General features: G+C 60.5%; 19 protein-coding genes across 65 annotated transcripts; 9 read left to right on the forward strand and 10 right to left on the reverse strand.

Annotated features, from left to right (window-relative positions):
* Window positions 1-3,105: 3,105 nt before the first annotated feature.
* Window positions 3,106-20,312, reverse strand: CYTH1 (cytohesin 1). 5 transcript variants are annotated; one of them, XM_042802426.1, is made up of 14 exons: window positions 16,330-16,508; window positions 11,665-11,747; window positions 10,461-10,525; window positions 9,658-9,724; window positions 9,330-9,448; window positions 8,935-9,015; window positions 8,689-8,801; window positions 8,468-8,616; window positions 8,268-8,377; window positions 6,187-6,198; window positions 5,425-5,494; window positions 5,081-5,152; window positions 4,572-4,726; window positions 3,106-4,342 (listed from the first exon to the last, which is right to left on the reverse strand). In XM_042802426.1, exons 1-14 carry the CDS (start codon window positions 16,400-16,402, stop codon window positions 4,264-4,266), a joined length of 1,248 nt encoding a protein of 415 aa, XP_042658360.1. In that variant the 5' UTR covers window positions 16,403-16,508; the 3' UTR covers window positions 3,106-4,263. The 5 variants fall into 5 exon arrangements, with proteins under 5 accessions (XP_042658360.1, XP_042658362.1, XP_042658361.1 ...); XM_042802428.1 differs by lacking the exons at window positions 6,187-6,198; window positions 16,330-16,508 and adding an exon at window positions 20,211-20,312 and having other exon boundaries at window positions 5,425-5,501; window positions 8,266-8,377; XM_042802427.1 differs by lacking the exon at window positions 6,187-6,198 and having other exon boundaries at window positions 5,425-5,501; window positions 8,266-8,377.
* A 63-nt stretch (window positions 20,313-20,375) lies between these two features.
* On the reverse strand, window positions 20,376-31,057 carry USP36 (ubiquitin specific peptidase 36). Of its 4 annotated transcripts, none has more exons than XM_042802421.1 (20): window positions 31,001-31,057; window positions 30,448-30,721; window positions 30,154-30,306; window positions 29,223-29,333; window positions 28,827-28,929; window positions 28,128-28,195; window positions 27,661-27,731; window positions 27,168-27,250; window positions 26,721-26,832; window positions 26,283-26,423; window positions 25,872-25,972; window positions 25,428-25,566; window positions 24,552-25,247; window positions 23,766-23,890; window positions 22,689-23,207; window positions 22,264-22,430; window positions 21,731-21,862; window positions 21,343-21,458; window positions 21,119-21,251; window positions 20,376-21,040 (listed from the first exon to the last, which is right to left on the reverse strand). In XM_042802421.1, the coding sequence occupies exons 1-19, from the start codon at window positions 31,001-31,003 to the stop codon at window positions 21,120-21,122; spliced, it is 3,246 nt and encodes a 1,081-aa protein (XP_042658355.1). In that variant the 5' UTR covers window positions 31,004-31,057; the 3' UTR covers window positions 20,376-21,040; window position 21,119. The 4 variants fall into 4 exon arrangements, with proteins under 4 accessions (XP_042658355.1, XP_042658356.1, XP_042658354.1 ...); XM_042802422.1 differs by having other exon boundaries at window positions 22,689-23,066; window positions 30,154-30,375; XM_042802420.1 differs by having other exon boundaries at window positions 30,154-30,375.
* Window positions 31,058-31,561: 504 nt separating this feature from the next.
* On the reverse strand, window positions 31,562-41,793 carry TIMP2 (TIMP metallopeptidase inhibitor 2). Its single transcript, XM_032998717.2, has 5 exons — window positions 41,392-41,793; window positions 34,011-34,111; window positions 33,820-33,928; window positions 33,339-33,463; window positions 31,562-32,938 (listed from the first exon to the last, which is right to left on the reverse strand). The coding sequence occupies exons 1-5, from the start codon at window positions 41,516-41,518 to the stop codon at window positions 32,738-32,740; spliced, it is 663 nt and encodes a 220-aa protein (XP_032854608.2). The 5' UTR covers window positions 41,519-41,793; the 3' UTR covers window positions 31,562-32,737.
* A 3,671-nt stretch (window positions 41,794-45,464) lies between these two features.
* CANT1 (calcium activated nucleotidase 1) lies at window positions 45,465-58,097 on the reverse strand. Of its 3 annotated transcripts, none has more exons than XM_042802444.1 (4): window positions 58,049-58,097; window positions 46,918-47,557; window positions 46,456-46,659; window positions 45,465-46,007 (listed from the first exon to the last, which is right to left on the reverse strand). In XM_042802444.1, the coding sequence occupies exons 2-4, from the start codon at window positions 47,534-47,536 to the stop codon at window positions 45,637-45,639; spliced, it is 1,194 nt and encodes a 397-aa protein (XP_042658378.1). In that variant the 5' UTR covers window positions 47,537-47,557; window positions 58,049-58,097; the 3' UTR covers window positions 45,465-45,636. The 3 variants fall into 3 exon arrangements, with proteins under 3 accessions (XP_042658378.1, XP_042658380.1, XP_042658379.1); XM_042802446.1 differs by lacking the exon at window positions 58,049-58,097 and adding an exon at window positions 49,800-49,875; XM_042802445.1 differs by lacking the exon at window positions 58,049-58,097 and adding an exon at window positions 49,203-49,249.
* C1QTNF1 (C1q and TNF related 1) lies at window positions 49,807-55,389 on the forward strand. Of its 4 annotated transcripts, none has more exons than XM_032998715.2 (5): window positions 49,807-50,086; window positions 52,796-52,902; window positions 53,286-53,436; window positions 53,557-53,702; window positions 53,986-55,389. In XM_032998715.2, the coding sequence occupies exons 1-5, from the start codon at window positions 49,821-49,823 to the stop codon at window positions 54,534-54,536; spliced, it is 1,221 nt and encodes a 406-aa protein (XP_032854606.2). In that variant the 5' UTR covers window positions 49,807-49,820; the 3' UTR covers window positions 54,537-55,389. The 4 variants fall into 4 exon arrangements, with proteins under 4 accessions (XP_032854606.2, XP_032854603.1, XP_042658365.1 ...); XM_042802431.1 differs by having other exon boundaries at window positions 49,984-50,086; window positions 52,767-52,902; window positions 53,260-53,436; XM_032998711.2 differs by having other exon boundaries at window positions 49,990-50,086; window positions 52,767-52,902.
* Window positions 57,111-61,796, forward strand: ENGASE (endo-beta-N-acetylglucosaminidase). Its single transcript, XM_042802298.1, has 14 exons — window positions 57,111-57,250; window positions 57,624-57,700; window positions 57,839-58,040; window positions 58,334-58,482; window positions 58,589-58,746; window positions 58,903-59,051; window positions 59,242-59,407; window positions 59,752-59,855; window positions 60,066-60,174; window positions 60,280-60,452; window positions 60,683-60,837; window positions 60,948-61,050; window positions 61,144-61,258; window positions 61,376-61,796. Exons 1-14 carry the CDS (start codon window positions 57,111-57,113, stop codon window positions 61,778-61,780), a joined length of 2,205 nt encoding a protein of 734 aa, XP_042658232.1. The 3' UTR covers window positions 61,781-61,796.
* A 1,991-nt stretch (window positions 61,797-63,787) lies between these two features.
* On the reverse strand, window positions 63,788-242,642 carry RBFOX3 (RNA binding fox-1 homolog 3). 11 transcript variants are annotated; one of them, XM_042802438.1, is made up of 15 exons: window positions 242,546-242,642; window positions 157,996-158,139; window positions 97,498-97,542; window positions 85,843-86,160; window positions 71,096-71,347; window positions 70,220-70,357; window positions 69,679-69,732; window positions 69,064-69,156; window positions 67,964-68,024; window positions 67,641-67,694; window positions 67,245-67,377; window positions 66,618-66,657; window positions 66,002-66,057; window positions 65,608-65,686; window positions 63,788-64,607 (listed from the first exon to the last, which is right to left on the reverse strand). In XM_042802438.1, exons 4-15 carry the CDS (start codon window positions 85,942-85,944, stop codon window positions 64,563-64,565), a joined length of 1,107 nt encoding a protein of 368 aa, XP_042658372.1. In that variant the 5' UTR covers window positions 85,945-86,160; window positions 97,498-97,542; window positions 157,996-158,139; window positions 242,546-242,642; the 3' UTR covers window positions 63,788-64,562. The 11 variants fall into 11 exon arrangements, with proteins under 11 accessions (XP_042658372.1, XP_042658369.1, XP_042658377.1 ...); XM_042802435.1 differs by lacking the exon at window positions 242,546-242,642 and adding an exon at window positions 241,328-241,672; XM_042802443.1 differs by lacking the exon at window positions 242,546-242,642 and adding an exon at window positions 200,675-200,994 and having other exon boundaries at window positions 85,843-85,862.
* On the forward strand, window positions 228,646-234,711 carry ENPP7 (ectonucleotide pyrophosphatase/phosphodiesterase 7). Its single transcript, XM_042802299.1, has 5 exons — window positions 228,646-228,886; window positions 230,741-230,886; window positions 232,676-233,296; window positions 233,929-234,142; window positions 234,617-234,711. The coding sequence occupies exons 1-5, from the start codon at window positions 228,646-228,648 to the stop codon at window positions 234,709-234,711; spliced, it is 1,317 nt and encodes a 438-aa protein (XP_042658233.1).
* Window positions 242,280-251,376, forward strand: CBX2 (chromobox 2). 4 transcript variants are annotated; one of them, XR_006166272.1, is made up of 7 exons: window positions 242,280-242,434; window positions 242,531-242,574; window positions 243,172-243,237; window positions 245,118-245,187; window positions 245,633-250,400; window positions 250,526-250,577; window positions 251,039-251,376. XR_006166272.1 is itself a non-coding variant. In XM_042802424.1 (5 exons), exons 1-5 carry the CDS (start codon window positions 242,363-242,365, stop codon window positions 246,962-246,964), a joined length of 1,584 nt encoding a protein of 527 aa, XP_042658358.1. In that variant the 5' UTR covers window positions 242,280-242,362; the 3' UTR covers window positions 246,965-251,376. The 4 variants fall into 4 exon arrangements, 1 of the variants encoding a protein (XP_042658358.1); XR_006166271.1 differs by having other exon boundaries at window positions 245,633-250,577; XR_006166273.1 differs by having other exon boundaries at window positions 245,633-249,652; window positions 250,300-251,376.
* A 1,235-nt stretch (window positions 251,377-252,611) lies between these two features.
* CBX8 (chromobox 8) lies at window positions 252,612-257,161 on the reverse strand. Of its 2 annotated transcripts, none has more exons than XM_032985798.2 (5): window positions 257,043-257,161; window positions 256,540-256,583; window positions 256,260-256,325; window positions 256,095-256,161; window positions 252,612-255,906 (listed from the first exon to the last, which is right to left on the reverse strand). In XM_032985798.2, exons 1-5 carry the CDS (start codon window positions 257,109-257,111, stop codon window positions 255,067-255,069), a joined length of 1,086 nt encoding a protein of 361 aa, XP_032841689.2. In that variant the 5' UTR covers window positions 257,112-257,161; the 3' UTR covers window positions 252,612-255,066. The 2 variants fall into 2 exon arrangements, with proteins under 2 accessions (XP_032841689.2, XP_042658694.1); XM_042802760.1 differs by having other exon boundaries at window positions 256,095-256,185.
* Window positions 257,162-276,288: 19,127 nt separating this feature from the next.
* CBX4 (chromobox 4) lies at window positions 276,289-284,253 on the reverse strand. The gene is made up of 7 exons (XM_042802335.1): window positions 284,248-284,253; window positions 281,465-281,476; window positions 280,837-280,968; window positions 280,697-280,740; window positions 279,833-279,898; window positions 279,060-279,126; window positions 276,289-278,532 (listed from the first exon to the last, which is right to left on the reverse strand). Exons 3-7 carry the CDS (start codon window positions 280,903-280,905, stop codon window positions 277,201-277,203), a joined length of 1,578 nt encoding a protein of 525 aa, XP_042658269.1. The 5' UTR covers window positions 280,906-280,968; window positions 281,465-281,476; window positions 284,248-284,253; the 3' UTR covers window positions 276,289-277,200.
* An 18,599-nt stretch (window positions 284,254-302,852) lies between these two features.
* Window positions 302,853-335,646, reverse strand: TBC1D16 (TBC1 domain family member 16). Of its 9 annotated transcripts, none has more exons than XM_042802329.1 (12): window positions 335,589-335,646; window positions 328,609-328,844; window positions 326,979-327,564; window positions 312,663-312,860; window positions 311,694-311,841; window positions 310,459-310,626; window positions 309,631-309,779; window positions 308,702-308,836; window positions 307,450-307,636; window positions 306,141-306,320; window positions 305,528-305,674; window positions 302,853-305,073 (listed from the first exon to the last, which is right to left on the reverse strand). In XM_042802329.1, exons 2-12 carry the CDS (start codon window positions 328,784-328,786, stop codon window positions 304,828-304,830), a joined length of 2,322 nt encoding a protein of 773 aa, XP_042658263.1. In that variant the 5' UTR covers window positions 328,787-328,844; window positions 335,589-335,646; the 3' UTR covers window positions 302,853-304,827. The 9 variants fall into 9 exon arrangements, with proteins under 9 accessions (XP_042658263.1, XP_042658262.1, XP_032845845.2 ...); XM_042802328.1 differs by lacking the exon at window positions 335,589-335,646 and adding an exon at window positions 335,400-335,578; XM_032989954.2 differs by lacking the exon at window positions 335,589-335,646 and adding an exon at window positions 335,386-335,578 and having other exon boundaries at window positions 310,459-310,623.
* Window positions 335,647-335,817: 171 nt separating this feature from the next.
* CCDC40 (coiled-coil domain containing 40) lies at window positions 335,818-350,018 on the forward strand. Of its 3 annotated transcripts, XM_042802324.1 has the most exons (20): window positions 335,818-335,840; window positions 336,382-336,510; window positions 337,222-337,353; window positions 337,760-337,928; window positions 338,460-338,638; window positions 339,156-339,239; window positions 339,326-339,545; window positions 340,367-340,524; window positions 341,380-341,502; window positions 341,889-342,010; window positions 342,776-343,019; window positions 343,128-343,310; window positions 344,620-344,865; window positions 345,632-345,845; window positions 346,384-346,553; window positions 346,677-346,768; window positions 347,366-347,486; window positions 348,148-348,336; window positions 348,578-348,736; window positions 349,645-350,018. In XM_042802324.1, exons 2-20 carry the CDS (start codon window positions 336,412-336,414, stop codon window positions 349,888-349,890), a joined length of 3,150 nt encoding a protein of 1,049 aa, XP_042658258.1. In that variant the 5' UTR covers window positions 335,818-335,840; window positions 336,382-336,411; the 3' UTR covers window positions 349,891-350,018. The 3 variants fall into 3 exon arrangements, with proteins under 3 accessions (XP_042658258.1, XP_032845849.2, XP_042658259.1); XM_032989958.2 differs by lacking the exon at window positions 335,818-335,840 and having other exon boundaries at window positions 336,294-336,510; window positions 338,493-338,638; XM_042802325.1 differs by lacking the exons at window positions 335,818-335,840; window positions 346,677-346,768 and having other exon boundaries at window positions 336,294-336,510; window positions 346,384-346,600.
* A 961-nt stretch (window positions 350,019-350,979) lies between these two features.
* GAA (alpha glucosidase) lies at window positions 350,980-357,688 on the forward strand. The gene is made up of 19 exons (XM_042802300.1): window positions 350,980-351,393; window positions 351,469-351,614; window positions 351,959-352,124; window positions 352,494-352,590; window positions 352,674-352,793; window positions 352,936-353,054; window positions 353,199-353,330; window positions 353,491-353,601; window positions 353,759-353,872; window positions 353,980-354,064; window positions 354,188-354,305; window positions 354,657-354,790; window positions 354,927-355,078; window positions 355,259-355,407; window positions 355,493-355,634; window positions 355,843-355,941; window positions 356,047-356,211; window positions 356,602-356,754; window positions 357,201-357,688. The coding sequence occupies exons 1-19, from the start codon at window positions 350,980-350,982 to the stop codon at window positions 357,258-357,260; spliced, it is 2,676 nt and encodes an 891-aa protein (XP_042658234.1). The 3' UTR covers window positions 357,261-357,688.
* Window positions 357,689-358,162: 474 nt separating this feature from the next.
* Window positions 358,163-362,244, reverse strand: SGSH (N-sulfoglucosamine sulfohydrolase). Of its 3 annotated transcripts, none has more exons than XM_042802337.1 (9): window positions 362,059-362,226; window positions 361,635-361,795; window positions 361,320-361,425; window positions 360,944-361,094; window positions 360,521-360,677; window positions 359,505-359,586; window positions 359,217-359,420; window positions 358,780-358,885; window positions 358,163-358,686 (listed from the first exon to the last, which is right to left on the reverse strand). In XM_042802337.1, exons 1-9 carry the CDS (start codon window positions 362,138-362,140, stop codon window positions 358,413-358,415), a joined length of 1,323 nt encoding a protein of 440 aa, XP_042658271.1. In that variant the 5' UTR covers window positions 362,141-362,226; the 3' UTR covers window positions 358,163-358,412. The 3 variants fall into 3 exon arrangements, with proteins under 3 accessions (XP_042658271.1, XP_042658270.1, XP_042658272.1); XM_042802336.1 differs by having other exon boundaries at window positions 358,780-358,937; XM_042802338.1 differs by having other exon boundaries at window positions 358,163-358,937; window positions 362,059-362,244.
* A 181-nt stretch (window positions 362,245-362,425) lies between these two features.
* SLC26A11 (solute carrier family 26 member 11) lies at window positions 362,426-371,350 on the forward strand. 4 transcript variants are annotated; one of them, XM_042802333.1, is made up of 16 exons: window positions 362,426-362,719; window positions 363,726-363,918; window positions 364,101-364,186; window positions 364,973-365,052; window positions 365,789-365,931; window positions 366,205-366,380; window positions 366,537-366,609; window positions 366,987-367,037; window positions 367,376-367,436; window positions 367,804-367,859; window positions 367,971-368,111; window positions 368,233-368,360; window positions 368,695-368,794; window positions 369,067-369,203; window positions 369,448-369,520; window positions 370,302-370,498. In XM_042802333.1, exons 1-16 carry the CDS (start codon window positions 362,531-362,533, stop codon window positions 370,394-370,396), a joined length of 1,782 nt encoding a protein of 593 aa, XP_042658267.1. In that variant the 5' UTR covers window positions 362,426-362,530; the 3' UTR covers window positions 370,397-370,498. The 4 variants fall into 4 exon arrangements, with proteins under 4 accessions (XP_042658267.1, XP_042658268.1, XP_042658265.1 ...); XM_042802334.1 differs by having other exon boundaries at window positions 369,070-369,203; XM_042802331.1 differs by having other exon boundaries at window positions 367,971-368,360; window positions 370,302-371,350.
* Window positions 371,351-382,658: 11,308 nt separating this feature from the next.
* On the forward strand, window positions 382,659-432,355 carry RNF213 (ring finger protein 213). 3 transcript variants are annotated; one of them, XM_042802321.1, is made up of 65 exons: window positions 382,659-382,869; window positions 383,407-384,093; window positions 384,708-384,889; window positions 385,588-385,746; window positions 386,024-386,211; window positions 386,444-386,721; window positions 387,874-388,142; window positions 389,177-389,365; window positions 389,886-390,084; window positions 390,763-390,818; window positions 391,112-391,265; window positions 391,789-391,944; window positions 392,615-392,713; window positions 393,541-393,663; window positions 394,061-394,241; window positions 394,829-395,002; window positions 395,272-395,430; window positions 395,717-396,321; window positions 396,619-396,784; window positions 397,383-397,600; window positions 398,165-398,305; window positions 398,503-398,664; window positions 399,119-400,259; window positions 401,951-402,144; window positions 402,526-402,678; window positions 403,376-406,969; window positions 407,844-407,980; window positions 408,303-408,398; window positions 408,837-408,955; window positions 409,542-409,664; window positions 410,383-410,468; window positions 411,236-411,383; window positions 411,745-411,880; window positions 412,312-412,500; window positions 412,970-413,109; window positions 413,551-413,705; window positions 414,067-414,279; window positions 414,663-414,844; window positions 415,513-415,633; window positions 415,744-415,844; window positions 416,116-416,295; window positions 416,830-416,993; window positions 417,087-417,189; window positions 417,909-418,023; window positions 418,934-419,144; window positions 420,142-420,332; window positions 420,643-420,771; window positions 421,599-421,709; window positions 421,952-422,194; window positions 422,824-422,905; window positions 423,518-423,552; window positions 423,883-423,977; window positions 424,743-424,902; window positions 425,227-425,407; window positions 426,232-426,326; window positions 426,898-427,149; window positions 427,470-427,602; window positions 428,305-428,388; window positions 428,752-428,932; window positions 429,055-429,256; window positions 429,393-429,470; window positions 429,780-429,977; window positions 430,768-430,857; window positions 430,966-431,144; window positions 431,645-432,355. In XM_042802321.1, exons 1-65 carry the CDS (start codon window positions 382,834-382,836, stop codon window positions 431,796-431,798), a joined length of 15,255 nt encoding a protein of 5,084 aa, XP_042658255.1. In that variant the 5' UTR covers window positions 382,659-382,833; the 3' UTR covers window positions 431,799-432,355. The 3 variants fall into 3 exon arrangements, with proteins under 3 accessions (XP_042658255.1, XP_042658256.1, XP_042658257.1); XM_042802322.1 differs by having other exon boundaries at window positions 391,792-391,944; XM_042802323.1 differs by lacking the exon at window positions 412,312-412,500.
* Window positions 432,168-445,157, forward strand: ENDOV (endonuclease V). Of its 2 annotated transcripts, XR_006166264.1 has the most exons (10): window positions 432,168-432,463; window positions 432,911-433,082; window positions 434,251-434,385; window positions 434,819-434,858; window positions 434,937-435,049; window positions 435,162-435,230; window positions 435,875-436,000; window positions 442,203-442,279; window positions 443,337-443,909; window positions 444,735-445,157. XR_006166264.1 is itself a non-coding variant. In XM_042802339.1 (9 exons), the coding sequence occupies exons 1-9, from the start codon at window positions 432,168-432,170 to the stop codon at window positions 443,362-443,364; spliced, it is 1,056 nt and encodes a 351-aa protein (XP_042658273.1). In that variant the 3' UTR covers window positions 443,365-445,157. The 2 variants fall into 2 exon arrangements, 1 of the variants encoding a protein (XP_042658273.1); XM_042802339.1 differs by having other exon boundaries at window positions 443,337-445,157.
* A 14,568-nt stretch (window positions 445,158-459,725) lies between these two features.
* NPTX1 (neuronal pentraxin 1) lies at window positions 459,726-463,673 on the reverse strand. Of its 3 annotated transcripts, XR_006166327.1 has the most exons (6): window positions 463,156-463,672; window positions 462,859-463,066; window positions 461,972-462,216; window positions 461,691-461,870; window positions 460,645-461,569; window positions 460,168-460,276 (listed from the first exon to the last, which is right to left on the reverse strand). XR_006166327.1 is itself a non-coding variant. In XM_042802744.1 (5 exons), exons 1-5 carry the CDS (start codon window positions 463,615-463,617, stop codon window positions 459,935-459,937), a joined length of 1,437 nt encoding a protein of 478 aa, XP_042658678.1. In that variant the 5' UTR covers window positions 463,618-463,673; the 3' UTR covers window positions 459,726-459,934. The 3 variants fall into 3 exon arrangements, 2 of the variants coding, with proteins under 2 accessions (XP_042658678.1, XP_042658679.1); XM_042802744.1 differs by lacking the exon at window positions 460,645-461,569 and having other exon boundaries at window positions 459,726-460,276; window positions 463,156-463,673; XM_042802745.1 differs by lacking the exon at window positions 460,168-460,276 and having other exon boundaries at window positions 460,310-461,569.
* Window positions 463,674-479,297: the final 15,624 nt, after the last annotated feature.

The raw sequence follows: 479,297 nt of genomic DNA on the forward strand, positions 1-479,297 counted from the left end.
CTGGGCGAGCCCTGGGTGCCGGCTCGTGGCCACCTCTGCCAGCACGGTGGCCTGGCACGAGCTTCTCAAAGATGCTGCTGAGGGCTGGCTGTGCCCAGGGATGCTCAGGGAGCAAGCCAGTGTCCCAGCTCCTGTCCCTCCCAGGGGGGCTCGTGCTGCCCCGGGACCCTGCCAGGCTTTGCTGGCAGCACCCACCAGTCCAGGACGGTGCTGGAGCCATCCTGGCCGTCCCGGTGCTCTGGCAGCGGGAGCAGCGGCTTCCCCTGGATCTTCCCACCCATCACGAACATCTCATTCTTCAGCCGGTGGGCTTGTTGCACGATGTCCTCCACCACCACCCTGGGCCAGCCCGCCACGTTCTCCTCGCTCAGGAGCAGGGGGCACATCACCTGGAGGAGAGGCCTTTGTCGGGAGCTCGGCTGGGCGCTTGGCTGGGCGCTCGCCGGGTGCTCAGCCGGGCGCTCCCGCTGAAGGGCAGCGTGCAGCCGCTCTGGTTTGCAGTGTCCCCTCTTGCAGCCCAGCTGCAGCTCCCGCAGCCCCTGATGGGTTTTGCTGCTGTTTTTCTCGTCAGCACGAGCAGGCATCCCCTCAGCCTCTGGTGGGTTTCCAGCTCTCGTGGGTTGGGAAGTGCCGGGAGCGGCACCGTCAGTGTGCCCAGCGGGGTTGGGGGCTGGCGCACGAGCAAAAGCCCCTGGCACTGAGGAGGAGGAATCTCAGGGGCTCAGGCGGCCCGACTCAGATTTTGGGTGCTCTGGGCTGGCAGTCGTCTGAGAGGGAATATTTATGGGACATCTGAGAGGAATCCATTCGGATGTTTCCCAGCTGTGGGGCAGAGGGGAGGGGGAATTATGCTGAGTTTTTAAAATTGCAGGGAGGAAGTGATGCAGCTGGGACCCGGGAGAAAACTGGGCTTGTGGCCTTCACCCAGCTCTGTGCCCCGGTGGGGCTCAGCCAGCCCACCAGCACAGCAGGGTAGGTGTCTGGGAGCCACTGCGAGGCCGGGGCCAGTGCCTGGGGCAATTTTTCTTCTATTAATTTAATTTCGTTTCTTTTTGAGCCCACCTAAAGTTTTGGCTACAGCAGCCTGCAGCGGGCGCCCAGGCGGCAGCGGCGTGTGCGGGGAGCTCAGCTCGTCCCCGCTTGCCTCACGCCTGCGCCCGGTGCCCACCCGTGTGGGCAACCCACCTCATCCACCACGGTGATGAGCTGCTCCACGGGCGAGGGGCCGATGTCTCCCACCAGCAGCCCATTCCAGCAGTTCTCCCCAGTGATGTTCTCCCTCTTCTTCTTCACGAAATAGACGCCCTTGCCCCTGAGGGCTGGCGGGAAGCAGGCGGTGGGCAGGAGCTGCCCGGCGGGGTTCAGCCCCAGCACCAGCTCCAGCACGTCCCGCTGCTTGAAGAACTCGTCCAGCACGGCCGCGGCCTCGTCGCTGCCCATGAACTTGCTCCACTTGCCCGGCGGGACGCGCAGCAGCAGCGTGGCGAAGCTCCCCAGGAAGCCGTGCAGCTCGGCCGTCCCGGCCGTCATCCCGCCGGGACGGGGCTCGGCCACGGCTCCCGGCGCCTGGAGCGGGACCAGGCAAAGCCCGGCTCAGCCGGGGGCTGCGCAGACCCCGCACCCCAACCCCTCCACACTCCCCGCCCTGCGCCCCCCCCGCCCTCAGCCTTCCCCCTGTGCACTGCCGGCGCCGTCCCTGCCCGGCCCCACGGCCCCATTGCCCCCCAGCCCACCCCAGTCCTGCCTGGCCCTACCGCTCCCCCACCCTGTCGCACCCCTCAGCCCCCCCAGCAGTCTCCAGCCACTGGCTGCAGTCCAACTGACACCAGCACCAGCCCAACCGGCACCAGCACCAGCCCAAACGGCACCAGCACCAGCCCAACCGGCACCAGCACCAGCCCAACTGACACCAGCACCAGCCCAACTGACACCAGCACCAGCCCAGCCGGCACCAGCACCAGCCCAACTGACACCAGCACCAGCCCAACTGACACCAGCCCCAACCTGAACTGACACCAGCACCAGCCCAGCCGGCACCAGCACCAGCCCAACTGGCACCAGCACCAGCCCAACTGGCACCAGCACCAGCCCAACTGACACCAGCCCCAACCTGAACTGACACCAGCACCAGCCCAGCCGGCACCAGCACCAGCCCAACTGGCACCAGCACCAGCCCAACCGGCACCAGCCCCAACCTGAACTGACACCAGCACCAGCCCAACTGGCACCAGCACCAGCCCAACCGGCACCAGCACCAGCCCAACTGACACCAGCACCAGCCCAACTGGCACCAGCACCAGCCCAACTGGCACCAGCACCAGCCCAACCGGCACCAGCACCAGCCCAACTGACACCAGCACCAGCCCAACTGACACCAGCCCCAACCTGAACTGACACCAGCACCAGCCCAGCCGGCACCAGCACCAGCCCAACTGGCACCAGCACCAGCCCAACCGGCACCAGCCCCAACCTGAACTGACACCAGCACCAGCCCAACTGGCACCAGCACCAGCCCAACCGGCACCAGCACCAGCCCCAGCCTGAACTGGCACCAGCCCCAGCCCCAGCCTGAACTGGCACCAGCCCAACCGCCTCGGCACTGCAGAGCTGCCCCCCGCCCCCCTGCCCATCGTCCCTCGGCGGGGGCTCTTTGCCCACACACCCACCGCCCCGGCTGGACACCGGCCGTGGCACCGAGGGCTGCCCCATCGAGGCATGGGGCAGGCAGCGATGGTGGCAGGGGCCGCCCCGGCTCTGCCAGGCTCCCCACCACAGCCCCAGTCGCTGCATGAGCGTGCGGGCGGCCGGACCAGTGTCCCCCACCCCGGTGGCAGCGGCACGGCCAGCACAGGCTCCGCAGTTCCCCGCCCCACGGCACGCCAATGGCACACCGAGGAACGGGAGGCCTTGGACAGGAGCAGGCGGAGGCTCAGACCAGGACCAGTTTGATCCAACACGGTGTCGCTACAGTGCTGGGCACCAAAATCTTGGGGCTGGGAGAAGCATGAGGCCGGTTGCAAAGCTGGGGCAGAAGGCAGGGGGGCCGGGAGGGGCTAGGGGCTCCTGCCCGTCCTCAGCCGCACACAGACCACAGGAGGCTGAGGCTGAGCGCAGTTCAGTGTTTATTTGTTGCAGATCCTCAGCACTAGTTTACAAGGCCGTGGCAAAAAAAAAAAAAAAAAAAAAAAAAAAAAGTTAGAATAAAAAATCCTGCCACCCCCCACCCTCTGGAGAGGCCTCTGCACAGAACAACCCGACATACAAAATAATCTAAAAGGAGAAAACTATACAGGAGTATTTACACCTCTGATAAATAGACTAATACTGATCCAGGCGCCTCTCTCCAGACCGCGCGCGGTGGCTGGGGGAACAGGACAAGACACGGGCGTTTGCAAGGCAGAGGCAGGGGGGGCTGCACCCCCGGCCCGGCCGGACCCCCCGGCACACCCCACCTCCTGCTCGGCAGCGAGGGCTCGTGCTCGAGGTGGCAGTGGCCACCCCCGGCGTGACGTCCCCTGCCCCTGGCCGAGGGGCTCGTGCTGCAAGGATGTGCCGGGGGCGATGCCACCTCGTGCTGCCGGATCGGGGCACCGAGGACGTGTCTGTGCCGCCCACGGTGACGGTGACACCTCCCCGCGCCCGCGGGGACCGTCCCTGGTGCCGGGGAGGGCCCAAGGCAGCAGCGTGGGGAATCCCAGCACAGACCCAGACCCGCTACAACGAGGGCCAGCAGTTGTGTCTCTGCGGGGCCCCCCAGACACCCTGGGGCCGCCGCCCTTCACCCCGGCACCTGCAGCACCCCAAAACTGCCAGCTGCTAACCGCCAGCCGCTCACCTTCCTGATGGGACACCCCAAATGCTTCAGGACATGGGGGCTGGGGGCGGGGGGGAGGAACCAGCAGCACGTGCAGCCGCACGCTTGCTGGGGGATGGGGAGCCGGGGGGGTGCCCGCGGTGCCCCGGCTGGCCGGGGCGGGAGGAACGATGGTGCACACGCGTGGCCCAGCCCGGGGCAGGACGGGGGGTGTCGGTGTCCCAGCTCCAGCCTGTGGAGATGGCATCCTGGAGATGAGGCGGGGGCCAGAGCCACCGAGATGCTTGCGCCACCTCCCTCACCCCACGGTAAAGAAACTGCGAAGCTGAAGCTGGGTCCCGGGCCCCGAGGGCCAGGCTGCAGCGCAGCCCCAGCCCTGCAGCCCTCCTGGGAGGGGAGACGCTCGGGCTGCCGGGGGCACGCCGGCCTCGCGGGGCCAGCGCGGGCGGCTAGTGCCTCTTGGTGGAGGAGACCTTCTTCTTCCGGGCAGCCAGCATCTCGTAGAAAGGGTCCCGGCTGATCGCTGCCCTGGCAGGGGGAGCGAGGGCTCGCGTTAGCTGTACAGCCAGGCAAAATCGGCTGTAGGGTCGGGGCTGACCTGCTCGGGTAGGTCCCTTCGTGCCCCTGGGAGAGCTCGTTCCCTTCCCCCCCCCAATTTGCGGGGTGCCCCAGGAAGCACTGCCCCCCCCCCACCCCACGCAGCAGACAGGGCCGGGCGGTGCCCCTGCCCCACGCGCTGCCTCTTCCCAGCACTCACTTGATGCACTTGATCCACTCCTCCTTCTCCTCGGGCGTGGGGGCGGAGATGCGGTACACCGTGTGGTTCCCTTCCACAACGCGCCCGTCCGCCTCCGTCTTGCAGGCCTTGATCACCTGGTCCTTGTTGTCGGGGATGTAGAGCTCAAAGCAGTTCTGGGAGGGAGGACACCGCTCAGAGGCAGCCCCCGCTTCCAAAGGGGGGACCCCAGGCTGGGGGGGGGGGGGAGGATGACGAGGCAGAGCACTGGTACTGCAGGCGCTGCCCTGGCACAGCCGCCCCCCGTGCAGCAGAGCGGGATGGACACGCTGTGACCATCACCCCACGGCCCCCGGGCCCCGCCACCAGCCCTGCACACTGTGGTGACCGGCCCCGGCTCTGCACCCGAGCGCTGCGGGGGCCCTCCCGCCTCCCCCAGGGGCATCCCTGGGGGGGCTGCAGCACCCCCCTGGCTTGTCCCATCCCACTCCTGCCCCTCCAGCCCCGGGGGACCCTGGCACGGCACTCACGGGCTTCTTCGAGTCCTCCACCTCACGGATGCTCAGGTTCTCCAGGGGGATGATGCCACGGGGCTCTTTATCCTGGTGGGGCCAAGCAAAGGCTTCAGCTGCAGGCTGGACCCCGCCACCCCCCGCCCGCCTGTCCCAGGCAGGGCTGCCGGCTGCCAACACCCCTCTCCCCAGCACCCCCCCGGCACAGGCATCCTGGGGCCGCATCCTGCACCCCTACAGCCACCCGCACCCCAGCACGGCAGGAGGCAAGCGGGGTGCTGCGCCCGGTCTGTGCCACGCAGGCAGAGCCCGGCGCCTTCCCCTGCCCCGGCTCGGCACCCCCCCGAGCAAACGTCACTGACCGTCGTGTACTCGAAGTAGTAAAGGCAGTTGTCGGTCAGGATGAACCAGCGCCGCTTCCACGTCTTCACCCTGCCTCCTGGGAGCGGAGAGGGGCGGGTTGGGCGCAGCCCCCGGCACAGCGCGGCCGGGGCACGCGGCGCACGGGGGCTGCGGCGGAGCCGGAGCCCCCACGGACACGGACAGACAAGCACCGGGCGCCGGGGCGCAAGCAGAGGCAGGCAGCACACACCACGCCAGGCAGGGCACGAGCAGGAGCGGAAAGCGGATGGATGAGGATGGAGGCAGTGGGGGTGCCGGGGCTGGGAGCGCTGCGCCCCTTCCCACCCGAAACACGGATGCAGCGCGGGCAGAGGACGCTGCGGCCAGGCAGCCCCCGCGGGGGGGGACGGACACGTGGGGATTTTCTGTCCACACTGACCACGGTCCCGCTGCGTCCCGGCCAGCGCAGCCCGGTGCCGGGGCAAAGCACGAGCCCAGGGCCACGGCTCGCCGACTTTTGGTCAGAGGGAGTTTCCCAACTGCCACCAGAGAGGGAGAAGCTGCTCCCCCCCCCCCCCCACGCTGGCGTGCTCTGGCCGTGGCAGCAGTGCCGGATGCGCTGCTGCTGTGGGACCGGCACCGTGGGTCCGGCACGGAGGCACTGTGTGTGCGCTGGGGGCCATGCTCACCCCCCTGCAACCCCGCCGGGAAGGCTGCTGCCCCCCCAGCTCCCCACAGCCTGCCCCAGAGCCAGGCAGGGGCCAGCACTTCCTAGCAAAAGCCCCCCGCCTCCCTCCAGCCAAGCCCACCCCAAAACCCGGGGCTTGACCCTCTCCAGCCCCCGGCCCAAACCAGGGCCCCGCGGCACGGGGAGCGCGGGAGGAGCCGGGGGTTGGGGGCCCCCAGGGCTCCGCGGGGGGGGGTCGGGCAGCGCCTGCAGAGCCATAGGGGGCCGAGAGCCAGCACGGGCCCGGGGGGAGCACCAACACCCCCCGGCACCCCGCGGCTGCAGGCAGTGGAGCCGGGGCAGCACCGGCACCCAGCACGGGGACTGCGGGCGCTGCGCAGACGGCTCCTGCCCGCTCCCACCCAGCTCCAGGCGCTCAGCACCCCCCCGACCACAGGCTGGGGCCCTTCCTGGGGACACCCCAAACCCGTCCCCATCCCCTGTGGCACCGGAGGCAAAGACCCGTCGCGGCCGGGCCGCGCTGCCTGCGAACACGGCGAAGCACGGACCGGCGGGCAGCCCCTGCCAGCGGCCGGGCAAGGGGCGGCCGTGGCCCCGTCCGTCCCCACGCCGGGGGGTGCGCCGGGGCAGCGGAGGGGGTCAGCGGGCCTCGGGGAGCGTTCGGCGTCGCGGGGCCGGTACCCCACGTCCCTGCCCCAGCGGCGGCGGGAGCAGGGCTGTCCCCTCGGCGGGCGAGGTCCCCAGGGCGGTGCGGGTGGTTAGCAGCGGCAGCAATGAGACTAATCACCAGCAATTAAAAACGAAAAGGAAACGAAGCCCCAGCGGCGAGAGCAGAGCAGGGAGAGGGGTACGTACCTCCTGGAGTTGGGGGGCAAGGAAAGGAAGAGCCAAAATCATGGAAACATACAAATGAGGGAGAAAAGAAAATTAAAAAAAAAAGGAAAAAAAAAAATAAAATAAAAAGAGGAACCCCAAAGAACCCCCCTCACCCCGCGCGGGTCAGTGGGGCAGGGCTGCAGCAGGGAAGCCGTGAGGGGCCGGGGGGGCGGCACCGCTGCGGGGGCCAACCTGCCCTGGCTCGCTGTGGCTCTGTGGGACGGATCTCCTCGGCTCGGGGGGCGCGGGGCCTGGCTCCCCCCGCCCCATGACCTCCCTGCGGGCTCCCTCCCTGCCCCACGAGTGGGCTGGGACCCACAGCTGCTCTGCCGCCTCTCCACCCCCCCCAGCCTCCGCCGACCTGCCGTGCGCGGGGCCCTTGGGCCAGCGGAGCGCTGGGCTTGCTCAGGGGCGGGAGAGGCAGGTCTGGGGCTCTCCCCCGCGTCCCCCCACCCCAGAGCTGGGGGGAAGATGGCCCTTGCTCAGCGCCAGGGCTGGGCACTGCACCGGTCAGGGCACAGTGCGTGTGTAAGGTCCCTCTCCCATCCCAAGGGGGTGGCAATATGGCAGAAACACGCCCCCCCGGTGACAGAACAGAGTCCTGACCCCAGCGAGAGCCCCGGGGAAAGGCCCCCACCAGACCCTGCTCCTGCCAGCGCCCCGTCATCCCCCCTCGCTTAACCCGGGCAGAGGATTCCCCAGAGCTGCCGAGAGGAGAAGCCACAGGAGCCAGGGCGTGGGGCAGGCTCGCCGGCCTCGAGAGCCGGGCTGTGCAGCGGGGCCGCGGGGATGCCATGCACGCTGCCTGCACGTGGAGCCGGGATGCGGAGGTGATAATGCCGTGGGAAGGTGAGGCAGGGACTGGTCTGTGGCATGGAGGGGGGGGGACGCACGCAGCCTGGGGCAGCTCGCCGCTCGCTCCCGGGGGCCTGCTCCGACAGGACCCTGCTGTGACTCAGTGACGAGAAGGCCCTCGTGGTCTCTGTGCTCCGACACCAGACCCCGGTGCCAGCTCTGCACCCTGGGGCTTGCCCAACCTGGAGGCAGAATCCCCTGGGACGCTCACCCAGCCGCGCCGCAGGGCCTCACCGGCTGTGAGTCCGCTCCTGCTGACCAGCCCGGGGACGATGGAGTGCTGCTGGACCTACGGACGCCTTCCCCAGGGGGGCTGTGCCCCCATCTCCAGCCTCTCGCCCCTCCGCAGGGCCACGCTCCGAGGAGCCAGGCCAGCAGGAGGACTGGCAGCCCGGGGGCATCGCACCCAGCTCCTCCCCGGGCCGCGGCTGCCAGCACTCACCTAGCTTCAGGAGCCAGCCCTCACGGTCGGGGTTGAAGAAGGTGTGGGTGAGGTCATTGCCGTCGTCCTCAGGGATTTTGAAGGGTTCGTTCTTGATGCTCTCGTAGAGGTTCTGGTACAAGGACACGCAGCGTCAGTCAGCTCAGGAGCCCCGCGACGGGCCAGCTCCGCAGCCCCGGCCCCTCTGCGGCCCCTCCCTCACCCGCAGCAGCTCCTCGGGCAGGTCCCCCCCGTCGTTGATGCCACGGTTCATGGCGATGAAGCGCTCCGCCGTGGGCTTGTCCTTGACGTTGGGGTTGTGCAGGCTGGTGTTCAGCATGATGATAGCGAAGGAGAGCACGTAGCAGGTGTCTACAGGGGCGGAGGGGGAGAGTCAGCCGCGAGGCAGCGGGGCCGGGCAGCGGGGCCGGGGCCAGGGCTCACCTGTGGACTGGAAGACGCCGGGGTTGCACTGGCAGTACCGCTGGGCGAAGGCTTCCATCATCCGGTCGATCTTCTGCGCCTCCCCGGGCAGGCGGAAGCTCCACAGGAACTGCCTGCGAAGAGCGAGGCGTCGCGCTGCTTCGGGGGCTCCCCGCGCCCCCCCGGCCACGCTCACATCGCTACGGCCCCCCGCCAGCCCCCTCCCCGCCATGGGGCACGGCTCAGCCCCTCGCCCCCTTGGCTCACCGCAGCGCCTGCACGAGGTTGAGGTCGGTGAACTCGTGCAGCTCCACGAAGGCATGCAGGACTTGGATGTTGAACTCATCCCTGCGGGAACAAAGCCAGAGCACGAGGGATGCATGATCAGCAAGTCCTGTGACTGACGAGCGGCCCCACGTCTCCCTGCCCCGCTCCAGACTCTGCTCATCTGTGGGGGGAAGCCTGCAGCTGCCCCCCCTACTCGAGTCCCGGGCTGGTTTGGACACACCAGCCTCCTGCAAGTGCCAGCCGTGGATCACACAGCCCCCCGTGCACCCCCACTCCGCTGCCCCATAAGCTCCCAGAGCTGCCGTGGCCCATCTCGCGGGTGGTGAGAGCCCAGGGCACCCTGAGGAGACCCGAGCCGCCCCAGGCCAGCGTACCTCTCGCCCAGGTAGTCGCCGATGGCTGTCTTGTTGAGGCCCTCTCCCTTGTAAAGGAACTGAGCGATGTCCTCGCACGTGTTCTTCAGCAGATCGTTTTCGATCAGGAACTGGATGCCCTGGAGCGGTGCAAGAGGTGCTGCTCTGGGGCTTGCTGCTGACCCCGCCAGCCGGCCCACTGCCTCCCCAGCCCCTGCCCTGGGTGCTGGCCCTGCCCTGGCCCCCCCCCGGGCAGCCAGGCACCCCAGCTGTGAGGCAGCAGAGCCCAGCACAGCCCCAGACAGGCTGGTGAACTGCCCCGCTCCCGCCCCGGCCCACCCCGCAGTACCTTCTTGGGATCCATGTTGAACTTCTTCCTGCCCATGGCCACCTGCTTGTTCCTCTGCATGTTTTTCCTGCGAGGCACAAAGCAGCTCTGAGCACCCAGGAGGGACCTGGCTGCCTCCTGCCCACCCCCTCGCCCCTCGGGACCAAACGGGAGCCGAGCAGCTTGGCCCGGCCCGGGCCCCCTGCGCCAAACCTGCACAGGGCGAAGCTGGCACGCTGCTCCCCGTCCCTGCCCCGCTCACGGCGGAACGGCACGGGGCTGCTCTCGGCCTGCCGGGCCCCAGAGCAAAGAGGAGCCGCCGAGCCCCCTCCACGGGGTCACCCCATGCAGGAGGGGTGCCGGGCACAGCGTCCCGGCAGGTCCCCTCTGCACGCGGGGGGGGACAGGGCAAGCTGGATGCGGTGCAGGGTCTGGGGGGAGCAGCCTCGAGGCTGCGGTGGGGCCGGCGTGAGGGGGACAGCTTTCATGCCCCAGTGAGTAACTGGAAACGACGCTGGGAGTCAGATCCCATCGGCTGCCGGGACCCCCTAATCCCAGGCTGGCACCGCGGGCGCCAGCTCAGAATAACAAAGCCCAGCAGTCGCCGTGGCCAGACAAGAGAGGCTGAGGCTTGGAAAAACAGACCTTGAAGCAGCAGTTCAGACCAGGATTCTGCTACCGCTCCAAGGAACTGAGAGTGCCTGGGAAAGCCACCCACACCAGCGCCCACGGGACGGGGCTGCACCGCTCAGCTGCCCACGGCTCCCACGGGCTGCAGGTCAGCCAGTGTCCAGGCTGGGGGGGGGGCTCAGCGGAGGACTCACCTCTCCTCCGTGGACCCCAGGTTCTCAATCTCATTCGTCACTTCTGCTATCTCATCTTTCAGCCGCTGAGGGGAGAGAATGCACTGAGACAGGAGGTGCCTCCCTCCCTCCCTCCCAAACCCTCCAGCCCTGGGGCCCGGGGCTGCCCTCCCCTCCCGGGAGCAGGCAGGGCACCCCCACGGACCGGGGACGAGGAGGCTGGAGCTGGCCTCCCTCCCTCCCTCCCTCCCTCCCTCCCTTCTTCCCTCCCTTCTTCCCTCCCTCCCTCCCTCCCTCCCTCCCTTCCTTCCTTCCTTCCCTTCTCCTTCCCTCCTTCCTTCCCACTCCAAGCACTGCCCAGAGGCTGAGCCAGCTTGGGGGGCACTTGCAGTGGGGGCTGGCTGCACCCCACTGGTAATCCCCTGCAGCATCGCCGTGCTGTGAGCATGAAGGAAGGGATTCAGAGGTCAACAAAATTACCCCTTAATCCCTTTAGATCATGCCCAGCATATGGCAGTAATTAGCCTCTGCCGCTTTAATCAGGGACACGACTGACGAGTGTCCCAGATGAGCCCTGACCTCGCAGTCGCTTGCCAGGGCAGTGGCCTGGCCCAGAGACATGGTCCCTGCCCGTGCCAGGGAGGGACTGGCACGGAGACGCCAGTGCCCTGGGCTGCGGGGAATGGCACAAATGCACAGCCTGGAGCTCTGCGGCGGGCAAGGAAAAGCCGTGTCTGCCAGCCCGAGCCCACGTCCCCCGCTGGGACCCTCTCCCCTCTGCAGAGGCAGTGCCATCGGGCAGCGGGGAGGCAGATCGTGGGCTCCCTGCAGCAGCTCACCCTGCCCCATGGTTCCAGCAGCCCCGATGTTCTGCCCCAGCAGGTCCACGAGAGCCCCGACGGGCTGCGAGGAGCCGGGGGCTGGCGAGGGAAGGGGACGGGAGCACAAACCCGACCCACGGCCCAGCCTGGCCCTGCTCCTGCACGGGCTCTGCAGGTCTGGGGCACTGCACCCCCATCCCACAGCCATTATGGACAGCCTCTCCTGGGCCACCCTCCCCTTTCCCAGCAGCGGGGCCAGGGACCCTGGGTGGGGCTGCAGGGACCCTGCCCAGTGACACGGGCAGGGAGATTGTCCCCTGCCTCCCAGGGGACAGCCCCGAGCGGGGGGCCGCCGTGTCCGGGCCAGGGGGATTGTGCGCGGGCGCTGGCCCTCAGCATCACACCTGTATGTCAGCCAGCAGCTCCTGCTTGCGGCGGCGGATGTTCTCCAGCTCCTGGCACTCCTCCGGGGTCAGGTCACTGGGCACTGAGCAGAGACACGGCCAGGTCAGCACGCGTGGCCGTGGGAATCATCCCCGCCAGGCTCCGGGCGCAGCCTCTGCTCCCGGCCGGCAGCCCGGGGCCCGTCAGGAGCTGGGATGTGGAGCTACCGGGAGCCCGGAGGAGCCGGGCTGGCGAGCAGCATCCCCAGCCCCACGCAGCGGCCAAGTGCCACCGACGGCACGCGAGGAATGCGAGGGCCAGGGCACGGCCCCGCCGGGCAGCGGCGGTGGCTGCAGCGGGGGAGCCGGGCACCGCCGGTTCCTGCTGATTCAGCCCGCGGTGGCTGGGCAGCGAGGACCAGCACGGCCCCTGGACCTGCTCCAGCACTCCTCCCCGCTGCCCCGGCCCTGCTGCCCCACCAAGTCCCGTTCAACTCCGCTCAAGCCCAGCTGGGCTGGTGTCGGTGCCTGTCCCGGTCCCTGCTGTGCCCCGCGCAGACCTGGAGCCCCACAAGTCGCTCTGACGCACCGGGCCACCCCTGGAGAAAACCAGCTCCCGGCCGCCCTTGCAGCCCCCTCCGCGCTGGATCCATCCTTCCGAGCCAGGGCCCGTAGCCAGCACACCCTCCAGACAAACCTCGCCTGCGCACGGTGACATCCACACCTCCCCGTCACCCCGCGGGGGCCGGGCACCCCCTCCCCAACACCATCCCCCAGGCTCACACCCGGGGCTGCCGCACCCCCCCCCTTGCTCCCGAGCCCCACAGCTCCCAGGACATTCCCGGTGCTCCCCGGCGCGTGACCTCCCGCTCCGCAGCGACACGGCATCCCAGTCCTGTTCCCTCCCGGCCCCAAGGTCACCCGCTCCTCCAGCAGCGCTCCCGGCCCCTCGTCTGCCTCCCACCTCCGCCGGCGGGTTCCAGCAGCTCCCTCGCACAACACACCAAGGTCACCCCCGAGAACGCCAAAACACGGTCCCTCCAGAGCGCTGTCCCCGAGGGAGGTGGCAGCAGCACCCGCCGGCTCGGCCCTCCCGCCGCCTCCCGCCCCGGGGTGCCGGGGACAGGCACCCGGCAGGGCCAACACCGTCCTCTCCCTCCCTAAACGCTCCGGCTCTGCTCTGCCAGCGCCCCGGGACACCACGCGCCTTCGGACCGGCACCGTCCTCAAGCCCTGCAACGTTTCTCCCCTCCTCCGTGGGAGCCGCAGGGGCCCCTGGGGCGATCGCGACCACGCAAACCGAATCTCTGAACTCAGCACTTCCCTGGCTCCGCTCAGGCTTTCTGACGAGCTTCCTCCTTCGCAAAAATCCCCCACTGCCAAGGTTGGAGGCAGCCTCGGCTTGCGACACCATCCCTCCAGACGCGGCGGCAAGACTTCCCAATATTTTCAGTCTCTGACACCAGGAAGCATGAACCAGACAGCCCGGCTCATGGCACCAGGTTAAAAGTTATTTAAGCTTAAAATACCAGAGGCCTTGCCTTATCGATACACCCAAGCACCCTCCGTGCACCCCTGTGCCGAGCCCGCGGGTGCTTGGCCGCTCCTGCCCGGCGCCCAGGGCACCCGGCGAGCCCAGGCTTGCTGCGGGAGGGCCGAGCTGCACCGCACGCCCGTTGCCAGACACAAAAACCCCCAAATCCCTGGGCCGCAGCGTGGGCTGCGGGACCCCAGGGGGGATGGAATTCGGTGCCAGGGGAGCGGGCAGGGGTCTCGGCGGGCCCTGGCGCAGGCGCAGCACAAGATGCCGGGGGGGTCTGTGCCGGGGCCTGGGAAGGTCCCTGCCCGCCTGCGCTGCTGCGGCTGAGGGCGAGCACTCGTGACACCGGCCCGGCCGTGTCAGCAGCAGCCGGAGGAAGAGAAACCCCAGACGCAAGAGCTTTTCTGGGGAAGGAAGAAGGCGTTAACCCTTCCCCAGCACACGGCACCCGCCCTGCAGCACCCGAACGGCTCCCGAGCCCGGCGAGCCTCGCCGCGGGCAGAGCAGTGCCGCAGGGAAGGGGAGCCTGAAGCAGGCGCTGCCTGCCCTGGCTTCAGCCCGGCACGGGAGTTGGGGTGCAGCCCCTGCTCCCCGCCAGCACGCAGCCCCAGAGCAGGCGGCCTGGGGGGCTCCTGACAGCCGAGCCCCAGCACCCCACACACCGGTGGCTGCAGGAGGGCAGCGAGGGGCGCTGGCAGGATTTGTCCGTCTGTCCTGGGCTCCAGGGTGGCTGGGAGCAACAGCATGCCCCACCCCCTCCCACCACGCCCAAAGCAAAGCCCCCCCGGGACACGCAGAGGCCATGCTCCCCCCCCGTGCTCCCTCCCACCCCGCTGCCCCCAGACAAGCAGGCACGGCTGGTGGCACAGGAGTGGGGCAGACATGGGGGTGCCACCCCCCGCCCTCGCCCCAGCCCCCCCGCACCCCCAGGCCGAGCTCACCGCTGCCCTCCGCCCTCAGCACCATCCTGGCAGGCCGTCTCCAGCAGCTCTGTCGGCCGTGCCTGCGCTGCCTGTGTCTCCGGAGTGGTGCTGCTGTTTTTTGGGGCGCGGACACCTGCCCGACCCGGTGCTTCCTGGGGTGAGTCAGGGCTGTGCCAGGCCAATGAGCTCCGGGGCCGCCCGGGCGTCATCCCGGCCTCGCTGGGAGCCAGCACCACCAACACCCTGTTCCTGCCGCAGCGAGCCCGGGGCTGCCAGTGCCTTAACTCCTCTGCTCCCGGCCGGGTGGGGGAACGGGGCAGGCAGGGCCCTGCTCACCCTCCTCGGCCCCGGGGGTGGGAGATGTGATGTGTTGGGGTCCCAGCCGGGCAGGCACTGGGGGCCGGCCCAGCCCGCCCTTCCCTAGGACACTCAACCTGGCACATCTTGAGCTTGCTGTGGCAACGCGGGGCCCCCACCCACCCCCGCAGCAGACCCCCAGCTCTGCCCCGCAGGTCCCCCTCCAGCCCCCCCACTGCAGTTCCTGTAAGGACCGAGCCCTGGGCAGGCCTGGGCGGGCTGTGGGGACCACCAGTGCCTGCTGCTCTCTGCAGGCTCACACGGCTGGACGGGACCAGGACGGGGACCAGGAGCAGGGCCAGGAGTGGGGCTGGTCCCCGTGGGAAGTTGCTCCCCACTGTCTTGCCCCCTTGTTCCGGGGTGCCTGTACGGACCCCACCTCTCCATACGGGATCACTGTGCGGCACAGTCCGGGACGCACGGGGCCGTGCCTGCAGTGAGAGCAAACCCCGGGCACGGCCCCATCCCGCTGTCAGCTGCCTGGAGACGCTGCGTGAGCCTCGGCCACCTTGACTCAGCTAAATCCTGCTCGGCAGCGTGAGATGGAGAAACAGCACCCAGAGCGCCGGCTACGGCGCGTGGGGAGGAAGGGCTTCGGAAGCCTCGCGTCGGTCCTTCGGCCCGCAGCTGGGCTGCAGCACTAGCCAGCCCTCCCACCGGCCCACGCCGGAGGGGCAAAGGCACCGGGTCTGGGGAGACCACGGGGCCGAGCCCAGGGTGCTGCCGGCAGCTGTCGCTGGGCTCTGCTGTGGGGTGCTGCTGCCTGCTCCCGCCGTGCCCCACGGCCGGGGGGCCCATGGGGCCCCCAGAAACTTCCTGCCCGTCTCCGCACACCACATCCTGTTTTCACCACCCCGCGCGCATCCTGGGTTGCGTCAGCCCCATCCTTCCCCAGCGACAGCCGAGGTGCGTCAGGACAAGGGTTTGGGGACAGGCAACACTAGGAAAGACCCCCCCCCGAGCAGGCTGGGACCCTCGTCCTGCTTTCTGAGCGCCCTCCCCGTTACCCCTGCTCCCTGTGCCCAGAGCCCTGCACGGAACCCACGTCCACAGCCACTGCCTCGCTCCGTGGCAGCCCCAGGCTCCTGTGCTCCCCATGCAAGGACCCCCGGCCCACGGTACAGCCGGGCGAGCACCGGCTCGGCCACGTCCATACGCAGCGAGCGCTGTGCCAGTGCCGGGGGCGCAGCCTGGCAGGCACCTCGCGTGCTCCCCGCACCGAGCTGGGCCTGGGGAGGAGCAGAGCCGCAGCTGCTCGGGCTCAGCTGCCAGCAGAGCGCAGGGGTGGCCGGAGGAGGCCTTGCAGCCCCGTGCCCCACCACACAGCCACCCTGGGGCCATGCACAGGCAGGAACCCGCAGCCAGCAGCACCTCACCCGGGCGGCCAGCCCCCCAGCAGCACCCCCAGTGCGGCAGGCACTGGGCTTTCCCACACAGATTTCGGTTTGGAGAGTGCCGCCCCGAGCTGCCCGTGCGGCGGGGAGGGTGGCCGAGTGCTCACCCCATCGCCCGGGGCAGGGCAGGAGGGCGAGGGGCTGGGTCAGGGACTTGCCATGGCCACACCGGGCTGCGAGCATCCTCCTGGCCACTGCCACTGGCTCCCAGCACCCGGGGTGGCACCGGGCACTGGTGCGGGGCAACGCCACACGAGGCAGCCCGGTGCCCAGCTGTCCTGCCGGGGCTCAGCTTGCGGAGGCCTGAGACCGGGGAGGCTGGCGGTGCGTGGGGGAAGGAGGCGGCGAGACAGCGAGGACTCTCTGCCACTGTCAGCACGAGCCGTACAGAGCCGTGGCCGCGGGCACTGCCACATCTGCCAGGGGGACAGGGACCCCGCGGCGAGCAGAGGGGAGGGCACAAAGCGCCTACCTGCCTTGGCAGCCACCGAGGGGCAGAGGAAGGCCTGGAAACTGGAGGCACAGAGCTCGCTGACCGTCCCCATGCTGCGGAGGTCTGGTGCAGGACGCTGCCAGCTCCGACGGGACAGGCAGAGGCCTGGCAGGCGCCGTGCGGCTGAGCAGCAGGCTCGCCGGGGCCGGGGCCCGCGGGCAGAGTGCAGGCAGGGCAGCTGGAGGACTCCCCACTCCGGCAGGAGCCGGGGAAGGCGGCTCTGGCAGGGGAGCTCCAGCTGCCGGAGCCCACGCGTCAGCCCCAGCCAATCCCCGCCGCTCCCCGCCTGCACCCCAGTCCGCGCCGCTCCCAACGCTCCAGCCGCCGGCTCAAAGCCACTTAGAGGACGAGGAGTTTGGGAAGTCCCCGGCAGCCCCTCCTCGCCCTGGGTCACCTGCCCCCTGGCAGCCCCCTTGCCCCCGCGGGGGGCTGGCAGCGGGGTATTTTTAGAGCGGATTTATCCCTCCGTATTAGAGCATTAAGCATCAGGAGCCGGCGGTCGCGTAGCAACCAGCACTGCATAAAGGAAGGTGCACCAAGAGACAACGCGGCTCCGGCGAGGCGTGGGGAGCGGGGGGTGCCGCCGCCACGGCCCCCGCTCGTGGGGCGCCGATCCCGGCACAGCCCCGACAGGCTCAGCCCACCCCACGGGCTGTGCACGGGCAGGCCCGCTGCGCCTTCTGCCAGTCCCACGGTGACACCGGTCAGTCGGCTGAGCTCCGGGCAGTGGAGGTGCCTCCTGAGGCCCTGGGGGGCTCCAGCAGCAGGACCCGGGGGGGGGGGGTCCTGCCTGGGATCCCGCCCTCAGAGCCGGCTGCGAGCTGGGGGGAAGGCGCAGCTCTCCCACCCCCCCAGCCCCACAGGTGCCAAGCGAACCCAAACCGGACTGACGGCTCTTTGCCTCAAAGCGGGAGCGATCCCCAAGCGCAGGGCTCGGCTGTGAGTAACAAACCCCAGAGCCTGTCGGGGCACGAGGCCGCGTCCTGTGGCCAGCCCGCCTGCCGGCTCTCGGCTGCCAGGAGCCAGCAAGCTCCGCTCGCCTGCGCCGGCAAAGGGACGCGCTGAGCTAGGAAAAACCCGAGCAGGGCAGGCAGCGGGGAAGGGCACCCTGGGAGGAAGCCACCCTCACAGGCAGGAGGGGACCCCGGCGCCCAGGAGGGGAGGGAGGAAAGGTGGAGGAGACGGGCAGCTCCCGGGGCTGCGAGGGCAGCCAGGCAATCGCCGCTGATGTGACTGACCTTCTGGTTTCGGCACCGCTTCCCCTTTCCCAGGGACCGAAGCGGTGGTTGCCTCATCGACAGGAGGCAAAAGGGCAGGCGAGAGGAGCCAGGGGTTGGGGGGGCCGACCCGGGCACGTGGTGGGGCAAGCACCTGCCCAGAGCCTGGACCAGCATCTGCAGAAACCCCCGTGTTGCAAAGGCACCCATGGGCGCTCTGGCCGGCTCGACCCTCGCACCCTGCCCGGGCAAGGGGTGGTGTTTACAAACACCCTGGGGTTATGTTAACCACAGCTCCAGGTCCTGACCCTCTGCCTCCCGGAAAGCAGCGCCCCAGAGAACAACCTCCCCCCCCAGCCTCGGCCCCCCCCTCAGGCCCAGAGCAGAAACGTCCCACCCCAACCCCCTGCGACAGCCGAGCCGAAACAGCCGCTCGCTCGGGGGGACACGCAGGCCCGGCTGTGTCCCTGACGTGCAATTGCTGAGTGTCAGCAATGTGGCTTATCACTCTCCGCTCCTGCACATCTCAGGAGAGGAACCAGCTCACTGCCTCTGCCCAGCGCCGCGCTGCCTGAGCCCCACCGGCCCCAGGCCCTGGCTCTGCGCTCCGAGCCCGGTGCCACCCCTGCACCGTCCCCGGGTCTTCAAGAGCCCTGTGGAAGAGCCGCTCCCCCAGCCAGGCCCAGCAACCTGCCCCGGCTCACCCCTGCGCCAGCCCAGGGCCTGGCTGGTGCGTCACCGGCAGCTCCGCCGGCAGCGTCCCCCGCCCTCATCCCCTGTCTCCTCGGTGCACACCACGGTCCTGGGCTGCCTCCAAAACAGCCGGGCCCATGCCTGAGCCTGCCGGCAAACTGGGGCTGTGTGGGCTGGCAACCAAGAGAGGGCGGGGATCCCCCTGGGTGGGGAGTCCCCCACGCTGCCAGGGAACCCGACAGCCCACTCTCCTTCGGGGATCTCCCGCACCCCGCACAGCCCACCCCGCCTCCTGGCACCAGCCACGCTGCCCCAGACAGCGAGTCCCCCCCTGCACAAGCCGCTTTGCAGGAGGCTTCATCAGCCCTGCTTAGAGAAATCCATTAATCCCCCAGGCCAGAGTGAGCAGTAATCCCTCGGGTGCAGCAGGATTACCAGTGCTGCCCAATCCCCCTCGCCCTGGGGCTGGGCCTGAGCCAAGACAGGGCCCAGCTCAGGACACAGCCCCAGGACAGGATTGTGCTCACCGGTGCTGCAGCTCAGCGGGGCAGGAGCAGCTGGGCTGGTTCCCCGCCACGACACTGCTCTGGTGTCCAGGCGTTTGCCCCCCACACCACCACACTGGGGATGGCTTCGGTCTCACCACTGTCCCCACAGGGACATGCTGGGAAGGGGGTGGGAGCGCAGCCCCGTGCCCTGGCAGGAGCGGGGGGAGCCCACATCTGTGCCGCCAGCTGCTCGCCCCAGGATTTGCTCTCTGCTGAGGCAGATGGCAGGAGAGGGGCCGCGGAGTGTGGGGCAGACACTGGCGTCAGCACAATCCCCCCAGCAAGAGCCTCCCACCACGCTGAGGCCTCGGCAGACCATCCTCTGCGAAACCAACAGAGCTCAGGCGCTTGGGGACAGCTGCAGGTCGCGACGCCCCCGCAGCGGGGATTCGGAGGTGGCTGTGCCGCCCCAACTGCACTCTGCCCGGCGAGCAGGCAATTTCTGACGCAGACAGACAACCCGGGACATCTTCCAGGCGATTGCGGGAAGCAGCGAAAGGCTGCTCGCACAATCGCTCCCCGCAGCGCTCTCCTGCTAATGGGCTGCATCTGGCAACGCCCGTGCCAGGCCACGCACCAGCAGGGCCGGGCGCTCGCACCTTATCTCGCACCGCGAAGGCCCCGCTGCCGAGCGCGGTCACGCCTGGGGTGGGACAGCAGCTTCCTCATCGGCTGCCTTGCACAAACGCGGCGGGCAGGAAGCCGGCCCGTGAACCGGCGGCGTCCTCACCAGTGTCCGGGTGACCGCCGGGCAGCACGGTCACCGGGGACCTCGGTTCCAGATCTCACGCAGACAAGGCTCCAACAAAGCCCTACGCTCGTGGAAAACCCACCTGCCAACCCACAGGACCCTGCCTCCGAGGGTCAGGGCACCCGCAGCACCTCCCTGCCCGGTTCCGCTCCTCGGCACCGGGAGGGAACGCTCTGCGGACGCGGGGGGACGGAGGAAAGCGAGGAAGCAAGGCGCCCGCGGGAACCTGCAGCTCCTGAGCCCTGGGCGCAGGCCCGGGGAGACGCCGAACGGGCGGCACCGACAGGTCGAGCGTGGGCGGCGGAGGGAGGCGCGCGGGCCGCGGGCCCGGCGGGGGCTCAGCCCCGGGGAAGGATGAGGCCGTGCCGCCGGGGAAGCGGCAGCTCCCCGCGCAGGCCGCGGGCACCGGGGCCCGGCTCCCCCCCCCCCTCCCCGGCCCTTCCTCCGCCGGCCCCGCCCGGCTGGTGCCGCCGCGGAGGCCGCGGCCACGCGTGGGCGAGCAGCCGCTCTGACACCTGCGGGCCGCGGGGCCCCGCCGCCCCCGATCTCGCACCCGGGAGCGCCCCCCCCCCCCGCCGCCGATCACCCCAGCCCCTCGCCCGGTCCCCGGCGGGGGTCCCACAGCCCCCCCCCCCCCGGGCCCGCACTGACCGTAGCCGCCCTCCTCCTCCATCCCGCCGCCGCTCCGGCCCCGCCCGCGTGACGGGGGCGCCGAGGCCGCCACGGGCGGCGGCACGTGACGCGGGAAAGGGGCGGCGCCCAGCCGGCTCCTCCCTCCGCCCCGGCCCTCGCCCCGCCGAACCGAGCCCAGCCCGGTCACAGGCACCACGAGTTTATTTTATCGCCCGCGGTCGGGCGGCAGCGCCCCGGCCCCGCGGGGACCCGCCGCCTCCCGCGACCAGCGCGAGGGGCCCAACGGTTTCATTGCGACTTGCACAGGGGGGAGCGGGAGAGGGGCTGGGAAGGGGGGGGGGGGTGTGTGTGTCAGCCAGGCACGGTGCAGGGGGGGGTCCTGAGGGGCAGGCGGGGTTGGAGCATCCCCAAGCCCGGCGATGAACACCAGCCCGGGTACTGCACAGGGACCAGTGCCCCCAGCGCTCCCACTGGGGCCGGTGCACCCCCCCCCCCCCCAGTGAACCCCGAGCAGCAGGGACAACCTACAGGCACTTTCCAGGGGTCCCCCCAAGCCTTAAACTCGAGGCTGCGGGTGGGAGAAGGGGCTGCTCCAGCCCCAGGCAGAGGCACAGAGGAGCCGGCAGAGCCTGGGCAGGGCTGGTCAGAGGCTGCTCCTCAGCTGGAGAGCAGAGGGCAGCAGGGCCAGCCCCCAGGGACAGCAGCTGGGAGCAGGGGAGCCCGGGGACCTGACCCCAGCACCGTGTGGGATCAGCATCCCCTCCGCAGCAGGGTCCAGGCCAGTGCTCCCCGGCCCGTCCTTGACCCGGGCCTGCTCCACGTGCCGGCCGGGGGACAGGGATCTCCACCTGGGAGGAAAGGAGCGGCGTTAGCACCCCGCCAGGCAGCCACCCCCCTCCCCTCCCTGTCCCCCCGGGCTCGCTCACCTCAGAGCCGGCGGCTCAGGCTGGCCACCTTGGCAGGATGCGTCACCGACCAGAAGTTGCGCTTGCTCTGCAGCTGCTGGAAGGGATTGAAGTGGTGTCTCCGCTCCTGCTTCAGTTTTTTAATCTTCTTTACCTGTGCAGGGGCAGGAAAGCTCTTGTGGTCAGAGCACAGAGTCCTCTGCCTCCTCCCACCCACCCCAGCCCAGGACACGGCCAGCACCCACCTTCCCTCTGTCAAACGCCTCGTCCCACTCGTCGACAACAGTCTCGCTGCGGGCCCGCGCCGCATCCTGAATGGCGTCCTGGCTGACAGCCGAGACCTCGCCGCCCCAGGTCAAGACTGCGGAGCGGCGCGGTCAGCGGGGAGCCCATGCTGTGCCCCGCTGCACCCACCTGTGCAGGGCCCCCACTCTGGGCCTGGAGCCCCTCACTCTAGCACCCCGCTCTGTGACACCCCTAACAGCCCCTCAGCCGGGTGCATCTGCTCAGCTCCAGGAGCCTGCACTGGTGCTGGGGGGGCTCAGGCCCCAGCACGGGGGGGTCTGCCCAGGTCCAGGGCTCAAGGCAGGGGAGCCATGGGGCTGTTTGCCCACCCAGGCAAGCAGAGGTTACCTTGTTTGCCATAAGCCTTGTCCATGGAGTTCCTGAGCAGCTCATCCACCACGCTAGACTCCTCCTGGGTCCTGGGTGCTGTGCCAGCCCCGTGGCCATCTCCAGCCTGGCTGGCCCAGGCACATGATGCCACTGCGGAAACATGCAGGGTGAGGACAAGCCCGAGAGAGCCCCTGTGTCACTCCATCTCCAAGGCAGATCTCGCCCCAGGAGACACTGTCGGGACTAGCAAGGTCCTGATGGCACTGGGGCCTGTTCTGGGGGGTAAATCTTCACCCCTCGAAGGGCCCATCGCCATGAGTCTGGAGAAGAGCACGCCCTCAGGCAGGGTAGAACCGGGCAGCTCCTGCAGGAGCAGCAGGCAGGCCTGAGGCAGCTCAGCCAGGGCTGGGGAGATGGGTCAGGAAGGTGGGCACCCCCAGGCAGTTGTGGGGACCAGCAAGCACTGGGGTGTGCACAGCAGTGCTCTGAGGGGCAGGTGAGCAGGCAGCTCTCCCCTGCCAGGCAGGCAGGGTGGAGGCACACCGTCGTACCTGGGGTGCTGTCTGTGGCACGGGCGCTGTTGGCAGCTGGCCGCTCCAAGCTCGGGCTGCTGAGGCTTTCCCTCCACTTGCGCTTGCGGTGCTCGCTCTCCCCAGCCCCAGACTCCACCCTCCGCCGCTGCTTTGTCCTCCGGGGCCTCGACTCAGCCGTCCTAGAGCTGGGGAAGGCAGCGGGGGTCAGACCTGAAGGGGAAGTCTGAGCATCTTGCAGGGCAATGGGACACAGGGACACCAGCACCCTAGGGCTGCACTCGGGGAGGGGTGAAACCACCCCTGGCAAGCCGGTGCTTCAGCCAGCTCCATGCAAATCTCATCCCACCCACAGAAAGACAAGAGGCACCCGACCGCAGCCCTGGGAGCCTGACTTTGGGCAGAGGGGAGGTACGCAGGGCTCTCGCGTGACCTTAGCCCCTCACCTGCCCGAGGACAGCATCCCGGAGCAGCGTTCTTCTGTCTCCTCCATTCTCCTCTTTTTCTTCTTCTTCTTGAGAGGGAAGGTGGGCTCCACATCCAGGTAAGTACCGGGGTCTGACACTTGCTGCTTGGGTCTGCTCTCCAGATCCCAGCAGCCTGGCCCATCCCCACCACTGCTGGGACCTTTGCCTGCCGCCTCCTTCCCCGCAAGCGACACCGAGCCCTCCTGAGTGAGATTCTTCTTCTTCCTAGGGGGGCTGGGGACTTCATCCTTGCCCTTCACAGCCACAGCACAAGGGCTGCTGTCTGTTCCATGATGCTGCTTTCTCCGTTTCTTTTTGGAGGAACCAGCGGTGACCTGGCTGGGCCCCTTCTCCTTGCTGCAGGGAGGAAGGTGGTGTGAAGGGTGGGCAGTGGAACCGTTGGTTGGGGGGGAGGCTGGGAGCTGAGGGGCTGAGTTGAGGATGAAGCTGAAGGCAGGCTTTTCAGGATTTGGCAGTTTGAGAGCAGACGAGGACAGTCTGAAGGACAGGAAAAGAGGCTGACATGATCTGAAAACCAGGTCAGGAGCGAGAGCCCCTCTCTTCCTCCCCACCCCGAGGTGCATGAGCACAGCACCCAACTGCTACCGTCTCAGCCAGGAAACCTGAATCGGGCTCTGCTCTCGGAGCAGCAGCTGCGAGCATAGTGACCCTGCACCTGCCCAGTGCCAGCCACACACAGGGCACATGCTGTCCCATGGGGGATTAGGAAAGAGTGAGTGCTGCTGCAGCACATGCCGATGGTGAAGGTTACAAGGGAGACCCGGAGCAAGATCTAGACCAGACTGGTGCCTCTGATCCCACGGGACACTAGTACATGGTCAGAGCCTGAAAAGCTTCCCCCGACCCTGTGCCGACATTCAGAGAACCCACTTTGTTTCTAGAATCCAGAGCAAGCCCTGCCAGCCCAGGAGAACAGGCTGACAAAATCATCCCCTGAGCTGGCTGCGGTACCAGACAGTTGCCTCGTGGAGTACCCCAAGGCTGCCACTGGACTGGCTGCTGTGCAGGAGCCCGGGAACGACAGGCAGTGCTTACCTCGGCTTGCCGAAAGGCCAGGGAGTGGAGTCGGGGTGGGTGGTGGTGGTGGTGGTGCGGTCAGCAAATTGTGGGTGAGGTTGTGCGTGGCGGTCACTTCCGCTCGCCTTCCGCGGGGTGCTGCCCTGCAGTTATTGACATAAATAAAAACTTGGTGGTCTAAAGAAAAGAGGTTTCCGTGAGCCGAGAGGAGAAAATAAAAAGGGGAGCCCAGAGAAAGGGGAGGGGAACAGACACAGATGGGGGGGAGGGAAGTGGGGGGTGGTAGAAGAAGAATCAGAAGTGTTTTCAGTTAGAAGCACAAAGGAAAAAAGGAAGGAAGGAAATTTAAAGAACAGAAAGCCCAGCGCACCGTCCTGAGCCCTGGCTGCCCGGTAGTGCCCAGAGGGCCGGGCCCACACCGCTGCCCAGGGGGAGGCGGCTCCGCAGCCCTCCAGCTGCGACATCACCTGCTCCCACTCACCCCAGGGGACACGCTACCCGGGGAGGGGGGGCTGGCGAGGCTGCCCCGCTGCAGGGACTGGCACTGCCACCCCTCCCTCCTGAGCAAGAAGGCAGGAGTGATTTCTCCTGTATCACTCAGGGATGTGAACACCAGTGGCAGCCTGGCCCTGCATCCCGACCCAGAGGGAGGGCAGAGCAGCCCCGGGGGCTGAGGAGCTCTCCCCACCCACCTCCAGCTTAGCAAGCCACCCAGCATTAACTCTACAGTTGCCCCCAGCACAAGCCCCAGTGCAGAAGGCACAAGGCACCTACTGAAGCCTCTGGGCAGCAGCTCAGTCTCACCTTTTTGGCAGAGAGCGCCAGCTTCTTGGCCGGTGGCGGTGACGTGGTGCTGCTTGGCTCCAGAGTGGCACTGGCCAACAGGGAGGATTTCAGTTTTGCTGGCTTGGAGTCTTTGGGGGCAGTCGGCTTGGCACTGGGGCCAGCAGGGAGGTCTGCGCCACAGTCCGTTTCCTGAGAGGTGTGGAAGCTGCTGGTTCCACTCTTGGCCTTCTGGGACAGTTTGGCCAGCTTCCCTGCTGCACTGTGTGCTGGGCTAGCAGCACTGCTGCCAGAGGAGTCCCTCTCCGGGGTCCCGGCGTTCTCCCCACTGCCCCTGGGCTCCTGGCTGGGGCTCGGCTCCAGCAGCGGTTTGGATGAGGTAGGTGGCTGCTTGCCCTCCCAGGATTTCTGCCGCGGCAGTTCCGAGTTGGCCCCATTTGCATTGCTGGTGTCACAAAAGCCCTGAACTGCTTTGGGCATGGGAGGCAGCTGCGGGAAGGAGAAGGGCTTCTTGGGTCTCTGGGCGGCGTCATCAGGCAGTGCTGTGGCCGTGTGGGTGGCTTTGAGGGGCAGTTTGGGTGACAGGAACCCAGTGGGCAGCTTTGGCGGAGCAGTTCCATTCGGCAGCTTCGGCCCCTTCCCGAATGTGCTGCGGGCCACAGGGACTCCGACCTCCTCTGGCCCTGGCAGCTTCTTCCCCGGCAGCACATCTGGTCTCTAGACAAAGAGAAAGGAAAGTTCAGCAAGGAGAGAACTCAAGAAGCCAAGAACACAGGGCGATACTGCCCCCCCCGTCCCTCCCCAGGCCCGCACAGGATCCCTCCCGCCTGCCCTCGCAGAGTGCAGAGGGGCAGCAGCTCCCGGGAGCAGCACCCGAGAGCAGCCTTGAGGACTCACCCGGCCCAGCAGCGGTGAAAACAGGGGCCCGTTGGTCACGGTTTTGTTGACCTGACTGGAGATGCTGCCAGTACGGCCAGGCAGGCTGGAGGCAGCTTTGGCAATGGGCCCCTCTGAGCTCTTCCTGGGGCTGGGGATTCTGAGGAAGGCACAGAAATACATGTGTTAACTGTGAGGGTTTGAACAGCTGGAACACCCTCATCAGAGATGGACAGGAGAAACGGGAGCCAGAAGCTCTGAGGAGGTGAGGTGCTCTTGGTCTACAGCAAAACCATGACAAAGGGCTGGACCTCTCTGGGTTACCCTCCTCCAAGCCAGTGCATGCACATGGGCACTGGGGCTGCTTGGGCCAAGCTCCGTCCCACACCCAGGCATGTGCTACCAGCCCTGCCCCACACGCTGAGACGGGGGGCAGAGGGGCCGTGGGTCGCAGGGCACGCTCACCTCAGGTAGAACAGCACGTAGGCCTGCTGGTTGAGGACCACTTTGATGTTGCTGGAGCGGACCAAGTCATCGTTCATTTGATACCACTGCCCATTGCTGGCCTGCAGAAGGGGAAGAGAAAACAGGGTTGGGCTGTGCCCGGGGACCCTCCTGGCACGAAAAGCAGCACCAACAGCACCCATCAGCAGAGCTAGGCTCCCCAAAACCCACAGGCATCCCAGGGCAGGCAAGGGAACTCTGTGAGAGCAGATCTCCACACTTCCTGCAGCACAGCACAGCCTGTATGCCCTGTTCAGTGCTCCACATCATGCACATCTGCTGAGCACCCTCCTTTCTGCGCGCTAAAGGGACCCACAAGCACCCACACCAGCGCCCAGACCGGGGAAGGTGCCCAGAGTGCCCTGGGCTCACCTTCACGTAGCAGTAGTAGTGCCCTGCGTGGCAGCTGTACCCAGAGTGCACCAGCACTGCATAGAGGCTGTACACGACAGGATCCCCCTTCTTCTGAGACATGTAAGGGCGGATGTTCAAGAACTCAGGGTACCCCACGTCCTGCAGAAAGAAGATGTCTCAGGTGCCTGCACAGCAGATGGTTTTCTTGCTACAGCACGAGCAGCTCAGCTGCCCTATGAGTCCCATCTCTCAAGAGAGGGCTCCTGCTCTCCCCATGCAGAGGTCACGGAGAGGGAGATGCCAGGATGAGCTGAAGTCCCACCACACCACACAGCTAGGGAAGGGCTGCAGGACTGCAGCAGAGCTCCCACTGCACGCAGGGCCACCCCCCACCCCGCTCTGGGCAGCAGGGCCTCAGGCCAGGACAGCCCCAGCTCTGGATTGCTGAGCACTCACCTTTGTGATTTTGCCTCCACCGAAGTCAGCAAAGCGCTTCAGCGAGAGCGTGAGAACATTGGAGGCTCGGTGGATGGTGAAGCGTTTGCTGGCCGACACTTTCTTCTTGCATCTGCACAGGAAAAGCTTGAGCTGTTCAAGCTGTTCCACCACCCAGATGATTGCCAGCCCTGGCCAAGCGGCAAACCTCACGGAAATGACCCTGCTGACACCAGGCACCGCTCCAGGGCACCTGCTCACGGCCACGTCTGCTGGCCCAGGTCCTCCTCACGAGAGGAGGGAGATGAGGAGTGGCCGGCTTCATCACAGGCTTCCACGGCCACGTACCTGACGGTTTAGCCATGAAGCAGGTAGAAAAGCCCTCCCAGATTGCAGCAAGCTTTCCTCCCACTTCCCACCAGCGCGCCCAGGGACGCCCTCCCGCCCGCAGCAGCCCCACGCACTCACTTGGCACACATGTAGGCGTTCTCCCCACCCAGCACGTCTGGCCTCACAAACAGCTCCAGCGCCCGCACTATGTTTGCGGTTTGCTGCAAGGACAGAGGAGAGGTCAAGGCACGAGTGGTTTGCCCACGCGACAGCCCGGCTCCCTGCCGAAACGCTGGCCCCGAGAGATAACACAGAGCACAGAAACAGGGCCAGAAGCTACACCAACCCCCCAAGCCTGCCAGCAGCCAGGCACTGGCCAGCATGCTGCAAGGGACGGCAGCACTGCCCCCCAACACCACGGAGCCTCAACGGAGGAGTCGTGGCTCCGCTCAGGCAGCAGGCATTGTTCTGCCAGGCTAAGGCAGCACAACAATGGGAGCTGCTTCTCTTTTGCCTGCACTGTGCCTTGACACTGGCAGGCTAATGAGCCTTGAGAACAGTAATGGTGCAGCTGCAGGAACAGCCCCCACAAGAACAGAGCTCCTCGCCATCCCTGACCCTGCCACAGTACCCTGATCTCCAGCGCCAGGTCCAGGTAAGGGTCATAGGTGTCTGAGACAGTCTTGCACACCGAGCACTTCACTGCAAAAGAGAGAGCGGTGAGCACAGCCTGGCACAACACCCACACCCACCACCACCCCAAGCACAGCACTGGCAGCTGCAGCATTCCCCCTCTCCGGGCTCTGGGGTGTGAGCACCAGGATTCACAGCCTGGCAATTCCACTCCGTGCTGGGACAGCAAGTGCTGCTAGACAGCTGGCAACACGGGTTTCCTTTGCTGGTGGCAGTGAGCTGGGGAACCACAGCTAACAGCTTTTTCCATTGCCACAGCAGGGGTCACAACCCACAGGTACCACAAGACTGACCAACTGCAGCTCTGGATAATTTACACACGCGTAGCAATTTTCCCCAGATTTACTCTAGGGGAAACAGCAGCCGCAAGAGTCACAGGCCCAGGACCTGGCAGCCAGCACTCACCACGGGATCGCAGGTAACCGCCGAAGATCTGGTGAACCAGCGTCGTGGCCTGGGTCTGGCGATCCAACCTAGAGAGAGAGAGCAGCACTGGATCTCACACCGCCCCTCCGGCCACCCCCCTGCCCTCAGGACAGCTCCCCTGCGTGCTCCGGCCAGCACATGGGCTGCAGAGCTCCAGGAGCAGAGGGAAATCGCAGCCTCCGCCAGCCTGCTCTCCCAGTGCCAGAGCTCAAAGGGTGGCACTGGGCTCCGATGCGCACCTTCCTCTAGAAGGAGCAGAAACTCCTGGCTGGAGCTCAGAGCTGGGCACTGCAGACAGAGGCAACGCAGGCTTCCCAGGATGGAGGGCCCAGGGGAAAGCTGCCCACCCACAGCCCCAGAGCTGGGGCTGAGCTAGCAAGCACGTCTGGATTCCTCAGCAACTGGGGCAGGATCCAAACCCATAGCAGCCACGGGATTTGGGGACAGGACCACAGCTATGCTGGGGCGGAGGAGTCAGAAGGCAGACAACAGACCAGAGCTGTGTCACAGAGGGGCAGAGAGCTAGGCCATCCACCCGAGGCCCCTGGAGTCAGCACCTCCCTCCAGGAGTCTGAGCTGGGGGACATGTCCACCCCAGAGTCCCCTCCCATGGGCACACGGGACCAGTGAGGGGACAGAGGAGAAGAGCAGCAACGGGCGATCAGAGGCCCCACATACTTGGTACAGCCACTCAGGCAGGCCTTCTGCATGGCATCAATGGTGTAACGCAGGAACTCGTGCGCATCCTCCTGTCTCCCGAAGTGGATGTGCTGGGCAATCTCTGCCAGAGAGGGAGGAATCAGCCCCAGCACGTGCTGCAGCAGATGCAGGCCCTCCCTCCCTCGGGGCAGGGACTCCGGGGTTTGAGCCCCCTCAACCCAAACCAGATGTCAGACTCATGCTGGCCACGAGGGAAGCCCCATGCAGCCCATGAAGTCACCAGCCCCTGGCAGGCTCAGTGAGTCATCTCAGAAGAGCCGTCTGCCAAGACCTGCCCCGATCTCAAAGGTTCTGCTCCTGCATTAGTCACCGCTCTCCAGCACAGCTACGGGAGGGGAGGGCAGCCATCCTTACTCTTGAGGTTTCGGATGAAGGACACTGGTTTTATTGTGTTGCCGCTGTTGGCAAAAGCCTGGATCGTGTGGTTCTGCATAATGCACATCATGCAAAAGCCTCCTTGGTGACCTGGAGCAGGAGAGGAGAGGACGTTGGGGACAAACCCAGGAGAGATGGAAGCAGTACAGGGGATGGGGGATCTCTGGTCCAACACAGCTCAGCCACGCTCTGTTTTCCCTGTGAGCTCTGTGCTACAGTACAGCTCTGGGGCATCCCGGGCACACGGGGTCCAGCGCACGCTCCCCCCGCTGGCACGGCCCCAGTCACAGTACCAGCCACTGCAACCGCTCCGGGTGAGACGTGGATGGAAACCAGGTCACAGGGACTTGCTGGAGGAGCCCACGGGTTGGCCCTGAGGGGCAGATCCCCCCGGAGCCCTAAGGATGGGGCTGTGAGCCCAGCGACTCCCCTTAGTTACAGCTCGGAGCGGTGCCCACTGGACTTCCCTTTCAAAGCCACCCATAAACAGCACCTGCTGCCCTGCCCTCATGCCATCCCCACAGGCAGGGGCTGTTTGGGACCCCCAGCTCAGCCCCCAGGAAGCCAGCAGACCCCATCGGACCCATCTTAGCCCTGGCTACACCCAGCAGAGACAAAGCCACCCCAGACAGAAGAACGCAGAGCTCGGGAACACTGCTAAGGCCAGGAAAAGTGAGCCATACGCATCCTCTAAATGGAAAAGCGGGCAGCAGGGAGCAGAGAAGGCGCATCCTGACACCCGCACACCCTTTGCCAGAGCCATGCGCAGCAGTGCTGAGCGCAGCACTGTGAGCGGGACAGGCAGGCAGGCAGGCAGGCACTCCTCCTCCTCCTCCTCCTCCTCCTCCTCCTCCCCGCTGGCGCGGCCGCCCCGGCCCTGCTGCCCGCCGAGCCCGGCCTCCCCACTCACAGCTGCGGCTGTGCTCCTTGGAGAGCAGGTAGTTGGTGAGGGGCGGCGTGTAGGTCAGGCACTGCACCGTGGAGTTGAGGAAGCAAGTGTTCCCCAGGTTGTGCAGCCCGGCGCCGACCCGGTAGATCCGCTCCCACTTCATGGAGAGGCGCTCTGCGGGAAAAAGCACCTTCTGGGGCGCGGGGATCCCGTCCCCCGGCCCCCGCGGCGCACGGTCGCTGCCTGCGGGGAGACGGGCGGTGAGCCGTGGGGTGCGGGGAGCGGGAAGGGGCCCCCCTCGCCCTCGCTACCTACCCTGCCTGCCGGGCAGCCCCTCCGCGGGGCCGCGCTGGCGGCCGGCGGGCTCGGCCCGGGGGTTGAGCAGCACGTACTTCCCCCGCAGCAGCTCCAGCTGGCCGGAGAAGTCGCGGCTGGCGGGCTCGAACTCGATCTTCTGCAGCAGCACCTTCTTGGAGGCGGCGGCCAGCCGCCGGCCCAGCTCCGCGCCCTCGCCCGCGTCCCGCCGGCCCGGCTTCAGCGCCTCCCTCAGCTTCTCCACGATCGGCATGGCGGGGCCCGGCGGGCCCGGCTGCGGGGAGGGGGCGGCCGGTTCAGCGTGGGCGCTGGCCCGGCCGCGGGGCCGCGCGTTGCCAGGGCAACAGGCCGCGGCCTACGCCCCGCCGCAGGCCCGCCGCCGCGGGCCCCGGGGCGGGGGGGCCCGGCCCGCCCGCCCGCCCGCCCGCCCGCGCCCTCAAGCGCCGCCGCCGCGCAGCCCCCGCCCGGCCCCGGCCGCGGGGGGAGCCGGGGGGAGCGGAACGGAGCGGAGCGGGGGGGAGCGGAGCGCAGGCCCCGGCGCGGCCCCACTCACCATCCGGGTCCCCGCCGCGCGCACGTGGAGCCGCCTCACAGAGACGCCGCCCCCCGCGCGCCCGCCACCGCACGCGCTTCCGCGACGGTCCCTCGAAGGGGGGCGGGGCCGGCGGGCGCTCCGCCCACCCCCCCCCCACCCCGGCGCGCCGGGCCCCGCCTCCCGGCGTGAGGGGAGGAGCCGGGAAGCGCGGTGAGGGGGCGGGGCGCTGTGACGTTGGGGGCGCGCAGGCGCGCGGCGCGGCGGCCCCGCCCCCGGTCCCGGTCCCGGTCCCGGTCCCGGTCCCGGTCCCGGTCCCGGTCCCGGTCCCGGTCCTGTTCCCGTTCCGGACGTGGGTCAGCCCTGCCGGGAGCCGCCGCCCCGGGGCCCGCGTTAGCTCCCAGCGGGGATCCCGCCTCTCCTCGGCGGGGACGGCACCGGCACCGGCACCGGCCCCGGCCCCGGGGGGCTGAGCCGCCCCGCCGCCGCCCGGGAGCTGCCGGCGCAGACACCCCGCGCGAAACCGGCGCGATTCCAGCGCCTGACGAGGAGAGACAGAAATTACAGCACAGGGACCATAGAGCCGGTGGCAAAACAAGTGGAAATATTAAAACTCAAAGATAGACTACCAGCAGAGACAGGAGTAAATGGCACATATGATATAACCATACAGTAAGCGAACGGGAGTCGTATATGGGATTGAGTAGAGGTTGGGGATTTTTTTTTCTTTTTCTTTCTTTTTAATTTTTCTCTTTAATACGTTGAAATTGCCCAGACTGGTCCAGTACGACATCTCAAACCTGACAGGGCCGCGGGGATTCGTCCCGCCGCGCTCCCCACGCTGCGGCGAGGGCAGACGTGCCGGTGGGCGTCACGGGCGGGCAGGCCCCGCGGCACACGGCCAGCGCCGTGCGACGCGACGGGGGAATGGCTCAGAGACGGCGGGGCCCACGGCACGCGGCGGGGAGGTGGAGGGGGTTCACCGGACGGGACGGGCGGTGCTGCCTGCGCCCGGTGGGAACGGGCACCCCACGCCCCGCCCCCCCCCGGGGGCGATCCCGGGGAGGGTGGTGAACCCCCACGCTCACCTCCGTGGGGAGAGGGGCGGCAGCACCTGGGTGCATGCGGGGTGGGGGGGGCGTCACTCCAGCCACGCTAACGTGCCCCTCCAGCTTTTTGGGGACGACAGGCCCCCCAGCCCCGCAGACGCAGCTGGGGCGGGGGGGCTCTGCCACACGGTAAAGCCCCCCCGCAGCCCCTGCCTGGAGGGCTGCACCCTTCCTGCACCCCAATGGGAACGGCGGGCAGCAAGCAGGGAGGGGGACAGCGGGGTCCCCGGTGCTGGGGGGTGGCTGGGGACGCTGCGGTGGGGAGGGGCTGCCTGGCAAGAGCTGCTGGGGCGACCCCCCCCCCGCGGCGGGGGCACTGGTAGACCTGCTACGCAGACGGGGCAGCTCCCGCCACTCGCGAGGGTCCGATTCCTTCACAGCTACCAGGGCTGAGGGGGGCCAGGCGGGGAGGCAGCCCCGGCAGCGGGGTCCCCCCCCCGCACCCCGCTCAGCCCTGCCAGGTGCCCGTGACAGAGGGGGTCCCCGTCCCTGCCCCCCCGCACGCGTGGGGCAGCCACCGCAGCCCGGGGACCCCCGCGGCCGAGCGGATTTTCATGCTGTCTCCAGGAATTGATATCAGCGTGGACCAGTCTAACATCTCGCAGGTTTTTTTTTTTTTCTACTGGCTACTGGAATGCGCTCGTTTGGCTTAGGGGTCCTCGATGTCGAGAAACTCTTGCTTGGGGGGGGCCATGCCGCGGTACCAGGCGCACGAGCCGTCGCTCCTCTTGATGCAAGCGTAGTGCTTCGCCTGCCGCCCGTCCACGTTGTTCTTCTCCATCGCCCAGTCTGTCCAGAGACACTCGTCCGAGGAGGATACGAAGCAGGGGATGGAGAGGCAGCGCGAGATCTGCACACAACAGAGACCGTCACCGACCGCCCCGGGGGGGGGGGGGGACACGCCGGGGCGGGAAGAAGCAGCACAGCCCTGCTTCACCCGCCCCCCCAGCGCCGCACCAGGGCTGCCCCTTCCCTGCGGGGCACGGTGGGGATGCGACCCCGGTGCGAGGGAGCTGGGTGCACCCCTGGGTGCGGGTCCCGGGGCTGGACTGTTTCCAGCCGGAGAGAGCCGGCAGCTCGGCCGCCCCTCCCGTACCCCCGGCCGCGTGCTGTGCCCCCTGCACAGCCTCAGCCTCGAAGGACGGGGGAGAGCCTCTCTCCGCAGAGCCCACGCCCGCCTCGGGGCTGCAGACCCCACGGGCACGGGGAGCGGGGCGCAGCCCGTGCTCGGGGGCCGCCCGGCCGCTCACCTTGCACTCGCAGCCCATCTGGTACCGCTGGTTTAGGCTCTTCTTCTGGGTCGGGCTCAGCGAGTCCCAGGTGGAGACCAAGTCGCAGAGCGTGATGTGCATCTTGCCGTTGCCCTCTGACTTGCCTGGGGAGAGGCCAGACAGCCCGCTCAGAGGGTCCCCCCCGGCGCTCCGGGGCCTGACTCTGACTCGGGGTGCCCGGGGCTCAGCCCAGCTTGGGGGGGGCTGGTGGTCGCTGCAATCCGGCCCCTCCCACCATGCCCTGTCCCCAGTGACCCCCGGGGAGCAGAGCCTCGGCCCCCCGCTGCCCCTGCCACAGCCCGGGGCTGCCGAGCACGGCCAGGGCATGGTCCCTCGAGGGCTGGGGTGGGAGCAGGAGCAGGAGCCGGGGGGGGCCCGTGCCCGGGGAGCAGGCACACACGTCCCAGGCGCCTCGGGAGGCAGCAGGGCCAGCAGAGAGCCATCCCTCGCGGCCACCCACCTGCGATGAGATACTCCTTCTTCCCGCCGGTGTCCAGCAGCCGGCCGCACACGGCGGTGGACGGAGCCGTGTAGATGAACTCGATGTCCTTGTCGGGGCCCTTAAACATCTGCGGGGAAGGAGCGGGAGTGAGTGCCCGGCATGGCGGCTGCCCCGGCCCCCCCGCCTCCTGCCCCGATGCGCCCCGTTACCTTGATCTGCTTGATTTCATACTGGATTCGTTTGATCGGATTCCCGTATATATCATTCCCCGAATCCACCTCTTTCGCAGAGACGGCCTTTGCTCGGATCACTGCAAGGGAGAGGTGTCAAGGTCAGGAGGGCTGGCCGGGGACCGGAGGTGTCACCAGTGCCACGGGAGCTGCCCCGGCGGGAGGGTCCCGCTCAGCCCCCCCACCCCACGGGGGCTCGCACGGGGCCGGCCGCCCGCAGCGAACCCAGCAGCCCGTGGAGCTGGCTGTCACACGCTGTCCCCGAGGGGACAGGGCTCTGGCACGCACAGGACGGCGACAGGCAGCGTTGCAGCAGCACCCTCACTGATAAGGTGATAAGGAAAGGTCAGCCCTGGCTCGCCCGGCCCCACCATCGCCAGCCATGCCGGACCAGTCGCCCTTGGCCAGCGCTGGCCCGGTCTCTGCCCAGACCCTGCGGACCCGTGGGTGCAGGCTGACCCTGCCTGGGCTCGTGCCCGTCACCCGGATGGCACCGGGACAACTAAAATCTGCCAGCAGCATCCTGGGAGCACCGCGGTATTTGCCCCACTGTCATTAATTAATCCGGTCTCTGATGAGGGCCCCAGCCAAACGCCCGCGTGGCCTGGCTGGGCTGGAGGAGAAGAGGGCAGAGGGAGCTCTTTGGGGGGTCACCTTTGGGTGCAGAGGGAGGTGGGAGTCGCGTCCCCACGGCACCGTCCCAGCTGCCTGCCCCGCTGCCTGCACAGGCAGCTCACACCGGGGTCCCCAGCCCCACCGGCCCTTGCCAGCCCCTCTGCACTCCCACACCGGGGAAGCTGGGGGGGCCCAGGACCTTCGCACTCCCCAGCCAGAGCGTGGGGTCCCCGTCCCCCCACGGAGGGGTCCCGGCTGCTGCGGGGCGATGCTCTGGCTGCCGGCTCCCTGCCAGACCTCAGCTACTGCTGCGCGGGGCCTCCTCATGCCGTGCAGGCGCAGAAACCGCATCCTCCGGGGGCTGGGGGGTGCCACTACCAGCCCTCGCCACGTGCAGAAATAACCCGGGGACGCCGAGGGCTGGGGCAGTGGAAAAACACGACCCGGTGAGGGGAGGCAGCGACCTCCCCAGCCGGCAGCCCCCAGCGGTCCCAGCACCGAGGGACAAGGTCGGGTGCCCCAGGGCCGGCGAGGACGCAGCACCCCGGAGCCAGCGACACGGGGCCAGCTCTGCCGTGGAAGGGTCCCTGCGGTCACGCTGCCAGCACAGCCCGGGGAAACACAAACCGGCATGTGAGCGCTCGGCACGTGGCAGCGACCCGCGGGGCGGGCAGCGGGCAGCCAGCTCACCCTTACTCACCGGCTCGGGGCAGAGCGGCTGGCTGGGCGCTGTGCAGGTCGCAGCCATGCCCGGCTCCCTGCGCCGAGCCCCGCAGCTCCCTGCCCTGCCCGGCCCCCTCCGCCGGCACCGGGACGGGCACTCCCGGCCGGCCCCAGGCAGCACCGGGGCCGCTGACGGCGCAGGGGGCACTGGCAGCCCCAAAGCCGCAGCTCCAGCTCAGCACCCTCCCAGCTGGGCGCAGGGCAGGGGCTCACAGGGCTCCCCGCTCTGCTGGGGGTACCCCATCCCAGGGGGAGGCCAGCCCCCCGTCCCTCGGGGGCACCCTGGTGCCCTGCCAGCCCCAGCTCCGCGTGCCTGCCGGTGGCGGGAGGGCAAGTGCCAGCCAAGCTGGGGACCCGGCCCCCAGTGAAGGGTGCTGAGGTGGGAGCAGCCAGGGACGCGCAGGGGCCGCCTGCCAGCCCGGCACAGCAAGGAGAGGGAATCTGACCGTGCTCTATAAATACCGCGGGGCGCGGGGGCACGCGGATGGGCTATTTAAGCTGAAGGTCAGGGGGGCATGGCCCCACGTGGGTGCCGGCAAGTGCCAACTGAGTTTACTCTGGAAGGGACAGGATGGCCACCAGCCCGAACAGGGGCCGCGGGAGAGACCTCCCAAAACAGCCGCCCCCGGTCAGTGCGGGCGCTCGCTCGGTGCAGGGCAGGTGGATGCAATGCCCAACCGTACCGTGGCCCTTCCCAGCCGAGAAGCCCTCCCAGGGGTACCCCCCGCCCCGGCCCCTCCCCAGGCTGGAGGAGCTCCACTTGGCACGCTGTCCCTGCGCCTGCTCCTCTGCCAGCAGCGCACCGGGGTCACCGCGGGCACCGGCCGCCCCTCGCCCCAAAACCCAGCCGCTGCCGCGTCCTCTGGCGTGCCGGGCCCTTCGCTGCTCCGCGCGCGCCTGCGGCGTAATTCGGGTGTAATTCGGGTGCAACCGAGCAGGAGCCGCGCGCCGGCTCCGGCCCCGCGGAGGAACGGTTACTGGTTCAGTGGGCTCCAGCCTTTTCCATTCACGTGCTGATGAATCACTTGACAAAAATGCAGCCCAATTCTAGGCGGATTTGTTCTGAACAGTGCGGCTTTGTGGAAGGGGACGGCTGCGCTGCGCTTTCCCCGCCAAGACCCCAGCAGCGCAGCCAAGCTGCTCCGCGCCAGCCAGGAACCGGAGCGGCGAGGAGGGCGAGCCGCAGGGACCGCGGAGGGAGCCCGGCTGAGATCCCGGGTGATGGGGAGGCAGGGCCGAGGGGCGGCGGGAAGGAAAGCCCCGGGTGCTCAGTCAGACCTCCCCAAACGCCAACGCTCCCGTCGGGCGCGTCGCCCACCAGCCGCGGGAGCCCAGACCCGGCGCGAGGCCGAGCCCAGGCTCTGGGCTCCCGGGGCGCGTGGCCGGCACAGCACTGTCCGACCGGGCAGGACAGGCTGCCGCGAGAAGATGCGCCGTGGGGTGACACCCCCCCCCCCAGCCCCATCCCAGCAGCGTGGGAGTCCCACCGGTGACAAGCCCTGTGCTGGCCCCCAGGGCTGCAAGCCATGGCCACCTCACAGTGAGGATGCCGGAGCGATCCGGGGCCAGACCCCGGCGAGGCAGCGGGTCCCCTCGCCGCCCTCTGCTACCAGAATTGATCCCACCGCCCCGGCCGAACTGACCCCCGCGCCGAGGCTGCCCGCCTCCTGCCTCAGCACCGGGAGAAGCGCCAGCCTCCGCCTTCACCTCCGCACAGAAGCTGCTGCGGGAGCAGGGCTGCGCTCGCAGCCGGGGCCCTTGGAGCCCCCCTGCACACGCCTGCTGCCTCGGGGGGCTCAGGACCGGGGCTGGGTTCAAGGGCTTTCAGTAACACCCCCCCCCCTCACTGCAGCTGCCTCGGCACGGCCCGTGGCCGCCGGCTGCCCCCCAGCACCGCTCCTCGCTGCCCTGTCCTCCTGCCAGCGGCGGGATGCGGGAACAGGCATGAGGGCAGGCGAGGGGCATCCGTCCCGGCTGCAGAGGGGTGGGGGTATATGGGGAGCTGGTGAATTCCCAGCCCGGGAATCCCACCACAGAGCAGTCCCCACGTCACGGTGGGCAGCGGTGCCATGGTCCCCACGTCACGGTGGGCAGCGGTGCCACAGGAAGGTCGCCGCCTCACCCTGCACCGCTCCCCCCAGCTGGGCGACGGGTACACGACCAACTGGGACAGACTGGGGCTGCGGTGCAGCTCCAGGAGCAAAGCTGGGGGCAAAGGGAGTCACCCAGTGCCACGACCCCACCGGGACGTCCCTCTGGGTTTGCCAGCCGGTGGGATGCTGCCCCCCCTGGCCCTCGCCACACGGCTCCCCCAGCTTGGGGGCTGCGCCCCACGTTTCTGTCTGCTGACCGGGGGGTTCCTGCTGTGGACAGTTGCCATCGCAGCAGGAACCGCCGGGGGGAGATGCTGCAGCCCCAGGTTCTCCCCAGGGAAGGAGGAAAGGGGTCCTGGAGGAGAGCTGCCGAAGGGGAGAAGCTGTGTGGGTGCTGCCCTGCACCCGGGGTGGATCCTGCCACGGCCCGCCCCAGCTCGGGGGAGCTGCTGAGAAGCGCATGCCTGCGTGTGCCCCACGGGCAGAGGGGCAGCACGAGGAGCCTCGGCCCCGGGACGTGCCCAACAGCCGCCCCTTCCACCGCCATCCCACCCCGGACCCCACCAGCACCCACCTACAGCTGCCCGGGAAGCGCCGGTGCCCGCAGACCGCGGGGGCTGCTGCCGGGCTGAACGGCCAGGGAACAAAGCTCCCTTCTCCGGGGATGCTGGCAGCCGGCTGAGCGGGGGGGCCGGCTGCCCGTGCCAGCGCTGCCCACCCCGCACTGCCCGCCCGGGTGCCTGTCCCCTCAGCGGGGGCAGCCCCGGGGTCACTCCAGCCCCGCTGGAGGCCAGCGGAGATGGAGACCCAGCAAACCCACCCCGGGGAGGGGGGACTCAGCCCCAGCCCTGCCTGGCACCCCGGCAGCACCCGAGCAGGGCACCCCCACCCCGGCCCAGCGGCAGGGCAGTTTTGGGGACGGGGAGGCCGGAGGGATGCGGAGCTGAGCCGCGGTGGAGTCGCGGCAGAGGCCGTGGGGGGCTCGGCCGGCGTGTGGCAGCGCCCCGGGGGGGGTGCGGGAGGCAGTGCCGGGGTGCCAGGCCCCGCTCGCCCACCGGCCTGCGCGGGAGCCGCGGGTTCGGCGCTGCCGTGGCCGCGTGCGTCATCCCGGCCCTCTGACGGGAGCGGGAGGGGGCCCAATCAGCGTCGGCCCCAGCAGTCAGCCCACAGCCCCTCCGCGCCACCGCACGGGAACGGCTCCGACTGCCGGGGCGGCACCGGGGACCGGCGGCCCCCCCAGCCCCGGCAGAGCCCGCCGGGCAGCTGCGCTCCCCCCCCTGCCCCGGCACGGACTGCTCCCGCCGCCCTCCCCAGACCCCCTCCTCTGCCTGGCCCCTGCCCGCAGCCCCCACCTTTCCTCCCCTCCCTCCCCGCTGCCTGCACCCCGGCCCGAGGAACCAAGCCCTGGGCCAACTGGGATCGGTGCAATGGTGGCAGCGGCCGCGTCCAAGGTGCCCCCTGTCCCAGGCGGCACCCCGAGCCCCCGCTCTCCACTGCCCCATCGATCCCTCCTGGAGCCGGCACTGCCGCACAAGGCCAAAGCCACGGCCGTGCCCAGAAGGGCCGAGCATCACCTCCCTCACCCCACACATCCCCATGGCGCTCCAGAGGAGACCAAGCAGAAGCCGGGTCTCCTGCTGTGGCCCCGGCCCGGCCACGTCCCCGCCTGGCAGCCGAGTGGCCCCAGCAGAGAAACCCCCCCAGGCAGGCCCCAGTGAGGAACAGCAACTGGGGGAGAAGGGGGTAGCCCTGAGCCCTCTGGCCCTGCAGAACCCCGCTGCCTGTCTCATGGGGCGGGAGGCGCAAGTGCAGACAGGCCAGGTCACCTGTTCCAAGTCACCAGGTCCGGTGACACGAGTCCCAGCCCCACGGGCACCCCGTGCCCAAAGCAGAGCTGCATCCGCCTCCCCCTGCGCTGCCTGGAAATGCAGCCCTGGGCTCCGGCTGCTCCGGCCCTGCTGTGGGGGAGATCCGACCGCAGGGGTACGAGCGAGGGCCGTGGGGAGGCACAGACGGACGTGGCAGGCATTTCCCGTGCTACGGAGCAGGGATCCCAGCCCCGCAGGGCCAGGGCCCTGCACTGCGCTCCCCCAGCTCCCCACTACCGAGGGCTGAGCACGAGCCTTGGGGCTCATCAGCCACCTCGGGTGCACCCAGCAGCACAGGGCATCAGCCACCACCACAGCACCACTTCCCCACCGAGGGCCCAGCCTGGACACGGGCTGCTCCGTCCACGGCGGCTGGGGAAGGGCCCAGCAGCACCCAGCACCACACGGTCTCCCTGGGCTCCACGCACCCACAGGGAGGGAGCTGGCTGAGGAGCCTCCCAGCTCCAGAGCATCCAGGGGGAAGCGAAGAAGCAGCGAGAAGGCCAGGGATCCCAGGCTGCAGGAGATGGATCTGTGTTGTGCGGGACGAGAAGGCTGGGGAGCTCATCCCGGGCTGAGCCCTGCTCCCCCGAGCCCAGCGCTGTCCCCGGCCGGGCTCATGCGAGGCGAGACTGATCGAGATGAGCCGCACCGAGGACTCGGGCTGGGAGCCAGAAGGTGCCAGTGCTGCAGGCAGCGGAGCCCGGGAGGAGGCTGCCGCGGCAGGACGGGCTCCGGGCGCCCGCGGGACAGGCACCTGCCGAGGGCAGCGGGGCAGCCCGACCCGCAGCAGCCCGCTGCCTGGCCACGCCGTGCCCTCCCAGGGGACAGCCGAGACAGCCGGGGCCGCCGAGACAGACGGTGACTCAGCAGCTGAGTCACGGCTGAGCCGGCACCCCGGGACGGGCAGTGAGTCACGAGTGCCCCGAAAGCTGATCCGGACGAGAGCGTGACGGGAAGCTGCAGCCCCGCTCCCAGAGCGGGCGCGGGGGATCCCGCAGCCCAGGGACGCCGGCTCGAGCAGCAGCTCCGAAAACTCAGCGCTCCATTTTGTCTAGAAACCTCCCTGTGCCCAACATGCTCCACGGCGCACTGTGCTGAGCGGCAAGGCCGAGCAGAGCCGGGGCACACGGGGCAGCAGCCAGGCGCTGTGGGAGTTGCCCACGCAGAGGGGAAGGGCCGGGAGAGGGGTCTGGAAGGGGCGAGGGGAGCCTGGGAATCCATCAGGAGCATCCTGACTCAGGGGCAGGGGAGAGGGCAGGGCCGCCCAGAGGCTGGGGCTGCCTAAGTGTTTGGGAATGTTACCTCTCCAGCTGAGCCCAGGAACAGCCCCGCAAAGGAGAGCGTCAGGAACTGGGGCTGGTCTGTTTGTTTAATATGTTAAAATTTAATAAGGGCATTATTCATAGAAAGAGGAATCCAGATCCCGGCGCTGCCAAGCCCTCCCTTTCAGCAGCATCCAAGCCGAACAAAGTGGGACGGGGGAGAGGAAATGCCTGGAAATAAGGAGCAGACGGGAGGTGACCGAGCCTTGGGCGGCTGGCTCCCCGGGGCTGGGTGCGAGAGGCGGCGGCACTCGGAGGGCCCCGGCCTCCCCCCGGGGCCGAGCGCTCCCCGCGCTGCCACGTCCCATCGCGGTTCGACCCAAGTTGGAAGAGGCCCGGGCTCACCCGTGTCACCGGGGCTGCGCGGCGGGGACCGACCCACCCGCGCTCCGGCAGCTCCTCGCATCGCCCGGGCGCGGCCGCGGGGGTCCCCCCCCGAGAGACGGCGAGACGCGCGGGGAGGGACGGACACACCCCGGGCGGACGGACGGACGGACGGACGGACAGACCGCGCCCGGGCGCGCATCTGCTCCCGCCGACACACCCCCGGGCCGGCCGGGGCGCGGAGCCCGTCCCGGCGCGGGGCTGCGGGCAGGTGCCGGGGGCCGGGGGCGGCTCTGCCCGCTCCCCTCCCGCCCCGCCGCAACTTTCCGCCCCTTCCCCCGCCGGGAAGTTCGCGCGGGCCGGGCCGGGGCTGCGGGGCCCCGCGGGGACAAAGCACGGGGGGGGCGCTCACCTACGTCCGCGTTGCAGAAGGCCTGTTGCGGGTGGATGGGCGAGCAGCTGCAGGCGTCGGCCGGGCGGGCCCTGCCGAGCAGCAGCACCGCCAGCCAGGCCAGCAGGCTGGGCAGCGCGGCGAGCATCTTGCGGCGGGGCTGCAGGCTCAGCGACCCGGCCGAGAAACCCGCATCCACCGCCGGGCCCGGCCGAGCCGCCGCCGGGAAGTCCGGGTCCGGCAGCCGCGGCCCCTGCGCGGCGTTGCGGGCGCTGCTGCGGCCGCTCCTCCGCTGCTGCCTTCTAGGGAGGTGTTTTCTTCCTTCCCCGGCTGCCGCTCAGCCTCCGCTTTTTAATGTGCTCCGGGGATTTGCTGCTCCTCCTCTGCGTGGCGCGGGGCCAGCCCGGCTGCTCCCGCCCCTCCGCAGGATGCGGTTCCGCGCCGCGATCGCCTCCCCCGGCCCGGCCCGGCCCGGCCCGGCCCCCGCCGCGGGCACCGGCCGCCCCCCCCCCGCCCCCCGCGCATCCCGCCCGCCCCGGGACCCCTCGGCCCGGGGCCGCGGGCGGGGAAGGCGCCGGGGGCCGGCCCGGGAGCGCGGCCCCGCTCCGCAGCCCTGGCGCCCGGCCTGCGCCGAGCGGAGCGAGAAATTGCAGGGGAAGGCTGCGATTATGGCCGTGGCCAAGCACTGCCTCGCCTCCCGGCTCCTCCAGCTCGGCTCGTCCCACCCCACCCCCGTGCCCCCTCGCCTGCTCCCTCCGGGGCGCCCACGGCAGCGCTCCCCCGGGGGTCCCGTGACGCGCCCGCGGACTCCGGGCTTCTCCCCCCCTTGGGCAGCGCCCCTCTGCCCTGGTGCACACCTCAAAATCCCCACCTCGCCCCCGTCCCGGCTGCATCGCCGCGGCGGGGTCACGGTGCTGCTGGTCCCGCCGTAGCCCTGGTCCCGTGTCCCGCCGGCTGCGGGAACGTGCTCCATCTCTCCAGCGGCGCCTTCGTCCCGGCGAAGCGGGCAGGGAGCCCAGCTCTGCCTCTGGGCGCGGACGGGGCTTCTGAGTGCGGCTGAGCCGGGCGCTGCGGGCACACGTTGGCAGGGACGGCCGACACCGCGACCACAAAACCTGCTCCTGAGCCAGCCTCCTGCCGCAGAGCTGCCCTGCCGCGGCCACTCACATCTGAGGGAGCTGCCAGAACCGCCTGCCCTTCAGGATGAGAGCAAGCGGAAACGTGGGCAGCCAAACCCAGCCCAAGCCCTGCTCGAGACTGCAGGGAGCCTGCGGGAGGTGGCGGCATCCACAGCGCTGGGGTGTTGGATGAAACCTGGAAACGGGGCTCCAGGTCCCCGGCCCCACTGCAGCGTGCATGGTTCGCAGACGCTTCGGCCGCAGTCGCCAGGAGCCCTCCCAGCCTGGCTGCTCGAGGTGCCGGGTGCTGCCGGGTGCTTGCACGGGGCCGGGGGCCCAGGGACGCTGCAGCCTGCTCCCGTTTGTGGCAAGACAGGGCTGACGGTCCTGCTGCCCCGGCACCCGCCCAGGCCCCCGATACCCTGCCTGCACGAGGGGCGGTGGGACGGGGCCCAGCTGGGAAAGGGTCGGGCAGGTAGGGCGGCCAGTGGGACGGTCTGGGGGTGCAGGGGGACATGGTACAGGGAGACCCCGCTTCTCAGTAGGGTGTGGAGCTCCCTGCCTGGCTGAGCCCAGGGGACAAGCAGGGACAGACAGCGGGACAGCCACCGGGACAGCCCAGGGCCAAGACAGGTGCTGTGGAGCCACCGGCCCCAGGCCAGGAGAGGCTGTGCCAAGTGAAGCGCAGGCAAAGGCCGAGTGGCTGACGTGGCCCGTGGCCAGCTGGCACCCAGCGTGGGCTGGGGACACACCCCGGGCGCCCGGGGCCGGGTGCTGCACGGTCCCCGAGGCCACGTGCACGGGACAGGGCCAGCTCTGCCCGCAGCGCTGGGGACAGGTCCGTGCCCGGGACAGAGCTGCCCCGCAGAGGAGATGAGCGCGTCTGCTCGCAGTCCAGCGCCGGCGTGAGTCATTGTCTGGGCTAAACGAAAACACGTGTCCCGCCTCGTATGGGCTCCTCGCTCGGCTCGCGGAGGTGCCGGACACTGTAAACAGGGCCTGGGGGGGGGGGGGGGGCAGCCTGGCTGGGCTCTCCAGAGGGCCCCCAGCCCCACCAGCAAGCTGCTCCGTGGGTCAGCCCACTCCCTGACAGCCCGGCTGCCGCAGCAGCAGGCCCCCTCCCCACCCCGAGCACGGCCGGTGCCCACAGCAGGGCAGGCAGGGGAGGCACGGGGGGGCCCAAGGCCCCCCTGAACCACAGTAGCCAGTTGCTGAAGCCCTGCCTGCTGGCAGAGCTGCCTGAGGGGCAGGGTGTTAACAGGGCCCCCTGGCCGCAGGGGGACACCCGGACACCCCTGACGTGTGTTGGTGTCAGCTGGGGGCTTGTGCCTGCAGCTACAAGGCAGCCGCTTACCCGGCTGCACCTCTGCCCCCCCAACCACGGCTCCGCTGGCAGCGTCCCCAAAATGACCCGGGGCTGCCGCAAGGGTCAACCCAGCATCGCCCTGGCCCCGTCCCCGGGGGGCCCTGGACCGCAGCCCGGCTCTGGGGAGGGGAGGGAAGTCCCGCTCCTGCAGTCAGGGCTGTGGGGAGTCCCGGCACCGTGGTCACCCCGTCCCCCACCAGCTGCCCTGCGCCTGCAGCTCTCCCCTCCCACACCGGAGCCAGGCACGGGTGCCGGCGCCTCGCTGGGGGCTGGTGTGAAGCCGTGCTGCCCCACCAACTGGGGCAGGGGCTCGGCTGCGCGGGGGGAGTGTGGGCCAGGCCAGGAGCTGCAGTCCCCGCGGTTAGCGGGGTGGGAAGGAGGCCCTGGGGGGCCTGCAGAGGCCCGCGTTTCGCACTTTTGGCTCCCGAGGCCTGTGCAAGTTCCTCCAGGGGGGCGATTTCACAACACCACTGGCGAGCTGGGGAAAGGCTGCCTGGCCAGCAAAACCCCGGGCTGCTGCGAACGCTTCCCAGCTGCTGCTGGCCCTGGGAAGCCAAGCTGGTGCTTCTGGCTGTCCCCCCTGCACTGAGCACAGCAGCCCATGCAGCAGGCACGGCCACGCCGCCTGCCAGCTCCCGGCACCTTCCGTCCAGGTCCTGGCTCTCCCCGGAGGTGACAGCTCTGGGTCTAGAGGCACCTCCGGGGCCCGAGTTGTGCACAGCCAGGGCTGGGAGAAGACCCACAGCCAGCAAACCTCATCCCTCCTTGGGGTGCAGGCTGGGAATGCTGCAGGAAAGACTGCCAGCGCTTGAGGCCACTAAAAGCCTTGTCCACCAGCAATGTGGGAACTGCTGCGTCCCCCTTGGTGACAGGGACAGAGGGACAATGCTGCAGTCCCCTCCCATATGAGATTTTCCCCAGAAAACGGTGCTGAGGGCCGTGTGTCACCCCGGTCGTCACCTTACCCAGTTTACAGGAAAAGGGAAGGAAGATCAGCTTCTGGGAAAAAAGCCTGATGAAATCCCCCGTGGCTGTGACATCTTAAGGTGGCCCTCACCCGCCCTGGCTGTGACACACTGCTGTGGCACCGTCCCCCTAGTCACCTTGATGCCATGAGGGTCAGGAATGGGGCAGGAGTCAGCCAATCGCGCCCTCAAGGATGCTCCTCCCCACAGGGATGCTTGTCCCCATGTCTCCGGTACATTCCCAGTCAGGTGCTGGGGACACAGTTCGGAGGTTCCCCTGCAGGGTGGCCCCGGGACAGGCTGTCAGCGCAGCTGGGCTCCAGGGCCTGGGTCAGTCCCGCTCCCCCAGGTACTGGGACACCCCCTCCTCCACCCGGGGAGCACAAGGAGAGCAGCAGAGCTGGGGCTCAGGCTCCTCCTCGGCTGCAAACGCAGAGCCCGGATGTCACCAGAGCCACCAACTCACCACAGAGCGTTTCTGTCGCAATGAGGGGCCGGGCACTAAGGGCTGCAGCGCGGGGCCAGCCCGGGGAGCCGGCGCACCGGGACTTCACCGTCTGCCTCCCGGGCTGGGGCTCACAGCACCCTGTGGTGGCAGTCCCTTGCCACCAGGTGCCACTGCCGAAACACTCGCACCACGCCTGCTGCAGCAGAGCCAACGCTTTACAGGAGATGCCAAGGCCAACTACAGAGCTGGGAGCGCTGCCCAGCATCCCTCGGCCGAGCCCGGGGCGTGCGCCCGGCCAGGAGCTGCTGGCAGGGCCTGCCCCAGCGCCCCTCGGCCTGCCTCGCCCCTCCGGTCCAGTGCAAAAGTTGGTTAAATAAACTCGATGCCCTCGTATTTCACGCTCCCGATCCTGGTCTCGGGCAGGAGGAAGCGCCCGTCCAGCGTGAAGGCCATGATGTAGCTGGCGATCTTGCCGTTGTCCTCTTCCGACTTCAGCGCCACGATGATCTGGTCGTCTGTGTTCGGGATGAACTTGAAGGAGGAGAAGCCGTGGGTGGGGACCACCTCGCCCACCCGTCCCACCGTCACGTCCCCGAAGTCCTGGGTGGAGCTCAGCAGCAGGTTGGTGCCGCGCCGCTCGTCCGCCTTCTCGCTGTAGCGCTCGTGGCTGGCGCGGCGCGGCAGGAAGAACCAGCGCTGCAGGGTGTCGCTCCAGGAGGCCGACTCGTGGATCAGGTAACCTGCGGCAGGGAGCAGCGTCTGACGGCACGGGGCGAGCGGGGCACCCGCCGGGCTGCGACCCCGCTCCCCAAGGCACCGCGGCCGGACAGGCCACAGCCCCACGCAGGCAACCGCTGAGAATGCTTCCATCTCCTCCTGCCCCTCTGCCCAGGCAGCTGCCCCCACAATCCCCCCCAGAGCCAGGCAGGGGCACCCCGGCACTGCCCGAGGGCCTGGCTACCAGGCACAGTGCTGGCCGAGCCACCTTCCAGCAGCTCGTGGCACAGACAGGGGAGAAAACTGGCCAGGGTAGGCTCCGGCCTCTCTGCCAGGACAGGGGGAGATCTCTGGCCTCCAGCGCCCTTTAAATCCCGTACCAGTCCCAGTACCTACGGGGAAGGAGACCTCAGCCCCGGAGCCGCAGAGGGTGTGGGACAGAGGGTGGCAGGGGGGAACCTCGCTCAGTACCTGGGGGTCGGATCCCCGCCGCAGCCCTCAGCGCGTTGTAGTTCGCCACCCAGTTCTCATGGCCCACGTCGCCCTTGTAGCCGATGACCTTCACCCACTCGGGGTTCTCATTCACCACCTCCCCCGTCGTGGTGGTCCACTCCTTGCCCAGTCCCCCCACGTAGAGGTGCTCGTCCTTCACCGCCAGCCACTCTGCCTTGAAGCCTGTGGTGGAGAAAACATCATGAGCTGGGACTTGGCCAGCACGCAGACATCAGGCCAGCCCCCACTCCCCCCAAACACCACACCAGACAGCCCAGCGCTGGGCACAGCCTTCCCCCACACAGCCAGCCGGCCCCCAGGCAAGAATTGCCCCGGCCCAGCTGGGCTTATGGGGTCACAGAAAAGGGGCTCCCCACCCTGGTGAGCTGCAAAAAAGGGCTTCACTGCTCTGTGTCTGCAGGGCAGGACGGGGGAGATCACCTTTCCCCACTGTGCCGTCGCCGTCCGGGAGGATCACCCAGGGCACCACCTTGTTGCCCTCAATCTGGTAGACCACTCCTGTCCGGTCGTCCACGGCGTACAGCTTCCCGTTGAAGACGACCAGCTCGGAGAGCTCCATGCCCCTGCCCTTCTCGGCCAGGTGGGACTGCAGCACGCTCTCGTCTTTGTCCCACTCCACCATCACGCTGTCCCCGCTGTCCGACAGCACCAGGTAGCCCTTCTTCAGGTAACTGAACCAGGTGTGCTCCTCAGAGCCCTGGGACTGCGTGTCCAGGTCCGCGATGACCCCGATGCGGTAGCGCACGCCCTCGGGGTTTCTCTGGGGTGGGGACAGGGGGTAGGTGTCATTGTAGCGGTCCCCTGCCTGCAGGCTGAGCTGCCAGTTGCGAGGATTGGGTGGGACGGGCCGTGCCGGGGAGGAGCGGTGCAGGCAGAAGAGCAGCAGCACAAACCCCACGCAGGCCGATGACAGCACGATGGCCTTCCAGCGCAGTCGGAAGCGGGGGTCAGCACCCTTGGTCATGGACGCGAGGACAGGCAGACCACCCACGCTGATCCGGAGGGGGCTCATAGACTCATGGCAGGGCGGGACGGGCATCAGACTGGGGGCGAGGAGACCCTGGTGGAAAGAGGGGAGGGAGCAGGTCAGAGAGCTGGAGCCTGGCGCTGCACTGAGCTCGGGGGACGGGAGGGCACAGCCGCGAGGGAGGGGCGAGGGGCCCCATCCCCTCTCCCGCAGCAGGAGAAGGTGCTGCCGCCTCGCGCAGGGAAGAGCCAGCACGCCGAGGGGGCTGCTCTGCTGTTGGAGCCCCTCTCAGCCCCTTCTCACCCCCTCTCTGCACTCACAGACCAGCCCCAGCATGCCGGCAGGACCTGCACGACCTGCTCAGCACCTCTACCTGCCCCAGGACCCCCAGCAGCCCAGGTAAGGAGCTGAGGCACCCCGGCCTGGGGCGAGCCCCCGGGACCTGTGTTGGGGTGTCCTGGTGAGCAGTGTCCCCGCACAGTCCCAGGAGGAAGGAGATTCCCCTCCGGCAGCGAGGACGACCCTTGCTGCCCCTGGAGCGGCCGGCCGACCCAGCCCGACTCCCACGGTCCCTGGGAACCAGCCCGGCCAGTGAGCATGTCCCCGAGCCCCACGGGGACACTGGGAGACACGTGGCAGCTCCGCCCGAGCAGGATGCCAACGCCTGAGCAGGAAGCGCAGCACCTGGGTCCAAGGGACAAACATCCCAATCCGCCCAGCCTCCAACCCGCAGCATCCCCCCGCCCCAAACCCCTGCCAGGCCTGCCCACGGCCACAGCATCTCCTCCGGGAAGGACTCGCATACGGGCACCCTCAGGCTGTGCCCCCCTCCCCGGACTGGAAGCTGCCCCAGCACCACCCACTCTCACCCCGTGCTGTGCCCCACGGGGCAGGGACCCCCAGCCCGGGGTAGGGGGGTCCCCAGCTGCCAGCCCAGGGCTGTCACCGGCCGCGGCGGGGGCCCCAGGCCTGGCGCTGGGCACGGGCCACGCTCCCCGCGGGCAGCCACACCGCCCGGCTCTCAATGTGCCTTTCAGCAGCCCGAGGTGCGAACAGAGGCTGCATTGAGCGTGGGGGGCCGAGCCCCGGGCAGGCGGGCGGGCTCCCGCCGCTGGCGGCTGGGACACGGGAGAGCCCAAGAAGGACGGTTGCTGAGCCCCGGGGCCCCACTGCACCCCTCCGTCCTGCCAGGACCCCAGAGCATCGTCCTCGCAGGGTGCTGGGGACCCCGCTCCGCGCACCGGCCCCCACTGCAGCTGTAGGGACCCCAGCACCTGCCCTGAGCACGGCCACGCGGACCCCCTGGCCACAGACACGGGAACCCCGGCCTCTTCAGGCATGAACACGGGGACCCCCAGCCCCCCCGGGCCCGGGGACAGGGAACCCCAGCCTCTCTGGGCACGGACACGGGGACCCCCACCCGCCTTGCACATAGACACGGGGACCCCTCAGCTTCGCCGGGCGCGTCCTCGGGGACCTCCGAGCCCCCTCCCCGAGCGAGCCGCCGGGACGGCGGCGCAACGACCGGCCTGAGCGGGGCCTTGCGGGCCTCCGCGCTCCCGGGACCCTCCGCCCCGGGGCACAGCCCGGGGACCCCGATGCTCCGGCCCGAGCAGGGTGCTGGGGGCCTGCGGTGCTCCCGCCGCAGCCCGGCAGGACCCCCCCGCGCTGCAGGCCCGGCCCCCGGCCCCCCCCGAGCCCCGCGCCCGCCGCCCCGGGCCCCCCCGGCCCCGCTCACCGCCCGAGCGCCGCCGCCGCCGCCGCCGCCTACAGCTCCCGGCAGGCCCCGCGCGCCACCACGGCGGCCGGCCGCGGCCAAACCCACGGCGCTGGGCACGGGAACTACAACTCCCAGTAGCCCTTGCGCGCCACCCACCTCCCGCCGCCCCGCGGGGGCCGCTGGGAGTTGTAGTCCGCTCCGCAGCCGAACCGAACCGGGCCGGGAGAGCAGCGGCGGGGGCGGGGGCCGAGCCGGCTCTGCCCCGGGTGGTCTCAGCCCGGTTGCCCCGGAGGACACGACCCCAACCCCCCAGCGCAGCCCCTCGGTGCAGCCCGGCCCCAGCCCGCGGCTCCTTCTGGAGCTGCCCCGCGTCCCCCTCCCGCGGGGACAAATCCTGCCCAGCGCGGCGGGACGCGTGTGCGTGTCCGGCTGCCGCCCGCCAAAGCCCCATCCCCGGTTGGCTCCGGTGCCCCCCCTCCCCACCCCCAGGGCCGGGGAACGGCCGGCGGCGCTCCCGGAGTGGGGCAGGGTCCTGCCCCGGGGCGCAGCTGCACCCACCGGCGCCGCAGACCCCACTCTCCCCGTGCCGATGCCGGTGAAGCCCCCGGCGTGTACCGGCCCCGGGCGGGAGCACAGATGGTTAACGGCGTCCGCCCGCGCTGCCGGGCTCGCAGCCGGCGGTGGGAGGGCTGCGCGCCCCGGCCCGCTCCTCCGCTGCCTCCTTCGCCTTCCAAAAAGTGCATTTCCGCCCGGGCCGGCGGAGGGGAGGCTGTCGGAGCGGGAGGCAGCCGCTCCGCCGCGGGCAGGCTCTGCCCCGGGACCGGGGGCCGGCGCGGCGGCACCGGGGGGGATGCTCTAGGGGAGGAAAGGCAGCGGCGGGAGGGAGCAGCCCTACCCCGGAGGTAGGTTTTGGGGTGCGGGGGGGGGGGTTCCTGCAGGCTTGGGGACCGGCCCCCCGCAGCTGCACCCATCTGTGGGTGCAGACTCGCACAGGAGGTGGCTCTGACTCGCCAGACGCAGGGGTGCCCCAGGGCACGTCCAGCGAGGGGGACCCCAGTCTGGTCGGCCAAGTGACAGGGACCCTCACGGGCCTCCGAGGGCACGGCGCGACCCACAGCAGCTCCGGGAGGAAGGGTGCTGGGAGGGGGGGTCACTGCTGGAGCCCACGGCACAGATCCACCACCGCTCCCCCAGCCCTGCGCCCAAAAAGCCAGTCCCCACGAGCATGTTGAACCCAGGGCTGGGCCGCGCCTGGGCACATCTGGGAAGGGGACACAGTGGCTGCTGGGGTCCCCAGCATGTCTCACTGGTGCCGCTGGGTGCTGCGGGAACTGGGGGGGGGGGGGGGGGCTGCGACCACCCCGCTGGTCCTTCACCACAGCTGCTCCATGCAGCTCCCAACCCAGCTGCCCACTGGGTCTGTGCTGCCCTGCGTGTGCAAACAGCTCTGCAAGCGTTCCAGCTGCTGCGGCAAAAGGCAGGGGGAGCCGCCCCACCAGCACAACCCCAGAGGCATCCCAGCTCCAGCTGGTGTGGCTCAGGGCAGGCTGTACCCACCACCCGGACCGGGGAGGGCGAGGTGGGTGCGCGCGTCCTGCCGCCTCCACGCCGCCCCGCTGCTCTGAGCCCCCTCGTATTTCCCCCCTGGGGTTTGCTCTTGTTTCATCCCGTTTTTTACTGCTGCCTGGAATGTATTTCAGGATGTTTTGACTTGCAGTCCCAAGGCTTTAGCAGCCACTGATTTTAAATCTCCAAACGGCTCCTGGAAATCATCCAACCCCAACAGGAAAAAACAGCATCCCCTCAGCAGGACTGTATATGCCCGAGCATATACGGGCACCTCCCACCCCGCCTGCCTGGGGGGTGCAGGGGGAGATGCACACTCGGGGGCCCAGTGAGCCCCACACGCTGCTGGTGAGTGCACCATGCCACTGCCACGCGTGCCCGCCTCCATTTCCAGCCCTACAACCGCCTGGGAAGCATGCTGCCTTTCTCGGTGGGAATTTCCTGGTGAAGGATTTCTCCTCCTTGTGGAACAGTTCCCCGCCAAGCTGCGTTTTCCCCAGAGTTGAGCCTACTGGGGGTCCCAGGGGAATGTCTGGTTTGATGGTCCCAGAACTGAGGGAGAGCCACGGGCTTCCCAAAACCCCAGTGGGCTGCGTGCCATGCTTGCTGGCATGTGGCTGGCACAGCTGGAGGCCAAGCAGGGTGAAGAAAGCCAGGGCTAAGGCTCCCCTGGATGATATCTGCTCACAAGCCCCTGACCAACCTCCTCCACGCTTCTGTCTGTGGATCTGTTTTCCCCCTGCCCACAGAGCCGAGCGTGGGCAGGCACCAGGCCAGGGCACGGAGGATGCGGCGCCAGGCTGCCTGCGCACGGTGCCCACAGCCCTGCCTCTCCCCACAGCCGGCAGTGCCAGCAGGACGCAGGGGAGATAACGGGGTGAGAGGGGTGGGGGGAGAACAGAGGCACCCCGGAACCGTGTGAAGGGACAGAGGGTGCAAACAGCGGGAAAGCCCTTTGGAGCCTTTCCCCACCCCTCCGCCCCTCCCCGGCCCCAGTGAAGGTGACTCATGAGCCAGGCATCCATCCTGGCCTCGAACGCCCTCCGTGGAGCACACCCGGCCGGTCCCCCGGCCCCACCAGCCCCCACTTTCAGGGGACAACAGTACCAGCCTGCCCAGAGACTGTCCCAGTCTGGTGATCACTGACTGGGGACCCCCATGCTCAGAGAGCAGGCGTTCACCAAAAGAAGAGGATTCTGCCTCAAAATCCTTCCCCATGGCCTGGCCCACCCCCAGGACATGGGGCTGTGCTGTGTGGGGCCCTTTGCCCCTTGGGGATCCGGGCAGACAGCGTAGGAGGAGGCTGTTTGGGGAGAAAGGGAAAGGCTGCGCCCCTGGGGTACCCTGACCGAGACAGGCGCCTGGCGAGTGGCCTTCCCCACCCCAGCGCTGCAAGGCCCCAGCACGGCAGGGGGGTGCGCGACCAGGCAGCCCCCGCCTGCAGCCCCATGCCTGTCCGGTCGTGCCCCAGCACCACTGCAGGACACCGAGCGGCTGGGCGGTGCCGCACGCGTGTTTGGCCATGGCCATGGTCACCCTGGTGCCTTTGGGGCCTCAGCCCCACGCCTCGAGCAGCTACGGCTGTGATAAGGCAGGGAGGGGCAGTGGGGTCCTGCCCAGGTTGGCCATGGTGCCACCGGCTGCTGCAAATATTAGCTTTGGCCCCACGCAGGATGTGGGGCCTCAGGAAGGTTTCTCCCCATGCTGGCCAGCTCCCAGCTGGGGCTACCAGCCCACATCCACGTCTCTGGGAGGAGTGGGTCTTGTCTTCTTGCAACCCCCCCAGGACTGAGGGCCCAGGCACAGGGGTGGGGGCTGAGTGCTGGCAGCTCCCAGGGCACAGGAGCCCCTTACCCGGGGTCTGCGCAGCCTGTTCTGTGGACATCCCTGCACGCTCTGGGGCAGGAGGAGAGATGCAGACACCCTCCCCAGGCAGGGCTGGGGTCCCCCACAACAGGCAGGGCTGCACCCTGACATTTGCCCCATGGTATCTGGAGCTGCCTGTAATGTTTTCAGGCACTGACACCTCAAGTTGCTGCTCTTAGGCATCCATGGGAGGCAGCTGAAGCCCGGCTGAGTAGGAGCAGCAGCGCTTGGCCCAGGGCTTGGACAGTCAGAGGCTGCTGCTCCACTCCACCCTTGGCTCATCCAGGTAATTCTCCCTCCCATGCCCGCCAGGGCTCTGGGGGCTGCGTGGGCCCCCCTCCCAGCTAGTTGGTGAGCCCAGAGCCCCCGCACTGCACCACACATGGGTCTCTCCAGGCGTTCGCTGGAGTGTCACCAAGGCACACAGCTCAGCTAAAAGCAGCTATTTAGGTACAGCTGGTCCCCGCAGCTGCATGAGTTGCATGTGCCCACGCTGCGGGGAAAGGGCTGCTGTAAGAGCAATGTTTTGGGGCTGGAAATGCAGCTGTGCCCTGCCTGGGGCTGCGTGGTGCACCAGGTTCTGTCCTGGGGACAGTGTCTGGCACAGCCAGGCTGGCACAGCACAGCAGGGCATCTCTGCCAGGCCTTGTTGTCCCTGGCATTTCCCAGGGCATTTCCACACCATGGAGGGGCTTTGGGTGCTCGGTGTCCTGCTGCTTTCCTGCCTGATGCTGCCCTTCCCCACGAGGAGTCAGACCAGCCCCGACCAGCGTTTGCAGACGGACCCCGAGGAGGCACCGTCCCAGCACCACGCTGCCAGGTGAGGGGACTCCGGGGCCGGGGCATTTTGCAGCGGGGGGCCGGGGCAGCCCTGGCACCACAAAGGGCCCCGTCCCCCACCCGTAGCTCCCTGTTGCGCTTTGCTTTCTGCCCTCCCCAGGGCCACGCAGGAGCAGAAGGCTGGCGGTGCCCAGGAGGGGCTGCCCCCGCGGCCCCGCTGCGTTCGCTGCTGTGAGCCGCCCGACCAGCGCTTCTCCTACCCCCGGTACCAGCCCCTGCCTCAGATCAACATGACCATCCTCAAAGGTGAGAGCTGGCGGAACCCCACATTGCGGCACTGCCCGCGGCCAAACCCGCAGCCCAGGCACCCCGTGCTGCTGGGCACCATCAGCCTGCCTGGTCTGCCAGCATCACCCCAGGGCCAGCCTTGCACAGGCTGGAGGCAGCATCAGAGCCCAGGGAGGGGGCAGGGGGGCGCGGGTCCCTGCTGTCTCCATCCCTTTCTGTCAGAAAAAAGGGCTTCCTGGGCACTGGGTTTAGAGATGGTTCCCGGATCTGACGGCACAATTGTCCCTCCTGCTTTGCCCAGGCGAGAAGGGGGACCGCGGCGAGCGAGGCATGCAGGGCAAGTTCGGCAAGACGGGGGTGGCCGGCAGCAGGGGCCACGCGGGGCCCAAGGGACAGAAGGGCAGCGTGGGCGCCCCAGGGGAGCGCTGCAAGAGCCACTACGCCGCCTTCTCGGTGGGCCGCAAGAAACCCCTGCACAGCAACGACTACTACCAGACCCTCATCTTCGACACGGAGTTTGTCAACCTCTACGACCACTTCAACATGTTCACAGGAAAGTTCTACTGCTACGTCCCCGGGATCTACTACTTCAGCCTCAATGTGCACACCTGGAACCAGAAGGAGACATACCTGCACATCATGCACAACGGGGCGGAGGTAGTGATCCTCTACGCCCAGGTGAGCGACCGCAGCATCATGCAGAGCCAGAGCGTCATGCTGGAGCTGCGGGAGCAGGACGAGGTCTGGGTGCGTCTCTACAAGGGCGAGCGCGAGAACGCCGTCTTCAGCGACGAGTACGACACTTACATCACCTTCAGCGGCCACCTCATCAAGTACAGCGGTGACCCCTGAGCCCCTGGTGCACCCTGCTCCTCCTCCCCTGGGGCGGGGGTCCGAGGAGCCCCCGCCACCCTCTCACCCCGGGCACCTTGCCCACCACTGAGCTGTTAGCCCTTCTCCATGCCACTACCCCCAGCAGCTGTGTGAGCATGTGAATACCCCAACCCCAGCTCCTCGAGGCCGATCGGATGCACCTGGAGGGATTGGAGCCATTTCCATCCTCTGCTGCAATAGCGACCCAGGAATCAGCTTTTCCAGAGCCGGGTTTGCAGGGGCACAGGTGCTGGTGGCACTGGCTGTAAGCTGGCACGAGCTGGACGGGTTTGACAGCCCATGCTCTGGTGCGAGGCAGTGCAGACACAGGCACTGCGTTCCGCCCTTGCCTGGCCTGCATTGTGCCACACTCTGCAAGCTCTTTCTCCCAGAAAAGGGCAAAGGGTGCTCAGCATCCGGCAGGAAAAGCAGTAAAACCACTACAGGCCTCCCGTTCCTCCTGCAGAGCTCCCAGCAGCACAGGTGGTGCAGCATGGTGCTGGGTACCCTCTGGGCTGACACTTCCCCAAGGGCTCCCACGAGGGAGCGGATTGAATCAGTTCCCATCTGCACGTCCCCGTCAGAGTTTCCCCTGCCGCAGCCTCTGCTCGGTGCCGATGCTGCCGAGGAGGAGCTGGCTCCCCGCCGGCAGCCCTGGGTGCGGGGCCTTTGGCCTCAGCTGCTTCCTCTTCAGTTAGATTAGCTGCTGGCCAGGCTTTGTATTTTTGTAGATGCAATAGCAGAGCGGGGCCCAGGGCGGCATGCTGACCCCCCCCCCCCCCCCCCCCGCCCTCTGCACAGCTTGTGACCACATTAAACACCCCACGATTTCGAGCCCTACTCACGCTTTCAGTGCGTCCTCTTGCTTTGCCTGGGCGGAAGCGCCGAGCAGCTCAGGGCGGGTTCCCGCACCCAGAGCGCGGGGGCACCCCGTGAGCCCTGGGCTGGCACGGTGCTGCCGAGCTGGTGGGGGGAAGGGAAGGGCATGGGAGGGCAGAGGGTCCCTGCAGAGCCAGGGAGACCCGAGCCAGGCTCTGCGAGGGCCAGGGAGCTGAGCGCAGTGACAGACCCGGCAGCCTGCGAGCAGGGCAGGCTGGGGGTGGTGGCCAGGTTTGTCCAGTCCAGATCATCCAACAAGCCCACGGCGATGGGGCAGGTCTGAGGCCAACGCAGGAAGCCGGTGGTCAGGGTCTGGGCTGGGGGGGGGTCCGTGGCTGGGCAGAGCAGGGCAGGGCTGCAGCTGGAGATCAGCACCCCCAAGCACTGCAGGGAGGGGAGAGGGGGCTCAGGGCTGAGCTTAAATAGAGCTCTGGCCCCGGGGGTGGGAGCCCAGGTGAGGCTGGTCAGGCTGTCAAGGGCTGGTAGTGCCTGCAGGGTCCTGGCACTGCTGTCCCCGTGGGGCTGGCCCCAGGGCCCCCACAGCAGGGCTGGGGCACCGCCCCTGCCCCAGTCTGCACAGCAAGGCCAGTTCTGGGACACGCACCCCGGCACACATGTCCCATCCTGCGACACAAAGTCCGTTCTGGAGCACATGGGCCCTTCCCGGGACTCACAGCCCGTCCCTGTACACACGTCCCATCCCAGCACATGTGTCCCATCCCAGCACACACATGTCCTGTCCCAGCACACACACGTGTCCCGTCCCAGCACACACACGTGTACCATCCCAGCACACACACGTGTCCCGTCCCAGCACACACATGTCCCATCCCAGCACACCCGTCCCGTCCCAGCACACACATGTGTCCCATCCCAGCACACACACACGTCTCGTCCCAGCACACACATGTCCCATCCCAGCACACACATGTCCCATCCCAGCACACACACATGTCCCATCCCAGCACACACATGTCCCGTCCCAGCACACACACATGTCCCATCCCAGCACACACACATGTCCCATCCCAGCACACCCGTCCCGTCCCAGCACACACACATGTCCCATCCCAGCACACACATGTCCCATCCCAGCACACACACATGTCCCATCCCAGCACACCCGTCCCGTCCCAGCACACACACATGTCCCGTCCCAGCACACACACATGTCCCATCCCAGCACACCCGTCCCGTCCCAGCACACACACATGTCCCATCCCAGCACACACATGTCCCATCCCAGCACACACACATGTCCCATCCCAGCACACACATGTCCCATCCCAGCACACACACTTGTCCCATCCCAGCACACACATGTCCCATCCCAGCACACACACATGTCCCATCCCAGCACACACATGTCCCATCCCAGCACACACACTTGTCCCATCCCAGCACACACATGTCCCATCCCAGCACACACATGTCCCATCCCAGCACACCCGTCCGGTCCCAGCAGACCCGTCCCCTCCCGGGGCGGGCCGGGGCCGGGGCCGGGGGCGGTGCGGGGCCGGGGGCGGTGCGGGGGCGGTGCGGGGGCGGTGCGGGGCCGGGGCCGGGGCCGGGGCCGGGGCCGGGGCGGGCGGAGCTCCGCGGGCCGCGCCTCCGGGAGAGCCGGGCCGGGCCGCGGCCGGGGCCGCCGGCAGTGCGGGCAGCGGCGGCAGCGCCATGGCGGAGCCGGAGGCGGCGGCGGCGGCGGCGGAGGCGGAGGCGGAGGCGGAGGCCGGGCCCGGGCGGCGCGGGAAGAGGCCCGGGGAGGAGGAACCGGCCGAGGCGGCGGCGGAACGGGGCGGCCGGCGGCGGCGGAGGTGGGCGGCGGGCCGGGCCGGGAGCGGGGCCGGGCCGGGAGCGGGGCCGGGGTCGGCATCGGGGCCGGGATCGGGATCGGGACCGGGATCGGGATCGGGACCGGGATCGGGGTCGGGATCGGGACCGGGATCGGGACCGGGATCGGGATCGGGACCGGGATCGGGATCGGGATCGGGGCCGGGACCAGGATCGGGATCGGCATCGGGATCGGGGCCGGGATCGGGACCGGAACCGGGATCGAGATCGGAGTCGGCATCGGGATGGGGATCGCTCCGGGATCGGGGCCGGGGCTCGGCGGCGCTCGGCGGGCGCTGGCCGCGGTGCTGTCCCGGCCCGGCCCGGCAAGCACCGAGTCACCCCGTCCCCGGGCAGCTTCCCGCCGGCGGCGGAGCCCCGCGGAACCACCGTCCTGCACGACACCGTCAGCACCCGCCCGCAGCCCCTCTCGGGTGAGACATTGCGGGGAGGGCGCCCGCTGCGCCCGGGGCCCCACCGGCCCGGTGCCGGTGCCGGTGCCGGTGCCGGTGCCGAGCCGCACAGGCAGCGCTCCTCGCTGACCCCGTCCCCCCTCTCCCCACCCGCCCCAGCGAGGCACTTCGACATCAAGACGACGGAGCCCATCAGCTTCTTCTTGTCCGGCCTGGAGGAGCTGCTGGCCTGGCAGCCCGACAGCAACGACGACTTCAACGTCTCCGCCGTGCCGCTGGCGAAGCGCCAGCCGCCGCTCGGCAGCGGGAGGCCCCGGACGCTGGTGTGCCACGACATGCGCGGCGGGTACCTGGAGGACAGGTACGTGCCGGGTGGAGGGCAGACGCGGCAGCGGGGCTCGACAACTCAAACCCCAAACCCCTTCCGTTCCTGCTGGCTCGGCCGCGGGTGGGTGGGGACGGGAGGGCTCGGCTCTTGGTGCTGGAGTGTGGTGACTTTGCTCGGGCGAGCCCCAGCCGGGGTCCGCAGGGGTGGCTCAGTGCCACAGCTCTGCCCGGCCCCCGGGCCGTGAGTCAGGCTCCTGCCCAGCCCCGCAGCCGTCTGCCAGCGCCCTGCCCGCATTGCCCAACGCTCTTCCCTCTCTGCCGCCGCAGGTTCATCCAGGGCTCAGCCGCACGCAACCCCTACGTCTTCTACCACTGGCGCTACATCGACATCTTCGTCTACTTCAGCCACCACACCGTCACCATCCCGCCCGTGTGCTGGACCAACGCGGCGCACAGGAACGGCGTCCCCGTGCTGGGTGAGGGCCGGGCCGGTGGCTGCGGGACCGGGACCGGGGCAGCTGCAGGCGCACGGTGGGTTTGCCGGGGCCTGCGGCTGACGCTGCTCTCTTGCTGCGTCCCCAGGCACGTTCATCACGGAGTGGACAGACGGGGAGAAGCTGTGCGAGGCGTTCCTGGCCGGCGGGGAGGAGGCGTACGGCGCCGTGAGCGAGCAGCTGGCCCGTGTCGCCCAGCACTACGGCTTCGACGGCTGGCTGGTCAACATCGAGAACATGCTGAGTGTGAGCTGCCATCGCGCCCTGCCCGCCCCCCTGCCCACCCCCCTTCCTTCCCCCTGCCTGCCCCCCTGCCCGCCCCCCTGCCCGCCCCCCTGCCCGCCCCCCGGCCCTCACACTGCTCCCACCCCGGGCTGACCCGTCCCTGCTCTCTCCGGCCAGGCGGCAGCGGTGGGGAACCTGGTCCCCTTCCTGCGGCACTTGACGACGCGGGTGCACGGCGCCGTGCCGGGGGGGCTGGTGATCTGGTACGACAGCGTCCTGCGGGACGGCGCACTGAAATGGCAGAATGAGCTGAACGAGGAGAATAGGTGAGGCCGGGCCCTGCCCCTCCGCCTTGCTCTGGCAAAACGGGCCTCGGGGCCGGGGGGGGCATCAGCCCACCCCAAACCCAGTGCTGGCAGGGCGGGGGTCAGGGAGTGGCCTGCACAGCCCTCGGTGGGGTGGTCTGCAGGGGACCGCCACAGTGTCTGCCCTGCCACCGTGAACCCCCGTCCCCAGGGTGTTCTTCGACGCCTGTGACGGGCTGTTCACCAACTACAACTGGAAGGAGGAGCACCTGGAGCGCACCCGCGCGCTGGCGGGGCCGCGGGACACCGACGTCTACGTCGGCATCGACGTCTTTGGCCGCGGGGACGTGATCGGTGGTGGCTTCGACACCAACAAGGTGAGTGCCGGGGCAGGGCCAGAGCAGGACCCTTGGCCTCCCCCTGGCACAGGGCTCTGCGCTCCCAGCGACGGCCGTGCCGGGGCCGTGCCGCACCGCACCATGCCGTGCCGCTCCCCCGGGGATGCAGCGGTGAGGGGCGGGGGAACCCAGGGCCGCTGGGCTGCCAGCCGTGCCGGGGAGGGAGCCGGGCGATCCCGGTGCCGCGGGAGATGCCGCAGCACATCCCCACGGTGTTCTCCGGCCCCACCATGGGGCCAGGGGGACCTGGGGGAGCGGGGACTGGGCAGGTGACAAGGGGACTGCCTGGCCCCGCCCGTGCTGCTCACCACTCGTCTCTGCAGTCCCTGCGCCTGATCCGCCAGCACGGCCTCTCCGCAGCCATCTTCGCTCCCGGCTGGGTCTACGAGCACCTGGGGGAGGAAAACTTCCTGCAAAATGAGAACAAGTGAGGGCGGCTCAGCAGGGCGGGGGGCCTGGGCGGAGCACCCCGGGCCTGGAGGGCTGCCGGGTGGTGGGACAGGGCTGCTGGGGGACCGTGGCTGGCAGCCAGGACCAGGCTGGCCCTGCTGCGCCCCAGCTGAGGTGATGCCCGAGGCAGTGCCAGGGCAGTGGCCGTAGCCGGGGGCTCTGCTCTGACTCCTGCCTGTTCCCCCAGGTTCTGGGGCTCGCTGGCCGAGTACCTGCCCACGCACAGCATCTGCACGCTGCCCCTCGCCACCTCCTTCAGCCTGGGCATGGGCACCAGCAGGTTCCTGGCTGGCAAGGTGGGTGCGGGGTGATGGCTCGGCTCCGGCTGGGCAGGGGTGGGCTAGTCAGGGGGGGGCCCTGCTCCCTGCTCCCCTCCCAGCCCAGCTCGCCCTGTCCCGCAGGAGGAAGAGGCCGGGCCCTGGTACGACCTGAGCGCGCAGGAGATCCAGCCCCTGTACCCGGAGCGTGAGGGCAGGCTGAGCACCAGCTGCTGCCTGCAGGACGCCTGGTGCGGGGGCAGCTCCCTGAGGCTGCAGGGGACCATCCCCCCCGGCGAGGAGCGCGTGGCTATCCGGTGAGTCGGGGGCAAAGCCCCCTTGCCACCCCCTCAGCGCCGGGCTGTCACCGTGCCGGCACAGCGTGGCCCCCATGGCCCGGGCAGAGCTGTGCGGCCCCGCGGCCTCGTGGTGAGCGTGCCACGGGGCGCTGTGCCCGCACTGCCCTGCGGACCTAACCCGATGCATCTTCTCTTTCTCTCCTCTCTCTCTCTCTCTGTCTCTCTCTGGGTGGATCTGGGGTCATCAGCCTTTTCTCTTTGCAGATGCCGGCGCCCCCCAAGCTCTTCCTGACCCTGCTCTACAAGCTGGAGGGGCCGCACCCCGACGAGTTTGCAATTGCGCTGGAGCTCACCACCTGGGACTCGGGTAGCTGCCACGAGGGCAACGTCACCTCCCTGCCTGGTGAGGGCCCTGCCACCCCCACCGCTGCGCTCTCTCTGCCGTGAGCACCCGCTGTGGGGCACGGGACCAGCTCAGCACCTCACCCTGCACAACCCTGCTCCCCCCGGCAGAGCCCAACGGCCGGCACCACCCCCGGTTCCTCCCGGCGCCGCCACCCAGCCTCGCCAAGCTGCTCGCCGCCTGCGACCGCGGCTCCCACGGCTGGACCAGCCGGTGAGTGCCCTGCCAGCACCCTGCACCCGCGGGCAGGCGTGGGCACCCCGGGGCCCCCCCGGCACCGTGCCCACCCTGCCCCGCCCCTCTCAGGTGCTACGAGCTGGACCTGCAGGACTGCAGCCTGCGAGACCTCTCCCTGCTCGTGTCCCGCCACCAGCCCAGCCCGCAGGAGACCCCCTTCACCTGCCTCCTCGGGGAGGTCCGGGTGAGTGCCCGCCGCTGCCAGGGCCGGGAGCCACCCGCCCCGGTGCCACCCGGTGCCAGGAGGGTGGGTGAGCGCCCGCCGCTCCCGGCCCCCGCAGCTTTGTGGTTCCCTCCGCAGGTGCTGGATGCGGCCGGCGCGGCAGCCTCCCCGCCGCAGGTGCAGGGCCTGGCGGCCTCGCAGCTCTGGTGGCAGGAGGGCCCCGACGCGGAGCAGCTCTCGCTCAGCCTCACCCTCCGCTGGGTTTTCCCGCCCGGCCGGGCCGGCTGCTTCCGCGTCCTCAGCCAGGGTGCTGGGTGCCACCGGGGCCGGCGGCCGCCGCAGCTCCTGGGGCTGGCGCACGCCTGCCTGTACCGCGCCGTGGGGCTGGTAGTGCCGCGGCCAGCGGCCGGCCAGTCCTGCCAGCTGGAGCTGCTGGTGGAACCGGTGCTGCGCGACCAGCTGCCCGTGGCCCTGGACCACTGGGGACGGCTGGTGCTGGTCTACTCCGAGCCAGCCAGCGGCACCGGCCGCGACGGGCATTAAAGGCAAGCGTGGTGCAGCGCCGCGTCCGTGTCTCCTCCGTGCTGGCGGGCGGGCGGGGGGCTCACAGGCTGGAGGCTGCATCTCATCACCCTGGTTCGGTGGGTCCCTCTCCTCCCATCCCTGTGGCTGGGATGTGAGCAGCCCTCACCGTGGGGGCCTGCTGGGTGCTGCCCAGGGACCCTCCCCCCCCCAGCTCCTGCACCCGGGCTGTGCCCATGCTGCCTCCCCTGGATAGCTTATGCGGAGAAGGGGAGAAAATTTATAGCAGCAATTATTTTCTCACAGTCTGGTGAGCAAGCAATTAGCAGGCAGGGAGGCAGGCAAGCGCACGGCGCAGCGGGGTCGCCCAGCCCCAGCTCCCTCCGAGCGCCGGCCCCGGGCCCACAAACAATGCTGGCTCCCGGTCAGGAAAATTAATATGTCAGCAGTTAAGCTGCTGCTCCTCTGGTGAGGGACTCGCTCTGAAATGAATTAACTGACGGTTTGAAAAATGAAGGGCTTGGCACAGCCAGGGGAGGGCTCCTGCCGTGCCGGCACCCCGCTCCCTTGCTATGGCGAGGCCGGGGGTCCTGGCAGGTTCCCCCTGCGCCTGCCGCAGCCTGCAGCCCCCTGCCCAGAGGTGTGCCAGGACAGCCGGACCCGCCGTGCCAGCCACGGCCCCGCGCCAGCACCCCAGTCAAAACCTGAGTCGCCCTGGTTGAAGAAAGAAATCTTTATTAATAATTTCAATAATAATAATAATAATCCTTGTAATAATAATAATAATAATAATAATAATAATAATAATAATAATAATAATACTGTTTATTAGAATGGTCACACCTTTGAAGCATACAGGATGGGCCGGCGCCAGCCTGCGCGCCGGCGGCCGGCGCAGGGGTTTGCTGTAAGGAAGAAGCCAGTACAGCGATGGACGGAGCTTTGTACAGGGGCGGGGGCGCGGGGCTGGGGCGGCCGGGGCTATGTACACCGGGAATAGAAAAGGGGGAGCTCGTCACTGGAGCATCGGGGGCGTCTGCAGACTAGAAAGTGAGGTTTGAGGAGTGGCGGAGCCACGCGGGGCAGGGGGGCTGGGGGGGGGGGGGGGGCCGAGGCTGCGGGACGGGGGCTGCACCCCGGGGTGGGCGCTGCGCAGAGCCCCGCGCCACCGGGCACCGGACCCGGTGTGCCGGCTGCCGCAGACCGACCCCGGGGCTCGGGCCGGTCCCCGCCGGCGATGCAATGGTGAGACCCCACGCCGAGGGCTGGCGGGGTCCCGCTGTCTTGGGCAGGGACGGGTGGCCGGGACCGTGTCCCGCACCACGGAGCAGGAGCAGGATTGGGGCAGTCCCCGTCCCGGCTCAGCGCGGGGGGGGGGGCCGCGAGCGGCGTCGGCCTTGGCTGCTCCCTGCAGGGTGGGAGCCCCGGGTGCGTCAGGGGATGGACGGGGAGGGAGGGGAAAGGGATCGCAAGCGAGTTGCAAGCTCCTCTTAACAAAAATTCCCTTTAAAAGGCAGAGGCTCGTCCCCCTGCAACGCCCAGCGCCTCAGCAAAGCGGCTGCGCCGCCGCCCCAGCTCCACGCGGGAGCCGAGGCCTCGCACACTCGACACGCTGATGACCGGCAAGCGCCGGAGCTCGGAAAACACGAAGCCGGGTTTCCACGCCGGCGCCCGGTCCCCCGAGCCGGGGAAGGGGTGGCGTGCCGCAGCTCCGCGCCGGGGCTGAAAGGAAGACGTGGTGCCCAGGCCCTGCGCCCGGGCGGCGGGGGCCCCTCCGGACACCCCCGCGCTCGGTGGGGTGCCGGCTCCCCTCGCTGCCGTGGGCTGCGGGGCCGGGGCGGAGGGGGGCCCCTCGGGCGTGTCCGGCCGGTCCGCGCTCCTCCGGGACTCGCTCGCTCGGTGCGTGTGTGGACAGTACGGGACGTTCACTCGGCTGTTACCGCTTTGCTTTTTGTTGTTGTTGTTGTTGTTGCTTTGCTTTTAATTTTTTTATTTTTGATTTTTTTTTTTGGGGTGTGTGTGTGTGTGTGGATTTTTTTTTCTTTTTTTTTTTCTTTTTTTTTTTTTGCCCTTCCTGGTCCCAGAAGGAAACGGCCGCGGTTTCACTACAACAGAAACAGAGAGGCAGGTCTTTCGCTGGAGCGGCGTGCGGGGCAGCCCGGCCGAGCTGCGGGCCGGGGGGGGACACGGCCACCAGCCCGGTCCCCCCGAGCCCCACACCGCGCCCCACGCCTGCTGCACCAGAGCTCCGCTACTGCCCGGGGGGCCGCCCCGGGGTTTGGGGGGGCTGTCCCCGGGGTCCTGCACCCGCCCCAGCCCAGCTCCATCCCCGGAGCTTGCAGCAGCCCCCGCCAGCTCCTGTCTCTCCTATGGGGGGGCGAGGGGCTGCTCCGGGGCTGCCGTCAGCGCCGTGCCCCCATCCCCTCCTGCCTCGTGGGGGGACGAGCCCCCTGCACCCCCCGGCAAGGGCAGCGCCCGCCGGGGGCTCGGGCCAGCGTGGAGCTGCACGGGGACCCCCGCGCCCCGGCTCCGGGAAACGGGGTGCCGCCGGGGCCGAGGGCTGGCCCCGCTCGCGGGGGACCCCGGAGCGCCGGGGCAGCACCGGGGCGCGGGGCAGGCGGACGGCGCAGGAGACGCGGGCGGGCGGCGGGACGGAGCGGCGGGAGGTGACCCTACGGGGGTGGGCAGCCGCCGAGCCCGGCCCGCGGTTCCTCCGGAGGCCCGGCCCCGGCTCTGGCTGCCCGGTTTGGTTTGGTGCTAGTGAGCGGCAGTGTTAGTGGTGGGAGGGGCTGGGTCTGTCTTGCTAGTAGGGAGTGAAGCGGCTGTACCCTCCTCGGTATAGACTAGCCTGCAACATCAAAGATGAAAAAAAAGCCAATCAGTATTCGAGAGAGAGGCAAAGCCCAGTTCTTCCCTTTTTTTTTTTTAAATATTTTTTTTTTTCCTTTTTTTTTTTTTTGTTAATTTTTTTTTTTTTTTTTCCTCCTTTCTTTCTCTCTTTTAAATGACACCAAATCGCTGCTGTCCTCGGGCCAGGCAGGGCCGAGGGTGCCCGGTGCTGCCCAGGCTCTGGGACGGCCCCGGGTGCTGCCCTGGGGCCGTGCATGGGCCAGAGGCTGCGGGGCGCCCCGAGCCCCAGTGTCCCCAGTACGGCACCACTGTGGCCAGCCCGTCCCCGTCCCCGCTGCGGCGCTGGGCTGGTACCAGCCCTGCCCATCCCTGCGGGACCGAGGGGCCGGGGGGTGCTTGGCAGCCCGGCCCCAGCCGGGGAGTGGATTGGGGAGGGGATTAAAAAAAGGAAGAAAAAGATGGGTTGGCTTTGAGATCCTGCCCACGAGTGGGATTTTTCATCTTTGATGCTGGTTGTGAAGCTAGCTAGGAGCCGTGGCGCGTGGGTGGGCTGCAGGCACCGGTGCGCACACGCGTGTTCCCTGTGCGTGGCTGTGCGCCAGGGAGGAGAAAGGGGGGGTCCCTGTCCCCAGGCAGGACCCTGGGGTGCTGCCCAGGCAGCTGGTGCTGGGGGGGTGTGGGGGGGCAGCTGGGCCCCCGGGAAGCGGCGTGCACAGGCGGGACTGCGTGGGGCTGCCAACGGCCGGGTGTAACGGGGTGTGCGGGGTGGATGCACAGGGTGGGGGGTTTTGGGGGGGGGGTCTCCTCTCTTGCCTGCCTGCGGACAGAGCCAGGCAGGGGCTGCGCTGCTCCTGCCGCCGCCGCCAGCTCCTGGCCCCCCCCCCGCTCCCCCCTTGCCTGCCCCCGCGCCCCTCAAGCTCCCCGGGCTGCCCCCCCGCCCCCGGCCTGGCCGCAGCTCGCACCGGGAAGCAACGAAAGGCCGTGGGGGCTGCGCTTACCATGGTGCCGATGCTGTACGTGGCGGCGGGGCCGATGGTGTGGTGGTACGGGTCTGCCGCTGCGTACACTCTGCCGTAACTAGGAGCAAACACAGCGGTGGGCGTTAGCGACCGGGGTTGGGGTCCCATCTCCCCTCAACAGCCCTCCCTGCCCAGCCGCTGCATCCCCCTGATGCACCTGGGACCCACCCCAGGATCTCCCCGCTTCAGTCCCTCTCTGGACGAGCCCACGGGGAGCACAGGGGCACCGGTTTGCAGGACCCTCTCACTGCGCCGGGCTCTGACCTCATCCCATGGGGCACAAAAGCTGGGGTGTGTCGGACTGGGTGATGCACAGGGTGAAACGGGGCTCCCCCCCCTCCGGGAGCGATGCCTGCGGTGCCGCGGTGCTTACCTGTCGCTGTACGCTGCCGCTGCGGGCTGGGCGTATCTGTAGGCAGCGTAGCCCCCCTGCAGCGGAGGAGAGACGGCGGTCAGGGGGGGCAGCACCCGCCGGGGGAGGCTCGGGGGGCCGGGGCAGCCGGGCACCCCCCCAGTGCTGCCACGGAGCAGCGCTGGGACCCCGCGGGGAGCCGGTGCCCATGCCACCAGGCGCACACCAGCTTCATTACCATTCCCCAGGGGCTTTCACAAACATTAACCTTAAAAAATTAAATTTCCAGAGGAGAGAATGTCACCTCCCTGATCGCTTTAATGAGGTGTCACGTTAGATAAATCCTTCAGCCGCCCGCCTGAAATATCGCCAATGGCTTCTTAAATATGGAGGTTAAATGCCGGTGTGAGACGGCGCGCCAGCGCTTGCCGAGGCCGTAAATCCAGCTTAGCGCTGGCCCTGCGAGGGGCCTGGCTGGGGACACGGGACCCTGCACGGTGCCACCCCGCTCCCGGCCGCCCTCCGGCTGCCGTCCCCAGGGGACGGGGCTGGCAGGGGGCAAAGCCCAACGCGGAGCTGCCCGGTGCCGCTCGCCCCTGGCACAGGGTCCCTGGCATGAGCCGGGCACGGCACTTACGTAGATCTCGGCTCCGTAGAACCCGTCCTGGTAGACGACCCTGCAAACGAGGTGGAGGCGTCAGAGCCGGGCCCGTGTCACCGGCCAGGATCGGGGTGAAGCCGGTGACCTGGGGGAGCTGCTTCCAGCAGCGCAGCCGACGGGCGAGGAGTGGCCATCCAGGCAGCCCCAGGGCACATCCCGGGCTGGGACTCCTGGCAGGGAGGGCAGGGACATGGGGACAGGCGGAGGGCACGGCCGAGGGCAGGGGCTGCCACGGGCATGGAGGCGTCCGGGGGGCACGATTGCTGCTGGGAGCAATCCGGCGGCCAGAGCTTCCCGCGGCCGTTCCCGACACCAGAGCGGCCGCCTGAGCCGGGAGAGAATTTCTATTAAACCAACCGACACGGCTGGAATAACGGTCCATGCTTCGGGGGGGGCAGTGAGCACGTGGGTCACCCCGAGGGGCTGGAGCCGGGGGGGTTTCACAGAGCCTGAGGCCAGGTGGGTGCTGGGGAGCTGCAGCCCGTCCCCGAAGCACGCGAGCCCACTAACGCCGATGCCGACGGCAGCAGAATGGGAGCAAGGCGGCAGCAAAGGGCCCCCCCGCCCCGCGGCAGCCGGTGCCCCCCGTGCCCGGGTACTCACGCGCCGTAGGTGGGGATGGGCGGTGGCGGCGGCGCGGCCCGGAAGGTGTTGTAGACGGCGCGTCCTCGTCCCCGTAGGTGTGCCCCTCGGTAGGCCACGGCCGTCCCCGTGGCGGGGTACGGGAACCCCGTTACTGCAGGAGGGGGGGGGACAAACGTGGGCTTTCGGCGGCAGGTCCCCACGGCTCACGGATGGGACCCCTGCCTCCCGTGCCAGAGTCTGCCCCTGGCCCATGGGGACACGCGGGGATGGGGCGGGGGGAGCTGTGCCCGCAGGGGTGCAGGACAGGGAGAGGGGCCGGGGGGCTGCTCAGAGCAGCGGCGGGGGCAGACACGCTGCGGAGCCAACGCTGGGGGGGGGGGACCTGCAGCAGGGCTGGCCCCGACCCGACATTACCTGCGTAGAACTCGGGGCCGTACACCGCTCCCACCACCGGGTTCAGCTTCCAGCCTGCGGGCAGGGAGAGCTGGTGAGGCCAGGGACGCCCCCCCCCAGCGCTCCCCGCACCCCCAGCTGGGCTCCAAGGGGCCACAGCTCCCGTCCCTGGGGCTGCTGCAGGGTGTGGGGTGCCTGGGGGGGCTGCACCCCCACATCGGGCAGGGAACGGCCGCTCTCCCGCCTGCCCAAGGGTGCGGCGAGCGTTTGCTGCAGCAGCTCGGCGCGGGTGCCCGGGGATGCCCCTGCCCGGTGCAGCTCCGGCTCCTCGCGCGGGCCCTTACCGTTGGTGTAGGGGTTGGCAGCCTTCTTGTTCGTCATGACCCGGGCCGTGGCGTTGTTCACCTGCGGAGAGAGGGGACGGGAGCTCAGCGCCTGCGGGCAGCGGGGCTGGCGAGGCCGCAGCCCAGGGCCCGCTCGGCGCGCGTCGCTGCTGCTTCCGATGCCGGAGCGAAGGATGCCGGAGAGGTGGGACGAGCCTCTGCCCACAGCCACCCCACCGTGACGTGGTCCTACCCTGCCCCCAGCATCGAGCGAGGGGCGGGCTGGTGGCCGATGCCCTGACTGCTGTGGTGCCATGCTCAAGCTGAGCCCCGACGTGCTGCCGCCAGGCTCGGCCACCTCCTGTCCCCACCCCAGCCTGCGGGAAGGACGCGCTTGCGGCAGGAGCCCGGGTCCCTCCTGCAAGCACCCGCGAGCTCCTGCCCGGCTTTGTCAGGCCGCGTTCTCTGACAGGCATCTCCTGGGGGCACCGCTGTGCCCGGCCAGGCCGCCCTTGACGTTTGCGTCCCGCTCCCTCCGCTGCGCGCTGCCCCGCCGGCGATCAGCAAGGTGCTGCCGGCAAACGGGCAGAGCCCGATCCCTCTGCCTGGAGTGAAGAAATAAAAGCCTCCGGGGCTGGGCAGCTGCCTGCACAGCAGGCGCAGGAGCCCTGGGCAGCATCCTGCCCTCCCGGGCGCAGGGGAGCTGGGGGCAGCGCGCGGAGCAGAGCCTTTCTCCTCCCCACAGAGCTCGGGGCAGCTGCGTGGTGGGCACGGGGGCTGCGGGCAGCTGGGGTCCGCCGGACCCCTCCAGGACTGGCAGAAGGCAGCCAGAGCCCGGGCAGGTGCCCCAGCTCTCCCCCAGCGCCGGAGGTTCGGTTGAGCCGGGTGCTCCTTGCGCCGAGCTCCCCAGCTGCCGGCACACATGCTCCCGTGCCGCGCTCACGGCCGCATGCACGTGCCGGGCACGGCTCCCCTGGGGCATGCGGGACCCGGAGCCGCCCCAAAGTGTCCCCTGTCCCCGCTCTGCCCTGCCCGCAGCCCCCGGCAGGAGAGGGCCCCCAGGCAGGGCGGGGGGGACGCACGCACACGCAGGCATGGCACTAGCACACTTATCTGAGCACCTCAATCTTCCGGCCCTCTACGATGGTGCCATTCAGCTTCTCCCGTGCCCGGTCGGCATCTGTGCTAGTTTCAAAAGTTACAAACCCAAAACCCTGTGAGCAGAGGAGAAAAGGAGAAAGAAAGAGACAGAGAGACAGAGAGAGGGTGCGGGGGACAGAGAGAGAGAGGGGGTGAATCAGGAGAGTTGGCGCAGGAGATGAGGCTGCCGCAGTGCAGAGATGGAGAGCCCGGGCTGGGGCCCCCGCTGAGGCCGGGGGTCCCCGCTGAGGCCCCAGCATCGCCCACAAGCTGGGAGAAGAGTCTGGGAGAGGGGCACAGAAAGCGGGGAAGATACAACAGAGACATCCACACACAGAGGGACACGAGCTGCCTGTGTCGGGGGTGCAGAGAGAGCCCTCCCCTCCCTCCAGTGCTCGGGGCGCAGGGACCCCCACGGCCCCCCCGGCCGGCGCAGGGCAGCGGGATGGGGCTGCCCCGAGATGGGGTACCCCGTGCTGGGGTCCCGGGGGGCAGGAGAGGAGGGGAGAGCAGGCAGAGGAGCTGCTGGGCATCCTGGCTCCACCGGGCCCCCCCTGGGGCTCGCCGTAAGGGCGCCGGCCGCGGGCAGCACCCACCTTGGAGCCCCGCTCGTTGAAAATGATCTCCACGTCCAGGATCTTCCCGAATTGCTGCAGGCAGAGAGAGCAGAGGGGTGAGCGCCCGCAGAGCCCCCGGCCCCCCGCGCCCGCACCCAGGGCTGCTGGCACAGGGCTCTGCGCTCGCCGGGCCAGGGACGGGCAGGGGGCTGCCCCGGGGGCCGGAGCACGGGACCCTCAGTGCCATGCAGGGGACAGCCCCCATCCCTCCCATGGCACCCACTCTTCCAGGACTTGAGGAGTATCACCCAAAATCTCCTTAGCCTGCACTGCTCTGAACCCTAATGAGGGCTGGGAAGGGGACAAGGGGAGGGGGACAACGGCTCGGTGTCACTGCCCCCTCCACGCAGGGGCCTTGGTCCGACAGCCTGGCATTAACCAGGGTGCAAACCCTGCGAATCGCCGCTCCTGGCCAGCGCGGGCCCTCGGGACGGGCCAGTGCCGGGGTCCCAGGGGTGCCACGGGGCAGCAGCCGAGTGGAGAGCAGGGGACGCGGGTGGCTGGATGGGGCCGGACTCACCCCGAACATTTGCCGCAGGTCAGGGTCCCGGAATCGGAAGGGGATGTTGGAGACGTGTAACCTCTTGGGCTGCTGCTTGTCTGTGGTGTCTGAGGAGTGTAGCTGCTGGCTGTCTGTCTGTGCCGCCTCGTCTGTCTGCTACAGGAAGCACCACCAGCTGTCAGCCCCTGGCCTTGCCAGCCCCGCATGCCCCGGTGGGGGTCCGGGCTCAGGGACTGTCCCCCTTGCCCCGTGCAGTCCCTGCGGTCCCCAAACCCCGGGCAGCACCCCATGGGTCTCCCCACAGCCTGGCGAGTTGGGGGGATGCCAGAGCGGGATCTCTGTACCATTGGGGAACCCCCAGCCTGGGGAACCAGCCACCGGCCCTGCCTGCACCTCCCCGCCTCAGCCGGTGCTGCCGGCGGGGTCAGGGCATCACCCGCCCCATGAGCGGGTGACATGGGGGGCTGAGCGCTGGGAGCACACCCGGGGGGGTGGGGGGTGACCCACTGCAGACAGACAGCCAGCATTGAGTGGCCTCACACCAGCCTTACCCCTCCCCCAACAGCCCGGTGCCCGGGGGGCCCACGAGTGCTTTTGGGGTGGGGGTGGCAGACCTCGGCTCAGCACTTTCCCGGGCGCTGCGTTACAACCCTGTAATTGAAGGTATCTGGTGGGACGGCAGCCAAGCCGGGAGATTGCAAGTGATTAGAAATGACGGGGCCGGGGGGGGGGCTGCGCGGGAGAGAGCCGGTGGCCACGGCGGGGGCACCCAGCCCAGCACCCCGTGGGACTGCAGCCACGCAAGCACTGCGGCCCCGGCAGCTCCGGCGCTGCCCCCGGACCCCCGCCTGCCCGCCCCCCCCCCCGCCCCCCCCAGCACCGCTCCCCCCTTACCGGTACCGTCTGCGTCCCTGCTATGGACTGTGTGCTGGCGTCGGTGCCCGGCTGCTCGGCGTGGCTCTGTGCTGGTGTGTAGAGGGTCATGGCGTGCTCCGGTACTGTGCTTTGCCCCGAGTAGTCCTGCGTGGGGTGGGGGTGCGGCGGCGCGTACTCTGCGGGGATCCCGTTCTGGGGGGGCGGGGGGTACTGGGCCGGGGGGTAGGGCTGAGCCATCGCGTCCGGCGGAGCCGTGGCGTCCTGGTTACCCTGCCAAGACAGCGGCACCGTCCCCCTTACCCACTGATGTCCCCAGGGAGGGGTCCTGGTCCCTGCAGCCAGACCCAGGCCCCCCCGCCCCACCTCGCCCCAGCCTTTGGTGTGTCCCCCCCAAACCCCGGGTTGTCTCTGTGCCGCAGCAGCTCTTGGGTCGCGTTGCCTGCGGCTGAGCCCCCGTCCTCTCCCGCTGCGGTGCCGTGCCCGCCCGGTGCACCGGGGCTCGGCAGCGGGACGGAGCCCCCCCCGCGGGGCTTCACTGGGGGAGCCTGCCCACGGGCTTCCCCTGCGGGGAGGAAACCAGGGCAGCCCCCGCTTTGGAGCTGAATGTGGGGCAAAGCGAAGCCAGGAGGCCCCAGCATTGCTCCGGGGGGGCTGCGCAGCATCAGCGCCCGGCGTCCCGGTGACGGTGGTGGCAGCGAAAGAGGAGCGGGGCCACGGCGGCAGGGAGGGGCAAACACCAGACAGGAATCAATTAACTGCTAAATATTTGATTAGGCCTTTTGCTCTAACGCAGCCGGCCCGGCCGCCCCGGTCAAATGGGGTGAGCTGCCCCCGCGCCACGAGCCGAGGGCTGTCTGCTGGGGGGGGGTGGGGCTGGCGGGGGGCAGCGTGGGGCTGCCAGCCAGCACCTCTCCTGCACACCCACCCATCCTCACAGCCCCGCGTGCACCCGCGGGCTCCCCCCCTCCCCTTGCACACGCGTGTGCTGCACCCGCCGCCGCACACCAGCACCCACCGCAGCGCCTGGCAGCAGCCCCCCCCGTTCCCCACCCCCCCACCCCGCCGGCAGCCAAGAGCCTGCGAACGCCTGAGCCAGCGCAGGGGGCAGCGCCGGCAGCCCCCCCGGATGCTTTACAACCCGCCGTGGCAGCCTCTCGCCCGTGAAATACAGCTGTGGCTCAGCCCGCGAAGACAAGCTCCTTAATTGCGTGCGCGGCCGATTTACGGCGCGGAGGGATGGCGCGGGGGGGACGAGGGGGGGATGCCGCGCTGCCAGCCACCGTCCCCCAGCTGTCGTGCCCACGAGGGAGGCAGCGGAGCCCACGCCGAGGGCACGGCGGGGACCACGTGCGAACGCGGCGGGGACAATCCCGCTGCAGATCTGCAAGTCACCGGCGGGCTCGCCCGCGCCTTGGCGCGCTGACTCAGCTCCTCGGGGACCCGCCGGCCCGGTGCCCCCCGCCGGCCCGGTGCCCCCCGCCAGCCCGGTGCCCCCCGCCGGCCCGGTGCCCCCCGCCAGCGTGGCCCAGGGCTGCCGGTGTCACAGGACGGCGGAGCTGCCCCCCCCCAGTGCTGCCCCGAGCCAGGCAGCTGGGCCCCCCCCCCCCCCAACAAAACGGGGGTCCCCACCCCGCGCCCAATCTGGCCTCAGCACCCGCATCTGCTCCGGGGAGTGGGCAGACACCCGACAGTTGCAGCGGTTGTGCTCCCAGTGCCCAGCCCTCCCTGCCTGCACCCCAGGGTGCCCAGCCCTCTCTGCCTGCACCCCTGGGTGCCCACCACTCCCTGCCTGCACCCCAGGGTGCCTGACCCTCCCTGCCTGCACCCCTGGGTGCTCAGCCCTCTCTGCCTGCACCCCAGGGTGCCTGACCCTCCCTGCCTGCACCCCTGGGTGCTCAGCCCTCTCTGCCTGCACCCCCGGGTGCCTGACCCTCCCTGCCTGCACCCCTGGGTGCCCAGCCCTCCCTGCCTGCACCCCCGGGTCCCTGACCCTCCCTGCCTGCACCCCTGGGTGCTCAGCCCTCCCTGCCTGCACCCCCGGGTGCCCACCACTCCCTGCCTGCACCCCCGGGTCCCCGACCCTCCCTGCCTGCACCCCAGGGTGCCCAGCCCTCTCTGCCTGTACCCCTGGGTGCCCACCTCTCCCTGCCTGCACCCCCGGGTGCCCGACCCTCCCTGCCTGTGTGCACGGAGCCAGCAGCAGGAGCAGCCTGCAGCACTCCCTCCTGTTCCGCGCCGGACACTCGTCCTTGCTGCCACCACAGCCGGGATCAGCCGCCGCCGCAGCGGGGACGGGCTCCGCTGCCCAGGCAGGAGGAGGCGGCAGGGAAGGGGACGCAGAGGGGTGCCGGGGCAGGGACTGTCCCCAACCTGCCCAGGGCTCGGGCCCCACTGCCTCCTCGCCAGCCTGTCCTGACAGCCACGCTCACGCCTGTTATTAATAAAGGCTGTTGCAGTGCTTGTCAGCCCAAGTATTATTTCATTCAGGGACCGTTAGGTTCCCATGTTTTGCCGCTCGCCGGGGCTGCTGGTGCTGCAGAGGCGCAGATCTACAGCTCCCAGTTCCACCCTCCTGCCAGCGCTGCCCGTCCACCCCCGGCGGGGATCGGGCTGCTCGGCTGGGTGCTGGAGGGGCTGCCGGGGGCCAGGGCCCCGCGGGGAGGGGGATGCCGGTGGGTTTGGCTGCATGATGCTCGCTGACGTCACGGGGAAACGGCTGCTGCTCAGCCCCGCACCCTGCGCCGCCTGCGTCCTCCCCGGTCCGCTTGCAGCGCGGGAAAAGCCCCAGCCCCCCCTCTGCTCCTCCTGGGCGGGTTACGGGGCCCCAGCCCCACAGCAGCTCCTTCCCTGGGTCCCTCCCTGCGCCCAGTGCCCGGGGGGGTCCTGGAGACCCACCTCAGCACCCCAGGGGAGGCAGCCAGATGGCACCAGCCTGCAGCCGGGTGCTCCCAGCTTGGGGTGCCCGGATGCACGGGGACTCCGTGGGTGCTGGTGGCTCTGACAGGCGTCCCTTGCCCGTGCACCGCCCGTCCCTCCCGGGGGCAAGGGGGGTGCTCCTGCACGGCGCTTTGTGGGGCAGCTTTCCACACTTGCATTAAAGGAAATTCTGATTATTAATGGCCCACGGCCCTCACTTAGCAAACGAGACAGGGTATTAGTGCGGTATCTGAGACCGAGTGCAGAGCAAAGCCGGCGGTATTTAACCTGGCATGGGGGGGCAAAAGCAGCACCCCACCACCCGTGCTGCTCGTCTGCCCGGGCAGGACGCTGGCAGGGCTGTGGCACAGCCCTGTGCCCAACCACCCTGGCCCTGGGGACAGCATGGGGAGCCGAGGCCTTCGCCGTCAAGGGGAGAAGCGGCTCTGGGAACGCGGCACGTGCTGCTGCATCCCGCTGCTTGCCAGCTCCTTGGCAGAGCACCGCGCCGAGGAGCCCGGGGAGCCCCCGGGGCCAGGGGAGCCCCCCGAGAGCCCCCAGGTGAGGTCCCCTGCGCGGTGTCCCCTGCGCAGTGTCCCTTGCCCTGCCTGCGGCTCAGCCCTGTGCCACCAGCCCTGCGCAGCGGCTGCCGCAGCAGGCAGGAGGTAGATATCATCTTTAGCTGATTAAATGTCCCTCATTAACGAGTTTCTTTAATTAATGAAGTTTTTTTGTTTGCTCCACTTGCTTTCTCCCCACCGCACTCTGCCTCCTCAGCACAATCCAGGCCATTTCCTTTCAAGTCAGTTAGCGCGTGGGGCCGGTTCCTGCCGACGCCGCACTTTGGTGATTGTGCCTGTCAGCTCGGGGCTGACGACGCCATTTTTAACATTTGCTCCTTTTAAAGAAAATAACGCACCGGGAGCCCCCGGACGCAGAGGACGTGCCTGAGCAATTAGCCAAGCGCAGAGCGGGCGAGCTCCCCCGAATTACCGTCCCCCGCTGCCACCCGGCCACGGACGGGCTGTGCCGTGGCCCCATGGTGGCCCCAAGGCCGGCCAGCGAGCCGTGCCCGCACTCAGCCAGAGCCTCTGCTCGCACAAACGGTCACGATTTACAACCAGGCGCAGCCTGTCCCGGGGCTGCTCCCCTTGCCCGCGGCCACCACAAACGTGCCCAGTTTCCTCCAGAAGCCTCGCAGCCATCCCGCCACCTCGGCCCGTCCCTGACCTCATCTCCAGCCCAGGGCAACCCCCTGCCCTCGGCCAGCTCTGCCTGTGGATGTCCCCTTCCCACGCGCTGCGCCCAGACTGGTGCTGCTGGTGCGGGGTGCCGGGGTGGCATGGCACCACCAGGTCCCAGCATGGTCACCTGGCCCCAGCATGGCATTGCCAGATCCCAGCATGGCACTGCCGGGTCCCAGCATGGCACTGCCAGGTCCCAGCATGGCACTGCCGGGTCCCAGCACACACACAGCCTGGCTGGAAGCCACCATGCTGAGCCCCGGTGCAGCTGGGGAGGGGGCACGGTCCCGTCACCACACACCTCCCCACCGCCAGCGAGAAGGGAGCCCCAAGGGCAGGACGCACCGAGGAGCCTGCAGCCACGGGTGTCGGGGAAGCAAAGGCAGCACGGATCCGCAGGCAGCCAGCCCAGCTCCAGCCCCAGTGCCTGCGGCTGTCCCGCTCCTTCCACTGGGAGCCAGCAGGGAGGGACTGCGGTGGGTCCCAGCCCCACTGCAGCACCCAAGGAGGCTGCCAAACTGTTCCCGTGAGCGGCACAGCCTCAGCGGGCAGCACATCCCGCAGGCAGCGAGCGCATTACTCTGGCCCGGGCTGGATCCTGCCTGCTCGCTGCCCGTCAGGGCGTCCCCTCAGCCTGGGCTCGGGGCCCAGCGCTGGGAAGGGTGCTGAGTAATTCCCCGAGGGCACCCCAGCTCTGCCCGCACCAGGAGCCCCCGCCGTGCCCCCCAGCAGGACGGGAAAGCCATGGGAGCATCTGCCCTCAAGCCCAGCAAATGCCCCCCGTGGTGGCAGGAGGGTCCTCGCATCCCCCCTGACCCCTCCAGGCACCCAGGGGTGACACGGCCGTGCCGTCACCGCTGGCTGCCGCGAGGTTGTGCCCAGCACGGCTCATCTGTGTGACAGCCACAACGTCCCCCCTTCGATCCAGCCGCTCGCTCATGCTAATGACTGTCAACATGAAACAGAGGCCGTGAAGGGGAAGAAAATTACTCCCTGAAAAGGAATTGACTGATCCCCGTCATTTCTCAAGGAATCACTGACCTGTGAATATTTCATTACCCAAAATGCTGCGCCATCCATACAAAGCAGCGCGCCCGGCCCCGGGCAGACACCAGCCCCAAGCCCCGAGCTGCAGCGGGGTCGGGGTGCTTGCTGCGGGGACGCCCCCGGCCCCGGGAGGGACAAGCCCTGCAAGAGACGGCAGCGGGTCGCTTCTCCTCTCCTCCGCAGAATGGGGGCCATTGCGGCCCCACAGAGAGCTGGGGGGGCTTGGGGGGGGAATCACCCCCCCCCGGGAAGGAGCTGTGAAAGGAGGTGAGGAGCTGCGGAGGCTGGAGGTAGCAGCCGCCGTGCTTAATGTCTTCATTAACGAGGAGGCAGGGGAGGGGTGAGAGCCTGCTAATGGCATCTGCCAGGGATGCTCAAGTGGGAAGCTCTGCAAAGAGCAGCGGGGCTGGAGAGAACAGGCAGGACCCGAGGGGCTGGAGGGATGAGGGGAGGAGGAGGAGGAAGAGGAGGAAGAGTGGGGGGGAAGGCAGGGCGGCCTTCCAGCATGGGAAAAAGACCATTTTTCCAGGCTCCCACACACCGACCCAGCACCTTCTGCCCCCATTCCCCTGCGCCAGGACCCTGAAAGAGGAGCTGCCCGGGGCAGGGGGGGCTGGCTCCTGACCTAAGCCCGCTGACCCCCCCGGCAGACCCCCCGCGGCACAGCCAGGGCCGGACGCTGCTCCCCCTGCCCGGGAGCGCGGGGAAGGAGGACGCAGCGGCCAGGCTGTGCCCGGGAAGAGGGGGATGAGGCGCCAGCCCGGTGCAGACCCACCCGTGTGTCCCCGTCACCTCCTGCGTGGGACACGGGGGGAGCAGGGTCCGGGCCCGGCTCCCGGCTCCGCCAGCCGGAAACTTCGGAGCTGAGGCTGCATGAAATATTCATGAAGTAAATGGTGCAATTTCATCTGCATTCAGCCAACTTCATGTATATTTCAGAGTATTATGAAATGATAATGTTGTGTAACCAAGGCGAGGCAGGGGGGCTGGGGGGCTCCCGGCCACCCCCCTCCTGCACACGGCTGACATCTCCCTGGCTGGCGTGTACCTGTGCCGCTGTGCCGGGGCGGGACCGGGCTGCATCACCGCCGGAGACACGCCAGGATCAGGCCCGCAACGAGCGGGAGGACTGCAGCTCCGGGACACACGGCACTCTCCTCCCTCCCGAGCAGCTCCCGGCATCGCCGGCGTGCCGGGGCTCACCCGCAGCAGCTCCCAACCCCGAGCAGATGCTGCTGGAGGGCAGCGTCCAGGCCACCCCCCCAGGCCCAGCTCTTCTTACAGGCACACCGGAGCGGCGCAGATCCGGCATACGCCGTGCCGGCCAGGATTCCCAGCAGTGCGTGGTCCCCACCAAAGGGTTTGGGACAGACAGACGTGCCAGGCACAAGCTTGGCTGCGGAGCCTGGGGACGGGCTGGAAGGGACTCGAGTCCTCGGCAGCATCCGCCTGAGCCCTGCAGACACCGGAGTGCCGGACGCGGCACCACACGGTCACCGGGGCGGCCAAGCCACGCCAGAGCCTGGTCTGTCTGCTGGTGCCGGCAGTCCTGGGGGGCAGCCACTGTCTCCCCATGGCTGGCAGGGACTGGGGGCTCTGCTGCTCTGGGAAGGACTGAGGGTGCCTCATCCCCAGTGCACCCAGACGAAGAGGCACCGAGGGGCTCTGGAGGGGACAGGGCGCCTTTGGGTGCCAGCTAAGGCGCATGGGTGGCCGTCACAGCCCAGGCAGAGGCGGGCAGGGTCCGCAGAGGAGCATCTTCCTCTGGCGGGGCCACGTCCTGGCTGGGCTGCCAGCCCTGCCCGGCCCTCGAGTGGGTCCCACCGCGGGTGCGGGGAGGCGAGCGGGGACCAGGGTGCCCGGCCCATTGCGAGTGCCCCCGAGCGGCTCTGCCGGCTCCCAGCCCTGCCCCGGCTTTCGGGAGACAAGCGCAGGCGCAGCGCTGGGCTCGCTTCCCCGGCCGCTCATCCTGCCCCGGGCCCTTGCGCGGGGCTGCCAGAGCTACCGGCAGCCGGGTCCATCCCGGCTGGATCCAGACAGCTCAAGGCGCAGCGAGCGGTGGGATGAACGGCCGCATCCACCGGCCTCCTGCCTCCCCCGCGAGCACCGCAACGGCTCCGGCCCCATCCCCGCACCGGGCCCCGCAGCTCGCCGGTCCCCACTGCCCGCACCCCGGCCCCGCTCCTGCAAAGCCCTTGGCACCCAGGAGCCCACCCCCGGCTCCCGGTCACTGTCACGCCGTCACCGCGCCGGGGCTCCGGCACAGCTGCACGTGGCGCATCGCAACCGCGCGCATGCTCGCACCGGCCGGCGTGGGTGCTCGGGAGCCGCGGACCCGTGTGCGCGCCCGGACAAGCTCTCACGCAGCCCTCTCTAATAGGCAGTCGGGAGCATAATTTTTCCTCTAATTACATATTCAGCACTTCTGAGAAAATGAGATTTTGGTAATTCAATTGGACTGAGAAGCAGGGCTATAATAAAATGAAATTTGTAACAATCGCGCAGTTAAATTAGTTAAATGGAGAGGAAGGAGCTGTGGAAAATTGACCCCTCGATCTCCTAAAGACTAATCAGACATTTGAACCGAGTTGTGCTAACAAAGCCCCCAGGGTGTTGTGGCGGCAGAGCGAGGGGGAAACAAGAGACGCTGCGAGGGAAGAGCTGGAAAACAGCCGGGAGCGCACGGTGCCCCAGGCTGGGATGGGTTTGGTGGGGAGGCTGCTGGGGACGATGCCGGTGCCATGCCCTCCGCGGCGCCGGCCATCGCCAGGACCCGGTGGCCAAGGCCGAGTGCCGGGATGGTGTTGGGCCTTGGCCACTGGGTCCTGGCGATGGCCAGTGCCATGGAGGCCACTGTCCCCACCGGCTCCCGGATACCTCGCCGGGGTCCTTGCCGGGCACCGGCGCACAAGGGTGCATGGAGGATGGGGGGAGGTCCCTCCCTGCCAGCGGGGACGTGGGCAGCCGTGCCCTGCGGTGGGACCTGCCACGAGTGGGGACAGCCAGTGCAAGGGCACCAGGACAGGGACGGGCACGGCACGGCACGGCACGGCACGGCACGGCACGTCAGGCAGGCATGCTGGTCGGGAGAGGGGCATCCCGTGAGCTGGAGGGGCTCTGCAGCAGGTACAAAGTAATTAGCCTCAATATTTATCTCGTTGTTCGTCTTTTTTATTTTTTCTTGTAAAAGAAAAGGAGAAAAAGACGAGTTTCTCATTTGCAAGTTAATTAGTCTAATTAGCTCTAATTAAGAGCTCCCCACACAATGCAGATCACAAATAAGCTGCCACTGTCGCATGCTCCCGCTCTCCTCTCCCCATTTTTGATTTTATACAAGAGCCGTTTGAAGGCTGCGGCTGGCGCGGTGGCGGGGAGGTGCCGAGTGGGCGCAGCCGGGGTTGGGGGGGGGGACGCGGGATCCCCCCAGGCTGGGGGCTGCTCTCCCCTGCAGCCGGTGCCAGGGCTCCTTCGGCACGCTCAAGGACGGCCCCGCTGCTGCTCCCCGGGGGGACCCATCCCAGAGCCAGAGCTCAGCTCGCCGCGGGCCCCCCGCCCCCCCAAGACCGAAGCAGGACCCATATGGGCGTCCCCTGCTCCCCTGCCCGCACACCCGGTCCCTGCACATCCTGCCAGGCAGCCGGAGCGGGGACGCAGCCAGCACAGCCTGGCTCGAGCACAGACCCCGAGGCTCGAGCTCCAGCCCCAGCAGCACAGTGTGTCCCCGGCCAGGCCGGGTGGAAGGACAGGGACAGGAATCTGCTGGTAAACACCGGCCTCACCCGGGCCCGAAAGCCACTGGAGGGATGCTGGTATGGTGGGCACACGGTGCTGGGGGGTCCCCATCCCTGCAGAGAGCTGCCGGAGGACACAGGGGAGCGTCGTGATCCCCGGCACGGTGCCGGGCACGGTGCACGGGCAGCTCATCGCGACGCTTGGCCGCGTGGCTTTGCCGCCTCGGCAGCGCCGGTCCCCTCCCTGGCTCTGCCACAGCTCGGCTGGAGGGGGACGCGGTGGCAGCGGGGTGAGGAGCAGGGGGCCAGGCAGTGTGCCCCCCGCCCCGCCAGCCCCCCCGCGCTGCCGCGGGGCTCCGGGAGCCGCGGCAATCATGGCAGCTTATGTGTCATTTTCTGCCCGGGTAACGCCAGCGGTGAGAGATCGTGGCTCGGAGACGGGGGAAAATCATGACAAAGTGCTGTAAGCCCGGCGCTCCGGCAAGGGGGGAGCGGGAGCAGCCAGACCTGCCACGTGCCACCGCCGGGGCCACCACCCCCATACCCCCAGCGAGCCCCACCGCCAGCACACAGCAGCCCCCGCGCCTGGGTGCTGGCCACAGGGACCCGGTGGGCACCCAGCCACCCTGGCTCTGCAGACACGCTCCAGCCCCAGCACCCGTTTCATGCTGGTGGGAGCCCCCCCGGGACTGGGGCGCAGCACCCCCCTGGCTCTGTGATGGAGGGGGAATGGCTGAGATCCCCGAGAGTGGGAGCGGGACCCGGCAGCTCCCCAAAGCACCCTGCCTTCCCCGGCAGCGCCGGCCGGTGCCGCACACCGAAACCCTGGCAGCACCAGCACGGAGGGGGGGGCTGCCCGAGCGCCGCTCCCGCACCGTCCCCACAAACTGCCTCCCCCCGCCGCGTCTCCTTCCAGCGCTCGCCTCACTCTGCTTAATAGGCTGCTGCTGCCAGGGATCCCATCTCAGCGGTGCTGCTCGCCCAGGGGCTGGAGCGAATCCTGCTGATGCTCTGCAAACCCTGGTTGCAGCCGGGACGCGATGGCTGCTGGGGAGGGGGCCCTGCCCCAGGGGGGCACCGGGGCTGGCCACTGCCGGAGCCGGCTGGATGCTCGGGAAGGTACCAGGGGAGCAAAGCGAGAACCCGGCGGGGGGTCACCGGGGCTTGGAGGGGATTTGGGAACCGCCCCTGCAATGCCCGCAGCCCCGGGGGGGTGCCCGTCCTGCGGCAGCCACCACAGACCCTGTCACCCGCTGGGACGTGGCCTTTCGTCCCTCCCCGGCCGGACCCTGTGCCCAGCCCTGCGCCTCCCCCAACCTGCAGCCCACCGAGCTCGGGGCGGGGGGCTGCTCCCGCCTGGCTGGCCGAAGGCTGGTGGTACCCCGAGCCTGCTCGCCGGCAGCAGAGTCTCACCGAGGCGGTAGTCACGGCACGGCCAGGAGCGCAGAGCCCCCCGGCACACGCTGCCGGGCTCGTGCCGGCGCAGCGGGGCTCACCGGGCGATAGCCACAGCCTCGGCACGAGCCGGGATGCGCAGGCACTGCCTCAAACCCGGCCTGGCACACGGGTGCCTGTGTGTGCCCTGTGCCGGGGGGGCTCGTGCCCACCTCCGCCCTCGCCGGGGGCTGTGGTTTACCAGCAGCGCTCCCCGCTCAGGCCACCTCCTGCCCCTCCTCAGCGGGGTTCCCACAGCCTGGGAGCCTCCCACACCCCGCTGCCCTGGCCTGGGGGGTCCCAGCACTGGGAAGACCCCTGCTCCTTCCTCGGACCTTTGGTTCCCTCCTGCACCAAGGCACCCTTCTCAGCATTCCACACTGCCGGCACTCGCCCCGGCCCCACGCCTGCTTGCCAACACCAGCTGCCCCTCAGGGACTAACGCCCTGCCCGGAGGGGCTGCGCTGTCCCCGCTGCTCGCCAGCAAGCCCTGGGAACGGGGCAGCATTGCTCCCCCCGCCCGCGGAGCTGCCGCCGGCACAGCCCCGCTGCCAACGTCCCTCCGGCGCGACGGACGCCACGCACCCACGCGTGGGAGCCCCGTCCGTGGCCGGGAGAGCCGCTGGGGAGCCCGGACCCCGCCGTGACTCTGCAGATCCCTGGAGGAGCCCGGGGTGCTCAGCCCCAGCGCCCAGCACCCCTCCTGGCCCTGGCTGCAAACCCGGGAGCCGGCCCAGCCCTGGGGCAGCGCAGGAAAATCGGGTGTGAAATGGCCTTTCTGACTTGGACACTGGGCCCTGAGCAAGGGCGGACGGGGGCAGCCAGGGGTGGGGGGCGGCGGGAGCCAGCGTGGGCAGCCTGCGCCTGCTCTCCTAATTAGCCTTTCTTCTTTGTTAAACCATACCCCTCCACCGACTGCCTGTAATGCTTTAAAAGAATGATAGATACTAAATTTAATTTAATCTACTCATTCACCCATCACTATAGTACTAAAATAGGAATATACCTATAAAAAGAGCATCAGCAGGCAGTGTAGGCCTAAATTACAGCTATTGTGGGAAAACCAGCTTTGCAAAGTCAAAATTAATATCAGTGTTTTCAATATAATGGAAAAAAAAAAAAAAAAAAAAAAAGGAAAACATGTTTTTTGCAGCTTTAAAGCCTGGCCTCCCCTGTGCGAGCGAGGCGGCCGCTGCAGTGCGGGCGCTCGGCCGGAGCCGGGAGCCGCTGCGCTGGGTCCCGCGTCCGCGCAGGCAGGGGGAGAAACCGGGTTTGAAACGAGCCCGCTGCTGCACCACGCTACGATATCGCTCGGAATAGACTTGCTCCCTAAAAATATAATATGCTAAACTTGGCAGCAGCCCTTTTGGAAAGGAATTTTCCAAGCAGCCTTTTGCAGAGGCAGTTTCCCGGCGGGCCAGGCGCTGCTCAGCCGAGCCTCCTGCGCCGGGGGCCGGGCAGCGCGGTGCGAGCGCGGGCACCGGGGATGCCCCCGGCGAGCGGCACCTCGGGGGCAGCTCCACACGTCTGCCCCGCGCCCCACGCTCGCGCCCAGCCCCGCACGCACACCACGGCCAGCACTGGGGTCTGTCTGGGGTCAGTCCTGGAGCAATTTGCTGCTCGCTTGTAATTACAGCGGAGATGCTTCCTGAGCACCCAGCTCCCTGCACCCAGCTCCCTGCTGAGCAAGAGCTCACCGTTACCAGCAAGCCCCACCGCAGGACGCGGCGTTCTGGCTTGCCCCGCACCGCCAGTGCGGGTTGCTCCACCGCGGACACCCCCCGTTCCTGCCACGGCCCCGGTGCTGGAGCGTAGCAGGGCCGGGGACATTCCGGCACGCAGCACCACGCAGAGCGCCGCGAACCACAGCTCCCACAGCCGGGGCTGGGGCGGCCACGCAGAGGGAGCTGGGCTGGGCGAGCTGCCGGGTGCCTGTGGCCACTTGGATGAGCCACTTGTGCTGCCGGAGCCCGGCAGTGGCTGGGTTTTCCCTGGTGCTGGGCTAATGGAAGTTTTGCAGACAACTTCATCGCCTGGTCGTTCCTTCAGATACCGGCACTGCCAAAACCGCCGGGGCTGGGGAGCTACGAAACATGAGCAGCCTGCTCGGGAGCAAACACAGCAAACGCCAGCAAGCTCCCTGCGGGGAGAGCACGTGCCCCAAGGGGATAAGGCCCCTTCCTGCGCCCAGACCCTGTGACCCCCCAGCTCTTGGAGCCGTGGGGCTCAGGCACCATCCGCGGGTATGCGCCCACCCCGGGTCTGCTGCAGGGAGATCTGCCTCCCTACGTACACACACACTCTGGACAGGGAATCACAAACCAGGGGGTCTAACCCGGGCCCCCCTCAGACCCCATGTCACAACACCTTTGGGGAGAGCGGCTTAAACCCCTCCAGGCATCTCTGGCCCCGCAGAGGTGAGTCGAGCCAGCGGGGCAGAAGCGAGCTCCCCGAAGGTGTGCGCATCCTAAATCCAGAGTGAATTCCAGGATAAAACAGCGGGCACCGGGCAGGCCCATTGCTCAGCCGGGCAGGCCGAGGCAGCGCGTGCCCTGTGCCCCCTCCCCGCACGACGGCCACCAGCGACGTCCCTCGGCCTCGCGCCTCGTTGCGACACGCACCAGGAGCGCCCCGTCCCAAGCGCTGGGTGCAGAACCTCAGCAAGGGACAAGCCCTGGGGAGAGGACGGAGATTCTGGCCTCCATCATGCTCATTAGCTGGGTGAAAATCCAACTCCAAATCTCCTCATAAAACCCTCCTCCCTGGCTCGCGAGTCCAGCCCCGCTGCCAAGGAGCAGGAGGCTTCTGGGAGAGTGGGGAGGAAGAAACGCTAAACGCGGTGGTGAAATTAAAACAAACAGGGCGATGGGGGAACCCGGAGCTGCTGGGCGCCGAGGGCCGCGCACCGGGGAAAAGCTTCTCCTTCCCGGCGACCCCAAACTCCCCCGGTGCGCAGCCCCTGCCCACCCGCAACGCTGCCAGCCCCCGCTGCCTGCAGCCCCAGCCCCAGGCGAGCCCCGCACACGAGGGGATCCCGGCCGGAGATCTCCCCACACGGGCTCCGGGCCCCACATCGGTTCAAAGCATCCATGGGCTCCCTCCAGAGGCACAGAAACCTCCCCCGGGGACGGGTGCTGCTCGGTGTGGGATGTGCCTGAGCAGCGGCTGCGGGGACCTCGGTGCAGCCTGGGGAAGCCGAAACCGAAATCCAGCCCGGCCGCAGCTCTCCCCAGCCTCTGTCTGCAGGAGGGCGCAATAAATCACGCCCCTGTCTCAGCCGGCCTCTGCAGCAGCCCCCGCGTAAGCCCCGGCCCCGGGCACACCCCGCCGCCGCACTTGTGTAACCAGCAGCAGCCCCAGCGTTGCCAGCCCCGTCTCCGGTCGGGGTGACCCTGGGCCTCGCCGTCCCCACCGCCAGCGCAGCCGCGCTCCGGCCGCAGGCTGCGGGCACCCCGCCGGACCAAAACGCTCCCCAGCCCTTCCCCGCCGGGGCGGGAGAGTTTGCGCCCGCGCCGCCTGTCCTCGGCTGCCGGGCGAGCCGCGCAGGCCACGCCGAGTGCGGTGAGGATGCTATGAATTTTTAAACTCCTGAAAGCACAAATGGAGCAGTTCGCCCGGCTGGAAGACGGGATTTCCGACGCAGCAAAGAGGCTTTTGAAGAAAACGCTGCCTCTCCCCGAGCTGCGCTCCCCCCGGGATGATGAGCCCGGAAACGCGGCGTGCCGGGTCCAGCGCGGGGCCCACGGGCAGCCCCGCGGGACAGCACACCCCGGCCAGAAGTTAAGGACCAAACCGACGGGCCGGGCACCCTCTGGCCGGGCTGCCCAGTCCCGGGGCTCACCCAGACCCGCTCCCCCCCTCCCCGGTCCCTCTGCAGCACCTCCCTGCCGACAGCGAGACAAACCCACGCACGCTCGACCCCGCAGCCCGGCTGCAGACACGCACGACGTGACGGCACACACACACACACACACACAGAGCCATACATGCACACGCGTGTGCTCGCACGAGCTCATCACCTTCCCTCCTCCCCAGAGGCTGCTCAGGCCATGCAGGAGCCTCATTCCTTTCTCCGAGCATCCATCATCGCCGCTCGCCTCTGCCGAGGCGGGGAAGGCTCTGCCTGCCGCACTGCCCGCGCCTCAGCCGCTCTCCAGCCCCGGTCGCGCTCCCAACCGCCTCGGCAGAGAAACCGGAGAAAGCCCCAAGGAACCGCGGCCGAGGACCACTGGCCACCACTGCAACACAACTGGCCGGAGCCGCGGGGCTGGTGCCGGCGAGGCCCCGCGGCTGGGGAGGAAGCAGTTAAGCTCTGACCCTCTGCCGAGAGGGAACCAGCCAGAAACACGTGTGAACCGGAAAGCAAAAAAATCCCCCGGAGAGGGTGACTTACCTGTTGGAGGTAGAGGAAGGCTGGAGGACAGGGGAGAGAGTGAGGAAGCATGCCTGAGTTGGAGACAAGGAGGCAGCCCGAGTTAGCCATGGAGCACAGCATGTGTCGACAGGTAGCCGTGAAGCTGCTCGCGGGTCCGTCCTCTTCCGCACAACCGCTATCCTCGTCTTCCCGGCTCGCCCCTCGGGCTCTCCCCTCCTCGCCGTCCCTCCCGACCCCTCGGCGCGAGTTAGGAGGGATTCATCTGCGCCGCGTGCCCCCGAGCAGCGCTCGCCTGGTCACTTCGGTGCCATCAGACACTGGCACTGAGCGCACGGTCTGCAAAGGGTGTGTGTGAGCCAGAGCGGGAGCGGAGAGAGAAAGGAAGGGGAGGAGGAAGGGAGAGAGGGCGAGGGAGTGAAATAAAAGGGGTGGGAGTTGGAGGAGGAGGGGGAGTCCCCTGTGCATTCAGACATCAAACAGAGCTCTGTATAAAATGAAGAGAATCCGTAATGACATGAGAACAGCTGATCCCGCACTTAACCCCTCCGCCGCCGCTCGCAGATGGCTTCCCCGCCGCCCGGGCAGCCCCCGGCCACACGCCGCCGCGCCGGGGGAGCGGGCGGGCAGGATGGGGCCGAGCGGGCAGAACCGTCTCCCTTCCCGGCGCTGGCTCCCCAGGGACGAGGGGTCTTACCGGGAGTTTCGGTGATGCGAGGCGGGCGGCCCGGGAAGCCGCGCCGAGCAGCCCCCCGCGATGGCAGCGCCGGGGCGGGCAGCCGCGGGACTCCCCCACGCACACACAGCCGGACACGTGCACACGCACCACGCTCTCCTCGGGAGACACACACGCAGACAGGGACGGGCAGGGAGCCATGCAGCAGACCCAGCTCCGCCTCCCCGGAGAGGCACATACCTGCTCACGCCTGCGGCCCCGCAGCGCGCACGGCCCCGGCAGCCACGCGCTGCACCGCCGCGGGCTCGTGCCACTGCAGACACGGCCAGTAGCCCGCCGGCCCCGCCACGTGTGAAGGAGTGCGAGCCCAGGGCAGGGCCTGCCAGCCCCCATTGGCACCCCCCAGGGTGGCACGGAGGGGCTCTGCCCGCAGGCTCCAGCCTCCCCGGAGCGATGGGGACCCCCTGCCCCGAGCACCTCTCGCCTGCGGCAGGCGGGGGGCCGGCCCTGGCAGAGCTCAAGAGGCTTTTTGGCATTTCAGCCTGGCCTGCCAGAGCTGCCAGGGGCCCTGATGCATCAACACCACGCGCACCTCTGTCACAGCTGCCATGGCAATAGCCTGCGTGCCGGTGCCCGTGAGGGACAGCCGGCGTGGGCACACACGTGTGCTCGTTCAGGTCCCCACTCCCACTTCGCGCCTCCTCCCATCGCAGCCACGCAGGAGCCCCGGCACCCTCGGGTGCCGCAGAACCCCGCGCTGGCACGGGGGGTCCCCGCCCCAGCACCCCGCTCCGTGTCGCACCCGACTCCAGGAGCAGCCGGGCCGGCGTTGTGCTTGGGCATGTAGGAAACAAAACCTGGGCTCAGTTCAGTTCCCATCTCGGCCAAATATGATGCACAAAGGCAGGTCTGTGCCAGCAGCTGCTGATGCTCCGACTCCACCGGAGCCTCCCGCACACGACCAGCCCTATTCGGAGGCTGGGATTTTCCACAGTATCCCCAGACATAGCGACATGCTGCAGTGTCCTGGTACACTCACAGCGGTTCCCGTTTCTGCTGCAGATACTCAACAGCAGCGGCGTGCGGCACGGCCGGCCCGGAGCCACCGGGCAAACCTGGTGGGAACAAACAGCTCTGGGAAAAGCCATCCCGGGGAAGCAGCGGCCGGGGATGAGGGGGTGCCAGCCCCCCTACGGGGTCCTGTGGCTCCAAAGGGACTGCAAGGTGCCAAATGGGGGAGGGGATGCTGGGCCGGGAGGGGGAGGGTTTCTCATCGCCCCCGTGGCACCGAGAGCTGAAAGGAGGCTGGCAGCGAGCTCCCGTGTCCCACCACGACCACTCGCCCTCCAGCTCCTGAGGGGTCATGCCAGACCCCGGTGCAGCGGCCCGTCCCACGCACCTCGGTGCTCAGACCCCGCGCTCCTGGCTCGCCCCCACTGCCCCCCTCCCCAGGGGCTCCGGGGGCTCCGGTGCCGCACTCTCCCGCACGCTCCAGTGCCCGGGGCAGGACGCAGGGCAGCTCTGCCAGGGCTGGGGGACATGCACGTCCTCCCACAGCCCCTCGGGCAGCGGAGGGGAGAGGGGCCCCACCGGGCACCCCTGTGCACCCTGGCACAGGGCGACGGGCAGCTCCAAAGGCCCTGGGCTGGCCTGGCTCCGCTGTGGTCCCTGCGCTGCTCTCGGGCAGAGGGGGAAAGGGATGGGCATGGCCCGATGCTCTGGGCTTGTGGTGCCCAACCAAGAGAACCATGTGAGCCGGGAGCCGGCTCCAGGATGAGGTAATCTGCCCGTCCTCCCCCGCGCCGGAGCCTGGCTCCGGGCAGGGTGACTCAAAGGTGCTCCTGGCCGGTGGCAGCACCACGAGCCCTGGCGCTGCCGGCAGCCCACGCCGCGGGGAGGTCCGGGCTGGCAGCCGCAGGGCCAGGGGAGACGCTGCAGGAACGCACGGTGTGATGGGCTGGACAGAGACCCCGGCCCTAACGGTGCAGACCCCCTGCACCACTGCCAGCAGCAAGAACTAGCCGTGTTTCCCCAGGATAAACACCTGGGCAGCGGGGAAACCGGGCACGGGCGCTCCTCCAGCCGTCACCAACATCTGCCTGGGCGCAGAGATGCCCCCCAGCAGCGGGGACCCCCCGGGGGGGCACCAGCACGGCAGGGCTGTACCAACCCACCGGCCAGCTCTGGCGTGGGGAACACGTCCCCGGCCACCACCAGCCGATTTCCCTCGCCCCGCTGCTCCCAGCCGCCGTGCCACGGCAGCCCCACGGCGCCCGGGCCCGAGGAGCCGCGGCCAGGGCTGCCCAGCCCCACAGAGCCGCAGCCCTGGAGGAACCCCTCCGAAACCGAAGTCTCCTGGAATGAAAGTTTATTTATCTGTTTAATTAAGATGTGTTCACCAGGCGCACAGACCCCGTTCCATCTGTCTCACTTACAGCCGCGTCCCAGTAAAATTAAACCTAATAAATATCAGACGAGGGAAAGCAAAGGGCACATGTAAGATATATGATCAAAGGCAGAAGTTGCACAGGGCTGCAGTTCTAAGCGCATCTTTCTCTCTGCCCTTCGGGGATGGGTTGGCGATGCGCTCCCATGCACAGGATGGGGCTGGCTTTCCTTCAAATCAGCACTATTTTCATTTTTTATTTATTTTAAATGAACCCTTGAGGGCTCCTTGGTTTTGTTTTCTGGAAGAGGGAGAACAACGTGGCACCAGGACAGGACCAGCTTCGGTCACTGGTCCGGAGCCCAGCGAGGTGCCGGAGCTGAGGGGCAGAGCCTGCGCCGGGGGGACTGACGGGCGCTCGCCCCCCGAATCACTGAGGGAACCCACCGGGGAAAGCGCGATGCTCGGGGCTGCTCCCAGGCTGCCGGGCCGCACCGGCTGCATGTGCTCGGGAGCACGGCCGGCTCCCCGCTCCCGGTGCTCAGCTCCGCTCCGCGGCACGCTCGCCTCCGCCCTTCGGAAACTTCATCTGGCAGAAACGAGGGCCCCGAGCTGTGCTGGAGCCCTGGCCAGGGCTCTGCCCCGGGGCACCCGTGGTGCTGCGCAGGCCGGCGCCGCGGCACGGCTGCGGCACCTCCCACCCACCCCTGTGCCGATGGGCCCCCGCGCACGCTGCACCAAGCCCTTGAGCACACGTCAGACCTGCTGCCCGCCAAAGGGCGGCCCCCAACGCCACGTCCGGACCCCCCCTCCGGGATGCAATGGGAAATCACAGCCGCCGGCGCTGCAGACCTCACCGGGACGCCATCCCACACCCTCTCCCGGCGGAGGGGGATGAGGCGGCGGCTCACGGACCTGCGGAGGGGACGCAATGCACAACCACGGGTGGGCTGGATGCCCCAGGGGCTGCAAGTGTCCGGTGCTTAGCGGGACCCCCGGGGCACCCCCCTGCGTGCTCCCGCTGAAAGGGGCCGCGGTGCCGCCGCGGTGGGGACCGGGCAGGTCGGGTGCTCCCGGCCTCCGCGGGGTCACCCTGCGAGCGCAGCGCCAGTGGCCCCGCAGCACCCGGGGACCGCGGCACCCGTCTAGCCCTCCCCTCCCACCCGCTCCAGGATGCCCCCAAGCCACGGCATTCATTAATTAAAACCTCATTAGTAGTTAATCATAGACATAAAGCAATTAGATGAAGGCGCTGATGGATCTGAGGTGCCGTGAAGCGAGGGGAAGGTCCTGCAGCCCGGTTGGCTCGGCCACAGGGATTGTCCCAACGCTGGGACGGGGAGAAGGGACTGACAGAGGTGACGGGCGAGAGCTCCGTTTGCCGGTGGCCTCTGCCCCTGCCACGCCATCGCTGTGCCGCTGCTCCCTCCGCTTGAGCTCTCCCCATGCTCTCCCAGCCCCTCTGTGCATGGGCAGCATCAGGATTTACCGGGACTGGACTGGGACAGAGACGTCTCTCTGACAGGCGCCGAGGAGCCGGGGGCCACGGGGGCCCTGACCGTTCCCAGTCAGGGGTCCCCCAGCTGCGGGACTCGCACCGGCACCAGCACGAACCAAAGTGCTTCCTCCTGATCCAGCGCCGCCAGCCCCAGCCGTGCCACAACTCCCGGCCAGCTCAGCTCCCACCGTCCCAGTGCCACGTGCTGCCCGAACCCCCGCGCGCTCCCCCAGCCCCGCAGACAGCCGCACAGCCACCTATAGATTTCTGGTTTCTCGCTCCATCACTAAAAGACAGATGTGGTTTAAACTAACCGCAGGCATTCAACTTCCTCTCCATCTTCCCCTGCTCCTTCATCCTCCTCCTCCCGCAGCTCTCAGGGGGTCACTGGAGCCCCCACTCGCTCTGAACTCCCAAAGAAGCTGCAGTTTGTACGGGGAATCTCCGCTCTGCACCTTCCCAGCTGCTTCTCGCTGCTGCTGACCCAGATCCTACCCCGGTCGCCAGCTGCCGCAGCGGCCATGGGGTCACAGGTAGGGGTGGTGATGTCAGCACCCAGGTATGACATCACCAGGCAGGGAGGGGACCGCGAGCAACACACAGCAAGTACCTGAGACAGCAGCTGTGGCAGCCGGGAGGGGAGCAGAAATGCAGAGAAACACAAAGTTTAACGGGATCTAGGGAAAAACCCCCTCCCTGAAACTTTCCTCGCCCACTGCGGGAGGGGACGGGACCTGGGGACCCTTCAGGCGCCGGGCAGAGCAGGAGGGTGGCTGGGCCAGCACCCCGGAACATCCCACCGCCTCTTGGGCCACCCCCCCGCCCCTCAGCCCACACGGGGAGCGCCTCGGGACCCTCAGTGCTCTCTGCAAAACGGAGCCCCGGTTGCAGCCGTCCTGCGAGACACGCGGGCAGGGAAGCCGGTGTCCCCCCGTCAGCCGGCACGAGAAACGGTGCAGGGGCAGCCGGGCACGTCCGAGCTCTGGGCTCACTGCGGGACACGCGGCAGCTCCCGCGGGGACACGGTTGACGCCTGCGGCTGGGCAGGACAAGCAGGAGCTTGTCACCGCAGCGGCAAGAGAGCCTGGCTTCTCGCCTTCAGTCAGCGTGGCCCTTCCTAAAGCCCTCTCACTTGACAAAATATTTACATGAAATGGCAATTAGGCTCCCTAGATTTAATGAGAATTAACACGCAGGCAGCAGAACCGTGGCAGAACAGCTGCTGCCGAACACCTCGAGCCCACGGGCCGCGGCAGGTCCGAGGGCTGTGCCACGCTCGGCAGGGTGCACCGCGGCGGCACTGCCGGGGCCAGAGCCACGGCCACGACAGGGGCAACGCGGGACGGGGGGTGGCGCGAGGAACGAGCACCGGCAGACCCGGGGACCCGAAATGCTGCATTCCCACGGCCCCCCCCTTCCCCGGGATCAGACCCGCTGCCCATCGAGGGGTTCCCAAGAAAATGCCCCCCCCCCCCCCCGAGCTGGTGCAATGCTGCACACTGGCCTTGCAGGCTGCAGTGCGGGGGGGCTTCAGCATCAGCCTGTGGGGTGCCAGTGCAAGGGGCAGGGTGGGATGGCTGGGGCCGGCCGGGGGGGCCAGCGCATCCCCGAGCAGGGGCGAGAATGGGGGCACGCGTGGCTCTGCTGGTGCTGGGCACGGGGCGGCCCGGGCTGGGAGACCATCGGGAGCGGCAGACCGGGGCCCTGGGCAGAGGGGGAGCACCAGGCAGGAGGTGCTCTGGAAGCAGACACTCAATCCTCATTATAAGGCTTTTTAAATGCACAGACAGGGTATTAGCGTTTAAACAGGCTCTAGGACTCCAGGGCAAACTTTAAAAATCATAATATTTATAGAACCCTCCCTCCACTCGCCCCACATGCTCTTTATTTCGCCTGCAATTACTGCTAATTTGAAGACATTTTGCTTTGGCATCTCAGCCGGCTGCGGTGTCGGTTGCCGAGCCCCCCCCGCTGCCGCCTGCCACCGCAGCGCTCCCCGCAGTGCTCCCGACGGTGGCCACGCTCCCGCCACGCAGGGAAACCAAACCCCTCCGCTGCCTCCCACGCTCGCGACGGAGAGACGCCCGCGATGCCAAGAAATGACGCTCAGCCGGGAGCAAAGCCCTGGCACGGCCTCTCTCCCAGCAGGGCTGGGGATGCCGCCGCGCCCCGCGCGATGCCGAGACCTGGCCGTCGCGGGGCCCGTGCGTGGCGCGGGCTGGGGAAGGGAGACCCCCGAGTGCCGCTGCCCTGCCCTGTGCCGCAAACGTGCTGCGGGGAGCCGCGCTGGAGCTCCGGCGGGGGCCGGCACCCCGGGGCTGCTGCCCCGCGCCCTGCCCCGGCTGCGGCTCCGCGAAGCCACGCGGCGCCTACGGAGCCGCAAGCGGATGCTCCGGAGCAGTTTGCTGCTCCCACGGCCGTGGCGGCTCATTAAGTCCCTGGGCAGAATTAACGTCACAGCAGGAGAAGGCGCTGCGAGTTCCGACGGGCTCCCGGCTGGCGGGGATCGGTGGCTGCACCCAGGACTCTCATGACAAAGCACCTTACGCCTGAAAGCTGCTTCCCTGAGAAACAATGAATTCGCATTATCCTCCTCCTGCCCGTCAGCTCCTTTCCCTACATCCCCCTTCGCCCGGCTCTGTCTGCTCTGCTCCTTGCTCCGGAACCCAGGGGAGCGTGTCACCCCCCAAGGGCTGCTGCAGCCCCCCAGGCCCCGGCCAGCTCCGGAGGAGCAGGACCAGGACGGAGGGGGCAGAAGGAGCCGGTGCCACTGGCTTAAGCCCCAGCTCGTGGCCGGGGTGCCACAGGGATGGCGCAGAGCCGGACGCTTAGCCCAGCTTCTGCACCTTTGGGGAGGATGTGCAGCCCTGGAGGGGGGGCACTGCTGGCCCCTGTCCCCTTCCCCTCTGCTCGCTGTCCCAGCCGCGTCAGGAGAGCAGCGCCCACCCGCATTCAGCATCCCGACCCCGAGCAAAGGGCCTGAAGAGGCCCCATTACATCCCGCCCCCCCCGCCCCTGCTCAAAGCCCTTCGGATGACCGGGGGGGTCTCAGCCGATCCCCCCTTGCTCTGGTTGGCTCGACAGCTCTGACAGCTCAGGGAGAGCCTGAGCCCCCGCAGAGCATCCCCCCCCCCCCCCAGCCGTGCCCCCCCAGAGCCAGGCTCAGCGGGGCACGACTGGGCAGAACCGTGCAGGGCTCCAACCCGCCAGAACAGGGACTGCGGTGCTGCGGGGGGGCCTCAGCGTCCCCCTGGCCACCAGCCTCAGTGCTGGGTTACAAGTGTGGGGGCCGCCCCACACGCAGCCCCCAGAGCCTGGGCGGGCACCCCCGGGGGACAGACGGCGAGGGAGGCTCCGCACAGACCCATCACCCGGACATCCCGCTGCCACCGCGGCCCCCTCCTCGCACAGCCCCCCCCCGGGCAGGCTCCGGCACCCACCACTCACCACCCCGGCACAGCCGGGAAGGGCCGGGGTTGTGTGTGGGGGTTCTGGGCTGCTGCCCCACTCCTCCCTGATGCCAGGCCTGCCTCCAGCACCGCGGCACGTCCCCTGCCCGCGGCCGGCCAGCGGCTCAGCTGGGATGCAAGGAAAGACGCCGACCCCGAGCAAAACCCCGGCAGAGAGGGAGGGGAAATGCCCGCCCTGGGTGGTGGTACCTACCCAAAAATACATCATCATGGTGGCAGCGGGGTGCTGAGGAGCTCCGCAGGATCGGTGGGAGGGTGGTGGGCTGCTCCCCCGCGCCGGCCGTGCTGGGTGCCGCTCCTCCTCGGCGGGGTCTCTCCCCCCGGGCGCTCGCCGTCCGGCTCCAGCGCCGAGGGCTGGTGCAGCCGGGTGCCCGGCACGCTTGCCTCCCCTCCCCGGCGCGGCGTGGTCACTCGCCCCAGGCCACCGCACGCTTCAGAGCCGGCTGCCGGCGTCTGACATGCTGCTGCTGGGCGGGCTGGAGAGTGGGGCTGGAGGGTGGACACGGGGGCAGCCCCGGGTGGGTGATGGGGCAGGGGATTATTCACCCCAGGGGGACAAAAAAAAAAAAAAAAAAAAAAAAAAAGGAAAAACGAGAGGGAAGGGATAAAAATGAAATCCTCTCTGGCGTCTTTAAGAGCAAAGGGAAGGGCGAGCGTGCGAGGGGGAGCCGGGGAGCGCCCGGGCGGGGGTCCGGGGCTGGGCTGGGTGCTGAGGGCGGCCGGCAGCGGCAGTGTGGGCGCTCGCCGGCGCAGCGTGGGCTCCGGCGCTGACACTCCGAGGAGCCGATGTCCTGCCTCAGCATTTTTCAAGCTACCCTGTCAATAAGGGAATCGGCCGCTCTCGTGGTTAACCTGCGAGGTGCCAGCCGGCTGCCGGCTCCCCCCCGGCGGGCAGAGGTTTTTAGGGGTGCCTGCTCCCCACCTTGGCAGGCAGGGATGCTTGGCCGGGCTCTGGTAGGCCCTGCAGGGATGGGCTGTCTCGGGGGGCCCAGCATCACCCGCTTTGCAGGATGCGGCCGCCGTGGCCCGAGGGGGGGGGCAGAGCCAGCAGCTCCCAGTCCCCGTAGGCGGGAGCAATGGGGACGGTCCCCGCACAAGCCGGCTGTCCTGCAGCCCGGGACGTGGCCACCATGACCTGCGCAACAAGGGCACCCCGAAGTCCCCACCAACACCGGGGCAGTGGCCGTCCCCAGAGCCCCAGCTTTGCGCCCCGGCAGACCCCCGGGACGGAGACCCGGCCCCCCGGGGACACCCCACACGGGGACAAGCCCTGCTCAGGGCTCCCGGGGCGACACGGACCTTCCCCGCGGGGAGTGGGCCCCCGGCAGTCGTGGCGGGCACGGCAGCACTGCTCGCCGGGCACTAAATCTCCCGTCCTCCCGGGGCACCGCGCGGCAGAGGGGAGCGAGGGGACCGTGTGCGCTGAACCAGGCACGGCAGCAAGGGAATAAATAAGAATAAGGGAAGGCACGGGAGCGAGAGGGGTGGCAGATCGGTCTCTGGGGCCCAGCTGGCTCTGACATCTCCAGCCCCATAATCATATTCAAAGCAGTGCTGGGCTGAGGCATTTCTCCTCCAGCACAGCAATAAAAGAAAGCAACACTCTCAATAATTCAGCACTAGGAGAGGGTGATAAAGCAGAGGAGCCACCACTGCAGGCAGCTGGGGCGGGGGGCTTCCTACTCCCTCTTATATCTTGGTGATCAAAACCCTCTCCTCTTTCTCCATGCTGTGCAAACACAGCCCACCAGACCCCCACGCTGCTGCCTGGGACGTGCTCTCAGTGTGTGCCAGCTGCAGGGAGGCCCGGGGCAGCGGGGCCCAGTGCAGCAGAATAAAACCCCTCCATCACCACGCAAGCTGCAACCTGGGGGGGGGGGTGTCACTGGGCAGGGGGGGCAGCACCATCCTGGCGCCAGGGCAGGGTCGGCAGTGGGAGCACTCCCCCAGCTCAGCTCCATTCCCAGCACTGTTTCACCTTCTGCCGCTCCAGCAGCCCCAGCCCCACACCCCCACACCCCCCCTCGCCCCGAGGTGCCTTTGCAAACGGCGCCTGTCACCCCGCAGCCACGTCCCAGCTCTCCTGCCCAAAGGACACCGGCCCCGCTGCTGCCCCAGCTCCGTTGTGGGGCACGGCTCCTCTCCAGACACAACCGTGCGGGCAGGGCCTGGCACCCTCCGGGCACCCACAGCCCCAGGGACCGACCCGAGAGCCGCCCGTCCCCCCCACGCAGCCGGACACCGGGAGGGAGCGAAGCCCTCGCTCCGGCACGGGGAGCAAGTACAGCCGCGAATGCCAGAGGTGGGGAGCAAGTCCCGAAGGCACCAGGACAGACACGAATGCCAGAAGCGGGGGTGAGCCCTGGGCCCTCCGGGAGCTCCCTGCCCGTCCTGCTGCCCAGCCCCGGGGTCACCAGCGCCCTGCCCGCGCTGCCGGGCTTCGCCAAACAGCCCAGCACGGAGCCAGCCGAAGCTCGGGCTCTCGCTTCCACCGTGCCGCAGCACCCCCAGCTCCCTGCACCCCACGCCGCTGCTGCCGACCGGCCCGCTGCCCCCCCAGGCTCCCACCCACAGCCCAGCCTTCGGCCCATGAATCCTGGCTCGTGCTGCCGGCGAGCCCAGCTCCCACCCCAGCCCTCCCACTCCTTCTAGCAGCTCCTTTTCCACGTTTCTCATGGCACCTCAGGACCACGACCCCCTCCTCATAGGTCGCCTTCATCCTTGTCCTGCTGATGGCAAGAGATGAGAGCACTCCCTCCCCAAACGCCTCTTCTGTCCATCACTTTTTCATGGTGACAGCTCCTAGTGCCTCGGCCACCCCCCCCGGCCCCCACTGCTGCACAGGCAAAGGGAAGGACGCTCATCCCCAGCCCCTTGTCTTATTTTCGCTCCTCTGCTTTACCAGCTTAGACCAGGGGGGAGCAGGATGGACCTTCGGGGGGATCTGGTGTCCCCCCGCGGTGATGGGACCGGAGGCTACTGCTGTGAAGCTCCGCAACACAAAGTTATGATGGGAACGAGCCACCCCCATCTGCTCGGTGGGCACCGGGCTGGCAGGGGGGCACCCGGCCCGGCCCCCCCTTTCATGTGCCCGAGCTGGTTCTCAGCCCGGAGGACACTGAGCTGGTGTGACACCTCGCAGCACAGGCTGCAGGACCCTGGGGCAAACATCCCCCGTGGTGGGCAGTTCCCTGGTGCCAGCCCGGGGAGGGCAGGGTCCCCTCGGCAGGACTGCTCCCGAGAGCCGCACAGAGCACAGACAGACAGACAGCAACGTCAGCACACACGGACAGCTCACAGACACCGCAGCCCGCGGCCCTCCTCACCCGGGACTCACTCCACTCACGTCATGCCTGCGCGGGGGCTCAGCGCCCGGTGGGTGCTGGGGGCCGCTGATGGAGAGGAGCAGGCGGCCTTCCTCCCGGCCCCCAGAGCCGCGGGCAGAGGGTGCTGCCCCGTCCCACCCAGCCCCGCACAGCTCAGGCACCGGCACCCATCGCCTGCTCCTAGACATGCAGGTTTTAACATGCAGCTTTTAGCATGGACCCCGGGGGGACCCCGCAGCCGAGGGGGCCCAGGAGCCGCTGCCCGAGCCCCAGCACAGCCCCCCGCCTCTCCGGCCCCTCAGAAGCAAACGCCTCCGTACCTTTTATTCAGCCCAGCTCCTCCTGTGGTGCTCGCGCTGGGCTCTCTAAGAAAAGACAAGAAAGAGAAGAAAGAATTAAAATCAATGATCATCATCGCTAACCTGCTTACAGTCAATGCCATTTGCTCATTGACTGGCAAAACGTTTGAATACGAGTGTGACCGTGAGCGTTGTCCCCCCGGGCGCGTAGAGGAGGAGCCGGCAGCCAGGCTGGGGGGCTCAGCCCGGGGCAGCTGAGCCCCGGTGCGGGAGCGGGACCCCTGCCCCCAGCGCTGCCAGTGCACCTTGAACCTGACCCAGCTGCTGCTGGGCACGGGCCCCTTCCTCGGCTTCCCCGGGACGCCGCAAGCGCAGCCCACAGCTCAGCGGGGTTGGGTAGGACAGAGCCGTCACCGAAGCGCCGGACGCACAGCCCGTTCGGCGTGCCCCAAGCCCTCTGCCTGCACCCAAGGGTGCTCCTGGCATTTCTGCCCCCGCCCCCCAGTGCCCATCCCTGCCCCTCGCTCCCCGGTACGGTGCCACGCTCCCACGAGGAGCGAGCCCTGCAGCGCACGGCTCTGCCGCTGCCGTCCCGGCTCCAGGCACTTCTTGGAGAGTATCGCCAAATTTCAAAGAAAACTTCCTGAAAGCGGCACTTCAGCTAATTGGCTTTTGCAATGTTGCCAATGCAAATGTTCATAAATCATGTCAGACCCTCAAAAATAATGAGAACAGCTTATACATCACGAGAGTTTTTAAAAAAGAGTAAGCGAGGGCTGTTTCTGTTTGTTCCCCACTTCTCTGGGGACCTGGCGGTGTCGAGCCCCGCAGCCCGTCCCCGCCGGGCAGCAGCAGCTTTACACTTAAACTCCTCTGATCCCCCCCAGGTGGCAGCACCCTAGGACAAGGCAGCCCTGGGTGCACAAGCGTGGGTGTACGGACCCCGGGGCCGGGCGAGGCTCCAGACCCCCGGCCGGACCCGGACCGGGGGAGCGGCCGCGCACGGTGGTGGCTCAGGAATGGAGCCGGCTCCCAGGCACTTCTGTTAGCAAACACGGCTCTTAGCCGCACAGCAGGATAATCAATTATGGTAATTCCTGCCTCAATGAATCAGATTCATGGAGGAGCACAGCTCATTAGGCTGGTGCTGACTTCCATTAGTGCTCTTATGATAAAAACCCTCCAGAAAGCTCTCGCCCAGCCAGATGTGTTTTCCAGGCTCGGGGGTCCCCCCTCCCTGGCCCCCCACACCAGGGCAGACTCAGCTGTGGGAACAGCCCGGCACGGCTGTGGGCCCGGCAGAGCCCCCTGCCTCGCAGCAACAGCCCTGGAGCTCTTCCCCAGCTCTGCCGGGACGGTGCACGCCGGGATCCCCGGCTCTGCCGGGACGGTGCGCGCCGGGATCCCTGGCTCTGCCGGGACGGTGCGCGCCGGGATCCCCGGCTCTGCCGGGACGGTGCACGCCGGGATCCCCGGCTCTGCCGGGACGGTGCGCGCCGGGATCCCCGGCTCTGCCGGGACGGTGCGCGCCGGGATCCCCGGCTCTGCCGGGACGGTGCGCGCCGGGATCCCCGGCTCTGCCGGGACGGTGCGCGCCGGGATCCCCGGCTCTGCTGGGACGGTGCGCGCCAGGATCCCTGGCTCTGCCGGGACGGTGCGCGCCAGGATCCCCAGCTGGGGAGGCAGGAGACAGCAAAGCGGGAGCTGAGAACTCCAGCGTGTGCTACAGCCAGTTTGGGTGTGCTGGGAGCCCAGACAGCCTGTTTGGCAATGAATAATTGAAGGCCGCTTGCTCTCCTCGGGGAGGTACAGTGATGGGTAAAATCTCATTTCCCAAACACATTTCCCAAGGAAGGCGCCTTCTGAGAAACTCCCCACGGCAGCTCGAGGCCCCGGCAGCCTGGATGCGCCGCGCTCGCCTGTGCAGCCGGGAGCTCGCCGAGCCCGGCACCAGCCCAGGCAGAAATCCCAGGTGGTCCCAGGCACCGCAGGGCCCGGGATGCTCTGGCGAAACCTCCTGGGGCCGCCCCCCAGGGACCCGCGCCCAGAACCGGCGAGCGCGGCGCAGGGCAGCTCACGAGCACAGCCCGACCCAGCCAAAACCACCCAGATTGGGGAGGGGGGTGTCTGCGCGGGGCCCCCTGGAAACGCGGCCCGGGTCCCCCAGCCCGGCAGCCGCGCGGGGCCCCACGGATGCTGCACCCCCACAACCCCCACCCCCACTTGGCAGCCGTGGGGCAAACCCTGCGGCAAGCCTGGGCGAGCCGCCCCGCTCTGCTTTGCTGGGAAACTTCTCAGTAGTTTTTCAAAGTACGTTTTGACCCCTCCTTCCCTCCACCAAAAATCCTAAATTAATTTTGCTTTTAATTAAATTCATTAGCAAAGATTATCTGGCTGAGGAAAAATAATATCCTGCCCCTCCCCCAGCAGCCCTCTCTATTTATATCCCCTATATACATAAGCAGCAGTGAATATTTCTTTATGGGCCATTAAAGGTTTAATGTTTAATTTATAACCACGTTCTCTGGCGGGCGGGATGGCCAGGCACAATGTCAACACTTTTAATTAAATGAGAAGGATTTTTTTTTTTTTTTTTTTTTTAACTAAGAAAGATAAAACGCCCCGTTCCCAGCAGCCCCGAGGTGCACGGCAGGAGCGGGCAGGGGGCCGGGGCGCGGGGCTGGCTCTGGCACCGCAGCTCCGGGGATGTGTCGGCTCCGCCGCGCTGCCAGCCGGGGGCTGTGGGCAGGAGCTGCTCGGGCCGCGGGTGCGGGGCTGTCAGCAGCACAGCTCCGGGGCTGAGCGACCGCTCAGGGGAGTCCTCACACCAGCCGCTGCGGTCCAGAAAGCGGGGTCACTTCTTGGGGACAGTGACAACCCTCTCTTTGGTAACCCCCCCCCCCCACCTCCCCAATACTGCAACCGGCCGGCTCCGGGCTGGGCAGGGGGGTGGCACACATGCTGCTCGTCCCTTCCCGGGGCTGGGCAGGGGCCCCGGCTCCAGCCGTGAGCAACTCGGGGGCAGAGGCGAGCGCTGGCGCGGGCGACGCTGAGCAACCTGCAGCTCCCCCCACCCAGGGAGAACGGTCTCCTTTGGCGAGGGGCAACCGGAGCCCAGCAGGGAGGGGACGGCCCGGCCCCCGCCAGCATCGCCAGCCCTCACTCTGGTTACCGAAACACCAGCTTGCCGTAAACCTTTCAACCAAAATTCCTGCTGGAACTCTTGCTCGTTCCCTGGCACCTCCTCCCGCATCACCGCCTCCTCCCTCCACGCCCGGGGAGGACCAGGAGCTTCTGACACACGCGTGGCCCGTGAAACCCCCCGGCAGAGCCACGCAGCACCCGCCGGCATGGCCAGCACCACTGGAGGAGTCCGGCGTTCCCGGCTCACCCCGCTGCCATCCCCCCACGGCCCCCTGTCCCACCCCCCATCAGACACAGGGGCCACAGGAGCGAAGGAGGAGCGTGTCCAGCCGCAGAGCCGGCCCGTGTGGGGCTGGGCACCCCCCGAGCCCCTGCACTGCTCCCAGTGCCCTCCCAGCAGCGGCAGCCTCAGCTCTGGGCGGCGGGAGAGCAGAGCCCTTCCTGCCTGGAGCCCGGAGAGGGGCAGCTCTGAGTAGGCAGGTTCCCATTAATGGAGTATTTTATCTTACAGGAGAGATTAAATCTCTGCACAGAGAAGCGCAAAAGAGCTGATTCAGCAGCTGGCCGGGGGGCGGCAGGTTCAGCCATAAGCATTTGGCTCTGGCACAGCACTTCAGCGCTTCCCCCTCCGCCGGGCAGCGTCCAGCCCCTGCACCCCAGTCCCTGCCCCAGCCCCTGCACCCCGATCCCTGGGCGGACAGGACCAGCCCCGTGCCAGTCCTCTGCCGTGCACCCGGCGAGCCGAGCGCCCCGTGAGCTGCCTTCCTCCCTGCCTGTCATCCTCGGCACAGCGAGGGCGGGTTGGCAGGATGCGTCCCAGCCTGGCCGCCGTGCCCACAGGAGCGTGCCAGGGCACCGGGGTCCCTCCCTCGTCCCTCGTCAGGCAGCCGGGTCCCCAGCGCGTCCCTCCCCGGAGGGCTCCGCTGCCCTTTGCCTGCCCGCACCGTGACGGGTGCCCCTTGCGACGCCGTGCCCGGATCTGCGCTCCCACGGACACGAATCTCACGTCCTGCGTGGGTCTGCGTCGGCTACGAAGCCAAGTAAGAGGCAGAGGGGCCACTCGCTCCTCACGCACATGCGAGCGCACACGCGTGCACGCGAGGAGCAGGCGTGCGAGGGCTGGCCACCACCGCTGTGAGCCAGGGAGCGGAGTGGTGATGGCACTGTGCCGCTCACTAAAAGCATGAGTGTCACTAAATCAATAATTCATTTACTTTAATGAGATAAGTACTTTGAAAACTAATTGCAAACCTGCTCCATTTACTCCAATCCGTTATAGCCTTTAATGTAAATGGCAGAAGCACCGCTGGAGGAAGGGGAAGGGCTTTTGGTGGGAGATAGTGTGTCGTCCTTCCCCCTTCTTCTAAGAAAGAGAAATATCAGTCATAAATGAGCATGGTGGAAAATGAAGTAACCGGCTGAATCACCGCGTGGAAGCCCCAATGACGGAGCAAGGGATGAACCCAGCCCAGCTTCTTGGGGCCACCGCTGTCCCGCTGCCCATGCTGACACCACAGAGGGGTCCACCAAGAAATCACTCCCAAAGGACTGTCACCAGCATCGGGGAGACGACGGAGGGGCAGAAAATATTCCCGGGATGCGGGAGGTGCCGAGCTCCAGCGAGCTGCCGGCGGCACGGCCGGTGGCTGGGATGGCTCGGGCGGGCTGCGGTCAGCCCCCACGCAATGGGCAACCCCACGGGGAGAGGAACCAGCTCCGGAGCCCCAAATCGGGCCCGGCGGGGAGCGCTTCCCCAGCCTGCTGCCATCAGCGCAGGCTCTCGGCTCTGCCTCAGGCAGGACCCGCCAGTGCCCTCCCGGTGCTGCCCATCCCGGCACCGGGGCGGCAGAGGGGGACGGCGATGGGGCCTCGCTCCTGGGCTGTGCAGCAGACCCCCCCCCCCGGCCGGACCGCGGGCTGGCTGCCGCACACACTGCAGGTGGTCGCTATTACGATTCGCGGCTCGTTATAAAAACCACCGCCGGATCGCTGGCACAGCATCCTCCAACGCCAGCCGGCAGCTGCCAGCTCCTCCAGCCTCAGCAGGAGCGGCCCCTTCCCACGGCTCCAGCACCCGGCAGGCAGCGGGGAGCCCCTCCGGCGCGGCTGGGGAGCAGGGGTGGGCAGGGGGGGTCCTGCCAGGCCCCAGCACCATTCCTGAAAAGGAGCGAGCGGCTCCCGGCAGCGATGCCGACGTGTTCCTGAACGGCAGCCGGAGCGGGAGCTGGACGCCAAGGGCTCTCTTCTCGCTTGCTGGAGCAAATGGCAGGTCATAAAAAGGAACCGTGACAGAAGAGAAAATGTTCCAGAGTCCACAAGGACCAGCCCAGGGTAAATCCATCTGCTCAGCAATTTAGCTAGAAAATCCTTTCCAATCATCCGTGCTGTAGGCCCTTCACCCCCACCGCGCAGCCCTGGGCAGAGTGTTCCCCACTCCGGCTCCGCCGGCAGCTCACGCGTGGCCCCGGCGCTTGGTGACCCCAGAGCACGTCTCGGGGGGGGGACGCTCGGGGAGGGGGCCACGCTGCCCCTCACAGCACACCCAGGCCAAGCCCAACGTGCCAGGGACCCTCTTGCTGGCGCTGCCGCAGCCGGTGGCAAAGGGCGACCCAAACCGTGCGCCCAGGCAGGCGGCGGGCAGGGACCCTGGGCAGAGGGCAGGTCTGGATGGACAGACAGACGGTGGCACCGGCTGCGGGCTCTTCCCCGAGCTGCCGGCTCGCTCAGGAGGAAGGGCACCCCGTCCCCCCCCCCCGCATCCCGGATCCCCCTGCACCACTTGCGGGATGCAGGAGGGCTCCCAGGAAGCCCAAATCCTGCAGGCAGGGGCAGGGGGGCAGCCCCCAGCAGGCAGCCCCCGGAGCCGCGGCTGAGGAGAGGCGGGATAATCCCCTCCTGGCAGAGGACCCGGCGTGGCTCAGCCTCTCGCTGCTGCCGCGGTGCGAACAGACCCGGAGACGTCCCTGCAGGCGTCCCTGCGAATCCCACCTCAGCCGCTCCTGTCTCACGGAAAATCAATGGCAAGCATCTCAATTAATCACACCGGGGGCAAATTGATTAGGAGCCTAAATAAGGTCAACATGGTTGTCTGCTTATAGGGTAGGACCCCTTAATCATCATTTTATCTGCAATAGGCTGCGGAACCTGCAATCACACCGTCTTTGGGAGCACGGAGGGATTTTTCACTTATCTCCTGCAATTGCTAGGGCCAGCAGAACAGGAGCCACGGCTCTGCCGTAACGGAGCTGAATTCCAGCATGCAGCAACCACCCAGCCACACGCAGCTGCGAGACCCGAGCGTGAGACCCCGCGGCCCACCGAGCCCAGCCGCCGCCTCTGACTCAGGGAGACAAAAGCAATTAAGCACTGCTGCTGTAGGTGCAGTACATCCCCTCCTGACCCCAAAACCAACAGCTTATACTGGAGATTTGATTAGCCCTGTCATTATCTTAGATTGCATACCTGAAAATATTGTTAGTGGTCACAGCGGCACTGAACCTTTGCGGAAGCCCAGCCACAGGTCTCCTCTCAGCTGCCCTTGGCACCTGGAAATCCCCGGGGCTGCTGCTCCGCTCCTCGGAGCCTCTCGCTCTTGTCTCTGCAAAACCTGCCGTGCTCGGTGCAGGGAGCAGCCCGCTCCTCGGGAGCCGAGGGGCTCTACAGCCTGACCCTGTCCCCCCCCCGCCCTGCAGGGTATTTTCTATGGACCCGTGTCCTGCCCAGCGTCCCCAGCACCCGCCGCCCAGGGGGACCCGCTGCCCCCCCGTCGCCTGCCACGGCTCACACCCTGCCCAGACCCTGCTCGGCCCGAGGGCTGGCGGGGCAGACCAGCCCTGGCGGGGGGGCAGGGGGGTCTCCGGTCCCCGCTACCAGGACTGCTGGCACGGTTTGAGGGGGGCAGCGTGGGACAGAGAGCAACTCGGGGCTGGCGGAGCTCGTCTTCCCCACAGCTCACTGGGCAGCCGGATGCTGCACCCCCAAACGCAGCGGCAGATTCCTTCCCGCTCTGGTTTCGGGAACAAAAAGCCCCCCCAGGCAGCGCGGGCACGGCGGGGCAGGGTCCTCGGGCGAGCGCACGCTCAGCTGATAACAGCGTTTGCTTTGCCAACAGACTCCAACTGCAAGTGAAAATCAATCCGACCGGGTGGTTTACTGGTCGGGACTCTCCCTGCCCGCCTCCCTCGGCCGAGAGCCGCAGGTAACCGCGCTGGCCGGGACCCCTCAGCCCCCTCAGCCCCCCTGCCCCGCGCGGAAGCTCCGGACAAACCCTTTCCAACCCGGGGGGGAGAGAGCCAAGACCCCTTCTCTGGTCCCCACGAGCCACCGTGCACTGCCCGCAGCCCCTCGGGCGCCCGCACACCCCTCACCTCGCCCGCACGCCGCAGCCCTGGCAACACGTCGCTCCCTTTTGTTGTAAATACAGTTATAAATATTATAATTTGGTTTAATATTTAATATAGCCAGGTTAAATAAGCATTCCCAGCCCCATAAATAATCATTAACGGAGGGTTCTAATTGTGCTGTTGGGATCCTGCTTCATGACTTATTTAGAGGGCAGACACTATTCCCATCCCTGGCTCCCCTGTACACCATAAATTAACCTGCGGCTCAACCCCTTCAGTGAGAACCTGATGGGACATGACAAAAGGGGACGGCTCCGCTCCGGGGTGACCACCGCCGAGATCACTTGATGCGGAGCAAGGGAGGGATGCGGTGGCCAGTGGGACGGCTGGGACCGAGCCAGGGGGGACAGTGGGTCCGGAGGGGCCCGTGGGAATGCCGAGCAGCCCACAGCAGGGTTAGGCCATGGAAGATGAGCTGTGAATATTGGGGTGTCCTCGGCTGCGGACGCCCGGGCGCAGGCATGGGGCGAGCCCCGGAGCGGAGGTGGGAGACCCACGGGCGAGGGGTCTCTGCTCGGCCCCCGCTGCTCCCGGGCTGCGTCAGCAGAGGCAAGCGCAGGCTTTTATCCTAAATACAAACCTACTGTAAAATTGATTGGAAACAACAGCAAAAAAAAAAAAAAAGAAGAAAGAAAAAAGCCAAAGCACCAAAAACCCAGAGCGCATGGGGAATTGGCCAGCGGCGAGCGTTTTGAAAGCGCAGGAGAACTGAGACACGGAGGACAACGAAAGTGCAGGAAAACCTCTGTGTACGAGTGTTTTCCCCTTAAGGGATGCGTTGATGCATTGCTTTAAAAAAAGGTTTGGTTTTTGCTCTCTGTTAGCTTAATTCCATCTTGAAATGAAAAACTACAAAAGTAAATGGAAAGAGCCCTCTCCGTGAGCCCGGACGGCCGCCTCGCCACCGCCGGGCTGATTCTGCTGGAAGCGGGGGGGCCCTTTGCTCTGCGCCTGGGCAGGGACGCGCCCCCCGAGCCAGGTGCTGGGGGGCAGCTCTGTGTGCCCCGCTCTGGACGGACACGCTGCCACAACCGGGGGGAGCGGGGACACCGACCCGAGGGACACCCAGATGTTTCAGACTGCTGCTGCTCCCCCCCGCCCGGGCCAGGACTCCCCAGGGACAAGGTGAGGGCACGTCCAGGGCTCTGTCCCCAGAGGCCGTGCGGGTGGTGGTCCGGGGCAGCCCCACGCTGAGGCACAGCCCCCCAGGGTGGGCACACTGGCAGCACTCCTCCTGTCCCCCCCAAAGCATCCCGCGGGCCCCCGGCCCGGCGCAGCGCCGGCGGTGAGCGGGTTCAGCATCGATCCCTCCAGCCGGGATTGAGTTTCCATGGAGCGAGCGGGCTGGGGCAGGGGCCGAGCTGGGAGGAAGCCTGGGGTTTCCATTTCATCTCCGCACCAGTTTCTCCTGCTCAAGTCAGTGCATTAATCAAAGAGATTGGCCAAGTATTAATGCTAATGAAGCAGCCGCAGCACGGCTCTCGCAGGGTGGGGGAGCCCCCCTGCAGCACCGGGCGCCAGTGCCAAGGGCAGAGGCGAGGGGGAGCCCAGCCCCCCCGAGGGGCTTCTGCCTGTCCGGGGAGGGGGCACAGGGGCTGGGACAGGGTCTTAGCACAGTGTCACTGCTGGCCACACACGAGAGCCCGAGTCCTCCCCGCAGGCAGCCAGCCGGAGACCTCCAGCCCGCAGCGAGCATCGCCCGGCGCAGCCCGAGGGGGGGCTGGGGACCCCGCAGCAGCGTCCCCAGGGGTGACACAGACCGTGCACAGCACGCAGAGCCCGCCTGGCAGACAGCTGGGACGCTCGCCGGTTCTTGTGCCAGCCCTGACGTTTGCTCGTTATCGTCAGCAGCCCAGACCCTCGTGAAGCTGGCGGGGAGGAGGGGGGAGCGTCCTGGGCCCTGCAGCACGGCGGGATCCCCAGGAGGTTTCCCAGCCCCGGGGAGGGACAGAGCAGAGGGGACAGCAGGGCCCTCAGGTGACAGCCCCTCCGGAGCACCTTTGGGCATCCCTGGCACGTTGGCTCCAGGCCCAGCACATTCCTCCTGGCAGAGCTGGGGGACCCTCCCCAGCACACGTGGGCGCAGGGTGGCCCCACCAGTGCCGGCCCCGACTCTGGACTGCAACTCTATGGAAAATGGCGTATTTTATCTTTATGTGTCAGGATTTATATAAAAAGGGGATAGTTCAGCTCTAAATGTAATGAGATGGAAGAACAGCCCTCCAGTGGCTTCCTCCAGCTAGCACGGCATCAATAACATCGATTGCTAAAAATAACTAATAACCCTGGCCCCGCGTGGCCGGGGAGCGCCGGGTCCCGAAAGCACCCCCGTGCACCCCGACACCGCAAGCCCAGGTCTGGCCGGTGGGAGCTCTGGCAGGATGAGGGTGAGGATGGGCACAGCCCCACCAGCACGGGAGGGTGACAGGAGGGACAGGGTGAGCAGAGGGGACACCGGGGCACAAGCCCTGGGCTCAGGGCTGACAGAAGGGAAGAGCCGGGAAAGGAGTTGGAGGAGACGCTGCCGGGAGGGGGCTGAGGCAGATGGATGGGGAGGAAGGCAGAAACTTCCCTTCCAGACTCGGAGAACCCCTCCTGCACCTGCAGCCACTGGCTCAGGGCCTCACCGGGGCTGGTCCGGCCGCAGCACTGCTGGGTCCCCCCCACCCTGCCCAAACCACCCCGGAGGAAGCCAGAGACACTCGCTCCGCCGGGGATGGTGACCGATGGGAGCAGAGAACCAGCACATTTGCGTCTATCGTCCCTCTCTGCACACACAGACCTGTCAGGCCAGGGACTGTCCCCACGCAGAGCCATCACCTGGGACTTCAAATCCTGGGAAGCCCCCACAAGACACAATCCCTCCAGACTCTGGAAATGGATGAGAGGGGATTGGTAAAGTCCTCGTGTCCAATTTCTCCCATCCTTGTCTTCTCTATCATTGCACATTTCCAAAAAAAAGCCCAGGGGCACACCCCTGCCTCCTCCAGAGGAGAGAAGGCGAGAGCTGCCCGTCCGCCGAGATACCCCGGGATCACCCGCGCACGTAACGCCAGCACGGCACGGCTCTCTCCTCCTTCCATCTTGCTGAGCTTCCCAGAAAGGGAACAAAAACCAAAGAGGGAAGAAAACAATAAAATACCAGCCCACAGTTAGGGAGAGAGAGTTATTTAGTCTGTTGGAAATGAGTCTAACTTAATAGAGAAGAAATAAGGTGTTTTAAAATTAACGACATAAATGTCAGCCCTGATCGCGGGGATATTAAACTATATGGCTATTTGACTGCCTTCTGCAAAGTTACCTCTCTCGCGCACGCCCGGAGCGTGGACACCGCTGTGCGTGGGGGTGGCACCGCAAAAACGCGGCTCTTACCCCAGGGCAGCACCGGCACAGCTCAGGCTCCCGCCCTGGGCCAGCGCCAGCCTGCCCGGCACAAACCTCCCCACCGCCCCGCGAGCTGGCCACCCGCTTCACGGGCCAGTGGCCACCCCGCCGCCCACCGCTGCCAGCCGCTGCTCCCCGGGGAAGCCACCCGAACCCCCTCCTCGCAACCTGCCAGGCGCAGGCACAGGCTGCAGGGTCCTGGCCCCCCCAGGCACGCGTCCCCCCTCGGCCGGGCGAGCAAAGGGCACCGGGCGCGAGCCTGGCCGGTTCCCGTGGCTGAGCAGCAGCACCCATCCCCTCCCGCACCAAACAAGCCCTTAAACCCATCCAGGAGCAGAGAAATACATGCTGTTCCTGTAAAATTTTAAACCCCCAAAGACTGTCGTCCTGCTGCTGGCAGGGGCTCTGCCAGAAACCGCTGTTGAAAACAAATCAGTCGGTGGAGCACGGTCCTGGGCCAGCGAGGTCCCTGCGGCGAGCGAGCGGCCGGTGCTGCCACGGCGAGCATCCCCCCGGCGTCCCAGCGCGGCCACCCCGGGAAGCCCCGCGGGAGCTGGAGCGACGTGCGGGTGCCTGGGGGGGCTGACGGGCTCGGGGAACGGGTGTGCACGTGTGTGCGACAGGAGGGGGCACACACGTGTGGACAGGGCAGCGTGTGCCGCACGGCCAGAGCACGGTTATTTGTAAATAATCCTTAATTAATGAGATTTCAGTAATAGGTGGCTCGGTGTTATTCCAGGCAGGGACGATGGCAATCTCCATTCTTCCACTTTTCAATTACGTCTTCAGGGAGGGAGGCAGAAACTGGCCAGGGTGAATTAGAGAGACTTTTGTCACGTTTAATATCAATTCATTTTGCAGACTGCTGACGCAGCGGGATTTCACAGCTTGGAATTTATGGTTCTTTTGAGAGACATGCGCAAAAAAAAGGGGGAAAAAATATCCTGCCATCAGCACAAAAACATGAACTCCACTGGGAAGGAGCGAGGGCCTGGGGGGACCCCTCAGGAACCCCCTGGGGGAGCAGAGCTCGGCACGGCTGGCCACGCAGCACCCCGCTCCTCGCCTTCAGCAGGGGCACCCAGGGCACCCAGAGCTGCCCCTTGGCCAGGGTGCCCGTGTCCCTCAGCTCCAGTGTCCCACGGCTCCCGGGCCCCTGCCCGCGCCGCCGGCGGCTCTCGAGCAGAGGCACTGGCAATAACGGAGCCGTTATTACGCAGTGTTATTCGGCCCCAAGGGGGTTTTATGCAAAATGACACACAATATAAATGACTGTTGTAAACAGAGAGTTTAATAAAGGGCTGTGTGCGAATTTACAGCCTCCCCAAGGATAATTAAAATTATTTATCTACTTACCTAGCTAGCCGCCGGAGCAGTCTATTAATTATTATCTATTATACACGGCCTGCTTTGCATGCTGCCAGTGCATCGCCTGCCACCGCCATCCCACACGGACGCACTGCAGCACGGGCAGCGCTGCTGGCCGGGGGGCTCCGCTCCCGGGGCCCCTCGCAGACCCCCGGGGAGCACGGGGCCTTTGTGCCCCGGGACGGGGTGCTCCTGCACCAGGCTGCAGCCAGGGACACCCGGCCGGGTTTTACAAAGCAAAGGCTGCGTCCGCCACAGCCCCAGGCTCGGTGCGCGCCCGGCTCCGGCACCCTGCAGCCACATGCCCCGGGGGACGGGCGGAGGGAGATGCCCCCAGCAGCCCCCAATCCCTGCAGCCCCTCGGGCGGTCCCTGCTGCTCCCCTCCCCGCCTGCCGGGGTCACAGAGGGGGGCGCCGAGGTGCTTGGCGGGGTGACAAGCACCGGCGCAGTGGGCACGTCGGGAGAGGCAACCGCACATGCCGCAGCGCCCGGTGCCGGCCGGAGGAGCGGCGGCCGCCCCGCAGCCTGGCGCAGCGATACCTGCTCCTCTCTATTTATTAGCGTGACAGAGCAATCATCCGTGCGGAGGCTCTGGGATCCCCCGGCTCCTCTCTGCACATAAAGAGACCTCAGGGGGCTCCAGTGCGCGGATACTTAACATTGTTTTATTAGCTTAATAAACCCAGCCGATGCTGCCAGAATCTCCGAACCGGCAGCGAGCCCCCCTCGCCGCAGGGGCCGCGGGCTGTCGGCACGGCTCCCGTAGCCCGGCTGGCACCGAGAACCCGCACGGGGCACGGCCCCACGGGCTCGGGGGGCTCGGACCAGCTTGTCGGGTGCGGAGGATCCAGCTGCCCGTGGCCACCGCGGGCCCTGCGAGCTGTCAGCTCCCGCCAGCGCGCCATTAATCACCGCTGCAATTGCTCTCCCTGCCCCGTCCTGCCCGTCTCCCGGCGCTGCCCGCGGTGGCACGGGGCCGCGGTGGCACCCGGCGCTGCTGGGGTCCCCCCCAGCCCCCGGGGACCCGCTGGGACAAGCCGTGTCCTCAGGCACGGTGCAGCTGGTGGGACCTGTCCCCTCCGGCCAAGCGAGCTCCGGTGGGTCCGACCCCCGGCGCAGGGGTACGGGCTGGTGGCACGGGGCAGCCTGGCAGAGGAGCACTGCCTGCACGTGCCCGCTGCGTCGGCTCCGTCATTACGAGCTCGAACCCTTCAGAGGCTGCTGCGTTGTGTTAATCTACTGGGGTGGCTGGCAGCGAGGGCTCCTCTCCCTCAGCCCAGTGGCTCCTGGCTCACGGCGGTGCCTGCTTCGCTTTGATCCCGTGCAGTTCCATTTCCAATCTCACAATCCAATATAAGCCGCGTGATCAAATTCCAGGTCATTACTCAAGGAAAGAGACCCCTCCACAGCCGGCAGCGAGAGCTTCAAACCAATTAAAGCGAGTCTGGTGCTGCTGCCTGCTGCCTGCCACGCGCGGGTCTCGGCGGGCCTGGGCTTGCAATAAGCAAGATGCAAAAATGTTAATGGAAGCGCTTAAAGGCCATGCCAGGGGGATTCTTGTAAATAAGGGCACTCGGTGAGGCGGGGGCAGCTTCTTGGGCTGGGCTTCGAGGCAGAACTGATAAAAAGCAGCTCTGAATCAGACTAGGACAGGCTTCTGGGAGAAAAGCTCCAGTGTTCCCCCCTACAGCCCTTGGTGAGCCTCCCTGCCTGCGCGCAGCCCGAGGTGGAGGAGGAGGGGGCCGAGGGGCCAGGCTGCCGGGGTCCTCGGCCCCGGGTCCGCTCTCCTGCACACTCCTGGGTCTGCTGGTGTGGGGACAAACCTCCGCGTGGGAGAGGGCAACGTCACCTCGCCAGGGGCACGGTCCTCGGCACAGGGAATCCCAGCCTAGCTCCAAGTGAGCGCAGCGCAGCCCGCCTGCCGCCCGCGTCCCCCGGCACTCGCGGGCGCAGACACGCACATTGCAGACGTTAAATACCAAAGAAAAGCACAGTAACCAAGCCGGAATCGACTCTGGTGGGAGGGTCGATACAGACATTTAGCACCACGGCTGGGTATTGCTGGCTCCCCGCGCCGCGGCCGTCAGCGTCGATACGTCGACGCGGGTCTCTGGTGGGGAGAGGGCAGAGCCTGGGCAGTGCGGCGGGGACGGCATCGACGGGCAGGGGCTGGAGCAAGGAAGGAGCCCCAGGGACCTGGGGACAGAGCTCAGGGGCCGGGCAAGGCAGCCCATGCTCGTGGGCAGCAAGGGGGAAAGGGAGGACAAGCCCCCGGGGGGGTGCTGGGGGCATGCTCCGGCGTGGGACCCCAAGGGCTGCTGAGGGTCCCGCTGGCACCCCCAGGCAGAGCCCACGGCCACGGGACGGAGCCTGAGCTGCGGGGCTGCGTGTCACTCAGCCACGAGCACAGGGGTCCCACGGGTGCGGGGTGGGGAGGGGGCTCAGGTGAGGCGGCACCGACAGCCCACCCAACCACGGGGAAAGAACGTCGCCCCCTGCAACGCGCCCTGGCCCTGCCATGCGTGGAGGCAGCCGAGGCTCTGCTTGCCCTGCCCAGGAGCCCAGGGGCCTGTTTGGAACCAGCAGCAGCTTTTTGCTGGGCCCAGGGGGTGAAGGAACCCCAACACCCCCCCCGGGGGCTGGCACTGCTGCGGGGAAGAGCACGGCACAGCGCTCGCACGGACCCGCAAACAGCGGGAGCGGGGACGATGTGTGGAAAGGCAGCTCCCTGCCGCGGCGCCCCAGGGCTGTGCCGGCACGCCGGTCCCCTCCTGCCACGCCACGGCCTCGGAACCGCCTGGACGGCCGACGGCCGCTGCCACGAAGCACCCACGGCCACAGGCACCACGCAGCCGGGAATTCAGCCAACGCTCCTGCCCCACGCACCGCTGCAGAGCGGGGCACCAGCCGTTGGAAAGCCCTCCCTGATCCCCCACCTCGACTGCCAGCGCCAGAGCAAACAGGGCTCTGCCTACATACACCCCTGGCCCTGCTGCCGTCCCCTCCTGCAGCTGCTCGCAGCCCCAACCTCCGGGATATTTATTGTTCCTTCCCTCCTAAATCACGGCTGACGGCGGGGCTGCTCGCACTCCATTACGGAGAGAGCTCGCGCCGCGTCGCAGTTCCGTTTAGCTTGCAGAAAAAGCAGCCTCAGAGGAGAAACCCACCCCGGCGCTGCCCAGCGCTCGGCTTGGGATGATGGACGATTATGGACCATCTGCACTTTCAGGAGGGGATAGATTTATGAGCAGCACAGACAGCTAGAAGAGTGTCCATTACTATAACTCACTGGCCTCTTCAGAGATATTGTAATCAGGCCTGCTGCTGCTGCAGTGGGAAAGTCCAGGTTAAGCACTGGCAGGAAGGAAAATCAATTATGTTTTTTTAATACAGTGCTGGCGGCGGGCAGGGGAGGGCAGCCCGGGGACCCCCGTGCAGCGCGGGGCGGGGGGCTCTGCCGCTGGAGCGCAGCACCAAGGGCCAGGGGCCCCAAAAGCCCTTGGCCCCGCTAACACGCGCTCGAGCGGCCGTGGGTGAACCGCCGGGGCTCCCCACGGCCCCTCTCATCCACCCGGGATGGGGACTGCGGCGTCAGCTCCGCTGTGCCGGGAAGGGCCGCGCAGAGCCCTCGGGGCTGCACGCGCTGGCGAGGCCGGTGCATCCCGCGGACGTGTCGGCGAGTGGGAGCCGGCAGCACCCGGCGGCAGCGGCTGGGCCAGCCGAACGCCGCCGCTCCCCTCAGCCGCGAGCGTGGCCGGCACAGCACCCCGCTCCCCACGGCAGCTCCCACCCCCCGTCCTGCGTGCACCAGCCCGCCGGAGCTGGGACCTGCCCCAGCTTTGGGAGCTGAGCGGAGACACGGGTACGATGTGACACCCCCGGCAGCCCCCTCGTCTCCAGGGGTCTCGGCGGCGACTCGCAGAGGGCCTGGGGCCACCCGCCCCCCCAGCAGCAGTGCCCATGGTCACCTTCTGCTTCAAATGAGCACATGCAAGGGGGCTGGGGGACTGGTCCCTGTACTCAAGTGCAAAGGAGTCCCAGAGGAAAACAACCCCGTAGTTTCAGATAACCCCGGTCACACAGTCCGCAGGGCCCTCGCTCTCTCGGGGTGCTCCCCCCACGATGGGTCTGTTGGGGGGCTCATGTCACAGCTGGGGGGCCCAGGAGCTGCACTTCCCCCACGTCCCCACGGCAGCCAAGAGCTCCCCGATCAACGCATCCTGCCACAGCAGCCAGCACCATTACTTTTTACACAACAGACATAAAGTAAAAAAAAGCCAAACCATTACTTAGGAGAACGTGAGCAAGAACTGCTCAGAGAAGCGGCCACGGCCACCGCTGCTCCCCGGCTGGGAGGGCAGCGGGGTCCCACGGGGGGAGGGATGCTCCACTCCTGCTCCCAGAGCCCCGGGAACACGAGCTCTGGAGCGTGTGGTCAGGCCCCGCAGCCCTGTGGAGGATCCAGCCCCAGCGAGGAGGAGGATGCCGACGGGATAGCTGAGCACGGCAGCACGTGCCTCCTCTGCACCCCAAGCCCGCCCGGGCACACAGCCCGGCACGCAGAGCCACAGCTCAGAGAAAAAAGCTTTGCAAAAGCCGTATCCAACACGAAAAGCGATTTCCCAAACGCATCTACAGAGCAGCTCTCCACCAGGAGCCATGGGCAGCCGAGGAGAGCGGCGGTGGGGGGGATGGCTCAGCACCCTTCGGGTTGTTTCCAGCTCGGGTTCCAGGATGCAGCGAGAAGGGCCAAGCCCCTCGTTCCACGGGAGCTGCTGAGCACCGAGGCAGCACCGTCCCCAGCACCGCCGACAAGAAGCCACCCACGGCCCCGCTCAGCCGAAAGCGGGGACCTGCAGCACCCGCGGCACGGGGGGCTGGTGCGCTCCTCCTGCACACGGGACACCAGCTGGGACAGCGATGGGTCCCGACTTGGGCAGCCCCGGGGGAGGAGAACCCCCCGAACCCCGCAGCCGGCTCCAGCTGGGACCCCCGTTTCCGCACCCAGGCTCCATCAGATGCGCTCCCGGGAACGGGGAGGGGACTTGCCGGCGAACTCCCACGGGTGGTTTTGTAGCAGCCCCACAGATCCAGCCCTCGCTCCCGCAGCACGGGACGGCACTGCAGTCCCCTCCAGCTCCCCCCACCAGCACCCAGCGAGGTCTCCACCAGCAAGGCCAAGCGTGCAGCGGCCACACGCTCGCTGCTGGCCAGCCCAACATCCCGGGAGCGAGCTGCGAGGACGGGGGGAGCAGATGGGATCTCTGAGCAGTGGAGGCGAGGAGGAGAGAGATACACGTTGAATAACAATGGTGAATTCCCCTGAGCTTTGGTGTTTTTAATGGTGGATTAGACTGTCAGGCAGCAACTAAATGGTGTAATAAAAAGCTAAGTGCTCGTATTTCAAGGTTTCTGCCTCCCGCTCTGCAGGGCAGGGGCTGGCTCCCACTCCCCACGGGGTCCAGCCTGGGGTTTCCAAGGAAGAGCAGAGGAACTTTTCAAAGGAGGTTTGCACACAGTTTACACAGAATCTGCCAAATGTGGGATTACGGCGCATAAATCTCTGCAAACTTCCTTCTGCAGCCTTTGAGCGTGTGGCTTTTGAATGAAACGCTTCTTGTGCTGCCTCTGGCCGCTGTTCTGAGACACACGGGGACCCCCACACAGCCGCGGCCCCGCAGCCGCCTCCCGAAGAGCCTGGCTTTTCTTCTTCTTAAACTGGGTGGAGAGCAGGGAAGGCAAACGTTCCCAAAAGTTAAAGGCAGGCGAAGGTGGTGGGGGCCCTGCGCTGCACGGTGAGCACGGCACCAGCCTCGCCACCGCCCTCCGGCAAAGCACCGGGGCGGCCGGCGGCTCCAGCTGCCCCCCAGTTCCACGTGCCCACCGGTACAGAGGGGGCCCGATCCTGCCCACTGCCCGGAGGGCGGTGGCAACCGCAGAGCACACGTGTCCCAGCACATACCCCCAGCCCCAGGGCAGCCAGCACTAACCCTGACCTGCCGATGCTCACGGCTCCAAGGATCCCTCTCCTTTCCTCCTCACGCTCCGCTGGCTGCTGCTGCACCCAGAGCCCTCCTCCTCCTCCTCCTCCTCCTCCTCCCAGCTTGCACCCACAGTGGAAGCAGCGTTTTCCCCAGGGTGACAGGTCTGTCACCACCAGCTCCTCGCAGGAGCAGCCGCCCGCCGCCGAGCCCCCCACTGACGGGAGCCGGGCCGGGCGAGGGGCCGCAGGCTGCCCGGCCGCACCGAGCCCCCGGCATCCCCCGGGATGGGGGAGCGCTGCCCCGCTGCCCTCGCTGGATTCCGGGAGATTGTGGGGAGACAGAATAACGACTCCGCAATGGCATCTCCAAACAGCATTGCCACCCATCACCCCGCCTTCTCTGACACCCCCTCCCGATGCAGGCGAGCTTGGTTTATTAAAGGTTTGCTGTTCACACCGTGTTTCTGCAGCCTCACGCGGCCCACGCTGGTTTAAGGGTGGGCACACGGGGTGAGCACCCAGACCCCGGCCCCCACCGCTGTGTGTCCCCGTGCTGGGGCTGGCAGCAGTGACCGGTACCTCCAGGGGACACACCAGCACTCTCGGAGCCCCACACCTGCATCAGGACCAGGCTCTGGCTCGCTGGGGGTGACCCGGAGACAGGGACCATCCTCCTGTGCTGGCGGGGCCGTGGCAGCCTGCCTGGCATCACCGGGGGCATTGCACCACGGCCTGACCCCCGGACAAACGCGGTGATAACCCCCAGTGCAACCAGCACCCACACGTGCCTGCGGAAGGGACGACACCCCTAAGCATCGCTCCAAAACACGGAAGCTTCAACTTTGAAGACTCTCTTTACGGTCGCAGCCTTCAGAATTTGCTTCTTGTTCTCAAAACCAATATATTTGAGAGGCATTTCGTGCTGAGAAACACAATAGCGGGAGATGTCCCTCTGGCACCAGCAGCACCCCACGCTCCTCCCTTCATGCCTGCACCCCCCGAGCTGCCTACAGCAAGGGCAGGGCCGGGGGGGCCGAGCCCACCCCCGCTGCCCACCCCCCGGCAGGTCGGTGCTGCGGGGCCAGCGGTGAAGCCCTGGCAAAGCCACGGCCAGAGAGACGGTGGTGAGGAGACACGGTGCCCACGAGCGACTTGCCCACGGCTGCGCCCACCTCGGCGTCCCGACACGGCCCCGCGGGACCTGCAGAACCCGGGGCTTGTAGGGCCCGAGGGGCTGCAGGGGAGATCCCAAACAACCAGGGTCGTTCCACGGCCAGGAGACCCGCTCCAGGCGCAGGCCACGGCCTCGGCGGGGACGCTCGCCCGGCCGCCGCAGCCTGTTGCTGGCATTTCGCGCGACCGCTGCAGCGCCGGAGGGTCCTGCCTCCTTCCGCTGAGCTGCCCGCGGCGGCTCGCGCTGCCGGCGCGAGATGTCGGCCTCTGGGGCCGTGATTCCTCCCGTTCCCCGCAGAACGGGCACCGAACGCTGCCGGCCCAGGGCGCGTGCGTGCGCTGGTGCTCGCCGTCCCCGGCGCCTGGCCAGGGAAGGACCCAACCTTGCGGCCTGCCTGGGGGCGAGCGGAGCCGGCTGTGAACTCGGGGCGCTGCCCCAGCGCAGGGAAATCGCAGCAGCCGGCCCGGGGGGGGGGGGGGGGGGGCTGGGGCCGCCCCTCCGCTCCGAGCACGAGCCCTGGGGCAGCTGCGATGGGGAAATCCTCTTTTTGCACGCCGGCTGTGTGGTTCAGAGACCGGCCGAAGCAACCCGTGCTTCTTGCTCCCGGGGTGGAGATGCTGTCACGGGAGCGGAGCTCGTGGCTCCTCTTGATTCTTGCTTTGAGCCTGGGGAGCGCCCGGCGCTGGGTGCGGGGCTCCCGGGGGCTCCCCAAGGTGGGGGGTGGGTTTGCACGCGGAGGTGCTGTGGGGAGGGCTCTGGGCTCCCCAGCAGCGCAGGGGAAAGCCGACCAGCACGACCATGGCTCCAAGCGTGAGCTTTCCCAGTGGCTGAGAGCCAGGCTCGCTGCCCCAGCCCTGCGCAGCCTGTCCTGCGCGTCTCCCACCCCTGGGACGGCTCCAGGAGGGGTTGGGGGGGGGGGGTTGCCTGGGCTGGGGTCCCGCTCCCACACTGTCCCTCGGGGCCAAGGGTCCGTATCCGCCTGTTCCGCTCCCACCCCTTGCCGTAGAGCTGAAGCTTCATTTATTCTGAAGGGAAAAGAATTCACATCTCGCCAACCAACGCGAACCCAAATACAAATAAATTTCTCTCAAAGTGCAGTCGTTGGAGAAAACTAAAGGCCGTTAGTCAGGCTGACATCAGAGGAGCCGCATTCGCTCTGACAAGCAGCAAAGGCTTATGTTTTATTCACCAGGCCTGAAAAATACCTTCCCGAAGAGGGGGCCCATAAATAAAGCAGTGTGATGAATATTACACGGGATAAAAACTGATAAAGCAAGAGCCCTAAACATGAGATGCACAATGAGGTTAGAAAAGCACATGGTTCTCATTACATCTAATGCTGCGTGACGGGCTGGGGAGGTGAGCGGCTGGGTGGGGAGGGGAATCCACCCCTGGGGATGCTTCTGGCCCCCGGGGAGAGGGGACGGGCTGAGCTGGCCCCACTCCTGGCCGCACGTCCCCGTGGGAGAGGCAGCACGAGCTGGGCTGGGAGCAGAGGGAAGGGGCCAAGGGGCTGCAGGGGAGCTCCCAGCCCAGCCTGGTTTGACTGAAGCAGGAGCCCAGCCGCCGTGGCCTGCGCCTGGAGCGGGTCTCCTGGCCGTGGAACGACCCTGGTTGTTTGGGATCTCCCCTGCAGCCCCTCGGGCCCTACAAGCCCCGGGTTCCGCAGGTCCCGCGGGGCCGTGTCGGGACGCCAAGGTGGGCGCAGCCGTGGGCAAGTCGCTCGTGGGCACCGTGTCTCCTCACCACCGTCTCTCTGGCCGTGGCTTCGCGTTTGAGCTGAGTCTTGTCCCGCTCCCGGCGGGTAAGCGCGCTCAAAGGGTCCCGTTGCATGGGGGAGCGGTCGCCGGGGCCCCCCCAAAGCCTTTACCCGCCCTGCGCCCCGTCCCCACAGACACCCCGGGACGCAGCGGCGGGCCCACGCGCTGCCGGCACGGACACGTCTCTGCTCCCACGCGCGGCCGACCACGGGGCAAACCCTTCCCTTTGCTGGCTAAGGAATTCCTGGCTGTGACCCAAAACTCCTATTAACAAATCAAACTATAAAAACCAACAGAAGCAGCCAGGAGATTTCCCTCCATCATCTGCTAATTTATAGGGTTACTGGTGTCAGCAGTTTAAAAGAAGCAAAATTCTATCAAAGAGCCACTAAAACCCAGCGCTGCGCGCTTTAAAACAATCACAAACGTTCATCTGAAAAGACTGCTTGGGATATAATTCCTTGATGTTTAATTATTAATATTCCAGGCAAACTAGTTAAACTCTACCGAAGAGAAGGAGAAGCAATCAGAGTTAAAAATTTGCTGAAGGAACATCATAAATCATTCTGGGGAGTATTTTGCACAAGTCCCGCTGGAGCCGCTTGTGCCAAAAAGGAGGAGAGGGTCCGCCGTGCTGCGGGGGCTCAGGAGCGGGGAGAGGGACCCGGGAAGGCTGCAGAGCACCAGGGATCGCGGCACCGCGGCTCCGACCTCCCGGGGGGCGCCGGCGTCACCCCGGCACAGCCCACGGCCTCGCCCACTCCACACACCGACGCGTTTGTCGGTACATCCCCCCGACGCCGACGGACGCGCCTCATCGCCCTCGGTACCGCACCAGCTCCTCTTAACCCAGGCGTTCCCGCAGCCCGGGGTATCTGGGGACACCTCGCTGGCCTTCCAGACCCCCCCGCCCCCAGACCCCCCGTGTGGGATCGGGGGGCTCGTCATGACACAAAGCCACAGCCGGCGCTCGGTGTCCCGGTGCAGATCTCGGGGTGATGCCCGAACCTCTCCCCCGCGCTCTGAACAAAGTGCACCCCAGCCCTGACGCCACCCCCCTGCCCTGGCCGTCCCCTGCTCGCACCGCCGGCGGTACTGGGGGGGACCCCGCAGCCCCCCGTGCCTGCCATCTCCTCCCCGGCCAGCGCAGGGCCCCCCTGCTCCCCTCCCCAGCACGGGCTGAGCCCCCAGCCCTGCAGGCAGCACAGCACTCGCTGTCTGTACAGATTTTCAGGCCAAATCCACGCTTTTCTACTTTTTTTTTTTTTCAGCTTCCAATTTCTTTTCCAATATGCTTTCAGAATCCCTCCAAATCCCCTCGGCACAGTTCAGAGGGGAGGGTCACAGGCAGCTCTGCTGAGTCAATCTCCTGCATCGTACTGGGTTCACAGCACCTTACGGGGTTCAACTCCCCGTTCCCGGTTCCCACACTTCAGTTTTCTTCCCCCTTTTCTCTCTCTTCTTTGCTGCTTTGTTTTACTTATCCAGCAGAAAATAAGAGAAGTCAAGGCTTCTTGCTGCTTCATCTTGATTCAGTCAGTTTTATACCTCACAAATGCATATGCAGATTTCTCTGCTGCTTTATTTGTTCATTAAGACTTCAATAAAAATGTTATAAAAATGCCCTTTTTTGTTGTTAATTGCAATTTCTGTTTTAATATGCAAGTTGTGCCGGCACTCCTCAGAGACTCCCCAAGCCTCTCTGTAAATAATACAGCCGCCCCAGCCTAACTCGCGCTGCCTGCTGCGCGTTTACACGGCTGCCGGAGCCCAGCCGGGGCAGCAGCCTCTCTGGCAGAGCCCCCGCCACCGCAGAGGCTCCGCCGCCCCCGCAACGCATCCCCCGGGGGGGACCCCGAACCCCAAGCAGCACGGCGGGACCGGCGGCTCAGAGACACCCCCCCCATCACCCCCCACCCCCAGCATCCCCGTCCGGCCCCGCGGGGTCCCCAGCACCGCAGGCAGGATGGGGCTGCGGGTGCCCCATCGGGCCGGGACCAAACTCTGCTGCACGTGGGGTGAGCCGGCGAGGGGTGGGGGGGATTTGCAGCCGGAGTGACGGGACCCGGGAGGCAGCCCCACATTTCCGAGGGCCGACCCCCCCGCGGGGACTCCGCTGAAGCCTGGGAAGACGCCTGGGCTGCCGGCAGCCCGCTTCTCTCCGGGTGGCTGTGAGGCTTTCTGGATTGCGAAGCCACCGCTCAGCGATTCCCCAACACTTTAACAGACCCTATTATCACTTGCCCGCATCTCTGCGCAACGCGAGTCATTTTGCTCTGATGTTTCCCATATTGAATGTCCGCCTCAGGCTGAAATTTTGAGGGAAGTTTTAGCGAGAACGGTTCAAACATTTCTGAGAACAAGGCTGTGGAAAATGCTGTTCTGACACATTAAAAGGAAAAAAAGTGTTCTACAAGCCTAACGCTCAGAAAGCTCCCTACCTTCCTGCAGCCAGCGAGCAGCCCCGAGCAGGGCAGAAGGCGGGGGTGCCCACGGTCCCCACCGAGCCCCCACCCCCCCGAAGCTCCGGCTGCCCCATCGCCCAAAGTCACGGCGCCCGCGGCAAGGGAACGTGCTCAAGTAACACAAGCGCCCATCAACAGGAACCCGCGAGAATCAGAGGAGATAAGAAGGGGCATGGCCATCAAACATGTGAAAATGAAGCTGTTAGGGACTCAAACTCATTAAATAGCTGTGACAGCACTTTATTTTAATGGTACATTTAATTCATAGTTAATTTCAGGGGAGCTCCAACAGCCGCCCCTATAGCATCCACGTGGAGAGCAGGTAAATGGGTCGTACCTAGTGCCGAGACAACGAGCACCCGACAACTCCGGCACGGTCACACGTGAGAAACGTGTTAACAGCACATACACCCCGTGTCGTGTATCCCTGGCACGTTTGATAACACACCTGCGAGAGCCAGCGGCAGAGGGACGGACAGCTCGCCGGGGCCCTGACGGGGGGATGAGCAGGCATGCCCAGGGCCTACGCTGCGATCGCTGCCGGCTCACGGCTGCAAAATCCACCAGCGCAAGGAGGGCCAGGGCGGCAGAGGCACAGGGAGACCACGGGCTGGAACGCGGCAGGAGAGCGGGCGCTCACTTGCAAGAGAAGGATTTGGAAACTGGCAGCCAGAAACTCCAACTTCGGGAGTGAAAACAGCTCCCGCCAGCGCTGCTGCAGCAGCGAAACGCAGCAAAATGAACCCAGGAATTAGCTTGGCATAACTACCTCTAACAGCCTACCAGTCAGCAGGAAAAATCAACTTTCTGGTTGCTAATTCTGGACGATTAAAGTGCTCAAAGCTTAAGATTTCTTTATGCCATCATTTTTCACTCTAAAAAAATTCAAGGAAACGCTGGGCTCTCATGGCAAATGCCTGTTTTGGAAGCAAGCTGCTCTGGTGTATCATATTGTTCTGGTACCGCATCACAATCTATCAAAGTCGGAGTCCCCAGAGCAAGAGAAATCAAAACATCATGAATAAAGTGCAACTTTAAAACTCCTGTAGTCTGACAGTGTTAGGCTAAGCCTCCTAACATGCAGCGTCGTATTGATGCTTTCCCCTAATAAAGTCAATGCTGGCCTAGCTCCCCTGCCTACAGCGCATTTGCTCAATTAGAGGAGAACAAATAAGGCAACGAGCCAAGATGGAAGTGGTAAACACCGCACGGAGCCCGCGGGGGCTGCGGCACCCAAACCGCAGGCGGCTGCGGGTGCCCCCCCGGGGCTGGGGCGAGGCACCCACACCTCCCCCCCTGCTGCCGGGTCTGCGGGGCCAGGCGCCCACCCGAGCGGGCGCAGCGCCCGCCGTGGGACCCCGCAGCTCGGGGCGAAGAGGGTGCCGCGCGACGTTATCCAGACGCGGGTGGCATCGGCTCTGCCGCCGCTGCAGGACACCCCCCCCCCCCCCCAAAGCTGGACCTGTGACCTGCACCAACCCAGCCCTGCACAAAGGCAGCCCGGGGTTCACTGCCATCCCCTCCAGCCTTGCCCAAACACCCAAGTCCTGCTCACTCACAAGCTGCCAGCACCGCTCTTCAGCGTGGCATGTAGAGAGCTCAGCACCCCCGGAGCCACCAGCACTGCCCGCACCCCGTGCAGCAGCACCAGCACCACCAGCAGCACCAGCACCGGCAGCAGCACCAGCACCGGCAGCAGCACCAGCACCGGCAGCAGCACCAGCACCGGCAGCACCAGCACCAGCAGCACCAGCACCAGCAGCAGCACCAGCAGCAGCAGCAGCAGCACCAGCAGCAGCACCACCAGCAGCACCACCAGCAGCACCACCACCAGCAGCACCACCACCAGCAGCACCACCACCAGCAGCACCACCAGCAGCGCGCTCTGGGTCTCCTCGGGGCTGTCACAGCACCCCCCCAAAGCCAGGGGATCGCTCTGATCCCCCCCCGCCGTCCCCAGCGGGCAGAGGCTCCCTGCCTGCTGCGGGCAGCCGTGTTTCCTCGCCCTCGCGCGGGGCCTCTGGCTCCTGGTTTCGCATTTTAAAGGCGATTAAAGCTGCCTGAGCCGGGAGGTTTGTCAGCTCTGGCTCAAGCGGCCAGGCAGCGTGGGACAGTCACGCTGTCACACCTCTGCCACTGCTCAGGTCACCCACCTCGGTGCCGGGGCCGGAGGAGAGCCCCAGGGAACCGAGCGGGAGTGAAGAGGCAGATTGTCCTGGGTTTGGCTGGGGTAGAGCTAATTTTTTCTTCTGAGTAGCCAGAGTAGTGCTGTGTTTTGGCTTGAGTATGGGATTTGGTATGAGAAGAATGCTGATAATTCACTGATGTTTTTAGTTGTTGCTGAGAAATCAAGGACTTTTCAACCTCCCAAGTCCTGGTAGCACGCAGGTACACAAGAAGCGGGGAGGGAGCACAGCCAGAACACCGGACCCAAACTGTCCAAGGCAATATTCCCCTTCCTCTCATGTCATACTCGGGACATAGCTGAGGGCTGGCTGGGAAACTGGCTTTCTCACTTCTGGGATTGCAGTTTCAGGATTTTCCCTCCTCTGGGATTGCCGGCTGGGAACAGGCTGGGCAGCGGTTAGCAGATGGTGAGCAATTGCACTGTGCATCACCCATTTGTATTTTCTATGATTACTATTATTTAAATTGTATTTCAATTATTAAATTGTTTTTATCTCAACCTGCGAGTCTCCTTACCTTTACCCCTTCAATTCTCTCAGGGCAGGGGAGGGTGAGTGAGTGGCTGCGTGGTGTTTGGCCACCGGCCGGGTTTAAACCACAGCCCAGATCAATACCCGAGTCACCCGCGCAGCCCTGGGGAGACAGGCAGGGCGCCCATTTCACAGGTGGGAATGTACGCTGCAGCATCGCGAGCAGCCCAGGAGGCCCGGGCTGCAGCAACGCAAGCCGTCTGGGCATCCTCTGGGATGGCACCGGGGGCCCGCTGGGACCCCCCCACCTCCCGCTCTGCCCGCTGCGCCCCGGAGCTGCCGGAGTGGGGCTCGGCCCTGCCACCTCCCACCGCCCACCCCCGGCGGGTCCCCGTCCTCCTGCTGCCATCTGCGCCGGCACTGAGCGCTGCCGCGTGCGGCGCAGGAGGGAGGCACCCAAAGGAGAATTCCCCCTGCCAGGAGAAGTGGGCGGGAGAGCCGGGAGAGCCGCCGGGCGGGAGGAGAGCTGTGACTGCTCGCTGCACGGTTCGCCCGATGGAGCCGGGCTGGTCAGCGCGGAAACCAGCAGGAAATACGGGCACGTGTAGCAGAAGCTGCAGCAGGTCTGGGGGGAGCCAGGCAGATGGCAACGCAGGAGGGGGGAACGGAGACAGAGACCGAGGCAAAAGGGACAGCAAAGGACAGAGAGGAGAGAGGCCATGAGCTACGCTGGCCACCTCACGCTCTGGCCCAGGCAACGCGATTTACAGCAGCCCTGCTGCTCACTCCCCAGCCCGTCTCCACGAGGGTCGGGAAGGCTCTGCCAGCCCTCCCGGGGAAGGAGAATTCTGCTGCCCAGGAGCGACCGAAGAGCTGCTGCCACCCCGGGGCACCAGCGCAGCATCGGGCCAGGCGCCACGGATGGCCCATCAGCACAGGAATTAAAAAGCTTCCTGCACAGCCAAGTCCCTCGCCTCTCAGAGCTGCTCCGGGCTGGCAAGTGGAAGAGCGAGGCTGTAATAGAAAATCTCCCCGTGGCTCCATCCAGTCTAAGAAGAATTGGATCAGAGCAGCCAAAATCCCCTGGCGCCAAGAGCTCCCAGCCTCGCCGCCGGTGCTGAGCCCAGGGCGGGATGCGGGCAGGGCGAGCCGGCAGCTCACAGCACCATCAGCAGCTCACGGCACCGCCGGCTTCGCCAACGCCAAGACCTCAGAGACCCCCTCACCGAGGGCAGCGCGAGCTGACGTGACCCCAGCGAGGTGGATGTGAGCCCAGGGAGGGGAAGGACGGGGCTCAGCTCAGCGGGTGCCCCGCACCAAACCACGGCTCCGAGCCAGGCCACAGCCCCGCCGGCAGCACCACCGAGACAGGAGGGTCCCGGCCGGAGCCCGGCCCCGGCAAGATGCGGCATCACCCAAGTGCCGAACTCCTCGCCCACGCCGCCGAACGGCGCGCAGCGCAGCGCCGCAGCACACCGCCCGCCCGCGCTTCCTCCTAAAGCTCCTTCTCGCTGCGAGGGCCTTTCTCTGCTCCTGCCCAAGGAGGCACACAGGATTTTTTTTTTTTTTTTTTTTTTTTTTTGCACGTTTTAAAGCTCTGTCACATCCCACTGAGCTCCTTCTCTCACCACCAGCTCTAAATCCACAGCCCCGACTGTGGGTTTTCCACTCGGCCGCCGCCCCCGCCAGCGCAGCGGGGAGGGATTACAGCACCTCAGCTCAGCGGCAGCGATAATCCTCTGCCTTATCAGCGCGGGGAGCAGCCGGCGAGGATGGCTGGAGCTCGCGGGGACCCCGACGCCAACGCTGCCCGCCCCGGCTCCCGGCAGCGGGAGGGACCCCCTGCCCGGCCGGGGGGTCCCGCTCCTGCCGCGGCACCGAGCCCAGCCGCCAGCAAAGGCCCTTTACACACCATCACAGCCCCAAGGTCGGGGCTTTGCCCCCAGGAGCCCGGGCTGGGGGGCCGAGGGGACAGCCCCAGGCAAGGGGTCCGAGCAGCTGCCGAGCTGCCTCCTGCACGGATGCAATTAGTTAAAGCAGCTAAACCATAAACTCGAGGCCCGCGCTAAATGAGTCGTGTTTGCGACGACAGACCCTCCGCGCCTCTGCACTCCCGTCATGCACCCGCGGAGCCCCTGGGCCTCTCCCCCTCCATCCCCCCCAGCACACCTCATCTCTCCACTGTCCTGTAAACCCCCCCGCCCGGCCTGCCCTGTTGCTGGGAACGTGCAGGGCACCAGTACAGCAGAAGGATTTAATTGCATGTCAAAATTAAATCTCTTTTGATGAAGAACAATTCAACTACGGCTCTGCCTAATCAAATTAACAAAGTCTTTTTTGATTTTCAATTATCTTCTTCACTGGAACACTTTATCCGGTGCTCCTGCGATACAGCTGACAAGCCCTGACTAACAATTGAGGTGTTCTGCTGCGCTTCAGCAAGGCAGGGGGACCACGGGAGCCCCCCTCCGCCTGCCCCCCCCCTGAGCCAGGCAGCGACTGGAGCAGATGCACAAGGTGAAGGAACGGGCAGCCCCTCCCCGCAGCGCAGCCAGACCCCCACCAGCTCCTCTCCTCGCCGGGATGCTGCCCCAGCAGGCCTGGTGGAAGGGCCACGCCAGGACCACCCCACCCACAGCACCCAACGCTGTGACACCCTGAAACACCCTCACCGCCACCCCCAAGCAGAAGCCTGGAGGCCTGGGGACAGCCAGCAGCGAGGCCAGCCCTGCCACACTGCGCCTGCCCGCGGCAGCGGGGAGAGGGGACCCGAGGGAGCCCACCCTCGAGCTGGGGCAGGCGCAGCACCCTCCTCGTGAGGAAACCGTGCAGACACAAGCACCCTTTGCCTCTCCAGCAGCACCCATCGCTGCCCACCTCCCCACGGCACCCGGACCGGAGCTGCAGCGGCAGGGCTGGAGCCCACCAAAGGGGAGCCCAGCGGGACGGAGACTCGTCCTGCCAGGGCCCTGCACTCACCACTGGCAAATTATCACTGAGGCAGCACATGTAAAGGTCACTTAAGGAAAAGAATTGACGTGTGAAAGTGTTAGAGAGGCTGGTGCATCTCTCACAGGGCGCAGAGTGCCTGCCTGGCCCAGGAGCCTCGAGGGACGACGGCTCCATCCCCTTCCCCTCCTGCCAGGGACGTCAAGTACCTGGTGAGGATGGGGCTCCCTGTGCTCCCCCTCCTGACAGACCCCAGGGACCGCAGGAGATCGCAGATGGGCCCCAGCACCCCAGAAAGGGGCACATCCTGCACCCTGACCGGTGCCAGCTCACCTGCACACCCCCACGCCAACGGGGCCATGCACACACACCACGGGCCCGGGAGGAGCTCCGAGCTCCCCGCAGCTGGAGAGTCACATTAAGCTGTGGTAGTAGGACAAAATGTATTAAAAGATGCTAATTTAATTAAAAGAACACGACAACGGCTAAATCAGCAAGCGAAGGAGAACACCTTTCAGTAACAAGGGCACAAATACAAGAGCAGAGGGATGCAGCGAGGCCGCGCGGCAAAGGCACGGGCTGAGCTCCCCCCGCACCAGGACGGGGGTCGAGGGACCATCTCACCTCCCCGGCCGGCCGCAGATGCTCAGGGCGCGCAGGCAAGCGCACAAGACTCATCCCCCGGATTATCCTCCAACTCGCAGCCTTTCCCTGCCGCCGCAGGCATGCTGGGAACCCTCCAGCAGTTCCTCCTCCTCCTCCTCCTCCTCCTCCCTAGCACGGTTTCTGCTCCCAAACACAGGCTATGGCATCTAAGCCTGCTGCAAGGTCTCTGGGGCAGGGAATGGGTTTTTCCTGGTACTTTCCACTGCGTTTAAAGCAGCAGCTGAGCAGAGCTCTCCCTTCTCCCCGCAACACCGGGGGAGAGCAGCCCGCGCCACCGTGAGTGGGGGGGACACAGGGACCCCCTCCCACAGGTCCCATGGCCAGCGAGCTCCCCCGGCAGCCGCCCAGGGACGGCTCCATCCCGCTGCGAGCGCAGTTTTATCGCCCTTTTCGCTTTATTAAGCTGTTTTTCACGGGAAACCATCTTAATTTGGATCGATCTCCGGCTGAGCGGTGCCCCAGCCCGCGAGCTGGCAGCCGCCCCAGCGCATCCCCCTCCTCCCTCCGGCCACCGCTGCCCCACGGTCCTGCCGCGGGGGTCCCGGCCATGCTCGGACCCATGGAGGGGGGGGGGACACGACGACTTGGCCACGCGTGTGTCCCCCCCCACCCCCCCCCCCAGCGCTCCAGCGGCAGCAGGACCCCGCGGCCCCGGCCCGGAGGATGCAAAGCTCGGGCCGGGTACCAGCCCCCCTCCCCGCACCGGGGAGCTCCCCGGGGGGCTGCCGGCCCGGTCCCCCACCCCGTTCCCCGCAGCGACCCGGGCCCGGCGCGGGTGGCAGCTGCCACCTGCCGGCAGCACGGCCCCGAGGAGGGCACCGCCGCCCCCCCCCCCGAGCCCCCCCATCCGGTCCCCCCCTATCCCCCCCATCCGGAGCAGCAGGGGCTGCCGCTAACACCTATCCCTGGGAATCCGCCGGTCCCCCCCAGTCTGTCCCCTCCTGTCACACAAACAAGCAGCCCCCCCTTCCCAATGCCACACGCTGCTCATCACCAACAGGTCCCCCCCTCAAAGCCCCCTGACAGCACGTTCCCCCCTCCCCGGCCCCGCAGTCCCGGGGGTGCTGCGTTTGGAGATGGGACACCCCGATGCACACCCGACTCCCCGGGTACCCTTTATAAGGGGATCGCAACACGGAGGGATATGTGTGTCAGCACCACACACATGTGCCAGGCAGCTTCCATGACACAGAGGGGAGCGAGGGCAGGGGAGGGCTGGGGGGTGCACCCAGGGCTGGTTTAGTGCAAACACTGGCAGGGCTCCCCAAAAGCCCAACCAGCCCAGGCAGCGCTGCCCGGCTGTCCCAGCACAGGAGGAAGGGGGCTGAGCAGGGGGCTGGCACCCTGGGAGCCCCCCCCCAGTTCTGCAGCACCAGCCTGGTGGCACCAGGGCACAGCACAGACTCAGATGGGACAACACGCCCCAATTTTAGGGCTCTGCTTACCCTTGGGGTCACCTGGGCTGGCGGGCCAGGACCAGCAGCCCCATCTCTCCCCTCCAGCCATCGCCTGGTACGGCAGTGAGGGCGCAGAGGGGCTGGAGGGACACGTGGACACAGAGGCTGCTTCTAAAGAGAATATTTGATTCCCTCTTCATGGATGAAGGGATGGGCTCCCATTCCCAGGTCTCTCCACTTCCACTCCCTTTTGTGCCTTTTCCAAAGAGGGGTTGATCACATCCTGGCAGATGCCGGGAGCAGACGCCTAATGGAGGCCATCTGCCACATTTCACAGGGAAAATTATTCAAACTCACTAGGACTTTAATTTAATCAGCTGGCACTGAAGTGGGCACTGGGCTTTCATGTGAGCAGGTGTGAGCACAAATCGGCAAAGGCAAAGGCAAGCGTTTCATCTCCATTCACCGAGCCCGCAGAAGAGGAGCTAATGGCACCGTGCGGCCACCGGCACTTGTCACCGGCGCAACGGCCCAACCCGCACGTCTCGGGCACTCGGCTACCCGGGGGCATTTCCATCGGGAGAGCTCCCGGAGGAACCCCAGCATGCAGGGAAGATTCGTGGCAGAACGGATCGAGAGCAGCTGGGGCACCGGTTACAAGTGGAATGAGCTCGCTGGCCTCGCTCGCAGGCGCGTCCGTCCCCACCAGCGTCTCCGCAGAGCCGGAGCGCTGCGACCCCGGGGCCGAGCTGTCCGGGGGGGACAGAGCAGGGGGGAGCCGTGTCCCAGGACCCGGCAGCTTCGTTCAGAGCAGCCACGGGTGCTGCACCGAGCTCGCCCGCCTTCCCGGCCCGGATGGAACCTCGCTCCCCCCGACACTTCCCATACGTGAAGTGACAGATCGATTCGCCGCAAAGAGGGGGAAGCGCCAGCCCGGCACTTGGAAAGAGGGACAGGAGGAGAGGTGCCATCTGCACTGCACCCTCCAAAATCCCTGCCTCACCCAACCGTGAGGCAACTCCCCTGAGCCCAGCGGCGCTCCGCTCAGACGCTCCTGGTGCACATGGTTACCCTCAAGAAGAGATAAAATCGTGTCTGTCAAAGGAAGGAGGCTAACGTGGCACGGCCTCTGCTCGGAGGGCTGGGATCTCTCCAAGCGCATCGTGTCTTCTCGCTGCCTCTGTCACAGGCCACAGAGGATGGGCAGGAGCATCCCACCGTGGGCCCACCAGTGTGCAGGGAGCTCCTGCCACCGAGTAAAAGGTGAAAAAACGCCAGTGGAACACAGCACAGGAGGGGAGATGGGGACAGAGATCCTGGAAACGGTTCATTACAGTCCCCATCTGATCACCATAAGCAGAACCCACCTGCACAGAGGACAAAGCCTCCAGCAACTCCCCGCCAAGCTGATCTGGAGGGAAATTCTTCCTCACCCCAGATCTGAGGGCACATTTACACCCAAGCCAGTAATTAGGACATATGCAAATACAAGGCATTTACCCTGTTCCCTCCCATCAACCTTACGGCTTCCTCACCACCATTACGGCACGCCCAGACACAATTAAAGCACGTATTACCAGGTGTAAGCTCACCAGGGATGGCCCCGCGCAGACGTCACAGACCCACGGGCCCTGCCATGCTGTTAACACAGAGCTAAGCCCCCCACGGGCACCATCTCTCGCCACACACCACTCCCCGTCCCCTCTAGAGCTTCCACAGCCGCTGACGCACGACACGAGTGGCATTCGCTGCCTTTTGTCACCCAGAAGCCTGGCACGATGTACCGTGTCACCGCACCCCCCTCGCCAGCCCACGGGCTGACACCACGGGGCTCGCTGGCCGGCACGGCGCGAGCCCCACGCCTGGGCTGAGCACCCCTCCCTGGCAGGATGCGGCACAAGCAGCCGGGGCCCGTCCCTCCAGCACCGTGCCCAGGCAGCGGGAAGAGGCAAACCCAGCCTCTTATCCCGGGGGCTACTGGGAAACTTCCCTCACTTGCCCACTTAAGGCCTTCCCAAAAGGCCACGGTCCAGCTTAGCTGGAAAACCCACGGAGCTAGAACATGGGCAGAGAGGGAACCGGGATAACTTGGCAGCTGCTCACATTTAGTTTGCACCTTCTTTGCCAGTGTGGAAGGAAACAAACGACCTGTGAAGGGAATGGAGCGCAGTGATTCATTACCCCTGATGTGTGATGATGGCTTAATTATTTTTCTAACTGGGGAGAGACACTTTCTGACAGCAGGTGCAAATTAATTCTCCACTGTTTTAAGGAGTGATCGGCCCAGGACAAGCAGAAAACTGGAAAACCTAATTAAATCGGGAGCTGGGTGGAATAAATGGAGCAGGGAGTTTGTTTGCACGGTGCTGATGGATATTAACGATTGCTGGGGAAGGCACCCAGGCTCCCAGACGGGAAGCGGAGCTCTGGGGGGCTTCACGCGCCCGGCCGGGCAGTTTGGGGCAGGAGGTGCCGGCCTGGTTCTGCGCAGGCGGGGAAACGGGGGCTCTCCCTCGGGAGAGGCATCCACCGCTCCGCCTCTCGAACGGAGCCGGCTGCGTTAGCCAGCTGCCGGCCAGATGTGCGGCACCGGGGACCCCTGAGACCCCCCCGGCCTCGCACCCCTAGGGGCTACAGGGCCCAGCACCCGCTTACTGAGCCACCAGCCCAGGCAGTGGGCAAGTCGGGCCCATCTCTGGGCAACCAGAGCCAGGGCAGGTCGAACCCCCTCGGAGGAGCCAGTGCCTGGCCCCCAAACCCCCCGCCCAGGCGCCCAGAAGCGGGAGAGGAGCCGACGCAGCTTTGCCCACGCCGGCTCGGGCAGCACCGCGTCCCACCGTGCCAGCACTGCCCACTCCTGCCAAGGAGCACGAAAAATAACCAACACCTGAAGGGTTTTGCCACGGGGGGGAGCAGCCCGGGACTGATCGCAGTATCTTCAGCTCCGTAATCAGAGAGGAAAGAGTTTATGTTGAACAGTTGCCATGGAAACACTATTTATACTTTCCTGCAGCGCCAGATCCCGGCTCTCCCAGCCCAGCAGCTCAGCCCCTCGCTGGGGCCGGGGTCTCCATCACCCCCTCCCTCCCCTTGCGCTTCGGCCCTCGGGGGCTCGAGCCCCCCCCCCCCCCCCCCCCCCCCAATAGCTAGCGAGCTCCCCGCAGCCTCGGAGCGCTGAGCCAGCACCTGCACGGCAGGATCGTTCCCCAGCCGCATCCCAGAGCATCTCCCGGGATTTCGGAGGGAAGCGGTGCCAGGAGCCTGCCTTGCTCCGTGCCCGCGCCGCAGCCCAAACCCACCCAGCGCTGCCCACCCCTCCCACGGGCCCCGGGGCTGCCCCGAGCCCAGCAGCCGGGAGAGCCCCCGGCAGCGGGGATGGCAGCATCCCAGCCCCAGCTGGGATCTCACAAAGCTGGAAACAGGGGAGATCAGCAGCATCAGGAGGTTAAAGAGGCCTCCTGGTCTTCCTGCTCACCCTCCCGCCCAGGGATGATGCTGCCAGAAGAGTTTTCACCTGCCCACAGCGCTCAGCCCCCCTCATCCCTCCCCACCACCCTGACTCCCCAGCCTGCCTGCTGGGCTGCTCCCCCCCCTCGCTCCAACACACCAGTGATGCTGGGAAAAAGAGCCCTAATTGCTTTTTGTTTTTCTGCTTCTCCCATCATTAAATCCCTTCTTCATCCCTAATAGTTTGGGATTATATGAAGGTTAATATGTTTCAGGTTCCACACAAGTACAGCTAATTAACAAACAGTCCCCTCAATTCCCTTTAATGCCTACACATGTAATGCGATCGCTGCAATTACCTGCTTCCCAAAGCCATTAGAAACCACAGAAAATTAGCTGGAACAGGTGATAAAAACCTTCTTTTATTGGTTCATAAAAGGAGCTGATCTCTGGGCAGCAGCTCCTCACCACACAGCTGGAAGGGGCCAGCACCCTTCCCCAGGCAGCCCGGCTGGGACGCCCCTGTGCTCTCTGCTCCCAAAAAGCCCCCAAACGTCACCTCCTCCAGCCCCCAGCTTCACCCTCCCATGGGTGAAGCCCAGACCTGCTGCTTCAGACCACAGCACTGAGTAGGAGCCAAGCTTGATTTCTACTGATGAAAGCAAGTGTAATTAAAGCAAAACCCCCACAGATGCCGGGGGTACCTCAGTCACAGTTTTTAGGAGCTCTGCTCCCGAGGAACACCCTCACATACTTGGTCACCCAGGGGGGAGCAGAGCCCAGGCCAGGGGCCTCGGGGCTGGCACATTTGTCACCAGCACTGAGCCATCCCCCGGGACACGCGGCTCATGCACCCGGGGATGGGCACAGCGCAAGGGAGAGCACTGTTCACCATCCAGGCCTGCAGGGAGAGGGGAAGGACCCTAAAAAAAAAAAAAAAAAAAAATCAGGAGAGCTCTTACCCCCCTCCCCATCCACCTCCCAGAGTTAGAGCAGCCTCGCAGGCTTCAGGAGGGACCCCGGGCAAAGCCCCTCGGCCCTGTCCGGCGGTCCCTGCCCGGGGAGCTGCGCTGTGCCCGTGGCCAGCAAAACCCTCGCAGTGAAACCACCCCACGCCTGCTTTCTGGAGCCACCGAGGGAGAGACCCGGTGCCAGGGAACAATGAGCTCCCAGCAAATTGCTCCATCAGTCTATTAGCCCTCGTTAAAAACCTGTACCTATCAGGCAAGTTTCAATTTCCAGCTACTGGATCTTGTTGTGCCTGCGCCTGCCAGATGAAAGGGCTCTCCAGTAATCAGCATCTCCTCTGCTCCGTTATTTACACCGCAGCGGCGACCCAGGAGCCCCGAGGAAGCTCCAGCTGCGCACCCCGGCCGGGCACTGGGCTTCTCGCCAGCAACCGTCCTCCCCCCCGGCCCCGGGGACACCCCACACCCCATGTGAGGGGGGAAACCAAACACCCCCCCCCCCAAGGGCTGTTAAAAACCAATGGGTGGGTTCAGACGACGCAAGGGATCCCCTCGCCCGGCACAGCCCAGGTGTCCCCCCAGCTCTCCGCAGGGGCTCAGCTCCCAGCCCCACCGGCACGGCCACAGCCTTCCCCAGGGAACCGGCCGTGGGTCGTGCCCGGGGGCAGGAAGGGTCCCCACGCCGGCCTGGGGGGGCCACCGTTCAGCTCCTGAAGGCAGCTGTAAATCTGAAAGTCTCGGGCTGGTCTTTAGCAGAGGTTTGCCTGTGTCACGCAGCCACCGGCGCCGCGCACGGCCCAGCCCGGGGGACGTCGCAGCTCGGGGTGCGATGCCCACGCAGGCGCCCGGGGGCCCTGCTCGTCGCGCCCCATCCCACGGGCGCCAGCCGGCCTCTCCACAACCGCCTCTTATCTCCTCAGCATCCTCCCCGAGTGCCCAGAGCACCCTCCAGTGATGGACCTCCTATGCAAGAGCTTCTTATAAATGTAAATTGGGAACAGCCTCCCAGCACAGGAGGAAAATCACTGTAAACAAAATCTCCGTTGCTGTGGAAACCATTAAAAATAGATTCCCCACGCTCCCCCTTTTGTGCTGGGTATTATACAGCTGGGTTCCTTCATTCCACATTATTATTACTTTTTAATTATGAATAATTTCCTCCCTTCTATAGGAAGATGGTGTAAAAAACAGAACTTTCCAAACGAGGGGCCTTTAGGATATGTTTCGATATGCAAATGAAGGCAAACATGCATTCTGTAGTGTTTACGCCACAGGGTAAAAATCTTTCCACGTTAACCCTCCCCATGCCACACTCCCCATTTTCTCCCCTTCCCCTCAGCCAGGAAGGCTGGGGTGCCCTTGGTCCCGCAGACGGTTGGCTCAGGGGTGAAGGCAAGGAGCAGCAGCACAGACACGCGGGGTAACGCTTCGTCCTTGGCGAGGGGCTGTGACAAGTGGGGCACGGGGGTCCCCTGCCAGCCCCAGGACCGGCTTGCAGCCCCGGGCTCGCCCACAGCCCTGGGACACCGCGTGACGGAGATGCTCTTGTAACAGGGACCAGCTTCGCCCCCGCAGGAGCCACCCTCGATGCTCAGAAACGTTACAACCAGCACAAATTCTGCTGCCTCAGCCCCTGGCGCAGAGCAAGCGTCGGGCAAGCAACGCAAGCAGGGAGGGAGGGGGCACAACAAGCCCCTGCCTCACCGAGAAGCGGCTGTGACACCCCTGTCCTGTGGCACTCCCCTCTGACACAGGATTCGGTCTCTACGCAGAGGGAAGATTTGAAATTATTCGCAAAAACATGGTACCCGGGAAGATGGTCCCGTTCCAGAGTGTGAGTCAGCGGCTATTTGCGGCCCCAGGCAGCGGGAGAGGATGCTCCTCCACCGGCAGCGCGGTCAGCCACCAGCACCGTGCCGGGTGCCAGCTGAGGACCTGGCAGCAGCGTCCCGCGGGCAGCTCCTGCCCAGACCTGCCAGCAAGCAGACGCCTCCGTCCCCCAGCACGCGCGGGCCAGGCGGAAGGTTCCCGAGCAGGCTGGCCCCGGCCCTTGGCCATCGGTTCGCTGGCTCTGCACAAATTTCACGCTGCCGTGGAGGAGCAGATGGACGGCCCCGGGAACCCTCCCAACGCACGCTGAGCGAACGTCCTGCCTGCTCTGACAACGTGCTGCCCGGCTCCGCACGAGCCCAGGGCAGAGGTCGGGCCCCCGCGCCCGCCCCAGGGAGGCTGCTGAGCACAGAGCGCGCAGGGCTGCGGGACAGACATCTGTCCGTTTGTCCACGGTGACCCAGCCCTGGATGAGGAGCCGCACAAGCAACAGCCAACACTGGTGCGTCAAGGACACCCCAATCTAATGCCATTCCCCCAGAAGGTAACCGGTTCTTGATGCGGGAGGGAAGGCGCCTGACTTCAGGGAAGTTTGTGATACCCCGTTACGCAGCACTCGTAAATAAAGCCGAGCAGCGCGGTCTAGCCAGAAGCATTACAGCACGGGCAGAAAAAAGGGGCTGGAAAAATTCACAAACGGGCCTGTCTTTGGAGTGTCAGATTTTCATAATTAAGCATAGAACATTTTCTTCAGTTTCTTGCAGATACCAAGCGGGGACTAGAACAGGGCTGGGGCTGGAGGGGAGAGGGCAGAGGCTGCCCCACAGCAGGCTGGCCCCACAACCAGCACGCACCGAGGAGCGGGCACCCAGGCAAGGGGCGGCCTTTTTGAGGGAGAAGGTGTATTAACTGTGGATCCCAAGACAGAAATGAGCAAGCCCCGATACGCTACATGGAAAAAAGGCCAACAACATGCTGAGCGCACAGAGAAAGCATCACCTGCAAGACACGTAGAGCAGCTCTGCCCATCCCTGGTTGCACGGTGGCTGCAGAGCAGAGCCCGGCTGCAGCTCCGGGTCCCCGGCAGCAGCACTGACCCACGGCCACACACCACACCGAGGTCCCCGAGACAACAGAAACCAGCCCCTCCTGGCCAGGGGGGACAGGGCGGCCGCTGGCCCCTTCCCCACCACCTCCCAGCGGGTGTTGGCCACACGCCCAGCAGCTCGGGGGGCCCGAGCCGGGAAGCAGCCCTCTGCCAGAGCTTCTTTCCAGCGGAGGCTCCCGGGGCGCCTCGTGCCAGCCCACGGCATCGATCTCTTTCTCCTTGTCCAGCCCCAGGGTGACTCCAGCACACTGCCACCTCCTTCTAGAGCCCCCCAGAGAACACAAGATTCCCTCTCTACAGCAACAACTCCTTCAATTCCCGTTTTCAACTGCTTTAGTGCTCAGTCTCTCCTGCTGCAACCTAAATTTTAACCTACCCCCAAATAACAACACCGAACATTACTGGTTATTACAGCTTAGGGCTAGAAGGGCCATTAGACCCAGTGAGCGCCCAGAAACACGGGCCAAACACAGCCCTGCTCTCATCCCATGTTCGTGCAAGCTACCACATCCCTGCCAGACAGATATCCGGGTTTGATCCGGAGATGTCAAGCAATGGAGAATCCCCCACAGGCTTAAGCTGTTCCAGTGGTTAATTACCTTCCCTGATAAAAATATGCACTTCATTTCTAGTCAAAATTTGTCTAGCTGGAGCTTTCAGTGCCTGGATCTTGTTATGTCTTTTCCCTGCTAAATTAGAGCGCTCTGTACCTGCAGAAATCTCTTGATCACAGCCTAAAACAACCTACGTCGCAAAGCCACCTCTTAAACTTCTCTTGGATGAAAAGTTCAACCTACTTAGGCTACATCTCTCACAACAGCACAGATTTTCCAGACCGTGAACCATTTCTGTAGCTCTTTTCTGCACATTTCCTATGTCACCAGTGTTTTTCCAGCACGGACACCCAGAGCGGTCCCAGCACGCCCACGGCGCTGCCGGCACTCCCACCGCGCGCCCCTCCTCACCGGCGCGCATCCCCGCCCAGTCCTTAGCAGACTGCAGCCACGATCCCCCCGAATGCAGAGCGGGGACGTTCAGCATCCTGCCCTGGTGCTGGGGGGGCGAAGAGGGCGGCGCAGAGCAGCCGCCTGCCCCCTCTCCCAGTGCCAGCTCTGCCTCCGAGCAGGACTCTCTCCACGGCGCTTCGCCCAGCCAGAGAGCTGCGCCCGGGCCAAGGGGACAGATGCAGCCGTTGCCACCCCAGTGCCGCTTCCTCCAGGCTCAGCGGGTCCAAGTCACCGGTTTGTCACTGCCCCTCCGGGCAGAGGAAATGGCCCCTCGGGAACCAAAGCTCCGAGTGCCTTAAAAACACCTTGGGGGACGGGGGGGGGGGCTCAGCAACCAGAGCGGGGGAGACCCAGGGCAGGTCTCCCGTACGGCACCCAGAGCCCAGCGGACCCCGGCTTTCTGCCGGCCCTCCTGGTGCCCCCCACAGCGGTGGCCACCCAAAGGCCACGGAGCAGCACCCGGCCTCTGCTCCCCCCCCCCCGCCACGGAGCTCCACGGTGCTCAGCAGCCCAGCAAACGGGCCGCACGCAGGGACCGGCTTCTGCCAACATGCTCGTCGGGTCAAATAAACCCAGGGCAGCCCCCAGCCCTGGGGCCAAAGCCAAGAGAGGAGATAAACCAGCAGATCACGGGGAATACTCACAGGTTGCCCGGCTCCCGCCAGCACAGCCACGAGAGAGGGAGGGAAGGTCTGCGCTGGGGCCACGGCGATGCACAGAAACCCCCCAAATCCTCCCCGGCTCCAGCCTCCCTCCCTGCTGGCCCGGGGAGCAGCAACTTTCTGTGCTCTCCGTCAGGCGAGGTCCTGCTCCAGCCACAACTGCATCCTTATTTAATTCACAGCAATTATACTCACATTCTGCTAGACAAATAGATTTTACAAGCCCTCAGTTAAATGTGGATAATTACGGCTGCCTGTACCAGGGGACAGCCCTGCCCGGGCTCAGGAGGAAGAATCACATCCCGATTCCACTAATGCTGTAAATTAGCAAGGAGCGTCCCAATGGCAGCAGAGTAATTACCAGCTATCGCATCCCCCCCTTCCTGTGGGCTGCGGCTCCCGCGCTCCCCCCACCCCGCATCTTCCTCCCTCGCAGTACGTGTGTGTTTTCAGGCATATGCTGCTGTTAATGGGGCTTCTGTCACTTCAGCTGCTGGCAGAGATTATTTTATCTCGGGAACCCTCTCCTGGTGCCAGAGCACAGGCTTTCAGCTCTAAATCATCCACAGGGGAACACACAGGTGTAGGGGAACAGAAGATGAAAGCATCAACTTTTTGGTCGCCCTGGTCGTGCTGGGCAGCATCTGCCACAAAGGCTCCGACAGCGAGAGGCTGGGGGGGGGACCCAGCGGGACAAGTCCCCAGCAGATCCCCGGGAAGGCACCCAAACCCGGCAGACACAGAGGGGCACTGGGGAGCAAGGGAAGGGGCACGACCACCCAGACCAGAGCAGAAAACAGTTGGTCCCCAACTATCCCTGGGGGCTGAGAGAGGAGCCCCAGGGCAGGGGAAGGCAGGGGACAGGCTCCTGCCTCGCCAGGACACCCAACAACACCAACTACACCGCATGGTCTGCAGCAATCCAACCTCTGCTTAACAGGCAGGTAAACCGAGGCACAACGCAGGAAAGGAAAAAAGAAAATAAAAAGCCCCCAACACTAAATCAAGCACAAGGTTCCCTCCATGACCCCACTAACCTGTTCTGTCTCCTCTCCCCACTGCTGCTCTCCCTGGCTGGGCACAGAGCTCCTGCAGACACCCCCACCCTCCCAGGTGGGGGGGGGTCTTATAGGGCAGCAGCGTTGCTCCCCGCCCCGAGCCCTCATTGCTCCAACCACCCCCAGGTGTGCCTGATGAAGGAGAAAGCCTTCTGCAGAACACGAGGGACGCCCCGCTCCAGGCAGCTGCCAGCTTTCCCCACCAGTGCTCCCAGGGGCTCCCCCCCGTCCCGAGCCCCCCCTGAAGCCAGCAGGTAACAGAAGGTGCCGCGCGATGCCCCGGGGAGCCGAGGGCTCCCCAGCCTGTCCCCGGGCAGGGACCTGCTGGGGACAATCCCACCAGCCAGCGCGACTGCGCGTGGGCTGTGAGCCCCTGCCCCTCTCACCCCACCTGCCGCCGCCGCGGAATAAAGATGAATAAGAAAACCAGACTGGAATCGCCACGTTTGTCCCAGCGAACGCGCACAGTCCGGCCTCGTGCGGCCCCGCCGGGCAGAGCCACATCTCGGCAGCCCCCCCCCGGCTCTGCCGGCCCCCCGGCTGCCGCCAGCCCCGCACACAGCACCCGCGGCGATGCCCGGGGCCCCCGGCCCTTCGCGATGGTTTGCTGCCGTAACACCCCGATGAAGGGAGGAGGACGTGGGGCGGCATCGCTCCCCTCCCGGCACGGGCAGCAGGAGGATGGGGTGCGGGGCCGCCCTGCTGTGGGACTGCTGAGGAAAGCGGGGCCACCTCCGCACCCCTGATACGCCCGCGGGGAACCAGCTCAACCCCTCCGAAGCTCATAATGTCCCTGAATGGTGCCCGAAGACAGAGCAGGAGGCAGCTCTGTGACCCCGAGGCCCTCGGAGAGCTCCAAAACCAGGACTCGGGGGGACAGATTCAGTGTCTCCCCACTGCTCCCCCAACTTGCCAGACCTCCTCAGCACTTGGGCACTTGCTGAGGTACTGCAGAGCCCGTGTGCGAGCAGGGCTTAGGCTGGGAGTGCCCGGGGGAAGACAGTGCGCTTCATTAAAATAATTAGTTTAACAGAGAGGGGAAGAGGAGCGGTGCTCTGGGTGCTCAGCGCTGGCTGCCGGAGCCCCGCGAGGGAGGTGGGACCCAACGGCCACGGCGACGGCCGAGTCGGTTCACACGGCACGGTACGGCACGGCACGGCACGGCATGGCACGGCACGGCATGGCACAGCACGGCACGGCATGGCACGGCATGGCACAGCACGGCACGGCACGGCACGGCACGGCATGGCACAGCACGGCACGGCATGGCACGGCATGGCACGGCACGGCACGGCATGGCACGGCATGGCACAGCACGGCACGGCATGGCACGGCACGGCACGGCACGGTACGGCACGGCACGGCACAGCACGGCACGGCATGGCACGGCACGGCACGGCACGGCATGGCACGGCACGGCACGGCACAGCACGCAGCCCCCGCGCCTGCTCACAGCCAGATCCACGTGATGGAGCCGGGAATACTCCTGCTCCGGGCCAGGCCAAGCACCGGGCAGGCTGCAACGCTGCGGAGCGTGGGGCAGCACGAGCAGCTCGCGGTCCACGCTCCGGCCCCGGCAGCACCGCGGGCTCTGCCCGGCACTGCCATCGCTGCCCGGGCACCGCGCTCGCACCCCCGAGGAGCGGGGGGCACCGCTCCACGGCTGGCACGGCGGGCGCTAGCATACGGGGGCTCTGCAAGGCTCCTGCCAGGGAAAGCTCGTGCACTTTACCACTGCTGAGAAGCTTCTGTGTTCCTGAAATATCATCTTCCCCTGGGCAACCTCATATGCGAGTCTTGGGACTTGCCGGAGCATTAAACTGACATCTAGGTCAGAGTAAGGAATAGCTCAACGCCTCCAGGAAAAAGGGCTTTCCTTTCACATCCCAGTGCCTCCTCCACCAGCTCGATACCCAGCCTAGGAGCGAGCACTTAACATAGGTGACCACTTCAAGCCTCGCATGAAGCAGGCTGTGGGGGTGGAAAAGCGATTAAAAAAATTTCTGAGACCTGGTCTAGACATAAGCTGCCATTTCTGGAGTCTTCTCGGCTCTTCATGGTCCCCGGAGCAGCACCTCGGCAGGAAAAGGCACTTGCAGAATTTAAAGGCCCAGGGGAGCCTGGCTGGACACAGACAGACCGCCTGGACCCGGGCCAGGGCCGGCAAACAGATTCTCACCATGTTTAGCACAGCAGGTGCCGTGTCCAAGGACCACTGCTGCACACAGAAGACACGTCCTGGCCGGCGATCCCTGTGACCTTGGTGGCAAACAGCCCCCCCCGCCCCGCTCTGCGAGCCCCAGCCCTGCCCGCCGCTCCCGGGGTGCTGCGTTTGCTCCCGGGGGGCCCGGGGACGGGCCCGGGGGAGGGATGCAGCGTGCTCCAGCGGCACGGACCGCACGGCACGTGGCACAACTGGGGGTGCCTGGAGCGGCCATGGCCCCTCGGCTTCCCGGGGGGAGGCACCCAGCCGCCGCAGCACGGTGATTTTAGCACCGTCACACCCGCTTCGCTCCGCAGGAACGGGGGACCACGAGGCAGGAGTTTGCCTGACGAAGTGTCCCGGTGGCTGTGGAGCAGGAGCAGGGCATGATAGATCATAGGAATAAAACCCAGAGAAGAGTGAGACAAGCAATCGGCAGAGACCGGCTGTAAATCTCGGTGCTGATGGGGCTGGAGATGAGCTGGCTGGCTTTCGGGGGGGCGAGCAGCAGAGAAGAGGGTGATAACAAGAGCCGGGAGCAGCGCCGGATCCTGCGTCCCGGCTGATGCAGAGGCCTCGCTGTCAGGGAGACAAAGTGGAATCGCTCAAGTGCATCATTGATTTTTAATAAAAGCAGGTAACACTCTGGAAATCCAGCACTCGGCCCCGTTTTCTGCTCCCTGGCCGCCCCACCTCCCCCAGCCCCAGTACTCCCCACCCCACCCCACCGCCCTGGGCCCGGGGATTCCGCACAGACCCTGCTCCCCCGACGCGCTGCCCGGTTCTGCGCTGCCCAGCCCCGACAGACGGCCGCAGGGCTTCGCGCACATCCCCTCGCTGTCGCCTCCCCGGGGACGGGCACCCTGCTCTGCCACCGCGACCGAACCCGGGGCCCGCTCCTCCAGCGCCCGCAGTCGGGGAGGGCTGGGGAGATGCGGGAAGCGGGGGCTGCGGGGGGCCGGGGCGTGCGTGCACCCCCCGGGGTGGGGCCCGGGAGGCAGCGCTGGCCCCGCTCTCCTGCGGGAAAGCTCGGCAAACGGCAGCGTGAGCACCTCTCCCCCGGCGTGTCACAATGATGGAGTGCAGGATGCAGGCAGCGTAATGGTTTCATCAACTTAGCTACTTTTTATGAGAAATTTGTTCCAATACCTTCCCTTTCCCCCGCTGCTGTCACCTTAACAGATGCCAGACCAGAAAGAATAATAATCCTGGCAGGAAACTTTGAACCAGAGCGAGTGGTTTCCCGGGGAGGGGGGCAGGAGGTGGGAGAAAACTCATTTTTGCAGGAGCTCAGGACCACTCAGAGCTGACACCGCCAGCATTGGAAGATTTGTCTGTGCCCTCCTCTCCCTCCCTGGGGGGGAAATTGCCTCGAGCAGAAGTGCTGTAGTGCTGGTGAAACGCAGCTTGGGACAGGGGCCCTTCAGCCCCGGCCCCGGCCATCCCGCCTCCCTGCCTGCCGGACCGACCCCCCCGCCCCAGTAAGCACCTAAAACGGGCCTCCTCCCACCCTGACACAATTCCCACACCTATTTCTGTCCCTGACACCCCTCACTCGCCCTCCCCGGCCGCTCCGCCTGCTCTCCCAGCCCGGTGCCGGCTGGTGAAGCGCCCGACCTCCCGCTCCCCTCGCCCACGGCTCCGCTCGGGTGCTGAGCACCCTGCCACTCGCTCCGCTCGGGTGCTGAGCACCCTGCCACTCGCTCCCTCCACCCACAACCTCCCCAGTTATAACGCCAGCGCCCGCCTGCCGCCTCCTGCCTGCGCCAGCCAGGGCTCTCGGGAGACGCACCCAGAGCCCTGGTGAGGTTGGAGGCTCTGCCTTCAGCAGGGATAACTGGTGTGATGGGGTGGGCACAGCCACGGGGTCCCCCGTCCAGCTAACGTCCCCCAGTGCTCGCCCGGCACCGGCAGCCCCACGGCGATGGATTGCAGAGCATCCCGGCAGCCCCACCACGGGAACGCCACCACCAGCCAGCTCTCCGCCCCTCGTCCCCTTCCCTGGCCTGGGGAGGGTTTTACACTGACACCGAGCGACAGCAAACGGTGCCCGAGCTGCCCGCCGGCGACGCTGCCCGTTAGCAGGGCCCAGCCCAGCCTCACCCCGTGAGCGGGCCCCGGGGGTCCTAGGAGTCCCCAGCGAGCGCAGCCCCTGCCCTGGCAGCACACCCGCCGCAGGCAGGCAACGGGGGGCGGGGGGGCAAAGAGACACAGTCCCTGCGCAGAAGATGTCACCCGACGGGTGGTGGGACAGTCCCCAGCGAGGTGACGTTCCCGTCGCCCGGCCCCTGGGAGCTGCTTTAAGCTGAGGCTGCCCCAGTCCTTTGCTGAGCTGGGGGGGGGGGGTCCCCCACTTCTCCCCATCGCTGGTTCCTGCCAGGGTCTCCTCCTTTTCCTTTCCACATCACAGTGCCGGTCTCGCCACGTGCCAGGAGCCACAACACCAGTGTCCTGCCGCTAACACCTCCTGCGCGAGCCCCCTGGCCCACCTGCACCGCTCCAGCTCCCTGCCCGTCTGCCAAGGCCACGCCGGGGACCCACGACGCCCTTTGGCGCCTCTAATAACGATCCCTGAATTATCCCTGTGCTTGCAGATGCCGACCAGCCACGGCTGGGTACGCTGGCCCACGCGCAGCCACGTGCTGCCCTGGCTGAGCCGTTGCCACGCTGCCATCCCGCATTCCTTCGCCGCGGCACTTAGAGGGCTCTTCCTTCCCTCTGGGAAATGAAAAAACTAAGAAGCTTCACCAGTCTAAGTGAGGGGGCAGAGATCCTTTCCTCAGCCGGCCAAGCCAAACGTTTGGCACTTGGTAACAAACTGCAGCCACGTGCAAAGCACGTCCCCATCTCGTGCAGAAGAGCCTGGCCCGAGCCCGGGCGGCTGCAAGGACCAGCGCGGGCAACGCATCAGTGCAGGCGGAAATGGCACGGATGTGGTGGGAGGGGAAAAGCCAGATTTTATTGTGCCCCATGTCCTGCTGCCAGATCCCCCCGGGCACCGCTCAGCAAGGTGGGATGTGGCCAGCCTGCCTGGTGACCCACCACATCCCCGGCTCACCGCAGCGTCCCGGCAGCATGCCGCGTCCCCAGCCCGTGCCACCGCGAGCGCCTGGGGACACGCGGGCACGGTGCCACCGCCCCACGGGCGGGTGGGTGGCCGGGGGGCAGGTCTGCAGGCTCCAGGGACACCCCGGAGCGCAGCAGGGGATCCGATCCCCGGGCCGACTCCCTGGGCATCAGCCGGAGGATGCGGGACTGGTCAGGAGAGGCAACCAGGGCAGCTCCCCCGAGCGCGGCAAAGCACCGGGAGCTAATCTGGGGATTCCCAGGGCTGCGAGTGCCAGACCTGCCCTCGTGCCTGCCTTCTCCTGCGAGGAGCTGCTGCTTCGGTATGAGTCATCGCTGGAAGACGAATTCTATTTAAAGGACGTTATTCGTAGAAAATTGAGTTTTAATAACAGGGCATCAAACGAGGAGAAAATACTGAACTTCCAAGCGGAGCTAAGTTTCCGTATGTTAATTTATACAGCACATTCACTGCTCGAAGGAATAAAAATCATGCAGAGAGCTCCTCTCTCTGACAGAGCAGCGAAGGGAGCCCTCTCTGCTCCCTGCTCCTGTCGCGCCGGAGCATCTCCCCGTGGTGTGGAGCAGTCGGGGCCGGCTGCCCCAGCCACGGCTACAGCCGCCGGCGCGGCCGGGGAGCCCGGGCTGGGGGCTCGCGAGCTGCTCCGCGCCGCTGCCGCGCTCCCAAGAGCCTTCGGGCTCAGTTTAGCCTGCTGGTGGGAGGGCGGGAGGAGACAGCGCTCAGCTCGCTTTAAAAATAGATCAAACCCTCCGCTACGGAGCCATTTTATTAGAGCAGCACAAGCTGTCAGGCTGGTGACACCTATGCGAACACTCGGGTAAGTTTTCCCAGATGAGTGAGGGGAAGAAGGACAAAGACAGCAAAGCAGGCTTGTTTTCCAACAAAAAAAAAAAAAAAAAAAAAAGGAGGGGGCTAGGAGCCCGCCCGCACTCGTAGCCCCTCGCCCCGTCCCCAGCCCCCACCTCGCTGGGTGCTCCGGGACCAGCTCAGCAGCGAGGGCTGAACTCGCAGCGGGGGGAGGCTCCGGCTCACCCCAAAGCTGCCCGATGGCCCCCTCTGCCCCCCGGCCCCTCTGCCCAGCGCGGTGGCTCCTGTGCCCCCCCCTCGCCCCACGCCATGCCCAGCTCTGCCCGGCCGCTGCCGGCTCCCAGCCCTGACCAGAACACGGAGGGACGAAGCAAATCAAATCCCAACGGCTCTGAACTCACACCCACGCTCCCCGGTTCGCCAGGCCCCGGGGTGCACACCCGGCGCCGGGGGCTGTGCCGGTGCAGCCCCCAGCCCGCTCACCACCGCCGGGGCTGCTGCAGCCAGAGAGGCACCAGGCGATGGTGGCTGATAAACCTTTCCAGCCTGGCTCCCAGTCAATCCATCACCTGATTTATTTGACTGCCCTCAGCCTCTCCTCCCCTGCCAGCACACGGCTCTGCCTCCGGGGGGGAAACGACTGGGCCAGCGTCCAGTTCTGCCAGAATTTAAAAAGCAATCAGTAACGGGGGTCACCTTTCCCCGCAGAGCTCTGCCCCGGCTCCCAGCGATGCCCTCGCCAGCGCCGTCCCCCCAGGGGCTGTCCAGGAGGGGGGTCCCGGGGCTCAGCAAGGCTGAGGGGTTCAGCTCATGCTCCAGAGGCTCTTCCCAGCTGGACACAGCAGTGGGAAACCCCAGACACCGAACTGGAGGGCCCGGCTCCCCTGCTGCCCCTGGGCCCAGCAGAGCCTCTCCGAGCCGGAGCAGCCGAGTGCCAAGGAAAAGGATTTATTGCAGCAGGGCTCCGCAGCTCGCGGCACCCAGCCTCGGCTCCCTGCATTCCCCTTTGTGCACACCACAACTGACTCATGTTTTTAGAAGGAAAATTGGGGGGGGGGGAGGGAAATTAAAAATACAGAAATGCCTCAGAATCAAACCTCGGAGAAAGTGTGGGAGCTCTCCAGAGAGAAGGAAAGCACTGTCTATATAATTCACCTCCTGTCGTTTCATCACCACCCCTCTGGCTGCCGGCAGCCGAGCGGTCCGGCCGGGTAATGGCCGTGCACGGGGAAATCCACGGCGGGGCCTGGGGAACTGCCCCCAACACCGAGCTGCGTCGCAAAACTTCCATCCCCTGGCCCAGTTTGCCAAGGAGACGAGCTGGTTTCCTCCCCTCCGAAGCAGCTTACAAAGCAGCTGGCGGAACGCCAGGGTCTTTTTAGAGAAATGTTAATGATGCCCAGGGAAGAGCTAATCATGTGTCATGGAAACAACTTCGTGCCAGTCCAAGTGCGACACGGCCCCAGCCCGGCGCGGTGGCCGCAGGGGAGGGCGGGACCGGGGCTCCCCTCCGCGCTGGCAACGCGGGGATGCCGTGGGTCAGCCCCGTGCCCAGGGTTGGCACCAGCACGGCTCCCAGCTCCCTCCCGCAGCTGCAGTGATATTTGGGGAATATCACCCGAATTACGGTACCGCGACAGACAGGCGCAATGGGAGCGGGATGGTCGGCAGGGTACCAGGAACAGCTGGGACCCGCTACGGCCGGGGGAGCTCTCCCAGGAAGGACAAAACCCAGTGGAACTGGTGGGGAACGTCACACACCAGTGAGCAGGGAATGGGCAAGAGCCGGGGGGAGCCCCCCCCTCCGCCCCCCGCACTGGTGACCAGCACTTCTGCCTGGCGACCATCTGGCACCTGGAGCCTTGCCGGCTCCCCAAAACCTCACAGCACCTTCTGGGTGCCCCTGCACCGCGCCGGCACACCCCAGAGAGCAGAGCACCCACCGGCCAGATTGCCCAGGGACACTCATGCCATCAGGCATGATTTAAGGGAAAAAAGCTCCGATTTCTGTTCTCCCCCCCAGCGCCTTTTCAAGCTGACCTGTCTTCTAAGAAATAACAAAGTCCTTCTTTTCCGTGGGGACTGCCGTGGCGCGGCCTCGCTCCTGGCATCCTGCACCAGCCTGTGCCGGCGGGATGCCCCGAGCGCGGCTGACAAAGCCTCTCCTGGGTGAGCAGCAAAATTCTGGGGGAATCAGACTCCTCCAGACCAGCCTCGCCTGCCCCTGCGACTCACTCCTCCTCCTGAGAGGAATCAGCAACCCCACGGTAACGTTCTGCAAACCACATCTCTGAGTTTTTCAGCGTTTTGCGTCCATTTGTCTTTCAGCTTCTCCCCCGACGGGTGCACGGCTGCCAGCAGGAACCCTTCCCTGCCTTTACGGCAGTTTTCAGCCTCCGCTGAAGGGCATCGTCCACACCTCGCTGGCAGCCTGACATCCCCGGGCACGGTGTGGGGCTGCCACAGAGCATCCCCCGGCCCCGCCAAGGGCCTGGCACAGCCTCAGCACAGAAAACTGGCTGCAGAAAACAACCCCGGCTCAGGTGGCCACGCGTGGGGTCAGTCTAAATAACACAACAGCAAACAAAAATATATCTGTACGATAGGGCTAGCTCCAAGAGTAGACAAGAGTAAGAGGCCGCAGCCTTGAGCTGTAAGGCCAGCAGAGTTTTATTTAATGCAGGCGGAGTAAATAAAGTCCTCAGCAAGAGGAAGAAAGCTCCCAGAGAACAGACTCAGAACTAAGCGGATAAATAACGCAGCTGGCAGGACCTGAGCTGAGTGAAAGAAGCCTGCGAGGAACGGGGAGAGGCACCCGCAGCACCGAAACCCGCGTGTGCCAGGCAGCACGGGGCAGAGCCAGGGCTGCCAGGGGCTGAATGGGATGCTGTGGCAAAACAGCAAAAGGTTCATTAGTTATGTAAAGAAAAAGATAGTACAGAAAAAAGTGAGGCTGCTGCACAGCATGGATGAGTAGAGATAAAACTAAGCTAGGTGTTGCCTGAAAACTGAGTGAACAATTAGCGCCGGCTTTCAGGAGGGCTGGTGATTAACACACTGTCTGCTTTACAGAACGGAGGAACGGTAATGGAAGCTACAGTTCCCAAAGCAGGAACAAAACTCAAAATGTCCAGTGACTCCAAACCAGAGGAACCAGGAAATCTCCATCCCAGAAACCCTCCAGAACTGGCCCAACCACACACGTGTGGAGCTGCAACGGGCCACGGCACTGGAAAAGAGCAGCACAGAGTCGGGAAAGGAGCCAGGGGCAGGGAGAGACCCCCCCAGACCCCCCCAACACGCAGAACAGAAGCTCAATGAAAACCAAGGAGGAAACACGACAAACAGGTAAGAAGGAACGTTGCCTTACCAAAGGCAGCTCGTGCCAGAGCAAGTTGGTGCCTTCCTTCAGGCACGGGGAACGCAAGCAGCTTGGCCAGCAGCAGCACCCCAGCGAGACGGGCCGGCGAGGGCCGGGGGGGCATTTGCCGTGCAGGAGGAGAGGCTTCAGCCCGGGGGGCTGGCAGACCCCCAGCCTGGAGCGACCGAACAGCACAAAGTTCAAAATGCCGAACATAAGGACTACGCGAGAATTTCTGCTCTAACCTGGAAAAACACACAGAGAAACATCTAGGTATATTACTCAGTTACAAGCTGACTATGAGTCACCATCTCCTGCATCTGTGAAAAAAAGCAAGCGTGTTTCTAGGCTGCCTGGCAGAGAGACTTCCAGGGGAAGGCGGGGAGCAGCCGCGGCACCGCGCGGCTCCGCCGGGCCGAGCCGTACGGCTGGACGTCCACGCGTGAGAGCGGCGGGACGGGGAGCCGGGCAGGGCTGCCCCGCGGACGGAGAGCGGCTCGGCGGGGCGGACGGGACAGAGAGCTCGTCCGAGCCCGGCCGAGGCTGCTTCTCTGGAAATACGCGGGGAGTAGGCACTGGGGAGGGAGAGGAGCTGCTCGGGCTGAAGGACAGTATAAATGGGTGCAAAAGGCTCCAAAAAAGGGAGGCGGGAAGGAGATCGGGGGTGTCTGTGCATGGGGAGGGGCAGCACCGTCCAGCTGCTCGATCGGGTGGGACAAGGGACAGCAGGGACTGGGCTGGGGGCTCTTCCTAAAACATGCCTTTCGATTCCTTTTAATCCGTACTCGGATGTTTCACCGTTCCCAGCGCCGGCGCTGCGGGGAGCGGGCAGCGAGTTCACCCACCGACACCCCCGGCCGCCGCCGCCGCAGCCCCTTCCCACCGCGGCCCGGGAAAGCCGCCGGCCGCACAGCCCTGCTCCGCGCACTGCCCAGACTGCTTCCCCAGCTCCGTGCAGAAACCCAGCCTGCTAATCGGATGGAAAGTCGCCATCCCATAATAAACAGAGCGTACTATTTATAAACCTGAAAACGTCTTTATTATTATTATTTTCCCCCAGAAAAAAAAAAAAATAAAAAACCCCCTTGCACAATACTGTTAAATACACCCCACCAAGGACTCGCAGGTCTGTGGCGCTGGTATCGCTTCCCCAGGCAGTGCCCAGTGGAACAGATGGCAGTGTGGGCGTTAGGTACCAGCCTCCTGGCAATCTGAACATCTGTTACCGTTAGAAAATGCTAATTGCCATCAATCAGGACAGCACCTACCCACATTTACATGCAAGCACAAAAAAATTACGTCTAAATTTCTCCGAGTACAACACTTGCTGCATGTTAAGTAACCGGAGCTGCTCGGATGCTGCAAGGCAGCCTGGCACCGGCGGCTGCGGGCGGTGCACCACATCTGAGTGCCCAGCACCACGGGGCCGTCCCCAGCACCACGGGGCCGTCCCCAGCACCACGGGGCCGTCCCCAGCACCACGGGGCCGTCCCCAGCAGCACCCGCAGTGCAGGGGCCCCAGCAGGGCCCATCCCCTCCTCCCACCCTGCTCCAGCTCCGGGGCAGAGCCCCCCAACCGCAGCCCCACCCGCCCCGATCCTGCCCGGGAGCGCTGCCGGCACGGGGCACCCCGGGAGGACAGTCCCCTTCCCAGCCCCCAGCCCCGCTGCAGGGTACGCACCTCCTTCCCCCCTCACCCAGACACTCCAGACACGCAGCAGGAGCGTTCTGCCCCCCACGTGCTCCCTCCCGTGACTCCGGAGCAGCTTCGGGCCCCGCACCCCGACCCGCTGCGCTCACAGACCCGCGTCCCCTCCGCTGCTCCCCCCTACCCGGCCGCGTTTCCACGGCCCAGCCCCGAGGGGCTGCCCGGCAGGAGCTGCCCACCCCGCACAGCCCCCGGGCACCGCGACGTCTCGCCCCACGGGACACCGCGACGGGCCGCTCGAATCCGGCTGGGAATTGCCCGGCCCTGGCTGGTCCCTGCGGTCCATCCTACGGGAAGGTGAGACGCTGCACCCCCAGATGGGAACAGGAACGGCCCCACTGCGCTTTATCAGGCTATGGAACAGGGAAGGGTTTGGAGAAGCCCACACCCATATCGCCGTGGGCAGCCTCCTCCTGACAGCCCCCGTCAGCCCCGGGGGATGCACAGATCGGCCCCCCCCCTCGCCCCCACAGCCCACGAGAGCGGCCGAGCTGCGACGGCGCTTGGAGCATCTTCCCTCCGAGGCGAAGGGAGGCACCGGGCAGCGGCTGCCACGGCGAGGTGCCAGCTCCCGTTCGGAAGGAGCAGAGGCGCATCTCTTGGACGGCAAACTTGGGCACAGAGTTAGAGAAGCACAAAACCAAGAAACCTGGAGCACGGCGATCCCCGAGACACGGCTCCCTCCGCGGTGGTCCCGAGGGATGCTCTGGCAGGCGGAGGCTCACCCCGCAGCACTGCCGGGGCCCCGCGCCTGAATGCAAATGATGCTCTGGGCTGGTGCCAAGATCAACTTGTTCCTGCCTCGATTTAGGACACCTCTTGGTGCTGCAGCCTCCGCGGAGCTGGTAGGCAGGGCTGCCAAAGGAGCGTGCTGAGGCTCACCCAGGAGTGACTCCTCCTCGACGGCAAAGCCGACCCGCGCAGCGCTGCCCGACCCCCGCCTCGGCCTTTCCTCTGGGGGCTGCAGCCCCAGGCGGTACCTGCGAGACAGATGCCGCATGGCAAAAGCCTCTACCCACCACACACTCAGCCGCCTTCGGCTTCTGGCTCAGCGGGGCAGCGCTTCTCAGGGGGTGCAGAGCTTCAGACACCCCCCCTGCCGAATCTGGGGAGTTGGGGTAGACCTTGACCTCCCGGGGCGGGGACCGGGGCGGGCAGGGGCTGAGCAGCCCCAGCCCTGGGGGTGGGCGAGCTCTGCCCATTGCCACTCCCCTGTGCCCCGAGAAGCAATGCCAGACCCAGCCCCCACCGTGCCAGAGGTGGGGGACAGTGAACCCCCCGCCGCGCTCCCGGGGAGCAGAAAGCCCCGCTTCTCTCAGGGGAAACATCCCACCCCCCATCTGCTGGGTTGGGGCCGAGGGGGAGCAGAGCGGGGGGCTCCCCCGGGGGTGCACAGCGCTGTCCGTCCCTGCCCTCGGGGCTCAGCACCCCCCCACCAGCACCCACTGCAGTCACCAAGCAGCTCAGCCCTCGCAGGCATGACCTGGCGTCCCCCCCGGTGTGCCACCACGCACCCCCCTCCCGGGGTGCTCAGCGCAGGCAGCAGCACCATCCTGCAGCACCCGCCACAGCAGCGGTGCAGGGGCTTCCCCCCCCCATGCTGCCTCAGCTCTGGGGGGAAGCTCAGGCTCTTCCCAAAGAAGAGCAAGAGCAGCGAGGAGGAGAAGGAGACGGGGGCACGGGCCGGAGGAGCTGTCAGGGAGCGTCAGAAGAGCCTCACCAGGCACACCGCGCTCTTCCCACGGCCAAGGGGAGCGGGGGATCGCGGTGCACATTTAATTGCCTTGCAGTCATTACGTCATGGTTGCCGGGCTCCCGCTCCATCCCCTGGTTCACCCCACACCCCTCCCCAGCCCTGGCTCCCTGACAAACTCCCACCGGCGCGAGCAGGTTGAAGCACCGCTGCTCGCTTCCCGCGGCTCCCACCATTACTCAGCAGCCGAGGGAATCGCTCAGAACTGCAAGGTCACTCAAAAACACCATCTGTCCAAGAACTGCTCTGCGCCCTGGAGAGAGCAGCAGAGAAATTATTCCAACACGCCGAAGGCCACCATCCTCCCCTTCTCCAGCCTGGCTGCACGCCTGCATCTCGCGGCACTCGCTCGGCCCCAGCTGCAGCGACGTGGGGCTGCAGCATCCCTGCCCGGGGAGACCCCCCCCCTCCCCTCACACCAGTGAGGCAGCCCCGGGCAAGCAGCTCCAGGGCTGGGGCAACCTCCCACACCAGGAGCGGAGAAGCCTCGGCATCACGAGGGCACCCAAACCTCCAGCAGCAGCTGGGAAAACCTCCCAAAGCGCCCAGGCGCAGGGCGAGGGGTTCGGTGCCGAGGAGCGTGGGGAGGGCCACGGCTACACATACAACCCCCCAGGCAGGCAAACACGCTGAGGGTGCCGAGTTCAAATGCGCACGGCGGAGGCGAGGAGCTGGCGGCGGGTCACTGCCCAGGCAGCAGGCGAGTGGCACGGGATCGGGGACCAGCCGCACACCCCAGCCCTCCCCGGCCCGGGGCTGGTGGCCCCCGCCAATGCAATGGGGTGCAGCTCTGGGGGGGTGCGACCTACCTTGGGGGGGGGGGTGGGAACCAGCCACGGGAGTACCACGAGAGCCCCCCGGAGCTGCCTGCTCCAGGCCCCCTCCCTCCAGCGCCGCCCAGGGACTATTTATGGGGAGCTGAAGTCACTTGCACTCGGGCTCCGAAGTCACATTCGTCTCTGCTTGTGCTACTTCTCCTGCGCTTCGACGTGTCACAACACGGGCGCTATCTTTGTCGAGGCTGCGTCCCAGATGCACTTTCGTAGCTGCTCGCAGCCAGGCGCTTTCCCAGCCCCGGTTTCTCGCCAGGAAAGGCTCGGCGCGGCGCAGGGCTGCCAGCGACGGCTGGGCGCCGAGCGGAGGGACTCTGACTCACACCCAGCCCAGCCAATAAATAAATATTTGACGTGAGTTCATTTGCAAACTTAATAACGGGGAGCATGTCCAAGGCGCTCAAGCGGTGCTCGGAGGCGGGTCCCCGTGCTCGAGGCAGCGCGGCCGCCTCTGCCGGGGGGGCAGGAGCTGGGCCCGGCCGCTCCCCCCCCCGCAGCCAGCATCCCAGCGGCTATTTCCCACATTCACCCCCAAGCCCCCGCAGCTCATCCCCACCTCTGCAAGGCCCCCGGCGCTGACGGCAGAGGCGGGCATTGCCCCCCGGGGCTGCACCGCAGGGGGGGTCACCGGCCGCCTGCCCACACCTCGGTGGCCCCGGGACCCCGCGGGCTGGTCCACGTGGTCCCGCAGCGAGCCCCACCGCGCGCCAGATCCTTTCCATATGGGAGCAGCCAGCAGAGCTGCCAGCTCCCAGCTCCAGCGCTTGCTGCTACATCTGGAAACTCTTCTCACCCTTAATTGTTCTTAATGCTTTAACACGTGGAGTGACTAATAAGACACTAATTGGGCGGCGTTAGCAGCGAGAGACGGAGTGGGGAGCGCGGCTGGCAGTGCCCTCTGTGCCGAGCCGGCACTCTCCCAGCCGCTTAGCTGCCGGTGTGCTGCGAGGATCATCAATCACTACAAACCTGAGTCGTTTTCCCTTCTCGGCCTTTCCTGGAGCGGTGGGAAACCCGCCTCCAGCAGCGGGGAGACCAGAGCTGCAGATTTTAGCTCTGTCTCACGGCCCGCTGCACTCCGGGAGGAAGGGAAGAGAGGGCGCAGGGTCCTCCCCGGCAGGGACGTCCTGCACACCGTCCCCCCCTCGAGCAGAAAGGCACCCGGTGGCCCCCCAGCCCCACCATCGCTCCCCTCTGGCACCAGGCCCAGGGCTGCCAAATCCTCACACCGTGACCCGGGCTCCCGGGGACGTCGCTCCCGTTGTGCCGATGCGAGAAGACAAGTGACGGGCGGCCACGGGGAACGCACCCGCTCCGGGGCGATCCAGGGCACCGGCTGCCGCCGCTGCCGGGACAGAGGATGTCGGTGTCTGGGACGCTCCCGCAGCCCGGAGAGCCGTGGGGTGACAGCCCCCCGCTGCCGGGGCTGCCCGGTCCTGGGGGCCAACCCCACTCCCCCCCCCCGGGGCTGCTGCCCTGCCTGCGCGCCGGCCGGCAGCTCCGCGCTCGCTGGAGCTGCTCGGCAGCGGGAAATAGACACAAATCTTGTTACACACTGGCTAAGCCTCCCTGGGCATGTTTTCTATAAATCTCCTGGAATTTATTATATGATAACTAGCCTGGAAAAGCTAAATTAAATCCACAGCCAAGAAACTGACTTTCAAGTGTGACCTAATTTACTTGCTCGGAGGGGAGGGAGGGAACGGGGATCCCGGTGCCAGTCGTTCCCGGGATGACCTCCCCGGGCAGCCGCGCACCCCCCGTCCTCCTCCTCGCTGGGACTTTGGGGTCAGAGCTGCGCAGCCGTTCATGTCTGAGCTGATCTCGCGCTCCCTCTCGCTGGAACAAAAGCACCCGGAGGGCTCCCCTGGCAGATGTTTCCCCAGTGCTCGTCTCCAAGCCTCTCTTTAAGGATTTCTCTCCTCCCGGGGGGCTCCGGCGGGTTTGGGGATGATGGGGAGAATTGTCGCAGGGGCTCCACGCTAGCGCGTTCCTCCCTGCTCCAGGCTGCTCCCCGCCGTCCCCGCAAGCCTCGTGCACGGCCCCAGCCCCCCGGTTTGCAGCTCACGCCTGGCAGCCCGAAGCCCACCCACCAGGCCCCCGCCAGGGAGACGGCCCTCGGGGAGGGAGGTTGGAGGGCACAGAAGAAAGCGATGGAGGAAATCGGGCTGGGGAAGAGGCGCAGCCCCTCACGTGCCCCTGCGGCAGAGGCCGGGCAGGGCCACGCACCCCCCTCACCCACCGCCCCTGCCCCCCACGGGGCTCACCGCTCTTCACAGGAGCGCGGTGCGGGCAGTGCGGGCAGCGTGGGCAGAGCAGGCGGTGTGGGCAGTGCGGGCAGTGCGGGCAATGCAGGCAATGCAAGCAGCACGGGCAGTGCAGGCAATGCAAGCAGCACTGGCAGCAAGGGCAGTGCAAGCAGCATGGGCAGCACGGGCAGTGCAGGCAGCACGGGCAGTGCAAGCAGCACGGGCAGTGCAAGCAGCACAGGCAGCATGGGCAGCACGGGCAGTACAGGCAGTGCAGGCAGCACAGGCAGTGCAGGCAGTGCAGGCAGCACGGGCAATGCAGGCAGCATGGGCAGTGCAGGCAATGCAAGCAGCACTGGCAGCAAGGGCAGTGCAAGCAGCATGGGCAGCAAGGGCAGTGCAGGCAGCACGGGCAGTGCAGGCAGTGCAGGCAACATGGGCAGCACAGGCAGTGCAAGCAGCATGGACAGTGCAGGCAGCACAGGCAGCACGGGCAGTACAGGCAGCACGGGCAGTGCAGGCAGCACGGGCAGTACAGGCAGCACGGGCAGTGCAGGCAGCACGGGCAGTACAGGCAGCACGGGCAGTACAGGCAGCACGGGCAGTGCAGGCAGCATGGGCAGTACAGGCAGCACGGGCAGTGCAGGCAGCACGGGCAGTGCAGGCAGCACGGGCAGTACAGGCAGCACGGGCAGTACAGGCAGCACGGGCAGTGCAGGCAGCATGGGCAGTACAGGCAGCACGGGCAGTGCAGGCAGCACGGGCAGTACAGGCAGCACGGGCAGTGCAGGCAGTGCAGGCAGCACGGGCAGCATGGGCAGTGCAGGCAGTGCAGGCAGTGCAGGCAGCACGGGCAGTGCAGGCAGCACGGGCAGCGCCTGTGGCGAGGGCGATGTGGGCAGCGCGGGACCGCGGTGCTCCGGCAGACCCGGGGGTGGGCTCGGGGCTGGCACGCGGGCGCGGGCTGTTGTTCTGGAACGGAGAGCGCTGGCAGAGCGGCATGTGGGAAGCTTGCATAATAGTGCCAGCCCACACTACGCCCGCTCCTTCCCAGCATGATCAGCCCCTCGCTTTCATGAGCAATAACATCCACCCAAAGTTTTCTAAAAGGCAAAAAAAAAGCTTCAAGGTGATACACAGAGCTGAGCTGCCTTTGCTGCCTTCAAACTGATTAATGCAGCTGGGGAAATCCATCTGCACAGCCTCTTCGCAGAGGCGAGGCTTCTCTAATCCCCCTCTCGGGACGACCAGGAGGTCTCTGCCCCAGCCCAGGGACAAGGACGCTCAAAAATCTCACTGCCTGTTTGGTGATTTCCGAGCCTGCGCTTGGGAGTGGGGCAGAGCAGAGGAGCTGGCATGCAGCGAGCGGCTCTGCATGGCGGGAATGCGCCGGGACCCCCGCGGCGGGCTGCACCGGGACCCCCCCCATGGCGGGCTGCGCCGGGACCCCCACGGCGGGCTGCACCGGGACCCCCCCCATGGCGGGCTGCGCCGGGACCCCCCCCACGGCGGGCTGCACCGGGACCCCCCCCATGGCGGGCTGCGCCGGGACCCCTGCAGCGGGCTGCGCCGGGACCCCCACGGCGGGCTGCACCGGGACCCCCCCCATGGCGGGCTGCACCGGGACCCCCGCTGCGGGCTGCACCGGGACCCCTGTGGCGGGCTGCACCGGGACCCCCGTGGTGGGCTGCGCCGGGACCCCCGCTGCGGGCTGCGCCGGGACCCCCGCGGCGGGCTGCACCGGGACCCCCCCCCATGGCAGGCTGCCCCGGGACCCCCGCGGCGGGCTGCACCGGGACCCCTGCGGCGGGCTGCCCCGGGACCCCCGCGGCGGGCTGCCCCGGGACCCCCGCGGCGGGCTGCACCGGGACCCCCGTGGTGGGCTGCGCCGGGACCCCCGCGGCGGGCTGCCCCGGGACCCCCGTGGTGGGCTGCGCCGGGACCCCCGCTGCGGGCTGCGCCGGGACCCCCGCGGCGGGCTGCACCGGGACCCCCCCCCATGGCAGGCTGCCCCGGGACCCCCGCGGCGGGCTGCACCGGGACCCCTGCGGCGGGCTGCCCCGGGACCCCCGCGGCGGGCTGCCCCGGGACCCCCGCGGCGGGCTGCACCGGGACCCCCACGGCGGGCTGCACCGGGACCCCCCCCATGGCAGGCTGCGCCGGGACCCCTGCGGCGGGCTGCACCGGGACCCCCGCAGCGGGCTGCACCGGGACCCCCGCGGCGGGCTGCACCGGCTGGCCATGCCCAGCTCTGCCGGTACCCACTCCCACCCAGGCACTCCCCCCCACTCACAGTGCCCCAGGAGACGTGCACAGCAGCAGATGGGGCCACGCAGCCCAGGCCCCGGCCATCACACCGAAACTGCAGCCGCAACAGCCCTGGCGCAGCCCCTCTGAGAGCCAGCTGCACCCTCGGGTACTCACAACGCCGGGAAGAAACGGGGACAACAGCTCGTTTGGAGGAGAAAGTCACCCTGCCTTTGCTAGGTTTAAATTTTAACCACTCCTTAAGCCAGTGCAAGCTCCCAGTGCAAACGGGTGTCAGCACGAGGAGGGGTTCTAGTGCGTGTAACGGGAACTGACGGGCACGGGTTCAAGCCAGACCGAACGGAAGCCGTGCACGCAGCCGGGGTGGGTTTTTGCAGCACGGGCTGTGTGGATCCGGCCAGGTTGCGATGCGCAGGGCTGTGCGTGCACCGCGCTCGCCCGCTCCCCTGCCCATGCCGGGGGGACAACCGAGGTCCCGCGCGCTCCGGCACCCCCGCGCTCCTGCAGCGAGCAGGAGGGCGATGGTCGGGACCGATCCCCGTGGAGCAGCGCAGAGCCCGGCCCGTGGGGTGGGACCAGGACCCCCCACCCCGTCCCACGAGGGCCGGAGGGGCCGTGGCTTCTCCCTGCGATGCTCCCCAGCCCCCCTCCTCCAGGTCCTCTCACAAGAGCCTGGACCTCTGCGGGTGGGCGCGGGATCTGTACCCAGCGCTGGTGCAAAGCACAGGGCGGGCTGAACCGCGGGCTGCTGCCCCGGGCTGGGAAGCAGCAGATTAATCCTCAACCGAAAACCATCTCCAAGCCCTCCCCTCTCCTACCTGGGCTGCTCGGTGGGAGCGACGTAGCGGGGGGCCAAGAGCTGGTACCTCGTGCTGCGGTGGCAGGCGGGAGCTCACGCTCGCGTTCGCCCCTCGGAGCCGTCAGGAAGAGCCGTCGGGGTCTCACAGCAGCAGCTTCTCAGCCTGAAAGAGAGAGGGCGAGGCTCCAGTCCCGTCCCTGTGTAGGCATCGCTGCTAATAACGGAGGAGGACGCCGCAGAGCTCAGCGCCACGGCTTCCAGGGACTCGCACGCCACTTGTCCCACTCCTTTAAGGGCACAGTTCTCTCACGGCTGGGGAGCAGCTTTGGAGCGCGGCCCGGCTGCACCCCCCCGCCCCCCAGGCAGCCTGGCAGGACCCTGCCCACCAGCAAAGCCCCCCGGGGAGAGGGAAGTGTGCCCAGCCCGGGGGAACAGCGGGTCCCTGGCCTGGGGGTCCCCAGTGGGACCGCGTCCCAGCCTCTGCACTGATGCAGGATGCTGAGGCTGGCCCTGCCTCCCCAGGGAGCACAAGCCCTGGCCTCAGCAGAGCACATGGGATGGAGACAAGGAAAGGCGAAGGCTTCTTCCTACAGGAAAAAGTCCCCCCCAACCCACCCATTCCCCCCAAATGCTCCTCGGAGGCAGCCCGCAGTCCCACGTCACTCTCAGCAGCTCTGGTTTGTTTTTCCCCGACCCAGGTTGAACAGGAGATAATTTAACAGCTTGTCCCCCATTGTAATGGGACTTTTTTCCCTGCCTCCCCCCGGGCAGCCCATCCATCACGGCGCCGAGCGGCGACGTCCACCCCCCGACCTCCGCCAGGCAGCCCCCCCGCCTGCCGTGAGTTATGATGCCGGCACCCGGCGGCAGGATGGGCTCAGCGCGCCGGCTCCGCGCTGGGAGCCGAGATTTATCCCCTCGGCGGAATAGGGGGCAGAGGCCAGGAGATAAGTCACAGCAAAGCTGCAGGAGCGTCTCTCAAGGTCCTCCAAGGTTGGCTCATTAAAAAGCAAGGAGAAGAGGAAAGGGAAAAAAAAAAAAAAAAAAAAAGAAAAAAGAAAAAAAATGCCCGCAGTGGTGTGGCTCACGAATCACCCTCCTGCCTCCAAATCAGCCAAAACTAAGAGGGAAGTCGAAAGGGAGGCGGGAGCCCCCGGGCTGGCTCTGCAGCAATCCCCAGGGGAGGCTGCTGGCCAGGGCCACGCAAAGCCACCAGCATCCCCCAAACACCCGCCCCGCAGCACCCCAATAAAGGAAGCAGCGCGGTGCCCGGGCAGGGATGCCACGTCCCAAGCACGGCAGCCCTGGGGAAGGGGCAAGAGAGCCGGCGAGCAGCCCACAGAGGCTCTCGCGTGCCGGCCAGGGGACCACGCGGAAGAAAATGGGCAGAGGGATCCCAAACACGGCACAGAACTGCCCCTGAGGCCCCCCCCGGCGCAGGCGATGGCCGGGGCCGCAGGGTGGGCACGCTCCGCGGCCGTCTCCAGCGGCGCAGAAGGCGGGCACGTGCCCTCGGCCCTGCACGCCCGCGCCTCGCCACCCCCGCGCTGACACCCGTCTCCCGTCTTGGGGCTCCGGCGTCCCCAGCCCCCGGGAGGGGCCACACACTGCTGGGGCCGCAGCGTGCAGACCCACCATCGCCCAGCTCCGGGCTGCAGCCGCCGGGCTCCGCCGCGAGACCCAGGCACGCCAAGCCGGGAGCAAGCACCATCCCCACGATGGGAATCCCTCGCCGCTTTTGGGGAGAGGCCACAGGAAACCCCCAGAGAAACCGCGAACGGCACAGAGACTCCTCAGCCTCCCCAAACTTGCCGGAATTCCCCTTCCACCTCATTAGTCTGGCTCATTAGGCTCTGCTCCTGATTCGCACGCAGCGCTAAGGCACGGCTCAGCAGAAGCCCACGCTCCCCAGCCCCCCCATGCCAGCCCCCTTTAACACCGGTGTGTCACAGCCTGATCCCCAACCCCCCTGGCACAGGAGCCCCTTTTTGTGGTCCTTTCCCGGCAGCAGCCGCCGTCGCAGCCTCCGTTTTCTCCGCCGTGGGTGATTTCTGTGTTACTGGGACTGGTGGCGGGGCTGGGGGTTCAGCCATCCCGGCTCATACACGTCTCCCCTCCGCTCGCCCCTGAGGCAGCCCCCACCCCACTCACACCGTGGGCAGCCGGGACGGGCACCTCCACACTGCCCAGGCCAGCGGCGGGCACCCCACATCCCCTGGGAAAAGCATCCAGCGAGCCCGGCACCTCCGGGGAACCAGCCCAAGGCAGGCACTCGGGACATGAGCTGTGTTTAAGCCTGCGAGGCAGCCGGGTGCGAGGGCTGGGAAGAGTGGGACGATCATCTCCGAGTTCCCGCACCCCACGGGACAAAGACTTTCACCCCGAAATCTCTGAAATGGCAGCTCCTGCCTGAGCCCAGCTTTGCGCTCAAATCACTTCCCCCAGGACTTCGGCAACCAAGAGCCCTCCCCGCCAAACCCCAGTCCGGCACCGGTCAGCACTGGAGGCAACACCCCTGCCTTCCCTCCCCAACCCCTCATTTCCAGCATGAACTCATTTAGCTACAGCTTCCTCACTCTCATTGCAGGGGTTCCCCGAGACCGACGGAAGCCCCTGGGCACACGCAGCAAGCGCAGAACATGACAAACACAGGGGGAAACCCAGCAGCATCCCTAAAACAAGCTGAACACGGTAACGTTTTCAGCACCTTCTATTTTCAAAAGCGAACCCAGGCGCGTGCAGGGGGACGGGGCTGGCGTGTCCCCCACCGGTGGCATGGCGGGGGCTCGGCGGGGGCCCGGCAGCAGCTCTTCCCCCAGGGAAATCTGGTCCAGCCCCAGGAGGGGTCTGAAAGCTGCTTGCCGATCCCCACGGGGCATCTCCCCCAGGAGCCACCGGGCTTTTACTACACAATAAAACATTGCGATTAGATCTACAAGCCAACCCCTGGAAGGCTAAGAGGTTTTATCAAAGCCGGCAGCACCCCAGGGAGGAGACAGAAAGATAAGGGCAGCTGCCTGCAGCATCCGCAATCCCGGGGCCAGCCCAGCCCCTGCTGCTGCTGGGGGGGTGCAGGAGGGGGCTGCGCTCTCTCATTTTTGGGCAACCAAGCCCCCAACGCCGAGGATGCTCCCCGGAGGGTGCTTGGCCCCGAGCCCGGCCCGGCGCAGCGGCGTGGCAGTGGGGTGACGGAGAAATCCCCCTCACCAGGACAGCGCCGGGAGGGATGGCCGGGGGGGTGAGGGCGAATACCCGCAGTGAATTCTCCTTTGGTTGTGGAAGAGGGGGGAGCGGGGACTCATTCTGCAGAAAACGCACTGAAGCAGCACTGCGAGCCTGTGCAGCCCGAGATACAGCTCCTGCTCCAGCCCAGATCGGGAGCTATTTCCCACTTATCAGTGCCGAGCCTGATATCTGTGCAGCAGAACACAGCGCTTGGTAATAGGATTTTGATGCTGAACAGGAGATGTTTTTTCCCCGAGTCTCACTTACGTCACACCTGGAGGTATCCATGGCCATAGAGGTGACACAGAGGAAGGCTAAAGAGTTTCAGCTCTTGCGCTGAGGGAGCAGCTTCTCCTTTAGCTGCAAAACAGCGGAATTAAAGCAGTCTAATATTAGCTGCCCGCTTCGTGCCCCCACTCCAGCACAGTCCTGGGGAGAGGAGGGAGACGAGCTCATCCCTCCTGCAGCATCACTGACCCCGCCGGCCGCAGCCCCGGGGCTGGCAGGACCCTGCTCCTGCCCACACCCCTCCGTGGGAGCAGGCGGAGCCCTGGCTGAGGTGGGGGGCAGCACCCCACGGGCATCACCGGCTCCCCCGGCCCCGCTGTCAGCTGCACCGCGGGGACCACCCCCACGCCGCAGCAGCAGCACGGAGCCAGGCTTGGGTGGCAGAGCCGCGCTCGCAGCTGCCTCGGGGAGAGGGGAGGAAGGCTTGTCACCTCCCTGCCACCCTCCTCCCCGTCTGAGCGAGAGGAAGGTCCCACGCACCCCCGCTGCCGGAGCTGGGAAAGTCTCTGCCTGCCACAGACAAAACCGAAGGGATGGGAACCACCCCCGCCAGGCGCGGGTGACATCTCACCCGTGGGAACGCTTGCCGGCGCGGCGTCGGGGCTGTCACCGCCTCCCACGGCGCAAACCGGGCGGACGAAGGGCGCTTTGCAGAAAAGCACCGGGCGGGCAGCTCCGAGCTCCCACGAGCGGCGGCGGGGAGGGGAGAGGCCGGCCAAGGCCAGGCGGGGCGTGGGCAGGCTGAGCACACACCCACGGAGGGGTGCTCCCGGGGTGCACACCCACCGTGGGGTGCACACTCCACGCTCACCCACCGTGGGGTGCACACTCACCCACCGTGGGGTGCACACTCCACGCTCACCCACCGTGGGGTGCACACACACTCACCGTGGGGTGCACACCCACCCACCGTGGGGTGCACACTCATCGTGGGATGCACACTCACCCACCGTGGGGTGCACACTCACACACCGTGGGGTGCACACACACCCACTGTGGGGTGCACACTCATCGTGGGATGCACACTCACCCACTGTGGGGTGCACACTCCACGCTCACCCACCGTGGGGTGCACACACACTCACCGTGGGGTGCACACTCCACGCTCACCCACCGTGGGGTGCACACACACTCACCGTGGGGTGCACACTCATCGTGGGATGCACACTCACCCACCATGGGGTGCACACACACTCACCGTGGGGTGCACACTCACCCACCGTGGGGTGCACACACACTCACCGTGGGGTGCACACTCACCCACCGTGGGGTGCACACTCATCATGGGATGCACACTCACCCACCGTGGGGTGCACACACACTCACCGCGGGGTGCATACTCACCCACCATGGGGTGAACACACACCTACCGTGGGGTGCACACTCACCCACCGTGGGGTGCACACCCACCCACCGTGGGGTGCACACTCACCGCGGGGTGCACACTCACCGTGGGGTGCACACTCACCCACCGTGGGGTGCACACTCACCGCGGGGTGCACACACACCCACCGTGGGGTGCACACACACCCACCATGGGGTGCACACTCACCCACCGTGGGGTGCACACTCACCCACCGTGGGGTGCACACCCACCCACCGTGGGGTACACACACACCCACCGTGGGGTGCACACTCACCGTGGGGTGCACACCCACCCACCGTGGGGTGCACACTCACCCACCGTGGGGTGCACACTCACCCACCGTGGGGTACACCGCAGCACCCGAGAAGCCCCAACCTTGCCGCGAGCGGGTGCAGGCTGAGCGAGCCGGGAGGAAAATGCTCATTAGGAGCGAAGCGGGGAGGCAACTGGAGGCGCGCGGGGAGCAGGATGCGTCCCCGCATTTGCATTTTCCTAGCCCAGCGCCAGAGAACAGGGAGTTATCGCAGCCTCAGAAAAGAGCCCCGCTGTACTCAAGGTGCACTGCTATTAGATAAAAGAGCCAGGAAAGAAGGGAAAGACAGGCACCGAACGGAAGGAGAAACCATCTTGAACAAAAGGCTGGAGAAAACAGTCCCGGAAAGTGCCAGAGGAGCTGCCCCCGGCCCCCCTGCCAGTCAGGAAGGCAGCCTGTGGGGAACGGCCCCCCGGGGCTTCACAGCTCTACAGTCCTCCTGCAATTTAATTTTTAATTTTGCAGGTAGGAACATCCCCCTCTACCTTGTGACTCATCCCCTGGTGCTCCGAGGCGGCGGGGTGGCTGTGAGCGGCCGGGGTGGGTGCCGGCTCCCCGGGCCCCTCTGGCACGGCCAGCGGTGACACCCCCACACCCCCCCGCGTCAGGGGTCCCGCACCCCCACAGCGAGCAGCCCCGGCCCCGCGGTGACGGCCAGCAGGGCCAGGGACGTGGGTGGCCACACCAGCCCCACGACGGCTCAGGAGCACCCCAGCACCGCGGGGAGGGGAGCACAGCACCGTGCAAGGATGGCAAAGCAGCGGCACCGCCGAGCTGCCACGGACCCCGGCCCGCATGGCCCGTGGTCAGGCAGAGCGGGCAGCACGGGCAGAACGGGCAGTACGGGCAGAGCGGGCAGCACGGGCAGCACGGGCAGTACGGGCAGCACGGGCAGTACGGGCAGCACGGGCAGAACGGGCAGAACGGGCAGCACGGGCAGTACGGGCAGAGCGGGCAGCACGGGCAGCACGGGCAGTACGGGCAGAGCGGGCAGCACGGGCAGAACGGGCAGTACGGGCAGCATGGGCAGAACGGGCAGTACGGGCAGCATGGGCAGTACGGGCAGCACAGGCAGCACAGGCAGAACGGGCAGTACGGGCAGAATGGGCAGCACGGGCAGTACGGGCAGAGCAGGCAGCACGGGCAGTACGGGCAGCATGGGCAGCACGGGCAGCACGGGCAGAACGGGCAGTACGGGCAGCACGGGCAGAATGGGCAGCACGGGCAGCACGGGCAGAATGGGCAGCACGGGCAGAGCGGGCAGCACGGGCAGAATGGGCCTAGGAGCCAGGGCAGCGCCTGCTGCGGGGGGCCGGGGATGCCAGGGCGACGGTTGCAGTCTGTTTTTCTGCACAAGTGCATTAAGTATTCTGCACAGCACTTTTGCTGTAAATCACTTCCTATTCAGGCTCACTGCTGAGGGTCTCTGAAGGTCGATTTTCCATGGTTATGACAACAAAAACTAAAATTGGGTCAAACCTGAAAGGTATTATCTTCCTCCAAGCTGCTAAATGCACAATAGTAATGAGGTTGGTTAAGCAATTCACCCACAGACTGCATTATTTGCTCTGAAGATGTATTAACCAGTTAAATGAGCGTGATAAGGCAGCTCTGCTTATTTCTCCCACCAGCCACACAGCAGATCTGAGGTTCTGGGTCTCCGTGTCCCGGCTAATAACCAAGACCGCAGACACGCCGACAAAGGCGGCCGGCGCCGCGCCGCTCGGGGCCAGGCTCTGCCCAGCCTGACCCGCGGGAACACAAAGGGAACTTTAAAGGCATCCAGCAGCTGAGAGCCATTTGGAAAAATAACTATACTTCCTCCCTCCCCTTTCTTCTTAAACGCTCCCCCCCCCCAACCTCCCAATGAAGGAGCACGGGCCGGGTGGGTGCCCCGGCAGCGCAGGCTTTAGCAGCAGCCCCGCTCCGGGATGGGGGTTTATCCCCGGCAAATGCGCGGCCGACCCGGCTGCTGGGGTGTGGGGCCCGGGGGTCAAAACCCACAGAACCCACCCGAAAATCTCAGGGTGCTGCTCCTTGTGTGTGCCAGAGGATGCCTCGCAGCCAGCGCCCAAAGGGTGCTGGAAGCCACCCGTGCCCACACCAGAGCTCTCCGTGCCCACCGCGGGGGATAAGGGGCCGTCGGGCAGGGGCTGCCCGGGGCACCCACCCCGGGAACCTCCACCCCAATGGGGCCGCAGTGGCAGTTGTGGGACACAAAGAACATGTGCTTTCACATGATTTCTGCTGTTTTTCCTAAAGCAAACACCCATTAATGTAAATATAACTGATGTAAACAAGCACGACCCTAAAATCCATGTGCAGCTGTATGTAACAGGGAGAAGGAGGGAGGCAGGGAGGGAGGGAGAGAGAGAGGAGAAACACTTTAATTAATCCCTAAAATGAACGAGATGGAAAAACTGGAACTGCACAGAAAGCAGCTGGTGGTGCTGCAGAAAGTCCTGCCCGGGACGCAAGGCCGTGTAACACCGCTGGTGCCACCAGTCCCACCCCAGCCACCCCACGGCACCAGCCCACCGGCGGGAGAGCCGTGCCACGTCCACGCCACGCAGGGGGAGGCGAGGGCAGCGGTGCCGGTGCCGCGTGCTGCGGCCCCAGAGCCCCCAGCTGGGCACACCGCGGTCCCGCCTGCCCGGCCCTGCTCCGGCGGGAGCCCGACGGAACGACGTCCCGGCTCCTCTGCCCCTCTCCAGGCGGGCAGGAGGGCTGCGTACCCCTGGAGTGGGGTACCCACAGCCCCGCCGGGGCGATTGCCCGCTGCAATTTTGAGGAGTTTGCAGAAGAAGGGGCTCAGCAGAGCTCAGGCTCTCACGAGCCATGGGAGCCAAACCCTCCCACCCCCTGCCAGGCTGCTTTTCACGGCACAGAGAACAAAAATAGCTGGGTGCTTCGGGGTGGCAGCTGTGTCCCTGCGAGCTGCCCGCGGGACCCTGTCTCCAGCCCCAGCACAGGGAGGGTTTTTGGGGTGCCAAGGAGGTGCAAGAGGCACCCGGTCACCAGCCGGGGAGCACCGGAGGAAGCACGGAGAAAGCCTCGGTGCGTCTCTGCCGGTGATCCAGCTGGTGCTTTGCCAGGAGGAAGTAGCTGCATGGAGAAACGCCAGCACTTTCTAGCACAGAAGGAGGAAGGTACCCTGACGTGGGAGCCTCATCACCAGAAGCTCTGGGACCAGCACTGCGACCTCCCGTGTGACTGAAATACGTCTGCAAAACGGTACCTGAGGAACAACGGGGAGATTGACCACGGAGCAGATCTGAGGGGCTCCGAGAAGGGAGGAAAAGGGCCGATTCATGAGGCTGGCGGGGGTCAATCAGAGCGGGATCAGCAGATCTGCGCAGCGCAATGACACAACCACGGTCCGCACATCGAGCTCTTCCAGGCCTCCCTCCCATTTACTGGGAGCCGCTATTTGAAGCCAAATACCAAAAATTTTGGAGAAACTTGGAAAGACAACGCTGGTGCCCCTTTGAATGCCTGCAGCTCCGGACTGCGGAGGGGATCTGCTGAGAGCAGAGCAGCGGAGGTGGAGCCCCGGCTGGAGCATCCCCCCGAGCCCGGAGCAGGGGCTGCCAGGGCTCTGCACCACGGGGCGAGGGGGGACATGCAGTGCCCACAGCCACGCAAGGAGACCCAGTCTAGTGCTCCGGTGTCAGGGCCCCTGGCAGAGGGTAGAAGGTACCACCAGGCCAAAATGCCACCGTACAGAGGATCCAAAATGCATGAGAGAGGAGACCTGTCTCACCTCTACCGGGCTCTGGACAGGCATCACCCCAAGAGAGCTGTGGACAGCATCAGCCAGCTTTGCTTCCCCGTGACACCGCCTGCCCCGGGGGGCAAGGAGAAGGCCGGGGGACAGACCACACCTGTGGCTGGTGAGAAACCGAAAAGGCAGCAAGGACCTGAGCCAGCCCCTCGGCGAACCCACCACTTCACCCCCTCCCACAGGGACCCCCCCCAGCCCTTGGTCCCACTCCAAGGGCCGGGCGTCACCACGCCACTGTCCCGGTGCGGGGAGGCAGGAGGACCTGAGCTCTGCCGGCGTCGCCCTCCGCAGCGCAGGCAGAGGGGGGTTACACACAGCCCGGCATCGCTCTCCCGCCCGAACTCACCGAGCCCCTGCGAGCCACGCAAGGTCCCCGCCATCGTTCCCAAATCCGGCAGCTGGCCCGTCCGTGGGGCCGTGCCTGCACCCCTGCCCTGCCCCTGCCCGCGCACGCACCGGGCCCTCCAGGCGACATTCGGCTACGCACATTGTGTTCATCACATCCACCCCGCTCTTCCTCTCGTTACTGGATCTTAAATCCCTTCCCTCGCTGTCAGCCACTTACCGGCCAAGTTTTAAAGAAGCTGCCTGTGGCCGGCTGCTGGAAACCCCATGGGGCTGGGCACCAGGAAACGGGGGGATCCCTCATTCTGGCTCGAGGTGGACTCCTGACCCACAGGACCCATGCTCAGCGCCAGCACGCTCGTGCCCCATCCCGCGCCAGCCCGGGACACGGCTGCAGCCCGGCCGCTCCGGGGCCAGCCAGATCCCGAGGGACCACCCGCGATCCCAGACCTGGAGAGCAAAGACTTGGCGCGGCTCCTCCCGGAGCAACACCAAGCCCCGGCGCTGCTCTGCCAAGAGCTGCGGCAGCTTTCCAGGTTCACCCGCCAGCTGCAGCCCCGGCAAAACGCGGGTGCCACAGCGGTGCCCACCTCTGCCACGGCGGCGGAAGGCCAGCCCGCCCGGCACAGCGCTCTGCTCCGCTCCGCTCCGGGAAGCACCAGCCCCTTTTTCCTTACCTCGACGTGGTGGTCATGCTGCCGAGGCTCCTCGGCCGTGAAGCCTCTGGCACAGGTGGGACGGCGGCACCCCCCAGTACCCACCCAAGCACCAGTGCTGGTCCCGGTGCCGCTCAAAGCTCCGCACCTCGCCGGCCCTCCCGGCCAGCACACGGGCGTGCAGGTCCCGGTGCTGCCTTTGGAGCCGGCTGCCGCAGCACACGCGTCCTCCCCCCTGCCCTTTCCAACGCCGCCGGTAATGGGAGGGAGTTAGAAATGCCAGGAGAAGCATTCCTCATTTTGAGAAGCTGGATCATCTGAAGACTGGCAACAGCCCAGAGCCCAGCGAGACAAGCCCCAGATTTATGACCAGTGTGGATGAAGAGACAGAAGAGCTTTAGTGAACCAGGTTAAGACCCCATGGGAAAGCGACAGCGAGAGATCCGAGTGACCTGGCAACTCCACCTCTCTGTGCGGAAAACAAAAGCGACTCGAGAAAGGATCCCGACAGCCCCAGGGACCGAGGGGAGGGGGCTGCCACGGGCCGGGACACCCGCGGCCAACATGCACCGGGACAGCACGCCCTGCCCGGGCAGCAGGGACTGGGCAGACGCTGGGCCAGCAAAGCATCGCTGCTGGAGCACCCCGCGCTGCCTGCGGCACTGATCCAGCCTCCCCCCCGCCTCCTCCTCCTCCAGGGCTCCTTCCTCTCCTTCCCCTCTTTGTCATTCCTCTCAGCTCACGCCTCTTCTCTGCTCTCCTTCAGCTGCTCGCAGCAATAATCCAGGGCACTAACGCCCCAGCAGATTGCTCAGTGCCGCTCCCCGGCTGCTGCTGACCTGGGTTTTAATGACTCCCCCGGCCGCGGCAGGGGCTGATCCCCACCTCCGCCGGCTGCCAGCGCGGCTCTCCCCACCATTCCTCCCCCGCCAACCGCTTGCACCTAACGAGGCCCCGGCGCACTGCGGGGATGAGGAGCATCCCCCAGCTCCGGGCACAGCGGGGGCTCAGCCCGGGATCTGCTCCGGCCTCACACCGGGGTTCTCGGCCGCCCCACACACTCACCTAATCCCCTCCGAAGGCCCAGCACCACGGGGCTGCCCGGCCCCCTGGGACAGGCGAGCACAGCCAAGGGCACCGATGCAGCAGAGCCGGAGGGGCCGCAGGCTGATGGCACGCCGCCTGCTCCTCAGGGACAGGGACGGGACAACGGCGGCTCGGTGTCGGTCAGTCGGAGCTGCCTCCCAAGGCATCGCGGCGCGGGGCTCTGCGGCGGCAGGGAGAGGGCAGGGCACCACGGCTCTGCCTGCCCGGAGCACCGGCAGCTCCCTGGGCTCCGGCTGCGCACACACCAGCATCTGCCGGCTCTGGGCACGGGCCCGAGCACCCTGCCGAGGGCTAAAGCTGCCAGCAAAGCAGCGCGGGCTGCCAGCACGGGGCAGAGAGCGAGGATCCCCTCCCCGGCAATGAGGCCGGGTAGCACGGGGAGCGGAGCTGCTGCCCAGGGGGACCTCACAAAGCTCAGGAAGGAAAACACCGAGCCCTGTCCCCAGAGCAGAGCTGCCCACAGCCGGCTGGGCGGGAGCACTGGACGGGGAGGCAGAGGGATGGGGGGTGCTCAGCCCTGAGAAGGGGATGCTCAGGGCGGGTGGGGGGTTACGGCGAGGACGGAGCCAGTGCAGGCAGCGGGGAGGGCAGTGGACCTCCACTTGCAATATCCTATTTCCTCACCAAATCTCGCCATCCCCATCAGCAGAGACGTTGTAGAGGCCAGCAGCAGGCCCGCAGCAGAAAGCCCAGCAGCCAGCGCCCAGGGCGCACGAAGCAGAGACAGCGCTGACCGCCGGCACACACCGGCAGCCGGTCCCCAGCCCGGCACCACCGCGGCTCGGCGCCTGCCGCGGCTGCAGATGAGCCCGGGGGTGCAGGGGGCAGCGCCCCCCAGCCTCCAGCCCAGCCTGACCCCTCGCTGCCAGGCACACCGCTCGCTGCCAGGCTGCAGGTCCCTGCGTCCCATCCTTTAATTAACATTCCACATGTAAAGTTGGGATTGTAATTACTGCAACTGATTAACAGGCCGAAGGTAGCCCGTCTCCGAGGGAGCAGATTAGCAGAGGCTCTCTCGAGCTCCTGCTCTCACCTCGGCACTGTCAGTGCATTTTAAGCAGGGGCCCGATGCCCCCGCAGTCGGTGATTAATGGGCGAGCTGGGCAAGGAGGACGTGAGGTGGCTCCGTCCCCGCTGCTCTTCCCACGCTCCCGCCGGGGCAGGACGAGACCGGGCTCCAGCACTGGGGGCCATCGGAGGGGACGATGCTGGGCAGTGACCCCCGGAGTCTGCGTTGCCCGCGTGGCCCCTGCCCAGGCACCGGGCAGGGGGAAGCAGGACATGATTCCCAGGAAGCCAAGGACCCCGTGCACAGAGAGGGGAGCACCCGCTCGGACCCCCCTGAGAGCAGCTCCCTGGCACCAGAGGCAGCGGCACGTGGGCAGGAAGAGATGCTGCCACATCCCCGCCTGCTCCCACGTGCGCTGGTCGTGGGGCAGTTCCCCCGGGGGGCTGGCTCTGACCCGCCCGGGGCAGGATGCTCGAGGCTCAGCCAGGCCAGGAGAGCCCTCGCTGCCGGGGCCGTGCCGCAGGGAGCTCACCCCTTCCCCACGAAACACTCCCCTTAACGAGCTACCCTGGAAAACTGAGGAGCCAGAGAGAACTCTGCTCGCCCTGTCTCCTTGTCACCCCAGGACGCAAGTCACCCGCCTGCTCCCACCCCAGGGTCTGCAGAGCCGGGGGACCAGGCTGTCCGTGGGGCCAGGCTGTCCGTGGGAGCGCACCCGTCGTCTCCCATCCCCTTGGGGCTGCTCCTAGCACGGGGCAGCGGGAAGGGAGCCCAGCCCTGCCCCACGGCGGCCCCACAGCACCCAGCCCTGCCCCACGGTGGCCCCACAGCACCCAGCCCTGCCCCACGGCGGCCCTGCACCAGGACAGCCCAACTCCTCACCTCGTTCCTCCTCCAGCTCTGCCCACGCTGGCAGCATCACCGGGCCACCGACTCCTGCCCCGGGGGTGCCCCCAGCCACCTCCACGGCCGGGCAGAGCCCAGCCTGGGCCACGGGTCCCGCCGCAAGCAGCTCCTCGGCCGGGCCCCCCCCCTGCTTTTCGGATGTGAGAACGCGTGAGAACATCCCATGGGAACAACCCCCCCCCCGCCCGGCTCACCCGCGGCTCCGGACCCCGCTGCTCGTCCGTGAGGGACCCGGGGTGCGCGAAGGGCAGCCGCCGGCAGGAGCACGCCCGACACCGCTCCAGTAATTACAAGCAGATAAGGCTATCAGCTGTAATTAACCACGATCCACAGGCAGACCGCTCGGCTGCAGAGACTTTCTTCCCTTCTTTTCCCCAAGACTGCAAAATAAATTATCCTGCAAAGTTAGCAGAGGCTGAGCTATGGAAACAATTAAACAAAAATTAAATCTAATTCATTTATACTCTGAGCACAAAGTGGATAATGTGGGGGTTTTCTTCTCTCTCCTCTCTTTGCCTTGGTGTTACAGAGGACTATTATGGGAAATTAATCACGGGGAAAAGCAATGAACGTGATCTATCGCTCTTTAAAAAGTGCACTGTAGTGATTATATAAAAATCTATTAGAGAGGCCAGGAAACAGAAGAGTGACACCATTTAAAAGGAAAAAGGAGACTGGGCTGGTGGCAAAGGGATCGATTTCTTAACAGACAGATCCGTGACAGAGGGAGCGGGAGGAGGTCAGGCCCTCGCCCCCGCAGACCCTGGGGCTCGGCGGAGCAGCCCGTGCCCCAAAAACGCAGCCGAATGCCCCAAAAACGCAGCCGAATGCCCCACGGCAGAGGCTGGGGGGGTCCCGCGAGCACCGTCCCCACGGCGCCCGCTGCCAGCCCGGCCACGCCGCGGCACCGCGCAGCTCCACCGCCCCGGGTTTGCCGCACGTGGCCTCGGCACGTCCCCCCGTCTCCCGGGGGCCGCGGGGGCGAGAGCGCAAAGCCCGGGAGGAGAAGGTCAAGAGCGAGACGGGGCAGCACGGGGTGCGAGGGTGCCTGCGGGAGGGACGGCCTGGGCGAGCGCGGCTGCCCGGCCCTCGGCAGAAGGTGCGGAGCAGAGCTCAGCGCCAGCGCCCGCCCCAGCTGCCTAGCTCGGGGGGGATCCCGGCACTGCCCCCCATCATTAACGATGATTGCGAGAGCAGAGCCTCACCGCGCTGGCAGTAAACAAGGCCCGTCCCTGCCTGGCCGCCCCCGGCGCTGCCGACCCCCCCGGCGCACGCTCGGCTGTTTAACGGCTGCGATAAAACCTTCGCCGACGCAGATTCCACCATAAATCCTGGCCCGCAGCGGGGCCGGCCCCGGGCCAGCCTGACGTTTTAACGACACCATCAATCCCCGAGGAGCCCAAGGGGGAGCAGGGGGACGCGGGGGCTCCAGCCCCAGCACGTGGCCAGGCAGGGGCTGACCCCCCGCCCCCCCCCGAGCCCGTGGTGAGGGGGTCAGGGCTGAGCCCGCGCCCCCCAGGGACACGTCCCGGGGCTGGATCCACAGCCACCCAGGAGGGGCCGGGGCATCGCCCCAAGGGGCCCCGGCGCCGTGCCGGTGGGTGCTGCACCGCAGGGCTGAGGCTGCGGTGACGCGGCGGCCAGCCGCTCATCTCCGGGTGCATGAGGGGACATCCCACTCGGGGGGCTTTCCCCCAGCCGTCGCAGCCTCCCAGGGCCATCACCCCCAAATCAACCCTTACAAACTCTCCGCTTCCACATTAATGCAGGCGAACGCCTTTATGCGAATTTAATGGAAGTTTCTCCTCCCCACCGGGCAAACGCGAGCCAAACACACCACTCTCCCTCCAATGCATCTTTTCAATGATTTGGAACAAAAAAGTGGAAAAAAACCCCTTTGATCTCAGCAGCCCATTTGCTTAGCCCATGCCGGGATTTAATTGAGAAGGGATGTCCTTGAATAAACGCGGAGATGTCCTTGCTCCCCAGGAAGTCTGCTGCAAGTTGTACAATCCGCTGTATGAGGTTTTCTGCTCCTGCAGGGATGTTCCGGGATGACACAGCCCCAGCGCCGCTGCCCCACGTCGCCATCCAGCCCCTGCACCGCTCAGCACCGGGCGTGCCAGCGGTGAGCAGGCTGCCGTGCCACGGCGCCGGGCGAGGGAGGCACCAAGCCCCGAGGGATGGGTGCTCCCGGGGCCGGGGTCACCGCTCTGCCCCCAGAGCCGCCAGGGAGAGGGGGGGGGGGGGCTGGCTCCCCACAGCCATGGGTGCAGAGGCCGGAGCCTGGCAGGACGCGGACCAGTGCTCACTTGGCGCTGGCGGAGGGGCTGCAGGTGGGATGCGCTGCCCCGGAGAAGCCAAGCTCCGGCACGACAGACGGCGAGGGGCAGCCTGGCCCCAAGAGCGGGTGCTCACGCCCGGGGTGTCCCCTGGCAAACACCTTCCAGGCTCGGCAAGGGAGCAGCAGCCGCAGCAGAGAGCAGCGCATCCCCGGCGGGGAGGTCGGCACCTTCCTGCTCGTTTCCTCCCGGCGCCGGCCAGCGCCGCGCACCCCAGTCCTCCCACCCCTCTTCTGCCAGGTCCCTCCCGGCGAGGGGCAGACGCATCCTCCTGCCCAGCCTGGCTTTTAGCAGCTGCAAAGCCTCAAGCTGAGGAAGGGAACCGGCCCTGGGGATCACCCTGGGCCAGCAAGGGGAACGGGGGACGGCACCGAAGGCGGGGAGGGGGGTCCCGTGGCGGTTACTGCACCCACAGATTTGGGTCCCCTCATCTCCTGCCCCTCCGCCCCTGCCCAGCACAGCCGGTGTCAGGCGCTGATCAGCCAGCACCCCCCTCCTCCTCCTCCTCCTCGGCACAGCCATGTGGGTGCCCTTCCACCACGCGGCTCCCGCCGCAAGGCTCCCCAGCCGGGGAAGCGCCGCGCTATTTTAATCCGGCGCTCTCCCATCCATCCCAGGGAGCCCGGCTGTGAGCGTGGCCCCGGGAGAGCCCCCGCGCCCCACAGCCAGCCGGGACCGAGAAACACCCCAAGGCTGTGCCCGGAGGAGCCAAACGAGACTGGGGGGGGGCTGGAGGGCCCCAAACCCAGGGACAGGGCTGGCTGCAGCCCCCCCGCTGCCACCTCAGCCCCCGCCACGAGAGAAGCTGCAAGTGCAAAGCTGCAGCCACGGGCTGGGACACAGCCCCCTTCCCCTGGGGGCTGGCTGCACGCTGCGTGGGGATGGGGAGCAGGACTGGGGGGCGTCCTTGGTCCCACCAGACAGGAGACGTGCTTTTACCCCGGGAGGGAATTCGTGGGGATAAAGGTGAGCGCAGGGTGCGACAGGAGAGGCCGCAGGGGATTCCCAGCGCATTAAAGCGTCGGCATCTTTCAGCCCGTGGGAACAGCAGCTCCTTTCCTCCTCATCTGTTAAAGTCCTTGTCTTCCTCCGCCCCAGGAGACCCGTGCTCAGCTCTGCAGCCGTCCCACCGCCCGCTGTCCCATCTCCCACCATCCCACCACCGTCCCACCCGTCCATCACCCCTGCGGCCAAGCCCCGTGGGGTGACAGGACCAGGGGCCGTGGGGTCCCCGCGCGATGCCGGGGCCGCAGCTGCGCCTGGGGAGCGCGGGGGGCTGCGGGTGAGCTCTCAGCCCCTGGCCTCCGCTGGCTGAGCTGCGGCTAAAGGCGAGCTGATTAAAGCAATTAGGATTTTAAATAGTAACATCAGAGTGGCTCATCAGCACTGAAGAGGCAGTCAAATGACGAGTCTGAGGATCCTATTTAGGGATCTCAGTTGGCTGAGGATCCTAAGCGAGGCCTCAAGGCTCCCTTGCAACCAGAGGGGGTCAGCCAGCCGCCCGGTGCAGGGGGGTGCCGATGGGGACAGCCCCGTGCCCACACACAGCTCCATCCCCTGCCCCACGGCCACGGCCAGGGAGGGCACAGCGTGGCAGGGGCACCCAGCGCTTCCCGCCAAGGAGCGCCCGCCGCCCGCTCCCCCCTTCCCTTAAGCTTGTTGTTTATTCTCTCTAATAAAGGCTCTGGGAAGGGAACGTGGAAGGAATTGAGCAGCGCTTCTCAGGAGGCAGCACCGCACACCAGCAACCAAAAAGCACCTTTTGCAACAGATCAAGCACAACACATACATTTTGTCTGCTTGGACTCAGAGTCTGATCTGCTGGAGATTTAAGGCAGTCTGGTGGGAAATCTGTCTATTTTGGTATATACGAATCCCCAGTCACAAAGGAATCTGGACACAAATACAGATGCAGGAACAGCATAAACAGCCATGAGATGCTCCGTACCCTTCCCTCGGCTCTCTGATTCCCTACACTTGGCACTTGTTCCCCGCTGTTGCTGGCTGACTCCTGGGTGCAGATGGGTGCAGCACCCAGCCCGAGCACCCACCAGGCCCAGCACCTGGGGACGTGGCACCGGGGGACGAGGGGAGCAGCGGGGACCCCTGCGAGGAGCTTCCCAGTCCCATCCCGATGGGCACCGCAGCCTGGGACTGGGCTGCTGCTCCCGACCCCCCCGGCCCCGCTCCCACGGCTGCAGCCCAGTGGGACGGCATCGAGCCCCGGGGCCTGGGGACATGGGGGACAGGGACGGTGTCACACCCGGGGTGGCAGCGACGGCTCACCTGCAAGCAGGGTGGAAAGCCGTGGCCTTGCAGAGGGGCAGGCAGGGCCGGCCAGCCCGGGGCAGCACCGACAGGGCTGCACCCAGTCGCTCTCCGATGGGCAAAAACAGGAGAAAAGAGAAGGGCAGGAGTGGAGAGGAGAGGGCAGGAGCTGCAGCCTGAGCACAAGCCACTTGTCGACTTTCTTGCAAGCTCCAAGATGCTGTAGGAGGGTACTGGCACAGGCATATTACATTTATTTATAGGCATTTCTGTGGCACTCAATTAAACGCTGTGGTGGAGATATTGCAGCGTGAAGAGTATTTAGAGCCGTTTAACACCTCTTAGTCGGCAAAAGCCCATCTGATTCCTGCAGCGACTTGGGAAAGTGTGCACAGCAAGGGCAAGAGCAAGGAAGACTGCCCTTTCCCAACCCCATCACCGCTTGTGAAGAGAGACGGGATCGCTGAGCTCACAGCAGCGCATCCACTGCTCCCACTGCCTCGAGGTCGGCAGGCGAGGGACCGGCGTCCTGCCAGAGGGCGCGTGTCCCCAGTCTGCCCAGCACGACGGAGCTGCTGCCCCCCGGCCCCTCCCGGGCAGGCAGGGTGCTCAGCCCCCACGGCACAGAGCTCGGCTCCATGTCAGGGTGCTCAGCCCCCACGGCACAGAGCTCGGCTCCATGTCAGGGTGCTCAGCCCCACGGCACAGTGGCCAGCTGCATGACACGGTGGCCAGTACCCATGGCACAGTAGCCAGCCCCATGGCACAATGACCAGCCCCACGGCCCGGTGGCCAGCCCCCACGGCACAGTGGCCAGCTGCATGACACGGTGGCCAGTACCCATGGCACAGTAGCCAGCCCCACGGCACAATGACCAGCCCCACGGCCCGGTGGCCAGCCCCCACGGCCCGGTGGCCAGCTGCATGACACGGTGGCCAGTACCCATGGCACAGTAGCCAGCCCCATGGCACAATGACCAGCCCCACGGCCCGGTGGCCAGCCCCCACGGCCCGGTGGCCAGCTGCATGACACGGTGGCCAGTACCCATGGCACAGTAGCCAGCCCCACGGCACAATGACCAGCCCCACGGCCCACGGGCCCTGCCTGTGGGGCAGTACGGCAGGGCTCCTGCCCCTCGCGCTCCCCAGCACCCCCGGGTGCTTCCCAGGCCCCGCAAAGGGAAGGGACCTGCGCGCAGAAGGGCACGGAAATTCCCGGCGCTCGGGAAAAGGCTCTTTCAGGGCCTCCAGCGGGTTCCTCTGAGCCGTCCTGCAACACCTCACGGCAACTCAGGGCGGCGGGGGGCTGAGGCAGCAAACCTCCCGATCCCGGGGAAGCCGTCGGGGGAGCGAGTTCAAAGGGAAGGCTGACGAGTGCGCGCCAAGGTCAGCTCTAACTGCACCGCTGGAAATCCACCCGTGACACTTTCGCCCTCGGACCCCTCTCCCGCTCCGCCTGCCCAGCCCCACCGCTCCCCAGCGAGGGGGGGGCGAAGGCGTGTGACCCCCCGGCCCCGCAACCCCCCCGCCGCTCGCCAGCCGCCCGCTCGGCTCAGGCAAGGGAAGCCCAGCGAGGCTGAAATGCGGCTGCAGGGAGACAAGTGGCCCCGGGCGATGCCAGCAAAGCACCGCCAGCCCCGGGGGGGGGGGGGCTGCTGCAGCTGCCCCCCCCGCAAGGAGGACCCTGTTCCCGCAGGCTCTCCCGCCCCCCCCCCAGCACAGGAACCCCAAAGCCACCGGCACCCCAGTGGCCTCGCTCCGGCCAAGCGTGCACCCGGCGCAGGAGATGCCCCTTCCTTCTGCTCGGCCCTGACCCCGTGGAGCTGGGAGCAGCGTCCCCCGGGCAGGGGGGGCCGGTGGGCACGGGGGGGGGGGGCTGGGACTCGCCCCACCAGCTGCTCCCGCACACCCGGGCTTGCGTCGCTTGCAAATGGATGCAATTAAGTTGATACTGCAGCGGGGCTGTAATTGCTATTTCCTTAGCTTGGCAACACGACCCCGGAAACCCCCATTATACTAATCACTGTCAAACGAACACAATCGCAGAACGCGTAAAAACCTGGTGTACTTCATGGTGAAATACAACACCGCAGAAGGCTGAACCGTGCCATAAATCTGCTTAGCACTTAACACTGCCTGCTAAATGGCCCCGCTTAATTATAGCTCTATAAACATGACTTTATAGCAATATCAATACAGTCAAAAATCAATCCCACTGACGGACAAATGGACAGACTCACGTCCTGCTGACCCCGGGGCCGGCCGGGCTCCGCGCTCCCCCGGCTCGGCGGGGACGCCCGCGGCTGCGCCGCTCCCAGGCGGCTCGTGCCCCCCCGGCCCCTCGCGCCCATCCCGGCCACGCCACGACCCGGCCGCTCCCCACCGGACACGGCTCCCGGCCGGCCTTTGCCCGGCGCTGCTGCCGGAGCCGCAGACGAGACATTAGCATTACAACCCACACTGATCTTTGTCAATTATGCTACAGTATTTGAGCTCTAACCAGCTTTAAATTGAATCAGGACGAAATCATCAGTATAAAAAGAGCCCGCACCAGCCTTTCAATTCCAGCACTGGGAAAAAAAAAGTTATACATCTCATAATGGCCTTCTACCCCATAATGAACAGGAAAAATAAATTAGATTCCCAGCTAAGGGTATATTTATACAATTTCATTATGTGCCCATGAGCAAGTCTGGTTTTCACCAAGATAAAAATGAGCTCTCAGCAATGCTCGTACTAAATAAATGGAGTGATTTAACAGCTTAACAAGGAGCGCGATAGAGGGGTTGAGGAATAATGTCAAAAATGGAAAATAAAAATAAAAAAAATTAAAATGCTCGTGTTTCTCGATCGGTGCTAGCGCTGCCGGGCCGGATTCCAGCCGGTGCCCGCGCCCAGCAGCTCCGGGAGCGCTCGCGGGCTGGGGGGCAGCCCCGGCGGGTGCATCCCCGGGCTGGGAGCACGCAGCATCCCCCCCACGCAGAGCAACACCAGGGAAACACTTTCCTGCCGCTTAACGCTCGGGCTGCTCGACGCACCAGCGATCCTTGCGCGCCAAACCCCCAAAATCAGGTCCCTCTCCTCGCTGGGTGTCCAGCCCCCGCTCACCCCCTGCCACCCCCCCGTGCCAGCTGCTCGCAGGAGCTGCGAGGACGCTCGTGGTGGCTTTGGGACTGGAAAGGGCAATTTGCAGCCTGGGAGCTGCTCCCAAACTCTGAACCGTTGAAGCCAAGCAGGGCTCCTCTCCCGGTGCTGCCCGGGGGGGAGGGGGATGGTGGTGGCACTGGCTGGCCGCCCCGGCAAGCTGCTCCCGCGCCCGGCTGCCAGCGCCGCCCCGCTAACGGGCTGCCAGGGTGCCACACGCTCGGGTGGGGACGGGGCACCGAGGGAGCCGGGGGCTCGCAGGGGGGTCGCAGGGGGCTCACCGGGGGCTCGCCAGGCGCTCGCCGGGGGCTCACCAGGTGCTTGCCGGGGGCTCACCGTGCGCTCGCCAGGCGCTCGCCGAGGGCTTACCGGGGGCTCGCAGGGGGCTCGCCAGGGGCTCACCGGGTGCTTGCCGGGGGCTCATCGGGGGCTTGCAGGGGGCTCGCCAGGCGCTCGCCAGGGGCTCACCGGGGGCTCGCCGGGCACTCGCCAGGCACTTGCCATGGGCTCACCAGGCGCTCGCTGGGGGCTCACCAGGCGCTCACCAGGCGCTCGCCGGGCGCTCGCCGGGCGCTCGCCAGGCGCTCGCCAGGCGCTCACCGGGGGCTCGCTCGGCTCCACAGCGGGTGTGCAGGCAGAGCTGCGTGGCTGCGGCACCGCGGCACGGGGGCTGGCGGGGATGAAGCCGCCCCGGCCCCATCGCCCGGCACGTGGCAGCCCCACCGCTCCAGTGCTGCCGCGTGCAGCCCGCGGTCCCTTCCAGCCCATCTCACCAAACCCAGAGGGAAATTCCCAATCCCCTCCTCCCAGCGGAGCCTGTCTAATCAACCTCCTGTTACCCAAGTCGGCCGCGAGCCGAAACCCAGGCTCGCTTATCCTGCGCCACTCTCAGCCCTTCTGCTTGTGGCGGCTTCAATGTGTGTGTGTCCCCCCCGTGAGCCTCCCTCACACGCAGCCCCAGGGGGACCCAGCCGAGCCACCCGCGCAGGCAGACAGAGGAGTTTGGAGGAGCTTCTTGCCCTTTGCAAGGTTATCCGCTCCTGGGGAAGGCTCCTCCATTCCACCTTCTGCCACTACTGAAAAGAGCGTGTCAGCTCCTCCCGGGCCCCCATCCCGGACCACACATCCATCTGGGCTCAGCATCGTGTGTCTTCTCCAGCACAGTCAGGCTGATCCTAAATCCATAACCCACACTTGAATAGCTCATCCATTTAATGGCAGATAGCTGCCAGCAGGCAAATCTGTCCTCTCAGCAGCAGCAAAACCAGAGCTAAGCAGTTGCCTTCTTTTTTTTTTTTTTTTTTTTTTTCCTTTTTAAATCAATTGTGAGGCCACATGGTCCATCGGAGTGACTTGGAGACCAGGAGCCATCTCCAAGACGGAGCTGGCTGGCTTGGCTGCCTATCACAGCTCTCCTGCCACAAGGTGACATTTCCCCCTCCATCCTCCCTACCCCAGGGAGCCGGGAGGATTAATAGTTCAACAGGGCTTTGGAAATATGTGTGCTGAGAGTTATGAGCCTGATTCATAATAGGAGTTCCCTCCCCTGCTACAGAGATTAATCGTCGGTGCAAACGCAAACACCATTTGGGCTCAACCGGCCCAAAACGCAGCGCAGCTGGGGAGGAGAGGAGCACAGCGCCGGCGCGGACTGGCGACACGGAATGCTGGCAGGGCCTTTTGCCTGCACCTTTACCTCGAATCTTATGGAAAAATAAATCTGTGGTGGAAAGTATATAGTTCAAATCGACCGAGCGCCGCGTGCAAACAAGGCACAAGCCCTGGAGCTCGTCCGCTCTCGTCGGGAAGAACGACCAAAGCTCCAGCCCTCTGCACCGGGGGAACTCAGCCACAGGGGCACGGCCTGGCTAACAGCCCACTTACCCTTAAACACCTCCACAAAGGCAGCGAGAGCCCCAAATCGCCTCCAGAGGAGCCGTCCCTCTCCCCGCCCCACGGCTGGAGGCGCAGTGGGGCAGCTCCCGGGGGAGACGCTGCTCGGGGTGCCCAGCGGGGAGCTGTGGCCGCGGAGCACCCGCCACCCCAGCCGCCTTCGAGCTCTCGCCAGCCCAGCCAGCCCCCCCACCGCGCCCACCACGGGCGGGATGGAGATCTCCTCCCCCGAGAAGGCCAGGACCATCCCCGCCACGCGTTGCCTTGGCTGCTCTGCAATTAGCTCCTTGTGGCCCTCTAATATAAATAATGGGCAGATGATTTTTAACATGCTACTTTACCCAGCCCCAACCAGAGCCGTTTCCCAGGTTGGTGGAATCCTTTACAACCCCCCGAAGGATCGGCAAACGATTTTTCACTCTCTCCTTTCGATCCGAGAGAAGAGGAGGGATCTTGGCTCAATAGTAATTAGAGTGAACTGCAGCTTTTAAGCAGTCAAAGCTCATGTTACCTCTGAGATGCGAGAGTGATCTAATCAGACACCAGGGTCAGATAACCCAAAAAAATAAATCCTTAAGGAGATGATAACGGCTCGTATCTGCCACGAGCAGCCGCTGGGCCTGGGGGGCTGCGGGAGGGGAGCGATGGCACAACAGCACAGGGACCAAGACACAGCGGCAGGAAACCTGCCCTCACCTCTGCACAGCGCTCAGCCTTCCTCCTCCTCCTCCTCGGAGGAGGAGGAGGGCTCCTGCACCTCCCCTCGACGTTGCCAGCGCCCACTGCCACCTCCCCGGCCGCCAGCTCCCAGAGATGGAGGGACACGGGCAGCTGTTGGGGGACACCCCGTCTCTTCTTCCAGCTGCTCCCCCCCCCCCCCGCACCGGTCCCACCCCCGCAGCCCCCCAGGCAGGGCCAGGGGCCACGGTGCTGGCAGAGGGGTCCCACCACAGCGCCGGCACCAGAAGGGAAAACAAATTTGCTTTCCTCGGCTGCCCTTATTCCAGCTCCCCCAGCCCCCCTGCTGCCCCACTTTGCCCCTTTCCCCTTTTAATGCGCTCCTCACCCCGAACCGTGGAGGATGCAAGTTCAGTGGGGCTGGATGCTACAGATTAGATTGCATCTGTCTGGGTATAAATAATTCACTGCTTGATGGTCAGAGTGAATTTAATTAGTTCTTGTTCTCCTGATAGAATCAGCCCACCACTGCTAAAGCATTTCACTCCGAATTAGCCTGAAAAGGACTAACAAGGCAGTGCTAATTTTACACACACGACATCCCCCGCAGTCTCTGAAAATACAGCTCCACGGAGCGCCGCGCAGCGCCGTCCCCGCACGAGGAGCAAACCCAGGGGGGGCAGAGACGGGCACCCCTCTGCACAGCTCACAAACACCCATCCCTTCTCCTTTTGCTCTGCCCTTACTTCCAGCTCCCCGGGGATCTGGGGAGAGGGCAAGGGGACCTGCTGCTGCCCGCTGGGTCCCCTCCTGCCCGGGACGGGGATTCCCTGCCAGCCCAGTGCCTCCCTCGCCCCCCACCCCAGCGCCCTGGGTCAAGCCAGGCTGCTGCTGCCTTGGAGAAATGCCGACACATCGGTGCTCCCCGGAGACACGCGCCCGGTCACCGGGAAGGGAGAGGAGAGGAGGCAACGGCGGGGGGAACAGTCCCCGGGCACAGAGCCCTCCAGTAGCACCGGGTCCCGGCAGCCCCCCAGCCCCAACAGCCAGCTCTGGCCCCCCCCCCCCCCCCCCCCGCTCAGCGTCCCAGCCGGGCACAGGCTGCGCATCGGCCTGGGCGAGGACAGAGCTGGGCTGTCCCGATGGGTTCAGGCACGACACAGAGAACCGAAGGCAGCAGAAACATCCTCGCTCCACCAGCTGCAGTCGCTGCAGACCCCCACCACGCGTTGCTCCATGCTGCGAGCAAACGCACCAAAAAGCCGTCCCGGCCCCCAAAACCCGAGGGACGTGGAGGCAGCGTTAGCCGGGGACGTGGAGCCCGCGGTGCCGGTGTCCCGGGGGGACGGGCAGGGCAGCGCTCCCACAGCCACCCGTCCCCGTAAAGCATCGCCGCCTGTTTTCCCTCTGCTTGGTAATTAGACCCCGGTTTCTCCTCTAAGGACAGAATCTCATTGACCGCAATGCTTTACCGGCCCTGCCTCCCTCCTCTGACCTACCCTGTCTCCACCACGATTTATGCTCCACATTAGCAGTCTGCCAGAGCCGCTTCCCGCGTCACCAGGGCGAGGTGGCACTGCAGCCGGCTGAGCCGCGCCGAGCCCCGCCGGTAACCCCAAACCCCAGCCAACAGCGTGGGGTGACACCCACTCCCGGCACAACCCCCCCCCAGACATGAACCTGGGACTTTTCTGCCCAAAAGTGAAATTCTGGGGATGCGAGGCCAACAGGGAAAGGCTGAGCGAGCACCTCCAGCAGCGGGGATGCTCCGGGCTCCGCACAGGGGACTGGGCGTTCCTGCTGATTTGTGCCCGGAGTGGAGGGAGCAGCGGGGCACCTCCACCACGAAATCACCCCCCAGCAGCTCCGATGCTGCCTTCCCCGCCGGGCCGGCCACGCTCCTGCCCAGTGAACTACGAGGCTCCTTCTCTGTGCTCCGCTCCTCATCACAGGGCTCTGGCTCTAAGCCTCTCGTCCGACGCGCAGCATCTCACTCAATAAATCACCCCGTAAAGGCAAAGCAGCCAACAGCTCCCGGCAGCTGTGGGGAGCCTGCGGGCAGAACCCACCCACCGGAGCTCCCGACCTCTCCCTTCACCCCAACGAACGGCTGCCGGACCCCCGGCACCGCAGGCTGCGACTGCGGCAATCGGGGCGCGGAACATCCCCGGGGTGCAGCGGCTGGGGGGGGAGCAGCATCCCTCCCTCCCCCTGCCAGGAGCATGCCTGGGGCATCTTGCCCTCTCCTATTCACATGCAAGCTGGGCTGACAACTCCTCTTCATCACAGTGCCAGAGTCTTCCTCGGAGGCCATGCATCTCAAGCAGGACAGCACCATAAATATTGCATAGGAGGTGTTTCTAATCCAGTTATGGGTTCAGCCTCTCACGCTCTTCCATCAGGCAGCCTTGGATTGAAATTGAAGTGTATTAGTATAATTTTATCAGGTTTTATTAAGCCTAGGGTCTTACGTTTTTGATATATAGTTTTAATTAAGTTTTAAGTCAAAGAATGCAGTCGCTCATATTTTATCTTGCCATGTCACATCAGAGGGAGGCAGTTAATCAGCACGTACAAAAACTTCCCATCGCCGGTGATGAACGTTCATGAACTTTGCCTGCAGAGACCATCTTCCCTCCACGGCTCACAGCGGGGGCCCGCAGCCCGACCGACCCCCCTGCCCAGCCCCAGCTCCCCCCTCCCCACGCCTGCGCCCTCCAACGCCAGCGCTCCGGCGGGAACGAGCCTCCGGATAAAGATGGGAAGGGGGAAGGGGGCCTGGAGGCAGTTGGCACCGGGGGCTGCTCCCAGCCGGGCCCAGCAGCAGCAGCTGCCGCTGCCCGCGGGGGAGCAGGCACAGAACCAAGAGCGGGTACCGGGAACACCGGGAGAGGCACCTCCCACCCGCGCTACCACCCCGCCGGGGCCGGCAAGGGGCCGCAGCCAAGGGCGATGCTCCGGTTGAGGGTCTTACCCAAAGCCCCCCCCTGCTCCCACCTCCCCGCCAGCAGCAGATGGGCAAACGCAGAGGGCAGAGCCGTGCACAGCCGCCCGCTGCACGTCCCGACAGCCAGCCCGGGCACCGCAGCGGCCAGGAGAGGGGAGGGAAGGGGGAGCGACGGCCAGGAGGGGCTCTGGGGTCCGGTGCTCATCTCTCAGCCAAACCTCTCCAGACCTACAGCACCCGCGGGGCTCTGACAGCCGAGGGGTCCCTGCCCCACGGGCCAAAGGGCCCCACCCCAAACCATCGCCCCCTCGGCCGGCACAGCCCAGCCAGCCCTGCCCAGGAAACCAGAAACCGGGAATTTCCCCACCAGCGGAGCGGCACCGGGCCAGCCACCGGCAACAGGCACAGAGCCGGACCCGCTCCTTCCAGGGGAGCCCCTTCCCAGCAGCAGCCCCCTCCAGTTTCACGGTGGGGCCTTCCCCACGGCCCCGTACATCAGCCTGGGGAGGGTCCAGCCGTGCGCCCGCCCAGCTCCGGGCCCGCTCCTGGCGCTGGGATGAAGGTCACCTCTCCCCTTGGGCTGAGCCTGGCACTGGAGCCAGGGACCAAACCTGGATGGGTCCCCCCCGGCGTGAGAAAAGGGAATCCCAGCCCTCAGCCACAGGGCCTGTCCTGGGCCCACAGTGGGCACCCAGTGGGCGCAACAGCCCCCCGAGGACGGCACAACCGCCGGTGCATCCCGGGAGCATCGCCGGCCAGGCGCGCTTCCCTCCTTTAAAAAGAGCGGTTTGGGGACGCGGGGTCTGTGCCCCTCTGCCACCATCACAGCCCACTCTGCCGCTGCCCTCGCCCCCCCGTGGCTCCCCAGCCCGGGGAGGGCTGCTCCCCCCCAGGGGCCCGAGCCTACGGCGCTGGCAGGTCACACATGGACCCTCGGGAAAACTCATTTATCCCGGCTGGAAGGAGCCACAGGCGCAAGGCAGAGCCTGGGCACCGTGACGTACAGCCACCCCCGCATCAGCCCCCACGCACCTTCCCCGGGGGGGACCCAGCGCAAACCCCCACTGACCACCCCAGCCAAGCCTGGGTCTCCAGAGACCCGACACAGAGCACCCCCACGCCCCCCAGCAGCACCAGCCCAGGCAGCAGACTGGGGGGCAACGGGAGCTTTGGGGGCACACACACGCGCACCAAGCTTCCCCTTAGCTGGGGGGCAGAGCCCTCCGAGGATTTCTGAGGACGGAGACAGCAGCAGCTCAGAAGCATTTCAGGTCCTGGAGCTTCTCGCGCACAAAAAGCGGAGGAGCCGAGTACTGACCCATCTCTCCAAGTTGAGGTGCTTAAAAATTTATCATTGAACTTGCAGAAATGAATTCAATTAAAAACCATTTTAATGGCATTAAATTAAAAAAAAAAAAAAAAGCACTCCTATTTCCCACGTCAGAGTTGCTGCCTGTAAGAGCAGCGGAAACTGCCAAGCACAGCTTTGCCAGCGGGGTACGTGCTCTGCCGGCAGGAGCCCAGGCCACGGGCCGGCGTGCCCGGCCACGCTCCGCTGGGAAGGGAAGGGCCGGCGGAGCGACACGGCCACGGGAGCTGAGCCCACGGAGCCCCAGCGAGCCTCACAGCCCGCGGGGTTCTGCTCCCAGTTTGCGCCAGCAGCAGGGTCGGAGGAAGGACCGAGCCACCAGCAACAGCAGCAGCACGGGGGGAGCTCGCCCCAACCCTCCCGCAGCCTGTCCGCGTGCAGAAGGTGACCCTGGGGCGGGGGTGAAGGACCGCGGGAGCTCTCGGCCCTCGAGCAGAGCCCACTCCCCCGCAGCCTGCTCCCGCACCCCGCTGCCTGCCCGGCTAACCACGTCTCATCCCGGGGAAGAGCCGAGCGGAGCTCATCGCCAGCCCGGCAGCAACGACGGCGACGTCTTTCCGAAGAGGAGGGAGGGAATCCCAGGAAGAGCAGGAATGGTTCTGCTCATCAGCTGCAAGACTGATAGACTCGGGGGGGTGGGGAGTGTAGTTTGCATTTCCTTCCTTCTCTCCTTTGCAAAGAAACAGAGATTTGGGGTTGGATTTGAATTTCATCCAGAAGAAAAGAATTTTCTTTGAAGAGAAAGCAGTTGGATTGCTTAACTCTCTCTGTCCCCATATTCCCATTAAAATGGGATTTGAGGCAAAAAGAGAGTTTCAAGCCAAGCAGCCCCACTGCTGCTGAACCTCCAGCACCATGGGTGCCCCTGGGGCCGCAGCATCGCGGGGCTCGCCCCAGCACCCTGACCACAGCGGAGCTGCTGCTCCCCGAAGAGGGGGGGCTCAGGGCAGACAAGCAGCGGCTGAGCCGTGGGGGGGGGAAACAGGCCACGTCCCCGAGCAGGAGGCGCCGACGGCCGCATCCCAGCTGGAAGAGGATTCCCAGGGAGCTCAGGGTGCTGCCTGCTCCCGGGCTCCCGACCCCACGGGGGCTGCAGGCACGTTACCAGCCCCGGGCAGGGCTGCCTGGCTCCCGGGGTGCTTTTGCACCAGCTCCCCTTTTTTTTTTTAAAAAAAAAAAAAAGTCAAACTTATGTGCTTTGCAGGGATGGAGCAGCCCTCTCCACTCAGCACGGTAAGCACCGTTTCCTCGCTGCCGGTGCCCCGGCCCCCTCCCCTCAGCACAAGCACCTCAGCCCCTCGCCAGGAGCACCCCATGAGCACCCCGCCTGCACCCCACCACCCAGGCAGCAGGAAGGCCCCTGCAGCCAGCGCTCAGCCCCAGCAAAGTCCTGGGGGGCAGCAGGGGAGCAGGGCTTCCCACGCACACAGCCGCAGACCTCGCTGCCTGGGGGGGGGGGGGGGGGGGTGTCCCGCCTCCCACGCTGCACCCTGCAGCACCCCAGCCCCGCGCCCGCTGCAGGGTGACGTGCCAGGCGCCCACCCCGCACCCCCCCGCTGGGGCCGGGCGGGTGGGGTGCTGCTGCCGGGAGGGGCCGCGGGCGCCTGGGCCGAGGCTGCAGATAAATTTTAACTGGGCAGCAAGAGAGCAGGGGGGAGCGAGCTGGAGAGCCGGCGCGCTGCGTGTCAGCTCGACGCGTGTATTTATATCCTTCACCGACGCAGCATCCCTCCGTACAGCCGCGGAGCGTGTATAGTCGGGGCTGTCAGTTCAGCGGCATGTTACAAGTGTTTGATATGGAGATTTTGGCAGAAGGAATGGATGTACCTCGCTGAGAGGTTTATGTAAAATGACAGCTTCTGGAAAATGAAGCACTCAGATATTAAAAAAAAAAAAAAAAAAAAAAAAAAAGTACAAACAAAAGGGAAGAGAGGCCTTCCGCTTGGCGGGTCCAAAACGGATTTCTCCTCCCCACCAGCCCGTGAGCATCTCCCCAGCGCGGCCGCGGGCAGCGTGCGGGCAGCGTGCGGGCAGCATACCAGCTGCACCAGCCCCACCAGCTCAGCTCAGCTGGTTCAGGCTTCGCAGCCGCGCTCCCCCGCCTCAGCACGCTGCCCCATTTCCATCTCATCCCTCCCCCTCGCCCCCCGCTCGCCGGGCTGAGCCTCTTCTCGCTGGCTGCGCGCGGGCGGCGCGACGAGGGTGCCTGGGGGGATGCTCTGCACCTCCTGCCGTCGCGGGGCTGCAAAGTGGGGGGGGATGCTGCAAAGGGGGGGGATGCTGCAAAGTGGGGGGTGATTCTGCAAAGAGGGGGGGTGATTCTGCAAAGGGGGGGGGTGATTCTGCAAAGGGGGGGGGAATGCTGATAAGGGGGAGGGAATGCTGCAAGGGGGGGGAGATGCTGCAAAGGGGGGGGATGCTGCAAAGGGGGGGGGATGCTGCAAAGCGGGGGGGGATGCTGCAAAGCGGGGGGGGATGCTGCAAAGCGGGGGGGGATGCTGCAAAGCGGGGGGGGATGCTGCAAAGGAGGGGGGATGCTGCAAAGGAGGGGGGATGCTGCAAAGGAGGGGGGATGCTGCAAAGCGAGGCAGCAGCTGGTCCCCCCACCCAGCCGTGGCAGGACCCCCCCCCCCCCGCCACGGTGCTGTTACTGGAGACGGATGCTGAGCTCTGGCCAAAGAGCAGCTCCAACATCCAAGCCCAGTCAAGGCTTCCCCCAGGTCCCAGCCAGGTCTGGACCCAGGTTTCCTGGGGTGCAGGGGGCTTTGCTCCCCCATTGACCCCCACCAGCCCAGGCACCCGCCGCCCACCTCGCCCCAACCAGCTCCAGCACCCTGCAGCCGCGGGCGGGAGCGGGGAGCCGGCGCCCCGGGCAGGCTGGTCCCACCCGGGACGGGAAGCGGCGGAAGCGTCGAGCTCTGCAGCAAGCCCGGAGCCCGGCTCGCAGCTCCAACGCCACGTTTGCCCCGGAGCCCTCTGCCACAGCCGGCTCACCCCTTCGGCTTTACACCCTCCTCCACCGCCTCTGGCCCGGTGGGGATGCGTGCCCATGGCCAGGGTGGGAGCGATTCCTGCTGCAGTTATAACGATCCATAAAGAAGCTGACTTGTTTCTTACCTCTCCGAAATGAAGGATGGTGATTACCCCACATCCCAGTCCACCAAGCTTAACCCAAATTGATGGCCTCCCAGAGATTGCTTCTCTTGCCTATCACCCAGTTCAATACCCGACTCTCCCCAGCCCACGTCCACTCAGTAGCAAAACGTCAGAGTTAGTTGCACAGGCTCTGGACAGAAAGGCCATTTATCCTGAAGTGGAAGGCTCCTAGACAAGACATTAAATTAGCAGCACGATAGAGAGATGTGGCAGCACCCGCCTGGCCTTCCTGCGGCCCCAGGCAGCAGGGCAGGGGTCTGCCCAGGCCCCTTTGGGAAGAAGCCCCTCTGCAACCCCCCCAGCTGCTCCTCAGGGTCTCTGCAGCAGATCCAGAGGATGGGAGAGGACCAGGACCCCCCCCAAATCCCACCATTCACCCCAAAATCTAAGCCACGTCTCAGGGGAAATGCAACTCCAGACACATACGAGACCATCACCGCTTTGCACAAGGGGGAAAGCGGCAGGAAACAGAAGCCCCCAAACTCTGATCCGGGCCACGGTCAAAAGCATCCCCCGACCCTGCGGCTCCCCCAGCACGGAGCAAGCACAGGAGCAGAAGAGCATCTCCAGGCTTCGGAGGCTGCAGCAAGAGTCTCCTCACCAACCCGCAGCCGAGCACGTCGTTGCAGGGAAGAGCAAAGCCCTTGCAACTGCGCGCGCTCTGCAGAGATCCCGCCCGTGGCTGCAGCCGTGCACCTTCCCCGCAATGCCCAGCAGCGCCCACGAGGAGCTTTCAGTTTCCAACAGCCGGGCCAGAGACCTCAGAGCTCAGCGCCCAGCTGCCCTGCTCCTCCTGGAGTGGGCCAGAGCACCTGCACCGGCCCCACAGCAGGACCCGGCCCCACAGCAGGACCCGGCCCCACAGCAGGACCCGGCCCCACGGGACGCCAGCGTGGGCCTGGCGAGCGGCACCGCTGCGCCCACGCACACCTCGGGCTCCAGACCCCATTTTTCTGCTCCGGCAGCAGCAGAGCAGCGACACGGCACCCCGGGGACACGCTCCCCCCACGCAGCACTGATGCGACCCAGGGCCCCCCCGGCTGGGGCGGCAGCCCCCACTGCCCGGGGGCACAGCAGGCACAGCTCTGGCTCGCTAGAAATATCCAGGAGCAGCAGCGACAGCAAAGGCTACAGCTGATCTGGGCAGCACGTGCCATGGGAACGCAGCGCAGCCTCCCCAGCTTAACCGCCCCGTATTTTCCCCCGCGCTCGAGCGGGACCTGGGAGAGAGGCCCTCGGCTGTCCCGTCACCTGGCAGGATCCGCTGGCACACGTTGTGTTTGTCCCTCCTCAGCTGCCCGAGCAGCGGGGCTCGCCGGGGGGGAGCCTTGGCCACAGGCACCGGGACACAAATCCCCAGGAGGTGGCAGCTCTTTCCCCAGCAGCACCGTGCACAGACCACCGGGCTCCACATCTGTCCCAGCTCAGAAACACGGAGCATCCCAGTCACCCAGAGCCCCTCGCAGACCTCAGGCACCGCTGAGCAGGAGCCTGGGTGTCCCCCAGCCCCCAACAGCCCCCTCCCCTCGGCCGGGCAGCGTGGGCTCCCACAGCCCCGACCTCAGGCAGGAGAGAGGATGAGCACTCATGGGTCAGCCCTCCCTTCTGCTGCTTCAGATACCCTCGCTTCTACCGCACCACGGGTGTGCGCGGCACTTAGAGCCAGGGAAGCGGCCGAGCTCCCTGCCAGGAGAGCTTACTTTCTAATTAGACAGATAACAGCAAATCATGACAACAGACCACCGTGGGGAATGGCAGGGGCTGCCGCTCTGCAGACAGCGGGAGCTCAGGGGCCTTTCTGACAGCTCCTCCGCTTGCTCCACACTCGCTCCCTGCGGGAACGCAGCGGCAGCCCCCGAGAAAAAAACAGCAGGAGGAGGAGGAGGAGGAGGAGAGGGGAGCTGCTGGGGGGCAGCGGGGTCACTTCACCGGCCCCCTGCCACAGCCCGTCTCCCCAGGCACCGCAACGTGCCCGGCAGCTCCTCAAAAAGTCCCATCTGCGCTCCTGAAGGGGCAGGCGGGAGGGCAACGCGCTCCGCGCAGGGTGAGGCCAAAGCCACAGCCACAGGCACCAGTCCGCCCTGCGGAGCCCCGCGAGCCACCACGAGTGGGGAGCACCCCTGGCAGACAGCACCCACCGCAAGCGCCGGGGCAGGGGGGTCCGCAGAGCAGGCCCGCCTCACCCCAGGGAGGGACACCCCAGCCCGGCTCTGGCACCCACCCAGCACCCATCACACCCCCAGGGAAATTTCTGTGAGGAGCAGCCGGAGGAGCCCCGCAGCCCCCAGGGCTCGCCCGGAGCCGGGGAGTCACCGGGGGAGCCTGGGCAGCCCGGCGCACCGGCTGCACGCCCAGCGCCGGCTGTCACCGCTCCCACCGCCGCCGTGGGTGGGCAGCCGCGCCGGGGGGGGGGGATGAGCAGGGATGCGGGGGGGGGGACAGCGGGAAGGGTGTCCCCGGAGGAACAAGGAAAACAAACCCAAACCCAAGGGATATCCACAGAGCCGCCCCGGCCAAGGAGCCAGCGCGGCCACGAACGCGCCCACCCAGCGGGAGGATCCCAGGCAGATCCAAGAGGAGCCCAGCGCCGCTCTGCTCCCTCGCCCACCCCAAATTCTCCTCAAAACCAGACGTCCCCTCGTGGTGCAGGGCTTCGGTGCGCGCGCGCGTGTGTTTTCATCCTGGTCTTTAAATGAGGTCTTTGCTGAGAATTTACAATTCCCTCATGGCCTCAATCTTGCAAAGATTGCTTTTTTAACACTGTTGGGCTTTAATTCTAATAAGCCTCCTCTTTATTACGGAACCAGGTCACATTGCCTTGACACTGCAAGAAAATCTTTCATCAGGAAGGAAAACGGAGAAGGGAAAAGAGAAATAAAGAAAGCGGGGCGGGGAGAGGAGGAAGAAAGGGGAGACAAACAAATAAAAGCTGCTCACTTCATCCAGGGGACTTTTTGAACCAGGCAAACAGCCGGCGGGCCAGCAGCGGGGCTGCCGGGGAGAGGTGCCTTCCCGCAGCGCCGCTCGCACCCCCGAACGCGCAGAATTATTTCTGGTGCGGCTTCACCTCCCACACACCCTCCCACCCTCCGCTGCTTAAAAATGCCGAGAGGAGCAGGAGGGGAAGCTTGACAAAACTTTGACAGACAGAATGAGGACAGAGTTCAGGCCTGCCCTGGACAGATGGCCGCTACCGCCGGCCCGGCGCAGGGCTCCTCGTTACCTGGCCGGCACCGCGGGGACGGGAAGCGGCGCAGCGGATCGGAGCGGCAGCGCCAAGCACCCGCGAGACCCGAATGCCCCTGCCAGCAGAAATCAAAGCCCTTCGCTGGCAGGAGCACGCGGCACAGCTTCTCCTTCCCATCAAACAACTGCTCCAATATGGATTTTTCCCCTCCTGGAGGCTCCCCACCCTCCAGCATCCCTCCCAGCGCCCAGCCCCTGGGCTACTTGGGGGCGGCTGCTGCTGCCTCGGCTCCCCAACTTCTTGGGTTTGCATGGCTCAAGGCATGTTATCTCAAAACATCTCCTGTCAGTGTCTTATGTCACGGCCATTGCCATGGAAACGGGCTGATCTCATGCCCCACCTCAGCTCCCTGCGCCTGCATCCGCGGCCTCCCGGCGCAGCACTGGGAAAGGGCTCATCAATGCCCGGGCCTCCGGCGGCTCCCGGACAACGAGGCCCTATTTAGCCAAAAGGCAGAGCAAGCCGGGACTCTGGGGCACTGGTCCTCGCTCCCAGTGCCTCCCACCACCTCCCCACTCCCACTGGGGGCCGGGCAGGTAGCCCCAGCGCCCCCCCGCACGCCCACGGGAGCCCTGTGTCACGCAGCAGGGAACATCCCAGGCTGTGCCAATGCGGAACCGCGCGCACCCGCGGCACAGCCCAGGAATCCCGTGGGCTGGCGAGCCACTTCATCTCTGTCACCATGGCAGAGCAGCCCTCGTCCCCGGGAAAACCCTACCGCAGCCCAGGGGGGCTGGTGGCAGTGATGGGGGGGGCCGGCAGTGATGGGGGGGGACCACAGTGGCACAAGAGATGTGCCCAACCAGCGTGTCCCTGGTCCCCAGTCTGCTTCGGGGGTGGCTGCAAGGGTGCTCCTGCACATCACAGGCTACAGGTGCTGCAGCATCCCACGACACCCACCCACGAGGCTGCCAGGACCACGGGGGATGCCCAGAAAACAAAGGAGAGGCCGGAGGCCACCTGCAGTGGCGAGGCCACCGTGGCACAGCCGCCCTGATTTGGGGTCCCCACAGACACACCCGCGCAAAGCCACGAGTGTCCTCCACACTGTGCCCCTGGAAGCAGCCAAACCCCGCAGCCCACCCCCACGCAGGAGACTCCAAAAGCAGGGGAGGGGAAGGCAGGGGCTCCGCAGACCCCAGGACCCCCCGCACCCACCCTTCAGTCCGGGTACAGAGCATCCTACCTGCCAACACCAGGATCAAAGGAGATCCCCCCCCTCCCCGAGCAGCCCCCACGCAGCTGCGGCACCGCGGCAGGAGGGAGCAGCTCTGCCAGCAGCGGGGTGTCCTCTGCCCCCCCGAGAAGCAGCCCAAGCCCCAGCCCGGGTTTCGGGGGTCGGCGATGCGGATGGGGCCGTTGAGCCCCGGCCACGCGAGGCGCGGCGCGCAGAGGCACCCAGGCCACGAAGCACGAGTGTCTTTCCCACGCCGACGGGGACCCAAATCCACCCTCCCAATTCCTCCCGCTGGGTTGTTTATTTAGCAGGGGATAGGCAGGGCCTTCCTAAGGCAAATAGCTCAAGCACAGGAGCTGAAAATGCCTTTTTCAGGGTCGGCAAGGGATGAGGCTCCTGAACCGCAGCCTCTCCCCCCACAAGAGCACAGCCGGGATTACGGCGGGGGGAGGCCGGGGCTGCTCCAAATGTAGATGTTTTAATTCTCAACGCTAGCAGCTGCACTTAAGGCAAGAGAGGCAGGGAAGCCATGCACAGGAGTAACCATGGCAACTTCACGGAAGTTAAATAAAAACTTCTTTAAAAAAAGATAACGAGGTCCCTGAATCATGCTTTATCAGCTATGTTGCTATAAAGATCGAGATACAGCCAGCTCAGGATTCCTAATTACTTCTGCAATATACTGTAGATAGCTTTATTTAAAAAAATCTGGCTATGCGTCTAATTATTCAGGCCCCTCTCCATACCAGGATCTGCATATTCCATGAGGCACCTTCCCAGGCGGATCTGCCTGCCAGAGCCCTCCCGTCCAGCTCTGCCTGCTCGCGGCTCGGGGGGCTCCTGCGGCTGCACCCCCAGCCCCGCTCTCGCGCAGGGGGCACGGGGAGAGCCCCCGGCACCTCCTCTGCCTGCGGGGCACAGCGGGAGCATCCCGGGCACCCGGCTGCGGGGCGGCTCCGGGCGGTTACTCGGGTGCCCGCAGAGCCCCTTGGCGCAGGGCGACCGTCTCCAGCAGCACCCACCGCCTCTCCGTGCTGAGCACCGGCGGCTGCAGGGCCCCCCCCCACCCTGCGCCTGCCAGAGAGGGGCCCCAGCACCAGGGCTGGGACACCCCAGCCTTGGGGGCCACCTCGCCAGGGCCCAGAAAGCAGCGCAAAGCTGCGTTTGTCCCCAGCTCTGCCAGCAGCTTGATGCCTGCTGCAGCGCTACAGCAGAGATGCCTTCGCTGCCCAGAAAGCAAAGCACGAGGGGTGAGACGCCTCTGAGCCTGTTTTTGTGCAAAACAGACTCTCGGACAACCCCAGTAACCCCTGAACCCTCCCAGCCTGCAAACAGACCACACTCAGTCGTACCCATGACCCGGCAGCGCCGGGCCCGGCAGGCATTGCGGACCCCGGCGCCGTTTGGGGAAGTTTCATTAAAGCCCACAGATCCCATCAGTGGCAGCAGCAGCCCAGGATCTGCCAGAGCCCCGGGGTTTGCCAGCGCTCCCGGGGAGCTGGCACCTCCCCAGCCCACAGCCATGGGGCATCGCTGCCATCATCATCATCGTCGTCACCCTCCCCTCCTGCCGCCGCACAATCTGAGCCCCGAACGGCACCGACAGCTCCCCGTGTTTCCATCTCGACCCCGGCCACTGGCTCAAAATTAATTTTTCTGTGTTACGGGCCAATTCGCAAAGACGTCACGTGGAACAAAAGGATGCCGGGTCTTCTGCTAATGAGAAGGACGCACCGCATGCAGGTTTAAACAGTTATTTGGATTCTTTATTTTCACAGCTTATGTTAAGACTAAGTGAATTATATGTAGTATTTACTCTGTTTTTAAACTCATTTAATTTAAGCTGATTCTGAATGGAAATTAGAATTCAATTAAAATGTGGGGGGAAAGTCAGCATTTTGAAGCAGATTATTAAGTAAAACCACATTAAGCACATTGAAAGCACAAATATCTAGGAACAATTTCTATGTTTACAAGTGGATTTATTCAGCAAAGGAAATATCATCTGCGGTCCAGGAATTGAGGAACTAGTTACCAAGGTCAAGATTTTATCACTAGGTCTCAGATTCTCACAGCTGTGTTTTACTCAGAGCTTGATTAAGAGTTTAGAAATCTGGAAAACTCTCCCTTTTTCTCCAGCTCCCTTCTTTAGAATTAATTGTTTATCGATCCGACAAGAGGAAAATATTCTCTCCCAGCTGTGGAGGAGGTGAGCCTGTTGTCAAAAGTTGTTTTATCACTTCCATAAATTCTAGCTGCAGTGACTTCCCCTGGTTCAATAATCCCATTTTCTCTAAGCACCGGCCGCGCACACGCCCTGCTCGCCGACTCCTTGAGACGACTTTAGCAGATTACAGAGCTCAGGCCATCGCCCGCGTTCCCCGTTTCAGGAAATCCCGAATCCATGAGACTGCCCAAAGGGAGCGCCAGCGATGCCACTCAACCCCCGGACAGTCCAGGTCCTCTTCTGTATTTCAACCTCCTTTTCACCCACCTCCTGCCTGGGCAGAGCTGGGCACCGGGAGGGCACCGGGCACGGCCAGCGAGGTGGGAAGGGCTGGGGCCGGCAGCCGCCACCCCCGCCCGGGCCTGGGGGCTCTGGGCAGCATCTCGCCTCCCCCTCGGCAGCGCCAGCCAGCATCACAAAAGAGCATTTTTTTTATTTTCCCGGGTAGAAACGCATCCCCGCAGCGAGGGCGCCGGCAGCCTGGCAGGGTCCCCACGAGCACACGGTTCCTTTGGTGCCTGGGAAAAGCAACAGCAGAACGCTGGGAGAAACCGCTTTTCCCAGCAACAAAACCCTTCAGACCCCCCTCCCTGCCGCTGCAGGATCCGTCCTCGCTGCCCCCTGCCCCCCCGTGCGACCAGGAACTGAGCACCAGAGCTGCTCCCTGTCCGGGGAGCTCACAGGAGCAGAAACAGCTTCAGCTTCTGAGCAATGAAACCAAAAAAATAAATGAGAAAAAAAATCTGAGCATCACACAGTGATGGCGCTGCCGGGCTGCCCAGGCCAGGGTCCCCCCCGGCCCAGCGATCGCCCCGCAGAGCCGGCGGCACGGCTCTGTCCCGCAGCTGTAAATAACGTGACAGCTCTTCTGCCACGGCGCCCAGAGGAACACGGCAAGAGCCACAGAGGGAAAACCCAGCCTGAAAGGGAGCGTTGGCCAGCGGAGCTGGTGGTACTGGGGTGTGGGGGCTTGGGGAAGGGGGTGACATGCAGAGGAGTTTAAAATTGCACAGACCGCCCCGTGCTGCCAAGGGACGCCCCTGGTCTGGGGCCGAGAGGGGAGGGAACAGGACCAAGGGGGCCCAGCAAAGCCTGGGACAGGCCCGAGCTGCTGGCGGGGTGACCCACGGCATGGAGTGAGCAGGACACGACACGCTGGATAAGGAAACATGAAAAGAGATCCCACACTCGTGTGCTCATTTCTACCCATTAGAAATTCAATCTTGTTTAATCTGGAAGACACAATGATGCCTGGATCATCCAAGTGCAAGCTGAGCAAAGGAGAAAGCTAGCTTTAGATTGGTTTATTAAAAATAAAGTTTTAAAAAAATAAATATTTCATCTCAATAGCTAATGAAATAACAGAGGAGAAAATTTTGCTTCCTCATCTGGTATCTCAGCCTGTCAATTAATTTGCAAGAACACAGATCCCAAAATACCTCAAACGATTCCAGCAGAAAGCCCTGGAACAGCACCGACACCAGCCCCTGCCCGCGCGGCGAGCAGTTAGAGAGGAGGAAAGCAGCTGCTGGCAGCCTCAAGCATCCCAACCGAGCATCCCGGGCAGGGAAGCAGCATCCCAGCGGGAGAAGGTGCTGGAGCTCTCGGCTCAGGCTGCTGCCCTGCTCGCTGGTGGGGTGCAGGTGCTCCCCGGGGGTCCTGGGGGCAGCAAATCCCCCCCCGGGGCGGCCAGAGCCGACTGCCAGCAACAGGACAGGGGCTGGGGAGGGCAGCGGAGGGTCACCGTGGGCTCTGAGAGGATACGTGGGAGGCCTGTCAGCTCACACACGTGAAAATCCGTCCCCTTTCCACTTCACTGTATTCACCGCCGACGAGCAAAAGGCTTTCAGACCCCTTTGAAGCCGGCTGCTCTGCAGGTCACCCTTCACACCCAGCAGAGATGCTGGCTCACTCCCCACCCGCAGGAAAGGCACCTCGGTCTCCTTTATGGTCTTATTCCAGCTGTGCAAAAGGAGACACCGCCAACCGAGCGTGCCAGCGGCTCCGCAGGCGGCGCGGCGGCGATGCCCGCGGCGCCCCAGGCTCCCAGCACCGCAGGTCACGGCTGCACCACCTCCAGCTCAGCCCCGAGCCCAGCCTCAAACCGCACCACTGCCTCCCCTTCCTCTTCCACGGCTGTTTGAAAAGAGCAAACCAGTCGTAAGATCTAATCACTCAGCGTACTCTCGCCCCATAAGACTGTAAATTAAAAGAGGACTCAAATAAATTAAGGAACTTCCCTCATGCCTTTTGTTAACTCAATAACCTTCAGAGGCATTTATCTACTGTCAGCCGATCCATTTGAAAAATTGTGACGACAAACTAATTTAGTAAATGCACGCACTTAAAAAACCTTTATTCAGACACTGAACGAGCAAATACAGCCCGTGCTGGATGAGCTGCTCGAGACGCGGGTCCGATGGTGACGCTCGCATCGCCCCGGAGCGCCCAAACCCAGCCGGCGTGTGCTCCAGCCCCGCTCCCCACCAGCTGCAGAGACCCAGGGATCCCCCCCCAGCATCGTGGCAAACGAACTCAACCGTCCCAGCCAGGGTGGGCAAGAAGGGACCTGCTGAGCAGGACGGGGGGGGCGAAGCACCAGCACCCAGCGAGAGGCTCTGCCACTGGCGAGCACAGCGCAGGGGCTGCCCGGCCGTCCCACGGCCTGGGACATGGCTGCGGTCATTAAGGATGACGTGTTTCAGTGAGGGGAGATGGAGCAGTAAGTGCAACTGGGAAAGAGGCCCTTTATTTTGAAAAAGGAAGGAGAGAAAAATCCCAGCCCTTGTCCCAAAGGGGCCGTGTCAGCAGGGAACATACGGCGTACGCACGACTGGCCAGGTCTGGGAGAGGGACGCTGGAAGAGCTGGTTTTCCAAAGGCAGCATCACACGGAGCGAGGGCGAGCACCCGCAAACATCCCAAAGCCCCCGGCCTGCCCAGGCCCCCCTCATCCAAGAGCAGGAGGAAGGGACGGGATGGGCACCGCAGCAGCCCCACGGCCAAGCACGGGGGTGCCCCCGAGAGACACCAGCCTCGCGCCCCGACCCCGCTGCCCCACGCCGACATCCGATGGGGACGGCTCCTTCAGCACCCCCCGTTCTGTGACATCCATCCCCACGCGGTTCCTAAACTGGAGGAAGGAGGAAGAACTGCGACAGCGGGGCTGGGGGGGGTTCCCAGCCCCATCCCAGTCCCCTCTACCTTTGGGTACCTGGGGTTGGGCTCACAGCCACAGTAGTTCACCAGCCAGCTGGCCTGTGGGCTCCCGACCTCTTCTCGCTGATGCTCCGGCACCACCCCCTCAGCTCGCTACGCGAGATCCATGTCCCCGTGAGAGGATCCCACAGCCGTGCCCGCCCTCACCCTCCCTGGCAAAGGTTTACCTAATGCTGCGGCAGAGCGTTTGTGTGCCCTCGTGCCAAGGCTTTCTGTGGTGCTGAACAAGCCCACAGATCACTTCAAAGGAGGGGGGGGGGGGGGGGGGAGGGAAATCCCTCCTGTATTTTCTGTGAAATAACAAGCAGAGCCTCACCACAGCTCCCCAGAGCCAAGAACAAGTTCCCAATGACTGGCCAGATCTGAGCAGCCCTGCCAGCCCCAGCCCGCTGCAATAATCATCCCTCCACAAAAATTATCAACTCCAGGCTCTTTCTCCATCTATTATCCAGAAAAATAGCTCTTGCTTTGTGAGGCTTTATCACGCCTCAACCATTTTAGCCTGAAACCAGGAAGCTCTGTGGGGAACAGAGTGCTTCATCTCTGTTTGCACAGCACCCAGCACAGCAAGGCCTCCAGCCTGGCTGCAGCCTTCGGGTACCAGTGGAATGCAAATAACACCGGGGCAGCAGAATACACCCCCGAAGCGCTGCAAGACGAACCAGGAGCCCCAGACATCCCAGAGAACACCGGGCAGAATTACCAGGGGAAAAAGAGAAAAGTATTCCCCGACCTCGCAGCCTCCCTCAGCGCACAGCGACCCGCAACCGCGCCGGGCTGTGCCCCCCAGGACAGAAACCTCGGCAGCAGGAGCCCCCCTGCCCGAGGCCAGGCTTCCGCGGAGGCAGCGAGCAAGTTCCAGACATGAAAGGCAACCGAAAATAGCCGGTGTTGTTAATGTCATGCTTACTGGAGTGAGAAGCCGAGAAATCCCTGCTTCCCTGCTCTCCCCCCCCCCCCCCCCATCCCTCTGCCTGCGCACACGCAGCCGTTGGCGAAGCCTCCCCAGCCGGGGGGCCGGGCCCGTGCCCCCAGCTCCTGCCCGCACCCGCGCATCTCCAGCCCAGCGCCTCGACAGCGCGGCCGCTCCCGGACCCCCCCGCGCCACGTTGGTTTACTTCATCCATCCTCCTCGGAGTGCCTGGCCGCGACGCTGCGGGGGCTCCCGGCACGCACACCGCCGCTCTGCACTGGCACCCGCGACACCCCCGAAGCAGGTGGCCCCCAGAGGCCTTCCCCACCCGCCCCTCCCCACGCGGCGAGCCCCGAACACGCCGGCACCGCGAGCTCGTCTTGCGAGGAAATTCCTGGAGATGGGCAGGAATTCAGGAGAGGAAAAACCCAGGGGAAGCCGCCTTGCTCGCTTGGCTCGGCCCGTCGGCAGCGGGGCCGAGCTCTGCCCCGATGGCTTCACCCGCTCCCCGAGGCTCGGCAGCCCGAGTGGGAGCCTCTCCTCCTCCTCCTCATCCTCCTCCTCATCCACCCCATTAATCCAAACTCCACCTCACCCAACTTTTTCTTACAATTTACCTTCACCTGGAAGGTGCGATTTTAATTAGCGCAATACTTCTGTTAACAACAGCACCTAATTAAGACATCCGTTAAGAACCTACGACGCAAACTTAATGAGAAGTTGGGCCAGAATCCCTTCGCGGACAAACCGACCGCCGCCCCCCCCAGCTCGAAGGGGCGCTGGAGCCGGGCAGGCTCCGGTCCCGGTCCCGGTCCCGGTCTCCGACCGGCACCGCCCGAAACTTCGGCCCGGGGCGCAGCGGGGGCGGCTGCGCGGCGCTGGGGGGGGGGGGGGGGGGGGGGCGCTGGGGGGGGCTCCGCTCCGCCGCGCCTGCAGCCGCCAGCCTTCCCCCGGCTGCGCTCCGGGGCTCCCGCTGTGCCCCCCCCCCAAATCCCCCCCGCGGAACTTCGCCGCTGTCCCCCCCCCAACCGAGTTCCCGGAGCACGATGGGGGCGAGCTTCCCCCCTCCCTCCCCACAGCCCTCCCTCCCCCCCCCCCCCGTGTCCCCCCCGGTAACTCACGCGCTCAGAGGTCCCCGCCGCGGCGGCGGTGGCGGAGGGGGGAGCGCAGGGCAGCCGCGGGTCCCCGCCCGCCGAGCGGCATCTCCCGAGCAGCGGCGACCGGGGCAGCCCGGCGGCGGGAGGAGGGGGAGGAGGAGGAGGAGGAAGAAGAGGAGGAGGAGGAGGAGGAAGAGGAGGAGGAGGCGGCGCGGCCCCGGGCTGGGCTCGCCTCACCGAGCAGCCTCGCACACGGCTGCGCCCGCGCCGCCACCGCCCCCGGAGCCAACGAACGAACGAACGAACGAACGGACGGACGGACGGACCGACGGACGCGCCCGCCCCCGAGCACCGCGGGGGGGCACGTGCGGCCGCCCCCGCCCCGCCCCGCGGCTGCCGCCCCCCGCCCGGGATCCCCGCCCCTCGCCCCCCCCGCGGGGCTGGCGGGGCCCGCAGGGGAGCCCTGAGCCGGGGGGGGGGGGGGTGTGGGTGATGGGGGGGTGCACCCGCGGCCCGATGCCCCCCCCGCAGCGAGGCGGCTCCCAGCCCGAACACGCTCCCACCTCCCAGCCACAAAAGAGCCCGTTTTTTCCTCCCTGTTTCTCCCCCGAACACGGACGCGTTACCGGGGGGGGGGGGGGTGGGGGGGTGGGTGGGCACCCCCCGCAGCGAGGCTGCGCTCGCCGCTGCCTGGGAGCGGGCAGGGACCGGCCCCACGGGCCTTCGCTCCCTTTTCCCGTGCGATCGGACACGCAGGTGGGCGGGAGGGGGCCGGGGGGGGGACACCCATCACTGCGCAGGATGCCCGTGGGCTGCGTGGGATGCCCGGGCCCGCTGCAGCGAGGATGGAGGGTTCCATTCCTCCCCGCCAACGTCGGGAAAACCGAGGCAGCGCAGGAAAGCCAGGGATGCAGTTTGCAGCACACCCCGGATTCACTGAAGCTCCCTGCTGTGTCGCAGCCCTTCGCTCTTCGTTCTCTTTAAATCTGATTTAAGGACCTGTGGGCAGCGCCCCGGGCATTCCCACAGCGGCTGGGAGCAAGAGTCCTTCCTTGAGCATTACGCAAGAGCAGACCCCTGGCATTCCCGGCTCTCTCCCGTTCTCCTGCTGTTTCCCTGCTCCCCCGGGAAGCCGGCTGGACACGGAGCACACCGGCAGCGTCAGCCTTTGCCAACCGGGGGCTGTCAGAGGTCCTGGTGTCCTGCCCTTTGCCCCTGGCTCGCTAGCAGGAGATGCCATCTCCCTGGAACAGCCACGAGCGGTGGCTGTCCTGGCCGTGCAGGTCCCTGGTGCCCGGCCTGGGCGGGTGGCCCGAGCCCCCCTTAACCCCGCGGGGGTGCTGCACAGCACCGTGGCAGCAAACCGCCCCTTTCGGAGCTGCGGGTGTTACTGGATGGGGCTCAGCACCCTTTTCTGGCTCAAATGATTTATTTGTGGTTCCCAAGAGTTAAGACTGTGATGAACCTCCATAAATTCTATTTCCTGAGAAATGCCTGGAGTACCTGCAGTCTTTCTAAGCCACAATGAGCTTAGCACAGGGTCCATCTATGAGGCGTTATCAGTGTCCTGCAGAGTCCACGTGCAGCCCCCTGAAAACAGGCCCCACTCCCCCCTCCTAACACAGTTTTATTTTCCTCCCAAGGGCTTGTGAGGAACGCTGCAGAGAAAATCATCAGGGCTATATAGAGCCACACCGTGAATGAGGACTATGGAATGCGCCAAATGCACCTCATACATCTCAACATCCATTTTGTATGATAAACAGGTATATTTTTAGCCCTCCGGGATGCAGCAAGCACCGGCCCGAGCCTCGCTGCCCTGACGGAGCAGCGGCAGCCCTTGTTCTCACGATCTGCCAGACAAAGGCAGCGCTCAGCCAGGATGGCTCCTTGCTATGCCCCGCTGTGCTGCTTTCTCACGGTTCATTGAGGCTGAAGATGCTTTAGGCAGCAGATTTGGAGAACGAGGAACCGGGAACACAGGAGAGCGCAGCTCTGCAAAATTTTCTCTGCATTTCAAGTCTCCGAGCCGGGTCCCTGTTGACATCTGTTCCTAGAAATGCAAACTGGTACCCGCTCCGGAGGTGCAGCCTCGCAAACCGGGAGGAGTGCGTGCGCTCGGCGGAGCGGAGGAGAGGCGGCGATGCTGGGGATTGCTAAGCAACCCCGCGCTGCCCAGCGGGAAAAGGCCCGAGCCGAGCAGAGGAAACCCCGAGAGAGGAACCCACCAGGGGAACCTGCCCGTGGGTCTCCAGGAGGGCGAGCATCTGAACCCGGCCGCGGGAGAGGAGGAGGAGCAGAGAGAGGATAATGGCAGAGGATGCAAGAGAGCGACAGTGGAAGGAAGAGAAGCAGTTGGAAATAGCACAAGTCATCAAACCCCTGCCTTTTGGCGAGGCTGTTATGTGAACCAGAGGGAACAAGTAATCTGGAAAAAAATATTTGTTCTTTTTTTCTTAGCTTATTTCCCAGTCTATTTGCCATTCAGGGCTTTCGTTTGGAGGAAGTCATAGTTGTTAAATTACTGCTGCTTTTTTATTTTTATCCTTAATGATGATGAGGTTTTCCATCTCATAACGTTGGCTGGAGTGAAGAGCTGACAATACCTGTTGTGGCTCTGTCTCGGGTTTTTCCTGAACGCAGATGCTGTAAGCAGGAGGCACAGCAAAACCCCCGTCCCTGGAGATGCCCTCAGTCCCCAGGGCTGAGCGTCTGGTCCCCGTTAGTCCCTCTGCGGAGCCCCAGCAAGGACAGTGCCAAGCAGCCAGTCCCGGAGCTGCAGCAATCACCTCTCTGAGGCATCGGACGCCGTTCGGTGTCGGGAAGAGACGCGAGACAAGGAGGCGGCAGCTCCCCCGAGTCCTTCACATCGGCTCCAGCTCTCAGGGACCCTCAACGTCGAGGTGCCCGAACGAGGCTCACCCCCTCCTCGTGACCCTGCCCGAAAAGGGGACGTTTGCAGCCTGCCAGTGCCCGTCCTGCCGGCGCAGGTGGCCCGGGGCTGCCGGGGGGCACGGTGCCAGCTGGAGCTTTCCCCAGAGAACCGCAGGTACCTGCACCGTCCTTGGCTGTGATGGAGAAGGTGGGATGATATGGCAGGACCCAGATTTTTTTTTTGGCAAGTGTCAGATGCCCTGACCCAAAAAACCCGAAGCGGAACGTGCAATACCCAGCAAGGAGCTGAATGGATGCCGGGTCATGAACACGCTCAGCCTGCAAAGCACCCTCCAGCCCTGGCGAGAGGAGAAGGGAGAGCCATGCTAATGTGCTCTGAAATAATGCTTTTTTAAATATAATTTATGATAGATTTCATAGCTAAGTTATGCAACATAATGAGCAAATCTAAAATGTAATTGTCACTGCACATTAACAGCAAAATCCTGAACCTCTATTATACTAACAAACTTATTAAATCAGTGAACATTGCATCGCATCAGTCAATTACTAAAACAATGCCAAGATCAGTAGAACAATCTGATATCCATTACGGGCGGAGAAGGAGCGAGGGCATGCAACCAGGGCTGCCCGCAGCTCGGCGCGATTTACAGCAATAAATGTATTTACATCTTTGAGGTACCGCTTCACCTGTGGGGTGTTTTGCAGCTGCTTCCCCTGTTGCAGGGACGGGAGAGTAAAGAGCCTGAAGGCTCCGTGCTGGGAGCCCAGTCCCTGCCCGGGCGCAGGGGGCCGAGGAGGGAAGCGCCGCCGGCCTTGCTGCTGGGATCTCCCCAATGCCAAGTGATCGACTCTGCAGCATTAGCAGTGCTCAGCGTCAGAAACCGCCCTGAAAAAAGGCAGGTCTTGTAAAAAGCAAGGGACCCAGGGCAGCGGGTGCAGCCGAGCGGCTCCCCGCTCCCGGGCCCAGCGGGTCAGGGCCCATCGCTGCCTCTGCCCCGAGCCAGGGGCAAAAGCCTTATCTCCAGCTGCCCGCCCCGAGCACCTTCCCAAAGCATCCCCGGGGCAGAGCCGTGGCGAACAGCGAGTGGATGCCGGATGGCCGGGATTCAGCCATCACGTCGCTCCGCTCCCCGGGAGCCGCGCTGGCCGGAGCCCGCAGGTCCGTGCCCGCTCTGAGCTCATTCCTGGCTCCAGGACCGCGGCCGCCCGCTGCCGCACATATTTGCAGGGAAGGGCATTTGCTCCAACAGCAGGGCAGGGCACGCAAAGGCTGGCAGGGGTTTCACCCTGCAGCCCCCGGGCTCTCGCCTCCCCTTCTGACTCTGGGAAATCCCGTCAGCGCCGATGCTACGTCCTTATGAGACTGTTAAACACGAAATAAGGTGAGCTCGAGTAACCCTGGAAAGATGTCCACGCATACATCTGCAGCAACATGTGCCTTGCACCTCGGTGAAGTGATTTTACACAGCACTAATTATGCAAATTAATCATCGGTAAATCAGGTACTTGTTTATTTATTTATTTTGCACAGTAACCAGGCAGGAGGAGCACCAGGAGAGAAGAGCTGCTCAATTTTGGCTGAGAAGATATGTTTGGTAATGTGTTGCATGATCCGACCTCCGCTCGTTCTTTTTCAGGTTAAATTCTGAATTGATTTGCTGGTATCACACCGCTCATAGCTCTCAATATGTCATGGCAGCTAATGAACCATGCCAGGGACACATTTATAACCTGCTATTAGCCACTTCCATCAGGAAGGGATTTCTTTTTCCCCTTCTTTTCTCTGGGGTTCTAAAAGTTAACAAAACAAATAAAAAATAATAAAAAAAAAAAAAAAAGCCCAAAACCACGCCAAAATCAGCAGCAAACATTTCTACTGCAAGTCAGGCACTTGTGTGATTTCTCTCTCCCCGCTTGGGACCTGGTTCTCAAGTGGCTGCAGAAAAGGCCTTGGACGAGTCACCCAAACCCCAGGGATTGTCCCCAGTCCCGGCTCGCCCGGAGCAGGTTCCTGCTCTTCCCCAGACCATCACCCTCCCAGCAGAGAAGCTCACGCCGTTGTCTGAGCAAAGCTGCGCCGAGACCACCTACCAACCCTGCCCCAAAGAGCCCCCAGAGCCAAGCTGCCGGAGAGGAGGGGGCTTCCACGCCCCGTCCCGCTGCACCCCAGGGCTGCCACGGAGCTGGGAGCCCCGGCACGGAGAGTGGGGCGGCCGGGGGAGCAGAAACGCAGCGGTGACCAGGGGGCCGCTCGGCTCGGGCAGCACTTCAGCATCGCAGAGGCAGCTCTGGCCGGGGAACGGGAAGTAATTAAATTTACTGGGATCATCGAAGGGGAAATTATTGAATATTCTGCATTGAATTTAATATCTGAAAGCATGAACGGCCTTGTTTCATCAGAGATCTGTTCCTTCCCAACACGCGAGTTTACTTTTCGCAGCCAGCCCCGCCGCCAAGGGACGGGGGGGGACGGGGGCGGACGCTGCCCGCCAGGAGCCGCGGAGCCGGGGAGAAGCAAAAACAGCGGGAGAGCAGCAGCGCCGGAGCTGCGGCCGCCGGTGCTCCCGACGGAGCCGCAGCTCCGCGATCCGGAGCGGAGCAGCCTCCCGAGGGGCTCCCGGGCTCTTCGGCGGGAGGATCCTCCCTCCCCCATCCACAGCCGCTTCCACGCCGGGCCGCCGCTCCTCCGGGGAGCACCCGCACGGGGCCCGCGGCTCAGGGCTTTGCATCATACCATCTAGTCCCATTTTAACAGCCAAAATGTCGCGAGTTCTTAAATCCCCCCCCGGGTTCACACCTCCATCCAAGGAGGAGCCTGGGCTGGGCGCCGCAGGATCCAGGGACGGGGGGACTTTGCCGCACGGAACCTTCGCCTTGGCTGCGCATCCCGACAACCCGACCCCTTACTTGGCTGGTTAATGATTTTCTAGAAGCAAAATGTCAGACTCCGCTTTGCTACTGTTAAGAAAAATCCAGCGATTGCTCCTGGATGGCTCCCCAAACGCTGCCCGTCCCCTCCGGCCAACTGGCAAAGCCGGGTCTCTGCTGGGATGGGCACGGGGGGCCCCTGCAGCCCCCCCGGCCTCACTTGCCTGTAACCCACCTTCCCTCAGGACCAAACCCGGCTACAGGGAAGGTGCCACTCGGCAGCCCCGGTGCTGTGGGTCCCTCCCGTGACTGTCCCCAGAGGTGGCTCAGACCCTCGGCAGAGCCGGCATCTCTTTTCAGTGAGCGGTAGCCGCGGGGGCTAGCCCAGAGCTGCACTAGCCAAGCCCCCGGCCCCCCGGCCACAGGGTCTGTGACCTCCGGAGCAGAGCCCAAGGACGCGCCAGCCTTGTCCCGCAGACCCCAGAGCTCCTGCCCCTCTGGCTCCCCGTTTCCTTCTCCTTCTGCCCTGATAACGTCTCTTTCTCTCTCACACACATGAAAGTGATTATAAGTAGTATTAATTTTGCTTCTGTATTTATGTCACCAATACCTTCAGCTAATTCCTGTAACTGCCAGCATGGAAGCACTAATACCTCTGCAAAAGACAAAGCAATTATTTCTAAACATAGCTCCCTTTCCTTGCATTGTCACCATCCAAATCACCAAAACCCTGGTCTGTTGTCAGCATCTTTCTCTAACTAGCAAAGGGGAAAAAAAGGAATTTTTTTTTCTGAAAAAAAATACATATCCAGGTGCATCAAGCAAGCAGAGAGCGCACCCTTCCCCAGCCCTGCAGCAGCCCAGCCCACGCTCAGGCAGAGTAAGTCAGCATGGGGGGTGACACGAATCCTGGCCCGCAGTTGGAGGGAGGCACAGGCATCGCCCAGGGAGAACCCGGGACGGGGACATCGCCCTGGCGAGGGCTGAGACTCTCCAGTGCTGCGGTCTGGGGAGCTCTGGAGCTGCCCCTCGCCCCACGGCACCCGTCCCTGCAGCAGACACCGTCTGGGTGACAGGGACCCTGCTGGGACAGTGACCTTTTCAGAGGAGGGACAAGCGAAACACCGAGCACAGAGGCCGGGAGCAGGTTCCCCCACGGCCCCTGCACACCAGCTCCTGTCCAGCCCCCCAACTTCTCTGCTTCTGCAGAGAAACCTCCGGCCCTTCCCCAGGTGACGGCAACATGCCACCGCTTGACCCAGACACAGGCACATTAGTGGTGCGGCCAGTGTCTCCGCCTGGATGGAGCCACAGCGTCTGCCTCGGGACCCTCTGCAGCACTAGACCTTATTATCCTATGGGTCTGCTCTCAAGAAATTAAAATGAGCCATAAAATGACAAGTAAAGTGAAATAAGGAATGTAAAGAGCAGGGAGAATGTAAATCGTGTCATTAGCGTGTGTAGAACGCTTGCAAAGCGCCCGTTCCCCACCGGCTCCGCGCAGCCCCGGAGGTGGGTGGGCTCCCGCCCCGAGATGGGGCATCGGCTCTTCTGCACAGGGGTCCCAGGGGCCCCCTGCCCCGGCCTGGGGGTGCCCCCCTGGGCCCCCTCTCCCAGGTGCCCACCCTACGGAGCCGTAGGGCGTTCAGAGCCTTTGGACAAGACGCGGCACCCCCAGCCCTGCAGATCCCGCCAGGTTTGCAGAAAGCCCCCAGAGCCACGGGGCCAGCCCCCGCTCCCGAAGGACACGGGGAGGGAAAAGCAGCCACGGAATTAATGAGCAGACGCAGGCTCCCCACCAAGGGCTGAAATGAGCTAGTACCTGGAGGCAGCAGCACACCTGGGTGACCTACATATCCATCGCCAATGGAATATTTAACAGGCTCTTTTCAAGGGATCGTGCATGAAAAACCCCCGGGCTCTTGCAGTCAGCGAAAGGTGCTTGACAAAGCCTCCGTCCCCGCCAGACCCTGCCCGGCCTCCACTCCCCGAGAGGTTTAAGGGAACAGCCAGAGGCTGAGCAGGGTGATGCAGGACCGGCAGCCACAGCACCACGCTTGGCTTTTGGCTGGATGCTCATCAGCCTCCCCAGCACTCACACAGCTCCCAAAGCTGGGCCCAACGGGCGAGGGGCTCGCAGCCCCGGGCAGGGCACCAGGATCTCACCTGGACTGCTTCCCACCCCCACAGGGAACCGGGAGGGACCCCCCCACCCCCCCCGCCGTGAACCCCACTGCCCAGGGCTGCCCAGGGACCCCTGTCCCATGGGACAGGGTCAGGGATGTACAAGGGACACACCAGAGACAAGGCAGAGGGGCTACCTTCCTATAAACTGCCCTTAAAGATGTTTCCATAACATTTCATATCCAAACTACAGTAGCACCTCCAGTAATTAACAGCTAAGTTTTAATTAAACATTGATTAGCAACTAATTAGTCTAATGATTAGTCACCTGAAGGAGACAAAGCAAAATACTGGGGCTGCCAAGATAGGAGTGGGAGAAGGCAAATGATGAAAGATGAGACGCAGCTTCCCTCTGGGCCAAACGTTTTCTCATATTTTGGTCCCTTACAAATGTAGCCTTCGATGTGAATTTTCCTAATTGTGGCAAGTTTGATAGAGTCTCAGGTGAATGATGTGGAGGAGACCGATTTTTTTTTTCATCTTTCCCGTCAGATCTCGGCCTGTTAATGCAGCTAAAGAGCCTTTCCCCACTACAGGAGACTCGGTTTCTGTCACCGTAATGAAGTCAGGGGGGATTTTTGTGCCTTCGCTCCTGCCGCCTCCCAGCAAGAACGCCGCAGAGCATGCGGGGAGCACACAGGCAGCTTCCCCCTGCCTGCGCCAGCCTCACCCCTCTCAGACACGGCTTCACTCTCCCAGACCTGGCTCGGTATCTCCTGCCTGGTGGAGGGGTCTCCCATCGCGCCGCCCCCCTCTCCCAACACAGCTGAGCTCAGGGATGAGCGGGGTTTGCCGTCAGACGGAGTTTATGGGCGATCAGGACGGGCCCTGGGCTCTGGGACGGAGGAAGAAAACACCCCGGCAGGCGAGGGCAGAGCCCTGGGCGGTGGCTGGCAGGGCACAGCCCCCCCCCCCCCCCCCCCCCCCCCCCCCGGGCCGGTTGCTGACCCCCTCTCGAGGGATTCGGGCTGGAGACCTGTTCCCCTCTGCCCGCGCGTAGCCGGGTCCCGTGCGAGCCCCTCGCCTGGCCGGGCACGTGCTGCTCCGCCGAGCTCAGGGGGGGTTTGGTACCCGAGCTCGCTCCCCCCCAGCAGCCCCGGTGCCTCCGCAGCAGTCGCGGTCCTGCCTGCCGGCTGCTGAGCGCGCACGGCACCGAGCGCGTCGCGCAGGGCACCGGCCTCGTGCTGCGCCGAAAACCAGCCCGGTGCCACTCGGCCCTGCGCGGCCGTGGGTTTGCGCTCGCGAGGAGCCGCAGAGTCAGGCCGGGTCCGGAGGCAGCTCCCCCGGGTGCTGAGCCCCGCCGCCCTGCACGGGTGCTCCGGGGGACGGCTCCGGTCCCGCTGCGGGAGGGCTGCCTGCCCCCGCACCTCCTCAGCCCCACTCGCCTGCCAGGGTGCTGCTCTTATCAGGATGTTTATTATTTTGCCGTTCCCTCTTGTGAGATAATCCTATTTACCTACATTACTTATGCCTCAGAAAAATCACTTCTGGCTGAGGGTTATGAAAACACTTAGAGCTGAGTGCTGCCCCGGCACAGCCGCTCCTGAGCCCTCCGCCCCCCCCGGCTCCCTCCCCAGGGGCAAGGGCTCCCTGTCCCTCTGGCCGAGCATCCCCGGGCATGCCTGGCAGCTCTGCAGCCCCACAAACAGCCCCTTTCCTTCCTTCCTCCTACCCCAAGTTTCTTCACCCTTCTGCAAGTTTGAGCCTTTCTGAGCCTTTCCCTTTTTTCCCCCCTCTTGTTTCCTTCCTCCCCCCCGCTCCCCCCCGGGCTCCTCTCTGGAGTTTTACGGGAAGGCGAATCACTAATGCAGGTGTGTGTGAGCAGGTTGCAAACGGCACAAGGGTCAGAGCGGAGCTGGTGCTGGGCCAGACTCATCTGGGGAAAGGCTGGAGAGGGATGGGGAGGCCAGCGCTGCCCAAGTGCAGTAAAATCCCCGAGGGAGGGAACGCCGAGGCAGAGGCCGGGCAGGCTGGTGGTGTGCTCTGTGGGGACATGCTGAGACGTCTGGTCAGAGGGACGAGAGCGATTCAGGAGCCACCCGTCTGTCCCCGGGCAGCGACAGGACACACAGCCCAGCCTGGCCCGCAGGACCTGAGCAGGGACCCCCGAGCCCCTGGGGAGGGGGGACCCGCAGTGGGGGACAGGAAGGGTTAAATGCTGTACCCTCATCCTCTGCCTCCCTGCACCCACCGGCGGAGCTGCAGGTCTATTGATCGCTTCACACATCTCATCAGCCTCGGATCGGTACAGATCAATGGGGTCAGGTCAGGGAGAGAGGCAGCTGAGTGGATACCGAGACCCTCCTCCTCCTCCTCCTCTCACCCAGAATGGCACCCACTGGGGACCCCCCGCAGCTTCCCCAGCTCCTACACGGGCGGATCCTGAGCCTCCACGGGACTTTGCAAAGGGGCGTCTCGATCCCCTCGGAGAGGAGGAGAGGCAGAGAGACCAGGGGCAGCAGACGAGGGCCTGGCAGGAGCCTTCCTCCTGGAGGGAGGGACAGGGCTGGGGACCTGCTGCTGGGCTTGGCCACCCTGCGAGCCCTGCCGCGACTGGGAGGTGGCCAGCCGTGCCGGGAAGAGCCCCCGCCGCCTGCACAGGCCCCCCCAGCCCCCCCGATGCTCACCCGGACGATGCCCGGCTCACACGCGTGAGCTTCAGCCAGCTGAACGCGTGAGAGTTGTTGGCACCAGGGAGACAGCAGCTCTGTCTGCGGCTGTTTCATGCTTCTCTACAAAGCAATCTGCTACTTGGGCTCCTCTGTTCTTCCCTCTTACGCAACTGCACAAAATGTAGAGGAAAAAAATCCCCTAGATGCTAATTTATCTGAGGAGCTCGAGCAGGTTTGCACAAGGCAGCAGTTTCGGCAGGGAAAAAAAAAATAAATAAATAAAGGGAACAGCCATGTCTGAAATGTCACTTCAGAAACCTGCCCTCCCTCCCAGGGATTCCTGACCTCCCCAGCTCCTCGAAGGGATGCCTGCCTCCATCCCTGCCTCCCCCCATGCCTCCCCCCGGCTCTGCCCTCCCTGAGCAGGGCTCCGGCTCTTCTCACCCACTCAAAGAAGCAAACTGGGGGTAGGGGGTGCAGTGGGATCACACATCACACCGGCCGGGGCTTTAGGTGCCTCCGTGGTGACAATGCCCAGGGCTGTGCAGGGGGAGACCCCGGCCCCTCTCCCAGGCTGGGACCCACCTGCCCACGGGGGCCCAGGCACTTATCTCAGTTATCTGGGGCAGGGGCAGAAGAGCTCGGGGCAGGCGGGCAGGGGGTCTGTCGCCCCCACACCCTTCCTCCCGCCCGGGGGGCACAGCCTGAGCCCCAAAGTGGCACCTCGCTGCCGGGCTGCTCTCCTTTCGTGGGGACCTTTGGCAATTAGAGGTTTAGTGGTGCAAAGCACAGTTTAATAGCAGCAGAGGCTGGTGGGATTGATTTCTTGTTTTGTTTTAAGTGCAGCTAATCTAATAGATAATTTATTTAAATTGATAGGGCAGAGAGAAATTACATTTCTATCTTCTCTGAATAGATTTTACTGTGTCTGGTGATCCAGGAGAGCCGAGGAGCCAGGCTGAGGGCCCCAACATGCCTTGGGATAGCTGCCTCAATCAGCTTGTAATATTTTTCAGTTCATTACTGCCATTTTAGCAAACAACTAATATAGATTATTTCTGTTACAACAGGTCTTTACACGCGGTATGTAAGGCGGTACCTGCCTTAACTGGTTACAGTGAACTGACCCACCAAAACCAGCCCAGCAGGAAGGGGTTGGGGGTCCCCAGCCGCCTCCCCCCAGACCCCAGAAAAGGGGCTGAGGTGCACCTCGGAGCGGGCAGCCCAGCGCGGGGGCTCGTCCCGCCGCGTTCCCGGCCGGGGGCTGTAGCTGAAGCATTTCTGGGGCCGCAGCCCCCCCCGGAGCAGCGTGGGAGGAGGGAGCACGCTTTGGCTGCAGGTTTTGCTCTTGTGCCTTTGGGAATCAGCTTTAGTGCTTTCTGCAAGATCCCGACCTGCGCCGGAGCACACGGGCTCCCCCACAACAGGCTCCAGCAAAAACCTCGGAGGGTTTTCCCAGCGTGGGGGAGAATCGCCCGGGATGAGCAGGGGAGGAAGGGATCATTTCCAGGGAGCAGCCCTCTCCCAGAAGGGGAATTTGGAGGCGTCAGGGACACGAGTGGCAGGTGGTGTGGGCACAGGTTCCTGCCGTGCCAGGGCTGTTCCCCGTCGGGGCATCCACAGCACCACGGGAGTGCAGGGGGGCAGCGGGCGATGGGCAAGGGGGCAAACGGACACCAGCTCCCGTGGCTTGCCAGAGCACTTCATGGGCCACCCAGGTTTGTCAAGCAGGAGATTAAAAAGGCACCGTCTGAGCCCAGAGCGCAGGGCAGGAGCAGCGGGGAGGGGGGGGCAGAACCAGACCTGGGGGGAAGGCAGCACAGCGGGCTGGGCATGGGGCTGCAGCCCACGCTTACCGGTGTGATAACCCCCACTCCCCTGGCAGAAAGGCAATGCCTGACCTGCCCACCCCTCCGTACCGTGCCCCCCCGGCCCCCCAAGCAGAGAAGAGCCCCCCGGGCTGCACGGGCAGCACCCATGGGGCCAGCCCCCGCGGGGCCAGCACTGCGCTCCCACCCCTGCCGCGCTCCCGCAGCGCTGCCGCAGCCTTTGCCTCTCACGTCCCAGCTCTCCCTCCCCGCGATAACTCCAATAAAGAGTAAATCGCTATTATTCTGTACCCAGCTCTTCCGATCCATCCTGATGAGGACCTTCCCCTCGCCTCCTCAAAGTCAGGGGGGCGGAGGGACGCACCCTGCAGGCGCAGAGCCCCGAGGGAAGGGACCAGGCTCTGGGGGGGAGGCATCCCTCTGGATCCCCCGGGAAGCTCTGCAGGCTCTACCTATGACCCCAGTAAGAGCTAATAAATAAAAGGGAGGCCGAGGCGGGTGGTTAAGCCCTCGGTGGAGGCTCCTCGGCGGCTCTGCTGGGGGGGAGAGGGGGGGCTGCCCTGCCCGGGCTGCTGCAGAGCCCCCCGGCCTCGCTCGGCCATCGCCTTCCTGTAAGAGTCAGCACCGTGCCAGATTTATAGCGGCTGCTGCTCAGTATTTCATGCCTGCTGCAGGCAATCCCACTGCTGCCACTGCGGCTGCACGGAAAGCACTTTGTAGATTTGATTATGCGATAAGGGGCATCAGAAATGCAACTTGTTGCCTATTTCCCAGAGTAATTAATTTCATCTGTATTGAACAAATGACATAATTCAAGGATTTCTGGGTTATGGATTAAATAAAAACCAGATGAGAGCATCCTCATTGGCTCAGAGATTAATTAACAGTACGGGGTGAAGCAACCTCGCTCCTCTACAGGATTGCTTTGCAGGTGCATTTTTAATCCACCTGCCCATCACGGCAGCTGCCCCCGAGGGCTCCGTGCCGCCCTGCCATGGGGCAGCAGCTCTGCCTGTGGGGCAGGGCTCAGGAGCCCCCAACCCACGCCCACACCAGGACTTTGGGGGATGTCAGCGGATAAAACCCAACTTTGAGGCTTCCCGTGCCCGGGCAGCCCTGCCAGGTCGGCTCTGGCCGGGCCAAGGGACAGGCAGAGTGAGCCCTCGCTGCCCGGCCAAGCACGGGGAGCACACGCAGGGGCTCGGTCACAGCTTGGGGCGCAGCCCCCGCCCCGCACCCCTGCACCCAGGGCACCCCAAGCCCGCTCACCCCAGCCGGGTCCTTGGTCCTTTGCGCCTCACAATTTGCACTGCTCAAAAAAAAAGACAAACCCCACTGGAATCTCAGGCTCACCGACAAACGCGAAGCGACGGGCTGCAGCTGTGCATGGAGGAGGCTTTTAAATGTGAGAGGTGCGGGGAGGAGGCTGGGGGCTGCACAGGACCCAGACGCATCGCACCAGCCCCGGCTGCTGCAGGTTCCTCGCCCCAAAGCCTCTCCCAGCAGGGCAGGGCCAGCACCCCAATGTGCTGGGCAGGGTCCCGGGGAGCAACAGGGGTGTCAGGGGACCGCAGCAGAGCTCCGGGGAAGCTGGGTGCTCCTCCAGCCCATCCCGATCCCCAGCCCCTGCCAGGGCATCGCAGCCACGCTTTGCTTTTTGTAACCCTGGCAGTGGGGTTGTCACCGCAGCCTCCCGCTCCCACCCCGGGGACACATCCTGCCCCGCTCCCGGGGCACCGAGAGGCCGGGGATCTCCCCACACACACCTCAGCCTCGCTGAAAATTTTCTGAGTGGGGTCAGAAAAACAGGGCTCCGTGCAGCGTTTATTCATGAGCCAGGCATTTTATTTAATGTGCCTTGTGACGCAGGATCAAAGATCCAGAGCAGCACCTAATTAATTATTTTTCTCTTCTTCCGTACCATCCTCTAGTTGAGCACTGAGTCCCAGAATGTGAAAGCCTCCCTTTCAATGACTCTGCATAATGAGATGGATTTGGACTCCAGCAAATTTGTTCAGTTTTATGGAGTATTATATGAAAATGCTGTGAAATTAAGTTCTGTCTTTGCTATCACGCCATGGCCATCAGAGTGCTTTTATGTACGGCGCTGAGACTAAAAGATGGGAAAGTGAGTCCTTGCTGCAGTAATGTGGCGAACGGGGAGAGGGAGGAGCCGTGCAATGAGGATGACATGGTGGAGGGTTAGACTGGGGGAGATAATGAAGGAAACAAGAAAGCGATGCAGATGAAGAGAGTTGCCAGCGAAGAGCCTGGAGCTGGAGCGGTGGCAGCCAGGAGGCTCCGGCGGTGGGGAGGGGCGGGGGGGGAGGGCTCCCTTCTCCCGATTTTCCCTCTGCAAAGCGCTCTGGCAGCCCCGCTCGCGGCACGAGGGAGGCAAAAGCCGCCGTCCTGGGGGACACGGGCAGAGCCCCCGAGGGCGGGTGACCAGGTCGACCCTGGCCCCAGCCCGGCCCCCCCGCCCTGCGCCCCAGCTCGCGGGCTCGGCGGTGTCGGGATGTGTCTGGCAGCACCGCGCCGGCCGGACCGCGGTGCGAGGCAGAAGCGGGCACCGTGGGCAAGAGCCGCCCCCGCCCCAGGGGCTCCCGGCACGGACCCGTCCCTTCGGGGAGGCGTTTCAGCCCCAGTGCCCGGGAAGGTGCCCGGCACAGGAGGTGCCATTTCAGCTCGGAGGCAGGGAGAGCCCCCACGTCCCTTCCCGAGCCGGCTCCCTTCGCTGCCTGACAATCCCTCCCCGTTCTTTCTCCCTGCTCCATCTCTTCCCATCATCAGCCTTTCTCCCCCTCCTCTTTACATCAGCCCTGCTCCCCTGCATTTACCCCAGAGTGATCTATTTTTTCCCTTGGCAACTTTATAACCCATTTCCTTGCCTGACAGCAATTAAGTAGATGCTTCACTTCCAATCCCATGGCCCATAAACACTGGAAAAAGAAAATGTTATAAAGAAGAAAACAATCAAATCTGCACACAGATGCATGCACACGTGTACAGACAGACAGAGGGACAAATGTGGAGGACAGGGTGAGGCTGGGGAAGATGTCTGAGCCCCTTCACTTGTGCAGGGGCTGGAGACCTCCTCCCCCAAAAGCCTCCCCACCTCCAACCGCGCAGGCGAAGGGGAGAGATTTCTGGAACACATGAGAAGGCGAGTTGCACCCCTGGATCCCCGCAGCTCATCAGCCCAAGGCCTCCTGTGCCCAGGGCCGGCTCCCACACTCCCATCCCTCTCCTGCCCCACCGTTCGCAGCATTCCAGCGCTCACAGGAAAATAAAATGGCCAACAAATCCCCAAAACAAAGCCCAGAGGCAGCAGCACTCCCCCCTCCATGATGTATGGGATTTTTTGGTGCCTGACAGGCCCTGAGCCTTTGGGGACCAGCACTGACAAATCGCACCTCTCAGTTCCCCGTGAGCATCCTCGCTTTCCCGGGCTGGCCGGCGGCTCACCCGTCACATCGTGGCACCGGCCCCAGCACCGGGGGGGGACGGGGGGGGCGGCTGCCCGCAGAGCCCCGTCCACCTCCCGAGAGCTGCTCCCGCATCGGCGCGGCGAGAGGCCCTCGGATGTACGAACGGCTGGGAACACGGAGCCCCGCGCCGAGGAGGCTCGAGCAGACACACTTTCCGATTTCCATGACAACTGGCACGGGGTGTTTGCCAGTTTGGGCGCGCAGGAACGGGCTCGTTAGGCACCGAGCGAGATCAGCCGCGGCTGCGAAGCGGTGCCCCGTGCCCAGGTCTCCGCTCGCCCCGCACCCCGAGCAGGAGCCCCCCCTTCCCGCACGGCGCCGACCCCGGGCAGCGGGGACCGGGGCTGCTTCCCGCCCCGCGGAGCCGCTGCCCCTCGCCTCCCACTGTGGGGTGAGCGCGGCACACCGCGGGCAGGGGCTGGGGGGGCCTGGGGTGCCAGCAGCCCCCTCCCGATGACCAGAGGTGGGGACGCTGCCTGCGGCCAGGACAAGGGCGGGAGAGGGACGGGAACCGGCCCGGAGGAGCCGCCTCGGGCGCACCGTCCAGCACCGCTGCCCTGGGAGAGGGACTGAGGAGGACACCCGCCCGGAGGCAAATGCAGCTTGGCTGAAACGAGCTTCTTTCCCATCCCTGGAGGGGCTTAAGCAAAAACTAAGAAGAAACCAGCAACCAGTTAGCAAGAGAGCACGAAATCCAGGCGATTACTGAAAATCTTGGACATGGCTGCGAATCCCATGGCTGCCAACAGTATCCCCAAGCTATTAAGAGAAAAATCAAGATGCGGACAGAATTAGATTGGCCATAGGTGAAAAATGGCTCAATTATTTCTACTGCCAGAACCACAGAAGGACATTTCCCTCTGTTCCTGATCCACAACCTCCCACTAATTAGCAGACCTAGCAGAGAGAAAAATGCTCCAAGCTCCAGAAAGAGCAACAGCTAGAGACCCAACGCACCGCACACATTTGTATGCACTGTGTCAGCCGGGCACAGAGCGCTGCCCGGGCCAAATTACACCGGTCTGGGAGGGACCGGCCCTGGGAGGTGTTTGAGCTGATTTTTGGCCCCGGGGAGGGCAGGCTGCAGCCAGAGCCACCCCGCCGGGCCGCCGGCTCCCCGGTGACGTGCTCTGTCCTGCCTCGGATGGGCACGTCCTGCTCCAGCGTCTGTGCCCGCGCCGGCTCCTCGCCCCGCGTCCTTGCTGGTGCACACGCTGTGACACGGGGCAGCCCACGGGAGCCGGGGGTTTGGGGTAAGAAACAGGGATCCGTCACGTTGGGATCAAGAGGTCCGGAGCTGGGAGAGGCACTGGGTGGGACAGCAGAGCGGGACTGACCGGCGAGGGGGATCACGGGCCGCGGCAAAGCTCGGAGCAGGATCCAACCCAGCCCAGCGCTCTTCAGGGACAGGCTGGGGGGCAGAGATAACCGCAGACACCAGCCCCCGAGCCTCTCCTCTCTCCTTTGATGCAGGGATCTTTTAAAACAACCGATGCATAAAACCGAAAAAAAGTTACCAGGAGGCCCTGCCCCCTCCCCGACAAACTTCGGAACATGCTGTCATCAAGAAAAATGATGCTGGCAAGAGAGAAATCCGCTGGGGTTGCTGGCGATTTTCCAGGCTCCAGCCCCTATGAGTGTTTATCAATAATTTCAGGATCTGCCTGTCGCAGCCGCTGCCTGGGCGTGCAGGCAGGCGGGTGTCAGCACCGCCACGGGCAGGGAAGAGCGATGGAAAGGGAAATCAATTAACGGCTCCTCAGGAACGGGGATTTGCCGGTGTTACAGCTTGGCTGTGACTGGGAAACACTGAAACGGTCCTCGGTGGCACAGAGGCAGGTCCCAAGCCGGGGCCGGTCACGGCGGGTAACGGCAGGAGAGGGAAGGGCAGAGCAGCGATGGGTGCCCAGCGCCCGGCCCTGGCCGCACACCGCAGGCCAGAGCTGCTCCAGGCTCCAGCTCTGCCCCCCAGCTCCTCCCCGGGGCCGTACCCAGCCCCTGCGCCCAACCCTTCCTCCCGGAGAGAGGAAGAGGAGGCCGGGCCGGCTGCGGGTCACGCCACCAGCCGCAGGGACCCTGCGGGCAGCCCCCCCTCAGCGCTCTGCCCGGCCGGAACGGCCGAGCGCTGCTGGTGCCAGGCGCTGCGCCCGCGCCGCCACGCTCCATCGCCGCTAAGGCGCCCGCCTGCGGGAGCTCGCTGAATTGCTGCCTGGCCCGGGGGCTGCGGGCCCCTCACCTGCCCTGCCGTGCCACGTTCACCGCGTAACCAAGCGCTGCGTGAAAAAAATAAAACCTTTTTCCTCCTTTATGTTTTAAACCTGTTGCCCGGTTGTTTCATTTGATGACACCTATTTATGAGCAATAGTGAAGATCCATGTCCTATTACTCACCTTTATACCACTCCTGAATTTACAGGATCCGTTCCTATATCACCTCTACTGTCTCTCTTCTAACCAGGAGAGTCCTAATTTATTAGTCTCTTCGCACACAGAAGCTGTTCTGCGCCTTTGATCAGCCTTGTCATCCTTTTCCTTCACCTTTTCTAGTTCAACTACCTCCGTTTTGTGATTGGGCAATTAAAACCACACACAGCATTTGCACCGCAACACAGCGCATTACACCTTGGCATAATGCTGCTGCCGGGTTTGTTTCCAGACTCTTTCCTAATAACTACTAAGAAGCAATTTGCCTTATTTGACTGACACCGAGCACTGAGATGGCATTTTCACAGAAGAACCCACAGCAACCACGAGGTCTCTTTTCCTGTGTTGGAAATATTAAATTAAAGGCCAGCTCCATGGTTCTGTAGTTAAGGATTTGATCTCATCTGTTTTACTTGGACTCGGCAACACTCCTCTGCCATTTTGCCACCCAGCTACTCACACTGCAAGATTCTCGCACAGCCCTGCCCGAGCAGCTTTAGAGTTGAACTATCCCAACCGTTACCGGTAGCAGCCAGCAAAGGGGAGTGCTGCGGGCGGGTAGGATACTAAATTCACAGCTCCCCCCCGGCCCAGCTCTCCTGGGTGGGGGCACAACTCTGGGTACATCCCCGTGTCCTCCTCCCAATACATGTGATTTAACTACTGGTTTCTTTATAGGCAGTGAGATCCCGGAGGCTCAGATCACACGGGGACAGTGACGACACACATAAGGGAACAGGGTCCTTTGATTATTTTTTCCTTACTGCAGTGGTGGTCTCTCTCTCTCTCTGTGGCTTTTTCCTGCCGTTTGCAGTTTTATTTCCCTTTGAGATGACTTTACACCCTACCAGAGAGAAGAAGATGCCCAAGCATCCCAGGAACATTTGGCCAGAGCTGCGGGGGTCAGTCCAGCCCTTACGGGAGGGGCAGCTGCCGTGGGAGGCCACTCCGCCTGCCCCCCCCCCCCGGGGGATGGAGGGAGGGTGACAGCCCGGGGCACCGACTGCTAGAACCGGGCGAGCCGAGGGGGTGGGAAAACAACCCACGCGGGGAGAGCGGGCCTGCGGGCGTTGAAGCGTGGGGAGCGTGTGTGTGTGCGGGAGGGGGGGTGTCAGCGGGAAGGGGCGCGGCGGGAGCGCGCAGCGGCCCCGGCAGCCGCCGCCGTCAGCACCACGGACAGCGCCGGACCCACGGGCGGCCGGGACGCGCCCCACGCCGCCCCCACCACAACCCACGGTGAAGCCCACCAGACCCCCCCCCATGCCCGGGCACTGCACCCCACGCGGGGTGTGGCACACACCCCCCACACACCTGGGAGCTACCGCTCCGAAGGGGGCACGGCCCAGCCCGGCCCCCACCCGGGTCCTCCCACGGCACGCCGTGGGGACAGACCCCCCCCTCCCACCCCCGTTAGCCAAGTGCCAGCCCCTAGCAGGGGGGGCTGTGGATGCACAGTGAGATTCCTTCCTGCGTGGGGAGAACGTGCTCACCGTCACACACATCTACCTCTGGACAAACAGCCGCCCTTCCCGGCATTGTCAAGCTCCTAAAATTCTTTATTTTAGGGTAGCTTAGATCTTTACTTCCAGCGCCCTCAGCATCCCCCGGGACCAGCCAGGTCCAGCTGTGGGGAATTTTCTTCCAAGCAGCTGGTTCAGCATCCAGACTGGGAGCGTTCAGTCCTGTGCTCCCTCTAAGCTTCGGATGTCCCTTTGGAAAGGAACATTTCTTCGTTAATATTAATACTCTGCATTGTGTCAGAGCTGCTCGCATATCCACACTCCCTCCCTGCATGTCCCTCTTCCAGCAGCGAGGGGATTTCGCAGGCTGGGTTCTGCTACTGGGTGTTCCTGAGCCATGGTCCTGGTGTAACTGTAATGGATTGGTGACACCGTTATATTTATGGGTATTTCAAGAGAAAGAAAAAGGCTACTGGGTGTTCATATGTTCTTGTTCTATTATTTAAGAGAAGCCATTTGAGAGCACAGGAGAAGCACTGTCTACTCCCAAAAGGAGGAAAAATAATGGAGGGGAATATTTGCAAAAAGCTCAGTTAAGTAAATATTTTATGCCCAATAATGTTATGGCTTTTGAATGATGCATGCAAGAGTTGAAAGGAGGTGAGGCACAGCGTGAGGCAACATACAGTGCATGCTGAGCGCGAAGGTGTTTGTGGGGAGAAGGCAAAGCAGAACACGGTGCCCTGGCTGGTGCCTCTCGCCCTGGCCGGGGGGCTGCTGGCAGGGACAGCACAGCAGGGCAGCACTGTTCCCGCTCCCGGACCGACAACATCATTTCGCTGCAGAAAAGTTTGAGTGAGCCTTTCAGGGAGATGGTCCTGCCCCAGGCGGGTGACACCAGCTGCCGTGCTGACCCTTCCCTTGGTACCAGCCCCAGACTAACCGCAACAGAAACCTGCATCCCTCTGGCCGAGCCTGCAGCAGCAGGAGCCCTCCCGCTCTCGGGAAGCTTTACGCAGCCCCTACGACACATCCAGGGTGCTCCTTGTCGGAGCTGCACCCTAGACAGCCACAGTGCTCCGGCACGGCGCGTGGTGGGCTCCGGCAGGCTGGGGGGACGCTGCCGTGGGCAGCACCAGGCTGGGCAGGGGGGCGGGGGCCCTGGCGGGACGCAACAGGGGCAGGCACGGGACACATCATCCCGGGAAGGCTCACAGCCCTCCTGAAGCATTGGGAACCACAGCTGCCTCATCGCTTTGCTGGGGAGAAAAATCAGACCTGCAAGGAGGGCATGGGAGCAGGGAGCAAGGGGCAGAGAGCAGGAAGACAAAATGCTGAGAGATTTCCCTGGCGCAGGGGGAAGAGGCAGGCGGGGAAGCAGAAGACAGGAGAGCAGGGACGCTTCTCTGACCAGAGGCATTCTCCTCCTGGCAGGCAGAAGCACAGGGTGAGCATCTGGCACAAGGTAAGCACAGAAAGGAGTAAAATACCATTAAGTGTAATAAGGAATGTACTTAATCAATGAGCTCTGCAGCTGAGGATCAATGGGAGGCAGACACAGCCATTAGCTAAGAAAACTGAGAAAGAGCCCCAGGCTCTGATGGAGCGGTCGATGCTGGGTTTAGCCGAGCAGCAGAGGAAGGGTCCCAGGCGGAGAGCAGAGCCAAGGCTGGCCCTGCTCTGCTCCTCGGGGCTCAGACCCCCAACGGGGAGCAGAACAAGGAGCCCAGGCCACAGCCTGCTGAGGAGGTGGGTGCTGAGCCCCGGGAAGCACCGTGGGCTCTGGACTAGACATGAGTATTCAGCAACAGTGATGAGGGTGGGAGAGGGATCGGGATCACTGCTGGCAGGGAAGAGAAGGGGCTCAAGCCCCTCATCATCACCCAGGGACATCACTTGGCTGTGGAGAGAAGAGCCAGGGGTTTAGCCGTGGGCCTCTCTCCTGTGGACCAGAGGCTGCAGTGAGCTTCAGGGGCTGGTCCTTGCTGTGGGACCCAGCCCAAGAGGGTGCCGGGGGCTGCGGGCATTCTGGCAGATCCCCCGGAGCAGAAAAGACATGCGAAGCCTCACTCGCACCCGCGCTGCCTGGCTGAGAGCTGCCTCCTCAGCCACAGAGCGGTTTTCCTCACGGCTCTTGTCCCTTTGCTCCTCTCCTCACCTTGAGCACTGCGCTGGATGGCTCCCCGAGGGCCACCACATGGAAGAAGTGCAAGCTAGACGGCGAAGAGGTCACCCTCCCACTAAGGTGTTCCACCAGTCCAGGTAAACGGAGCTGCTGCTGAGTCAGGGCTTGCCCAGGCCCAACCTTGAGAGCTGCCCTAGTGCCCCCCCGCCCCCCCCGACCCAGCTTGGAGCCCGCCCGGGTGGTGCCGGCGCCCGGGGCTTCCTCGGGAGAGAGTCTTGATTTTCAACCCATGAGCAAATTTAGTGCTGGGGAAGGCAGACAGCCCCAGGCAGCGAGTGGGCACAACCTCCGGGTCTCGCTGACAGCGCTGCGGCTGACTCAGCCCTGGCACCCAGACCCTGCCCTGCTCTTGCCCAGGGCTCCATCACCCACCCAGCTCCTCGAGCCGGCCCGGCCCCGGCACTGAGCACCAGCTCCGTGCTCCCTTCACATTTCCAAGGCTGCCACCCTCGGTCCTGACCCCGGCTACCCCTCCTCCTGCGGAAACCTGATGGTCAGAGCCTGACCCGAGCCAAGGCAGCAGAGAGAAGCAGCGCGGATCTCCGTGCAGGGGAGCCTTCGGGGACCAGACACACAGCTAGCGATGTCTCAAGAGCATTACAGCCTGGAGTTGTGCTTAAGGCAGAGTGTCAGTATTTGCCTGTGAAGGGAAGGAGTAAAGCGGCTGTCCCCTGAGGTCCCTCCCAGGGGGTGGGGGCTCCCTTCTCCCAAGGGGACTGAAATCACAGCCCTGCTCCCGGGAGGCTGCTCCCGGCCCTCCTGGAGCACGAGGTGTGCTCCATCGTTACACGTCACTGCATCCTGTCACCGAGGGCTGTGGAAGACACGCTCCTGTCACTGTCCCCCCTTCCCAGACCCTGCAGCCCCATGGGGACTGCAGCCCTGTGACCCAGGCATGGGCTGGGGGGGTCCCAGTGCTGTGTCACCTTCTCAGACCTGAGCGCTGACCATGGGTAGATCTCACCAGCTCAGCCCCCTCCTCACGTCTCCCTCCCTCTCACAAGTTCCTCCGCACCCAACGCGGCCGCACTCAGCACCGCATCCCCTGGGAGGGGCAGTGGCACGTGGCCCATCCCAGCTCGTAACAGAACCAGGCAAACACCCGAACAGCGAGGGACCCCACCTCCTCTCCCTTTGCAGGCACTCCCAAGGGGGCCACCTGGCCAGTGGCCCCCCCAGGCTAGCACAGGGCCCTCCGCTGCTACCCCGCAGCCTCCTGGGGACACCCCCAACCGCTTCTCCACCCAGCTCTGTGCACCCTGAGTGGGGGTCCCCGCCTGGCTCACACCCCCACGCCCTCCACCCAGCCCCGCCAGCGGCTGAACAGAGGGGCATGGGGGTTCTTGGGAACAGCCCCCCCTAAACCACAGCTCTCCATGCCCAGCCCTGGCCGCAGGCAGAATGTAATGCTGAAAGGGGCGATTTGAGGGATCCCCGCAGCCACCACCACGTTCTCTCAGCCCACTGGCAAGTGGGTCCAGCCCTGCAGTGACCCCACAGACACAGCTCCCCCCAGCCCTGGGCTCTCAGGAGCCCTGAGGGAGCAGTTTCACAGGGGTAAGACCCAAACTCCTGCCTCCCAGTACAGGCATCCAGGCCCTGCCTGAGGAGCTTCCCTGCAGCAACCAAAGCCTCTTTTCCAACCTCCTTGCCCCTTTTCCAGCCTTTAAGAGGTGTCTGGCTGGAGCACCTTCCTCCCACCCTCTGCCTCAGGCCGCTCCTGGCCTTTGCTTTCAGCAGCACACTGTCACTGCTGCTCTGCTCCTCACTTTAAGGCCATTATCAGCACTTTCCTCACCTGCATCCCAGCCCCTTGGCCGTGCTTGGGATAAAGCAGCTGGAACACCCACAGACAGCACTGACTCTCCCTGGGTGGCAAACCCAGGGGTCTGCTCTGCTCGGCAAGAGCCTTCACCCCACGAGCCGCCCGCAGCTACGCTCTCCGGGGAGGGGGCCGGGGTCTGCCCCACACCCATCAACTCCACCCAGGCCCAGCAGCTTCCACAGACTCCGCAGCTCCATCCACCACGCAGTAGCTCCCCATATCCCCCTCACAGCCGCTCCAGACCCACCCGGCTCAGCTCACCAGGGCAGCATGACAACTTCAACCATGAGGCGCTGGATATTTCACTGATGCTGAGGAGCTTACCCAGGCCCTTAGTGCTCAGCAGTCACATGCTGGGAGCCAAGAGGAGCACCACAGACATTCACCCTGCCTCTGAGCTGCACCAAACGGATGGAGACAGGCTTAGTGCAAAAAGAAAACCAGGGCTTCTCCAGCTGCTCGGTCCAATTCTCTCCTCACTCTCCTGACCACCTTCTCTCCCCTTTTTTCCCTTCCTTCACCCTCTTTCCAACAGACTGCATAAGCAACGCCTTAACCACTGGGACAGAACAACCATTCCACAGAGCAGAGTTGCTCCAGGCAAGGCAAGCAAAAGAAAAATACCTCCTTGCTTTCCATCCCCTGCTCCTCTATGCTATGTCCAAGCACACCGTTTCCAGCCTGCAGAGATCCTGCCCCCCAACACCACACAAGCACCTGGGAGTGGGCTGCCCATAACTTCTAACCTCTGCAGCACCTAGAGACCCCGCACGCATCCTACCTCCTTCCTGAGGTGGCTCAGACCCAGGTCTCTGCCGTCCTTCGCTGCTGCCCAGTGCCTCCTCCCCCCGTGCTCAGGCAGAGCAGCACCAGAAGAGTGGCCAGGCCTGTGCAGGGCTTTTATAGTGTCCCCCCCCCCCCCCCCCCAGCGCCTCCAGCTAAGCAGGCTCACCTGGGGAGCCCTGCCCAGGCATCGCCCAGCTCGTCAGTCCCCGCACCAGGTGCAGCACCTCTCAGAAAGTCACAATTTGATTTTCCCTTTTTAAATAAAAAATAAAGAAGGAAAAACCGCCCGGCCCCTGCCTGCCCGACCAAAGGGCTCCCCCCAGCAGAGCCCCCCGGCAGCCGCCCAGCACTGCCCGCCCAGGCTCACAGGCCGTGGGGAAGCTGCGGGTTTGCCCCAGGGGGGCTCGGAACGTCACTTTTTCCAAAGGCTGGAAACAGGCTGGGCCCCCAAGCAGCACCTTTCAGATAAACAGGGCAGTTGCACTGGCATGTGACTTCTCTGTGCTCGTGATTTCTATTTTCTAGCCCCTTCATCTGTCTTCACTGAGTTAATTGGTGCACAAGTGTGGGAAGGACAGTGCTGGCCCCAAAACACCTTTGCAGGGACCATCTTGCCCAGTTAGGTGCTGGGGCTGACAGCTCGTGCCCGCAGAGTGTAGCTCGTTGCACATTCTTGTGAGCGCTTCCAAGGATGCAGGATCAGTGCCATCAGCAAGGGGCCCGTGCTCCGGAGGGTGCTGAGCAGGGCCACGGTGGCCTCAGAGCAGCCACAGCCCCTCAGGCACATCTGCTGGCAGGATTAGTGCCTGGGGTGCTGTTAGTGTGAGATCAGCTGCATCAGCCTTTGTAACTGGAGAGCGACAGCATCCCCAGGCAGGGTGGCCAAAGGTGATGTTCTTTATCTGTGCTGCATGCTCCTTAGATACCAAATATCAAAATGTGACTTGAGACACTCCTGTTATTAAATATTCCTCCGAGATTAGAGCAGTGCTTCCTCCTCTCTAGCCTCTTCCCTCCCAGCAGAGCCGATGAACACGATAGCTTATCGGGACCTTCCCCTGTGCTGTTAGCAAGAGCATGGGGACCTATTGACCCACCTCAGAACAACACGCTGAATATTTAGGACTTTCCCTGAACTTGGTAAGAGATAACATCTTTATCATATGAGCCCTTTAAACCCTCCGTGCCTGCCAGGCTCCTCTGTCCTCACTGAAAGGACGATATCAGACCCAGGGCAGCAAATGCTGATAATAAAATACTTCCTTGAGTGAACTGCAGTGCCGCGGCTGGCAGAGCAGGTGGCTCAGCCAACAGCTCCAATCCCGGTGCTCTGCCTGTCGGGACACACGGCAGCTACTGGAACGGACAGACATGACCCCAGCAGAGCCACTGCTCCACTCCAGCCTGGCCAAACCCAGGGTGCACAGACACACCAGTCACACCAGCAGCTCGTGGCCCCACAGCACCCAGCAGAGCCTGGCACAGCCCAGCCCAGCCCAGCCCAGCCCAGCACAGCCCAGCCCAGCCCAACACAGCCCAGCCCAGCCCAGCCCAGCCCAGCACAGCCCAACACAGACCAACCCAGCACAGACCAGCACAGCCCAGCCCAGCCCAACACAGCACAGCCCAGCCCAGCACAGTCCAACACAGCCCAACACAGCCCAGCACAGCCCAGCACAGCCCAGCGCAGCCCAGCCCAGAACAGCCCAGCACAGCCCAGCACAGCCCAGCCCAGCTCAGCCCAGCCCAGCCCAGCCCAGCACAGCCCAGCCCAGAACAGCCCAGCCCAACACAGCCCAACCCAGCCCAACACAGCCCAGCCCAGCCCAGCACAGCCCAGCACAGCCCAGCACAGCCCAACCCAGCCCAGCACAGCCCAGCACAGCACAGCCCAGCCCAGCACAGCACAGCCCAGCCCAGCACAGCCCAGCCCAGCACAGCACAGCCCAGCCCAGCACAGCCCAGCACAGCCCAGCACAGCCCAGCCCAGCACAGCCCAACACAGCCCAGCACAGCCCAGCCCAGCACAGCCCAGCACAGCCCAGCAGCCCCCACTCCCAGTGAAGGGATTTCCCCTTGGGCTGCCACCAGACCAGCACCCACCCCGTTAGCAGGAGGAGGGGTTGGCTCGGAGCAGGCTTCACCCCACTGCGCCTTGGGCTCGTTTCCCCCGTTTGCAAATGAAGTGCCCGAGCCTGCACTCCTGGCTTGTGTCAGCCGTGAGGTCCCTGGTGGGATCGCTCAAACCTCCCACCGTGTCCTTGCACAATTATCCCTTGTCACACCTGGGAAACACAAGCACAGGGGAAGAGGCGATGGAGACGCTGATGCACCTGAGGAATTGGTCCAGACTGGAAAACTCAGGGATGCTCAGGTCTACAAAGAGACTGTCACGAGCCAGGAAGGACAAACCAAGGCATGAGCATGAGACTCACCTGCCCAACTCACCCTGGGGGGAAAAATGCCAAGGAATGAGCCCAGACAGTGCTGGGGAAATCAGTGGAGATGGCTCTGCTCAGTGAGGGAGGGGATGGCTGGGCAATTAGGAAGCAAAGCACCAAGGAATAAATCTGGAACCTGAGCAGAGGGAGATCAGCAAAGACACAAAGGTTGAGAGTTCAGACCCTGGGGAACCAAGTCAGCCTCTGTTACATAAGTCTACAAAAGCTTTAAACTCAGTTTTGCTGAGAAATGAGTTGTCAGCAATGATTAAACCCCAGAGAAGTCATAAAAACAGCAGGTATTGATAAAATGGGGTGCTGACACGGTGAAGCTTGGTAGTGCACAAGCAGATGAGGGTCACCCATGGTGAGCAGCAGAGCCCGAGCAGAGGGAGCTGTGCTGATGGGACACGGCAGCTTTAGAGCTGGGCTCAGCCTCTGGAGCATCTCTGGGGGTTGCTGGCACGGCCAGGATCCAGGACAGAGCCTCCTTCCCCAACATGTAGCTCCACAAAGCCACACTCGACCTTGGGTAAACCGAGGCTCCTTTCTGAGCCTCTGAGCATCCCTCTCGAGGTGGATGAGTGGCCCTGGGAAGGGAGTGAGCTGCCTTTTGAGGCTGAACCGTTGACCAAGGAGCAGGGCACCACGAGCCAGGAGCGTGGAAAGGAGCCCGCAGCGGGCCGCAGGAAGCCTGCACGGGGGAAGGATGGCGGCTGGGGGACGGGGGGCAGGTTTCACACGGGCTGCAGCACAAGGCACCCTCCTGCCACGTGAGCAACTCTCCCACTTGTGAGTACTGAAATAGCACCCGATGCCTAATCTACCTCAGCCAAACAAAAAACAGAGGGGCTCATTCTGATACGAAGCGCTGGCTGAAGCCATGCGCCTGATCAGCAGCTGCAAGATTAGATAAAAACTGAACTTGGTTCCACCCCGCCTGTATTAATGTGAGCTCTCTGGCCGTCTGGGCTATTCCAGTTCAAGGGCGCGAAGATGTTCGCTTCACTGGGGTTCCTATTTGCCGCCCTCTCTTTAGCAAGATGCATGCCCGTGCAGCAGGTATCCAACCGCAACAAAGTCCTCCTGGTGTCCTTTGACGGCTTTCGGTGGAACTACGACCAGGACGTGGACACCCCCAACCTCGACGCCATGGCTGCGGAGGGGGTGAAGGCGCGCTACATGACTCCTGCCTTCATCACCATCACCAGCCCGTGCCACTTCACGCTGCTGACCGGTGAGTCCCCAGATTTAGATTCAGATTAGATCCAAGGCAGAAATCCTTTAATGGGGGGGGGGGGGGGGTGAGGCGCTGGCCCAGGGTGCCCAGGGCAGCTGTGGGTGCCCCCTCCCTGGAAGGGTTCAAGGCCAGGTTGGACGGGGCTGGGAGCCCCCTGGGCTGGGGGCAAGGGGCCCTGCCCAGGGCAGGGGGTGCCACTGGGGGGCATTTAATTTGCCTCCCAACCCAAACCACACCGTGATCCTTTGATTACATGGAGGCCACCCCAACAGGGCTCATCCTTAAATTCCACTTTAATGACAGATCAGATCAACTCATCTGTATATATTTATTCCTAATGCATGCGATCTGCAGCCAGAGCTGGGCGTGTGTTGGTTGTTACTGGATTTATAGTCTCTGCGTGTTGCCTGATTTCCTGATGGCACTTCTGCCCATCCAGTCCTGTTTGTGGAGTCTGAGGTCTCCTCTTCTCACGGTTCCCTCTTGCAGCCTCCAGGCACCCTTTTTGTCTGTGTTTTGAGATATTTCCTTCTCTTTTGTTACAGAATAGCCTGCAGTTAAAGTTTACTTATACTTTCCTATCTACCCAAGTCACAAAACAAAGATTAAAGCACAGTTCATGCAGCCTAAGGCTTCATTTATTTTAGTCACTAGTGCTAAACTCTGGCACAAATTAGTGTCCCGATACCGTGTCCTCCCTTTGTTTTTATTAGCATACCTGCATTATTTATATTATATCGGTGCCGAGTATCGATGGCCTCTAATTTGTGTACATATATTTGAGTGCAACACATGCTACAACATTACTAACACACAGACATCATTACAAAGGCACAAACACAAAATAATATTCCATAAAATATTCTCCTAATCTGGATGTCTCAGTCAGTGAGAGACAAGGCAATAGCAGCAGAAAGGGACAGAACTGAACCTGTATTTATCAAAGGTAAATAGCACCAGACCAACCCAATAGCCTTCTTTGATAAGATAAATGATTTTTTAGACAAGGGAGATGCACTAAATTTAATCTTTCTGGACTTGAGTAATGTATTTGATACAGTGCCACACGGGAAATCATTAGTTAAGATGGAGAAGATGAAGATTAGTACAAAACCTCTAACGTGGGGAAGTAACGGGCTACAGGGAAGAGGACAGCAGGTGATGCTGAGAGGAGGCTGTCAAGCTGGAGGGAGGGCAACAGGGGAATTCCTGAAGAATCGATTTTGGAGCCAATCTTATTTAAGATTTTAATTAATAACCTTGGCATAAAAGAGTGGAACATGCTAATGAAATCTGCTGATGAGAAAAGGCAGGGAGGCACTGTCAATACGAGGGAGGACGGGGATATCATGCAGAAGTAACTGTGCGGTCTTCAGGACCAGAATAATAAAAATAGCATGCAATGTAAGAGTACAAAGTGCAAGTCTTTCACTTCTAACAGGAATTTCTGCCGCATGCCGACCTCACGGGTAGTGAGAACAGAGAGCAAAGCACCAAGGGCACCAGTGAAACGCAGGATGACAGGGAACCCCGCCGGCGCCAGGAAGGGCAGGAGCCGTTGCAGGCAGCACCGGCACCGCCAGGGACGAGGGTCCCCCGGCTCGGGGTGCGGGTGAGACCCGCCTGGCATCACCCCACCCGCCTGAGCACCTCGTTCCCTGCCCTGGGAACCCCACTGTGTATGGGGCAGGGGGAGGAAAGGGGCAAGGCAGAGGCAAAGGCGGAGAGCTGGGACGGGGTATGAGGGGCAGAAGCTCCTCGCTGAGCCCCGGCCCTTCGCCCAGCGCAGGGGTGAGACCCCCCTCCAGCCGCAGCCCGGCTCACCCCCACCTCCCCCGTCTCTCCTGGCAGGGAGGTACCTGGAGAACCACGGGGTGATTCACAACATGTGGTTCAACACCAGCACGGGACAGAAGCTGCCCTACTACAGCACACAAGGCGTGGACAGCTGGTGGGACAACGGCAGCCTGCCCATCTGGATCACCGCGCAGAGACAGGCAAGGGCAGCAGCCTCCCCGCACGCACGGACCCCCCACACACGGACCCTACACACACACAGACCCTGCATACACGGACCCCCCACACACGGACCCCCCACACACAGACCTCGCAGACACAGACCCTGCATACACGGACCCCGCACACACGGACCCCGCACACACACAGACCCCGCACACACGGATCCCACACACACTGACCCTGCACACACGGATCCCCCACACACGGACCCCACACACACGGACCCCACACACACAGACCCCACACACGGACCCCACACACACGGACCCCACACACACAGACCCCACACACGGATCCCACACACACGGACCCCACACACACGGACCCCACACACACAGACCCCACACACACGGACCCCACACACACGGACCCCACACACACGGACCCCACACACACGGACCCTACACACACACGGACCCCACACACACGGACCCCACACACACGGACCCCACACACACAGACCCCACACACACACAGACCCTGCACACGGACCCCGCACACACGGACCCCGCACACACGGACCCCGCACACACACAGACCCCACACACACAGACCCCGCACACACGGACCCCACACACACGGACCCCACACACACGGACCCCGCACACACGGACCCCACACACATGGACCCCGCACACACGGACTCTGCACACACAGACCCCGCACACACAGACCCTGCACACACGGACCCCACACACACGGACCCCGCACACACGGACCCCACACACACGGACCCCACACACACAGACCCCACACACGGACCCCACACACATGGACCCCGCACACACGGACCCCACACACACGGACCCCACACACACGGACCCCGCACACACACGGACCCCGCACACACGGACCCCACACACGGACCCCACACACATGGACCCCGCACACACACAGACCCCGCACACACGGCCCCTGCACAGCCAGATCCTGCACAGCCGGATCCTGCCTGCAATGGTGCAGTGAAAGCCACAGGCACGCCACGATCTCTAGTGGCCATGAGCTCACATCCTCACTGCAAACGGCTGGCTAATTAGACCAGCAGAAAAACGAAACCCCCAGACACCAGCAGGAATAATTATGATCATTCTATTAAAAACAGCAAAAAAAAATAGATGCATTTCAGCCTTATTAAGACATTAACAAAGCAGGTTAGCCTTTCCCTGGTTAAAGAAACCTCAGCCGGTTCCTTAGGGAGCACCGTGAGGCCGGGGGTTTCCTACACTCCAAGGCACAAACCGCGTTCCCGCAGCCTCACCCAGGACCGCGGGGCGGCCCCGTCAGGGGCTGGTCCCCTCCTCACCGAGGGCTGCAGCAAAACTTTCCGAGATCCCAGTGGGCTTGGAGTCCGGCTTTGAGACGGGACCTGGCACCTGGCCCAAGACACCTACCTTCGCCTGCATTTACCTGCCAAATTGGCCCCGTTGACTGCAGGGTGAGAGCTCATATGAGTGGAGTAAAGCACACCTTAGTGTCTGGGTGGTGAAGAGCCGGAGGGTCCGTGCAAGGTACAAACGGGTCAGCGTTTCCAAACTTACAACTCGTGTTACTAACACAGGGAGAAAACCAATGTGCAGGAGTTCTGGGGAGGGAAAGGCTTTCAATTAATCACTTTTAATTGGCAACGAGCAAGAAAAACTCATTAGAGGCAAAGGTAGGCATTAGGGGGCTGAATGAACTAACCGCATTGGTAGGTGGATGCACTGACAGATGGAGAGATGCTGCAGAGCGAGTTCAGGTGAGTTTATGCAATGTCTCCACTAACAGGGTTTAAAGACGGGCTCTATCTATTTCCCCGGAGGAAGAGCAAAATATCAAGGGGAAGAAGTGAATATGAAGTTGGTGGAGCCCCTCGTCTTCAACTACAGCAACGAAACCAACTGGAGAGAGAACATCGACACCGCCATGAAGTGGTTCACGGTGAACAACCTTGACTTCATCGCTCTCTACTTCGGGGAGCCAGACTCAGCAGGACACAAGTACGGCCCCGAATCCACGCAGAGGAAAAACATGATCAAGCAGGTGGACAGAACCATCGGTTACTTGAGGCAGCGCATCCGGGAAAGTGGCCTGGAGTCAAACCTCAGCCTCATCATCACATCTGACCACGGCATGGAGACTGTCATAAAGACCAACGAGATTCACATCCGGACAGTACAGAACTTCACGTTCAAAGACATCCAGTTTGAACTCTTAGATTACGGACCAAATGGACTACTGATACCAAAAGAAGGGAAACTAGAGCATGTGTACTCAGTCCTGAAAAATGCCCACCCGAACTTACACGTGTACAAGAAAGCAGATTTCCCGAGGAGATTCCACTACGCCAACCATTCCCGGATCACCCCGCTCGTGTTGTACAGTGATCCAGGATACGTGATCCATGGGGTAAGATGCGTGCACAGACATATCCTACAGTCTTTTGGGGATCTGCCGCTCTCCTCCTGTCCTTCTCATGGCACCCCAGTACCTACGCGGCTTTAATGCCTTCATGTTGATTGCTCTCCCCACAAACAGACAGAAATTCCAGCTCTTTGTGTAAAGACCTTCTCCGCTGTTCAGACAAAAGAGTCCAGAAATCTTGGAGCAGGACTTGCATGAGCACTGGGTACCAGTGGCAGGATCCTCTCCCAGCCTGGCATGAAGGGAAGGCCCAAAGCCAAGGCCAGCAGGCAGCTTCCCATCGTGAAGCTCCTCAGCGCGACAAAACGGGGCTGCGCTGACATGCGGGGAGGGAACTTGCAAGACGCAATTGCTTGAGAGCCGTGTCTAAGCAGCACCCTCCAGCTGCTGCAACGTTTACCGTTATTAGATCAACTTCGAAAGCTCCGAGAAACCAAGCAGAGCGTGAAACCCTGTGGCTGCAGAACACGGCGGCGAGAGCCGCGTGCGGGAGAGGCGGCGGCGTCCAGCCGTGCCGCTGCTTCCGAGCCTGCACCTCCGTGGCCGTGCTGGGGTGGGGGGCGGCGGGGGGGGGGGGTGCCGGCTTTGGGCCCTCACGCCCTCTCTCTCCCTGCCAGAGGTACAAGGTCCAGTTCAACAAAGGGGAGCACGGCTTCGACAACGAGGCCATGAGCATGAAAACCATCTTCCGCGCCGTGGGGCCGGCCTTCAGGCGGGGGCTGCTGGTGGAGCCCTTCGAGAGCGTCCACATCTACGCCCTCCTCTGCGAGCTGCTGGGCATCACCCCCGAGCCCCACGACGGCTCCCTGGGCGCCGTGAGCGCGATGCTGCGTGAGTCGGGGGGGGGGGGGGGGGGGGCACCGGGAGCGCGCGCCGCCGGGGGGCACCGGGAGCGCGCGCCGCCGGGATTCCCGCGGGAACAGCGACCCCTGGCGGCCGCCGCCCGCCCTCCCGGCTCCGGCGGGCACCGGCGCCCTCCCTCCCCACGCTGATGGGGACCCACGGACACGGAGCGCGCAATCCCCTCCCGGCCCCCGGACGCGGCAGCCGGGGAACGTTTCCCCGCTAAAGGTGCAGAACCGCGCCCGGCGCCGGAGCGAAGCCACCGGCAGCCCCGCGGCCCGCAGCCGGAGCCGCGCAGAGCGCTGAGGCCACCGACCCACGGCGGGGAGCAGAGTGGGCGGCTGCGGGTGCCGAAGTCCCCGCGTGAGCTCCCCCCCGCCCCCGGGGCGCAGCCCTCCGCCGGGACGGGGCTGATGCTCAGCGGGGGCCGGGCGCCAGGCTAACGCCCCGCTCCTCTCGCAGGTGCGGGCTCAAGCGCTCCTCACCCCCCTGCCACGAAGCTGCTGGTGATGCTGGAAATCACTCTCGTTCTGGGACGCTGGGGAGGAATATACTGACCCCCCGTCAGAGGTAACTGGGCACCCAGAAAGCCCCTGGCAGTGCTCCGGTCCAGGCAGGCACATGCCCCGTTAGTTCTTGGTCTCTTTGGGTTTTGTCCGTGTGTGAAACCCCCGTGCTGCAGCTCGCCCACCAGCCACTCTCACAGGGCGCAGCAGACCCTTTGCACCTCAAACAGAGGGACTCTGGATTTTTACTGCCCAGGTCAGCACTGACACCCCCCAGAGCATTTGCTGGGCTAGAAAGAAGGGCTGGACATCCCTCCGCACTCGCCACTGCCAAAGCAGCCCTGTGACCGGCGCTGGGCAGGGGGGCAGCCACGGGGGCTTCACAAAGGAGGGGTGGATGCTTCATTGCTTGTGGCTCTGCGTGTGCCTGTGCGTGGCTGCAAGAGAAAGAGGGACATGAGTTTGTAGCTTGCCTTCCCTGTGCGTGTGTGCCTGGAGACCCATCGGGACAAGGAATTCTCAGCCCAGTCTCCTGGCACTTCTAGCGCGGCGCACACCCAGCCGATATCCATAGGCTCCATATACATGAAATAAGTAACAGCAGCGCTGTGCTTTCCTGTCTTGGCAGCCCCCGAGTTCCAGGCAGCTCTACCAGAAATGTGTGGCAAGATGAAGGAGGACATGAAGACAACCAGCTCCGGTCTCAGAGAACTGCACAGAGTTCCCAAAGCCTCCCCAAATTACTGATCTGCGCTCCTCTAGAATGACTGAATCCCAGCGGGGAAATGACTCTCCCAAGTTTTGGGGGGCACACCGGGATGCACCGCTGTGGAAGCTGGCACCGATGTACAGTGACCTTGACAAGGTCACCCCATGTCTGTGTTACCCCAACTCCCATGTGTGGTCAAGGCAGAACAACTCTAACTTGGTTTGGACCAGAGACTGCTAATACATGTTGAGCATCTAAAGCAATTAAAAATATTTGTTCTGAGTGCACCGGGAGGCTCCCCTGGGCTCTGGCACAGAGCGGGCAGCATTGGCACCCCAAGGATACAGCGAGACCCGGCACATTTTGGCCGGCCACAGCTCTGCTCCGCGCCGGCAAGGACAGCCACCCAGCCCGGGAGCCTGGGAGGGACCCCAAAGTCAACCAGTGTCTCCAGCCCCTGCCCCGAGAGCCCTGGGTGCCATCAGCACCATCCTGCTTGTCTTTCTGTCCCACATAGCCATGGACAGAAATGGGAAATACCACCTATACGCCCCCGAGCTCAAAACCCACAGACGGGACGACCTGGTCCCACGGTCCCCAGCCCAGGGCCACCCCGAGCCCGGCTTGGGCCACCCCTGCGCAGCGGGGCTGAGGTGCCCCGGATGCAAAAGGCCCTCGCACAAAACCAAACTTCCCTCTGCAGGAAGCAGCCCAGGATCCCTGAGCCAGGCTGGGGCTTGGGGAACAGGGAGCAGGACACCCCCCCATCCCACAGCCCCAGTCCCGGCCCTTCCAGCGTGGCATTAGCGTGGCAGCTGCCCCAGACCCCATCCCAGATGCTGAAGTGCCTCTCCCCAGCCCTGTGCCTCATCTCAGGGGCTCGATAAACATCTGTTGCCATAGAGACTTGCTCGTGCTGCCTTCCCTGCATCGCCTTCACCCAGCGAGATGAAACAAGAGACGCACGCTCCGCTCAGAAAAACAGGAAGAAAATGTTTGGCTTGAAACCGTGCGGGGGGTGGGGGTCAGGCTGGCAGCACGCAGCGCAAACAGCCCGGCAGCAAACAACAGGGAAGCTCCAAAAGGGGAGCTGCACAGGCCAGCACTGCAAATATTATTTAAAATAATAATAATAATAACAGCGCATAGCAACTTCCCCAGTGAGCCTGCTGACAACCTGGGGACTTTCTGCACAGGTCAGCATAACTGTGCCCGTTTTATGGACAGAGGCAGCCAGGTCGGCTGTGAAGCTGGTATTCCAGAGACGCCAGCAGTCAGAGCCCGCAGAGCTGCTCACCCAACACTGCCAGGCCCCGCACACCCCGGTGCCGGGGGTCTCAGGGTGCCCAGCAGCCGGCTGCAGCTGGGACAGAGCGGGATGCTTGTAGGGCTGGTCCCACTCTAGTTCCCAGACCCACGTGGGCAACGCAGAGTTTATAGTGACCAACCTCCTGATGAGAATCCTTACCTACGAGCTGATTTTTGCCTCAGCTGTGAATGGGAATTTAGCTCCTGATTGAACAGGCAGCGTGTTCCACTGAGACAGGGCTCTGACAGAAAAATCACTCGTGAGGAAGACACCGTTTCTGCTGAAGGCTGAACCCAGCCATATCCCTGCTGGGAAGATTCCCACTGCCCCAGAGTCACACAGTTTGCCATCAGATGTACCCGGGAGCTGCCGTTTCCACGCGGTGCGGGGGGAAGGAAGGAAGAAAGCGCCGGACAAGGCACTTCTTTAGTCCCCCCGTATTTACAGCACAGCGCATCCTCCAAACTTTGTGTCTCTGGGCAGGGCAGGAACCGGGAGGATCCCCCTCCCCGGCCAGAGACCCGGCCCTGCCTCTCCATCTTCCCCCCAGCCCCTCTCCCTGTGCCCCCCTCCTCGCCCCGGCGCAGCTGCTGCCCCCATGGGTGCCCACCCGCCCACGTCTGACAAAATCTTGGTTTGCCCCCCGGGCCCGGCCTTTGCTCCGGCTCCACCCGGGGCCGCTCCAGCCCCGCGCCCGGGGGTCCCGGTGCAGTACCGGCAGCCGGCGGGCGATGGCTCCCGAGCCGCGCTCACCGCCCCACGCCCCCCCCCCCCGCCACGGGTGAGCGCGGCACCGGCGGGGCGGGGGCGGGCAGCTCGTTGCTCGTGGAACTCGCCGTGCCCGGCGTTCCCGGCCGCTCGCCCGGCTCCGGCGGCAGCCCCGGGGCCAGGTCCCGGTGTGAAAGGCCCCGGTGGCTTCCGCGGGGAGGAGCCCCCTCCTCGGTGCTGCTCGGTAATAACCCAGAACTGAAGCTCTGGGCGGCACGGGCCCGGGACCCGCCTCGGGCAGCCGCTGAGCTCGGGGGGGCTCCCCAGCACCCAGCACCCATTGCAGCCCCGGCTGCCCCGGCACACGCAGGGCTGCTCCAGGGGATGAGCCCTGGAGATGCTCATCACACACTTAGTGAAACCTTTCAGCACTTTCCCCGCCTCTGACAGCACAGCCCCGGAACAACGGATGCCTCAAAGTCCCAGGCAGGATGGGTGAGGCAGATCCTTCCCCCCGTGGGTGTGGGGAGCTTTAACCCCACAGACACGCAGAGCTGTGACAGCCTAAACCGGCTGCTGGCCCCAGCTCCCCAGCCCAGGAACAGTCTCCAGCCCAGCCTCCCCCCAGACAAACCCTGGAATCCAGAAGACACTGTCAAATTTTGCCTGTCCTTCTCCGAGCCTTTCCCAGCCCTTCCCATGGCATCTCACACCTCGTACACTTTCACCACGCGGTATTTCCACCAAACATTTACCCAACAGACAAAGCTCTGCCCAGCCATGCCAGCAAGCCCAGTACTGGTTTGTGCTGGTGGATGCAACCGTTGCCCGATGCGCAGCTGGGCTCAGCTGAGATCCCTGCTCTGCCCAGTGCTGCATCTCCCCCCGCCCTCCCATCCCCAAGTAATTCATTCCACCCCCCTCCCTGGGGCTGGGGGTCACACAGCAGGGAGAGCCCCGCTGCGTATTGCATCCCAATTTGCTATGCATTTCCACACCATTTGCTTCCCTTTCTTTTTCCTGCACAAGGAAGACGCTTGCTGCCCAGGGGTCCCAACTGCTCCAAGATGGTAACAGAAACACAAACATATACATACACGTATTTACTTATGGCGTACACCCAGTCTGCTGGAAAACTGCTGCCTCTCAAACTGCCCAGTCTGGAGGTGGCACGTGCCCCCACAGTTCCCACACGCAGCCACGGGGCCCGGAGACGACATGCTCCCTGGTCATCCCACCCGGCAAGCTGCTCAGCTCCATACCCGCTGCAGTGCTCAAACGAAATGCAGATCTCTGTGCTTCAATTGGCTGCTGCCTTGGGAAAACAACCACCATTTGCCCACAATAAACATGGCTACCGTGGCCCAGCCGCTCCCTGGGCTGGCCCCAGCTACATCCTTTGAAGTCAGGAACCTTACACGCACTTGAAACCCCCCAGAAAACCCCATCACTGTTAACCCTGACCCAGGAAGGCCCCGAGCCCACAGCGCTGGGGGAAGCGCGGGGTACCCTGCCAGTGCTCCTTCTTCCTGGTGGGTCCAGGCACAAAGACGGGGCCCAAGCATCCTGTGGAAGCAGCCTCAGCCCTGACCCCCACCCTGCACCTCTCTGGCCCCGGGCTCTTTGCTCTGCAAGCCCCCAGGGAGCAGCCGTGTCCCAGCTGGATGGGCTCAGGCTGCTGGCCGGCCCCGCCACGCTCGCTCCAGCAGCCCGGCTCGTCGCACCCGCTCCAGACTTTCCAGAGCCACCATGGACTTGTCAGGAAGGTCTGGTCTTTGGGTGAACACCTTCCTCCGACAGCAAACCCCCACCGCAGCATCACAGCCCCCCACTACCGACATAATGCAGGATACGCAGCATTCCTGGGATGTCTGGCATACTTGTGAAGAGCTACAAAACTGTGTTCCACCCAATTAGCTCAGGAGCCTGAGCCTCATTTTTAAGATGCCAAAGGTTTTCTCTGCGTCTGCTGAGTTTATTGGCTCTGCTGTCACTTAGCTTGGCTGGAGCTGGGGAATGTGGCAGCCAAGCTATTTACTGCGTGTTCCCAAGCTTCTCCGGGAAGGTGAAGCCCCTGTCAGGGATGGAGATCGCTGAGTTCAGCCCAAAGGCACTCGCAGGTGGAGCCGCGGCTTTGGCAGCAGCGGGCAGACATCTCCTGCAGCTCCCCGGGGAGCTCTGCAGTGGCTCTGGCCAGCGATGCCCAGGGAAGCGCCGTGGCTGGGACGGTCCCCTCTGGCCAACTCAGCAGAAAGGGGACATCCCGCTGTGCCAGGACCCATAACTCCCCCGGGATTCCCCCTCGCAGCCCCAGCCCTCCTTGCCCTCGGTCCCATCGTGCAGACGCTGTCCCTGCCCTCCCCTGGGGAGCTGGAGGCAGCACCAGAAGGCAGACGGGCAGAGGTGAAAGGAAATTGTGGTCAGGTTTTTTTTTTTTATTTCATCACTAGAATATCCTAAAATGCCAAAGAGAAAGCTGGGCAACACCAGGCCAGCGCCCTTGGCACTGGTAAGGGGCAGGCAGCTATGCTTCCAGCAAGTTCCTTTAGCTATTGCTGAGCTCAAGGGCGAAAGATCTGAACTGCAACATAGAAACTCACAAAATTTTAACATATAAACAAATGTAGGATTTTTTTATTCGCTTCCTGTTTTTGCAAATCTTCAAAGCCACAAGTTCAGACTTTTTTAATGCTTAGAGTGATTTATTCTCTTCCCTTTTCTTTTCTGAGAAAAAGGGAGATTTTTCATTTAATCACAAGGCTTCATTAAAGTCATCAAACAATGGGAAACCCGTGATTGCCCTGAGAAAGCTGCCACCCCAGAACGGACGACAGCCAGGCCTTGGTGTGCTTTGCCCTCCAAGGAAACACCCACTCTGCCCCCGGCCATCACACGCAGCTTTTAAACTACACAAAATAACCTGCAGCTCCAAACTGGGGAGAACCGGCAGAAAGCATGGGGCCCACCGCAGCCCAGGTGCTGACCAGGACCAGTTCCCAGTAAAGCCCCAGGGGCTATAAAGGAGATTTCCAGTCCACGGAGCAGCGCAGCCCTTTTTCCCCCCGCCAGGCCAAGGGGACTCGGCTCCCCGTCGACGCGGAGGCGGGAACGGCACTGGGGCTGCACGGCGTCAAAAAAGCACGGGTCGTTGGTGGCAATGACCTGCCATGGGCTGGCCACGGAGGGTCAGGGACAACGCAGCCGGCACAGCCCCACACCGGACACCAGCCTCCCGAACGCTGCTCACACCCCCCAAAGAGACCCCAACGCCGAGGGCTGCGCCCGCGTCCAGCCCTGGCCTCTCTCGGGGAAGGACGAGCACGGCTGTTTCACTCCTGCGTCCTCGCAGGGAGCTCGGGAGCACCAGCACCACGCAGGAACACCCGGCGTTACCCGAACCGGGGCTCCCTCCCCAGCAGCGTTCGCCCCCCGGCTCGGCACGCCGCGCTCACGCCGCCGCCAACGCCGTGTTGTGCGCGCGCGCGGCTCATGCACGCGGGGATGGAAAGTCACACGCATTTTTTTTTTTTTTTTTTTAACTAAAATTTAAGACACGCTGCACACAAAGAGCAGAGCTGACAAAAGGTAACTTAACTCAAAAGAAAGGAAAAGTGCAGTGCTGCGTTGCATTTCTGTGTCACCTTTGGTTAAAAAAATGCTTCTAACTCTTCTCCCGGTCAGCAAGCGAGCAGAGCAATTGCAAAAAGACAATAAAACATGATAGTCCTCGACCTAGGACAATCACCCCGTATTCACCCAGCACCCCAGGTACATCCACTGTCCTACAGACCCCGAGCCAGCCCCGCGCCGACACCGAAGATGCTCTTTTCCCCTCCCATCATGCAGGGGCTCCCCAGCAGCGAGGTTATCGCCTGCAGCGGGGACAGCCCGACGCGCCAGCCTGGAGCTCTAAAGGCTTTTCTAAATCCAGCATCGCTTACCGGAGACGGCAGTGGCCGGGGTTTGCGTGGGGCCCCGCACGCAGGACACGCCATGGCCCGGGCGGGTCCCGCTCAGCCCCTGCGCGCCGCGGCCACCCGGGCGCCGGGGCTACGGAAATTCATTTCCCTCTGGCTCCTGCACGGTTAATCGCAGGCTCCGGGCCCGCGGTTGTAAACTCCCCGAGGTGCTGACTCATCTTCTTCCAAGCCTGTAAAGCACCATATTTCACTGCTCCACGCCCACAGCGCACCGCCGCGGCGCGGGAGCCCCTCACGCCGCCTTGCACGCCCCGGTGGCGAGCGGAGTCGTGGCGGGGTCGCCACGGAGTCACGTCCCCGAGCGGACCGCGGGCCGGGCCAGACCCGGCCTGGGTGCTACCGCGACCGCCGCCCCCCCCCCCCCCCCCCGAGGAAATACGCTTTATTCCATTATAACCAACTATTTCACAACCAAAAACGTGCCGGCACCGTCTGCTCCGGCCCGGCGGGGGGGGGGGGGGGGGGGGGGCTTCCCCCGCCCCTGGCTGCGCCCCCGCCGCTGCTTTGTCCCCGGGAGGGACCCCGGCTGCCCGAGCAGGGGACGGCGGAGCCCGCGGCCGGGCAGGGACACCCCCACCCCACACCCCCCCCCCCCCCCGCGCCCCGGGGAACAAAGCGCCGGGCCGGGCCCATTGTCCCCGCTCGGGCCCGCCGCCCCCCCCCGCGCGCAGGAAGAGGAGGGGTCGCGCGCAGACAATGCCTCCCCCCACCCCCCACCCCCCCCCGCTGCCGGCACGCCCCGCCCTCCGCTCCCCATTGGCCAGCGAGGAATTTGGGGAGCCCCCGCCCCCCCCTCCTCCTCCTCCTCCTCCCCCCTCCTCCTCCCCCCACTAGCTTCCCCCCCCCCCCCCCCCCCACCTCCGCCGGGGGCGCGCGCGCCGTATTGTGCCGGGGGGCGCGCGGGGATGGGGGGGCGGGGGCGCGCGCCGCCGCCGTCGGGGGCGCGCCCGGGGGCTCCCCTTGTGTGTGCGTGTGCGTGTGCGCGGGGCCGGGGCCATGGAGGAGCTGAGCAGCGTGGGAGAGCAGGTCTTCGCCGCCGAGTGCATCCTCAGCAAGCGGCTCCGCAAGGTGGGACCCGCCGCGCCCCCCCCCCCCCCCCCCGCCCGCCCGCCCGCCGCCCCCCGCCCGCCCGCCGCTAACGCGCCTCTCTCCGTGTCTCCGCAGGGCAAGCTGGAGTACCTGGTCAAGTGGCGAGGCTGGTCCTCCAAGTGAGCGGCGCCGCGCGGGGCTGCGCGGGGCGCGGAGCGGGGCGCGGAGGCGATGCGCGGCCGCGGGGGTGCCGCCCGCCCGGCCGCTTTTGTTCGGGTCGCGCCGCTCCTTTTGTTTACAAATAAGCGCGGCCGCGGCCCGGCCCTCCCCCGCCGCCGCGTGGGGCTCCGCTCCCCACCTCCCCCCCTCCCCCGGGGACACCCCACCCCCCCCCACGGCCACCCCCCCCACACCCCACGGCGGGCAGGCACCGGCCCCGTGCCCCTCGGCCGCCCGCCGAAAGCGGAGCTGCCCCGGGATGCGCGGGGCTCCGCCGGGATGCGCGGGGCTTGCGCGGGGCTCCCCTCGCTCCGCGGCGGCGCGGCCGCCCCCTCCCCGCTCTGCCTCCCCCGGCTCCTTCTCCCCATCCCGCCCCGCGGGGCCCGCGCTGGCCAGGCCCCGGCTGCGGGGGTGCCCCGGGCCCCACCGGCGGCTCGGCCCGGGCGGCACGGAGGGCCCGGTTGTCCTCGGATGAACTCCCCAGTGCCGGGCCGGGAACGGGGGCGGCGGGGGGCACCGGCCCCCCGCTCTCGCCCAGTCCGTGTCTTCTGTTGCAGGCACAACAGCTGGGAGCCCGAGGAGAACATCCTCGATCCGAGACTCCTCCTCGCTTTCCAAAAGAAGTGAGCAAACTATAAATATTTCTATGCGAACGATAAAGTCAATTAACTTCTAATTGGCTGCGCGTGCAGTGGAAGTTGTGGAAACAACAGCCTGAAGCTCGCCGTGCCTTTTGTGGCACAGCCCTTTTGTTCATCTCCTGAAATTACAGTTCAGGTCCACCTAGGACGTCTCTCCCCGGGCTGGGTAAACACCGAGAATTTATGGCCCAGCGCACAAGCTGGTTTGGCGCTGGCGGTACAATGGGAGGGCGGCAGCGCCCAGCAGAGACCTGGGGCTCCGGTCCCGTCCAGCGGTCGGGGCCTCACTGGGTTTTGGGGGTGTGACTGCAGGCCCCGGTGGGGAGACGGCGTCTGGGACTGCAGGAACGGGGGGCTTGGGAGGCTCCAAAATGTGCTGCTGGAGGGCACGGGTGGGAGAGGGTGGGAGAAAATGGTGTCCTCTGTCAGGGCTGCGGCTACTGGCCAGAGCCGAGCTGGGACCGGCAATTGTTCCGCAGCTCTTGCACGCCAGGAATCATGCACGGAGGTAAAAAAGTACCCAGCTGGCTGCGGTCAGCACAGCACTGCCAAATATTTTGGCTCCATATTAATAAGAATCATTAAAGTTTATGATAGGATTTAATTATAACTTGTTTCTGGATCCATTTTTTCAAGAATGGAATCTGGTGGTTAGTGCAGGCAGCGCAGTGTTCAATTAGCCATGTGTATAGCAGCTGAACACTCCTTTTCCAACGGACAACTATGAAATAGTGTAGTGATCCGAGAGCACGGCCCGTACGACCACCGCGGGCTTTGCGTGGCTGCCAGCCTGGCCCAGCCCGGGGGGTGCAGGAGGGCTGACATGAGCCCAGCGAAGGACGGAACTTGCCGAGTTTCCAGGGAATGCATTTGCTTTTCCTCCACGGGCAGGCTGTGCCGCTGCTCTCTGCGCGGAGGGGAAGCTCAGCTCTGCAAGCGCCAGAGCAAGGCAAGACGGGGCAGATGCTTCTGTTTGCCTGATCCCGTTGCACCAGAAAAACTGACAAATTTTACCATGAATTGGAAGGGCCACTGGTTCAGGATGGGCAGCGCCGTGCGGTCCATCGCTGGCTGCTGGAAGCTTCTTGCTGTGGGGATGTTGGAGCAAACGGGGCTGCAAACGGGGCTGCTCCCCCATCACTGCCCGGTTACCCCAGGTGTGAGCAGAGCAGGGTTACAACACCCGATGCCTCTCTTTGGAAAGTCTGTGACTGGCACCAGTGGGACAAAGGGACCAGGACTGGGGTAACCAGCTGGCCGGTTCTGCGTGGCAAGGGATTTGGCTCTGTGGGCAGTTTGGTAAATACATTTCAGCCATCCGCGCAGTTCTCTCCCACACTGTATGCAAGGGAGGTTCTCTCTCTTTTCACCCCTCTTCCAGTAAATCAGAGCAGGTGCCAGCTGGGTACCCCAACATCCAGATAGCTGTCCTTGCTCTAAGGCCACCATTTTTATAACCTTTTCCTCACTCTGCAGTTCTTTTTCTTGCATTGCCTCACATTCAGGGCCTGAGTCTTCCAGGTACGTGTGCTGGTCCCGCAGGGTAAACGGGCCGGGTGCCACGTGAGGGGGGTTGAACCGCACAAATCCCCGCATTTCCCTACCATTCCTGGGGCTCTTTGACCGCACTTGAGGGCGGTGTGCCCGTAACAGCGTGAGTTCAGGTGATGTGCTCAGAGCCTGTAAGATCGCCACGTGTTGGCAGGGGTTAAGGGCACCTCCCAGCCGCTGCTCAGGCAGGAGCTGAGCCTTCAGCAGCCCGAGCAAGGGACGTTCTTAACGACAAAAGAAAGGGAGGAACCAGGATGATTTTGGATGGTTTTCTTCCCTGCAAACGTTGTCCTTGATCACTGTTTTTTCAGGGAGCATGAAAAAGAAGTGCAGAATCGGAAGAGGGGCAAGCGGCCCAGGGGCAGGCCCAGGAAACACGTGGTGAGTGCGGGTGGTGGTGGGCCCGGGGCCGTGAGGGCGCTGGGAAGGCACCAGCCAGTGTCTGTCCCCAGCGCAGGGTGCGGTGGGTGCTGAGGGCCCAGTGGTGCTGCAGTCAGGGCTCCGGAGTTTGCAGTGATGGGGGCGAAGGGAGGAGGATGCCTGCGAGGAGGACGTACGTCTCTTCATCGCTGCCCTGGCGATGGCGGAGGGGGAGGCAGAAGAGTTCCCTGGCACCAGGGTCCCGCCTGGCGTTAGGCCGGGTCGGTTTTGTGCTGTACGCTCCCAAACTCGTTTCAGGGCAGAGGACGAGCGGATCAGCTGAGGAGGAGGAAGAACGTGCATGTGTCTGAGGCCCCTGGCCGGGGAATGCTGGAGGATTTGCAACCCCTGCAGCAGTTCTTTGGTTATTTGTGTCAACTTCCCCTGTCTCTCCATCGCTTTGCAGGAACCAGAGATGCCTGCAAAAACAAAGTCAAGTAGCTCCTCTTCCTCCACATCCTCCTCTTCCTCCTCCTCTGATGAAGAGGATGAAAGTGACCTGGAAGCCAAGAGAGGTCCCCGCGGCAGAGAGACTCACCCGGTCCCACAGAAGAAAGCTCAGATCCTGGTGGCGAAGCCCGAAATGAAAGACACTTCCAGGAAGAAGCGTGGTCGGAAACCTCTTCCCCCGGAGCAGAAAGCGGCTCGAAGGACCGTGAACCTGACAAAGGTGCTGAAAACATCCCGGAAGGAGGCGGGCGGCAGCGCCAAGCTGCTGGGGAAGCTGCAGCCCCAGCACAGCGCGCAGGGCTCGGGCATGGCCGCGCTGAAGGACCCGCCGGGCGCCTTGGCTGGGCTCAGCTCTGCGGGGTCGTCTGCCGAAAACCTGCCCAACATGCTGAAGGGCGGCTCCGCCAGCCCGAGCCGGGCCATCAGCTGGCAGAGCTCCATCGTGCACTACATGAACAGGATGTCCCAAAGCCAGAGCGCGGCAGAGACCTCGCCCCTGGGCAGGCTGGCGCTGAAGTCGCAGGCATCCAGTAAGAGCAGCTTAGGGCTGGACTTAAAAATGAGGAACCAGAAAGGGCCTGGGGAGCTTGGGCTGAGCGTGCAGGGCCCCAAGGCTGCTAAGGCTCCTAGCAGCGGCGCTGGAGGGGACCAGAAATCAGGGTTTGCTGCGGGAGGCCAAATGCTGCACAACGGCAGCAAGACGCCTGCGAGCTCATCCGGGGCCGGCAGCCAGCCGGCCTCCAGCCAGGAGCTGAACCTCCAAGCCCTAAACCTGCAGAGCGTCAAAAACGGGCCGAGCGTGGCCGGCGGGAGCAGCCTCCCTCGCCACCTCTGCAGCGCCCTGGCCAAAGGCTCCGGCGCGGCGGCGAGCGCGGGTGCCGGCGGGGCGAAGGGCGGCACGGCGGGGGCCGGGCTGAACGCTGCCGGCGTGCTCGCGGGGGGGGACGGCGGCAAGAGCGAGAAGCAAGCGCCCCGGGCAGGCGACAGGGACTTGGCCAAAAGCAGCACGGCCGGCACGCAGGAGGGGCACGCGGAGAGCCGCAAGCCGGCCGCCCTTTCCGAGGTGAGCACGGGCGAAGAGACCAGCTCGGATTCGGACCGGGATTCGGCTTCCTTCCCAGGCGTGGGTCAGAACATGTCTGTCTCCATCCAGACCAGCCAGGACTGGAAACCCACCCGCAGCCTGATCGAGCACGTCTTTGTCACCGACGTCACCGCTAACCTGATCACAGTGACAGTCAAGGAGTCCCCCACCAGCGTCGGGTTTTTCAACCTGCGGCAATACTGAGCCCAGGAGCGCGAGGGGAGGGAGAGGGTCCTTCAGCCTCTCCCTCAGCTTTGCCCAGCTCTTCCATCGGGTTTTTCTTTCTTCAAGTGAACACGTGAGACCTGCTGGGACTCGTGTCTAGAGAGGCTTGAGAAAGACGCGGTGAAACCTGCTCAGAACTGCCAGCGGGTCGACGGATCCCTCCCGGCTTCTCTCCATCCTCTCCCGCAGCCGGTGCCCCGAGCAGAGGTGGCCGACGCCGCTCTGCGGGCGCGGGGGCACTGGTGCTGCCGGGGGTGACAGGCTGGCACGTTTTGAGCCAGGCTTCACTGTACGCGCGTTTCTTTGCTTTACAGCTTGAAACAGCAGATGACAAGGTCTGCGGCTCTGTGGCAGCAGGGAGAGGTTGTGGAGCTGCGATGGGCCAGGCTTGTACTCGGGAGAGGAAAAGGAGATCCTGTTCCTTCCTCTGGGCTCCCCATTAATCTGTCTGCGAGCCGTGGGGAGTCGCAAGTCAATCCAAATGAGGCAGCCGCTGTTCCCAGCCCTGGGGGGCGGCTGTGTATGGGGGTTTTTCAGGGTACGCTCAGCCCAGCCACCCCCCTGGGCGAGGTCACTTCCAATGATAGTGAAGTCCACAACGTTTCTGTTGTGGTTTCCAGCTGATAGGGAAATATTGTTTACATTTTTTTATCAAGGAAAAATCCTTTTTTTTTTTTTTTTTTTGAGGGAGGGGAATAAACCCAATCTAGGGAGGACTGAATCCTGGATGCCACTGACAGTATGGGCGTCAAAGGTGCCTCTTTCAGGGCAAGGGGCGGCTGGCAGCGGGTGCCTCCTCGCTGCCGGGGAGGGTCCTGCCTTGGGAGCCAGCGAGAGCCGCTGGCTTCTCCGCAGTCGCTTGACTTTCAGAAGAAAGCGAAGCCCGAATTGTGCAGCCTGGGGGGCCCCAGCGCCGCTCCGCTGCCTCATCCCAGCACCACCAGCATCCCTGCCTCCCACTCAGCAGTCTCCAGGCGCTCGTAGGGACCGAGCTGGAGAATATTTTTTAAGTCTTGCAGAACATGTGAACCTTTCTGGCGGCAGGTAGGTTGGTACTCGGACTGCCAGGCGTCTGCGGGGTCGGTGCTGGAGTTCAGCTCAAAAGCAGCGCCCGGGCAGAGCCGGGGGTGAGTGACCCCTCCCTGCAGGGAGCCCGGCCGGACCCAGCCTTGGATGGTCACTGGGTTTGACTCACGCTGATCGTCCACGTTTTCCTGCAGCCGGAGGGCTCAGAAGCTGGTCGAGGAGACCTGCACGGGTGGTCTGGAGCAGCAGGAAAGGGAAGGAGAGGAGAGGGAGAAGGGGCCAGGTCAGGCCGTGGCAGCGGGTGCCTCTGGCCACTGTTCCTCGAGGAGCCAGAGGGCCCGTGGCAGCCGTTCACCTTCATCTTGCCGTCCTGTGCTAGCAGCCAATGTATTCATTTTGGCTTGTAATTTCAACAAATAATGGCTTCTTTACGGAGGTCTTTTGCCCTACTCTAGGTTACCCTTACAAGCCGAAATTAGCAGCAGTAGTTCAGGCAGAGTTCAGCAGCCTTCAAGGTCATTTTAGTTCTGTTAATGCTGAACTCCTTTCTCGGAGGAGATAAAAAGCTGCAGTTGCCAGCTTTGGGTGCGTGGTGAGGAGGAGCCGTCCCGCCGGCGTCCCTGGAGCGGCTGCTCGACGTGTGTGTGAAGAGGCTCCTCTGCCCTGGGCCGGGGCACCCGCAGCGGCCTCGTGCGCGGGAGTGCGGAGATCGATGGACCAAACTGGGGGTACAGGTACTTCTGAGCCCCCCTGACGCCCCAGCCCACCGCAGCCGCGTTTGCTGCCACTGGCTGGCGGCGGCACAATTCTCAGGTGAAACGAAAAGCTGGCGCTGGCAGTGTGTGCTGCCGGGTCGGTCAGAGGCTGCAGCCTCTACCAGCGCAGGCTCCTGTGCTCCGGAGATGCTCTCCCTTAGCTTCGGAGTTTAATCCCCAACCGTCCAGCTGGTCGTTGAGTTTGTAACGTTACGGAGCCGAGCACGACGTCCTGCGTGAGCTGGCAACGTGCCGGCAAGCTGGGGTGGGTGACGGCAGATCGATGCCTTGCAGCAGGACCCGCGCAGGCTGCTCGGCCAGCTCCGGCTCTGCCCCAGAAACCCAGAACCCAGGTTCTGCTGCAACCGGGCAGCCTTGAACATCACCTCGGCAGGGTGTGGGGCAGCCTGGGGCAGCGGGTTTGCAGAGGGCTGGTGCGGCTCTGGCCGCCCGGGCCAGCAACGCGCTGCGTGTTCTGCCGGGCAAAGGGCTGCGGGGAGAGGAGGGAGCGTTGCCCATGGGGGAGGTTCCCAAGGACAGAGTTTCCGTTGAGCTCCACGATGCCAAAACGTCACAGTCTGTGCTGTTTACCTTCTAGTCTTTAACTTTGCCAAACGAGCTAGCGTTGCTTTGAACAGTCCAAGGAAACGTTAGCCTGTGTCAGCAGAAACGAATGCTCTGGGCATGGTGTCTGCTGGGTGTGCTTTTGCGCCGGGGATACGAGCGTTTTGGGAGAGGAATCAAGAAATCTGGGAGCGCGGGGGTAACGCTCTTCCCCACACACCAAATGTTTGCTACTTGGCCTTTGCAAACCCAAACCGAATGACAATGTGCCTTTCGGACCGTCCTTATCTCAGCCTTGTCTGCGACACGGGTCCCACGACAGGTTTGTGCCTATGCAAAGCGGGGTGGTCACAGGGTCCTGGGGACAGCCGTGACACTGACGGGGAGAGGTGCCCGTGTCCCGGGTGGGACACCCAGCCCTCGCGCAGGGCCCTGAAGGCAGCTGAGGGATGCCCAGCGAGGGGAAGCCACTCGGCAGGGATGCCCTTGCCTAGAGCAATAGGGTGCGGGGGCTGGTGTCCCTGAGGGGGACGAAGCACCTGAGGATGCTCCAAAAAGGGGTCGGGCACCCAAACGTCCACCGAGGGTGCAGGAGACACGCTGTGGCAGTGGGTGCTGTGCTGTGCTCGCTGCACGCCGGCTCCGAGATGGCTGCTCCCTCCAGAGCCCCCGTCAGAGCTCCCAGGGGTTTCTCCGGGCTGGGGCTTGCTCCTGCCTCCTGGCCGGGCAAAGGGCCCCTGGGCCCGGGCCCGTCCCCGGGGGAACACGTATCCCGACGGCGAGCGGCTTTCCTCCATCACCCACCCTTCCCAGGCGCGTCCCCTCCCGGCAGCGGCAGGACTCTGCTGTCACCACTTGCTATTGTGCCTTTTGCTCACCAGCTGGTTCGATTCCAAAGGTCTGAGGATGGTGAAAATGATAATCCAGAAATTTTCCTGACCTTCATCTCCTCCTGCATTCCTTCCCCAGCCCCTTCCCGACCTCGTGTTTCAGATCTCGGCTCTCCCAGCAGCGCTGGGGTGTCTGAGCGAACGGTTCCTGTTGGAGTTTGCCTCTCAAAGGCACATTATGTGAGTGATTTACTGTAATCTTTTGTGGACAGGGGTTGAAAGCCGGTGCAGACCCTGTTTACCAGTCAGTACCATTAGTATTCAAGGTCTACCTTTTTTTTTTTTTTCTTCTTCTTTTTTTTAAGTTTGCTGCTATGGGTTGGAGTGTTCAGCCGTGTGTCAAACAGCCAATTAAAGGTTTGTCACTTGTCATTTTCTAAGGGGTTTCCGATGTGGAAAGTCCTGCAGTATTTGTATATTGAATGGATATTTTCTCCAGGCATAATCTGGTTAAGCATACTTGTTGTTTTCCATTGGACTGGAAGAGGTGGCCAATTCAGCCATCTTCCTTAGAAACTTAGTCTATTTTTATATATATATTTTGTACCAAAAAAACTGGAGGTCGTGGAGGGATGGGGATAGATTAGGGGGTTTGGTTTGCGTTGAGTTTCTGAGCTGGGTGTGAAGGGCTCCAGAGCCAGAAAGAAGGTTTTTACTGAAAGAAATTGAGGGATGGGTGAAAACAAACAATTGTTTTTGTAACTTGTGCCAGTCACTGGTCTGATTTGTATGTTTTAATTAAAGAGAGAGCCAAATCGTTCCTGTATGACACTTATAATTGCTTTCAACTACAGCTGTTTGTTTGCTTTTATTTTCAGAGAACAAAAGTTGGAGATGTTGTTACCCTGGGAAATCGTAAGGGCTTTGTGGCGCAGGAGCGGCGCCCGGCCCGCCGAGCGCCGCGGGGCTGGGGGGCCCCGCTCCTCACTTCCCCACCACCCCCCGGCACCTCGCTTGCGCTCTGGGCCGTGTTTTCTAGTGCTTCTGGACACTAACGCTAGTGTAGACCCACCACCTCTAGGCTGCTTTTAATTTATTTGCAGGAAAACATTAGGAGCTGGTTGCATCGGGCTGGGGTTTTTTTTTTGTGTGTGTGTGTGTGTAACTTTTCCACTGCTCTTTTTTAGCATATCAATAAATATTTTTTTAAACTTTTCAGCCTCGTGTGGTCACAGCTCTGGGCCCGTCCCCCTCCTTCCCCGGGGCTGCCCCTGCCTTGCGAAACCTCCTCATCCCTCCCCCCGGGGGGCACCGTGTTCGCGCCCCTGCCCGGGGGCTCCGGCCACAGGGCTCGGGGGCCGGGCGAGGCTGCGGGGGACCGACGGGGCGGGCAGCCACCCCCCCGCCTCCGAGGGGCCGGGCAGGACGCGGCCCCCCCCGGGCCCCAGCCCAGCTTCCCCCCAGGCTCCGCTGCGCCGGGAGCTGCGCTTGCCCAGGGCGGGGGCGACTCAGGTGCCTCCGCTCAGCACCGGCCCATCTTGGGGGGGGGGGGGGGGGGAACCGGACCCACCCGGCCACCCCCAACCGCGGCCCCGGGGCCGGCCTGGGGAGGGCGCTGCGCGGCCGCGGAAAGGCGGGGGCCGAGCGGCCCCCCGGGCTCTGCCGTCGGGGATGCCGTCGGGGGAGCTGAGCCCCGGGGGGGGCGCGGAGCCACCCCGGCACGGGAGGAGGGGGCTGCGGGGGGTGGTGCCGGGGGGGCTCCGCCAGCCGGGAGCCCCGTCCCCGTCCCCGTCCCCAGCCCCTCCCTCCGCGGGGGCCCCGCCGCGGCCCGTGTGAAAGGGCCCCCCCGCTGGGCCGGGGGAGAAAGGCGCCATTGTGCGGCCCTTTCTCCCGCTCCTCCTTGACACTCATTTTCCGCGCCCAGCCGCTGACAGCTCCCATAATGCGGGGGTCCGCGCCTTTCACCCGGCAGAGCAGAAAAAGGAGGTTAATGAGGACACAGCTTCAAAAAAAAAAAAAAAAAATCACCAAAACCAACCCCCTCCCGCTCCCCTCCGCCTGCGCGGCCGGGGTGGATTTGAATACAAAAGCCGGGCTCGCCGCGCCCCGGGGCCCCGCCGCGCTGCCCGCCCCGTCGGAAGGACGGAGCGGGGCCCGGCCCGGTGGCGGAGCCGCGGCCCCGGGGCTGCTCCTGGGAGCGGAGCCGCACGGCCGCCCCGTCCAGGCACGGCGGGATCCCCGGGGGGGCGGCCCGGGATCCCCGGGGGGGCGGCCCGGGATCCCCGGGGGGGCGGCCCGGGATCCCCGGGGGGGCGGCCCGGCCTCCCCCGCCCTGCACGGCCGCGACAGAAGGGGGGATGCGGGGCCGACCACCCCCCCGCTGCTCCCCGCCGCCCCCCCCAGCCCCACGCCCCCCTCTCACCCCAGGGCCACAAAGGGAAGACAGACACGTTTCTATTTACAAAGTATATATTTAAACTCACATAAAAAGCAGGTCTCATGGACATTCACGGCTGGCAGAAGACACGTAGTTAAGCTTCACTTCTGAGACTGAGATTTAGCCAAATCGTTTTTGTACAAGTCTTAGATTTAAATAATTCACGCACACACACCCCCACGCACACACACTCAGTATACACGTCGCTATATACATACACACATATACACCCACATGTATGTTTGTGTGTCAGGACGCACACATATAGACAGGGCTGGAGCGAAGCACCCCAAACCCCAACTGCAGCCCGGGGGGGCAGGAGCATGGCTCCGGGCTCTTTTGCAAGGGGAGGCAGCCCCCCCCCCAGCCTTGGCACGGCAGCAGTGGGGGGACGGGCAGCTCGTCCCGTCCTCATCCCTCCGACAACACACGTGTCCCGTGTCGGCTGCCCCTGGCACCGGCACTGAAACCAGCACATTGGTTCTTCGTACAAACCAAGTTAAAAATCTCAATTTTACAAAATACACCTTTAAAAAAAAAAAAAAAAAAAAAAGAGGAGGAAAACAACAAAAAATAAAAAAAAAGAAAAACAAAAATCCTCAGAACTCACAGACATGGCTCCCTTTGTACAGTCAATACAGCATCCTCCTGCCAGGGCTCCCAAAAGGACAAGGAAGGGACTGAGCAAGGGGGAGCCGCAGATGGGCCCAACAGCAAGGGCTGCTCCTTGCCCCAGCCCCTTTCCCTGCCCGCCAGGCCCCCAGTGCTGCCACCCCCCGCCATACAGCCCCCCAAAACCGGGCAGCAGGCGAGGGGGGACGAGGGGGCCCTGGCCCAGCCCTGGCCCTCGGGTGCTGCCGGACAGATTTGTGCTTTCCAACCCCGAGAGATGCTCAGGCCAACGCAGCGGGACGAGGCCACCTGCTCCACCTCAACCGAAATCATAACTCGGGGACACACACCCCCCCCCCAGACAGGGCTGGGGGGGACGGGATGCGGGGGGAGGGAGTGGGGGGCTGCAGCCCCCACGGCGCTGCACAACCCGGCGGGAAACTGCCGAGCCATGAAACCCCACAGCCATGCCCTGCCCCAGCCCGGGGAGAAAAACAGCAGAGTCCTCCCCAGCCAGGAGAAATAACACAGGCAAATAAACCACAAAAAGCCACCCGAGTCAGCAGGGCTGCTCGCGAACGGGAATATTTCGCCTCTTGGCTATTGTTTAACTAGCATAAGAAAAGGGAAATATTTATTGTCTCTGAATGCATAAAGGTGGCTCTGGGATTTGTCAGAGATGTGGATATTACAAAACACTTTATCTGGAGTCTTCCAACAGTCTGAAGTGAACTATGTTTGGGGAAAAAAAATAATAACAATAATAATCCACTTTCTATAGCAGTATAAAGCATCTAAATATGGGCAGTGACATGCTACCCTCCCAAACCTCTCTGGCATTTCAGGAATGTAAACAGAGGGGGTTTTGTTGTTTTTGTTTTCTTTTTTTTTTTTTTTTTTTTTTTTTAAGTGGATGGGGGAACAGAATCAAGCAACCAGACAAAATGAAAACAGATTCTCAGCTCAGTCCCATCTCCCACAACTGCTACGACAACTCTATTAAAGTGCATTTCAGTATCACCCCTCTCAGGAACCTTACACACGCAAACCTCCTCTTCCTTCGCAAGAAAAGGTAATTCAAGTTAATACTCTGCTAGAACAGTTTAAGCTTTTTTATGGATTTCTGCTCTTCCCCCCCCCCCCCCGCCCCGACTTTGTAGCAACATTATTTTTTTGTTAGACTGGAAACGCCCCCTCCCCAACAATACTGTAAATTCAAGTGCTTCAACTGTCAAGGGCAACAGTTCTGGATACAGCACACTTGATTGTACAAGCAACACCTTATATCACAATCAAGAAATCAGGGCACTTTGCCCTCTGAGGGAGTAACACTTCCCCCTCCACCATCCATAGCATCATATTAAAAATAATAGTTAAAAAAACCCAGAACATAATTAGCTATGAACATCGTTTGTTATGTACACCGGCTCCTGCAACAGATGCATGAACTCTGTTAGTTCTCAGTTTTATTGTCCTTTCTAAGAGCAACTGAGCAGTCACTGTTGTCTCCATTTAAATAAAACAACTCAGAGTTGAAATATATATATATAGATATATATATAAGCATTTTTTCTTAAATAACATATTTACATCTAATAGAAAATATAACTCTAGAGATAATCTTTCCAACGAAATGTAAGACGTGACAAAAAAAAAAAAAGAAAAAAAAAAGAATGAGTTAATGAATTTAGGACAGTTTCTAAATCCTCTCCAGGACCAAAAAAAAAGAGAAAAAAAATTTAAAAAAATAAAAAAAAAATAAAATAAAAAAAAAAAAAAGAGAAAGGCCCACCAAGCTCTAACCAAGCTTTTGTCTGGATCTGACCGAAGAAAACCCCAGCACCACCTCCAACAAACTCATCGCTTCTCTTTAAAGAATCCTTGGTCCGTGCTGCTCTCCTTGATGGTGACGGTCAAAAAGTTAGAGGTCACATCAGTTACCACCACCTTCTCCAGGTTGTTGAGAGAGGGGCTCCAGGACTCCTCCTCGGGGTCCCCCAGGATCCTGGAGACGGGGATCCTGGCGATGAGGGATGGCCGCCCCGCCTGGCCCCCCACGCCGTCGCGGTACAGGCTGCCCACGGCGCCCGGGCTGACCGCGCCGTGCAGGAGCTTGGGCCCACCGGGGTCCAGCCCCCCCTGCCCCTTGGGGTCCAGAAAGTCTGCCCGGTGCTTGGCCAGCCGGGGGGGGAAGGTCTCGGCGGCCCCCAGCTTGGCACCCACCTCGGCTCGGTTGGGGCCGGGCAGGGCGCCGGGGAGGTCGGGGTCCTGCCGCCTGGCCAGCTGGATGACGCTGTGTCCCGAGCCGAACTTGGCCGCCCCCGCCGCCGCCTCCTCCATCTTCCTGGCCTTCAGGTAGTCCCCCACCTTGTCCCCCGGGTCCCCCAGTTTCCTCTTGGAGGCATCCAGAGTCTCCGCCAGGTCCTTGTAAAGCTCCTTCCTGGGTTTCGGGCCTCTCTTTTTGGGGGTCTCCCCAGGCTTCTCCTCCACACGGATCACCCGGTCCCGGATGCTGTCTCCCTTGGGGGTGCTGGTGCTGGAGCTGCCCTGGGGAGCCAGGGCTATGTTTCTGAGTCCTTCCCTAGCCCGGGACGTGGAGCCCAGCTCCTGGGGGGACCTGCCGGGATACGGCACCCGGATCCCCCTGGAAGAGTCACTGCGGAATTCATACGTTTTGGCTTTTGCTTTTGCCTGGGCCTGCAAAGAAGATAAATCAACCAGTGACTTTATTATCCTGCCATCCGGCTGCATAATTACAACTTACAGGACAAGGGGCCACCTTTACAAGGAGCATCCTCCGCGGGGGCCAGAGAGGGACCCCTGCTCCCCGCTGCAGCACGCAGCCCTGGCCGGCGTCAGCGCGCGCGGGGTTCCAGCCTCCTTACCTTTAGCAGGAAGGTTTTGGGCTTGGGGCCTCGCTTTTTGGGCCCGTATAGCTCCATTTCTCGCTCCCTAGAGGTGTTAAAAGAACCAAAGCTTCAATTCAGCATAGCTACAAGACAGCAACATATTTACAAGCACAACGGCTACAGCTAGCAAAGGCCTTGTACCTTTCCTCAAAGGCTGCGAGCAGCCGGGCATCCAGGATGTTCTCCTCAGGTTCCCAAGTGCTGTACCTGGGGGGGGGGGGGGGGGCACAGAGAGAGGGGACAGCATGAGGAGACAGGAACAGAAAAAAAAAATAAATAAAAATCAATGAAATAAAAAATACAGGGCATAAAGGAAGGGACCCAAGTTTCCTTTCTACTACAATGGGAGAGCAGGGCTGCAGCGAGCCATCTCCCCCCAGCCCCCCAGCTGCAGATCCCCACGGACAAACGGCCGACTTACTTCTGAGACCAGCCCTTCCATTTTACGAGATATTCCATGCGCCCCTGCAGATGCAAAGAGAAAAATAAATATGCATGGAGGGAAACCGCGATAAACGCCCGCAACAAAGATACACCCGCAATTCCACGCAGGCAACAAACACGCGCCGCGCCGAAAACACGCGAGAAGGGGGAGGGGGGGGGGGGGGGGGGAGGGGAGCGCGAGGGGGATGCAACAAAAAAATAAAATTGTTAAAAAAAAAGGAAAAAAAAAATATAATAATAATTAAAAAAAAAAAAATAACAAAACAAACCCGAGGGGGTGTGCAGCCCGGGAAGGCGGGCGGGAGCGGCGGGGAGAAAGAGCCGCCCCCCGCGGGCACCCAACCGCAACCGGGCCGGGGCCGCAGCGGCGGCGGGGGGGGGGGGGGGGGGGGGGGGGGCGGGGGAGGCGGCGGCGGGGGGGCGAGGCGGCGCGGGGGGAGGAAGCTGGAGGTGGGGGGGGGGGGGGGGGAAGGCACCTACTTTGCGGATGCGGCGCTTGAGCAGGGCCTCGGCCGCGAAGACGCGCTCCCCGACGGCCGAGAGCTCCATGTTTACGCGGCCGCTCGCAGCACACAGGCAGCCGCCAGCGCAGCCCAGACCATAATACTCCGCCCGCTGACGTCAGCGCCGCGGCCCCACCCCCCACCCCACCCCCCCGTCCCCCCCCGCACTTGTTGCTGGCGGAGCCGGGTGGAATATTCCGCCCGCGCCGCATTGGCCCGCGCCGCCGCCCCGCCCCCCGACGTGCGCCGCGTCCCGATGAGCGCGGGGCGGGGCACGGCGGCGGGATGCCACGCCCCGCCACGCCCCGCCACGCCCCGCCACGCCCTCCCCGCCACGGCGGGGAGCGCGGAATGAGGCGGGGGGGGGGGGGGGGGGAGCACAAAGGAGCCGCCGCCTCCCTCGGACCGGTCCCCACCGGTACCTGGACGGGGCCCACCCGCGCGGGGGGAGTGACGGGCTGTTCCCACGGCGCTGCCACAAAGGGAGCGCGGAGAGGGGCGGGAGCGCCCCACGCACCAACCGCTCTGCGCCGGGAACTGTCCACGGGGAGACGCGGTCCCGCGGGAGCGCGGATCCTTCCCGGCGCTGCCGGAGCTCAGCCGCCTCCGGTTTTCCCCGCGCCGGCAGCCCGCCGGCTCCGCTCAACGGGAGCGCGGAGGGGGGGTCAGCGTGGTGGCCCCACGCGGGGTTTGGGGCGTGCGCGTCCTCGCCGCGTTACCTGTCAGCAAAGTGGCGTGGGAGCGCTGGTGGGGCTGCCCGCTGGTACCGGGACCCCTCCGGAACCCCCCCCCGCGCCGTTCCGCGTCCCGCCCGGGAGCCGGCTCCTTCTCCCGCCGCGAGTCCGTCCCCGAGGCGGCCACGGGAGACAGAGACACGCGCGTCGGAGCGGTGAGCCGAGGGGGACGGGTCCAGCCTCCTGGGGGACCGGAGGCCTCAAGCGACTGGTCGCCCGCCCCCGGCCGGGGAGGGTCCCAAACCGCCCCCCACGTCGGGGGGAGGCCCGGCAGAGCCTCAGCCCCGTCCCACGGAGTGAAGCCGTTCCCTCCACCGGGGACAGCGGGACTGCCCCGCGAGTGGGACCCGAGGCGCCATGGCCCGGTGCTGAGTGGGCTTCTGCAGCCCCGTCCACGCGGGACGAGGCCAAGCGAGGCCACTCGTGGACCTCCCCCCTCGCCCCCCGCCGCCGCCGCCGCCGCCGCCGCTTCCGACTCTTCTCCGCTAAGGAGCAAGAAGCCGAGGGGGAGTATCCTCAGTGGCCGCCGCGCTCACGCGTGGGAGACCCCACGGTGGGCGTGGCCCCAAGTATCCGACTGCGCCTGCTCTCCGATAAAATGCGGCCGCGGCTGCCTCGCCACGGGGCTCCGGTCTGGCTCCGGTTTGCCGCCGGGTCACCCGTGACGGGGACGGCGAGACCAGCGCGGCTGCGGGGGCGTCTCCCCCGTGCGCCTGCCTGACCCCCGGGTGCCCCCCCAGCAGGAACCGGGGGGCACCGGCCTCGTCCCTGTCCCGGGGATCGTTGTGTCCCGGGGCTCCTGCCTGCCGCCTCGGAGCACTGCCTGGTCCCGCCACGGGGGCGGGCAGCGACCGGGTCACAGGGGCAACGGTTCCCCTGCCGTGGGGTGGGGGTCCGCGGCCCCACAAGGGACTCGTGGGGAGAGTGGGTCGAGTCCCCGCGGGCAGAGCCCGCCTCCCGCCGCCGTTGGCCGAGGTGAAAACGCGCTCACGGGAGGAGCCGGGAAATTTCCACCCCGTGGCTCCCGTGGGCTCCCAGTCCCACCGGTCCAACCCCCTCGGGTTTTGCGCAGCGTGTCCGGTCCTGCGCGGAGCGCGGCGCAGCGGGGCCGGGCGGGGGTCGTGCACCCCCCCGCGCCCTCCTGGCCCCCGGCGAGCGGCGTCCCGGGGAGTTTTTCGTTAGTGTCGAATTAATCGTTGTTAATTAAGGCAGGTCGCGGGGCGGCTCGTGAATCGGCGTGGACGCGGTGGCCCGGATCCCTCCCCCGCGAAGGTGCCGCGCGGAAGAGAGACCCGGGGACAGCGAGCGCCAGGCCTGGCCGGGGGGGGTGCGCGGGGGGAGCCGGGTCGTTCCCCCGGGCACGACGGTGCCGCCGCCGCGTTTGCTGTTGGGGCTCCCGGGCAGCCTCCGCGGCGGCTCAGCACGGCCCTTCCCCGTGGCCGTGGGGGGTGCTGGAGCCCGCGGAAGGGGTGTTTGCCCCGCGCCTCCGCTGCCGGTGTCCCGGTGCCGGTGGGGAGCACGGTCCCGGAGCCGAACCTCCCCGCACCGACCCCCCACGGGAGCCGTGAGGGGCCGCGGAGCTCCCGGCTGAGTAGCCGGTTCTGCCCCGTCTCCTGCGCGGAGCTTCGCGGTTCCGCGGAGTCCCACAGCCACGCGTGGGGACGGAGAGGGGAGAGGCCGCGGCTCCAGCTGCCTCCGGCGCCGGCACCAGCGCAGGGAATAGCTCCATCCCGCGCCGTGACCCACGCGGGACCCGCGCGGGGGCCGGGGCTGTGTCCCCGGTTGCGGTGCGGGGGGGCAGGGCGAAGGCGAGACGCAAACGAGAACGGCGCGGGGAAAGCAGCGGGGAGCGACCGTCGCTGCGTGGGGGTCCGGCCGGAGCCCGCGGGCCGTGGGCGAGCCAGGGCCGGGGCTGCGACCGCTCGTGGGGGTCTTGGCCCAGAAAGAGAAGCGGGACGGAGCCGCCCCGGCGCCGCGGGGACGAGAGAGCAGCGGGCGGGACCGTCCCCGGCTCTCCCAGGCAGTTCGCCCCGCTGCCAGAGGGGGTTCGGGGCCCCCCTCGCCAGGGGCCGGCGGAGCTGCGGGGGGGGCCCACCCCCACCCGGCGGAGCCACCGGGAGCAGGAGCCAAGCCTGGGCACCGGCCGCCCTCCACGCTCCCGAGGTCAACGGCAGAAGCTGCCTGGGCGCCCCACGGGCTCTCGGCCAGGGGGGGGCCGCTCGCCCCCGCCGGCCCCGGCCCTGCCCCGGGGTCCCGGGGCTCGGTGCGGACTCGGGGACGGCGCCGGCCCGGCGAGGGCGTGTGTCTCCGCGGCAACCCCCGTTTCAGCCCGTTTGACCCCAAATCCGCCCCTCGGCTGCCGGATCTCCGCTTCCCCAGCCCGGACTCGTGTGATGAGCCCCACGGGGCTCAGTGGGCCACCGCGGGGCGGAGTGCACGCCTCCCCCCTCGTTTCTCGCTGTGAGGGGGCTTCCACGGCCGCTAGCTTTGCAACGAAACCGGGGGCCCACTGCCCCTGCCGGGACCGCCCGTGGGGGCGGCGGGGCGAGCACGCGTGTCCAAGCGCGGCTGAGCCGGGAGCGGCGGCGGGGCGGGAGGGAGCTGGCTCCAACCCAACCGCCGCCACGATCGATCCCTGCGCCGCAGCCGGGCTCTTCCCTGCGGCTTCCCGTTCGCTCCGGTGACCGCGCTTCACAAGCCGCTCCGCCCCACGGACACCCGTGCCCGGGACGTCTGGAATCCAGCCCAGCTTTCGGTCCTGCCCGGTTCCCCGAGCGGCCGAGGATGCCGGTGCCGGCCGGCGACCCGGTTACGCCACGGTCGCGCTCCCCCCGTGTCCCCTTCTCCTGGGCGACCCGAGTATGCCCCCAGCACTGAGACCGCGGGGGGGAAGTGGGGGCAGAGCAAGTCGCCCGCTCGGCAGAGCCCCAGCGCTTCCCAGTCCCCGAACAGACCGTGCGGCCGGGCTGGACCCGGTGTCCCGGGAGAGGCAGCCCGGCCGGGCCGGGGGTACCGCCGGTCAGGGCAGAGCGCTCCCCGGAGCCTCATTCCACGCGAGATCCCTGTGTATGTGGACACCCTCCCCGCACCCTCGGGGCGGCCAGCCCCGAGTTCCCCACCCGCTCCGCCGCCCGGTTCGGCTCCGGGCTTCGCCCAGCCCGGTCCCATTCCCCACCCGGGCGGGAAAACGATTCCCTCCACCGGTGGCTGAACGGAGCCGGGAAGAGCTTTGGGGCTAATTCACGTCTCCCCGCGCAGGTGTCGGGGTGTCCCGGCGGGGCGGGTGCGGACCCGGGGACCCCGCGGCCCCGCCGGTCCCGGGCCCTGCCCTGGGCGGGGGCGCAGCCCGGACGACTTTTCGTTTCCGAGCAGGTCGGGGCGAAGCGGGGAAGCAACGACCGACCCCGGGCTGCGGCACCTACACCCCACGCGGGAGGGGGCGGCCGGGGCAGGACCGGGACCGAGGGCGGGCCCGGAGATGGGGCCATACGCGGAGCTGCTGTCACGCGTGGGCTCGCTGCCGGCGGGAACCGGGCCCCCCGCTTTTCCCCCGCCCTTTCCTCGGGGCACCGTGCTGCCGTGAGCCCTGACCCCACCGGGGCTGCTGCCGGCGGGGCCGCGGGGGCGGCCGCTGCCTGGAGCTCGGGGGTACCTGGTCTGGGGAGGGGAGATCTCAGGGGGTGCCCGGGCAGCGGTGTCCCCGCGGGGCCGATCCTTCCCAATCCCCGCAGCCCCGTGCGAGGAATTTTTCGTGTCGACGTGTTTGACATCGAATTCAGGCTCGGGCAGGGCTTCACCAGCGGCTCCGGAGGCGCCGGCGCCCAGGGCTGTCGGGGGGAGGCAGCGTGCCCCGCTGGGCACGGCTCAGGCCCGGCGGACCCCGGGAGGGCACCGGTCACGGCTGCTGCCCCTTCCCCAGGGACCGACGGGGCCGCGGAGGGGAACTCGGCGCGGCTGGAGCCAGCGGGAGCTGGGAGGGGGCGGCGAGAAGCGGGGGGTGCGGGCAGGGTCAGCTGGGACAGGCAGGACAGCGGCGGGGGATGCCCCGGGGCAGGCAGCTCCCGTCGGGATGGCCGCCAGGCACCGTTCTGCGCGGGTGCGGAGCCGTCCGCACTTCCCCCTCCGCAATGGTGCGGATCCGCCATCGCCCTCCGGCCCTCCCGGAATCTTCCCCTCGTCTTCCTCGGGCCGAGGCCTGCCCCCAGCTCCCCCCGTCCAGGTGCCCGGCGCTGCTCTCGCTCCTCCGGGACTCGGGATGGAGCCGCCGCGACAGCGGGACACGCTCCGCGGAGCCTCCGCGTCGGGGGATCTTCGCCCCGGGCTGCGCTGGGCTTCTCTCCGCCCCGTCGGTCGTTATCCCGCCGCTACCGAGACCTTGGGCGGCCGGCGAGGAGACCGCCCCGGGGAGGTGCCAGCCCACCACCGCCCCGGGACCGAGCCGAGCATCCTCTCGGGGCAGCCGGGCCCCGGTGCTGAAGGACAGCAGCGGCCCCGCCGACCGGGGCGACCGAGCCCCGTCTGCCGCCCTCCGGGCCCGGCCCGGCCCCCGGGGACGATCGCGGGGAGCGGCGGGCGCGGCGCGGGGGGCGGCCCGGGCTCGTCCCCCGGGTGCCGCAGGGAACGGCGACGCTTCCCGGCGCGGCCCCGCCGGCCCGATTAATTCCAGGTGCTTTCCATAGGTGGCACCGTCCTACTGGAAATGGCGGCTGCGGCCGCCGACGCGGGCGGCGTCGCTCCCGCCACCCCCGGGGGGCACTGCCGCCCCCCCCCCCCCAGCCCCGGGGAGCCCCCCGGCCCCGCGGGCTTCAGCAGGGCGAAGCGCCCGCGAGAGGGTCTGCACGGGGGAGAGCAGCCGCCGTCCTCCCCCCGGAGCACACACCCGCGAACCGTCGGAGAGCCTCCCGCGTCGGCATTGGGCGTTGCAGCCGCCCCACGCGTGTCCCTGCAGCATCCTCCCCAGCAGGGCTCCGGGGTGGGAGGGCGGCGTGCCCCGAGCACACCCCCTGATCCGGCGAGGCAGAGCGGCGGAGTCCCCACCCGCGTCCCACTTGCGGGGAGAGCCCGCGGGGGAGCCCTGAGCGCCGACGGCAAAGCGCCCACTCGCTCCCCGTTTTCCGGGCGTGCCGACACGCACCGAGAGCCGTTGGTCGCCGCCGGCCCCGGGGCCGACCCCCTGAAGCCGCGCAGCTCCGTGGGCCGCACCGAAACCCCCGTGCGTGGAAAGTGCCTCTCCAGGGGGGGCGGCGCGGGGAGGGGGGGGCCGCGCTTTCTCGCCCTGCTCCCGGCTGCGAGCCCTCTGCACAAAAGACCTTTTGTTTCCGGGGTTTCTGAATTTGCTGATTATTTGTAGGAACATAAACACGGGTTGTTTGAAGAGGGGGGAGAAGGAGGAACCGGCCCGAGGGCTGCGTCGGGCGAGAAAGCCTGAACGTTTCGGGATATTTCCCCCCCCCTCCACGTCGCGGCTCCGTCCCACCCGCGCTGCTGCCCACGTCGGTGCCGCGGTGCTCAGCCCGCAAGGACGAGAGAAGGAAGAATCCGCTCCCTCGCGGCTGCAGCGGTCACGGAAGAGCCACGAGTGGGCAGGGACCACCCGACGGCCCCGCCGGGACGGACCGCGGGGACAGGGACCAGCGTCGGGAGGGCTCAGCCGGGCTGGGGCGTGGGGTGCGAGTGGAACGGCCGGTCCCGGCCCCAGCCCGGCCCCGCCCGCGCGCGGCCCCGCGACTCCGCTCTCTTAACAAAAGCAATTAGAGGTGAAAACGCGGCTCATTTGCATTCCACCTAATGACCGGCGGCGGCTTCCCCCCGGGTGGGGGACGGCATCTGCGGGGGGGGGGCCCGGCCCGGTGGCGGCCCCCGGCCCGGTGGCGGCCCCCCACCCCGGCCCCGCCCACCCCGCCCAAGGTAGATGCTGTATTTAGGTTCATGCCCTTATATGGCGATGAGCGCGGCGCCCCGCGGACGGCGCGCACCATATAAGGAAGCGGTGCCAGAGCCCAGGGTGAGGTGGTGAGCGCTCATTGGCCCGGCGGTATCGCAGCAACCGGCTCTCACGAGTGGAACGGCCCCGCGGCCCCCCCCCCCCCGGGGGCGTGGGGACGGAGCTGATACCCCCCAATCCCACGGGTGACGCCTCACCTGCCCCCCCAGTTGAGCACCCACCGCACCGGGACCCCCCTGCCCCGCCGCACGCTGCGTGGGGAGAGGCAGTAGCGCCGTCTTCCGTGGGCACCGACGGGACGCGGGAGCCCACGGCGCTCCTCAAGAGCGGCGGGGCTGCCGCTGCCTGCCGTCCCCCGGCAACGCGGGTCACGGAGCACAGCGTGTCCGTCCCACCCGCGTCGGAGCGGACGGGTCCCAGCGGGACCGCGGGCCAGCAGAGACGGCAGGACGGGGTGGCGGCGACACGGGGCCACGCGTGGGCAGGGGGAGCGAGGAGCCGCGGCGTTGCGCGGACACGGGTGACCCCGATACGGGGCGCACAGGCTAAGGGGCTTTGCTGTGACTTGCCGCGTCCCGGCGGCCCCCCGTCCTCCTCCTCTTCCTCCCGCCGAGGTGGGCGGGGGGCCGGGGGGGGGCTGCTCCGGGCGGGGCCTTCCTGGGAGGCACCGGCATCCTTCGTACCGCGTGTGACGGGGACGGCGATTTCCACGCGGGCGCCACGGGGGACGCGCGCACTCGCGGCGCGGCAAAGCGCCTTCCCGTGTCCAGCCGTCACGGTGGGGACCGGCCGCAACAGCCCGCCCTGACCACCCCCCCGCGACCGCTCTCCCGTGGGGGAAGGGGTCGCCCCAGCTCGGCTGCCACACTCGCGTTTCTGCGACGTGCCCACGCCCCGCGGACACTCTCGAATAGCACCGGCGGGGAGCGAACCTCCGGCTGCGCGAGGGAGAGGCAGCGCAGGCGCCAGCCGCGCACCCACGCGTGTCCGCTCCGGCCCCGCTACCAGGCGCCCAGGGTCCGCCGCCGTGGCGGGCGGGGGGCGGCGACACGGCGTGGGGCCGTGGGGTCGAGTTTTCGTTGCGGCTTCGCCGCGGAGCCGGTGCCGCGGCCGAGCCGCGCAGCGCCGCATCCCCCCGCCCCCGCCCGCGCTCCCGCCCCGGTTTTATTTTATTTTATTTTATTTTTATTTTAAATCGAGCGCGGAACCGGGCGCTGCGGGAGCGGCGGCGGGGCACCTCGGGCGAGGCGGGCTCCGGCGGGGGGGGGGGGACACACCGGCCCGCCCCCTCGCCGCACCGCCCCCGGGCTCCGAGCCGCCCCTGCCCCCCGCCGCGGCGGGCACCGGCCGGGGGCTGCGGGCACGTGCTGTCCCGGTGCCGGGGGTGGGGGGAGCTGGAGGGGCCGGGCACAATCGGGGCGTGTTGCCCCGCGCCCCCCCCCCCCCCGCCGCGCCGCAGGTGAGGCCCCACCGGGGAGGCTCCGCACCGGCCGTACCGGGCCCCGCCGCGCCGCGGGCTCCGCTCCGGTCCCGCCGCCCCCCTCGCCGCCTGCCCCGGGGATCCCCCCGGGGGGGCCGCGGCCGGCGGGGAGGGCTGCGCCTCTTTCTTGCCGTGTCCCGTCACACCCCCACACCCCCCCCCCCATGGCAGGATTCAGCGGGCTCCGCCGAGCAGCCATTTTCTGCAGCTGCGGCTCCACCGGAGCTCGCCCGGGCGGCGGGGCCGGGTGGCGGCACAGCCCGGGGGGGGCCCCCCCGCCCCGCTGCCCGCCCGCGGGCACGGGCGCCCAGAGCCCGGCCGGGAGGCGCCGGGGGACCGGCCGGGCTGCGGTGCAGGGCTCGCCGTGACAATCCCACCCTTTCCCCGCCATTTTGTTACCGTGCTGGCGTTTTCCCAAAGCAGAGACAGAGCGGGAGCCTTGGGAACGGGCCCCCGTTGTGCCGGGGCGGGCGGCCCCCCCGGTCCGGGGCCCCGCTCCCCTCCGACCCCGCACCTGACAGCGGGGCCGGTCCCGGGACGCCCGGCCGCCGCCGGCTCCTTCCCACCGGGATGGCCCCGCTTCCCTCCGCGCCCCGCGCACGCAGCAGCCGCGGGTCGTGGCTGTTTGGGTCCACGCAGGACCCAGTCATGCGGGGCTGGCACCGGTCTACGGGCCGCTGTCCCCAGAGGACAGAGCCCGGAGTGCGGCCACCACCCTCCCTTCCCGATGGGCCGGGGACGCGGGGCTGGTCGCCTCCCTCCACCCGCCCCACGGGCAGCACAAGTGCCCCGACGGCCGAGGGGACCGTCCCGTCGTGGAGGGTCTGCCCCGGGGCCGGGTCGCCCACTAGAACGCTCTTTAGCCCTGCCCGGTCCCGGTGGCGGTACCGGCTCCCTGCGGGACCAACCCAAACGCCCCCGCCGGGAGCCCGTGGGGAAAGCGCCGGTTGGTGCGTGGCCCACGCGTGTCCGGGCGGCCCAGAGGGGCGGGCGGCGCGGGGGAGGGAGGCGGCCGGGACGAGCCGCGGAGCTGTGCCGGCGGCGCGGGGACGGGCGGGCAGGACGGTGGATGCCCCGACGGGGCGGGCCGGTCCCTCCACCCGCGCGGGGGTTGGTGAACACCGGCGACAGACACCAACCAAGGGACACAGCGGGTGGGGTGCGTGTCCCTCGCTCCACGGCTGCATTCCCGGCCCGGGGCGGGGGTGGGGGTGGGGGGGGGGGCTATGTTGTGTCACGACTCGGGAGCGGAGCGCGGCGGGGCCGGGCCCCGTAGCCCGGGTTGGGCCTCCGGAGCGGAGCGGCGGCGGAGGGAGGAGAAGGGAGCGGGGAAGGAGGGGGCTCCCGCAGTGCTGCAATGCAGCGCGGCGCCGAGAGCCGAGCCCGCCGGCCCGGCAGCGCTCCGCCGCCCCGCCGCTGCTGCAATGCAGCTGTGAGCACCGCGCCGGGCCCGGCTGGACCGGGCCGGGCACCCCGGGCCCCACCGGGCCGCCCCCCGCCCCAGCCGCGCCGGGCTTCGCCTCTCCCCCGCTTTCCCGCCCCCGTTTCGTTTTCCTCCCGCTCCTGCCGGGACCGCGGGACGTTTCCTCCCGCGGCGAGACGCTGCCGGCCGGTGTCCCCGGGACCTCCCGCTCGCCCTGGGTTCGTCGAGGGAGGCGGGGGGGCCTCATCCTGCTCCTGGCGCTGGACGCCCGCGGCCCACCCTGGTCCTCCCGGCTTCTCGCTGCGGCTCCCCCCGACGCCGGGACCGCAGCGAAGCCCCCGGTGCTGCACGGACTCGGGATGGGTCCCCGGAATCTGCCCTGCTCCGCTCCTGCTTCTCCTGGGGGGAAACCCCCGCGTTACCTCCGGTCGCCCCCCGGGGCCCCCCCACTCTCGCCCGTCGTCCGAACCGGAGCCTCGCCCTGTCCCCGCTTTCTCATCCTCGCGGTCCCGCTGAGAACAGCGCTGCGTGTCCCACGCGGGACCCCAAGCGAGGGGGGTGGGGGTGTCCCACCTCCGCTTCCACGCGGCTGGCATCTGACACTTGGACACGCACCGCGGGGACACGCAGCACCGCGGCCGCGTGTGGGAGCACCTGGGAGGGGGGAGCCCCACGCCGCAGCCACCCACTCCACTCGCGCTGGCCGGTACCCTGCGGTGCTGGGGCGTGGTGCTGTGCGGGCACGGCTGCCAGAGAAACACTCGAGTGCCCTGGAGAGAAGGAATTTTATCAAAGTCACGGCAAGATACAAACCCAGCAGGGCAAATCGGATCACAGGGGTACATAAAATACGGGGGTGCGGGCGTTTTCAGCCTGGGGGGGCCAGCAGAAGCACCCACTGCCCGTCCCTGTCCCACAGGCTGTGGGTGACACCCTTGCATTTTTGACTCCTGCCGTAGCAGCCTGGGGCTGAATGGCAGCGAATCTCGGAGCGATGTCCACCAGCCCCGGGTTTTGCCCTCTCACCTGGATATTTTTTTTTTTTTTCTGGATTTTTTTTTTTTTTTTTTTTTTTCTGACGCGGTGAAAATGGCACCGCATTCCAGCTCCAGCTACTGCCGGTGCGGACTTCAGCCGCTGGATCCTGTTGTGTCTTCATTTTCTAGATGAAAGCTCAGCCGCGTCCCTGAATTTCGTCCCTGTGTAGAGCTTTACGGGCTGATCAAAGTGTCCTTAACCTTGTCCTTGGGAAGCCAAGCAGCCCCACCGCCCCCGGCCCCTCGGGCTCCCCGCTCCTCACGGCATCCCTCTGCCTCTTTCCCGACTCCTCGCCAATATTTCAGTATCTCTTCTGAGCTACCGGAGACTGTTACACGCGAAAGCGGGCTCACCAGTGCCACACACCGAGGCAGTACCGCCAGCCTGCTCCGCCTTGAATTTCCCCTGCAAGCACGGGGAAGGCTCCTGTCCCCGGCCCTGTCCCTGTCCCCGTCCCCGTCCCTCCGTGTGACACGGCTCCCCGGGGGGCACGGCGGGGCCGAGGGGGCGGCTGGAAGCGGTCGCCCCCGCCCCGGAGGTCTGTGCCCGAGCCCCCCCGGGTCGGCTGCTCCCGCAGCGGGACGGGTGCGGGGTCCGAGCCGCCCCTGACTGCAAACCCCGGCCGGGACCCCCCGGTGCCCCCAGCAGCTTCGGCCCGTGGGTCCTCCTGCCTGCGGTGCCTCTCCGGGGGAGCCCACCCCGCACCGGCGTGGCCCCCGAAAGGTGGTTCAGCCCCGCACCCCCGCACCAAACGGCTGCCGGGCTGGTCCTCTGCAGCAGCCCCCCGGGCAGCGCACCCCCTTTTGAGATTCGGCACCGCACAGGACACAGTCCCGGTCCCTCCCATAGAGATTCCCGGTCCCTCGGAAAGCCAAGACGCACGAGGCAAAAGTAAAAATTGCCTTTCCAGGAGAAGAAAAAACAGAGTAAGCCTGTTAGTCCGAGACCAGAAAAGACAATGCCACGGCCAAGACTTGTTTGTCACATACTCAGGCGAGAGATGGAAGGAATTCCTGTGATAAAGCTCGTCTCTACTCAGCCGTTGCTGCTGAACCACAAATTGCTGCTTGTAGCACAAACTATGGAAATGTGATACATTAGATTAGATGTCTTCTTGTTGGGTCTCTCTGCCCGGCGTTTGCTACGAGTTATTTCTGAGTCCTGAGAGCTGAAGCACCGTTAAGAAGCAGAGCATCAAACACTGGAAAAGTGGGTCTGCTTCGGGTTGCAGAGGTACAAAAATGAAAACCATCAGGAAAAGCAGACACCGCGGAGCGAGTGAAGAATTTTTCAAAGCGGTGAGGGACACCCAGGAGGGCTCTTCCCACCTCGGGTTAAAAATGGCTCAGGGTCAGGTTGAGCCCTTAAACTCAAGATAAGACATCATTCCAGCAGCCAGCCGCGGAGAGCCAGGGCACCTCTGGTGTCTGACCACCACATCGTCTTCTCTGCACAAGCCACAATGAATCTCCCTGGTTTATCTCTTGCTGGTGACTTCATGTGCCCGAAGGACGCAGGCGGAGGAAGGATAGTGTCACGGCTGGACCCGACGCACGCAGAGGGCAGCGGCTGTAAAATACATTCCTGATGTTAAAATGACAGCCTGGCTTGCACCGCACTGCAAATGGACGGGTACATTCAGGGACAACGTTTCATCCTTCATTTTTCAAGCCACGGGGAATTACTAACATATGTGAAAATTAACGTTTACTAGCACATATGAAAATTGCCATTTATGTTATGCTTTGAGATGCTTCGGTGGCTCCCTGATACCAAACAAACCTTCCCTCTTCAGAGCTTATAGTTGGTATTTAAAAGAACCTGACGCTTTTTTTTTGCTCCTTTTTTTTTTTTTTTTTTTTTTTTTCACAAAAATATAAATTATTTATTTTCTCAAGTCCCTGTGACCGGGAGCTCTGAACCTGTGAAGCGCATCCCCTCCCCGGCACCCGCGGTGGGAACGGGCGTCCTCGCCTCGGGAAGCCGGAGTGGGGGGAGATGCCAGCGCAGAGACCCCGAAACACCGTGCCAAGGCGGGTTGGGGGGGAACACCCCAACACCCCAAACTCTTCCGAAATCACGACGTCCGGGCTCGCACAAAGGGCATTTTCAAGACTTCCTCGCTGCTGTCCCCCAGCCCCGGGGCCAGCCGGGGGGAGCGCTGCCCGCCGCTGCCCGCCCCTCCCGGAGCAGATTTGCCTTCCCCTTTCCCAGCATGCCTTTTGGGGGGGTTAACCCTTGCCGCATGGCAGAGCCCACGCCCGCAGCCGAGCGTGGCCATTTTAGCCCTCCGGCTCGCCCCCCCTCCCTGCTCCGCCGGCTCTGCTCCCCCCACACACACCCCCCACCCCCCAGCCCCAGCTTCTCACTCCGGAAAGCTGCTGGGGACCTCCTGCCTCGGGGCTGGCGTGGCCGTGCCCACGCAGTGTGACACGGCACCGTGGAGCATCAGCCCGGCCGGGGCTGGACCAGCCCGCGCCCACCTGGCCACCGCCGCGCCGGTGCTCGCCCGGCCACCGCCGGCACCGGCCAGGACGGAGATGTTGAGACCGACTTTCCCCTCCGCCTCTGCTGCTCACAGCTCTCAGAGCAGCTCGGGGGCTGCAATTTTCCATCTATAGAGAGGTCACTCTGAAGTTTGAGTCATCCTGGTTCTCCTATTCTTGTGCTTCATCAGTAAAAGCAACACGATCCCCACGCTGGGTGGCAGCGGGAGGGGAAGGGGGCAAACCCGAGTGAGCTGGGGCCCTTCTCCGGGCAAAACCCTGGGCAGGGGCAGGTTGCTCCCTCTGGAAGTTCTGGGCTGCGGCTCATTTCATGGCTGTCACCAAACACCACCGTTCCTCGTGTTGTACATCCCTGGCTTGTCCCCACTGCAGATGACAGTGGAGTGTCCAGTGGCTTCCCAGGAGACGGGGAGATGCAGCTTTACATTGGCACAACAAGAATTTTATGCTCATGCCAGCCCTTATATCCAACATTAAATACACATTTGTTAAAGTTTCTATCAGCTCAGACTCTCCTTTCAAGCTTCCTGTTGATGCATTTTATAATAATATCTAAGCCTTTTAAATTAATTTTCTCTATCTGTAGGACTTTGCCTCGGCTGCTACAGCATGACAGCAATACCTCCCGCAGGTGGAGGTTATTTCCTTTCTCACCTCCACCTAAGCACTCCCGACTGAAGCACACCTGTACCACAGAAGCTGTGTCCACACTTGGGCCACAGCAATGGATAAAACCCCCCCAGAAAATGGGAGCGCAGCCATACCCCACTTCCCAGTAGAGCCCTGGGACAAAGAGCAACATTGGCAGAGCTCTGCCTCGGCAACCTGACTGGGTCAGGATCTGTCATCCCACCTGGTGCCAGTGCCGTCCCTTCCAAAGGGGTCGTGGTGTCTGGCGGTGATCCTGGAGGGTTGGCAGTTGGTGACGGTTCCCTTCTCTCCCCACCCGTAGACCCCACAGGCCGTCTATCAGCAGGGGTGGCCAGGGCTGGCACAGGGCCCGGCGCGCCGAAGTTACGACTCCCGGGACCAGGGTGCTTCCTGCCAGGCTGCGCTGCATCGCGCAGCGTGTTTTATATGCCTGCTCGTTCGATAAAAATAAATCTTCATGTTTGCAGTTTGCCTTAAACTACATCAAGGTGTCAGCTGAACTGACGGCTCCCTCTGAGAAACGACTTCAGTAGGTGCCAGCAAATTGCTCCCGGGCGAGCCTGGGATCTCGCCTCGCGACGGGAGATACTGGCAGGTCCCAGCCTGGGGGGAGGAGACCCTGGCTGCCTTCAGCCCCCACCAGCCCCAAACTTCCATTATTACAGACACACTCATTTCTCTCCTGTTTGCACCCGAAGGACTGTCACACAGTAACACCCCTTCAGTGCCCACGAGACCTCACGCGCCGGCACAGACCCAGGGACGGCTCCCACGGGCACCTACACCACCCGGACCCTCTCTCCTTCCTGTCCCCCCCCACCACCCAGCTGCAGCCACCACGGCCCCTCTCCCACACCATCCAGCCCCGTTCCCCTCCCCTGTCACTCCCAGCATCAATCAGGGGGACCCTCCCCGGGAGGGCAGTGAGGGGGGGGCCCAGGAGCTGAGCCCCCATCTCCTCCATCCATCATCTTGCTCACACGACCGTCCTTGCTCGCCGCACCAACGCTGCCCAAGGCCGGGCTGTGCTGCTGAGCCGCGCTTAGCTCAGACATAGCTGGTGGCAGCCACCTCGTGAACACGTGAGTTGCTTCGTTTTGCCTTTAACAGGATTCCCCCCAGCTCAGGGTGCAGGCAGCAGCTTTCCCGCGCGCAGGGGACCCCCCGGGGCCGCTCGCCGAGCCTCTGGGAGCGCCTGGAGATGCTCCAGCCTGTGCCCGGCACTGTGGAGCTTTTTTCCTCTTCTGGTGAAAATGTAAACAGAGCAGTGTCCTTGCGGTCGTCTCCTCCCGACACAGATCTTGCATGAATCTGGGCTGAATCCAAACGATCTTATCTGTGGAGGAGACTAAGGATATCCTACCGCCAGGCGCTTTCGCCTGTTCAAGCCAGAGACGGCCCCGTGGGATGGGGGAGGCGAGGGGGCTCAGGGATGGGGCAGAAGTAGGGGAAGCCCCCTCGCCGTCCCCCTCGGCCAGCTGCCCCAGTTTGGCGGGGAGGGGGGTGTGCGCACCCTGGTCTCACCCTCCTGCAGCCACTCTCCCAGACAAAGGGCCACCAGCCCCACCGAAAATCCAGCGAAACCCCTCTGCGGCGGGCCTCTGCTGCTGGACCAGTCCCCTTGGATACAGTTTTAGTTAAAATGGTTTATAGCAGCCAACACGTGCACGGCTGAGCTGTGCAGCCCCCGCCTTGCTCAAGGGGATGGGTCTGGAAAAATGCAGCCTGAACAGCCGGCTTTCCCCCCCCCCCCACTCCCCGACATGACCATGAATGCTTTACCTTGTTGCTGGATTCTCTAGCAAGGTAAGAGATGCTGAGGCCACCGCATTCAGCAAAGTCACCCAGTCAGCTCCCGCCATTGCACAGCAGAATGATAGAGAATGGAAAAAATAAAGGAAAAAGCCCACAAAATGCATGCAGTGACTGCCTGGAGAAGCTGCCCCCACTCACATATGAGCAAAAGCACCGAGTGTCCAAACTGCCTGGGAAATCCTCCGCTTCCCACTGCATACGGCCACTTACACCTTCTGCCCTTCTCCAGGGAGGAGCTCCTCTCCCATTCCCAGTCTGGACCTGGAATTCTCCCAGTCCCCATGAGGCTCTTTCTTATTCTGATTAAAAGACAGTCAGCTGCTTGTCGTGTGTTTAACGTCCTTCTCCTTAGCAGCATCCTCACCCCAGAGATGCAATTGCTTCTACCAAGCCCCAGGGCCCTCCCTGCCAGCTGCCCTGTGGCCATTGCCTGGGGACGGAGTTTCTGTCCCCTCCCATGGAGCTGGGACCGCACCGACGCCTGCAGAAACCGCACGGGGCCACGGCAATCGCTGGCAACGGAGCTCAGCATGGAAGGGCCAGTACTGGTGCAGACACCGGGACCACCACGGCTGGGAGGGGAGAACCTGAAAGCAGCTTTACAGCACAAATTTGCAGTCCCTCTTCTCAGCACAGCCACGGATGCATCAGACCCTTTCAGAAGAGCTAAAATACGAACACAAATTCTCCTTTTAAATCAGCAAATGTTTGTCTGGAATAAATCCAAACCAAGCAGAGGTTAACGCATTCCTGAGAAATACATTAAATGTAGCTCCCACCAGTCTCCCTAATGGAGCGCGGTGATGCTCCATCTCGTCCTGGATCTCTGATAACCATTGGAAGTCATAGTGGACTTCACATTAATTTGCTCAGTAACAGGCATTTAGGTTTGATGCACTTAATATGGAAAGAGAGCAGTATGAATAAGTAATTCATATCCTAAACACTTACTCTCTCCCAGCCAATTAGCACAAAGTAAGGGGAGGGTGTATCTTTTAAACCAGTAACTACTTATCACACCTTTCACTGCACAGGAAGCTGCTGGAGTTGTGATAAACATGATCAAACTATTAAACTAAGAAATATCTGGCTATGTGGTTTCCGGGAAATGGTGCCTCAAACAAGCCACAGCTACTGCCAGCAGAGACAATATTTTAGGTGCTTCTATGGCTCATGGAGCAGCGGTGGGCGTACGGAGAGGAAGTTCAGAAGGCACACACTGAGAGGAACATTGTTTCTTTAAAAATGGGCAACACAATACAATCCATTTTCAAAAATGTTAATGAGCTAAGCTAACTGTAAACCTGTAAGCAGTTATTAATTGCCAAGAGCCTCGCACACCTACAGACTAGAGAAGGGAGCTGCTGACTCGGCTCACGACAGCGATGCTCAGGCTTTGGCCAGGAGCCTGCGAGCCCATGCTTAAAAGACACATCCGACCGTTTGCGAGAAACCCCCTTGGTTTCATCTACCTTTGTCTGGCTAAAGAAAAAGTTCTGTTTTTGCAGACACTCTGCCCCAGAGCGAGCCCGCCTGCCCAGCCCTGCTCCCGGACTGGCTCCTGCCGCTGTCTGTCGAGCGGCACTTCCCCTTTCATAAATCACATTTTGCATTCTGAGCATGCGTCTCCTCTTCCATGCCATTTTTGTTTTCAGATAACCATTAGCTTAATTAATCAAGGGAAATGCATCATTTCTGATTGCCTGCTCTGCCAGCTAAGCCTGGGACAGCAGGGACACGCTTCCCACCAAAGCATCCCCCCGGCGCGGGCTGGCGTTCACCTGCAGTGCCCACAGTTTCCTGCCCTGACACCGGGTCCCCCTCGGCCGCCACCGCCTCTGCCCGTCACTCACACAGCCCCGGTGACATGTACGGTTGGTTAAAACCCTCTTAAGATTCAGCACAGCTAACAGGCAAAATGTTTTTTTTTTGTTTTTTTTTTGTTTTTTTTTAACCAGAGTTCACCTATTTCCACTTGCTCTCTGTGCACGTACAATCGGATTTTGAGGCCCCCATGCAGGGAGGCGAAAATCACAGGCACTAAACATATTGCACGAGTGTCCATTGACTTTGGAGCATCAACTGAAGCAGAAACGAACCGACCTGTCAGCATTGACCTTGCCTGCACCAAATAGCCAGGAAGGAGCCACCTTCCCGGTGCGAGCTCCCAGAAGCCATTCCCACCACCACACGAGCGCACCGAGCAGCAGAGCTGGGCTGCACCAGCCCAAAACCAACATCTGCGACAAGATTGTTCCACTCGGACACGAGCCTCCGCCGCTGCCTCAGCTGCGAAGTGGCACCCACACGCTCAGCGCTTGCTTTTCCTCCCATTTAACCCCAGCTGCCTCGGCCAAGCACGCCGGCTCCGGCACGGCAACATCTGTAGGCCAGGCTTGGGCTGCCACAGCTCGTGGGGTGGTTCCCCCTGCGAACGAGCCCCGGCAGATGCCACCTGGCTGGACGCCGCTGCACCTTGCCGCGGGCGCCACGTAATCCCCAGGATTTCCAAAGGAACAGTTCTCAAGCTGACTTGTGAACTTCTTCAAATAAAATGAAGCCTGGGAAGACTAGGTGGCCCAGAAGTGGCCAGCATGAGATGGAGGAGTCTTTTTTTTTTTGCTTTGGGAACAGCACTGCCACACGCCCAGACAGACACTCACCAGGCCACAGCAGGACCCAGGGGCTGAGCCCACAGGGTGCGACCCACCCCTTGGGCAACTCACCCACGTCTGCAGGTAGTTCCACTGTAACTGCAGGGTCCACCTCACCCAAACCAATTAATTCTGCTTCCCGCAGACCCGAGGATCTCATCCGTATACATTAATGTGCCAACAGCGACAATATTCCAACCAAGACCTTTTCTGGAAGAGGAATCAACTTCAAGCAAAAGCCCAAGACGAGAAAGGCTGGCAACCGAGTCAGTTTGGCAAGCGCCAGGTTCGGAGGGCAGTTACTGTCCGAGCACTCGACTCTGCTCGGGAAGGTGCTGGGGGATCCCGCGGGAGCGGGGACGGGGACGGAGCGCTGCGGCTCAGCCACGGGCGGGCTCCGTGGGCACACCGCCGCCTTCCTGGGAGGCATTCGGTAGAGAATTAGCCCTGCGCTGTGTTTTCAGCAGACTCCAGCAATTATTAATCTAGTTCAGAGACATCTGCAGGCTTATTTGTGGAATTCGGACCATCTTCCTTTCCGGAGAAGTTCCACTCCTCATCTAATCCTGATCCTCCCCAACGCTGGGATCAGGCCGCCGGGGCGGCAGCGCCAGGCCGAGCTGGCCCTCGCCCCGCCACCTTCCCAGCACCCTGCCAGGCTTCCCGTCTCAGCCCCCACGGAGCCCGTTTTGCTTTGGAGAAGCCCAGCCCTGCCTCGGCACCGCGAGGAAGCACCGAACCAGCGGCTCCTCCGGCCTCGCTGCCCGCCGGAGAACACGGGGTGGCCTCGGGCACGGCGGGCGGCACGCTCCCGCCCGCGCTTTTGGGGAAAAGCCAGAACTACATCCGATACGCTGCGTCTCGGAGCTGATTTGAACCTGCAAGCTCCTGCCCGGGGCAGCCCAGCCCCAGCCTGCCCGCACAGGGAGGCTTTCTGTGCTGTCCGTAGGCAGTAACAAACGCACTCCAGATCCCGGTAGTTTTTGTAAAGGTTTATAGTCCTTTGCAATGATTGCATGATACATTTCTTCCCCCGTGACACAGCCCTCGGACCAGGAAGCGCCGCTGGCAGCTCGCGCTCCACCTCCCAGCAGCTGGGCTTTGCAATCCGATCTACACTAGCTGCAGAACATCAAATGCACTTTCAACATCTCCATTTAATATTTACATTCAAGCAATTAATAATTGGAAGCTTATAGTTTAGACATTTCTAATAGCAGCAGTTTCTATAATAGCTTGTTTAGCTTTAGATAACGATTTTTTTTTTTTTTTTTTTTGCACATAGAAACACCACATGTGTACAGTATCAAAAAATATATACCAGGGATGGTCCTGCGGGTCGTAAGGAGGGCAAGGGGATGAGACTAACAAATGCTGAATGGTTAAAAAGGAGAACAGAAAATACTCATTTGATATAGTTTATAAGGTGATCTAGGGGCTCCATAAATCTAGGCTTTATATTTCATTATATAAATACCTACAAATAAATATATTAGCGTGGCCAAAGAGCGACCAGCTTTCAGCTCAAACAATACATTTCAATAACACCACGTACAAACGGGAGCAAGAATCACTCGACAAGTTAGCACTGTTAAAATATAATACTATAACTCTGAGTAACTGGCAGGCCCCGTCCTCGCGTGTCCCGGCGCCCCCAGGTCCCGGGGCAGCCCCCGACCGCGGGGCAGGAGCAGCGGCGAGGACACCCTGCGTGGCAGGGACGGCCACCGTGCCCGGCCCCGTCCCGGTGTCCCCTCGGCCGCTGCGGCGCGGGCTGGGGGCACGCGGGCTCCGGGGAAGGGGGGCACCAGTACCTTAGAGGGAGGCTGTGGGGCCGGGGGCCCCGGGACGGGCAGGCAGCTCCCGCGGGGAGCAGCCGCCGTCCCACCTCACACCGTCACGTACTCCTTGAAGGTCACGGTCAGGCAGTTTGCGGTCACGTCTGTGATAATTATATTCCCAAAGAAGGGCTTGAATTCCTGCAGGGACTCGGCCTCCTCCTCCTCCTCCTCCTCCGCGGCCTCCCGGGGCTGCTGAGGCTCCGCAGCCGGTTTCTCGGCCGGCACCGGCGGCACCTCGGGCTTCACCTGCGCCAGGGCCAGCTCGCCCTCCGCCCGCGGTTTCACGCAGCGCAAGTCTATGGGCTCGTCCAGGTCCGAATCCAGCAGGATGACCTCCGGCTGGGCGGGGGGCTCGGGCCGCTCCGGGGCCGGGGGGCTGAGGCAGGTGGGGGCACTGATGCTGCGGGAGGTCAAGCGCTTCTTGCCGGGCTCCCGCTCCGCGTGCGGCTCCGACAGGCAACGCTTCCGCGAGCCGGGGCTGGAGAGGTTCAGTCCCATGGAGGAAGGGCTGTGCTCGCAGACGGGACTCAGGGACCAGGGCACGAGGTCCGGCTTGGTGGTGAGCTGCAGGGGCTGCTCGGCCGGAGGAAGGGGCAGCTCCTTGGCCAGGGGAGTCTTTCGGGGACTTTCCTCGAGCTCCGTGGGGGGCTGCCGGCTCTCCCCCTCTGCTTTGCTCAGGGCGTTGCTGCCCACCACCCTCTCCTCCCCCGGCTTCCTCCAAGCCTCCAACTTCTCCTCCCCACCCTTCTTAGGAGTCCTCTCCTCCGCAGCCCGCTTCCGGGGCGGCTCCCCGGACTTGATCTTCACCGCCTGCATCCCGTTCTCCATGTACTTGCTCATGACAATCACAATGCGCCCGTTCTTGTTTTTGTTCTTGACGATCTTCATCTTGCCCCCGAGGCCGTTGCTGGTCACCCTGTCCCGGGGGGGAGGCCCTGTACCACTGGACAGGTTTTTCTCGGCCCCGTTCTTGCTCTCTGCAGCAAGGTTCTTGACCGGGCCCAGCAGATTTTTGGCAGGGCCATGAGCCCACTTGTCTGGGTGGGCGACCAGGGGGCTCTTGTTACTGTCCAAGCAGGCTTGGCCCTGCGGCTCCTTGCTGCTGGGCTGGTAATGGGGCTCGTACATCTTGGGGTCCGGCTGGTAGTGGTGGTGCTTCTTGCTGTTCAGCTGGTAGTAATACTTCCCTTTGCTGTGGGACTGGTGCTTCATGCCGCTCTCCTTGCCGTTGGGCTGGTACTGGTGGTGCTTCTTGCTGTTGAGTTCATACTGGTGCTGCTGGCTCTTGCCAGAGGAGCCGAGATCCAGCTTGGGCCTGTTGTCCACGGCAGGGTCCTGCAGCCCCGTGAGGATGTTTGAGCGGCGGGCGAAGGAGGGGAGCTGCAACATAAAACCAGGGCCCGCGGTCAGCCGGGGCTGCGGCAGGTACCCAAGGCTCCGGTGAAACCCCCGCCCCTCCAGCCCCTCTCGTTACGGGACGCTGCGTCACGGGGTGCTGCGTCCCCGAGCGGGTGGCCCCAGCCCCCTCCAACTTACAGGCTGCGCATTGCTCCAGATTAATGAAGCAATGAAAAGAAGAAAAGCACCCTTCAATCAGCTGTCTGGGAACAGGGGCCGAGCAGGACCGCTGCTGCCGAGCTTGCGAGCAGCCTGCTAATGCCGCCCGGCCGTGGGTGCAACGGGTCTGCCCTGCAGCCCGGCGGGGAAGGGGGGGGGGGGGGGGGCCGGGACCGCCCCATGAGCTCAGCGCTGGGGCCTGGGGGTCCCCGGGGCGTTGCGAAGCGCCCGGGCTGCGCGCACGGCTCCTCAGCATGATGAAACCCGCTGAAAGCGGCTCCCCGGGGACGGGGCCGTACCGCAAACAGGCTGCCCGGGAGGTGCGGGGCTGGGCTCCGCCGCGCGTTTACCTGCACGACCAGCGGCTTTGGCTTGGGCCCCCGCTTGCGGTATCCCATCAGCTGCTCCTGCCGCTCCCTGCGGGAACACAGAGTCACGGCCAGGCCCCAGCGGCGGCACGCGGACCCCCCGGGGTGCAACCCCCCCCCTGCACCCCCCAACAGCAGCTCTTGCAGGGATACTACGTGGGTGCAGCGAGCTGGGGCGAAGGGGTGGCGGGAGGGGGGGGCCGGGGCCCCGCAGGTGCGAAGCCTCGGGCCGGGGGTCCCGCGGGAGGCGGCGGGACTGGGGGGGGGGGTGGCACGGCCGACGTGCTGAGGCAGCAAGGCGCCTGGTGAGGTAACTTCCCCGCTGCCGCCTCTCCCTGCTGCAGCGAGGGGCTGAAGTTTACAGTTTGCGCCAAAATACTACAGGAAATAAAATGCACGGAAAGAAAAAAAAAAAAAAAAAAAAAAAAGGCAGAAAAAAAAAAAAAAAGAAAAAGCCCGTCCAAGCGCAGCAGCAGCAGCGCCGCCTCCTCCACTCGCAGGCATCAAATCCCCGGGCAGGCAGGAGCGCAAGGCGCGGCGTGGGGGGAGCGCGGCGCGGGGGACCTTGAACCGGAGGCGTCGCCCGGCGGCCCCGCACCGCCCGCCCCGTCGGGGCCGCGCCCCCGAGCCCGGGCCCGGCCCGCGCCCGCCCCCGCCGTGGCCCCCGGCTCCGTGACGCATCCGCAATTGCCGAGGCGGGTGCCGGTGCCCGCCGCCCCTCCCGGTGTCCCCCCCCCCCCCCCCCCGGCGCTCACCTGTTCTGGAAGGCGATGAGCAGCCGGGGGTCCAGGATGTTCTCCTCCGGCTCCCACGTGTTATATCTTGCGAGAGGGGAGGAGAAGCGGCCGTCAGCCGCGGGGCCCCGCCGGGAGGGGGCCGGGGTCCCGGGCAGGGGTGCCCCGCTGCCGGCCCGGAGCACCGGGGCCGCCTGGGAACGGGCGTCGGGGGCTGGGGTCCCGGGGGAGGGGGATGGGCGAGCGGGGAGGGGGGGAAGGAGAAGCGGGGAGTTGGGGGGGGGGGGGGGCACGGAACTGTTTATTTAGCGCAGTTATTATTCCGGAGGAATTCTAGGCATGTCATGATGAAATTTTCCAAATCCCCTTTCCCGGACCCGGGAAAGCGGCCGCGGCGCGGAGGAGGGACCCGGCCGCCGAGTCCGGAACCGCGGCGCGGACCCCCCCGCGCCCCCCCCCGCCGGCCCTGTCATGCAAACCCCAAATACTCCGCAGCCCGCGGTCCTCGCTCCGCGGCCGGTGCCTCCGCCTCCGCGGGCTGCGGGGCGGCGCGGGTTATTTTTGCGGTTATTCCCCCTTCCCCCCCGCCCCCCCCCCCCCCCCCCCTTCCCTACACACGCCCCCCCCCACCCCCCACCCCCCCTCCCGCTCGGTTCTGCAATATGGAGCCCGGCTCCCGAGGAGGGAGAGGGGGAAGGAGCCATTTTCTGGTGCACATCAGCCGCCGCCTGCCCGCCTCGCTCGGCTCCCGCCGCCGCCGCCGGGCCCCGCCGCCGCTTCTCGCCGCCCGCCCGCCCCGGCCGGGGCCCTTTCCCGGGGCGCCGGAGCCCCGCCACCGGGCCGGGCCGCCCCTTGCCCCATCCCCATCCCCGCTCGGTTACTCACTTGGGCGACCATCCCCTCCATTTCACCAGGTACTCGACTCTGCCCTGCGGAGCGCGGGAGGCAAAGACACGGCGTCAGCTGGACCCGCCGGCCGCCCCCCCCACACCCCCCCCCCACCCCGCCGCCCCCGCCCTCCTCACCTTTCGGATCCGCTTCTTCTCGATGCTCTCCACCGCGAAGACGTGCTCCCCCACCGCCGGCAGCTCCATGCTGCAGCCGGGCCGGGCCGGGCCGGGCCGGGCCGGGCGTCCGCGGCCGCCGCTGCAGCCGAGCTGGGCTCCGGCTCCGGCTCCGGCAGCTCCCGCCGCCGACCCGACAGACACTGAGCCCCGGCCGCCGCGGCACCGCAACCCGTGCGAATCCCGGAGCGAGACGTCAGGGAGGCGGCGCCTCCCGGGCCCGGCTGCCCGTCAACGGCGGGGCCGGGGGATTGGCGCAGACCTGCCGGGGAGCGGGGCGGGGGGGGGGGGGGGGGGGGGAGCGCGGGCAGCCCGGCCCCCGCCCCACGCGTGACTCAGCACGGCCCCCGCGGCCGGAGGCAGAGCCCGCGGGGCAGGTGCGCGGCACGCACCGCTTGGGGAAGGGTGGGGGGAGTGGTGGTGGGGGTGGGGGGGGTGAGGGGGGTCCCGGGGTAGCGGACGCGCCCTGGGGAGCGCTCCACGCCGCGCCACGTCGCGGGCTGCCCTGGGGCCCCCGGGGATGGTGGTGGAGGCCGCTCGGCTTCACTCCACCCGTGGGGCTCCGGTCCGGCCCGGAGGAGCCGTCACCCCGGGCCGGGCGCTGCGCTGCTCGGCGGGTCCCCGCGGCCGTGGGGAGCCCGGGCCCGGGGGGGGGCAGCCGGCGGCGGGGATCCCCCGTTGCAAGATGGCCGGAGCGCCCCGAGGGAGAGCGGGGCCCGGGGCAGGTGGCGACGAGTTTCCCTCGCCCGGTGCCGGAAGCCGCGAACGGCGGCGGCGTGCGGGGCCGGCGGGGAGAGCCCGGGGCGGGCGGCTCCGCGCACTCGCTCCTCGGAGGGCTGAGGCCCACGCGTGTGTGCGCCGATCCGCGGCTTAGGCGGCGGGGGGGGGACCCTCAGCTCTTCCCCGCTCCGCTCCGGGAAACGTGGCGGTGCCGGAACGGAAAGCGACCTTCCCCCCTCCCGCCCCCCCGGGCAGGTGGAGCGGGGCCGGCACCTTCCCGGTGCGGAGCCCCGGGGACTCCGCGCCCTCCCCGCCTCCGCTGCTGGAGCCGCGCCCCGGCCCCGACACCGCGCGGGGGTGTCCCCGCGTGGGGCGATTCCCGGGGAGGCGCTGCCGACGGGGGTGACGCCTCGTGGAGCTCCCCCCAGAGCCCCCCGGGGGGATCGGCTCCCGGGGCCGGCCGAGCTCCATCCCCGCGGGTGCCGGGTTCGGTGTGTGTGCGTTCCCCCCGGGGCAGGGGGACGCGCGGGGTTGCCGCGGAAGGGACCGGAGCCGCCGGCGCCCGGTGCGCAGCGAGGCCGCCCGGGGAGGGGGGGGGGGGGGGGGTCCCGGCGCCGCCGCCCCCGCCCGAGCTCTGCCCGGGCCGCGGCGTCCTGCCCATCCACGGGCGGGGCGGCCGCTCCCCAGGGGAACACGCGTGGCTGGGGCTGCCCCCCGCGGGGCTCCCGGCAACTTTCGTAGGGGTGTGGGAGCGGCCCCGGGCCCGGAGCGGCGGGGCTGCCGGGGGTCGGGCAGCAGCTCCCCGTGTCCCCCCCCCCCGGGGCCGGTCCCACGGCCTCGCCCGGTCGCCGTTCCCCCGGGCGGGGTGGTCCTGCCCGGGCCCGGAGGTGCGGGGGCACCGGGGAGGCACCGCTGGATGTCACCGCGCCGGAGACCATAACAAAGACGCGGCCGCCGCGATCGTAGAGCTGAGCCAATAAAAAGCAAACTGATATTACAATTTTGATTTCCCTGGAGGGCTGAAGGGGCTTAATGTAAGAATTATTATCCATTGTGAACAGCAGCCGAAAGAAAGCACAGACAGGAAGATTTAAATTTTTTTTTTTTTTTAACTTAGCCGTTTTCCTCAGAAACATACATTCATTGAAATTTATGCCAGCGGAGTTTGTTAACCCTCCCCTTTGACATTTCCAGCTTCTCCTGTTGCCAGAGGAGACAAGCCAAGCACAAACCACTAACGCTTGCAATAAAACTAAATGCCCAGGGACGAGCGCGATTTGGTGCGATTCCCCACCAGTTTGGGTAAGCTGCTGAGCACGTGCAGCCCGCGGAGCCGCAGCAGCTCCGGGCCCAGCCCGGCCGGGCAGCTCGGCTCATCCCAGGACACAGCCAGGAAGGGGCGAGAAGGAGGGCAGGGGCTGGCTGGCTGCATATATACACACATATACGTAAAAAATACAAATATTTTTCAACATGTGACCAGACATCCTTGGCATCTCTGTAGAATCTGCCTCAGGAGCAGTACGAGAGGCCATTGATGAAATATAATATATTAAAAAAAAAAAAAAAAAGTGAAAGCACCACTGAAAACCAATATTAAAAGCATTTTAATCATTGAGTGGCTCGTGGCTCCTGCAGCTCAGCACCAGATCCTGTCCTGGAGGTTTCTGCAGGATGTTCATCTGCTTTCTGTTACCAGGCTGATTGCACATGATTCGCAGTAATGATGGTAATGGTGGTGATTTTCTATCCCTTACCTTGCTCAGATAGCAGCAGTTTGTGAACTGATACATCTTTCCCTTTGTCAGTTCGAAAGAGGACACCTTATTTGAACCACATAAAATATCCTAAATAAGGAAAGCAGGAAGCGTTTCCAACTGCTGCCTCTTCCCGACAGGTCAGGGCGCATCACAGGGCTGAGAAAAGAAAAAGGGTTTCAAACCAAAAGAAACAAGAGCCAACTGCTGCCTTTTAAAGCCAAGATGGCAGTAGTTTATGATTTGCCTGTTTGTAAGAGGTACGAGGCGCACACACACGTTCTGGGGGTGTTCTTCACCTCTGCCACATGCCTGCGCAAAAATTCAGATTCCTCTTTCTCGGCAGAGCATCGTCCGTCGGAACGCCGCTCCTCGCAGCGGGAGGAGGTGTGAGGAGCGGGCAGATGGAGTGTGGGGGCTCCGGGCACCCCCCCACGTGCCCGTGCAGCCCAGTGAGGGCCTGATCCTGAGTGGGGGCTGCCAGGGTGCAGCTGTAAGACAAAATCTCTAACAGCCGGAGACAGATGGGCTTCCTGCAGGTGCTAGGAAGCATACCAAGGCAATTTCCCCTCAAATACTTGCTGGCTGTGTTCCCTCCTACTACCCAGTGCTGATGTCTGTCTAGGTTTATTCTTTTCATCATTATTTATAAAGTTCTTACACCAAAGACAGTGCCAGCTCTGTGGCAGTGCCTTGCTTGGGCTGGGTTCTGCCTCTCTGCTTGCCCTCGCCTCTTAGGCCAGTTGCTCCCGCAAACCTGCTGTATGTTTGCTATCAAGCAGCACTGATTACACGTGCCATCATTTCTGATGTTGCTCATTAGTCTGTATCATTATTAGCAATTCAAACCAGCAGTTCTTTTTCAGCTGTAATCCTCTGATTCCACCAAGCAGACTCCACGGCTGCACTCTGGGGGCTCAGCTCTTCCTCCCCTCCGCCCCGGCAGGGCCAGCGGTTCCTCCTGGATCCTGAGCAGGCCAGGAGCACGCCAGGCGAAGCACCAAATAATAACAGAAAGTTAATTCATGAATAGTTGCAGCGTTTCCTTCAAGGCCACTCTCGCAGGCGGCCAGGCACGGACTTTGTGACTCTCTTGCCTGACGGTGTCCTTGGAGGGAGGGGGAGGGCGCTGGCCCCATTCATTCCTACCTGGCCGCCCGCAGCCTTGGCCAGCTGGGCTCGTGGATTTGCCCTTCTGCTTTTGTCAGCTCCACTTGCATTTGAAGTTGCGGCTAGTCTGAAAACCAGCTTATAATATAGCCTTTGCTGAGGTCAACACCATGCTGGAGAAAGACAAGAAAAGGATGAGTAGGTAGGCTTGGGGAAAAAAAAAAAAAAAAAAAAAAAAAAAAAAAGCAAACCCACAAAAAACAAAACCAACCCACCCACCCAATCAATAGGATGCCATGAGGTAAGATGCAAACAATGAAACCCTGTTCCAGGTTGCCAAGGCAAATCTGTCAATAGAGTATTGAACAAGCAAATCTGACTTGCAATTATTGTCTCCTTCTAAATACAAGCTGCCCCTTTGCCTCACAGTTCAAACTCAGTGCTGGTGACTGAGAAGCTCAGTGATTGCTGGCCAGGGCTGCTTCAAAATGGTGAGGGAAGAGTCAACTCTGCTGGAAGCTGGGCTGGAATTTACTCCAACACATGCACTGAAAACCCCCGGAGCATCCCCAGCACCTTCGCTCCAGCAGCTGAAGGGACATGTGCCCTGCCCCCAGTGTAACGGGGTCTCTAAAGCAGCAACACACCACCCCCCCCACCCCCCCCAGCTCTTTGCAACAAACTGTTTGCTCTTCAAAGATTTCAGCAAAACACACCGGACCACACGAGAATATTTTTCAGACACTCTGCTGCAGGAAGAAAACCAGCACACAGAGCGCTCAGCATTTTGTAACGCTCAGGAAAGCGCCATAAAGTCCAGGCGCTCAGGGCTGGGGCTGTCAGTGTGGAGCAAGCGAGCTGGCTGTAAAACCAAGTCCAGCAGCGGGGTCTGGAGCTGCCAGCACCCAGCCAGAGGCAGCAGCAGTGGGAAAATCCAGAGGCAAAACCAACCTGAACTGGGTCATCACATGGAAATCTAAACGGCTTCACAAATGCATCGCTGCAGTTGCTGCTGGCTCACACGGGGCCACATTAGGTGAATTCTTTCTGCTGGTGCTGCTTCCAGTGCAAACCAGGAGAGGTTGTGTGTAAAATCCCCCCAAATGAGACTTGTCAGGAGCACGCAGCACACTTGCACAGAGGTTTAACAGAGCACGATGGCTTTTGCTTTTGTGTGGCTGATGGAGAGGCCGAGATGCCGAGTACACGTGGCACCGTCACCCAGAGCCAACTTTTTGCTGGCTGGGGTCCCCTCTTCCCCCTCCCCTCACCCCCCGAGCCCCACTGTGAGGAATTGGGTGACTCCATCCCTTGGGGCCTCAGGTGGGAATAACCCCCCTTCCCCAGGGCCTTTTTCCCCCGTGCCTTCACCCCCAGCCTCAAGCACAGGTGCCAGCGAGGGAGCCTTGGGGACCATCTGTCTTTAATCCTCTTAAGAGTCAGGCGAGTCGGGAGAAATTCAGAGGTGCTGAAGTCCCTCTGTCCCTGGCCGTGACCGTCCTTCCACCACGCAGGGCTCAGCACCCACCTGGTGGGAGCAGGTCCCGCCTGCCCCATGGCCCCAGGGTGATGCAGCCTGCCTGGGGCAGCCAGCAGCGGGCACTGGGAAGCGTTCCCACCCGCGAGAGGAGCTGGGGGGGCCGTGGGTCTGGGGCAGAGGGAGGTGGGAATCCCTTCCCTCGGTGCACATCAGCTGCCTCGTCCTGCCCTGCACCTTCTCTGCCACCCCCCTCGGCTCCTCCAGCAGCCCTGGGCAGGGCTGTTCTCGGTGTTCCCTTCCTCCTCTTATCACTTAAGCCAATGCTGTTCCTTGGCAGCTGAGCGTAATTATGAGATTTTCTCCATCAGAAATGGGTCTGCGCATGTGTCTCGCGGCGAGGCTGCAATCCGCCGGTGGCAGCAGCGAGGAGCCGCTCAGCTGCCCAGCGAGTTGTGAAAGGGCTGAGATGTTTTGTGCAAGCTTTTCCAATCTTCTCCATCCACTGGAATCACAAAAACTTCCATCAAAAAATAAACAGTGCCAACATCACTGCAAGCCCCAAACAGCTCAACTTTCAAGCCGCTCCACAAAATCAAACAAGAAGCTACTGGAGTCAGATTTAATTTTGGACACAAACCCCCAAGTAAAACATATTGAACAAAGGTTCCTCTGCAAAAAAAGCCACACGGGGAACGCTGGAGTCCCGTGCACGGGCCAGGAGCCGGGATGGCTCTGGCTGGCCATGGCCCAGGCATAACAGCCTGGGGGTGGCTCTGGGATTTCCTCCCCCCTCTGTTCTCCAGGTAGATGGGAGCTTCGCCGCCGCCTGCCCTGCACCCGCTGCAGGGAGCGTGAGAAAGTCAGAGGCTCCAGGACGCCTTGCTGAGGAGAGCAGGTTGGGGTGGTGATTAGGGTGGTGGTTTGGAAATGCCATCAACAGACGCTCTGGGAAGAAATTATCCCCTGTGGCTTCCAGAAGGCTTTTCCTCCGCATGACTCCAACACACTTGAGAGGAGAGCAAGAAATTCCCTTTTTCTGAAGAGCCAGGCTGAGAAGCTGCAGCTCATTTCACACCAAAGGTGCAAGGGCAGAGCCTCCAGGCAGATACTTCCACCACCCCAGCAAACAGAAGCCTGGCCTCCGATCAGGTTCTTTAATGAACAAAACCACCAAACTACTCCTAATAAAGTGAGTCAAAGCACATACCTCCGGGAGGGTCCTTATCCTTTCCTGGGAAGGCAATCTAAGATCGGTATCTAGGACAAACAAAGTCTTGCCCATGCAGGGGAGTCAGCGGGCGCAGGGGTTTGCCCCGCAGGGCCTGAGGACGGGGTAAGGGTGGACGATGCGGCTGCGCTGCCGGACAGGTAACTGGAGCTTCCAGGAGCATTTCATCCAGAGCTTCCCGCGCGGCTCCAGCTCTGCACGGGCAGCCAGGGAGACGGCTTCGCGGGAAGGGCTGGGGTTTTGAAACGCAAAGGCATCGTCTTGACATTTCCGTAATCAAACTCAGAGAAGATTGGAGCAGCTCTACCTGAAGTTTCTTTTAAAAGCATCACTTTTCAGATAACGTTAAACACAGGGAAAACCAGTCCCCAAACCAGCCTCAGGAGCTAAACCACAACCTGAACCTCAGCAGTAATGCACGCTGCTGGAACTGCCACACGCAGCAAAACCTGGTTCCTCCCCCTCACACGGCTGCAAAGCCAGCTTGCTCTGCCCACACCCACGGGGACGCCAGCGCCAGCCTCTGCTCGCCCCACACCAGGCCGCTCCTCTGACCCACACACTCGTCCCCCCGGAGTGGGGAGGGCCCTGTGCCCGTTCCCCCCCCGCTGAGCCCCCAGGCACTGGGTGCCTCCACTCCCTCCTGGGCAGGAGCAGGGCTAAGCCCCGGCAGAAAGGGCTTCAGCTGGGGCACAGCAAGCCCAGTGCCCCCGAGCAGCAGCCCGGTGCCTCGTCCCATGAACGAGCCCTCCCAGCTGTCCCCCACACAAGCAAATCCGTAAGACCTTCCCCAGCTGCAGAAAAAGCTGAGCCAGTCATGCCAAGCTATTTAGGTGCAGAGGCTGATTGATTGATTGATTTGCTAAGATTACAGCTGAGGAGAGTGTGCCTGCATCTGGATGCTGCCATGAGCTGCCTGGGCAGGGCAGGGTGACGGGCAGGGCGACGGGCAGGGTGACACGCAGCCCCACAGAGAGCTGCCCCTGGCACACAGGGCATGGGCAGGAGGGAGAGAAAGGGAAGGGGAAAAAGCTTCAGCCCTCTCGTGCCGGGACCGGTGCGGTGGGCACCGTGCGGGATCCCGGCAGCAGAGCTTTTATCTGCCACCCAGCCCCGGCTCCGGCTCCCACCCGCTGCCAGGACCAGCTCCTCTGGCAGAGCAATTAGACACCCCGGCCTCCCCTCCCCGGGGACGAGATCGGTAATTGCCCACTGACAGAAGGGATAATTACTGGTTCAGGCTGGGACAGCTTGGGGAGCTGGAGGAAGAGGAGCAGGCGAGGGCCTTGTCGGCACGGGTCCCGCCTCGCGGCCTGGGAATGGCGCACGGCTGAGGCTGGCACGCGGGCAAAGCGCCGGTGCCGCGGCAAACTGCCCGGCCCTTCCCCAGCGCGGCCGAGCTGAGCCCTGGGCTGCGCTGCTGCCAGGGCTGCGGAGGTGGTGACCGCCGCCACGCAGCCGGTGACAGGGACCTTCGGACTCTGCGGCTCTGGGGGGCTGTGAAGCACTCGGGGACCCTTCGGCGTCCCCGGGGCTGCGGCGTCCTGGCCGGTGGCTCCACGAGCTGTGGCTCCCACGGAGCAGCCGACACGCGGCGTCGTGGCCGTGCGATGGGTGGGTTCAGGGCTGCGCTCTCGGGCCTCTCCTTACACGGGTGGCTACGGGGTCCTTGCTCCGGGCACGCGGTTCCCTTGGGATGGAGCCGGGAGCTGCTGGGATGGATCCGGCAGCCGTGCCGTGGACGGGGAGACTGCGCAGCCACGGCTGGACTGAGTGCTGCTGCGTGGGAGCGAGGGGCTCCAGCCCCTGCGCTTCTCCCCTCCGGCACATCCATCGCTGGCATCCAGCGGCCACCGAAACGCAGCGTTCGACAGAGGCGTCTCGGTTTCGGAAGGGCGCTGCTGGTTCCCGCCCGAGCAGCGAGGCCGGGGAGCTTCCCCCGCGTGCACGCCGCGGCTGTGTGCAGGCAGAGGCAGAGGGAGGAAGCGGGCGCAGATCTGTGGTCAGGCAGTTTCTATCCTCCCTGCACCTGAGCCGAGGCAGCGGCGCAGCTCCCCGGCAGCCCTTCCCTCCGGCTGCCCGCCTTCCTTCCGCCCCTGCCGCCCCGCCGGCATCGCTCGGCGGGCTGAGCCAGAGCTGATGGCCGGCGGCAGGACGAGTCCACCAGCCCAGCCACTGCCCTGGCACTTTATCCTCTCAGCGGATTACACCAAGTATTTATGTTTTCAAAGGTTTTGGAAAGATTTACTGGCCGCGCTGTCCGCCCTCCATGCATTACACCGTCACCAGAGAGCTCCCTGCTCTAAAGCTGCTTAGTCCAACCCAAGTGGAACCACGTTAAACCCATTAGGAAGCGCGTGTGTCTGCCTGGGGGTGGGAGCCCACCTGTGTTTGCAGGGCAGAAACCTGGAGGGTAGGGGGCCTCGATCCCAGGCAGCCCCCGGCCATGCATCAGGCAGAGGGGGGGGTCCGTTCCGTGCCCAGCACCCAGCGCGGGTCATTCTGTGGCTGCAGAAAGCTCAGCCCCGGCTGTGAGTCTCACGGCACGTAAATTCCATAAAGCAGAAGGTTGATGATCTGCAAGTTCTGCGGCGCGTGCGTTGAACTGGGCAGAGCAGGCGCTGGGATCCCGGCCGGCCGCGGGGCACCAGCTCACGCTGGGTCTGGGTGACTGGAAACAGCCACGCAGGAGCTGGGTGAGCACCACTGGGGAGGCAGACTGGTCGCTGACTGGTTAGACTGGCTCCTCCAACCTCTGCCCGTCCTTGGACTACCTGTGCTTGGCTATATAGAGCCAAGTATTTGCTAAGGGACTCAAACTGGACTCCCGGGATCTTGCACTACTTCTGCCTGGCAGAGCGGTCCTGTCCCACAGTGACGCTGTCCTGGGCTCTGCAGGTGCCCGTGCCTGACCCTCAGATGCTTTTTCATGCTGAACGTTCAGGTGCAGGCGTTGCAGGGAAGACTTTGCAATTACAAGGGAGAGTGGCAAAGCCGCACGGTGAGAGCAGGGTGCTCCTGCCCAGAGAGTCCTGCAGCCTGAGAGACTCCCCCATCAGGGACCTCTCTGTGCAGGGAAAACCTCTCCACTGAGTCCTCTCCTCTTGCTTGTCGCTCACTGGGATATTTTAAAGGGAACAACGTCTTCTCAGCAGAGGGATGGCAGCTCCATGGGAAGGTTGGGCCCTCTGGGCACCGTGTCCCCGGGGTGAGCTGCCAGGATGGCACAAGCACTCGGAGTCTCACAAACTGGATGTGCTCTTTTCACCTGAGCAAGACTCACCCCGGGCTGGAGGAGAGGAGCCCAGCACGGCTGCGGGGGTTACCGGCAGCGTCCGGGCAGCAGCAGCCGCGCTGGGGAAGGGGCCCAGCACCCGCCGCCCCGCAGTGCCGGGAGTCACCCGCGGGAAAAGGGCAGCAGGAAATTTGGCTGTGGCCAGGGGAGACCTTGGCATGTCCCGGGAGGGCAGCGAGCGGGAGAAGGGACAGAGCTGCTGTCCCTCAGAAGGATGGAGATGTCCCTCCCTGTGCGAGCCCGAGTGGGGCCACGGCCGGGTCGGGGGCTGTTCCTTGGAAAGCTGCAGCCCATCTCCCTTTTCACTTCCCCTTCTCGGGCGAGTGTGTGTGCCCTGGGCAGCTATTTTTAGGCTGCCACTCGCTGTCTGGTTTCCCCTGGGGATGCTGAGCAGGTTCTGGGAACTCCAGATGTCTCTCGGGCAGCACGAGAGATGCTTCGCTTCCTGAGCTCGCTCCCTCACTCCCCAACACGTGCACCAGCTCTGCTGCTCTCCTGCAGCCGCCCTGGCACGGGAGATCCCCCCAGCACAGCCCCCGCCAGGGCCGGCAGCGCCAGCGCTCCCGGGACGGGCAGGACGGGCTCGTGCAGGGAGGGAGGGGGTTGAACTTCACCCCGAAGTGCGTTTCCCCCCCTCCAGGGGCCTTCTGGATTTCGTACCTTGCGGTTGCTGCAATCCTGGGGTGCAGGTGAGGCCCGCCGGGGCTGGGGCGAGGCTGGGATGGGGACGCTGGGGACGCCGTTGGGGACAGCTGTCATTGCTGTGTGCGCACACTCGCCCCACGTCCCCAGCGCCGTCCGAGGGCAGCCCCCGCCCCAGGGCAGCCCGGCCCAGCGCCAAAAATCCCCCGCGGTGCCCGGGGAGCCGCACGCCAAGGACCCGAGGGAACACTGCGCTCCCTCCCGTCCCGTCCCCCCCCGCCCCAGCCCATCACCCAGCGGCACCGGCCCCAGCCGCCCGCTGAGCACAGAGCAGTTTTTAGGATGACCATGACCTTCCCAGAGGAACTCGGTGCAGCAGGGAGCTCACCGGCCCAGGGGCAGAGGTCGAGAGCTCTTGCTGGAAACGTGCTCTCTGTTTCTAGTCACGATGGGGACAATTTCAAGTTCCAGCTGGGTTTTCCTGCGATGGATTAGGGAGCTCCCCCAGCCCGGAGGAGCATCCTCCCAGGTTGGCAGCGCAGGATGCGGTCAGGGCTGCGTCACTCCGCTGCCTGACCGCTCGCTGGGACAAACCCCCCGGCACCGGACTCTACGGGGGCTGAGACAGTCTCAGGCTTCCAGCAGCTGGGAAGGGTCAGGAAAATCTGAGACATGAGCCAACGAAAGCAACTTTGCCACTTTGCCCAGCAAAGAGCCGCAGGGCCCTGTGTGCGAGCGCAGAGGACACAGGGGAGGGTCAGCCCGGGGCCGGAGGCTCTGGTGATGCTGACGATCTGCCCAGGCAGACGGGATCGCAGGGTGCACGGACGACTGCAACGCTGATTCATGGAGCTCTGTCATTAAAAACACAGCCACCGTCCCGGCCCCTGAGGACTTACTGCCCACGGCCAGGAAATACAGCAAACACAGCCTCCTCGCTTCGCTCACGTTGGGGGGGACAGCCGGGACCTCAGGCACAACCCAGGGCTCGGCCCCGGGCTGTCCCTTCCAGCAGCCTTGCCCAGCCACCCCGCTCCCTTTTCTGCCCCGATGTCCACACTGAGCCCACGCTGAGTTTCCCGGGCCCCCGGCATGGCCAGCATCGACCAGTGAGGTCTCATGTGTGTCCCAGCCTGTGATGACCCGTAGTGGAGCCCGGCTGGGTCTGAAATGGAGGTGAGGAGCTGCCGGAGCCCCATGGGGACAGGCAGCAAGTCATCAGGCAGGAGCCTGCTCTTGGGGGGGTGACAGCGCGGGGACAGTCGAGTCATTTGGTTTCCGACACACCCCGTGTCGCTCGGCGTGGCACACCCTTTCCTCCGGCGCAGAGCCCGGCTCCCCGCGAGCCCTGCCTGGGTACCGGCTGGGAAGGGGGTTCCCAGGGCTGGTGGTGCTGGTTGGCCCCTCGGCTCTGCCCATCGGCAGCTCATTTCTCTGCAGCGCTGGCAGCAAACCCGGGACTGCGTCTCTGTCCCGGCCGGGCGCAAGCTGTGCTGTGCTGGGCTGGGCACGGCCGGGCTGCAGGGACCGCGGGGCCGGGGGGGACAGGGAGGTGCGAAGTGACGCTGTGCGCACCAGCAGAATGGCACAGGGTGGAGGGAGAGGCTGGGATGGGGGGCTGCGTGGGGTGGGGATGGGGGGCTGTGAGGGGCGGGGATGGGGGCTGCGTGGGGTGGGGATGGGGGGCTGTGAGGGGTAGGGATGTTGGGCTGCGTGGGGTGGGGATGGGGGCTGTGAGGGGCGGGGATGGGGGGCTGCGTGGGGTGGGGATGGGGGCTGTGAAGAGTGGGGATGGGGGCTGTGAGGGGCGGGGATGGGGGGCAGCGTGGAGAGGGGATGGGGGTCTATGTGGGGAGGGGATGGGGGGCTGTGAGGGGTGGGGATGGGGGGCTGTGTGGGGTGGGGATGGGGGCTGTGAGGGGCGGGGATGGGGGGCTGTGTGGGGTGGGGATGGGGGGCTGCGTGGGGTGGGGATGGGGGCTGTGAAGGGTGGGGATGGGGGGCTGTGTGGGGTGGGGATGGGGGCTGTGAAGGGTGGGGATGGGGGGCTGCATGGGGTGGGGATGGGGGTCTATGTGGGGAGGGGATGGGGGGCTGTGAGGGGTGGGGATGGGGGGCTGCGTGGGGAGGGGATGGGGGGCTGTGAGGGGTGGGGATGGGGGGCTGTGTGGGGTGGGGATGGGGGGCTGCGTGGGGTGGGGATGGGGGCTGTGAGGGGTAGGGATGGGGGGCTGCGTGGGGTGGGGATGGGGGCTGTGAGGGGCGGGGATGGGGGGCTGCGTGGGGTGGGGATGGGGGCTGTGAAGAGTGGGGATGGGGGGCTGTGTGGGGTGGGGATGGGGGGCTGCGTGGGGTGGGGATGGGGGCTGTGAAGGGTGGGGATGGGGGGCTGTGTGGGGTGGGGATGGGGGCTGTGAAGGGTGGGGATGGGGGTCTATGTGGGGAGGGGATGGGGGGCTGTGAGGGGTGGGGATGGGGGTCTATGTGGGGAGGGGATGGGGGGCTGTGAGGGGTGGGGATGGGGGGCTGTGTGGGGTGGGGATGGGGGGCTGCGTGGGGTGGGGATGGGGGCTGTGAAGGGTGGGGATGGGAGCTGTGAGGGGTGGGGATGGGGGGCTGCGTGGGGTGGGGATGGGGGGCTGTGTGGGGTGGGGATGGGGGGCTGCGTGGAGTGGGGATGGGGGCTGTGAAGGGTGGGGACGGGGGCTGTGAGGGGTGGGGATGGGGGCTGTGAGGGGTGGGGATGGGGGCTGTGAAGGGTGGGGACGGGGGCTGTGAGGGGCAGAGGGACAGGGCTGCAGGGTGCTTGGGGACCCCCCAGCCAAGCGGGGTGCTGTCGATGTGGGGCACTCTGCCGCTCAGCCCCAGCTCCCCACGTGCGGCTGCCCGGGCCGGGGGGGCCCGGGGGGGGCAGCCCCAGGGAGGGTCCCAGCTCCGCGCTCCCCCAGCCCATGTTTGGGCCGTGGCTGCAGCAGGGCCATAAAAGGCAGCGTGGGGAGGGCGCTGGCGCTGGGCCCGCGGCGTCGGGGCCACCGCACCGGGGGTGTCCCGGGGAGCCGCCGCCGGGAATTGAGGGAGCGGGGCTGCTCCCGGGGCTGTGGGGCCACCCCACAGAGGGGATGCTCTGGGACCCACCCCCCATGCTGTTGCTGCCCTGCAGAGCAGCCTGTGCCCCTCGTCGCCGCGGGCAGGCCCCCGCCCCAGACCCCATGGGCGCGCAGGGTGCTGGGGAGCGCGTCCGGCCGGTCCCGCCTGGGCACGGGCAGAGCCACGGCCGTGGCCCAGCTGGTCACACACCCCCGGGAGGGGGCTGGCTTAGTCTCACGTGCTCTCCCCGGGGCTGGGGAGCCAGCCCAGCTCTGGTCCAGCGTGGTCCTTTGCGGGGTGGCAGCGGTAGATCGCGGCGCAGGGAGGGTGTTTGCGGCCGAGAGAGACTTGGGAGGTGGCACAGATGCCGAGAGATGGGAATCAGAGGGACCAGGAGGGACTGGCATGGGCTGAAAGCCAGGCTGAAGCCACGGTGCTAATCCATCCCAGGGGATGCTCCGGGCTTGGCGGCATCTCAAGGAGGTGATGGGGCAGGGGCTGAGGCAGGAGGGAAGGTGCAGCGAGCTTGGGAGCTTGTTACGCACCAGGCTGGCAGATGTGGCAGTGGTGAAGTTCATGCACATGTTTTGGCTGGATGGAGCTGATGTAGGACCTTCTGTAACACAGGCTGAGGACCAGAGCCGGGAGGTGTTCAATGGGCTGAGGTCCAGCAGATGTGCAGTAAATGCAGACAAACTGGCCAGCCCCAGAGGGCAATAACGGGGAAAAAAGCGGAGCGGGTGAGATTTTGGGGTGGTGCGGGAGGACTCATTCCCTCTGCGGACTCGCTCCAGCTGACCCCAGGAACATCCTTACTGGCAGGGATTGAGACACTGACCAAAGCCCAGAGGGAGCAGCAGAGATGGGCAGATAACAGTCCCATCACAGAACGGTGACTAATTTATGAGGAAAGCCCAAGCCTGCCGCGGGGCTGCCGGCCGGCCAGGGTGGGGTGTGAGCCAGCCCCGAGGAACGTGAGGAAGATAACGAGAGGGAAGGAAGGGCAGGTATCGGGGTGGGCACCGCAGGGCAGCGCGGCAACGTGTGTGACGGCCGGAAAGCCGGGGCCGTGCCTCGGGCTGTGCTTCCAGCCGGCGAGGTGGACGGGGCGGGGGGATTCTCCCCAAATGGCGCTTACTGGGGCCTTGCCAGCTGGGTTAGGCAAACGCCGGCAGGCTCTGCTGGGGCGGGGAGCTGGTGCGGGAGTGCTGCCGGCGCTCCCGGGCAGTAGCGAGAAGGGACGTGGTGGCAGCCGTGTCCCTTCCGAGCCGTGTCCCCAGCGCTCAGCTCAGGCCCCGTCCCGGCACACCCAGCAGCTTCCTTGCTCCTGCTCCAGCTTGCAAAGCATTTTTGGCAATGCAGGCACGCCACACTAAGCCCAGCTGCAGCCATTTTAGACCTGGCATCAGACAAAGCAAAAGAAATCCCCATTATCAGCACCTCCCTGCACCCCACGTGTGGCTGCCGTGGGGGTCTGGGGGCTGCAGCCCCGGGGCCGGCAAGTGCAGGTGAGACGGCCTGCCTGCGCCCACGCAGCTCCCCTGCGCCACGGAGGACACGGGGCTGATTCATCTCTTGCCTTGGCTTCTGCTTACGTACGTTCACACTGTTTGTTCCCTGCCTGAACGGCTAAATTAAGCCCAGCAACAATGGGCCATCGATTATCCCATTATGTTTCCATCGGGCCTGACTTCACAGCCGGCTCCTGGAGGGGCGGCGCACGTGGCCTTGGCGGGGGCTCGGTGCCAACAGCCCCTCGCTCCGTTCTGCTCTGCGGACCCCCGAGCCCAGGCACCGGGCACCCCGGTCCAGGGCCCCGCATCACCCGCTGCCCCGGCCTCTGGCAGAGCCCCTGCGCCCGCAGCGATGCACCTGCAAGGGAAACAGCCCCTGTTTGTGGGGACCCCCCCTCCCCAGAGGGCTCTCGGGGGCCATCCCGGCCCGGGAGGCTGGGGGCTTGCTCCAGCCATTTGCACGGGCCTGGGGGCAGTGCCCTGCTGTCCCCCACTTTCCGTGGGGCTGTATCCCCTCCTCCCCTCCTTGCTTCCCCCTGACCAGCCACAGCAGAGGCACTGACAGCCTCTTTCTCTCACGCATGTTGCCTGTGAAGCCCAGGAAAAGCCAAGTGACAGGGTCTTGTGGGCCCCTTCATCCTGTCCCCTCCCGTCCCATCCCATTCCATCCTGCCCCATCCCACCCCACGCAGCCCCAAAAGCACCAGGTCCCGGGTGCCCGTTTCTTCCTGTGACACCAACCTCAGCCTTGCTTGTTCCAAGTCTTTTTATGACCCAAGCTGCTGACGAGTGATTTTTCAAGAACAGAAAGACCGGCATGTGCAGACCCTCAGCGACTGCCCCACGGTGCCCCCCCCCCCTTGGCTCTGCCCCACACCTCTGCGATGCCACAGAGCATCCTTCCAGCGGCAATTTGCAGGAGGGCTGGGTCAGGCCGTGTTTGTGGGAGCAAGGAGAGAGGTGGGCACCCCGGGGTGGTCCTGGGTGACCCGGGTAGCGCCGTGTGGGGTGGCAGCCCAGGGAGGGCTCCCAGCCTGCTCCCTGCGTGGCGCTGAGTCGGTCGCCCACTCCCCGTGTGCTGCTCCCGCTCGCGGGGGGAGCTCCCACGCAGCACAGCGGAGTGGTGACGGTGACGCTGCTGTGTCCGTACGGGGATGCTTCGCCTGCAGATCTCCTACCTGCGTCAGCAGCTGAATTCCCTGGTCTCATTCCCCGCCCTGGCAGCTCCTTAACCCTCTCCTCGCGGCAGCCGCGCTGCGACGTGGCAGGGCTGAGCCCACAGGCTCCTCGGAGCTTGCGGTGCGGTCCCCGTGACCCTCCGGCTGCAGCAGCCTGGCCTGACCCTGCTCCCACACCTCTGCAGGAGGGGACGCAGCGTTCCCCAGCTTGGGGAAGCTGCTCTGCACCCTGCCTGGTGGCCCCAGCCCTCCTGCAACCTTCGCGTGCCATCCCTTTCCCAGCCCGGTCCTGGCTGTCCCGCATCCCTGTGCACCCCTCACCGCCGCAGCGCTGGAGTTGGGGCAGATTTATCACCTTGGCAGAGGGCCTAAAGGCCAGCTGGTGTTTGGGCTGTTTCTAGGGTTTCCCGTCACCGCTGGAAGTTTTACAGCACCCACTCTGCCGTGCAATATGTGGGAATGGAGTTCCCGGAGCCGGGACCCGGCTGCTGGAGCCGACTGGGGCTGGGCAGCCCTCCCGGCGGGTGCCCTCGCTCCCTGGCATGAGCAGGACCAAAGGGTCTCTGCCTCCAGCCGCAGCCACGGGCTCTGCCTGGCGCCGAGGGCTCGGGGTCACGCAGGGGGTTGGGATCACTCTGCCGGGGTGTTTGCCGTGTCCCCGCAATACCCGGGCCCCCCGCGCCTCCCCGGCACCCCGGGGTGCAGCGAGCCGGAGGGGAAGGGCAGCTCGGTGCCCCCGGGAGGCTGCTGGGCTTTGGAGGGGATGGTGGCTTCAGCACCCCCGGGGTGCCTCGAGGGGCGGGAGGAAGGAGCTCATCGCTGCTGCAGAGCCCCGGGGAGCGCGGGCTGGCTGCGACGGGCTGGCCCGGGGCTTCGGAAGAGCATCGTGGTGGCCAAGGGACGGGATCCGAGGGCTGTGCCCGCAGTGGGTTTGGTCCCTGGGCAAAGTGGGGTCGATGAGGCTGGCGGGGCTGAGTCTCGAGGCGGGGGACGCACCCGACAGAGCCCAGGCTCCACGTCGGAGCCGTCTGCCGGATCTCCGGGTGCTTCTGCGATGCTGCCGTGCCTCCCTCCAGGGGCCGGGAAGAGCCGGAGGTGTTGCACGAGCAGAAGCCAGGGGAGGCCTGTTTGAGTGTAAACACCAGCCCCACACACGGCAGAGCCGGCAGCTCCTCCGGGGCTCAGCCGGGGCGGGCAGAGACCAGCCGGCGCTCTGGGACAGCAGCGGGCTCAGCGAGGCTCTTCCCGGCACCACTCCCGGGGTGGTCGGTTTAGATTTTAGATTTTTAGGCTATTTTTTCTGTGTTGTATAAGCCCGTGAAAGGCAAGATACAATCTTGGCTCGGTGCGGGCAGGACACAGCAAACGTCTCCCCAGCCCTGCGTGTCTCTGCGGGATGCTCGACCTCTCCAACACGTGAAAGCACCTGAGAAACCTCTGGAGAGCCGAGGACTTTGGCAGGCACCCACCGGCCGCCTCCCCGGCCGCCCCTGCCACCGCCAAGGTTAGGCAAGCACCGGCTGCAGACAGAAGCAGCTTAACTTGTTTGTGGTTCCTGAAAGGCAAACGAAAGCCAAACAAAATCAAAAATCCCAGGAGGAGTCTTTAGGCTGCTCCTTCTCCGGGTCTCCACGGCTGCTTTGCCAGAAGAAGCGAGAGCTTTGGCAGGGGCTGACCTTGCAGCTGGCTGAATTTGGAGGGATCTGGTGTGTCCGGGCACGGTGGAGGGTTGGGGGCAGCTGGAGAATCAATTCCAGTCAGCAAAAAAGCACCAGTAAGTGCCAGCTGACACCAGGTCCCTTTTGCTGGAGTGTCTGAGCCGTCACCATGCTCGCCCCAGCGTTTTGGGTCAGTTGTGGGCCCCAGAAGACACAGACAGCTCCCTGCGTCCGGCCGGGCTGCAGACAGACCCCAGCCCCTTAACAGCAATTTTCCTCTGTTGAGAAGACCTTGCGCAAGGCCAGTCACTTGGCTAATTCTGCTTAAAAAAAGCACCTGTAGTAGAGTTGCTGCAACGTCGTCAGGGTGAACCTCCAACCCTCTGAGCCCAGCAAAACACGGGAGGACATTTCGTGGTTCAGCCAGAGCAACATCGGGGTGGAGCAGCTCCCAGTGTGAAAACAAATCCTAACCTGGGTGTCCATGCTCACAAGTTGTGGTCCCAGAGGCGGCTCCCAGGACTTTTAACACGAGGATGCATTTTGATTTCGCTTTGTTTTTCTGCTTTTTGTACCACTGCACCGTGGCATGGCTTTATTTATTTATTTATTTGCAGAGATATCAGCCTGCCGAACAGAACAGAGTGAGCTTGCAAGGGGAAACAGAGGAAAAAAAACCCAACCCCCTTTGATATTCTCTTCCCATGAGACTGGCTGGGGCTTTGTTTTGAAGGTGAGCTGCAGAACATCAGTTTAAATGACAGCAGCTTGCAGACAATGATGGGTTTGGAAACAAACCACCAAAGCCATGAGGGTGGGCAGGGATCTCCCCGATTCCTGGGGGCCGGGGGGCTGAGCCCAGCCTTCCACGAGAGGGAAAAGGGGATGGGGACAGTCCCTGCCCTGGGCACGGCTCGTCCCGACACCGTGGGTGGGAGCCCGGCGCAGCCCCGGCGTCCCCCTCCGAGCCCCACGCCCCACGCCCACGCGGCTGCTGGAGACCCCAACAGCTTGCACGGCCAGAACCCCCTCTCTGGAGAATCGCTCAAGCTCCGACTGCGTCTGTCAGCTGTGTTTCCTTTATCGGTTTCAAGCATAACATTTATTTTTGCTCTCCCTGGGTTGAAGCACCGGGGTGGTGTTTCCCCCCCCCGGGCCAGCTGGGGGCTGTTACAGCCAAGCGGGTCCGTGGGTGCTGCCCCAGCCCCGACGAGGAGACCCCTCGAGACGCCTTCGGCAAGTGACCCGGGCGACGGCTCGGTGCATTCAATTCACCCCAAAACCAAACCAGCCTGTTGGGTTCATTACCAAGACTTGCTTCATGACAACATTATGACAACATTACCCAAATATTTTCTTATTAAAACCAGCAGCATCCAGACACACACCGCTCTGCCTGGCAGGTGAATATGCTCTTGCAAAACCGGGCTGGAGAAGCCTCCCCAAACCACGGGATCTTCAGAGAGTTCTTAAAATAGCGAACGGCGTCCAGCTCGCTGGCGGATGGTGGAGGAGCCCAGGGCTGAGCGTGGCAGCACCCCGGGGTGCTCTGCCCCGGCACCCACCGCTGCACCCCCCCACCCTGCGATGCCGTTTGGGGGGGGGTGTGAGTGTGTGTGCAGCCGCTGTCCTGTAGACCTCGTGCTGCTGGAAAGGGGTCCTGCGTGCACATCGAGGCAAACGGCTGTAGGTGGGTTCAGCAGATCGAGTATCTTTAAATATTGGCCTTTTTTTTAACACGTTTGAGGCTGGCCCTGTGGACGTGAGCGGTCACAGAGCTCCTGCTGCACGCTTAGACATTAGATTTCAGCAGTTAAGGTACCACACACACCACTTGGCCACTGCACTTTCCAGACTACAACACCAAAATTGCCTAAAAATTGGTTTTCGAAGGCAGAAACCCTACAGTATGCGAGGAAGGGCCTGATTCCCTGGCTGGACCATCCTTGCACTCTGCTCAGCTTCCTCCTGCCCCAGGTTAGCTCAGCTGGGGACGGGGGCCCGCGGGCAGAGACCAGCGGTGCGACAGCGGGGCGTGCAGGCCAGGAGCAGCGGTGATGGGCACCGGCTGTGGGGCACGGGCAGAAGACAAGCTCTGAAAAGACCCTGCTTTTTTCTTAGAAAACTTCAGTTTGCGCGGGAGGAAAGTGAACCGGGACCTCAGGAACCTGCCGTGAGGGATGCAGGACACGGGAAAAAGCTCAGCTCGGCAGCAGGCACAGCCCGAAGGGAGGCCAGAGCTCAGCACTGTGACCTGGAGAGGTTTTGAAGCAGGGGAGCCCAGACCTTCACAGCAGAACTATTTTTCAAAGCCCTTTTAAAGCTCGAACGAAGAGAGAGTTGCCTTTCATAACTAGAAGAAGAAACGAACTCCATTCAAAGAGCAGCGATTTTTGGGTACTTGGATGCTGTCGAAGCTCTTGGCTGAAGCGCGGACTGCAATAAAATAGGCCACAAAAATATTTAAGGAGCTTCCTCCAAATTTCCAGCCTTGCAGTTAGAGCGACCTGGTTCTGGAGCAGCCTACGGGGAGAGGGGGGGCGGGGGGACCCGGCAGCTTTTGGGGTGCCGCCTCAGGTGGGGAAGGGACGGGGCGCGGGGGAGGGCTTCCTCCAGCAGTGCCCCGGCGGCTCGGGGCCGGCAGCGCCAGCCCGGCCGCTCCCCGGGATGCTCCGAGGCACCGGCAGCCCCGCGGCACGTCCAAGCCAGCGCTGCTGGCCCGGCTCCCGCGGGCTCTGCTGGGGACTCCCCCCCAGCCCCGGCTTTTCTTCCCAGGTGGTGCGAAACCTCATCGCACGTCGCGTTTTTAAATGTTCCGATGAGAGAAATAAACGGCGCGCGGAGCCTTCCCCAAAGCGGAGAGCGCGAGCAGGGCAGGGCTGGGCCAGCGCCCTGGAGCGGGCTGTGGCCGTGGACTGCAGCCGGCCAGACTGGTCTGTTTTTATGACCCAAGCAGAGAGACACGGGGATTAATCAGCCAGCCCACGGGGGACAAGCTGAGTTGGGTTTCAGATTCTTTGGTGCCTGTAATAACTCAGGTGAGTCCCTTTGTTCTCGCGAACTGTAATTTTTCATTTGACGGGCAGCGTCCCTTGAACGCCGCAGCCCAACAGCCAAGTCCAAACACAGCCCGGACCCGGGCAGCGCGGCCGAGCTGCGCACCGGTCTCCTGGGCTGGCCAGATGCGGGCGATCGGGTTCCCCGCTGGGATTACAAAGCGTAGTGTTACCGCTGCCGGGAGCGAGGACTCGGTTTTCTTTTTTTCCTGCTCCCCTTCCCCCCCGGCACCAGGAGGCAGAAGGATGTGTCAGCTCAAGGCTGAGTCTAAAGAGGCTTATGCTGACTATTTACCTTTGCAAGGGGCTATTTTTGGCTGCTCAGCTGCAGCTGATTCAATGAACAGGGCAGCGATTCAGGAGAGAAGCCACATGAGGGTCATTGTTTCTAGGATCCACTTTACTCCTTTGCAGGGGCCTGAGGCTTTGCGTCTTTTTTGCTCGTTTCTGTTTTTTTTTTTTTTATTTTCAGAAGGCAGAGAGTGTCACAAGGGAAACGGGGATCTTGGGGACAGGTCAGAAACCTGCTCCCTCTCCAGCGCTTGACTTGTTGCCTTTCTTTCACTGCAGCGGAACCCCAAGGCTGCTCCTGACCTTACCCCAGCTGCTGCCAGAGGGCTCCAGGTCGGCTCCACACCCCCCCGGCCCTGCACCTCCCACCCAAAACAAGCTCAGAATTTGCGGGTATCCAGTGTGAATTTACTAATGGCATCGGGGGTAAATGAACAGGCCGAGCCTGGCATCGAGTCACTCGGGACGCGACTGCTGCTGGTAAGCGGGGAGCAGCCGGGTTATCGGCTTTGTGTCTTTATTTCTCTGTTGCAAAGGTGAGGCGAGTGTCTGACGGGAGCTCGGGGAGCTCCCAGCGGCGAGCACAAGGGCTGCTGCCGTAGAAAATCACCAGCAATCTGCTGGCAGCGGGACCGCCGGGGGACGCGGGGCACAGGAGAGGGGGCCGAGGGGCGGCACGCTGCTCCCAGCGACGCGCTCCCCCCCGGCTCAGCGCCGCTCCAGACACAGAAACCAGCTCCCGGTGTCCCTGCCGACGGGTGGTCTCTCCGACCCCAGTGCGGGCACCGGCCGCTCCGAGCGTGCAGCTGGGTGGACGCGGGGGCAGGAGCCGGCGGAGCCGGGGGGCAGAGCAGCACCCGCCCGGCCCCCCGAGCTGCGGGGACGGCCTCTCGCCGCGCGCTGCTGCGCCCCGATGCTCGCGAACGGCACCCAGCCCGCCCAGCAGCCCACCACACGCACGCCTCACACGGACTTTTATTATTCACCGAAACATTATAAATCCCGAAGAACTCCCTGCTTCACGGCAAAGCAGCCCCCAGCCCGCGTGCGAGGTGTGACCTCCGCCGAGCCCGGCAGGCGCCCGCAGCCTCGCCGCTCGGTCCCGCTCGAAGCCGGGCTGCTCCGGCGGCGTGCGATACCGCAGGTTTCACCGTTGCCCTCATCGAGGGGAAGTTTTTTCATCCTCTGAATGGAAGGCACGCAGATCGGGAGCCAAACTGTCCTTCTGCCCCGCAACAGCCGGTCTTTGGCGCGGTGCCTGCATACGGTCAAGTCCTCCTCCCCTTACAAACACGGCGCGCACTTGGGTTTGGCACGAAGCCCCCCCGTTGCCAGCCTCACCTCCCGGCAGGTACGGGGCACGCGGGCTCCAGAACAGGCTGTGGGTAAGGCCTTGCAGCCAGATTTCAGAGAAATTTGCTTGTCAGAGGCAGGAATCGGCCGCAGCGCTATGCACGGGGATGGATACAGGGTTTCCCCCCACGTGCTGCCACAGGACGGACAAGCCCGACGGACAAAGCTGAAAAGGGAGCGCGGACTCGCCCCCCGCCAGACCAAGACCGAGGAGCGGCGTGGTCGAGGTGAGAGGGAGACAACTGGGAAAGACCGCAGGCCCTGCGGCACCACGCAGAGGGGTGCAGCAAAGCCGGCACAGCCCGCTGTCACCTCGTCTCCTTCCTCATTCTTACAAGGAAACTATTCCCCTGGCTCTGTTTGGCACAAACGCTGGCTCAGGACACACCTTGGGATGCCACTGAATTCGGTAAGGACATTTGGCAACGTGGCTGTGCTCAAGGCCGCAGCTCCACTTCTAGTTGGCAAATTTTATAGAGGACAAGAGGAGAAACACGCTGTCCTTTCAAACCTACTCCAGGGGAAACCTTATGAGAGACGGAGCTCAGCAAAAATGACTGCAACAAACTGAGTTTCATTTTCACTTTGGGATGGGGAAGAGGATGCACTACGGGCACCAAGCGAAGAGCCTAAAGCCCGCTTGGAGTGTATGTGCTACAGCCTATGGCAAAGACAGGTGAGGACAGTAAATATTCAGTAATTGAGAAGAGCCAAAGGAAACACAACGGGAAACATTCTGGAAGCAACAGACTTCCATAAACAAGTGTCTGAAGTCGGTAGCTGTCAGCAGAAAGAAACAGCTTTGCTGTAATGTCACGAAGAAGTAAACTTTGGAAGGTGTCTGTGAAATAACCTGACTACAGAAAAGCAGTGCTTTAAGACCTGTGGCTGTACACTTTCTGTGCAAATGGGAAAAAAAATTCATGCCAGTATACCATGTAAAAAAAGAAAAGGTGAGAGACAAGACCTTTAGGTGACCAGTTCTTCCTCGCCAACAAAGCAGACACCTTCCCTGCAGGCCCAAGAGTCTGCAGTTTTATTTTTGGCAGATTATATTTAAAACGGTCTTTATGGCTTTAGAGAGAAGCCACTAAGCTGCACATTTTGGTTGAAGCAGAGAGTGTGTGTGCATGGTGTGCTCTGGGTGAGGGGACATCGCAGGCAGAGGTCTTGCCCCAGCTCTGCTCCCTCCACCGGACCCACAAACGCTGCTGGTTGTACTTGGCTCTCTTTAGTATTCTCATTTCTCATCAGCAAGTAACAAAGTCCTGGTTGCTAACCAGTCCAATCCCAGAGGCAGAATAAAAAGTCCTTGTTAAGACCTAGAAAAAACATTTTTTTCTAACAAAATCAAATCCAAACACGTGCAAACACTGTTCCTGGTTTGATGCATTTTGTTCAGGTTCCACCACCACTGCACTGGAATTTGCTTCCCCTGCAGGGTGATTTAATTCCTCTTCCATTCTCCACCTTTCAGTTCTCCTCAGGAGTCCTGATCCCTCCATTTTTGTCTTCAACATTTCTTCCTATGCACATCCTTCCTGCCTTTCCCTCTTCCGCTGTCACTCCCTGTTCCTCTCCAGCTATTTTCGGAAAGCAAAGACGTCCCGTGTTTTCAAGCCTCTCTTGCCTTCGGCTCCTGGTTTAGGAGAAGACACTTCTGCCAGCCCCCCGTAGGGGCAGCTCTCGGACTCGGGGTGATGGCCGGAGCACTCCACAGCGGGGATGAAGCCGCTGTCCCACATTCCTGTCCCGCACAGCTTGCACAGGTCGTGCAGGCTGCAGGGGATGCGGGGTAGCAGGTGGAACTGATAGAGCAGACTCCTCGCCTAGAGGGGAGAGAGACACAGACATTCCCTCCTCGCCAGGGACAAACATGGGGAGCAGGGGCAGCCCGGGGGCTCCTGCCTCCTCCTTCTGCCTCAGGAGAGTCAGGGCTTCAGCAAAGGAGCGTCCCTCCTGAGCCCAAAGCCGAAGGGTGACCGAGGCGCCGGGGGCACGGCCAGGTCCCCCAGCCCCAGGCAGACTGGGCAGCGGGGCACAGAGACGAACAGCTCGCTCTGCCATTTCCCTGAGCGTGTGCACCCCGTCACCCCCTAAGCACTCTGCAACTCCCCCTTACTTCTGCAAAACTTGTTTCCAGGCAAACAGCAGCATCCGACCCTCCCAGGCTCCAGACGTGCAGGGGGATACAGGAGACGCGGAAGATTCATCATCAGTCCCTGATTTTCTCAACGCTCTGACTCATCTCTTGGACCTGAGTCCCAGCCCACGGGCATTTACCTTCCTGAGTACGAGTTCTCCGTTCATGTGCATAGCCAGGTTGCCGAAATGCAGCAGCATCTGGTCGGTGGCCAGCTGTTGTTCAATCACATCATCCCCATAAATCACCACGATGGCCACACAGATGAAGAGGTGGAAGTAGTCAGTCTGCAATGAGAAAACAGGGGCTGGAGTACCGCCGGTGGAGGCAGAGGTCTGACTTACCCTCCCCACCCGCCACAAGCATGTCCTTAGCAGAGCTTTTGTGCTCCTTCCAGTTTTGCCTAGTGATGTTCAGAAGGTGAATTCTGAATCAAAGTCTCTTGCCTTTACAGTGAGCGTGGCAGCAAGGTTTGCAGCACAGCTTTCAAAGCCGACTAGTGATTTTGGGGAAGATGTTTGCCAGCAGTCAATGTTCAGCGCTTTGCGAAAAACCTCCTTCTGAAGCCTAGGCATCCTCGAGCAGGAGAGGCAGGCCTCCATCCTCCGGCCAGACAGCTAGACCTCTTCGATAGTTACAGACCCTCGGTAACAGCTACTTATTTGGGGCACTTTACTACTAAGAGCCTTTAAGGAAACTGTGCAACCGAGGCAGTCGCCCCGTGCACGCTGAGCCCCCGGCCAGCTCTCTAACCTGATAGTGAGCCCAGCACGCCTCCCACATGCGCAAAGCCTCGGCGTCGGGAAATTCACGTTTAAAACAGAGGAGGATCCAACGGTGACAGAAGAGCATCTGCAGGCCATCCTCTCCCAAGGAAGCGAGGTGCTGGTAGAAGCGCGGGTGCATGAGCCGTAGCAGCTCTCGCAGGTACATCTGGAAAAGACGCTCTGAGCGGAGCCGCTGCCCCGCGCGCAGGGGCGCCCCCGCGCCGCCCCGGGGAGCCCCCGCGCCCTGCGCCGGCGCTGGGCTCCCGCAGGGCTGGCCACGCTCCTCCTCCCACAGACAGCCCCAGCCTTACGGCCGGGCTGCCGGAGCACAGCGCTCGGAGCTATCGCAAGAGGCCAGGGCTCACAGCCCACGGCTGCTATTTCACAAGGGAGGATGGAGGGTGAGAAAAAAACCATCCCATGGCAGCGACATTGTGAGAAGAAAGAAGGGGAGAGATTCAGGCTGAGGAAAGAGGCCAGAGCCTTCACAACTAGAGAGAAGAAAGGACACGGCTATCTCCGGCAATATTTCATTTCAGCTGAGGCCGAGCGATATGAAGCGGTTTTGGAAAGCCTGACTATACAGGCACACTACAGTGCACAAATCGTTAAGTAACTGCGCCCCACCAGCAGCCCCCCATGGGGTTTCTGCTCCAAATTTACCGCTTTAAATTGGTGCTATCATGACCCGGACAGGACTGTTCAGGTTTAGAACGGATTTTTCAGGATTTTAACCAGACAACAACTGACGTTCATGTTAAAACCTAAAAAGCTCCTATTTTTAAACAAGATCACCTTATTTTAAGAAACTCTGTCAGATATGCAAGGCTTTACATTTGGACATAATTTAAAACATCTATTAAAAAGATTAAGACCTTAAAAAGTAAGCTAGAAAGAAGAGGGCTGCAGCTCAATCAACTTCTCTGCCTCACTGACACCAAACGCCCCAGAATCAGGACAAAAACAAACCCGCGACTCTTCACCACCTGAGAAAAGTGCAAAGTCAAAGCAAGCAGCATCCTAAATACATTTGATCATAAAAGATTCCTTGAATTGGGACCCTTTAGCATAGCCAAGGAAACTTTACTCTGGCAATTTATTGGCTGTAACTCCCTCTGGTGTGCCCCAATCACCCAGGATCAATTTTATCCACGAGGTATTCCGTGGCTTTGGAGTGTGAGCTGGCATGCTGGAACCCAACAGCCCAGGTAACTGCTTGACGGCATTCTTCTAATTTGACTGGGGAGAGGAGAAGCTCAAGGCAGGGCTAAAGGGAGCTCAGCATTCAGTCTCACCAGCTGCTTCTCCATATCCTCATCCCGGGGTGAGCTGATGAAGATCGTGTTCTGCATCAGTCCTACAAAGCACCAGAAAGTATCCGACTCGTCTAGGACCTCAGCCAGGAGTGGGGCAACCAGGTCAGACATCCCCTGGGAGTATCCAATTGTTGGGTTAAATACTGCATAGTTCAGCAAGATCCTCCTGAGGAAGAGATGCAAACGGAGAGGTGAGACAGGGAGAGGGCAGCACCCCTTCCCTCCTACCCCAGCTCCCCCCGTACGGGCAGAGCCAGGCAAAGCACAGAAGAGCAGCAGATCGCTCCTGCCAGCTGAAAGATTAACTTGCACTTGCACCCGGAGGCTTGTGAACCTTCGAGCATCTGTGCAGCATGTTGCATCCCACAGAACTGCTCTCCCCAGAAGCAGCATAACCAAGATATACTGACACTGTGCCTTAGCGGAACTCTCCTTATTTTTTAGTATTACAACATTTTGCATCCTTCCAGAGAGGCTCCCGGATGGCCAACGGCAGCCTAAGACCACGGATTTGAGCAGAACTCCCGTTTCCCCACCGCAGGGCAGCCCGCTGGGAGCAGCGCAGTAGGAACAAGCGACACAGTTCGTGTCAGGGCCAAAGACACACGACCCTGCTGGAAGGTGCTTTAGCACGTACAGTCAAACCCTGCTGCAAGCACCCAGTGGAACAAACTCCAGGATTTCAGTACACAGCCACCAAAACACGGAAAGAAAACGAGAATTTAAAAAGACTAAGAGGGCAGAAATGCAGGGCCTGTGGGAAAGGAGAGCTGATGCCGGCGCATCGGTGGGGCTCCAAGCCACGCTGTTAGCTGAAATCCAACCGTTTTGCAGGCACGGCTTTCCAGGTCACACGCCCATGAAGCAGACTCTGGTGTGCCCATCCTCCAGCCCATCGGGAGAACCACTGACCCAAGCAACTGCCCACAACCCTGCGGCAACAGCCGGGACTGTCCCGTAGGCACAGAGGGCTGACCCCGCTGGTGTGCCCGGCTGGGCAGGGGCTGGGGGAGGGCAGCAGGGATCTTTTGGGAAGTCGGCAGCTAAAGCAGCAGTGAAAGCACTGGGAAGAAGTCCCTGGTTTTTCACCGCGTGGTACCAGTCACCCTACGCACGGTGCTCTCCAGCACCGCCAGGGCAGCGACCCAGGCAGCCTGGGCCGGGGGCTGACCGGGTTTTCTATACATTCAGCAGGACGCGTTGTTCTGGGCGCTAAAATCAGACACTTCACCTCATGGTTTCCACATTTGGGTTGTCCTCCCCTCGAAAGAACTGGTTGCTGCGGTCGGTCCTCACGACGTCTTTATCTACCGTGAACTGTACTTTGCACCAAAAATCCTTCTGTTCATCTGGAGTCATCGAAAGCCTGAAAATTGAGCAGCAACAGGAGTACATTTCCAAGAGAGGAATATGATTGCTACAAGGAACAACAAGCCTTATTTCAGCTTGAGTTTTCAGAGAAAAACTACTCCTGTACGGTTTTCTCATCACCTGAAAAACAGACAAGCAGGTCTGTCCAGAACAGCAAATTTTCAGTCCAAACGGATTACTAGAGGGAGCCTCCTGGGTCATAAATGGGATAACACGATGTGTTTTCTGTGACAAACTCCACTTCAGAAGCAGTCGGACTCTGCTCTCCACTGCTCCTTGTGGGTGGCACACCAGAACTCACCACTCTGTTTTGATTGTCTCCTAATTAATAACACTACTGTCCCTCTCCAGCTTAAATGTACCCACAACTAGATTACAACACAGAGTTCTTGCAGTAATAACTTTATTGAATCAGATATCTCTTCTTCCTTCCAATTTTTACATCCAGATATATTTACAAAGAAATATAAGATCCCGCTCTCACCTTTTGTGTGCTAAACCAAGCCCACTCAGCTCGCAGTCCTGCTCACAAGATAAGCTTCCCTCCCTGGTACTGACGAGCCTCTTTCAAGACCCCAAGTAAGATAAGGCTTGAGCTGTACGGTATTAGCTCTAGACTCTCAGGTCAGCTGTGCCTGCTACCCCTCCCTTGCCATCCCTCTCGCTTCTCTACTCCAATCAGCTTCTCCCGAAGCGAAGGAGGCTGAGACTCTGTACGTCACCAGCGGCATCACTGCAACCTCAGGCCGGAGGCGAGATGAGCAGGGGAGGGTAAAGCTGCTCTGTTACCTTTTCTCCTGAATCTCAAAGTACTCCTTCCTCTTCTGCAGTCTCAGTGCCTCCCTCTCTTCAGAGGTGGACTCGTAGCTGTAGTAGTGCAGCAGAAAGGGCCACACCTCCCCACGGATGGAAATATCAATCCCACCAAAGAAAATGGCCTGGAAGAAGGAGCAAAAGTTATGACTGGTACAGTTTTAACATTCTCAAAAACAGCAACAAGAAACTGCCCACTACTATGCTTTGGTGGCTTTGCAGTTCTTTCCTGACAAGTGACGCCTTGATTCAAGCTCCTGCAATTTGCACATGTGTAGAGGGAAAGTGCTGGCCTTCTATTCCCAGACGAGACACAAATCGGGCTCATTTCAATGTCAATAACCCCCCCTGGAGAGGCTCTATGATTAACGTGTCGTTCTCATGTCACGGCTTAATCCTCAATCTTGGAGACACTGCATTTCACTGCAAACTTCTCTCTCAGGACCTGGACCTGGTGCTCCCCCGCAAGCCCTGCATTATTTCATACAGTAATCTCAATTTTTCTCTCTTTGATTTACTCGCGCTGCATTTTGCAAACACGTCTGGCACTGGACACGTTGCTTTACTAATTCAAAGGGGCAGCAGAAGCCGGCCCCTCCTGGGTCAGGGCGATGCTCTGCCATCCCGCCTGCAGCAGATGCATCTGCAGTCCCCGCAAGACCTCCAGCCAAGCATTTACACTCTCAAACGCCCAGTTTTTACGCCCAGCGCGAAAGCAAACTCCCAGGGAGAAAAGCTTCCACCTGGGGACTCGCCCTGGGCGGCAAGAGGGAAAGGATCAGAAGGGGAGCGGCCCCCCCTCACCTTCTGCAGCTTGTATTCCTCTTCCACCTGTCCGGACTCATTCAGGTGACGGAGCCAGGCAGACACATCCAGGCGCTTGTACGTGTTCTCCTCCGGGTGGGTTTCCGAGGAGGGCAGCTTGGGGCGGCGGATGGAGAACTGCATACATGTTTTCTCATCAGTCAGCTGCTGAACGGGGGAAAGCAAAACACAGAACTGGAGGCAGGAGCCAGAGACAGCAGCAGAGTATGAAACCCGGCGGTTTTCAGAGCAGGAAAACCTTTTTGCATGGTTCGCGTAGGATTAAGCACTGAGGCGCTGCACTTGGGGAGGTTTTTTTTTTTTTTTTTTTTTTTTGAATTCCAACCATTACCATAGCAAGAGTGATTAGAATAATTAAAAATCCGAGCACCACAAACCAGCTTCATCTTAAAAAAAAAATTGTTTCCGTTCCTCCCCCAATCTTATCCCTGACCTGAAACTGAATTAATGCTGCTTACAGCAAAACTTCACCCTGCCAGGAATGCCTGCAATAAATTACATATGATTGGCCATATACAAAGGGATTGCTGTTAGGCAAGCAGGGAACTGCACTGCCAGGCTCTCTAAGGGCACTCATGATCCCAGTGCAAGACTGCAGCTGACATTTAATTTAAAAATCAAAGGTTGTTCAATGCAAAAAGTGAGCCCATGCGACCATAATAAGAAAAGCAGCAGGGGGCTCTGTGGGAAGGATGGAAATTTAAAAATCACTGTTTCTAATAAGCACATACAGTATCTTAAACAGATAATTAAAGAGCTCTTATCACATTTGTATGTAGATTGAACAAAATATGGCAAGATGCCTTGTCAAAACATTTTCCGAAGCAGCGTGCTACGCTTCACAAAATGGATGAAAGACTCTGACGATTTCAGACCTACCACTGCAGGTTTCCAAGCCACCTTACATGCCTAAAGCACAGTGCTGACCTGTCGGGTCCAGCAAAAGAACCACCCAAGCAAGCCCTCTGGGTCACCTCCCCCCACATCCCACAGGCAGAACAGGACTGGATGGGGACGAGCAAGTACGAGAGAGACCTCGCGCCCAACTCACAGTGGCGTCCCAAGCAACACCCAACACGTCGTATCTTCCTGCCTGACCTGCCGACGAGAACTCATACCTTCATTCCCCCAACACCCTGCCCTGGCTAAAAACGTGCAGTGTGAAACATCTGCTGGAAAAAAGCCTCTTTGTCCCGTGAACCTCGCTCAGGTACCTGGTCCTTGAGGTGGGTCTCTGTGCAGTACTTCCATTGCTGAAACACCTCGGACAGTTTATCCAGGCCACCGTGGTGAAAATGGAAGATCTTGTACTGGCTCTCCCGGCTCGCCACCACCAGCTGCCCACAGGTGCACGCCTCATCGCTGTGGGGCAAAACAACGGGAGAACCACCTGCAGTTATCGCCCAGGGTAAGGGGGGGCCCAGCGGGGAGGGGGGAGCAGCGGAGGGGAGAGAGTGGGAAGCAAATGGCAAAGAAGTGTAGCGCCAAGTTGTCCCTCAAAACAGGGCGCAGAAGTAATTTTACAGCTCTGGGACTTGATGATCCTTATGGGTCTCTTCCAACTTGAGATACTCTATGAGTCTGTGACATGGCCATTGTGACCATTTCCCCAAGAAGCTCCACTCGTGCCTGCTAACGGCACTCTTTAACACTTCCATCCTGCGAGGGAATTAAATTTTGTCTTCCCTGGAGAAAAAAAACCACCAGAAGTCTGTCCCAGCAACACTAAGGCAATACACAGTCAGCCAACGGGGATGAGCAGACTTGGTCGCACACAGCATTGTCTGAAGAAGCACGGAGTGAGAGTGAAAAGAAGGAGGAAAAACGTTTTTAACAACTTTTGTAATAATTTGAAAGATAACTGAAGAGGCTAAGGGCAGCAAGACCCTAAAGGAGCCCCGGTGAGGGGAAGGCAAGGGAGAAGGTACTATAGATATTTTTTCCACACCTCCAAGTTATTTTAAATGTTTTTGGTAAGATAGCTAAGAGCAACCTTTACCTTACTAGGGAAAAAAGTCCTTTAGGCCCCATAACAGGGGCTCTCCCTGGGAAGGCTGCTGCTTGCTTTCCTGGAGACAACCACTGGGGAAAGACTTCCAAGGAGGAGTGGAGCCACCTGCCCCCACAGAGCCCGCGCGCGCCGACCCGAGCACGCACAGATATCACACACAGTAAGGCGTTACCTAAAGAAGAGGCGAAGGGATCTCATTTGTCCCAGGTCCACTCTGAAGACACCACAGACCTGCTCGAGGGCAAATACTTTCTGCTGTTCGTCCCATCTGGTGCTCTGCATTTGTCCATTATTCTCCTGGAACTGGGCACTGGTGTCGAGGCTGGAGGCAGAGCTGGTGGAGCAGGTCATGCGATTGTCACACGTGTCCCTGCAGACAAGCGTGGAGGAAGAAAGTCCCGCAAGACATCAGCCAAAGACGACCAGTTACGTGCAATAACCACAGATGCTCCAGGTTAAATATCTTTTGTCAGAGCCCTGAAATTCAGTGCAGGTCTAATGAGTCAATAACCAACAGCCCACATATGAGATTAAATTATTTTAATTTAAATTAATTCCCTATAATCACAAAAGAGGACCCTAATTTTGGTCTGTTCCTAAGTTCCACACAGAAGTGGGGAGAGCCAAAATCGTTCCTCAAAACACTGCTTTTTGAGAAGGCAAAATTAAGAAGTGCAGCGTGGGAACAGCCCAGACCCCTCTGAGGACCGGCCTGTCCCCTGCTCCTTTGGCGCAGCACAAGGACCAGTTTGGGGACCCCACCAGCACAGCAGGCACTGGCCGGCCCTCCAGCCCACGCCGCAGAGCCCGAAGCTGCAGGACCCCTTCAAACTGTGATGTCTCTGGGACTGATGACCCTTCTGGATGGAAAACCTTGGGCCATTGAAGAAACACGACTGCAGAAGCGCAGGCGCTCGACAGGCTGCTTCGGCAGCTCCAGCAGCACGTAGTGAATAACCTCCCGAGGAAAAGACTTCTTGTCCCACAGCTCAAGCAACCTCCTCAGCATGCAGCAAAGCTGCTCCACACCGCGCCGGGGACAGGGGGAGTGAGCACCTTCAGACTTCAGGGATCCCACCTGGCAAACTCCCTCGGCGACCAGCAAGATCCAAAAGTATTTCCCCTGAACTTGAGTTTCTCATTACGCCTTTACAAGCGGACCTGACAAGCCTGGATTCACGTGTATAAACTTCAGACAACTGGTTTCCACTTGCGAACTTGAAACTTCGGAGAGTTAAGGAGTGGGAAATTACACACGAGCTCTTCAACCCGCCGCAACGCAGAGAAAGTGAACTCAACCATTTTCCAATGTGCTAGGAGCTCACCGCCCCAGATTTTTATCTTTAAGAGTAAACTGAGTTTAGATTAAAAAAACCCACATGCCCGCCACCAGCCCTGATCCCAAAAGAAAAATATCACTGCTTTGAGAATTAAGTGAATCTGAAACTGTGACCCCTTGATTCTTCAAAAGGCCAATACATATGAACAATCTCAGCGCAAGCTCTGAATGGGTTCCGCTGTGAAATCAGGGTTTGCAAAACAAGGCAAGTAGCAGGTATAAAGACAGCCCCCTGCAATGCCACTTTATGCAATGTTTTCTAATCCGCTTATCTAACAATGTAGGCACTGAACGCTGAAAATCACACACTCAGCATGCATCTGCAGCACACCACATCAGTATGCTTTCCAAGCCTGGCTACAGTGCCTCTTCCACAGGGACGAGCCTTATTTGCAGCATCTACCCGCGGTTCAGGTCACTGCATTCCAATGGACAGGTCTCCGGACATCCCAGTTAGCTGTGGGTTAAATTTTGAACCGAGCCCCTGCGAGCCACCCAGTTCAAAAGCATGACTCAAAACCTGAGCGCCCACACGCATGGGAAATAAATCCCCGAGCCCCCTTCTCTCGTTCCGCAGCATTATGGAGATGAGACCGAGTCTGTTTTACTTTCAGTTAAAAGAGCAGCTCTGCTCCTCCGTTCATGAGGTTCTGCTGCTCCATTTTTCTGATAGTAAGCATCAAGGCAAAACTTACATTCAAGCCATTTGGAGGTTGAGGTCTTGGAAGTGACAGGGCGCTATCGCCCTGCGAGCAGGGCTCACACGCCACCCCAACTCACTCAGAGAGGAACGGCAGCAGCTTGGCTAGGTTAGACACCAGGATACCTCCGGCCTCAAGCGCAGCTACACGCCATCGCCTGCACCCTGCGAATTTCTCCATGAAGATTGTACCGGCCTTTGTGAAAAATCAAGCATTACTTTCTGATAAAGCTGCAAAATGTAACACTTTCTAAAACATTCAGTACCTCATGGTAATGCAAAAGTAATAGGAGCGCTAGTACAAGACACTTGTGCTGGACTGCTCGCTATAAGCAGCTGGTATTTATGGAGCAACACTTCGTAACAGCCACAGCTGGTTACACAGGATTTTCCTGGAAGAGATGACTCAAACTAACTCAAAGACCAAGCAGAGGCAACCGATTTTCTAAAACTCTTGCCGAGATGAACTGGCCAGCACGACAAAGGGCTGGAAGACGGGTTGGCCGTGAGGATCATGGTCCTGCGCTCCCTCGCCACAGGGGCCAACGTGCCCGTTCTTCAAGAGCATCACCTCAAACAAGCAGTGGCAGAGGGACGGCTGCCAAGAAACGATCGCCACCAGCAGAGCTGGGCAGGCTCCCTTTGATCCCCGGGACCTGTGCAGCTCCTCAGTACACAGTGCTACTGCCAGCTCCAGCTCCTCCTGCTACGGAACCAAAATCTGCTTGGGGTACACCAGCAGCTACCTGAAAACCCAGAGGCTGCACACACCAGTCACAAAGGTGCTGGCAATGTCCTGTTTTCTGGAAATGCTTCTTCAAGACAAATGTTTACAGCTCACATTTAGCCACCAGTTACAAGCTTGCGCACGCATCCAACATACACTGAAGCAAGACATGGAAGTGGATTTACCCTTTCTGGACAGCAAAAAGCCAGCAAGTGTAAGCACGGTGCCTCAGAGTGTGCAGCCCAGGGAAATTCCAATGTTTTCGCTGATGTAGAAGATGAAATCTGAAAGAGACATCTGTGCACCCCACGCCTCAGAGAGGCTGATGAACATGGACATTCATACATAGGATAGATGCAGAGAGGGTACCACCTCAGACACTGCTGCACACTTAGTCACTGTGAAAATTAAGGAAAAAAACTCACTGAGTTTAAAATTCCTTTTTCCTGTATGTTGATTGAAAAAATAAAAATTGAAAAGACTCTACTCTGTTGGACTATTTTTTAAAATAATTTAAATATTGAGATAATTCTGTATGTAAGTATCAACAAGTAGTATGATCAATGCTAATTTGATGGATTTGGGGGAGTCCTCTAACTAGGCACGCAAGATACACAGAAGCAACAGAAGAATTCACTATTTGTCAGACTGTGATAGCTGTTAGATGAGGAATTCATTCCAGTGTGCCTTGAAAAAGCAGGGAGCTGAAGCACTGCAAAGCAAATAGCTGGAGGAACATTCCAGAGAGACTTTGGGCAGTGGGATTCAGGAAAAACAGTGCCAGCTAGTATACAGCACTGCTCAGCAAAACAAGAGAACAAGTGCAGCAGTCCCTGGGAATGAAAGGGACAGGGGGAAAAAAAAAAAAAAGAGGATTAGCAAAACCTGAGGCAGGAAACCCACGGACATATTCATGATTCCACTTAAGCCTTTTCCCCTTACTGAAGTCCCATTACTCTTTGTCTCAAAATACATCCCATTCCTGCTGGCGAGCAAGACCGAGCGGTGATGTATTTTCTACAATCAGCTACAGCAATCGACCATGTCTACATTCCTCGAGCTTTCGTAGTCCCTAAGAAAGCGAGCGCTTGCGTAAGGCAGCACCATCCTCCCCCTGACCCGAGGAGGCCAGCCGCTCGGTAAAGTGACACTTTCGACGTGCAGCAATGTAGTAATGGGACCTCACTTACTGTTCGGTCACCTGCACACACCTACAGCGTAAAGAGAGATAAACCCAATTATTATTGCTGTTACAGAGCCAGGGCAGAGACCTGCACCGATTACATGGGAAGACTATTTCAGCAACGAAGATCTAACAACTCATTTTACGACGTGATGTGACAAATGTAATTATAAGAGGGAAAGGGGCTGAAGATTATAGCCATGATGTGGCAGCTACCTAAGGTGTCAGCGTGCACCACCCTGTCGGGGTTTAAACCCAGCTCCCAGAGAGCCTCTTGCAAGAGCCAAACCCCCCTCAGCTGGCTCTCCATCACCGCTGCACGTCTTGGCTAATAACAGCTCTCCTTACAGCCCCAGCTATTCCTGCACGCTGGCCTGTGAAGCATCATTTACAGACAATAAGTATCATCATAATGTATGAGCAGCCATGTAATGGGAATTACATGCCCCCTTTCCTCCCCAGGGGTTAGGATTTCTCTGTTTCTCCACTATTCCCCAGAGGCACTGACCTTCTAGGTTCCTCCTCTTTCCAGCAAGGTGAAATAGCTCGTGGCAGCACCAGCTGCCTAAAATGTCTAATACAGATAGCTTCAAGAAATTAATCCATCAATAAAAGTTCAAAGCTATCCTGAAACACCTAAAAATTTAGTGTAGCAACTGTACAAACTGAGCTAATACTGGGCAGCTGGGACTCAAATCTATTGTTCTGATTGAAAGAAGTGTCCTTGACAATATACATAGATAATGAGTTGTGAAACACGCTGACTTCAGCAACATACAAAAGATGTGCAAAAGAAAGCAGACTGGTAATTTGGGATTAAAAAAAAAAAAAAAAAAAAAGTTGAAATATTTCTGCTTGTTCTGTGTAATGCAGCAGAGGAGTGGCAGGGCACTGGCGGGGTGGCACCCGCTTCCCGGGGAGCGGGGCCACGCAGAGCCAGACGTCGACAGTGAAACGCTGCAGCCGCACCAGCTACTCATATCATACTCATATGATCAGCACTGACGAGTAACTAGGTTAAGAATTGTGTTAAATTCACCCTTTGGCTGAAAATACTTGGAACTTGAAGTGCCTTTCTCTCAGAGAGCCCAAACAGAATCCATTTACACCGACCGTGGTGAATAGGGAAAAAGGTGTTAGATAGTCTGGATGAGAGCCTAACCAGAATTTCTGAAATTAAATGTCAAAACATCCTCATGTGGAAGCATATCTACACGTCTGCAAATATGCATGGAAACAAATCGAACAATTCTTTCTATTTGTTGGGGAAACCTGTGAAAAACTGCCCAGGACGTTACAGTACAAAGTACACCAATGTCAACCTGGACTTTCCAAAAGCTTGTTCCACAGGCTTTCCATTGATCTGTTTGCTTTCAAAACATAAATTTCCCCACGTTGAACTGCACTAAATGCTATTTAGTAGCTAATTAACTTTCTGCGCTGAAAACCTCCTGTAATTGCACTTCTTTCACCTTTTTTAGCCTGTGTCCTCCAGGGAACCCAAGCTGTCCTACGGCATTTGTTCTGCTCATTTCTGTCTCACAGGCACAAGTTCCTTCCTGACACCAGCCTGCCAATCACGGCTGCAGAGGTCACTGGAGACCAAATTAGTAGCACTCTGCCTCTGACAAACTTGCTTTGCTTAGCTTGCCGTAAAGGGAAAATAAAAGGTTATGAGAAATAATTGTATCCTTTCATGCTCGGCACCAGGAAGCAGAATCAACAGCGCTTCTAAAAGTCAGCGTATTATTGTTAGTCACTCTTTGCATTGTTAATGGCATTAACGATGGTCAAAGAAGAGGCTGTTTGTATCTTAAAAGCGTTGGAATTCCTCCCTCCCCCCGTCCAGGAAAAGAGCAGCATGTGGTTTGTGGTTACCAGCCATCGACATGTTGACCACCCCGCTGGCACATGCTCCTTCTACCCCCCGACCTTGGACTGTAACAGCAAGTTCACGATCAGGGACAGGGCTCTGAATTAATACCAACTTTGGGAACACCAGCCTGACAGATAAAACATTTTAACGCAACGAAAACGAGGGACTCAAGGAAACTCGATCATGCGGCTTCGCCTTCTGATAGGCGTAATTGGTTCGTCCTTGAGAAATAAAGATCAAAACAATTTGTTATGCTTTATGGGGCTGCTGCAATCCGCTTTCACAGCACCCTGCCTGCCTTCCCAGCGCAGGTGGGGCAGCAGCGTCCACCCCCGCCGCCGGCCCGTCCCCCCGCCTCTCGGCGGGCACACCCCGGGGTGACCCCCGGCAGCGGGCTGGGTGCTGCCCTCCCGCCCCGCGCCGGCAGCCGCACTACACTGGGGGCTTTGCTGCGCCCGATTCGTTCCTCCGAGCCCTCGTGGCCTGAAGGGAAGCCGGGAGATTTTAGCCAGCAGAGACGGGGCGTTAGAAAAACAGGGTTCCCCCCCCAACTGCTGTGAATGAAACCAAAAGGAAACCAAAATAAACTGAGAATTCTTCAGTTAATTATTTTGAATGTAAGTGGGAAGGGACTTTTTAAAAAAATCGGAAGTTCGCAGCGAATTGATGTGTGTTTTAATCTCTTCTACCCAACTGAAGTCTGGAATACGACACACATCTGCCTCCAGATAAAAGACGAGCAATCTGTTTTTCACAGATGAGACTCCCAGACAGGTGTAGCCTACTTAGGTAAAGCCCAAGCAAGGTTTTCCTCTGTGACTTCTTGTTGCAGCGAGGTAGCGGGGGCAGAATTAGCAGTCCGATGCTTATGAATAAAATACACATAGCTCCCGAGAAGCCAAACACAACAAATCATTTAGGGCTGAGCATATGCTGCTCAATGATGCAAATGTTACCTTCATCTTAACGAAGGAAAATATTCCAAAAGGTGAATGGCAGATTTTTACAATCCATACAGAGAAGGGGCACCTCATGCCTACGCTTTAGCTCATTAATAAATCAATCGAAATGCAACACTTAAAAAAAATTTCCTTAGATGGAAAAAGTGATTTCTCAGCAAAGCCCGAAAAAAGAATGTTTGCTTTTCAGCCTATTCCAGGCTGGAAAAGGGGACCTTTCTTACCAGTGTTTATTTTATATTTAAAATCAATGGATTACTTTGCTTTTTTCTTTCAGTTCTATCCATGCAAAAATAAAATTCTACACTAATTATGCTAATTACAATCAAGCCTTCAAAACCCCGGTCCCTTGAAAGCCCTGAAGATTACCTTTGTTCTTGTATTCTTGGCTCTAAGCAATGAACTGGGAATTTCAGGGGGACTTTTTACTGACAGACAAAGTTAACCAACTCCCCGGACTCCACACTGCTGCTGACCCAGTATTAGCAGAGCCAACACCACCCAGAGAGAATTTCACTGTTTCCACAATACAATGCGGATTTCCCAAGGGGAGAGCTTTCCTCAAGTAGCAGAAAAGGGAGAGGAAAAAGGAGAGCTGACTAAAAGCATGTTTCAGAGTTATTGTAAATGCTTAATGCTGTTATAATTGCGAGGACCAAGCCAAGATGACAGAGACTATGCAGATTTATTTGCATATACTGTTGTACTTCTTAGAGGGGACATGCTCTTTATTTTGATCCAGTTAACGCAATTCTTCCCTCACAAAGCTATGGATACCTGCCAGCAGCATTTATCTCCACTCTCAATTAGGATTTCTGGGCGTTACGATCCTATAAATAAGGAACAGAAGAAATGCAAGAGTATCCTGGGAAAAGGCACTTTATTGCAATGCCTCCCGGAGCAAATCTGCCCGGGCTGTTTCACTCCGCTCCCCGCACACCTCCCGCCCTCCAGCCAGCCCGGCCGCCCCCTCGGGAAGCGGAGCCCCCCGCTCCCCCCGGGAGCCTCTCGCGGAAAGCCCACGCCGTGTGTTTTCTGTCAGTAATTCCGTTTGACCGCAGTCACACACAAGCGGGGAACAGCGGTGCGGGGGGGGGGGGGGGGGAGGGGGGCGAGCGGCCACCGGGACCGGGCAGCGGGGCCGGGGGTGCCCGAGGGTGGGGGGGGGGCAGCGGGGCCGGGGGGCAGCGGGGCCGGGGGTGCCCGAGGGGGGGGGGGGCAGCGGGGCCGGGGGGCAGCGGGGCCGGGGGTGCCCGAGGGTGGGGGAGCAGCGGGGCCGGGGGTGCCCGGGGGGGGGGGCAGCGGGGCCGGGGGTGCCCGAGGGTGGGGGGGCAGCGGGGCCGGGGGGCAGCGGGGCCGGGGGTGCCCGAGGGTGGGGGGGGGCAGCGGGGCCGGGGGTGCCCGGGGGGGGGGGGGCAGCGGGGCCGGGGGTGCCCGAGGGTGGGGGGGCAGCGGGGCCGGGGGGCAGCGGGGCCGGGGGTGCCCGGGGGTGGGGGGGGGCAGCGGGGCCGGGGGGCAGCGGGGGTGGGGGGGCAGCGGGGCCGGGGGTGCCCGAGGGTGGGGGGGGGCAGCGGGGCCGGGGGGCAGCGGGGGTGGGGGGGCAGCGGGGCCGGGGGTGCCCGAGGGTGGGGGGGGGCAGCGGGGCCGGGGGATGCCCGAGGGTGGGGGGGCAGCGGGGCCGGGGGGCAGCGGGGGTGGGGGGGCAGCGGGGCCGGGGGATGCCCGAGGGTGGGGGGGGGCAGCGGGGCCGGGGGGCAGCGGGTGTGGGGGGGGCAGCGGGGCCGGGGGTGCCCCAGAACGGGGGGGGGGGGGGGGGGAAGCGGCCGCCGGGACCGGGCAGCGCGCGGGCGCGCCGCTGGGCAGAGCCCGCCCCCTGGCGGCCGCGCCGCGCCCACCGCCCGGCCCCGCGCCCACGGACACGATCACGGTCACGGTCACGGCCCCTTCCCGCGACCGCGGAGCCGCAGCCGAAGCGGGAGTGCCGAGTTTTCCCCGAGCAGCGCCCGGCGCCCCACAAACGCGCGGGGGACGGACGGACGGACGGACACACAGACGAAGCGGTTGCACCTCGTTCCGCCATCGCTCCCCTTGGCGTGGCCGTGGGGTCTCTTCCTTCAGCACCACCTGCTCTCGCCCCTGACTATCCCTCCTCTGAAATCCCAAATAAATAGCTTCACGATCCCGCTAGCTGCAATTCCTGATCTCAAGTTAGCTGTCACTATTTTTATTTTTTTTTTTTTTTTCCACAGAAATCTGGCAGCGAATCAACGGAGGGAAAAAACAAACCTGCTATAATTAATGTTCTTGCTGTTCAAATATTTATATAAAGCAAGATAGAGCCGTATGCCTCCGCAATCTCTTGGATCTGTCCAACCTTCTCAGCTTTGCAGCCGGTAACAACTTTAACTGATTGCACAGCACTGCTGACAGCAAAGGCCAAGGCCAGCTCCTCCTCCCAGTACCTGGCTCTGCGCAGACCACCCAAAAGTACCGGCTTAGATGAAGTTTACACCTACCCCATGACTCAAAGGGAATGGAAAAATGAGGATTTTTCTGCAGAAGAAGGGTTTGGGGATATTTTGGGGGTACAAATGGAATCAGGTCGCACTAGTTCAGGCAAGGTCCTGGGGAACTGGAGCCTGAACCAGGAGCGGCGAGGCAGCCCAGGTGCTCATCCCCAGAGCTGAACTCCTCACAAATGAGGCAGCACGGCACAAGATACCGCAAGAAGTTGCAGGAGATCTTGAAGTCTGTGACCAATTCCCCTGGTGCCAAAGATACAATCACTTCTGTTACAACAGCGATGAATTCCCAACCTCTTGATGACTCCAGAGCTCCTGCCAGTTCACACTAATTTCAGCTCATTTCCCCTATAATTTTGCCTCGTGTTTATTCTGCAGAGGTCTGAACAGCACTAGGCCTTTCAGGTGAGCTGCCAAAACAACATGATGCAACACCGTGCGCTCTGTTACCACCCGCTCCTGCAGCTGCTGCCACCCTCCGCAACGCTGCGCCTCCGCTCCCTCGTGAGAAGGTAATTTACTGATTAGCTCCCTGGGAAGAGGCTTAACAACAGGATGTGCAACACATCTGTAAAAATTGCATCAACTGCGACGCCAAAAGGGTTTTTCCTTCTGTTGTGTGCTTTGCCTAGACCGCCTGTAATAGTGCTGTGAATTCACGTCTGCTGTATGAACGCGGTTCTCATGCAGACAGCATGAGACCTCTACCATCATTTAGCGCCATTATGAAAATGTTTCATAATCTTTATTACTGGCTGCTAAAATTATCACCTTCTTATGCACGGCGTCTCCTTCTTGCATCGAGATCCATGACCACACTGGTGACATCACTTCTGCTTGTGCTTTAAAGCAAATGCTGTGGAAGCGTGGGCTGGCGCCTATTCCCTCACCGGCGGGACCGTTTGCAGAGCTCCAGCATCTGGCCAGATGTTGCCCCAAGCTCCACACGTACGATTCCACCACTGAGGCTTCTTGGTCCAAATTCTGACTGTATCAACCAACATCCCAACCTGAAGTTACTGAAGGAACCGATGCCAGCATTCGCTTGTCTTCTTCAGCATTTTTGTATGGTGCTCGTCAGCTAACAGCAACTGTAGTTTATTACCAGAGTGAAAAGCCTTTTGCAGCCCTACCACCCATTGCTAAGGAAAGCTCCTGTTAACCACAGATCACTCTGGCACAGCATGGAAAAAAAAAAAAAAAAAAACCCACAACAAACAACAACAAAACAAACCCTACTTACAGAGCACTAAGTGCTTCCGCATCTGACTGGTATAGATCTGATGTCACGGTCAGTTAAAATAACTTCAGAAGCATTGGTTGAGAGACATTATATAGGTGTCAGATGCTATTTGGTTGCCAGGATGTAACAAAAGGCTTTTAGTTTCACTTTACTGATGGGGAAAATGGAAGCGGAGTCATTTAGCAGGGCGGCAACAAGCCAAAGCTGGGTATAGAGTACAGTTGCCCTGAATTAGTACCCTTCAGACCACAAGGCAAATGTTTCCTGACAGTCAGCAAACAATGGTGACAGGGGAGAAAAGGAACAGAATAGAACAATTTTATTTCCAGTATCACTCCTTTCCTATAGACATGCAGTCAATGACAAAGCTGCTATCGATACAGGCATTTCCTACGAGAGCTACCTCCCTGCAGGAACCACGTACGATGAGCAGAAAGGGGCCCCCAGAATTAACAAGGACACAAAAGCCAAGAGAGCAAAGCCATCTTTCCATGAGATGAGTGAACGATGCAGCAGAAGTGCCAGGCTCATCTAAAAAGAGAAGCAAGAATGTGTACACTGGTGCTGGGACACTCCCACAGCTCCTAGCCTGAGGAATTGTGTAAATGGGAGGAAAGCATCAATCACTGCATGGGATCCCTGGCAGCCTCTCAAACTGAGAAGCGAAGAGGAAAAAAACTCAAAAAACAATGGATACGTTTTTATTTCCTTATGTTCTACAAGGCGAGCTGTTGATTTAAAATGCCTGACTTGTTGTGCAATGCTTCCAAGCCTACCTCCGACCTTCCTCCCCGTCCCAGCGCTGCGCGCAGCGGCGGGTGCTGGCTGGCTCCCTCCGGCCCAGGGCCAGGCCAGCTCCTGCGAGGATGCTCCAGGAGGCACGCAGGATGGGTGACTCCTGGTCACGCAGATAGGCTGGTGAGCCCCTGACCTCATCTGATCCAAGTCCGCACGTACGTCCTAACTCTTCCACAATGTCACATTTTTCCATTTCTGACGATACCTAATTGCATGGAAAGAAGGATGGCTGGGCTGAAACACCCGTGCAACGCATTGCTTCGGCTCCTGAAACCATCACGGGGAAAAGCACAGTTCTCTTTACAACAACTCCCCAGTGCAGAGGGAAATAACCAGAAACATTCGTTCCTCTTTGGAGGGAGGAGGTGGTGACGGGGGGGTAGGGAGGGAAAAAGAGTTGAAACAATCTGCCAGCAGCGCAAACTTTGTTCGCACTCCAATTCTGGCTCAGATGGGAAGCAGCCAGCAGGAAAAAAAAACCTTAAGAAACAAGGAAGCTGTTCTCATGCTTGTATTGACTTCTGAAACACATCCCCCGCACCCCGAAACACTGGGATGAAACGCAGGAAATAAGAGAATGCTTTTTCACAGGACTTTTGCAAAGTCCCTGACTGGAACAGTTCGTGAGATCCTGCAGATACCATGCAAGGGGGCTCTACGGGGAAGAAAAAAATTGGCATCAAAAAAATGAACACACTGGACAAAAGCCTTTCAAGTCTGAAGTCCCAAACAATGAAAGGTCTGTATTATTAATCTGCTGCAAATTATGAGAGCTGCATACACGGTATGAGGCTTCCAGACTGGTGCCAGAGGAGTTAAAAAAGACAGAAAAAAAAAAAAAAAAAAGGCAAAGAAAAGTGTACCAGGCCGAGGAGCCGTGTTCGCAAAGCCGGGCTGTGCGTGGCTGGAGCTGTCGGGGCGCGGGCAGCACGCGAGGGATGCCGGCAGAGGGCTCGCCCGAGCCTGGCTGCCCAACACCCGGGCAGCGCTGTGTGGATGCGCCGGCGAGGTGGTGAACGTGCAATAATAAACTGCGTTTCCTTCCTTCCTTCCTTCCTTCCTTCCTTCCCTGACACGTTAGCCTCTCAAGAGCGTAAGCGTTGCAAAACAGTTAACCCAGCCGGCTCCTTGCCCGCTGGCCGTGCCCCCGCACCCTTCTGCCAGCCCCCCTCCCCGGGTGCGCACACAGCCCCTGGCCCTGGCCCAGGGCTGGCCTCTCCCCAGGACGGGGTCAGTCTCCTGGTTTTCGGCTGCTGGGACGTTACTCTGAGCGCGTCCCTCGCCTCTAGCCGCTAAAGCGGGGGTAACGACCCCTTACTCGGGGGGGGGCGCGGGTGAACTGGCCCACAGCTTCCCCCCCCCCACGGAACGACAAGAATGTCTTTCCTTTAAGTATCTTGCCGCTGGAACTCAGAAATGTTCACAGAAGCATTTTAATTATACTTTATTTACCAAAAAAACGCTTAAAACCCCCCCCCCAAAACATCACTCTTTTTTTTTTTTTTTCCCAGAGTGATAGAGACAGCTCAAGCACACAAGAAAAAAAAAAAAAAAACAAAACAACTTTACACACCTTAAAGAAACAGAGGCTTTGGTTTGGTTGCAGTGGATTTGGGGGTTTTCTAAGCCAAGGCCAAGAAATTTCCAAGCCAACGTGACATTCTCTGAAAGTGCACGCAACTAAAGTTTCAACCTCCAGTTGTGTTCAGCCCAGCGCTAGAACACAATCTGAATGGGACAAAAAGCCTAGAAACCAATGAAATAAAGTCAGTTTTATGAATGATACCATTCCAAGACCTCGCTGTAAACATTTTTCAAGGTGTGTTTTGTGACATTTATGTAGCTTCCAGTCCTCTACGTCCCTATGAATACTGGTCAAAAAAGACTATCAGGCATCATATCTAGAGAGCTAAAAAGGTCACTGTCAAACTGATGTTGTTCAGTGCAATTTAGAAACCAAAGGCCCATCCTGGGCAGCCCGCAGCTGCTTTGCAATGCCCCCCGGCAGCCAGAGGAGACCTGTGGTGGGATGGGATGGGACGTGATGGGACCGGACAGCCGTGCTGGCCAGGCCAAGGTACGGCTCAAACTGCTGCTGCAGAGCTCAGGCTCAGAAAATCCTGTGGGCTCACAGTTAATTAGAAGCATACTGCCAGGACACATATCAAATGCAAAGCTGATACAAAGTCTGAGATCATGGCACCAAACTGTTTTAAAATACCCAGAGAGAGTTGAATCAATTAGGATACTTCCTTCATAAACCTTGTCCTTACTGGCATTCTCTGGGCTTGAGATCAGCCCATAAAAACAGAGGCAAAAGCTCTTCAAATGTCATGTCTTAATGTAGTCTGTACATTGCTGACATGCACAAAGGAGAACTCACTTTTCCTAATTTCAGACATAGTTTTGAAGTTGTATATCCTTAAAATCAGCCCCCCAGTGCTTCATGAACACAGTGCACCCACCCTCCCCAGTATGAAGATGAGTGATAGACCGCACAGAGCACGGACCAGAAAGCCAGAAACATTTACAGTAAGTCATGCAGGCATCCTACATTATTCCTTTGCCAAGGTGCCCTCTTTCCCTTATGTAGAGTTTACTGAAGATGACATTGAGAAGAACTGACATTTAGATATACCAGCAATGACTAAAATATCCAGGTTAGACATGCAAGAATTATTATTTTTATGTCTTAAGTGGGACCACGTTCTGAACACCAGCAAAACAAGCTCATACACGCAGACTTCGTGTCAAAACGGTGCCTTGCAGAGAGGCACCCACGGCTCAGAGGAAGTCAGACACTTTGATGTGGCTCTCCACAAGAAGTAACTAGCACATCTCCTCAGCAGAGCCCATTAGACCAAAGGACCTTTTTAATGTAGTAATGTTGCTTGCAGGGCTCAAGACAGTTCACCTGAAATACTGTACATACACAGCCCTGAATGTTTGGGCCAGGCTTCACTGATCAGAAGCGTGACTGGCAGACAATTAATTTCCTGTAAACTATACAGGTGTCTGAAGCAAGACAGGATATCCAGCTCAATGCCACTCTGAAGCTTCTCAGTTTCCTTCAGCATCTCCAAGCTCAGCAACCAGCAGCGCAGCTATTCACCCAGAAACTGGAGAAAAGGATACACTCACCTGCTTTCGTTATCCAGAAACACAGAACTACCGCTTTTCCCCAGGGCTTCACTAATGGGAGAGAGGCAGAAGGGGGAAGAGAAGGCATCAGAATCAGAGTCAAAAGTACTGTCCCGGCTCACGTCATCAGCAGACAGCTCCAAGGAGCCCTCGTCCTCCCCCGGCTCTGGCCTGCAGTCCAGACCTTCCTTCCAGATTGTTGAGAGGGTTCCTGAGTCGCTGCGGGCAGGCGGCGGGGACCGGCGGGTGCCGTCTGCCGCAGGGCAGCTCTGCGGGAGCTGCTCCCCTTCCGACGAGGGGGAGCCGATGTGAGCCACATCTTTCACAGGCTGTGACACAGTCAAGGCGTCTTCTCCCTTCAGGACCACTGCCTCTGCCTGCTCGGTGGGGGAAGCCCGACGGCCAACGCCGAATCCCTGAGTGTGGCGGCCGCGCTTGCGGGGAGCTTTACGGACGGGGGAGCTCTCGGGAGTGATGTAGCGCAGGGCTTCTTCATCCTGCCTCTGAATGCGGGAGTTTGGCACCCAGGCGAGGATAAGCGTCGTCCCAAGTAGCTCATCTTTTTCCATGTACAAGCACAAATAGCCTTCGAGAGAGCAAAGGGACAATCGGGTATGACACAGCTTTTTTTCTTAGGAAACCGCGTAAGCCCGAAATCTGGCCATCCCCGCCTCCCCCTGCTTCACCACCGTTACACACGGGCAGAACAAACCCTTCTGTTTACCAGGAGAGAATTCTGCCAACTGAACTGTGGAGTGCTCAGCATTATTCAGTATTTAGAAATAATTTCAAGTCTGCATATGGCTTTTGAATAGTCTAAATTCCCTCCGGCCTAAGTGGACCTAGAAACGACATGCAAATACTTCAACTTCCTGGACGGATTACTAATCAAGAGTAAATTCTTATATATGTTGCCACATGAAAAACTTCTACTGTTAGGTAAACAATTTCAAGTGCCAGCTAAACATTTCTTTCTCAAGAGTATTTACCTTAGCGTAGCTAAAGGGCTACAATTTTCATGGAAAGCCAACAGAAAATGAAGTCACACACACAAAAAGCGAAGCATGGGTCAATGTTCACAGAATAATTAGTTTTGTGAAGCTAAGCCAGTAGCCACGGCTCTCTTTGATGAAAACATGAAAGAGTGCAGTAACAGATGAGAATAAAGAACAGGGCAGTATTTATCTTCATTTACTCCAGTGCATGCAGCCACAATCGGGTTTTCTTTCTTTTTGCTTTACCAATGGCTGTTGAGGCCACTCTAGCAATGACAGTTACAAGATGATACTTGCCTTTCCTGAACAATACCCGTATTTGAAAGAGCAACAGAAGTTACTGTCCTCAAATGACAACAGTCCATCTTCCGGCAATACAAAAGGACTTACTAAAACAGGTCACTCCAAATTAGACTAAGAAGAGAAAGGAGAAATAGAATCGATTTTCCTACTAAAAGAAGAGCTGATGAATCAGCTCGTGGATGGCTTTCCTTAGTCTTCCATAAGACTGCCTTGCCCTGTCCCCCACTGGCACCTCTTCATTCTTTAGAGCCCAAGATGTAGAATTTGAGACAAACACACAGTCCAGGAGAGAGGAAAAGAGTGAGTGAGCAGTGTCTGCAACGCCCTATCACCTGGATGATGCTCCCCGATGCCTTGCAGCAGCTCAGGTGGGTGGACGCAGACATTGTTCTTAGAGTAGAGAATATCCCCATCGAGTATGGAAGATGAACTGCTGCCACCACCAGGATTCAAGGTCAGGAGGTCGGAAGCTTTTGAAGAGGCACGTCGGAGGAGTCGCCCCAGAGACATCACCAAGGAAATGTTTCCATTATCTGTCAGCTTTAATCAGGAGCCAAATTCAGAAGATCTGCCAGGAAGGTGGAATGAATAGCGTTAGAACAAGTATAACAACAGCACAGCATGTGCCTACCGCTGTCTGAGAAGGAAGAGGTCTCCCATCAACTGCCGCATCAATCCTACAACTCAAGCAAGAGCCTCCAAACGCCCTGGATCTGTAACATCACCTCTACGTTTTAAAGATGCTGAGGTACTGAATCCCAGGATGTTTTTCTCTGCAAGAAATAAACACGAAGGCAGTAAACCCCCACATTTTAATAGCTGCTGTGGGGAGGAAACAGAAAGGTAATGCTTGTCACTGAAAATTGCCCATTAAGGGAATAGCTCAGGGATGCAGAGCTGCCCAATGTATCACTGTCCTGGGGAAGTCAAAGACAGTCAGAGGAGACCCTGGAGGATTCCTTCAGCACAGAAAAACTGCTGCTTCATCCACAGTAACCACTGATCCTCAAAAAAAACATTAATCAAAACAAGTTCATCTTGAGCTTATCAATTTTTGGCATAATCCTGCTGTGCCTTTGAGGCTTTTGTTTCGGTTTGGTTTTTGAGCAGTGATGGTTAAATAGAGCCTTGCCAGAGATAAGTGGCAAGAGACTCGTGTTCAACAGAGCAGGCAGACTCCAATAGCAGAGTATGACGTGCCAACCAAGGCAAACCTTTCATCCAGCGATAGGCAACTTTAGCTAACTGTGGAGTATGATCCCCAACTAACCACCAAGTAAGCTCTGTACTCAAATGAGACGTGCTCCTCACTGGGGCTGCTGGTGAGGAGCTCTACAGTGAGTCCAGAGGGGTCACCCAAGCTATAAACTATTTAGCAGACAGACCAGGAAGAAGACTTGATGTGCTGAAACAGCAGGTGGGTCTTGGACAAAGCAATCCCAGAGATAGCCCAACACAATTCAGCGCAGAGCAGGCTCTACCTGCTGCTACCATCCCTGGCTGGGAAGCAGACCATCAGAGGCATGGCAGTTTCTGTTCTGCCAAAAATACACAAGGAGAGGAAACATCTCCTTTTGTTCCTTTGTATTTACATGGCCTTACTCGCTTGTGAACAGGCCAGTCCAACCTAGCACACAGCACACGTGGCCACGGTGCCAGGTCCGGGGGCAGCACATGCAGGGGTCAGGTCAGCGTGCTCCTTGTGACAAGTCCCACACCACGGGCTGTGAGCACACAACAGGACAGCCAGAAATTAAAAGAAGAGCAGACAGGCCCTGACTCGTACTACCAGTGGCACTGGATGCAGGAGACATTTCGGGGCCTAAAGCAAGCATCATCAAACACTGAATAGCTCTGATTTCTTTAAACACTGTTTTAATGGTATCTCCAGATAAACGAGGAAGTGAGAAGGCAGAAAGGACAAACAGAGACCAGCATTTCTCTAAGAGCAGAGTGAAACCTGCAGGGAAGGAAGATAGCTGTCCTGATTCTGACAGATTTGCACAGACAGAGGATTGCAAATGAGACTGCCAAGTAGTTGACAGAGCCTTCATTAAAGGACAAACTATTGGTTTAACTGGCAATCTCCAGATTTGTCAGCTTGAATCACAGCATAAGCAGTTTCTGTATTTCAGTCTTTGCTGGAACTTGATGGAGAAGCCTCAAGCAACCCTGCTATGCACTGTGCCCAGCAAGCGTTTAGGATAAGAGAATTACTTTGCAGGTCCTTCACACTCATGTCTCCTCCTCGCACCAAACACAACAGGTATCTTCGCATCTCAGCCCCAAAAACCAAACCCCAGTGGGGCCATATGCTCGTTCTTGTCCAGATCACCAAATAGCACAGAACTGTTTCTGGCCCTGGGTTACATCTTGGAGAAAGTCATTTGCCTCAACCACGTTTAAAGGGCAAGTCACCTTTCCTCTCACCACACCCTGCAAGACTACACACAGAAAACTCTGCTGCAATTCCTCCTTCCCACCACCAAGTTACAACACACGGTTTCAACACAGTGTTGAGGGAGTCGGAAGCAGCGATGTGGAGCAACCTGTATGGCATCAGCTGCCCTGAGCCTCCAGCACACCTGAAGAGGGTTATCTGCCACCACAACGTTTTGCAGGCAGCACAGTCCGCTCAGCTGTGCCCCATTGCCATCAAGACTCCAACCAGCCTGGATAAACAGACCTCTAGCTAGGTCAGCTATTTCATCAGAACTCTAAAAGCACAAAACCTGCATAGCCAAACGAGGAAGGTGGTATCAGGTGGCTGTTGACCAGGGAACACTTCCTCAGAAAACACCCGTGAGCATTTCCTACCAAGGACAGCAGATGGAGATGCACGTATGAAACAAGAGCTTGTGTGATGTCCTACTGCAGCTCTCCAGGGGCTCTCAGGAATGCAGGCAGAGGTGAAGGACTTCTCTGCCAACAGAGGCAGCATTTAATTAGCTTTTACCTAACAGAGAAAGAACAAAGCAACAGGTGAAAGATCAAAAACTGCTCCCTGGAAAGCAGGAGGAATTTAAAGGGAAATTATGGCTTTGATCCTGCAGAACACCTGTTGCTTCAGCACTGCCTTGATGTGCAGGTGGACGGCGCTGCAGGTACGCACATGCAGCTCGGGAAGAGGAAACAAAATAAGAGGTGAACAATATGGTGTCCTGCCAGCACAGAAATTTAGTGCATTCTGGTGCATTTGTTTTGCAGAAGAGCTATGCATCAGAAATCAGAGACCACTACAATGTTGCAAACAAGTACCCAAATATACTCAAATATATATACAAATATCACCAGCAAGACTTAAATTAATCATTTCACCATTGCCACAGGCTAGGGAATTCTGTGTAGCTTTGGTTGAAGCATTAAAGAAAAACAGATGCAAATCACTGGACAGTTTTAGGGAGAGCGACAAGAGTGATCTGGGGCATGGAAAGAAATTGCCAAGGGAAGATTAAAGAAAGGAAAATGTATTAAATGTCTTCATATATGGGAACTGTCACTGCCAAAAAAGGAAGAGCTGTCTATGGAGGACAGGATAAGTAGTGAGGCAGTTAAACTGTGGCAAGGAAAATCTAGTTTAGTCATTCCAATAGCAGGGGTAATGGTGTGCCAGAACAGGGCAACCTGAAGAGGCCATTTCCATCACTGGGGGCTTTCAAAGACAGGCTGCAGAAATAGATGGGCAGTCAGTCCCAGCTTGGACCAGGTGATGGACTGGACCTCTGAAGGTCACCCAGTCCACTTGTACAGCCCCAAAAGTCTCTGGAACACAGCTTGTGAACGTGCCTCTCCTTCCTAAAAGACAGGAGTTCATACAACACAAGCCAGCAAATAACAGGGAGCAAATCTGCAGGCTTTGCTCTATTCTCAACCCTCTTCAGTGTGGAACAAGGCCCACACACACAGTCCGTGGGGCCGGGGTCGTGAGGAGGAGCAGACATTGCAGCTGCCTCTTGTGCGAGCTTGGGAAGGCAGGCGGGAACTGGCCTGCAGCTAAATCAGCATTACATTAGCACAATTCCAAAAAAAATGTATTTTTCATATTCATTTTCTATTTATCCCCTGATCTGAAGGAACTCTTTTCAGTGTGGCAGAGACAACCCAGCTCTCCAAAAGCTGAAGCACTGAATTAGCTGATAAGCTCTTGCTGAGTGCCAATATTTATTAAGCACACATACATTTTCTTCTCCCACACATCAACTGTCGCCACTAAAAAAAAAATTCTTTGCTACAGCTACCGAGTCTGTTCGCACAGCCCCTGGCTGCTCTCCCAGGCAATGCCAGCACTCCTCAGCTACACGAGATCTCAGAAACGCGCTGGGGAGCCAACTCCTGAAACCACCCCAGGAGCCTCTTCACGAGAGCCTGACCAGTTCCAGCCAGCAGCATCTCAAATAATACCGGCTGCTCGCCTCCCTTGGAAATGCCCTTCCCCTTCTCACCAACCGATCAACAACAAAATCCTGTTTGCCTTGGCAGATCGCGCCCTCACCTTGGCAGACGCTGCCGGACCAAATGTTGCTGCCTCCGGTTGCGCAAGATTCCTGTATTTTGGCACGGGAGGGCAACGCGGGGCTGCTGCACGGGCTGACACAGGCACAGCACCGCCAGTCTGTGCAGCACACGCTGACACCGGAGCAGTTCACGGGCACACGAGGCAACAAGGCTGCTCCTCTCACAAATAAGCTCTGCCTTTGGAGGCACACGCCAGCCTGAGCTTTGGGGTTGGCTGCGGCTGACAAGTCACACCGCTGAGCACTTTGTGCCTGGCAGCGGGTCTTGGGGCTCCAAGGGCAAATTGGCTGTGCGAGAGCTTAATAGCTTTACAAGCCAAATAAGCCGAACTACAGGGCTCTTGAAGTGAAACGTGAGACCTACAGCATGTCTGGGCACAGAGGAGAAACATGAGCTGTCAAACGTCGGCACCAAATTTAAGCACGAAACGCCTTAAGTAAGAAAAAAGCAACAGGCTTTTTCTTCTTCTTTTTTTTTTTTTTTTCCCTTAATAACTTAAAATTGATTTTACGTATTTAAGGAGCACAGAGCCACTGCACTGTGGAGATCTCAACCACCACTGCTGTCCCTGCCTCCTCCCCCCCCGGAAAGGCAAACGCTGGGTTTGCCTCTCTGGTAGCTCAAGCCCAGGTCAGAGCGCGCTGGAAGAGAGAGCGACCGGAGACGGAGCATGGGAGCCCGGGAGTCAGGACTCGCAGCCTCTTTCCAGTTCTCTGACTGGATTTTCTGTGCAACTCTCAGCCAGTCACTCACTTGATCTATACTTCTCTATGTATACATGAGAGCCCTTGTAACGACCTTCCCTTTGTATCGTAATATCTCTACATTAGGGGAAAAGAAAAAAAAAAAAAAAAAAGCTTTCAAAACTACTAGCTATTAGCTGGAGCTATTTAAGATGACCTAGCCAAATCAAGGAAAAAAAGTTTACCATAGGGAGCCATTCTGAAGTCATCCCATTTCACGGGGAGAATTATGTAGGTCACCAAAAAGTCTTTCATTCCTGACCTGCTGGTGCGGCAGTGGCACGCAGAGTACAGAGTAAAGGAAAAGTAACAGCAGTCATCAGCGAAGGCTGAAATCCTGACACTCACACAACTCCAATTCCAGTCACTTCAGTGGAACAGATTTTGCTCAGATGCATCTCAGCTGAGAAGGTAAAAAAGGGACACCAGACTAAATACTGCAAGTTTGTGACTCAGAGCTAAAAAGGGAAACGAAATGCTATCATCGGAGCCTGCCTGCTGCTCCCAGCCACACCTGCTTAGGCATAAAAAAGCAAACAAAAAGCTTACCACCCCCAGCACTAAAAGTCAAACCACAACACACGCTTCAGTGCTGAGAAATTATTTGTGCCATATGTCCTTCCATCCCAAGATTAAACACCATTTCGTATTACTCAGCTGCAGTGCTTGTGCGGTAGGTAATGCTTTGATGGCTTCTTATTGCCAACCTCCCGTAGCCGTGGCCTGATAACACTCACGGTACTAGATTCCTAAATATCGGCAGATAAAAAAAATGCCAGGAACCTGTTTTTACAGCTGAATTGATGAACTAATTGCAAAGTCTTTTCTTAATACAACAGACATCGGACCACATGTCTCTGCTGCTCTGACACTTTGAAATAGTCTCCTTCTCACCCTGCCCCAGGCAGGACCGTGTCCCCTCCCTTCCAGGACAGAGGAAGCAGCGCTCTGCCCCATCCCGGCTCTCCAGCTTTACAGCAACCACACAGCGAGACATACAGAATAAAACCAGATATTCAGCAAATCCAACACAGGGGCAGAGATGCAGCTTTCAGAGACTTCTCTGCTTTTAGCCAAGTTATCACCAGAACGGGAATGAGCTCCTCTAAGCCTACAAACCTAAAGGCGGCTTCTACAAAAGAAGCAGCAAGTCCGAGATCTTTAACCTGAACTGTCCTAGTGTTAACATTTCTACTATTTTCTCTTAAGAGAGCTTTAGTTTTTAATTACTTCCTATTCAGAGTGGCAACTAAACATAATACCTTTGCAAGACAAGCCACCAGTCCCAGAACCAAAAAGCCTGGCAGACCTCAGAGGGGAAGAAGCAGAGTTATTTTACAGAGTGTCAGCAGCACAGCGAGCAATATATCAACACAGAACCCCTGCCCTGGAGCGAAACATCAAATAATTGCCACGGATCCCGACCATCCACCTTCACATCTCCGCTGATAGTCAGCAAATGAAGAGACCGGGAGGTAATCCGAGAGAAGACCACCTCCCCAAAAGTGAGGGAGTCATTAAACCCCCCCAGGCTGCAGGGAGCCGCTCCGGAACAGCGGAAGGTAAAGTTACAGAACTGTTTCTCAATCTGCCAGCGCCCCGCACACCGCCGGCCTCGGGGGGGGGGGGCGCAGGAAGGGAAGACAAAGAGGGGGATCAAAAAACCGGCCGCATGGCCAGGGCGCCGGGCAGGACACCCGGTGCCTCGTCCCCGGGCACGGACGCGCGTGGCAGCCACACGCGTGGCGAGCGGCCGGCCCGTGGGCGCGGGGCGGCCGACCACCCCCCCCCACCGCCCCCCAACCAGCCCCCCCCCCCCGCATCCCCAACGCACGGACCCGGCGCTTTTACCGGCAAAGACGAACCCGGGGAAACTTCTGGCGGCTCCCGCGGCCGGACGGCCCCGGGCGGGCTCCGAACCGGCCCGGCCCGGTGGGGGTGTGCCCGCCCGCGGCCCCGGAGCTGCCCGGCAGCCGCCTCAGGCGGGGCCGCCTCCGCGAGGGAAGGGCGATGGAGGAACCCGCCCGGTCCCGCCCGGCCCCCGGCGCCGTTACCCGCTGCCCCGCTCCGGGGCTGGCGCGGCCACGGCGGCCGGGACGCCCCGGGCCCGGCGGGCTGAGGCGGCGCGGCCCGAGCGCCCCCCTCCCATCCCCTTTTCCCCCCCCCCCCCCCACCCCTGCACGGGCTGAGGTGGTGCGGCCCGAGCTCCCCCTCCGCGGGGTGCGGTGGTGCTGGCCGCGTCGGTCACGTGACCGGGGGTGTTGACGCGTCGCCTGGCAACGGGAAGACGGTGCCGCCGGTGGCGGGTGAGTGCGGCCGGGCCGGGGCTCCACAGCGGCCTGGACCCCCCCGGGACGGCCCCCCCCGGCCTGACACCCCCTGGGCCTGGGCTCCCCCCCCGGGACGGCCCCCCCCGGCCTGACACCCCCTGGGCCTGGGCTCCCCCCCCGGGACGGCCCCCCCGGCCTGACACCCCCTGGGCCTGGGCTCCCCCCCCGGGACGGCCCCCCCGACCTGACACCCCCTGGGCCTGGTCCTCCCCCGGGACGGCACCCCCCGGCCTGACACCCCCTGGGCCTGTTCCCCCCCCCCCCCGGGACGGCCCCCCCCGGCCTGACACCCCCTGGGCCTGGTCCCCCCCCGGGACGGCCCCCCCCGGCCTGACACCCCCTGGGCCTGGTCCCCCCCCCGGGACGGCCCCCCCCGGGACGGGACCCCCCAGCCTGACACCCCCTGGTCCCGCGTGTGCCCCTGCCCAGCCCTGTGGCGGAGGGGCGGCCCCGGGGAGTCGCAGGTTGGGGGGCGCTGGGACTCCCCCTCTCTCTCCTGTGGGCCCTCTGGTTGCAGGCAGAGGCCCCCCCCCCCGTCCCCAGCGCCATGGAGGAGACCCCCCGGGCTGCAGCAGAGGGATCTGGGCTGGAATTCGGCTCTGCTGAGCGGGATGTAATCAGAGTTCCATCGCATCTTGCTCTGGAGGTGATTTCCTTTGAAATGTTCACATGGCAGCGTGTTCCCACACGGTCCTTACAGAGAGGTGTCTTCGTGGAAGTGGATTCAATAGGAAGAAGTAAAACGAGGAAGCAATTGTTGCAGTCTTGCCCTGCATGTACAAAAAAAAGCCACTAAAAAGTAACTTTAGTTACAGTCCTGTATATCAGCAGCATCTTGCAGTATGTGTTCTTAGATAGATAGCACATTTCTGCTATAGTCAGTTTAAAAAGGAAGTTACCCACATTTCATGGGTGCACATAATTGGGCTATTTTTTTGAGGTTTGTTGGTGATAAGTTTTCTTCTTCCATTGGTGTTGCACAATACTTGGATTGGACAAATGATGATATGGGATAAAACGGTGTTTCTTTAAAAAGAAAGAAGAGAATAATTTGGCTACATGTAGAGCAGGTTGAAAGACTTTCTTTAATAAATCCTGAAGGACTTTTTTTTTGTTTTAAATAGATGTGAGCTAGAAACACGTGTGAAATTAAAAGTGGTGTGTAGAATTTTTATTGGGATCTTTACTATCTTAATACTAGCTGGGAGAACATTTTTGTAAAAGAGATTAAACTAAATTAAACTTCTGTGCCCTGTGGCAAAAAGCAGTTGTTACAATACTGTAGTGTTAACATTAAACAAAGTACACAACCCGTTATAATGCTGCTATCGTGCTTTTTGCCTGTGTTGTACGCTAGGCAACAGAGGCAGAGAATGGGAATGACAATGAAGAGGAAGAGTCTGTTCCTCTGGAAGACCAGAAAGAGCCGTTTCCCCCAGCAGAAAGAGAGGGCTGTGGAGCTACAGAGCTGTCTGCTGGTTCTGCAGAGGTGAGACGCTATAATAAGATCTGTAATATTATTCTCAGAACGTATGACCAGCATTTGTAACTTTACATTCTCTTGGTGCAGTTTTATTGCTGCAAATAAAAAATCAATCAGAATTGGAACAGAGAGAAGATAATTGGGCAAGCACCAACTAGTATACAAATATACAAAAGCTCTGACAAAACTGGAGAGGTTCCTTTGTTGTGCTGTATATGTGTAAAGTTGTTTTTTTTTAATCAGGAGTGACACAGTTTTGCCAGTGTATCTGTGCACTGATTTTAGAACAAGGCTTTCTTGTTGAGTCTTTGACTGCATTGTTCATGTCTCATGATGACAAAAATAAGCAGATTTTAGGGGCAAATAGAGTCAGACTGAAAAGCTGTTTCCGGTGATGGATTTTATGTTTCAGGAAAAATCTCCTGAGACTTTCTCAGACAAAGTGGAATTAGTCAGTTGTCCGCCTGAACTGGGTGACATGGAGCAGCCAATAATAGGCAGAGGAAAGCCCTCCCCTCCTTCGGGAGCTCCTCTGCAGGCACCTGCATTGTCAGTGGAGCTGGAGAGCTGCACAAAGTCAGGTATTGTTCAGTTCCTTATCAACAGTACAACACTGGATACCATCTATCAGTCACAGACCCACAGTCTGGTTTGGGTTGGAAGGGACCTTAAAGCGCCCCCAGTGCCCCCCCCTGCCCCGGGCAGGGCCCCCTTCCCCCAGCCCAGGGTGCTCCCAGCCCCGTCCAACCTGGCCTTGAACCCTTCCAGGGAGGGGGCACCCACAGCTGCTCTGGGCACCCTGGGCCAGCGCCTCACCCCCCGCACAGGGAACAATTTCTGCCTTAGATCTCACCTAAATCTGCCCTCTTTCAATTTAAACCCGTCACCCCTCATCCTACCCCCACACCCCCTGACCCAGAGTCCCTCCCCACCTTCCCTGTCCCCCCTTTAAGCCCTGGGAGGCTGCTCGAAGGTCTCCCCGGAGCCTTCTCTTCTCCAGGCTGAACAAGCACAGTTTCTACTTTTCTCCCTTTCTGTTCACTGTTAATGCAGTTGGAGGTATAACACTATGAGATCTAGGCCTTTATCTTTTTTTTGGGGGTGGGGCCCAGGTAACACTGGAGAACCCATTTCTCTCTATTCAGAGTCTGCTTTTGAGCAATTCAATCAGCTTACTAGTGAGCATGGTGACCAAAGGTGGGAAAAGGAATGCCAGCAGGGTGGAGCTGAGGAACATGAAATAAGCAGAAGAAGTGAAGAAACAGAGCTGGTTGTCTTGGATCCGGAACACGTGAGAAGCCCTCAAATCTTGTCATTCTTCTTTGCAGACTTGATATTTTTATTTGTATAAAACATGTGAGGTAAATTGTAAGCAATGGCTTAGCTGTATGCTAAAACTACATGTTTAAAAATCACTTCTGCAAAAGTACCAACTCCTGAATATGTCTACTCCTTCAAGATTAACCCCAGAGTTGCAGGTCCAGAAGTGAGCAATGCAGTGGGTAAATCTAATACTCTTCAGCACTCCTGAAAGAGAAGTACTTGCAGCGAGAGTGAGTAGATGGGTTCTCAGGTGTAGCTCTTCCGATGTTTCTGACTTTCAATATTCTTAGTAGTCATATTCTGATGTCAACAAATACCCACCGTATAACTCTTCTCGCTTGCTACAGTGAGTGTAGCTAAAATGAGAATGCAAGTGCCTATGGCAAAAAATATGTTTTATTTAATAGCGCAAGTAGCAGTAAGGTTTCCTCATAATTTATTTACACAAGTATGTTAAAGTTTATCAACGTCATACTTCTTTACAGCCTCTTATGAGAAGATTCCAGGCTGCCCTGAAGAATTACCTTACCAAGCAGATGGAAAAAGTGAACCTAGAGCTTCGGGAACTGGTATACAGCATTCTTTCTGTGCCTTCCCACAGCGGCCCGTCCCTGTCCAAGCTGAAGTGAGAGCTGATTTCCTCTTGTGTTTGCAGAGGACAGCAACGAAGAAGGGCAAAGCACAGAGAGAAGAGCTTGGGGTGATTCTTTACGGAGCACAGCAGCAGCTGGCCCATCTGCAGATGGAACTGGAGAAGAGCCATGACCGCTGTTCTCAGATGGCCACAGCGCGTCGGCAGCTGGAAGAGGAACTGGAGGGCCTCAGGCTTACTCACAAGAAAATGTGTCACAACACGGATGATGAGCGCAAGAAAGGTGACTGAGGCAGTCCTTGCAGTATTTCCTGATTCTAGCACTATACGGAGAAATTTGAATGTGAGCCAAGCACTGGATTGAGAAATACAGTAAAATTAATGAGAAGTAATGCACTCATGGAAAAAATTCACAGATATTCCTGGTTGCCATATAATTTCTATTGTTTCTAAGACTATGTTGCTACGTTGTACTTGTAAGAAAGTCTTTAGGACTAAAACTAAAACTGTTTCTGGCAGGTAGGCTGTTCTGTGACTTAAAAAGAAAATTCCCATCACTCTGTTACGTTTGCCTGCGTCTCTAAGGGTGTGACGAGATGGCAAAGGTGGTAGGGGCATCCAGAACTATGAGAGCAGCACCCATCCAGCCAAAGAAATGGACATGATTAATTTTTTTTGTGTTGCAAGCATTTGGATAGGAAACAGTAAAGCAGTTGCAATAGCAAGGATAGCTAAGCATTAAAATAAACTGCCTAGAAAGTTTTTGCAGGTTCTTGAAAAAAATTAGAGAAGCATTCAACAGACTGAGAGACAGCTCTGTTTTGGGGCAGAGGAGTGGATTCACAGCCTCCTGAGGCCCCTTCTTTGATTTCTTGGGATTCTGTGTGCTGAGAATTAAGGAATTGCTTACCAAGCTTTTTAGTTTTGCTTGTGGAGCTATATGCCAAAGCTGATGTAAATTCTTATTTCAGGGAGGGCCGATTTAGCCGGTATGCGTGTGGCTTTTGCTTTGGGTGCTTCTATGTTTCTTTCTCTTTTATCTCTGTTAAAAGTGTGTCCTACAAACATCCTTTTCTGTAAATATTTTTGCTCCTGTCTCCCCAGTTTCTGCAATGCAGACTCAGGTTGAAAACCTGGCCTTGCATCTCTCCTACATGCAGAATATGGATGAGGATATGCGTCATAATATTTTACTAATGAAACAGTCGACAAAGAGGGCTGAGGCAGAGAAGGTCCAGGCTGAGGTGGAAAAGAAAAAACAGGTACCAAGTGAAACTGACTTCTTTAAAATAAATAATAAACAAATAAATACAGATGTCAGTTAGTGGTGTGCCTTGGAGGATATGCTGCCTTGTCAGAAGGGAGGCTATAGTGACTGAATCACGGAAGATGTGAGGGATATTTTTCCCAAATAATTGAAAAAAACCCCACAGGCTTTTCTCAAAACGCAGAAAATCCCCACCAAGATAGTGCTATGTACTGCCCAAAGTTTTTTGACAAGCCTTATAATAGCAAATCACTCTTCACTCAAGCAAAGGGGTGTGGGGGCAGAAAGATACTTGGTGAAGAAGTATCATATGCTCAAGTCTGGAGAATTATTCTGAGTCACAATGAGTTTCACAATGAAAAGAGAACTTTGAAAATGAACCGAGCCTGTTGGTGTGCTGGAGCTCCCTCTGCTGCCGTCTGCTTGCAGCAGGACATGAACTGATGATTATTAATGCAGAATTGCATGCAAACAGCTGAAACCAAATGGATTTAGGTGTTTTTTAACAAAGGATTTAAAAACATAAGTTATTAAGATTCCCAGCTGCTGGAGAAGTGGCTCAACAGAATCCATGCTGACAGGAATGAATGCTGCTTCAGATCCGAAATATCAATTTACTACTGCAAATGGGATAATCAAAAATCAGCAAAGAAGGTCTCATTCTCTTGAAAGTTGTCACTGCTGCCTTCGTGAGTCATTTCTATATGAATGGAAAAGTTTCAGAAGGAATCAAATCTAATCCAGTTGCCAATTTAATTCCTTTTCTATCTTATGTTATTCTTGTAGAATATAGCTGGTTAAGACTGAGATTGTATTACTCATCCTGAACTGTTTGGCTCTGACTCTTTAGGATCTTTTACTAGACCGCTTAACAAGAAAAGCCTATGAACTACAAGAACAGATTGCTCTGTTTGAAGCTCAGTTTGTGGCCCAGGCAGAGGACACAAAAGCAACTCGGCAAGCAGTAAATGAGGTAGGAAGGTGCCTTTTTCGCTTCTGGTTAATATTTCCCCCTGGCAGGACTGACCCCTTTGGCTCATGCTCACGTGGGTATGTACAATCTAGGCCAGAGTTGTATGCTTCGTTCCTGTTTGGAGGAATGAAGACTTCCTATTTTTTTTTTCCCTTTGTCCTTAAGAATTGCCTGTAAATCACTTCCTCCCCCTCACTTCTCAGCATTTTTTTTCTTGCAGACCTATGTTCTGTGGTCTGGTGTGGCAATAAACTAGGCACATGTTACCTGAAGCTGTTCCTGCCCAGCATATTATGAACAGAAAAAAAAAATACTGCATTGTAACATGAATTTGGTTTGTCAACACAGTATAGATTCATCCTGTCTACCAACTCTCTCTTCCCTAGGCTTGTATGGAGGTACAGGCTATTAACATGGAGAAAAAGCGACTGATGAACCACTGGAATATCAGCCTGGCTGGAATGAAGCAAAGAGATGAGGCCTATATTGCCGCACAAGAATTGCTGAGGTGTGGTATCTGAAAACAGTCCTGGGAGAGACCTCAAATAATTTGGACGGGAAGGATTCTAAAAGGGACAGTGTGTCTTCTGTAAAGTTCATTTCTGTACGTGCAGGATACGTTGGGCAGAACAAGTTTGCTGCTCTAAAGCACATAAAAAGGTTAAAGGATAAGAAGCACAGTCCTTTGTTACTATTTTCTTTATCTAAAACACAAGTCTTCCTCAAAATGTGTGGGTTTTTAAAGCTTTTTTTTTAAAAAAGTTGTTTTTTAAAGAGTTTTTCTAGTCATATTTTATTCCTTTAAAAGACTTCCTTCACCTTTGCGGCATCCCTCAATCCAAAGAGCTAGGCATCAGGAAGGATTTATCTATCACTTTTGGCTAGGGTTTTGTGATGCCTTTAGAGATCTTCAGGAAAACCTTCCTACTGTTGCTGAAGGAAGTGTTTATTTGGTCTGGAGCCTTAAAGCTTGACTGATTCTCTGAGAACAAACAATATGCTTTTATATGGTGGCATCCTGGTAAGAATGGGGGGGTGGGGACGGGACTGAAAGAAGGAATTACTTTTCCTACATACATTTCCTTTTAAATGTTAATGTCCCCATCCATCTTCTGGTGTCTCGGCACTGTCACAGCAGACTAGCCTTTGTAAAGATCTTCCTTCTCAGTCAGTAGTTGCTGCAGTAGCATGTTTGGAAAGAGGAATTTGTAGATGACCGTTCGGCACACGAATCAATCCCTGTGACAAATTTCCATCTTCTTTGCCTCTTCAGCAAGTACAGACATGACCTCAAGTCCCTAGAAATGGACATCCATGGCTGTAGAAAGTCGATCAGGAAGGAGGAGGAGAAGAACGAGTTGCTTGTCACCATCCTGAGCCGTTCAGAGAACAATGCCAACACAACAAGGAAACTGATTGCCCAGTGCCTTTCAAGGCAGGAGGCCTTGAAGGTTGAATCTGGCACCTACGCTCGAATTCTCCATGAGACAGAGCAGGCCCTCAACAGGACCAAGATGGTGAGAAGAGTCACATGGACAAAAAATCCTTTTGAATTGTACACAGGTATTTAATCCCCTTCCCCTCACAGTTGCAGTGATCCTGTCTCTGTCTTCCCCACCTTTTAGGATCAAGCTGCTCGTCTGAATGAGTTGCTGTCCATCAGCAAGGATATAGAGAAAGGAACTGATGCCAAAGAGCAGATGGAGAATGAAATCATGGCAAAGGTTCAGGACCAGATGATGTCCAGCAAAGCCACAAAGCACTTCTCACAGCTGGCTGCAAAACTCCATAGGAGAAAAGCAGATCTGGTATGGTATCTCTTCCATTTGGGAGGGCAGGGGAAGGAAACCGTCTAGGGGTGTGGTTCTCAGGTGTGTTCTGTCAGTGCCTTCACTCTGGTTTTCAGGTCTGTAATTGAAGCTCCGCTGGGTTTGCAACTTCAGTTTAATTCTTCTGGTGATCTTATTGCAGGATTCTGGCGTATGGGAGAGTGTGGTCAAAAAGGCCTGGCACAACATGCTATTCCTTCTGTACTTAAAACACGGGGCAGAATGATGAATCCTGGGAGGATTTACTATAAAGTGGTTCAAGTTCTCATGTATTGCAGGAAGACAGTGGATAACTGGTACTGCTATGGTCCACATTAAACTTACGTATATCTCCACGGTGCATGATGAAATGTGATCCAGGCATGCTCTCAGTTTCTAAGAAAGGATTACAATCCAAGGAACACTCAAACCAGACGCACCATTCTTTATGGCATGATAAGTTGTTCTCTGTGGGAGTGTATAACTGGTACAGATATTAGAACTAGAAGACTCAGCACAGTATTTATCATACCGAGTTGCGTGGGCTGGCGCTAACACAACATGCTCACACCTCTGTATTTCCATGGGTTACTTCAGCCTACCCCTGGATTTTTTAAATCAAGGGCATATCTCAAGTAACTGGAAGACTGCCAGGCTTGGCTTTCGTTGTGAGAAAGGCCCCTCCGCCCCCCTGCCCGCAGGCACACAGACAACTGGACACTCCGCACTGACTCCCATTAGCATCTGCGTTGCACAGCTCGCTGTAGTGCAGAGACTACAGACTTGGAAAAGAGCAAACTGCAACCCCTGGCAGCGTGCTCCGCGCTGCGCAGGAGCAGCAGACAGGCTCCTGCAAGTGGCCCGGCTGCATTCGTGCTGCACCTAAACAAACGGCGGAGCCGCGATTTCTGGCTAGTGCAGTTGTTAGGCAAGGGGTGCGCTCCTCTGGCACGGTGGGGAAGGTACCATATAGGAACGTCCTACTGCTGTTAGCCAGACAACCAGAGACATCCGGGCAGGGAGGATCCTGGCAGAAGTGATGAGTGTGGTGTCTCTTAAAGGGGTTTGGGATGTCTCGGCTCCTTAATGCTTTACAGCAGCCTTACGGCAGAGGTAAATATTGCTATCTCCTGTCAACAGATGGAGAAACAAAGGTACAAAGAGGGTAAGTAGCTTGTTGCAGCTTGTAGTACAGACCTGGGAGGAAAATCTAAATCCCTCGTTTCCTGTGCTTTGATAAGTGGGCGTTACAAATCAGCGAGTTGCTGCTGGTGACAGTAATTTGTTTTCTGCCTGTTGATATTTCTAGGAGCTGCATTTTTCCAAGGTTGAGAATGATATGGCCCAGGTTATGCTGAATGCAACTCATACCAACTGCAGGCTGACAATTCTCCAAAAAACACTTTGTGAGCTGGACAAGGAAATAAAAAATGTCCATGATCTGATCAGCCACAGTGAAAGTGAGATTGCAAAGTGCAGTCTCCTGATTGAGAGCAAGGGACGGGTCATCAGCCAGTACAACAAGAGGTTGGAGATGATTCTTTCTCAGCAGGGGGTATGTACCTTTACATTTCAATCCCAAATTTGATTTTATTCTTTGTGGTGACCACAGATGTCCTTGATGAATGTAACTGCTTAAGTGTTGGATAGCTAAAACTTGCAGGCATCAGTGTTGTGATTTAAAAGCTGCACTAGTGAAGGTAAATGTTTACATTTGCCAAACAGTTCATGCATGGGAAGAGGAGCTGGCATTAAGGAATTGTGAAATGAGGGTGTGCCTAGCACAGATTCCTGCAGGGAGTTGTCTGCACCTGGTGAAAATCTTGAATGACATCGATACTCCGGGAGTAAATAGGATCTCATTATAAAATCTGCCGAGACTGACGAGGGGAGGATGGAGCAGGCAGAGCGATGGGTCAGTCGCTGAGCAGTTGGCCCCATTCAGGTGATACCCAGGTCTGTCCTCCCACTGCGAGCTGTAAGACCTTTATGGATACCACTGGGAAAATGAGCACTGAGGCATACGCTTCGCAAACGTTTGAGTGTCCAGAGGTGCCTGGTGTGAGAGCTTAGGAGGCCCTTTGGCCACAGTCTGAGAGCCTTCGGGGCTTCTCTTGCATTTATTCCTGTGAGGTCAGGGATGATTAGTCACATCCAGCTCATGGGAGAGGGAGGCAGAGAGTAACTCGTGGACAAAATCAGAGCATAGCTGAAGTGTTTAGCAGGCATCTCAGCAGTTGGGCTGGCCTTCTGCAACGATGCTATAAACAAGTGCTCCAGCAGATTCTGCCTGATTTATCCCAAATCTTGCCTTCGTGCAGGGGCAAGAATTGGGACCACTGGAAATCGAGATCAACAAGTTGACGAAGGAGATAGAAGAATGTAATTCTGAGGTGATGACACTACAGAAATACTGGCTCAATCAACAGAAAGAGCTGGTCAAATTGACACATGAACGGGAGGAACAAGTAGCCTCCTTGGATATGTTGAAGAAACAGATCACAATAATGCAGCAGAAGAAAGTGCGCACTGAAAGTAAGCCATTCCCTAACTCTTTCTTAAAATGTTCATCCATGAATGGAGAAAAAAGAGAGTGAAGGCTTACAGATGGGTAATGCTAGACCTTCACCAAGGAAAGCCCGCGGTGGTGCTCCTATGGATGTGTAAGCAATAATGCAAATGGGCCCAGGACTGTGCTCTGGGGTAAGAGCCAGGCACCTTCTGCTGTTCTGCACGTTGTTAATTCCTGGAAGAATTGATCCTGCAGTCTTAACTGACACAGTCAAACCCTAAGTGACCATGTCACGCGTTGCACTTCTTAAAGTAGTTGGCAGGTAAATGTCCCCACCCATGATAGCACTTTCCTTGGGCAAAACCAACGGTTTTCCACAGTAGTCTCCTTCAAAACCTTACTTGCTTTTTGGGCTTGTGGAAAAATGTTTTGACTGGGTGTGTAGGACCCAGGTGGCTCCACATGCAGTGTTGTCTGGTCTGATAGCAGTTTGTCACACCTTGCCAGTGTTCAACCCAGTGCTTGTGGGAATTTTAAGACTTTTTTTCTATTCACCTGTAGATGAAATTCAGCAGGAAACGAAAGAACAGAAAGACATCGAACATCACATGAGGAACATGTCAAATGACTTGACAAAGTTGAATGTGTTGATCAACAAGAACAACAACAGCTTTGAGGAGCTGCAGTATGGCAACATTATCACAGAGAACGAGTTTGTACGCTCTCTCAAGGTACAGGGGCTTGACATCTCAATTCCAGGTCTCAACCTCCCATACAGGTAGGAGGCAAACGGTGATCCTGTAAATCTTTCTTGGTCTGACAATGTTGTATTGGTTTATGCTTCCCCAATCTAGGCAGCAGAAAAAGAGTCAATTGAGATGCAGGAGAGGCACAGTCAATTGAGTGAGGAGAAGGACAGACTCCTAAACAGCCTGGTGGAAGCAGAGTAGGTACCAGGGAGAGCCTTGCTTTGCGCCACAGTCTTTGACCTTTTGTACATGTGTCCATATTCCCTTTCTTATTCAGTCATCAAAATGAACCAGCACCAGCAAACGTCCTTCTGTCCTCCTTGGAGAAGATGAAAGGAGTTTAATGAATTTTTGAAACGCAAAAACTGGAAGGTGCTTTAGCTGCCTCTGGAACCAGCAAGAGCTGAGAGGATGTTGGCTTTAACAATTCCAGCATGCTTGTGCTGGACGTTGCCAAGATCCCTATGGGAAGACTCTGCATGGTGTCTCCTCTGCCAGTAACTCAGAGCGAGCGTGCTGCACTGGCCCACTAATTGGGGTCCGTCAGCACCCTGTCAGCCTGGGCATGCTTGCTTTTACAGTCATCATGCCATGTTCTAAATTGCAGTGCTTCCCATCTGATTTCACACTGCTCTCTTGCTGCCCTTTTACATGTCCCATATGCAAACCCTTAGTTTCTGCCAAACCGTTCAGCTCTGTGTTCAGAACCGATCTCAGGAGCGTGCTGCCACTGCTGCAGAGAGAGCATCCTCTGTTGTTTACAAAGGCACTGCCTCCCCTTTCTGTCATTGAAGGCATCAAATCATGCTATGGGAGAAAAAGATCCAGCTGACAAAAGAGATGCGTGCAGCGGTGGATTCTGAGACAGGACAAGGCGAAGTCCAAGCCATGAGAATAGAGATTCATAGGATGCAAGTAAGCCACTGGAAAAGAGGACTGTGGAGGGGAAGCTGCACGCAACGTATTCAGCTTTGGAGTTGCTGAAACATAAGGCAGGAGATGAGAAACAGGCTGGAGAAGTAACATCTTCACGGCCATAGCAGTATTGGAAATCTTACACCACCCTGCAGCTAGATTGAATTAAATCCATCCATCCTGTGTGCGCTTTATGCGTTCCCTGTGCATGCTATGTGACAGGCTGCAGCAGAATCTAGATATACCCGAGAAATCTATTTAAAGTGCAGTATGTCTGCCACCTAATTCTGTGACCCCAATTTATAAGCAAAGAAATGTTGTTTAGTAAATATTGCATCTTCTTAATCACTTGTTAGGGAAGTCTTCTGTCTTCTGGCAAAGCAACTCTTCCCTTTCATTCTTGGGATGCTTCTGCTCTTCTGCTTTTGCTATTGCTAATGAGTTCCAGTGAAACATCTTGAGGATTACTTTAGACAAGTTGATAATCCAGCCCTCTGCCTTCCGGGGCAAACCAGGTTTGGATTTAGAGCAAATTTGGCTTGCCAACGCTCACGTGTGCCTGGTTTATGTTGATGGGATGTGCCACACAGATGACTTCAGTTAGGTGCTATTTGTAAACGTTCATTATTTTCAGCCTATTTTGTATCTTGACAAATGGCAGGTCCGCTATAGCCAGCTGATGAAGCAGCAGGAGAAGATGATTCGTGATATGGAGGCATCTGTTTCTCGCAGAGAGATGATAGCAATTCGTGGAGAGGGTCAGAACAAAACAGATAAGAAACGTCTCACCAAGAGGGATTTCCACCGCAAGAAAGAGGAGCTGATAAAGAAGATCAGTGAAACCCAGAAGGTGAGCAAGGAAAGGAGGGCTGCAAGAGTTCACATAGCCTGTATTTGCCTTGTAATGAGCACCCGTGTGCACTTAGCCCAGCCACCCGGGGGGCAGCACACAGACCGCAGGCTTTGGAAACTCATTTTTTAAAAAAATGACAACAACCCCCCCCCCCCCCCCCGAGTTCTAGGAAGATGGCTGGGAATGCGCCTGAACCGAAGAACCAGAATCTGCCATTTCCTTCTCTTCCGTTTACCAGAACACTCAGAGCTGCAACAAAACCATCCTGGAGCTGGAGAGCACCCAAGCGTCCCTTCGGGCCACCTTCTCAGAAAAGCAGCAGGAGCTGCACAGACTGCAGGCCGAGTCCGACGGCCTCGGTTCAGATGCGGAATGTCTTCGGAACAAGAAACTGTGGGTGAGCACCTCCTCTTCCCGGCGGGCTGAGCCACACTGACCCTGCTGCCTGCTCCTGTGGCTGCCACCCTCTCTGCTTGTCCTGCCACCGCCCCGGGCCGGGCATGCTTGGCCTGGAATTTTAGCAACACTTTAAGTTAATTGGGCGCATTGCGAGGGCTCATGGTGGCCCTGAATTGATGCTGCAGTAGCACCCTCAGTGAGGCAGCGTTCACCTGGCAACACCAGCCTGAAGGGCATGGTTTGTGTTTTGAAAATACCTAGTAACAACTATCCTTTGTGAGCACTAGCTGGCTACTCGTAAGTTACAGATTTGAGAGCCAGCTCAAGGTCTTGAGTGACCTCCCATGGCATTTTTAAGTGGGTGAAACTCTGTCCTGGCAAGGGTTGCCGTGTATGTGCGAGTATTTCTCTGATTTATGGAATTCTGTGATATCAAGGCTGGGTTGGACGGGGCTTTGAGCACCCTGGGCTAGTGGAAGGTGTCCCTGCCTGTGGCAGGGGGTTGGAACTAGATGATCTTTAAGGTCCCCTCCCACCCAAACCATTCTGTGATTCCATGATCCAAGATTTAAAAATATTTTTTTCTCTTAGTTGATGTGTAGCTGTGGCGCTCAGGGCCATGGTTTAGTGGTGGGCTTGGCAGTGTTAGGTTTACGGTTGGCCTCAATGATCTTAAAGGTCTTTTCCAACCTAAACTATACTGTGATCCTGTGGCTGCACCTCTACAACACTCGGAACGGGGATGCTGTGTGGCTGGTGGAGTGGGGACTCGATGGCCCTGCTCCTGAGACGCCCGTTTCACGATGTGACGGTTACAGCACCTGTGACACGAATCACAGCCTTTTCCCCGTTCTTTTCTGGGTGTGGCCTGCTTGCCGAAGCAATTTCCATCGTTGCTTTTCTCAGAACCTTTTGGAGATTGTGGCCCACCAGACACGCCAGAAGCATCTGCAGGCGCTGAAGGAAGGGAAGTACGCTCCCCTGTGCCGCTCTGAAGGAGCCTGGAGAACCGAGCAGCAGAAGGCGCAGGACCGGCTCCGGACCATTGGTGCCATCATCCTCCGGGTCCAGCAGGAACATCCGCAGCACCAGCGGCCTCTCCAGTGGCTCCGTCAGTGCTTGGAATCCAGGCTCGGCTCGCAGGAAGCCTGACAGACACGGACGAAATACACGGGAACCCTCTGTTGTTCTTCTGGAGGCTGCGGGCTTTGCCAGTAAACAACCGTAAATAAATAATCGTGCGCAGGGTGTAATGTTGATTAAAGGTGTCGCATCGCAAATTTTCTTTGTTTCTTCTTGCATTTCACTTTTGCTGCAAAAGGCCGGCCGCAGGGGTTTGGCGGGGGGGGGGGGCGGGCAGGTTTTGGACCGGAGGGGGCCCCCCAAGCCCCGCTTTGCCCCCGGATTTTGCTGCGGTGGCGGGGGGCGGCTGCAGGGCCGGCTCGGGAAGGGGAAGAGGGGAAGGGGAAGGGGGAAGGGGGAAGGGGAAGGGGGAGGGGAAGGGGGGAAGGGGGAAGGGGAAGGGGGAGGGGAAGGGGAAGAGGAAGAGGGGAAGGGGAAGGGGAAGGGGAAGGGGGAAGGGGAACGGGAAGGGGAAGGGGGGAACGGGAAGGGGAAGGGGGAGGGGAAGGGGGAAGGGGAAGAGGGGAAGGGGGAGGGGGAGGGGGAAGGGGGAAGGGGAAGGGGGAAGGGGAAGGGGGAAGGGAAGAGAAGGGGAAGGGGGAAGGGGAAGAGGGGAAGGGGGAGGGGGAAGGGGAAGAGAAGGGGAAGGGGGAAGGGGAAGGGGAAGGGGGAAGGGGAAGAGGGGAAGGGGGAAGGGGAAGAGGAGAAGGGGAAGGGGAAGGGGGAAGGGGAAGAGGAGAAGGGGAAGGGGAAGAGGAGAAGGGGAAGGGGGAAGGGGAAGGGGAAGGGGGGAGGGAAGGGGGGAAGGGGAAGGGGGAAGGGGAAGGGGAAGAGGGGAAGGGGGAAGGGGAAGAGGAGAAGGGGAAGGGGAAGAGGAGAAGGGGGAAGGGGAAGAGGAGAAGGGGAAGGGGAAGAGGAGAAGGGGAAGGGGAAGAGGGGAAGGGGAAGGGGGGGGGAAGGGAAGAGGGGAAGGGGAAGGGGAAGGGGAAGGGGAAGAGGAAGGGGGAGGGGGAAGGCGCCCGTCCGGGGCCGGGGCTGGGGCCGGTCCCGCCCCGCTGGCGGCTGCGTGACGTGGGGCCGGGCCCGCCGCGCCTGCGGAGAAGCCGGGACGGCGGGGCCATGGCGGGGCCGGGGCCGGGGCCGGGGCTCGCTGCCGCCGCGCTGCTGGTGCTGCTGGTCCCGCTCGTCCCCGCCGCCGCGCTCAGCCCCGGGGCCGCCGGCTGCGCGGTGCCCCGGGCCGGCCGCTTCGACTGCGGCCCCGAGCGGCTGCTGGGGCGGGCGGGCTGCGAGGCGCGGGGCTGCTGCTACGCGCCCCCCGGCCCCGGCCCCGGCCCCGGCCCCGGCCCCGGCCCCGGCCCGCCCTGGTGCTTCTTCCCCCGCGGCTACCGCAGCTACCGGGCGGAGAACCTGACGGCCACGGCCAGCGGCTTCACCGCCCGGCTCTGCCGCGTCGCCGCCGGTTTCCTGCCGGGGGCCGTGGACCGGCTGCGGCTGGACGTGGCGATGGAGACCCCCACCCGCCTGCGCTTCACGGTGCGCCCCGGCTCCCCCCCCACCCCCCGGCCGCCCCCGGGCCCCGGCCGACCCCCCGCTTTCTCTCCCCCGCAGCTGCGGGACCCGGCCCGGCAGCGCTACGAGGTGCCCCTGGCCACGCCGCGGGTGGGCGGGCGAGCCGCCTCCACGCTCTACGAGGTGCGGGTCAGCCCGGACCCCTTCGGCCTCCTCATCTACCGGCAGCGCGGCGGGCAGGTCCTGTGAGTGCCCGTCCTGCCGCCCCGGAGGGATTCGGGCTGGGAGCGGGACCCCGACACCGGCCCCAGCGCCGCGCGGGAGCAGGGGCGTGGCAGGGGACACCCGTGGGGTGGCAGTTGGTGGCTGCGGGGGCTTTGCTTTGACACCCCCCCCCCCCCGCCCTTCGGTGGCTGGGAAGGGAAGCAGGAATCCCAGAGCTCAGCTGAAACTTGGTTTTGTTTCACGCGGTGACGAGCATCCGTGGCCCTCCCCAGGGCTGGGGGTTCTCCAGCTCAGTGCCCCCCTCCCCGCCGGCCGCGGGGCGCCGCCGGGGCTGTTTGCCGGAGCCTCCCTTTCTCCCTGGCAGGCTGAACACCACCGTCGCGCCCCTCTTCTTCGCAGACCAGTTCCTGCAGATCTCCACCTCCTTGCCCTCCCGTTTCATTTCTGGGCTGGGGGAGCACCTGACGCCGCTGATCCTCGACACGACGTGGACCAGGATCACGCTCTGGAATCGGGACATGGCGCCCGCGGTACGGAGCGGGGCTGAGGGAGTGGGGAGGTGGTTCACCTGCGCTTGCAGGGGGGGCCCCGCCGCCTCTTACCTCTTGGTTGGGGCTGGGGAAAGGCGTCTGTGCCCTGGGGCCTGCCCTCAGCCCCGGGCAAGCCCATGGGACTGTTGTCCCCGAGCTGGGCTTTGTCCCCCCGTGGGGCTCTGTGCTGCTCAGAAGCTGTTTTCCCCCGGGGCAGAGCTCTGCCGGCTCGGGCGGTGTTTGGGGCTGCAAGCCCTGGGTTTTCACCCCGTGAGGGTGCTCCTGGCCGGCGGCGAGAGGTGGGTGGGTGGGTGCCGTGCCAGGGTCTCCGTCGGAGCCTCGCTGGCACCGCACTGTGCTCTGCTCCAGCCCCAGGTCAACCTCTACGGCTCCCACCCTTTCTACCTGGCGATGGAGGACGATGGGTCGGCTCACGGCGTCTTCCTGCTGAACAGCAACGCGATGGGTGAGTCCCACAGAGGCGCCGGGCGCGGGCTTGGCCCCCGTCCCCGTCCTCACCTCGTTCCTCCGGCGCTTGTGCTTCCCCAGACGTGCTCCTGCAGCCCAGCCCGGCCCTGACCTGGCGCACGACGGGTGGGATCCTGGACTTCTACATCTTCCTGGGCCCCGACCCCAAGAGCGTGGTGCGGCAGTACCTGGACGTCATCGGTAGGGCCGAGCCACGGGCGGGGGGCACGGGCGCTCCCGGGATGGCTTTGCCGGGGTGGTGCCGGCAGCGTGGCGGAGCGGGGCCGGGGGGGAGCGCGCCGCTGGGCCGTCCCTGGCCAGCACCCACCCTCCCGGCTTCCAGGGTTCCCCTTCATGCCCCCGTACTGGGGCCTGGGCTTCCACCTCTGCCGCTGGGGCTACTCCTCCACCGACATCACCCGGCAGGTCGTGGCCAACATGACGGCAGCCCGCTTCCCCCTGGTAGGTCTCGGCTGCTCCCCGGAGCCTCGGCCCAAAAGCCGACGGGGGGGGGGGGGCTGACAGGGAGTCCCCGTGGGACGGGGGTCCCGTGGCGGCGTGCGGGGGTCCCTGCTCCTGCCCGAGCACCGGTGCCAACCTCCACAGGACGTGCAGTGGAACGACCTGGATTACACAGATGCCAAGAGAGATTTCACCTTCGACAAGAAAAGGTTTAAGGACTACCCGGAGATGGTGCAGGACTTCCACCGCCGCGGGCTGAGGTACATCATGATCGTGGTGAGTGACACCCCTGGCCGTGCCGGGGCCCCCGCGCGGGTGTGCTGGCACTGGCGTTCCCGGCTGCCCCTAAGGGCGGTGATGGAGCTTCCTCCGAGGAAGGCGGGGGGAGGCCGTTCCCTGCCCGTGCTGGTGAAGCGGCAGCTTTGTGCCCCGCCAGGATCCTGGGATCAGCAGCTCGGGGCCTCCCGGCACCTACAAGCCCTACGACGAGGGACTGAAGCGGGGGGTGTTCATCAGAAACGCCACGGGGCAGCCCCTGATCGGGAAGGTGCGTGCGGGGAGGGGGCTTGGGTGAGGCCCCGAGGGCTGGAGGGAAACCCCTGGGGGATGGCCATGGTGGAAAACAGGGTGGCAGGTGGGGGCTGTGGGGGTGCAGGGGGGCTGGGGACAGCGGGGCTTTGCCCCTTGCTGCCTTCCTCCCGCAGGTCTGGCCGGGTCCGACGGCCTTCCCGGACTTCACCAACCCAGAGACTCACGAGTGGTGGTACGACATGGTGAAGGACTTCCACGACCAAGTGCCCTTCGACGGCATGTGGATTGTGAGCGGCCCCGGCAGAGCTGCCGGCTGTGGCTCCCGGGCTCCTGTCCTGCCTTCCCGCTGGGCTCCGGCGCGGCGGCGAGGGCATCCCGTCCTTGCCCTCCCCAGGACATGAACGAGCCATCGAACTTCGTGGAGGGCTCCCAGGACGGCTGCCCCGACAACAGCCTGGAGCAGCCCCCCTATGTGCCGGGTACAGGCAGCGGGTTCCAGCCTCTGCCCGGGGGTGCGGGGAGCCCCGGGAGGAGCGCCGGGATGCGCCGGTCCCGGCCGGGCAGGCTCCGAGCTCGCCCTCACCAGTGCCTCTCCCGTGCAGGAGTGTTTGGAGGACGGCTCCAAGCTGGGACCATCTGTGCCTCCAGCCAGCAGCACCTGTCCTCCCACTACAACCTGCACAGCCTGTACGGCCTGACCCAGGCCGTCGCCTCCCACGAGTAAGCCCGGGGCTCGTGGGGGGGGGCTGCTGCACATCCCGGGGGATGCCAGAGCTGGGAGAAGGCAGGCTGGGCATGGCGGGGGGGCATTCGGCGGGTGGGCGAGGGTTTGGTTTAGAACACAGCGCGTTGCCTGCTGCTGCCAGCCTGGCACCGGAGGGGGCTGGAAGCCACCCCTGGGCCGGAGCTGGTGCGGTGCAGCCATGCTGGCCCCTGCGCTGGGGGCTTGTGTCCTGAGCACTGCCTCGTGTCACCTGCCCCACGGGCAGGATGGTGCTGGGGGTCTGCCCCAGCACGCGCCAGCCCCTTCCCCGGCCGGGCGGTGCTGAGCGGGTCCCATCCTGCCCGCAGCGCGCTGCTGAGGGTCCGGGGCAAGCGCCCCTTCGTCATCTCGCGCTCCACCTTCGCTGGGCACGGGCGCTACGCGGGGCACTGGACAGGGGATGTCGGCAGCAACTGGGAGCAGCTCTACTACTCCATACCGGGTAGGCGGTGGGGTGCTGGGGCCCCATGCGACCCCGCTTCCCCCCTCTGCCTCTCCTGAAACCGGGGGGCTTCTCCACGGGCTCCGTGCCGCCAGCCCCACAGCGCCCCGGTGCCCTCTGTGCCCCCGCCCCGCAGAGGTGCTGCTCTTCAACCTCTTCGGGGTGCCGCTGGTGGGTGCCGACATCTGCGGCTTCGCGGGCGACACGTCGGAGGAGCTGTGCGTGCGCTGGACCCAGCTGGGCGCCTTCTACCCCTTCATGAGGAATCACAACGACCACGGCGCCCGGGTGAGCCCTGGGAGCCCCCTCCCCACGAGGCAGCGGGTGGGGGGGGGCGGCTGGGTGCTCCGGGGTGGGGCGGGGGGGCTGCCCTGCGTGCCGTCGGTGCCGGGCTGGAGCCGTGGGCAGGGCGTCCCGCCGTTCCTCCCCGCGCGGTCCGAGCGTCCCTCTTTGGCTGCTCCCCTGCAGCCGCAGGAGCCGTACGCCTTCAGCCTGGCTGCCCAGGCCGCCATGAGGAGCGCCCTCCGCCTCCGCTACTCCCTCCTGCCCTTCCTCTACACCCTCTTCCACCGGGCTCACTCCGCCGGGGAGACGGTGGCACGGCCCCTCTTCCTCGAGTGAGTGCCGGTCCCCGCCGGGCTCGGCGGGTTTGTGGGTGCAGGGTCTCCCTGGCACGGCGCTGCCCTTCCCCTCCCTCCCCAGGTTCCCCAAGGACCCCAACACTTGGGCCGTGGACCGCCAGCTCCTGTGGGGCGGGGGGCTGCTCGTCACGCCCGTGCTGGAGGCGGGAAAGACCAAAGTCAGCGGCTACTTCCCGGCGGGGACGTGGTACAGCCTCGCTGGGGTGGGTGCTCCCCTGCCCCGGGCTGGCTGCGCGGGGGTTTTGCTGCGGGGCCCCGCGTGGGTTCCTGCACCCCGCCGCTGGTCCCAGCCCCCCCCAGGGCTGCGTTCGGGCCTCGCCTGCCTTTTGTGGCCTTTCGTGGGCCGTGGCGCTGGGCTGGGGCCCCCCCCTGGGCACGCTGCGCCTCCTCCTTCCTCTTCTTGTCCTTTAGGACTCCGCCATCCACAGCAAAGGGCAGTGGATCCTCCTGCCAGCTCCCCTGGACACCATCAACGTCCATGTCCGCGCGGGGCACATCCTGCCCCTGCAGGTGAGCCCCCCGGCCCCGCGGGGACGCCGCGGTGACCCGCCTTGGGCTGCGGCAGCCTGGGGGAGAGCGGCCGCGCTCGGAGCTCTGCCCGATCCTGTGCCCCAGGAGCCTGCGCTCAGCACCGCCGAGTCCCGCGGGAAGGGGATGGCCTTGCTCGTGGCGCTGACGCCCGACGGCTTCGCCAGGGGAGACCTGTTCTGGGACGACGGCGAGAGCTGGCAGACCTTTGAGAAGGGGGACTACACCGAGATGCTCTTCCTGGCCACACACGTGAGCGAGGATGGCGGGGGGGGGGGGTGGGAGGCGCTGGTGGGGGGCAGCCGGGCGCGGGGTGTTCACTGCCCCACACCGGTCCCGGCGTCCCCGCAGCACCGTGCCCCAAGTGCCAGACTGAGCGGCTGTGCGCTGGTGGGGTCCCGTGGGGGCTGTACCCCCCCGCTCAGGACCCCCCCTTAGGACAGGGCGGGGGGGCTGCGCCGGGGAGCTGGTTGCTCCCTTCTCGCCCCCGCAGCAGCGGATGCTCTCCAGCCCTGCCCCTCTGAGAAATGGCTTTGCTGCTCTCCCGAGCGCCCGTCCCCCCGGGCAGGGCACGTCGAGAAGAGCTGGGTGCGTGCGGGGTGGCCGGGAGCGGGGGGGGTGACAGAGCCCTGTCCCCCCCAGGGCGCGGTGCTGAGCCAGCTCCTGCGGGCGAGCACCCACCTCGGCGGGGTCCTGCTGGAGGCCGTCACCGTGCTGGGTGTCCCCAGCCCTCCCCAGCAAGTCCTGGCCAACGGTGCCCTCGTGGGTGACTTCTCCTACCGCAGTGACACCCAGGCGAGTGCTCGTGTCCCCGCGGAGGCGGGGGGGGAGCTGGTGGCTGGGAGGGGACCTGGGGGGCTGGCGGGGTTTGGCCCCAGCGATGGCACAGTACCCGCTTTGTTGGCCCCAGGGAGCGTAAAGGGCTGCCCAGCGTGGGCTGCGCCACTGCCCTGGGCCCGGGGCAGGACTGGGCCGTGCAAGGGGGCGAGGGTGGGGAGCTGGAGGATGGGGAGGATGCGTGGTGACGGGGCAGGAGCTCTGGGAGGAGCAGGGGCACGGTGCTGCTCCTGGGGCTGTCTGCCATGGGCACCCTGCCCAGGGTGGGTCTGCGGGACCGGGGCGGTGCCGGGCTGCACCTTTGCGTGCACCCAGGGGGGCAGGACACCCCCCTTGGCTCTGACACCCCCTCAGCTCCGTCCCGCCTGGTTCTCACTGCGCTGACCCTCCCTTCACCCCCTCAGGTGCTGAGAGTCCCTGTGTCGCTGCCGATGTGGGAGCAGTTTGTGATCACTTGGTCCTGAGCCGGCGCCGGACCCGCGCCGCTTGGCGGGGAGGGGTGATGCTGCTCCCTCTGTCCCCAAATCCGTCCCCAAATCTGGCCCCTGCTTTGTAAACTGGAGCTGCTGCTGCTGCTTCTCCCACGCAGCGCAGCTCCTGGGCTTTGGCTTCCCTTCGTCAGGTAACTGGCGATGTGTACACTGGACTTGCATGGGGCTGGGGGGGGGCATGCACACCCCCTGGGGACGGGGAAACCCTCATTTCCTCCAGAGTGGGGAAAAAAAGACCCAAGTGCCTTGTGAGACAGCAAACCTGTTAACATGTGGAACTGGTAACCTGTTGAGGGGCTGCAGGGGGTCTCCTGGCTGTGTTTCAGGGGGGATCCCCACGGGGCGGGGGGGGGGGGGTGAGGGAGCAGTGCTGTCAATAAAGTTGCTGTTTGCTGGCAGCAGCCCCCGGCCGTCTCTGTGCCCCTCTCTGCCCATGTCTGTCCTGAAATGCTGCTGAGCCTTGGCTCAGCCCCCCCCCAGCTCTATCCCTGCCTGGGGGCTCCAGCAGGACCACCTGTGCCCCTTGAAGGTTTCACCCCATTTCCCAGAGCGTCAGGGGACCCCCGGCTGCTCCCGCAGCCCCGTCCGTCCCGCTGGCTCTGAGCCCCAGGACTGCTGCCCCGGGGGGGGGGGCTGCCAGCCCCAGCCCCGCCCTGCGGCGCAGGGAGGGAGCAGACGCCGTCACCCCGGGCCCTGCGCACCTCGGGGACTCTGGGCACTTTGTGTGTTTTGTGAAATTAAGCTGCGCCCTCCTTGCTGGTACCCGCTGGGCCGTTTCCCCGGGGGGGGCGAGCAGCCGCCCCTCCGCAGCAGGGCTGGCAGCAGGCAGTGCTGCCCGGACACCGCGGCGCCAGGAGCCGGCGGGGACGCAGACCTCTCCTCCGGAGGCTTTATTGGGGGGCAACTCGGCCCTAGAGCTCCTCTGGCCGAGACTGGAGCATCCCCGAATGCTCCAGGGCTGGGCGGTGTTGGCAACGCAGAGAGCAGAACCTCGGGGGTGTCACCCGGGGATTTGGGACTGACCCCCTCGTGCCCGACGGCAGCGTGGGGCTGTCCCGTGGCAGTGGGGGAGGCCGGGCAGAGGGGACGCTCACAGCTCGTTGTGCAGCGGCTGGCACCGGGGGCTCAGCTTCTCCTCCAGGACAGCGTCGGGGGCACAGACCCAGGGGTCACCCGTGTCCCACTGCCACTGCAAGAGCCGCGCGCGAAGCAGCTGGAAGACGGCGGCGTAGCGGGGGTCGGGGGCCAGGTTCTGGCTCTCGGTGGGGTCACGGCTGCAGTCGAAGAGCTCCCAGCGGTCCCTGTAGTAGTACTGGTGCAGGGTCTTGTTCCAGTGGGTTGGCCGCCCGGCCCTGGTGCGGTCGAGCAGGTCTTGGAAAGTGGGCGAGACGTACAAGTCCTGGTCGATGGGAAAGGGCATCTTGTAGTTGAGGTTGTGGATGAGGCGGAACTGCCGGTGCTGGATGGCTCGCATGGGGTAGTACATGGTCACCTCGTGGTGGCTCTGGCTGCTGAAGGCGGTGGCCCAGGGCTGCTCCGACTCCAGCGCTGGCAGGAGGGACTTTCCGGTGAGCTGCACCCGCTTCGGGCCAAAGATGCTGTAAGAAGGGTAGGGGATGGAGAACCAGTCCAAAATGGTCGGCGTCAGATCTGGAGGGGAAGAGAAGGGTGAGAGGAGAGGCTGGCGCCCCGGGGAGGAAACTCAACCCCAGAGAGGGGCAGAAGGGTCCCCGGGGTCTGCTGGGGGTGGTCCTGGGACTGAGCCCCGGGACCCCGCGGCTCTGTCCTCCCTCCTCTCCCTGCCCGGGGCCGGCTGTGCGGGCTCTCCTCCAGGACAAGACCCTGGCTTTCGGCATGGGGACCGGCTCGTGCCCCCCCGGGCACCGCTCTGCACGCCTCTGCTCCCTCCCGGGGGGCACGGGCTCTTACCCAGGAGGGTGGCGAAGGCCTGGCTGAGCTGCCCCCAGCGCTCGGTGTGCTCGGGGGAGGAGATCAGCAGGGGCTCGGCGGTGCCCGACCGGTACAGATTGGTCCTGCCGCCGGGGAAGGGGATGCCGTTGTCGGAGGTGTAGATCACCAGCGTGGTGTTGTGGAAGCCGGCGCGCCGCAGCTCCTCCAGGACCAGCCCGATCCCTGGGGATGGAGGGGCAGAGCTCAGGGGGGGGTGGGAGGGACCGCAGCCCTCGCCGGTGCCAGCCCGGCCCCCGCGGCTCCTACCCTGGTCCAGGCGCCCGATGGTTGTGTACTGGGCTGCCAGGTCCGCCCGGGCCGCCGGCGTGTCTGGAACAAAGTGGGGGACCTAAACGGAGACGGGGAAAGTGGCACGTGGCTGCCATGGGGAAGGAGGGCGTGGGTACACCACGGTGGCCTTCGCCATCTCTCGCCTGTAACGCTGATGGCAGTGACTGAGGTAGGGGCCAGCCATGGCCCCACACAGCCCCATATAGCCCCACTCAGCCCCATATAGCCTCATGTAGCCCCATATAGCCCCACTCAGCCTCATATAGCCTTATGCAGCCCCATATAGCCTTATGCAGCCCCATATAGCCTTATGCAGCCCCATATAGCCCTATGCAGCCCCATATAGCCCCCCACAACCCCATATAGCCCTATGCAGTCCCATATAGCCCCCACAACCCCATATAGCCCTATGTAGTCCCATATAGCCCCCCAAAACCCCACATAGCCCTATGCAGTCCCATATAGCCCCCCACAACCCCATATAGCCCTATGCAGTCCCATATAGCCCCTCACAAGCCCATATAGCCCTATGTAGTCCCATATAGCCCCCCACAACCCCACATAGCCCTATGCAGTCCCATATAGCCCCCCACAACCCCACATAGCCCTATGCAGTCCCATATAGCCCCCCACAACCCCATATAGCCCTATGCAGTCCCATATAGCCCCTCACAAGCCCATATAGCCCTATGTAGTCCCATATAGCCCCCCACAACCCCATATAGCCCTATGCAGTCCCATATAGCCCCCCACAACCCCATATAGCCCTATGCAGTCCCATATAGCCCCCCACAACCCCATATAGCCCTATGCAGTCCCATATAGCCCCCCACAACCCCATATAGCCCTATGCAGTCCCATATAGCCCCCCACAACCCCATATAGCCCTATGCAGTCCCATATAGCCCCCCCACAAGCCCATATAGCCCTATGCAGTCCCATATAGCCCCCCGCAGCCCCATATGGCCCCCCACAGCCCCACAGGCTCCCACCTGCACTTCCTCCGGGCGGTAGAGCTGTGGTTTCCAGTCGGGGATCCAGCCCATGCCCCTCTCTCCGTTGCCGAATTTCTCACAAAAGGCCCCGTACTGGGGCTGGGAGTGCCCGCAGCGGTGCGGGTCGTGGAAGGCGACGTAGAGGAAGAAAGGCCTGGGGGTGGAGAGGGTGGGGGTGGTGTAGCAGGGGGCTGCCCACGCCCCCCGAGACCTTCCCTGGGCTCTGGAGGGGTGAGCTGGGGTCAGTGGAAGGGCTCCCACCTCATCTGGGCTTCTGGCTACGGGGTGGCCTGGACACAAGCTGTCCCTTCCTATTTGTGACCAGCTGGGACATGGAGACACGTCCGCAGCGAGGCCGGTCTCCCGCTCCCCCCGCGTGCCCCCTCGCAGCCCTCCCCAGGGACTCGGGGCCCGTCTCACCTCTCATCCTGGCTCTGCAGGAACTGCCGCACGAGCGCTTTGATTCGAGTGATGTTTCTCCCAACCTGCAGGACCGAACTGTTCTCCTCCGTGTAGGCGAAGTCGAAGGGGTAGACAGCCCCGGGCCCAACGTGCTTCTTCCCAATTATCCCTGCGAGAACGCGGACGGGAGGAAGTTTGGGTCGAGCACGACCCTTGTGTGAACTTGGGAAACTGGGAGCCAGGAAGGAGCAGGATGAGGATTAGAAGTGCAAGGGAGGTGTGATGGGGATGGCAGAGGAGCGGCGGGCAGGTTAGCCGCCACGCTGTCACCCGCTGGGGTTCGGTGCGCAGAGGGGGGGTTCCCTGCCCGTGTCGCTCGCCCTGGGCTCCCCACCTGTCCGGACGCCTGCGTGGCCGAGCAGCTGGGGCAGGCTCCGCACGCTGTCGAAGGAGTTGAAGTGGTGCACGTCCTGGTGCAGCCCGTACATCCCGTTCTGGTGCTGCAGGTGGGGAGAGACAACACGGCCGGGACAGGGTCTGCCAGCCCCGTGGTGGGCAGCAGGTCCCCGGGGGCTCAGTGGGCACGGGGAGGGGGGGCGGATTGCCAGGTCCTGTGACCGCGCTGGCTCTGGTCACCCCCCTCCCCCCCCTCCCAGGTGCCCCCCGTGGGCTGGCAGCCCCCGCGCCGGTGCGTGGGGGTGCCCAGTACCTGGGGTAAGCCGGTCAGGATGCTGGCCCGGCTCGGGGAGCAGCTGCTGACGGAGGTGAAGGCGTTCGGGAAGATCACGCTGCGCCGGGCCAGCGCGTCCAGGTTGGGCGTCCGGATGGCCGAGTTGTTGTAGGCACCGATCTCAAAGCCACCGTCGTCCGCTGCGGCGGGAGGGGTGCGGGGTGAGCCCCGGGGCTGCCCCCCGTGTGTCCCCAAACGGGGCGGGGGGGGGGGGGGCAAAGCCCAGGGAACACGAATAACGGCGAGGCTGAGGATGACCCGGGCTGGGGCCGGGGCTGCGGGACCGTCCCAGCAGAGGGGATGCAGCGGGTCCCTCCCCGGGACAGGGACACCCCGGCGCGGGGCGGGGGGCGAGGACCGGGCACCGGCTCCGGTTCTCCGCCGGGCCGGCGGCCGCACTCACCCAGGAGCAGCAGCACGTTGCGGGCCGGGATCCCGCTGGTGCGGAGCGCGCCCAGCACCAGCACCAGCGCCCAGGGCCGCATGGCACCGGCCCCGGCCCCGGCAGCCGCCCCGGTTCCGGCAGCGGCCCCGGCCGGGCTCGACGGCTGCTCCGGCCGCCCCGGCTCCTCCTCCGCCCCGGTCACATGAGGCGGCCCCGGCCGCTCAGATCCGGCCCGGGCGGAGCCGCCGAGCCCGGCTGGGAACGGGGCGGCCCCGGCAGCTCCCGCGCAGCCCCGGTGGAGCCGCCCCCCGCCCCCCCGAGACCCGCCCGGCCCCGGCCCCGGCCCCGGCCCCGGCCCCGGCCCCGGCCCCGGCCCCGGCCCCGGCCCCGGCCCCGGCCCCGGCCCCGGCCCCGCACCGCCGTCCCTCCGCCTTCCCCCGGGGCGGGCAGCGGGCTGGAGGCGGCCGGGCTGGCCAGCGCTGCCCCGGCCATGCCGGTGCCGGTTCCCCGGCGGAGCTGCCGGTGCCCCGGGGTGCGGAGGAGGCTGCCGGTCCTGCGCTGGCTCCCGCGCTATTCCCTGGCCTGGCTGCAGCTCGACCTGATCGCCGGCCTCACCGTGGGGCTCACCGTGGTGCCGCAGGCGCTGGCGTACGCCGAGGTGGCCGGGCTGCCTCTGCAGGTGGGTGGCGGTGCCCGGGGTGCCCGGGGTGCCCGGGGTGTGCAGGGTGCCCGGGGTGTGCAGGGTGTGCAGGGTGTGCAGGGTGCCCGGGGTTCTTGGGGTGGCTGGGGTGTGCAGGGTGCCCGGGGTGCCTGGGGTGTGCAGGGTGCCCGGGGTTCTTGGGGTGGCTGGGGTGTGCAGGGTGCCCGGGGTGCCCGGGGTGTGCAGGGTGTGCAGGGTGCCCGGGGTGTGCCGGGTGCCCGGGGTTCTTGGGGTGCCCGGGGTGTGCAGGGTGCCCGGGGTTCTTGGGGTGCCCGGGGTTCTTGGGGTGTGCAGGGTGTGCAGGGTGCTCGGGGTTCTTGGGGTGCCCGGGGTGTGCCGGGTGCCCGGGGTGTGCAGGGTGCCCGGGGTGTGCAGGGTGTGCAGGGTGCCCGGGGTTCTTGGGGTGCCCGGGGTGTGCAGGGTGCCCGGGGTGTGCAGGGTGTTCAGGGTGCCCAGGGTTCTTGGGGTGCCCAGGGTGTGCAGGGTGCCCGGGGTGCCCGGGGTGTGCAGGGTGTGCAGGGTGCCCGGGGTGTGCAGGGTGCTCGGGGTTCTTGGGGTGCCCGGGGTGTGCAGGGTGCCCGGGGTTTTTGGGGTGCCCGGGGTTCTTGGGGTGTGCAGGGTGCTCGGGGTTCTTGGGGTGGCTGGGGTGTGCAGGGTGCCTGGGGAGCCCGGAGTGTGCAGGGTGCCCTTGGTTTCTTGGGGTGCCCGGGGTGCTCAGGGTGCCCTGTGTTCTTGGGGTGCCCGGGGTGCTCAGGGTGCCTGGAGTGTCCGGGGTGCCTGGGATGCTTGGGGTGCCCGCGCCCCCCCTCCTCGAGCGTTGCCTGGGGGCTAGCAGAGCTGGGAGCCGCAGCCACTGAGTGTTTGCTGCGGGCTGGCTGCGGGCTCTGGCAGGACCTGAGGGCAGCCCACTCCTCGTCCTCCTCCTCCTCCTCCGGCGTGTCCCAGCTCTGAGTGTTGTGCCAGTGCTCCTCTTGTCCCCGTGCAGTACGGCCTCTATTCCTCCTTCATGGGCTGCTTTGTCTACTGCTTCCTGGGCACCGCCAAGGACGTGACGCTGGGTCCCACAGCCATCATGTCGCTGCTTGTCTCTTCTTACGCGTTCCACGAGCCTGTTTATGCCGTCCTGCTCGCCTTCCTCTCTGGCTGCATCCAGCTGGCCATGGGGCTCCTGCACCTTGGTGAGATGCTCTTGCCATCCGTGGTTGTATTTTTGGGTTATCACTGTACATCCTGCAGTCGTTCCCTCCCCTGGGCTCTCTGAGGCACTGGGGTTGTCCTGCTAACAGCTCTGTGTGCACGCAAACACCCTGTGCTCCCCGTCACGGCCAGCAGCGTGCTTACTGCCACCCCTCCCGTGCAGGTTTCCTCCTGGACTTCATTTCCTGCCCAGTCATTAAAGGGTTTACATCGGCTGCTTCCGTCACCATTAGCTTCAGCCAGGTCAAGGTAAGCTCTGCTGGTTTGCTCTGGATGCCTCACCCGCTCTCTCCCGGAGCCGTGCTGCGGAGCCGGCGTATTCCGCACCGGGCTGGGCAGTGTGCTCGCTGTGAGAGGAAGGAGCCCCAAAGGGGGCACAGGCCCCACCCTGCCTACGGATCTGGTGGGTCCCTGCGTGCGCTGCTCTGAGCAGACCAAGCTGAACGCCCTCTCTGCCTGTGACCAGCTGGTGGCATTCAGGACACCGGTAAAACCGGGACATTTGCTGTGGTCACTTGTGGGAGGTGCTGGGCAATTCCTGGGCACGGTGGGTTCACAGCTCCGCCGGTCCCTCGCTGGCCTCTCAGGGACCTGAGGGCCCCCGGCTCTTCTGGAGCTGCAATGCTTCCTTTGTGGTTAACCAAAATCAGAGACTCCGGGAGATGGTGTCAGGCTGCGTGCGGAACCAGCGGGCTGGCGTTGGCTAATGGCTGCGGGCACAGCGGGGGCCCCAAACTGACCCCCCTCCCGGGAGCTGTGCACTCGTGCATGCAGGATGGGGTGGAGGCATCGCAGAGCCTGGGAAGGCAGGGGGAAAAATCAGGGTGTCTCTGAGCCCTGCCCGCACGGACGTGGGGAGAGGGCAGTCCTGGAAGGCGTGCGGGAGCACGGGTGGTGGCTGGGGAGCTCTCCCTCCCGCAGCACCAACAATTTGCTGACGGCAGGGCTGAGCCCCGGTGCTCCCGACAGCCCCTCCGTGGCACCCGGCAGCTCAGGTTGTGCCGAGCTTCCAGCAGGCTTTGTCTTCCCGCACAGAACATCCTGGGGCTGCAGGGGATCCCGCGGCAGTTTTTCCTGCAGGCGTATGAGATGCTGCGGAGGATCGGGGAGACCAGGTCAGCACCGTCCCTGCGCCTGCCCTGCTCCATCCCCCTGCAGCTGCGGGGTCTCGGGCTCCTCTGCTTTGCTCCCCATCTCTTTGGTCACACCTCAGACTCATCTCTCGGTCCCTGCCCAGCACTGTGACACAAGCGCTTGTCCTCAGCCATTTCCATTTGAGCTGGAAGTTTGAAGAGGGGGGAGTATGTGGGCTCCCAAGCTGCTAAAGGAGAAGGATGGAGCACGCTTGTCCTACTGTCTACTCCTAGATAGGTACATCGGGATTTTGCCAGCCCAAAGGCACATCCTTGGGACTGTCTGTGTCCTAACGCCTCTATTTTTTGACAGTCCAGGAGGGAGCTCAGGCATCCCCCTGTCCTCTCCCATTAGCTGCACCCGTGGCTGGGGGTCTGTGCCGCAGCCTGGGGTTCACACACAGCAGTGACACGTAGGGTCTGCTCCATCACGGCTGGCAAAACCCCTTCGCTGTGGGGGGCAGCAGCAGACCCTGCTGCACAGATCCTGCCTGTCGCGGGGGTCCAACTTCCCTGTTTATGAAGAGCCCACACGTACCGCTGACTGGGGGGAGACCCCCTCCTCCCTCTCCTGCTGCCCCGCCGGGGGGGTGGCACGTTTTGGCGGTGGTGCGGAGGTGCGGGCAGCGTCCCTGCCAGCCGCCGTGCACGCCCACGGGGTAGCTCTCCCCGTGCCCCCGCAGCGCCTTTTGGGCTGGCACTGAGGTGCCTGTTGCAGGGCTGCGGACGCCGTCCTGGGGCTGGGCTGCCTGGCCGCGCTGGCAGGGCTCCGGGCGATGAAGAGCCGCCTGCCCCGAGCTGCCCCTGCGGAGCCGCTGGCTGCCAGGGTCAGCTACCTGATCGTCTGGACCTCCGCCACGGGTGCGTTGGCCATCCCCTGCCCTCTCCCCTCCCGCCACCATCCCTCCCGGGGTCTCGTCTCTCCGGGGCGGGGAAGAGACAGCCCAAAAGTGGTAAAGCCCCGGTCGGCAGGAGCTGAGACCTGGAGGTGGGTCGGGGAGGACAAAGTCCCAGGCATGTCCTGCCGCTGTGTAAGGCCCGGGAGACCTCAGCAGCCCCGGTACCCACCTCCCGCCGCCCCTCCTGCCGCCCTGGCCTCCAGGCAGCTTTTCACAGTTGCTCTCTCCGCTGCAGCACGCAACGCCCTCGTCGTCCTGTTTGCTGGCCTGGTTGCTTACTCCTTCCAGGTGACGGGCTCCCAGCCGCTCACGCTCACCGGCAGCATCCCCCATGGCCTCCCCGCCTTCCGCCCGCCGCGCTTCTCCATGGCTGCACCCAACGGCACCGTCCCCTTCCAGAGCATGGTGGAGGTGGGTGCCGGGCTGGCCGGCGGAGGCTGGGCTCCCCACGGGCTGCCGTCTCCTTACCCCCCACGTTTGCTGGCTCCCCACGCAGCGGGGGGAGGCTCCGCTGCGGGGTGACCCTCGTCCCTCGGGGGCATCGCTCACCGCGTCCTTCCCTCCCAGGACATGGGGGCCGGGCTGGCCGTGGTCCCGCTCATGGGCCTGCTGGAGACCATTGCGATTGCCAAGGCTTTTGGTACGGCTGCACCAGGCTCCTGCGCTCGCGGGAGGGGTCTCTGCGGGGGGCTTGGGGTGCCGGGGAGGGTGCTGCTCCCATGAGGGCAGTGGGAGGGACTGTGCCAAGCCCAGTTCATAGTGTGGGCTGACAGGAGGGGTCCCGTGGGGTGCTGCCAACCCTCTCCCCTGGCCATGCAGCTCCCCTGTGCCTGAGCGGGGAGCAGGCTGGGGGGTCCTGCATTGTGCACAGCCGAAGTTTGCACAGGAGCTGAGTGTTGTTTTGGGGGTGCTCCTGTGCCCGGGGGGTGCTGGGATGGGGCCCACGGCTGTCCCGGGCGCTGCGTGGCAGGTTGTGCCTGTGGGAAGCTCAGGGCGATGCCGCTCATCTCCTTTCAGCCTCGCAGAACGATTACAGGATTGACCCCAACCAGGAGCTGCTGGCTATGGGTAAGAGGTTGCTGAGAGGGGGAGGGCAGCAGGTGGGGATGGGGCCTGAGCGCTGCCCTGTGTCCCACAGCCCCTGAGCGACCAGAAATCCGCATTTCAGCAGTCCTACCTCTACCTGAAGTTCTACTTTTCTTATCTCGCGTGCTGCCCCCACCCCCAGCCTTCCTCACAGCTCAGCAATTTCCAGAGCAGCCTGAGCCCAGCTCACACGGCGGGACGGGCTCCGCTCTGGCCCTGGGTACCGGCCCAGGGGTGGAGGAGGTGACCACAGGGGCATGGACCGGGGCGGTGCCTCCCGTAGCTGCTGCATCCCCAGCCCCTCTCCTTCCCCACTGCAGGCTTCGCCAACATCCTGGGCTCCTTCGTCTCATCGTACCCCATCACAGGCAGCTTTGGCCGGTGGGTAGCAGGAGGGGGAGCGGAGCCCCGGCCCCTAGGACACTCAGTGGGGTTGTGTGGTGAAGGGGGGTCTTCAAGATCTTGGGTGGATGGTTGTGCGGACCCCAGTGGGTTCCTGAGCTCGTGTCCCGGTCCCCAGCTGCCCGCCTTGGCTGCCGGGCTGGGTGTGGGTCATGCAGCGACCTTCCCTCCCATCTCGTGTGCCCTGCGGTCCCGCCGCGGGCTGGGAGCTGCTGGCTTGCTCGTGTTTCTCCCCGGTGGGGTCTGACGAGGTGGGTGGTTTTCCTGCGTGGGGTCTCTGGGCATCGGGTGGGGGCAGCTGCCAGCCCCGGCGCGGCCCGGGACGGCGTGTTGCTTTGCATTTCAGGACAGCGGTGAACGCGCAGTCGGGTGTCTGCACCCCCGCGGGAGGGCTCGTCACAGGTAGAGCCCCCAACCCTGCCGTGGGCTGCTCTGCCGGTCCCCACGCCCAGCGCCCACTTCCCCCGGGCACCCCGGGCGCTGGGGTGCTCCGGTGCTCCCCATCTCCCGCAGGCACCCTGGTCCTGCTCTCGCTGGCGTACCTCACCTCGCTCTTCTACTACATCCCCAAAGCGGCGCTGGCTGCCGTCATCATCTCGGCTGTGGTCCCCATGTTTGACGCTGGGATCTTCAGGACGCTCTGGAGGGTTAAGAGTGAGGGCAGGAGCCGGGGGCGGTCGATCCCCCGGTACAGCCCCCAGAGCAGGCGCTGTCCCCGAGGGCCCTGTGGCACGAGGACAAGGCGCAGCTGGGCCTGGGTTGTCTCTTCTTGCAGGGCTGGACCTTGTGCCTCTCTGCGCGACGTTCCTGCTCTGCTTCTGGGAGGTCCAGTACGGTATCGTGGCCGGGGTGCTGGTCTCAGGGATTCTCCTGCTCTACCCCATTGCCAGGCCCCCAATAAAGGTGGGTTTCACACCTCCCCGTGGGTGCGGCTGGGCCAGCCGGGCTCCCCGAGGGCAGCGGGGTGTTGGGGTGCAGGGTGCTTCTCCCGCCCTCTCCCATGTCCCCAGCCTGCCCTTGGCACAGCACAGGGACCCCTTTCAAAGAGGAAAGGAGTGTCCCAGGAGCTGAGAGCAGGAGCGGGTGTGTGCAGGAGCGGGGGTTTCCCTAAGGGATGGGGGCTCCCGCGTGTCCCCCTCAAGCTTTGCTTTGTTGCACGGGCAGTGGTCCCCGCCTGGGGAAGGTCACAGCCCCGAGCTCCCCGTGACTCGCCCCCCTGCACTGGGGTCTCGTGCAGGTGTTGGAGGGGGACGTGCTCCTCGTGCAGCCGGGGAGCAGCCTGCACTTCCCAGCCGTCGAGCACCTCCGGGACGCGGTGTGCAGCCACGCTCTGGCAGGTACGGTGCTCCCCAGCCCAGGGACCCGGTGGGACCCGGCTGTAACCCGGTGCCCACCCAGAGCTCTTCTGGGGGGGGGTGGCAACCGCTGCCCAGACCTGCAGGCTGCGGGTGCAAGCAGTGACGGCACAGTGGGGACCAGCCCCTGGCTGCTGCCGCTCCCCCAAGGCTCCCTCACCCCTTCCAGCCACGGCTCTGGCTCAAAGGGCTGTGTCCCCTGGGCTGGTCATTTCTGGACTCGTCAGGGACACGACCGTACGCTCTTCTTCCAGCAGCCTCTCCACCACGCTCCGTCGTCCTGGACTGTCGCCACATCAGCAGCATCGATTACACGGTGGTGGTGGGGCTGGCAGAGCTGCTGCAGGAGCTGCGCAAGCACGGCCTCTCGCCGGCCTTCTGCAGGCTGCAGGTACGTGGGACGCAGCCTCGGCTGAGCCCCGGGCCAGTCCTGCTGCCTTCCCCACGCTGGCCGCCTCTCTTCTGGTAGCACCTTCATCATCTCAAAGCGCCTTCACCTCGAAGAGGCGGGGGCTGCAGCATCTGAGCCCGGCGGAGGGGAAGGGCTGGGTCCTCTGCCCTGGGCGGGCTGGGGGGGCTCACAGCGGGAGGCAGCCAGCAGCAGACGCCCCCAGCCCGGGTTTCTCTACCCTCAGGACCCTGTTCTCCAAGTCCTGCTGTCCGCAGGATTAGAAGGATTCCAGCATTTCCCCAGCCGGGAGGAGGCAGGTGAGGCTCTGGGCTGCTCCGGGTGCGCTCCCGGGGCTGGGGTCCCCCAGGCTGCTGCTGAGAGGGGCTCTGGAAGATGAACTTGGGAATCTGACCTTTTCCGTGCCCCAGAGCTGCAGGGTGGGGGCTGCAGGGGCCTGGCTCCCGGGAAGGTGAGCAGGGGCCCCTCCGGGGAGCAGGGTCACCCCGACCTCGGGGATCCGTGGCGAGCTGCTGTGGTTTAAGCCAGCTGTCAGCCAAACACCACACAGACACTCACTCCCCCGCAGTGGGATGGGGGAGAGAATTGGAAAAAAGGTAAAAACTCATGGGTTGAGATCAAGAGAGTTTAATAGGACAGAAAAGGAAGGGGAAATTATCATAATGATAAAAGAATGTACAAAGCAAGTGATGCACAGTGCAATTGCTCACCACCCACTGACCGATGCCCAACCAGTCCCCAAGCAGTGGTCCACCACCCCCTGGCCCACTCCCCCCAGTTTTCTTGTTCAGCACGATGTTATATGGTCAGTTGGGGTCAGCTGTCCTGGCTGCGTCCCCTCCCAGATTCTTGTGCACCCGCAGCCTCCTCACTGGCAGGGCAACATGAGAAGCTGAAAAGTCCTTGACTGTGTAAGCACTACTCAGCAACAACTAAAACATCAGTTCCTTATCAACATTATTCTCATCCTAAAGCCAAAGCACAGCACTGCTAGGAAGAAAATTAACTCTATCCCAGCTGAAACCAGGACACGAGCCTTGGCTTAAGTCTCTGTCCTGCTTCTCCCTCTTCCTGGCTCAGAGCGGTGCGGAGGAGCGGAGCTGGGGGGCAGCGGGGCAGCCCCCCCCACCAGCACCAGCGAGAGCTCACTGCTGCCCACGGGACTCATCCAGTAAGTCGAGGAGCTGCCTGGGACCTCAGGGGCAGCGTCGCCGCCTCCTCGCCTCCGACTGCGCCGGGGCTCTGCGTCCTATGCCGCACAAAGCTGCGGCTGTGACCCCCCCTCCCCGGTGACATCCGACCAACACCCTCCACCGGAGCCGCCTGCCGCTGCCCTCCTGGGCAGCGGGGTGGGGTGTCTGTCGGGGGACCCTCCCCACGTCCCACGCCGGGGAGGGCAGAGCAGCACCAGCCCAACCCTACGCGGGCGGTGTGAGGGGCGGCAGAGCTGGTGGGGACACTGGGACCAGTGGTCTGGCTGCTCCCACACCAGCTCCCCAGCCCCACCGGAGCTCTGGCACCTCGCCGGCTCTGCAGGCCAAGGGCAGGCAGTGCGTGGAAGGGATTAGCGGGGCAAAATGGTTCCCTATCACAGTCACTGGGAAAAAGCCATCCCTCCTCCAGGCCCTCCCCATCCCCGAAGCTGCTGTCTTTTTTTAATCACGTGTTTTAATTCTGGAGATTTTTCTTATTCTGGAGCGTACTGAACTGTGACGCAGAGTGTACTCTTGTCAAAGCGAGTTTCAAGGATGCTGGTGCTGCACTCTGAGCCCAAGGGCAGCTGCAGGTCTCAACCTCAGCCTGCTGGGAAATTAAAAACATCGGTGATTTTTCTCCGTACTGATCCCTCTTGGTTTGTGTGGTGTTTTGCCAAACGCTGCCATCGGGCAGGACTGGACTGTCGCCCTGGGGGTGCAGCCCCTCGCCTGAGTCCTGCCAGGCACCCAAGGGGACAAGCACAGTGACACCAGCTTGGGCTTGCCTTGCTGTAAAATGAGTGCAAAAAACAGTACTGCTGGCGGGCAGCAGGGCTGGCAGGGGCAGGGTTCAGGAGAAAGCAGTTTTCCTGAACTGCCCTTTGCTGACACCCACCCATAAGGACGGTACAATAAAGCAGTAATTCCAAATGAGTCAGCATGATCTCTGCCTTCCTTTGGGGAAAGCTTTTTCCTTTTGTGTGGGAAGGAAAAATTAAACTCTAATTTCTGGCTGCTGCTGAGCAGACCAAGGAAAAGAAACTGAAACCAAACTCGGGCTGCCTGGTTGCTCAGTGCCTGAAGGTATGCACCAGCACAGCTCCTGCCAAAGGTTTTGGGGGTTTTGCAGTGGCAGCTGAGGAGCCCGGGAGGCACAAAACTGCCAGGGCCCGCAGGTGCGGCTGCTGGAGGCTGGAGGAGTGTTTGTTTTTGCAGCGGAGCAGCGCTGGGCGGCGAGTTCCTTGCTGCACCGGCAGCAGATCAACATTTGCAGAACTGAAGGGCACACATGCCCTTCTCTCCCCGTCCGTATCCGTCCGTCTGTCTCCCCAGACCAGGAGTGACCAGCGCAGAGACGGAGCAGATTTGACCCGTTTCTCTTCCCGTCGTGTGGCATCTGGCTGCAGGCCCTGCGCTGCGTGCCGTGGGAGCTGCTCAGCGAGGACACGGCAGGAGGGGCTCAGGTAACCCCCAGCCTGGAGATGCAGCAGGAGGGGGGAAAGAGCGGGGTAAGGGGGTAAAAAGGGCCGATTGTGTCTAAACAGTGTGTGTGCTCAAAATGTGTGAGTGCTGGTGAAGATCGGGTCTGCTGGGAGCCCGTGTTCAGCTCGGTCCCAGTTGGATCAACCTTTGCCTGTTGGATCCAGCACGATGGATTTTCCTTGCTCTCCCCACTGCTGCTGCCAGGCCCTGTCCCGCATCCCTGCACTGGCCCGGGGGGGGGGGCACCTGCATTTAACAGAAGGGTGAAACACCCCACAGCCACCCCCAGCGCTGGCCCAGCCCGGCTCCAGCACCCCGGGGAGCCTGTTTATGGCAATTTGCTGCCTCTGTTTGTGCAGCATCTCAGAGATCAGGTGGGGAAAAGATGCGGTCGATTGTGGCCGGAGGGACATTTCCCTCCAGGCAGTGGTGGGGGGGTTGCTGTGTCTCAACCCCACCAGCCCAAAGTGGAGAAAAGAGGGGCTTTGCTGGGAGCTGCTGAATCTGGGCTCAGAAGGAAGAGAAGGGGGCTGAGCTCCAGGCCGGGCCCCGGGCATCCCGCTCTGGGCTGGAACTGGCCCCCGGGAAAAGCCTCTGCCGGGCCCCCCCCGGCAACGGGCCGGGCTGTCGGGAACCTCTCGGTGCAGCGGGACCAGGCGAGGTTGGGGCGGCCCCGGGGGGAGCGGAGCCCTTTGCTGCGCTCCTCCGGTAGCCGGGGGGATGCCCGGGCGGCTCCGGCAACCCCGGCAGGGCGGGACCGCGGCGGGGTGGGCCGGGGCCGGGGCCGGGGCCGGGGCCGGGGCCGGGGCCGGGCGGGGGGCGGTGGCGGCGGCGGTGACGCCCCAGAAACGAAACTTGGTCGGCTCGGCGGAAAAGCGAAACTTTGCCGGGCGGGACGCGGCTCGGCGGGGCGGGCGCTGCAGGTGCCGGTCCCCGACGCGGTTCCCGGCCTGACGGTGAGTTGGGGTGGCGGGGCAGCGCTGCGGGCTGGGCCGGGGCACCGGGGCTGGGGGGCTTACGGGGGGGGGGGGGGGGTGGTGCGGGGGGGCTCGCTCCCCTGCCGGGCCCTGGGCAGGGGTGCGGGCTCCGGGCTCCGCTGCAGCCTCCGGGTGCGCCCGGACCCCCCCGATGTGCCCGGAACCCAACCCCCCCCCCCCCTCCCCGCGGTGCTCCCCGACCCTCCGGTGTGTCCGGCCATCCCTCGGGGCACTTCTCTGCCGTCTCCTCCCCGGGACACCCCGGGGTGATCCCGCTCCTCCCCGCCGTGCGCCCCGGCCATACCGGCGCCCTCCCAGTCCCGGTGCCCCCGGTCTCCCCGGCCGCACGCAGCCCCCCCGCCTGGCCCTCCCCTAACGGGCTCATTTGCATTCCCCCGGCCCACCCGCCACGCCATTGGCCCGCTCGCCCGGCTCGTTTGCATATTGGCTCGGGAGAGGCGGGGCTTGGCGGTCTGTGGGGAAGGAGCCGCGCTTCATTTGCATATAGGCTCCGCCCACGGGCCGGCACCGCCTCCGCCCCGGGCGGTGCCGCTGTGGGCCGGGGCCGGGGCCGCGGCCTGCGGGCTCCTCCCGGGACCCCCGGGCCCGGGCCCGGCCCTACCCCTACCTCTACCCCGGGCCCGGGCCCGGCCCTACCCCGGTCCCACCCCGGTTCCCCCAGGCGGGAGCAGCAGCCAGCAGAGCTCCGGGCTGCCGGGGACAGGGAGCGGGGCCTGCTGCTGAGGCCGCCCGCGCCCACCCTGCCGCCGGGGTATGGTTCGGCCCGGGCCTGCTGGGCCGCGCTGCCCTCGCGTTCCCAGATTTTATTTTCAAAAGTCTCTGTGCAGAGTGGGGTAGCTGTTTCTATTTTTTTTTTTTTTTTTTTTTTTTTAAAAGCGTTTGTGGCTTCCCCCTTCCCTCCCCCCAGCCTCTGAGCTGGCGCACCTCTCCAGCATCACAGCTTGTTTCCCGAAAAATAAAAGTGGAGCTGGGAGGAAGGTTATGTGGCAAAAGCTCATCGCTTGGCCTTAACATTCACGATCCCGCCCCATCCTCCTCACCTCCCCCTCGGTGGGCTCTGACAGGCTCACTGCAGAGTTTGCGGCTGGGAAGCACGGAGTGCTGCGCCGTTTTTTTGGGGGGACGAGGCTCCGGGTTCTCGCAGCGAGCGTGGGGCCGCGCTGGCTCCCGGCGCTGGGGACGAGGATTCAGGTAGGAGGGTGCGATGTGGGCTGAGCTGGGGGATGCCGGGCGGGGGGCCCGGCCCTGGCGCCCTGACGGGGGGCTGCGGGTGCCCGCTGGTGCGCGGGGAGCTCTGGGCTGTGCTCGGCTCCAGCTTCCCTTGTGTTGCTGGCCAGAGACGGGGTTTTCCTCGCTTTGCAGTGCCTGGTGGGGGACGGAGGGAGAAGGGAGTCAGTTGCTGGCACCTCCTACGCACACACCCCCTCCATGCTCAGATCTCCAGAGTTGAACTAGTTTGTTTTGCCAATGAACTGGTGCCATTTTTATGGGATGGTGTATTACAAAGACCCGTCTAGTTCCTCTTGCACCAGAATTTCCTATCTTCAGCTTATTGTTAGGTTTAGAATTCACTCCCTGAATTTATGTTTGATAACACGCTAATTCTGTCTCTATGAACAGCAGCAGAATCAAGTACACAATTAATGCAGTTACACTGGGGGAAATATTTACTAATCCTTTTATTTTCTTAAAGAGAAAATGACCTGGGCCACCAGAATTGCTCTTGGTTTGTTGATAAGAAGAATTATGAGCCTAAAAGAATACACTAACTCAGAATCAGCCTGTTGTAGTCCTGACAGGATCAATTCTTATCAAATCCCTCTGCAATCCAGAATGGCCGGGGAACAAACGCAGGATCTCTAGCTCTTAAATGCTGTAGGGAAAACATCCAAAGCATCTGTTCTGGTGATCCAAAAGCTTTGTCCCTGCTTCTGGCAAAGATTAAAAGTGGTGGAAGGAGTTGTAGTGCTTTACCAGGTAGATACGCTTTCTGTCTGGGGGACCAGGAAGTTCCACCAAGTAAACGTGTACAGGCCGACCCTTGTCAACAGAGTCACTGAAGAGCAGGAGAAGCTCAGGGCAGAGTTAAACTCTTCAGGTAATGGCATGATAGTAAATTGGATGTGACCAATACTGCAAAGGGTGCCTGCTTCAGGTACAAAACAACCTGCAGTCATTGAGCATAGACAGCCTTTGCGCTGTGTCACGGAGGAAATATTTGACGTGGTTATGATTTACCAGCAGTTCAAGATTTATTAATTGCTTGAGGTAGATCAAAAGGTTGAATTTTAGCAGCACTTAATGATTGACAATTTTAAAGATTAACAAGGTGATTTGATAGAATGTTATAATTAAAACAGTGACTTAATTACAGATTCAAGAATATCAGGATTCACATTAATTTACTACAAGTTACCCTAAATCAAAGTATGCATGTATAAACACAAAACATATACACGTACACAATATTTATACATACATATATACATACACATACACACAAATATTTGGATCCACTGAAATATGTAGACACCCCCACTTGTGAAGGCAAATGTGTATATTCAAATGCATAGATAGGTAGAGAGGTGGATGGAAGAGGCTAGGCTATAGTTAAAATTTCCCTCATCTTGAGCTTAAATACTCACAATGCGTTGGCATTCCCCAATGGGCAATAATTGAGCCTTGAGAAGCCTGACTTTGCCCTGGCCCTTTGTGGGCAGACAGTCTTTAAAGCTCAAGGAATCTGAAGAGGTCTGCGGAAGGAAGAGATCAGCATTGGTGCCTGGCTCAGATGTGAGCAACCTTTTCACAGCTTTTAAGGACTGGATAAAACTGTTGAAGGTAGAAAGGGAGTTTCCCATGCCTTCCTGGATGCAGCACTCAGCTGTGTGGTAGAGGTCACACAGCCAGTCAGAAGGCTGTGAAAGCTGGGAAGTGCCACTGTAATGTCACTGCACATCTTGGGGAGGTCCTCGAGCATTTGGACAGGCAGTTGTGCATCCCAGAGCATGTTGCTTCGGGCAGTAGCATGATAGCTGGAGGTAGGATAGGGATAGGTCAGTACCTCAATACAGTGATTTCTTAATTGTTCTGGTACTGACTGCAGGGGCCTTGCAGAGGGAATGCGGCTGTGCTGGGGAGGATGGTGTCACTGCTAGTGGTAGCTGTTCAACAGGGAACAACCAGTGGCTCCTGCATGTTCAGCTGATGGATTTATTCAGAAGCAGACCCTGCTTGCTGATCACCAGCTGAGGACTGTTGTCTTTCCTGACTCTCTAGTTTAACAAAGAACCTTGCCACCATTGCAGAAAGAAGAAAGGCGAAGCTTGCTCCGGTCCCTGATACAAAAGCAGAGCCTGGAGGAGAGATGGAAGGAGAAGGTGCTGACAGGCCCTACTCTACCACTGAAACAAAGGAGGAGGAGGGAGGATTGCTGATGGAGGACCCGAGATCTCTGATCAATACCTCAGAGACCCCACCTGAGTGCACTGCAGGTGCGTCTCCTTCCTCTACCGAAAGAAGGGAGGAAGAAGAGGCAGCATCACTGCTGGAGGGTGTAACAGCCCCGAGGGATTTCTCAGAGACCGCACCTCAGTGCATGGCTGCTGATTCTTCTGAGAAGTCCCGGAAGAGGGTAAGGCTCCTTGGGTGTGCTGAGCAGCTGGTAGGTGGTCGCTCTCTCTTTTGTACAGCAACGAGGCAGGGCTGCACCGCCAGGAATCCCTGTGGCCCTCCCCTGGATGCTGCTGCCTGTGTTCCCAGGCAAACTGTAGATGTGTTTGCTGACGTGAAGTGTCGCGTGTGCGGCCCGCTGCTGTGCTGAGCGGTGCAGCTCCCCCTAAGAGCGCCTTTGCTGCATGGAGGGAAGGGGAGCGGGATTCAGCTTAGTAATCGGCCTGATCTTGTGCGTGAGCATCGTGCTCGGCGCTGCCCTGTGTCCCTGCTGAGAAGGTCTTGAATATTAAAGCTACAGAATTCTCAGGAGTCACTTGTGTTTCACCTGCTGGAGAAGACGGTAGCTGGTCTTGTCCCTTCCCTTCCTGATCGTTCTCCATTAAGCCCGTGTGGCAGGAAGGGGTTGCTACCAGCTGCGACAGAGGCGGGTGGCAAAGAATTTCTCCCTGACAATGAATAAACAGGCATTGTGTTGATCCTTCTTTTTTGGTTTAATAGAAAAAGAAGAGGAATAAAAGAAAGACGGGTCCTTCCGCCTCCGGGGAGCAGGACTCTCTGCCTCCTCTAAGCACAGCACCAGCTCAAACGACAGAATTGGCTGCTACAAGTGTTACTCCCCAAGACATCCGAACCCCGGGCGGTGAAGTAGCCGAAGCGCGCGCTGATGTGCTTGCTGGTGGCAGCGAAGGCGCCCAGGACAGCGACAAGGCGTTGGGTCGCTCGGGGAGGGGAGCTGGAAGTGTGGAAGCAGCTGCCAGAGGCGGTGGCAGCGGCGTGGATGGGGCGACCGCACCAGAGCAGAGCAGCACGGATAGTGTGGCTGCCCCGGCTGCGAGCTCTGCAGCCCCGAAGGAGAAGGTGGGGGGTGGAGGTACCACCGAGTGCAGAGAAACGGTCCGGAGCAGCGTGGAAGGGGGCAGTCGTGCCCCTGACGCTGGGCAGCTTCCAGAAACCAGAGCAGATTCCCAGTCCCTGGGTAGCAGTAAGAAACTGGGCTCAGCAGGGGAGAGAGCGAGCGTTTCCTCTGGGTTGTCCCCTGCTACGGGCGCACCTAAAAGTAAGCCTGCAGCTCCTTGTGCTGAACATCAAAGTCGGGACACCAAGACTCCAGCTGTGGTCAGGAGCTCGCAGGCTGGGAAGGATAAACAAGACCCCAGGCAGAAAGCGAGCTGTTTGACTTCCAGGGTAAGCGTGCGAGTGAGCACGGTTGAGTTGGGCAGAGTTTCCCTTGATGACTCCTTTGTGCTGTGGGTGAAGCTGGGGAGCGGGAGGCTGGGGATCCGGGGAGAAAGCAGGGAGCACTATGATGCGTTCCTTTTTCAAATACTGCTCTCCTGGGTGTTGGTTGTGGTGCAGCTCCCTCACGGTGTGGTTGCTGAGTTCCCCCCGGGAGCTGTGACCTTGTCCCTTGTCCAGCGAGCTCTGTCGGATCTCCTCTGATGAGGAGAACTTTGTGCTGTGTAGGTGTCTGTGCTCCACTCCCGGGGAGGCCTGTACAGCTGTAAGTTGCTGTTGGTTGTCTTTCCTTTTCTTTACGCCCCATCCTCTGGGGACTTGGGGCTTATTGACCTGATGTCTTGCCAGTGTGTTGGGTGGATTCCACTTGCAATCATGCTCTATTTCCCATAGCCAATAGCTTCCCCCAGTGAGGGATTAGTATTTCTGGAAGTTTGAAGCTAGCTGGTGTGCCGTGATTTCTGGGCATCCCACCCGTCTGAAGAGATGCTGGATTTTTCTGTGGATGTTGCACTTCCAGGGTCTCCTGTTTAACCGGGCATTGTCTGTTTTCCTATTGCAGAATGAAGACACAAAGCAGAAAAAGGAGACGCCAAGCGAGAAAATGCATGAAGTAACTGAGAAGGGAATTCAGACCAAAGGACCTGAGCTTTCTAGAATCAATACCTCAGAGACCCCACCTGAGTGCACTGCAGGTGCGTCTCCTTCCTCTACCGAAAGAAGGGAGGAAGAAGAGGCAGCATCACTGCTGGAGGGTGTAACAGCCCCGAGGGATTTCTCAGAGACCGCACCTCAGTGCATGGCTGCTGATTCTTCTGAGAAGTCCCGGAAGAGGGTAAGGCTCCTTGGGTGTGCTGAGCAGCTGGTAGGTGGTCGCTCTCTCTTTCGTACAGCAACGAGGCAGGGCTGCACCGCCAGGAATCCCTGTGGCCCTCCCCTGGATGCTGCTGCCTGTGTTCCCAGGCAAACTGTAGATGTGTTTGCTGACGTGAAGTGTCGCGTGTGCGGCCCGCTGCTGTGCTGAGCGGTGCAGCTCCCCCTAAGAGCGCCTTTGCTGCATGGAGGGAAGGGGAGCGGGATTCAGCTTAGTAATCGGCCTGATCTTGTGCGTGAGCATCGTGCTCGGCGCTGCCCTGTGTTCCTGCTGAGAAGGTCTTGAATATTAAAGCTACGGAATTCTCAGGAGTCACTTGTGTTTCACCTGCTGGAGAAGGCGGTAGCTGGTCTTGTCCCTTCCCTTCCCGATCGTTCTCCATTAAGCCCGTGTGGCAGGAGGAGGTTGCTACCAGCTGCGACAGAGGCGGGTGGCAAAGAATTTCTCTCTGACAATGAATAAACAGGCATTGTGTTGATCCTTCTTTTTTGGTTTAATAGAAAAAGAAGAGGAATAAAAGAAAGACGGGTCCTTCCGCCTCCGGGGAGCAGGACTCTCTGCCTCCTCTAAGCACAGCACCAGCTCAAACGACAGAATTGGCTGCTACAAGTGTTACTCCCCAAGACATCCGAACCCCGGGCGGTGAAGTAGCCGAAGCGCGCGCTGATGTGCTTGCTGGTGGCAGCGAAGGCGCCCAGGACAGCGACAAGGCGTTGGGTCGCTCGGGGAGGGGAGCTGGAAGTGTGGAAGCAGCTGCCAGAGGCGGTGGCAGCGGCGTGGATGGGACGACCGCACCAAAGCAGAGCAGCACGGATAGTGTGGCTGCCCCGGCTGCGAGCTCTGCAGCCCCGAAGGAGAAGGTGGGGGGTGGAGGTACCACCGAGTGCAGAGAAACGGTCCGGAGCAGCGTGGAAGGGGGCAGTCGTGCCCCTGACGCTGGGCAGCTTCCAGAAACCAGAGCAGATTCCCGGTCCCTGGGTAGCAGTAAGAAACTGGGCTCAGCAGGGGAGAGAGCGAGCGTTTCCTCTGGGTTGTCCCCTGCTACGGGCGCACCTAAAAGTAAGCCTGCAGCTCCTTGTGCTGAACATCAAAGTCGGGACACCAAGACTCCAGCTGTGGTCAGGAGCTCGCAGGCTGGGAAGGATAAACAAGACCCCAGGCAGAAAGCGAGCTGTTTGACTTCCAGGGTAAGCGTGCGAGTGAGCACGGTTGAGTTGGGCAGAGTTTCCCTCGATGCCTCCTTTGTGCTGTGGGTGAAGCTGGGGAGCGGGAGGCTGGGGATCCGGGGAGAAAGCAGGGAGCACTATGATGCGTTCCTTTTTCAAATACTGCTCTCCTGGGTGTTGGTTGTGGTGCAGCTCCCTCACGGTGTGGTTGCTGAGTTCCCCCCGGGAGCTGTGACCTTGTCCCTTGTCCAGCGAGCTCTGTCGGATCTCCTCTGACGAGGAGAACTTTGTGCTGTGTAGGTGTCTGTGCTCCACTCCCGGGGAGGCCTGTACAGCTGTAAGTTGCTGTTGGTTGTCTTTCCTTTTCTTTACGCCCCATCCTCTGGGGACTTGGGGCTTATTGACCTGATGTCTTGCCAGTGTGTTTGGGTGGATTCCACTTGCAATCATGCTCTATTTCCCATAGCCAATAGCTTCCCCCAGTGAGGGATTAGTATTTCTGGAAGTTTGAAGCTAGCTGGTGTGCCGTGATTTCTGGGCATCCCACCCGTCTGAAGAGATGCTGGATTTTTCTGTGGATGTTGCACTTCCAGGGTCTCCTGTTTAACCGGGCATTGTCTGTTTTCCTATTGCAGAATGAAGACACAAAGCAGAAAAAGAAGACCCCAAGCGAGAAAATGCATGAAGTAACTGAGAAGGGAATTCAGACCAAAGGACCTGAGCTTTCTAGAATCAATACCTCAGAGACCCCACCTGAGTGCACTGCAGGTGCGTCTCCTTCCTCTACCGAAAGAAGGGAGGAAGAAGAGGTAGCATCACTGCTGGAGGGTGTAACAGCTCCGAGGGATTTCTCAGAGACCGCACCTCAGTGCATGGCTGCTGATTCTTCTGAGAAGTCCCGGAAGAGGGTAAGGCTCCTTGGGTGTGCTGAGCAGCTGGTAGGTGGTCGCTCTCTCTTTCGTACAGCAACGAGGCAGGGCTGCACCGCCAGGAATCCCTGTGGCCCTCCCCTGGATGCTGCTGCCTGTGTTCCCAGGCAAACTGTAGATGTGTTTGCTGACGTGAAGTGTCGCGTGTGCGGCCCGCTGCTGTGCTGAGCGGTGCAGCTCCCCCTAAGAGCGCCTTTGCTGCATGGAGGGAAGGGGAGCGGGATTCAGCTTAGTAATCGGCCTGATCTTGTGCGTGAGCATCGTGCTCGGCGCTGCCCTGTGTTCCTGCTGAGAAAGTGTTGAATATTGAAGCTACAGAATTCTCAGGAGTCACTTGTGTTTCACCTGCTGGAGAAGACGGTAGCTGGTCTTGTCCCTTCCCTTCCCGATCGTTCTCCATTAAGCCCGTGTGGCAGGAGGAGGTTGCTACCAGCTGCGACAGAGGCGGGTGGCAAAGAATTTCTCTCTGACAATGAATAAACAGGCATTGTGTTGATCCTTCTTTTTTGGTTTAATAGAAAAAGAAGAGGAATAAAAGAAAGACGGGTCCTTCCGCCTCCGGGGAGCAGGACTCTCTGCCTCCTCTAAGCACAGCACCAGCTCAAACGACAGAATTGGCTGCTACAAGTGTTACTCCCCAAGACATCCGAACCCCGGGCGGTGAAGTAGCCGAAGCGTGCGCTGATGTGCTTGCTGGTGGCAGCGAAGGCGCCCAGGACAGCGACAAGGCGTTGGGTCGCTCGGGGAAGGGAGCTGGAAGTGTGGAAGCAGCTGCCAGAGGCGGTGGCAGCGGCGTGGATGGGGCGACCGCACCAAAGCAGAGCAGCACGGATAGTGTGGCTGCCCCGGCTGCGAGCTCTGCAGCCCCGAAGGAGAAGGTGGGGGGTGGAGGTACCACTGAGTGCAGAGAAACGGTCCGGAGCAGCGTGGAAGGGGGCAGTCGTGCCCCTGACGCTGGGCAGCTTCCAGAAACCAGAGCAGATTCCCGGTCCCTGGGTAGCAGTAAGAAACTGGGCTCAGCAGGGGAGAGAGCGAGCGTTTCCTCTGGGTTGTCCCCTGCTACGGGCGCACCTAAAAGTAAGCCTGCAGCTCCTTGTGCTGAACATCAAAGTCGGGACACCAAGACTCCAGCTGTGGTCAGGAGCTCGCAGGCTGGGAAGGATAAACAAGACCCCAGGCAGAAAGCGAGCTGTTTGACTTCCAGGGTAAGCGTGCGAGTGAGCACGGTTGAGTTGGGCAGAGTTTCCCTTGATGCCTCCTTTGTGCTGTGGGTGAAGCTGGGGAGCGGGAGGCTGGGGATCCGGGGAGAAAGCAGGGAGCACTATGATGCGTTCCTTTTTCAAATACTGCTCTCCTGGGTGTTGGTTGTGGTGCAGCTCCCTCACGGTGTGGTTGCTGAGTTCCCCCCGGGAGCTGTGACCTTGTCCCTTGTCCAGCGAGCTCTGTCGGATCTCCTCTGATGAGGAGAACTTTGTGCTGTGTAGGTGTCTGTGCTCCACTCCCGGGGAGGCCTGTACAGCTGTAAGTTGCTGTTGGTTGTCTTTCCTTTTCTTTACGCCCCATCCTCTGGGGACTTGGGGCTTATTGACCTGATGTCTTGCTAGTGTGTTTGGGTGGATTCCACTTGCAATCATGCGCTCTTTCCCACAGCCGATAGCTTCCCCCAGTGAGGGATTAGTATTTCTGGAAGTTTGAAGCTAGCTGGTGTGCCGTGATTTCTGGGCATCCCACCCGTCTGAAGAGATGCTGGATTTTTCTGTGGATGTTGCACTTCCAGGGTCTCCTGTTTAACCGGGCATTGTCTGTTTTCCTATTGCAGAATGAAGACACAAAGCAGAAAAAGGAGACGCCAAGCGAGAAAATGCTTGAAGTAACTGAGAAGGGAATTCAGACCAAAGGACCTGAGCTTTCTAGAATCAATACCTCAGAGACCCCACCTGAGTGCACTGCAGGTGCGTCTCCTTCCTCTACCGAAAGAAGGGAGGAAGAAGAGGCAGCATCACTGCTGGAGGGTGTAACAGCTCCGAGGGATTTCTCAGAGACCGCACCTCAGTGCATGGCTGCTGATTCTTCTGAGAAGTCCCGGAAGAGGGTAAGGCTCCTTGGGTGTGCTGAGCAGCTGGTAGGTGGTCGCTCTCTCTTTCGTACAGCAATGAGGCAGGGCTGCACCGCCAGGAATCCCTGTGGCCCTCCCCTGGATGCTGCTGCCTGTGTTCCCAGGCAAACTGTAGATGTGTTTGCTGACGTGAAGTGTCGCGTGTGCGGCCCGCTGCTGTGCTGAGCGGTGCAGCTCCCCCTAAGAGCGCCTTTGCTGCATGGAGGGAAGGGGAGCGGGATTCAGCTTAGTAATCGGCCTGATCTTGTGCGTGAGCATCGTGCTCGGCGCTGCCGTGTCCCTGCTGAGAAAGTCTTGAATATTAAAGCTACGGAATTCTCAGGAGTCACTTGTGTTTCACCTGCTGGAGAAGACGGTAGCTGGTCTTGTCCCTTCCCTTCCCGATCGTTCTCCATTAAGCCCGTGTGGCAGGAAGGGGTTGCTACCAGCTGCGACAGAGGCGGGTGGCAAAGAATTTCTCTCTGACAATGAATAAACAGGCATTGTGTTGATCCTTCTTTTTTGGTTTAATAGAAAAAGAAGAGGAATAAAAGAAAGACGGGTCCTTCCGCCTCCGGGGAGCAGGACTCTCTGCCTCCTCTAAGCACAGCACCAGCTCAAACGACAGAATTGGCTGCTACAAGTGTTACTCCCCAAGACATCCGAACCCCGGGCGGTGAAGTAGCCGAAGCGCGCGCTGATGTGCTTGCTGGTGGCAGCGAAGGCGCCCAGGACAGCGACAAGGCGTTGGGTCGCTCGGGGAAGGGAGCTGGAAGTGTGGAAGCAGCTGCCAGAGGCGGTGGCAGCGGCGTGGATGGGGCGACCGCACCAAAGCAGAGCAGCACGGATAGTGTGGCTGCCCCGGCTGCGAGCTCTGCAGCCCCGAAGGAGAAGGTGGGGGGTGGAGGTACCACTGAGTGCAGAGAAACGGTCCGGAGCAGCGTGGAAGGGGGCAGTCGTGCCCCTGACGCTGGGCAGCTTCCAGAAACCAGAGCAGATTCCCGGTCCCTGGGTAGCAGTAAGAAACTGGGCTCAGCAGGGGAGAGAGCGAGCGTTTCCTCTGGGTTGTCCCCTGCTACGGGCGCACCTAAAAGTAAGCCTGCAGCTCCTTGTGCTGAACATCAAAGTCGGGACACCAAGACTCCAGCTGTGGTCAGGAGCTCGCAGGCTGGGAAGGATAAACAAGACCCCAGGCAGAAAGCGAGCTGTTTGACTTCCAGGGTAAGCGTGCGAGTGAGCACGGTTGAGTTGGGCAGAGTTTCCCTCGATGCCTCCTTTGTGCTGTGGGTGAAGCTGGGGAGCGGGAGGCTGGGGATCCGGGGAGAAAGCAGGGAGCACTATGATGCGTTCCTTTTTCAAATACTGCTCTCCTGGGTGTTGGTTGTGGTGCAGCTCCCTCACGGCGTGGTTGCTGAGTTCCCCCCGGGAGCTGTGACCTTGTCCCTTGTCCAGCGAGCTCTGTCGGATCTCCTCTGATGAGGAGAACTTTGTGCTGTGTAGGTGTCTGTGCTCCACTCCCGGGGAGGCCTGTACAGCTGTAAGTTGCTGTTGGTTGTCTTTCCTTTTCTTTACGCCCCATCCTCTGGGGACTTGGGGCTTATTGACCTGATGTCTTGCTAGTGTGTTTGGGTGGATTCCACTTGCAATCATGCACTCTTTCCCACAGCCAATAGCTTCCCCCAGTGAGGGATTAGTATTTCTGGAAGTTTGAAGCTAGCTGGTGTGCCGTGATTTCTGGGCATCCCACCCGTCTGAAGAGATGCTGGATTTTTCTGCGGATGTTGCACTTCCAGGGTCTCCTGTTTAACCGGGCATTGTCTGTTTTCCTATTGCAGAATGAAGACACAAAGCAGAAAAAGAAGACCCCAAGCGAGAAAATGCATGAAGTAACTGGGAAGGGAATTCAGACCAAAGGACCTGAGGTTGTTAGAAAGGATGATGCTTCAGCTGCAACAAATGGTCACAAGGAAAAAAAGCAACAAAAGAACCAGAAACCTGTGGATAAGGGTAAAGAAAGGTGAGAACAGCCCTGCTGTTCCCCAGCGTTTCTCGCTGGATTTGCTGTGAGGAGGACTGCAGACTGAGTCAGGCGATTGAACTACTAAAATTCAGTCTGCGTGTATCTTGAATACATGGAAATAGAATTACCTTAAAACCAAGGTAAACTACTGCTCATGCAAAAGAGAGACTGTGTTTAACTGGGAGTTGCAGCACAGGTCATGTACTGGGTATGTGGTACACTTGGTACTTGAGCATTTTTGACTATCCGATGAATAAAAAAATTGCCTTCATTTCTTACTTACGCGAGCAACGTGTGCTTCACACATGTAATTCTTTAGATCAATGGTGTGAAGACCCGTTTTGATTAATATAACTTGTTTTGCTTAATGTATGTGAGCTGGAAGTGGGATAAATCCTAACCATTTCAGGTGACTCTATTGGGTGAGGTGTATCTGTTGGCTTACCAGAGCAGTGACCCAGATGCACATGGCCAGAGCATTTCATGCTGCCTTTAGGAACCTGTCTTTCTTTTTTGCACTAGGCGTTACCCTGGGCCTGCTATGTAGAATCAGTTTGAGTGAACTGCTGACAGAGCTTATTGGTCTTGCATCCAGGAAGCTAGTGGCTCAAATCTTATTTTTTGTTTATAATGATTTGTGCAATTAAAAAAAAAAAAAAAATTCTTTCTATTTTCCTTCTAATTCTTTCTTGTAGTTTTATGTGCCGAAGTGATGGTGTTACAGTATACTTCCATGCAATATTATCCAAAGACTTCAAACTAAACCCTAACACCCATAAAGTTTTCATCCGGGCTGAAGGCATTTATCCCTATGCAGACTGGAAGGACAACATCTGTGAGCTGACCTGCACCAAGTAAGTACCTGTATGAGTCACAGAGGCACTGGACTGTTTGGGCTCTGCAGAACAGGATGCAATGTGGTACTTCATTTAATATGTAAGACTGTAGCTGTATGTTCATAGGTGGGTATTGCTACAAAGGGTTTTCATAGTGGAGATAACTATTGTAAAACTTTCATCATGAAAGAGTAATCACCATTCCTGTTAAAAATGGAGTGATGCATGGAAAAGGAAGTATATAGATCAGCTGACATGTCCTTTGCCTTCCTTTGCTGTGTTTTGTGTTTCCTAGGCATCTAGGAGAACATGGATACCTCATTGAAGGCACTGTAATTCTTGCAAAAGAAAACACTGATAAATTCATTCCTTACAAATATTGGGTTACCTGTGGTGAAGGGGCATATGAATTTATTTACAAGTGTTCAAATAATTATGTGAATCGCTGCTTATTGATAAGAAGCAACTTGCTCAATGATGGAGGTGAGCTTTCCTGACTGGATGTGCATACTGGGGTGACCCATGTTTTTTTGGTGGGATGATCTCTAATTTCTTATGGACTAGCATTATTAGACAGCACTGTCTGAAGGTGGGAACTTAGTGGGCCAGTGGAGGTATTTCTGCGGACAGCTGAAAGAGTAAAGTCATACACAAATGTGTGTTTGTTTCTCAAATTGCTGTTTTCCTGTATTCTCATCTGTCTTGTTTATTCTAGAATGGCACCAGTATGATGATATTGTGTGTGCAGAGTCTGCTCTAAAAAGCTTTTTGAAGATGCTTTCTCGTGATAAAAACAAAGACGTGGTGGAAGGGAAGACAGTAGCTGCAAATATTATGTTAGAAAATATCTTCAGCATTCTTGGAACCTGGAGTCCCAACAACCTGAGAAACTTCCTCTTCCAGCTGAGGCAGTTTTATGTCGTTACAGCAGACCAATGGGTATATGATGGCAAGGAAATGCAATGGACGGAGTTAAACTTTGGCACACGGCAGGTAATCTGGTTTGTTTTAACAGATCTTAGAAAATAAACATTTTTTTACTAAACACAGAACTTTAATTTTGCTGTTGACCTTGTTGGGTTAGTTTTGCTTTTCCAATCAGAAAGTTCAGGCGTGAGAGAATCAGTGGGGGATCCTTTTGGGGTGACTGCCACCATCTGCCTTGGGAACTTCAGTCACACCTGTGCAGTTAGGTGCAGTTCTGAATATCCTGTACTGGTCCGCAGCAGAGCTTGTGATGTGGTGACTTCTTACTTGAGTAGCTTTTGTGTCTGGATATTAATTTCTAAGCCTGGCCCTTTAGTTTTGCTGCCAGTCGCTCTGTCACCAACTTATCTGCACTTGTGTTTGACTCCAAACCTGCCTTTTTTTTGCGATGATCTCTTCCAGGTCCAGTTCTAAGCAGTGATGCAGACAGGGCTTCTGGAGTCCCAAATTTCTTACCTGGCATAATTATGAAATATGGCAGAAATGTCACGTTATCTTTTTGGGGGCTTCGGACCAGTGTCAGTGCTGCTCATTTCTAACTCTCCCCAGCCTCCCTCCTCCTGGTGATGCAGGAGAGACCACGAGATGGGATACCCGCCCAGCTCAGCAGAGCCCGCGGGTGTTCCATGTCCCTGCCAGTTTTCAGAAGGGTGATTTTGGTATTGCCAAAATATTACTATGGACCCCCTGGGCGTGGTTTCAGAGTAGCTTTTGGGGGCCTGTGGGTAAAGATAGAAATACCTCTCCCTTCGGTGACTCCCAACCAAGCCTGAGTCCTCTGGGAGCTGGAGTCCGCTTGAGGCGTGCGATGGTGACGTAAGGCAGCGTTGGGTGTACAACTGCTCAGCTCACCGGTTCCCTTCCCGAGGTCTGCTCTGGTCTCTCGATGTTCCCCAGTGCTGCTGGGCCTGGGAAGGTGCAGCAGTAGTCGGGGGGAGCTGGTAGCATGGAGAGGGGCACCCAACCATCGCAGGTACAGGGGTACCACGCCTGATGTTCTGGTGGTGGTCGGTACCGCGTGTGCTCAGTTCTCGGTACCACCATGGTGCCGTGGGGTGTACAGGACTATCGAGTGTTCTCACTGTAACCAGCAGAAGAAGAAGACTTGTTGGGAAACTAACGCTGCGGTTGGTCTGTTTCTTCCCTTCCTTATCCTAGGTGAATGATTTGCTGCTGAAATATATGAGGAAAATAGTTCTTCCTTTCCTCGCAGCAGGAGGTGCGAAGGCATCACAGGAGGACACAGTAATAAAAAGTAAACTGGCTCTGGGGCTCACCATCCTCACAGTAACTGAAGGACTTGGGCTTCCAGCATCTACAAGTGATTTGGCTGGCCTGTGTAGCCTCTTGTGCTTGGATGAGGTCTCACGACAAGCCATACTGGATGAGATTTGTCAGATCAAAAAGGCTTTTGAAGCAGTTACTAGGTATGTGTGTTACTGGAGCACTTACAAGGTAACTGGGCTACTTTTGCTGCAAGCATAGCATCCTGTGATAAAACAATGAGGGAATTCAGCTCTCTAGTGTCAGAGAACCAGAAAAAAAATAGGATTTGAAGGGATCTTTGGAGGTTATTGTTCCAACCTCCTGCTCAAAGCAGGGCTAAGGTCCAGGCAAGGTTGCAGTCGAGTTCTGAAAAAATCCAGGGGTGAAGATTGCACGACCTCTTTGGGGCCCTCTTAGTCACATACTTTTCTTGATGTAAAGAATATTTTCTTTTTGTCCAAACAGGATTTCCCTTATTGCAACTTGTCACTGTTGCCAGAGTAGTCGATTGAGTTAAAACTACTGTTTTTTCTTTATGTATAAAAATCTTATTTATTATCCTTTTATGTCAAGCAGTTTCTAGCTTCTTACCTGTTTGCTATTCATACTTACAAACTCCACTGACTGGGATCATCATGTGTTTACTCATTTAAATGCCATATTTAGATTATTATTGTCTTCTCTGATGTGCATCATTACACATGTTTTTTTGTTGAATTTTCCTTGGAGTGCCTGTTTATTAGACTGTTAGATAACTGCTTATCTGGCATTCGAATTTCCAGTTCTTCACTTGCACAGCTGCAGCTAATAAATTTCCTTTTGGAGGCCTTTGTAGTACTTCAGCCCAAGAAAGGAGGCCGAGAATTGTCCTTAGATCTTCATCTGTGTCACCTGGTCTCTGACTGAGCTGCGGGGGGTTCACGTGGAAACTAAATGAAGTATTGGCACTTCTTAGTGCTGTGTTAGTGGGGCTTGTGCAGAGAGATTCAAATAAGATTACAGCTTTGAGTCTTAGACTATCACTTTATATACGCTTCAATGAAGATAAGGTTGAGCTAAAATAGTTACCAGAAGTTATTTGAAGGTACACAGCGAGATTGAGATGTAGCCTTCCCCTCCTCCAGGGACATTCTTGACTCCTATAAAAAGCTATTCTTTTACTGTGTGTGTTTGTTTTGATATTTTTTTTTTTCAGTTTGAAGGTTCACCTGATAAACTTGTGCCAGAGATGTATTGATGACAAAGTAGACCAGTGGGTGTGGATTCTTCCTCTTCTGCATTTCTTTGCTGCTCCTTTGCATCATGACCGCTTGCCGATGGAAGAAGATACCTGGGCAGGGCTGGAAGGGCTTCCATTTGCTGAAACAAGGAAGAAGCAAGATACGTGAGTTTTCCAGAATTACTCGTTACTTCCGATGCCTTGGCAACTGTAGTTTGGTGATCACCTTACTTTCTCTCTTTTTTATTTTTTCTCCCTTGTTCGTAAAAAATAAGAAATGTGGCATGTTGATGGATATTTGGGATCTATGAACACAGACAGTGGTTGCTCAGAGGTTATGGTGTATAGCAAAGCTGTGCAGTGTATTACCTTTCAGGCCCAAACAACCCTTTATTCTGCAAGCCGTGGAGCAGCTTGCGTGGTTGGTGATGCCTGGCATTAATTAAAGCAGCTCATGATGTCTTGTGCAGAATCTGAGAAAGACTTGGAGTTTATTTTCCTTGAGTGCTTCTGCTCAGTAGTTTGACACTGCTTCTGCAATCACTGGGTTTTGGGGTCTTCTACTGATCTTCAGCTGTAAATGAAAAAAGCACAGGAGTGAGAATAAGAGTCCTCCATGGGCCAAACAAGCTTTTAGCCTTTTGTACTGTGAAAACTTGAAGATTTTGTTTTGTCTTCCCTCCAGGGGGACCTTACTTCAACTAATGAAAGAAAAGAAATACTTGATGGAATTTGATAAGACTCTGGCCAGGTCCTGGATCTGTGTGCTGCCCCTGGAGAGCCTGCCTGAATTTATAGAAGACTTTTCCATTGATTTGTTAGTTACTCTTCAAGGTGTTTCTTACAGATTAGAGAACACTGACCTTTCATGGAACAAGTTAAAGGTTTGTCTTCTGGCAGCTTTACTCAGCTAAGGGATAAAGGCTGAAACTGGGTTGTAGTATGCCTTTTAGCAGAACTGACTGTCATTAAAGGGAATGTGGTTGGTAGCAGGTCAGAGCACAAAGAGCTTTAAATTTAGTTAAAAGCGAAAATAGTTTTCTGAAGTAGGAGACTCCTAAGAGGAGATGAGAGGGTGTATCTATAGCAAAAAGCATTGTTGGCATTGATGAGAAAAGAGTTTGCTCATCTGGATTTGCTGTTAGTCACTGATGGCAAACATTTTAATCACGAGATCCTCCGATGACTGCCTGAAACTATTTTTCACACAGCTCTTGGGAGTGTGGGCAAGGTGCTGCTGGTTTGAGAGATTTTCCTGCCTGATGTGAAAACATTCGTATTTGTGTGAGGACAGCAGGAGCTGGACATTATGACTAATAATAATAAATTTTAAACACCTAGATTGTAAGAAGTGTGGGATTTGTTTGTACAAATAATAGTCACCTGAATGCTGACCGTGACATCCAGTAAATAATTTTTGCAATTTTATAGTGTGTTTATAGAAGTGTTAGAGAAGGCATGGAAGAAGACTGAATTCCCTCTTTTACAGCATCCCCTCAACTAATGAGAAAGCAGCCCGTAGAATTCCTTCTACAGTTTAATATTTATCTTTTAATTTTTAGGTAGTAGAGAGACTTGTAAAGACACTGCTGTGTATCTTGGACGAGAAGCAGGCCAGGTAACTGAAGTGCACTTTTGCAAGAGCATCATCCTTTTTATTTACACCATGCTTGTGGGGTGGGGTAATGCTTATTGCTTGGACATGTGCATTGAAATCTATACAAATGAAAGAATCCTGTATTCTATATTCTATTACTCTGTCAGATAGCAACATTTTTAAAAATCCATCTGAGGGAAGGGATGGTTAGTTGATACACTGTATTAAATTTGGTGGGTTTTTTTCTTTTTTTTTTTTTTTTTTTTCCCCTCTGAGTAGAAAATAAATTCTTCGTCTTTCTTCCTGTCCTTCAGAGCTGTGGAAGCTTGCTCTTGGCAGTCCTACTTGACCTGTTGCCTCAAGCTACACAAGAGAGTCTGCAAGTGCCTCAAGGGGGGATGTTGGTTTGTGATTCCCGCCACTTCTGCCATGATGATTTCAAAGGTTGCCAAACGTCAGCCCGTAGTAGTGAGTACCAAGGAACCATTCATGGGTTGATATGAGCAGGACATCTAGAAGTATTACAAAAATGGTACCACAGACTGGTTTTAGATCATATCCATTCTCAATTTGGAAAACCTAATACTGTAAATTAATCAAGATTGTGATACTTTGAGAAAGGTGTGAAATCATTTAATGATTTTGATTCTTCTTATTGAAAATAAGGTCAAATGCCTAGGTTGGCTGTCACGAGTTTTGGTTTATGTGTTTTTTTTGTTTGCTTGGTTTGGTTTGTTTTTTTTCCCCCTTAAACATATGTTGTCTTTACTTCCTGGAATAAGTGTTCTTAAGCACAAACTGTTTATAAGCATTGCATTTTCCCAGCCTCCCTTTATCCTTTATTCAAGTAGTGGTGGGTTTCTGTTGCTGGGCATGCTTGTGCTTTGGATGCGTTTAGGTCTTCTGTTTTAGAAATATTTATTTAAATCAGTTGTACGTTGCTCTGCTGCTTGAACTGTTCTTATTTTTTTAATTTTTCCTGTGTGTGCAGCAGGCTCCAGGAGATGCTGTGCAGGAAGTCGCAGTGGTAGAAGTATTCACTGAAGCTCTGAGAGACACTCGAACCTGGTTCAGAAATGCTTTAAACAAGAAGTTATTGGAAGAACATTTGGACCATGTGACATTCTCTTTTTTTTGGGAACTTCGGGTTTGTCACCTTCTAATAATATGAATAAAAAGGTGTTTTACCATAGCTTAACCCTACAGTTTTGAGTCTAATGGCTCTTTGCTGGGAACTGTAGCTGCTGTGGCTGGGTAAGGAATGAGGTGGGGACAGGCAGTACAGCCTACAGGCTGAGAAGCTGCATTGTTTTACACACCGTTGGGCTGAAAAGCAAAGGGCTATAATTGGTGCTGCTCAGCTCACCTTATTTCTCCTTTATCTTGGCTGTTCCAAGAGGTATTGCTGGGATGAGGAGCCGCCCCTTGTTGGTGTTTAGCTGGAGCTATTGTCTTGCTCACCCTGTATGTCCTGCTGGCTGTGCTCAGGCCCTCTGGCAGCAGAGTGCTGAGCAGCTCCTGACAGCCGGACTGGCTGCTGCCAGCCCTCCTTGGGACAGCTTCCAGCATCAAGGTGGAAGTGGTTTGTCCAAATGTCTCCATTAGCAGCTGGGATGTCTTGACACGGGGCTTAAAAGCTGCCCTTTGCAGCTCTGGGAGTGCTCTTTTTCTTCTTGGATGGAAACATCTGACAGGATGCAGGAGACTGCAGACTGTCTGAGGAGTGTGGGGGCCTCACTATAGTTCTTCTAATTCCATTATTTGAATGTTAAATCTCAGCACTTAGTGTTTTGGGTTTGTTTGCTTCTTACCTGCAGGCCTGGAATGAATTTGTGAAGATCAGCTTTCCAGACGAACAGTTCACTGAGAGGTGGAAGAAGACTTTACTTGCAGATCTGGAGAGAAGAATTCAGGAGGTAGGGTGGGCTACAGGCAGTCACGGCATGCTGGTGGGCCAAGCTCAGAGCGGATGGACAGTCTTCTGCTGTGCTTAGAGAATAGCTTCTAGAACCTGAATGGGCACGCTGAAAACACTGTGGCTTTGGTCATAAAAATTGCCGTTGCTGTTCTAAACCATATTTTGAAGGCTCAGAAGTTGGCCAGAGAAATGTACCATGCTGTATTCTTGGCGTTAGAGACTCCAGTAGCCTGCCAGCCTGGCTGCAGCGCTGGTCTGGTTCTAGCAGTGACTGATACCCCGCTGCTTTAAAGGAAATTGCACATGCCAGGCAACTACCACCCCTGTAGTTTTCAGAAACAGTGGGTGTAAGGTAAGAGCCCAAGAACTTACAGAAGCCAAGTTGGCTCTTGTCTCTTTCATTCATTGTGCAGCAGCTGTGTTGCCCAGGCTCCCAAATGCACACCCAAATGTGTAGGTCCCTTCTAAATGAAACTTGTATACCTCCTCATCTCCTTTCTACATCAGTTGCAGAATTTTTTAAGCCATTGATTTTTATGGTACAGTCAAGAAGCAAATATTTCCTGGTGAAAGTTGGCTTGGAGAGATGCATATTACGTAATCATACATTTTAGATGGAAACAGTCTAAAAGATTTTCCAAGCATTTATTTGTGTTTCCTTTCACTGCCAGGCTCTGATAAATGGGCTGATGCTTGGCTCCACTAGGAAACTTAAATTTTTTTACTTGGTTCCTTTTATTGTCTTAATGCAGCACTCTTTCATGCTTTCAGAAGAAACACTTTGGAAACTTCGAGTTGATAAGAAATCTTCCTTTTGCCCTGTAGGAGCCTCCAGTTAACCAAATCTTAGTCTACTGCTGTCAGCACTCCCAGTTTACACAACTTGACTCTTCCATTGACTGGTGTTTCCGTAATTGTGCCACAGAGGCTGTAACTGCAGCTTGCCAGGTATTGTATTTCCCCTCAAGGTAGGAAAAGAAAAAGTCAAATTTCCTGTTGCACAGAAATCCTGTTGTATAGTACAGAGATGTGCATTGTGCTGGATGGAGAGTTGCACATTCAGTCTCTTTTTGCTTGAGTTGCTGTGGATTGTTTAAGTTAAAGCAACAAAAAAAAAATAATGACAAGAAATCAGGAAATGAGGATCCACTTACAAAGGGTCCATGAAAAATACTCGTAATGCTTTTGCCATCCTGGCTTCTGGTGTCAGTCATGTCATACAGCTCTTTTGGAATATGCCTCAGCTCTGGAGGTGTGACTTCCTGGCATCAGTGCCTGATCCCAAGACAGACGGCTGCAGTGTAATCCAAAACACTGATACATTCCTCCCCTCTGTTTTCTGCAGACTCAGAGCAATCTCCTTGACAAGATATCTCCCTACAACATGGGCCAATTCAGCCAGCTTGTATCGACTATTATTGTGAAGTCATGGCCAATCAAGAGTAGGCAGTCTGAGGATGATTTTGATCAGATTTTGCACCATGTGCTTACGTGGCCTGACATCACACATATCTTCAGCTTTAATGGTACGGCTGTTACAGGAGTCTATGAAAAGCTGTTCTCACCATTCCCACTTTGCAGAGCAGCAAACAGATATATAAAAAATTGTCTTGCTCTTGTTCTATCCCCCCTCTCAAAGCTCAAGGTATTTGACCTGGTTTGGGAGAGGAAAGGCTAAGGAAGAGGAAGGTAGTATTCCTCTTGTGCTAATCCACTGCAGCTGCTTCAGGATTTGTACTGGACTGCTGAACCTGTAGATCAAGTGGATTTGTAGAACATAACTTCTTTTTCTGAGAAGTTCTACTAAGTTTTTGCTACACAAAAATGCAAAGTGTTGGTCATGTGAATGGGTGAAAATGGCTTGTGTTTCCTCCACAGGTTTTGGGTATGGTCTCTCCATGGGGAGCTTTCTGAATTGCTCTCCTGAGATCCTGGCTGTTTCTGCTCAGAAAAACATGAGGGGTGGTGTGAGATGAGTTCACAGGCTTTTGGGTGGGGATTCGAATGGGAAATGGAAAGACTCTGTATCATGATATTGAACAGTTATTGATTCTGCCTAGTTTTTGTGAAGCAGGGCTGATCTAGATTTTTACATGCTTTATTTCTGGAACAGGAACAAACACAAAACTCCTAGAAAAACTTACTGATGAAGCGAAGAATGTCATGGCCACAGCAGACTCTGTGTTTATGAGTGTCACTGATGACATCCAGAAAGGGTGTATCCTTGTGAAACATCTGGAAGAGATTTTCCAGCATGAGAAACAGTTCATCTGTATCTGGGAGATAAGTAAGAGCACCATTCAGAGGTGGCATTGTTGGCAGCATTGGAGTGATGGATGGCCTACTCTGTTAACCTACTCAGTGATTAGTAATGCTGATCAGGTGCTTCAGCAGTTAGCAGTGCTGCCCTTGTCTTTGTCCTTTATATGGAGCTCCCAGCTCCAGTTTGTGTTGTCTTAATTTCACTGTGGTGTTTGTTTGCAAGTCCAAACCTGAGTTATGGGTGCAGGGGGTGGGAAGTATCTGCCTTGTGACTACAGATAAGTTTTCTTTCAGAGCACCAGCAGCTGTTGGGTGAACACAAGGAACTAATCCAGAGACAACTGAAAGAATTGCTGCGGAGGAGGCGAGAAGAAGTAACACTTCTCAGAAAAGAGAAAAAAGCAATAGGAACCTTCCTGAGCATGTGTAGGAAGGTGCAGGCATCTGTGAAAGGTAATGTTCTGGGGGAGCAATTTGAAAGTGGCAAGTCCAGAAAACATAATTTTCTTTGAAAATGACTAGGTTTTGTAAACAGGTTTTATTCTAAACCACAGCAAGGATGAGGAGGGGTGGGGAAAGTAAACCTAGAGCATTTGAGGGATCAAGTGTGTGCTTATGCATCAGATGATATTCGTAGGGGTCCACATGCAGAAGAGCATTTTGTAATCCGGCAAATTAGATGTAGTAAGCTGAGCACAGGCTAGACATCTGATCTACCTCTGTCCTGTCTCTCTTAAAGTGGATGTAGGTGAAGTGGAATTTCAAAACTTGGAAGATCTTTCCTCAAAAAGACTAAATACAGTTGTGATTATGGGAAAGAGTCCCCTACAGACCTACTACAGCTTGAGCCCAAAGCTGAAAGAATTTGCCCAGAAAATGCACTCTTTTAAGGACAGCCTGATCTTCCAGAAGTTCTGGGAGGAAGCAGCGCAGAAGGCAGGAGAGGAGTATGGAAGTTCAGAAGAAGAGGAGGAGGAGGATGACGATGGCAGCATTGTTTCTGTACTGGACCTTGATAATGTTTTCAGCAGTCTAATCTCCCCTTGTTTTGAGAGCTATGAAAGGTTGTATGATGATCTCAGATCTGGAAATCTCACGCTTTCTGCAGTTGATACAATTTTTCAGGAATTCATAAATCATCCTGAAGATATCAAAACTGAACTAAATACCATATGTAAACTTAGACCTGGAGAAGACAGAGACTGGGTTGATCAGCGATTCCAGCAGATCCAGCAATACCATGAAATGCATTTAACTTTTGATGCTGCAAAGATCATTGCCAATGTCAAGGAGAGTTTAAACCTCTCTGGTGACTTCAGTATCCTGGAAAACCTGTTGGACATAGTAAGTATCTACTTTTTCAGCTCTGTACTTGTCAGGGTGTTGTCTAGAAAGCTTGGGTAAATCTGAACCTTCCTGCAAGTCTATCCCAGTCTGTCAAGAGCCATTCCCTGTCCCAAAATGCTTACTTGAGATAAAAATTAAGTGTCCAAACAAAGCGCTTTTTGTGTAATCTTTTTAAAAGAGGAGTGGTATTCCTCTGTTTGGGGTGTGGCTTTGCAGAGGGCTTTCCTTTCCCTGCTGGAGAACAAGTTGTATTTCCCATTTCCAGACTGAATGTTTGCACTGCTTGCTTTGTAGACAGAAAAGCTTGAATCGTACAAGACACACAAGCTGGATTCCATCAGCCCTGATCTTATGCATGCCAAGAGACTGCTGCAGGGGATCACTGTGAACCGTCGTGGGTGTCTGAGGGAGCTGGCCCAGCAGAAGGAGTTTGTCTGCTGGGTCAGAGAAGCACTGGAAGGTGCGTGCTGCTCACCCAGAAGTCAGGCACATAGTGCTAGAAGGGATGCTCAATCCCTGACCTGTCTGCTTTATGCCATCACAGCTTTTGGTCTTGGTAGTTACAAGCATCTCTTACAGGTTTTAGTGTGGAACGTGCTATGAGGCAGTCCTGTCAGACATGCTCATGCAGCACACAGTAGCTACCCTGCCCGATAGCTGGGCCTGGTCTGAAGGGTTGTAAACGCTGCCGCTATTCCGTTCAGACTGGTTACTGAGGAGAACAGGGGCCATCCGTTTAACAGGATGGCAGTGGTCTGATTAGTTGTGTGTCTGCCAGCTCAGTGGTCTTACATGCCCAGACACACACCGCCTTTGTGTTGCTTCCAGCCTGGCTGTGAATCTGCTGTTCATGGCAATGCAGGGAAGAGCCAGGGCAAAGGATGTCATTCATGCGGATGGATCGCCTAGCAAAGTTGCTGGCAGGATGGGTGGAGGGGAGTTGCACAGGAGGTGCTGTTCAAAGGCATCCTTTCTGCATTTTCTGTAAAAGGTGGTGATGTGGAATGGCATTAAAGCTGCCTCATTTGTTGTTCATTCATGTGTTTATCTCATTTAAGGTATAAATGAGCTGAAGGTATTTGTGGACTTGGCATCCATCTCTGCTGGGGAGAATGACATGGACGTGGACCGTGTGGCGTGTTTCCATGACACTGTGCATGGCTACTCTTCCCTGCTCTATGAGCTTAGGCAAGAGTCAGGGTTTGTGGACTTCATGTGCTGCTTGAAGAAGCTGTGGCGAGCCCTGGACAGTGATGAGAATCTTCCCAAGAAACTGGTGAGTTCTGCTGGAGCAGGTCCACTCTGCATCCTCTTGCGTTTCTGCCTTCCAAGAGTGGCTGGAGGATTGACTGCACGGGGCAAATTGCACTCGTGTGTGAGCATCACAGCAGCTCTTATTATTGGAAGAAAAATATCTTATGTTTTTGTGGCACAAAATTCACTGCAGCAACTAACTGGTATGCTTTGGAGAAATCCATGATACCGCTGAGGCTTTCAAGTGTGATGTGGTGTAGCTTCACTCTTGCAAGAGTTTGAATGATGATGCAAAAGAGGGAAGGCAGATGGCTGGGAACTCTGTCTTATTTCTTGCAGCAGGGCGTGTTTCTATAGCGAGAGGCATTGAAGCACTGTGGGCTCTATTTGTTCAGCCTCCCATGGTGTTGGTAAAGAACAGCTGTGCAGAAAGATCAGGCTGTGGCCAGTAGTCATTCCTTTCTTCCTTCTGCATCCTGAAACTCTTATGCCAGCCCAAGCTGTTTGTCCTGAGCACAGATGTAATCCTGGAAGAGAGTGCCAACTCAGAGCGATTAGGACAGTGCCATGTCTTCTCTTCCCACAGCGTGCTTCAGCTCAACATTTAGAGTGGTTGAAAACGGTGAAAGAGAGCCATGGGTCTGTGGAGCTGTCGTCACTGTCACTGGCAGCTGCCATCAACAGCAGAGGAATATATGTTCTCAGAGCACCAGCTGATGGCCAAAAGGTGAGGCTGCTTGGCTTTCCCTCCCCTCCTGCAGACAGCACTGCTGGCACGTTGGTGACTGGCAGAAATGTGCTGTAGCTTTTCTCCTGCTCTGCACGGTTCCTTTTTGGGGGGCTGCTGCCCCTTGCTGGGCAGAGCACTGCCTCAGGAGTGGAACCTTCAGTGCACATCAGCGCTAATGACTTACTCTCTGGCAGGTTTCTTTGGACAATGTCCTGCGCTTCACCCTCCCGGGGAGCTCTGGGGATAATGAAGCATCACGGAAATACTCTCTGGCAGAGCTCCGTGAACTGCAGAACAAACTGATGCTCATGTCAGCAAAGGGAGAGCAAGGCTTGGAGGTGGAGAAGTTCTCTGAGGTCAGATTTCAAACCTGGGGAGTTACTGATACTGAGGCTGGGCTTGGATTTTGCCTTGAATATCAGCTTTTAAGACTGGTTTACAGCTGTGTTGCTGGGGTTGGATGGTAGCAGGCAGATAAATGTTCCTACCTCTGTGATTCCCTGTTAAGGTGGAACTAAGCTGGAGACTGGACAGTGGACTGGTACCCTCATCCTCTGGCTTTACTGGGGATGCTCCTGGCTGGGAGGGTTGCTGTGCTTTTGTAGCAAGCTGGGGATTCCTTCCTGGCTTCTGGAGATATTGCTGTTTTAAAAACCACAGAGCGTCTTTTGTTACTGTACAAGGTCTGACAAACCTGACTTGGGACTAAAGCCCTGATTTTCATTGAAAGTTTCCCTGTGGTTTCATGACTGGGATTTGTTTTGGTAAATCAGCTTAGTTTTTTTTTTTTCTCTGTCTATCCTCACACAGATCTTTTCCAATGTCCAAAGACTTGCACACGCCTTTATCGACCTCTATTCAGCTGGGAACATGCTCTTCCGCTCCTGGCTTGCCCATGTGTATTGTTCACCCAAAAGAGAGTCGTGTGTTCTTCTAGACTTCTCTCTAGGACTAATCCCAGTGCTAGAAGGGCAAGGAGATATGGCAGCTGTGCTCCCTAGCCTCTGCAAGACCATGGAGGGTTTCCTGGAGAGTTGGAAAAGCTTCATGTATGAAAAGCGATGCCAGCATTTCTACCTGAACTACTACACTGCTGAGCAGTTGGTCTATTTGTGCACAGAACTGGGGCAGGGGACGCCCAGCCAGGGTGCCCTGATGATGCTTTCGTTCCTAAAACACAACTGCAGCGATCAGGATGTCCTTAGAGCCTCCAGGAGTGAGGTGCCTCCCAGCTCGAGGAAGGCGATTTCTGACTTCCAAGTGATGGTGGATGGAGAGAAGGACCTGACTGCACGGCTGGAATGCATCTGGGAGTGCTACATGTGCAACATGGGCTCCTTCCTTCCCAACTGCCTGGATATTGATACGCTTGGTGGGTGGCTGAAGAATCTGGCCAGCTGGGAGAAAGAACACGTCACACGAGACTTTCCACAGGATCTTCTCTATGTTGGTCAGCCCAACCTCATCACGTGCCCTCGCTCGGAGGTGCTCACATCTGCTCTGGCTATTTACATGAACAGCCCTAACCAGCCCCTTCCCACTTTTGATGAAGTTCTCTTGTGCACGCCTCAGACCACTGCTGAGCAAGTGGGGCTCTTCCTCAGGAGGTGCCTTATTCCCTGCAGTGGAGGAGAGAAAATTTACACCATGCTGTACGCTGATGAGCTGAGTTACGATGTCAGCTGCAGAGCAGAGGAGCTGTTCCAGCACCTCCGGCACTACAACAGGCCCTATCGCCTCATCATTCTGTGCAACTGCGAGAGGGAGCACAGTTACATCCCTTCAGTCTTCAGCCAGTACAAAGTGCACATGATACCCCAGAGGCCACTAGCTGAAATCCAGCGGTACCTTCAGCACCACTACAGAGTCACTCAGCCTTCAAGCTCAGCTGCTTCTGTGTTCAAGGACAATATGTGTGTTGGGATTGTGTCCTCCAAAAGAGCTGGTGTGGGTAAGGTGTCGTATGCAAAGTCGGGTCTGCTGAGTATTGAAAACCAGCCAGGTTTTCTGCCCAAGTAGTAAGCATCTAGTCAAAAAGAACGATTCAGACTATAGCCAGCAGAGTGAGGTGAAAGCTGTAAGGACAGCCCATCTTGTCCTGAGACAGGCATCTCTAGAGATGGTTCATCTTGCTAATCTGACACCTGTCTCCTTTTACTGACTTCCATCATTAACATAAACTAGATGATAGCTAGTGCTGGATGAATCCGGCCTCCCGGGGTTAAAATATGCCTGCAGGAAAATATATGTGAGATGGGACAAGGGTTGTAAAGCCTGCTGGTTGTTCTTGCATAGGAAATGATTGTTGGCTGTCTCTTAATGCAAAAAGCTGGAGAACATTAAGTAAAACTACTCGTCGTGCTGAAAAGCAAACAGAAGAAGGTGGTTCTTCAAACAATGCTTAGGGAAATTGTGGAACCCAAAGCTTTACACAGGATTAAAATGTGATTAGATACAGTCATGAGAGAAACATCCATCAAATGGTATTAAACACAAAGATGCTATCTCTGACATCACAGTTCCTGAGCTGCAAATCACTGAAAAAATACTGGGAAGGAGACACTGTGTGTCAGCTGTGTTCTCGCCCTGCTCCTTGGCTGTTGTCCCCTTAGAGATCGGTAGTGCAGTGCGTGCTCTGGCTGTCTGGCTGCACGTGTTTCTTGTGTAAATGTTGAGTCTGAAATACTTCTAGTGTGTGCATACAGGAGCAGCATCAGACCTTGCTTTTTCCTTACAGCAGCCATTCTAGGGCTTTGATGGAGTACCACCCCAATGAGGAAGGTTAGGGTCAAAAGGGAAAGTGTGCTACATTATTTTCCAGGGATTAGTGAGTAAATCCAAAACGGTTTTGGTAACAAATTGCATCCTTTGTCAAACTTCAGAAATTCAGGGCAGCTCTTGGGTGTTATCCATGAATGGCTGCTGCCTTAGCTTCAATCTGGAAAGCTGCATAAACCCACCTTTATTCGTTGCATTACAAACCTTTCATACTGCTGAGGGTGAGTTTGGAGCTTCCAAGAGGTTGGAAGAGACAGCTTTACCCAGCCACCCAGAACTGGGAAGTATTTGTGAAATGAACCTCCCACAGCCAGCTCCTGAACTACACACAGCATGAAGGCTGTGACGGGATGTGGCCAGTGCACATGGAACAGTCTTTCCATTCCCGTGTTAACCTGGGGAACAGCAGATGCAGACGACAGCCAGGCACAAACAACAAACCCAAGTCATCGGCATTGCCCAAACACTGGCAAAAAGAGTTTCTGCACAACAAGACAGGATACTTGAGGGTGCTTTTATCTTTGACAAGAACCATTTTTTTCCCCCCATGTTTTGACTTTAGAAACAACCACATAATAGAATAGATTCAAGTCTTAATAAATAATAAAGCCTTTCTCAATTAGTTTAAGCAAAACAAGCCATGTGGATAAAGACAGCCTTCAGTAGCCAACAACAGCAATGGCTTTGATTCCAGGCTGCAGCTGCTCTAACCAGGTTTAGGCTTTTGGCTTCTGGAATGCCTTTTAGGGGGGTTGAGAGATTTCAGAGGACAGGGTACTTAGGCATTTGACTTTTTTCTATTGTGTCCTTAATATGATGTATTTGATATTGATGGCTTTATTTTGGTGGGTTTTGTTACAACAGGGAAATCTCTGTATGTGAAAAGGCTGCATGAGAGACTGCAGGAAGAGCAGCCTGACTATACAAAACTTCTGAAAACCATCAGACTGATTGAACCAGAAGTGGATGAAGATAAAGTGCTAAAATTTCTTCTGCCTTTTCTGAAGAGAAAACACCAGACAAAGCCCATGATATTCCATTTTGATATCACCTCTTCAGTAAGTACATCCCTCCCACATATCCTGCCTTGTCATAGAAGTTCTGTGTGAGTCCTTGCAGAAGTTGTTTCTTTAAAGCTTTTGTTTCTTAGTAAACTATTTCACTAGGATGTGTTTTCTAATTATTGTGTAAGTAAGTAACATAAAGGACTCTTTACTGTCAAGGTGGTTGCACTCTGGAACGGTTTGCCCAGAGAAGCTGTAGAGTCTCCAACCCTGGAGATGTTAAAAACCTGACTGGACATGTTCTTGGGCAACTGAGCCTGCTTCAAGCATGGGGGCTGGACAAGGTGCTCTCCAGAGATCCTCAACTGTTCTGTGATTCTGTGAAGTTACGATGAGTAAATAAAGAGGAAATGCCTTTGTCTTCTCTTGTGATAGGTGCAAAGTGGAATTCCAGAGTTTCTATTCAAGCTGTTGGTTTTGCAGTATCTGACAGATAATAATGGAAATATGTGGTTACGACAGAAGTGCCATTTGTATATCATTGAAATCCTTGAGGTATCACCAGTGCCAAAGAAAGCAGCAAGGCTTGTATGTACACAGCAATGTTTGATTTCTTTTGATTTTCTCAGTCATTTTGCACATACGTTTGTATATAGCTGCACATGAGTTGTAGAGTCTATAACCGTAAGTGTAGCATAGGAGCTCCCTGTTTGTGTCAGGGTGTACTGTGCATCTCCGTTACACAGTGGTGTTGTACAAAGTGATATTAAAACCAGGCAGTAAATTATACCTGTTGGGGTTTTCTTGGGTTGGTAATTTCTGAAGGCCTGTTAGTCCAAGCCTCTCTGGCCCCACTGTAACATTTGCAGGAGACATAAAAATGCAAAAGCTAATCTTCCTCATGTTACTTTGCGTGTTTGAAAGTTACTAGAATATTTACATGCAGCTGTAAGCACAGAGTGTAGAAGTGACAGTGATAAATAACAGTTTCTTGGATTTAGTTTTCTTTTTCTTTGAGGTGGCACTGAGAAGGGGCTGGAGGTGACAAAGGACTAATGTTACAAGAAGGAGACTGTAGGAGGAAATAGGATTAACTGTTGTGATGCACTTTAAGCAAAAGAAGTGATGCACAGGGAGAAAAGTGTCATGGTTGTATAGGCTAGCTGCTGTTCTTCAGTTGGGCCTGTGATTTTAGGCAGGAATACTGTTAGGAGCAGATTAAAGATACTGAAGATGATTAGGGCTACCGCTTTGTGATTATGTGTTTTCTTTTCCTCTACTCCAGATGTCAGCAAGCCAGAAGTATAATTTCTTTGATGTGTTCCCTAAAGTAACATGCAAGTCTCCCAAGGAAGTACTAGAAATGGAGACACTTGGGAACCAGTCTGGGGATGTTTCAGACCCAGGAATGGACAAGGAGGAATTTTGCAGTGAGGCTTTCCAGAGACCTTTCCAGTATCTGAAAAGATTTGACCAAGGGTGCAATCTGGACACATTCTATTATGAAGCACACTCTGTGGAAGGGAGCCCAGCAGAATGCCTGCAGCAGTTCCTCCTGCACTGTGGGATGACAGATCCCTCCTGGTCAGAACTCCGAAACTTCACATGGTTTCTCAATGTTCAGTTGAGAGACTGTGAAGCTTCTGTCTTTTGCAACCCCGACTTCGTCCAGGATACCTTGCGAGGTTTCAAAAATTTTGTTGTTACCTTCATGATTCTAATGGCAAGAGATTTCGCAACGCCTTCCCTGAACATTTCTGACCAAAGTTCTGGAAGGCAGTCCTTCAACCTGGAGAACATTGCAGAAGAAGATCTTCTTCCTTTCCGCATTCGGAAAAAGTGGGAGTCTGAGCCTCATCCATATTTATTTTTCAATGAAGATCGCGTGTCCATGACATTCATTGGTTTCCACTTTCAGCCTAGTGGCCATGGTGGTGTTGATGCCATTAATCCTTTGAATGGCAACATTATCAAGAGAAATGTCATGACTTCACAGTTGTACAATGGCTTGTTACTCCAAAGAGTTCCCTTCAATGTTCCATTTGATCAGTTGCCTCGTCATGAGAAGCTGGAGAAGCTCTGCATGGTTTTGGGAATCCCATGGGTAGCAGACCCTGATGAGACATATGAACTCACGACAGACAATGTGCTGAAAATCCTGGCTATTGAGATGCGATTCAGATGCAACATCCCAGTCGTCATTATGGGAGAAACAGGCTGTGGGAAAACCAGACTTGTAAAGTTTCTGTGCAAGTTACGCAGAAGCTGTGCGGAGGTGGAGAACATGAAGCTTGTAAAAGTTCACGGAGGCACAACTGCAGAGATGATTTATGCCAGGATCAAAGAAGCAGAGGCCCTTGCTAAAACCAATAAGGAGCAGCACGGGTTGGACACAGTCCTCTTTTTCGATGAAGCCAACACAACAGAGGCTGTAAGCAGCATCAAGGAAGTTCTGTGTGACCACACAGTGCAGGGGAAGCCTTTGGTCTCTTGCTCTGGCTTGCAGATCATAGCGGCCTGCAACCCTTATCGTAAGCACACACCAAAGATGATTCAACGCCTGGAATTAGCTGGATTGGGCTACCGTGTCAAAGCAGATGAGACGAAGGATAAGCTTGGATCTATCCCGCTGAGACAGCTTGTGTACCGGGTCCACGCGCTCCCACCCAGCATGATCCCGTTAGTGTGGGATTTTGGGCAGCTGAACAACTTCACTGAAAAAATGTATATACAACAGATTGTACAGCGAGTTACTGAACACGTCCCGATGAGGCAGTCTGAAGCAGAGGTAATTACAGAAGTGCTTTTTGCTTCCCAGCAATACATGAGGCAGAGGGACGACGAATGCAGCTTTGTAAGCCTGCGGGATGTGGAACGCTGCATGGAAGTTTTCAAGTGGTTTCACAAACGCCGTAAACTGCTGCTGAGAGAACTGAAGAAGTACCTTGCCGAGAAGAGAGCTCCAAAGAGCACCGCTGAGGAAAACAACATTATCTGGTGCTTAGTGCTGGCAGTTGGGGTTTGTTATCATGCGTCCTTGGAAAAGAAGGAGGCGTATAGGAGCGCTATCAGCCAGGTCCTTCCAAAACCTTATGATACCCAGAAAAAGATTTTGGAAGAAATCACCCTGATGCAGGACTTATTCCTGAGTGGTGTGCACCTCCGAGATACCATAGCAAGAAACTTGGCCTTGAAGGAAAATGTCTTTATGATGGTCATCTGCATTGAGTTGAAAATCCCTCTCTTTCTTGTTGGGAAGCCTGGGAGCTCCAAATCCCTTGCAAAAACCATTGTGGCCGATGCTATGCAGGGCCAAGCAGCCCATTCAGATTTGTTCAAGGACCTGAAGCAGATCCATCTAGTGTCTTTTCAGTGCAGCCCTCTGTCCACTCCAGAGGGAATCATAGGCACTTTCAAGCACTGTGCTCGATTCCAGGAAGGGAAGAACCTGGAGGAGTATGTCTCCGTGGTGGTTTTGGATGAGATTGGGCTGGCGGAAGACTCTCCCAAAATGCCCTTGAAGACTTTGCATCCGCTTTTGGAAGACGGCTGCATAGATGATGTTCCTCTTCCTCACAAAAAGGTTGGCTTCATTGGGATTTCCAACTGGGCTTTGGATCCTGCTAAAATGAATCGAGGCATCTTTGTCTCACGTGGTGACCCCAGCAAAGAAGAGCTCATAGAAAGTGCGAGGGGCATTTGTTACTCAGCACGAGGAGCTTTGCAGAAGGTTGAACAGTATTTTTGTCACTTTGCAGATGCATATGAAAATATTTGTAAGGCCCAAGACAGGGAGTTCTTTGGTCTGCGGGACTACTACAGCCTCATAAAGATGTTTTTTGCCTTAGCTAAGAGCTCCAAAAGTGAGCCAACTCCTCAAGACATAGCTGAAGTTGTTCTTCGTAACTTTGGTGGCAAAGATGATGTTAATGCCTTGGAAATATTCACCTCACAGTTACCAGAAAAAGGAGAAATACGTGCTCATGATATCAGTAGAATTGAGCTGGTACGACAAAACATTTACAGCAGTGGTCAGGATGGTGATTGCAGGTACCTGCTTGTTTTGACTGAGAATTATGCAGCACTGCAGATCCTCCAGCAAGCGTTTTTCACTGCCCGACAACAGCCAGAAATTATCTTTGGCTCCAGTTTTCCTAAGGACCAAGAGTATACCCAGATATGCAGGAACATCAACCGTGTGAAGGTCTGCATGGAAACTGGCCATATGGTTTTGCTCCTCAACTTGCAAAACCTTTATGAAAGCCTCTATGATGCCCTCAATCAATACTACGTGTACCTTGCTGGCCAGAAGTATGTTGATTTGGGACTGGGCACCCACCGGGTGAAGTGCCGCGTGCACCCAAAGTTCCGTTTGATAGTCATCGAGGAGAAAGATGTGGTGTATAAGCACTTCCCCATCCCACTGATCAACAGGCTGGAGAAGCACTACCTGGACATCAATACTGTCCTGGACAAGGGGCAAAGAGAAACCGTGAAAGAGCTGAAGAAGTGGGTGCAGGAGTTCACTGCAGCCAATACAGAGGAGCACTTCATAAGCAAGCAGCAATACAGCCCTTCAGACGTGTTTGTGGGCTACCACTCCAATACCTGTGCCTCAGTGGTCCTGCAGACAACGGAAAGGCTGAGGCCAGTGTGTTCTCCTGGTGAACTCATGTACAGTGTGAAAAGAGAAGCCCAGCTGGCTCTGCTGAACTGTGCCACCCCGGACTCTGTGATCCGCCTCTGCAACTCGGTGGGTTTGTTTATGGCAGATTCTCTGGCCAATATATACTTCAAGCAGCAACAGCACACGTCTTTCGCAGACTTCCTCCGAGCTCACGTCCACGCTGGGGCTGAGCACCAAACGGTCTTTACAGAGGTGAGTGTCTTGCAGAGCCCTCTCAAAACTCTTGAGGCTGTATTGTGGCTACACCTGGGTAAACCTGATAACAGCCTTGCTGCTTAGTGCCCAGGTGGGCAGAGGTGGGTGTTTAGCAGGCGTGTTGTTGCAGCCTTAAGAACGCTGTTGTGCGTGAAGCAGTATTTGATGCTCCCTGGCAAGCGGGGCTTTTAAGTGAGTTTGGGCAGCTGATGCTTCTCTTTACTTTGAAAGTAGTTCTGTCTCCATGTACACAGCCAGCAAAACTGGCTACTGGTGGCAGGAAAAGTCATCAGGAGCCTTTGAACCCTCATTTCTTTGTGTCTGTCTCTGGTCTTAAAGACACAAAAGATTTTTAGCCTGTTTAAGCCACAAACAGAGATCTCATGGGCCTTTGATAGGAATACCTCTGGTTTACTTTTGCCTAGTACCACAGCTAAAGACCTTCAGCCGAGATTGGCTGGAGAATTTCTCCTGCTCCTGCCTCACATGAAGATGATGTGTATTCTCTCGGGGCTGGACTCGCTGCTCCCTGAGAGCGCTGCAGGGAAGGCAGCCTACCAGGGAACTGTGCTACAGGGGCTCATGAGAAGTTTCTCAAAGCCTTGGCTGCCCCTTCTTAGCTGCCCTGCTGCCCCATCTCTGACAGCAGCAAGAACCACTGTGTCCAGCTACCCAGCAGTGGCCCTGGGTGGGTGTAACAACCCGTGTTGGCCCTTTGCCTACTGGCAGGCCAAATAAATGGGGGGTTTTTTTGGGGTGCAGTCCAGCTCTGCAGCATGTTAGCAGCATCTGGGAGCGTAGGTGAGTAAGTCTCTGCTGCCTTCCTACTGCACTCCTGAGCAAAGAACAAACCTACGTCTTGCCCTCCCAGGTCACCACCTTCTCGAGGCTCCTCACCAGCGCTGACGCTGCGTGCCTGGAGAGAGAAGTGCAGGGTAAAGCGCGAAGGCCTCAAATCCTGTTCCTGCAGCAGTTTGACACAGAGTACTCGTTCCTGAAGGGCATCCGGTGAGTCTGGTTTTGCATTATCCTGCTCTGAACAGGCCGTCATCTGGGTGGGAGATGCATGGGCAGAACTTGGAGTAACCTATGTGGAAAAGGGAGGCGAGAGGCCGTGCTGTGCTGAGCAGCGGACTGCCTCGGTGCACACTGTTAGCTCCATCATACTGAGACGGATTTCTGAAGTGATACCATCCCTGTGGGATGGGTGTTTTAATCTCTGGCTCCTTCCTGCAGCGGCCAAAGCTAATGTGGAGTGACTACTTCTACAGCCTTTAATGTTTTGTTTTCACACGTAATGACTTCTTTCAAATCCCCTTTCGCTCTTTAGAGATTTCCTTGATGCCACACCAGGAAATAAAGTCCTTATTATTCAGACAGACTTTGAAGATGGCTCTCAAAATGCCCAGCTCATCGCCTCAGCCAAGTAAGTGAAGCGTGAAGCGGTTCCCAGCTAGCTGTTCTGCCTGGTGACTCCTCACCACCATTTGATGATTGATGCTGTTTTGGGGATTTCAGAATCAGGACTGTGTAATCCTTTGCTTATTCTGTAGTGGAATGAATCTAGAAACACTAATTGTATTTCAAATAATAATTCATAACCCAAGTCAAAATAACCTAGGATGGACCAAATGATGAGATAATCCCCTTTGACATGTGAATTCTTGCTGTTGGCTGCAGAAGTCCTGAAGAGCTGAGGATCAGGGGTGTCACTCAAGGCACAGCTAGAGGTGGCAGGCTCAGCACAGCTGGCTGGGAGGGATGAGCAAGTCAAAAAATGCGCCCTCTCTTACAGAGGAAAGACTAGGGGCCATGAACTTTTGTCTGTCTTTGATCTGTCAACAGCATTTCCTCTCTGTTGTAGATACACCGTTGTTAATGAAATCAACAGAATGGACCTGGGAGAAGTCTCTGTCTTCGTTTACTTTATTATGAAGCTTTCCCGGCTGGAAGGAGGAACGTCCTACGTGGGATTTCATGGAGGTGGGTCTGACCATCTGTCACTCCTCATTCTTCCACTGGCTTCAGGCAAACATACCACAGCGACATTTCTCTTGTTTACCTTCTTCTTTAATGCTTAAAATCAGGAATCAGTGAGCCCTGTGGGTTGGCAGAGCTGCTTCCCTTGCCCACAGGGACTGCCCCTGGGGGTCAGTGCCTCGGAGCCCTAGTCTCCTTTGTGAGAGCACCTTGCCGGCAGATGACTCTTCTTTCTAGTCAGCTGGAGAGCAGCAAAGGAACACGGTGCTAGCTGCGTTGGCATGCTGTCCTCCAGGAGGCTCCTGAGTACATTCTTACGTGTTCTGCTTTCAGCAGCAAGGTTCCTGCTGTGTGGTGGGTTTGTAGAGCCTCAGAGCCCCCGGGTAGTGTGTACGCCCCTCAGTCAGCATAGTGTGCATTAGCATGTCTAAAGTAAATTGCTGCTTTCTGTTTCTACATCAAGAAGTGAGAGTAAGCAAACTCTGAATGAGAACTGCTAGCCCACAGGTACTGGGAGCTAATTTTTGGGAAGCTCTTCTAGAAGAGCATGCTGCAGGCGTAAAACTTTTTTTTTTCCTCCTGTCTTTAGGACTGTGGCAGTCGGTGCATATAGACGACCTCCGCAGATCCAAGGACATGATCTCCGATATGACTGCCCTGCAGAACCTTACCATCAGCCAGATGTTTTGTGAGGATTCAGGTAAAACCAAAGGTAAGCTGCATGCTGGCTGTGCCTGCCCATGGTGTCGATGTGGCAGTGGGGAAAAGGGAAGATGCAGTCCCAGACGTGGTGATAGCGGAACTTTTGCCTGGTACAACATATCTCACAATTTTCCCTGCTCAGTATCTGTCTTTTGGTGGGGGTCACATCATGGCTACCAACTTGTATTTGTATTCAGTTTGTTATTGCAACTTTGGGTCATCAAGTAAGTTAGTTTGGTAGTTTCCCCTTTGTCTTTTGACAGAAATGTGGTATTTGCACTTCTCAACACCCTGAGTACTCCGTCAGCACAGGAGGCAGCAGATGCCTCATGGCAGAGACCACTGACAAGGAGTCACTCCAGAGAATGTCTCACTTGCACGAATATAGATCTGTTCACCTAAACCTTTAGGAAGGTTAGAAAGAACTTTGTCTTTCCCCTCAGTTTCTTTTCTTACGCTTCTTCCTGTCACCATACTGCCTTACAGGATTCTGGTAGAGCTTAGTGCATTAGCTCCGAGTGTCATATTTCTTCCAGTTTGTGCTGTGTGAAGCTTGACAGCCCTAGCAGCTGTAGCTGTGTTCAGAGAGGTGGATCGCAGCTACTCATGCAGGTGATAATGGGTCTCTGACAGATGTTCTGCTGCTCTGGGATGCAGTTGCTGAATAAACTGTTATCTGACTGATGCAGAAGTGTACCGCTTCTTCTCATAAAAATTATACACCTTAGTTGCAGCTCTGCCTGTGAATGGAGAAGAACAGGAGGAAAATGGGATAGAGGTTGAAACACCAGTGGCAGAAGCAGAGCGCTGTGAGGTTAGTTCAGAATACATTTGTTTGCTTCTCAGCTGTCAGAATGGCTTTCTGCTCTTTGTCATCTGTAAGTGCAACACACCTTTTGTATCCGCCTTTACTTGAAATCCATCAGGAATATTATTTGCATCTTAAATGTTAACGATCAGACACAAATTCTTCCCCCTGCAGCCCAATCAAAATCAGCATCATTAAAGTAGTAAACCATTCCGAGGACCCTCTAATTCCTTAGTCATTTCATACTCATACTTTCTAAAAATCAGTTTTAAAAGCATCTGTTGTCTTTCTACACCCTGAAGCTGAAAACTGTGATTCTGAGTCTGCTGCTCCAGCTGTTTGTACTTTGAGGTGTGCATGTGAAGCCACGCTGGGGTTGGCTGTGGACTTTGCTGTGCTGCAGCCATGTTAAGACTGGTTCACATTCCCCTGGCAGCATCAGCTGGAGGATGCCAGTATGAGCATATTTGCCCTAGTCACACTTATCATTTCCACTTTTTTCCTTGAACTGATGAATTTTCCCTCTGTAGGACTCTCATCTTAATACAAATGCTGTGGTGCAGGCCAATTTGAAAGGGCCACAGAAGTTGCATCGTGTACTTGATAGCAAAATAACTTAAATTTGCAGCCTGAGATGAGGAAAACCAGGAGGTGGGATGCCAGGGAGACGGGCCCTTTCTAGAGAGCACTATAATAATTTTAAGAGGGATGTGTTGGGGACAAGGGTGTAAAACTGAAGAGTAATAAACTGTTTTCACACTGTTCCTGGGAAGGGTGAAATCCTGGACACCACTGTACTCCTGAGGACCTGTGTACAAAGTGCTGTGGGGATGCTACGGGACCAAAATGAAGATTTTAGTCGAAGTAGAAAGCGAATTAAGATTCTCCTTGGCCTTCTGTCCAAAGAGGATGCCTTGAAAGGTACGTGCTTCCCGACTGGAGTAGATAGCATCCCTGAGCACCTAGGGGACCACCAAAGCATGTACCTTAGTTCACTGGGGACACAAAGGTCAGTGGTCCTTGCTGTAGTGTAGGCATGGTGGATCTCCCAGGCAATGTCCTAAGAATGTGTGTGTCTGTGCTCCAGTCTGTCACTCCTTTAAGGGCTGTAGGGCTTTTCCTGGAGTTCAGGTTGTGGCTTTTAATCTGGCTGTGCTAGCTCTGGTGGCTGTTTTTTTCCTGGTTAGCTCGTTATTGAACAATTGTAAAACGCTGTGCTTGGTGTGATATTTGGATCCACTGCTAATAGAAGAGCAAATGCAAGTTCTCTGTTGTTTTCTAGCCTCTTTCCTGAAGATAACAAAGGCTCGTCTCTCCAACCTTTTGAAGAAGCAAGAAGAAAATTCCCTTCACCCAAAAAACTGGGTGCTTCGGGAGGCTTCCAACCTCAGTGCTCTCCAGGAGGCAGGCACCTTCAGGTGAGGACAGCAGCAATATCTTGTCACCTGCAGGCTTCCAAGAACAGTCTGCGAATGGCAGCTGTGCAGCCAAGACAGCAGTTTTGTGTAATCTGAATATTTGCAGTGTCAGTCTCCAGTCTGTGCTGGAAACTCTCTGAAGGCAGTGTTGTCCTCTCCTGAGGGAGAGTGACTTTACAGCTGAATGGACTGTACTGGGACAGGAATGCACGAATGCACAAATGCTTTGAGTGGAACAAGGGGATTACAGGCGAGCCAGGAGTGAGAAAAGTGTAGGGTTTTTTGGTGGTGGTGGTTTTTCCCCTTAAAAGCAGGATTAGGACTTTCTCACGTGCGAATGTCAGCAGTTTTTCCAGACAACCACCTCCTGATTTGCTGATATCATTGCTCACCTTCCCTCTGGGTTTCTTGGTCTCTTTCTGCCCCCAAAGGCACACCTTGTGGAAGCGAGTCCAGAACGTGATCACTCCATTCCTGGCTCTCCTGATTGCTGTCATAGACAGAAATGGCAATCTGGAGCTGTTGGTCAGGCCGGCAGCTGAGTGGGTGACAAACCTGTGGATGTTCATCTTCAGTGATACAAAACTCCTGACTGTCCCTTACGGTGTGGGTAAGAACAGGTGAGGCGCTGGCGAGAGCAGCAGGAGGGCTTGGCTGGCAGCACTGAGACCAGGCCAGCACTAGCTTTAAATCCACAGGGGAGATTTAACACCGTTGGTTGCTCCCCTGCGCTGTGCTGACGGCAGCAGGGCAGTTCTCAGTGACTCTTCTGAAGTCTGTTCTTTCTACCTTATTTCCAGTGCTCCTGGGCTTTGCTCTCTAGCTCTTGGCATGCTCACACTTCTTACCCAGCCCCTGAAGCCCACACGTCCTGCCATTACAGCCCTTTTGCCAGGGGAGGCTTACTGCGTACGTCCTAGTGCTACACAGTTGGCAGGAGGAGCTGTATCAATGAGTCCTTCCGTTCTTGCCCCTTCCTTCATCCCCTTCTAGGGCAAATTTCTGGCTTTCTGCAGCTTCCTGCCTCTGTTCTTTGAATGCATTTCCCAGGCAGAAGCCCGGTGCATTAATGACCTTTTAATCTCCTAGCTCTCAGCCAGAGATAATTCTGGTGCAGAACAACATGATGGTGTCTGCTGATGCTGGGAATGAGATGCCCTTCAGCTGGAGGATAAAGGAGTACTTGGATGAGATATGGTTGGAAGCTCAGTATATCCAAAACACTGGAGGTGAGAGTCTGGCTTGAGCTTGGGACACAGAGCATCTCTGTCCACCTGCCCTGTGAACTCTGGTTTTTCACTACCGTGCCTCTACCCTTCTGTGACCCTGGAGTCACCTTCAAGCCCTCTCTACTGATATAAGCCAGCAGAGATTTGTGCAACTAGCTTTTCTTTGTGCTTCTTACTATTAGTCTTTCTCATACATTCTATGCCCTTGTATTCAAAATGCTGTGGAAATGCCAAGAGTTAATGACGAGGTGAGATTCCATAAATACAACACTGGTGCCTGGGCGGTGAAGGCCTGGCTTCGCATCCCCTGTTAGTGCTCTGAATGAGGGCAGTGCTGTATGGATCAGTGATTAATTAGGTGTCAGTATCTTTCAGATAGAAGCTGTGTCAAACCCAGCCTCCTCCTAATACTCAGCTTTTCTTTGCCTTCTCATTTTTCAGACCAATCTGAGAAGTTTGTGGATATCTTCCAGAAAACAGCACTGGGAAAATTTATCTCTGCTCTGACTGAGGAAGAAAGGCACATGCTCTTCCAGTGCTATATCACAGACTTTATTGTCTTGACCATTGGTGTGTCTTCCCTAGAGGAGCTGCAGGTCAGTGTCTGGAGCAAGAGCTGGAAATGCTTTGGATGGAGAGAAGAGCATGATGCCTATGAGCATGCCCTTCTGCATCAATCTTGGCTTCTCAGACAGAATCCCCCTCTGAGGCAGACTAAATGTAAGGTAGCCACAAAGCAGGTGCATTTGGCACTGAATGGCTGCTGAAATTGCTGAGACCTTATTCAGAAAAGCACTTCCATAGGAGCACCTGTAAAAATTGACACATCGTTTAAGGCTATCTTTGTAAAGTACTGATTCTCTTCTTTCAGAGAATTCTGCCAGGATTTCCTGTACAAAATTAATGATATAAAAGTCCTTTTTAAATTTTGATTTTAACTTCTTTCTGAACTTTCAGTGTCTGCGAATTGCATTCTTGTCCTGCATAGAGGAATGGAAGGCATCATCTCCCAGAAGAGCGGAGACGGTGCCATCCTTGCCTTGGGTCCACCTGGGATACAATCAGTTCAAGAGTCGCCTGCAGAACTTTTCTAGGATCCTGGCTGTACACCCTCGTGTGGTTGACTACCTTATTAACCAGGAGGGATACGGAATCCCACATTCAGAGATGGTAGGGTCACTACCAGGCACTTTGTGATCCTCAGCCCTAGCAGAGAGCTCAATCTTCACTGAATTAGCTACTGCTCAGTCTCCTTTTGCAGCAGTAAAGTGGGAAGTACAAGCTCAGTCAGGATCCTCAGTATGAGGAATGATCTGCTATGTTATTGTTGTTACTGGCAGGTTTTAAAATAGTTTGCCCTGCTTTCCCATCAGTTAATAGGATGTGCTAATGACCTGAGCCGTAAGCGTGAGAATTTCAGAGCTTAGGATAATCAAGTAGAACATTATTCAGTAGAACACATGCTATAGCAAACCAGACTGAGAACCCAAGGTTCATAAAGAATTCTGAAATGCAGCTGTTGTGTTAGGCTTACACCCTGTGTGTGTGTCTAGGTTTTAGATGTGCTAGCTGCGATGGTATCTGCTGAAGAGCTGGAGAATCAGGTGCAGACAGCCCATCCAGAGATCTGGCTGCAGAAGGTCAAGAATCTTTGTATGCCTGTTGAATTTCTTTGTCAAGAGAAGGATTTACAGAGGAGTGGGAGTTGGTGTCATCATCTGCTAAAAGATCTCAAGTATGTTCCACAGATCTACTCACAGTCTTCATCTTTGCCTTGCTGTTAATAAGAATATTAGTACAGGTTGAAAGCTGCTTTTCTCCCTTTTTAGATTCTCCCTCCAAATCTGGTAGTATCATCCAGTGCATTCCAGCTGAGTTCAGGGGTTATTTAAAACTGTCATCAGGTTCCTGTTAATCAGCAATGTCCCCACTCCATTGGCTGGGAGAGATGGGGAACTTCACTGTATCTACGATGGAGTTTTGTCCCTCGGAAGACAAACCCAGAGAGCTACCCTAGTTTCTCACAGACCTTGTTTAGTTTAACCCAAGTGAAGAAAGTGTAGTTAATTTTGATGATTTTTTGTTTTTTAATTACTTCCTTGGTATAGAAGTTAGAGGTGTGAAAAGGTCGTTGCAGTGGTCCTGGTTCTGCTGCAGTGCTGTCTAGAGGACAGGCTCCTATGCCATAAGCTCACTGTTAGGTGCTGTTCTGTGTTCTGTCCTTGACAAAAAGCCAGGGCTGGTAACCAAAGGGCAAAGCAAGAAATTGCATGAAAAATACGCAAATTCTGTAGTGGTGAGCATGAAAAGCAGTGAGGTCATGAGACTGACCTGATACTGCACTTCCATTCATGCTCTCAGCTCATAATTATACTTTTTGAAATCACACTCTCCTTCCCACAGGGTCTGCTGGAACCGGGTTTTCTCCATGTCTCTGTTTGTAGAACACGTGTTGTTGGGCATCAACACTCTGATGCCAGAATTTGAGAATTTAGTGAAAAAATATACTTTGCTTCTTGCCAATGTAAGTAAAGATGTGATTTTACCTCTTCCCTGTCTGCTTCTGCTGATCATGTGAATTTTTGTCTCGGGTATTAGAGCTGAGTCATTTAGCTTTGTCCTTTTCCTCTGCAGTGTTTTCAGCACGATTCAGACATGAAGACTCATCCAACTTTTGTTGCCGTGATGAAAGTACTGTGCCAGTGTAAGGATGAAGTCAGCAACAGGCTGTACAGGTAAGGCCACGGAGACAAGCTGCAGGGTCCAGTAGGAATATTGCCCATGTTGCCAGCATCTTTCTGGGCGTAAGGCCGTGCTGCATACAATGTAATGAAAGCCAAATGAAGAGCGATAACTTCCATTTTATTCTCCACCCTGAAGCTAAGCAGTTAGTCAGCAGGTCTTACATTATCTCCTCTTGGTCTAGTTACAGATGACCATCTCATTAAAGGCTTTTGGTAAGACAACATTGAAGCAATTGTGTTCACTGCTGTTTCTGAATTGCAGATACGGTCTGAAGCCATGTCCCATCTGCCTAGGAGAGCCGAAGGATCCAGTCTGCCTGCCGTGCTACCATGTGTTCTGTCAGAAGTGCATCAGAATGTGGCTGGTCCCAGCACAGATGCATTGTCCATACTGCAGAGTTGACATGGGGGATGTCGATTTGAGTGTCTCTGTGGAGCTCAGGTACTGCACCCTGGCCGGGGGGGAAAGCACTGCAGTGGGGCTGGCTGTGTGAGGAAATTCTGATTCGCAACTCTGAAGTTATCAACACGAGTGGAATGGGTGGAGGGAACTGTGCTCTGCTCTTTCTAGAACCAGAACAGGTCCTGTCTGTTTTCTGTTTATTATTTCAAAAGAAGGGAGGAAGCTGCCGTGGCCCTTGTAAGAAAACTGTAGTTACAAACCCCCGTAAAGATAAAGCACTGTCAGTGCCTGAATCAGACAAGGAAACTGTTTGTCACCTTGGATTGCTTTGTGATAGCTTGGCAAATACTCTCAGTAAATGTATCCAGCATCACATTGCCATTTGTGATCTTGGCTGTCAATCTGATACAGCCTTCGCAGACAATACTACTGAAGTGTTGCACAAATCCAGCCTGTTGGAAACGTGGAGAAGGATCTCACCTTGGTGACTTTTGCCTGTCTGCTTTGTTTCATCCATTATTTAAGTGGTTCTGTAATTGAATGCCGTCCTAATGCTTTTTACCCTTCCCCTAGAGATGCCATAGCAAAAAATGCCCTGTTCCGGCAGAGGTGCAATAACTTCTTCATAGATGTGGTCACTACCATGTGCTTTAAGGACAACGAACCCCCTGAGGCAGAGGTGATCCAGAAGCTCCTCAATCTGCTGTTTGTTCACAGAAGCCTCCTGAAAGATTCAGGTGAGCTCCCTTCATCCTGACGCTGAGCCTGATGGAGCCGATTCTCCTGCTACTTTCTCACCTGCCAAACTTCTCTTTTCCTTATCTCCATAGATCACCCTGCTATCTACACAAAGTTTCTGTCCCCATTTAATGATGAAGTAGATGAAACTCCCATTGTCCGCTCAGTAATGCTGAAGCTCCTCTTGAAGTACAGGTGAGCAGAGTCAGACAATTGATGGATGTTGCACTAGGAGGTAGTTCAGCTTTGTTTTTCATGGCCTCATCAAACCAACCTGATTGTTCTCCTCACTCCCATGCTATTCATTGAATTTGCATCATTGCAGGTGAAATTCATCCTGTGCCTTTGTATTAATTATGCAACTTGGCTGCCTTGCATGTAGCTTGTGGTGAAGTATCTGACCAACCTGTGCCAAGGTTTACCTAGCTATTCTTAACCTAAACCTGTGCTGAATGTGGATGGCTTGAGTAACCTAAAGATAGCTGACTAATTGATATGCTCTAGATCAGCAAAGAAATACTCCTCATCCACAGACATTTTAATCAATGATCTTTTGTATGCTTACACAGACCTCTCCGTTCACCCTAGCTCTTCCAGCTTCCCTTTGCAGTCAGTGCACAGAAAGCCATTTCTCAACTGTGATCATCTCCTAAATCAGATGCTTAAAACAGATCAGATGACTTACGCCCTAGAAATGCTAATTTAGCGTTGTTGATGATAAAAGCCTAGCTCAGACTGTGAAGCTGGATGACATCTGGCAAAACACGGCACAATTGCTTTCCACCTTCCAGACGGATCCAGAGCGACCCCCCGCTGTCACGGGGACCAAACTACTAGCTCAATCATGATTTAGAGCATAAGCAGTAGCCATCACTATTGCAGTTGTGGTAAGGGGGTGTTTCTCTCTCCTGTAGCTTCAATGAAGTGAAAAATGATGTGCAACACTACCTGTCCCGGGTAGAGCACAACGAGATCCTAGACAAAAATGATAAAAAAGAACTCTACTTGCTTTTTGTCAACTGCATAGAGGTAAGAGTGCTGGGTAGGTAAAAGCTGGGCAATAAAACTATTGCAGGAATAAAAAAGTCAAGAATAGAAGTTCTGCAATTTTAGGCAAGTTTCTTGTGCACATAACTAGCTGCCCAACTAGAAAGCCCAAAAGGAAGTTTATATCAAATGATCTGGTCAGAACCTGCTCTCCGGTAACTAGCCTTGCTTTTCGAGGTGAGGCTTGTGTGTGTTTGCAGCAGTACATAAATTCTTCTTTCTCCTGAGCACCTTGGACAGGTATCTAAGTGCTAAGTGAGGCCCGCTAAGACTCCAACTCCAGCGTAGGAGTGCTGCAGCAAGCAAGGGGGTATTTAGTTGCAGTAGTCCACTGCTGGACCACTTTCTTGTTTTGACAGACACTTTTGTTTGCAGAGCTTTTGGTTATTATGCTGTTTGGATTGTTCCCTTTCCTCCCCTTGCATAAATTATAATGCTTTTGGACAACTTTAAGCAAACTTGACAACAGGGTAGAGGTTTAATTTTTTATAGTTTTCATTAAAAAGTTGACTTTGTAGGTAAGATCAAAATCTGTGTTCTTGCTAAGGGAAAGACAGGTAGAGCTTGGCATCTTGGAACATGTGTGTTTCAGCATGTGTGTGGCTTGTCAGCATGCTCATAACTCTTGCTCAGCTACATAGTTAAGAAATATGGGCGAGAGCTTGGGTGAATTGCTGAAAATGGTGTTTGGTGATGTGGCAGAGGCTTAGGATGAGCACTGGAGAGAGCACAGGGAGGAGCTACTGGCATTGGGGTGGAGGCTGCCATGAGAGACAGGAAAGCTTAAAGTGCTTACCGCAGTGTGGATGCATTGGAGATACAAACTGCCAATGCATGGGACATCTGATCTAAGTGGTTCCGTCACTCATGCAATATTCTGGCTCATCTGTAGGATTCCATGTGTGAAAAGTCTGAAGGCAGCCTTAGATATGAGCATATAAACTATCTGCCTGGAGACAGAGGCTTTCCAGAGAACTACCTCCCAAAGAACAACCAAGAAATTCCTCAGGAATCATCTGTTGAATATCTGCAGGCAGTAGCCAAGGTTCGCTTGTACCTGAGTAAGGCTGCAGAGCTGCTCTTTGACTTGCATGAGTCCCCAGGTAAGTCTAATTATTCTGCTGTCAAAAGGAAACGCTGTATACAGGGCAAAGTCACCGTGGGAGATGGGCTAGACACAGTTTACCTGTGCTGTGCTAGAACTTGTTTTGATGCATGGCCAAGAACGAGTGCTTCTGCTTTCTTTTCTCTTTCATTAGGGGTGTCTGTCATTATCTGTCCTCTTTACCATGTGTTAGAAGTGCTCTGTAACTAGTATCAAGGCTGTGCTGGTGACCCCTAGGGTGTAGTTACATAGCAGCTGTGTCTCTGGAAGGAGATTTATTTTATCCTCCAGATGCTAACAGTGAGATTTTATTTAGAGCCAACTAAGTTGAGCTCTAATGAATACACGAATAAACCATAAATGATGCTTCACATACATGACTGCTGTAATGTTTATTGGTTTATATGAATGAGAGCTGTGCGCATCTAAAAAGGATGAGGGATACTTAACAAATAAGTAAAAGGACTTTTGAGCTGATTTGCTGACCCAGTAAAGAAGAAGAGTGTGTGGAGAGTCTCGGATACTTACACAGTTCACGAAGCATTGAAGTGCAGTAATGTAATTCCAAGGGACTTCAGTGTCCAGCCCTTGCATCGAGGATGTCAGGCTAGCGTAATGCATCCCAGGAGATTGTTCTTAGGGAGCACCATCACCTTGGCAGTTGAGACAATGGAAAGCCATTATTGAGCAAGATGGAAGAGCTCTGAGAATGAACTACCAGTAAATGGAAAAACTTGTCCTTGAGAGAAGGAAGTGCGAGTATAGTATGTCATCCTGTGTCAAAGAAATTAATCATTGTCTAAAATCCAGCTGAGGGAACACTCTAGATAAGCATCTGTGGAAGAGAGGGCTCTCAAGTTCTCTTGTGTAATTAGTCCTAGTAAGAGGGGCTTGGTGTTACAGCTAGTGCCAACAGAAAAGTTTTACAGAGTAGGAGGTGGTTTTGTCTCTTTTTATTTGTTTTTGTTTTTTTTTTTTTTTCCCCCCTCTTTCAGAGCAAGACCAGGTAGAGGAGAAGCGGCGTTACCTGGCAAATGTGAGGGTGTTCTGTAGCCTCACCAAGAACGACTGGCATCGTGTTTACCTAGTGCGGAAAATTGCTAGTCAGTATGGGATGGAGTTTGCTCAGAGGCTTGTCACAGAGGCGCAGTTTAACTGGGTGTTCCCAGTGGAAATTTTGCAACAGGTAAAACAGAGGTGTCATCTTGGAGATGGCTCTAGCCTCCTCTTAGTCTTCAGTTTGTGCTGCTTTGGGGTGTTTCTACTGTTGCGTGCCTCTTGGGGGACTCACACTGGGAGTGGTTGTGAAGATGACTTATTCTTACTCTCTGAAAGAGTCTCTCACAGCAGTGAGAGGCCATTTGGGTCACCATGCCTGCCTGCTGTCTCTTTGCAAAGGCTGAAATGCCACAGTTCTTGGGAGGAAGAGGAGATTCAGCCTTGTCCAATGGCTGGCTAATGTCCACAGCGCTCACCGTGGGCTCTTGCCTTTGTAGGTACAGAACAGCCAGTCTAATTACATCGATCGGTACCTGACATGTGGTGAGAATTACAGAGTCCTGCGTGATGCTGTGGGGAAGGCCATGATTGAGTGTAACACTGAGGGTCTTCTAGAGGCAGAGAAGGTAGGGCACACTCTCCTCATCGTAGTACTGTTGTGAGTTCTGGATGGCCAGTGTTTAAGCTTTATGTTCCTCTTAGCAGCGTCTCTTCCAGCGGGGATGCCTGTCTTGCTTTTGCTTGAAAGTGACCGTGGCTTGTGCTGGCAGACACACATCTCTCGGCTTTGCTTCTTCACCTGTGTTCTAGCATACGTAACGGAGGAGCTTTCTGTTGGTTGTCTCATCTCCCTTTTCTCCCTTTGTAATATGTGAGATGTTTGTTTTACAGTGAGCAATACAGGCACCTTGTAGCCAGCTGACAGGAGAGTAGACAGATAATCAAAGCAGCTTTATGCCCCCTCCCTGCCTGCCCGTATCTGCCTAGCCTTGTGTCTTGCCACGCAAAAATCAAATGAGTGATCTCTGTGTAATTGTAACCTTTATCCAGTATGTATTTTGTGTATGAAAATCTTCAGGAAGAAGTTTGCAGACAAATACACCTTTGGACGTCTCTGTACCACAACCACACGTTGGTTGTGATTTGATTTTTTTTTTTTTTCACTTGGCATGTTGATTTGATTTGAAGGAAGGCATGTACAGGCTGCTGCCTAGCAAGATCGTAGTCCCAACTGGATGTTAGAAGAATAAAATACTTGAGAAGTTTCTGATGTAAAACCCTCAGTCAGCTTGAGGGCTGTCAGATTACTCATTTATGGCTTGACCAGCCATTTCTGCTCTATCCCCCTTCATTTGTGGGGAGAGCTTTACCTGCTGAAGCCTCCATACCCAGTAACTTTAGCTGTGACAACTAGAGCCTCTTCTCTGCCATAACATCAGTTCCTCTTTTCTAGGCATCTAGCAGCCGCCTGCCTGTACAATCTGTCCATCTGCTCCTGGCTATTTTCAGAGAGGTCACTGCCCTGTATGGAGTTAGTGACTCAAGTCTTCATCCCAAACAGCAGGTAAGATATTTCACTTTGGAAGCTTGTGACAAACATGCTTCGTTGATAAAGATGAAAGAGATTTGAATCATTGGTGGAGGAGCCTTTTGTTCTTCTGCCCCAGGTATGGTTGTGTCCTGGTCTGAGCAGACTGGAAATGTTTTCAAAGCAGGGGCAATACAACATGGGAAGCACTGATAGTCCTCTTCAGTTTGGTGGGCAATATCATGCTGGTTTTATTTCTTTTAAATATGTGCTTTCAGCAAAGAGATGCTATGACTAAGTTCATCCAGAGCTCCCAAGTCCTGAATTCTCCAGACCTGCAGCACTTTGCAGCTTCTCTTGTGATGAATGCACTGCCATCTCTGACAGTGGATCCTCAAAGCTTCACCCACAATGGAGCACTGATTGAAATGGCTGTTCACACTGTAGCTGTCTTGCTGTGCGGGCAGAACCCTGTCCTGCAGCCCCTGAGGAACCTGGCATTCTGTCCACACACCATGGAGGTAAAAAGATCTAACTCAGCAATTCAGCATATTGCTAGCTCTCATGTATCTGCTGGATCCTCTATAACCTAACCTTTCTTAACATCAAAAACACCAACTCACTGTTTTAGGTGTGAATTACTGATGCATGATTATTTCAGTGTTGTTGGGATTGATGAGCACAACAGGCTCTGGACTGGGACCCCTTCAAGCTACCTCTGCAAACTGAGCAGTATCAGGCAAATACTTTTGCTGATATTTGAGTGAGCAAGTCTGAAAGCAGCTGGCAGGTCATACTGTGGAGAGGATAATGGCTCACGGAGCCCTAGGCTGAGTCAAGGTGGAGGGATCTGCTGCTCTACTTCTGACTATGCAAGGTGTAAGGAAAAGTGCTGGTAAACACCAGGGTACTTCAGGCCCCCCCAAGAGGAATCCAGGTCAGGGTGTCTAGAGAGTGCACATGCAAATCTTAACAATATTGGTGGTTCTCTAGAGTAGATTTTCGAAGGTAGGATTTGAAAATGTGCATGTAGATCATCTGCATGACCTCTGCTTTCAGATGTCTCTTGTTCCCTATCATGGATAAAGTGACTGCTACAGGAAAGAACTGATTTATATATTGGTCACCTTTTTTCCTTTTTCATCCTTAGCACTCTTTTCTGCCTACAATGCCAGAAGATATAATGGCTCAGGCGAGGGCCTGGAAAGGAATGGCCACTCTGCGCTGGTACAGTAAGTGTTCCTGACTGGCTGTGAAAAAAACCCTGAAGGATAATCCTTGTTTTTTGAATGAAACTGTTCCAAATGTGAGGACAGTCACACCCCTCAGCATGAGATGTCCTTTGTAAATTAAGATTTCTAGCTATGGTTTATGTGGGTAGTGCACCAAAGTGCATTGAGCTTCTGTTTACTCTCAAGCTTATAGCTGTTTACAGAGTCTGAGAGTGCAGACGACCTGTCCTGTCACTTCTGGCAATGTAAAGTGGTGTGAGCAGAAGGGGAGCACTCTGCCACCTTCCTGGCCAGCTTTCAGCTCTCTGCTTTCCGCAGTAGGATCTCACAGCAGACTAAGAATCCAGGGGTGGGAGCGTTCATGCTTACCAGCCTATTTGGTACTTGGTAGCAAAATCTTTTGGGCTTCCATTCCTTGTTTCTCAAGGAGAGAAGCACTGAACAATTCCTTGGGTCCCTCTATGGGTCTATCACTCCTTTGAGCTTTGGGACTTTTTAGATTTTGAAGCATATTTCTTGCTTCAAGATGCTGGTCCCTATGAAAGGAAATAACAGGGGCTTTACAAATGTCTGTCTTGTAATACGCTCCTGTTTGTTTCTCTTTCTTGATAGCATGTGCAAATGGCCACCCCTGCACTGTAGGAGAGGTAAGAATTTGAGACTGGTTGGTTTTTAAGCAGTCAGTGTTTTCAACAAATTGTTTTGTTTTGTTTACTGGTTTTAATGTTCTATTGCACAGTAGTTCATTTTCTAAACTCTATTTTATTAATCATTTTGACACTGTAAAGTAAAATTTAGAATAGCTCTAACACAGCCTATGCCATAAATCTAGGAAGCAAGAGAAGCAGAGCTCATTTGTCCCATATATAGCAGTTTTTGAATTAAGCAGTTACAGCTTGGATTTTTGTTTCATTGTCTCTCTTTGCTGGAGGGGCTCTTACTCTGGAATTCAGTGTTCTCATTTTTCTTTTTGCTAGTGTGGCCTCCCCATGGAAACTAGCCGCTGTCTCGACTGTGGTGCCCAAGTTGGAGGGGAGCTGCATAAACCCCTGCGTGGCTTTCAGGAGTTCCGGTACGCTTTGCCTCATTAACCTTTTCAGCACTAAATGATGTAGTACTTGCCTGTCATGTTTTCAGGGTAAAAGGTACCACCCATTTCATGCTGCTGCCTGAAAGGTGACACGTGGGATTCCGCATTAGCTCAGACATTGGCCTCTGAGGGGGAAGAGGCTCAGCTGTTAGGAGTGCTGGCGATATAACTGGCTTTGCAGAAAGTGCCTTAACATAAGATCTTGTCAAGCTGCAGGTTTAGGGTGGTTTATCTCCCTGCTCATCCAGGCTGGTCGAGGTTATGTGGTCCTACACCAACAGACAGTAGTAGGCAACATATTCTTAAATGGATCGGCATGGCTGAAGAACTTCTACCAGAGCTCTGGTAACTGTGACTTACGCTCCCTCCTCCTCAATTCTCTGGATTAGCACTTCCAGCCCTTGTGTAAGAACGTTAAAGGTACTAATTCTAACAGCAGTGGCTTCTTGTCTATCCAGCATGGAGTTGGCTAATCTTGCCCTACAGGGCTGGACATTGCCTCTTTCATAGAGAACATATTAGAAGGAGATGTCCAAGGAAGAGTAATCAGCCAGCAAAAATAAACAAATTGGTTTATTTGTGTACAAAACTTACTGGAAGTCCTCATTCCCCTGTAGCACTTTTAATTGGCAGCTTTTATGGCATTCAGAGAACTTATGGGTCCAAAAGACATTACTGGGTATGAAAGACATATCTCGTGTGTGTTTTGTCAAGTCAAAAAAATACTGTACATACACTTTCCAACAGGAGTAATGAAGACAGAACTCAGACTGGCCACATACTTGGGGATGTACAACACAGAAAAACAGCGGGAGTGTCTGATCGGGCCATGTCTCCAGTTGTCTTCATTCTGATACGCTTGCTCACACATTTGGCAATGTTGCTGGGAGCCACAAAAGACCTTCAGGTATCTTCCAACAATGGTTCCAAGTGGCCACATGAAACGTGGCAAAACCTTTGTATGATGCTGGTCCTTTTCATCGTATTGCCAAGTAACTAGGGCAGACTTTCAAGATGCAGGACCCAAATTCACTTCCCTTCTTGCTCAGGAGTGATTTTGGTTCCTTCATACACTTGCGTGTACACACATGCCTGCCTGTATTTGTTCAAGTGGTGAGAAGCCTCTAGGGCAGAATTGACTTTCTGGTAAGACTGTAGTTCTGCATGCCTTGTGCTTGAACTGGACATTATTGGCTGTGCTCATTCTTGCCTTCTGTTGCTCTTTCAACAGTCATTGCAAAAGATTATCAAGCCACCGGTGCACAACTCTGTGGGTTTCCTGCAGCAGCATATCTGGGAGGACTTGGCACAGCTGACAAAAATTTTGGGGAAGAGTATGGATGAGACTATCAACATCCTTCATCTTGTCCTCGGCAGCCTCCTCAAGGACCCCCATCAGCATGTAGGCCAGTGTAAGGAAAATCACATCTGCAAGCTGCGTCAGCATTTAAAGGGCAGCAGTTATTTAGCTGCTTTGCTAATAGACTATTTCCAACAGGCAGTAGCTGAGCTGATGAGGAAAACCCAGAAATTTGAGGCTTGTTTCTTACTGTAGGGAGTGCAGAATCTTTGGCTGTTTACTTTTCTTTTGGTTGAGTACGTGGGGCTTGCAAAGTTTGGTGCATAATTCTGAAAAGGAATTATTGAATAAATAGCCTCATGACATGGTGACAGAGCTTTCAGCTCACAAGCAGAGGTACTACTCAAAGCACAGTAGCTCATGCTGTGTATAACCTATATGCTGTGCTGCCCTCTAAATGGCTACCAAGAAGCTATTTGGTAGAAGAGGGATGGCAGAGTATGGCTCTTGGTAGAATCTGGAGTTCAAGTTGACATGAGTCATCGTGTCATAGAGGGGTTTATATGCAATAGCCATATTTTTAGTGACAGCAGAAAGCAGTATTCCGAGCTCTGTGTGTTGGTCTGTCATCGATCGTGATCTGACCTTGGGCAACTTGTTTAACCTTTCTGGGATTATCAGTGACTTGTATAAATGTCCATATCATTTAAATGAATGACTGGACTGAAGCTTCTGAAAACCTGCAATCACTGTCTGCTGTTTCAGATGACGCTCTCCAACTAGACCAAGATAATTGGTTAGGTTCTAGGACCCCTGTAATTGCTCTTGGCTCGTCACACTAACATGCAAGGATGTCTCAGCTGGAAGCTTAGAGGATCTGTGTTTTCTTTTAACTGAAATATTGCAGATGTAAGAGACTAAATATTCATGTTGCAGGGCCAGTTCAGTTTGATGATGTGCTCTCCACCAAGGAGAAGAGAAACAAATGGGAAGGAATTGTTGCAAACACAATTATTGTTCCTGAACTGGAGGTGAGAAATTTGCTGTATAAAATTTCAGTAGGTGAACAGTTCAAAAAAATCCACTTATTTGGAAATCCCATCTGCTGTAATATCCGTGCTACACTCTACACCCAGCTATTCTGAAAGCCAAGCTGTTTGTGACACAACTTCGGGGTTCGCCTTATTTGCAAGGGTCAGCCAACTTTATTCTACCTGTGGAAATGAGTATCTGAGACTAGAGTTGTGCTATGATGATTCTGTATAGCTGGAAAAGCAGAAGTGTCTTGGCTCAGTTGAAAGTATTTGTCCAAGTGAGTGTATGGTTGCCCCAAATGAATACTGTCTGCGTTTTTTTTCCCCTATATACGTCATCTCAGGAGGGGGAGACCTGGGAATTGGGTGAGCTGGAGGACAAAGAATAATTTTATGGTGTAAACAACTGTCTTGCACTATGTGTTTTACATACCTTCTCCAGGAGTTCATCTTCTGCTTTGACATATTTCTGTGTCAATTGGTCATCAAGCTGATTAGGGAAATATGTTCTAGTGGAGGTTCCACATGGCAGGACATTGCCAATTCTGATTATTTTTTTTTAATGCAGGATTTAGATAAAAAACTTCTGAAGTTAAATAGACAAATACAAGAGGATGAGAGAATTTCTTCCAATCCAATAGTGAAAATAGTGTATGGTGACCCCGCCACTTTCCTGCCCCAGCTGCCAAAGGGCAGTCACATACACCATTCCAAGATGTGGAGCTGCCGAAAGAGAATTTCAGTGGAGAACCTGGGCCATGTAGTCCAGCAAAAGAATGCCAAGGACACTGTCCCTCTCCTTTGGAAGTTCCTGCAGAAGGTGGGTGTGACACAGGGGCGAGAGACCGCAGTGTTCAGAGGTCAGTTCACAGAATCCCAGACTGGTTGAGGTTGGAAGGCACCTCTGGGGGTAGCTGGGCTAACCCCCTGCTCAGGCAGGGTTGCCTAGAGCCAGTTGCCCAGGACTAAACCACCGTTTGATTATACAGTGCCTTTATTCTCATAACTTTCTATGATCTTGAGAACTACATGTATAAAATACTATTTTTTAAACCACATTTTAAAAGTCATTCCATAAAAGTATTCAAAACTAGTTTGTCCAAGAACAACCTTACTCATGGGCCCCCTTTCCTCTTCCAGGAAACAGAACTAAGGCTGGTTAAGTTCTTACCAGAGATTCTGGCTCTGCAGAGAGACTTGGTGAGGCGATTCCAAAACACCACTGATGTCAAGCACTGGTCAATCAGATACTTCATCAACGAAACCCTCTCAGGTGAGAAGACTCTGCCAAAACTAATTAGTGAAACAAAGCGCTGAATAGTCCAGTTGAAAATTAAGGTGAAAACTGCTCTTGAGCTTGCAATCTCAAGCCCTCATGTTTTCCCTTAACTTCCATCCAAATTAATTGGAGACCTTAACCCTGGAGTTGTGCTTGGAAGAGTCATCAGGTGACTTGGAAGAGAGTTAAGCACAGGAAGATTGTTCATAAGGGGTGGGGACTCTGCTCAGAGGTAGTTAAGATAAATCCCTGAATGCAGCAGTGGGTATGTTAAAATTTTAAACTCTGCCCTAGAGTAGGGCCTGCCTAAAAGGTGGAATAGGTGTCTTTCCCTTCCATTCGTGAGCAGCATCCAGACATTTTGTGGCAACTCCTTCAATTGTACTTAAGTGCAATTACTTATGTTTTTAAATACTTATGGAAAAGTACTTAAAGGTCATGTGGAATAAGACCAAGGATCCATCCAGCCTTGTATCCTGGGCCAACAGCAGGCAATAATAGAAGAATATAAAGAAACAGAGCAAATGACTCAATTTGATACCATTAGAAGACTGTTTAATGTCTATTTAGTCTCTCTTGATCTGTTGGAGCAGTTGCCTAGAGTTCAGTGGTGTGCTTTGAAAAGTCTTATATTAGAGTTTCACAGTGTTGCCATCAGAAGTTGTTTTGAGGATTTGTCTTTCTGTTATTCCTCAGATGTGATGAGGGACCTGTTCCAGAAGAGAGTGAATGTGTTTCTGTCTGTTTGGAACAAGCTGAGAAGCTCGCTGGACACCAGTGGTGAGCACCCTTCTTTCCTAGTATTGTTTTGAGAGTGAGGGAAGAAAAAGCTTGCCAGCTGTCGGACAATGCTCCTCTACTACTACTCTCTGACAGTTCAGGTTCCTCCCATCAGTGGTCCTGAGACATATCCTCAGAATTGACCTTAGCCATTAAAGGTTTAAGAAGGTCTAGGTGCAAATAAAATTTGTTTCCCTCTTGTATTCTCACCTCAACTTGCTCCCTTTGGTGCTTATACATAATAGAAACAACACTTCTTTTTTCAGGTTCTATACTTTCTCCCAACCTGGGTCAGCTCAGGAGAGGCTGGCACATCGTGGGCTGGTTCTGGGCCACCTCAGTCTTCTCTGTGTTTTCTTTCAGGGGAAATTAAGCTTCCTAAAGGCTACTGTGATGCTGAACTGACCCTGGACAGCAAGCTCGAGGTCCTTCTGCCACGTCGACAAGGGCTGGGCCTCTGCTCCACAGCCTTAGCCAGTTATCTCATTAGTCTGCACAATGACTTTGTCCACTCAGTGAACAAACACATCAAGGAAGATGATAGGTATGTTGCTACTCCAGCTGGGCATTGTTTTGGGCTCTGTTGTGTTACCTGCTACCACACAACCACCTTTCCCTGCTTCGTAAAGGCTTCTCGCTCTAAATGGAGGCTTTTCTCTCCTGCAGGTACTTGATCAGCCCGTCAGAAGTCGCTGACCTGCACTTGATCAGTTATGAGGTTGAGAGAGACCTGATTCCTCTGATCTTGTCCAACTGCCAGTACAGCATGGAGAAGGGAGGGCAGACGTTGCAGGACTTTGATCTGGAGAGGATCCAGCAGCAAGTCATCAGCAAGTTCCTGCAGGGGAAACCACTCATCACACTAAAGGTAGGACAAGGCAGCTAGCTATGTTATCTGCAGGCTGATGTTGGAGCCCTGCAGTGTTTGCTGCAGCCAGGCATGCACTGTAGCAGGGTAAGCAGTGTTACCAAAGCTTTACAACCATGGGTTTCTCTCCTGACAGGGAATACCTACCCTCGTGTACAGGCATGATCGGAATTATGAACAGCTGTTTAATGATGTCAGGAATAAGCTGGATCAGGTGGGTTTCTGCACTGGAGGAAATGGGGCAGCATGTGACCCCTGACATCCCAAGAAATGTTAGGTTTGTCTTCTGTCACTTGCCTTGTTCATCTGAAGGCTTGTCTGCTGATCTCTTGGCATACCTCGAATATGTACAAACTGGCTTTCTTTTGTCAGTCAGGATTTACAAAGGGAAGTGATACAGTTAAGCATTTTCAGTTTCCTGGCTCTGGGGCTCTGCCGTGTTCTATGACTTTAGCAACTTGAGCAGCAATAAGGAATGGCTCTAAACTAATGTTAGCAACTGCTTTGACTTCATGGTTTTCAGAGTGCCCTCCCCAGTTCTGTGATGAACATGGTCAGTGGGGAACTACAGTCTTACAGTGATGTCTGTGATGCTCTGTCTGTCACTGAAATTACCTTGGGATTCCTGGCCATGGCTGGAGAGAATGCTGAAATGCTTCTGACGGACTACATTGAAAATGTTCTGCAGATGGGTGATCAGACAAACCCTCATGTACTGCAGGTGAGTCCCTGAGAGCAAAGCTCTTATTCTTAGAGGATAAAATCTGTACTGGTTTATACTAAATCTAGCCAGTCTGAACTTCAAGCCCAGCAAAAGTTCAGCTTGAAAACGTATTTGATAGACTTCCCTCCCCACCATAGTCAACGGGGGGGGGAAACAATTTTTACTTCCCCTGCAACCAATGTTTGCAAGGTGGGAGCATCTAATAGCTTGTGATGCTCAGCATGTTCTTGAAAAACCCGGCAGAAAGGTCAGGTGCAGGATGTGCAGAAGGTCAGACTCTGCAGATCCAAGCTCTTCTGTCAACACCAGGAAGGAAAATTCTCAGCTGAGTGTCAGCACAATTAGTTAAATACTAAAACTGAGAAAAGGGACAATTTTGAGTCAGCTTTCAGTGACACTGGCTTGTCTGTTGCTGAGCGGGATTGAAACTATCCCTTGAGCTCTCAAAAGTGGTGATAGGGGAAGATTTTATCTCCTAATGATGTCTGAAAAGAGGCCCCTTACTGATGGGGTAAAGGCACTATGTTATGGCAAGTACATGTGACATAGCCATATCACTTTCCCACTCCCCTTCATGATACCAAATGGATTATTGAAGTCAAGATGTGGAAGAGGGAGAGAGAAGCCTATTGCAGCTGAGCTTCTGCACCCAGGTTGAACTGCTGAACCCTCTCCGTGCTTGTGCTCCTCTGCAGTTTTGGCCTGCATGGGCAGGGCAGGGTGTGGGCAGGTTCCTAAATACATCCCTTGCTTCCAGGCTCACTCCATATATGTGTTCTTCTTTCAGGCCCTTAAACGATGCCACCTAAAGCACAACATAGCCCTATGGCAACTTCTCTCTACCCGCAAATCTGAGCAGCTTCTGCATCTCAAAAGGGTAAGGTACACTGATAACTTCAGTGTCTAATCAGCTGTTTCCTCTTCTCTAAATGAAGCTGCTCAAATGTGCATTGTTGGTTGTTTTTTCCCCTCGCTGCATTTTTAGGATCCTTTTGTAGACATCAATACAGCCTACAAAGCTGAGCTCAGTCCAGAGATTGCCAAGCTCCTCACCACCTTCCTTGTCCACTCAAGGCTGGAAACCTTCCTGCAGGAGCTCCACGAAATGATCATCTTGAAGCTGAGACGTGTCCAGGCTGTGGATGAATTCAGACCCACATGGAGGTAACAGTTATGCAGCCCAAACCAAGCCGTTGTTGTTGTTTATGTAAGCTTCTCTGACTCTGAAAAGGAACGTGATGGAGACGGTTCCCTTGGCAAATAACTGCCCTGCTAGACACAAAGCACAACCATCAACATTAAGAATATGCAGCTAGTTCTAAGGTACAGTGCCTGTTCCTGGCACGTGTGACTTCTTCGGCTTATACAAGCTCTTTTGGGAATGCTGCTGGAATATACCAGGAGCACTAAAGACAAACAAACACCAGCACTGCTGCGGTCACTCAGATGAGCACACTCAGCTTTCCACACGCACCGCTTGGCCCTGACAGCTGGGTTCTGACTTTCAGCCTCTATAAATCTGACCGGCTGCGCAATCCTTCTCACTACAAAATACACATATTAGAACTCTGCATACTTAATATCGGTGCCTTCCTACCACACAGAATACTATGTGCCATTTGCTGTGCACCATCTATTAATACTACTTCTGCTCTGTTTTCCAGCCTGAAGGAATCGCTCATTCCTTACCTTGATGCAAAAGACTCCGAGTTTGCTACAGAGCTGCAAGAAATGTTCCCAGATGAGATTCTTCTCTCTCACGCTACCGCCACATGGAAAGCAGCCGCATTCTTCAAAAGAGAGCGTAGGGAGAGCTAGGACCACTACCTTCCTCATCTATAGGGAGTTTTAGTGCCGCAGACACGGTGTCAGTGAGCATCGGGAACCTCTGGGGCTTGGGTTTTTGTTTGTTTTTTTGGGGGGGTTGGGGTTTGTCTTGGTTGGTTTTTTTTTTTCTTTTTTTCACTAACTTCAGTACCAGAAGTGTGATGCAAAGATGAGATGCTTTCAGGCGGAGAAATTGAAGGCTGCCTGTACAACCAGAGACTCTTGAAGGCATCATGAAAAAAGAAAACCCAAAACCCCAAAGGCACCTGCTGAAGCGGGAGGATTTTTTTACAAAGCATCACTGCCGGGGAAGGCGTTTCGTGCCCTCTGCCTTTCTCTTGACACTTAACTGGCACCAGGATGCAGCCGAGGCTCCTCCTCGGCCCTTCCCCGGGCGGAGCCTCCCACAGCAGAACTGGGACCAAGCTGGAAAAAAACAAAATCACGGAAGGAACGTGCTCCTTCCCTGCCTTAACACCCCCCTCCCCTTCCCCTCCCCGCCCGCCCCGGGGCTGTTTCTCAATAAAGTTCCTCCCGGCTGCCCGGAACGGCCGCTCTCGGCCCGCGTTCCCGGGGGGTGGTGACGGGGGTGAACGCGGGACTCAGCGCGGCGCCATGTCGGGGCCGCCGGCCGCCACCCTGCGCCGCTGGGAACGGTAACGGCGCGGCCTGCGCATGCGCGGGGGGGTGTGAGTGTGTGTGTGTGTGGGGGGGTGGGGGTGGCCATGGCAACCGCGCGCGGCTGGGGGGGCCCGGGCTCCCCGCTTCGCCCCCTCGGTACCGGGTGGGCCGCGGCGGGGTCCCCGGCCGTTCCCTCGGAGCCCCGGCCCGCCTGAGGGCAAGCGCTCCGTGAGGGGAGTTGCATCTCCCCCCCCCCGCCTCCCGTTTTCGGAGAAAGCGGAGGGGTGTCCGTGTCCCCACAAGCTGTGGGGCCCTTCAAGAGGAGCCCCCACGCGCACACACACCCCCCCCACGGTGCTCAGCCCCTGCCGTGGTGGGGTCCGTGGGCTCCTCCGGTGCCGCGGGGACCCCGGGATAGAGCGGGGCCGGGAGCCGAGGAGGAGGGGCGCCCGGCTCACCGCGGGCCTGGGGTTTTTCGCTAGCGAGCAGGCCCAGCGAAAAGCCAGCGTGGTTGAGGAGGACACGGAGGAGTGGCAGAAAGATTCGAGTTTTACAGGACTGGAGCGAGTGGGAGGTGTGGACCTATCTTACATCAAAGGGGACGACACCAGAGCCTGCGCTTCCCTCGTTGTTCTCAGCTACCCGGCTCTCGAGGTAACGGCAAGTGAACAACTTCACGCCTTGGGGTCGTGTCCAGGTGTGCCATAACATGAGGGGTTTTATGGAAAACTTCCATAAAGGCCGTTATCTACCATGCCTCTGCCTGCCAGGACATCAGTGAGTTGTCGTGTATGTTCAACAAAGCCTCCAGGCATACGTTCTGCAAGAAAAGATAGACGGAGGAAAAAACAGATGTAAGGATTTAGACATTTTTTTTGGAAGATGGGATGCAAATCACTTGTAATTACAAGAGGTTCGTAGGATTACTGGCAGCTTCCAAGGCGTGGAGAGATAGTTTCAGTATACATTCAAGTTAGTTGGTAAATCAAAAAATACCATGATGAGATGCGGTCCATGGTCAAGCACAGAGGTCTTTAACTGGTTTAGCTGTATATTGAAAATAATAAGTCTGGGCCACTACCCAGAAGGAGACAAAAAGGACCGCTACTCAGTGCCGATCAAGAGAGAAAAATTAAAGCATTTGTAGCGCTCAAGCAGCAGCTGTTTCCTTTGTGAGTTCCTGCTGATATTCAGCTAATACTATGGGTTATAACAGACAAAATCCTTTTCAGAACTGCCATGAATCCCACATCCTACCGTCATTTTACTTGAATTAATAAAGATTTTTGGTCTCTTTCCCAGCTTTCAAAATGATATAAAAATTATCTTTAACTATAAAACTTACAACAAGCAGATAAATAAAGTTTGATAGTAGCCACTGGGATTTTATGAACTGAATTTCAAACCCTGCCTTGATTCTTGACTTGCTCTGCATGAACGTTTTTTTGGCCTGTCCTACAGGGTTTCTTTTGGCCTGTCCCCGTGTAGGGGACATTTGATAATGCTCTGACTCGGTGAACTTTGAGGTCCCGCACTGCCTGTTTGAATAACTGCCCTAATTTTGTTTCAAGGACTATCAAGCAGGGTATGGCAGGTGATGTCCAGCCCTCTTCTCCCAGCAGTCCATTATCCACCCCCTTTTCTGACTGATGGACTGACACAACCCAAAGGCCTTAGCTTTGTGGGAGAGATCCAGAAGCAGAGTATTTAAAACAAAAGATGAGAGTGAGGGACACAAACCGGAGGAGGTGCCTCTGAAACAGTCAGGAGCCACCCAGCAACGTCCTGGAGGTCACTGTCTGCACTGTCCCACTGCTCCCAGGTGCTGTACGAGGATTGCCGGATGGTGGCTGTGAGCGCCCCGTACGTGGCAGGATTCTTGGCCTTCCGAGAGGTCCCTGTCCTGGTGGAAGCTGTTCAGAGACTTCAGCAGGAGAAGCCCAACCTCAAACCTCAGGTGTGGCATATTTCTTTTTCCCCAGCTGAGATGTCACGAGGGCGCAGAGAAAGGGAGTGTTCTTCCCTCTCCTGAGACTGCACTGTCTGGCTGTTTTCTGCTGGCAGGGCAGAATGTGCGGTGGCTGAGTTGTATTGAAGCATCTATTGCCCTTTCCTTAGGGCCCAGGCGTGCTAAGGCAGGAATAGCCAGGCTTCTCTTGGCAACGAGAATCCCATTTTGTGTGCAGCATGAGAGAAAAGCACTGCCAGCTGCTAAGAGCTCATGCTACTCATCATTTAGAATCGGGTGTAGACAGCACCGCAGGAGGACCCTTATGGAGAGAAGTAAAAGGATAGAGAGAGGCTTCTCCTTCCTCACAGGGCCAGCATCACTGTTTATTGAAGTGGCTCTCGGTGCACAGGAAACAACATTTATTTTTTTGCTTTTACAGGTACTTCTTGTAGATGGGAATGGCCTGCTTCATCCCAGAGGTAAGACTTTACCCCGTGCTGCCACCTGAGATTTCTGTTCTCTGGTGTCCTGCAGTTACAGTGACTTCTTGTTGGCAGGATTTGGTGTGGCCTGTCACCTCGGAGTCCTGACGGATCTCCCGTGCGTTGGAGTGGCCAAGAACCTCCTGCATGTGGATGGCTTGGTCAGGGATGAGGGGCACAGAGAGCAGGTTAGGCCGGCCTTGGAATTTATTTCCACTCTTGATAACCAAAGATCTCAAGTTGGGACAGCTGCATACAAGTACTTCCTAACCAACTGACCTTGTGTGTATTTATCCCTAGATTCGTTCCTTGCAGAGGGCAGGAGATACGTTCCCACTGACAGGCACCTCGGGGAGAGTCCTGGGCATGGTAAGCTCCAGGGAGTTTCCTATTCACTTGGCCATCGAGTCTTCCTGTAGCTGGGAGCGCTGGAGGACGATGTCTGTAGTGGGACTGTCTCCGTGGTGCTAGTTCAGGACACAGTGTGAACAGGTGACCAGTAACACCGCTTTGCCCTTTCTGGGAGCTCAGACATTTGCAGAGTTGACAGTTCAGGTGTTGGATATATTTACATCCAAGGCTATGGCATCTGAGGTGCCATGCTCCAGCACCCCAGTTCGTGCACCACAATCACTGAGAGGTGCCAGTTCTGTCGCAGGTGACCAGGGTGCAATATGGGAGCATCTGACGCCGAAGAGCGCTGCACAGGAAACTCGCAGATGTAAGAAGCTTCCTGCGTCTGGTGTTATTTCAACATAGTCTCCATTAGCAAGTGTCTCTGCTTCCCAGAGCAGTGTGAGGCACTTGGGGAAGGGCCACGGGGCTCCAAAAGGGCAAACAGTCCCTATCAGGAGATACTGGGAAGTAGGTTCAAGAAGGCTGGGCGTTGCCAAATACAGAGCCACCGTCCCACCTTCTGAAGGCAACTGGCTCGCTTATAATTCACCTGCCAGTCTGTATTTGTTAAAATAAGCCTCTTAAGTATTTGATCTTTCTTGTTTCTGAATGCACAGGTCCTGCGTAGCTACAACAGCTCTAGGCCGCTCTATATCTCCGTGGGTCACAGGGTGTGCCTGCAGACAGCCGTGCGCCTAGTCAAGTCCTGCTGCAGGTACCGGATCCCGGAGCCCATCCGTCAGGTACAGAGCAGGGGAGCTGAGGAGGGGGCAGGCAGGCCTGGAGTGGGGAAGCGGGCAGTGGAGGGGGCTGTGGCTGCCAAGCCTGTGGCGAAGTTGCAGAGCCTCAGTTTGCCACCCTTCTGCAGCGAACAGTTGCGCAGCTGACACCGCTCTCGCTGGCCTGTCCTCCCTGGCCTGGCGTGGTGGTGTTTACCTGGTAGCTAACCGAGCCTTCCTTCTTCCTTGCTTGTTCTGACGCAGTGCTCGGGAGCACACGCAGCCCTTACTGCAGCTCCAGCCTGACTGATTTCTTGGTTCCCCTCTGCAGGCAACTTCTGCGATGCCGATGTTAATACAGAGGAGCTGGAAATGCAGTTTTCCTGGGCGCTTTGAGCCTGGCACAGACTGCAGTGCTGCTCCTCTGGGCTTTTCCCTGCTGCTGCACTCCGCAAGGAGCTGCAGGCTCCGGGGCGGCCGCCAGCCAGTAGATGACAGCACTGGATCGCTGTCGCTGAGCCGCAGCTGCCACCAAGGCTCAGCTTCAGACTAATTACATCGCAGCAGGGCTTGAGGGAAGGATTGGAGAAGCATAAAACCTCTGGGACTTCTAGCCTGACAAGTGCTTCCCTCCTGTCAGGGTGACCCCGCTGTGAGTGGCTCGGGCAGGCCAGACCCCGCGGCTGCCCGGGGAGCGGGGCCGGTTCAGGTGTCTGTGCTGGTAGCGCTGCCCTGGAACACGCTGTTCGCCTTGCTACACCGCCGTGCTTGTCAGGTGCCTGGCCACCTTTGCTCTGCAGCTCCCCGGAGCAGCACTGAGGTGATCCTGCTGAGGGCTGTTACGCAGTCTCTGCACACAGGAGCTTCTCGTTGGTACTGCAGTGTTTTCTGAAAACAGTCTTGAGTCTATAGTTATAAACCAGACAAAATCTAACACCTTAGAGCAAAACAAACCTTGAAGTGTCCGTACCAGAACTGGAGTTTCTGATCTCATAAACCACTACCTGCCAGACGGGAGTAGGCTGAGAGATCTTTTTATGTAATCTCTTCCAGCAAGGGACAGATGCCTCTGCAGAGCTCTGAGCTAGCTCTGCAGTTCGGCATGTTCAGAGGAAAGGGGAAGAGCATTCCCTTTGGAAACAAAAAGGTGTCTTGGAGATTTTCATCACCCTCATTTCATTTCTGACTATCTCCAGTATTTGTCTGTGTTCTGAGATGCTTCCAGTTCTCTAACTACGACCTTTATTTAAAGTGATGGAATGAATTGTCACTTTCCTTACAGAGAGATTGAAAATCCAAAAGGGGTTGTGTTTACTGCAGAGGTAAAGGAATGGCAGGAGATAAGGACACTTAAACCTTGCCTTGGGATCTCTCCCTGTCATAATTCCTCTGTGTGATAACTGTCACAGATCTTTGCCCAGGACAGTGCTGGAAGCCTCAGCTCTTGAGCACCTAATGCTGGAGTTAGGAGGTAGAAGGCTGTGGGAGTCCTGCTTTGGATCACTTCCTTGGCCTTTTTGCTATGGTATGTCCCCAGGATAAGCTTGCAGACCTGAGGGGTGACATGGTTATGGCTTTCCCAGTGTTGTGAAAGACTTCTGGATCGTTAGCTCTTAGTTTGTAAGTTCTGGTAGCCCTAGAAGTATAATGCTCTTAGGAGAGCTCAGCTGCTCATACCTTCCTGAGGCTGTGTTTATGGCTTGTGTGCAGGCAGTACTGTGCTGCAGCATGTGTAGTGCTGAGGGAACTTACACCTTCTGCTTTCCTAGAGGTATGGCTGGCCAGTCTGTGTAGGGTGTGTTGTGCTTCTTGAGCATGCAACACTCCCTCGGCAGTGATCAGAAACAGTTTGATTTGCATTCAGCCCACAATGTGGTCATGCTGCCAAAGGAACTGTGGCTGTGATGCAGGTGAGAGAAGTGATCTTTCAGAGAAAGCAGAGGGAAGTTCATTATCACCTACACTCAGTATTTGCATCCCATTTAGTCCTTATTCCACGTGTATGTGCAAGGCCAGTCGGGGAAAATTTTGCTTGCATGGGGGTGATCTCTCTGCCCAGCCAACTTGTGAGATTTGGAGGTTCTTCTGCAGAGAGTTGGTCATCTGGAGCTTCCCAGACAGGGACTGAGGTAGGCAGGAGCTGTCGTCCCAGAATAACAAGCGTAGCATTTGGACTGAGTGGCTCTGGAACAATACCAAGCCCTCCTGAGAAGTGCCCTTGCCCACTTCTGGCAGAGGTCAGGACCTCTCTCCGGTGTTTGCCCACGCTCCAAGCCTGCCCAGGCCCAGGATCCCCATGCACAGCAGGGAAACAGAAGCTTTTAACACTCTTCAGCTGACAAAGATTGCGCTGGGACTGATTGTTCTGCTCTGGCCGTTTCAGGCTCCTGGCTGGCTGCTCACCAGCCTCCAGCTCACTTGATCCTTTTAGCTCCAGCTGGCACCTTGCCCAGCTGGTTCCCGCTGCTCAGGTTGTGGATGGGACAGCCTGGTGTTGCTCCAGCCCACCTAGAAGGACAGAAGGAGGAGGCCTGCCCAGGGCTGTGAATTTCTGCAGGTCACTTCATGTGAAATATTAAACACCTGCCCTTAGGAGAACTGAGAAATAAGCCATCATGCCTCTCCTCTGTGTGAACAGCTCCTGCTGCCCAGCAGGGAAAGCAGTGGCTGATATCCTGAAACTCTTAACTCCCTTAGGTGTACCCCCTGCTGCAAGCTTGCTGGGTACACAGGGATCACCACTGCCCCTCATAAAACAGGCAAAGCAACCATTCCATACCCTAACGCCAGCACTAGTCCCCTCTGAAAATAGAAACAAGCTCTGAGGATTATTACGGGACAGTTATCCATCTTACTGGTTAGCCTCTTGGTTAATGCGCTGGGGTAAGCCGTCTCTCAACACTGCGTTAGGAGTGAGCGAGGACTGGCCAGTAACTTGCCACCTAATCAAGCATTATCTTCTGCTATCAGCAGAACGTGGTTGGGGTTTTTCTACCCTAGAAAAATAGTTTGTAGATGTGACTCTTGCTACCTTGGTCTCCCAGTAGGGACTCTATTGAACAACCTCCTTCCCTTGTTATAAAATACATCACATAGTCTCTTATCCTGAAGAGTGATCAAAGTTATTTGTCAGTTCAGTTATGAAACTGTCCAATTATAGAGAGAAGGGGAAAAAATCTCCCAAACAAACCACCCTTTATGTAACTATTTTTCATTCTCAAGCTTGCAGAATTGTTAAGCAGTTGTGGAGCTGCATTTTCCAGCAGTAAGCAGGCAGAGCCTCCACCCGAGAGGTCTGGCTGGGAGCGGCAGGGACGGAGGAGTGGTGGGGAGCTTCTCGAGGGGCGGGAGAAGACTCTCCAGAAGTAGAACAGCGATGAAAGTGGCAAATGCTTCAAGGACAGCCACTGGGGATGCGTTAACCCACTTTATTAGCATGATCATCATATGCTGTGAAGCTTTTCCAGCTGGGAAGGTCACATACTGCTCTTTAAGTGGAGAGAGACACTCTGCCTTTGAGGTGGGGCACAGCAGCTGTTCTAAAATGCCATGGCATAGCGGTGTTTTTGAGAAAGGAAGTTTCTAAAAAAGAAAACTTTGAGGGAATGTAAAGATCAACTGCCAATTCTCCAAGCTGTCCAAGAGCCCAGGATCTGCATGGTCGTGATAGCATCTGTGAGTCTCCTGCTAATACGGTGCGGCACCGGAAAGCTGGACAACACTTCTGGGGGACAAGAACATCTGGTAAATGGCAGCAACATTTTCTTACAGCTCTCAGGATTTCCATTGGTGCTCTTGCCCCAGTCTGACCACACGCTATCCTGCATTGCTGATAAGACACAGCAGTCTAGTTTTCCTGGTGAGCTCAGGCGGGCTCACATCACGGGAGGGTGTATCAGAAGAGGAAGGGGGGAACTGGACCCTTGCATGAGGACGGGTTTGATGATGGCCCCAAGCTCAATTTCAAACAGGGAGGGCAGTAAACCTTGGATTTGGTAGAGTCTCAACATTACTCCTTTTGGTGTTGGCACTGGAAAGCAGAGCCCAGAGCACGGATACAGGCTGGTGTGTAACCTGCTCCCGTTGTGTTCCTTGGCAGCTTTGCCTCTGGACTCCCGAGGTAGGACAGTGTGAAAGGTGTGTCAGTCACTTCCTTGTAACTGCTGCCAGGAAGCGATAGAGCCAAGGATGTGCTTGTGTCTTGTCTCTGTTTGCTTTTAGTGGCTGTTTTTACCTGCTTTAGCTGCATAATTACCACCGCCCAGCCAGCCCACCAGGCGCATAGGCAGGATGAGCCAAGCTCTTGCGTAGGGAAAAGGATATGCAGCAGACGAGTGGTGTGCTGCTCCATCTGTTGCTGCGTCCTACAACTGCTGGAACAGAGGAAGGAGAGGGGTGGGTACAAGAACGGGCAATGCCAGCTTCTCTCTCTTCATCCTGTGTCCTGCTGAGAACTTGCCTGCTGGATTGCCATATTCCCAAACTCTTCCCAGCCCCCTCCATAGCCTTGTTCCCCCTTCTCAATTTACAGTTCCCTGTGGAGGGCAGAGTCCCATTTCCTGCAAAAGCTAATCCTTCAGGAACATCCCAGTGTCGCAGCTATGAAGACCATGGATGATCTCGGAGTGCTGTGAGCCTGGAGGCTGCAGCCTCAACCTGCTTGCAGTGCCCGTGGGAGTCCCAGTTAGCACAGTCCTGGGACACAGCTTCTGCTTCACTGAGTATACAGCGAAGGGTCTCGCAGCAGAGTCCAGGGGGCATTCTGCTGCTCTGGGACAAGTCAATAAAATGTCCCAGTAGTTCTCCACCTTTTGAGGAGGGATCTACGAGCCACTCTCACACTGAATTGCCTTGCAGTGCTGCAGAGATCTGCCTTCACATCCATATGGGTTTGGCACTCCCAGCAACTTTCTGGCGGCCAGGGGACATACTGCTTTTGTGCATCAGTGTAGGCTGAAGGATTTTGATAGCTTTGAGCAAGAGCAATGAGTAAGATCCCAAGAAACAGAAGAGTGGACTGAGTCCTGGGCTGAAGGGGAGTCATTTGTTTTGGGCACCTTTATCTGCAAGCCTTTTGCTGATGCACAGGAAACTCAGCACTACGGAGACCTGCATGTGATCATGGCAGGGATCCCTTTATGGAATGAGGGTGGCAGAGCAGCTTCTGGTGGTTCAGTGGGAGAGCTGGTTTACTTCTTGGAATATCTCCTCTCGAGGGGAGGAAGACTGACCCTGTCCTCAAGTTTCTAACAAGTCTATTCTGTCTTTCATCAGATAGTGATGAGCTGTTGCTGGGGTGGGCCTGTGGAGGAGCTTAGCTGCCCATTACATCTTCCTGCATTACATTTGGAGGTGCCTACATGTGGAAGAAGTCATTTGGGTTGGCTCAAAGGATGAAAGCACTAGACCACTCTCAGACTCGCAGGTCTCCTCCAGTCTGGCTCTGCTGTCAGGGTTCATCAAAGAGAGGTTGCAGTTCTGCCGCAGAGATAAGGCACGGCGGAGGAGCAGCCCAGCAGCTCAGCAGCTCTCCCTTTGTCAGCAAACAGCTCTTCTTACTGAGCCCCGGAAATCCTTGCTGGCCTGTCACATCGCTGGACGATGAGTGGCCGCCGTTCGGTGTAGGTGTAAGGGGAGGGATTCCAGCTGGGTCAGTGCTTGCTGCAGGAAGACTCGCTGCGCCGCACTGTGTGCTGGAAGCCTGTGCTGTTCATCCTCTGGGTCCCGCAGGGACCCTTGGTGAAGGCTGATCGCACTCAGGTGAGCTGGGATTTGCTGAGGAAGCCCAGTCTGGGTCCTCCTCTGGCTGTTCATCCTGCCGTGCTTGGGGAGGGTCAGGGCTGAGCAGACCTTGGGCACCGGCTGGCAGGAACTGCCTGTGCCCAGTGTCTCACTTCCTTGCTCCTATGAGAAGTGAAGGGGAAGAGAGCAAGGGTTCAGCAAATGTAATTTCTGGTGCTAAAATGGGCTGTACTGCAGTAAGGCTGTTTGGTCCCGGACCCTCTATTTCTTCCTTTTAAGTCTTCATTCTCCCAAGCAGCTTGCAGTGAGGCACAGAAACCAAACAAGGAAAGAAACATGCAGGTTCCTCTTTGCAACACGGTCGTACAAGAGCTATTTGTGCTGTACTGACATCGGGGTGTGGAGGGAACTACTGAGATGACAAAGGGGAGGCACCAAGCCAGCTGATCAATCCATTTTCACTCATTTTCCTCCTTAATTCCAGGCTGATATTAGATCAAGGGAGTATATTCGGAAGCAGCTGTGTTCACCACTGGAGGTCATCTCTTCTGGGCCACAGAGGTAGGTGTGTGGGCAGCCCAAGCAGCTGCCTCTCCAAAGGGGATCTGCTCATGTAATGATCTTCAGTAATGGCATTAAAGGGACAGATGGGGTAGCTCAGGTGACATCAGGACATACGCTGCCTCCATAAAGGGTGATTTCTGGTGATTGTGGCCATGCTACTCCCCACCTTTCTTCTACAGAATGCTGTGCCCTGGGCCGAGGAAGGTCGTTGGGGATTTGTTTGGTTTGTGGCACCTGTGATAAGCAAAGCACCAACACCCACAGGTGTGACACGAGGGAGAACAGAAATACCCTGCAGTGAGCTGGTTTCTGCCCCCAGAAAGCAAGGGGAGGGTCAGACCCCCCCTACTCTTTCATAATGTAGGCCAGCGCCTGCTCGTTCGTCGGTGTAAATCCACAGCAAGCCCACTGAGTGTGGAAGTTCCTTGTGTCGTGGCTTCGCTGCCTCTCCAGCGTCGTTCACAAGAGTCTGTTGTTGGGTTCCCCCGGGGCCGGGCAGGTGCCAGGTGGTGCTGCCGGGGAGCGGCTCGGGGACGAGGGAAGGGTGTCGGGACCCAAAGGCCACTCTGCTCGGGGGTCCTGGTGGGCAGGGGTGGGGGTGAGGGATTGCTTTCGCCGACTGAGGCAGCTCTTTGGGATCCCTTAGGACACCTGGGTGGCACAACTCCTCGCGCTCTGCTCAGCTCCTCTGTTCTTTGAGTCATGCAGCCAGAAGCAAAAGCAGGGGCTGCCTCTGCTCGGGCGGTGGCGGTTGCGCAGCGTGGCCAGGCCGGGGTGGGGGGGGAGCCCAGTGCAGGGCCAGGCTGGGTGTCCCCCCTTTGTGCTGGAGCCTCGTCTCTTAACACCTTCCTGCCATGGCAGATGCCAAAGCTCACACAAAGGCCAGCCAGCTTGGAGGTCTGTGCAACGGAAAAACCAAGCTCATTCCATTTATGACCATATATCTCAAAACCTGTGTATCTGAGCCCCTTATTCACCACGGGACAGAGTTATTTAGTCGTCTTGGTTTCTACTTTTTAAGCCTGTGACTCTTCCTTGGTTTTGTTCCTTGCAGAAAAAAGGAGGCTGAACTGGAGGATTAGTCTGATGCCAGCAGAAACTGTAGGGCTCCCCCCTTCGCTGGATCCTGTCCTCTTGCGAGCCCGTGGTTCTGTTGAGTGCAAGAGCCGAGTGCCACCCCGGGGCGCGCAGCGCAAGGCCGTGTCAGCCAGGACGAGGCCGGGCACTCTGCGCGGTTCTGGTGGGCAGAGCCGCTGCTCTTCACGGATAACGTTTAGAGTCTATTTCTCAGGGGTGATTTTTAAGCTTTGTAAAAATATTTGTGTAAGCAAACGTACGCTTGTAAGCTTGCAACAGCTCCGTAGGGTGCTTGGGCAGTTGCAGGAGGTGATTTTCAAAGAGATGCTGAGGTACTTGACTTAGTTCCAGACAAACCCCAGAGCTGGCCTCTGGCTCCCGCTACACCCCTCTGGCACGGAGACTTCCCTTCGGGGCGGTTTTGGAACAGCCTCCGCCCCGTCCCTGCAGCCTGTGCTCGCACATCCACTTCGTACATCGCCGGGGAGCAGAAGCCCAGAGCGCAGCTCCGGCTGGTCCTGCCAGACGGGCCGGGGACGCTGTGTTTCAGGTGGGCGTCTGACTCACGAGGGAGGGGACGGAGCCAACAGCCTGCTGCGGGTTTGGGAGGAGGCTCCGAGGTCTGAGCTCGGCTACCTGGGAGGGTTTTTGCCCGTGGGGTGCCGGTGGCTGCTGAACTCGCTCTGCGGTGCTGCGGCAGCACCATCCGGGTGGAAGGGGGTTGGGGTCCCCGGGCTGGCTGGGTGTTCCTGTCACCCTCGGCGCGGTGGCTGAGGCAGGGGGCTCGCGGTACAGACCCGCTCTGCCTGACGGGCAGATCATCCCGGGAGAAAGGAGAATTTCCCATCGGGGAGGAGGGGGAAGGAGGTTCTTCCTAATCCATAAATCAGTCAGGGTGGCCGGATCCCAGGCCTGAGTTTTCACGGAGTGGACTGGGAGCACTGGTGCCGGGTCAGGAGGGAGCTCCCCGTGCCCAGCACGCTTGGACCAACACCCATCAGTTAAGCCACGTGCGAGGCTTCGCTTCAGCAGCAGAGCACAGAACAAACAGTTTTATCCCCGAATCAATGCAGCGAGTCTCGTCCAATTTGCAGGGCTAAAGCTTTTCATCCAAAGGTGTGGAGCCATCCTGGCTCTGTTCAGCAGGCTATTCCTGACCATTCCCAAATAAATTTGGAGCAGATACACGAGTTCTTGAACACAGCCAAAACTCTGCCATGTTGATTTTAAAAAAACATGGCTGTGTAAGATTCCAGCCTGAAGAGCAAAAAGGCTGTTTCCGTGGGATTGGAGAGGGGTGCTCGGGGTTGGGACTCCTGTGGTCTGTTTTAAATGCTGCCAAGCGTTTCACTTTCACATAAATTTTGCCTTACAGGTTTTGTTGCTCCTTTCTTGCCACCGCCTCGGTCTCGGTGCTGCGTAGAGGACATTCAGTCCCCCTCACGTGTCTGTGCAGCATCTGCTGGATGGCAATCTGGGCTGGTTCCTCCTTCAGCGCTAAACCCTGAACCCCGGGGGGGGTGGGGGGGGAAAAGGGAGGAAGCCACAAATTTGGCTCCCCCAGGGCCCATTTGGGACCTTTGTGGGGCTGGTCCTCGGGGGCGGTGGAGTGTGTGGGGGTCTTGGTGCTTCCCCAAAAACCCTTGATCTGTGATAAAAGACAAAGCCAGAAGCAGCTGCAGTTTTCCAGCCTCGAGAAGGAGCTTGCTGTGTCCCGGGAAGCCTCAAAGGCGTTTTCACACGGGAGTTTGTTACGTGGGTGGACTGAGACCGGGAAATAAAAAACGTGGCAGTGAAAGCACGCTCCTTTGATCCCGGTGATGTGCGCGGGCTCAGAGGGGCCTCCTGGCAGCGGGGAAGCATTGGGGTTTCCTCCGCCGGTGGCTTTGGGGGGGCTGGGGGGCAGCCCTCCCCGGCCGAGGGGGCACGGGGGCAGCTCGCTCCCAGCGCCATGGACGCGTCACATCTGAGACTGCCGCGTCCCCCCGTCTCGAGGGAACAAGGTGGGCACGGAGCCTCCGGAAAAGCCACCGTGCGCTGCCAGCCCGAGGTACCAGTGGCAGGAGGGAGCACCCTGGGGACAGCCTCCCCCCCCCCAGAGCTGCCACCGCCCTCACCCCCTGGGACAGCAGCCGGGGCCACGGGAGCCCCGCTCCCCGGGGGGCTGGGGCCGGGATCCTGGCAGCCGCCTCCCCCCCCTCAGCAGTATCAGTCGGGTAATTAGCAGCTCTCTCCCTGCAGCAGGGACTCCATCTGGTTTAACGACGCAGGGCTGGCTGGCTGCCCACCGGGGTCTGCTGGGGCCGGGACCCCCCCAGCCCCGTCCTGCGCTCCCCGCCTGGCACACGGCTGTGTGCCTTCGCCTCTGAGCACAAACACCCTCTGCTCCTTCCTGCCCCGCTGCTGGGCTCGGGGCGAGCCCTGCAGGACCCCCCTAACTGGTGGGGACAGCGGTATTAACTGGTCTGGGACCTTTCCCAGAGCCACGGGCCCACTGCCGGCACCGACCAGTTCATCCATTTCTCATTCCAACCACCTGTGAAGCAGCAACTTCACTAAACCACAGGGACAGGGTCTTGTCAAGCCTGTCGCAGATTTAGACACAAATGACAGGCTGTGGGCAGGGGCCAGCTGTTTCTTAGATCTCATGGGCAGAACACCAGAGAAATCCATCTTTTTTTTTTTTTTTTTCCTGGCTACCTTGGCCCAGGGAGCAGCCAGCCTGTACTGGACCAGCCCAGGCTCACCCCCAATTCTAGGTCACACCACACCTGCTGCCAATTTATCTGGGCAGTGCTAAAGCACCTCATTCAGCTCAGCTGTGCCTGGGGGGGGTCTGTCGGGGAGCGGAGCAGCTCCTGCTCTGGGGATTGTCCTGTTAGGGAAGGGGTTTCCTCAGCAGATGGGACTGCAGCTCCTCCTGGCCGGGTCGTGCAGCTGAAGTGGGTGAGTGTCTGCAGTTTTAAGCTCTTTTCATGTATCGGTGGCTTTGTGTGGTGCTGGTCGGTGTTTGACCATGGGCGGGGGTGCTGGTCAGTAGAGGTTCTGCAGTGAAAGACGTGAGCTGGGCTACGCTGAGCCCTGTTTCTCAGCAGGACCGTGAGGTTCTTGCTGTCCTGGAGCTGCCTCTTCTGTTGGGCCCCGGGCTCTCCAGCACGGGTAACGCTGCTGGCTTGAGCCGTGCACTGCAGCCTGCCTCGCTGCAGGGGAGATGCCTCTGCCCGGAGGGGTGAAATGGGGGGAAAAAAAAAAAGCTAACGTAAAAAAAAAAGAGACAAAAAGCATCTCCATGCAGTGCTTCCCCCAGGCACTGCTGCTGCCGCTTCCCTCTGCGTGTGCTGACGTGTCTCTGCGCTCCTCTTGTTCTGAGCGCAGGTAAACTCCTGAGATCAGATGACTTTGGATTAAAGTCACCTTTTTCGGGTGTAGATGGAGGATGGGTGCTGCCTCGGCGGTGAGACCTTGCAGCTACCTCTGCAGGGCTGCTGGGGCCCAGGGCTCTGTTCTGCTCGGGTTTAGTATTTACCTGCACTGTGTGATGCTCTCTCAGCTGCCAGAACCCGGGGAGGCAGTTAGACAAACGGACTAATCTCTCTGTTTGGTGTCTACTTGTGGCTCTCTGAACACAGTAAGGGATTAACTTGCTCTTTATCTAACGGGCTTATGAACTAGGGAAGGGAAAATCTCTTTGTAATGCACGAAACCTCCTCTTAATAGAAACTCGGAGACTAGAGCTGAGTGGCCTTCCTAAGTAAACTCATACACACCTCCTCCTTTGTAACTCTCCATTTCCTGGAAATTAGCTTTTCTGGGTGTTATTTGTCCTCTGGTTCCCAGCAACTTACTGCTGACTTGTTATGAGGCCATGCCTCCCGGGTGGCAAACAGGGGCTGCAAGCTGGGGCAGAATTGTTCCCTGGCACTAATCGCTAAATGTAAATAACTTAAGAGCTGGCAAAAAAGCTGGGACACGGATGGGAAGGAGGAGTAGAATGGGGTGAGACCAAAGGGGAAGAAGATAGATGAAGGAAGGGGATTGGATCCTCTCTTGTGGCTACAGTGGGGGGGGCTCTGTAAAAAGCTGGAGGTTGTTGGGATAGTTCTTCAGCTCCTCACTGCAGCGAAATAGTGTCCCGTACACCATCCCTGCCCCTCTGCTGTGTGCCTGGAGGATGGATTAAGGCTGGCTGCCTTTGATTAAACTAATCTGCCACCTCTGCTGCCTTCTCGCTCACCTGGGGCCGGGCTGGAGCGCTGGTGGCCGGGCTGTTGGGAGCTGCTGGGTGGGCTCGGATTTCCCAGTTCCCTGCTGTGGTCTCTGGAGGAGATGGGGCACCGGGACAGCTCCGCAACACGATTCCCGCTGGAGCCGCGCTGGGGGTGTGGAACGTGCCTAATCCCTCCCCTGTGTGCGAACACGCTGCTGGGAGGGGATGTGGGAGCAGGAAAGATTTAAATCACCGCCGGTTCCCGGGAATGCTTGGGTCTGCCCGGCCTGCGCAGCCCCCCCTGCACAGCACCCATCTGCAGGGCAGGTGCCCGGGTGACTTTCCGAGCCAGGACAGCGAGGAGAGGGCTCTGTGTCCCCCCGGGGCTCCCCGCAGCCAGCCCCTTGCTCCAGGAAGGCGATAATTAAAGCAGGAACCGTTTCTTGGCGTCGCTGCTGGGGAGGCTGGAGGGAATCGCTGGCCCTGCTGGGATGCACGTGTTGGAGAGCCCGTTCTGGCTCTCGGGCCTTGGGCTCGTCAACAGACACAGCCTGTGCTGGCTTAATTAAACCCGAGCAGCTCCTCGCAGAGCCTCCTCACTGCAAGCTTGGCTTCTGCAGGTCAGGCTCAGCCCTGAGCGCAGTTGGAGGCAGATCAAAGGCTGCTTAAAACCTTCTCAGTGCAAACCTGAGCTGGTGAAAAGAAACAAATCCATTTCCCCTTCTGAACCTGGCATTGGTGCCACCCTTCCAGACAGGAGCTTCTCCCCTGCCTCCTGAGAGCTCCTACGGCCTCTTACTTTCCAGCTCTGTTTGCCCTCTGAGGATGTGAAGGTTGATGGAAGATTTGTGCCAGTCAAGTGACAAATGATCTGTTCAGCTACAGATTCTCTGGATCCTCTATGTTTTTTGTGGACACCTAGAGCTCAGAAAGGAAGATCTCCGCACGTGCGCTGCTCACCTGGGGTCCCTTGATTAGGGAGAAAGATGCTTCAGGATGGCAGCCTGTTTCTTCTCTGATTATTGAGGGAGTCTAGATGAGTAACTCAGTCACAGATGTCTAAAGCTGGGTGAGATGAATTCCCACCTCCATGTCTGGAGCTTGTGGCAGGCTAGATGCTGCCTGTGCAGTTTGTATTGCAAGGATTGAGCTCTGGTGACTCAAGGTTTGTATTTTGGGACACTCATGTTGAGGACAGGGACAGTAGTTTTGCTGGGATTTCCCCCCTCCCCACCCCTCAAGTCTCATTCCTCTTCCCTTTTGACTTGTGCTGGTCAGGTAGATTTAGCGGGGGGCTATTTCCCTCATGCTTCCCCAAAACCAGGTCCATCTATATTGGTAACATGGAGCCATCACCGGGGTGCAGCGCGCACCCCCAGGCTGCAGAGCTCCTGCCACAAGCAGCTGAGCTTCCCCTCCCGTGTTTCCAGTGCATTTGGCTTGAGTAGAGCTGGTTGGGGCAACTGTGTGCCGTTGGCTCCATCCCTTCTGCTCTGCTCGGAGCAGGGAGCCCATTCCCCACCTTTGAGCCCCAAGCTCTGGCTGCAAAGAGGCATTTTTAGTGTTGGTCCTCTCTGGGACAGCTGAGCCTCACCGGGGCGTCCCAAAGCCTCTTGTGCCTTGAATGCAGTGGTGGGTGCTGGCAGACGGTGGCTGTGCGTGCGGAGGGCACTGGTGAGGCTGGGAAGCATCGCTGTTCCCTTGCAGTTGTCTCCTTTGGTCCTATAAATAGTTTTCCACCCCAACCGCTCTTCCCTTCGTTGGTCGTGGTTGATCCTCTCTAATACTGGCACAGACACCTCTTGCCAGAGCCCTGCCAGCCCCCTGGCTTTATTTTAAGGCCATATTAATTAAAAGCAAATGAGTGGAATTTCTCTTGACATCCAAATTAATAGCAAATGAGATAATTATGAGCTGTGTCATTAGGGTGATGGAGCAGCTTGTACAGGGCTCGGCCCCAAAAAAGGCGGCGGATCTGCAGCGCACACGTGGATCTCGCCTTTCTGGAGGCGGGGGCTGTGTCTGAGCAGGGCCGTGGCCGTGGCTGTGCCCCCCACCCCCCCCCCGAGATGTGACCGGGGAGGGGGGGCCCAGGAGGGTGGGAGTGGGAGGCAGGGGATGCACGAGCCTTTGGCAGATAAGAGCCAAGATCCCATTCCTTCGCGGCACTTGCCCTTCTGGGCCCCTGGGGCCAGCAGCCTGTGGGGGGTGGCCGAAGGGGGCTGTGAGCCTCGGGGGGCAGAGGCAGAGCCTTCCCCGGGACCACCGGCTGCCCCACACGGGAGCACAGCAGGGGCTGGGGGTGCGCGAGGGTGCCCGCTCCATCTCTTGGGCTGCTGGCTGGATTTACTGGGGGCCAAAGAGCCATCGGTGCTGAGCCAACACGGCAGTGGGGCTCCTCCCGCTCCGGGTGGGACGATGGGGTGGCAGAACAGAGGTGACAGGGGTTGGGGGGGACTGGCTGCTCCCCCGGGACCCTGCGCATGGGTGCTCTGCGGGTCCCTGCGCGTGCTGGCTCCCTCCCGCAAGGGCACGCTCCGAGCGCCTCTGCCCCCATTCTGGCAGCCTGATCAGCTTTAAAAACACAGAGTAAAGGCCATAAAATCAGCCTGTAATTAATTCTTGGTTTAGTTCCCAACTCCAGGGCTTGATGCAGAATGTTTCCTTAGGAACGTGCTTTTTCTTGCTTTCCTTGGACTCGCTGCTTGGCTTGTTGTACCTCTGCCTGCAAACCCCCAGCTGTTCACACTCCGCTGCTGGTGCTCATGAGCTAGTGCATTGATTTTTTTTCTTTTTATATATATATTTTTTTTAATGTTATATTTATTGAGCACTCCTGAGAACCTTGTGCCTGGGAGGCCCCCGGTGACTCCCAGGACTCCTGCCTCGCGCCCTGCCTGACGTAGGTGGCTCTGCCAGGGGGATGAGCATCTCCCGGCTGATGTTTTGACTGGAGCCATTTCCCCCCGTGCGGAAAAGCTCCCGTTTGCGTGCTGATGAGGAGGATGTGATCAACCAGGGCAGTGGCGTGTCTGGAGGGAGGGCTGCGTGCCGGCGCTGACAGGCGCGGGAAGGAGATGAAAGGGAGGAGAGGTGGTGCCGCCAGGCAGCTCTGCTCCCCTGTCATCGCTTGAAAGAGAAATGTCCGTCTTCTTCACGACGAGCGTTATTGCCCGCTAATAAAATATCAAACAAATTCTTAAGAGAGTGTTTAGCATCAGAAAGCCTGTGATAAATCTGGTGGCTTTGTAGCTTGCTCAAAACTATGGTGGGTAGCAATGTGATTAAAGCGCTCTGATTAACACACAAACCTTGCTTGTAATGAGCAGGACTGGGAGGGTTTGGGAAATCCAGCTGGCATACAACAAGGTTTCTCCAGCAAATTACTTGGATATTAATTAGTTTGCTAGGTAAATGTCACCTGGTTTCTCTTTGTTTGCAGTAAACTGGTATCCAGCTAATTTGATGTGGTTAATGCTTGTGATCGATGACTCTGCAGCCTCGGGGGTGGGCAGGGAGGGGGCAGTGGGGCTCTACCCCGTCCGTGGGGCAGCATCAGCGCCAGGGCAATCCCCAACCCTTGCGGATAACAAATCCTCATCCCTTGAGGGTAACATGCCTCTCCTGGTGGTCCCGAAAGCAGAATCCCCCGCATAGCCCGGGGGGTTGAAGCCCTGTGGTCGGGCTGGTCTGTGAATCCGCCCGGAGCTTCCAATTTCCAGCTGACTGAAGGCAGATAAATTTCATTTTGCTGAAAATAGCCGCCCCCCCCCCCCCCCAGGTTTGCTGTTCTCCTGCCTCCTTCCCCGGGATCTGCCAAGCTGCGCTTGGACCCGGCGGCTGCAGTGCCGGGAGCGAGGGAAGCAGCCCAGGATGCAGAGGCTGCTCCCTCAATCGCCCAAGCAGTTGGGTAAAGGGGGGCAGAGCTGCAGTGAGAGCGTGGGGGGATGGGACCCCCCCGTTCCAGCCCCCGGGAAGGGTCCTGGATGTTGGGGCTGTGTGAGGCGGATGGGGCTAAGGAGGGGTCGAGGCTGCAGCATCAGGGCTGAGGACTTGCAGCCGAGCACAGCGCAGAGGGGGCTGGGGGCTCATCTGGGGGCTGCTGGCCAGAGCCTGGAGATGCCCCGGCCATCCCTGGGGGTCTGGCAGCTCCTCATCCCCGGGGTTGAGCCCCTCGAGCTGGGTCCTGGGGCTGGGTGGGAGCAGGCAGCGCTGCGCCGGGGGCTCCTCTCCCAGCCCTGGGTGCCTCCACGGAGCTCATGAATATTAACGGCACCAACATATGGGTGATCCGGGGAGGGAGAGGAGAGGAGCAGAAAGCGTTGCCAATTGTGAAGCACAGCCCATCCCAAACTGAACATCGGTACAAGAAACCCGCCCGGTCTGTGGGCGTAGGATGGCGCTGGGGGGGCTGGAGGGAAAGCGCTGGTGTGAGTGGGGCTGGGCGCAGTCGCTCCGGGCTCTGCTGGGGAGTCAGGGTCCTGCCCCCCTCTCCGGAGGGCTGAAATCAGCTCAGCTGTGTCCCGGGGGGGGGGTGGGGTGTGTGTGCCCACCCCCTCGGGGCTGGGGGTGGGAGGACGGCTGGGCAGGGGTGGATGTGGGGGGAGGCTGCTGGTCCCCGGCGTTCCCAAGCACTGAGTCAGCGGCGTGATGGAGCCCCGCATCCCTCCTCGCCCCTCCCTGGCAGGGGGGACTCGCGGGGTGATCCAGCCCTCTGCACCCCTCCTTCGCTCCCCCCGGCCGGGCCGGGGGCGGCCGCCGGCGCGGGGCTGCCCTGGGGCATCTCTGACTTGCATAAGAGCCTGGCCAGGCTGATGGATGTTAAAATCTGCTGCAGGCTATCGCTGACCTAATTTCCAGCATCGCTGTGGATCTTGTCATCTGTTGCTTACAGCCCGGGTGCAGATGGGCTGACAGGGAGCTGAGTGTGGGAGGGGGTGCGCGGGGACCCCCGGGCTGGGCTGCCCCGGTACCCCCAGCCCTGGGCAGCCTGAGGACTCTGGGGCCGGGGGGGCTGGGGCAGCACAGGGTGGGCTGTGAGCCCGCTGCAGCCCAGCCCTCCATGGGATGAGCCCCTGCGCTCGAGCTGGGGGAAACAAGATACTCAGGGTCCAGCTCAGCCTCACTCCCCGCAGATTTCTGCTAAGCAGAAAACAAATGCTAATTACACAGCATAATTAGCGAGGTGCTGCATCTATTTTTAATCAGCTTTGGAAAATATATTCTTCCTTCTGCTCTGTTCTCACCGGCAGCCTCTCCTGGGGCAGAGTGGTGCTTAGTCGGGGACCCTCCGGTGGGAAATCAGTTGCTATTCCCCTCTGTGCCCCTGGGACGGGGCTGGATCCCTCCAGGGATCCCCAGCCAGAGGATCACCCCCCCCAAAACTCCTTGGTGGAGTCTGAATTCCCACTGAGATCCTGGCCCCTCCATAATCCATCAGGGATGGATGGAAAGGATTGAGGAAACCAACTCGGCTCTGTCAAGGTGGCATTCAGCAGCAGCTGGGAAAATCGCAGGAGGAGGAGCCCGGGAAAAGGTTGCCAAAATATCCTGAGAAGGCGAGAGGGGGCCTGGGGCAGCCCCGTTTCCCCAGCAGCTCCCTGCCCCCAGTGTGGGTGGGATGGGGTCTCGCAGCTGCTGGGGGGTGCCCCGTGTCAGCCCTGGCTGGTGCAGGGTCGCTTCGGAGCGCTGTGGGGTGCAAAAAGCAAACTTTGCTGTGAAACATTCAGCAGAGAGGTGCAAAGTGCCATTTCTGTGCATCTGCTGCAGCCATGGGGAGGAGGGGGTGGACCCAGTCCTGCAGGTTGTGACACACGTGGCCAAAAGTGATGTGTAAGGGGGGGACGTTTGCAGGGCACCCCAGAGAAGAGGGCTGGCAGCAGGGGAGGCAGCAGCTTGGAAAGATCCGGAATTACCAGGATTCTTCCCACATGGCTTTAAAACCTGGGGTGGGATGCAGCAGGGCTGGCAGGGAGCTGCTGCTGTGGAGGTTGGATCCTTCCCTGGGGGGTTGCCTGCAGCTCATCCCGCCCCAGAGAACTTCTCCTTCCCGCTGACCCCCGTGTGCCGGTGCCCTGGCTTGGGGGACAAGGAGACTGACTCCGCTTCAGCCAACAGGACGGGAGGGTAACTACATCATTTAGCTAACTGAAGGGCTGTGCAGAACCAGGCTGATGGCTGGGAGGTGAATCCGGGGGGAAGGTGACACCCCCTTGGCATGGTGGTAGCTCAGCCCCTTTGCCTCCTGCACCGCTCGGCTCCCCCGGGCTCTGCCTGAGCTGGGTTCCCCCGCAGCCTGAGCTGCCGGCGCTGGTCCGTTCGGTGAGCGGTGCTGGTGTGTCCCTGTTTTAATCACCCCACGCCAACAGCCCTCCCCGGCCTCCCCGCTCCATCCCTGCCCGCCCCAACTCCCCCGGCCACGCGTTGGGAGCCTCCGGGGTCGCGGCTGCCTCCTCTCAGCTGCTCAGAACAATTTCCCTCCCGAGCTGTGCCGGGCGCTGCCGTTGACCCGTGGGACAGCAGCTCTGCCCTTTCCTGGTGTTTGCCCACTGGGGATCCCCCCGGCTCGGCGGGGACAGCCTGAGCCACCCCCCGGCAGGACGGAGGCGGTGGGCCGGGGGCCAGCGGGGTCCCAGCACATGGGACATGGTGCTGCTCGTGCAGCAAAGCCCCGTCCCTCTCCCAGCCTCTGCCAGGGGCTGTGCTGGTCACCAGCCCATCCATGCGCAGCTGGAGGGGGCTCTGCTGGGCCTTGCAAAGCTGGAAAGGGGCAGCGCTGGGGCTCTCCGCTGCCTTTGTGACCGAGGCGGGGGCTCTGATTTAAGCGGGGTGCTGGTGAGGTGGGCAGGGCTGGGGGGGCTCGCTGGGGGGCCGTGCCTCGGAGCCAGCTGGTGCATCCCATCGAAGCTCTCTGGGCTGCTGTGCCCAAAGCTGCCGGGGCATCCCCGGGCCGCAGGGGTGCTGCAGGACCTCACCGGGGCTCTTCCACACCTCAGGGCTTTGAATAACCCTGCAGCCGCCGAGAGCCTCGGTAAACTGCAGAGTCTGGGTGACCGAAGGGAGCCTCTTCCATTGAGTTGCTCGCTGCAACCCCCGCCCAGGGCCCGAGGAGCCGAGCGAGCTCCCGCTCCTCTTCTCCCTTGCCTCTACTGACCCAGTTTCCCTGCGAGGAGGCTGCAAAGGGGCTGGTGCTCCGCAGACACCCGCCGCTCCCGGCTGCGGCTGCTCTTCATTTAACCGTGGCTGAGCAGCGTGAAATGGCGTTTGCTCTTCCAGTGCCCCCTGGGCGAAGGCAGCTTTGTACTGGGGACAGGCTGCTGTCCCGCTGGGGCCCATGTCGACCCGGGGGGCTGGGGGGGGCAGATCCCCGTGGGGGTCGGGCTGGCTGTGGCTCTGGCAGCACAGAGATGGGCTGGAGCTCACAGCCTGAGCGCTCGGGGACCTTTTTTTGCAGCCTGGCTGAGGTCTGAGCTGCCGCGGCCGTGCCAGGAGCCGTGGCTGGCTCACTCAGGGAGCTCGGGGCTGTTGTCCTGGGGGAGGTTTTGCATGTTACAGGTTCATTACATCTGCTGTAGGAAGAGGCTCTGTGAGGTCCTGGGTAAAGATGATGTCTGGGCAGAGGCTTGTCTCGCCGGGCTAAATAGATTTTACGTTCCTCCGGCCCCGAGGTGCAGGAAGGATGGGCTGGGGCTGTGCTTCGTGCCTGCCCATGGGCACCAGCCACGGCATCTCTGGCTCCGTTTCAGCAGGGCCCCGGCCAGCTCTGGCTGGGTTTCCCGGGGGGAGGAAGGGCTGGGGGAAGCCCCTTCCTCAGCTGTGCTTGGGAAGGGCGCCCGGGCGGTGCCGCAGCGGAGGCGTGGGGAGACGGTGCTGTGCCAGCGCAGGCTCCTGAGCAGCCTTTGAGGGACACTGTCACAGCAGTGACTCACGCCTGTGACCGGAACGGTCTGTTGGCCTTGACTTAGTGCCCGGGGTTGTGTCCAGCCGCCCGCAGTGGCCCAGCCGGTCCCCGCGCTCCCGCAGCCGTGGCAGGGCTGGGCTGCAGCGCCCGCAGCCCCGGGTGCCCCGTGGCCCTGCTCCTCCTCCTGCCCTGCTGCTGGGGCGGGGGGGGGGGGGGCTGACGCTTTCCCTCCCTCCCCAGGTCAGGAAATCCTCCCAGCCCTGCCTGGCACCCCAAAGCGTGGTGTTTGGCTGCCTGCCTCCCCGCGTTCTTCCTCTCGCCGCGCAGCCTGCGAGTCGCTCGCTCCGAGCCGCGTCCCCGGGGGAGCCCGGGCCGGTGTTGGGCAGCCCCCGCCGCAGCTGGGAGCCTTTGGGAGCAGCCGCAGTGGTGCTCGGCGCTGGCTGAGCTCCTCAGCCCCGTGCTTGCTGCTCGGGGTGTTTATGTGCCACTTGGAGCTGCTGTCAGGGCTCCCTGGCCTCAGGAAGGCTGGTGCCAGCGCTCCAAACCCCATCGAGGAGCCGTGCTGGGGAGGGGGGAGGATGCTTCAGCCTGTAAACCCCTTTTTTCCCCCCCTCTCCATAACCTCCAATTCTTGAAGATTGTTTTCTGTAGGCATGTGCCAACATTCCCATCGCTTCCCCGACGCAGCCGGGCCCAGGCTCAGAGCTGAGCCCCCCCTCGCTGCTCCTGGGGGCTTTGCCCCCCGCACACGAGCGCTGTGTCTCACACATATTTGATGCGGGTCCCATGGAGCCACGTGCTCCCGGCCCAGGCCAGGCATACGGCGTGACGCACTCGCTACTAATTAATCTAACGGCATGTTATTAAGTGCCTAGCACGCCTTTGGCACTGCATAATAATGATGCTCTGGGATGTTCCTGGATGCAGTGCTGCGGAGAGCTTTGCTTGCAGGCAGCCTGTCCCCTCCGGGCGGGGTGTGTGTGTGTGTGTGTGTGTGTGGTGTGTGTGTGCGTGTGCCCTGGGGCCGTCCTGAGCAGGGCAGGGATGTGGGAGAGGCCAGCTCAGGACACGCTGTATCGGGTTTTCATGGGTGTCTGTCTATGAAAGGCAGCCTATTTAATTTTTTGTCTAGCCCATCACCTCCTCTCACCTCTTGAAAGCTGTTAGTGGAGCTGACCTGTGCCGGAGGAGTGGGGAGAAAAGGGGGGGGGGGTCAATGAGGTGCAAAATGCCCAAAAGGGAGAGTGGTTTCTCTTCTATGTGAGTCACCAGCGAGAAGTTGGATCAGAGCTGTAAATCCCGACTGTATCCTGCCCTTAAGAATTCTCCCTCGCCCCCATCAATATTTCTGAGCAATCTCCCGAGTCGTGGGGCCTGTCCTCACGCAGCCCAAGATCTCCATCTGCTCCGCTGCTCTAAAAGCCTCCTGGATTTAGTGCACTCCCTCAGCCCTGCGCTTGCAGGGGATGCTGGGCTGGCTGGCACCAGCGTCACCCAGGCAGGGCTGGTGCCACTAAACAGCTCTCAGCCCAGAGCAGCAGTTTCTGGTTGCAGGGCGAGGTGTCAGGATTGGTGCATCTTATTGACAGGCCTGTGCTGCTCATCTCCTCCCACGGGACCCTCCCTGCCTCCCTGCCTGCCCGGCGCTGGGGTGCTGCTGGGTGCTGGGCTGCCCCAGGAGGGACGGGCAGGGCTGGCCCTGGGGCTGCTCTGCCCCTCTTCTCCCTGCCCGAAATGGTGGTACACACAAGGAATTCGATACCCCTGGGTTTCTGTGGGGCTGAGATCGAGGGTCCCCTCGCAGCCTTGGGGAGCCCGGGAGGTGATGAGCCGGGAGGTTTGTCACTCCTCTCTTGATGCACAAGTCTCAGCTTCTCCAGCTCCCTCAACCATCACCCCCATCCAACCCGCTCTGCTCCTGCCGTGCCGCCCGCCTCGGGGAGCGAGACAGCCCTGCCTGCTTTAATCGCAGCAATGTTTTCCAGCTACCGACAGAAGAAAAAAAAAAAAAAAAAAGCCCGGTAGTGTAATTTTTTTTTATTGCAGTTTAAATTGTAGTGCAGCACAAGCCTCCAGCTGAGGGTACCGTTTCCCTCTCCTGCGGTAGCGAGTGGGCACTGTACTTTTATCTTGGCACACGGGATGGCTGAGTGCGGCGGAGGAGATGGCTGTGCCCAGGGCAGGGCCCTGCTCGGCGCTGGGGTGGGCTGGCGGCGGCTGAGAACAATGCAGGAGCCGCCACCCGTTCCCTGGGTAAAAATAGCATTCCCCTTGCAAAGATGTAGGCTGTTCCCAGTGACATGAAACCAAGCAGCCTGTCCTTGGAGCAGCTGGTTTTCAGGGGCGGGAGGGAAGGGGATGGTACCTGCGTCGCCGGAGAGGGCTGAGCTCTGCTCTGAGGGCCGGGGAAGGGGGGGGGGGGGGGTGCGTGGGGGGAGGATTTCTGGCTGGGGCTCTGCAGTGTCGATGCTTTTGTGAGGTTGTCAAGACGCTGATCTAAATCGCTTCTACGCTGGGGGGGGGGGGCATCTGGGGAGTCGGGGAGAGGGAAACTCTTGGTTGCACCGTTCTCTTCAGCACCCCTTCTGTGTCCTCTGGCATCCCGCCCCTGCTTTAATTCCGGCGCCTGTGCTGCTCCCCATCCTGCCCACCCACCAGCCTTGGCTGCGGCTCCCTTGGCAGCCCATCTGCGCCTCCTCTCTAATCACCTGCAGGAGCAACGGGTGAATGGCACATCCATCACACTCCCAGCCTGGCCCCCGTGGGGCTCAGGAAATCGCCCTAAAATAGTTTGGATGTTTCGTTTCACCCTTTGCCCCCAGAGGATTCCAGATGCTGACCAGCCCCTGCCAGCGGTACCCGGCACTTGCAGTTCCGCTGCTGGCCGGCGGCACAGGAAAACACGGCGGGTCCCCAGAGCTGCGGTTCGGCTGGGGACATCCTCCCTGTCCGCTGTGCCACCGTGGTCACGGCTTGAGATGTCCTGAGCGGGACCTGGAGCCGTCACAGGGGCAAACCCCCCCCGAGGAAAAGAGGCGTTATTAGGGTGGCAGGCGTGGGGTGAAGGAGGGGGGCCCCGGGGGTGCGGGAGGTGGCGGGGGGAGCGGTCAGGGATGCTGTTAGAGGCCGCAGTTGGCTGGAGCTGTTGCTCGGGAAGATGCGGGACCCTCGCTGGCCCCCGGGAGCTGAGAGTCGCCGGCCACACGCGGGGCAGCAGCTGCGTCCCTCGGGGCTGTGTCACCCTGTGCTTCCTCTGGCAGAGGGAGGGGAGTGCTGGTGTCCCCGTGGTGCCCGAGGCAGCAGGGCCAAACTGGACCCTACAGCTCCCGTTCCCAGCTGCAGTGGGAGGGGGGGGGAGTTGGGGGAGTGGGACGTGTCAGGGGAAATTGTTTCTGGCTGGTTATAAGGAGTAAATAATAGCTTTCCTGCTTCTGTCTAAATACAAAAAGCAATTTATCCAGCACGTCTGATCTGCAGCAGAGGTGTAACAAGTGGGGATTCATAGCAATTCCTTAGGAACTGCAAAAGCCGCCCTGGGGCTGCAGCCGCTGCCGCGTCCCCGCACCGGTGACACAGGGGTGGCCTCTGGCCCCCGTGCCCCCGCGTCCCCCCCGCGCTCAGATTTGCCCTGTGGAGCAATGCCTTCCCGGAACGGCGCTGGGAGCCCGGCCCGGCTCCCCCAGGGACGAGCGGAACGCCCCGGGCGAGCGCAGCACGGTCCTGCCCCGGCGGGGAGGTGCCGGGGTGTCACTGTCCCCACCGTCACCAGCCTGGCAGAGGCAGCCGAGCTTCCAGCCTGTGTTTTGGGGGGGAAGAGAAGAAAAAAAAAAAAAATGTATGATGGTGTTGCATAAACCAGGGGGAGATGGGGGCTGAGGGCAGGCACGGCCAAAGCTCCGAGGGGAACGGGGCAGGAATTCCCACCTTACACGGCAAAAACCTTCCTGTGCAGGAAGATCCCGGGCTGCTCCGGGAACAGACACGGTTAAGAGAAGGTGGTGTCTTTCTTCACTCTTTATTGTGTAAAAATAAAGTCAACAATTCATGTAATCTCAGCAATAAAATGGAAAAAGCATGAGTATCAGTAGAAACAGTGCATTTTCAGAACTGCTGATGCGGACTGGATGCGTAGTATATCTTAACCCATTCAAAACCCAAAGGGGACAGAGAGCAAGTAATAGGAAAAATGTACAGCTTTGGTTAGCAAAATAATGACAAATTAAGATACATTTATTCTCTCCCCTACTATACACTATATACATTATGTTGACATCACACCCTTTTTTTTTTTTTTTTTGGCAAATCCGACACACCTGGGACTGTAGACTGAACCTTTCCAGTGGTCTTGTTCTTCTCAGCAGGTTGTACTTGTCGCTTTGCTGATGTGAACAGGTTCTTAGGAGGAACTGAAATTAACTCACGATGCTTTTTGCCTTTTTTTTTTTTTTCTTTTTTTTTTTTTTTTTTTTTAAAAAGAGCACAGTTTAAAATACGCTGCCCTGAGCCGCAGTTCGTACGAAGGTGTCTCGATCCGGGGGGTGCGTGTGCCGCGGCGGGTGCTGCTCCTCGCTGGGTGCTGGTTCCCCGAAGCGGCGGTGGCTGGGCCAGCTCTGTGCTCCTGCCCAGGGGCGACCTTGGCCTTGCCCGGCTCCGTACGGGCCCCTCCACCCTGCACACCTCTTTGCCACATCTTTGGAGTTGGTCGGGGAGGCTCTGGAGCCCTGTGTGAATTCTCTGCCTCATCCTCCACTGCCACCCAGGGCAGCCCTTGGGGGTCAGTGGAAGGGGGCTGGGGGGTGATTTCTGCAATCTGTAGTACAAACCAGGAGTTTAGAAAAGGAAACCATACAAAATGCATCTATTATTTCAAAATACTCTTCTTTATCTCTTTTTTTTTTTTTTTTTTCCTGCAGAATCTCAAAGTACTTTTTTTCTCAGGGAGCACTGCTTAATTCTATAGGTTTTTTTTAATCTTCATAAAAATACCCTTTTTTTTTTATTGGTAATAAACTTCCCTTTACAGTAAGAGAAACAACATAGTGTATTATCAAAAGCAGAAAGGCTTCAGACTTTTCAGTGGTAGCTAAACTTCCAGGGGACAGTAAAGGCTATTTTTCACCAGCTACGGCACGTAGGAGGCCTCGGGGGGCTGCAGGCGGCAGGGCTGGGGGGACGTACCTGAGTGCGGCAGGTCGGGGAGCGGGGCCGGCGGGGGGGTCCCATCCGGGAGGGGCCCGTCCCGGTGCCCGCCGCAGCCCGGGGCTATGGCTGTGGTGCTCAGGAGCGGCGCCGGCCGGGGAAGGGGGCGACGGGGCTCGCCCAAGAGGGGGGGTTGAGAATGGGGGGGGTCACCCCCTCCTCAGAGTCCTGGCCGCTGCTGCACCCCTGGCTCCTGGGAGGGAGCACAACTGAGGTGGGGGGGGATGCAACCCTCCCCTGCCTCTGGGGGGGGCTTCAGGCTGGAGGGAGAGGAGCCCTGAGGGGGGGCTCTGGTCCGGGTCCTGCAGCCTTTTAAGGCGTCAGTTCCCCGGGGAAAGCGGGGCCACCCCGGCGGGGGGTGGAGGGGGGGGAAGGCAGCAGCAAAGCAGGGTCCAGGCCCGGGGGGGGGTGGCGGGAGGGGGGCGCAGCCGCGCCAGGCCAAGGCACGCAGGCGTTGAAGGACGTTGGCAAGACAGAAACCGGAGGGTCGTGGGGCTCCGGGGGCGGGCGGCCCCATGGCCAGGGCATCCCCGCTCCTCGGGACAAGACAGGTGGCTTCGTTCTCAGTTGTTTTTGCACAACAAAACAAAAACAAAAAAACAAACAAACAAACAAAAAAAAACCAACACAAAAATAAGAAAAAAGAACCCAATGAGAAGGTTTCTCTCGCTTGTCCATGGCTCTAGTTGAGCTGGCGACAGGCCTCGAAAGTCCACTTAGTGGCCCCGCCGTAGACGTCGATGTTGGCCTCTGCCCACGCGATGACGTTGCCCGAGAGCGCCTTGGTGCTGCAGGTGGCCAGGCCGTACACCTCCCCGGGGCTCAGCTTCCTGTCCCACACGTTGAAGTGGGCCAGCTCCCCCACGAAAGCCTGCGTGGCGTCGAACCCGCCGCCCAGCGTGTCCTGCAGAGGGGCCACCATCACCGGGGGCAGGCGGCCGGGCTGCCCCATCCCACCCCGGGAGCACCCGGCTGAGCAGGGACCCCCCCCCCCCCGCGCCTGCACCCCCCCCCCCCGCCCTCACCTGCTCCTGGCCCAGCACCAGGACCCCCTGGGGTTTGATGGGGTGGTAGGGTGCCAGGTTCTCGCCGCTGCCGGTCTGCGTGCCGTCCTGGTAGGCTTCCCACACGCCGTCCCGGGTGGTCCAGGTGACGCAGATGTGGTGCCACTTGCCGTCGTTGATGACAAAAGGCAGCTTGGCCACCTGCGGGCAGTGGGTCAGGGCGGTGGGCACGAGGGTACCCCCCCCCCCCCCCCCCTTCCAAGCCGGTCCCCCCCTGCCCAGCACCCTCCCCAGGGCCGTACCTTGTCATTGATGAGGATCTCCATGGGGTTGTTGCCCCACTCGATGAGCACCAGCTCGTTCGCCTGCCCGGGCACGGCGTAGGAGAAGGGGGTGCCCATGCCGGGGGAGGCGTTGGACTTCATCCACATGCAGACGCTGAAGGCGTACATCTCGGGCAGGCTCTTCTTCACCTTGGCGTACATGTAGTTGGTGCGCAGCGGGAAGGTGAGCTGGAACCTGTCCGGGGGCCGGTTGTCCTTCTGGCCTGCGGGGGTGGAGGAGCGGTGGGCTCCGGCCGGACCCCCCCTCTCTGCCCGCTTTGGGGGTGTCCCCGTCCTGTCCCCCTCCTCCCCACCCTGTTACATAACGGGCCTTGAGATGGCAGCGAGGAGCTAAATCCCTCCGGCACCGTACGGCTCCCTAATCCCCGGCCCAGGGCAGCGGCCAGAGCATCCCCTGCTCCTGCTGCAGGAACCGTCCCGGCTACAGTGGGGGGGAAAGGGGAGACCCCTCCGGGGGGGGGGGGGGGGGGGGGGAAGGTGGCAAAAGGGGGGACTACTCCAAAAAAGTAGGAAAAGGGGGACTGCTCCAAGAAGATGGGGAAAGGTGAGGAAAAGGGGAACGGCTCCAAGAAGGTGGGGAAAGGTGAGGAAAAGGGGGGGCTGCTCCGGGGCGGGGAGAGGAAAGGGGGGACCGCTCTGAGCAGGGGTGGGAAGGGGGAGGAAAGGGGGGACCGCTCCAAGCTGGGGGGGAAGCAGGACGGGCTCGGCAGAGCCGGGCGGAGCGGCTGCGCATCCCGCCCGGTAGCGCCGGGCAGCGGGAGCGGGCACGGAGCGGCGGGGGGGGGGGGGGGCCGGGACCGGGACCGGGCGTCCCGCGGGCAGCGCGGCCGGGCAGCGCCCGGTACCTTTCTCCAGGTCGGTGATGCGCTGGTGCAGCGAGGTGAGGGTGCTCTCGATCTTGCCGCGCTCCTCGGAGTCGTTCCGGGGGCCGAACTTGCCCTCCTCCAGGCTGTTCACTCGCGACAGCACCTGCTTCTCCAGGTCGTCGATTTTGTTCTGCAGGATGTCCTTCAGGCTGTTGCTCTGGCCGGAGGAGTTCATCCTGCTGAACTGCTGCAAGGGGCGAGCGGGGGAGCGGGGCCGTTACCGGCCGCCCCGCCGCGCCGCTCCCCACCCCCCCCCGCCCCCCCGGGGCCGCGTACCTCGAGGTTCTCCAGCCTGGTCTTCAGGGACTGCAGCGTCTGCCCGAGCTGGCTGAGGGTCTCGGCCGCGGGAGCCCGCGACAGGTCCCCCATGGTGTTTTTGGGGAAGGCGGCCTTCCTGCCCGCCCCGCCGGGCAGCGGCTCCAGCGCGCTCTGGCTCTCGCACCGGCCCAGTTTGGCCGTCAGCTCCCGGATCGTCTCCTTCTGGTTGATGATGGTCTCCTTCTGCTGCAGCACCGTCTCCCGCAGCTGCAGCACGGTGCTCTTCAGCTCCTCGGCGTTAGAATCGCCGCCCGGCGCGGAGGCGGCGCACATGTCCCCGTCCAGCGGCACCGAGGTGCAGATGAAGCGCGTCTGCCCGAAGCTCTGGCCGCGGCCGCGCAGGCAGAGCAGCGGGAGGAGGAGGAGGAAGAAGAGGAGGAGAGGAGGAAGGCGGCGGGCGGCGGGGGGCCCCGCGGCCATGGCTGCGCTGGGGCCGGCTCCGCTGCTCTCGGCCGGGCCCACTGCGGCACGCGGCCCCTCTTATAGCGCCCGGGCGGGGCCGCGCGCCCTGACGTCACGGCGCGTGGAATCCCGGCCGTGGGGGGGGGGGGGGGAGCGGGAGTGTGCGTGTGTGTGAGTGTGTGCGTGCGTGAGTGTCCATGCGTGGGAGTGGGTGTGTGTGCGGGGGGAGGGGGGGGCGTGGGAGTGGGCGGGCGCGGCGCGCGTGGAGGGGAAGAGCTCGTGCGGCGGGAGTGGGTGCGTGGAGGGGGCTAAAGCGGCGTCGGGGGGGGGGGGGGGGGGGAACGGAGCGGGGGAGCGGTGCAGCCCGTGCGCGCGCGCAGGGGCCGTGCGTGGAAAGGGCCGCGCGGGTCCGTGTCCGTGGGAGCCCGTGTGCCGTGCCGCTGCGGCGGGGCGCTGTCGGTAGCACCGCCGAGGGGCCGCGGGGGGGGGGGGGCGCTTTTCCTCGCACTGCCCACGGCTGCTCCTGGCAGAGCATCTCCTTGCTCCCCCCACGCATCCCTGGACCTACACCCCCCCCCCCCCCCCGCCATGCCCCCACGGCACGGGAGCCCGCGGGTGCTCCGTGGGGAGGACGCAGGTGGTCTGTGGGGCAAGGCGAAGGGTGAAGGCGCACCAAAGTGATGCTGGTGCCCAGCTCTGTCCTGGGCATAGGAGAGCAACTGCTGCTTTGCTTCTTCCTTTTTAATCGGGGGGAAAAAAGAAAATCCCCGGGTGATATTTGGATCCGTCTTTGCTGGAAATCGTTCCTGGCTGCCGGAATTGCGGCTTTTCTCATCTTCAGCTGAGGCTGATTCCTCTTCAGTCCCGGAAAAGCGAGCATGGCTTTGCTCCTCACAGCCTTCCCTTGGCCAGGACACGGGGCGCGAGCAGCCCCAGCTCCTCCAGGCTCCTACCTGTTGATTTTATCCTTGTCTTCGTGCTCCACGGTATTGTGTCGTGTTAGGAAATACCTGAACTGCTGAGAGGTGTAGGCAGAAGCCTGCCTGGGTAAACGTGCTGCTGGTTACAGCACCAGTGAGTTTGGTCCTCTCGGTTCAGTTCACTGCCTGCTCCACCCAACCTGCACTGCAGCTGTCCATATGGCTGGAGTATTTACATAATGCCAAGTTATCCTGTGAAATATGAAGCAATTAATTTTGATTAGCGAAGTGGGTCAGTAAAAGACGAAGGCTTTCCGTCCACGGATCCTCAAAAGATGAAGTACTACCACTTGCTGGTCCTCTCCCCTCTGACGCGGGCCCGGCGAGCCCTCCCCGGGAGCTGGAGCACACCGACCTGCCCGCAGCAAGACCTGTGACTCAGTTTGGTGCCTTTTCTCTTGCAGGTGTTTATCTCGCTGCAAGAGTTTTATGACACACTACCTTGGCAGAGAGCGTTTCCTTCTCGAAGGCACCTCGGCTGCCTTTGGGAGGCCCCGTTCCTCACCCAGCAGTGCTCTGCAGGTTAAAACAGCATTTCGTGGCCAAACCCAGAGGCTTGGGGTTGTCATCTGGCACAGCAGAAAAAGGGTTGGCAGGGTTGGCAACCCCCCCCCAGTTCCCTGCTGTGGCTGGGTATGGCCGTTGGTGCCCAGCCCAGGGAGGTCAGGGCAGCGCTGGGACAGAAGTGGCCGAGGAGGATGGAGACGTGGCAGAAGGCTCAGCACCCTTGCTGGGCTCCTGCGGCGCTTGCGCTGCCGTCGCCCGTCCGACCCGTCCCAGCGCCCGTGGGCACGGCAGAGCCTCCTTGCCTGCAGCCTTCCTCCGGCTTCTGGCTCTCGCTGCTGATCCTGGCCCGCTTCAGGGCCCCCCGTGACCCCCGAGGAGCTCACCTCTGGTGCTGTGTGCGTTGCTTCTGGAAATTCTTGGGGGGAAAACCTGCATTTCCACTGGTTCTTCACTTCTGGCTTTATTGCCCTGGTTACTTTTCCTCCTGTTTGCTCTCCGTGCTGTGTAGCAGTTCAGTGCAACAGGAATGGAGCAGAGGGGAGTTGAGGAAGGGGACAGGTAGGATGTGTTTTACTGGGCAGACCAGTCTCCCTTCTCTGCTGGTTTGGTTTGGGGTTTTGTTTGGTTTGATTTGTTGTTTCATGGTGAGCTTGTTTTGTTGTTTTTTTGTTGTTTGTTTGTTTTTTAAGAAAAGGGATGCTATGGAAAAGGCTGAAAAGACTGCAGGTCTAATTCTTCTGCCACAGGCAGGAATGCAAACCAAAAATAATGTTACTGCAGGCAATACAATTACACCAGTGTAGAGCTGGTCTGAGAGGCAGCTGCATTGGTACCCACTTCTGTTAACATTTGCACGGTATTGACAAAGCTGTTCATGTCACTGAACCAATTTAACTAGGAATCTTTTGTCATCCACAGTACATTATGCTGAGACGAGACCAAGGTGACAGGTGCAATAAAATAAACACTCCGATACTATGGTGATGGAGACCGTATAAATACCTAGATAGGAAAAAACAACAAAGCTGCACTACAACAGATAAGCAAAATAACCCCTGTGTCTCCTAATGCAAAGAAAGAGCTAGAAAATGTGATCAAGATTTCAGCTTTCCCAGAATCACTGAATCATGCAGTAGGATCCGTTATTGCTTTTGTAGATTTAGGAGCTGTAGGGGTATAATGGAATAATGGAGCCCCTATTATTTTTAACTCTTCTCTTGCCTTTTCCGAAGCGCTCTCTGTAGCTAGCTGATTTATCGCTCTGTGGCCGAAAAGAGCTGAGCACAGCTATCAAGGACCCTTGGAGATGATTTAGTTCTGAACAGGAGCCAGCAGGCACATTTGTATTTGTGATGGACGTGAATCATTTTGGACAGTCCAGGGTGCTCCCTCCAGGGACCAGCAGCCCTGGCTCCCAGTGCCCTCTGCCACCGCCAGCCCTCCAGCGCAGAGGTGAGGAATGTAGATACTCGATCTGTCCGACACTAACCTTCGTGTGAGAACGGCAGAGTTACAAATGCATAAAGGACATATTTTTTTTTTAAGTGGACAAATCTCTTTAATCCCAGGAGCTGGAGCCCTAGGGAGCAGGGAGTGGAAGCTTTCTCTCCTGTTTGTGCAGCCTGCTGTACATAAAACATCTCCTGTGGGGTAATGCTGATTCCGCATTTAAGTCTCTGCGGAGTGGGAACAATATGATCCATTATGGGATGGAGGCAGCTATGCGATGGGAAATAGTAATGGGTAGACTTCAGCGAGCGAGAAACCCAGCTCCTTTTGTTTGTGCATCCAGCTGGTACGTGGCTGAGCTGCTGGCTGTGCCCGTGTTGTCTCCGAGGTTCCCAGAGGGATCGTCCGCTCCAGCCCCTGCCTGCGCGCCCCCAGCCCCAGCACGCCTAAAGCAGGACGTGGCAGTGGCTTTGGGGCTGGTCTGTTGATTTGGGGGTTTGGTTTGGTTTTGTTTTTAATATAAGGGCTTCTTCTCAGGGAGACTGCAGCAAGGATGGGATCTCTGGTCACACTACCGCACCGGTCTGTGCGGAGCCGGTGTCCGGAGGGAGCAGGATCCTTCCCAAAGCCCTTTGCCTTGTGCAGCCAGACGAGATGCACGGAACCAGCCCACACCTCCGAGCTGCTCCACGGTTAAGTTTCCAGAATAGTGTATATGCAAAATCTGGGGGTTTTTTACGCCTTCTGAAATCTACAGCTGTCATTAGAACAGCTTGAGCATGGTGTGTAGCGAGTACAAATACAGTGTGTGTAAGGTGGAGTATTCCCTTCTGTAACAGACAAACACTTTGGACTGGAGTTTGGAAATTTGCTGCATTTTGCTGCAGTCTTTCTTTGCAGATCTCTCTCTCTCTGTTTCGCTCCCTCTCTCTCTCTCACACACACATTCACTCTCTCCCCTTTTTTCCTTCCCTTTCTTTCATTGTTCCCACCTCAAAAGTTGGTTTCCTTCTAAATTGCCTGACATTTACATCCAGTGAGAGAGAGGAGTGTGTTCTTTGTGCTAGTAGGTCTCAGTGATGCTATAGGGACACAGATCCTTTCATTACAAATAATTAATTTAGCTATATATTGCATAACATCCTAAAAAGCTTTCTAGGGCAATCTCATGCTAGCTGGATGCACAGTTCCTATCAATATTACATTACATTTGGGTACAACAGTTATGAAGTTTCATTAAAAATTTAATTTGTGGTTTAAAACTGCAGCATTCCCTTAAAAGTGTAGCAGAGAAACCATTTTAGCTGCTTGAGGGCTGATCTTGCATTAGCCAAAATTGCAGGGAGAGCTGCAGAAGGGGCTCGGTCCCGTGGTGCTACTCCCTGCCCAGGAATCCAGCGGGCTGCACGGAGAGAGGGAGCGAGCCCAGGCTTGGCTTCTGGCTCTCCGGGGTCCTGGAGGGTTCCTGCCAGCTGTGAGGTGCTTTTTTTTTTTTTTTTTTTTTGGTATGGAATTAAACACTAACGTGTGCCTCTGGTTAGCAGCCACACGTGAGCACAAAAAGGGCCTTACCCCCTGCCCGCTGCACCCCGCTCCAGCCACGTGCACCGAGCTGGGGTTAGCTCCTGTGTGAAGGCGACGGCGGCTCCTGAGGAGCGCCGAGCGAGGGAGGGACGCGCTGTGTCCCGGGCTGTGGGGCAGGAGCTGCTCTGTAACTTCTGCAGGCGCCTGGAGAATTAGCTGTGAGCCCCGGAGTCCCAAGGGAGAGGATGCTAATGCCTTTGTAGAGATCACAGACACCCTTCCTTCTCCACTATCTTACGCTGGTGCAAATTAGAAACCTCCTTACCGTCAGTGAAGTTGTCCTACAGCAGAGACTGGGAGACAGGAGGAGGAACAGGGCTTGGTATCATGTTTTGTTAATGAAGTTTTGTTGTGATGCTTCGGCAGCAGATTTGAATGGAGGCAGGTTTAAAACATCCCACATCCGCCTCTCAGTTTCAGAATTGATTTGTACAGTAATTTCCACCCCTATCTGCGCACACACACACATCAGAAGAACCAACAGCTTTTCCTTCCAGACCATCCCTCAAGTAATCTTTCAGCTTTCTCTGGGTTTACCTGCTGGAAGGGAAAGTGGGGCGCTGGCTGCATGATGGATCCGAGGTCCTGGGCAGGACATGGACCTCCCAGGCCCCCACGGACCTGCTGCTCCTGCCCACAGCCCGCATCTCGCAAGGGAAGGGCCACGCTGCCCCTGTGCTCTGCACAGAGCCCGGCCGCTCACCGAGCCACCCCCAAGTGACAAACGCTGACTCCATTATAAAGAACGCACTTGATGTTCTTTCCCTGTCCAACAAAAGAGGGGAAATCTGCAGCCAGAGTGGGGTGTTTCAGAAATCAGCACCATCCTGGTGTTTGCTGTAGGTCTCTGCAAAAGATCGTTTCCCCTCCCCCCGGAGAGGATAATAATGGGGAGTGGGTTCCTAAATCCCTTAAGCTTCTTTGATAGCTTCAATATTTATCTGTAATCCGGCTAGCACTTCTGAACAGAAACAGCCCTGTGTCCCTGTTGCTCTGGGGCTTCTTCCCACCTTGCAGCGTTCCCTTTTCACAGGAGGAAAGGCAGGGCAGGATGAGAAGGAAACATCAAAAGCCAGCGACACTGTTGGTGCCCTAGTTTTTTCCATGATTATTTATTATTTTGCACAGTCTCTTGCTCTCTTTCTCCCACGCTCTCTGCTCTATTATGTTAATGTATTGTGGTGGGTTGACCCTGGCTGGACGCTGGGTGCCCCCCAAAGCCGCTCTGTCACTGCCCTCCTCAGCTGGGCAGGGGAGAGAAAATATAATGAAAGGCTCATGGGTCGAGATAAGGGCAGGGAGAGATCACTCACCAGTCACCATCACCGGCAAAGCAGATATGACTTGGGGAAATTAGTGTAATTTATTACCAATCAAATCAAAGTAGGGTAATGAGAAATAAAGCCAAATCTTAAAAACACCTTCCCCTGACCCGTCCCTTCTTCCCAGGCTCAGGTTTGCTCCCGATTTCTCTCCCTCCTTCCCCTCAGCGGTGCAGGGGGGCAGGGGATGGGAGGTGCCGTCAGTTCATCACCCGTCATCTCTGCCGCTCCTTCCTCCTCAGGGGGAGGACTCCTCACACTCCTCCTTCGCTTCGGTGTGGGGTCCTTCCCACGGGAGTCAGTCCTCCATGAACTTCCTCCACGTGAGTCCTTCCCACAGGCTGCAGCTCTTTACAAACTGCCCCAGCGTGGGTCCCCCACGGGGTCACGAGTCCTGCCAGCAAACCTGCTCCAGCCTGGGCTCCTCTCTCCCCGGGGCCACAGGTCCTGCCAGGACCCTGCTCCAGCGTGGGCTCCCCACGGGGTCACAGGCATCCCCCTGCTCTGGCGTGGGGTCCTCCCTGGGCTGCAGGTGGAATCTGCTCCCCCGTGGACCTCCACGGGTGCAGGGCACAGCCTGCCTCACCGTGGGCTTCCCTGTGAGCTGCAGGGGAATCTCTGCTCCTGTGCCTGGAGCACCTCCTGCCCCTCCTCCTTCACTGACCTGGGCGTCTGCAGAGTTGTTTCTCTCACATGTTCTCACTCCTCTCTCTGGCTGTGGTAATGCAGTTGTTTTTTTTTTTTTTTTTTTTTTTTTCCCCCCCTTCTTAAATACGTTATCCCAGAAGCGCTCCCACCGTCGCTGCTGGGCTCAGCCTTGGCCAGCGGCGGCTCCATCTCGGAGCCGCTGGCGTTGGCTCTGTCAGACACGGGGGCAGCTTCTGGCAGCTTCTCACAGAAGCCACCCCTGTACCCTCCCCGCTCCCAAAACCTGGCCACGCAAACCCCCTACATGGGCGCGGAGGCTGCGCGTGCCTCCACGCACACCTTTGGGGTGGGCTGAGGGGAGGATGGGCGCACGGCAGGACAAGGCTGGGGGGAGTTCCCAGCGTGTACGAGGAGGACGGCCGGGCAGTCCGGGTCAGGCAGAGACCTGTGGAAGCACAGGTAGAGAGCAAAGCCTGGCACAGGGCTGGGAGCTCTGTGTCAGCATCTGCTCCCACCCAGGGAGAAGCTGGAGCAGAGGGTGAGGTCTCGGAGGGACAGAGCTCCCCAGGAGGAGGAACGCTCTGGTCCTTGGTGGTGGGCGAGAGATCGGATTGTCTGTGGCAAAGTCAATTTGTGTTTGTGTTCATGACGGTTCAGAGTTAAAACGTGGCAAGGTTTTAAAGACAGGATAGATAGAAATGCTATAATGCAATAGGAATTCATTACGTTTGCCTGCTGTGAGGGCTGACCCTTGCCTAAGGTGTAGCTTTTAGTGGGGGAAAGGGGCTCTTATGACATTGAAGATTCTTTGCTGGCAAGGATGCCATTAGGGCTGGGTGTGTTATTGATTCCTTTTCAAGATTTGAGGCTTAAGAAGCTACAGAGATAGTAAGAGTAACTGGAATGACATAAAAGCTGCTTCCAGGCAGTAAGTGAAGCTGGAGACATTTTGGCTGGTATGTGGAGCTGGCACTTCTTGAGCTGCAGATGCAAGGAATGGCAGGGGCCCAGCGAGGGGCCTTCCCAGCCAGCTCTGAACCAGAACTGGGATGGCAGTGGAAGCCCTGAGACAACATATCTTTTAAAGGTGAAAGATGGACTTGCAAGACTCCGGGCTCCTCCACACCTGGAGCGGTGCACATTTTTCTTTTATTATTTGTTACAGCATTTTGCACTACTGGAATTGCAGTGCCATCCAAACTTGAGAACATCAGCACTGCCCTGCTTCACTTGTGCATAATAATAATATTAATAATGTTGTCAGCATGTGATCTGTGGGGCTGATCGCCTTACACTGTTACTTCTTACGGCTTTTCTGCATGGGAAATGCAAAATAAATCCAGAATACGCTAGCTGTGCTGCACTGCTTCCAAGGACAGAAACGCTTGGCATGGTCTTTGGAAGTGGAGTAAGCTGCTCATTCTTGCCACATCCTAACTGTTTGATCAGCACTTTAATAGGAAGTCATTAGTGCACTATCAATTCACACTTTATGTAGTGCTTATTTTACCATGCAGAAAAGCCTTTACTCTCCAGCTGTATGGATGCTCCCCAGTGTGAATGACAGAAAGTGAAGTTTGTGTATATGTTCATGTCACTTCCATTAATTATAATAAGACTAGTCACATTATTTCTTAGAAACCCGCTGAATTTCAACAGCTAATATATCAGCCATGAAACCCCCCAAGACTGAGAAAATAGATGTTGATCCCAGTGTCGCTCTGTGCCAGGAATCCGAGTTTGAAATATCTTAGGCATAAGGAAAAGGTTTTGACTGATGCATTTCATGGGAACGGTAAAAAGAGGACTAGAGAAACATGCTGATTCCATGGGTAATTACATTTCCTAAGTGTAGGAAGAGATTTTTGGTTTTCTCTGCCTAAACCAATATTAGTTGTTAACACTACATGAGCCAATCCCAGCTGTATTATTCCATCGAGGGTTTGTTTTGGTTGGGTCCAAGTCTCTTGGTTGTTGCTTCTTTTATTGCACAGCCATAAAACCAATCCGTATTGGTTCTGATTCTGAAGCAAACTCTGCATCATTGGCAGGGCATTTCCAAAGGCTGCACCATGAAATAACTGTCACATTCCCAAGCCCCAAAAAGAAGAGTTAGAACATCCTGAAAAATGCCGAATTACTCCTTATTAGGCAGTTCAGCTGTGGTTAACGGGAATGCCACGTCCCTCCTGCCCTCCGTGGGAAGGTGTGCTTGGCAAGGTGACTGCAAAAAGATACACCAGAAAGCAGGGCATTTGGTCTGAATGCTTTTGTCAGGCTCAGAAGGAGCCAGCAGAGTTCACTGGCTTCTATTTCTACTGTATTGGGGTGGTTTTGTCGCTGAGTCAGAGCTGATACTGATCTATAATAGCTACTGAGTGTTTAAGGAGACATTTCTGCTCTTAATAAAGAGAAAACCAGTGAATATCTGCTGAGGTGACATCTATCATGTGTTTTTAAACACACATAGCCTGATAACCTAGCAAATTATCCAGATTGCAAAGAGACAAAGGGAGATAATGATAACAAATGAGCTTACATTTATATAACGCCTTTCATTGAGATGGATAGCGAAGTGGTTTGAGAACTCTATTAACGGCTTCTACAAACTATCTAATCTATCGTATCCCCAAACGTATTGAGTGCAGCTTCACTCAAGCTCTATGAGAAAAACATCTCCATTAAGCAACCAATTTTTGTCAGTTTTCAGAGTGGTCATTTAAGTCTCCCCTGTGCAAGCAGGAAAGCAGAAATCTTTACATTTGTCGGTGAACTAAAGCCACCTTTGGGGTGAAATGCAGCTGTTGCTTCACAGTCTAAATTACTTCTAACTTCTTTACTACCTTGTATCCAAGGATGTCAAATACACTCATTAACTAAACTCTACAGCTACTGTTTCATCAAGAAATTTGCCCTTTTATAGTTCAGTGGTGGCACAGCGAAAAGATAGAACTCCCAAATTTTCTGTTTCGAACCGCTGCGTCACCTCTTCTTTCTCCCTCTCCTTTTCCATGGTGAAAAATTTCCCCTGATGCCAAAGCATTTCTTCCACTAAAAGGGCAAGGAGAGATTTTTGACCTAGTATTTAGTCTGGCCTTTTCAACATAAGAAGAATCCCTGTCATATTCCTAAGGGAGCGCTCCTAAGACACAGCTTTGCACCCGTTTTATGCCTCCCTAATTTTAGGGCAGTCTGAGTGTGTCTGTGACAGCACATTGCACCGGCACCAGCGGCCAGGGGCACTTAAGAACAGCCGGCATGTGGAGTGCTCTGGCCACGATCCTCAGCCCTCTCCAAGCCCCATCTGCATCTCCTAGAATAAAGTGGCTGCTGGTTTCCTCTGCGTCAGCCATGGGATACTCAAATGCAGACGGCAAAGGATTTTCAGGGGGATGCTCGTGTCCTCCGTACGGGGCAGAGTAGTGGCTGCTCTGCCGAAGATGCGGGGTGGTGTGGCTGCATCCGTACAGACATGTGTCCCCCTCTCTGGAAGCAAAACGAGTTGGAATAAGACTCAGCAGCCCTATGGTGGTTTCCTCTGCTTCATGTCTGAGTCATCTGTCCTCAGCCTTCCCAAGCTAGTTCTTGTCTGGCAGGGGAAAGCCTCAGATTTTCTGTTCCTCCTAGACACCACCTCGGTCCCTGCGCTGCAGGTGAACTGCTTGGAAAGCAGAAGTTGCAGCAGCAGTTACTCACGAGGTGGTGTTTTGTACTGGAGCGCCTCTGGCAGCAGTCAGACAAGGGCTCTGTTAAGCCCAACCTGACAGGTTTAATGCTCCAACTGCTGCTCGGCAGCGCTGGGGCAGCGGCTGCAGGGGGGCGCGTGCTTCCCTGCCTGTGCGTATGCGAAGGGAGCGAGTGAGGAAGAGTGCGGCAGTGCTAGGAACCGGCTCCGCGGTTCTCTTTCTCGCAGAGGGAGGTCACTGGGATTCTTTTACGAGATGGAGAGTCAATTTTATGAATCATTTTTTGATGTGTATTGGATCTGGCACATAACATCAACCACCCCCTTCTCACCTGCCGCCCAGTCCCTTCCTCCCCAGGCTCCAATTCCCGTTTCCAGCCTCAGGTCTTCGATTCGCATTTACTGCAAGGAGGCAAGCGCGGAAGTCTATGTGCTGTACATGCATAAATAATAGAACTGGAATCATACTTAGTTAAAAATAGATATTCTTCCTAATAAATATTTTACCTACTGTCTTTAGGATATAAAGCTCCCCTGACTGAAGTGTTACAACAAACCTTGTTGTTAGCCCCTAAATGCTTGAAACGGCCCTGGCCATGGCTGTACAAATACAGCTTGGCTGAGAGGCTGCGTACGGGGAAGGTGTGTGTTCACATGCATATGCATATAGACAACCACCTACTCTTAAAGCCTTAGAAAAGGTGGCCCTTTGGCTGAGGGCACAAGACCTTTGCATTTGACTGACTCATTTGGTGACCTGTGAATTTGACTAATGAAAATTGGAGATAAAATCTCTCTTGATATTTATGACTAACGTTCTTCTTTCCATATCTTTCTTTCTTCCTGCCCAAGAGTGGAATTAGAATTAGCTGGCTGAATAAGGCAAAACAAAAGACACTGACAGAGACTGAGATAGGAGAATTTTTCATTAAAAAGAGTGACAGGTGGAAGAATTTGTCCAAGTGTGTTTCTGGAAGATAATCCTTCTGCATTTTGGTTTTTAGGACATCACTCTATGTGCCTTACTTGACATGGTGTTTCCATTGCCTAGATTCCCTAGGAACAAGGGTTTTACAATGCAACTTTAATTGAGAACAGCTTTGCTAAGCCAGGGCTCAGCTTTATAAAAGATAAAAGTAGGATTGGAATACGGCGATCTGAAACACAGTGAGCTCCCAACGTGACGTACAGTAGGTGAAGTTCTGCCTACGAGCATGAGTGTGTGTGTGTTTTAGGGGGCTGCAAAGCCAGCCAGGCAGTAAGCGTCACCAAAAATTCAAAGGGAAATATTCAGCCTGTGGGCAGGCAGATGTGGGAGGGCAATAAACAAATACAAACCAGCAAAAGTACCTCCGAGGAAAGCGGGAGCTGGAGCATCTCCCTGCACTTGCCATAAAAGCTTCCTTGGTATTGAAATGCGTGGGAGAACAAAATAACCGGGCATTTGACAGTGGGACTCCCAGTCAGAGCACCAAAATGTAATTGGCATTCCAGACTGAAGAGAGTCATGGTTTCCTTCTTAGGCAGGCAGAGACCTAGTCACTACAGCCAGCCAAGCTTAGGACACAGCTCGCTTCTCCCTGCGTTTTTGTTTTTTTTTTTTTTCTTTTTTTTTTTTTTTTTTTTCAGATGAATTGCACTGCTAAACCCTACAGACTGACTTGACTAGATCTTGATCAACCCTAACAGAAGCCCAGACACCTTGCTTAGACACAGACACCTACCTGGCTAACGCCTACACTCATGCAACAGATGCAGCGGTCAGGCAAATGCAGTCTAGATGAAATTACAGCAATTTGGATGTTTGATATGAGTTATCAAGGAGCCACTGTCAATGTGGAAGGAGCAGAGTTTTCTAGTGATCCACCTGGGGCTGGGAGCTGCCTTGATAACTCCCACTGCCCACTTGGATGAGTGATTAGGAAGCATGCTTACTAGATCTTCGGACTAAAGCTGAGTGTGCCTAGAGCATGTCAGAGGACAGGACTGGCATTAAGAAAAGTTTGGACAAACTGGAAACATCTAAAAAGATTTAGTTTCATTTCAGTATGGGGAAATAAGCTGTTTTCTCTGCCCCTTGAGGGTAGGAATGAAGTACCTGCCTTAATTTTAAGATGGAAATTAGCTGTCAAGGCTACATTGCCTGGAGAAGTTATCTAGTCTCCATCATTGGAGGTCTTAAGAGCCTGTGATACTGTAGAAATATGAACTACTCATTAGACTGAAATCAATCAGAAGATTAAGAAAGCCCACACAAGCCCAGCAGGAGAAGCACATATGTAGCCTAGATTCTATACTCTAGTGGCATAGGGCTTGCCATGCCCTATTGATGTTGAGAAATATTTTGCCTGAGTAAAAGCTGCAGAATTTTCTCTGCCATAAAGGAGACCGGGACCTGACGCTGGACTATGGAGTGAAACGAAAGAAGTCCAGAGAGTGGCATCACTTCTGACAACTAATTTTTATGGAGATATAAATGGAAGATTATTTATGTCTCCCTTTGGTTCTTGCCCTGTAGAGACTGAAACAAGATGAGTTGCTTTGATTAAAGCATAGAGCTGCAGATGATCAGCAAGCCCATGGCCACCATCCTGAAAATTTTCATTATCAGAGAGCAGATGCCATCAGGGCCACATGCTTGGCAGTGCTATTTTTGAACAAATCAATTCATTCTGATTTCCATCAAAACTTGCAAAATTAGGAATTCAAATGGAGACTGATTCCCACTGACCTGCAGCATGTGTCCTTTAGAAAAGGATATTTGTGAGTCTTATTCAGGGATCTGGTAAAGTGCAGATAACTTTTTTTTTTTTTTTTTTTCATTTGATATTTACTGGCTTTGGTCAGTTCACAAATTCCCTATCACAGATTTGCTAAAACTAAATGTTATGCCCTTCTCATCATGCATTAAAAAAATAACATGTATTTAGCACGTAGATGATGTCATCCCAGCCAGGTCTCCGAAACTGTCACAGGAGCAGCCCCGCCTTTGCCGAGGTTCTGGGGGCTCTGGGGTGCCGGTCCCCGTGGCCTGGGCTCGGTGGGCTGGGGTGGGGGGCTCCCCGCCCTGCGGCGATGCCTGCTCCGGGGCAGCGCAGCACCGCTCTGCCGTAGGTGCGTACGCACACGCTGCTGCTGCCCTGCCTCAGCCCGCTGCAGGCAGTGTTTCCTGCCTGCGGGCTCTTGCGGTGTTTTATCACCTGTAGAAATGGCACAGCAGCCTCAGAAAGGTCATAAGGAGCCCGTGAGGCCCCCCTGTTTTTCAGGCAGCCAGCCTTTCTGATCCTTTCATTTGGCTCTTCTGCAACGCCCCAACAGCGCAACGCAAATCCTTGGGGGGTAGCAAGGGCTCCATCCTGAATCACCACACAAAGACTGGAGGAATATTTATTGTGAAAACTGTGAGAAGAGCCTGTGTGCAGCCCTGTTAGCAGCGTGGGAACTGGCCTTGGGCTTTTTGCTGCGGAGGACAGGGACTGACTGGTCACATAGCCTGGAGCAGGAGTGTACCTATGAGCATCTGTGTCCACAGGCATCCCCATAAACAAGCCTGGTTTTATTCTTCTGTGGAAAGTTGTATACAGCTTGATCCAGTACAGCATGAATGTAAAGGGCTGCTAAGCCAGCACTCTGCACTTCTTTATCCTGCAGGTATCAAAAACTGCTTGCATGTAGGGACTTTGTACCAGCCTATTATTCTAAGGCAAGAATAATGGTAATCTGTCAAATTAGTCTGTTATTCTGCTCAGAATCGGGGGCCAGAGAGTTGCCTTTGCAAGGAAATGGGGGGTCCTGATGGCAGCAGCGTGCAACACCAACATGCTGCTTTCAGTATGGAGAAGCTGGCAGCACAGGGAATCCTGGCCAGCCATGACAAAGAAAGGATGCAATTAAACGGGACGAGGTGGATCCGCAGTGGGAACAGCAAAGCGGAGAGCCGCAGGTCTGGGCTGAGGTCCTCCTGGGAAGTGTATGTCTGTGATAATGGGAGCACTGCAGGTCAGAGCTGATGCATTCAGAGCTGTGTGGGAAGTCTGCTACAGCCTGCTCTCACTCTCTGGTTCTCATCCCGACAGCCAAGCCGTCACTTTGACTCTGCTCTGCGGAGTCTTCCTCCTGCCACCTTCCCCATCCTCCTCTCCCTAGAGCCCCTATCAGGTGGGGCCCAGCAGAGATGCTGGCGTGGATGGGCTGAAAGCACTGAGAGCCTCCGGGGAGCAGGGCAGCGTTTCAGAGAAGTGTCTGAAATAACAGGGGAGGATGTGGGGTGCACAGGGGAATGCACAGCTCTTTCAGCACAGGCTGTGGACTTCGCCCTGCCGACCGTGAAAACACACGGTCCTTATCTTAAATAATGACCGTTTTACCGCCGCGCGCATGGGAAGCGAGGCAGGTCTGTGCTCTCTGCCCTCTGGCAGCTCTGTCCTCCAGAGGCATTTTCGGTGGCAGGTCCCCGAGGGGCAGGCGCCAGCTCTGGCACGCGCTCCCTAAAGCTGTCGGGAGCCGGGATTAGCGACCTGCGCTGCCCAGCGCCCATCTGTGCAGCCGCGGCACTGGATTAGCTGCCCTGGGTGCTCCCAGGGGCTGTAATTTTTTCAGGTGGCGTGACGGGGATGTTAGTCCCATTTTGTGTAGCGGCCGTTGGTACGAGGAATTCATTAAAGGTTAGCAGAAACACAACCGTAAGTGCCGTGGCAATTAATTTCAATGACAATCATGTAGTTATGATCGGCCATCAGCATAAAGCACCTGTAAAGCAATGAATCAGCTCCATCAGTGAATCGAGGGAGGAAAAGAAAACGTTGGCTACCCCAGAGCCTCCAAGAAACGTTATTTTCCAATCTATTGTAGAAAATGGTCTTAGCATTTAAAATATTCCATGAATGTAACCACACTGAAAATATTGATGAAAATTATGACTCTATAAACCAAATTATACATGTATTCTTTGATTTCTACTTTAAAATAATTTTTACGCATTTGAAGTATTACAAATATGAATGCCGTTGGACTTGATTACTGCTAAGAGCAAACACTCTGAGGAACTTCATTAGGAGCAATATTTGATATTCATTAACTTTCAGTTTATTTGATAGCAAAGAGGATATATTCCTGAAATACTACATCTGCTTTTGCCTCGTATACGGAGTGAACATAAATCAGACATAATTCTGCTGGTGTTTATTTCTGGTTTCACCGCTCCCCTGCTCTTTTGCCCCAGTATAAATGATCAAACAACTGAAAGTGCAGGAAGGTCCCAGAACTGGCACTATCGGACTGGTGCCTGTGCCTGTGGGGTTTGGGGGAACCAGGACACACCAGTGCAGTGCCCGTGCTGCTCGGAGCCAGGCGCTTGACATCACAGGTTTATTTTTGTCTCTGTTTAAGATGATGATCCCCAGAATTGTAATTGCAGGGCAGGGTGGTCTGGAAAGCTCCGTACGTCATACAGTCCGTCTTGTGCTGCTGGAAGTGTTGGAAACCAAAGCCATTTTCGCTTATTGATTTTTCGGCACCCCAAGG

Source organism: Tyto alba, unplaced genomic scaffold (genome assembly GCF_018691265.1).
Source record: "Tyto alba isolate M040663 unplaced genomic scaffold, T.alba_DEE_v4.0 Super-Scaffold_39, whole genome shotgun sequence".
In the NCBI taxonomy this organism is placed as follows: Eukaryota; Metazoa; Chordata; class Aves; order Strigiformes; family Tytonidae; genus Tyto; species Tyto alba.

Coding starts and splice junctions, on each gene's coding strand:
- CYTH1 (XM_042802426.1), bottom strand. CDS start 16,402: ATGGGGACGGTCAGCGAGCTCTGTGCCTCCAGTTTCCAGGCCTTCCTC. Junction 9,016..9,329: donor GGCGACTACCTGGGCGAGAG/GTACGCTGGCCT, acceptor TTGTTCCCGCAG/GGATGAGTTCAACATCCAAG. Junction 4,727..5,080: donor TGGAGGACTCGAAGAAGCCC/GTGAGTGCCGTG, acceptor CCTCCCTCCCAG/AACTGCTTTGAGCTCTACAT.
- USP36 (XM_042802420.1), bottom strand. Junction 28,930..29,222: donor CTTCATCCGAAACCTCAAGA/GTAAGGATGGCT, acceptor CCTCTCTGGCAG/AGATTGCCCAGCACATCCAC. Junction 27,251..27,660: donor ACCTGGCGCTGGAGATCAGG/GTACTGTGGCAG, acceptor CTGTCCTTGCAG/CAAACCGCAAACATAGTGCG.
- TIMP2 (XM_032998717.2), bottom strand. CDS start 41,518: ATGCTCGCCGCGCTGCCCAGCCTGCTGGCCTGGCTGGCGGTGCTGCTG. Junction 33,929..34,010: donor ATGAAATCAAGCAGATCAAG/GTAACGGGGCGC, acceptor CCTTCCCCGCAG/ATGTTTAAGGGCCCCGACAA. Junction 33,464..33,819: donor GAAGGAGTATCTCATCGCAG/GTGGGTGGCCGC, acceptor GCCTCTCCCCAG/GCAAGTCAGAGGGCAACGGC.
- CANT1 (XM_042802444.1), bottom strand. CDS start 47,536: ATGCCCGTCCCGCCCTGCCATGAGTCTATGAGCCCCCTCCGGATCAGC. Junction 46,660..46,917: donor CGACGGCACAGTGGGGAAAG/GTGATCTCCCCC, acceptor TCTCCACCACAG/GCTTCAAGGCAGAGTGGCTG. Junction 46,008..46,455: donor GGCGGGGATCCGACCCCCAG/GTACTGAGCGAG, acceptor TCCCTGCCGCAG/GTTACCTGATCCACGAGTCG.
- C1QTNF1 (XM_032998715.2), top strand. CDS start 49,821: ATGGTTAACGGCGTCCGCCCGCGCTGCCGGGCTCGCAGCCGGCGGTGG. Junction 50,087..52,795: donor GGAGCAGCCCTACCCCGGAG/GTAGGTTTTGGG, acceptor TGCTGCTCTTAG/GCATCCATGGGAGGCAGCTG. Junction 52,903..53,285: donor TCCACCCTTGGCTCATCCAG/GTAATTCTCCCT, acceptor GGCATTTCCCAG/GGCATTTCCACACCATGGAG.
- ENGASE (XM_042802298.1), top strand. CDS start 57,111: ATGGCGGAGCCGGAGGCGGCGGCGGCGGCGGCGGAGGCGGAGGCGGAG. Junction 58,041..58,333: donor GGCGGGTACCTGGAGGACAG/GTACGTGCCGGG, acceptor CTGCCGCCGCAG/GTTCATCCAGGGCTCAGCCG. Junction 60,453..60,682: donor GAGGAGCGCGTGGCTATCCG/GTGAGTCGGGGG, acceptor TGGGGTCATCAG/CCTTTTCTCTTTGCAGATGC.
- RBFOX3 (XM_042802433.1), bottom strand. CDS start 86,735: ATGTGCCTCTCCGGGGAGGCGGAGCTGGGTCTGCTGCATGGCTCCCTG. Junction 71,348..85,842: donor CCTTCCTCTACCTCCAACAG/GTAAGTCACCCT, acceptor CTGTCTTGGCAG/GGTAACCAGGACGCCACGGC. Junction 69,733..70,219: donor ACCTGCGGCAAATGTTCGGG/GTGAGTCCGGCC, acceptor CTCTGCCTGCAG/CAATTCGGGAAGATCCTGGA.
- ENPP7 (XM_042802299.1), top strand. CDS start 228,646: ATGTTCGCTTCACTGGGGTTCCTATTTGCCGCCCTCTCTTTAGCAAGA. Junction 228,887..230,740: donor CCACTTCACGCTGCTGACCG/GTGAGTCCCCAG, acceptor CTCTCCTGGCAG/GGAGGTACCTGGAGAACCAC. Junction 234,143..234,616: donor CGCCGTGAGCGCGATGCTGC/GTGAGTCGGGGG, acceptor CTCCTCTCGCAG/GTGCGGGCTCAAGCGCTCCT.
- CBX2 (XM_042802424.1), top strand. CDS start 242,363: ATGGAGGAGCTGAGCAGCGTGGGAGAGCAGGTCTTCGCCGCCGAGTGC. Junction 242,575..243,171: donor TGGCGAGGCTGGTCCTCCAA/GTGAGCGGCGCC, acceptor CTTCTGTTGCAG/GCACAACAGCTGGGAGCCCG. Junction 243,238..245,117: donor CTCCTCGCTTTCCAAAAGAA/GTGAGCAAACTA, acceptor CTGTTTTTTCAG/GGAGCATGAAAAAGAAGTGC.
- CBX8 (XM_042802760.1), bottom strand. CDS start 257,111: ATGGAGCTCTCGGCCGTCGGGGAGCGCGTCTTCGCGGCCGAGGCCCTG. Junction 256,584..257,042: donor TCAAGCGCCGCATCCGCAAA/GTAGGTGCCTTC, acceptor TTGCATCTGCAG/GGGCGCATGGAATATCTCGT. Junction 256,326..256,539: donor TGGAAGGGCTGGTCTCAGAA/GTAAGTCGGCCG, acceptor CCCCCCCCCCAG/GTACAGCACTTGGGAACCTG.
- CBX4 (XM_042802335.1), bottom strand. CDS start 280,905: ATGGAGCTGCCGGCGGTGGGGGAGCACGTCTTCGCGGTGGAGAGCATC. Junction 279,899..280,696: donor TGGAGGGGATGGTCGCCCAA/GTGAGTAACCGA, acceptor CCCTCTCGCAAG/ATATAACACGTGGGAGCCGG. Junction 278,533..279,059: donor CAAAGCCGCTGGTCGTGCAG/GTAAACGCGCGG, acceptor TTTATGTTGCAG/CTCCCCTCCTTCGCCCGCCG.
- TBC1D16 (XM_042802329.1), bottom strand. CDS start 328,786: ATGTCTCTGGGGCGACTCCTCCGACGTGCCTCTTCAAAAGCTTCCGAC. Junction 311,842..312,662: donor TCCCTTCGCCTCTTCTTTAG/GTAACGCCTTAC, acceptor TTTGCCCCACAG/CGATGAGGCGTGCACCTGTG. Junction 309,780..310,458: donor AGGAATACAAGCTGCAGAAG/GTGAGGGGGGGC, acceptor TCCTTCTTCCAG/GCCATTTTCTTTGGTGGGAT.
- CCDC40 (XM_042802324.1), top strand. CDS start 336,412: ATGGAGGAGACCCCCCGGGCTGCAGCAGAGGGATCTGGGCTGGAATTC. Junction 338,639..339,155: donor TTGTCTTGGATCCGGAACAC/GTGAGAAGCCCT, acceptor ACTTCTTTACAG/CCTCTTATGAGAAGATTCCA. Junction 339,240..339,325: donor ACCTAGAGCTTCGGGAACTG/GTATACAGCATT, acceptor TTGTGTTTGCAG/AGGACAGCAACGAAGAAGGG.
- GAA (XM_042802300.1), top strand. CDS start 350,980: ATGGCGGGGCCGGGGCCGGGGCCGGGGCTCGCTGCCGCCGCGCTGCTG. Junction 351,394..351,468: donor CCACCCGCCTGCGCTTCACG/GTGCGCCCCGGC, acceptor TCTCCCCCGCAG/CTGCGGGACCCGGCCCGGCA. Junction 351,615..351,958: donor CAGCGCGGCGGGCAGGTCCT/GTGAGTGCCCGT, acceptor TCTCCCTGGCAG/GCTGAACACCACCGTCGCGC.
- SGSH (XM_042802338.1), bottom strand. CDS start 362,140: ATGCGGCCCTGGGCGCTGGTGCTGGTGCTGGGCGCGCTCCGCACCAGC. Junction 361,426..361,634: donor TCCTGACCGGCTTACCCCAG/GTACTGGGCACC, acceptor CCCCACCTGCAG/CACCAGAACGGGATGTACGG. Junction 361,095..361,319: donor CCACGCAGGCGTCCGGACAG/GTGGGGAGCCCA, acceptor GCGTTCTCGCAG/GGATAATTGGGAAGAAGCAC.
- SLC26A11 (XM_042802331.1), top strand. CDS start 362,531: ATGCCGGTGCCGGTTCCCCGGCGGAGCTGCCGGTGCCCCGGGGTGCGG. Junction 365,053..365,788: donor CGGAGGATCGGGGAGACCAG/GTCAGCACCGTC, acceptor TGCCTGTTGCAG/GGCTGCGGACGCCGTCCTGG. Junction 367,437..367,803: donor ATCACAGGCAGCTTTGGCCG/GTGGGTAGCAGG, acceptor TTTGCATTTCAG/GACAGCGGTGAACGCGCAGT.
- RNF213 (XM_042802321.1), top strand. CDS start 382,834: ATGGCTGCTGATTCTTCTGAGAAGTCCCGGAAGAGG. Junction 395,431..395,716: donor GGTGCAGGCATCTGTGAAAG/GTAATGTTCTGG, acceptor TCTCTCTTAAAG/TGGATGTAGGTGAAGTGGAA. Junction 402,145..402,525: donor ATTTTGATATCACCTCTTCA/GTAAGTACATCC, acceptor CTCTTGTGATAG/GTGCAAAGTGGAATTCCAGA.
- ENDOV (XM_042802339.1), top strand. CDS start 432,168: ATGCAGCCGAGGCTCCTCCTCGGCCCTTCCCCGGGCGGAGCCTCCCAC. Junction 434,386..434,818: donor AGCCCAACCTCAAACCTCAG/GTGTGGCATATT, acceptor TTGCTTTTACAG/GTACTTCTTGTAGATGGGAA. Junction 435,231..435,874: donor CGGGGAGAGTCCTGGGCATG/GTAAGCTCCAGG, acceptor CTGAATGCACAG/GTCCTGCGTAGCTACAACAG.
- NPTX1 (XM_042802744.1), bottom strand. CDS start 463,617: ATGGCCGCGGGGCCCCCCGCCGCCCGCCGCCTTCCTCCTCTCCTCCTC. Junction 463,067..463,155: donor CCAGGCTGGAGAACCTCGAG/GTACGCGGCCCC, acceptor CGCCCCTTGCAG/CAGTTCAGCAGGATGAACTC. Junction 460,277..461,690: donor TGGTGCTGGGCCAGGAGCAG/GTGAGGGCGGGG, acceptor TTTGTACTACAG/ATTGCAGAAATCACCCCCCA.